Source organism: Paramisgurnus dabryanus, chromosome 8 (genome assembly GCF_030506205.2).
Source record: "Paramisgurnus dabryanus chromosome 8, PD_genome_1.1, whole genome shotgun sequence".
Classification (NCBI taxonomy): domain Eukaryota; kingdom Metazoa; phylum Chordata; class Actinopteri; order Cypriniformes; family Cobitidae; genus Paramisgurnus; species Paramisgurnus dabryanus.
In genome coordinates this window covers 6,517,837-7,045,065 of record NC_133344.1, presented here as the reverse complement: position 1 = coordinate 7,045,065, position 527,229 = coordinate 6,517,837, and the positions used below count along the sequence as shown (strand labels likewise).

General features: G+C 38.0%; 22 protein-coding genes, 6 long non-coding RNA genes, 4 other non-coding genes and 2 pseudogenes across 60 annotated transcripts in view; 17 read left to right on the top strand and 17 right to left on the bottom strand.

Annotated features, from left to right (window-relative positions):
• LOC135770677 (nucleotidyltransferase MB21D2) overlaps positions 1-1,149 on the bottom strand; it is a 6,415-nt gene extending 5,266 nt beyond the window's left edge. The window contains exon 1 of the mRNA XM_065280373.2: positions 567-1,149. Coding sequence (XP_065136445.1) covers positions 567-801 — 235 coding nt within the window. The 5' untranslated portion in view covers positions 802-1,149. The remainder of the gene's footprint in view (positions 1-566) is intronic.
• Positions 1,150-1,548: 399 nt separating this feature from the next.
• On the top strand, positions 1,549-7,789 carry parlb (presenilin associated, rhomboid-like b). The gene is made up of 10 exons (XM_065280375.2): positions 1,549-1,758; positions 2,304-2,505; positions 2,639-2,779; positions 4,264-4,312; positions 4,399-4,494; positions 6,558-6,707; positions 6,797-6,867; positions 6,950-7,051; positions 7,137-7,234; positions 7,329-7,789. Exons 1-10 carry the CDS (start codon positions 1,685-1,687, stop codon positions 7,441-7,443), a joined length of 1,098 nt encoding a protein of 365 aa, XP_065136447.1. The 5' UTR covers positions 1,549-1,684; the 3' UTR covers positions 7,444-7,789.
• Positions 7,790-8,489: 700 nt separating this feature from the next.
• On the top strand, positions 8,490-14,971 carry cldn15lb (claudin 15-like b). Its single transcript, XM_065280386.2, has 6 exons — positions 8,490-8,631; positions 11,406-11,643; positions 13,338-13,502; positions 13,693-13,774; positions 14,087-14,200; positions 14,301-14,971. Exons 2-6 carry the CDS (start codon positions 11,424-11,426, stop codon positions 14,389-14,391), a joined length of 672 nt encoding a protein of 223 aa, XP_065136458.1. The 5' UTR covers positions 8,490-8,631; positions 11,406-11,423; the 3' UTR covers positions 14,392-14,971.
• An 837-nt stretch (positions 14,972-15,808) lies between these two features.
• On the top strand, positions 15,809-33,736 carry atg16l1 (ATG16 autophagy related 16-like 1 (S. cerevisiae)). 8 transcript variants are annotated; one of them, XM_065280365.1, is made up of 21 exons: positions 15,809-15,979; positions 16,905-17,010; positions 17,107-17,200; positions 19,044-19,149; positions 19,274-19,347; positions 19,430-19,681; positions 21,839-21,904; positions 22,090-22,176; positions 22,314-22,373; positions 22,525-22,569; positions 24,377-24,479; positions 24,905-25,010; positions 25,482-25,552; positions 27,708-27,779; positions 28,217-28,337; positions 28,482-28,587; positions 28,664-28,813; positions 29,455-29,502; positions 31,495-31,596; positions 31,724-31,844; positions 31,887-33,736. In XM_065280365.1, exons 2-20 carry the CDS (start codon positions 16,905-16,907, stop codon positions 31,815-31,817), a joined length of 1,863 nt encoding a protein of 620 aa, XP_065136437.1. In that variant the 5' UTR covers positions 15,809-15,979; the 3' UTR covers positions 31,818-31,844; positions 31,887-33,736. The 8 variants fall into 8 exon arrangements, with proteins under 8 accessions (XP_065136437.1, XP_065136439.1, XP_065136435.1 ...); XM_065280367.1 differs by having other exon boundaries at positions 24,380-24,479; positions 31,724-33,736; XM_065280363.1 differs by having other exon boundaries at positions 31,724-33,736.
• On the top strand, positions 24,525-24,798 carry LOC135771983 (small Cajal body-specific RNA 6). Its single transcript, XR_010543184.1, has one exon.
• On the top strand, positions 25,053-25,326 carry LOC135771984 (small Cajal body-specific RNA 6). Its single transcript, XR_010543185.1, has one exon.
• Positions 27,861-28,125, top strand: LOC135771985 (small Cajal body-specific RNA 6). The gene has a single exon (XR_010543186.1).
• Positions 33,737-35,063: 1,327 nt separating the features above from the next.
• Positions 35,064-44,902, top strand: sagb (S-antigen; retina and pineal gland (arrestin) b). Its single transcript, XM_065280388.1, has 16 exons — positions 35,064-36,186; positions 36,588-36,643; positions 36,784-36,844; positions 38,005-38,049; positions 38,291-38,490; positions 38,599-38,658; positions 38,796-38,863; positions 39,020-39,155; positions 39,451-39,535; positions 39,632-39,704; positions 42,557-42,694; positions 42,778-42,855; positions 42,962-42,976; positions 43,313-43,365; positions 44,024-44,027; positions 44,564-44,902. The coding sequence occupies exons 2-16, from the start codon at positions 36,596-36,598 to the stop codon at positions 44,655-44,657; spliced, it is 1,158 nt and encodes a 385-aa protein (XP_065136460.1). The 5' UTR covers positions 35,064-36,186; positions 36,588-36,595; the 3' UTR covers positions 44,658-44,902.
• A 2,487-nt stretch (positions 44,903-47,389) lies between these two features.
• LOC135770678 (uncharacterized) lies at positions 47,390-50,145 on the bottom strand. Its single transcript, XM_065280374.1, has 5 exons — positions 50,106-50,145; positions 49,650-49,923; positions 49,484-49,564; positions 49,213-49,293; positions 47,390-49,133 (listed from the first exon to the last, which is right to left on the bottom strand). The coding sequence occupies exons 1-5, from the start codon at positions 50,133-50,135 to the stop codon at positions 48,226-48,228; spliced, it is 1,374 nt and encodes a 457-aa protein (XP_065136446.1). The 5' UTR covers positions 50,136-50,145; the 3' UTR covers positions 47,390-48,225.
• A 5,213-nt stretch (positions 50,146-55,358) lies between these two features.
• Positions 55,359-88,236, top strand: LOC135770668 (diacylglycerol kinase delta-like). 3 transcript variants are annotated; one of them, XM_065280350.2, is made up of 30 exons: positions 55,359-55,628; positions 66,136-66,243; positions 66,367-66,447; positions 75,609-75,713; positions 76,136-76,268; positions 76,650-76,756; positions 78,283-78,408; positions 78,485-78,587; positions 78,675-78,837; positions 78,918-79,026; positions 79,116-79,255; positions 79,336-79,420; positions 80,208-80,302; positions 80,391-80,490; positions 80,617-80,893; positions 80,976-81,110; positions 81,284-81,412; positions 81,488-81,581; positions 81,696-81,806; positions 85,137-85,233; positions 85,333-85,440; positions 85,516-85,629; positions 85,716-85,850; positions 85,930-86,084; positions 86,169-86,280; positions 86,368-86,460; positions 86,579-86,698; positions 86,789-86,900; positions 86,977-87,107; positions 87,228-88,236. In XM_065280350.2, the coding sequence occupies exons 1-30, from the start codon at positions 55,488-55,490 to the stop codon at positions 87,315-87,317; spliced, it is 3,609 nt and encodes a 1,202-aa protein (XP_065136422.1). In that variant the 5' UTR covers positions 55,359-55,487; the 3' UTR covers positions 87,318-88,236. The 3 variants fall into 3 exon arrangements, with proteins under 3 accessions (XP_065136422.1, XP_065136423.1, XP_065136424.1); XM_065280351.2 differs by lacking the exon at positions 55,359-55,628 and adding an exon at positions 63,998-64,130; XM_065280352.1 differs by lacking the exons at positions 55,359-55,628; positions 66,136-66,243; positions 66,367-66,447 and adding an exon at positions 69,160-69,313.
• A 7,740-nt stretch (positions 88,237-95,976) lies between these two features.
• On the bottom strand, positions 95,977-96,048 carry trnag-ucc (transfer RNA glycine (anticodon UCC)). The gene has a single exon. It is a non-coding gene; the product is annotated as a tRNA-Gly (tRNA).
• Positions 96,049-96,142: 94 nt separating this feature from the next.
• ilkap (integrin-linked kinase-associated serine/threonine phosphatase) lies at positions 96,143-100,745 on the top strand. Of its 5 annotated transcripts, none has more exons than XM_065280377.2 (10): positions 96,143-96,545; positions 96,934-97,071; positions 97,183-97,300; positions 99,033-99,139; positions 99,215-99,308; positions 99,389-99,476; positions 99,668-99,801; positions 99,878-99,997; positions 100,094-100,175; positions 100,340-100,745. In XM_065280377.2, the coding sequence occupies exons 1-10, from the start codon at positions 96,503-96,505 to the stop codon at positions 100,478-100,480; spliced, it is 1,065 nt and encodes a 354-aa protein (XP_065136449.1). In that variant the 5' UTR covers positions 96,143-96,502; the 3' UTR covers positions 100,481-100,745. The 5 variants fall into 5 exon arrangements, with proteins under 5 accessions (XP_065136449.1, XP_065136448.1, XP_065136450.1 ...); XM_065280376.2 differs by having other exon boundaries at positions 97,180-97,300; XM_065280378.2 differs by having other exon boundaries at positions 96,144-96,545; positions 96,934-97,057.
• A 1,036-nt stretch (positions 100,746-101,781) lies between these two features.
• Positions 101,782-117,014, top strand: LOC135770673 (arf-GAP with coiled-coil, ANK repeat and PH domain-containing protein 2). The gene is made up of 22 exons (XM_065280362.1): positions 101,782-102,198; positions 103,141-103,198; positions 105,897-106,016; positions 106,100-106,153; positions 106,425-106,483; positions 106,551-106,734; positions 107,337-107,381; positions 107,463-107,558; positions 108,161-108,235; positions 108,893-108,996; positions 110,228-110,279; positions 110,468-110,568; positions 110,956-111,067; positions 111,157-111,335; positions 111,600-111,669; positions 111,773-111,864; positions 114,670-114,749; positions 114,865-115,019; positions 115,099-115,208; positions 115,299-115,409; positions 115,490-115,551; positions 115,750-117,014. Exons 1-22 carry the CDS (start codon positions 102,140-102,142, stop codon positions 115,884-115,886), a joined length of 2,115 nt encoding a protein of 704 aa, XP_065136434.1. The 5' UTR covers positions 101,782-102,139; the 3' UTR covers positions 115,887-117,014.
• Positions 117,015-117,905: 891 nt separating this feature from the next.
• On the top strand, positions 117,906-128,129 carry iws1 (interacts with SUPT6H, CTD assembly factor 1). 4 transcript variants are annotated; one of them, XM_065280359.2, is made up of 17 exons: positions 117,906-118,214; positions 118,532-118,599; positions 118,715-119,432; positions 119,792-119,842; positions 120,049-120,253; positions 120,337-120,391; positions 120,509-120,618; positions 122,235-122,385; positions 122,498-122,580; positions 122,665-122,794; positions 122,879-122,996; positions 123,223-123,334; positions 123,443-123,499; positions 126,608-126,664; positions 126,935-127,046; positions 127,180-127,329; positions 127,754-128,129. In XM_065280359.2, exons 1-16 carry the CDS (start codon positions 118,187-118,189, stop codon positions 127,303-127,305), a joined length of 2,181 nt encoding a protein of 726 aa, XP_065136431.1. In that variant the 5' UTR covers positions 117,906-118,186; the 3' UTR covers positions 127,306-127,329; positions 127,754-128,129. The 4 variants fall into 4 exon arrangements, with proteins under 4 accessions (XP_065136431.1, XP_065136433.1, XP_065136430.1 ...); XM_065280361.2 differs by lacking the exon at positions 123,443-123,499; XM_065280358.2 differs by lacking the exon at positions 127,180-127,329.
• A 420-nt stretch (positions 128,130-128,549) lies between these two features.
• On the bottom strand, positions 128,550-132,273 carry LOC135770676 (coagulation factor IX). 2 transcript variants are annotated; one of them, XM_065280372.2, is made up of 9 exons: positions 132,114-132,273; positions 131,906-132,010; positions 131,658-131,815; positions 131,349-131,373; positions 131,100-131,213; positions 130,524-130,658; positions 129,827-130,206; positions 129,582-129,696; positions 128,550-129,399 (listed from the first exon to the last, which is right to left on the bottom strand). In XM_065280372.2, exons 2-9 carry the CDS (start codon positions 131,970-131,972, stop codon positions 128,834-128,836), a joined length of 1,560 nt encoding a protein of 519 aa, XP_065136444.1. In that variant the 5' UTR covers positions 131,973-132,010; positions 132,114-132,273; the 3' UTR covers positions 128,550-128,833. The 2 variants fall into 2 exon arrangements, with proteins under 2 accessions (XP_065136444.1, XP_073671618.1); XM_073815517.1 differs by lacking the exons at positions 131,658-131,815; positions 131,906-132,010; positions 132,114-132,273 and adding an exon at positions 131,490-131,603 and having other exon boundaries at positions 131,349-131,451.
• A 2,989-nt stretch (positions 132,274-135,262) lies between these two features.
• Positions 135,263-170,022, top strand: LOC135770670 (uncharacterized). The gene is made up of 14 exons (XM_073815491.1): positions 135,263-135,324; positions 136,201-136,316; positions 137,570-139,369; positions 142,213-142,386; positions 142,931-143,104; positions 144,825-144,998; positions 145,090-145,263; positions 148,703-148,876; positions 158,265-160,070; positions 160,952-161,125; positions 161,592-161,765; positions 165,703-165,876; positions 167,194-167,367; positions 169,379-170,022. Exons 1-14 carry the CDS (start codon positions 135,286-135,288, stop codon positions 169,389-169,391), a joined length of 5,340 nt encoding a protein of 1,779 aa, XP_073671592.1. The 5' UTR covers positions 135,263-135,285; the 3' UTR covers positions 169,392-170,022.
• Positions 170,023-172,357: 2,335 nt separating this feature from the next.
• On the bottom strand, positions 172,358-178,149 carry LOC135770667 (uncharacterized). The gene is made up of 4 exons (XR_010542746.2): positions 177,732-178,149; positions 176,573-176,711; positions 175,168-176,198; positions 172,358-173,424 (listed from the first exon to the last, which is right to left on the bottom strand). It is a non-coding gene; the product is annotated as an uncharacterized lncRNA (long non-coding RNA).
• LOC135770666 (uncharacterized) lies at positions 173,410-183,037 on the top strand. 7 transcript variants are annotated; one of them, XR_010542744.2, is made up of 10 exons: positions 173,410-173,454; positions 178,473-178,504; positions 179,122-179,160; positions 179,271-179,323; positions 179,419-179,507; positions 180,472-180,533; positions 180,723-180,756; positions 180,891-181,006; positions 181,088-181,209; positions 182,592-183,037. It is a non-coding gene; the product is annotated as an uncharacterized lncRNA (long non-coding RNA). The 7 variants fall into 7 exon arrangements; XR_012337181.1 differs by having other exon boundaries at positions 173,433-173,454; positions 179,240-179,323; XR_012337182.1 differs by lacking the exon at positions 173,410-173,454 and adding an exon at positions 176,721-177,262 and having other exon boundaries at positions 179,240-179,323; positions 180,020-180,533.
• Positions 183,038-183,979: 942 nt separating this feature from the next.
• Positions 183,980-216,524, top strand: LOC135771665 (protein NLRC3-like). Of its 5 annotated transcripts, none has more exons than XM_065281999.2 (9): positions 183,980-184,120; positions 184,512-184,568; positions 184,687-184,800; positions 185,186-185,299; positions 185,626-185,709; positions 185,891-187,654; positions 211,953-212,126; positions 212,565-212,738; positions 213,998-216,524. In XM_065281999.2, exons 2-9 carry the CDS (start codon positions 184,519-184,521, stop codon positions 214,014-214,016), a joined length of 2,493 nt encoding a protein of 830 aa, XP_065138071.1. In that variant the 5' UTR covers positions 183,980-184,120; positions 184,512-184,518; the 3' UTR covers positions 214,017-216,524. The 5 variants fall into 5 exon arrangements, with proteins under 5 accessions (XP_065138071.1, XP_065138070.1, XP_065138072.1 ...); XM_065281998.2 differs by having other exon boundaries at positions 183,999-184,120; positions 184,470-184,568; XM_065282000.2 differs by having other exon boundaries at positions 183,999-184,120; positions 184,470-184,568; positions 184,668-184,800.
• LOC141282471 (uncharacterized) lies at positions 188,959-195,921 on the bottom strand (annotated as a pseudogene).
• Positions 216,525-216,603: 79 nt separating the features above from the next.
• Positions 216,604-219,175, top strand: LOC141282454 (uncharacterized). Its single transcript, XR_012337141.1, has 2 exons — positions 216,604-217,372; positions 217,440-219,175. It is a non-coding gene; the product is annotated as an uncharacterized lncRNA (long non-coding RNA).
• A 1,510-nt stretch (positions 219,176-220,685) lies between these two features.
• On the bottom strand, positions 220,686-260,899 carry LOC135771699 (uncharacterized; annotated as a pseudogene).
• Positions 260,900-266,602: 5,703 nt separating this feature from the next.
• On the bottom strand, positions 266,603-275,873 carry LOC135771707 (uncharacterized). The gene is made up of 2 exons (XM_065282082.2): positions 275,443-275,873; positions 266,603-269,309 (listed from the first exon to the last, which is right to left on the bottom strand). The coding sequence occupies exons 1-2, from the start codon at positions 275,696-275,698 to the stop codon at positions 268,030-268,032; spliced, it is 1,536 nt and encodes a 511-aa protein (XP_065138154.1). The 5' UTR covers positions 275,699-275,873; the 3' UTR covers positions 266,603-268,029.
• Positions 275,874-283,887: 8,014 nt separating this feature from the next.
• On the bottom strand, positions 283,888-291,572 carry LOC135771776 (uncharacterized). Its single transcript, XR_010543042.1, has 5 exons — positions 289,511-291,572; positions 284,760-284,839; positions 284,583-284,637; positions 284,426-284,483; positions 283,888-284,300 (listed from the first exon to the last, which is right to left on the bottom strand). It is a non-coding gene; the product is annotated as an uncharacterized lncRNA (long non-coding RNA).
• Positions 291,573-291,583: 11 nt separating this feature from the next.
• Positions 291,584-300,891, bottom strand: LOC135771742 (uncharacterized). The gene is made up of 2 exons (XM_065282128.1): positions 300,549-300,891; positions 291,584-294,637 (listed from the first exon to the last, which is right to left on the bottom strand). Exons 1-2 carry the CDS (start codon positions 300,781-300,783, stop codon positions 293,718-293,720), a joined length of 1,155 nt encoding a protein of 384 aa, XP_065138200.1. The 5' UTR covers positions 300,784-300,891; the 3' UTR covers positions 291,584-293,717.
• Positions 300,892-306,920: 6,029 nt separating this feature from the next.
• On the bottom strand, positions 306,921-334,704 carry LOC135771733 (uncharacterized). The gene is made up of 3 exons (XM_073815490.1): positions 334,693-334,704; positions 334,054-334,606; positions 306,921-309,980 (listed from the first exon to the last, which is right to left on the bottom strand). The coding sequence occupies exons 1-3, from the start codon at positions 334,702-334,704 to the stop codon at positions 308,878-308,880; spliced, it is 1,668 nt and encodes a 555-aa protein (XP_073671591.1). The 3' UTR covers positions 306,921-308,877.
• Positions 318,010-323,387, top strand: LOC135771770 (uncharacterized). Of its 2 annotated transcripts, XR_010543032.2 has the most exons (5): positions 318,010-318,142; positions 318,568-318,610; positions 321,018-321,074; positions 321,142-321,240; positions 322,294-323,387. It is a non-coding gene; the product is annotated as an uncharacterized lncRNA (long non-coding RNA). The 2 variants fall into 2 exon arrangements; XR_010543031.2 differs by having other exon boundaries at positions 321,142-323,387.
• LOC141282470 (uncharacterized) lies at positions 328,881-332,749 on the bottom strand. Its single transcript, XM_073815459.1, has one exon. The coding sequence runs from the start codon at positions 332,747-332,749 to the stop codon at positions 331,520-331,522; it is 1,230 nt and encodes a 409-aa protein (XP_073671560.1). The 3' UTR covers positions 328,881-331,519.
• Positions 334,705-336,956: 2,252 nt separating the features above from the next.
• LOC135771656 (uncharacterized) lies at positions 336,957-342,261 on the bottom strand. Its single transcript, XM_065281974.2, has one exon. It carries the CDS (start codon positions 342,259-342,261, stop codon positions 340,645-340,647), a length of 1,617 nt encoding a protein of 538 aa, XP_065138046.2. The 3' UTR covers positions 336,957-340,644.
• A 14,015-nt stretch (positions 342,262-356,276) lies between these two features.
• LOC135771696 (uncharacterized) lies at positions 356,277-399,708 on the bottom strand. Its single transcript, XM_065282062.2, has 4 exons — positions 399,461-399,708; positions 398,924-399,374; positions 385,242-386,480; positions 356,277-362,133 (listed from the first exon to the last, which is right to left on the bottom strand). Exons 1-4 carry the CDS (start codon positions 399,470-399,472, stop codon positions 360,587-360,589), a joined length of 3,249 nt encoding a protein of 1,082 aa, XP_065138134.2. The 5' UTR covers positions 399,473-399,708; the 3' UTR covers positions 356,277-360,586.
• On the top strand, positions 376,073-381,042 carry LOC135771778 (uncharacterized). Its single transcript, XR_010543045.2, has 5 exons — positions 376,073-376,523; positions 379,842-379,922; positions 380,062-380,135; positions 380,754-380,846; positions 381,009-381,042. It is a non-coding gene; the product is annotated as an uncharacterized lncRNA (long non-coding RNA).
• Positions 399,709-428,648: 28,940 nt separating the features above from the next.
• Positions 428,649-433,289, bottom strand: LOC135771693 (uncharacterized). The gene has a single exon (XM_065282052.2). The coding sequence runs from the start codon at positions 432,985-432,987 to the stop codon at positions 432,019-432,021; it is 969 nt and encodes a 322-aa protein (XP_065138124.2). The 5' UTR covers positions 432,988-433,289; the 3' UTR covers positions 428,649-432,018.
• Positions 433,290-456,798: 23,509 nt separating this feature from the next.
• Positions 456,799-462,560, bottom strand: LOC135771679 (uncharacterized). Its single transcript, XM_065282025.2, has one exon. The coding sequence runs from the start codon at positions 462,253-462,255 to the stop codon at positions 461,119-461,121; it is 1,137 nt and encodes a 378-aa protein (XP_065138097.2). The 5' UTR covers positions 462,256-462,560; the 3' UTR covers positions 456,799-461,118.
• A 25,468-nt stretch (positions 462,561-488,028) lies between these two features.
• LOC141279819 (uncharacterized) lies at positions 488,029-493,725 on the bottom strand. Its single transcript, XM_065282030.2, has one exon. The coding sequence runs from the start codon at positions 493,332-493,334 to the stop codon at positions 492,198-492,200; it is 1,137 nt and encodes a 378-aa protein (XP_065138102.2). The 5' UTR covers positions 493,335-493,725; the 3' UTR covers positions 488,029-492,197.
• Positions 493,726-527,229: the final 33,504 nt, after the last annotated feature.

Here is a 527,229-nt window from a genome sequence, read left to right as displayed (position 1 = left end):
TTGTGAAACAACCAATCGGAGCAGAGCTCAACATTATTATTCAAGACCCTTTAAATAAGGTAATAATAGACCATTTCATTGTGAGGGCAAATCCTAGGGTTGTAAATGAATGCATAAAACCATATCTGGATAATTATTGCACTTAATAAAGCCACATACCTTCTATATCAGAGAACAATTTAACATTATTTCAATACATTCTTTGGCAACCTTAATACCTCACAAATGTATTTGTAAGTAAATCCTCTTCTTCAGCTTCAAAAGCATCTCCATTCGTGCTCAAATTATCATACATAACAAAGTTTTGGATATTAAATGATGTCAGGATTTATAACTTTGGATAATGAATTCATTTAACAGCACCCAGTTTATCTTATGTAATAAATCACATGCATGAGTTTAGGGCGTTGAAACTGCACAACAGACTGAAGCGCTTCACAAAGAGAAGCAACTAAACCTGCAAGACTTCAGATGTGATGCATCTCATGCACGGACTGTTACACTGTATCCGCTCATGCATGAGCATCTTACTCGTTACATTGTGTCATCTCGTGTTTGTTTCTCACCGAGCATTGAGAAGATGAAATCCTTGGCCGTATGGATCTCCAACGCGCGCTGGTCGTCATACTCCCGCTGCTCGTGTTTGGTGAATTCGGCGATTAGTCGGTTGAGATCCTCGATTCTGGTACCGGACCTGAAGTCCAGCTCGGGTTGGCGCGGGACAGGTTTGGTGCTGTTTGGTGTGGCGGTGGGACTGCTGCCAGCTGATCCGGCCCGGCTGGAGAGCCCAGGCGCCGCCATGTTCGCGAGGAGACGATGGAACCGGAGCGCACGCGCTGTACGGGACACTGGGCGGTGGGGCTCAGGGATTTACCTCAGACGAAACACTCCCTGAAAACATAAAAGCAAAGCATGCCGCAAACATGCCAATGAATTAAATTACATATATAAACAAACCTGACAAATACACACATATAAACAAATAAAAACAAACGTTACGTAACATAATATAAACCATAACGGTATCCAAAATGTGAATTATAAGTAGGCTTAAATATTAAAGTAAATAAAAATAAACTTAGAAATACGTATAATAAGTCAAGTAACACGTTTTAAATGTAAAATATTTTAATATATTTTTAAAATAATATTTCCCCTATACCTGAACATTACATTATTAATATAATTAACAGTTATATTATAAACTTATTTATTATAAATTCAATCTAAAGTATAACTAGTAATAGCCTATGCATAAAGTATAATAATAAATATTCATTATAAAAATTTTATTTATGTTTTAAAAAATATATATTTATTTAAAAGGATCATATATTGTTATATGTTGTATATAATATGGATAACTGTAATATGTTACTGTAAATTTAGTCATGCTAGCAGGGTTGCATGAGGTTTTGTGGTTATAAACACTGGTTATATATTATTATTACCATGTTATGGATACAATGGAAGTCTATGAGATGCTGTGTCAGTCCTCCTCCAGCAGGGGCCGCTGTGGGCGGAGTTTTTATTCAGCGGGTCGTTGTGGGCGGGGTTCTCTGTGAACGAGGACCGCTGAGGGCGGAGTTCTCTCTTGTTCTCTTCCAACAGGAGCCGCTGTGGGCGGGGTCTGTGTCGGAAGCGGAAGCAGCAGACGCATGTGATCGTCACCGGGGTCGCAGTGATGATGGCGGTGAGGGGCGCAGTGTTCAGATGGCTATCTGAAGAGGTTATTATAACACAAAATCTAAAGAACAGGTAATAAAACATTGTGCGTTTACCGAGCACCTCAGATCAGTTTGTCCGGTCCACTGACATGAGGATTAACGGCTTTAATAAGCTCATGAAGTCATGTTTTGACATACAGGCTTTAGTTCATTTGAAGTCATATAATAAACATGGAGTATCGGAAGCTCCCTATGTGACAGCATTTAATGATATAAAGCTTTTTTTGTTTGTGTATGTAAACAGTGTGTCCCGGTTAAAGATGTGATAATAAAAATTGACTAGTTTTAAATAGTACTTTTAAAATGAAAAAATAAAATTGATGACGTATCCACAATCATGTTGATTCAGTTTCATCTTAATGGTTAAAATTCCTGATGAATATGACATTTTACTGTGTTTTTTTTTACATTTTACTAACATTTTTGTCTTTATATTCTCTCAAAGTAATTGTTTATTTAAAGAGTTCATCATAAATGAAAGGAAAGTTGTTTAATGCTCTCCATATAATCCATTACAAATCACTATGAGTGCATTATTTTATACTGTACTTATGGTTGTTGTTGCTCTCCATGTAGATTAACCCTACAGACCCAGCAGAGGTGTGGCTTTCGAAAGGTTGCAAAGAAGGCGGAGCCAAATAAAGGTCTGGCAGAAGTAGGGGAGCAGCATGAAGTTGTGCTCAAGAAGGCCGTGGACCCACTGCCAGACCCGCCAGCTCCACAAAGATCCAGCAGATCGTTCGGCAGGCTGGTTAAACCGTTTGTCTTTACAGTAGGGGTAGGTATACTTTCTAACACACAGTATTATCTGTATTTGTATGTGTTGTGTAATAAAGAGGATGCTTAAAGCATGTTTTCTTATTCTGCGAGCACTTATGTAAGAATGTTGTGTGATAATAACACCAGCTCAGTTTACAGGTTGTTCATTCGGTGGTGCGGCGATATGGCAGTATGAAAGTTTAAAATCTCGGGTACAGAGTTATTTTGACGAGGTCAAAGCGGATTGGCTGGAAAAGATACGGCCACAGAAGCAAGGAGACTTACGCAAACAGGTGTGTGTGAATGTATAAATGTCTTGATTCAGAATGAGCTTCATAAACACTCTGGGCCCTATCTTGCACCCAGCGCAATTGACTTTGTCAGTGTCGCATGTATCATTCGTATTTTGCGCCGGCGCACAGCGGGGTTTTTCCCTCCACAGATGCACGTCAGCAAACTAGGGAATGAACTCGCGCTCCCTGGGCGGTTCAGCGCAAAAAGGAGGCGTGTTGCGGCGCAAACCATCTCTTATGCTATTTTGCAGTTTCAAAAAACAATTGCGCTACTAACCAAAAAAAACTAGTCTAAAGTCAGTGGCGCGTTGCGCGTGGTTCATTATGCTATTTTAAGGGCGCATGCTGGACCATAATGTATAGCGTGCACAACGCGCATACACTTTGCTTATCTAATCTACACAGATGCAACAGTTATTTTTGCAAATCATAAATTGTTACACTTAAAAATATTAATACACGAGATAAGGGGAATCATAGTGGTGAGCATTGTGGTGATAGTTTTTATTTATTCTCAAGCAAATAACGATTAAAATATTTTCATAACTTTGTTGTGTGGCTGTATTACGTTTATTTTATGTAAATAATAGTTAAAATGTTTTCATAAGAAACCTTAATGTATATGAACTTGATTTGTAAGAGTACTTTGGGGTTGGACCTTGCTTGCGTTTCTTGGGTCCGATTTCAAAGCCCCCAAACCCTTTCAGCGGTGAGGGTGGACGCAGCGATGTCCTCTGCTGGCGTCAAGTCCTGAGGCAGATCCACCTCCCGTTACACGGCGTGCCCGATTTATGCTGGCAAGCGTGGGATTCCCCCGTACAAGGACGTCGGTCTCCTCGGCTGTGAACCGCTCCTGGCGTGCGCCTGGTAAATCCGTCATAATAATAGCAACCCGCCATGGAACTTGCGCCCTTGTGTTTAAAGGGAATGTTGGATAGCGTTCTGATTGGTCTATTTGACGTTACGCCCAAACCACACCTATGAATAATGAACCTACTTCAGACCAACCCCTTATTGATTTGCGCCCGGCGCAAGAGTTATTTCTCACGCCGGGAAAATAGCAACAGCGCCCAAGATCCGCCCACAAACTCACTTGCGCGTTGCGCTTCGCACTTGCGTTTCAGATCGTTAAAATAGAGCCCTCTGTATTTATAGTGTTTCATCAATCAAGTATTGTTATACTAGTACAGATATACAGCAATGTACAATGTAAATATAAATGTGAGTCAGTTGTGTATTGCACATGTTTAAAGGGTTCATGATGTTGTGGGACATCACAGGCTTTTTATGTGCCTGTTGGATCAGTCCTCAGATAATGATGATTTCCTTTGGCCCTTTTTTTTCATTGTTATTTAAACATGAGAGCAATGATGTCCTGCCCACAGATAGTCATGCAGTTATATGTATTATAGCATAAATGCTGTTGAAACGTCTTAACTGTTTTGCTGTGCTGATCAGTGCTAATGCACATGTGGTGTCTGCAGGTTAACCAGTGGTGGAACAGTTTAAGTGAAGGACAAAAAACCGTCACAGGTCAGTGTGTAATACACAAACATCTTAATATTCAAACATCTAGCTGGTGTACTCGATTAATTATATTCTCTCTGTCTCTCTCTCAGGTATCATTGCAGCGAATGCGTTGGTGTTTTGTTGTTGGAGGATTCCATCTCTGCAGCGTTCAATGCTCAAGTACTTCACATCAAACCCCGCCTCCAGTGAGTATTTATCCTTCTGTGTACCTTTCATAACATGTGGATTTTGATTGGGAATCTTCTTCGGATGCACCTAATTTTATTAAAAGGCCGAAAACATTTTAGGAAATAATGAGGACTTTGATTATGCGATCAAATAGCAACCAGCGGAGAGTGAGAGATGCCTAAATGCAGCAAAAATGTTGGCGAAAGCATTTTAAAGCATCTGAGAAAAACGCACAAAAAACATACAGCACTACATGTTAAATTTTATCATCTAAAATGAAGACATCCTGAACTGCATGAAGCCTATGAGAAAGACACAACAGTGAACCCAGGTATTTAACTTATCTGCTGAATGCACAAGCATGGAGGACGAGAGACTTTAGCTCTTCATCTCATGTTATAGAGCAGTGCGAAATAAAAACTTCCTAAAATTAGTTAAGTCCTACAGTGACAAACACGCGTATATTAAACGAGAAATAAAACGTTTATTAACAATAATATTTTTGTTAGACCGCTTGTCAATCTTGCCACTCTCTCTCTTTTCTTGTACTTGATCGTGCACGCAGGCACGCGTCCGCTGCTCTACATACAGTGCTATAAGAGTTGTTGCAAGTTTTTTAAGGCAGAGTAATAAACAGGTGAATTGCATTTTGCGCGGGGATAAAGGATCGGATTAATATCCGTTTAGCCAAGATCATTTATGTGGTCGAATGTAGATGATACAGTTTTAACAAGTCTATCTATAGCTATCTGATCAGAGAAGTGACCAAGTGTAAGGCCATATAATGACTGCTGGAATGTTACAAAAATTTATTGATAAATAAATATAGTAAAAAGGACAGTCTGAATGTAACTTGTGCAATAATGAGTTTTTAATTTTATTCAGAAATTTCCCTTCGGTGCATCCCTAGAATATAGGATTACCATATTTTCCGGACTATAAGTTGTTTAGGAGTATAAGTCGCATCAATCAAAAATGCGTCATGAAGATGAAAAAACATATATAAGTCACAATGGAATACACATCGCATTTATTTAGAAAGTTATTTCACAAAATTTAAGCAGAAGAACATACATTTAATCTGGAAAGGCAAGTTATTCAACTTAACAATAGCATACAGAACAGCAGGCTGAATAGGTGTCCATACATTAACGTAACATTATCAGTTATTTACACTATACACAATAGCATACAGAACATACCTGGAAGGCTGAACAGGCATAATGAACAAAACAAGCCAACAAGCATCAAGTTCGCAGGCATATAGCAGACTCTCGCGGCTTTAGTCAAAACTAATTCATACTGACTTAGAAGTCGCGCCTGATCATAAGTCGCGAAACCAGTCAAAATATGAAAAAAAAGGGCGACTTATAGTCCGGAAAATATGGCAGTTATTTTATAATGCATGCAAAGTAGCCTTTATGTTTAATTTAAATGGGATACAATCTGTGTCAGATTAAACACCTTTATCACATGGATAAAGGTCATTTTTATCATATCATTTTATCATTACTCAAAAAAAAGCACAAACAGTAAATAATAAATAAAAATATAAAACACAATAGACATTGTACAGTTTGTCAATAAAAGGTATGAGTTAGAATTACAATGTAATTAAAACAATAGGGGTGTAACGATGCTTGCTGTGCTTCTCATTCTCAATGATTTATGTTGAAATGCTGCTAAATCCAAATGCCAGAGGGCGCTCTTGTGCAGAAACTCAGAAGTGCAGTGCAGAAGTATTTATATCACTGTTCTTAAAATCTTTTCAGGTATTTTCATGATAATAAAGAATATTAATGTTTGACGAGTGTTGCTTTTTCAAATGCATGTTATAAACGACTCAAACTAACAGTGATTTCAGATTGATAAGGATTTTATCCTGATCAAAGAGCCATAATACATGAAGGAGCTGTGTATAATATTGGCTTTGCGATTCATAGGCGATACCGTACAGGTTTATTAGTGTGTATCGCGAATTATCGTTACACCCCTATAAAACAATAAAGAATAAATGTGACAGTAGTGTGAAATATAATTTATGTTTTTTTGTTTAATCTGTATTGTGATCTGGTTTCAGAGACGCTATGTTGGCCCATGCTGCTGTCCACATTCAGTCATTACTCTCTGTTTCACATGGCTGCAAACATGTACGTGTTGTGGAGTTTCTCATCGAGCATCATCAACATGATGGGCAAAGAACAGTTCATGGCTCTTTACCTGTCTGCAGGTGTGTCTGTGTGTGTTTAGGAAGTTTTCTGCTTCCTCTTCTGCTTGTAAATATTTGAGATATTAATTTGTGTCAATGTTTGTCACCAGGTGTGATTTCCACATTTGTCAGTTATTTGAGTAAAACAGCGACGGGTCGGTTGGGTCCATCACTGGGGGCGGTAAGTGCATTTCTAAATGATTTTTAAGCATTGCATAGTATAAATGTGATAGATAAATAAATATGTGTGTGATGTGTGTCAGTCAGGGGCCATCATGGCCGTCCTAGCAGCGGTTTGCACCAAAATGCCGGAAGCCAAACTGGCCATCATCTTCCTCCCTATGTACACCTTCACTGCTGGAATCGTGAGTTTGTATGTTTATGCGTAATAGAAAGTGTGTATATGCCTACAATAATAATTTTACATCCTAATCTTTTTTTTGCCAACAGGCTCTTAAGGCCATTGTTGCTTTGGACACAACGGGATTGATTCTGGGATGGCGTTTCTTTGATCACGCAGCTCATTTAGGCGGGGCTTTATTTGGCATGTGAGTTACACACACACGTTTTAACACTAATACAGGAACTGTGATGTGATGTTTCGACATCTGATTATTATTATTTTTTTCTTTCTTTCTTCAGATGGTATATAAATTATGGCCATGAGCTTATTTGGAAGAACAGAGAGCCATTGGTGAAGAAATGGCATGACTTTAGAACGAGAGGTCCGGGCACAGGTGGCAGCGGCTCGATTTAAAGCAGTGCATTATGGGTAGACGCACAGAAGAGGAAAGACACACACACGCTCACATATTGTATTGTTTTGATACTCTGCTGAGTGTGTATGAGAGACGTTGTTTGTCAGATCAAGATCCGCTTTCGGTTGTCACACTGAGTAACAGCAGTGTTACTGTGATGTCACTATGCTCCGCCCCCTAAGTTTAGATTTGAATCCAAGTATAGACAAACGTAATGAGGGGCGGAGCTTCAGCATCGTTTTACTGTGACAACCGAAACGGGCATCAACACCATGTACAGAAATCTTAATGTTGAAAATAGTCTGTAACTTTGTCATTTTGAACAATAAATGCTTATTTAAAATCTCTCTCTCTCTTAAATTCAGTGTTTATAAGTTTGTGAGTGTGTTGTAAGAGTTTTGTTTATTTTCAGGAGTTTCATCGGTTCAGAGACTTTGACCTCCTGTCAGATGTGAATGATTCACCAGGTTTCTCCATAACACACACGCATTATACACCGCACACATAGGAGAAAGTGTTTCGGTGTCGTTTTGTGGGAAAGGTCAAAGTTCAATAGCAGTTGTGGTGTCATATCAGATCATTAAACATTGTGTTTTTACTTCCTCATGTTTATATGAAGTCATTGTGACTCATTTCTTGTTTACCAGCTTTCTTTGAATCACACAAAGAAATGTCAAGGACAAGTCTCATCCCAAAATTAAACTGTATTTTATTTTGTGTTTTAACATTAATATGACACAAGTTTGTCATTATTTAGTAACCCATCATTTCACCAAGATAAGTGATTTGGAGGTTTAATACTTAAAAGTAGTCTGCAGAATATTTACAGTGTATCAATAAATATATTATTAATGATTTCATCTTATAGTTATGTTCAAAATTGTCATGCTATGATGCTTATGTTTGTGTCGTGTGAAACAGACAAATGACCCTGAATCCACAGATGATCAAAAACCAATGGAGATTCACCTAAAAAGAGGATCAAGGAGACCAGCTCACTATCTCTCCCTCTTTTTTCTGATCCTTTTTTAGGGTTAATGACCTAAAGCTAATATTAACACAGTGAATCCTGTGCCCCATCATTGCGTCCTATATATGGACAGAAATCCACTTTCACAGGCAACAATTCACATTAGAAGAAGATTCACATTAATTATCAGCTCACACATCCATCAGGTGCCAAACAGGTATGGGATATCATTTCTGTATAATCTACTTAATGATTATATGATAATAACAACACTAAAATGTTGCATTTGTTAACATAAATGCATTGGCTAATATAGTTGGAAAATATAGTTTTTCAGCCTTTACCTTTTTTAGCCTGTAAATGGTTGTTACTGACAGTGTAGTATGTAGTTCATGTTAGTTCATGGTTTTATTTTTATAATATATTAGTAAACGCTAAAAATATGAACTAAGATTAATAAATGTTGTAGAAGGATGTTAGTTCATGTTAGCTAATGAATTTACTAATGTAACAAATACAACCTTCTTGTTACCAATTTCTTATAGATAGAAACATTAAATATTTATCAGATTCCTTTTTACAAACTAAAGCATTTGATGACATCGAAACGTTAGCAAGTTTGTTTTTATGTTAAAATTATTTCAACATGAAGTGTATCTGTTATCTTTATTCTCAGAGATGTTTTGTCCAATTTGATTATCATATAATTCTGATTTGAGATCTTTAAGGAGAGATACACTTTCATTATAGAAACGCCAACATGAATCCTTCAGGGGTTTCTAAACTTTTTATTTCGTGACCCACTTAAATAGGTATAATCTATCCCGGGACCAAACATATTTTAAATGGAAATATGAGGAAGAACAAATCTTTTATAATTGAGTTGTTTTTGTTTTCCTCCCTGTCATTTTATTAATACAGTGTAATACCAAAATAGCTTATCATATCAGAATTAATGTCATTAGTTGGACTAAACTGTTTATTGTGTCATTCACCTACAGATAATCGACTGAAAAAAATTTCAAGGTGACAAATGTACAAAAAACTCGATTAGAAAGGATGGGAATCCTGATCTTGCGTCACACATCGGAAATGTTGTCACCACTTTGGAATATTAAATAAATCGCTCTTTTTTTTAAAATCAGCTTTATCGGTTGTTGTAAATAATTTGAGTTTGACTAAACTTTTTCTATATCTACACCCATGAAGGGTTTTCAGCCTGATGTTATTGGAGAACTTTCCTATGATTGTTTAGAAAACCATTTGGGCAAAAACCTTAAATTTAATTTCTTTGAAAAAGCATTCATTACCAATATATTAAACCATCTGTTTATATCTTCCTAAACCCCTGATGATAGACTCCAGACATCAGAAAAATATCAGATTTATGAGTTTTTTTATTTAAGATAAGGTAAACCTTCACAAAGGGGCACTAAATCACGTTCCCGCTAATTTTCCTTCATTTCTCCATGCTGGTGGACTGATCTTTCTAGTGCAATCTGCTCAGCCACATATCTTGCAACATTCAAAAACAATTAAAAACCCAATTGTTTAGCTTTGGCAAACAAGCATATGTAATAGAGGTGACAAAAAAGGACACACGTTTTGGGAGACGACAAACTTTGTAGGATTTATGTGAATTAAAATGCACAAACCAGAAGCAATAATACCTAACAAATGGAGAAGGGACGGCTCTTCAAAGAACAGATTATACATATTTTAATATTTTTATGCATATTTATTTTAATATTTGTATGCGTTTTTATTTTAATTAAAACAAGGAAACATTATGGATGTGACATTTCTTAATTATGGATGTGACCATTTTGAAATTTACACTTACTTAACTCATTCCCCGCTAGCCATTATTTTAAAAGTTGTCCCTTTTCACAAAAGTTTCACAAAATGCCTCCCAGGAAAATTGTCTCCTAAAAATATATAAACATACAAATATATCAAATGAAACAACAGACCCTCTGCTTTCAAACAAACAAAACAGGAAAAAAGGTTTCATCTTATCTATATTTTTTCTTTGCTTATTAACTCTGAAATATGGGTATTTTTCTTTAAAAATATATTTTTTTAGCCAAAAGCTGAAATAATTGCATTTTTCTGAAGGAATTTTGTTAGAGATCAGATTTAGAATGATTATCAAAACATACATAGAGTTTAAAATTATTGATATCTAGTGAATATGTAAAAAATTCATCAGGAACACTTTTTTATGCAAATGTTTTCTCCTAATTGCACGAGATAACTTGTCAATGGCGGGAAAAGAGACATCTATCTGAAATAATGCAAAAATGCTTACACAAATTTAACAGAGACTTTGCAAGGGTATTTAAGCCATCAAATATTTAATATCTGAGATTTCAGTATGGTTAACCTTAGGTAAAAACTTTATATTATAACAAAGAACCTGAGAAACAGTTTAGTTTAGTTTATTGGTTTATAATAACGTGGACAGTCTCCTTTCATAAAAGGAGCAGCTTTAGCCTCTACGGCCAATTTCCAGCTGTAGTCCCCGGCCAGTTGTTAATAGGCCTTCCCTTAAATAAATACATTAAAATTATATTAGACAAGGAGTTAGCAACCTGTAATCTGGTCCATAGCTGTAGTTTGTCAGCAGCCAGATGTTTTGTCTTGGCATGCACATAGATTACAGTGTCATCCGCATACATTATTGTATTGATATCAGGGCAGACTGATGGCAAATCATTGATATATAGGCTAAACAAAAGCGGGCCAAGTATTGATCCTTGTGGCACCCCTGTGCATAAATTAAGAGCTAATGAGCGATAGGTGTTCATAGAGACATATTGAGTTCTACCAGTTAAGTATAACTCAAACCATTTGACAGCAGAAGAAAATAAATTAAAAGTAAAAAGTTTGGCAAACAGACAAACCTTTAGTGCATTGTATATAGTTTCTGACTGAAATATTTATCTGCTGTTTTTGTGAATGATTCAGTAAATATCATTTTCCTCACAGGTTGGATTTTGTGTCATAATGGCGTCTATGGTGGTTCAGGTGATGGGTTTGTTACTGGGTGTCGTCGGCTGGTGTTTGGAGTCCAGCAGCACAAACTCAGCTCTGTGGAAAACGAGCAGTAATGCAGATGCTGTGATTACCAGCAGTTCGAATTTTGAAGGACTTTGGCTCACGTGTGCATCAAACTCGATGGGAGCCATTCAGTGTCAGAGATTCAAAACTGTGCTGGGCCTTGCAGGTGAGACACACACCCAGTTCATCTTCCCATAATCTAATATTAACTTTCTTATTCATAAAGTTTTATAAATCTCCCACTGCTAAGGACTACATAAAACAACAGTCTGTCTGCATTTTATGACCCACGACAGGAGGAGAGCAGGTGTGACTTACACTCATAGAGCAAGCATGTGGGTGTTAGTCATACAGTATTACCTCAGAAACAATACAAAATGAAGCTATAGTGCCATAAAAACTCATAAAGCTCCACAGAGTTCAAACACACTGAATGAACAGTTTCGGTAGATCCATTTTAGATATACCCAGACTTATTCCAGTTTAATGGTAAAACTACCATACACCAGAACTCAAAGAAGACTTTGAGCATCTGTATATAGCAAATATCACATTGTGTTGTGATCTTCTGACATTTAAAGCATCATTATGGCAAGTTTTGCACCCAAAAAAAGTTAAAATCCAGTTTATTTGGATGTTCTCAGTTTAGCAGAGAGTCTGTTCAGTTTTTAGGGTCAAGGACAAACTTATCTTTTATAAATCGCACGATGCTTCCTTTGTCAAGACATTGTGTTTCAGTGCTGTATAGGAAGGACGAAGGTTTATGGTTTTATTACTCTGACTAAAGTTCTGAGCATAAAACAAACAGACTGACACAGATCTCACACACTGGTCTTTGTATTGTCTCTCGTCAACTTACAGACTTCGGTGGAAGTGTTTTTTTAAATTCGTTGGATTTGTAAATCATGTCTACTGCAACTGAGATAGTGGGGGTTTTTATGTGTATTGCGGGTTGGCTGCTCACGGGCATGTCATTGGCGAATGATTTTTGGCGCGTGTCGTCGTTCGCGGGCAGCGTGATCACATCTGTACGGCTATACCAGAATCTGTGGCAGTCGTGTGCTGAAGACAGCACCGGGATCTCCAATTGCAGGAGCTTTCAGTCTTTACTCGCACTGGATGGTAACACATACACCATACATAAACACATTGAAAAAAAATAGATATATATTAAGAAAAGTGTTGTAAAAATAATTTCAGAATGCAAAACAAACGAATGGTCTTTTATGATGTTTTTTTAGGAAATATGATGTCTTATTTTTATTTTATTTTGATACAGTCAAAATGGTTCCAAGCTGTTACTGGCGCAGTACCCTTTAAAAAGATCCTAATACTGTATGTATCATTTAGGTAGGCCTACAGACATGTATACATTTGGTACTAATATGTGTCTTTGCGGTACTAAAGTATACAGTTTTTGGTACAAATATGTACCTTCGACTTACTAATGTATACAGTTTTTGGTATTAATATGTATCTTTGTGGTACTATTATGAACTTTTTGAAAGGGTACCACCCCAGTGACAACTGTAGGGACCACTTTTTGACCATTTTCTGCGGTATATTTCGATATGAAATCTGAATTTACCCAGTAATAATATGACACCTTGATATACATCAGACTACTGTATCATTACCATTTTTATACCAAATGTCACATTTACATGTATACTATAACATATATCCAATAACAAACTGTTATTACACCAAACTAGCGCCTAAAAAGCTATGTTTATGTCCAAAACCCAAATGTAGCAAATAAAATACTGATGGTTATATTTTGTGTTACATTACATTATGTTTGTTTTATTGTATATTATATATATTATATGTTTATTTTCCGTTGTGTGTGTGTTTTAGGATATATTCAGGCGTGTCGTGCTCTGATGATAATTGCTTTAGTCCTGGGTTTGCTATCCATCATTCTTTCTTTATTGGGACTGAAGTGCACTAAACTGGGCAGTACGTCCGAGTACACTAAAGGCAAATTGGCTCTTTGTGCAGGAGTGATGTTCATCCTCTCCGGTCAGTGTGATGTCACAAACTTACATCCATTCATTTCCTCTGTATCACATGTTTCTCTATACATCACTTCATTTCAGTTTCAGTCGTTTACATTAATGCAAAGCGTTACATTCTTGTCTCAGTTAATGAGTTTGTGTGATGTTATGTGCGTTCAGCACAATGACATGTATGTGTTTGCTCTGTCTGTCAGGTGTGTGTGTTCTTGTGGCTGTATCGTGGTACGCTGCTCGAGTCGTTCAGGAATTTAATAATCCTTTTTATGGAGGAACAAGGTGACAATATAACAGATTTAACATTTACACAAGCAAATACTGTACACACACGTTTATATAATATAATATAATACACTTGTCAAAGTATCACCACTGTATCTCAGAATTTTTTTTTTACAAAAGCTGTCTCTGGGGTACCTAAGGGTTCCTAGATGGTACAGATTAGTTGTTAAAGGGTAGGCTACTGTCCTAATGACAGCTTTTGTACTTCTTATCTGACAGTGTTTTCACATTATAAAGATGTGAATGAAGACTGAATATTGATTACTATACTCATCTGGACACAATGTCTTTCTCTTTCTCTCTGTGTAGATTTGAATTGGGCAGTGGTTTATATATGGGCTGGGCTGCAGCAACACTGGTCATACTGGGTGGTGGATTACTCTGTACGTCCTGTAAGACAAATCCAGCACCAGCACAAACACAGTGAGTCTCACTTTAATAGAAACAGAGATATGGTACACATCTGTAAACATAATTCATGTTTTATTCACACATTTTAATCTCGTTCTCTCTGTTATCTCAGGGGTTACAGTTATAACTACACTTCACAGCCACAGAAGATCTACAGAACAGATGCTTCATCGGATAAAAGCAGTTCAAAAGCTTATGTCTAACTGTGTCCTTTATTGTTTTTCATACTTTTTTGTTATTAAGGGCCAAGCACTAAAGGCCTGTGTATGTTAGGTTTATTATTTTGTGTTATGAAAGGGGTTTTTATATAGGGACTCGATGTGTTTCACCATTTACAGGTGCTGAAGATTTGAGGGCAAAGACTGATTTCATGTATTAAAATTTACGTCATTTTGAATTGACTTCACAGAAATAACCATTTAGATACTGGGTAACCCCCGGATAAGCTTAAAGGATGTATATCAGCACTATATATCACTGACACAATGAACAAGAATACTAGTAATGTTGTTGACAGCATCACCTGCTGGTCAAAAGGGAATAAGTTAACAGTAAAGTTTTACTTCAATTTTATGTTTCTGTGAGTTTCTGTACTCAGCATTTGTGCCATTGGTGTGCTTGGTCTTGTAAACTGTATTTTTATTATTTGCATCTTAATGCTCCTCACACCAGAGCATGTAAAGTTTGTATGAATTGTCTTAATATGTTATATAAATGTTACATTGACACTCGTGGTTTTTGAAAAGCTCTTTTATTTGTGGAAATAAACTCAAGTCACTAACACATGCTGTCTAATAGTGCCATTTATATGAATCTTAAAGGAGGCAATTCACAAGACTTTTTAAAGATATCAAATAAATCTTTGGTGTCCCCAGAGTGCGTATGTGAAGTTCTAGCTCAAAATATCATATAGATAATTTATTATAACATGTTAAAATTGCCACTTTGTAGGTGTGAGCAAAAATGTGCATTTTTTTGTGTGTTCTTTTAAATGCAAATGAATTTCTATCTGCACTAAATGGCAATGCCGTGGTTGGATATAGTGTAGATTAAGGAACGGTATTATCCCCTTCTGACATCACAAGGGGGAAACAAATTCTAATGACCAATTTTCCGCATGTTTGCAGTTACTGGGTTGATCTTTTTCACATTTTCTAGGTTGATAGAAGCACCAGGGACCCAATTATAGCACTTAAACATGGAAAAAGACAGATTTTCATGATATGTTCCCTATAAATTATTATTTAACATCATGTTTGCTCTAAATGTACAGCGTTTAGTCAACTTATAAAAGCTTATGCAGACTTATAAAAGCTTATGCAGTTTAATGATGATTACCACACGCAAAAAGTAAATAAAATACTAAAACAATAAACCTAGTTTGAGAAATAATTGTTGAGAGTAAAACGTGTGACGTATTTTTAGCTGCTTGACCAAATATTTATAAAATGCAATAATAAATGGATATACACATACATACCTTTTAATAACTGAACATCTGAAATTATAAACTTATATCAGTACGAACTTTAAAGCCTCTCTATCTTCATTCAAAAATAAAAATAAAATTTGATTGTGATAGGAAGAAAAGCGGGTGACGTCATAGTCCCGCGACGGCGCAGCATGATAGACATCGGTTGAGCCAAAATGGCGCTCGTGATCCTTCAGTGTGAAGTGGGTTAGCATGAAACCGGGCCAATTAAACCTCTCATGACCCGGTTCGGTGTTCATCAGTAGGATTAATTACGTTGATCTGTAAGAAGAGACGCTGTGAAGACGCGTTTAAATGCGGTAAGGTAAAGTATTCGTGCTGATTTGAGAAAGTGAAAGTCAAGTGCAGCGATTAGCCGGTGTGTTTTTTTTTCACAACATCATAGCATCAAATCACATTAAAACATTAAATTTGTTTATTTTGGTGGTATGTTGCATCATGCTAAGCATTCCGTTGTTTATTTGGTGTATTTATATAAGATGCTGTTTTTATAAGATGCAAACATGGGACGTGATTGAGCGTCAGGTTTATTGAGTGACATGGCATGGAGTGACGTTTTTTCTGGTAACACTTCGCAGTACCATTCAGGTAATAATCAAACATTACATAATCATAAACATATTAGTAAGTTGTATATATTTTCAAGTCACATATATATGTTAATGAGAGTTATGGCATTTGTAAATATTTGAATAACAATTGACCCATTAATGACTATGTAATGTTTGTCAAAATGACTTTAGTACATCATTTCATGCTGGCTTAAATTAAGTTAACCATTATGATGATAAAATGCAATGATAATAATAGAATAGAATAATAATTATAAGATGTGAAGATGGAGAAGATAGAAGGTAAATTTGACCTTCAGCCGCTACGTTTTGGTTAAAAGCTCCTCCGAAGTGTAAGTTGGTATTTCAGGACGGATGTAAATCCTCCCCAGTTCACTGCATAACACATTCAGCTCTGACAGATGTTTTACTGCAAACATCTGTGATCATTGTGACTTCGAGAGGTTACTCAGTGTCAAACTATGTTGACACTTTTAACTTTTTCTTGAGACATTTCCTGTTGCATTAAAGCAAGATGATCCTCTTTCCACCCTTGTGCTTTGCCAATGTGCGTGTAGTTAATTTCTATTTCCTTTAAGAGACCGGCTCACTGGATTATTAACCGTGTTAATGAATTTTCAGTGTCTCTGATGCTGTGTTTCTATGTTTGTAGATGGCAGGACGCAGAGTCGAGTGCTTATGGAAACGTCATGTCGTAGAGCAGCTGAAGCAAAGAGACAGAGTTCAGCGGCAAGCCTTCGAAGAGATTATACATCAATGTAAGACGAACACATACACATTTACATAGAATTAAAAGTACTGAGTAAAATTGTGCATTTTTTGCTGAAATGTTGTTTTACTCCCTCTGTCTCTAGATAACCGTTTGTTGGAGAAGTCAGATTTTCAGGCTGTCCTCTCTGAACGTCTCCAGACAGACAAATATGAACAGCACAACAGACATGATCTCAGGTACACAGTCAATTTTAACTTAGTTACGTGGTGCAGCTGTAGTCTGCCATATAAGAACTTGCCCTTCTGGCGAAGCCTTGATTCTCACAAGTAGAGCTGGGCAAAAAAATCCTCTGCGATTCTCATGCATGTCTCATCAGTAAAGCCGATTCTGTGAATAGTAGTGAATCACCTGCTTAGATGGAGCGCCATTTACTACACAGAACCGTATTTCACTGAGAAGATATCAGTGACGATTTTCCATGATTATGAACACGGTTTTGCGGTCACCATTTCACAATTTTATTTATGCTTTTTATTTATCATAATAAAAATCGACTGCATGTTTGTAGGGGTGGGTGTTAAGAGCTAAAATTCATATCAAGGTATTTTCCACTTTCCTGACAGTATATCGATATTATATTGCTGTCTTGGAAAAATGTGGCAAAATATGTATTTTTAACCTTATATAACTAGAAAAAGTGAGGGATTGGACATAGACATGTATTCACTGTGTAAATGGGTGGACTCATCTTGTTATAAATATTATGCGTGTTGTCACTGTCAGATTGAAAACTTTTTGAAACAAATACTGTATTTTTTTAATAATTCAACACATATACAGAATGTAAGTAATGCCTTAACAAAGATGTCTTTTAATTAATTTTGACAACGTCTTCGAAGAAAAATGCGGCAAACAATGAGTCTCATTCACTAAGCATATGTACGCACACATTTGTTCGTAAAATGTGTGTATGGACGTTTTAACTTACAAATCATGATTCAACAAAAACCTTTGTAATAAATTTTATTTTAAATGTATGCAAAAACGTAAAAACAACTTAGACCACACGTACGCAATAATCATGAACAAGGAAAAAAATTTATAAAATATATAACGTAGATATATATTATAGGGTTCTTTTTCCTTGTTCATGATTATTGCGTATGTGTGGTCTAAGTTTTTGCATGCATTTAAAATTAATTTTAGCATAAAAGTTACATGATTTGTAAGTTAAAACGTCCGTACGCACATTTTACAAACAAATTTGTGCGTACGCATGCTTAGTGAATGAGACCCATTGTGCTTCTGGATTTAAATTTTAGTCCACTTTGAAATCCTATTCACATTCTGCAAAATTATAAATTATTTTCTAAATTTCTATGTGTAGCCGTGGCTTTTTGTGGGGGTCGCCAAGAGTACACAGGAGAACCAAATTTAACAAACAATGTAAATGCAAAAATTCATGAATACGTAATGGTGTGTACAAATAAATGCGAGTTAAACGATTTGCACAAGTAGATTACATACAAAGTCAATGCAAAGACACGATTTAACGGTTCCTTGCGCTGGGCGATGCGCATGTCTAAACGAAACCGCGCTATTCGCCACAAATGAAAATATTAAACTCAAGCGAAAAATTAGCATGACACAAAGTTAAATCCCGCGAGTAATCTAGAGCAAGTAACGTGATGCCCCACGTTTGGTGTGTACGTAGCATAACAGTATCAACGGTACTGCAAAATCCATATCATGGTGCAACTGCACAATACCGTTAATGTTTGATTGTCATTGAAAAGTATATAACATTTTTTTTTTAATTATAATTTATTCGATGATACCATGTTGTATCCTTTTTATATTATTATACATGTAATAATTCCCAAGTTTTTCTGTGTTGTTCTTCCTCTGTCTTGTAAAGCTGCCTTGAGGCAATACATTTTTTTTACGTAAAATGTTATATAAACCTTTTGATATCCACTGTAGGAATGCAAATTAAACAAGGGCTAAAAAGGTGACAAAAGGAAACGTAGATGTTGTTTTTTGGCCAACTATTAATGTCATTTGATTATATGTGTGTAGTCCGGGGGCTGATGGTGGTCGCAGTGATGCTCTGCAGCAGGAAATGGCTCAGATGAGAATCAGACATCAAGAGGAACTAACGGAGTTACACAAGAAACGTGGAGAGGTTAGCATTGATGTATTTTATCATAGTGTCACATGCTGCTGTTTTATAACAACAATTGCTTACCTCTTACCTAACAACAACCATTATAAAACTTTAAAATCATGTGTGTGTTTGTGTTTTACAGTTGGCCCAGAATGTCATTGAACTAAATAACCAGATTCAGCAGAAAGATAAGGAGATTCAGAGTAATGAAGCCAAGTAAGTTGTGTGTCAGTTGTGATCGGCTCTATATGAATGTTTGATGTGTGTGTTTAATGTCTGTGTGTTTGTGTGTGTTTAGGATGTTGGAGTACCAGCAGCAGATCGCTCATTTGGAAGGCGAGTGTTGTGAATTGCGTAATTCTCTCACTGATCTGGAACGAGCCAATCAGACGCTGCGAGACGAATATGACGCCCTGCAGATCACTTTCAGTGCTCTGGAGGAGAAACTACGGAAAACAACGGAGGACAATCAGGAGCTGGTGACGCGCTGGATGGCTGAGAAATCTCAGGAGGCAAACAGACTCAATGCAGAAAACGAGAAAGACACAAGGTGAGAAACTAACACACTTTGAGGCCCGGTTTCATGGGCAGTTTCGAAGACTAAATGCATGTTGAGGTGTCAAAACATCTAGCACATATCTTAAAATACATCAATGCCTTTGTTCTGTCTCGAGATGCACGATTGTAATGTCTTTGTAAAGCTACCTAAATGTCCTAATTTATTTTAAGTCTTGCTTGTGAAACCAGGCATATAGGATTTAAATATGTCAGTTAGTTGACGCTAGCTGCGTTTTCATTGCAGATTTGCGCATAGCGTTAGCGTTATTTTCTAAATGTCAACAAAATACTATTGTGAAATGACCGTTTAACCGATGATATGCGACTACAACGTAATTTTTCCCCTTGCGATAAAGCATTGGGTCTCATTCACTAAGCATGCCTAGGCACAAATTTGTTCGTAAAATATGCATTCGGACAGTTTAATTGGTCAACAAAAACTTTCATACTAAAATTTATTTTAAATGTATGCAATAACATAAGAACAACTTACATCACACATACACAATAATCACGAACAAGGAAAAAGAACCATATAATATATATCTGTGTTATATATTTTATATATTTTTTTCTTTGTTTCTGATTATTGTGTATGTGTGATGTAAGTTGTTCTTACGTTATTGCTTACCTTTAAAATAAATTTTAGTATGAAAGTTTTTGTTGAACCGTGGTTTGTTAGTTTAAACATCTGTATGCACATTTTACGAACAAATTTGTGCGTATGCATGCTTAGTGAATGAGACCCATTGTCTGATGTTGGTAGGTTTACTAATATCACATCCACCGCACTCGGCATTATTTTTAACCGAAGGAGACGTAAAAGTATTATCCAAACATCAATGCCAAGGACAGCCCCTTATACTTAGGAGCGGCAGCTTATAGGTGTTTCTTAAAGGTAATAGTAGATTATTTTAAATCAAAAGAGATGTAGGAGTGTTATCCAAAACATTATTGGCAAGAAAAGCTTCTTATACTTGGCAACATACACGTATTGAGGTGTTTCTGGAGGTTTTAGTTCATACCGCTTCATCTTCAAATAATGATTTTGTGACTGACTTGCATCAGGTGACCTGAAAATGCAAATTTATCGTGTCTATTGCAATTTTGTGAAATACACCTTTTCCGAATTGCCTAAAAAAAGCACCTCACGCAAGCGTAAAAACTTTTTGGTGATATATGGGAGTTTTTTGTGAAATTGACATGTTTCTATTACTGCTTTTTTTAATTCACAATGTCAATTTTCACAATTTAAAGGGTAATGGAAACGCAGCTATTGTTGTTTTACTTTTTCATCATTCAGCAATCACATTGTTTCAATTTAAAATGACTCTTTTAAATGTGACTGCGAATGTACAGAAGTTAGGGCTGGACGATGTTAAAGCAAAATATTATATGCCTTGACTTCTTATACAATACAATGCATTAAGTCTGTAAATCTATTTAAGAAATAACAATGATATAACCAACATACCAAACTTTTTGAAGTATTAAGAAGGTTATTCAGCTTTTGCAAGCCATTGCTATATGCACATTGCAATGTTTCGATCATTCAATATATGTCTTGTGACCCTAACAGATTTGTATAAAAAAAGAAGCGTGTACAGAAACACAAAATATGTTGTATTGTTTTAATCTCATCAATTGTAAAATTTTGTAAATAGTCTAAATAATATTACAGACAAATAATTAAAAAAGGTTAAAGCTTTACATGTTTGTGTATGCAAGTTTTTTTTTAATTTATTAATTATATAAATGCACAATTAGTTTGAGAGACTTTAAGCAGAACTTTAATTTTAAGATAAACATAAAAATTGAGTAGTCATGCCTCCTAAAACAATTCAAGGCTTTAACCTTAAATCTTGTTTTCAGTTGTCCAGATGATTTTGCGAATGGCCCATTTATAAACGACTGTTCTCAGACCTGTTGATTAACTGTTTGGCCATTAAGGGTCATTGGGAGACAATAGAAACCATATGATTGGGGCGACACCCGTGACTTAATATGCAAAAATAAGGGGCTCATTTCCTGACTCTTCATACAGAAATGAGCTCTTTCATCCGATTGGCTGTTTAAAGCAGGCGTGTGTTTCTATAGAGTTTAAATGTATGGTGATGTGTCGTGTGATTCACAACTGATGTTCATACAGGCGCAGACAGGCCAAACTTCAGAAGGACTTAGCAGACGCAGCAAAGGAGCCGCTTCCCATAGAGCAGTAAGTAAACATCCCTGAGATTATATAGATGTGTAAGATTATTATATTTTGTGTTTTATTCAGTGTCATTTTAATTACACTTTTTCAATGACTTTTGCGTGTTCAAAACTTTTGAGTTTGTGGGAATCTTAGCCCTGGTCCTCTTTTTGAGATTTCCTTAAATGCTGTAATCTGATTTGGTGTAGAGATGATGACATCGAAGTGCTCTCAGAGGAGGCTCCTAAGGAAACAGGTGATACGTCACCGAGCAGACAGATTAGTCGCACTCCCAGGTAGACGCACATCTGAATAGACTTCAGTTGTTTTATATGCAGATATTAAGGATTATTATACACATACACATCTTTGTGAGCATGCACACTTGTTTAGAGATGTGTAATGTCTGCTATTCTGTTTGTGTGTCGGTCAGTAAACGGACGTCTCAGCCTCTTCCTGCCGGACTGCTGGACTCAATCAGTAATATATTTGGGTGTGTTAAATTCTCTGTTTGTCTATACACACATATGTGTTTCTTTTTTCTTCCTAATTCTATTGTGTGTGGATGTGTCTTTGTCTAACTGTGTGTCTGTCTGTCTGTCTGTCTCTGTATGTCTCATTCCTCACTCTCTCTGTGTCTACAGCCTGTCTGATTCTGTTCACACTGGTTTCGTCCCGTCTGAGTCCAGGTGATGCCCACTATGATGTGTGTTGTGTGTGTGTGTGTTTGTGTTATGTTAATTTACACTGATCACACAAACACAAACATTTGAAGTTCACTGGTGGGATTAAATAGAAGTTTGCTGGCATTTGTCAGATACGAATTAGCATTTAGCTAACTAGCTAGTGTAGCCAAACAGCATTGTACTTTGTTTACATAAGTGGTCTCCTCCAACATGGTGCGCGCAGGTTGCCCGCCCAAACACATTCCATTAATAGCTTTAATTTGAATATTTATTTATTTATTTATTTATTACATATTTTATATTAGCTTGGCTTCTTTTATGTATGTTAACCCTTTAAACGTAAAAAGTAAAACCAAAACATTTTGAGTAGACTATTTAAAAATAGCCCCCCAGTTTGTTTTATCCATTGTGGTAGCCCAAACGGTTTGAGACCCCTGGTTTACAACATAAAAAGCAGTCCTTACCCCTTTTTGGCGCTTTTCCATTGCAGAGTACCCCATGGTTTGGTTTGGGGTCACCTCACCTCACTTTGGCTTGGTTAGCTTTTCCATCAAGTTTAGTAGCATTTCGGAGTGGGAGGGATTATAGGCGTGTCGTTATATTTGTGCTGCCTACTGCTGTGACTAGGGCTGAAACGATTAGTTTGTTGTTGAGTAGTCGTATGGTTTCACTTAACCTAATGTAAGGGCCTGCAATGTCTTGATTTGACCGTTTTAACTAATTGAAATGCTGAATAGTCGTTCAAAACGTACTGATTAGTCGTTGAAATAATCGACGATTAGTCGATTAATCAGTCTAATAATCGATAAATTTAGTCGATTATCAAAATAATCGTTTGTTGCAGCACTAGCTGTGACATCATACGAGTGAGAGCTTTGTTATACATTCCCAAACATTCATTTATTTCTCAGTCTGCCACAAAATTAAAATTGACCATCACAAATAGATGTTTGCACATCACGTTTATCACTACCTCTGTCTCACACTGTTTCTGTACAATCACCCGTGGCGGCAGTTGACGGCGCTTTGCTGAGCCCTTATTGAAGTTGCGTTTAAGCATATATGCGAATGTGTGCGCCGCGAATGGTGTTCCTGATTCTCAACATATGGATGTTTTTCATCGCTAAAAGGGAGTTTGGGAACTTACAGCAGAGCACAGATGACAACATGTTTGATCGAGACAGCGCAGGCTAGCATGAAGGTAAAGCTAATCTTTTACATCACGTTTTGGTATCAGCTCGGGTCGCTTGGAACCCCCGACCGAGGTGGTACAAAAAAAAGTATTGGGTACTACGTACTGCACCCAGTGGAAAAGCTCACAAAAGTAAGCTGACCCGACCCAAACTAAACCGTGGGGTACTATGCAATTAAAAGGCGCCATTAGTTGCATGTTTCAGGGAGCAGGGTATGCGAAATTTTGGGGTTTGTGATGTCGAAGCTCCCTTGTAGTCCATCCAACCGCTTGTTCGTAGTTTATGAGAATTCGTGTTTTTGTAATAAAAAAATTATTTGCAGATGTTGTTTAAAAATGCTGTCCTTTGTGTGGATGTATATGTGGAGTTTTCAGGCATGATATATCTCTCGTGTGTGTTGACAGTGTTGCTGTGATGGATTTTGACTGTGAATTTGGTTTGGTTTTGTGCACGTCAAAGAAAGTCACATTTTATTTAAAAATATCAGCATGTGACATTGATTTGTTCATTTTACGCCATAAATGTTTCACTTCATGAATGGCTGTCTTTATTTTACCACAAACATTTGTTTAAACCGTACAATGTTAGTAAACAACCCCCTGTTTTGTTTTCTTTAGAAGACGTCGTTCCGTGAATTCATTTGGGACGTCTCCCGAGGCAGCCGAAGCACCGTCGACGTGCCCCGAAGTCCGTGTGCCCTCCACCGCCCTGCACATCTTTGTGAGTGACGCTTTATCTATTCTCCTTTATTTTATTCAGATCAAAGGTCAATGATGTGATGTAAAAGGTCTGATGTCCGGGTCTCTCTTCAGTCTATCTGTCCCTCCCAGCAGCCCCTGAAATTTCCCAGCATGCTCTAGTTGTACATTACTGGTTTAAGGGGGCAGCTGATATTTTTGGATGTTTCTGCTGAATAAAGAGTTTTTTTAGAGAATAAAAATCTCAACAGCATCATCCGACATCATCACAACACACAGGAGGGCGAGACTGATGGAGAAACATAAACCGACACATGATCTCAAGTTTTCAAGCTGAGACCTTTTTAAATAAACTTTCTGCTGTACACAAACCCAAACAGCCCAATCTTCTGAATTAAAAGTATTTAAACATTTAAATTTGGGTTATTAAGTTATGTTTTTGTTTAGGATGCTCATGACGGCGAAGTAAACGCCGTGAGGTTCAGTCCTGGATCTCGACTGCTCGCCACAGGAGGAATGGACCGCAGAGTCAAACTTTGGGAGGTCATATCAGGTGTGTGCGTGTGTTATCATTCAGTTTTCATCAGGGGTCAAAGGTCAATGATGTAATGTAAAAGGTCTGATGTCCGGGTCTCCTTCTAGTCTATCTGTCCCTCCCAGCAGTCCCTAAAAAATTCCCAGGATGCTCTAGTTGTGCATTAATGGTTTATGGGGTCAGCTGATATTTTTGGATGTTTTTGCTGAATTAAGAGTCTTTTAGAGAATAAAGATCTCAACAGCAGCGTCCGACATCATCACAACACTCAGGAGTGCGAGACTGATGGAGAACAATAAACCGACACGTGATCTCAAGTTTTCAAGCTGAGACCTTTAGTCGTTTCAAAAAAAGGAAATTAGGCAAATTTTGTGCTGAAACTTGTGAAACTGAGCTGGCATAACAAAGCAACCGCAAGATTTCTGTTTTCTCGTGAAACAAAGAAGCTTGTGTGTGTGTTTGTGGTTTCAATCTTTTTTGTTTTTTCAGGACACTGTGAACCCAAAGGTGCTCTGACCGGCAGCAACGCAGGAATCACCAGTATAGAGTTTGACAGTGCGGTGAGTTTTCTGTCCTAAACACTTAAAAATTTTAAGCCACACTCGCAAAATCACAAATTTAAAACATGATCTATTTCTAAAATGTATTATTTAAGGGGGAGCATGATTTTTGAAAAAAACTTTAGAAAAGGGAGTCGGGCCAAGTACCAAAACACACCTGTAGCCAATCAGCAGTAAGGGGCGTGTCTACTAACCATCATCGTTGCCTGGGTTGCATATGTGTGGGGTGGGTCTATCAAAAGATGGTCTAGATTCTATTGGGCTAGGGGTGTGTTTGTTTAGGTGATTTCAAATGTCAACATTGGCTTTCAGAGATCATGCACCCCGCCTTTAAAGACTCACAAAATCAAATACAACCAGCTGAAGTCACAGAGCAAACCACAGATTCCCTACTTCATATTTTGTTTTTAGAATTTTCTGGACGGTTTGGAATTTTTATCAAATAAGTTCAATGAATCTTCTCATGTACTGGATGAATCCTCAATATTTTTGGCCTGTTTTTCAGGCAGATAAACACTTAATTTTAAATGTATCTCTGTTATAGTTAATTTTGTTTTAGGAGAAACCCAAGCATATAGTTGGCCTCAGTGCTAACAGTAACACAAAACATTGTCTTTGGTTAATAGGGTTTTTAAAGGGATAGTTCACCCAAAAATGAAAATTACCCCATGATTTCCTCACCCTCAAGACATCCTCAATGTTTTGATTATCTTTATTTTGACGAACACAATTAGAGTAATATAAGAAAATGTCCTGGCTCTTCCAAGCTTCATAGCAGTAGTAAATGGTGCTTCTGATTTGAACCCCAAAATATTTTAAACTTTAAAAACTAAAATAACTTGCTTCTGGTAACGACCAAAGCATGTTTTTTCAGCGTATGACATAGGACGTAGCATACATTACATTTACATGAAATTTAGTCATTTAGCAGACGCTTTTGTCCAAAGCGACTTACAAATGAGGTAATCAATAGAAGCAAGTATAGCAACACAAGAACAGCAATACATAAGTGCACTGGAAATAGTCTCATCAATCAACACAATATACATAGACAAGGGTTGGTTAGTAATTTTTTTTAAAGAATGTACAGATAAAGAAAAGCAGGACAGAACAAGAGCTTGGACTAGGACCTGCGTAGCTTGCTCATTTGGAAAAGGTCTAATTTTCCCAATACTGTAATGGATGAATCTACAAGAGCGAGCGGTGCTGGCAACATGCTCCGTGAGCCTAAGCTGATCATCAATGACCACTCCCAGGTTTTTGGCTGTCCTGGAAGGTGTGATGGTGGAGGAACCTATCTGAATAGAAAGGTTGTGCTGAATGTTTGGTTCAGATGATAAGACAAGCAGATCTGTCTTCGCAAGGTTAAGCTGGAAATGGTGATCTTTCGTCCAGAGTGAGATGTCCCTCAGGCATGCTGAGATATGGGCAGAAACCATGGGATCATCAGGGTGGAACGACAAGTGGAGTTAAGTGTCATCCGCATAGCAGTGGTTGGAAAAGCCATGTTTTCGAATGACAGAACCCAGGGATGTCATGTATATCGAAAAGAGCAGTGGGGCAAGCACAGAGCCTTGAGGCACCCCAGTATCAAGACGTTGGGGTTCGAAAACGTCACCTCTCCAGGATACCCAAAATTACCTACCTGAGAGGTACCACTTGAACCATAGAAGCGCTGTGTCAGAGACACCCATGACGTAGTGATGACGCGGAGTGCAGTCAGGAACCTGAAATACGCTGAAAACGTACTCTCTCATGAACGTACGACGGCAATTTATCTTAGTTTGTAAAGTTTTAAATGTTGAAATATTTTATTGCAAAATTGCACTCGGAAAGCCTTCATTACCCCACTAGATTACTTCAGCGAAGGATGAAGGTTTTTTTTTTTTTTGCTTTAAATCAGAAGCACCATTTACTGCCGTTATAAATCTTGGAATAGCCAAGACATTTTCTAATATAACTCTGATTGTGTTCGTCTGAAAAAGATAATCATGGACATCGAGGATGGTTTGAGGGTGGGGTAATTTTCATTTTTGAGTGAACTACCCTTTAAAATTTCAGATAGCATTGCATTAATGTACTTTTTAATGTGGGAACTTTATCTTTCAGTGAATGAGAAAATGTGAAGCAACAATAAAGTGTTTGTGCTCTCCAGGGTACGTATCTACTGGCAGCATCGAATGATTTTGCCAGCAGAATCTGGACTGTCGATGACTACAGACTGCGGGTGAGGACGCACATATTAAATAGTTTTTGTGACTCTTTACATGTATAACTAGCGAACAGCTGGTCAATTTATCAAATGAAAGGTCAATGATGTGATGTAAAAGGTCTGATGTCCGGTCCTCCCTTCAGTCCGTCTGTCCCTCCCAGCAGTTCCTTATAATTTCCCAGCATGCTTTAGTTGTGCATTATTGGTTTAAGGGGTCAGCTGATATTCTGGATGTGTTTTGCTGAATTAAGAGTCTTTTAGAGAATAAAGATCTCAACCGCAGCATCCGACATCATCACAACACACAGGAGGGCGAGACTGATGGAGGCGGCCAGCTGATATAAAAAATCAAACTGAGACTTGAATCTTTGGGTATATAACTTGATAAAGTGTTTAATGTAAAAGTGTAAAGTGCTTGATGTGTAAAACGTTGTGTTTGTCTCGTTTTAAAGCACACGCTCACAGGACACAGTGGAAAGGTTTTGTCTGCACGTTTTCTTCTCGACAACACCCGAATCGTCTCCGGCAGTTACGATCGGACACTGAAGCTCTGGGACTTGCGCAGTAAAGTCTGTAAGAAACGGTTAATTTCTCACGTGTGTCCAGTGTAAAATAGTAAAACAGTCTGATAACTATAAGTTGTTAGTTTATTTGTTGCACATTATCACATAACGATTTATAGTCTCTAGATCTAATCTCTCTGTCTGTCTGTGGCAGGTATGAAGACGGTGTTTGCCGGCTCCAGCTGTAATGATATCGCCTGCACAGATCAGTGCGTCATGAGTGGACACTTCGATAAGAAAATTCGTTTCTGGGACATCAGGTGCGTGATGATGTCATCAGAAGTGGACAGGCTGTACTGCAAAACATTCAGATATATAACGTTTATTCGTGTACAGGTCGGAGAGTATCGTGCGTGAGCTGGAGCTGCTGGGCCGCGTGACGTCTTTAGACCTGAATCACGACCGCACCGATCTTCTCACCTGTTCCCGCGATGACCTGGTGAAAATAATCGATCTGCGCGGTAATGCTGTACGACAGACGTTTAGGTGAGTTATTTATAAACATCTACGATTATCAGTGTTGGGGAAAGTTACTTTTAAAAGTAATGCATTACAATATTAATTTACTCCCCAAAAAGTAACTAATTGCGTATCTTAGTTACTTTTCATGGAAAGTAATGCTTGCGTTACTTTTAAGTTACTTTTGCATTACGTTTTCTTACTTGGCTGAGGCTTGATCTCTTTCAGGCCTTGCAGGTGTTTTTTATGATCTCAAAAATGTCAAACTTCGTTTCTGAACTCAAACCGCTCACAGAGTGCGTAATTTTAATATGTTCAATTTAATTCAGTACATTATTTTTTTTTTTTAATTGAATTAATTAAACTGAAAAGTAACTCACATTACTTTTTTTAAAAAGGTAAGTCAAATATTAATGTGTACATTTATAAAGTAATTCGTTACTTTACTTGTTACTTCAGAAAAGTAATATTATTACGTAATGCACGTTACTTGTAATGCGTTGCCCCCCCAACACTGACGATTATTTTTTTTGGTTGCTGTACAGGACAACTATTTTTATTTTGCATGCATCAGGATTTCTAGTCAAAATGTTATTAATTGTTATGGTAGTAGTCTATATTTATTCGACAGAATAACCAATTTAAATTTCTCTTTTGTCTTTCTGCAGTGCTCCAAGTTTTAAGTGTGGAACTGACTTTACCAGAGTAACTTTTAGGTAAGAGCAGTGATGTATCATGTCTCAGTCTTACTTTTATTGTCCCTATAAAGCCCAGGATACACTGCACGATTTTTGTTTGTCCCAGACAATAGTTTGCCTTTGTGAAACAATCGTCGTGTTTTCTGTGATTGTGGCTCTTAATCGATGGGCTCTTGTCAAACAGTAACCTCATTCACACAGACCTCTGGTCCCAGAAAATACCCGTAAAATTGCCAGACAAGCGTCTGTGTGAACAAAAACTCGTTCCGTTAATCTTCTGGGATCGTTGCCGGAAAGAGGACCTAGTAAGATACGCGGGTAACCCTCTGTGTGAACAAGAATGCCATAAAGGGCGTGTCGAAGTGAGGACGCGCGCGTCATCATCACAACACAAGTTATGGTTCAGCTCCTTACAACGAGAGATAACATGTATATAAACATTCACAACGAGAAATGTTGCAAACTAGATTGAAGCAGTTATCAGGAAATGATATATGAGACGCATAAACAATGACGCACGTGCCGTAGTGAGGACGCGCGTGTCATGGCAACATGAAGTTGATTCAACTCTTTAAAATCAGGGATTTACAACATTCACTACGAGAAATGTCAGCATACTAGACTGAAGCGGATATCAGGTAAGTTAGCTCGTTACTTACTGCGTTGAAACGGAGATCATTCAGCAGCATAAAAGAATATCGCGTCACGTGCTCATTTGAGCTATAATAAACGAAAATACCCGCATGTCATCCCAACGAGATATATTGTTCAGCTCCTCAAAATGCGGGTTTTAAATGCATATAAACAATCACGATGAGAAATGTCTGAAAACTGTATCAAAGCAGAAATCAGGGAGCTTGTCAAATATCCACTCTGAAGCTGAGATCATTCACCAGAATAGAACTGTGCATTCACGCGCTCCTTTGTAGTCTTATCATAAACAAAAATGCACGCGAGTTGTTTCTGGAGAGAGAAATAATAAATAATATGCAAACTTCAGACGCTGCGTAGAAGAGAGGGCGGGACTTTCAACATGTCACGTGTCTTTCCGGGACCATCAGATGCCGTGTAAACTTGGCAGTGTGAATGAATAAAATATCAAGCGGTCCCGTAAAATTCCAGGATGCCTGTCCCGTGTATCTTACGGAAAATCTGTGTGAAAAGGGCTAGTGAGAGAGGTTAAAAGGCGGACGTTTTCCCAGTATTGCGACCAAAGATAGCCTATGGTATTTTTCTGACAATATCAGGAATTTAGCATGATCAACACATTCACTAAGCATGCGTACGCACATATTTGTGTGTAAGATGTGCGTACGGATGTTTTCACGAACAACAAAAACTTTCGTATCAAAATTTATTTTAAATATACGCCAAAATTCAAGAAAACTTAAAACCACTTCCCAATACGCAATAATCAAATACTTGGCTATAATTATATTGTTTATAATAATGTTGATATATAAAATTAGCATGATTATATTTTATATTATAATATTTTCTGTATTATATATTATTAAACATTATCTACATTATTATTATATGCATTGTATTATACATTATTATAGCCTACTTATTGTAATGAAAAGTCCAAAGTCAATCACTTGATCTGTTTTATTTTAGATACAGATGTGCGTCTCTTTCATATTGATCAAATGGCATATTTGTTAACGGCATCCAATCGTTCTTTAATGTTACTCCGGTTAGTGGACAGCACGGCTTCCTCCAGCGACAGCAAAACCTTACAAATAAAAAATGAAAAGCAAAACCAAACTTTACCGATAATAAATATGATCATGGATTAAAGTGCCTCCTCATATTGATTTTATATATGTGGTATCGATGCATCATATCATTAGACATTTGATTGATGCATCAGTCCATATGACTGTATCGGTACACCCCTAAGAAGAAGTGATCTAAATTCCTTAAAATTGAATGCGCCTTATGTAAAACCTGTCTATGATGGCAAAATTTTTCGCTTCTGAACTTTTTGTGTGTTTATGTTTTCAGCCCTGATGGCAGTTATATAGCAGCGGGGTCGGTAGAAGGAGTTCTGCACATTTGGAACGTCCTAACAGGAAAACTTGAGAAAACTCTTGATAAAGGTCACAGGTGAGCAGAAGTGCACATACATCTGATATAGCAAAAAAATACATGATAGTTTTTTCAGTTTTTTATTCAATTTCTATTCTGACAAACCAAACAATAAATACTTCCTCTCCCTTTCTCCTGTCTGCAGTACTGCCATAAATTCGGTCTCCTGGTCTCCGTCGGGAGCGTACGTGGCCAGCGTTGAGAAAGGCAGCAAGGGTGTGCTTTGGTCTGATATGTGAACGGCTGATCTCTTCCCTGACTCTGCGGTGATTGGTTGAACACTTCCTTCTTGTGATTGGATGAAGCAGACTGCATAGAGAGTGCATGAGAGAAAGTGAGCGTCTTCACCTCCCACCGGCCTCTTGAACTACATTTCCCAGAATGCCATTTGTTCACAGACCCATTATTATGTGCTGCTCTTCTGTATTAATGGATAGCACTGCATACATTGTATAAAAATGCAGCGTTTCTGCACCGTTGGTTTTCACAGACGTACTCCACGTGAGGCATAGAAGGTTATTTTAACATTGATTTAAATGAGATGCGTTTGTATGCGTTAACTGTGGGCATGGATGCTTTGCCTTACAGATACAAGCCATTGAGCGTTTGTGTGCGTGCGTGTGTTTGACTCTGACTCCAGTGGATCTTCATTACTTCATTCTGCAGTTCTTGAGGTGTTTCATAGATGGTGCTGTTTCCTCATTGGCTGAAAATTAATGCCTGGAATTAAAACATCTGGCTCATATTTATTCAAAAGAAAAACATTATAGAAATCATATACTCCATAAAGAGTAAATTAAAAAAGATTATGTGTTATTAAAAAAATTAAATGTATTTATGCATCATGAATTTGACAAAAAATCTTTGTATACTGTGAAACAGTAAAACATTGTGTTGTACTAACGGGAATATTATAAAAACCATGAGAAAATAATAAAAATTACAAAAACTTAGAATATTAAATAATAATGTAGTGGAAAATATTTTTAATTTTTCTAAAATAAATAACTATGCATGAAATCATAACTCTCCTAAAACGAGTTTCATTTACATTCAATATATTTAAATGTTCAGGTAAAAATAACCTGATGTCTTAATATTCACCTTGATTGACTGCAGAATGATAATTTTCAAACTTTTTTTATTTTTTTCAATTCATCTTTCTTTTCCTCTGGGATCCTGGATGAGCGTGTGAGTGTGGTGAACGGGTGATGTGCGTGTTTTAAGAAAAACCTTTTTGTATTTTTTATCTCTTCTGCCTCATCTAACACACAAGCTTATATGCTAACAGAGTTTTCATTGAGTTTGATGTGAGCATTAAACTCTGCATCACAACTTAAAAATTCCGTCGAGCGGTTTCCACACTGCAAAAAAAATGATTTTCAAGAAAAAAAATTCTTAGTATTTTTGTCTGGTTTTCAGTAAAAATATCTAAAAATTCTTAAATTAAGATGCTTTTTCTTGATGAGCAAAACGACCCAAGAAAATAAGTCTAGTTTTTAGACCGAAAATATTAAATTTAAGTGATTTTGTGCATAAAACAAGCAAAAATATCTGCCAATGGGGTAAGCAAAAAATTCTTGAACATTTTTCTTAAACATTAAATTCAAGAAAAATTTGCTTACCCCATTGGAAGATTTTTTTAAAGTCCCTTAAATTTAATATTTTTGGTCTAAAATCTAGACTTATTTTCTTAGATATTTTTACTGAAAACAAGAAAAAAATACTACGAATTTTTTCCTTGAAAATAATTTTTTGCAGTGTTCATTAGTTATTTATCTTGACTTTTTTTTCAAACCGGCAAAATTTGCACTTAAAATGGCAAAAACTCTAATGCACCTTCATGCGGACATGGAGAGATCTCTATACCAGATATTCTTGTGTTCACGTTGGCTGCCTCGGCTGTCGTCTTCATTTTTGTCAAGGCACCAAACAAGATTTCAGATGGTGGGTGGAGGGGACGGCACACTTTTTGGATTACTGTAATGCTTCATGTAATTGTGGCTTGAGTTTAGCCCCGCCATCTAAATTATAATTTGGGCGGAGCCAAATACGAGTGGACACTGTATTCTATTCGCTGAACGGATTGTGGGAGTGTCGCTGATGTATATTAAAGTCTCTGTATATGTTTGCTTCCCCATAAACGTGTAAAACACAATACTTTGGTTTGTGTTTGTCTTTTTTGACTCTTATAGTGTGCCTTCAACTCAACAAGCAACGCAAATGCTGAAGGTTTGGTCCACATACTGACATAAAAAAGATGGTATGAATCAATTTGGATATAAGGCCCTGCTCTATGAAGAAATGTAAACGTAAATCAGAATAAATGGTCAAAAGATGTTAAGAAAGATGTCTGTTAATGTCTTGTTGAGTTAGGAGGGACAGATGCTGAAGGTGTGTTATGTGACAAGGTTAAATTGCGTTTCATTTGTAGTTGTTGTTTATTTAATAGATCATTGAGCAGGTTGCAGGTTCAATCCCAACCAGTAGAGTCTTAACCGTGTGTGTGTGTGTGTGTGTGTGTGTGTGTGTGTGTGTGTGTGTGTGTGTGTGTGTGTGTGTGTGTGTGTGTGTGTGTGTGTGTGTGTGTGTGTGTGTGTGTGTGTGTGTGTGTGTGTGTGTGTGTGATAATCTAAAGTGCTGACATCAGCGATGAGACTGCTGAGTTTGACAACAAGGGTTTAAGGGTTTAAGAAGCTCACATGATTACAAATGACTGATCTCCATGTCACCTGTTGAATACAGCCGTTTCTCTCTCTCTCTGACTGCACATATTATATCATTTATTTAGGACCACAGTGCTAAAATATACAATATAGTAGCATTTATATCACAGCTCCCATAGAAACCAACTCTATAACTGGGTTTATACCCATACGGCAAAAAAAAATATTTTTTAAATATACAAAAAAATATATGTGCTGAAATATGTCTACAAAAATTAATTGTTCACCAATATGTTTTTGGCCATTTATTGTTTATTTTGAAATATATGTAAAAAAATAAATATATTTTTAAGCATTTATATTGCATTGGAAGAAAAACTTTGTATGTTACAAACCTGTAAAAATAACTGTTTTGCACAATTTTAAAATAAAATAAATGTATATTTTATACATACTTATACATTTTATACTTTATAGATTTTATAAAAACTTTTATATTTGGCCAGAATTTTTATGACAAATGTATTGTTGCCCCTGAAATACATTTTGAAATATATTCTTGGTAACACTTTACAATAAGGTTCATAAGTTAACATTAGTAAACTTACATTAATTAACATGAAATAATAATGAACTGCACTTATACAGCATTTATTAATCTTTGTTAATGTTAATTTCAACAATTAGTAATTCTTTATTTAAATCTTGTTAACGTTAGTTAATGCACTGTGAACTAAACATGAACAAACAATTAAAAGCTTTATTTATATTAACTTACATTAACTAAGATTAATAAATACGGCAACAAATGTTTTGCTCATGGTTTCTTCATGTTAGTTTATACATTAACTAATTTTAACTTATGAACCTTATTGTAAAGTGTTACCAGTGAAACTAAATATATTTTCAAGTTCAAAAATATATTTAATTAAGCTTTATTTTCTAGAAAATGTATTTAGCATATATTTAGCAAGTATTTTTGTCCAGAGAAATATATTTTTGCTTTATGGGACATGTCAGGCACAAGCTCCTCAAGCGGAAGATAATCGCTTCATGAATTTGCTTAATAAGATTATGTTTACTTAATATTTTGTTGTGATGTAACTGTTTTATGAAAGCAATAAGGCACTGGGAGACCTGCGAGCTTGAAAGAGATTTAATGCTTGTGACATTTGTAGGGTCCGTTTTCCAGACAGGGTTTAGATTGATGAGGACTAGGCCTTAGTTTTTACAAACCTAACTTACAAAAATCAATACTGGTGTGCATCTTAAAGCAAAGCAATGGCCCTATATATGTTAAGATATGTCAGTGCAAGATGTTTTTAAATTAAGGCCACTCAAACATGCATTTTAGTCTAAGTGTTGTGTGTTTATTAGATTATAAAGAGCAAAAGTTAAACCTTTCACCAAAGCTCATGTAGCTCAACATGAAAGAATTTGACTGGTTCAAGAGTTCAAATCCCAGAGAAAACACATACTGATAAAATGCTGCTCAGTGGTTGCATTAGCAGCGCAAAATGGGTTCAAACCCAGGGAACACAAAAACTGATATAAATGTAATACCTCGTAATGCACTGGATAAAAGTGTCTGCCAAATGCATAAATGTAAATGCATATTTTGTAATGTACTACAAGTCAGAATGTAAATAAATAAAGTTTTCTTGTGTACATGAGTGTCATACAAGTTTGGAGGATGATGGGTTGAGTTTGATGGATGTGGTAAGGTGACATGAGTGAATGTGTCTTCATATATCCATGAGAGGATTAGATCATCTTCAGTAGATCCGGCCCGCAGCAGTAATCTCGCTGACGGAGAACAAACCATCCACTGACTACTGAGTGTTTCTGAGATGGGCGGTGTCACAGGTTACAAATACGGCCCTTGAAAACCATCATCCACTTTATCTGGACCCGCATCATATCTACATCTCAACACATACAGGTGAGTATTGCAGGTGAAGATCAAGTTCAACTCCAAACATTTGTATCAGATAAGATTGACAAAATTTAAGAAATGTGAAGCCATCTCAGAAATATAAATGTTTAGTAATAATTGCATTACTGACTGCTTATGATTCAGTATTTTCTAGTGTTGTGTGTTCCTTCCCAAATCTTAGCAGCTTGTTTATTATTAAGAAAGCAGATATTTCATGAGAGACAAACAGCGTTTGTAGTATGGTTAAATAAAATTGGAAAATGGCAACATTTACACAGCATATTTAAAGCCTTTATGTCAGTAAAATGTCTTAAAAATTATTTAGCTATCACTTTTTTTATGCAAAATACAGATTAGAGATTAGTGAATATTAAATTTGTCATGATCTGTTTATCTTTCTGTTGCAGGAGTCACAATGAGTCCAAAACAAATTATTTACAAGAAACTCTCAAGGGACAAATCTGTGAGTATCACACGTTCATCAGTAAATCATCTGACAATATACAGCATCTCCAAAACCTTTATTTTTGACAACACTCATTATATCACATTGTCAGTGTCCTTGTTTGCACTGTTAGTTATCTCGTGTGTGTGATGTCACAGGTTGGTGTGTACATGGGGAAACGGGATTTTGTGGACCACTGCGACTTTGTTGATCCTGTTGGTGAGTTCAGTAAAGTTTCATTTAAATGACTTCTTAACCAATCAATAACCAAGCTTTCCAACAGTCACAGTTCTCCACCGATCAGAGCTCTCTAATGGTCACATTTATCAATCAATGTTAAAAAAACTGTCCAACAGGTGTATTGTTTAAGTGTGCATATGTTTCTGAAGCCCAGCTGGTAGTAGATTATGGATTATGGTATCTCTCTTAACACCTTGTTTTTTGCTTCTGTAAAGCACTTCAAGAAATTACTTTTAAAGGCACTGTACAAAATAAAATAATAATAATTATAATTATCATTATTATTATTATTATTATTATTACTATTAATATTTGTATTTGTATAATAATTATAATACAAATTATTACTATTGTTATTAATATTAATATTATTATTATTAATAGTATTATTATTACTATTAATATTTGTATTTGTATAATAATTATAATACAACTTATTACTATTGTTATTAATATTATTATTATTAAAAGTATTATTATTACTATTAATATTTGTATTTGTATAATAATTATAATACAAATTATTACTATTGTTATTAATATTATTATTATTAATAGTATTATTATTACTATTAATATTTGTATTTGTATAATAATTATTATACAAATTATTACTATTGTTATTAATATTATTATTATTAATAGTATTATTATTACTATTAATATTTGTATTTGTATAATAATTATAATAAAACGTATTATTATTATTATTATTATTATTTTATTCTAAAACACCAATGTCATGTGTTTGATCCCCAGGGGATGTATATGGGTGATTATGTACACTGTAAAAAGTTAAAAGTTTAATCAATTAAAAAAATTACTTTGGTTGGTAACACCTAAAAAAGTTCACATTTTTCATTTAAAGTGTTTTTCACTTAAACGTGTAAGTTGAAACAACTTTTTTGAAAAATTACCAATTGTAAAGTAATTTTTTAAGTTGATCCAACTTTTACTTTTTAGTGTAATTACAGTTTGGACTTTGGTCCAAAGTCACAATTGGTTCTGCCTCTTTAAAAGGTTTTATATTTTCAATTATTTTAATATTTTGGTTCTCATTGTCATCGATCACAAGATTTTACAGGGCATAACAATATAATATCTCCTGTAAAAGTGACTCTCTCATTTTCTTGTATCAGATGGTGTGGTGTTGATCGACCCAGAGCAGGTGAAGGGGAAAAAAGGTATGACGGTTTGCAGACAGATGGCAGAACTGAGCTGCATTACACATCATTGCTTGTGTGTGTGTGTGTGTGTGTGTGTGTGTGTGTGTGTGTCTATTTACAATTAGTACACACATAATAGATAAAAGTTCATTCAAACGTTCATAATATGTGTAATATATCCACCTTTCCACAGGAAGATATGTGTGCAACCCTTAATATCTATTGATTTATGTGTAAACTGTGAGTTTGTGTTTTCTAGTGTACGTCATGCTGTCCTGTACGTTCAGATATGGGCGTAATGATATGGATGTGTTGGGATTGGCGTTCCGGAGGGACATCTTCCTGTGCACTCGCCAGGTTTATCCTCCTCTTCAGGATAAGGATCGCAACATCCACAGCAAACTACAGGAGAAGATCCTGCGCAAGCTCGGGAACAATGCGTACCCCTTCTTCTTTGAGGTTTGTGCAGATGTTCATCGCACCCTTAACACTTGGTTGGGTACTGGGTGTATATCTTTAAAACTGTGCGTTTTGAATATTAAATAATAATTTTGTGCTTCATTTCAGTTTCCTGATAATCTTCCGTGTTCTGTCGCTCTGCATCCGGCTCCAACAGACCCGGGAAAGGTAAACACAACATTAATATCATGAGGGTATAATCAAACATCATTAAATGGATTACAACCCACAGTCTCCTGTTTGTAAATTGATGTATTTGACATTTGGAAACTATGCATCTGTAATGTTTGTGTGTGTGTGTGCAGCATTGTGCCGTGGAGTTTGAGGTAAAAGCGTTCTGTGCAGAAAATCAAGAAGAAAAAGCTCAAAAGAGGTAAGAAGTTAAAAAATAAATGAGAGTATAATCTCTAAGACCTAAACTAATACCAGACCACTGGATCCAAACCCAGAGACATATCTGACCCACCCACGATGAAATGGAAAAAATTGGCATTTTTATAAAACGTGTCTCTGTCTTTTCTCCTCCTAGGAGTTCAGTACGTTTAGCCATCAGAAAGATTCAGTATGCTCCAGACAGAGGTGGTCCGAATCCATCGGGCGAGACCACCTGTGAATTTGTGATGTCTGATAAACCGCTCCACGTGCGTGTCAGTCTGGAGAAAGAGGTGAACATTCTGTGTATAAAAGTCATTTCTCAGATATAGTGACTCCTCTGTTCAGTTCTTAGTGGAGTTTGATGACACAAGCATTGCTGTTTTTTATTATTATTATATGAAATATTAAACTTCATAACCATCACACACCGCTTGTGCTGAAGACGTGAATAATTCTCAAATCTGTGATGTGATTCTTCTATGGTTTTAAAATATAAGGCATAGACATAGAGGAACTGAGCTGGACTGAATCTGTGTGACCTGAGATTAAACCTATAAACTTGTTGCTCACTTCTGCACACTACAGATTTATTACCATGGGGAACCAATCAACATCAGCGTGGATATTGACAACAGTTCTAACAGGAATGTGAAGGATGTCTCAGTCTCAGGTGCACAGACATACAATCATTGAAATGGAAAAAGAAGTCAAATCTTTTTATCCTTTGAGGTTTTTGAGTTACACAGTTTTTCTTTCTCTCACATAGTGGAGCAGATCACTAATGTGGTGCTTTACTCGAATGACAAATACATCAAAACTGTGGCCTATGACGAAACCTCGTAAGTATTATTCATTTAAAAAATAAAACCCACTTATTATGTCAATGAGAGAACATTTATGATGTCAAGATGTCACTGAGAGAATGTTTATGATGCCACTGTGAGAATGATTGTGATGTCACTGTGAGAATGTTTATGATGTCACTCTAAGAATGATTGTGATGTCACTGTGAGAGTATATATGATGTCACTGTAAGAATGATTGTGATGTCGCTGTGAGAATGTTTATGATGTCACTGTGAGAATGTTTATGATGTCACTGTAAGAATGATTGTGATGTCACTGTGCAAGTATATATGATGTCACTGTAAGAATTATTGTGATGTCACTGTGAGAGTATATATCATGTCACTGTGAGAATGATTGTGATGTCGCTGTGAGAATGTTTTGATGTCACTGTAAGAATGATTGTGATGTCACTGTGAGAGTATACATGATGTCACTGTAAGAATGACTGTGATGTCACTGTGAGAGTATATATGATGTCACTGTAAGAATGATTGTGATGCCACTGTGAGAATGATTGTGATGTCACTGCGAGAATGTTTATGATGTCACTGTAAGAATGATTGTGATGTCACTGCGAGAATGTTTATGATGTCACTGTAAGAATGATTGTGATGTCACTGCGAGAATGTTTATGATGTCACTGTAAGAATGATTGTGATGTCACTGTGAGAATGTTTATGATGTCACTGTAAGAATGATTGTGATGTCACTGTGAGAGTATATATGATGTCACTGTAAGAATGATTTTGATGTCGCTGTGAGAATGTTTATGATGTCACTGTAAGAATGATTGTGATGTCACTGTGAGAGTATATATGATGTCACTGAGAGAATGTTTATGATGCCACTGTGAGAATGATTGTGATGTCACTGTGAGAGTATATATCATGTCACTGTGAGAATGATTGTGATGTCGCTGTGAGAATGTTTATGATGTCACTGTAAGAATGACTGTGATGTCACTGTGAGAGTATATATGATGTCACTGTAAGAATGATTGTGATGTCACTGTGAGAATGTTTATGATGTCAATGTTATAATGTCTGTGATGTCACTAAGAGAAGGCTTTTGATGTCACTGTGAGAATTGTTATGATATCACTGTAATACGTTTTGTGATGTCATTAAGAGAAGGCTTTTAATGTCACAGAGAGGTTGTTATCTTTGTTAATGTAAGTATTCTATACCTCTACAGTCTTGTTCAAAATAATAGCAGTACAATATGACTAACCAGAATAATCAAGGTTTTTAGTATATTTTTTATTGCTACGTGGCAAACAAGTTACCAGTAGGTTCAGTAGATTCTCAGAAAACAAACAAGACCCAGCATTCATGATATGCACGCTCTTAAGGCTGTGCAATTGGGCAATTAGTTAAAAGGGGTGTGTTCAAAAAAATAGCAGTGTCTACCTTTGACTGTACAAACTCAAACTATTTTGTACAAACATTTTTTTTTCTGGGATTTTGCAATCCTGTGAATTACTAAACTAATATTTAGTTGTATGACCACAGTTTTTTAAAACTGCTTGACATCTGTGTGGCATGGAGTCAACCAACTTGTGGCACCTCTCAGCTGTTATTCCACTCCATGATTCTTTAACAATTCATTCACATTTCTTGGTTTTGCTTCAGAAACAGCATTTTTGAAATCACCCCACAAGTTCTCAATTGGATTAAGGTCTGGAGATTGGGCTGGCCACTCCATAACATTAATTTTGTTGGTTTGGAACCAAGACTTTGCCCGTTTACTAGTGTGTTTTGGGTCATTGACTTGTTGAAACAACCATTTCAAGGGCATGTCCTCTTCAGCATAGGGCAACATGACCTCTTCAAGTATTTTAACATATGCAAACTGATCCATGATCCCTGGTATGCGATAAATAGGCCCAACACCATAGTAGGAGAAACATGCCCATATCATGCTCCATGCTTCACTGTCTTCACTGTGTACTGTGGCTTGAATTCAGAGTTTGGGGGTCGTCTCACAAACTGCCTGTGGCCCTTGGACCCAAAAAGAACAATTTTACTCTCATCAGTCCACAAAATGTTCCTCCATTTCTCTTTAGGCCAGTTGATGTGTTCTTTGGCAAATTGTAACCTCTTCTGCACATGCCTTTTTTTTAACAGAGGGACTTTGCGGGGGATTCTTGAAAATACATTAGCTTTACACAGATGTCTTCTAACTGTCACAGTACTTACAGGTAACTCCAGACTGTCTTTGATCATCCTGGAGGTGATCATTGGCTGAGCCTTTGCCATTCTGGTTATTCTTCTATCCATTTTGATGGTTGTCTTCCGTTTTCTTCCACGTCTCTCTGGTTTTGCTCTCCATTTTAAGGCATTGGAGATCATTTTAGCTGAACAGCCTATCATTTTTTGCACCACTTTATAGGTTTTCCCCTCTCCAATCAACTTTTTAATCAAAGTACGCTGTTCTTCTGAACAATGTCTTGAACGACCCATTTTCTTCAGCTTTCAAATGCATGTTCAACAAGTGTTGGCTTCATCCTTAAATAGGGGCCACCTGATTCACACCTGTTTCTTCACAAAATTGATGACCTCAGTGATTGAATGTTACACTGCTATTTTTTTGAACACACCCCTTTCAACTAATTCAACTAATTGCCCAATTGCACAGCCTTAAGAGCGTGCATATCATGAATGCTGGGTCTCATTTGTTTTCTGAGAATCTACTGAACCCACTGGTAACTTGTTTGCCACGTAGCAATAAAAAATATACTAAAAACCTTGATTATTCTGGTTAGTCACATTGTACTGCTATTATTTTGAACAAGACTGTATGCCATCACCTTAAGGATGTATTTTTCTCTTATGTCAATGCAGAGACTCTGTGCCGTCTGGGACCAGTCTGAAGAAAGTTTACACTCTCTGTCCTCTATTGGAGATTAACCGTGATAAACATGGTCTGGCTGTTGATGGGAAACTGAAGCATGAGGACACTAATCTGGCTTCCTCCAGCATGTGAGATCTATTCATTCACCTGCCTCACTACAACACTGTAATGAATATCAAATATGAGTCCTTATTTTCTGTTTTCTCTGCAGTGTAAAGGATGAAGTTTTGAAAGAGATTTTGGGCATGCTGGTAGCTTACAGAGTGGTTGTAAAGTGTAACGCATCGGGGTGAGATGTCTCATATACTAGTAAACTGACATTGTTTTAAGTTTGGATTCTGTGTTTGCTTTACTTAATGTTCATCTGCTAATGATTGTCTTTCTCCTCTCCTCAGTATGGTTGGATCAAGGTAAGTTGTTCTGTAAAATTGTCTGAACATTGAATGTCTAAATCTGTAAAGTGTGAGACACATAAACAGAGTAGTAATATCTTGTCTCATACATTGTAAGTGTGCAATCCTTAATCCATAACGATTAAGGAGTTTCAAGTGTTAAAAATTTGTTGACATTATAACTAAGCAACATTCTTTTAACTGTTGATGATAGTTGACCTGAAAGAGTAACTAATAAAGTTTATGATAATGATCCACTATATCACCCCAACATAATATTATGAAGTGTTTATGTTAACATACTCGAGTAGAAGATGTTTTAAGTCTGATAATGTTTGTGTTTGTGCGTTTCAGTGAAGTTGCAGTTGAGGTTCCCTTTAAACTCATGCATCCCAAACCTGATCCAGGTAAGACCTTCAGTTTTACACCTCCCCAGCTAAAATCAGCTTAAGGTCATGGCTGGTTTGGTTTCTAGCTCATCCAACTCACTATTTACAGTCATAAGTTGGTTTAAATTTTTTGGTAGACCTGATCTTTCTTCAGATTATTGGTCTAAAAACCACCTTGTACCAGCAAACAACCAACTACAATGTTCCCAAAAACCAGCATGGCCAGCCTAAGCCAATCTTATAAACCAATATCATTTATTTTCATGATGAAAGATATTGTATGTAGTTGTATACCACTTGGCTGTTGAATGTTTTATTCAGATTTTTACCATGTTGTGTGTGCATTATTTTTGAATAATTCAATGACCTGTCATCAATTATTCCTTATATGTAAAATATGTAAATACAAATATTGGGAAGTATGAAAGTTTGAGTTTGAACTTTAAATTTTTGCATGTTTTGGTAATATACTGTAAGCATAATTTATAACCAACATTTCTCTCAACACATCTTTTCAATGGGCTTGTCGCAGTGCATTCTGGGATTGCTTTCTTAGTGTATATATTCAATTTTGCATTAAAATATTTCCAAAACCCATAATGTAGTACTGAATTTAATAATAATGAAATGTTTTTTCTACCTTCCTCTCTCATTCTTCTCCATCTTCCATCTAAAGAGAGGTAAGCCATGAAAATGTTTTATTGTTTGTTTTCCAGTATATCAGATCTTCATGATCAGGGTGTATAAATTCATACTGAAGGATTTATAATATCACAGATTTGATCTTTTGCTATATGTGGCGTTATGCAATACCCCATCTATAGATTTCATTCGTCTCCAGTTCCACGTTTATCTCACTTCAGTCTCTTTAAACTGTAAATGCAGACACACTCTTGAAATGACAAGCGATCCGTGTTTAGCTCTGGGAAGTAAGATTTGAGACATGAGGAACGGCTATATCTGTGTCCCATCTAAATACGATCCCGTCTCTTGTGTCAAGCCCCAGTTTATCATTGTTCTCTCAGTCAATCTGTTGTTGGTGTTCAATAGAAACACTATTCTGACACAAATATGTGAACAGGTGTGTGTGTGTTGCCGTCACACAACACCTTTGTTCGCGATCTTAAAATGACTCTTCCTGTGTAATGATATCTGCCTGCTACAATCACTTTATTGTGTCTTTGTTTGATACTAATTTGTGTGTTTGTGTGTTTAGTGAAGACACAACTGATCTTGTGTTTGAAGACTTTAAACGCTCCTTTCTGAAAGGGATTGTCGGCGATGATGACGAATCTCCAGCTGAGCCTTAAGAGATTATGGACGACTCATAGACAGACACTTGCTTATAAAAATGAAAAGCATTGATGGACGTACGTTGAGGATTTGTGATTTAATGCGAGAGCAGCCAGGCGGGAATATACACAGTAAATAGTTATGTGCATAAAGCTTAAAATATTAACATTACAAATGTAATGTTACTGATATAAACACTGACGTATACGGATATCTTTCATTTTCATAATGAAGTGTATAGCAAATAGCTTGCAGCGTCACTTTTAACAATGCTACTTCTGTTTATTCTGTAAATGTTTTGTTTGAAATAAAATAAAACAAATGTGATATTTGATTTTTTACAATATTTACAGTTTTAGAGTAGCTTTGTATGTTAGACTGCATATTTATAAAGTATGCAAATGTCCTCTTTAATATTTTAAAGATTAAATGACTATGGCAACTTTTTAGTAGAATTGGGTTTAGACTGAGGCTCATTTTAATTTTCATATGAACAGCAACTAGTTCAGTATTAATATTAACTATCATTTTACAAACATCAAAAATGTGTTTCAAACACAAAGTCTAGGAATAGACAGATTATTCTGTATTATAAGATATTATTTGCAACATCTAAGGCTGCGTCATATATGTATATTTAGGCTACTTAAAGGATTACTTCACTTTCATTAAAAAAATCCAGATAAATTACTCACCCCATGTCATCCAAGATGTTTATGTTTTTCTTTGTTCAGTTGAGAAAAAAATGAAGTTTATTGAGGAAAACATTCCAGGATTTTCTCCATATTGTGGACCTCAACAGTTTACAGTTTCAATAAAACTTCAAAGGGCTCTAAACGATCCCAACCGAGCCATAAGGGTCTTGTGTAGCCAAACTATCGTCATTTTCGCCCCCCCCAAAAAAAAGAAAATGGCACACAACTTCTCGTCTTGTACTAGCCGTGTGACACGCCAGCGCATATTACATAATCATTTCGAAAGGTCACTTGTTACATATGTGAAACGCACACTTGTGGACCATTTTTATCAATAAACTGACACAAAAACATTAATTAATATCATTCAACATACAACAACATCTGAACGCTCCTCTTACTACACACTTGTAAACACCGGAGCGGTAGTTTCGCTCAAGTCAAGTGTGACTTTTTGGTGTGATTACGTAATACGTAAGGTCGCGGTGGCGCATCACACGGCTAGTGCAAAATGAGATGTTGTGGTTTAAAAGTACTTATTTATTTATTAATTTTTTCGAAAACTGAAAAGGCCAATCTTTGTGATAAGTAGGGTTTTTTTGCAAAAATGACACATTTCTTCTTGGCTAAAAAAGGAAGACATAAACATCTTGGATTACATGGGAGTGAGTATACTGTATTATTACATTATTACTTTATAGGATTTTTTATAAAAACATTTATTGAAAACGTTTATTTCACTAATATAATGCTTAGTGTATATTAAACAACTAGTTTATATACATAATAAAATGAAAGTCCCAAGGAAACAATTGCATCTTGAATCTTGTATGCTTTACATCCCCAGTTGAAATAAAGTGCACTACAGTACACTTTATTTAAGTACGCTACTTTTGTGCTAAATATACAAAAAAAATATTTTTTTCTAAGATTAATTTTTTTAAGAACATCTACATACTCAGTTGTGCATGTTGTTTCGAGACACTATTTATTTCGATACACTAAAATATGATTAATTATTATTGCTGATGTACTACTGAAGCAAAACTATACTTTTAATAAGTATAGTGTATAACATTTACACTGTTATTTAGCACACAAAATGTTCTACAAATGTACTAACTGGAACTTAAAGGGACACTCCACTTTTTTTGAAAATATGCTCATTTTCCAGTTCCCCTAGAGTTAAACATTTGATACCATTTGTTACCGTTTTGGAATCCATGCAGCCGATCTCCGGGTCTGGCGATAGCACTTTTAGCATAGCTTAGCATAATCCATTGAATCTGATTAGACCATTAGCATCGTGCTAAAAAATAACCAAAGAGCTTCGATATTTTTCCTATTTAAAACTTGACTCTTCTGTAGTTACATCGTGTACTAAGACCGACAGAAAATGAAAAGTTGCGATTTTCTAGGCAGATATGGTTAGCAACTATACTTTCATTCTAGCGTAATAATCAAGGACTTTGCAGCTGTAACATGGCTGCAGCAGGCGTAGTGATATTACGCACTGCCAGAAAATAGTCCCCTGCTATTGAAAGATACTAAGGGGACTATTTTCGGCTGCTGCGTAATATCATTGCGCCTCCTGCAGCCATGTTACGGCAGCAAAGTCCTTGATTATTACGCCAAGTGACAGTATAGTTCATAGCCAAAAAGGCAACTTTAATTTTTCAGACGGTCTTATTACACGATGTAACTATAGAAGAGTCAAGTTTTAAATAGAAAAAATGTCAAAACTCTTTAGGTAATTTTTTAGCGTGATGCTAATGGTCTAATGAGATTCAATGGATTATGCTAAGCTATGCTAAAAGTAGTAGCGCCAGATCCGGAGATCGGCTAAATGGATTCCAAAAACGGTAAGAATCAAATGTTTAACTCTAAGTATATTTCTAGGAAACGTGCACAAGTAAATATAAACAAGTGTACATTCTAGTACATATTTTGCTTTTTACCTGGGATGAGGTCCGCCATTTATTTATTTATTTAGAGCTGGTCTAATTTGCAATTCTGATAAATTGGGCCGATAAGTCAAAACCAAGGAGTCAGTGTAACAGTTTACACATTTATTGGAATTATATTTGAAAGCATTAATTCACAGAACATCTTATGTGTCATGTGTTGTGTTATCATTTAGATATCTTGCTATTTTCTGCAGCATGCAAGACTTTCTCTCTTTCTCTCTATCCATTGTTTTTCACTATCTGTTTCATATCGGACAATTCCCCTCTCTCTTACGTTACTCCCTTACATACCCAGTTCTTTCTGAAACATTATGTGATGTGTCTGCAGAATAACTTCATGGTGATGGATCGTCTTCTTCGACTGAGGTTTCTTATGACCTCTATACAAGGGTGGGACTGTAATCTGGTCTTATCGACTGATCTGTATTTATACATGAACAAAAAAACGAATCAAGTTAGACAAGTTAGTGTAAATAGACGCCACATGTGTCCACCTGGACAACTATTCAAAACATATGAGACAGATCTTCTTTCAGCTGAGCTTTATACATCTACAATCTAAATACAGAAGTCTTTCAAAAGACTCTCTGTGTAATGTGCACTATTATAGCAACAGATATTGGGTATAGTATTGGGCAAGCAGATTTGTCGTAGAAAGCAGTTTAAAATCGAAAGCATTGTTTTTTTTATTCTGGAGCTGTGAACCCACACCATTGCAGATTTTATGTCTCTCTCATCTAACAGACCTGATTCAGTTTACAAATCTCTGCTAACAGCTTTTGATTCGCATCAGGAGTGTTAAATAAAAGATGCTTACAAAATGTGCAATGCTGTAGGTCCCCAAACCCGGATCCACGGATACAGAATGTAGATTTAGGGTGCAGTTGTAATAATGTAGGATGTAGGAAGAGGTTAAGAGATCTCTAAGGCTGTGTTCCATCTGTCTCGCCCCAGACGAAGTCTCCATTGAACTCTTGATCAATAAAGAAATCTCTCGGGGCCATGTCGTCACAGTTGTCTGGATACAGGAGGTACCCGCTGAACGTGCTGCTGGCCTCCGTCCCGGCGAACATGCCGTTAGTGCTGGTATCTCGCACCTGCACCCAAACCCAATCGCCCTGGGTCAGGCTCAACACCACCTGGTGGGACGCGGTGTTCATCTCAACCGGCGTAGTCGTCTTCACCACGGCCTCAAAGTTGCGGAAGAGTCCCACCTTCAGCGAGCGGGTGGACACCTGCAGGTGGTAGCTAAACACGTAGGTTCCGTTAACGGGGGCCGTGTAGATGCCGTAATCGGGGTTGTAGTTCTGGAGCACATTGGTGATGATGCGTTTGAACTGCACCGGACGGCTGGGTTGTGGAAAGGAGGTGGTCAGGGCGGCCGAGAAAGCCGACTGCACGGCGGGCGAGCACGGTCCTGGTGCACCCGGCATTCCAAAATCACCTTGATTACCTTTGGGTCCCGGTGCTCCACTCACACCCTGTGGCCCTGCTGTGCCCGTGTCACCCTTATCACCCTTTTCCCCCTGAGGACCCTGGGTCCCCGGAGCTCCATCCTTGCAGTTACACAGGCCCTGTAAACCTTGGGAACCTTTCTGACCTGGTATACCCGGAGTGCCCGGCACACCGGCCAAGCCCGGATCTCCCTTCTGCCCTTTTGCACCAGACTCTCCATTTAGCCCGGGTAACCCTCGTGCTCCCACAGGGCCGGGAAGACCATCTTCCCCAGGCGGTCCTGGAAGGGGCTCGCAGGTTTCTGGGCACTGACCCTCCTCTCCTTTTGGACCTGGTTCACCCGCAGGCCCGAAAAGACCGGGGTCACCCTTCTCACCTGGGAGACACGTATATAAACAGGGTCACTCATGAAAGACATTGTGATGTTACTAAATGTTACTTGAGCTTTCTCTGACCTTTGAACCCACGGTCTCCTTTTGTCCCTGTGCGTCCGATTGGACCGATTTCACCTTTGTCCCCCAATTCACCTTTCTCACCTGTGAGTATGTATGTAGTAGAGTGGAATATTATTAATATTACTGTAAATGTCCTAGTATATTACTGCAATGATATGAATGTATACTTCTTCAAGGATCCTTAATACCACATTAATTCAAATGTAATACAAATATTGAAATGAAAATTGTATTTAAAGCATTATGATCAGCAAAAATTAACAATTCTCACCCTTTAAACCAGGACGTCCTGTGAATCCCGGACGACCGGGAAACCCAGTAAGACCTCTCGGACCGGCACTACCAGGACTCCCTGTCATAAACATTCGATAAAAAAAATGAAACACTCAACTATCATTAGGAAAGACAGTGTATGTGTGAGGACTTCACATCTGTACCTGGTAGTCCACGGTCTCCTCTTTCTCCCTTCTGACCTCTGTTACCGGAGCAGGCGGAGCAGATGCAGTACCACGGTACCTGATCAGCCGTGGGGGGAACTGGAGCTTCTAAAATCATCTGACAGTAAGACAGATCCGGTTCTGCCACGGGCCCCACCGGCAGGGTCCCCGTCTCATTGGACATCAAACTCATCGGTAAATTACGAAGGTCGGGGACATTAGCACACTTGCCGAGGGACAAGCAAACAAACACAGCCACAATGCTCCTCAGATCCTGTGAAGAAAACATATCAATGAAGATCATTTGCTTAAAGATGCTTTGGTTTTGCTGTCCATGTGAGAACTCATGAGACTGAAGTAATAAATACGATTTTTAAGTTTTTCTTTAAATTAAAGGCTTTTGGTATTCTTAAGTACATGTTTACTCATAAAATGGCAATAATCAGACAGACAAACCATGTTCCAGTGATGAAGCATACTCCTCATCCTCAGGCTGATATGAATGGGTAAAAATCTCTGATGGTCGAATGATTAACTTATATATACCTGCGGCCACACCTGCTTGTGTGTGTTTATCTCTGTGTTTATCTCTGTGTTGTGTGTTTGCACCATTGGGATCTGGAGTTTTTCCTCCATTCTCTGCGACCTCATTAGGACCCAACTAAAAAGAGAAAAGATGAATGTGTTCCTCTTTGTGTATATTATAGAGCGGCAGGAGCCGATCCTATAACATTGTAACAGGAGAGAGATGATGCGTCTCTGGAGATGATTTATTATACAGAGGGGCCTGGGAACCTCAGCCGTCCACCGAGCACAGCCAGGTCACACGCAGAGTATTGGGTAATACCTCCAATATCTTATCACAGATCGTTTGAAAACAATAAATAGAGCACCACATGGATGGTTTATTAATCTTCAACTGTATGGTGGTGTTGTTACAGTGTAACGGTTACATATATTGAAATATCATCGGTGTGTGTAGGGATGTGCTAAAGTTTAACACTCATGAAAACAATAACCAAAAGTCAAATTATGTCTTGTGTAGATTATGGGTATCAGATTCATCCTAATTTCCAAACTGCAGTGAAAATGAGAAACTTTGAGAGGACTTTATATAAGAAATCTCATGCACATAATAAACATTATACTTGCTTGGTTTCCCATTGTGTATGCTGAATGTAGAGAGAATGCACTTGAGAGCACATTGTGTATCGAGTGAATGAGTTTTATTGATGGTTTGTGGTTTTATATGTCTAAAAATAACTCCTGGTGTCATCTTTAGTCAAAACAATGCATTACCTTAATGCATCTACATCTCAAACATTTAAGGTAAATTTAAGGTTTCAAGGGTCACGCAAGGGTCATTCTACAAAAAAGGTGGAAATGCTTGTCCCTTGCTTTTGCAGACCCCTTAATAATTTAATTTGACCCAATAATCCCATAATGATATATATTTAATAAATATAGACTTGTATATAGAATATAGAATTTGTCCCCCAAATTTATGTCACTGGTGTTTCCCTACCCAAAGCACTTTTATTTTGAAACAATGCATCAGCTCTTTGAAGTTTTTCATGGGTCAAGTGGACAGTGCAAGAAGTGCAGTGAAGGAAGGCAAAAGGTTTTTGAGATGTCTTACCTTATGTGTCTAAAATATCATGATATATCTAAGAATTTTGAGATAAGATTTTTTGGATGTCATTAGTGTTACTCTTTTTTTATAGGTGGGAGTGTTAAGATCTTTACATAAAAATACATTATACTGAATAAGTATGTGATTGTTACATCTCTGATGAGGTAGCACATGGCTAATGGCAGCCATTTTGTTAAAATATTAATTTTTTCTGTAAATTGTCATTGGTGTTACCATTATTGGTGTTAATTAGTGTTACTTCTCTAATGAGTACTTCCTAAGCACTATTCCTTTAACTGACCAACATAAAAGCATAAAAACAAAACAAGATGGAAAATTTTATGAAAGTTTATAAGTTTTATCATATTCATTATCTATTATTATATTCTCATTGTGTCATTGGTGTTAAATAAATAAAAATAGACTTAGCTCCCCGTTTTGCGGATTAATAGATTTGACAAGTTAATCAATGCTAGTAAAGAAGTTTTGGGTATGTTGAAAGAAGTTAATTTAAGCAAATTTCCATCACCCGAATTCCACCTTTTCTGTAGAATGACCCGCAAAGTCACTTGGCTGCAATGAGTTTAATATGAAAATTTATTTTGATACTGCAATTACACTTACATTTATTTTATAAAATGACAAGGAAAATAAAAACTAATCAATTGTAAGAGAAAATATTTTTTCCTCATATTTACATTTAAAAATGTGTTGGTCGGTATAGTTTACACTCATCTAAGTGGAAAGTTTGGGAACTACTGGGCTAGAGCGAGGGTTTATGTGGGAAAACATACTTAAACCATACATTAAACAATATTTTTGTATAATAAAGAGTTAAACAATTGGGAGTTCATTGTTTCCCATATGGCCAAAAATATATTTCAAGATATAATTTTAAATATATTTCAAAACACACAAAAATATATGTACTAAAATATATTTTGAAATATGTTCACAAAAAGTAATTTTTTATCAATATATTTTTTGGCTATTTATTGTAATATTTTTTAAAATATATTTTAAAGCATTTATATTCAGGTAAACATACAGGTTTGAAAAGATAAAAATTAATTATTTCAACTGCAAAAATTACGGAGCCTCTAAGGGGACATGGAGAAACAATTAAATAAAGTTTAGTTTCGTGTGCGCACGGGAAACTATCGTGTGCGCACATGAAAGCAAAAGTTTCATGTCCGCACGCAAAACTAAACTTAAAAAAAATTCTGCACATGAAGGTTTCTGCACATGTGAGCACGTGAAACTAAACTTAAAAAAAAATTCTGCACATGAAGGTTTCTGCACATGTGAGCACGTGAAACTAAACTTTAAAAAAGTTCTGCACATGAAGGTTTCGCGTGAACACATGAAAGTTTCACGTGAGCACGCGAAAGTTTCACGTAAGCACGCGAAAGTTTCACGAAAGTTTCACGTGAGCACGCGAAAGTTTCACGTGAGGACGCGAAAGTTTCACGTGAGCACGCGAAAGTTTCACGTTAGCACATGAAACTAACTTTAGATTTTTTTACTCGAATGTCACCTTAGGGGCTCAGTAAAAAATATACTTAGAATTTTATATTTTAAACATATATACATTTTATACAAACTTTTATATTTTGGCCAGGATTTTTTATTTTATTTTTTGCTGTATGGGTTGTTAAATTAGAAATGTATTTATTGCCCCTGAAATACATTTTGAAATATATTCTCATATATTAATGGTAAAACAAAAAATATATTTTAATGTTCAAAAATATATAATTAAGCATTACTTTCTATAAAATATATTTCGACGACATGATCTCACAGAAAGTCGTGTTATAGTCACGAAAATTTTATTCATTTATTTGTGTCCATGGCACAAAATTCAGCTTTTTTACGAATGGTAAGAATGTTAAGAAATAGGAAAAACAATGAGAAACAATATATAAAATAACTCAAAAAAGAAAGTCATTCCATGGCCACAAAAAACTATTAATAGAAATTTGTGCAAGTAACACGAAAAAGACATTCATGCTCAAGGCACGAATCAAAGCTGAATTTCGTGCCATAAATACGAATAAATTAATCAAATTTTTCGTGACACAACTTTCCGTGAGATCAGTCTGATTTAGAATATATTTTAAAACATTAAAACATTTTTGGCCAAATAAATGTATTGGGTTAAGTAGATGAAGGTGTTTCAAGCTTGTGATGGAGTCAGCTGTGGGAAAGATCATTTCAATATCGAGGTATATTGTTTGGAGATAAATGCTTTCTAATGGGGATATGGTGTGCGTTTCTAAGGAAGTGTGCATTGGCAAGATGTGAAACACAGATGTGAAATTGGACACACACTTCCACACAAAGCCATGGATGCTTCCAAACACCTCCACCCATCTTGTGACCCTGTTTCTACCTCACCTCTGTGTGTTTTTACTGTATGTATGTTTTCATAAGGGGTAACTGTATGTGTTGTGTACCAGTTTAAAAACTCAACATGAGAACCGATGAATCTATAGTTACACAGAAGTGATGTATTTATTACATTAGGATATATATTTACACCAAACACTCTCCTGTACTGTGATTTCATTGTGGTCGAACAATATTGAATATCAAGTTTGATTTACCTTCAGGCTGTTGTAGTAAAGTGCTTCTTTATGTCTAAAGCTCATTCATTTTAAAGGGGGAAAGTTCACCCAAAAATGAAACTGTGTCATCATTTTCTCATCCTCATATTGTTTTAGACCTGTATGAATTTATTTTTTCTGATGAACACAAAAGAAGATATTTTGATAAATGATGGTAAGCACACAGCTGATTGTAACCACTGCCTTCCATAGGAAAAACAAATATGATGGAATTCAATAGGTGCCAACTGTGTGCTTACCAACATTTGTCAAAATATCTTCATCATCATTTATCACAATACTGTAGATTTAAATTGATGTTATTTACTGGCAACAGTGAACATTAAATGAACATTGAACAAGTCTTTGTCTTTGCAGTATAAAACTAAAATAACAGCCTCGTGCCATGCATTCTAGGAAACAAAATCTGAAGAAAAAAACAGGAAATAGTTGATGAGGATTTCTGGTTCCCAGACTTTCATGCTTTGCGTGAGGATGCTATTTTGTAGTTTTATTCCATAAAGACAAAGACTTGTTAATGTTTAATGTTCATTTAACTTTGAGCAAACAACTGCATAACTACAGCAATTTTTTTACAGTGTAATATTTTTTCCTACTATGGAAGTCAATGGTTACAATCAGCTGTGTGGTAACCATCATTTATCAAAATTTCTTCTTTTGTGTTCATCAGAAAAAAAATAATTGGATGAACTATTCCTTTAAGATGCATAATTTACATTAACTGAGAAATACATTTGATTTAAATACCTCCACTTGTAAATCATGCGCCTCAATAATACATAAGGTTTAATGCTTCGACTGGTTAACTAACCTTTTTTACTGCCACTGTCAGATTTATCTCCTGCACAAGTGGATGGGAAGACAAAGTGAATTTGTGTTTGTTTACTATTTCATTATTTTGGCATCTTAACATCTTTTTACAAATGTGTCGTTGACTAACTAACAAACTTTAATCTATAATAATAAACTATATATTACTTTTTTATTACATTTGAGCAGCTCTTATAATTTTCGTTTATGTACTGTATGAAGTCTACGGCTGCATAACGATTAATTACAACTAATTGTTTGCAGAATAAAAGTTTTTGTTTACAATATATATGTGTGTGTGTAATACTTATTTGTAGGCCTATAAATACACTCATGCATCATTTTATGAAAAAAAAACAAGTATTTATATAAAATATAAATACATATAAAATGTATATACACATGTAAATATTTATTATATTTATATTATATTTATTAATAGTTTTCTTGTAAAACTTTTATTCTGTAAACGATTAGTTGCAATTAACCGTTATGCAGCCCATCTCTTTTTCACAAATGTCTTTATTCTTATTAGCGTATTGTTTTATTACTTACATTCTTAAAAATAAAGGGATTCTTTGCAAAAATGCCATAGAAGAACCATTTTGGTTCCCAGAACACATCTTGTCTCTCGATTAAATGTGACCGGTAGGCGGTGCTGTCAGCGGCTGCAGTGTTCAGTTCTTTCCGCTAGGCGGCAATGTAAGCGCCTCTGTTTCGGTGTAACACGTCTCTGTATGTGAAGCCCGGGGGCCGGAGCGCAGGATGGCGGCGGCGGTTGAGGTAGCGGTAGTCGGCACAACGGCAGCGGAGATCGAGTCCTCGGACAGCGAGCCGGAACAGGACCACGGATCCCCGCAGAAACTCATCCGCAAGGTCTCCACGTCCGGACAGATCCGGAGCAAGGTAACATAACGCATAGACGCGCGCGCTTTTGATGCACAGCGGGAACGCGCATCTGACCGAGCGGCCCGTCCGAGATCCGCGACATTTCCTACGTGCTGCTCCGGTACCGACCGATACCGACACCGTTCGCGGAGCCGCGTGCGTGCGTAAGATAACGGGACCGCGCGGTTTCGCGATGAACGGAGTGTGCTCGCGCGCGCGTGCGTTCGTCTGGAGCGCAACATTGTAAACTGTTGATTGGGATCCGTGAGCGTGTTAATGCAACAATGTAGCGGATTTATCTCGTGCTGCATGGACATATTACACTGTAATGAATCGATTATAGGCGAAAGAAAGAGAAATGCAACACTGTTTTGGTTTTCCGCTCAATGAAAATGCAACATTACAAACTAGTTATGAACAGTTATAACATTACTGTAGTGAAACAATGGTAACTTGGTTTTACATTTAGGCTACATGTTTCATTTGAAGACTCTTTTATCCAAAGCGACCCAATAGTGCATTCAAGCATTGACCAGCATGTGTAAATGAACCCATTGACTTTTGCGCTGCTAACGCAATACTCTACTAGTTGAGCTACAGTAACCCAGTCTCCACTGTTAAAATAAACAAGGATTTAAACGAATTGTAAAAGATAAGAAAAGTTTTTATACAGTTTGAAAGGAGTATTATTCCTCATGTCTCTTTATTCATTCAGTCATTTATCTAGAATACATGTATATTTATAATACATGCATGTATAATTATTACGTTTTTTTTATTAGATTTCCTTTGATTTATGATTTAACCAGAGAGTAATGAGATACCTCTAACTGGTACTGTAACTGTAATGAGTTTACTGTAACTACTACTGTAATTGTAATGAGTAGTAGTTTACCGCTATGGGGTTTTTGATGACCGATGCTGATATTGAGAAAGCTATGTGGCTTATTATGTGTATCTGATATAACACAAATGTAAATTGAGTGCATGAGAGACAAACAGAACATAAGAGTAACAAAATGAACATGTATTGTGCAGAATATTTTCAAAAATAACCTCTTAAAGGGATAGTTAACCCAAAAATTAAAATTCTGTCATCATTCACTCACACTCATGTTGTTTAAAACCTGTATGAATTTCTTTATTCTGATGATTACAAAAGAAGAAATTTTGATAAATAATATGTTTGTTGCTATCTTTAAAGGGACACTCCACTTTTTTTTAGAAAATATGCTCATTTTCCAGCACCTCTAGAGTTAAACATTTGATTTTTACAGTTTTGGAATACATTCAGCTGATCTCTGGGTCTGGCGCTAGCACTTTTAGCATAGCTTAGCATAATCCATTGAGTCTGATTAGACCATTAGCATCACACTAAAAAATAACCAAATATATTTTTCCTATTTAAAACTTGACTTTTCTGTAGTTACATTGTGTACAAAGACCGACGGAAAATTAAAAGTTGTGATTTTCTAGGCAGATATGGCTAGGAACTATACTCTCATTCTGGCGTAATAATCAAGGACTCTGCTGCTGTTACATGGCTGCAGCAGGCGTAATGATATTACGTAGCACCAGAAAATAGTCCCCTGCTTTTAAAAGTTACCAACTAAGGGACTATTTTCAGGCAGTGTGTAATATCACTATGAGCCGTGATCCTCCCTGTCCCTTCAAAGATCAGAACTCTTGATGTGTAAACTTTAGAGAGATTTACGCTACTGTGTCTCATAGTATAGTCGATTAAAATACATTTAGCGACTAAAGCAATGAAAACAACGTAAAATAATTGAGCATTTAAGTGCACTCAAAAATGCATACACTGAGAGACGCTTTTTAAAAAGCAAGCAAACACAAAATCTTTCTGTTCTTTACATACAAACAAAATGATCTTGAAATACCACAGCATTCTTTATCTAATAAAAACATTTGTTTTATGTCTTAAATGTGTATGTTTAGATGGTTTCATCGGACACACGTGCGGTGACGTGATACGCGTCTGGTCCGAACTTTACATCCGGTTTCAGTTTTTTTAAAGGTCTGACTAGTTGCTAAACTGCACTCTTGAACAAATACCTTGTCGAAAATAAGCAATGTTTTGGTTTCCTAGGTAATCTACGGGTTGTTTATTTTGCTTGCTATATAAATAAACTACGTTTAAAGTACTTTATTCTTAGCCGAGTTTATCGGAAGTTACGTGTTGACCACGAAAGCCGCTTGTTTATGTTGTTACTGCTGAAACCGTCTATAGATTAGAGGCAGAAACCACCAGTCTGTGCTTATCTTAAAGAGACAGTAACCTCAATTAACCTACTTATGTCTTAATGTTAATCAAACAACCCAAGAAAATCACTTCTATAGCTCTAAAAAATAATAATTATATTTCATTTATAAAATAAAGGCAGTGTTATGATTAATTTCATTCGATGTCTGTGCCTAATGCTAATTTTAGATCTTACTTACTGTGCAACTTTGTTTTTTTTATAAATGTTTGAAATTTCTTTATTTGTTCTTATTAGATTTTTCCGAAAAATGATCCGATCTGTGCCTCAAAACCATGCTGTGATCCAAACCATGAGTTTTGCGTTCCAGTACACCCCTACATGGGGGTATTATCTGGATTTTTTTATGAAAGTGGATATTCCTTTAAAGCAACACTAAAGACTTATTGCTCTTTGCTCCCCCTACAGGTTAGAAGCGTAATTGTTCATTAGCACTGTCATAAATACTGCAGCATAGCTGGCTCTGATTGGATTGTAGGTCTGCCGTAAAGCAAGTTTTTGTAGTTTTCACTTGAACTACAGGACCACTACCCGACGGTTGGAAACTTCTTTAGTGCGGTTTTGGCCGATAGAGGGCTGCAAAGCGAATGTGAAAGTGCCATTCACCCTGTTTTGAGTGGATGAACCACTGAAACTTTTTTGGAAACTTTATTTTAAGGTAAAAAAAACTCTTTGGTGTTGCTTTAACGTGTTTTTATATTGTTGAACACCATCTGTTACTGTGGCGAAATCTCTATGCCCCTTATAGTGATGCAGCATAAAGCGAAAGGTGATTGGTTTCTTTATGTATCAGTCATATGGCCTCTTGGTCAGTCCTTGGCCAGTCAAAGTTGTCATATTTCCCAGTTCATCAGTATGAAATGTATTTTCATGAGGAACAGCTAGAAAGATTTATCGACCAATCGAAAAATTATGATATACCATCTACTCCAACATATCGGTCTGTAACTTCTACTGTAACTGTGATACACCTTCATCTGTGCACAGCATGGCACATCATGTTTTGTTTATGTGATTGCAAATGAAGCACTATAGAGGAAATTTGTGTTTACAGTACAGCTGTGGATTTACGAGCCCAAGATGTTCACTGCACACTAAATTCATCATTTTTGAACACAGCAGCAGCACCTTCAGCTCTACATTAAGTCTGCAATATTCACTCATATTTGTGAGGACTATGATACTACAGTATGCTGTCTATTATATGCAGGCATCTGTCTCCAAATGTTTGTTCAATGTTCAAAACTAGCCTATATAGTTTAAAAGCAAGCAAGAGCAATTGTGGATTTTGAACAGGTGCTATATCCCGAGAAGAGTTTGGGCTTCCGTAAGACTGAAGTGTAGTTTATTATGAATATATATTATAAATCCACATCTCTGATTTACAGTATGTAATAAAAAGGAAATGTGTATTTTGCGCCTGGCCTGCGAGCAACACTGTGGCTCCGTGGAGAATTCTGAGAAGCGGAAGCTCTGATGGTGTGATGGTGGTGGAGGTATAAAGGTCACGGTTCAAAACAAAGCTCTTTGAGTTTGATCAGACAGAGGTGAGATGAAAGGGGTCGTCCTGACCACAGGTGTCTGACTGTCCGTTGAAAGGTCACGTTTGACCAGCAGGAGCTTCAGTCGTGGTGTGATGGAGTCTGAGTGAAGCTCACGTTTCACTGACAAGAGGCTTTGTGACGAGACACGTGAATATAACGTAAAATATTTCTGAGCGTGTGCAGAGATGTTAGCAGACAAATCTATGTCACTCTGCAGTGTATCGTGTATTTTGGTTTTATTGCACATTTTTTGCAGTATTACCGTATGTTTCTGTAGTGTGTCGTTGTGTTTTGGTAACTGTATATTGTACATATTTTTTGTAGTTTTACCATATAATCCTATAGCGTACTGGTGTGTTTTGGTTGTATTGCACATATTTCCGGGGTAAAAGTAATGCGGGACAAAAGTAACAAAGCCCTCCAAGCCCTGACTACATTTGCAGTCCAAACTATGACAGCATCTTTAGCACACAACCCTTGACAGAGCTTACAAATATCGCATTATTTCCTTACCGTTTTGCGCGTCTTGGTCCAGAAAGCTAATCTAAAAGATTTCTAATAGTGTTCATAATGTTTTATTCTCAACAATTCAAGATTGTACTGCCGGGTTGCTTTTGAAACATTTGATGAAACTGAAATTTAAAATAAAAATTTTGATAAATGACAAAATATGTTTGCAGTTAAATATTAACAAGGTCATAGTTATGTATATGTAATAAAAACAAGTGTAACACAATTTTTTTTACTTTTGAACCACCTTTGTGTTACTTTCGTCCCAGCAAACAGGGTCAAGAGTAACAGCGTGCTACTTGTGTTCAAAGTGAAATTATACTGAAGTCATTTTACATTTGATCAAAATTACACCTGATATTGATAGAGTACACTTGTGAGTTATTGACCACAACAAAAAAAATATATCTCTGTCTAAAACATTATCTTTTAAAATTATGTTTTTCTGAAAAATTTTACTTTCCCCCCTGTTCTCCCCTATTCTTCCTGTATGTTTGTACTGCCCACATTATTTATAGTATTGTTCAATACTGAAACCACATTTTTAAAAGTCTTCATTCGGTCTGCATCACAAACATGAATGTTGGCCAAACGGTTTATCTCATCTCCAAAACTCAGACCAACATAACACTGCAACAATTCTCATTCAGAAAACATACATTTTATTTATAACAGACTGATCTAAAACACACTAACAACAGGAAGCATTACATAAATTACAGACTTTTATTTAAAGTTTAAAGTTTTTTTTTATAAATCCGTATTTTAATTTTTTTTTACTTTTAGTCAGTGAATGAATCAGAAATTATGCATTTTGTATCAATGCATATAATACTTCATATTTGAGATGACAGTAAATAGGTGAAAAAAGAGGGGGAATCCTGAAATTCCAGTACTGCAATGATAATTACAGTAAAAAAACTTTACATCACGGTCTCTGCTGGGAGTAACGCATTACAAGTAATGTACATTACTTAATAATATTACTTTTATAAAGTAAAGAGTAAAGGAATGCAATACTTTATAATTGTACACATTAATATTTGAATTACTTTTTTAAAGAAATGCAAGTTACTTTTCATTTGAATTAATTTGATTACATTTTTTTTACTGAATTACATAGAATTACGTACTCGATGTGTGCGCCTCTGAGTGGGAACAGTTTGAGTCAGAAACGGATATGGCAGGCCAAAGCTTGATATTTTTGTGATGGAAATTTGCAATTTTTGAATGCAGAACTTCTATGTGGGTTCACACCAGCCACGATAGCGGCGGCAAAAATGCGCTATTCACGTGTAGTTGGACGCTTGAACATTTTGAGTTTACTCTCTAGTCGCTTCATTCGTGCGTGAAAGCCGCGTGTGAAATTCTAGCCATTCGAGACATTCATGCGGAAATTTGCGTTATGGGAGGGGCTTCTGCGACTCCGCTCACTCCCTGTAATCACGTGACTACTAGAGCAAGCTCCTGATTGGTTAACGAGGCTCGAGTATCTACCAAAGTTCCAATTTTTTAACTCCACGCCGTGCCTTCCACGCGCTTCGTACCGTGCACCATGCCATTTGCAGGTACGGTGCCACAGGATGCCTATTTGCATTGACTTAACATGTAAATCGCTCGCGCTTGCCGCCTCTTCCCCATCTAGTATGAATGCCACATAAGTCATAAAAACACCTGGAAGGTCTGAAAGAGATCAAGCCTCATCCAAGTAAGAAAACGTAACGCAAAGTAACTTAAAAGTAATGTTAGTATTTCTTTAAATGAAAAATAACTATGTAACACAATTAGTTACTTTTCTAGGGAGTAACTTAATATTCTTATGCATTACTTTAAAAGGTAACTTTCCCCACCACTGATTACGGTAAAGCTCGATTTATAGTCGTGCGTAGGTTCTATGCCATAGCTACGGCGTAGGCTATCCGTAGCCTGTGCGTAGCTCTGCGTAGCCTTACGCGCACCTCCCAAAAATTGTAACAGTGTGTCAGATCTATGCGGACCGCAAGCGCTGTGATTGGTCCACCAGAACCCCTCCCGTCAGATTAAAAAACTGCGTCATAGGTATTTCCGTTTGTGGTGAAAACAAAGATGAGCCAAGTTGAGAAGTGATTTAACTCAAACTGCAACAAAAGTCAATGTTTATTTACTTCCATCGTTGCTGTTCTTCTCAAAACATACACAACAAGTTGCTGTTTCTTCTTCGTTTGTGAGTTAACTCCCAAGCTTCTTCTTCTCTGACGGTAGCGCTGCTACTGTGGTTACATGCGTGGATACTGCCTACCAGTGGTTTCCGCGTGTGTTTGCACGTCGACGCGGAGGACGACGCAAAAGTATAAATGAAAACCGACGCGGAACCGACGCCGTAGGACCTACGCACGACTATAACGAGCCCTTAATAGTTGTTCATTCATTGTAAATGACTTTGAGGGTTCTAGTCCTCCCTCTCTCTTTTGCACTGGCTAAAAGTTCTTATCAACATCCCATTTGATGTCTCTCTGGCAATGCATTTTGGAAAGTACTGTCTGGAATGTCTAATCCAACCCGGACAGTCTACAGAAGAAATGTCCTTGCTTTCATTCCCTCCAGTAAAGTCATCTGGTCATGTGGATGCTGGTCATAAACCTTTGGAGGTGGAAGTGGCTCCATGCAGAGAAAACTCATGTATGGGGTTTACTGTAAGAAAGGGGGCGATGGGGGCATGAACCACAGTGAGTGCATTTCATGCATGAATAAGTGGATAACTATCAAAAATCTGCTTATTATGGAAACCTGTTTTCATGCGTTTACATGCAAATTAATAAACCCTCTGTGCAAAAAGCAGCGTTTACATGGGATTTGGAGATTTGTAGGTTTCTCATTCTCCACCTATAGTACATAATAATCGTTTAAAAAGCAGACAGGAAATCTGTCTTAAGCTATGCTGTTGTATCTCTTCTCATGTCTGCAGAACCTGTAGGCTAAATGTAACACAAGCTTTTATTTTCTCTTTCAACTACACGAGCGGTGTGCCTGCGTTACTTTGCGCTTACTTCAGTGTAAAAGTGGAGACAAGCTGGTTAATGAATTTACATGCAACACGAAATCGGGGTAATGAGCAAAAAATACGCCTTTATAAGTCTAATGCATTTACATGACCACACGTTATCAGTTTATTAAGCATAATCTGTGACATCCTGGGATGTGCAGCAAAGCAGTCTGTGACTGCTGCAAAAGGCTCGAATGCCACATTATCCAACATGCCCTCTCTCCTTTGCTGGCACAGGTACATTATGCAGGTTTTAGTGAAAATAAATGAGCCTTTTTTTGTATAATATGGGCCAATGAGTGGTTTGTCTAACAGCAAACCATCATTAGACAGTGCACACATCGTGATATTACGTTAGATTATATTTGGCCTGGGATATGCATGGTTGCTCTGTGTTCAATCACATTTCTTTTCCTGCATAAAATAATTATTAAAGAAATGCATGAAATTTGCCATCATTAATGTGTTTTAACCATTTTGAATACAGTCAGTGTGTTAGCATTTGAAAAAATGTGCTTTGCAGGTTGTGAAGTATGAATGAGAAAATTAATTTTGAAAAATGTGGTCTTTAAATGCATTTTGTCTCAAAATAGATTCACAGTTTGGCTGAATGTGTGAAAAGTTTTGAATATGCGGCTTCGGTGTTATACAATGCTTGTTAATGGCCGTAAATACTTATTGAAACACGAGTTACACAGCAGACGTCTGTGTCATTTATGACAAACCACAAGGTTTGTTAGATGTGAAGTTAGCGTGTGGTTAGGAAAAGCTTTGAGTTATTTTGGTAACATTTCTCAAAAGACTCGCTGCACAAACAGGTCAAGCTTCCTGTGTGTGTGTGTGTGTTTTACTTTAATTGCATGTGTACATGAGAGGGGTTTTGTATGGCTGTGTGTAAAACCACACACCAACGTTTTCTTAATGTCTGAGTATATTTGGTGCTGAGTATTAAATAATAGTGTTAGTGACATTTACAGATAGCGGAAACCAGTGTATGCGTGCGTGTGTGTGTGTGTGCGCGCATGTAAAAGGTGTAACGCACACATCAGTCAGACTCTGAAGATCAGATCAGGGAGGGGCAGGACAATTGCGCCTGGGCACGGTTCGGTTGGTTTGGGTAGTATGAGCGCGCCCTTAGTGTCTGATGGATTCCAGTATCAAGCAGGTGAGTCTTTAAATGTGTCGTGCTCTCTGTTCTGATAAAAAAATCATTTATTTTTTGTGTGTTTTTAGTTTGAAACCCGTCAACATTAACCCGTTTAGTGTGTTTGACGCTGTGCATGTTTATCCATCACACACTGAGTACTGTGTGTATGTGAAGAGTTTTCCTTGTGTAACTTGCCTTCACTTTTCGAACGTTATTTAGATAATATTAGTTATTATTGTACACTCCAGCCGTGATGTTCGGTAATTTCGACATATTTATATGTTTTTAAATCCTAAATTTTTGTGGTAATAACAGATTTCATGACTATTGATTGCTATCGTATTTAATATTGCAAATTACATTTATGCATTTAGCGGATGCTTTTATTCAAAGTGACTTACAGTGCAATACAAGTGATGCATTGGATCAATATGTGCTTTTACACCGCTCTACCAAAAATTCAAGTTGCTTGTTCACTTGTCAGGTGTTGCTATGTGGTTGCTAGGGTGTTTTAGGTGGTTTCTAGGCCTCATACACACTGCAAACTTTCGTGAGTGACAACCGGATTTAAATGCGGCAGTGAATCCGTTAAATGTTCGTTTCATGTCTGTACGGAACAAGACTCACTCCTGAAAATGTGATGATTGACACAGATAATAATTTTAAAGAGATAATGTTAAAATAATTTAACAGCGTTATGTTTTGCAATTAACCTCCGTCTTGGTGTTGTGCATTGTATGCATTTGTGAGGCTGCTCCACAGCGGGCTGTCTTGCAGTGTTGCCAGGTCCTGGTCTTTTTTTAACGTACATACCATTTTGGCGCATATCCGTTAAGGCTTTTGGCTCATGAAGCGATCAAGATTTTGGTGCCGGTCCCTATATTTTGATCTTTGAGGATGCACCGATACCGATACTGGTATCGGGTATCTGCCTCGATACCACATTTTCAAAAGTACTCGTTAAAAGTCCTCCGATACCTGGAATCGATACCACGGTCTGAGAAATGTCTATGTTTGAGCGGCGTGTAAGGGGTTAATGCCTTTTGTGTTGTCCAAAGAGGCAGAGTTTACAACAAACTGGAAAACTAGTCCTTTGTTTTTTTGTTTAATTATATGACTAAAGCTGTTACCTGTAAATTTAATTAATGTTTTTTTATTAAGTACTCCGTATCGTTTTCGGCAAGTTCTGAAATTCAAATACTCGTACTCGTATTCCAAAAAAGTGGTATCGGTGCATCCCTACTTTGAGGTAAAGCATTTGGATTTATTTCGGTTAATTATTGGATTTTTCTTGTTTTCTGTTTTTTCGTAGATCTGGCAACAGTCAGCAAACGCTCATGCCTCTTCATTTTCTGCACCGCCCATACAGAAGACTTTTTCCCTTCTAGGCATTTATTTTTTTACCTATATTGGCTCAAGTCAAGGAGCACGTCACCAGATCCCTTTAATGCTCCAGGGTCTCGCTTTTAATGTTACTGTGAAAATGAAACATCACACATCACCAATTGATATGCAAGTGTGTCCGTGGGTGTGAAACAAATACTGCATGACAACTTAGACACAGCTTTAGATAGAAGCGTCTGCCAAACCCATTTTATTTTTATATATATATATATATATATATATATATATATATATATATATATATATATATATATATATATATATATATATATATATATATATATATATATATATATATATATATATATATATAATTATGTTTGGCTTAGCAAATACTTGTATTAAAAATATGATCATCATCTTGAATCATTATGGCAAATGAAAAAAAAATGGTTTTGTTTTTAGTTAAGACTCTGCTGCCCCCTACATGCAGAACATGAGAACTATTACTGCATTTTTCAATCAGTTCTTTTAAAATCTGACCACACAGCACTTTGAGTTCAGTTTGTGAGGTTTCTTTGTGTTGTATAAGAATGATGACATTTATTATGCCTTGTATGAGGATGACTGTAGAGAAAATAATCGTTACTGATACTGATTTTTCTTCTTGTCCTTCTAGACAATTTTAAGAGAGGGAAAGTTAATGAAACAGACAAATTTTCAGCGCTGGAAGAGACGGTATTTTAAACTGCGGGGAAGAACGCTATACTACGCTCAGACATCCAAGGTCTGTCCTACAAATACACATGAATCAAAATTAACATATATTAAATTATTTCTAGTTATATATCTATACTTCTAGTGATATTATTTGGTTATTATTTACACATATTATATATTTGTTTTTCAGTCAATCATATTTGATGAAGTGGATTTGACAGACGCCAGTGTAGCTGAATCCAGTACCAAGAATGTTAACAACAGTTTTACTGTAAGTACGCACAATATTACACAAACAAACTCACACCATGGGGAAAATCCTGAATCGCTTGCTTATTATTCTTGATTTAGAGATTGATTGTCTACACAGCCTACATGATGTTAATGGATTTTTAATTGCATTGACAAAAAGTGGACTTTACTAAATTACATTTGATAGAAATTCAGTAATTACATGAATACTTGTGATAAAACAGAATTTGAAGTCCTTCATTTGGACTAAAAATGTAGCTGAGAATTAATGTAGAATAGATTGTTTCTCAATCGATTAGATATTTTTGTCAACTAAAATCGACAAAAAGAGTTCACACTTTTGAAAGCCATAACGTTAACTTGCTTGCGTCAGTATTCACTCGAAATCTTTTACCGTTAATGGCATTTTAATGGTAATTTCATTAATGAGCTTCTCAACATTGTCGTCTGTCATTTCAAATACGCAAGCACTTTAAATTTAAATAGATTTGATTGACTATCAATGGTTTATCGTTCATCAGTTGGGGAAAAACGTTTAGAAAGAGTACACAAAGGTATCATTCCTTGTGACTTTATTGTAATTTACAAGTTGTAATGTATTTTTTTTTTTTAACTGTCATCGTCCTTAGTGTAAACTTCCCTTAAAGGAAAACACCACCGTTTTTCAATATTTTATTTTGTTATTACCTAAACTTAGATGAATTAATACATACCAATCTTTTTTCAATGCATGCATTTAATCTTTTCACAGCGAGTGGTGAATGTGTTAGCATTTAGCCTAGCCCCATTCTTTCCTTAGGATCCAAACAGGGATGAATTTAGAAGCCACCAAACACTTCCATGTTTTCTCTTTTTAAAGAATGTTACAAGAGTAGTTACACGAGTAAGTATGGTGGCACAAAATAAAACGTGGCGATTTTTTAAGCAGATAAAAATGAGAACTATATTGTATGGTGGATGAGCACTTAGTTTGCAGCACTTCAGGCACCGTAACCTCATCACTCCTGACTCCTCCCCCTCTCGCTCAAACTTCCGTCAATATTACTGTGCCCGAGTAAATAGTCCTTAGTCAACGACTTTATAGAAAAAAAACACAATATAATTATCTGTTAATGTTTTATAATTGTTTAGAAACACCCTAGTATTATTTGTACGATAACATGTTTATGAATAAAGGGCTGTTCATATTTTAACTATAAAATATAGTTTTAAAAATCGTTTTATATTATAGCAGAGATCACACCACAACTATAACAATAAAGATATAATGAACGATATTGTTGGGATCAGTTTCTGAGTGAATTTTTTTTGTACTGATGAACGATAAATCAATGACAGCCAATCAAATCCATTTGAATCTATAGTGCACACGCATTTGAAATGATACTGTGGAGAAGCTGAAGTCCATTACATAAAATTACGTCAGGTATCCAGCGCTGATGCAGTTGCTGTGAAATTGACTTCATAAGGTTTTTATTCCTTCTACACTGACTATTATACCAAAGGTAAGATATTAGATTGCACAAACTAGATTCACTGTTTAGAGAAATGTGAAACACAGCATGTTGAGGACATCTGCTGGTTATACCCGCTGTTTAAATGCAATAGAACAGCATATTTATACATTTTATGACATGTGAACAATTACAAACGCTTATTATTAAAGGAAATATGCAATATTAGCTAATGCCATTAAACATAACTGATTTGCCTGAGTACTGCGCCTCCCAAGCGAATTAGCATAAAGTTATCGCTGTTGTCCGGTGATAAGGACGCTAATATAGTTATTGTTATAGTTCAAATGTGAACGCCGCTTTATTTATACTGAATATATATATATATATATATATATATATATATATATATATATATATATATATATATATATATATATATATATATATATATATATATATATTAGTACTGTCAAAAGATTAATCACGATTAATCGCATACAAAATTAGAGTTTATTTTTGCATAATATGTGTGTGTGCATTGTTTGTAATTATTTTGTATATATAAATACACACACATGCATGTATGTATTTAAAAAACATTTACATAAAATAAAAAATAAAATATATATAACCCTAATTTTAAAATACATACATAAATAACATGTTTCTTAAATTTCTTAAGTGTATGTGTGTTTTATATATACATAATAATTATACACAATACAAACTTTTATTTTGTATGCAATTAATCACGATTATTCTTTTGACAGCCCTAATATAATTTAATAATTTTAAATATAAGGATTATATCCTTTTACATGTTATTTCCTTACACTGATATTTGAAATACAATTCAGCATCCTGTTTGCTCTCTCAGTTCACTTTCAGGAATTGAATTTGGGTTTAAAAGGAATTCTCGCTTCACTTCTGAATGGCACACACACACACACACACACACACACACGCACACACGTGTGCTCCAGACTATTGCAGGATGTTCTGTTTACCAGGTCCAGAATAAACACACTCCACTTTTTCTCAGAACCTCAATTTTGTGTGTGTGTGGATGTACAGAAGTGTATTTATAGTTTGACATTTGGACTGATTTAGTTTTAATTGCAGGGAGGAGCTTGACTTTGTCGTTCTGTGCTGCGTGTGCCCTGCGTTTTTTCCTCTGTGCTGATGTGTTGGTTTGTGGGAGGGGTCTCTGACGGGATGCGGGTCTCTCTGACTCACTCGAATGGAAAGAGGGCGGAGACTGGGAGAGAGAGAGAGAGAGAGAGAGCGGGGGGAAGAGAATTAGGAATTAGCTGTGGCTGTGCCGGTCTGTAGACGCTCTGAGATCTACACAGACAGGAGGAAAAACACACAGAGAGAGAAAAAAGAACCTACAGGAGCGTCTGGGGTTTTTGCCGGCAATAAGTAGAGGTAACAGGAAAGAATGTGAAGAATGAGAGAGAGAGAGAGAGAGAGAGAGAGAGAGACTATGGCAAAACCATTGGGAATGTTCTACTTCCTAAGGAAAATGATTCATAAAGTAAATATAGAGTAGTTTAGTTTTTCTACATGCCATTTTAGGGTTTTGATCAGTGTATAGTTGGCTTTATAGATATAACAGTTGACAGTATGTTCTTATTTTGATAAGTGTGTGTGTGTGTGTGTGTGTTGTGAACAGTGTGTCCACTGTCTGTGTTTTGGCCTTGGGCTCAGTATGACTGTTTTTGATGTCGCTCGTAAAACCTACTTTTGTTAGGGTAACCTGATGTAGTTGGACTGATTCTGTTATTTAAAATCTTATATTATTAACATGTATAACTTAATAATACAATTTCATTACGATTCATTTATAGATTCATTCATTACGACATTTATAGATCATCTAACAAACATTTTAACAGTTTATACTGAAAATGTTTTATTACGTTGTGTCACTTCATAGTACATGTGTGTTCTGCTGGGTAGTTTAGGTCTTAAATGTACACAATAGGTACTTTGTATTTAGTAATGGTACCAAATTATTTAATAAACACAAACTATTTAACTATTAAAGTGTGTTTGATGATAAGTTTGAGCCTTGAAACTCACTTTATCTTGTTTTCTTGTTTTCTAAGATTATGTTTGTTCTGGTTTGTGCTCTGGTTTTGTTATGTGTGTGCTCTGTTTGTAAGATTTGTTAAATGTGTAATTTAGATTTTTATATTACATATCTTCTGTCTGAATGTGTCGTTTAAAGCATTTAAAAGTGTGATGAAATAGGATACAGGATACAGTTTGTCTTGTGTTAAGAGCTTTGTCACCTACTTGAGATCAATATTGTTTGGACAGTAAGGAAGACTTCACTGTTTGGCCTTTAAACTCTGAATGCTTTCAGTAATGACATCAGGCGGTGTTGTGTAATTATTATAAATGTTTGTGTTGTGTCTCACAACTTTTCTTTCTAAATCGGATTATCATACACTTCACCGGGCAGCCATTGGTCAGACAAACAGAACCCCCCCGCCCCAAACTCACATGCTTGAACACATTGATGTCAGATTGCTGAAACAAACAGATGATTGTTTTTAAAGGATCTCAGAGTCATAATGTTTGCACTCTTAAGAAAGTTAAACCGCACATGACTTATACTTGACACATAAATGGAAAGTATTTTAACAAGCCCAAACAGATGATGTTTTTCACTGCTAATCCTAAACACTTACTTATAAACAAATGTCTTTCAAATTTATTAGAGTGAATCATAATTATTTCATAGTTATAAATAACCCAAACTTAGGATAATCAAAAGTCATTAAATCATGGTTAAAACTAACCCTAACTCAGGGTTTTAAAGTTGTTAACTCGGGATTTTACAGTCATTAGACCATGGTTAAAGCTAACTTTAACTCAGGGTTTTACAGTCATTAATCCATGGTTAATGTTAACCCTAATTCAAGTTTTTAAAGTTGTTAACCCATGGTTAAAGCTTACTTTAATTTAGGGTTTTACAGTCATTAATCCATGGTTAAAGTTAACCCTAATTCAGGTTTTTAAAGTTGTTAACCCATGGTTAAAGCTAACTTTAACTCACGGTTTTACAGTCATTAATCCATGGTAAAACTACCCCTAGTTCAAGTTTTCTAAGTTGTTATCCCATGGTTAAAGCTAACTTTAATTTAGGATTTTATGGTCATTAGTCCATGGTTAAAGCTAACCCTAGTTCAAGTTTTTAAAGTTGTAAACGCAGGGTTAAAGCTAACTTTAATTTAGGATTTAACAATCATTAATCCATGGTTAAAACTAACTCTAATTCAAGTTTTTAAAGTCGTTAGCGCATGGTTAAAGCTAACTTTAATTTAGGATTTTACAGTCATTAGTCCATGGTTAAAACTAACCCTAATTCAAGTTTTTAAAGTTGTTATCCCATGGTTAAAGCTAACTTTAACTCATTGGTTTTTATAGTCATTAGTCCATGGTTAAAACTAACCCTAATTCCAGTTTTTGAAGTTGTTAACCCATGGTTAAAGCTAACTTATACTCATGGGTTTTTACAGTCATTAATCCATGGTAGTTCAAGTTTTCTAAGTTGTTATCCCATGGTTAAAGCTAACTTTAATTTAGGTTTTTACAGTCATTAGTCCATGGTTAAAACTAACTAGTTCAAGTTTTCTAAGTTGTTATCCCATGGTTAAAGCTAACTTTAATTTAAGTTTTTACAGTCATTAGTCCATGGTTAAAACTAACCCTAATTCAAGTTTTTAAAGTTGTTAATGCATGGTTAAAGCTAACTTTAACTCATTGGTTTTTACAGTCATTAGTCCATGGTTAAAACTAACCCTAATTCCAGTTTTTAAAGTTGTTAACCCATGGTTAAAGCTAACTTATACTCATGGGTTTTTACAGTCATTAATCCATGGTAAAACTAACCCTAGTTCAAGTTTTCTAAGTTGTTATCCCATGGTTAAAGCTAACTTTAATTTAGGTTTTTACAGTCATTAGTCCATGGTTAAAACTAACCCTAATTCAAGTTTTTAAAGTTGTTAATGCATGGTTAAAGCTAACTTTAATTTAAGATTTTACAGTCATTAGTCCATGGTTAAAACTAACCCTAATTCCAGTTTTTAAAGTTGTTAACCCATGGTTAAAGCTAACTTTAACTCTGGGTTTCACAGTCATTAAGCCATGGTTAAAGCTAACCCTAATTCAAGTTTTTAAAGTTGTTAACCCATGGTTTAAGCTAACATTACTCAAGGTTGTAAAGGCATTAACCCATGGTTAAAGCTAACTCTAACTCAGGGTTTTAAAGTCATTAACCCATGGTTAAAGCTAATTCTAGTTTTTAAAGCTGTTATCCCATGGTTAAAGCTTACTTTAACTCAAGGTTTTAAAGGCATTAACCCATGGTTAAAGCTAACTTTAACACAAGGTTTCAAAGGCATCAATCCATGGTTAAACCTAACCCTAATTCAAGTTTTTAAAGTTGTTAACCCTTGTTTAAAGCAAAACCTATCTCATGGTATTAAAGTCATTTACTCATGGTTTAAGCTAAAACTAACCCTGACTCAGAGTCATTAACCCATGGTTTCACTTTGAAAGGAAAGTTTCTGACGCATGTAAGTTGAACTAAAATCTTTGCATTTGGTGTATTATTAGATTGGTATACCAGTTTAAGTGTTAAAAAATCAAAAACAGAATGTGCGAAGCTTACGTAATCGAAAGACCACCAAACTCTAGCAGTCGCATGATGTTACGAAAGGACTGATAATGTGTGTATTTGTATAAGTGATAAAAGTATCGTCAAGATCTACATCAAACACATTACGCAGGCATACACGTCGCTCACATCCGCTCGGTTTCCGCTGAGATTGATGTGTCTGTATATCTATTAGTTGCGTTTATGAGGCAGTCTGTGTACTCTTCTGTGAAATGAATAATATGATGGGTTAGCGAGCGTGTGTGTGTTTTCATGAATGTGCTGGCGGTGAAAGACGCAAGTTATTTTTATCTGTGTGGGAACAGAGGATCTTTGTCAGCAGCTGTAGGAAACGGAATGGGAAGTTGATGTACACACACACACACACACACACACACACTCTCTCTCTCTCTCTCTCTCTCTCTCTCTCTCTCTCTCTCTCTCTCTCTCTCTCTCTCTCTCTCTCTCTCTATTTTAGGTCTTTAAATGCAGATGTGTTTATTTGGTTTAGCCAGTTCAGCAGAAAGCAAATCATTGCTTCTATGTTGCGATGCAAATGTAATGCATGAATCAAATTCTAGATAAATCTCTGAATGTTTTTATTTTAATACTTTATGACATCAGTGCTGCTCTCCATGTTCTCCTGCAGGATCTGAAACCTTTATCAGTTTTGTGTGCAAGAACATCTGATCATTTATACAGAGACGCTAACATAGCCACACATGCAAATGCTTTGAATAATGATGTAAAAACACTTTAGGTTCATAGAAACTTCTTTTTTTTAAGTTTTAAGTTTTATAAAAGGCTTTAATTAAAACCATTAAAAACTTTATTACAAGGTTTGCATTAGATTTTAAACACTTTATAGTCAGTAAGCTCTTGGACCTTTGGACTTCTGTGTTTACCTTGATAATATTTATCAGTCCACATTATTTCTGCTGGTTTGCAGCTGACGTTCAGTGATATTATAAAAACATTCATAACACTGTCATACTGACTTATGACACAGGACTGTTTGACAAGGTTATTATTAATAACTAAAACTATTCAATATCAAATAAAATATAGGCCTAAATATTAGCGGAAAACTTGAAGTGAACAATAATTATAAATAGGGCTGGCATGATGATGAACTGTGGCTGACGGTTCATTTTCTAATAAATTGCCTGTTATAGGGCTTTGATGTTTAATTCTCATAGATTTTTTGTTTGTTCATGAAATTATTTTCACACATTGTTGTGATTTAAATTAAATCTTTTGCAAGGTTTACCTGGCAGTAAATATTAATGCACATAACACATATTTAAAAGTAATTATTTAATGAACATAGCTTTCAAAAACTAAAAATTCTTAATAAACACAATAAAGTGTCTGAAAAATAACTAAAAATAAAAATGCATTCAAAATAAGCTGACTAAAGTATAGCAGAACCGGCCTTAAATATTAGCCAATCCTACTAAGGTCATATTAGTACTGGACCATAGTAGCTGCAATAAAATATTGTATTGGAAATGTATTTTTTTCTTGGCAAATCATACTGCTAATCAAAGTTTTGCAGCATTTATTTAAATGTCTGTTTTTCCACTGTATTAAATGGCTTTGCAATGTATCACATCAAACTGTCAGTCAATGAGCGCCATGTCTCGTGGCGCTGGAGCTCCCCCTTGTGTTATTTAGAGAGAAATGCAATCATTGCGGTGATCTGAAATCATCGCGATGAGGTCAAACAATTACGATGAGACGATTATTTAATCATTGTGACAGCCCTGATTATAAATATTGTATTTTTTATTTTATCATTTGTGGCGCAAAAATTATGAACTGAAATAAAATTAAAGCTAAAACTGAAAGTAAATGTAACTTAAATAGCAATATTAGTGTACAAAATGATTAAAAACGGCCTTACAAGACCTTACATAATGAACTGTAGTGTTTTATTTACAGTTTTATCTATATAGACCTTGTTTCTACAGCCATTTTTCTACAGTAGCCCTAAACGGACAAACTGGACACTCATTTTGTTGTGACTACCTTATGCGGCTTTCACGTAGGATGCGGTGTGCGCTGCGCTCGCCTCTGAGTTCAGCGCAGGCAAGCGATTTGTGCTCTGATGGCCAGACCAAAGTAGGCGGGGTTTTCAATAAATTACTACAATGTTTATATTTGCGTTAAATAGTCAATGAGGAATACAGAGACTGATGTTGCCCGTCTCCATTTCACGTAACGTTAAGCTGCCTACCTACAACAAGTAACTTGACTTAAAACACACCTGACATGCCAACTTGAATTGCTACGTGTTTCCATGACACGGCTTTCCTTCCGATGTCTCTGTAGGAGTTTTAAACTTGTATTATAAAGGTCGGGGATTTGCGAGCATAAGCTTTTTGTCCATTTTGCTTGTTTGGATGCCCCGTTTCTATTGGCCGCGCGGGCAAAAGTTAAACTATTTTGAACTTTGACCGCGGCGTGAGTGCAAGCGCTCTGCTTTGCTCGACGCAATAAAAAACAGCCCTCGCGCGGCGCAAGCCATTGAAATGAATGGGTTTCATAGCGCAGCGCACACCGCGTCCTATGTGAAAGCCGCATTAGCTTCTCTATGCATTTCCAAAGGGGGGTGAACTGTGGTTGGTTGCAATTTACAATCTCACCACTAGATGCCGCTTTTTACAATTCAACTAAAATTAACACATAAAAAATGTATTTGAAATATTAGTAAAACTTCAATAATACTGAAATAACTCTGGCTCTTGAATTGCACAAACTGTAACTTCATAGCCAAATGGAAAGTGCATTAAAATTATTGCAACACTTTCGTTGCATTAGTCGTGTCTAATTTTATTATTTTTATTTGATATATTGCACAAGATATATTGTGTTCTTCTGGCTAACCCTAACAAATCTGTTACGATTGTTCAATTTCACATGACCAACCCACAACTCAAAAATATCTCTCTCTCTCTCTCTCTCTCTTTCTCTCTCTCTCTCTCTCTCTCTCTCTCTCTCTCTCTCTCTCTCTCTCTCTCTCTCTCTCTCTCTCTCTCTCTCTCTTTGTAGGTAATCACTCCGTGTCGTCGTTTGATTCTCTGTGCTGAGAACAGAAAAGAAATGGAGGAATGGATCGCAGCATTAAAGAGTGTTCAGAACAGGGAACACTTTGAGGTGAGTGTGTCTTACAAAAGCTGTCATTTAATCAAGCCAATTTATTTTTAAGGGCTTAAAGGGATAGTTTATCCAAAAATGAAAATTCTGTCATAATTTACTCATTCTCGTTTTTTTACAAACCTGTATAAATTTCTTTGTTCTGATAACACAAAAGCAGATATTTTCAGGAATGTTTGTAACCAAACCGTTTGTGGACCCATTGACTTCCATCTTTTTCCCTACTTTAGAAGTCAATGTGGCCTCTGATTGCAAACATTTCTAAAAATATCTTTCTTTGTAAAGAAAAAAAATTTATACAAGTTTGTAACAACACAAAAGTGAGTTTTTTTGGGATGAACTATCCCTTGATTTTCCAAGTGGGTGGACGGACCCTGATGACCCTATGTAGTAGTTTCTGATTGGTTGTGTCTTTGCTTAAGTCCACACAGTTCAGTATGGATCATTTCTCTGGGATGCATAACTGGTACGCCTGTTCTCACGCTCGCCCCACATACTGTAACGTCTGTCGGGAGGCTTTGTCTGGTGTCACATCACACGGGCTGTCCTGTGAAGGTCTGACACTCTTCATCATATATATAATATTGTTACATGTGAAATTTCAACTGCTGTGTTGATTATTTTGGTTAATTTTTTTAATGAGGATGCACGATATTGAAGAAGGGTGCAATATGCAATGAGTTTTTAAAATCAATTTGTGATAGTAACCAAAACACATTGATATTTTTTCTGCATTACTCTCTCTGTCTCGCCCGTCTCTCTGCTATCTGCATTGATCTAAAACTTTAACGATTTATATATTTTTGCCTTTTAAAATTATTCATTGTGATATGCATATTTTGCTATATTTCACTGCCCTAGTTTTGAATTCATGAATTGCATCCATGTGTAAGTGTTGTGCATTGTTAACTGTATGTGTGTTTGTTTATTGTTTAGTTTGTAAGTTTAAAGCACACAAGCGTTGTGCAGTAAGAGCCACTAATAACTGTAAATGGACGACACTGGCATCTATCGGCAAAGATATACTTGAGGATGAGGACGGGGTGAGTGTGTGATACATACAGATATACTGAGCTTCTTTCTTTAACTTTCTGACAAGATTGTTATGCTTCAATTTTGTTAAAATGTTTTACATTGCATTTAAAAATAAAATCTATATTGATGCTTTAGCTTTGGTGGTGGTGCTCCAACAAATGGTGAAAAACCACCTTGGGTGATTTGAGTTTTGATCCTAGAGTAGAGGTCTTCACGGGTCCCAAGCAGGTTTGGGTCTAAAAGTTTCATGTGTGATATTAGTGGCATTGGATCTCGGGTAATTTAAAAAATAGGTGTTTATGCCGAACCAACCCCGCGAAGACCCAAACTATTTTGTGTGTGTGCATCTAGTCCTTTTGTGTGACTGGCGGTAGGTTAATTTTCGTTGAGACAGCCCTGTCAATCAATTTTAATGCACATTCTAGCCATCAATTACATTGGTGTGGTCGTCAATTAACAAATGAAAATAAATGGACAGCGAGCCAGATTGGTTGCGAGGTCATTCTGTCGAGAGGTCATCCTTTTTGACTGACAGGTGCGTGCAGGGCTCAGACTCGGGTCTAATTTTCTCGGTTTTGTCTCGGGTCAGGTATTTCTTTTTTTTTTAAATGATTCATGCTCGTCAGGTTTGGGTAAAAAGTGATTCGGGTCATTTCGGGTACATTTCTTTGGACCCGAGAAGACCTCTAGCCTAGAGTACCGATTTTACATTTACATTTATACATTTTTATACAAAGCAACTTACATTTGACTTATGTTACAAGGTATAGATGGTTTCATCAGTAACAACATAAACAAGCAGCTGTATTGGTCCGCATGTAACTTCCGGTAAACTCCGCTAAGAATAAATAACAACAAAGTTCTTTAAACGTAGTTTATTTATATAACAAACAAAAAACCAACACATAGATTACCTAGGAAATCAAAACATTTGTTATTTTCGACGAGGCATTTGTTCAAGAGATCAGTTTAGCAACTAGTCAAACCATTAAAAAAACGAAACTGGAAGTAAAGTTCGGATCCAGATGTGTATCGCACGTGTGTCTATACATTTTATCAGAATGTGTTTTCCTTGGGATTCAAACTCCCATGACGTTTGTACTACCAATTAAGCTACAAACGTCTTAATCCAGCATCCCTGATTTCAGGGCTGTGTCCGAAATAGCCACCAATATCCTCATTCACTATTCCATACAATAATTCACTAATAAAGTCCACTGAATTAGTGAATGAAAATAAGTTAATTCATTCATTTATTCTGCGGGCGCCATCTTGTGTTGAGATGCGGGAGTTCATCATGGGGTAGCAGCTAGCCGTTGAGCGTGCATTGGTTGTACATTCATTATGAGATTGAATAAGATAATGTCCAATATAATTTCGGACATCACTATAAAATGTTTGGCCTCTCAAATGTTGCACTATTTAAAAATATAGGAAGCTATTTCAGATGCAGTCCTGATGTCTCTTTACTCTTTTTGTGTGCTGTCAGTGCACATAACGTGTGTTATTAACCTGTTTTATTTAATCTCTGTAGATCTCAATGCCTCATCAGTGGTTGGAGGGGAATCTACCCGTCAGTGCTAAATGTACAGTGTGTGATAAAACCTGCGGTAGTGTCCTCAGACTTCAGGACTGGCGGTGTTTATGGTGTAAAGCCATGGTGAGTGTTAATATGTGCAATATTTTTCATAGTAAATGCATTCTACAGACAGCATTTAACTGTGATTGTTCATCAGGTGCATGCTGGGTGTAAAGAGCAGCTGTCCATCAAATGTCCACTGGGTCAGTGTAAAGTATCTGTGATACCACCCACAGCCCTCAACAGCATCGACTCAGACGGTGAGCGTCCAATGAGAGCGCTCGTACAGTGAAAATTCAGCGCAACATAGATCTGATGTTTTAATATGAATGTTACATCACATGCAGGATTCTGGAAGGCGTCGTGTCCTCCGACATGCACCAGCCCGTTGTTAGTTTTTGTCAACAGTAAAAGTGGAGATAATCAGGGTGTGAAGTTTCTACGACGATTCAAGCAGCTGTTAAACCCCGCTCAGGTCTTTGATCTGATGAATGGAGGACCGCACCTGGGGTAAGAAACACACAGATACACACACACATAAGGATGATAAAAAATGATTATAATATGACAATTGTGTGTGTGTGTTGTAGTTTGCGTTTGTTTCAGAAGTTCGATACGTTTCGTATTCTGGTGTGCGGTGGGGATGGCAGCGTGGGCTGGGTTTTATCAGAGATTGATTCTCTGACTCTACACAAACAGGTACACACACACTCACAGGTGAAGGACAAAAACAATTCATGCATCTACTGAAAATTGCATTTTCAGATTTTGTGTGTGTTTGTGTGTAGTGTCAGTTGGGCGTGCTTCCTCTAGGAACAGGAAATGACCTGGCAAGAGTTTTGGGGTGGGGCTCAGCGTGTGATGATGACACCCAGTTACCCCAGATACTGGAGAAACTGGAGCGAGCCAGCACCAAGATGCTGGACAGGTGCGTATCTATGCATGCATGCATATACACGATTTCATTGTGTTTTATCTTTTAACAAACATTTTGTGATTTTTATACAGATGGAGTATTATGGTGTATGAAACCAAGTTTCCACGGCAACACTCCAGCTCCACAGTGACAGAGGACTGTAGTGATGATTCTGAGGTACAATAAAGATTTACTGTGTTGTTTAGTCCTTTCATACTATTGTTATTATTGTAAACACGTGCCATTGACGGTTAAAGGTCCAGTGTGGGTTTTTTTGTGGCATCTAGTGACAGCTCAGTCCACAGCTCACCCCTCAATTTTGAAACGTATAGTAAAGCTACGGTAGCTGCCACAGGACAATAATGTCGTCATCTGAGACAACGTAGTGACTAAACACGTAGAAACATGACAGCGATTTCCATGTAAGGAGACCCGCGGTGTATGTAGATAAAAGTGTCTCAGTCTAAGATATTAAAAACAATACAGTTCATCATGTAAGGTCTTTATACACCACTTTATACATCACTTTACTTATTATGACTCAACTTGTATACATGAATGTTCTGATTTCTTTGTATGAATTCAATATTTGGCTTGATGGCTACATCTGGTGGAAATAGCACACTTAGAAATCCCCTTACTTATGTGTCAAATACTTATTTTCCCTGCTGTATATTACATTGCATTTCTGTCAAGAGGTCCTCCTTAAAGTCCCAGATTGCACTTTTAAAACTTAAATCTGATTTACATTTATGCATTTGGTGGATGCTTTTATCCAAAGTAACATATAGTGCATTCAAGCTATATATTTTATCAGTATGTGTGTTCCCTGGGATCGAACCCATGACTTTTGTGGTGTTGACTCATTGCTCTACCAATTGAGCTATAGAAACTATTCACAACTAAAAATTTTAGTTTTTTTGTTTTTTTACCCCCCTTTTCATTGCTCTGATTTTTGTTTCAGGTTCAACACATTCTGACCTACGAGGATTCGGTCGCCGCGCACCTCTCCAAAATACTGACGTCTGACCAACACTCAGTGGTCATCTCCTCTGCTAAGTGTGTACTGTTTTTTGTACCTGCACTATGTCTTGTGTGCGCTCTGTCAATTGTGTGTCTTATTGTGCATTGTGTGTGTTTTTCGCAGAGTCCTATGTGAGACCGTAAAGGATTTCGTTGCGAGAGTCGGCCGTGCATATGAGAAAAGCTCAGAAAGCACGGAGGAATCAGAGGTTATGGCTAAAAAGGTCAGTTTCTGTGTGTGTTCTGATTGGCTGCTGCTGCTCTCTGTGAGTGTTTTGATTGGATGCTTGATGAATTTGTGTTTGCGATTGCTTGGAAGATGACTCTTACATTTTTTTCGTTGGCTGCAGTGTGGCGTTTTGAAAGAGAAGTTGGACTCTTTACTGAAGACGCTCAATGACGAATCCCAGGCCACGACCGTGATGGCCACGCCTCCTCCCACCATCGCAGAGGAGCAGGATGATGGAGAGTGTGTGGTGCTGGTTCCACCCAAAGCCCCGCCCACAGTCACAGCTCCCTGCTCGCCCCGCCCAACCGCTCCCATTTTTAAGCCTCGAGAGCAGCTGATGTTACGCGCTAACAGTCTGAAGAAAGCCATCAGACAAATCATAGAGCACACAGAGAAAGGTACGCACACAAGCACATAGTTAATCTCACATGATTTAAAAGACAAGGCATTCTTAAAAAATCCTCTTCATCTTCGTCTTAGCTGTGGATGAGCAAAACGCTCAGACTGAGGAGGTGTTTGTCTCTCTACCTACTGAGGAGGAAGAGGAAGATGATGAAGCAGATAAATTATCTCTACAATCCTCATACAGTAACAGAGCTCGACCCAGTAGAAGAGGTAAGACCCGTTTGAAGTGATATACCTTGTTGGTTTTAAAATCTAGTCGTCCTGCATATTTATATGTAAATATCTATCATGTGACCACATTTATTTGCGTTTTAAGCTTTTTCTGGATAATCATTGTTTATGCATTTCTCTTTTTTTTTTCTTTATGTATATGTCTCTCTCAGCCTCCAAGACTCCGTGTGAGAAGCTCATCTGTAAAGGAAGTCTATCAATCGGTAGCTCCGCCTCACTTCCTGTTCAGACAGGAAGTAGGGACAGTATGCCCATGCTGAACACCAAGATCCTCTACCCAAGTAAGAAAAGTAGTTTTCATGGAAAAGAGAAAGTCTGTCTTGCCTTTCAGAAGCTCATTCAGTTTGTGTTTGTAGGTCTCAGGGCAGGTGTTTCAGGCTCTTTTAGTGGTTCGGTCATCAGCAGGCTATTGGTCAATGCTGACCCGTTCAGCTGTGATCCAGAGAACCTGTAAGTTTGTTTTTAATGTAAAATGTGCTACATATGTTTATCATTACAATTTATAGTATTGTTCTGTCTCTCTCTCTGCTGTAACGGCTGCATCTCTCTTTCTCTCTGTTCCAGGGATCTCTATACAGAGAAATGTGTGATGAATAATTATTTTGGAATCGGTCTGGATGCCAAAATATCTTTGGACTTTAACAACAAACGTGACGAGCATCCAGAAAAATGCAGGTGCATAAGCTTACCCGAACCGAATCCCATCTAAACAGAATCACACCTAAACAGAATTGCATCTGAACAGAATCGCATCCGAACAGAATCACACCCAAACAGAATCACACCCAAACAGAATTGCATCTGAACAGAATCACATGCGAACAGAATCACAACCGAACATGATAGCATCCGAACAAAAACACATGCAAACAGAATAGCATCCGAAAAGAATCACATACAAATAGAATCACAACCGAACATGATAGCATCTGAAAAGAATCACAACCAAACATGATAGCATCTGAATAGAATCACAACCGAACATGATAGCATTTGAAAAGAATCACAACTGAACATGATAGCATCTGAAAAGAATCACAACTGAACATGATAGCATCTGAAAAGAATCACAACCGAACATGATCGCATCTGTAAAGAATCACAACAGAACATGATCGCATCTGTAAAGAATCACAACTAAACATGATAGCATCTGAAAAGAATCACAACTGAACATGATAGCATCTGAAAAGAATCACAACCGAACATGATAGCATTTGAAAAGAATCACAACTGAACATGATAGCATCTGAAAAGAATCACAACTGAACATGATAGCATCTGAAAAGAATCACAACCGAACATGATAGCATCTGAAAAGAATCACAACCGAACATGATAGCATTTGAAAAGAATCACAACTGAACATGATAGCATCTGAAAAGAATCACAACTGAACATGATAGCATCTGAAAAGAATCACAACTGAACATGATAGCATCTGAAAAGAATCACAACCGAACATGATAGCATCTGAAAAGAATCACAACCGAACATGATAGCATCTGAAAAGAATCACAACCGAACATGATCGCATCTGTAAAGAATCACAACCGAACATGATCGCATCTGTAAAGAATCCCAACCGAACATGATAGCATCTGAACAGAATCGCACCCGAACAGAATTGCATACGAACAGAATCACATACAAATAGAATCACAACCGAACATGATAGCATCTGAACAGAATCGCACCCGAATAGAATTGCATACGAACAGAATCACATACGAATAGAATCACAACCGAACATGATAGCATCTGAACAGAATCGCACCCGAAAAGAATTGCATACGAACAGAATCACATACGAATAGAATCACAACCGAACATGATAGCATCTGAACAGAATCGCACCCGAACAGAATTGCATACGAACAGAATCACATACGAAAAGAATCACAATCGAACATGATAGCATCTAAACAGAATCGCACCCGAACAGAATTGCATACGAACAGAATCACATACGAATAGAATCACAACCGAACATGATAGCATCTGAACAGAATCGCCGAATAGAATTGCATACAAACAGAATCACATACGAATAGAATCACAACCGAACATGACAGCATCTGTAAAGATTCACAACCGAACATGATAGAATCTGAACAAAATCGCACCCAAACAGAATTGCATACGAACAGAATCACATACTAATAGAATCACAACCGAACATGATAGCATCTGAACAGAATCGCACCCGAACAGAATTGCATACGAACAGAATCACATACGAATAGAATCACAACCGAACATGATAGCATCTGTAAAGAATCACAACCGAACATGATAGCATCTGAACAGAATCGCACCCAAACAGAATTGCATACGAACAGAATCACATACGAAAAGAATCACAACCGAACATGATAGCATCTGTAAAGAATCACAACCGAACATGATAGCATCTGAACAGAATCGCACCCAAACAGAATTGCATACGAACAGAATCACATACGAATAGAATCACAATCGAACATGATAGCATCTAAACAGAATCGCACCCGAACAAAATTGCATACGAACAGAATCACATACGAATAGAATCACAACCGAACATGATAGCATCTGAACAGAATCGCCGAATAGAATTGCATACAAACAGAATCACATACGAATAGAATCACAACCGAACATGACAGCATCTGTAAAGATTCACAACCGAACATGATAGAATCTGAACAAAATCGCACCCAAACAGAATTGCATACGAACAGAATCACATACGAATAGAATCACAACCGAACATGATAGCATCTGAACAGAATCGCACCCGAACAGAATTGCATACGAACAGAATCACATATGAATAGAATCACAACCGAACATGATAGCATCTGTAAAGAATCACAACCGAACATGATAGCATCTGAACAGAATCGCACCCAAACAGAATTGCATACGAACAGAATCACATACGAATAGAATCACAACCGAACATGATAGCATCTGTAAAGAATCACAACCGAACATGATAGCATCTGAACAGAATCGCACCCAAACAGAATTGCATACGAACAGAATCACATACGAATAGAATCACAACCGAACATGATAGCCTCCGAACATAAAAGCATGCAAACAGAATCACACCCAAACAGAATCGCATTCGAACAGAATTGCATCCGAACAGAATAGCAACCGAACAGAATCACAACCAAACATAATAACATCAGAACAGAGACGCATACAAACAGAATCACACACAAACAGAATCGCATTCGAACAGAATTGCATGCGAACAGAATAGCAACCGGACAGAATCACAACCAAACATTATAACATCTGAACAGAAACGCATGCGAACAGAATCACAACCGAACAGAAACGCATGCAAACAGAATCACAAACTAACAGAATCGCATTCGAACAAAATTGGATGCGAACAGAATCACAAACTAACAGAATTGCTTTCGAACAGAATTGCATGCGAACAGAATAGCAACCGGACAGAATACTATCTGAACAGAAACGCATGCGAACATGATAGCATTCGAACAGAAACGCATTTGAACATAATCACACCCGAACATGATAACATCCACGCAGAAACGCATTCGAACAGAATTGCATGTGAACAGAATAGCAACCAAACATGATAGCATCTGAACAGAAACGCATGCGAGCAGAATTACAACCGAACATGATAACATCTGAACAGAAATGCATCCGAACAGAATCACACCTAAACTGAATCACATATGAACAGAATCGCATCCGAACAGAATTACAACCAAACATGATAGCATCTGAATAGAAACGCATGCGAGCAGAACAGAATCGCCTTCAAACTGAATTACATCCGAACAATACTCCATAACCTCATGTTGGTATATCCAATTTTTTAAACCTGAATAATTTTGCTTATTCATATGGTTACTAACTAACTGTACTAAGTGCAAGTAATAAACTACAGAGTGTAACTCCTTTCAAACCATTTTCATTTTGTTGGAGCATGTCTAAAACTGTATCAATGTCTGCATGTTTGTGTTTGTTCAGAAGTCGCACTAAGAACATGATGTGGTATGGAGTCCTGGGTACTAAAGAACTTCTTCATAGAACTTACAAGAACCTGGAGCAGAGGGTTCTGCTGGAGGTGAGAGAAAAAGAGAGAGCGTGTAAGGGTTTATAATATATATAAATATATAATATATATATGAATACAACTGGTGTGTTTGTGTGTCCATGTGTGTAGTGCGATGGCAGGCCCATTCCTCTCCCCAGTCTCCAGGGAATCGCTGTATTAAACATTCCCAGTTACGCTGGAGGAACAAACTTCTGGGGTGGAACCAAAGAAGACGACGTAAGTTCTCGCTAATCAGAATTTAATAAATCAAAATAAGATCAGCTTTAAACCGAACTTGTGTTTATTTGACAGACGTTTACTGCGCCGTCATTCGATGATAAGATCCTGGAGGTGGTTGCTGTATTCGGCAGTATGCAGATGGCTGTTTCTAGAGTCATTAACTTACAGCATCATCGTATCGCACAGGTACACAACACAACACACACACACGTTTACACAAACACACTCACAGATCTAAGACTGTTCAGCTGATGTGTGCTCGTCTCTTACAGTGTCGGACGGTTAAGATCACTATTCTGGGTGATGAAGGTGTACCTGTACAGGTGGATGGAGAGGCCTGGATTCAATCGCCCGGATACATCCGGATCCTTCACAAGAACCGAACGCAAACCCTCACCAGAGACCGAGTGAGTGCATGTATATAACACACATTTCTGGGTTTTGCAAATACTCATAGTAACTAATCTGTGTGTGTGTGTGTTGTAGGCGTTTGAGAATACTTTAAAGTCATGGGAGGACAAACAGAGAGTTGAGATACCGCGTCTGGTATCCCAGCATGCATCACAGCCCGAAATTGTTTCTGAAGACGAAACCGCTCAGATCAGTCTGTTTGGACAGGCAGCTGGAGCTCTGATACACAGGTATACAAACACACAACATCACGCGTGATAACTTCATCATCTTGAGTTGAGCTCACCTGTATGCTTGTGTGTGTCTGTGTGCAGTATTAGGGAAGTAGCGCAGTCTCATCCCACTATCGAACAGGAATTAGCTCATGCAGTCAACGCCAGCTCTAAAGCCATGGACCTAGTGTACGAAAACTCCAAGACAAGTGGGGTGAGTTGCGTGTCACCTGTCAATCATTGCATCATGAAATTCTCTTCCATGATTGGTGCAGATTTTGATTGCATGTGTGTGTTGTAGGGTTTGACCTGTAATGTGGTGATGCAGATGGTGAGTGATGTTAAAGCGCTACACAGTGAGACAGAATTGCTGCTCACAGGAAAGATGTGCCTGGTGAGTAAATCAAATAAATATAAAAAATTAGTTTGTCCTTGTGTGGCATCCTATCTAATAATAGTTAACTGTAACACAAGGGTAAAATCCATTAATCTGTCTCTATTGCTTTCTGTAGCAGTTGGATCCTCCTCAGAGAGAGCAGCTGATTGGTGCATTGGGTTCTGTCACTCAACAGTTACGCAGACTGACGGACATCAGCTGGCTCAGTCAACTCATTGATCCGGCTGACGATGAGGTCAGCAATTGTAAATATTAGGCACAAACATCAGTGAATACATGCTGTTCTGGTGATTTTGTATGAATTGAAAAGTGTTTGTGTGTACAGGTACAGCTCTCTGATTTCACCAAGAGGAGTCGCAGTGCTAAATTCCGACTCAAATTCAAGAAAGACAAAAACAACAAAAATAAAGAGACGTGTGCCGCCTTCAACGTACCTGGTATGACTTTTGACGACTTTTGTTGGGAAGGAATAGCGAAATTTGCATGTTATATTTGTATTTATTTTCTGTGCAGTGCATCAGTGGGGTGTAGATGAGGTGGGCATCTGGTTGGAGATGCTCTGTTTATCGGAGTATAAGGAGATCTTCAACAGACACGACATTAGAGGACCAGAATTACTTCAGCTGGAAAGGAGAGACCTTAAGGTAAATAAAACATATTCTTCCAATTGATACATAAAGATGCAAAACTATGGGATGTTAAATGTTTTGAAATAAATTAGGGAACAGCAGATTTTAACATTTGAAATCTTGTATTTGTGTCAGGACCTGGGAGTGACTAAAGTCGGCCATATGAAGCGGATCTTGCAGGGTATCAGAGATTTAAGTCCAAACTCCACCACCAGCGAAGCCTAAACGCTCAGCAGCCAATCAGATGCCTCATTTAGACGTGACGCAGCTTATCAAACGCTAAGTCACGACTAAAACCAGCCATACGCAGCCCTTCGCCTCAAAGGGACCAATGTTGATCTCGACCAATCATAGTGCCTTCTCTCCTCTACCTTTGTGACATCATCATTTTAAGTAAAACTGTTTTACTACCTAAGGGTGCGTGCACACCAAGGCGTTTACACTGGCAAATGTTTTCAATTGTTTCCAATGGAAGCACCATGCTTTTCAGAAATGCCAGCAGCTGGCGTTTTTTCCCCCGCTGAGTAGAGGTGGGGGAAAAAATTAATTCTTAGATGCATCGTGATGTGGGACGTGGAGGATTTTGAATCGATTCACAAATGTCAAAAATCGATTTTCTGGGAAAAAAGTTTTCTAATAAAGTAATATTTATGGAATGCAAAAGGCGGAACTCAACAGTTCACAAAACACACACACAAAAAAAGTTTCAGATAATCTATAATTGTTTTTAGCATCGCCGCCCTCTGAATCGTGATCGAATCGTGAGGTGGCAAGAGATTCCCACCCCTACCACTGAGCGCCCACGCTGGCTTTCTTTCTGCGCTCAGCTTTAAAAAAAGGTTAAACTTTGGGTGAAACGCTCATCAATGTCACTTCTCACTCAGCAGTCCAATCAGAGTGGATGAGGGGCGGGACAAATACCAACTGGCGCATCGTTCAACAACTGATAAACAAACCAGAAGTATCATTGCAACCAAAGGGCTTAGCTAAAAAAAAAAAACACTGGTAAGCGCCCACAGTCAACGGCCGCCTGGCCTTTGTAGTCATTTTCCTCACTCTTGATTACTTGCAGTATTTAACTTCCTGTCATGCAAATTTTTGAGTTGAATATTTTCAACATGCATGAATGCGCATTTGAGGCGAAAATCGCGTAATTCGCAATTCATGTTTTTGTATGTAATCTACTAGCACAAAACGTTGAATTCGCGTTTGGTGTGTACGTCCCATAATGCTGTGTACACACCAAATTCTAGATTATTGGTAGGATTTTGCTTCATGTCACACAAATTTGGCAGTGCGGTTGCCACGGAAACATTCATTATTCACCTCAAACGTGTCTTTGTGCAAGTTGAAATATTCAATTCAAGCAAAAATGTGTTTGAGGTGAATAGGACGTGGTTTAGCCTCAATCGTGCCATCCAATTTGCATAATTTCCATCTCCTCGCACATGTTCACGTTTATTTGCGCCTTTTCATTGACTTTGTATTAGTCTTCTTGCGCAAATCGTTGAATTCGCGTTTGGTGTGTACGCCCCATACGAGTATAGAGGGGGAGATTTATCAAGAGCCATCAATGAGAAAATGGGAAAACAAGTTGGGCTAATGTTGTAGTATGGAGAGTGATTTTTAAAAACAACATGAAATCCAGATTGGCCATATTTGTTTCCTGCTGTTTGTTTTCACAATCTTTCATCAAAATGTAAGAACGTTCTCCACCTCTGAAATATCATTACTAATGATGTAAACAAGACCAAGTGCCTGGGGATATCACAGATCAGTTGAATGATCCAAGCAATTCACCACTAATAGATTGAAACATTCCTGGATATTGTGACGTGATTAAAATGGCATTTTGTGTTGTTTTTAAAACGTTTATTACCCACACACAGAAGGGGGGCAGATATACGTGAACACGCACAGCACAAGTCTCTTGTGAACTCTCTGACTTCTTGACAATCAGTCTTATCGACCCGGATCAATCATCCTCGTTTCCACATCTTCTTCATCCACATGTGTGTAAACAGCAGGGCTTTTTCATGGAGGCCTTAAGCAACATTTCACCAGCATTCACGTATCAATCTGAGCATGTGACTCTTAAAGTATCCTACAAACACTTTCTCTCATCCTACAAATGGCTGTGATCCAGGAACAATGACATCTACAATCATTTTCAGCATTTGGTTAAGAAAGGTTGCTTTCTTTTTGTCCAAAGAGCAGAAACAGCAGGTGAATATTTTAAGATGCCACACTGATCCTGAATCATATACTGCCATACGGGAAGGGTTCTAATTGAAAATTTTTGGGCACCAAATACTGTACACTTATTAAGTGCAACAGGTTTAAGTTGGTTTGTTAGAAAGATAACAAGAGCCTCAATGTTATAAGCAAACCTACTAAAAAAGGTTTACCTGTTACGTAATGTCTTATTTTGGATAATATAGTAGCCTACTAAATACTGTTTCATGGCCAGTAAATATCACAACAGAAAAGTTCGTTTTGGACCCTGTGTACATGTAACACTTGCCTTAAGAACAGATGTGATATTGAGCTTTTAAATGCTTTATCTGGGCTAAAACAATGACTGGTGTTTATGACAAACACTATATTAACCCTTTAAACATATTATACACTCCACATGTATGTGAGAGAGACAACTGACAAAAGGATTTGTAGTAGGGTCAGATCAGACCCGAGGAGCATCCGATCTCTCTGACTGTTAAATATTTATTTTAATGATAAGTTATAACTGAATACATTCATGTGACTGCTTGTCCATCTCTTATTACTGTTTTTTATTTTTTATGTACATAGAGTATCTTAAAGAATGTAAATACCTTATTTGTGTACAGTGAAACAACCTGAATTAAAATCAGGTCTGTGTTTAAACCTCATCTGGTTTGTTTTATTAAAGTCACAATGAAATTAAAATGTAAGACTGTGTTTTATTTTGGAATATGTCATATTGATGGCAGGTGGGCGGGGTCTGGGAAAATATCGAAACAATTAGCAAATACGTTATAACGGGAAAATAAGAAAAGCGATATTGCTTTTCATGGCGACTTTTAAGTGTTTTTTATTGAACAAATGGGTCATTCTACAGATACGTCCACTTTTGCAATGGCAAGATGTCTTAAAATTTATTTATTTTTCTAACATTTAAACTTAGATCACATTATTAGATTACTCTTTGACTTTATGAGTACACATAAATGACAGCTTAATATTTTTTTATTTTTTGTGTGCATTTACTTAAAGACTGCACACACCATTTTTTTGTCACTGGTGTTACCTTACTTCTTTAGCAATATTAAAGGTGTTTTTTCAGCTTTAAAGCTTAATTCTTAAGTGTAGCAGAATTCAATTCATTTAAAATTATCATCATGTCACATGTAAAAGATTTTATTTAATGTGAAAGAAAAAAAACCACAGTAACACCAGTGACACAACAAATCACCAGTCACTGGTGTTACTGATCTTTACTGGTGTTACCCATAAGGAAGATGACACCAGTGGCAGTAACACCCGTGACAATTTTCATGAAAACTGCATTTTATAAAATTACTGCTGCAAAGTATCAAACCACATGTTGTCAATCACTGTATACTCACTAAATTAAGTAGTTTAATCCATTTGTATTCTAGTTTTTTGCAATTCCCAAACAATAAAGCAGGTCATACCAGTGACTTAAACTAAAAGCTTCATGTGAAATCATGAGATAAATAATGAAGATTTCTGATAACTGAAAAGAGACAGTGGACTTACCATGGACTTCGCTTCATAGATCTCCAGGAAATTGAATGAAGGAAGTCAAGTGATGTCGTCGTTGTTAATTTTATTTAAAAATAAGAGCTTTTTTGTTAAACGGTAACACCAGTGACACAACTCCAGGGGACCACTACTTTCATTATATATTATATTTATATAGCATTTTGTTTTTTAATGTAATTTAAATCATATATTTGATAGTTGTATTGTAAGTAGAAGAAAACACTGTTTTTGATCTCAAAATTAAGCATTTTCCCTCTGTACATGACTGTGGGGAGGAGCACTTCTGTTGTCCTTGGATTTCTAATTAATTAATAAAAATCAAATATTGCTACATTGATGGCTCAAGAAGGTGTAATTGTTCAAATATCATATTGTTTCATTTTAAAATATATAAAAAAAATGTAACCCTAAAGTGTGTTTCAAGTGGAATATTTCTGTAAAGGCTAGGGACAGAAAATTGACATTTCCGTAGAATGACCCAATTACAGAATAGTTACTCTTGATTTATTTTCATTAGGTATTTATAATATATCACAACACAAATACTGCATAAAAATACAAATGAAACCTGTGTTAAAATAGATGAAAATAATGTTAGCGTTATATAAATTTCAATCTGACTTACATTATAGGGAATGTGGAGTTGACGTCACGCCGTGTGGCATTATGAGTAATCCGCCATATTTGCAGGATCGCCTCCTATCCCGCTGTATTTGAGTTGAGTGTGTTGGAGGTTGTTTTTGTATTTTCTGTCGAGATTTTAATAAACTTGGATATGTTTGGTCAGTACTGCTCGATCAAGAACTGCCACAGCAGGTCACACGATCGTTCAGGGAGGAAACTGAACAACGGAATACGTTTTTTCAGCTTTTATTTGGGGGAAGCCGGTGGAGGAGCTGACGAAAAGACGCCGGATCGCGTGGTTTGCCTGCCGCAATCAGGAGAAAAAACTTTTACTTTTCAAAAAAATCCCTGTATCAGCTGTAGAGTGTGTTTGCTGCATTTTCAGTCATTCAGTAATTTGTGATTAATAAAAGCAGAACCACTTAAATTGTCTTGTTTTTATGCTAACACTGTCAAACTAACTTGTAAATGTAAATTATGTAACGTTATTCAGTCATTTCTGATCAACATAACCACAAGAGTTATAAAAATAAATCTTTAGACAATTTTGACGATTATAACAAATATTTTTTATTAAATGCAACTGCTCAAACCCACTGCTTGTGACTCTTTGAAATAACATAACGTTAGCTAAATATTTAGCATTTTGTTTGTTTTAATAACTTGGCCAAGAACAGAAGAGCCATCTTATATACGTGTGTTGATTCATTGCACAGAATAAAACGGATATTTTTTTATAGATTCATTAAGATACGTATACATTGTAAGTAAATGGCATATTTCTTTTAGCTGGTTTGCCAACCGTCATAAAACTCCGAAAGAAGAATGTCATCTTACTATGAGCTTGAAGGGATTTATAGCTCTTAAACTCCTGCAAAGTGTATGCACTCAATCCAAAAACAAGGTAATAATAACAGATATGTGAGCGGAGGTAGTGCGTCTGGATCCGTAATCCAGTCATGGGCTGCTAAATCACATGGATCTGTTGTTTATTTGTCCAAATAAAGTTTTTTGGCAGTAGCACTTAACGTTTCTCCCGATAGGGTCCCTTCTCTTTTTCTTTCAAACTCCTAAATTTCTTCGGTTCTTCTTCAAGTTTACCTAGTTTTAGCTTAACACACCCACAATTAAATGGCATAGCGGTCGGCGGTGCCTCTAAACATGGCGCCCACGTCCCATAATGCAACACTGCGGTGACGTACATTAACAATCCCTATAGAGTGCCGAAGTCATGACGTCACTTTGTAGGCCAACCCGGAAGTTAGCGGCGCATGGGTTCCCTCTATCGAAAAGCCATTCATTTTTCCCATAGACTTTTGGAAAATCGCAAAAAATAAGATCTGTGTTCAACAAAGAGTTATGAACCTTACACGTTTTGTCTATCAAGATAATCTTTATAAGTTAAACGAAAATGTATACATTTTGAAGCCTAAATAAAGCCGTCAGATATAAAATGCTAACGGTATGCTATAAACGGACTACAGCGCACCGGTCGCGGATCAACGTCATCATCAAGCTTCCTCAAACTTTATTTAAAAAACACGCTCGCTCATTATGATCTGCGCTGTTTATGGACACTTATCCACTTTTTCATGAGAAATATTGCCCATTCGTTATTTCCAAAAATGTAAGAAATATTGTTTACACGTGCCTCTTTGAGATTTTTTGTTAATGTTTTATTTATTTATTAGTTTATTATTTCGTTAGTTTATATAAACCTTAATATTATTTTCTTTGTGATTAAGGTTATGATGCATGATCATTGTGCCCCAAATATACTTTAAAAGATTATCTTTCACTGTATTATGTTTGATTGTATGTTTGCATACCATTTCTTCGCCAGAAAAAAAAACATCTCAGAAGCCCTAGCTATTGCCGTATCAATTTCCAATCTTATGTACTTTTTCTTACTTAGACGATAGAAAACCATAGATCGAGGAGAGAGAACCACTATAAATCTGGACATAACAGTGCAGCTTAGATGCTGGTTTACTTACCGGTATTGTAAGGGCCAGCATGAGGGACAAGGTTTATCAAGTCTCATTAAGTAAAACTATGGAGAGATAGAGGAGTTAAATAAAGTGTTCTATTTATAACACAGTTAAATTCCAAACATTTCATATAATAGTTATATATAATTATATATGTTGAATTTAAAGAGAATTGTCCAATAGCATCAATGCTTAAATACAATATATTATAATTAAACCATACATGTTCCCTAAATAAACCATATATACTAATTTTGTTCACATTTTCTATATATTTTTACCTGGTAATCCACAAGCCCCAATGTGAGAGCCTGTGTAGTAAATTTTATCTCACATTACTGTGAGCTGACTGGTGTATAGTTACAATAGTTTAACATTTAATTTTGGTATTTGTTAGACTTACAGTGCATTCAAGCTATAGATATCAGCTATAGCTATAGATATCAGCGTGTTCTCTGGGAATTAAACAAAAGTTAACAAAATGCTCCAATCACGGATCCACAGAAACATTGCAGCAAGTTTTGTAGTAAACATCTTTATTTTCATAAAATAAGTAAACTGAAAACAAACTATATACTATATAATTCACATGACAAGTCTCTACAGGGAAAGAAGGTATTTTTGCAACACAATGTGAATGCCTACATGGAAAATGCAAGTGCAAGTGTGTATAGTTGTGGCGAATTTTAATCAAGGTCCTCAAGGATGATTTCTTTGGGTCTCCTCCATCCAGCAAAGTACGTAATGGAATCCTCAAAATGAGCAACATATTCACACACAGCACTGAAAGTATCCCTATCTGGCAATTCTGTCTCCATTCGAATCACACTTTCACTCATCTGAAAGGCTGAATACCTGTCATGACAGTTACTCGTTTGCCTTTGGAGTTAGTCTTTGAGAAGCTGAATCTCTGTTATGGAATGCTCTAACTCAATCTCAAGCTGGATTCTTCTTCTTCATCCAGACTGCAGCTCTTCTTTAGTTGTGCTTTTATTTGGTTGTTCCTCAGAATTGATAGTGAGGGTTTGATCAGCCGGAGATGGTTCATCATCTTTGTCAGCCATAAATTGTAGCCATTTCCTCCTCTTTATAAATGGGTGGTGGAACATTTTTAGGCACATCAGCACTATCCTGTCTCAGGGAGTATGAATGATCTTCCAAAATTTGTCCAGTGGGAACATCATTTGTGGATATAAACAAAACGGGGACATTTTATCCCCTGCAGGAAAATGACAGCTGCAGATGCGAGAATGGACACTGGGCATCCGGTCAGCTCGTCTAAGGATAAATTCAAAATAAGCAGTGTTAGTTTTATGGAAGTAACACCTTTACAAATTAAAATTACAAAAATCACACTTTACTACTAAAATAACAAAGATTAATATCATTGTTATCTAATGCCTAACTAGTGCTGTTTACAAATAACTACAATCATTATTATTAGTGGGTAAAGCAAAGTTGAAAAAAAGTCAATAAACCAGGTATTATTTTGAATATTTTAATTAAACACATTTCTCGAAGTAACGTTAGCCTTTAATAATATTTTATTTTAAGAGAAAGACACACACAGGTAAGTTATTTTAGCTGTTGATTTTGTAATGAAAAACGTTTATTCTTGCTAACTTAGCCTTTTTAATTCCATCTGACCGTCAAAGTATCATATCATTCGCGTGTTGAGCAATATGCACCATTAAAGTTTGGTCGTGCATGGCCACATTAAGGCAGTAAATACGGTGTTCACATGGAAATCATCGTTGTGTTAGCTTACCTTACGGCACAAACAGTCTCCGCTGGGGAACATCGGACGGTAAACGAGCATCTTTCATCGACGACTTGTGGTTGCATCTCCGGACAAAACAAAACATGTCAAACTACAGTCTCTCCACAGTACAACAATATTTGGAAAAACTACAATTTGAAAAGACTAAATATATAACGTTATGTATATTAACTGAAAGGTAAACTTCTGAGAACGTGAGGCTGAAAGGCTAGTGACAGATTTCCTGTCATGATGACGTCTAAACTCCCCGCCAAGGATGTAGTCCCTATTAGCAACTTGTTAGCAACCACCGTTTTTAAGGCACAATAAAGTTTAAAAAAATCACAAGCAGATTATAACTGGTGTATTTTATGTCATAGAACAAAACGTGAAAATATTTAGAGGTTTTGTTAACCACAGACCTTATTTCAGGCGATTTAGCAAAAACCCATTCAAAAAACCCATAGACTTCAGGGCGAGGGAACCCGTAGTGCTAAAATGCTAACTCACTTCCGCGTTTTAGCCTACAAAGTGACGCCATTACTTCGGCACTCTATAGTAGGTTAGAATTTGAATACTGAATAGAAATTGATTACATATGTTATTATGATATGTAATTTGGACCTTTGAAGCACCTTTATAAGATTTATAAGGTGAAATTACGAACGTACACACATATGTGCTTTGTATGTAAAGAAATTTTTTATATTTTTATCATAAAAGTAATATTGTAAAACTTGTCTGCGTTGGCCGGGAATCGAACCCGGGTCAACTGCTTGGAAGGCAGCTATGCTCACCACTATACCACCAACGCCTGACGATATATCGCCGCACAAACTGTAAATTCATTAACCTAGAAGCTAGAAAAAAATAAAATAAATTATTATATTTTTTTCTAAGTATTTATTATAGTTCTTTTGAACACTAGAACGAAACAAACACATGAATAAACACATATTATGATCAAAACTGTCTGTTTGTATCAAATTATGTTAATTTTCTCCTCAGAACTCATACGCTTATCATTAGCCTGTTAGCAGCTAAACACAAAACAGCGCGTCGGTTCTGTCGTCTGATCAATTCATCAGATTTATTCTCAAAAATCTTCTGAAACATCTGATGTTGTCTGATTTTGTTACTGTATATATGTTAATATAGCGTGTATCTGCTGCGGTAGATCAGACATTAAGTGTGAATTCAATTCAATTGTGTGTTAGCTGAAGCTAAAGCTAAGCACGTCAGACATCAGTTCGGCAGCTTCTCAAAAAATGGATCTATTTGACGATCTACCAGAACCTACAAACGATCCAGGTGTGTTCATTTATTCATTCATTATAGAAGAAATATAATAATATAATATCCATCATGTTTGAGTTATTACTGTTAAATACGTTTTTAGATGATATAAAGTGCAAGCTAAACGGCTCACACAAACTAATATAAACAAATGTGAAATTGTATCTAATTAAACCACTTAAACATGAATTTAATGTGCACATATAAGTTTGTGTATATATGTTTTGGAATTGTATTATTGATAGGCCTACACACGTGTGTTTATATGTGTATTCTGTGATGTAATGTTGTCTGGTTATGTAGCACACTAGGTTATGAATTCGTGTAGCCTAGTTGGCATTACTGTCTTTTCTTTGGACTTTAAAATGATGTAGTTTAAAGGGGTGTGTGTTGTGGATTCCAGGTCCAGTTAAACCTAAAGCGTTAGAGGAGAGCCTGGAGCAGAATGGAGATCGAGGAGAGAAGAGGAAAAGAGATCAAGGGAGCTCAGAGGAGACGCAGGTGGAAGAACAAAATCAGGAGACAAAGAAAGTTTGTAAAGGTTTTCAGCTTTCCACACACATTGTGTTACTGATGTAGGGTGCATGTGTGCATGCATGTGTGCTGTGAAGGTGAGATGTTTGATGTTCATGGTGTCTTTGTGTCGCAGCAGATCTTGTAAAGCTGATGGGGTTTGTTGCAGCGAGACGTGGAGAGAGAGAGGAGATGCAGGACGCACACATGATCCTACCAGACATGACAACAAGTGTCACGAATCTCCCCTCACAAGTGTAAGTGTTTGATGGGATGAGTATCTTCTGTTTTCAGACATGTTTCCCAAACACTACCACCATCTGCCTTTAGTGTATACTTTAGTACACAGTACACTGACATTTCATTTTCAAGCGCAGTGTGTCTAAAACATGTATTTGTGAAACAAAAGGTGTCAGAAAAGCCTTATTGTCTACACAAATCCAAGGCTGTATAGATATATAGTAAATATGTTGCTGTGAAGGTCATCGCACCACTGATCTACTGGCTGTCCTTCAACGTGACGCCCAACCGATGCGCGACCAACGGCCACCGGCTGAACCAATTTAATCCGCTTACACGCTTCCTATCCCTACCGTGTCTATATATTATAAATATAAATATTAATTTCTCCCTAGGGTTTTTTGTCCTTCTAGGAGTTTTTCCCACCGGGTTTTCTCCTAGGGGGTTATTTAGTCCCAGGGAGAGTCAGCCAACTTTGGCTTAACTTAGCACTTTACTGTATACGTTACATTATTAATATGCTCCCTTACACGGTTTTTTATCCTTAGCCGCTATATTCTACTTCTTATACTATGTATTGATTTTCAATGTTCTCCTCTACATCTACTCATGTAAAGCTGCTTTGCAACAATTAACAATTGTGAAAAGCGCTATATAAATAAAATTGAATTGAATTGAATTGAATATATTCATCTGTTAATAGGCTTGATATACAGTATCTAATACATTTAGTGCAAATCTATTCTTATGCTGCATACACACCAAACACAAACTATTGCATTCCTGGCTCTAGATTACTCACAGGATTAAACTTTGTGTCATGCAATTTTTTTACTTGAGTTGAATATTTTCAACTTGCACAAAGACACGTGTTTTCGCGGCAATCGCACCGCACAATTTGCATCGGCCTTTTTGCATTATTGACGCATTCACGTGGAAATTCGCATCATGGGAGGGCCTTCCATAGGCTTCTTTGACTCTGCTTGCTTCCTGTAATCACGTCACTACTAGAACAAGCTCCTGATTGGTTAACGCGTCGCGTTTTTCCGCTAAAGTAAAATTTTTTAACTAACACATTTCTGGCGGCAACGCTCAATTCGCGCCATTTCCGCAAACTAGACGCGTGAAGGCGGAATCGCGTCTACGTGCCGCGTTAAACGCATTATTCGCGCCATGAGACCTCCAGATGCGCGTCAACACGTCTTTACGTTGACATTGAAATCACTCGCGCTTGACGCCTCTACCGCGACTGGTCTGAATGCAGCATTAAGGAATAGATTTTTTTTGCAGCCACTACAGACATGTGATCCAGTTCAAATATGACCTTATTAGGATTGTCTACTATTTAAGGCCTGTTCTGGTAAAGTTAGTTTTATGTGATTGCACTTTTATTTTCAGTTATTTTTAAGACACTTTATTGTGTTTATTTCTTATAAAGAATTTTCAGTTTTTGAAAGATATATTCATAAAATTATTACTTTTAATTGTGTGTTATGTGTGTATTAATATTTACTGCCAGGTAAACCTTGCAGAAGATTTAAATAATCACAACAATGTGTTAAATTTATTTCATGAACAAACAAAAAATGTATGAGAATTAAATGTTAAAGCAATAAAACAGACAATTAATCATTATAATTGCCACAATTTATTAGACAATAAACCAACAGCCAAATTTCATAATCGTGACAGCCCTACGCCCCATTACTCCACATTCCCCGATTCCAGTAATGTGTTTGTGTTTTGTAGCTCTCGGCTTGCGTACTTCGCTGTGTTTGATGGTCACGGTGGAGCTCGGGCATCTCAATTTGCTGCAGAAAATCTTCATCACACACTGGCCAGCAAATTTCCCAAAGGTAAAAGGTCTACAGCCTCGTCACATTTCAGCTCTGAAAATGAGTCGTTTACCCACAATGCATCTTGACTTTCAGGTGACGTTGAGAATTTGGAGAAGCTGGTGAAGAAGTGTTTGCTGGACTCCTTTCGTCAAACGGATGAAGATTTCCTGAAGAAAGCATCCAGCCAGTGAGTTATACTTTAATTCGTGCTGCTGTATGTGACATGAAGCGCCTCGGAGCAAAATCATATCACGTGTGTGTTTGCAGGAAACCTGCGTGGAAGGACGGCTCCACAGCTACATGTATGTTGGTGGTTGATGATGTTCTTTATGTAGCAAACCTGGGAGACAGTAGAGTATGTATGAGCACTAAAGCTAACATTTGATCATTTAATATTAGCATATAAGCTAAATCACTCCTGTTGATGTTATTGATGTACACAGTCCTGAATCTTTATAATAGTACTTTATATTCTGCATATACGCAAAATATAATTGCAATTTTATTGTAAGAATAAATACAACTAATGGTGTGTGTCTTTGTTAGGCTGTGATGTGTCGTGTGGAGCAGGCAGAGGATTCTGGGAAGAGGAAATGTGTGACTCTGGCTCTCAGTAAAGAGCACAACCCCACCATATATGAGGAGCGCATGAGGATTCAAAGAGCGGGTGGCACAGTCAGGTGTGTTTGTGTGTACGTGTAAACACATGAGGAGTGTTTGTGATCATGGGTCGTATAAGTGTATGTGTGTTCACAGGGACGGACGAGTGCTTGGTGTACTGGAGGTCTCTCGATCTATTGGTGATGGTCAGTATAAAAGGTGTGGGGTGATTTCCACTCCTGACTTACGACGCTGTCAACTTAGTCGAAATGACAAGTAAGTTTCTCACACACAAGTTCAGTCTCTTTCAAATTGTGTCTATGTGACCCCTGTGAGAGTGTTTATGAATTGTTTTTGTGTGTGTTTGTTCAGATTTGTTCTCTTGGCATGTGATGGGCTTTTTAAGGTCTTTTCTGCGGAGGAGGCCATTCAGTTTGTGCTTAACATTATAGAGGTACATACATTAACACACTTACTGCTTTTTTACTCAAATGGAGCTGGAGATGTTTTATTATTGACACTTGAACAGCAACTTAACTTATTACATGACTTCTAGGAGGTCTGGAGAGATCCAGGTTGTGTGTCGCCCCTTACAAACAAACTGTTTTTATCTTTTAGAACGAGACGGTGGAGATTAAAGAGGGTCAGACCGAACAAGCGGCGCGATTTGAGGGTGCATGCCAGCGATTGGCTAGTGAAGCAGTGAGGCGGGGCTCTGCAGACAACGTCACTGTTATTCTCGTTTCCTTTGAGTTCTGAAGTTGTGCACACACATTTACACAACATGCAAATACACAAACATACTTTATTTCAGCCCCTTTTCTGTATGCACACTGATTTACATGAATGCATGAATTCAGAGATTGAAATAATATTGATGATGAAGTGGTTTACTGTGGAGATGTTTGAATCTCAACTTGAATTTTTTTTCAAAGCAGGACTTTTGAAAAACACTGTGTCAGGTTTCAGTTTTTGTGCTTTTTGGCATCAAAACATCATAATAAACTTTTATACTGTCTCACAATTATTGTTGTCTCTGACTTTATGAATGTGCTGGTTTCGTAGAGAAAATATTACATAGGTAGCATCACAAAAAGGTATTGGCCTTGATACCACATTTTCTAAAGTACTCGTACTCGTTAAAAGTCCCCCGATACCAGGGTTCGATACCACGGTCTGAGAAATGTCTATGTTTGAGTGGCGTGTAAGGGGTTAATGCCTCTTGTGTTGTCCAAAGAGGCAGAGTTTACAACAAACTGGAAAACTAGTCCCTTGTTTTTTTGTTAAATTATATGACTAAAGCTGTTACCTGTAAATTTTAATCATGTTTTTTATTAAGTACTCAGTATCGGTATTGGCAAGTAATCGTACTCGTATTCCAAAAAAGTGGTATCGCTGCATCCCTAATATATACAAAATGGCCAAAAAAAAAAATTATATATATATATATATATATATATATATATATATATATATATATATATATATAGGCAAATTTTCCCCATCCCATATGGCACATATTTTTTTAAATATATTATATATATCTTTAAATTTTAAAAAATAAAGATATATATAATATATTTTAAAAAAATATGTGCCATATGGGATGGGGAAAATTTGACTAGGACAGTGGTTCCCAAACTGAGGGCCATGGCACGATGGGGGGTCCCTGAGATGGTGCCAGGGGGGCCACAGTTAATGACATTTTATAAAATAAATTAATTTATCATAAATTCGGTGTAATTAAACCTCAGAAAAATAAGGCTACCAACCAACAGCACTCACTACATTGTATACTTTAATATGTTTAATTAATTAAAATTTTAAGTTTTTAAATGTTTTATTTCATACATTTTCTTTGGGGGGCCATGAAGGAATGCACCATACACCAAAAAACACTGGACAAGGACTAATTCTCTTAACAACAGAAGGTAATGTTTTAAAAACTGTAGTTTGTTGTTTGTTTAGCAATATGCGTAGGATTTGTATTATATTTTATTTTCACGCTTTTACTTTATTTTCTGACTTTTATTTTGAAAGTTACTGACTGGATATCCGCTATCGCTTGACTGTGGCACCGGAAAAGCGGCTCGTAGCAATATGAAGAAACACCTACGCAGCTGTCAACACAATTTTTAGTTCAGACTGACGCAGCTTTAGTATTTTAATGCAATGACTGAATGACATGCATCTGTGTCACTGCATGCTGCACGAGTGATGCGTTTCGCCGCAGGTTTTGTGTTTATTTTAACGGAAATATGGGAATATGAGACGGGAATATGAGATAACGGTTCACACCGATGCATCTAGGTGTGTTTTTGCATCATCAGGCCACATTCATAATTTATTCATGTCAGCTCTGCAAGTCTTGTAGTTCATGACAACGAGTTTGTAAATAATACGTTTTAAGGATTAAGTATGAGCATGAACACTTTTCTGGACTTTGAGGACTGCATCAGAGACTCACCTGCATTCAGGTATTCACATCTCATCTTCACTCACTGTCTTATGTGCAGCAATACTGAAAACAAATAATTGTATATGTTTATGGAGGAGCTGTAGTTAGTTGACATGTCAAGCAGTGACAAAGTCATGCATGACAAAATGATTATATAGATAGACCATATGTTTTTTTTAATTTGCTTAATATTTTATATGTCTGTTATAATATTAGAATTTACACACGTGGACCTGCTGAGAAATTAATACTATTTCTTGATATCGATAATACTGATCATGTCAAAGATTGAGATCAGTTGTCAGATTTGTCACACCTCAGAACTACATAAGACCTGATTTTGAAATTGTCCAGTTTTATAAATCAGGATACACACTTTCAACAGTATCACTGTGCAGCACCCTTAGCAATGTAAACATATGTGAAACGTTCTTACTGTTCACAGTGTTGATGCATATTTTTTGCTTTAATATTTGTATTGTTCAACCATTTATATAGCAATAAGGTACTCGAGGCTGTGCTGCATAATGAATAAATCACAGCTGAAGGGGTTGCATTGACCCCACTTGCCATTTAATTGTGACTTATTCCACAGCACATCCTGTATCACAGTGGTTCTCAAGCTGGGGTCCGGGGCCCCCAGGGGGGCCGCGAGATGGTGCCAGGGGGGCCCCAGTTTTATGACATTTTATAAAATACATTTATTTATCATTAATTCTGTGTAATTAAACCTAAAAAGAAATAAGGCTACTAAGCAACAGCACTTTATTGTATAACTTAATATGTTTTGTTTAATTAGAATGTTAAATTTTAGAACAGTTTTTTGTCATAAATTTTCTTTGGGGGGGCCGCGAAGGAATGCACTGTACACAAGGGGGGCCGCACGCAGAAAAAGTTTGAGAACCACTGCTGTATCATTCTTTTTGTGTGTGTGTGTGTGTGTGTGTGTGTGTGTGTGCAGGCAGTCTCTGGATCGGTGTGAAAGTGATGTTGCAGAATTAGAGAGTCGTGTGGAGAAGGTAAGATGCTACACATTTTTGAAAGTGGAAATATTTTTTTTTTCGGAGCTTGGTTTTAAAGGCACAATATGTAAGATTTTTGCAATAAAATATCCAAAAACTACTAGCACAGTGTTAGATATTTTGTTTATAGACCTTTTGCGAGTCGACGTCACAGTTATGTCACGCGCGCATGTGGTGGCAGAAAAACAGTGGAAATGAATGAGACACGAGTGAAACGAACAATATAACTCACTAGAAAATGTTTTGTTGTGCTGTTGAGTGTCAGAATAGGAATGCCAAAATAGATGACCTTCATTTTTATAGTATATCGTCGTCGAAGACACCATTTGAAGATAAACGTAGGTGTTTATGGTTGCAATAAAAGCCCTCAACCGGTCAGACTGGAGTGATGAAATCATCTGAAAATCTTTTAATTATTTGAATAGAAAATAATTAGAGAAGATATCCGGTGTTCTGTCGAAGTCTGATCCCTCTATGTGTTTCTTATAGCGTTTTCATCACGTTACGTTTATAATTTATTTAGAAAGATTAAAGATTTTAATTAGTTCATAATATCAATAATATTACCATTTATTAAAGTTTTCTTATTTTTTTTCATTTTCTATTACTTCTTTTTACCATATATCTTGGCCTATGTCTTCTTCCTGTTTGTTCTAAATTATGATGTTTACTAATAAATATATAAACATAGCACACACACACACACACACACACACACGATGTAAAGTGTTAATAATATATAAACAGGCCTATACAAATTAATTTGTATGTAAACATAATAGTTTTAGATCAAACACGTAGGATAAAAATATAAGGAAGAAATTGAAAACAGGAAATGATTAAATGTTTAATAAATGATATTATACAGAATACATGATAGTATTGCTCTTATAAGTATTTCAGAGATTCATACTGTAAAAATAATTGATTTACCAATAAAGAACAATACATATACATTACATACATGCAAGCATATCAGTGGCCAAGCCATTAAAACTTTTAATTTATTAAAAAAATAAACGTAACTTGGTGAAAACGTTATAAGAAACATTACACTTTAGAGAAATATAGGGGAAACAGACTTCTACAGAACACCGGATCCTTAAAAATCACAGTTTAATGCTAAAACACTTCACACAGCTATTGAGAAGCATTCACGTTCTGCCACCAGTTGGGCTCCGCCCACAAAAAACGTCATCTCTGTTTGCAAACACGCAAAAGGTCTATAATTTTACATAACATTATCCCAAATGATTTTAACATTTTTTTAACAATATTTCAAACCAGAGAATTAACTTTTTAAAAAGCATTATATCCATGTTCATAGGGTCGCTTGTCAATGCGTCATGTCCGGGTAATCCACTGTTTCGATATGATCTTTAGCTTCAAACATTTGGTCTTTTAAGTACCGTATTTTTTGGCCTATAAGCCGCATTTTTTTCATAACTTGGCTGGTGCTACGTCTTATAGTCAGGTGCGCCTTGTAAGTCAGTATGAACAAATTTTGGCATTTATGAGGCAAGAGACAACATTACCGTCAACAGCCGCGAGAGTCCCCCATATGCTACTTCTGTATTTATGTAATTCAATGGATTCTGTTATGTGGAATGACGAGTCTGCAAACTTCACGCTAGTTGGCTTGTTCTTTTAATTTAGCCTATTTAACCTTTCAGGTAAGTTCTCTATGCTATGGTTTATCGTTTAAATAACTGATAATATTACTTTAACATACAGACATCTATTCAGCCTGCTGTTCTGTCTGCTATTGTTTAGTTGAATAACTTGCCTTTCCAGATTAAATGTCTGTTCTTCGCTTGGATTTTGTGAAATAATTTTCTAAATAAACGTGACGTATAGTCCACTGCGAGTCTGCGACTTATATATGTTATTTTGTCTTAATGACGCATATTTGGATGATGCAGCTTATACTCGGGTGTGGCTTATAGACCAAAAAAGTACACTAGAGAGAAAGGTCACGCAGTGAGATACTGGTTTTGTATTGGTCATAACGCTCCACGTGATACGAATTCAGAGGTCAGAGTTCACCAGACTTGAACTTTGCTACACAGCGACCTGCGAAATATCGTTGCATAAACCAGCATTTTCGGTCTGACACATTCTCATGCATATGAATGGAAGTCAAAGGAACGAAAGTCTAGTGTGACGAAATTATTAAAAAACTTTATTTTATTATGTCATCCATGATTTGTGAGTCCTGTTCGATCGATTCCTATCAACAGTGAAGGTGAATAATACAACTTTTATTGTTTCACTCTCTTTAAAAGCGTCAACAAGCTACGCTGTTGTTGTGTGGGGACCTCTAGTGGTGAAAGTTACATATTGTGCCTTTAATTAGTGATCTTTTTGCACTGGGGAGGACTGCTTTAAGTCATCATGACACGGAAGTAGCGTCTCCGTTTTATTGTATATCCAAGTGAAATGGCTTCTGAGAAATTAAGTAGGACGGACTTGATTTTGCTCATGGAGAACTGATTGGATTGAAGTTTGGTCATGTTGCTATTTGATAATTGCTACGATGTTTTTCGTGCCCCGCATGCAGTAAGCACATTCATTTTTTGTAAAAAAAAAAAAACACAATATTCCATGAAGTTTTTTTTAATTTATGCCGACTTTAAAGTTGAAAAGATCAACTAAATTCTGATTTCTTATGATAAGCCTTTTTCTCGGTCTTCAGGTGATGAAGTTGTGCAGTCAGATGGTGGAGGCAGGACAGAGCTACAACTCCTGTAATCAACATTTCCTCTCGGCATTGGCTGAATTCACAACGTATCATAAGAACGACAACGTTATTCTGGTAAACACATGTTTGGATCTAAGGATCAGACTTTTTGACCTGATTCGCATACTGACGCACATTTGTCATGTTTGTGTCTGTAGAACTGTCTGCGTCAGTTTAACCAAGGCCTACAGGAAATGATTCAGTTTCAGACGGTGAGATTGTGTCTTACTCGGTTTATTAAATTGATCGAAATCTTAACTCTTAGTGCATGAGACAAGTTTGCAGATATTGTAGCACAACAATATACACACAGTTGTGCACCAGTCGACTTTTTATACAACTGCATGTCAAATGAATAAGTAAATATTGATTTGAGTTGAAATTATTTAATTGTGCAAAAAGAAAGAACATGGAATTGAGTACAAAATAAATGTATAAATAAATGCTTTATTCATTTAAAATAATGTGTATATTTCCATGTAGATGCTGTTTGATCAAACCCAGAGAGCCATTACACAGCAGCTCACAAATCTGCTCTCACAGTACGTAACATAACACATTCTTGTACTCATGTCACAGTTATCAATGTTAACGCTTTGTCTCTGTCAGATTTCTACCGCAGATTCGCGACACACGCCGTGAGTTTGTCCGGATCGGAGACGATCTCGAGGCCGCGGTTGTGAAAAACGCTCAGGTTAGCAGACACAAACCTGCAGACGCTGAGAGAGCGACTCACCTGCTGCTCGCAACCAGAAAATGTTACCAACACTTTGCCCTGGACTACTGCCTACAGGTGACTGCACATCTGGATCTTAACATTTTCTTGTTTATATTTACTACAGACGTATAACAGCATGTATTCTCTCTTCTGTAGCATTCTGTTACAAAGTTAGTCAATTTTTTTTTGCATCAGCAACATTTGTTATTTAAAGTCATTGAGCATCTCATGACTGATTTGAATCTGCTGTCGGACCCCAGGCACTTTTACGTTCGAAAAATCAATAAATATCCAGTTTCCATCATATAAAACTTTATATAAACATTCAGCATTTGTGAAAGTGTGAGTTTTTTCTGTGTTACTTCTGTCATGATGACAGAAATGTCAGGACAGAATCTGATTGGCTGGTTTGTTTTGTTTGTTTTGACTCAAGAGGTGAAGGATCCGGTTTCTGCTGTGTTTTGTGTACTCTGGACTAACTTTATAAAACCCTGATTGTAAATACAGCATAAATACAACTGGAGATGTTGTTAAAACTGTATATTTTGGTTTTATTCTGATCATAATGTGATGCTAACAATAAACCTTATGAAACCTTTCAATAAATATTTTACATGTTGAATCCAAACATTCATTACTATCTTAATATTAATTACATTCTCAATCTTTCTCTACAGCTAAATAACTTTAAAGTCCAACAAAAGCTGGATGTTCTCAACTCGGTGAGATGCTTTTCTTGTCCTTTGACGTATCGGTCAGATAAATGTGTATTGCTAAAGAAATTGTGTTTTTTTTTCTCGTAGGTCTTCTCTTATTTTCACGCTCAGTACACGTTTTTCCACCAGGGATTTGACCTGCTGAAGGATCTCGAGCCGACCATGAAGACTATGGCCTCACAGGTTATACAAAAAAAAAACACATACGTCAGATATTTATATGTACACACGCTGTATTTACATTGTACATGCACAGTGAATTCCCTTAAATACAAACATATAACTCGACAAATTGTGTATTAGTTAGTGTAAGACACTTATATATAGTTAGGGTTGCAAAGCTTGGAAATTTTGGAAATATTCCAAATTGGACATTTAAGGATTTAAAGGCTGGGTGCATGATCTCTGAAAGCCAATGTTTACATTTGAAATCACCTAGACGAACACACCCCTACTCCATTAGTATCTGGAACTTCTTTTGATAGACCCACCCCACACATACGCAAACCAGGCAGTGATGTAGGTTAGTAGACACGCCCCTTACTGCTGCATGGCTACAAGTGTGTTTTGGTACTCGGCCCGAAGTGTTTTCCAAAAATCATGCACCCCGCCTGTAAAGACTGTATCACATACAAACATTAGCTTCCTCGACATCTGATTCATCTTCATATGTGTGCCACAATTCCTATTCATTCTTGTGAAATTTTCATGAAAAATTTTCAAAATTCCCAGAAAATTCCAGTTCATGAGTATTGAAGTTGTTTGTAAATATTATGTGTGAAAAGCTTTCTCAGCTGTCGACCGACTGCACTTCCAAGAGGAAAGATCTGGAAAACACACACCTGCTCGTTCAACAGAGGGTGAGATATTAACACTAGTTATGAATCTTTAAAGTTGGTTTGAAATCAAAATATTTATTTATCAGTTATACTACACATGTATGATGCTGTCCCTCATAAAGACCTCACTACTGAAATACATATACTGCCATAACTCCCTGTTTAAACTGGAAACGCATAAACAACAGAGTAAAAATGTCTTTATAAAAATGTTTCAAGAGACCCTTTACTCTTTTCCTGCTTTTGAGTAATTTCGTCAGTTATGAGAAAACCCATCCCTGCCAATGATTAGTTTTTACGGCAATCCATATTTCTGCTGTTATCCACTAGATGGCGCTCTTACCCAACTTATAAAACACTGAAGCATCCGCTGATCCAAAAACAGTAAAAACTCCATGTATGTCATTGTTCTAAATCTGATCTCTAACAAAAGTCATTTACAAAAATTCAATTATCTCAGCTTTTTGCTCAAAATTGGGTATTTTTGAAAAACCAACCAGCAAAAATGCTGGTGCTGGCTGGCAACTTTTTTTTAAGTGCTGGCAGAGAAAGATGTTTGTGTCTCAGTCTGTGTATTCATAGTCAGTTCTAATGGATAGTAAATAATTGTTTATCTATAATTCTGGAATTATCCGGAGATAACAGGCGCTCTGATGATGTATTGATTATCTTTCTCAGGATGCGTCTGGAGAGGCGGTTATTGTGTGTAATCCGTCCGATGGAGGAACAATTCAAGGTTACTTGTTCAAACGCTCACGCAAGAAAAACAAGACCTGGAAAAGGTAAGAGAGATGAGATGTTTACCTAGACAGCATTTAAATTTGTCATGAATAATTATTGCCTTATTTTCTCCGTCATGAAGTATATCCAAGTAAAATGGCTCCTACAATGTGTCCCTAATCCACAAAACCAGTATAAGTAACATTCAACTAAATTTGTATCAAATGCCAGAAATATGTTTTATGGGTCAAAGTTATAGATTTTTCTTTTATGCCAAAAATCAAAAATTATGTTCTATGTAGATATTTTCTTAATTTGTTACTGTATATTTAGCCAAACTTTATATTTGTGAGTGGATACAGTTGCTAATGACTTCATTTGGACAATTTTGAAGGTGATTTTCTCAATATTTAGATTTTTTGCACCACCAGATTCAGTGACATGTGTTGTCTTTTCTTCCGAGGAGGCAGGAATTCAAAATATTTGTGGCTCCCCGGAAGACAAGTCACTTCACGCCACTGCTCAGATTGCATATTTTCAAATAGTTGTATCCCGACCAAATATTGTCATATCCTAAAAAAAAAAACATACATCAATGACAAGCTTATTTATTCCGCTTTCAGATGATGTATAAATCTGTGGTTTTGTGGTCCAGGTCAAAAATGGGAAAAAAGTAGGGCCAGAGCTGATTTTATTCATCGAGAACTGATTGGATCGTTGGAAGTTGTGCCATGTTGCTACTTGCTAATCGAAACAAGTCTCCAATAGCCCCTGCCCTCACGCCATTATTCATGACAGGAAATAGTGCGGTTGTTTCGAGGAGTCAAGGAGATAAGCATTTTTGGTTAAAGATGAATAAATAAAACATAATGGGGCGTTCCTAGACTAAAATAAATGTAAGACCTGTCCAAACTAAAAACAACTTGCATTGACATATTTTAAAATATATCAGTGCCATTTGTTTTGCTTCAAAAAGCACACAAGTACTGTTTTTATCAAAGCATGTTTGTTATATTTTTTATTAAACTAAGACGTAGTCCTGGCTTAAGCTAATCCCTGTCCAGGAAATTATCCAAATGAAGCTCACAGATAAATTATTTATAAAAAATACCACAATATTCCATAAAACAATTTTAGTTTTTAATGTCAGTTTCATCATAAAAAAAAACTCGGAAGTCATGGTGCTGATGCAGGGCTTGTTCCTGATGAGATGTTTTGGTTTGGTCAGATGCTTTTGTGTATAAAGAGAGTCCTTCATTGTGATATTTCATTTATTTATTCTCTCTGTTTCAGATGTTGGTTTTCTACAGAAAATAATAAATTAATCTACACAAAATCACACAAGGTCAGTAGTATTGAATGACTGTATTCATGTTTATCAGCTGGTTCATATTGTGACTGTGTGTGTGCTTGCGTGTGCGCGTATGTGTGCGTTTGTGTGCGTGTTTGTGTGTGCATGTTTGTGTCTGCGTGTAACTGTGTGTGTATGTGTGACTCTGCATTCGACTGTGTGCGCGTGTGTGTGTGTTTTAGGAGCAGCCTGTGGTTCTGTTTGATGACCTTCGTCTGTGTGCGGTGAAATCTCAGGATGCCATTGATCGGCGTTTCTGCTTTGAGCTGCTGTCTGTGCAAAAGTAAGATAATTAAATAAAAAGTAAGAATTAAATAATAAGAATAAAAATGATGAAAAGTAAACACACGCACACAAATATGAACTAAATTCAGATTTATTTATATAGTGCTTTATTACAATGAATATAATACATTAATGCAAATTTTATTGCCCTCATAAAATGATTGTAATCTACTAAAATGGTAACTTAAGTGTAACATACATGCAGAATTTGCAGTAATACCATGAAATCTTTCTAAGCATTACATAATGAAAAAAGTGGATTAAAAAATGTGGGTAGGGTAGTTGAATCATAAATAGACACGCCTATTAAACACACATCTTATTTTTCTAGAAAAGATGGCCAATGTTGCACATTTTTATAATGCATCTGTGTGTTTGTGTGTAGGTGTTGTGCACTACAGGCAGATACTGAGGAGCTGAAGCTGGCGTGGATAAACGCTGTAAAGGGTTGTATAGGCATGGCGTACCGCCATCAAGTAACGAATCAAAACACTCAGGTACACACACACTTCAAGACAAGTGCTGCTCTGATCTGTTTTTACTTTGCTTGCTTTGAATGATATTTGCATGTTGTGTGTGTTTTAAGGTGAAGGAAAACTCCACCCCTGTCCTCATCCCAGATCCACCCTCTCACCCCCCTGCTCTGTGCATGGCACTCCAAGGAAAAGGTAACCAGCGCTGTTGTGACTGTGGGGAGGCGGAGCCTCGCTGGGCCAGCGTTAATCTGGGCATCACCATGTGTATCGAGTGCTCGGGCATCCACAGGTAATGTCCGATCGACATTAAACTAGACACTGCTTGGTTTAAATGTCACCTTAAAGTTTCTACTTATAAATTGTATTTGTGAGATTTAAATAATGTGGTGTAGTGATGTGCTTTAGTGTGTGATCGATGCTGCATTACAACATCATGTACTGCAACAGACTCGTACTGTTTCGTTAATAATAATACCCAAAGTCAGTTACTTTTGGTGGAAAATGTAAGCAGAGGAATTTTTCCTATATTTACCCTTGTTTGTTTGTTTGTCAGGAGTCTTGGGGTTCATCTGTCCAAAGTTCGATCTCTGACGCTTGATTCATGGGAGCCAGAACAGCTCAAGGTCAGACATTAATGGCTTGATTTCATGTTTATAACCGTACTTTTCCAAAATCACTGATATTAGTTTTTAGGGTTTATCTGCATCTTTACTTCTACCCCCACAGCTGCAATGCATTCTGGGTAATGATGTCATTAATAGCATTTATGAGTGTAATCCAGCGGATGGACTACAAAAGCCAAGGCCTGTCAGTTCACGGTACGAATGTTATCTCAAACAAATAAATACAGAATAATATGTTGCTTGTTCATTTCAGTAGCTATGTTTACATGCACAAAATTTTGTCAATCCGAATGAATTGAATCAGATTGCAGGTTACAACAGTATACTTTACATGCACCCTAATCATTGCAATCTGATTGAAATGTTCGTTTACATGTACATTCTATATAATCCGAACCAAATGTCTGCGTAAACAGGGTTGCCAAAACTACTTTTTCAAACCAGACCAATGGACTTTTAAAAATAGCCCAAAAGCATCCCAATGACTATTTACAACCCAAATACCAGGAACTAAAATGAACCTACAGGCAAAAATGTAATCGCTGTAACAGTTTAAAAATAGCCTAAATCTGAAGTATGAAAAAAGCATAGGACTTGGCAACGCAGCACACAGCCTCTCTCCTCGCTTTATTTCTAAATAAATGTACAAAGTTGAGTTGGAGAAAGTTGTTCTTATTTATTTTCCCACCAGCATTTTTTTTTTTAAGTTGCCAGCCAGCTCTGAGTAAATTTTGAGCAAAAAGCTGAGATAATTGCGTTTTTGTAAATAACTTTTGATAGAGATCAGATTCAGAGCGATGATCAAAACATACACAGCGTTTGAACTGTTTGAGTGCGGGGTTGCTTCAGGGTTGTATAAGATGGGTAAGAGCACCATCTGGTGAATAATAGCAGAAATACAGATTGCCAGAAAAACTCATCATTGGCACTGAAGCGTTTTTTCTTAATTGATGAGTTAAAGCAACACTATGTAGTTTCCATGTAAAAATGACTTACAGCTCCACCATGTGGTTGAAAAGCGCAACAGTGCCTGGTATCAGACACTCTTCTGCAGGCAGGGGGAGGGGCGGGGCTGTGTGCTGTACCCGCCACTTTCAGAGTGTGCTTGTAGCAGCTAGGAGGCTGCTCAGGTTGCAGCAACTGTACAATTTGTCCAGTTTAAAGTTGTTTTATCACTGAAATAATTTTAGAGACATTATTTAAAAGTAAAAAAAACTACATAGTGTTGTTTTAAATGGCGGGAATGGCGGGAAAAGAGTTAAGAAGTTTTTGCATATAGGCCAAGAAAACACTTTTTGAAAGGCATGACGCTATTTTATTGCTTTATGTAATGTTATGAAAGACATGAACGCTGCAGAATGTAAAGCACTTGACCCCATTTTTGTGATGAGAATCATATGATAAATAAATAAGAGATAAACATAATTCGTGAACTTTAAAGGTGCATTGTGTAATTTTTAGAAGGATCTCTAAACAGAAATGCAAAATAATGTACAAAACTATATTATCAGTGGTGTATAAAGACCTTTCATGATGAACCGTTATGTGTTTAATAGATGTTTTTATCTACATATACCGAGGGTCCCCTTACATGGAAGTCGCCATTTTGTGCCGCCATGTTTCTACAGAAGCCATTAATGGACAAACTTTTTTTACTAAGTTGTCTCTATTAGGGATGGGCATTCGATTAAATTTTTTTAGTCGATTGTCAGGAGAATTATCGATCGACTATCGATTAATCATTAATATTTTTATAATAAAAAATAATTATTTAACTTTTATAATTCAAAAATGTTGAATAAAAATAAAGCATGTTTTCCTCCATGAGACCTTTATTACAAGATCAACTTGTGGAAGACAGTTAAACTAAATTTAGTTAGACAAACGGAATATATATGATCTTGAATATTCGGTGCTCTAAAGCAGCGGAACCTGCAGCTGCGAGCCGCATTCTTAAACAGAGACCTCATTTGTTCCAAAAAATCATGACCTCTTCATAATTATTCTTTTGAAATCAAAACAGAAGGTCACAGATAACGGAGTACGGTGTCAAATATTGCACCCTGGTGGTAAAATGTTGAATTGCTGCCACACAGTAAAATTTATTTAATTGCTTCAAGACACATGCTACGCTAGGCAACGCAACCTGCATTAGATAAAAAAGTATTCGATTAATCAATAACAAATTAACTTCATCGACGAAATTCTTAACGATCAATTATCGATCGTCGATTAATCATGCCCATCCCTAGTCTCTATATGATTAAAAAACGAGGAATAAGCAGGAGACTGAGCTGTTGGTTACAATTCACCAGCACTTCACCACTAGATGCCGCTAAAATTTACACACTGCACCTTTAATCAATACGATCGATGTCGATTGTATGCAAATCTTAAGGAAAGGGGTGGTGTACTCCAATCTCTGATCCGATCATCAGGAGAAAAGTATGCATGTAAACACATGAATCATAGTATGCAAAAATACCTTGTGCACATGTGCAGAAAAATTATGCTTAAAGGTGCAGTGTAAATTTTAGCGCCATCTAGTGGTGAAGTGCTGGTGAATTGCAAACAACGGCTCAGTCCACTGCTTATCCCTCATTTTTTTTATCACATACAGAAGCTACAGTAGCCGCCACCGGACAAACATGTCATCGGAGACAACTTAGAAAAAAAAGTTTGTCCATTAATGACTTCTGTAGAAACATGGCGGTACAAAATGGTGACTTCCATGTAAGGGGACCCTCGGTATATGTAGATAAAAATCTCATTTTAAGGTATTAAACACATAACGGTTCATTATGAAAGGTCTTTATACACCACTGATAATATATTATTTTGCATTTCTGTCAAGAGATCCTTCTAAAAATTACACACTGCACCTTTAAGGTATTAACATGAAGGCTTTTCAATCCGTTTGAGCCATCAATACGATCACAAACAGATTATGTGGTTGCATGTAAATGTACCTAGCATATAAGTGGTTGTCTTGTCTCTCAGGCAGGATAAGGAGCAATGGATCAGATTAAAGTATGTGGAGAAGAGATTTGTGAAACGTCAGTTTGATCTTTCTGATGCTGGTAAAGTTTTTTTATGACATTGTTGTATCACTTTTGTATGTTTTATCTGTGACAGAGATCATATTCTGATTATATGTAATTATACGTGTACTGGCTCTGTGTGTTGTTTCCATAGAAACAGCAAAGCTACAGGCCGGAGAGAGGCTGTACCAGGCATCACTAAGCGGGGATCTTGTTGCTATGGCAACAGCACTAGCCGAGGGTGCGGAAGTGAACTGGAGCAACCCGGAGCAAGAGGGACGAACAGCTCTGATTGGTTCAGCCATCGGGGTGAGCGACAATGACTTATATTTGATATGTAAATGACCTTTGATATGATTGGTGTTTTACTGTTATGCATGTTTTGCAGGGATCTCTTTTGGCGTGTGAGTTTTTGTTGCAGAACGGCGCCAATGTGAACCTCAGAGATCAGCATGGACAGGGCGCTTTACATGCCGCTGCGACCAGCGGACACACAGGGTATAAAACATCTCTGACATTCATTGTAGTGAAACCACATTTAACCACGAATAGCAGGATTTGATATTGTTTTGTGATTGGTTGATTCAGACAGGTGTGTCTGCTGCTCAAGCGAGGAGCCAATCAGTATGCAGCTGACGAAAAGGGAAATGATCCGCTCAGTATCGCTATAGAAACGGCACACGCTGACATTGTCACATTGTAAGTAGCAGTCAGTGCATTTTGTGTATTTCTATGCATGTATGTGGGGTTAAGAGGATAATTCACAGTGTATGTTTCAGGTTAAGAATGGCTCGTATGAATGAGGAAATGAGAGATTCAGAGGGATTCTTCGGTTCTGTGGGTAAGATTTATTCATCTGAGAGGAGAAATTATCTGTGTATTCAGATAATTCACTGTTCTCTGTTATTATATTATTTTAATAATTTGAGAGAGAGAGAGATTTGCATCCACAAGATTTTTCCATCCCAAAACTTTTTGCACACCTGTGTTTTCAAATGGTTTGTTGGAATGTAAGATGTTTTCAATGGTGTTCCCTCAGGAGATGATGAAACATTCCAGGATATTTTCAGAGACTTCAGTAACATGGCGTCACATGACCCTGAGAAACTCTCTCGCCGTCAGTTCATGCGCGGCACTGAGGACGAAGAGTTAAATGAGCAAAAAGATGAAGGATAGGAGAACTAGTTAAAGAACATCACAGGTCATATGTCCTCTGAGGTCGCATGTCTGCTGAGGTCAGAGGTCACGCTGCTGCACTGTGTACCGTGGGAGTAATGCAGGGATAAAAAGGGAAACTTTAATGTTACAATTATTTATATCTTAAAGAGAAGCTGGATTTAACCACTGAGTGTGTTAACAGTACACGTAATGAACACTCAGTATTGACAGTTATTTGAATGAGTGTTATCTGGTCCAGATCATTACAAACATGTTTATTCTAAACTGTACTAAATGCTTTTTCACATTTTATGAATTGATTTTATATTGCATTGCAGTAAAATCTCAGTTCTTACTTCAGTAATACACTGAACCTTTGCTGTCACACTGTTAAACATTTATGAATATTGTATATATTACACTACGAGTCAGAGGTTTGGGCACCCTTAAATTTGTTTTTTTTATGGTCCTAAGTACTTATAAAATTTTATAAGTTATATAAGACATTTTGAATAATGTCTGTACAACGCTAAAGCTTAAATGTAAAATATATGTATTGATCAAGTGAAGGTGAAGCAGACAGCGCGTGTCCAGCATACATGGGAAAACATCCCAGGTTTCAGTTTATGAAGTGGGTCGAGTGAATACTTAGAAAAAGCAGAGCTGGCGTCTGTTAAGACACAGGTTGGCTAATCTAAACAAGCTTATTTATAACATGTTTGTTTATTTTATATGTATGACCCAGGTTAAAGTCTCATAATCTAATAATGAGATTAGGAGCATCAAATTCTAATGCATAATTCTGCATTTATTTTAATCTTTGACATGATCTAACTTGGTCAATAGTAAAAGATATCAAGGTTATATTTTCACATAATGTTTATTACATTACGTAGGGTGTTTTTATGTAGAAAACAGTAAATTATGAAACATTACTGAGTCACATATTAAATGCATTTTAAGTTTGATAACTTTATGATTGTTTTAATAGGTGAATAAAAGTGACTAGGAGTGCTCAAACTCTTGACTGGTGGTGTATATACATACTAAATTAAATATACATTCTACCCAACGTCTTAATATCAGTTATAATGTCTTAAATGGTTGTGTCTTAAGCTAATAAATAAAATACAAGCTATTGAACTATACTGTGTTCTGTCTGTTCATAAAACAAAGATTACAAATATCCCAAATCATGTGACCAACACAATCTTATTCAGATAGAAATCTGATAAATTGCCATATACTTTATAAACGTGTGAGGTTTAAATATATTTCAGTGTGGGAGAATATGCAAAAGATTTTATGACAATCATGACTTAACTGTACGATAAATTTGTTTTTCTATGACATAGTTATAGACATAGTTATCTATAGTTTATTTTTATAGGGCTGTCAAAGATAAATTGCTACAAAATAAAGGTTTGTTTTTGCATACTGTAGGTCTGTGCATTGTGTGTAATTTTGTATAGATAAATGCACACGCATGTACGTATTTAAGAAACATTTAGTGTGTGTGTGTGTGTGTATTATATTTAATATATTAAATTAAAATATACATAAATATTTTTAACTTAAAATTAATACATGTATGTGTGTATTTATATATACATAATAATTACACACACACAAATATTATGCAACCACAAACTTTTATTTTGACAGCCCTATCTTTTGAAAATTATATATTTATTATTATTTTTAGTTTATATTTTAATTGGCAATGAGTACACTGGACATACACAACATGTACAGACAATGTCCAGTAAAAAAGCACAGTAAAACAATGTTCTAACAACACAAAACATACAGCTGAAACTTTACACAAATTTGAACAATTATCGTAATTCTTCTGCTTATCAATCATTTAAATTGAAAAATAAATTATACATTTATTATAAAAGAAATCGTATTTTATAATACAATTTAATAATAATCTTATTTTAATTACTTTTTCTTCATGAGCGCGACTGTGATGCTCTATGGATGCTCCGCCCTCCTTCGTGCCGCTCTTTTGTCTTGCGTCATTTTAGCGCGCCGGTACGCCACACGCACGCGCGAATACAGCGACGCGGTGACACCATTTTAGAGGAAGAAAGAAAAACAGAAAACCTGGTCAACAAATCAATAATTCAATAATAATTCAATTCATAAGAGTCCATGTGTGTGTACACGTGATCTGACCTCAACAGAAAAAAGCTGGGGTCTCGTACTGCGCTTTCGTACCTGATCTGAGATCGGACTGTGTTCTGTGTTTATAGCTGTTATCATCTGTGTTCGGGTGGAGCTGAAGCAGTTCGGTTCCGTCCAGAGAGCAGATGGATGGAGATGAGGACATTCGCTCAGGTATCCCAACCTGTTTATAGTCAAGTACATGACGTACTGTCCTATTACCATGTATTGTTTACATACCACATCCGTTACATCGTGTGAGCATATATACCATGTTGTTTTATTAAAGTATACTACGATTCAACTCTGAGTCCGGTGGTGATCACATGGACACACGTGGTGGTTATTATGTAGTGGTTTAAGATCTGGGCTGGTCACTGAACAAATCGTGGGTTTAGTCTCTGACTTCATGAGCTATGACTGCTGTGTCCCTGGTTCTCAGTTTTGCTATAAAAATACATTTGTAATAAATGCTGTTTGTGTTTGTAAAGATGATGGTAGTGTCACCCCGGTTCAGGATGAGCAGGAGGATTTGAGACCTGGATCGAGACTGTCAGATGTGAGTAGAGACTTTCATGGTGCTTTCCAATGCAATGTGCTTGACCTTTCAGGTCTCCTTTTTGGCCTTTGTGCGTTTTTGTATCTAATTTAAGCTGCATGGTCTGCTTGTGCAGGACGATGTCACGGACAACGAAGACGACACTCAGGACAGGAAATCTGAGAACAGTGGGTCAGATCAGGAGGCCCACGAAGGAGGAGACGGAAGCGATTCAGAGCCCGAACCACCCCGACCCGCTGACAGTGATGATGATGATGATGGGGGCAGCTCTCCTGTGAAAGCACCCCGACCCGCCGACAGCGATGATGATGATGATGATGAGGGCAGCTTACCTGTAAAATCACCCCGACCCGCTGACAGTGATGATGATGATGGGGGCAGCTCCCCTGTAAAACCACCCCGTCCCGCCGACAGTGATGACGATGATGATGGGGGCAGCTCCCCTGTGAAACCACCCCGACCTGCCGATAGTGATGATGATGATGGGGGCAGCTCCCCTGCAAAACGAAGAGCCAGCATCTCTGACAATGAGGATGAGAAACCTCAACCCGCCAGCGACTCCGACAACGACGATCAGGAGAAAAGAGCCAGCCCGAAATCAGGCGCGGGCAGTGAATCAGACGATGATAAACCCAGACAGAAGACACAGAAATCCTCAGATGATGAGGATGAGGATGGAGGGAGGAAGGAGAAGGGAAAGTGGAAAGCAGTGATGAACTCAGACAGTGAGGATGAGGAGGAGAGACCGAAGAAGGACGCGGAAAGTGATAAGGAAGATGCGCCTAAACAACGGACGATGGACAGCGAAGATGATGACGACGATGACATGCCTGGTAAGTTTATTATTATTTGACTTCATTTTGTTTGAACTTAATTAACTGGCACTCGGAGCAAAACTCACCTGAAATTTATTTCTTATTTCACTTTTTAAAATTAAATTTCTGACACTATATAAAATTTAATATTAACCTCTAATATCATAGTCTAACAATCACTATCCAGTCAAATCCTTAAGTAGTTAAAGTGATGCTGCGAACAGGTGTGTGTTTTAAGTTTCTGTTATTCTCTGCAATATCAGTGTATCAATACATTTTTTTAAATTATTTTTATCCATAAATGTCCAGTTTATTCATGTATAACAAGTTTTTGAAACCTTTCTGAAGATTAAATTTAAGTTCTCTTGTGATTTCAGTGAAGAGGAAAAAGGCTGTGCTGTCGGACAGTGAGGAAGATGAAGGGAAAGGTAGAGATTTATGTCTACTTTTAGCACTTGCTGTAAACTTTTGACCAAGTAAATGTAGTTAAAGTTTTAGAAAGAACTAAATCTGAAATAATTTATTTAATTGTATTCTTTATAATTAAACCATGAGTGTCACCATAGAAGCTGGCATGGCATTAAAAGAGAAAAGAAAATACTTACATTTGAATGATGGTTTGTGTGTTGTGTAGCGGTAAAAAAGAGCAGGGTGGTGTCTGATGACGATGACTCTGGCAGTGATGAAAACTCCGGCGGTCCTGATAAAAGTTTAGCTGCTAAACTGAAGGAGCTGGGCTCAGACAGCGAGGATGAAGAGGACACGACGAAGGCAGAAGGAACTAAAGACGAGAAAGCTCTGTTCGGCTCTGACAGTGACTCCGGCGGCGATGAGGAAGAGTTAGTGATCGTAACACTCTTTTGTGAGTTTGTGTGTTAATAAGTGTGTGTGTTTATTGTTCCCCCCTCTTTTTATTCACCAGGAAAATGATCGCAGACATTTTCGGTGAGTCTGGTGATGAGGAAGAGGAGTTCACGGTGAGTGCTCATTATCACATAGTGTCACTGAGTCACATACATATGATTCTTTTGAATGATTCACTTGACAAATGGATTCAAATAAATGAATGCATGTTCGTCTGCGTGTGTGTGTAGGGCTTTAATCAAGAAGAGCTGGAGGGCGAGCAGAAGCAGTCTCAGGCAGCAGGACAGAAGAATGTGGACGACTCCGATTCAGATGATGATGTTGATAGAGGAGGAAAAGAGTGAGTGATTTTTTTTGTAACCATGACCAAATAGGATGTTTAATGGTGTGTTGAAGTCATGTTGGATATATTGTATTTAACTGATGAACGCGGATGAACGACACCATAATGTCGTAAATATGAGTGGAAAACTTACAATTTTCTTTAAACCCATAGTTTATGAGTTTGGGCAGGTGTTTAAATTATATCAATAAAATCACAAATATCCCCTAGCTAAACCTCCCCCCCAGACAAGCCCCCCATTATTATGCTGCGTTCACACCAGCCATCAAGCGCTAGTGATTTTCAGGTCAATGTAAAAACGCGTTGACGCGCATCTGGAGGTCTCACGGCGCGAATGAGCCATGTAGTGCGGCACGGTACACGCAATTACGCCTCATTCGCGCGTCCAGTTCGCGCGAATTGAGCATTGCTGCGGGAAATGCGCAAGTTGAACTTTGTAAAAAAAAATAACTTTGGCGGGAAAACGCGATGCGCTTAACAATCCAGAGCTTGCTCTAGTTGTGAAGTAATTACAGGAAGCGAGCGGAGTCCCAGTAGACCCTCCCATGACGCAAATTTTTGCGTGAATGTCTCGATGACTAGAATTTCACGCGTGAATGAAGCGAGTAAACTGAAAATGATCAAGCGTCCATCTGCGCGTGGTATATGTGAATTTGACGCCTCAACCACTTTTGGTGGTTATAGGGTCGCCGTTATTTCACACATTGAAATTCTTGTGTAATAATCAAGGACTTTGCTGCCGTAACATGGCTGCAGGAGGCGCAATGATGTTACGCAGTGCCCGAAAATAGTTCCCTTGCTATTGATAGTTACTAAGGGGACTGCTTTCGGCTGCTGCAAAATATCATTGCGCCTCCTGCAGCCATGTTACGGCAGCAAAGTTGGAAAATAAGAATATTTTTTAAAAAGTGAAGTGTCCCTTTAAATTATAAAATAGTAGGTTGAGTAGAATTTTTTAAAAGCCCCTAACCCAATCCTAAATCTAACAGTCTGTCAATTCCTCCACACTTGAGAGTTTACATTTATTTTAACAGAAATCTTTCGGATTAGTTTATTGCGAAATTGGGACAAATAATGGACAATATCGCTTTGTGGCAGCGCAGCACAAAAATAAAAAAATTCATGTAGTATTTTAATAAAAACCAAGAGACCCCCCAATTTATATTTTTGTGCTTCATCTGGGGTCTCATAATGCTTATAGGAGGTCCGGGACCACCCTAGCCCCCCCTCAATTCAAACACTGGTTGAGAAACATGGCAGAATCAATAGACGTGATGCCTGTATTTGATAGTCATCATGCACAAAATATGCTAGTGTTTTAATATAATGAATAATAATTTTGCATTTGCTTCATAAATTAATAAAAAAAGCAAAAAACACTTAATTCGCATTCTTGTTCATTATTTTCTGTAAGTAGAGTTAACAAACCTTACTGTGTTTTTGTGTAATTCATTAAAAGAAGATAGTCCGCTTGTGCCGACAAAAGTAACTTGAACTGACCAGCTCGGAAATACGAACACCGCAGGAGGGCTTGAACGCACCATAAAAATGAAATACTTTCTGCTGCTTAGATTCATCATCATGTGACCTAATCATGTGTGTGTGGTTTTCAGCATGTCTTACATGTCAGATTTTGACATGATGTTGGCCCGTAAGAAAGCTCAGGGCGGGAAACGCAGACGCAATCGAGACGGCGGCACCTTCATCAGTGATGCTGACGATGTTGTCAGTGCCATGATCACCAAAATGACAGAAGCTGCTGAGGTGTGTATTAACTGAATGTGTCGCTTGATCCGAATGGTTTAAAATCAAGCAACATCTTTTAAATGACACACAAATATGCATCTCGGATCCATCTTTTTGTGTTTAATTGCAGGAGGACAGAACTTTAAACAGTCAGAAGAAACCGGCGCTGAAGAAGCTCATGCTTCTGCCCACAGTCGTCATGCATTTAAAAAAGTGAGTATTTATTGTGCCGTGTTACCATCATCTCATGTATGAGAGCAGTAAACTGAGCATGTGTGTGTGTTTGGGTGAGCACAGACAGGATCTGAAAGACACGTTTATAGACAGCGGCGTCATGGCGGCCATTAAAGAATGGATCAGTCCACTGCCGGATAAAAGTCTCCCTGCACTCAAGATCAGAGAGGAACTCCTTAAAATCCTACAGGAAGTGAGTCACACACATGAAATAAAAGCTAACAATGATATACTGTACAAGAGATACGGATGACACACTGACTGTGTTTGTTTGCAGCTGCCCAGCGTAAGCCAGGAAACACTGAAGCTCAGTGGAATTGGCCGAGCCGTCATGTTCCTCTACAAACACCCTAAAGAGTCTCGACCAAACAAAGATCTCGCACTGAAACTCATCAGTATGTGCACAAACACGCTTCACGATATGGTTATTCTGTAAGGTATAATGTACAGTCAGCTGGTCAAAACTGAAAAATTTACTTTACAGGTGATGGTCGTAAAGCCGAATCTTTTTTAAATGATATTGACCAGCTTGACTGTAGATTAGCATGTATCTGACTGCTTAATACAATGATTTGGGGGCATTAAAGCTGATATATTGTTGATTTGTGTATGTGTCTGTAGATGAGTGGTCGCGGCCCATCTTCGGTTTAACGTCAAACTACAAGGGAATGACTCGAGAAGAGAGACAACAGAGAGATCTCGATCAACAGATCGCCCCACGCAGGCGCCTCAGGTATGTGAACGCTTGCACATTCAGACTTCCTGATGCCTTCTTACCTGTCAATCATCTGTCAATTTTCTGTCAATCATTTGTCATTCTGCTCCTCCTCTCATGTGTAAGTGAGCCTCAGACGTCTGATAGGGCAGAAGAACCAGACGTCTTTGCCCCTCCCCACAGGTCACTGTGTGTGTGTATGTGAATGAGAGCATGAGATCCAATGGATTGCCTGCACGAAAACATTTAAAGCCCCCAAGAAATAAAAATGAAATACGTTGGGTTAGGTTTAAGAATAAATAAAGAGTTAAACGCCATTTTTTACAAAAAAATTTGTTACCACCAAAATCAGTCCTGTATCAGGTTGGTATCAAAAAGTACATTTCTAATTTTACACTAAATCTGATATCCGCCGTGTTATTCTTTTATCTTTTTTCCCCAAAACGCGATACACGCCAGTCCTCCTTCTCTGCAGAATGCAATAAATCCGCTCAACAAATCACAGCGCACCATTCCACGCATTTTAAACAATAATGGCAGTGCGTTGAATACACACAGAATCCTAGTTTTCCTCATCTTGTACTTCGTGATCAACAAACAAACAAAAACAAAATAATACTTTTGATGGCTTTGATAAACCTTTGGTGGTTTTCTGTGGCGGGGAAGAAACATAAGCCACTATGCTACTCTGGCGATGGAACAATGCTCACAGCACTGCATCACGCTTCTGTCATGCTAACACATTGACCCCAGGGGATCTTATGAAAAACTTTCCATTATTTTACTCGAAGTCAACGAAAATCGAGCAGGACCAAAACATTTCACAGCTGATCGTTGTGGAAAAAGTTCAGCAACCACGTCCCAAGTATAACAGCAGTAATGACAGTGTTCTTAATATGACAAAGTAAGTGTTATGATTAATGCCATTAATGTTTATTTTATTTTAAATCAGTGTACCACTAGACAACGTAATGAATATAACATGGCAAAGGTGAATGCACATTTATATATTGATTCAATCGATTTATAGCATTTAAAAAAAAAACATTTTGCAGAAAAAATAATCCGTTTTTATAATAAATCTTTGAAAATCCTAAAGATGTTAATGTAACGCTATTAGTTATTTTAAAAAGTGGGAGGGTCTTATCAATAGTACGGTTGTTTCAGGTAAACTGATGTCACCACATCAAATAATGCTGCACATCCGAACAGTGGGCCTTAAAGGGCTCATATGAGCATTATTTGATGTAATGTGATGTGTTTTCACGGTTAACATCTAATTTACTTCAAAGTAGCTCAAAGAGCACAGAGATGATAGCAAAGAAGTAAAGCTAACGTCAGCAGACATGGCACTGGACAAGCAATCGTTATTATAATCCAAATTGGCAAAAAGGCTAAATTTTTATGCAAGCTGACTCGAGAAACTAAAAAATGCAAAACTGCATCATCCATCATTGCGACTGAAAGTGGACTTTTAAAGCTGGAAAAATTAGTGGATTTAAGCTTTTCAATCAGAAAGAGAGGAATAACATGGATGGACAAGGAGGATTGTGCATCAGAGTCAGGTGCACGGGAGAAGGTTATGGTTAAGACAAAATTTAATTTTGTTAATTGACTTATTAATAGCATTTAGCATTGTTGGACCCTTGTAAACCTCTACCTTAAACGCGATAAAAAAAAAGAAAACACTGTGCACTCGTCACTAGGGATGGGACTGTTCGAAAATCTTATATCATGATTATAGTGACCAAAGTTATCACAGTTAGCAATATTTCATGGTTTTCTTAAAGTGATATGTAAATGTTCAAAAAGAACTGATACACACACTGAAAACATTTTAACAAGTTTTATTTTTGAAAATCAGCAAACAAAAAATACAATTAGCAGCTATACGCACTTTTTTTAAGCATAAACATTAAATCAGGGGTGTCCAGCCTTTTTTGTGGCAATCTACTTTTAAAATGATAAAGCCGACAAGACCTACTCGCTAAAAAACATTTTTTTTTTACAAAACACTGTTACATTTTTTAATAACACTTTAAATGTGTGTTAGGAGGACTATCTCTACGTTGAATTTAGGGCTGTCACCATTACTCCATTCTTTTTGAGGAGTAAAAAAAACTAGAAAATGACAACATTATCAGAAGCATCTCTCTTTCGTTCGGTCGGTCGATCGATCGCGCGCACATACACCATGCGTGTGGATCAACTCCTGCATGAAGGCAAGAATGTGCATCCAAATTTCGGAAGTTAGACAACTCCGCTGCAGCGGGCAGGCATAAGATTTATAAAAACACACTTGAGAACAAATGCGCAGAAACGCAAAAAGACTTGTTTCTAAGACCATAATGCCAATTTGGCGCTTTGTTTTCCGAAGCTCGTGGAGGCATGGAGCAGCATACACAGTTATTAACTTATGTGCGATCTATCGGCATTGCATTTGCGATCAACTGGTCGTATTGGACACCCCTGCATTAAATGAACATTAACATGGAGCCCTGAGATGTATGAACCTGTTTTATTGAACAGTACCTTAAATAAGAACATCAAATGCACACATAAGCAACGCATTAAAACACAGTGCACCTGTTGCAAGTGCGCGCCTGCGACAAGCTGATTCTGGCTGGACAGGATTTACCACGGTATCACGGTAAATCAAACACGGTTGTTATGATAATTAAATTTTAAACAATAATACTAACCGTCAGGGCATTTTATCATGGTTAATCATGAAACCGGTAATCGTCCCATCCCTACACGTCACTATGGCAAGCAGCAGGTGTCCGACTTTACGTCTCTGTCTTCAACTCCTCCCTTGACGCAAGCGCAAACCTCACCAATTGGTCTGCGCAGTGCTGCATGAACTTGAACACACCTAATTTCTCTGAGTTTTAACACTTTTTAAGACCAATGAAAACATGAAATCGCATAATATGACCCCTTTAATACTGCAGAGTGTCTGTATGTGTGTCTCTCTCTGTGTCTGTCTGCCTGTAAGGTTATTTTCACCCTTCTATATGTACCTTACTTTCATTCACACGTGATGTGTATTTTTGATTAATTGTGTGTGTGAGTCTCTGCATTATTGTGTGTGTGTGTGTGTGTGTGTGTGTGTATTTTTGTTTTTCTGAACATGGCTGTATACATTCAGGCTTGTGTGATCAAACTCCATCTGTTGGACAGAGACTGCCCCTTAGCGCCCTAACATACGACTCAAACACTGACCGCATGTTTGTCTGATTACAGTAATCATGTGATGTGTTTACACAATCTGTGTGTTTGTGTTTATAGCTCAGGTGGACAAACACCCCGCAGAGACCTGGAGAAAGTTCTCACAGGAGAAGAAAAGTAAGATTTCTCGAATGCATGCACGCTAGAGTTATTATCTGTTTGCACTGTTTAGCTCATTAGGTTGTGCATTAGCAGCACAAAGCTCATGGGTTCAATTCTTAGAGAAGACACGTACTGATGAAACATGTATGAATACACTATAAGTCGCTTTGGATCAAAGCATATTTACCAGTATGCATATATAGTTTTATTATTTTAGCATCAATGGAAAATGTTTATTACTTTGTACATTTAGGAATTTGTATACTAATAAAAACTTTCTCTCAGGGCATTGCGGCCAGGTGACCCAGGCTTCTGTGCGAGGGCGCGTGTGCCCATGCCTTCTAATAAAGACTACGTTGTTCGACCCAAGTGGAACGTAGACGGGGACTCGAGCAGGGTGAGTAGGTGGGGTGTATGTGTGGGCGGGGCTTAGACGTGAAGGGATGAGTGACAGGCTGCAGGAGACGAGAAGTGGGAGGAGTCAGGATATCATTTGGAAAAGGATTTTTTACTGTTATGTGATTTACTAGAGGAGCTTTAGGAAAGGCATGAGCCTGCTGGAGAAGCACAAGCGACGTTTCGCTGAAGAGAGGAAACAGCGTCGCCCACAGGGAGCTGTGAAAATCAGCATTGAGGGAAACCGTATGCCCCTGTAGTTCACACTCCTGCCTGAGGGGGCAGTAAGTGGCTGCATGGTGCATGCTGCACTGAGTGCTGCTCGAGAGCCCTAACTAATAAAGTTAAAGGCTTAATAGCATAATCGCATAATAGAAAGCAACTTTTTATTTAGATTGTTTGTAAATGAAGTCAAGATTCCCTTTGGTATATTGTTCAAATAATTTATTTGCATTAACCAACATGTAAACCTGACCTCAGATTGCAGTATTTGACCACCAGGAGCAAGAGCAGATAAACTGTGTTACTGTAAAAATATGACCAACCCTCTAATGTAGCATTGCAAACCATGATGTGTCATGTGTTCTAACACAAGCTTTTTTTAATAATCAAAAGGTGCAGAATATTTGTGTTTTACTGAACTTGCTTTCTTTAGCATTTTTCACCTCCGTTTCTGCAAATATTCATTATTTTTATTCATTTTTTTAGGGTTCGATGAAGAAGGGAATGTCACGAGTAGATAAACAAATGCGACGCTTCGCGGATATCAAAAGATTAACAAAGCCGGGACACGCGGTAAAGATCAGCGTGGAGGGGAACCGCATGCCTCTCTGATGTCCCTCTCAGGCCACCCATCCACCCCAAAATCCCCCAATGCTTTATTTTTCTGTTTTGTTTTCCTGTACAATGTTGGCAGTCTTGGGTGTTCTTCAGTAGTTCTGCAAACTGATAAGATGTCAATAAAGCTGTGATATATCTGCGCAGCCGTGCGCATTTGAAATGTACTGACAGAACTGAACCGAAGCTCTGCGGCGTTTGCTTCTGATGTATCTTTCATAATAAAGTTTCCATGTTCTGACTTTTACTCAGGTGCTATTTGTCTGTGTTTATTTTTGTCTTTTTATTCCCATACAGTGCAATGTAGGTCTGCAAAACAGCTTTGCAGAACAAAAGTTTTTGTTTACATTTATATGTGTGCGTATTGTGAATAATACTTATGAATAAATAAATGCACACCCATGCATATTTTAAAGAAAAAATTTGTATATATTAAATATGAATTATAAAAAAAGTACATATACATGTAAATATTTCTTAAAAATATGTACATGTATGTTTGTGTATAAATACTTTATTATTATACACATAAAAAAAACAGCGGCGTTCCCGCTAGTGGCCATGGTTTTAGCGCAGGCAGTGGACACACGCCCACCGCTTAAGAGCAGAGAATCATGCCTGTTGTTTTAAGATTTTTATCAAACTGAGAACACATTTAATATAACACGACTTTACACACCATCTGCTATTTTATCTTTTTTTAAACAAAGTGACAATCAAATGTTCATAGTTAACATGTGCTGATCAACACCTATGTAAAGATAAGGAGAATAGACTAAATACATTAGCTTAAAGTTGCTTAGTCATTACAAAAATGAAAGTGAAGTAAGTTCATAATTTTTTTACAGATGCCACCTGCTTTTCTATTGTAAGGAAATTACATTTTTTTAGTGTGATGTCTCCAAATACACTCTAATAGACTCAAAGGTCACTTATTGTAACAGCATAGTTTTATTTTATGCTCTGATTTTGTATCACTTTCATCATTTCTTCATTTATCCAAGGCAGGTAGTTACTAAGTCTCGTATAAAACCCGTATTTACCCTCAGCAGCACATCTCTCGCCCCAGCTGACCACACCAGTCAGGAACCAGGTGCCTCTGTAGTTGACTATAAAGGGACCTCCACTGTCACCCGTACACGCGTCCATCTCTGCTGTCAGATATCCAGCACAAAACATGTTATCTGTCACCACCTGTTCTGTGGACTGGATGCAGCTCATCTGGTCCACCACCGGCAGCTGAACCTTCCTGAGGAACCGTGAGGAGCGAAGCATGTATTGTGTGGCACCCCAGCCCGACACCAAGCCCTGTTCTCCAGGTTTAAGCAGACGTGTTGCCAGGTTGACGTTGGGCAGGCATGCAGGTGTGGCGAACGGGCCTCGGGTCACGGGCTCAGACAGGTACAGCAGCGCGATGTCACTGTCAAAGGTGTATTCGTGGAAATGAGGGTGAACCACGATTTTCTCCACTTTGATCTTCTGCTCGTCTTTGTCTGGACGCATTTTGTCGTAGTCACCTGTACACAAACACACGCTGATGAATCTTAGGAAAATATTCCTATATTTAGGCCTACATTTTTACATGTGGCAAATGCTTTTATCCAAATTGACGTTGTATTAAAAATGCTGTGTGACAATATAATCAATGCTTCATATGAAAGGTTAAGGGTCACAATATGCAGACATGTTGGCGGCTCACCGATGGTCACATGGTCTGGTGTTTGCTGAAGACAGTGTGCTGCAGTTACAACCCAACGCTCATTGATCAAAGAACCACCACAGAAACCATTTTCATCTGCACGACGAAGCAGAACCTGCAGAGTATAAAACAATCTGTTAAATAAAGTAATAAATGTATTAGCAATGTGTTTACAATGCAAAATAAGACATTTGTAGATTGTTAAAACTAATAACAGTTGTGTAAAGGATAAAGATTTGGCGCACCTGCCAGGGACTTCCACCCTGACCCTGCAACTGACCACCAACAATACGCGTATCTTCATTTACATCTGAGATGTCATTTTCTGGAGAAGTCTGGTTAACCGATGAATGGTTAGATTTATGCAGTATTGGTTTGTCTGTATAGTTTGGTGGCAGGTGGGAGGAGTTTACCAGCAAACTTCTGTTTTGATGTAATAAGTAGGATGAGTTTCCCAGTGTGTGGGTGTGGTTTATGTGATCATTTCGGATCATGTGATCACTGTGGGTGTGGTTTGTATGATCTGTGTGGTTTTCGGGATCAGAATATAGGTAGGTGGTGCTTATATCATCCAAAGAGCGAGACATGATTCCACTACTCCACTGTTTTCCACAAGGATACTGCACTAACACACATAGAGTGAGAGAGAGAGAAACAGGTATTGTTTGGAGCAATACATTACTTTATATTTATATATTTATCTACAGTAGTGGCCAAAGGTTATTTGTACAATATTTGTTTTGTGTCCCTCAGGTTAAATTAAACCATTAAATATGAGGTGATAATACCAAATGGATAAAATACTAAACGTTTTAAGTATTTATTGGACAAAATAATTTGGTAAAAAAAGTACCCCATAGAATATTTGAATAAAATGTAAAAACATCAGTTTGACATCACCTTTGGCCAGGAGTGTATGTTTTGTGTTTAAGTAATTTTTACCTGATGGGTTACAGCTCCGCCCGTCTTCATCTAGCTGGTATCCGTCTGCGCAGCTGCATGTGACACCTGAAGTCTGATCAGTATTACTGCAGTAGTGTAGACAACCTCCATTCTTATATTTACAGTCAAACACCTCTGAAACACACACAGATTTATCTGTTAGAAGTATGCTGCAGGTTTTTCGAATTTCTAGGATGATATTTCACAAAAGATGCAGTTTGTGTTTGCTTCCACAATGCACTGCAGCTCATCAGAAATGTAAATGAAAAATATGAATATAAACAATGAACAATTAAATATAATAGTACAATAAAATATTATTATTAATATTATAATTTATGTATTTTAATATGTTATTAATATATTATTAATGCATTTTTAAATTACGATTAATAATTAACTTATAATTAATGACCCACGCCAACTTAAACATTATTACAAGTTACAATTATTTTACCAAAAATAAAGCATACTACAAATATGCTTATTTTACATACGGTTAGAGTTACAGTTATTAACTGTATTGCATTTAGACATGACATAATGTTTTTATTAAAGTGAATGTTTTCAGCAAACCTGTTTCACAGTTTTTGCCACTGTACTGCGGTGGACACAGACATTCGTAAATGCCACGGATCTCTCTGCAGATTCCTCCATTCAGACACGGATTAAACGCACAAACTTTCATATCTAAACATGACAAATAAACACTTTTAAAGATCTTTAGGAAATTATTTCTCAGTAGGCTAAGTTTTGCTGAAGCTTTGTGGAAGCTAAAATGTTTGTGTAATAAAATAACAGTAATACAGAGACAGAAACGCGTACTCTGATATCTGTACCAAAACTCCATCTGAAAAAGATTAAGAACATCAGTCAGAATGAAAAAAAGCTCCATTATAAAGTGATGTCACTTCGAAATGATCATAAACTTTCCACCAAATTTAGGTTTAATTAACATTTCTTAATATCTCTGGAGAATCTTAAGATCCATAAAGCATATTTTTATTCTCTAACATTAAACATAGCCCCTTACTGTTTGGCAAGACCCTCTTTCAGTCAAACCAAACTAATTATGAAACAATAAACAAAATCTTGAGATGACACGGATACACAAATACACATATGTGACTGTACCGTTTTCTCAGTGCTTTGAAAGATTTCAGACGCCTCCTCCTGAGAGCAGAGCTCCTCATAACATTCACGCTCCAGATTTCCTGGTTTCATTTCCTCCAGAAAAACATTTGCCCTTCGATTCCTGAGCAGATGTGCAGCATTACGCCTGTCCACAAACACTGAACACAACACACTGATCAATACACACAACACAGCAAAACATACACTTCAGAGACATGGATAGACAATCTGACACATAGATAGTTCACCTGTTGACTGCAGGCCTGAGGTCAGTTGTATTATGAGAAAAATTATCCAGATCATGGATTCAGACATCAATGAACCACAGCTCAGGTCAAACAATTTGTTTAATACTTGAATATATAAAAATATATGAAAAAACAAAATGAACTGTCTGTCAATTGTCAAAAATGTAGTCACAGAAGGTAAGTAATTTGTTCACAGATATTTACTCACCTTGTTTTATTATGTTTTTCTTGATGTGGTTTTGCTGAGGTCAGAAGAAACTTTTAGGTTGTTTTAATAGAGAGACTTAATATTACCACATATAAACCTGTGATGATCACAACAACAGTAGCAGCGTCTTCAGAATGATCAAAATCAGTATTTTTATATTGCGTTACAAAACCGACCTTTAGACAGACACACTGTTTACACACACACACACGTTTAGCAGTTAGGGTGTATTGCTCTAAATGGAACAGTTTTTGAATTTCAGACTACCCTTAAATGTCCTTCCTATTTGATGATTGCTTAGACTGGACATTTGAGAGGTCATTTGGTTTTTACATTTTGTGATTCCATAGTGTCACTGGCATTCATGTATTTTTGGGGGATCTACACTAGACCTTAGGAGTCCCACATTATAACCTGTGTCCCACTTTAGGGCAATTCACCCTATGTATGTGTATATGTGTACATATTGAGTACAGTAATCACTTTTGTAAATTACAGTACAGACAAAGATCACACAAAGTTTATTTTAGTGTTTAAAAACAGATCTGCTGGAATACCCTGCTGAAAAAAACAGTAAAACCATTACAGAAAAATTCTAATGGTTTCCATTAAAATACCAATAGGAACCATTAGCCTTTACCATTAAAACCACACTGTAGTGTGTTTTGGGCCATATTCCATTAGAACCAATAAAATTCCCAATGAAACCAATAGAATTTCTGTGATGGTGTCTATTGTTTTTTTTAGCATGGATGCTTGACTGTTATTGGTCAGTATGTCATGATAGGAGTGACTATATCTCTGACTGTATATATATTTATATAATTGAAAACTGCTCACATATTAAAATAATTTACAGTCAAATATTTTGTATTGATCTCATCTCAAACCTCAGTTTTAATACGATTAAAAGATTTGCTTTTGACATGTATTAAGCTCTGTAGCTAATGTAATGCTTTATTAATATTATTAGAATTAATACTACTTCTTTATTTCAATACAATTAATTCGTTTTTAATATATTACAGATTTGTAATGAGGATATCTGATTTCACATATCAGAAAAGAGAGTATAAATTCATTAATGTTGTCTGTTTTTATTATTTATTAATAAATCTATTACCAAATACAAATATGAACAAAGACTCTTAAAATATTTTCATCCAACAATACTGGATGACAGAATAAATAAAATGAAAGGAAGAAAATAAAATGTGAAATAGCCCTAAAAACTCTTACTTCTCTGTTGTTAATTATTTTTAGTGTCATAATTAATTAGTTATTTTTTTTTTTAATTAAAAGCTTGCAGTAGTTGTAGCGGCAGGTGACGCCCCGTGACGTTTAGACTTCACGTCTTCTGATTGGTTTAAACACTGAGGAGATTTAAGTACATACAGTACCTGCGACTGACTGTGTTTATCTTTTAACATTTTAAACGGGTGATGTCGAATACGTAATTTCGTGATATCGAAATGTTTAACAAAACTCAAAAGCATACAGAGGTATATGTATGTTAAAGCTGGAGGATTTTTAAAATTTGAATCTCATGACGACGGGGTGTTCAGGTGAGATGAGATGCTTTTCACTTCCTCGTTTGAAGTTTTATAAAATGACAGCCTGTAATATTCATTTAATACTTTTATTTGTTCTGTCTAAGACTCTTGAAAAGTCTAATGAGCATTTGTGATAACGTTAGTTGTGTTGACACAGCTGGTTCTTTATTATCGCGGACGTATCGCCGTTAATACGATAATGAATGCGATATTGCCCAGCTTGTTAGTGAACCTGCAGCTTGGTGTAGTAATCGGAGAAAAGCAGGTGATGGTGATTTACTTCTAATCAAGGAACCGGTGTTCTGTCAAAGTCTGTTCCTCTGTTTCCCTTTGTGTGTAGTATTTCTTTTATCATTACGTTTGTTATTTATTTAGAAAGATTAAAGATGTAAATGGGTTGTACAAAAAAGCAATAATATCAAGTGCTATTTATTGAATATATATTCATATTTTTTCCGATTACTATTCATTCTTTTTACCTTTATATAGCGTCTTATTCCTTTTTGTTCCTACTGTTTGTTCTTAAGTTATTATGTTTACATACTTAATAAATTTATAAAAATATAAAACACACACACACACACACACACACACACACACACACACACACACACACACACACACACACACACACACACGCATAATGTAATATATAAACAGGCCTATGCAATTAATTAGTATTTAGTATACATAGTTTTAGAACAATGATTTAGGCTCTAAATATAACAAAAAAAATATAAAACAGGAAAATAAGGAAATATTTAATGAATGGTATTATATAGAATAGATATACATTACATACATGCACATACATTATCTCAGTAGCCAAGCCATTTAAACTTGTAATTTATCTAAAAAATGAATACAATGAAAACGCTATATAAGAAACATAACACTAAAGGAAAACACAGGGAAACAGACGTTGACGTTTACTGACGAGATGGGCAATAATATGCATTGTGCAGCCCTAAATAGTTTTGAATGAAGATATTTTAATGTGCAAAAGATCTGAGGTTTTCTCCTAATGTGTGTGAGTATGTGTAAATTGTGTGTAGTGTTTTGACAAAATTAGCCCAAAATTGTGCTTAAGCAATCGTAAAAAATGTAAAAAGTAATTTTTGTCAAACATGGTCAAAAATACAATCTTACCTGAAGTATTAAATATGATCTATGTGTTATAGTTCAGTTCATCAGCAGAGATCAAATCCAGAGTTCAGCTGTGTGTCTATTAAAGGTGCTCTAAGCGAATTGAAGCGTTTTAGACCATAAAACATTTTTTTGTTACATACCGGAAACATCTCCTCACTATCTGCTTGCTGCCTGTCCGCTGATCAAACTGTAAAAAAACGCGATCTCTGTAGACAGCCCAGGCTTCACAAACGGCAATATCAACAAATGGCCAAACCTAGCAGCACAAAACAAAACAAAGTATTCCAGCCAATAAACGACAAGAAGGATTTGGGGGTGGGGGTTGGGCGCGTTCATGAAAGCACGGAAGGGAGGGGGAGGAGTTAGCTACGCTCTGTCTGTTTGAAAACAGTTCAAACATCAACAGGAAGTGACGTCGCACATTATTCACTTAGAGCGCCTTTAAGAGTGACTGGTCTACGGAGCCGCCAATGACATTTAAGAGTGATGATGCAATGCTTTACTCTCAGGTATATAAAATAATATTTAAAACAAATTATTATTATTTTAGATTTCTATATTATAGTGTATTTTGTTTAAGAGATGAAGATACCTCTTGTAAATTGTTCCATGTTGTTTTTCCCTCTTTCCCATCAGCGTTTTTTTTTAAGTTGCCAGCCAGCACCAGAGTTGTTCGTGATTTTCACAAAAGTTTAAAGCCTTCCAGAAAATGTTGTTCTTAAAATATATAAACATACAATATATCAAATGAAAGAACAGACACTCTGCTTTCAAACCAAATAAACCGTTTCATCCTACTACCTTTTTAAGTTATCTTCTAATCACCTTTCAAATATGGGTAGGTTTCTTTAAAAACCCCTAAATTTGAGCAAAAAGCTGAGATAATTCCATTTTTGGGAAGGGAAATTGGGGATTGCCAGAAATACTTGTCATTTGCAGGGAAGCGTTTTCTCTTAAAGGCAGAAGGCACGATTTCTGAAAAAAGGAAGTCGTGCCGACTACCAAAACACACTTGTAGCCAATCAGCCGTAAGGTGCGTGTCTACTAAACAACATTGTTGCCTGGGTTGCGTATGTGTAGGGTGGGTCTATCAAAAGAAGGTCCAGATTCTATTGGGGTAGGGGCGTGTTTGTTTAGGTAATTTCAAATGTCAACATTGGCTTTCAAAGATCACGGACCCTGCCTTTAATTGACGAGTCAACTCATCAATGGCGGGGAAAGAGTTAATAGTGTTTCGCATACAGACACACACGCCAAAAGCGTTTAACCTGTTTACATACAGACACATTTATTTAAGACATTATAAGCCTTCTGTAATGAAAAATACATTTGATCAATACAGTAATTCACTACAGGATTAACTGTTATCTGTTTTGTGTTTATAGTTCAGTTTATCAGAAGATAGATCAGATCCAGAGTTCAGCTGTGCGTCTATGAAGAGTGACCGGTCTAGGGAGCCGCCAATGACATTTAAGGGTGAAGATACATACCCTGCTCTCAGGTATAAACAGGGGCGGACTGGGACTAAAAAGTGGCCTAGGACTCTATCACCCAGAGCAGCCCACCACACCCTGCTCGCTACACACCATACCACACATTGGGTCCCTGATGTGTAGACCATTTTATAACACCACAATTCAGACATTCAAACATAATTGCTACTTAAAGGGGACAGACAATGAAAAAACATTTTTACCTTGTCTTTGTTGAATAATGTCTACCCACATTCAAGAACATACAAAAAGTGCTAGACATGCTAAACATCTCAGTCTCATAGAAATTCCTCTTTTAGAAATGTCAGACAGAAAACAGCCCAATCTGAAAAATTGATGCTTATGACATCACAGGCATCTCACTGCCCCTCCACTTTAAAATAATTGGATACATTTTTGAGTGGCAGCAAAGTCAGCCAATAAGTAATGAGATTGCAAGTTAAGCCAGTAGGGGGAGCCAAATAGGTGCAAAACCACTTGTTTAAAATCCCCCACCCTAATAGCGCTATCTGAGAGAGGTTTTTAGGAAGCTTCTAAGGCATTACCGACCCAAACAAAAAATGTTTTGTCTACATGTCACTTCACAGAACAAGGATAGATACCCCATTCAATCATTCTATGTCACCTTTAAACTTCCAAAGAATACAAATGTATTAGTAAAGTAATGCATTTAAACTATTTGTTGCTAGTGACATCTTACTAATGTGACATAAAACAAAATAACACCTGAGGCTTTTCCTCTTTATGAGTCAAGTCTGAGGGTGATGATGTCTCACTTGACAAACTTTTCACAAATTCACAGGAGATCTTCTGACAGTAAGAGAAAAAGACCAAAAGCACAGATTGCTCGGCCCTAAAGAAAGATTTAAAGTAGCTGTGTTACAATTAACCCTGCGTTAGGTTGTGCCCTGCTCACCCCTATGTTAAAAAGTGTAATAGAGTCTTGATTTTCTCTATGATGTTGATGGTCAGTCTTAAATCCCAGAGCAGTCATATCAGAAAGCGTTTGTAGAAAGTTTAAGCAGCCTGAGAATCAAACACAAAGCTTTAATTAAGACATAAATTTGGATTTCAGGTAAACTGTAGGATTTAATTTAGTTTCCTTCAGATTTTACAAAGGGCATCACATGGTACAAAAAACACATTATAAATAATTGACACATTTTATAAGCCTAATATGTTTTGTGTCTTATGATGCAACTAAATGATGTAACTAAGGATGTTATTATTTATGTATTTGTCTGGTATTTTTCTTCTATAGCAACAAGTCTAATCTTCCTGAAGTTCAAATCACATTCAGATCAAATCTGAGGAAGAAATTTGAGTATTTGTATGAGGTAACTTCAAATGAGATAAACCCAACACTACTGAATGAGATCTACACAGAGCTCTACATCACAGAGAGTGAAAGTGGAGAGATCAGTAATGAACATGAGGTGAGACAGATTGAGACACAATCCAGAAGAACAACAACAGAGGAGACACCAATCAAATGTAATGACATCTTTAAACCTTTACCTGAACAACACAAACACATCAGAAGTGTGCTGACAAAGGGAGTCGCTGGCATTGGAAAAACAGTCTCTGTACAGAAGTTCATTCTGGACTGGGCTGAAGAGAAAGAGAATCAGGACGTCCACCTCATATTTCCACTTCCTTTCAGAGAGATCAATTTGATGAAGGACAAAACACTCAGTCTTTTAGATCTTCTTCATCTTTTCTTCCCAGAAACAAAAGAAATGGAAATCTTCAGTGATAATTATAAAGTGTTGTTCATCTTTGATGGTTTGGATGAGTGTCGTCTGTCTCTGGATTTTCACAGCAGTGTGAGGTTGTGTGATGTAAATAAATCAACCTCAGTGGACGTGATGCTGACAAACCTCATCAAGGGGAATCTGTTTCCCTCTGCTCTCATCTGGATCACCTCCAGACCAGCAGCAGCTGATCTCATCCCCTCTGAGTGTGTTGATCGAGTCACAGAGGTACGAGGCTTCAGTGATCCACAGAAGGAGGAATACATCAGGAAGAGAATCAGTGATGAGAGTCGGTCTGATCAAATCATCTCACACCTGAAGTCATCCAGGAGTCTCTACATCATGTGTCACATCCCAGTGTTCTGCTGGATTTCAGTCACTGTTCTAGAAAAAATGTTGAGTGAATCAAAGAAAAGAGAGATCCCCAAGACTCTCACTCAAATGTACACGCACTTCCTGATCATTCAGACAAACATCAAACATCAGAAGGGCAATGAGAAGAAGGATGAAGACATGATCTTTAAACTGGGTAAACTGGCTTTTAAGCATCTTGTGAAAGGCAATCTGATCTTCTATGATGAAGACCTGAGAGAGTGTGGCATTGATGTAACAGAAGCATCAGTGTACTCAGGATTGTGTACTCAGATCTTCAGAGAGAAGTTTGGTTTGTATCAGGGGAAAGTTTACTGCTTTGTTCATCTCAGCATCCAGGAATATCTAGCAGCTCTTTATGCTCACATCTCCTTCACAAACAACAACATAAATGTGTTTAAACCAGATTGGTTTTTTAAAATTGTGAGCATTGTGAAATATAAATCATCAAAACAGATTTTACTATTTAAGTTACATCAGCGAGCTGTAGCTGAATCTTTACAGAGTAAGAATGGACATCTGGATCTTTTCCTGCGTTTTCTTCTGGGTTTTTCACTGGAGTCCAATCAGATTCTCTTACACGATCTACTGACACAGATGAGAAGATGCTCCTATAAGAAAGAGGAAACTGTGAAGTACATTAAAGAGAAGATGAATGAGAATCTGTCTACAGAGAAATCCATTAATCTGATTCACTGTCTGAATGAACTGGGTGATGATTCACTGCTGCAGAAGATTCAACGTTATGTTAAATCTGCATCAGCAAGAAAGACCAAACTCTCCTCTTCACAGTGGGCAGCTTTAGTTTTTGTGTTGTTGATGTCTGAGCAGCATGTGGATGAACTTGATCTACATAAATTTATTGGAGCTGAAAATACAGCAGATGAAGTTCTTGTGAAACTGCAGCCGGTGATTAAAGAAACCAAAAAACTAAAGTAAGTAAAGATAATCAGATGACTTAACTAGGGTTGTGTAAAGTTTCTGTTATAAATTTCCGGTACATTTCTGGAAGCTTTACATTGGAACTTAAACTGAGGAATTTTGGAAATATCCCAAATTGGAAACTTAACTTATGTTAGAGCAAGTTTGGTGGTACAAAATAAAACGTAGCGCTTTTCTAAGCAGATTTAAAAGAGGAACTATATTGTATGGCTGAATAGCACTTTTGGGAGTACTTCGACTCGGCGCAGTAACACCCTCCCTCTCCCATTATGAGAGGGAGAAGGGGAGCGGACTTTTCAGGCGAGTCGAAGTACTCCCAAAAGTGCTATTACGCCATAAAATATAGTTCCTCTTTTATATCCCCTTAGAAAAGCGCTACGTTTTATTTTGTACCACCAAACTTGCTCGTATAACTACTCGTCTTAAATAGGAAAAACGTTGCTTTGTTTGGTCACTTCTAACTTTATCTCTGATTGGTACCATTGAATGAATGGGGCTAAGCTAAATGCTATCGAAGTGTCGCAGCCATGGACGGACTTACCATTGGGCTTGATTGGGCTTGAGCCCAGGGGCCCTGACCAATAGGGGCCTCCGTGCTTGCTTGCGTTCGTTTGATTTGTTCAGTCGTTTTCATTTTTTATTTTACAGCCTTTTGGTTGGTGCGGAATTGTTTGGTACTGCATTTAATTCGTTAATATATATATGTCAGTCATCTTGGTGCTGAATATAACGCGTTTACTGCTTTTGAAACCCATAGATGCTAGTAGCACAACGCGAAATGGAAGTCATGAATGAGCTTTACATGTAACGAGAAAGAGCAACGCGAAAATGAAGCGCTCAGTATGAAAAATATTAATAGAGAAGGCTATGGTCTCGTAATACGGAAGAGGATTAGGGCCACTGGTGAAAAAAATATTTGAATTCTGACTTTAATCTCAGAATTCTGACTTTAATCTCAGAATTTGAATTCTGACTTTATTCTCAGAATTCTGACTTTATTCTCAGAATTCTGACTTTATTCTCAGAATTCTGACTTTATTCTCAGAATTCTGACTTTAATCTCAGAATTCTGACTTTAATCTCAGAATTCTGACTTTAATCACAGAATTCTGACTTTAAACTCAGAATTCTGACTTTAATCTTTAATCTGACTTTGACATCACCAAGCAGTCTGCGTAGCGCCAAATGAAATCCAATCTGCTCGCAGTTTGCAGCTCACACGACACTGTAACCATAGTTTTCGAAGCATAGCTACGAAACATAACAAAATCCGGAGAGTTAACAACGCACATATGATTATGTCAACATTTAAATCATCAGTCCAGTTTATTACTTCATCTGGAGGTGAGTATGCACTAAATTATGGCCATGTTGATGTCCTGATGGTTTTTGATATAATCCAGTAACTAGCCTACCTGCAGTTTCTCTTTCAGCAGTTTGCTTGTGCTTAACAGAATCACAGTTTAAACTTCTGAAAAGTGTTCATTTTTATATCTACGTTCAAGGTTTTAATGTATTACGTTCATATCAAACGCAAAAATTAATTAATGATCATCTTCTCCACTTTGGATTTTGGTTTCTAATATTACATGATGGTCTTGTTATAATTATTAAATAACATCCTAAAATCTTTTGTTTTTCATTGTTAAACACTGCACCACTTGTAGGCTATATGCAAAAAATACACTTGTTGATTATGTTTATAATATTATATGGTGTTTAATAAGGTGAATGTTTATCAAGACTTATTATTCTTTTCTTAAGCTAAGTCTAACAAAATGATTTTAAATGTTGTTATGGGGTATTTTTTAATGTGCAGGATTAATGTGGATTTGTAACATCCCTAAAAATACATGATTTAATTTTAGACTGGGCTTATGTTCTGCTTTAGAGATATAGTGCCAGTTTCCTAGTCAGGTCTTATCCTAGTCCAAACCTAAAATGCATGTTTGATCTGTCTTAATTTAAACACATCTTGCACTGATAAATCTTAACATATTTCATTGCCATTGTTTTGCCTCTCAAGACGCACACCAGGAATGTTTTTGTAAGGTTTGTTTGTAAAAACTACTTGAATGCCCTAATATAATCTTGCAATAGGCCTAGTGCTGGATTAATCTAAACCCTGTCGGGAAACTTCCCTAAAATGTAGATCTATGATATTTTTTATTTTACGTTGTTTACTGTATGTGTGCACTCTCAGAAGATAATTTACACAAGCTGTCACTGGGGTGGTACCCTTTCAAATAGTACACCTTTGTACCTAAATATAATGGGTACAAATGTACCTATATCTGTACCTAAATGGTAAACATTAGGACCCATTTAAAGGGTACCGTCCCAGTGACAGCTTTTGTACCTTTTGTTCTGAGAGTGTAGGGCCCAAAATTTATTCAAGCCCAGGGGCCTCAATTCTGGTAAGTCCTGCCCTGGTTGCAGCGCGCTCCAGCGCTTACGTGCACGCACACAGATGATAGAGGGATGTATAAACTCTTCTTAGTTAAAGTAGTAACATAGTTTAATATTGAAAATGAGTAGACTATTCCTTTAACAAAGATTATTACATGATGAAAAACTTTATTGTTCATTGTTTGTTCATGTTAGTTAATGCATTTACTAATGTTTACTAATACAACCTTACTGTAAAGTATTACCTTAATCAATATAACTTTTAATAATTTTTTGTCAGGAGTATTGGTAAATGCTACATATCTAATTCCATGCAAATCAAACAAACACTGTATGGAGTTTAAAATAGTAGTTTCTTTAAGGCTTGACCTCTAATTACAGTTAATTTCATATTCTGTGACCGTGTTTATCATTTACATTATTACAGGTTGAAGTGTTGTGATATCACAGATGAAGGTTGTGTTGCTCTGACTTCAGCTCTGAGATCAAACCCATCACACCTGACACAACTAGATCTGAGCTGGAATAATCTAAGAGATTCAGGAGTGAAGCTGATCTCTGACGTACTGAAGAATCCTCAATGTAAACTGGAGATACTAATGTAAGATTGTGATATGATGCTCAGACAGAAACCACATATAGATTATAGTGATACTACATAGAGTTCATAACATCTGTAATGGATTTTATATTTTAATCTCAGTATACAGTATTTGATAACTGATTTTTTACTATTCATCACAGAGACATTTTAACTGCACGTTACAAACATAAAAAATTGATATTGAATTATGATGAGAAAAAATAAGCAATAATCAAGACACAGAAATATTAAAGAAAATATTGTGATCTCTGATCAGGGGAATCTCATTTGAAAATTTTAAATAAAAGAAAAGCAGAGCACACTGTTGGTAGAACCAAAAACAGATGTAAATTTGTAAATATAAAATAATGTAGATATAGTCTCACTATAATCTATATGTGGTTTCTGTCTGAGCAATCTTGCGGAAGTGTTTCAATAACACAAACAACACAAAAATAAATGACAATGTACATAAACACTAAATGGAAGAGAATATAAACAAGTCAACTCACTGTAGATTTGATATGTGTGTGAACAAACTGTGTGTCTCTGTTCTTTACAGGTTGTGTGATTGTAAGATCACAGATGAAGGTTGTGTTTCACTGACTTCAGCTCTGAGATCAAACCCATCACACCTGAGAGAACTGGATCTGTCTGATAATAAACTAAGAGATTCAGGAGTGAAACTGATCTCTGATGTACTGAAGAATCCTGAGTGTAAACTGGAGACACTGGTGTAAGATTGTCCCTAATTATGATTTAAATATGGAATTTATCATGATTTTAACATCATTAAGACTGATGCCAAGTTCAGACTGCATGATTTTCAAAGTAGTTGGGTCACAGATCTTGACAGCAAATCAAAATCAGGGCTAAAATTGTGCAGTCTGAACTTGGCATAAGATCAATGCATTGCTTAGCAATATAATACAGCCCTTATCAACATAATGATCATATTTTGTACAACACTCATAAAGTTGAATATCATTATAGTTGTGTGAAAAACTGAAGAGTCAACAAAAATACATCGCTACAAAAACTGAGTCAATTAAAATGTAAATCCACTGAAGCAGCAGCAGATATCTAAGTTGATCTGAGTGATCTAACTATAGTTTATTTAGCAACTACTGTATATTTAACAGGTATGTAAATATCCTTTTCCACTGGTACATTCCCCACAGCTTTTAAAGAGGCAAGGATAACCCAGCTGCTGAAGAAACCCACACTTAATCCTGCAATGTTAAAAAACGACAGATAGGTATCTCTCCTACCCTTCATTGCTCTCCTAAGCATCTGGTTTTTGACCAGGTGTCCTCCTTTACACAAAATAAGCCCCTGGACAGCAATCAGTCTTGTTTCAAAAGCGGTCATTACACCGAGACTACACTGCTCTCAGTCACTGAAGCCCTAAGGCAGGCAAGGGGAGCCTCCAAATCATCTGTACTGATCCTACTGAATCTATCTGCCGCTTTTTACACTGTCAGTCCCCACATCCTTCTGTAGACACTGAAGGCTATGGGTGTCTCTGGAACAGCGCAACTATGGTTCAAGTTTTACCTCTCAGGTTGTTCAATTAGAATATCCTGGAAAGGCGACATTTCTGAAACCCAATGTCTCAATACCGGGGTACCTCAAGGCTTGGTGCTTGGACCACTGTTTTTTTTCAATAAACATGACATCCCTGGGTTCTGTTATTCGGAATCATGCCTTTTCCTACCACTGCTATGTGGATGACACCCAACTGCACTTGTCATTATAGCCTGCTGATTCCGCGGAGTGACATCTTACTCTGGGTGTAGGATCATCATCTCAAACTGAACCATGCAAAGACAGAACTCCTTGTCATATTGTCTGACCCTTCAGTGAGCCAAAGAAGGCGCACGTCACTCCTATCTTTGCCAGGTTACACTGGCTTCCGATAACAGATCGCATCAAATTCAAAGCTCTGCTCCTGGCCTTTAAAACAACCACTGGGTCAGCCCCTTTCCTTCACTTGCTTAGACAGACTTATGTACCCTCTAGATCCCTGCGCTCTGCCACCAAGCGACGGCTTGTAGTGCATTCCCAAAAATTTAGAAAATCACTATCACGTACCTTCTCTGGTTCTGTTCTGGTTTAATTCATTTGTAAGTTGCTTTGGACAAAAGTGTCTGCCTGAGACCAAATGTAATGTATGTAGAGTCTGAACCATGAAGACGTTTAAAACCAATACACGATTATCTTCAAATCAATAGTGAAGATCATAAACAGACAGTGAAGAGATCTGAGTGATGGAGTTTAGAATGTGATTTATTATTTCACTCAGAATCAGCTTTACTGCTGCTGTATTACTATTGATATCTTAGGATTTATAATAAACTGCAAAACAACAAATAATAAATAAACAAAAAAAATCAATGTTGATCTGATGTGTGTGTTGTAATCTGAGAGACTGCTTGTGTCTCTGTTCTCTACAGGTTGTGTGGTTGTAATATCAAATATGAAGGTTGTGTTGCTCTAACTTCAGCTCTGACATCAAACCCAACACATCTAAGAGATCTGGATCTGTCTGGGAATAAATTTGGAGATTCAGGAGTGAAGCTGATCTCTGATCTACTGAATAATCCTGACTGTAAACTGAATATACTGGAGTAAGATAAAAGATTTGTAATGATTTTTAATGATGACATCAAAGTGTGTTGTAAACTGTGAAAATAAAGTTTTTGCCATTGTTCTCAACAGGTTGTATGAATGTAATATCACAAATGAAGGTTGTGTTGCTCTGACTTCAGCTCTGAGATCAAACCCATCACACCTGACACATCTTAATCTGTCTGGGAATAATCTTGGGGATTCAGAAGTGAAGCTGATCTCTGATGTATTGAAGAATCCTTACTGTAAATTGGAGAAACTGGAGTAAGTTCATCTCTCTGATAGTCATACATGTACTGAGGTTTAGCTACACATAATGGTATGAAAAAGAAACATACATTAAAATGTAAAGGATATACCGTGGATATAACATGTCTACGCACCTCTGTGAAAAGTGCAGTTTTTTGTGATGTAAAAAAATTTAACCAAAATGAATCATGTCAGAACCTGTTCCACCTTTATTGTGAAATTGCTATTCATATATTAAAGTGATAAGAATCATTTTGAGTGTGAAATGCAAAGTAAATAATGTACAATAACCAGGTTGCATAAGTGTGCACACCCCAAAACTAAAACTTAGTTGAAGCACCTTTAGATTTTATCACAACATGCAATCTTAATGAGTAAAAGTCAGTCCGCTTCTCACATCTTGACTTTGCAATATTTTGCGATTCTTCCTTGCAAAAGCATTCTAACTTTGTCAAATTGGTTGGGCGTCTCGTGTGTACCTCCCTCTTCAGATCACCCCACAGATTCTCGATGGGATTTAGATCTGGACTCTGCCTGGGCCATTCCAAAACCTTGATCTTGTTTTGGTGAAGCCATTCCTTTGTTGATTTTGAGGTGTGCTTTGGGTTGTTGTCATGCTGAAAGGTGAAATTCCTCTTCATCTTAAGTGTTTTTGATGGGTATTTGGAGCTATTCATTATTCCAACCACCCTGAATAAGGCCCCAGTTCCAGCTGAGGAAAAGCAGCCACAAAACATGATGCTGTCACCTCCATGCTTTACTGTGGTCATGGTGTTCTTTTGGTGATGTGCTGTGTTTTTTTTTGCATTAAACATATCTTTTGGTATTATGTCTGTAGTAAACCTCACTACACTTTTTTTTACTATTGTAACTCGTTACTCGGGGGATGCCATGCAAATCAGGTAAACAAGCTACAGCTGGTTCAAAACGCCGCCGCAAGAGTGCTTACTCGATCTAAAAAGTATGACCACATTAGTCCAATTCTGGCATCTTTACACTGGCTACCAGTTAAATATCGCATACAATTTAAAATATTACTAATCACCTACAAAGCCTTAAATGGCCTAGCGCCCTCGTATATAAAAGAACTACTATCAGAATACAATCCACCACGTAAACTGCGATCACAAAATTCGGGTTACTTAATTATCCCTAGAATATCAAAAGTGTCTAAAGGTGGTAGATCCTTTTCCTACTTAGCCCCTAAGCTCTGGAATGATTTACCAAATAATGTTCGAGTATCAGACACAGTCGAACAATTTAAATCTAAACTTAAGACATTCTTCTTTAACAAAGCATTCACATAGAATGTCCAGTAAATGTACTTTTCCCGCAGTAGTTATTTTGTCTAGAACAAAGCACTCACATACCTCATACGGGTAATTTACTCTTGCCGCAATAGTTAGCCTGTCTGGAACCGAGCTGAATTAAACCACTATAATGTATGACACTTGCATTACATGCGAACGGCCCCTACGCTAATAGAATTCTGTTTTTGTCTCCCTGTCTCGTCCTCGACTCTGAGGACAATGAGACAAACAGACCCAGTTCCTGTTGCTGTGAAGGTCATCGCTCCACTAATCAACTGGCTGTCCTTCAACGTGACGCCCAACCGATGCGCGACCAACGGCCACCGGCTGAACCAGTTTAATCCGCTTACACGCTTCCTATCCCTACCGTGTCTATATATTATAAATATAAATATTAATTTCTCCCTAGGGTTTTTTGTCCTTCTAGGATTTTTTCCCATTGGGTTTTCTCCTAGGGGGTTTTTTAGTCCCAGGGAGAGTCAGCCAACTTTGGCTTAACTTAGCACTTTACTGTATACGTTACATTATTAATATGCTCGCTTACACGGTTTTTTATCCTTAGCCGCTATATTCTACTTCTTATACTATGTATTGATTTTCAATGTTCTCCTCTACATCTACTCATGTAAAGCTGCTTTGCAACAATTAACAATTGTGAAAAGCGCTATATAAATAAAATTGAATTGAATTGAATTGAACTTCAGTAACAGCTGATTGAGGCGGACAAATATGGACCAGATTCCGGTCAGAGAATTGAATTGAAAAGCCTTTAGGATGAGACGTCTATTGATTATTCAATATATGCATCTGCATATACTGCTGATATGATGTGAGTTATAATTTAATGTTTTGCATTATATGTACACATTACAGAACATTAACCTGGCGGGCAACACTGAAAATGGTCCCTCTAGGAAACATCTAATGAATTTTAGTTCCCAGTTTCTACATAGACTTTCTGACAATGGCCAAAGTTCAACTTTGGTCTCATCTGACTTTAATACATTATTCCACATCCGTTTTGAGAAATGGAAGGCCTCTTGGAAGCCTCCCTTATCATTTTTCTCTTCCCGTTTTTTGGTTGGATGTCCTGGTTTTAGTAATGTCACTGTTGTGTCATATTTTCTCCACTTGTTGATTATTGTCTTTACAGTGTTTTGTGGTATATTAAGTGGATGCGTCCGAAAGCTGTAAAGTGCTGCCATTCCACGGCATCAATAGCCTAGAAATCTAGACGCACCCTAGCGGCCGCAAAATATATTTGCTGCCAGGGTTTAGTCTAGGCACTCACAATACACTTAACAGCTCCAAAAACCAAAATTTGGTCAGGCCAATCACATCGTGTGTAGCGTCTGTGGGGCGGGCTTAACATGATGACGACAGAGCTGCGACGGTTCCTACTTGAAAACTTCGTTCTTCGTTGCTCTGATTGGTCATAGCGCTATCCTATTGCGTGCAGAGGCATTTTGAGGGACAACCTTATATCCCGCCCCTTGCATTGAGCCGTTTGTGTGAAGAGTTGCCAGACCTTACATCTTGATGTAGGTCTGGCTAACCAGGCTACGGCATCAAGGCATGTCCAATGTTGGGATTACTTCCTGTCTCCAAAGATACCTTCATTGTCCTGTCCCACAGTTCTGTGCGTGGGTGTGACCAAATAATGTGATTGGTTGAGCCTGGTTGAGTTCAAGTTATATTTTCACTAGACTTTTTATATACACTTTTGATGCTTTTCCGTTGCAAAGTACCCCACTGGTCAGGTCAGCTTACTTTTGGGGGCTTTTCCACTGGGTACAGTACATAGTACCTGATTCCTTTTTAGTACCACCCATGTTGGGGTTCCAAGCAAGCTGAGCTGATACTAAAACTATGTGCAAACTATCTATTTGTGGTGGTCAATTTTTATTTTGTGGTGGACTGACAAATGAATGTATGGTAAACACTGCATTACAACTATGCTTCCTTTGTATATGATGTCACAGCAGTAGGCAGCATAAATATAATGCTACGCCTATAATCCCTCCCACTCTGAAGTGGTATTAAACTCAATGGAAAAGCTAACCGTGACAATGTTTGTGTACAAACATTGTGTACAAACTTTTGATGTGTTTGCCTAATTTGCATAAAGTCTCTGTTCTCTACAGGTTTAGGAGGTGTGATATCACAGATGAAGGTTGTGTTGCTTTGATTTCAGCTCTAAGATCAAACCCATCACACCTGAGAAAACTGGATCTGTCTCTGAATAATCTCACTGATTCAGGATTGAAGCTGTTCTCTGAACTAAAAGCTGATGCACATTATAAACTAGAGACAGTATGGTGAGTATAGCATATTTAAATAAATGTTTAAAGTAAACTCATGCAGTGTAATTTAAATCCTAGAATATAAATATTACCAAAAAATGTAAATTGATCTGCTGTTTTAGGCTGCGTATCCTTTAAGCCCAACAAACAGAAAATATGAAGTGTACATGAACAACACTTGATGCTTTGTCAGATCAACACATTAAGGATGCAATCCAATGTCTGAGTTTGTTTACTAACTGTGATGTTGAGTTTGTTCACTCCAGGATCTTACTCCTCTTACACATTATATATGATGTTTGTTAATGGGGTTTGTTTGATAGGCCGACACCTCTATAGTTATGCACACTTGGCTAGACTGTTTTTATAACGTTGATAACTTGGTTTTGATTTTACGTTTTAATCATTATTTATTAAATCAGCAGCAGCACAGACTGTAGAAATAACAACACAAACACAATATATACACAACAGATAAACATAAAGTACAGATGATAAATGATACAGATTAGAAAAAAGAAGAGAAAGTCAACTCTTAAAATCTGATGGACACTTCACACAACTCTCTGTCTAGCTTTGACATTGATGCTGTTTCTCTTTATTTACACGACTGTCAACCTCCAGGACTTTTAAAATAAAGCATCACCTTCATTTTCTCACTGTTTGTGTGTGAACTCATAAAACTGTCAGTGTGTCATTACAGTATATTATACTACATACATATCAATACATTCATCTCTTACATTGACATCAAATATTCAGAGGAAATAAATGAAATGTGTTTTTGTATTGTTGTAGCTCATGTGTATGTGATAAACAGATTGTTGACATGTTTATTATGTTAAAGATTTCATTTCTATCACTGACTGACAGCACTAATAGTTTGTTTTTCTATCTCTTGATCTGACACTGATGATAATCTAACATCTAATTGTCTTTCTCTTTCAATTTTAGGCCTTGACAGTAAAGATGTCTGTCTGATCTTGAGTATCATTTGATGGTGAATAAGAAGACACAATAGTGACATCACAGACACAAAATCAACACAGACTGAAAACACAATAAAACCTCACACTGACTTTACTCCTTTAGTGGAACAAAAAGGAGACATTTAGATTTCAGTTTAAGCATTCTTAATGCTGACGTGCTTTGTTTTTATATAGTGAAGATGAACACACTGATGCTAAAGCGATACATTAAGGATTTTTAGGTAAATATTAACTTGTAATGTGAATTGATTACTATACTTAATATATTTATTGTAACTTTATTTTTACTGGGGGAGTGATGGAGATACAGTAAATCAGTTAAAGGTGCTCTAAGCGAATTGAAGCGTTTTAGACCATAAAACATTTTTTGTTACATACCGGAAACATCTCCTCACTATCTGCTTGCTGCCTGTCCGCTGATCAAACTGTAAAAAAACGCGATCTCTGTAGACAGCCCAGGCTTCACAAACGGCAATATCAACAAATGGCCAAACCTAGCAGCACAAAACAAAACAAAGTATTCCAGCCAATAAACGACAAGAAGGATTTGGGGGTGGGGGTTGGGCGCGTTCATGAAAGCACGGAAGGGAGGGGGAGGAGGAGGAGTTAGCTACGCTCTGTCTGTTTGAAAACAGTTCAAACATCAACAGGAAGTGACGTCGCACATTATTCGCTTAGAGCGCCTTTAATGCACATGTCTCAAAAGGGTTTATTATAAAAGCGACTTGTTCACAAAATACTCGCAAGACACTAACTTAACACTAAACTCTGATTACACATGAGATTAAGCAAGTATCTGGCAAATGCAAGCATCTCTTTTTATCATAAACCCCTTTGAAATGTCTGCAGCAGACATGTATTTTGACATGACACATGATGCACATAAGTTTACATGACGCGCCCAACACATGACATGTTGTGATGAGCTTTGCATCGTGCACCTTTAAAAAATAAGTCACCGGTCGCCACTGCTAATGCTATCCCAAGAAAAAATAAGGCAACCAATGGCATGTAACAAAACTTTTTCTATATAGGTATAAACGGAGAGGATATTCATCATCCAACAAAATGTTTTATAAAATGGTTCATCACATGAAAAACAACATAAATAATAATATTTGTCACAAACAGCAGAATTTTATGTAACCTCAAAGGGTTTTCTGTAAAATTACATAAAGATATTGCATTTATCACTGTATGTGGTTCTATTATCATCACATATCCAACAATCGTCAAATGAATAATAATGTTAAATAAATGGTCTTTTGTAAATTTATGTGAAACTTGAGCGTGAGCTGCCTCAGATAGCCACAAATGCTACACCTTTTATCTTAGGCCCTACTCTACAAAATGAGTACATTCATAGCATTTTCTTTGGTTGTGTGCTTTAATAATCCCTTGCTATTTATTGTATGTGCAAAACAAAGTACTTTTATAAAAAAAATATTTTTACTCCAAATAAACAGTAAGTGCTAATCACCATTATATATCTGACCTTATATCTGATCATGTGACAGTGTTTGTGTCTGTAATGTCACTCTTTACACATTTAGTGCTAAAACCTGCAGGTTGAGGACACAGGTGCTCTATCTTTCCTGTGATGTTTGACGCAGTGCTGATACAAGCCGGATGTGCTGGTGCTGATGTTTCTCAGTTTGACGCTTCCCTGCATCTGATCTGAGAACAGCAGCAACATTTATTTTATACATTTTATTCATCTGATTCTGCACATACAGCACATGGTTTAGAAGATTCAGTAAAAGATGAGAAAATGGAGAAACTGTGATGAATGTTTCAATTGTCTGTCACACTGCAGAATAACTGTAATAACACAAATGTCCTGTATGTGGCAGTGAAGGCGTAGTTTTCTGCCAACTCAAATTCTGTTGAAGATATTGAAATATTAGACATAAATATAGATGTCTCTCAAATACCTTGTTTGGTCTAGATATTTTTTTAACACAAAAATTAACTATTAAATATTTAAAATTAATTATATGTTCTCCCAAATTACACGTTTAAATTTGTTTATTTGTTCATGTATAAAAGCTTAATGTTAAACAGAGTCTGAAACGTGTTGGATGACTATAAATCAATCTGACTCATCAATGTGACAATGTATACTAATGACTGCAAATTGTACTGAGATCTGTATGAGGTATGGAGTTTTTCTGGCTGCACAACCTTCTGACGTCACTTACCACACTGTTACTCATTACTCATTATACAAAAAAAATCATTAAACCAGAACAAACAGTATGAATGTGTGTTTACTGTTTATATTAAAGAGTTGCCGCTTGAAAACAAATACTATCGCAAGAGCAAACTGTTAATTATGTGTTGGACTCATTCTCGCGCTATTTTGATGTAATTCTCTGATTAGTCTGCGGCTGCGCAGGGCCGCATGAATTTAAACACACCTATTCCTGTCAGTCTCAAGAATCTTTACCTGTCGCCATTTTACACCTGAACAAACACACTTTATCAAACGGATATATATTAAAGTGTAGGCTACTTGATGTAAAATTTGACTGAGTATTTCTTGATTGAGGTAAGCGTTTTCCTTCTCATAAACGCAACTGTTGTTATTTTACTGCACAATCACGTGTAACGTTATTTATATAAACATCAAATAAAATCATATTTCATATTATTTATAGGCTTTTAAACTATTATTGTTATTAGTTTAATATAATTGTTTTAATATATAAGAACTAAACTATGTGAGCTAAAAGTAACTGTGTACCTTTTCTCAAATTTTGACAATATTTCACACTTTTTCAACGCTAAAAAAAGTTAGGGGTAGTCAAGAGGACACAACCAAACCAAAAAATTGCAATTTTAAATTACAAGTTTGGAAAGCATCCTGAGTCAGTTTTATTTTATTAGACACATCTTATAAATCTTTTATCTTTCCTTACATCTTATACATATATTCCACAACATATTCTAGTTTGTTCATTAAAAAGCTGTTTACACAGATCTCAGTACAGTACTGAGATTTTTAAGAATGTAGAATAAAGTTTTTCTGGCTGCACAACCTTCCTGTCACTCACCTGTGCCAGCAGAAGAAGCAGAAGATATATGTTTAACATTGTTAATCATATACAATATAATTTTCAACCATAACAAACATGAAAGTGTGTTTACTGTATAGTCACCTAACGTTACCAATAATTGTTTTAATGAGTTTGCCAATTCTGTATTTAATAACATTTTATCAATGTGAATGTTTTAAACTTCCCTACAGAAAATGTAATATCACTCATCATCTGTGACCAAACTTTGAGTTGTTTAAAAAGTTTGTTGATGTATTAAAAAAGACTTTAACAATAATGAAAGTTATTATCTGTTGAAATGACAGGCTGCTAGATTGTTTGACATCAAGTATCGCGAGAACAAACTGCTACGTATCATTTCGAATTTTGCTCTCGCGGTATTTTAATGTCATTCGCTGATTGGTCTGACAGCGCCGCGTGAAGTTCACAACTTTCCTGTCAGTCACAATTCATCGGAAGCACGTACGTTGTCGCGGTTACGCGTCTGGGCGGAACTCAACCTCGGAATCTGTTTGTTTAATGGTAAGTTAGTGGCTAAATTAACCTCTGGAACAAATACATCGTCGATAATAACAAATGTTTTTGTTACCTAAAGACGAAGGGAGACGGAGATCATATATAACTGCGAAGGGAGTTATGAGAAGAAATGTGAAGGGAGGTTTGACAGCAGATCTAGTTAACATTCATTGTATACATTAAGTTATATAACGTTAGTTAGCTCAGTGTAGTTTTTGATAAGCTTTAGGTATGCTTTAGGTATCTGAACTGAGGTAATCTACGTGTTGTTTTTTCTCAAAAATGACTCTGTTGTTATTAATTTTTTGCGAGTTTATCGGAAGTTACGTTTGTTGTTTTTAGTAAATCTGAAAGTGAATATATAACATTTAAAACATATATAATTATATTTATAAGAAAAGAGTTGTTGTGGGAAATTGCTGCTTGAGTCAGTGTGTACTTTTAATTTTTATTACTGTTAAAATATTAGATGTAAATAAATTGAGAACTCTACTGAACCTTATATTTTTGTGCAGATGCAATCCCATGGACAAAAAGAACATAATAACAGTTAAATATGAAATTAGACTTTAAGCATTAATAATAGCATAGCCTATAATCATCATTTCAAATGATTAAACCGAATGTTTATCTTTTGACTTTGAACTTGTTTTTAGGAAACGTGTTCCCCTCGCAGAAGGTTTGCATTTCTTAAAAATTAGCTAAAAAGATATAAATTCAAAATGTTATGTCTATTATGTACTCGTATAGCAACTAGCCATGGAGTTAGCAGGATTGTACACCCAGTTGGGTTGTTATCACAAATAAATCACCACCTGCAATATAATCAAAAGACCTAAACAAACAATTTAAAACTAGCCAAACAACAAAACCAAAAACATCAAGTAGCAAATCTAAAACTTTGTCATCACTACAACAACAGTCAATTGTGACTCGAGTGTGACTCCTTATGACACGACATCCAAACGCCACAGAGAAATCACAGCAGCTATAACTGGTTATTTGGCAAAGGACTTTTTTACATTACAGCTTTGCAATTTGTATATCTTGACTTTCAGCTTAAGCTTTGCTTGTTCAGTGCAATGGGCTTGACATTAGGCTAATTATCATTATAGCACTGTTTTTTTGCTACCATCTCTGTGCAAACTTTTTAGAATTTAGAAAAGATATGGTTTAATAATAATAATAATAATAACAATAATAATAATAATATTATCATAAAAAAATGGGAGAAAGAAAATGCAGCGCATTGTCGTGACCCAAAGTAATTAAACTAGGACCGGCCCGAACCCGACTGACCATTTAAGATATAAACGCGGAACCGTACGGGTCCCGGGTCCTCCGCGAAGACATTTAATTGTAAAACTCTGTTAAGAAAACTCAAGTTCAGACACATGGAAGGATACAATGTGATAGAGCTTGCTTCGCGTCACACCCCATTCATTGAGAAACCGAGATCATGTGAATGCACACCAAACTCATCGGGAGAGACACGACATGCTCGCACGCAAAATGTCATGTTTGAGAAACACTGCTTTAACACTCTAGTCCCCCACAATCTGGTCTTCAAGCTCAGAAGCCTGGGTTCTTGATTTTTTTTATCATGCAGACCTCAGGTAGTAAGGGTAGGTCAGACCACCTCCAACAACTTCACTCTGAGCACAGGAGCTCCACAGGGATGTGTTTTAAGCCCGCTGCTCTACTCCCTCTAAACACATGACTGTGTGTTCTCTCACACCTCCACTTCTGTCATCAAGTTTGCAGATGACAGTGGTTATGGGCCTCATCTCCAAAAACGATGATGCTGCCTATCTTGATGAGATAAAAAGTCTGACATCATGGTGGCGCCAAACAAACTGTCTCTTTCTGAATGTCAGCCAACCCAAGGAGCTGGTTGTGGACTTTAGTATGAGGCAGCAGTGGATCTACACCCCACTCATCATTAATGGGACACCTGTGGAGAGAGTGAGTAGCTTGAAATACCTTGGGGTACACATTTCTGAGGACCTGACCTGGACTAATCATATTCAAGATCAAGTTAAAAAAGCCAGACAACGACTGTACCATCTGAGACTCCTTAGAAGATTTAAGGTTTTCCCTGGAGTCCTGAAAACTTTCTATACCAGGGGCCCGTTTCAATAAGGAGGTTCAACCAACTCTGAGTTTAAACTTGAACTCTGAGTTGACTTACTCTGAGATAGGAAACTCTGAGGGGTCTCAAATTCCTCTCGCGACTTAAATCTAACTTTCTACAAATAAATGCAACATCATCATCTACAGGATTCTCTATTAAAGTACACACTAAGACGATCTATGCACCTAAGTATATCATATTAGCTTTACAAGTCATTTCAATTTACTGTTTTAATTTTTTTGTTGAAAGTTTAGTGTAATATATAAAAATATAAAGTAGTATGTTAAAATGGTTTGCACTGGCAATTTAATTATAACTTAAAGACAGCTAAAAATATTTTACAGTGAACATAATAAAAATGTGCGCAATGAATGAATGTACTAAAGCAACTAACAAGATTAAACACCGCTACTCCTTTAAAAAAGGGGAGGAGACCACAAGAAACTCAGAGTTTACAGGATAAAACCTGCTCCCGACCAGGTTAGGTTCACAGAGTAAGTTACCCCGATAACAGAATATGAGTATAAGTTACCTCTCCTTCTGAAACAGGCTTCACTTACCCCGCTGTCTCAGGTTTAACCTACCTCCCTTTTTGAAACAGAAAACTCAGAGTTTCCCTCATTTCAGGGTTAACAAACTCAGAGTTTCACTTAACCACCTTTCTGAAACGGGCCCCTGGGCTATAGAAAGTATATTGACTCTGCATCTCATGGTGGTACGGAAACAGCTCAGACCAGGCTGAGCACATATCTCCCCTCTCTGCAAGACATTTACACCAAGAGATGTAAATCTAGAGCTTAAGATCCTCAAAGACTCCACCCATCCTGGAAACCCACTGTTTAATCTGCCACAATCAGGCAGACACTTCCGCAGTTTAATGGCAAAAACAGAGAGGCTCAGAAGGGGTTTCTTCCCTCATGCTATTAGACTGCTAAATATTAACATTAAACACACTGCACTTTAGAGACTCTGGTAGTGTAGGGTTACCCAAATAAGACCTACATTTCACTACTTGTTGTATGCCATATAACTTGTACATGAGAAATACAAATCTTGAATCATATACAAAACCCGTCCTTCATCTTTTAAAGTCATCGAAAAAGTGAGAAGACACGGATTTAACCAAGTCCATTAATGTGAAAATCCTGCATTACATTAATACAAAGTATGACAACCCAGAAACACAAGAACTTCTGGACATCATATCCTTTATGGACCCCAGGTTCAAGGTCTCTAGCAGTGAAAAAGTTGAGGACATCAAGAGCAGGATCATGTGAGAAATGAAAGACTCCGCACAGAAGGAGGGGACACCTTTTGAGAACACAGTGGCCTAGACCATGGAGAAACCCAGCAAAAAAAGACAAGGCGAACATTGGCCAGTTGACTCAAAACAAACCCAATTTTTTTGCTGGTTTTATGAGCCCTAAAGGATTGTAGTAGTGAGAGCCGTTACAGTTATTTTAAATGGCAATGTTTCTATTCATTTCCATTTATTTATTTCATTATAAAAGCTATTATCCCCACATGTGTTTTATTCAAAGATAGATGTTTTTGTTGAGTTTACAAGAACATTTTAAAAGGAGCAGGGGAAATTGAATGTTAATTTTCGTATAGTTCAAGTTCTTATAATTTCGTAGTTCAAATTTCTTATAATGTCTCATTTATGTGCAATGTGTTCAATAAAAACATGTCTATAAAAATTATCTATTTTTTTCTTTTTTCAGTGAAATAGGCTTTTCAATGTTTGTGTTCTATGTTCGCCAACAATCTATTAAAACATTAAAACATGGGAACAGTATAGCTAGCATTCACATTTGAACATTTATCGCAAGTCATATCATCGTCGCGTTGCTGATTTAGAGACAATGTCTTGATTAATTATTATTTGTATTATTATTGTGTTAATCAAATTATTATCATCATCCATTCAGAGTCTGTGGAGGGGATCAGATTCATCAGTGAAGATCTGACTGAATAATTCATGGATGATTCACAAACATTCAGAGATGGAGATGATTCTCCAGGAGTCAGGTAATTCTTATTAAAGTTTGTAAAAACAAATTCTTACTTTCACACTTATCACATGTTAAACATGATTGTTCTGCATATTTCCATGATTAATGAAAATTAAAGCAAATAGCTGTGCCTGATCAGAATGAACCTGCTTGCCCAAACATCTCTGGTTTATCAGTTATCAAACATCTACCAGGCCTGGATTGGCCATAGGTAGAACCAGGAGAATTCCCAGTTGACCGGTCTGTCTTCTTTTGGTGTCGATAAAGTTGATAAAGTCATGACTACTTTTTGGACGAATGCTTGCAACAAGTGCCCCTTCTAGATTTAGATAATTATTTTATTTTATTAAATAAAGGATTAGGTATACCACGCTAGTGAGCTGCGCAAAATCACAGCTGGGAAATTTCTTCACTGCAACAGCCCAAGCTCCGCCTTAACATAGAGCTCTTAAATCATGACAGTTCTGCATATATATTACTCATCAAACATGGACGAGGAGAGACTGATTAGACATTTAAATTTAAAATGTTTCTAATTTTTTTCCTTCTGATAATAATAATATTTTTACAAATAAGCAGATAATTAACACTTAATTAATATTAGTTAAGATATAGGTAAATTTGAATTTTACTTGTATTCTAATTATAACTGTATGAATGTTTTTTAATTTATGTAATAATCTGTTTCAGTTATCATTGTCAGTTTGCTGAAGTTCAAAACACATTCAGATCAAATCTAAGGAAGAAGTTGAAGAGTTTGTATGAGGTAACGTCATATGAGAGAAACCCAACACCACTAAATGAGATATACACAAAGCTCTACATCACAGAGAGTGAAAGTGGAGAGATCAGTAATGAACATGAGGTGAGACAGATTGAGACACAATCCAGAAGAACAACAACAGAGGAGACACCAATCAAATGTAATGACATCTTTAAACCTTTACCTGAACAACACAAACACATCAGAAGTGTGCTGACAAAGGGAGTCGCTGGCATTGGAAAAACAGTCTCTGTACAGAAGTTCATTCTGGACTGGGCTGAAGAGAAAGAGAATCAGGATGTCCACCTCATATTTCCACTTCCTTTCAGAGAGATCAATTTGATGAAGGACAAAACACTCAGTCTTTTAGATCTTCTTCATCTTTTCTTCCCAGAGACAAAAGAAATGGAAATCTTCAGTGATGAATATAAAGTGTTGTTCATCTTTGATGGTTTGGATGAGTGTCGTCTGTCTCTGGATTTTCACAGCAGTGTGAGGTTGTGTGATGTAAGTGAATCAACCTCAGTGGACGTGATGCTGACAAACCTCATCAAAGGGAATCTGTTTCCCTCTTCTCTCATCTGGATCACCTCCAGACCAGCAGCAGCTGATCTCATCCCCTCTGAGTGTGTTGATCGAGTCACAGAGGTACGAGGCTTCAGTGATCCACAGAAGGAGGAATACTTCAGGAAGAGAATCAGTGATGAGAGTCTGTCTGATCAAATCATCTCACACCTGAAGTCATCCAGGAGTCTCTACATCATGTGTCACATCCCAGTGTTCTGCTGGATTTCAGTCACTGTTCTAGAGAGAATGTTGAGTAAAGCAGAGAGTCAAGAGATCCCCAAGAATCTCACTCAAATGTACACACACTTCCTTATCATTCAGACAAACATCAAACATCAGAAGGACTATAAGAAGAAAGTGAAGGATGACATGATCTTTAAACTGGGGAAACTTGCTTTTGAGCAACTTGTGAAAGGCAACGTTATCTTCTATGATGAAGACCTGAGAGAGTGTGGCATTGATGTAGCAGAAGCATCAGTGTACTCAGGATTGTGTACTCAGATCTTCAGAGAGGAGTTTGGTTTGTGTCAAGGGAAAGTTTACTGCTTTGTTCATCTCAGCATTCAGGAACATCTAGCAGCTCTTTATGCTCACATCTCCTTCACAAACAACAACATAAATGTGTTTGATCAAATTCCTAAACCAGTTCGGCTTTTTAACATTTTGGACATGGTAAAACATAAATCATTGAAACAGGTTTCGTTATCTAATTTACATCAGCAAGCTGTAGATGAATCTTTACAGAGTAAGAATGGACATCTGGATCTTTTCCTGCGTTTTCTTCTGGGTCTTTCAATCCAATCAGACTTACAGGATCTACTGACACAGATGAGAAGATGCTCCTATAAGAAAGAGGAAACTGTTGAGTACATTAAACAGAAGATGAATGAGAATCTGTCTACAGAGAAATCCATCAATCTGATTCACTGTCTAAATGAACTGGGTGATGATTCACTGCTGCAGGAGATTCAACATTATGTGAATTCTGCATCAGTAGGAAAGACCAAACTCTTCTCTTCACAATGGGCAGCTTTAGTTTTTGTATTGTTGACATCTGGGCAGCGTTTGGATGAACTTAATCTAAATAGATTTATTGGTCCTGAAAATGCAGCAAATAAAGTTCTTGTGAAACTGCAGCCTGTGATTAAAGAATTAAAAAAACTACAGTAAGTAAAACTAAAAACAATCAGAAATGCAATTAATTTAATTATTTCATTATTTTATTTGGAATTATTACATAAGTAGAATTATTGCTAACAAAACATTGTCAAGAGTTAAGTTTTTCTTATGTTGCATATAAATCAGCATGCCCCCTTAAAAGCAGAACAAATTTTAATACACCTTTAAATAAATTTTGTTGGAACTATCAGTAAATGCTCCATATCTAATACCATGCAAATTGAACAAACACCATGGGGCGGTTTCCCGGACCAGGATTAGCTTAATCCAGGACTAGGCCTTAGTTTAATTAGGAAATATAACTAGTTTTAACAAACATGCCTTACTAAAAACATTACCTGTGTGCATTTTGAGGTAAAACAAAGGGCACTGGTGTATTTTAAGATATGTCAGTTTGGAGAGCTCTTAAAAGTGTTTAAGTCTAGGACTAGTCTAATCCCTTTCCGGGAAACCGCCCCTATGGAGTGGATTTCTGGACAGGGATTAGACTAGTCCTAGACTAAAATAAATGTAAGAGCTGTCCAAACTGAAAACAACTTGCACTGACATATCTTTAAATACATCAGTGCACTTTGCTTTGTCTTAAAATGCACACAAGTACATTTTTAGTAGGCATGTTTGTTAAAATGAGTTATATTTCATAATTTAACTAAGGTCTAGTCCTGGCTTAAGATAATCCCTGTCCGGAAAACCACCCCGAAATAAAGAGTTTAAAATGGTTGTTTCTTTGGGGCTTAACCTTTGATTACATTTCTAACACTGAGATGTTTATGTGAGTAAAGAGTCTATGAGAAATTCATTATTTGTTTCTTAATTACAGTTTTCATTTCATGTTCTGTAAACATGTTTATTATTTACATTATTGCAGTTTGAGGGGTTGTAATATCACAGACGAAGGTTGTGTTGCTCTGACTTCAGCCATGAGATCAAACCCATCACAACTAAGAGATCTGAATCTGTCCCGTAATAATCTTGGAGATTCAGGAGTGAAGCTGATCTCTGATGGACTGAAGAATCCTGGCTGTAAACTGGAGAAACTGTGGTAAGATTGTGATCTGATGCTCAGACAGACATCACATATAGATTATAGTCAGACTATAGAAATCATAAAACCTGTAATTGATTTATAGTATTTGAATCCAATATCGTTGTTTAAGAAATATTTAATTTTTTTAAATCCAGCATTAGGTCAAAAAGGATAAACTCAACTGGTTGGGATATAATTTTACCTATGCTGGGAGGTTTTAACCCATTGTTAGTTTAAATGTAAAGATTTTATGGCTTAAATTAACCTAATGGCTGGTTTTGTCCCTTTTTGAACTGAAACTGGTTTAAAAATAACCCACAATTTTTTAGAGTGCAGTAATATATTTGATAACTGAAGTTGATTTCATTCGTCATTGATCACAGCACTTTAAGTCTTACTGAAGGTCACACATTTTGATACATTAAACTTTATTACTGAATTATGACAAAATCATGACACTGTGTGTCTCTGTTCTCTACAGGTTGTGTTTGTGTAATATCACAGATAAGGGTTGTGTTGCTCTGACTTCAGCTCTGAGATCAAACCCATCACACCTGACACATCTGAATCTGTCAAATAATAGTTTAAGAGATTCAGGAGTGAAGCTGATCTCTGATGTACTGAAGAATCCTGACTGTAAACTGAAGATACTGGAGTAAGATCAGCTCTAATAATGACTTGAATAAGAATTTTTTTAATTATTTTATTTTGGATTTTGCATATTACAGTATACATACAAGAACATATAACGAAAAATAAATAAGTATCATAAGATAACATAAAGGAGGGGGGGTGTATGGACATAAATTAAATTTCAAAGAAAAATAGTACAATCAAAATGAATGATAATAGATCACTGTTCTGGTTTAAGGAGATCCACAAAGGGCATACTTTTTGGAATTGCCGTTGGGATTTAGGGTTCCAGGGAATGTATCCATGACTTGAATAAGAATTTAACATGATTATGATAGTATAATGTATTTTGACATAAACCCCACCGATGGTTCAGTAACACAATCTCTTAACTCAAACTATCAGTTTAAGGATATTTTTTCAGCAATCATAAGGTTGAATATCATTATAGTTGTGTGATAAACAACCTGAAGAGTCAACAAAAATACATGAATACAAAAACTAAGTCTATTAAAATGTAAATCCTCTGAAGGAGCAGCAGATATACAGTGGCAAGAAAAAGTATGTGAACCCCTAGAAATGAACTGGTTCTCTACAGTGATTTGCCATAAAATGTGATCTGATTCTCATCTAGGTCACCATTAATAGACACACACAATGTGCATAAGCTGACAACACACTAAAAATTCTAGTTTCTTGTGTATTTTTTGAAAACACCCATTAACTCTTTCCCCGCCATTGACGAGATATCTCGTCAATTAAGAGAAAACGCTTCCCCGCCAATGACGAGATTTTCCGTCTTTCCGCAATACCGCTATTATCCACCAGGTGGCGTCCTTCCGCAACTTTTTAAAACCGGAAGTATTGCCCTTTGGCAAGCTGCTGCATGTCCGTGTCTGTTTTAAAGATCGCTCTGAATGGATCTCTATGAAAAGTCCGTCATAAAAATTGAATTATCTCTGCTTTTTGCTCAAAATATGGTGTTTTTGCAAAAACCTACCCATATTCAAAAGCTGATTGCAAAAGAACCACTAAAGGTAGGATGAAACGTTTTTTTTGTTTGAAAGCAGAGGGTCTGTTCTTTCATTTGGTATATTGTATGTTTATATATTTAAAGAAGAACATTTTCTGGAAGGCATTAAACTTTTGTGAAAATCATGAAAAACGCTGGCGCTGGCTGGCAACTTTTTTTAAAAACGCTGGCGGTGAAAGAGTTAAACATTCAAAGTACTTGAGGAAAATATAAGTGAACCCTTGGATTTAACAGCTTGTTGAACTTTCTTTTGGCAGCAATTACTTCAAGCAAGTGCTTTCAGTAGTTCTGACCCTCCTGAAAAATCCAGCTAAGACCAGCATAAGCTGGTGAGCTGGTATTAGCTGGTCTCCCAGCTTGGTTTTAGCTGGTATTGCTGGTGTAGTAAGCTGGTCTAGCTGTGTTTTGGTCACTATTTAAGTTGGTCTAGCTGGACTTAGCTGGTCATGCTGGAAGACCAACTGACCTATCAGCTTTGCCAGGTTGGGAGGACCAGCTTAGACCAGCTACTGCCACCTTAAACCATCTAAAACCAGCTACCAGCTTATGCTGGTCTTTGCTGGATTTTTCAGTAGGGGAATCAGACCTACACATTGTTCAGAAGGAATCTTTGCCCATTCCCCTTTACAAACCCGGTTTAACTCAGACATCCTCATAGCATGTATGGTCACTCCAAATGGCACATTTTGTTTTTCTTAAGCTAGCCTGTGGTGGATTTACGTCATTGTTTAAGGTAATTGTCCTGCTGCATCAACCAACTTATACTGAGCTTCTTAGGTTGACATCCACCCTGACATTATCCTGTAGGATATTTTACTTGGGAATTAACTCCCCCTCTATGATGGCAAGTTGTCCATGCCCTGAGGCAGCAAACCAAGGCCAAATCATCATGTTCCCTTCACTATACTTCACTGTTTGGAATGGGATGATGTTTTGATGTTGGCAAGCTGTGCCCTTTTTGCACCATAGTGTTCTTCCCGAACAATTCAACTTTTGTTTCATCAGTTCAATAAATATTTTCCCAGTAGAACTGGAGTTTGCCAAGGTGCTCTTTTGCAAACTTCAGGCTCACAGCAATGTTTTTCAGGAGAGCAGCGGCTTCCTCCGTGGTGTTTTGCCATGGACACAGTGCCTGTTCATAGACTTTCGTACAATAGACTCATAAACAGAGATGTGTGGCAGTTCCAATGATGCCTTCAAGTCTCTAGCTGTTACTCTGGGTTCTTCTTTACTTCTTTGAGTATTCTGTGTCAGGTTTAAAATACTTATGAACCTTAACAAAAACAAGACGCACTCAGACCACGAATGAGGTTATAATATTCTGCAGGGAGAACCCAGATTGAGATGTCTCATCAGGAAACATTCAACTGTCTCTCGAATTGGTCCTCCTGCAGGAGAGTATTTATTTGAAATTTAATCACTTGTTCACTCGGTTCATTCTGAAGGTCGAACCTCACAGACTTTCATAATTGCAACAACATCACACATTTTGCTAAGTCTAGAGAAATAGTATTGACTACATTTTACCAAAAACAAGATAATAACATGATGATGCAGTTTGATGATGCATTTACCAAAGGTCATATGATAACTAAAGAACAGTCTACGTACTTTTCCACCTTGGCAGTTTTTCTAAGTAGCTAGTCAGACTTAATATGATTCTAAGCAAATGATTATATATTCATAAATCTAAACCAAGGATTATACATTCATAAATGATAACATAAAACGTTCAAATATGTAATAAGAAATACATTTTCTCCAACATTCTGCATTGTACCTTAGGAGTCATCTTAGCTGTGTGCCCACTTCTAGAAAGAGTAGCTACAGTATTAAACTCCATTTATATACAATTGGGCAGTTTCCCAGACAGGGATTAGACTAGTCCTAGACTAAAAAAAATTGAGCTGTCCAAACTGAAAAAAAAAAACTTGCAATGACATATCTTTAAATACACCAGTACCATTTGTTTTGCCTCAAAATGTATACAAGTAATGTTTTTAGTAAGGCATGTTTGTTAAAACTAGTTATATTTTCTAATTAAACTAAGGCATAGTCCTGGCTGAAGCTAATCCATGTCCGGGAAACCACCCCAATATGTTTAACTGTTGACTGATGGATGTCTAATTATTTTGAGATTGTTTTGTATCCCTATTCAGCCTTAAGGAGTGCAACAACTCTTGATTGGATATCTTTACAGAGCTCCTTCTTGCGAGATATGGTTCATAAGAGCTGATTCTTAAGGACAGCAATCTTTAAATGTTCAAGTGTTTTATATCAATCAAAGTAGCACTGAACCACGCCTTAAAACTCATTGTATTAATTGGCCTCCAGTTTGCCAGCTTCTGACACACATTAGCTTTCATTAAAGAAATTAGTCTATGGGTTCACTTACATTCACAACACTATGAATGTTTAATGGGTGTTTTCAAAAAAGACACAAGAAACTAAAATTATTTGTGTGTTATTAGCTTAGGCACATTGTGTTTGATTATTGTTATAACCTAGATAAGGATCAGGTCAAATTTGATGGGAAATTGCTGTAGAAAACCAGTTCATTCCAAATACTTTTTCTTGCCACTGTATCAGTTGATCTGAGTGATCTTACTAGAGTTTATTTAGTAACTACAGTATATTTCACAGCTATGTAGAGTCTGAACCATGAAGACATTTAAAACTAATACATGATTATCTTCAAATCAATAATGAAGATCACAGACAGACAGTGAAGATATCTGAGTGATGGAGTTTATAGTGTGATTTTATTATTTCACGCAGAATCAGACTTACTGCTCTTGTATTACTATATGTTAGGATTTATAATAAACTGCAAAACAATAAATAATGAATAAACTAGCAAAAGAAAAATCTATGTTGATGTTATATGTGTGTTGTGAGAGATTGTTTGTGTCTCTGTTCTCTACAGGTGGGAGTGTTGTGATATCACAGATGAAGGTTGTGTTGCTCTGACTTCAGCTCTTAGATCAAACCCATCACACCTGACACATCTGAATCTGTCTGATAATAAACTAAGAGATTCAGGTGTGAAGCTGATATCTGATGTACTGAAGAATCCTCACTGTAAACTGGAGATACTGCAGTAAGATAATATGATTGAAACATCCACATTACATGATACAAGAACCAACAAAGAACAAAAGACAGGCCAGGTTAGAGATTTCAGGATCGGCCATCTTGGGCAAAGCAGAGAGTTCAGGATCGCCATCTGGGCTAGGGCAAAAATTCCATGGAGCATGGGCATTTTGGGCATGGCAGAGAGTTCAGAGAGTTTGTGGTCAGCCATCTTGGGCATTGCAGATAGTTTGAAAGTGACCATACAGGCTAACTCACAGGAAACGCAAATCAGCATCGACCATCGTGGCTGAGACAGGAAACTTGGGAGACAATGATTCAGCCCAAATGGTCATGACAGGGAACACTGGTAATACTAGTTCAGCCGACTTGGTCATAACTAAACACTGGAACTCAGGTTCATCCTCTTACGCCATGATAGGAAGCTCAGGATGCTCAGGCTCATTGGTTCCTACCACCTCGGAGGAACAGAGTGTAGACCACACACACCACAGAGCCATAGGAAGTGATTACAGGAAGTAAAACAGAAAGGGAACATGCTTCAATCCCCACCAGACTTAAGACCTTCAAGATACCAGCTGTTCTTACAGACACCATTGGAGTATCTGCTAAACTAGACATCAAACTCCTGTGTCTACAAACCACCATCTTTTCTGTTGATACTGATGAAGCAGCCATCTTATCTATTGAGGCTGGAGAGGTGACCATCTTGGAAAATGGCTTGGGTGTGGCAGCCATCTTGGAAAATGGCTCGGGTGTGGCAGCCATCTCGGAAACTGGCACAGGCGTGGCGGCCATCCTGGGAACAGGTTCAATGAATCTGGGGCTAGCAACCATAACATGGTACACGCTGGCTCCTGCAGCCGGTTTGGCTTCACAGGCAGAGAAACAAAGATGTGACTACCAATAATATAGCAGAAACTATTTAACTATGTAAACTGATAGACAGTGTGTGAAGTATGATTGAATGTTTATGGCAACAAACAAGGGGGCCGAGCAACAGGAGGGAAAACAGGCACACTAGAAACAGGGGAAACACAGACAGGACTTGTGACAATCCCATGATCTGATCCTCAATAACATGATACTGCAGATCTGATAATGATGAAAAACAAGAGACTAACAGATCACTAATAAAATATACATCTGTTTACATTAAGCTAATTCGACACAGTCAGGACTTTTTTAATTTGATAAACTCTCATGTTTGTTACTATGAATGGACATCAGACAGATTTTGTTTAGACTTGCAATGATCTTTAATTATTATGTCATAGTGTGTTGTAAACTGAGAGACTGAAGTGTGTGTGTCTATTCTCTACAGGTTGTGTAGTTGTAATATCACAGATGAAGGTTGTGCTGCTCTGACTTCAGCTCTGAGATCAAACCCATCACACCTGAGAGATCTGAATCTGTCTAATAATAATCTCACAGATTCAGGAGTGAAGCTGATCTCTGATCTAAAAGATGATCCACATTATAAACTACATACCGTATGGTGAGTAGAGCTTATTTAAATAAATGTTTAAAGTAAACTCAAGCAGTTTAATTCAAATACTAAGATATAAATATTAAAAATAAATATAAATTGATCTGCTGCTGTTATAGGCTGTGTATTCCTTTACTAACTGTGCTGTTGAGTTTGTTCACTCCAGGATTTAATACTGTGATCATACTTTTCTTTATTTAACTCGAACGGGTTGGCAAAACTAAGAGGTGTAATAGCTAGGAGAGATATAGTTTTTTTTGCGAGAAACTTCTCTGACACTGTATCTGACGGTTCAAATGGTGCACCTGATGAGCCCTCCAGCACCATGAACAGATCCCATGCAGGGATCCTGGAATGACTTGCAGGCCTCAGTAGAGTGCTCTACCTGATAAGTGACAAACCACTAAGGTGTGGAAAGCAGATATAGCTGCCACATATACCTTAATGGTCGAACGAGACTGCTTCGACCTGCTGTGAACCATTCCTGTAAAATCTCCAGAACTGAACCTTCTGGGCAGTTAACTGGGTCATATATGTGACTTTGGCACTATTTAGCAAAAAGTTTTCATTTAAATGCATATAATTTTCTGGTGGAGGGAGCCCTGGAATGTAAAATAGTCTGCACAACCTAGGTTGAGAAACCTGCTTTTTGAGTTGGGGAAAAACACGTCAAAACATTGACGCACAGACAGCCGAGTTTACCTGCTTTAAAGCGAACCCAAAGTGCTCCCCCCTCTTTAACTGAGATAGATGTAGCTGAGAGTGAGGCGATGGGGTGGAGGAAAATACTGCAAAAACTGTCACAGGACAGAGGTGAGAGATGGCTGATTGTCTGGATTACATAACCATGCTCCTCCCGAACTTAGTTAAATGCTTCATTTAAAAGCGAGATGAAGTGCTTGTGTAAACATTGGCAGATAATAGTCTTTTTCACGACTTTGATACTAAGAATGGAGATCAGGAAATAAAGGAGGCCCCTGGTGTTGAGTTGGCACTCGCTTAGTAAGAAATCACTCATCTAATTTGCCAGGTGATATAGTTTCTTTCTTTTTTGCTGGTCAATAAATATTTAATCTAGCAGTGTCCTGAGTCACAACCTCTATCACCTCCTTATATCTGTGTAACATTTAATAGACAGGTTGGAGCAGGTGAGGCACGCAAACATTGTTTGACTTGTGGGGAAGAGAATGGCTTTGTTAACCACATCTGTCTTCTAAGAGGTAGAACATTGCATAAGTCTTCTGGTCAGGGTGGAAGTAACCGCAGTCCGGGCTTCCCAATCCCTTCCAGTGGCATAGCCCCCATGTTAAAAGACACCACACCCCCTCAGTGGATGCAGGTCTCGAACCACCAGACGCAATCTGACTCATCAAACAATGGAGCACAGCTTGTAAGAGTCTCTGCCCCAAGAGACGTGAGCTGCCCACCCTCCATGAAGAGTGAGCAGCGGGAGGTTTTACAGTAAACACTAAGGATGGCTGATGCTGTGTCAAGATTTTTAAGCATATAAACAGTGCTCCGAAGTATGATTTGAAACATCAATGTTACTTGACTACGCCTAAATAAATAGAGCGTCTTCAGGTTGCCTTTAATATTGCCTGGCTCCTGCGTCACCCTGCCAGTGACTTTATGCCTCACCATTGATTGGATTTAATATACACATTCAGACACACTTACACCTGGAAGTGTTCCCATAAAATCACAACAGCGACGCAATGCGAGTTTCCTCAAAAGAGTAATCATATTATAGTACATGCATATCAATACATTCATCTCTTACATTTACATAAAATATTAAATGGTAAATAATATTAAAATATTAAATCAGAGGAAATAGATGAAATGTGTTTTTGTATTGTTGTAGCTCATGTGTATGTGATAATCAGATTGTTAACATGTTTATTATGTTGAAGATTTAATTTCTTATCACTGATTGATAGCACTAATATTAGTTTTTTTATCTCTTGCTCTGACAGTGATGATGATCTGATATCTGATTGTCTTTCTCTTTCATTTTTAGGCCTTACAGATGACAGTAAAGATTTCTGTTTGATTTTCAGTATCATCTGTTGGTGATAAAGAATACACACTGTAAAAAATTCTTAATTGCTTTAAATTTGTTGTTTAATCAATTCAGATTTACAAGTCATTTCAACTTATTATTATTAATCTTGATTAAATAAGAGTTGTTATAACTTATATTATCTAGTTGAAATATATCAACTTCACTTTATTAGTTGTTTCCACTCATCTATTGTTTTGGGTTCTGTGCTTATTTTTTGCTGTTAAAACAAAATTGCTTTGAATAAAAGTGAAATAAATGTAATATAAATGATAATCTTACTGAAGTGACAGTAAAAGGTCTTTCCCAAAAGTCAATTATTTCTTTTACATTTCTTCATGTTTTTCTTAATATAGTCTAATTTTTAACACTTATTTCACAGTCATCACTTCTTTTTATCATTAATAAATGATAAACATATGTTAAAAATATGATTATTTTATTTTTTCAGTAAGGTAACTTGACAGACTAGTGATTTAATTAACTAATAATTTTCTAACTTTAATTGAAAACCCAACGGGATTTTGTAGTTTAGTCATTTGTAAACATCTGTGACCATTATAAACTGTGATCTTTATTGTGTTCAGTTAAATAAAAGTATGAGATCCAATTTCTGTTTCTCATTCCATCATTCCATAAACATGAACATTTACAGGTACCTTTTAGACACTGACACAGCATACATATAATCCATATTATTACTTACACTCTACTCTTACTGCACAGGCAAAAACTGTAAGCTTCCCCAGCACACACATATAAATGTCTTTACACACCGGACTCTTCATTGATTATGACAGGATGACACATCAATTACAAAACATTAATGTAAAGGATCCATTAGAATTTTAAATGCACAACAATTTAAGTCAATTCTGAAATTATTACAAACTATTTTTTGGTTCAACCGAAAATGCTGAATTATTTTAGCCCATTGTTGTGTCAAATATAATTTTTTGTGTTAACTGTAACCCAGCTGCTAGGCTTGTCCCTTTCTGACCCAATGCTGGGTTGCAAATAACTTAAATTGAAAATACAAATTCATATCTGCCAGACGCAGAGTCAAACTGCGCCATCTATGGACAAACACAAACTTTACAATAAATGGCTCTTACATACAGTGTATATAAGTTTAGGCAATAGTCACGCATTATTTTGCTCAGTTTTGCGTGACATTGTCAAGTATTTCCACCACATTACGTGCCCCTGACACGACTTTCTTTTCTGTGACAGTTTCACGTATTGGTTACTCAACTGTTTTTCCTATTTTCTTACAATTGTCGCTTCGGTTTGAGGTTAGAACAACTTTCTGTTACATAAAATGACATCGTTACCCAAACCCAACTCTAACCCCAACGTCAGGCGACGATGGTTTAAAAAGCATACGAACATTTTTTATAAACCAATACATTAAGTGACATCCTAACGCAAACAGCAAATCTAACCCCAAACCGAAGAGACAATTGTTTAAAAAGAGGGAAAACAGTTGAGTAACTGTAGTGGAGGACTTTTATTATGCTTTTATTTTCATATTATTATGTTTTATTTTTTATCCTATTTTTCATTTTTTAATAACAATCTGAAGCTCAAAAATTGTGATTCATATGGAGATCATGTTTTTCTGCTAACGTACAGAATTATGCTCTTTCTGTCTTTTGAGCAAAGTACAATGTCCAAGGACTTAAACATCATGTACTGAGAACAAGACATACGTTTTATGATTTCACTAGATTTGTGTTTAACTGTTCATGTTCTTAATCACTGACAAATTGAAGCTTATCTTCTAAATGACGTAGAAACTGATGACTACACATGTTTCAGCATCTTACTATAAATGTGTGTTCAACCTTGTAATCGGGGCTCTTAGGTTTTTAAACTTCTAGCACCATGGGGGTGAGAGCCTATTCTGCAGAATATATAAAATTCAGACAAAGAAAATTATGTCGACAGTGTGTCTGTGTGATCCTTGACTTTGACTTTTAGTGAGTATTATTTGATGCGGCTAAAATTCCACGACATAACCAATACGTGAAACTGTCACGGAAAAGAAAGTCGTGTCAGGGGCTCGTAATGTGGTGGAAATACGTGACAATGTCACGCAAAACTGAGCAAAATAATGCGTGACTATTTCACGGAAATTTGTGAGATCATGTTGGTTTAGTAGCTCAACTGAAAGTGTTTTGTGCTCTTTCGTGAATGAGAAAACCTTACACATTAACATAGAGGGGAAACGGTAAGTATGATTTAATATTTGAGTGATAAATAAATAAATCATGTCTGATCTGAATTAAACTCATGTTGAAATATCAGTTGATAGTCGTGCAGAATCATTCCTTAAACTGAAGGTAAAACTCTGGAGTAAGTATTAAAAACAGTCTGATCTTAAGTGTTTTGTATTGTTTTTAATCTCATTGTTATCTGTCAAGTGAACTGCAGTTACTCATCTGATCTTCACACATAACTCACAGCTAATATTTTTACATCTGTGTGTTTCTTTCATCTGTAAACTCACTGGTACACCGAACAGCAGTTCATTTAACTTAAAACATAAAATATCTCATTCAAACAATATGTTCTTGTTTTATTAGGTTTATTTAATATTCAGTGAACTCTTTGCCTCTGGCCACCTTGTAAAGCAAAGTTAACATGAAGTAAAATACACAAATTCACTTTTCACTCATAGACAGTTGTGTAGTGGTGTCTGGAGAAGTGGGTATACCCTTAATTTATGGGCCCCAAGTGGGTATATCCATGCCATCAAATAAGGAAGTGGGTATACTCCATATTCGCGTATGCACTACAGCACTGCTCATAGACCTCAACAGTTAACACACAAACCTCAATAACACTGACTGTAAAGAAATCTCATGAACTCAAAATGTGAATTATTAACTCTACCACAAAAATAATAACAACAATTGATAATATATCCCAGCAAACAGGGGACGTCCTCCGGACGTTGCGAACGTCCTCTTAGGTCCGCATAAGGTCCGCATTGTAACGTTCGCTGGCGGACCTTCCGGGGACGTCCGCATATGATCCGCTAAATAACGTTCGCTGGCGGACCTTCCGGGGACGTCCGCATATGGTCCGCTAAATAACGTTCGCTGGCGGACCTTCCGGGGACGTCCGCATATGGTCCGCTAAATAACGTTCGCTGGCGGACCTTCCGAGGACGTTAGCATATGGTCCGCTAGACAACGTTCACAGGCGGACCTTCCGGGGACGTGAAACCACTCAGTTTTAATATAAACCCATACTACACATTTAACCATAAGGCAGGGTTACCCTTTCATGCAGACATCAAAGTAAAAATGCTGTTTTTGCTATTACTTTACTAATGAAAATCGTAGTTTATAGTATCTAATATTATTTTATAATTATTATTATTTTTTTCTTAATTTTTAAACTAGTATGCTAAAACATGGCCTTTATATCAACCCTTTACTGATTTTATTACATAGATCCCATTAAAGCAACTTACAATTTTACAATAATTTTACATTTAACGTGAATAAAAAGATCTGGCACCATGTCTTTTTTAGTTAATGATTTTCCATACTATTCCTAAGACATAACTATTGTCAATAAATCGAAATCACAATGCACATATTCATGTAATAGTTAAAGAATCCACCATTGTGAAGTTACACATCACCCAATTAAATATAAATGAAGTGCAAGTACTTGTTTATTCTGATTAATATGATACGGTGTTGTGTGGTTCAAGCGTTGTCTTTCTCATATATGAAGCACTGCATGATATATAATTGTCACACAGCAAAAATCTATACAAATACATTATATCAAGGAAAAACAAACTTGAATCTACAACTACAGCTCAAATGTAAAACTTTTATTATTGCAAAGGATTCAAATGCAAGCAAAGCAATGCAAACAGAAATGCAGAATGACATTCACTCAATCTGTTGCAAGCAATGACTTTCAAACAGCAAGTGTTGAAGAGGCCAAACACGCGGAACACAAGTCCAACGCTGAAAATTCTGGAAAAGAACAATTGAAAAAAGATACAGGTAAGACATACATCCTCATATAAACTTGAACTATATCTCAAATTCTACACCCATCATTTAAACTGTCAGAAAGTGTTGATTAGACTGCAAAATAAGGTGTACTTTGTAATTTCATAATTTTCCTTTTTTTCTATTATTTTTCTTTTTTCTATACGGTTTCTTACTAAAATGTCTTTAGTGTTGCCAGCTCTCGTGAGACAAAAAAGCAACCGCAGCTTCAAAAACAAGCCCAATATTATTATATTGTTTACTGTCAACAAATGAGCTCAAAACATTTTAACCTTCAACCCCTCTGAAATTACACATTTTAAGTTTAGTATTAAATTGCAAAGATAACACTTTACAATAAGCTTGTATTTGTTAGCATTTGCCACCATGAACTAACAATAAACAATACTTCTACAATATTTATTAATCTTAGTTCATGTTAATTTCAGCATTTGGTAAACCATATTTCAAAGTTATATCTGTTACAGGTGTATTATATTTTGTTGTGGCATCTAGCAGTGAAATTGCGAATAGCAATCAACCTAAATTTCGAAGCGCAATGTGATTCTATGGTAGCTGCCACAGGACAAAAATGTCATTGTCACTCTGAAGCCCATGTTATAGTTGTGCGTAAGGTCTACACCGTAGGTTATCCATAGCCTGAGCGTAGCCTGATTTTTAACAGCGTGTCAGTTCTACGTGGACCACAAGCGCTGTTATTGGTTCACTAGAACCCCTCCCATCAGGTAAAAAACTGCGTCATAGCCATTTCCATTTGCGACGGTGAGAACAAAAATAGGCCAAGTTGAGGAATGACTTAACTCAAACTGCTGCAACGAGTCGCTGTTTATTTACTTCGATCACTGCTGGTCAGTGGCGCTCGTGACTCCTCATTCGAGGGGCGCTAATTCAAAATAAGTGTTCGGAGTATCATGTGTGTGGTCCCCTTTTCCAAAATATGTGTCCTGCGTGTCGAGAGATCCTATGTGCATCACATATTTTGTCAAAATAAGTGCCTGCTGCACATGCGTCAAAACCGTTTATGATAAAAGAGACGCTCACGTTCACAAAATACACACAAGACACTCCCTTAACACTAAACTCTGATTACACATGGGATTATGCGAGTATCTGGCAAAAGCGAGCGTCTCTTTTATCATAAACCTTTTAGACGCATCTGCAGCAGGCACTTACAGGATCTCTCATAGCGCAGAACACATATTTTGAAAAAAGGAACCACACACATGACAAGCTACATACATGTTGTGATGAACTTTGCATCGAGCGCCCTCAAAAAAAGAAGTCACCAGCCGCCACTGCTGCTGGTCTTCTCAAAACATACGCAACAATCTGCTGTTTCTTCATTTGTGAGTTAAACTGACCAAGCTGCTTCTGTGGTTACATGCGTGGATACTGCCTATCAGCGGTCTACATGTATGTTTGCTATATTGAGCCCTTGAGACAATGTATGGACGAAAAACGCTCTGTAGAACAGTTTGTCCATTTAGGGCTACTGTAGAAACATGATGGTGACTTTCATGTATGCTGGCCCGCAGTGTATGGACATAAAAACGGCTCACTTAAATGTATGTCTTCATCTGTAAAAGATAAAAATCTCCATATCTCATTAAATGTGAATAAATATCAAGATCAAAATGCCGTGTTAACACTGCAAGAAAGAATTAAAACGTTTTAGGTTTTGGTGTATCAGATAAATTTGCTTACCTAAATCATTCAAGCCAGGAAGTAGGACACTTTTGGCGCTTTTCCATTGCATAGTATGACCCAGTTCAGCACAGCTCACTTTTGGGGAAGGGGTAATGGGTTTCGGATGCGAAGCCATGTGCAAAGTTACAAAAATGCAGAGCACACCACCGCGCCCATGTCTGGATGGCAGTTTTGTAACTTTGCGCATGGCTCCGCATTCAAAACGCACCAAAAGTATAGGCGTAAATGTTCTGTCAGCGGAGTACAGGTACTGATGACACGGGTGTTTGTATAGAACCTGTCATGTGAGAGAGGTAGTGGAAAATCTACTTGTGGCTGTCAATTTTGATTTTGTGGCTGCATTCCATTAATATGCTCTGTTGCTCCATGTTGTGTGTGTGTGTGTGTTTGTATCACATTTACGATGATGTTACGGCAGTAGAGAGGACGCAACTTTAACAATAAGGCTATAATCAGGGGTGCACATAACTTTTTTTGTCCTGGTTCTCAAAGAAGTACCTGGAGATGTTACTTGGTACTCACACTATTCATAGCACAGACATCCTACATGCTGACATCATCACTTTTCTCCTGACTACTCTCTTCGCCATATCGCTTTTGTTTAAACATGGTAGACAATGATGTACATAAAATAACCCTGGTTATTGTTTTTTACTTATCTAATCTTTATAAATAACTACTAGCCTAACTCATATAAATGTATACTTGTACTAGCAAGCTGTCTGAAGCATTGAGATGCGGATCACTGCTAACAACACACATTAATTATCTTACCACTGATGCACGAAGAAATCTCTTATGTCAAAGTAAATTAGCTAACTATGTAACAAAATTCCAGCAACGTTGGTACACTAGAATTGTTTCTATTTGAGCATACGCACCAGTTATGTGCACCCCTGCCTATAATCTCACCCACTCTGAAGCGACACTAAACTGTACTGGAAAAGCAACGAAAGCGAGCTGAGCTGCATCGTGCCGAGCCAAGTTGTACCCTACATTGGAAAAGCGCCATATCATGACATCGGACCCTGGAACACAGAAAAGCATGAGACAGTAAAAAGCATCAGATGTTAGGTTGTGTTTGAATGCTTCCTATGAACAATTTCCCCCTGAACTATGCATGTAAATGAAATTAAACTACCTATTCTTTCTTTCCCCTTCTTAAACATCCTTTAAAACCATAGCCAAAAAACTCAAGATCTTAGCTTGTTATTAACAATATCCTTATTTGTTCCAACAAATATAACTATATAACTTGCTATACAAGTTAATTATACAAATATAACTCATTAATAATCTTATTAACAAATATTACCAAATTCAATTATTTTAGCCAGGAAAACTTAAATGTCACTACATTGAAATGTCATATATGGTTATAAAAGTATATATTTTGACTCACATCTCAATATGGTGGCCTCCAGGTCTTCATTCTTGATGGGATTCAGAAACTGTGAACTGTCTTCACAGACAAATAATACAAAGTCAGCCTAAGAGTGTGGAGTAAACAGCATCAAGCCTTTCTTTAATAAGGAACTCATCTACAAAAAACAAACAAATACTTGTTATACTTTTATGAATTGTCAAGTTGTACAACACACAGCAATTAAGATTAAGACAAACAAAAAATCACTGATTTTATTAATTCCATTGTTGTGTCTAATATATAGAAACAACTTGTGTTGTAAAAGGAAAGATGACAGCCAGATGACGTCAAAGTATCGCGAGAGCGAGACGAAATTTGATTTCTTGAATCCTTCTCGCGGTACTCTGACGTCATCCGGCTGTCAGTCTTGCGGCGCCGCATGAAGTCAAATAAGCCTCCTGACTGCGTGCGAGAACATTTTGAATTATCTGGCACGAGGCATCACACGTCAAACTTCAACTGACACAACGGTCTCGGTGAAGGGAATAAGCAAAAGCTCCTTTAAATTTCGTCATTTTTTATACACATCCCGTTTATTTTGTAGTTAATTGTTAGATAAGTAAGTAATTTCGTCAAGTTTTCGTTACAGAGTAAGATTTCGTTATCATCGTTACCATATACAGTATTTATATTGGTTCAAGAGCGCAGTTTGATAACTCATTCAAGGTTTGTAGCCATATTTAAGTTACTCGCTTACTTTGTTTAAGTGTTAGAGTAAATGTATATGGTTTTAAAGTAGTATTAATATAAGTAACTGCGCCTCAATCCGAAGGCTAACCACTGGAAGTAGCATTTGTAACTTAGGCTGTATACCTTTTACGTCATCAAGACTGTCATATTTAAGAATATTAACAATTATAAAGTTAACTATTATTCTCAGTTAATCGTAAATTGTTGTAATATGCTTATGACTTGCGAATGTAATGTTTATTTAACTGAAATAAACCAGGCTTGATGACGTATGCAGCCTGCATATTCGACCTCCGGAGGATGTAGCCTTCCGTTTGAGAAAGGGCCTACAAGTTGAGCGTGCGCGAGATTCTGCCGAATTGATTCTTCAATAATGGCAAAGCAAAAAGTAACTGTCGTGATGATAACCCACATTTTAAGGTTTAAATTAAAACTCCTACCTTACCTTTCCAGGGGGTTCTGTTCCTGCAGTCTTCCAGCAATACTGGCGCGTATGACGATGCGGACACGAACTGCACACTACAGTATACCGCCGCCTACTGTACTGTAGTAAAATAACGTGTAGGATTGAATACTGTGGCAAACGCAGTAAAAAAAGCCATTTAATTCATTGTAAAAACAATGGGCATGCCAGTTTAAGTAACTTGTGGGCTAAATCACCAAAATAAGTTTGTAGATGTGGTTCAATTATTTTTAAAATGTGTAGCATAATGGACCAGCCTGAATGTATGTAGCCTATAAATATATTGTTTAGACTTTATTTTTAAACCTTTATTTGGTGGTATATGGTTAAACCTTTTTAATGGTAGCAATAGGCTTTATACCCAGCTGCACTACTTCCTGAACTTCAGCCAGCTCCTTGTTTCCTGTCTGCCATTATTGGTCAAACTGATTAATCCAGGTGTGCCTGACCTCAGTAGTCACAACAACAATAATCAGACAGACCTGGATTTATCAGTTTGTCCAATAATGGCAGACAGGAAACAATGGGCTGGCTGAAGTTCAGGAAGTAGTGCAGCTGGGCATAAAGCCTATTAAATAAAAATCTTAAATTGAATCAAATCTCTTATAATAATACATAAAAGGTCTGGGAGGGTTGGGGGTACATCTGGGTAACATTTTAACATTTAATATATTTTGATGTGTGTGTATATATATATTAACTTTCTTTATTTTGTTTTCTCAGCCTTTAAACATCTAAACATGTCCTCCAAAAAGGTAAGTTCAGCAGATCAGCTTATCTTATTCTGTAATATTGATACCGGTTTGAGAAAAACTAAGATTAAACAATGTACATGTTTCCTAGCCTGGTTAGCCAGACCTACATCAAGATGTAAGGTCTGGCAACTCTTCACACAAACGGCTCAATGCAAGGGGCGGGATATAAGGTTGTCCCTCAAAATGCCTCTGCACGCAATAGGATAGCGCTATGACGGATCAGAGCAACGAAGAAGGTGACGTAGTTACCGTAACCAGTCGGCAAAACTCCAAACACATCTTTCTTCCTTAAAAAGGACTTCAGTAGGGTTTATTTGCTCTTCTCTCAAAGAAAAACATAAGTCTAAGTCCTCCAGAGTCGCGGCCAAAGCCGCTTCAAAAGAAAGCTGTTCGCCAGCAGCAGCAGCCATTCTCTGTTTTCAAGTAGGAACCGTTGCAGCTCTGTCGTCATCATGTTAAGCCCGCCCCACAGACGCTACACACGATGTGATTGGCCTGACCAAATTTTGGTTTTTGGACCGGTTAAGTGTATTGTGAGTGCCTAGACTAAACCCTGGCAGCAAATATATTTTGCGGCCGCTAGGGTGCGTCTAGATTTCTAGGCTACATGTTTCCAGGAAAAAGGGAAAAACACTGGAAAACAATTTCAGCCTAAGGTTTGAGATGGCTAACTGTGTACATTGCCTTTGTGTACTGCAAGCTGAACTTACAGATTTATATGGACTTTACTTACAGGTTTCCTGTGCTGTTTTGCTCCATTTTACAGAACAAAATAAGGCTGAGGTAGCACCATCCTTGTGGTTAGAGTGAAAGAATGTGGTAAGATTTGGTTAATGTTTTATAAAATACAAATGATAAACATGAAGGTCAGCTACATATAAAAAATAATCAAACATGCTTGTTTCCATCTGAAGGGTATTGAGACCAAAATAAATAATGTGCCATTCTGGACAAACAGCTGTGGACAATACAAGCAGTCAGAGTAGCCCATTTTCTCACACAGGTAAAGTATGCAAAGTAATACCAAACTTCTTTTTAACCTTAACAAATACTGGCAATCCAAATATACAATGTTTATGTGAGGTACTGTGCAAATGTCTTAGGCCACCATGCTACCATTAGATTTGTTATTTTTGCAATTGTATAGTGATCATATATAATTATTTCTCAGTCTCTTTATTAGAATACAACCAGAAAATACAGGAAATGTGTATGTAGTATTAAAAACAATATACCGGTAAACGTATAAGCTGAGGTGTCAAGTGTTTAGGGTAAACTCTCCTTCCACTTGAGCAATAGCAGGCAACTGCAGGATCTCTTAAACCTAAATGAAATTAAATCCTAATTTCTAATTCTAATCGAATGACTTCAGGACTTCAGTCTCCTCAAAAAAGCTCAAGATGTGTTTAGTGCCAAGAGAGGTCACACTAAATACTGACTGATGTCTGAAGAAGACATTTAGTTCTGAAAATGGATTTGTTTTTAATTTTGTGTACATTTTTCCTGTATTTACAGTTGGTATCTTAATAAAAAGAGTGAAAAATAAATATGGATGGACATTAAAACTTTGCTAAAACAACAAAGCTGGTGATAGTGTCCCAAGACTTTTGCACAGTAATGTATATTGACCAAGAGTTGTAATGATCAAAACAAATGCATGTCGTCTATTATTTTCTTTAAATGGGACAGTAAATTATCTGAAAGTGAAATCATTATTGAAGGTGATATCATTGTCACTGCATTCATTGTTACATGATTTTAAACAGTGGGAATCATTGTGTAAGTTTCTTAATAATATCAAATACTACTTTTTTGTCTTGTTGTTTCTAGACCTGAGGATAAGATTTCCAGTTTGAAAGTGAAGAAAATGAATCATTATTAACAGCAATTAGTAGTTTTTCAGCTGAGAAGCCAGGTGAAACTATAAGGACACTATGATTTACTTTCATATTATCATTCTTTTATAGATGAGGAGCAACCAGTAAGAAAAAGCAAAAAGATGTTTTGATGTTGCCTGAGGCACCTTATTGTGAGTACATTTTAATGCCATGTACAGTATTTGTAGTATAATGATGATTACTTGATTTATATTTATTAATTTAGCATATGCCTTGAGTGACTTACAAATGATAGAGCATTCAACATTTTACAACAGTTACTACAATACTTACATCATTAATTTTTAAATCTAATTAATTGTTTTTTATCACAAATGCAGCACATCAGTCAATTTCTTCCAATAATGAATCAAGGTACAGTATTTTGTTATTTTTTATCTTAAATTATTGATATTGATAGGCATTTTCTTCCACACAGACTTATTGTTCATTTAGTTTACTGGTGTAGTTAGTAATGTTATTAATGTTTCAAAACTCATTCTTGGAAGAAATCCTGGAGTGTGGAGAATCATTCTGAAAGTAGACCAAATACAGGACAACACCACAGCAGTGGTTGGAAAAATGCAGCAGACAATGAGCAAACCAAGCTGACTTTCAAAAGATGGTATGTGCCATAACACATGCAACATTACTAGTCACTGCTGACGTTTTACCCATGTTTATTACGGATTGTTTTTGTTTGTAGATTCGTTATCTGTTTCTTCAAAGGGGAGGCAGTTTGGGAGATGGGAAATAGGAGGATGCTTCAGCTACACAGGGCGAATTTCAGCAGCTCAGTTTCACACTTGCAACTAACAATGAATTATAGTGAGTCTGTGTGAATCCCAAACATTTCAAAATTATTTTTGTATATATATTGTATGTAAATTGTAATGTTGTAAATAAGAATGTACATTGTAAATGTTAATAGCACATAAACATTAATAGCAATTAATAGTCTATTTTTAAAACAAAAATAATGTTTGATGCTTTGGATACATATAGTATCATATACTCTACATAGTATACTTCTAGATGCCTTTAACACAAAAACCTACAATAATATCAAAGATCAATGTATAAGACAACTTACATTATTTTATGTCATAGTAAACTATTTTTATACTCTGTGTGACCTATGCTCTCTCTGAGATGTGTATGTTCATTTTGTAGCTGGTCAGGGTAGAAGCATGCTACCATTAGATTAGTTGTTTTTGCAATTGTGTAGTGATCATATATAATTATTTCTCAGTGTCTTTATTAGAATACAACCAGCAAATACAGGAAATGTGTATGTGGTATTAAAAACAGTATAAAGTATAAGCTGAGGTGTCAAGTATTTAGGGTAAACTCCCCTTAAACTTGAGCAATAGCAGGCAACTGCAGGATCTCTTAAACCTAAATAAAATGAAATTCTAATTCTAATCATCAAATGACTTAAGGCTTTTTTGAGGAGAATGAAGTCCTGAAGATGTGTTTCGTGCCAAGAGAGGTCACACTAAATACTGACTGATGCCTGAAAAAGACATTTACTTCTGAAAATTGTTTTGTTTTTAATTGTGTGTAAATTTTTCCTGTATTTTCTGTTTGTATCTTAAAAAAGAGTGAAAAATAAATATGGATGGACATTAAAACTTTGCTAAAACAACAAAGCTAATGATGGTGGCCTTAGACTTTTGCACAGTAATGTTTGTTACCCATTTTATGTGTAAATGCAAATCAATATGAATATGAATTCTCCCAGTATGGTTTCCGCTGGTCAGGCTGGTGTAGCAGGATTGTTTTAGAGGGACTTTTGCACAGTACTGTATGTCCACATTTACCCACCTTTACTTTGAGTGAACTGTAACAGCAACAATAATGCCATAAGCATGAAATACTAGGTAAAAGTGAGTTGTGCATGCTTTCTAGTTTTAGCACAGAATTCTGTCTCCCTTATCTTTTAAATGTTTGCTACAGATATTTTGCAAGACATTTTAAACATATCGGGGCGGTTTCCCAGACAGGGAAATCTTAAATACATCAGTGCCCTTTGTTTAACATCATAATGCACACAAGTAATGTTTTTAGTAAGGCATGTTTGTTAAAACTAGTTATATTTCATAATTAAACTGAGGCATAGTCCTGGTTTAAGCTAATCCTTGTCTGGGAAACCACCCCAATAAATAATAACTACTTATCTTTTAAATGTGTTCATTTCGTTGTTTTAGGTTAGAAGACAACGGAAATATTTGACATGGGAGTCCAGCAGACAGCCAGAGACACGCACACACACGGAGCTGAAGCGCGTTTGACTGACGCGTACGGGAGATCAGGCACGCGCACGGGAGCTCGCTCGCGCACGCACACACAAACACGGAGCACAGGAAAATTACACCTGTTCAATTAAAATAAAAGAACTTTGTGGTAAACAATGTTTAGCGTGTCTGATTTCATTGGTTGTAATGAAATAAAACGATGTGCTGAGGACTTTAGGCGAACGTCCCCTAAAAGTCCCGAAAGTCCGCTGACCGTCCTGCAAACGTCCTTGTGAAAGTCCGGAGGACGTCTTCGCGGACGTCCGCTCGACGTAACAGGGGACCCTACACGATAACGTCCAGGGGACGTTCGCAGAGGACATTTAGGGGACGTCCAGGGGACCTTTTTTTGTTAGCTGGGATACAACCGTTCTATAACACAGCTGGTAAATTATATACCTGTGATGCATGATGGGTAAAACATGTCAATCTACAGACTAAAGCTTAGATAAAATAGGTCAAACTTGTTCTTGGTAATATGTTGTGTTGCTTTCTCAAGTATGAACGACTCTGTTTTGTGATAGTTGTGAGTTTGTTATGTGATCTGAGCAGTGAAGCTGTACACAGTTATTTTATATTGTGAAACATTGTCTGTTCTGTCTGTAAACACATCTTAAAGAACTCTCTACTACAGTGGTTCTCAAACTGGGGGCCGCGAGATGGTGCCAGGGGGGCCCCAGTTTTATGACATTTCATAAAATACATTAATTTATCATGAATTCTGTGTAATTAAACCTAAAAAAAAAATAAGGCTACTAACCAACAGCACTACTTTGTATACTTTAATATGTTTTGTCTTATTAAAATGTTACGTTTTAAAACAAATTTGTTATAAAAAAATTGGGGGCCGCAAAGGAATGCACCATATACAAGGGGGGCCGCACGCTGAAAAAGTTTGAGAACCACTGCTCTAATAAATCACTAAATGTGTCTCAGTCAGCTCAACTGAATAAGTTTTTTGATGAATGAGAACTTCCTCACACTATGATAAATACATAAATGTAAATATAGTTCACAAAAATAATTGAAAATAACCACTTACATTATACCAAACCCATAATGACTTTACTCCTTTAGTGGATCAAAAGAGGAGACATTTAGATTTCAGTTTAATCATTGTTAATGCTGATTTGTTTTTGTTTCATGCAGTGAAAATCAACACTGATGCTGATTATTACTCCTCGTTTGTAAGTAAATCTATCAAATCATCAGATGTATGATGTAACGCTGTAATGCTTGTTTACTATCAGCAGAGGGAGAAACACCTCAAACGATTCGTCGTCTTGTCAGTGACGTCACAGATTTAAAGCGAAAGTAAAGTTCACTTCAATGTTTATATTTTCCAATCGCCATTTTGATTTATAGGGATATAATAAGCGCGTTTATCCTCACCACACCGATCATCAAACTGATTAATACAACGTCTATTAAAGGACATTCAGGTATTGTCGCGTGTGTAGTTGATGTTTAAGGTTGAGGATTTTGAGGATGTGAATCCAGTCAGATTGTAGGTTAAATTGTCGCGAGACGGCTTTCAGTTCATTCTATTCAGTTTCTCAAGGACCGATTTATTGTTTGTTTGATCGTTTCTTAAAATTTCTAAAACATTTGTTGATTGTTTTGCGCTGCTTGTGACTCTAGACATCATTTGGGTTAATATTGTGTTAATGTGAGGTAATGTGTAGTTGTGTTGACGCAGTTGACGCATTCATTGATCTGAATTATAATGTTTGTTCATTAACTTTGATTTTAAGTTTATTTTGTGTCTGAATGTTATTTATTTTCAATCAGTATCAGTTTTGGAGATAAGATTGATCAGATTCACCTCTGCAGCTCCATCATGGATCAAACACAAACATCAACAGATGAAGATTTTTCTCCAGGATGCAGGTACTTTACATAAACACTATATTAATCTTCATATTAAAGCAAAATATTCATTTGTTTATCATGGCCATCTTAAAAATATATTATTAATGTAATTTAAAGTATTAAACGTGTGTTATAGTTCAGATCATCAGAAGAGATCAGATTCAGAATTCAGCTGTGTCTCTATGAAGAGTGACGCGTCTATGGGTCATCCAATAAACTTTAAGAGAGAGGAGACAAGGCCTGATAGCAGGTATATAAAAACTCTGAAACATGTGATTATAGCTTTTAAATTGTGATTTGTTTTTGAAAAAAACATTATTTTTCTTTTCTATCATTCTTGTGTTTAAGGGTAGTAAATGTTATCTTCTTTAACAGTGTTCACACAAAGAGACACATCAGTGCAAGGCAAGCACTGAGTTTTTGTATTAACAGTAGCCTATTATTATCATATGTGCTTTTTAATAACAAATGAGTTTTATAAATATGTGTATCTATACTACAGATAAACTCATTTAAAGGCTGAGTGCAAAATGTTTGAAAAAAAAAACGCTTTGGAAAAGGTAGTTGGCCGATTACCACAACACACTTGTAACCAATCAGGAGTAGGGGTAACTGTAATCTGTTGTTTGTTATAGTTCAGATCATCAGAAGAGATCAGATCCAGAGTCCAGCTGTGTATCTATGAAGAGTGACGCGTCTATGGGTCATCCAATAAACTTAAAGAGAAAGGAGACAAGGCCTGATAGCATGTATGAAATTACTTTGACAACTATGATTGTAGTTTGATATTTTTTGAAATCGTGCATTTTGTAAAGAGATGAGACATTTTTCTTAATTATATCAGACATATTTATGAAGAGAGACACATCTGTGGAACCACTCAGTTAAATTTACAGTCTTTGTATTGAAATGGTGTAAATGAAAAGATCATATTAGATAAATAATGCTAAAATTATCTAGTTTTATTACATTCACAACAGTGTAAAAACTGTAGAGTTGATAAAAGCAATATGAATTAAAACTCCACTAATATTAAAGACTAAAGTAATTCTTGATTCTCATTCTTGCCATCCAGACGAATCAGAAGAAAACCTGACTGTAAGAGGAGGAAGATTGAGGAACAATCTGAGAGTCAACTACAAGAGAGTCCTCATTTCAGGTAAATCATTTTATTTTATTTTATTGTAGATGCCTTTGCTATTTTGCCTAAATAAAACATTTTATAAACCATTAGTATGTAATGTGTCTTCTGATGCAAAAACATAATTTTGCTCTACACATTTACTCATACTTGCGTGATAATCTCATATTGATAATCTCAATTCATTTTTAATTTAAAGCCTAAAAACATTCAGATCAAATCTAAGGAAGAAGTTTGAGTGTTTGTCTGAGGTAACATCAAATGAGAGAAACCCAACACCACTGAATGAGATCTACACAGAGCTCTACATCACAGAGAGTGAAAGTGGAGAGATCAGTAATGAACATGAGGTGAGACAGATTGAGACACAATCCAGAAGAACAACAACAGAGGAGACACCAATCAAATGTAATGACATCTTTAAACCTTTACCTGAACAACACAAACACATCAGAAGTGTGCTGACAAAGGGAGTTGCTGGCATTGGAAAAACAGTCTCTGTACAGAAGTTCATTCTGGACTGGGCTGAAGAGAAAGAAAATCAGGACGTCCACCTCATATTTCCACTTCCTTTCAGAGAGATCAATTTGATGAAGGACAAAACACTCAGTCTTTTAGATCTTCTTCATCTTTTCTTCCCAGAGACAAAAGAAATGGAAATCTTCAGTGATGAATATAAAGTGTTGTTCATCTTTGATGGTTTGGATGAGTGTCGTCTGTCTCTGGATTTTCACAGCAGTGTGAGGTTGTGTGATGTAAATGAATCAACCTCAGTGGACGTGATGCTGACAAACCTCATCAAGGGGAATCTGTGTCCCTCTGCTCTCATCTGGATCACCTCCAGACCAGCAGCAGCTGATCTCATCCCCTCTGAGTGTGTTGATCGAGTCACAGAGGTACGAGGCTTCAGTGATCCACAGAAGGAGGAATACTTCAGGAAGAGAATCAGTGATGAGTGTCTGTCTGATCAAATCATCTCACACCTGAAGTCATCCAGGAGTCTCTACATCATGTGTCACATCCCAGTGTTCTGCTGGATTTCAGTCACTGTTCTAGAAAAAATGTTGAGTGAATCAAAGAAAAGAGAGATCCCCAAGACTCTCACTCAAATGTACACACACTTCCTGATCATTCAGACAAACATCAAACATCAGAAGGACTATGAGAAGAAAGTAAAGGATGAAGAGATGATCTTTAAACTGGGTAAACTGGCTTTTGAGCATCTTGTGAAAGGCAATCTGATCTTCTATGATGAAGACCTGAGAGAGTGTGGCATTGATGTAGCAGAAGCATCAGTGTACTCAGGATTGTGTACTCAGATCTTCAGAGAGGAGATTGTCTTGTGTCAGGGGAAAGTTTACTGCTTTGTTCATCTCAGCATCCAGGAACATCTAGCAGCTCTTTATGCTCATATCTCCTTCACAAACAACAACACAAATGTGTTTGATAAAATGAAGAAACAAACTCAAAGAGAAAAGATTTCAGTGTCTGATCTGTATCAGAGAGCTGTGGATGAGGCTCTAAAGAGTAAAAATGGACATTTTGATATTTTTCTTCGTTTTTTTCTGGGTTTGTCATTGGAGTCAAATCAGAATCTCTTACGAGGTTTGATGACACAGACAGATCAAAGCTCTCACAGCAATGAGAAAACAGTTGAGTATATCAAGAAGAAGATCAGGAGCACTCAATCTCCAGAGAAATTTATCAATCTGTTTCATTGTCTGAATGAACTGGATGATCATTCACTAGTGGAGGAAATCCAACATCATCTGAAATCTGGAACATTAAGTGAAGCCAAACTCTCTTCATCTCAGTGGTCAGCTGTAGTTTTTGTGTTGTTGACATCAGAACAGAAGATGGATGAGTTTAATATGAATCATTTTGTTAGAGGAGAAAACAAAGCCGAAAGACTGAAAGTTTTTAAGAAGCTGCTGCCTGTGATTTGTGAATCCAGATCAGTTCAGTAAGTGTGAACAGTCACTTTACTCTTAAGTTTAGTTTTAGTTTATTTTTACCTTTATTGTCATTGCATTGTATACAACGAAATTTGACATCTCTCATAGAAAAAGACTTAGGGCCCTATTTTAACATTCTGAAACGCAAGTGTGAAGCGCAATGCGCAAGTGACTTTGTGGGCGGATCTTGGGCGCTGTTGCTATTTTCCCGGCGGGAGAAATAACTCTTCAATAAATCAATAAGGGGTTGGTCTGAAGTAGGTTCATTATTCATAGGTGGGGTTTGGGCGTAACGTCAAATAAACCAATCAGAACGCTATCCAACATTCCCTTTAAACGCAAGGGCGCAAGTTCCATGGCGGGTTGCTATTATTATGACGGATTTACCAGGCGCACGCCAGGAGCGGTTCATAGCCGAGGAGACCGACGTTCTTGTAAGAGCACTCAAAGACAGAGAAGTTGTTTTGTATGGGGATAGGAGAAACCCGCCCAAATCAGCGTAGGTTAAACAGGCGTGAGAGGAAATAGCCTCAATTGTCTCATCAGCTGGTATCCCCATCGTTGCGCCAAGCGCTACAATGATGTCAGGAGACGGGGGAATCCCAAGCTTGCCAGCATAAATCGGGCACGCCGTGTAACGGGAGGTGGATCTGCCTCTACACAGATCCGCGTCCACCCTCACCGCTGAAAGGGTTTGGGGGCTTTGAAATCAATAAACGTAATACAGCCACACAACAAACTTATGAAAATATTTTAATCGTTATTTGCCCACACAATAAATAAAACCTATCACCACAATGCTCACCACAATGATTTCCCTTATCTCATGTGTTAATATTTTTTATTTTAACAATTTATGATTTGCAAAAATAACTGTTGCATCTGTGTAGATTAGATAAGCAAATTGTGTGCGCAACGCGCCACTGACTTTAAACTAGTTTTTTTTGGTCAGTGGCGCAATTGTTTTTTGAAACTGCAAAATAGCATCAGGGATGGTTTGCGCCGCAACACGCCTCCTTTTTTGCGCTGAACTTGCCCCCAGGGAGCGCAAGTTCATTCCCTGGTTTGCCGACGTGCATCTGTGAAGGGAAAAACCTGCTGGGTGCAAGATAGGGCCCATAAACTTATACTTAAAACTTGATTATTGTATTTTCTGGACTATAAGTCGCTATATATATATATATATATACAGTGGGTATGGAAAGTATTCAGACCCCTTTTCACTTTTCTGTAGTATATTTTAATAGAACACACACACACACACACACACACACACACACACACACACACACACACACACACACACACACACATATACACACACAGTGGGTACGGAAAGTATTCTGACCTCTTTAACTTTTTCACTCTTTGTTTCATTGCAGCCATTTGCTAAAATCAAAAAAGTTAATTTTATTTTTCATTAATGTTAACTCAGCGCCCCATCTTGACAGAAAAAAACAGACATGTAGAAATTTTTGCAAATTTATAAAAAAAAATGAAATATCACATGGTCATAAATATTCAGACCCTTTGCTCAGTTTTGAGTGGAAGCACCCTTTTGAGATAGTACAGCCATACGGCTTCTTGAGAATAATGCAATTCGTTTTTCACACCTGGATATGGGGATCATCTGCCATTCTTCCTTGCAGATCCTTTCCAATTTTGTCAGGTTTTTTTCAGGTCTCTCCAGAGATGCTCAATTGGGTTTAGGTCAGGGCTCTGGCTGGGCCAGTCAAGAATGGTCACAGAGTTGTTCCGAAGCCACTCCTTTGTTATTTAAGCTGTGTGCTTAGGGTCATTGTCTTGTTGGAAGGTGAACCTTCAACCCAATCTGAGGTCCAGAGTACTCTGGAAGAGGTTTTCTTCCAGGATAACTCGTACTTGGCCCCATTCATCTTTCCTTCAATTGCATCCTGTCCCTGCAGCTGAAAAACACCCCCATAGCATGATGCTTCCACCACCATGTTTCACTGTTGAGATTGTATTGGGCAGGTGATGAGCAGTGCCTGGTTTTCTCCACACATACCAGTTAGAATTAATGTCAAAAAGTTCATAGTCTGGGAGTCCTTCATGTGTTTTTTTCATTTGTCTTGAACTGAGGAGAGGCTTCCGTTGTGCCACTCTGCCATAGAGCCCCGACTGGTGAAGTGCAGCAGTGATAGTTGACTTTCTGGAACTTTCTCCCATCTCCCTACTGCATCTCTGGAGCTCAGCATCAATGATCTTTGGGTTCTTCTTTACCTCTCTCACTAAGGCTCTTCTCCCACGATAACTCAGTTTGGATGGACAGCCAGGTCTAAGAAGAGTTCTGGTTGTCCCAAACTTCTTCCATTTAAGGATTATGGAGGCCACTGTGCTCTTAGGAACCTTGAGTGCTGCAGAAATTATTTTGTACCTTGGCCATATCCATGCCTTGCCACAATTGTGTCTCTGAGCTCCTTTTGCAGTTCCTTTGACTTCATGATTCTCATTTGCTGTGACATGCCCTGTGAGCTGTAAGGTCTTATATAGATAGGTGTGTGCCTTTCCTAATCAAGTCCAATCAGTTTGATTAAACACAGCTGGACTCCAGTGAAGGAGTAAAACCACCTCAAGGAGGATCAATAGACCCTTTTACTGTTTGTACACAATGATGACGTGGCAGCGTATGCATGCACATTTAGGCAATGGAAGTATGGCAAGAATCAGCAGTTAAGCAACACAGATAGAGAAAGTTATTTTAAAAAGTTGACTTTATCAACTTTTTCAACACAGCTTCCAGATCTGTGTACTATAGTGGAGTGGATAAAAGACGCTAGCAGATGGCCAAAAATAAAGTTGCCAGATACATATATAAGTATATTAGTAAATTATATTAGTGCAACCAAATGCAACAACCAGACATTTTGATGCTGGGAAACTGTTTTAATAAATTCAATTCAATTTTATTTATATAGCGCTTTTCACAATTGTTAATTGTTTCAAAGCAGCTTTACATTAATAGATGTAGGAAAAGCATAGAAAAGTGAGCGTAGTAATAATGTAACAAATGTGACCAGTCACGGAAAGTAGTGACACAAGTCGGATCTGGGCCATTTTGAGTTATTTACAGATTCTTAAAAGTGCAGTTTCTAAGCTTTCCAACGATGTGTAACACATGGAAATCTGATAAGATTTGGAGAAGTTGTGGCCATTTGAATATAGGAACTCAAAAAAACTCATACCGAGAAAATCGAGACGAAAGGGACTCTCCTTTACAGCTGGGGGAGACAATACGGCTCATTTACATCTCATTTAGATAAGCCATACTCCCTGTAAAGCCGTTTTGAGATACGGATGTTCTAGCTAGAGATGTGCATCGATGCATCGCATTCCCATTTAAAAGACCTGTCTAAAATCGATTCTGATTCGTAAGGCTCCGATTCAGTGTTTCATGCACAGCTTGTGCATGTACTACGGCTCCGTGATCAGTAGGAAGTCTGTATCAATCTAAAATCACTACAAGTTTGACTCGTTTATAATGTGCATTTAAAAAGCAACACTCGTCAAACACAATCATTTAAAATATTCTCTATTATCATAAAAATACCTGAAACAATCTGAAGAACAGCAATATAAATATGCCTCTAGATATTTCCTGGAATAGTGTTAGTAATGCTACTTCTTCTGTGGCACAAATGGTGTTTCTAAGCGAGAGCGCCCCCTGGCTTTTGGATGTGGCTGCATTTCACCGTAATTCATTCAAATTCATTCATTGAGAAAACGTGCATTTGCCTGATTAATTTTCACAACCCTAGTTCTAGCATCATATGTAGTATTTTATGACAGAAGTCCGAATGACAACATGCAAAAATAAACATGACTTTTTACCTTTGTGTTGATCACAAGTCGAATCCAGTCTGTTTTAGATGTGTGAATTATCCAATGACCATTTTTGTCCACAAATGCGTATAATCCGTGAAATATACATATATTGTCCATTGTTTACATCAGATTTCACATGCACGTCTTGTAATAGATTATAATATACAATCTGAGGACTATTTACATCGTAACACTTGTATATGAGATTACACTCGCGTTCAAAACCAGTGGTCAAACTTGTTTGTAAAAGTAGCGGGAGTATAATACATAATATCCAAACCGGGCTGTCAAATATCGTGAAGTCATCTGACTCGCTCATTCCTCCAATGACTTCATGGAAAATATTGATAGACAGAACGTGTAGCCAATTAGATAACGAATCCAACGATCTTTGTGTGATGCTTTATTTCCTGGTGTGGAACCGGCATTTTATATGCTTATATAAGGATAAACAATAATAAGAACGAACGTGTATGCATGTAAACAAAAGGGGCTGACTGGCACTTAGAAAAGGCACTAGTCTTACAAAAACTCTTGCAAGAACCTCATTTTTGGGCCTATTGACTTCAAACGTGAAATATAACTTCTTTAGACTTGTGGCTTTGGCATCATTGCATTTCTAGGTTTCACACATATATTTATCATTAAGATTTTTAGTGTTAAAAACGATGTTATGCAAATAAAATTTTATTACAATGTACTTCAGCCTCTCTGACTTTTTTTAATTTTTATCTTAAAATAATTTTGAAACCTGTAAAACGAAGCTCAAAGTGTCTTCTATCTAATGATACCACCGTTATGCTTATACTATAAATGGTTTAGTAAAAACAGACCTTTTAGTGAAAGTAGGTCTTTTCATGGTTTGGGCCTGAGTGGGGGTGCTTTTCAAGAGGTTAAGTAATTTTGTGGGAATGGGGTCTAATATACAGGACGATGATTTGGATGATGTTACTAATTTAGAGAGCTCTTCTATTCTAGTAGGTTTAAATGACTCAAGGGGCCCTATTTTAACGATCTGAAACGCAAGGGCGAAGCGCAAGTGACTTTGCGCGGATCTTGGGCGCTGTTGCTATTTTCCCGGCGGGAGAAATAACTCTTGCGACAGGCGCAAATCATTAAGGGGTTGTCTGAAGTAGGTTCATTATTCATAGGTGTGGTTTGGGCGTAACGTCAAATAAACCAATCAGAACGCTATCCAACCAGTGGTGGGCCGTCAGGACCAGCAGGGCCTTCTCTGCTGGCCCTATAAAAAATAAAAATAATTTTTTTTTAAAAGTGTTAAATGTTTTTCTTTAGTATGCTATTTATTTTTTTCATTGGTGTAATGTCCGCAAAATTTGTTAGTTTTGTTAAGGTTGAACCGGAGTATCCTCAAAAAATCACATAAAAATCAGCTTATTCAGCTGGGGCCAGCTCTACAGATACTGCTAGGCTTGTGTTGGAGGACAACACATCTGATTTGTTACAATCATTAGTGACAGAAACATCAACCAATCAAATTTTGACGTTTATTGACAGCACGTCCTCCGGGTCTAGCGACGTGCCCAGCACTACCCCTAACGTCTGTCGTCAATTTCCAACGGAAGCAGGAAATTCAGTTATTATTAAAGAAAATGACATCCGCTGTTGCAGATACACGCGATCTTGTTGCCCTCAGCACAAGAAGTTATTTTGTTTGCCGTGTTTACTTAATACGAGTAAAGGGACATGGAATGATTCTGGCTTTGACAGTCTGAACAGCTTCATGAAGGCAGCTCTTAAACACCAAGGCTCCGAGCGCCATAATAATGTCATGCATTTAAAAATTTTGGTGAAAGTCTTGTGGATTTGGAACTTAACGGGTAGAGAAAACGGGAGATCAGCGTCCACAATGAAAGAACGGAGACATTCTGAAGCGTCTTGAGTGACTGTGTTCTCTTTTTGGGACGGCGAGAATTATCAGGGGACACGATGAAGATTCGCTAAACAGGGGTAATTACTTGGAATTGTTAACGCTATTAGCGGAGCATGATGCGGACTTGCGACATCATCTTGCCATGGCCACAGTTTTTACAGGACCGTCAGGAAAAAATCAAAACGATATAATAAATGCAGTGTCAGAAGTGTTAAATGAAAACATCAAAGAAGAAATTAAACAAACAAATTTTGTGGCAGTTATGGTGGATGAGATCACTGACTTCAGTAACACAGCGCAGCTCTCATGTCCTCGGGTATGTGACTGAAAAGTGACGGGTGAGTGCTTTACTACTTTTTGAGTATTGTATCATGCAGATTGTGGTTTGTATCTGATAATAAGCATTATTAAGGGCTTATGCACATTGTTATTGAGTGGTTTGTGTTGCACTGATAGTAGCCTGTAGCATGTGGATGTGACACTATGCACACAGTGTGCATAGGGGGATTACATGATACATGCAGTGAAATTTAGTCTGAGTTCAACCCACCCTTACCTAGCATACTGTTTTAGGCTAATTGTTGATCAGCTGTCACGTTGCTGAGTGCCTGTATGTGCGGCTGAATATGCACATTATTTGCATATGGGTGTGTTAGCTGTAACAGATGAGTATATATGTGGTTTACATGCTTACTGAAGGCCTTGACTGAAACCCCACAGCACGCCACTGTATCCAACATTCCCTTTAAAGTGCCCGTATTATGAAAAACTCACTTTTTCTGGGTTTTGGGGTGTTCATTTGTGTCTCTGATGCTCCCACACACATACAAACTTGGAAAAAAATCCATCCATGCTGTTTTGAGTGTGATACAGGTTTCTGAATGTCCTCTGCCTTGAGTCTCAGATTGCGCTAGTTAAAACTCAGCTCCGTTGTGACGTAACAAACTGTTTCGTCACATTCAGTTTGAAACAGACTGGATTCGATTGATAATACCTGTTACGGTCCGGACCTCTCGCTAGCTTCTAGCAATTAGCATGCAGTCCACAAGCAGTATACATCCCCCGCCGGGTCTTAATTTCTGTAATTTGCGAAAATAATGCGTTTGAAAATGTTTTATAACTGGAATATGTTAGTATTGTCCAGGGAAAACGCGTTTATTGTTGAGACTGCTACATCACAGTTTACTCTGGAATCATTGTGTGTCATGAGTTTCTTCTCCTGTAGTGTAACGTTACTTATTAGTGATACTTTTCTGCTTGATTTGTCTGTTGGCAACATAAACCGTTAATAATAATAATATATAAAATAATAACACAATATGGTCTGTACTGCTCACGATATCACTATGCACGCGCACATGACGTTAGTAGTGGGGCGTGATCAAAGGAGCAGCAGCTCATAAATATGTAAGACTAGCTCAAAACGGCACAATCTGAACTGCCCTGAAACAGAGGCTACTAGAGATGGGTAACAATCTTTTCCTACAAGCTATTTCGAGCAAACAACTTTTGAAACATGCTTTATGGAACTCATACACCTATTTAACTTGTGGACAAGCTATCATAATATGGGCACTTTAAACGCAAGGGCGCAAGTTCCATGACGGGTTGCTATAATTATGACGGATTTACTAAGGCGCACGCCAGGAGCGGTTCACAGCCGAGGAGACCGACGTTCTTGTAGAGCAGTCAAAGACAGAGAAGTTGTTTTGTATAGGGATGGGAGAAACCCGCCCAAATCAGCGTAGGTTAAACAGGCGTGAGAGGAAATAGCCTCAATTGTCTCATCAGCTGGCATCCCCAGGACGTTGCGCCAAGCGCTACAATGATGTCAGGAGACGGGGAAATCCCAAGCTTGCCAGCATAAATCGGGCACGCCGTGTAACGGGAGGTGGATCTGCCTCCACACATGACCTGATGCCAGCAGAGGACATCGCTGAGTCCACCCTCACCGTTGAAAGGGTTGAATGCGGTTTGGGGGCTTTGAAATCGGACCCAAGAAACACAAGCAGTCCAACCCCAAAGTGCACTTACAAATCAAGTTCACATACATTAATGTCACGACTGGTTTTAACAAAAGAGAGAACCCAAACGCAGACACAACTGAAATACAACACTAGAGATTTATTAAGCACAAAAACCCACGTGGGGGTAAAACAGATAAATAAACACGGATAATAAACACAGAATCAGGAGTCAGAAACACGGACGACATGAAACTCTGACTGAAGACAATGAACGCGCACACGACAGAGAACGAGAGGGCAATATAAAGACACGACATCAATGGGGAACAGGTGAACATAATTAATTACGTAAGACACGAGTACATAAGGGAGTAGGGTGAAAGTGACAAGACACTGGGAACACGTGTCACATACATGATGTGAAAACACACGTGTTCCCACGTAAACACAATGCTGCCATAGCCTTGCCCTCTAACATCCAACCTGGATAATAACCAAGGTCAGGCAAGACCATGACAGCCACAAAACACTGGGAACACGTGGAAGCCACACATACTATATGACTCCACATGTTCCCACACAGAACATAGTACTGTCACGGTCTTGCCAGATGTACTCAGACATGGATCTAGCACAAAAGATCTGGCAAGCCCATGACACATTAAGGTTTCTTATGAAAACACTTTAATTATTATTTACATAAAATAAACATAATACAGCCACACAACAAACTTATGAAAATATTTTAATCGTTATTTGCATGAGAATTTTTTAAAGCAGCCACACAATAAATAAAAACCATCACCACAACGCTCACCACAATGATTTCCCTTATCTCATGTGTTAATATTTTTTATTGTAAAAATTTATGATTTGCAAAAATAACTGTTGCATCTGTGTAGATTAGAAAAGCAAAGTGTGTGCGCGTTGTGCACGCTATACATTATGGTCAAGCATGCGCCCTTAAAATGGCATAATGAACCACGCGCAACGCGCTACTGACTTTAGACTAGTTTTTTTGGGTCAGTGCCGCAATTGTTTTTTGAAACTGCAAAATAGCATCAGGAATGGTTTGCGCTGGAACACGCCTCCTTTTTTGCGCTGAACTGCCCAGGGAGCGCAAGTTCATTCCCAAGTTTGCCGACGTGCGTCTGTGGAGGGAAAAACCCGCTGTGCGCCGGTGCAAAATACGAATGATACATGCGTCACTGACAAAGTCAATTGCGCTGGGTGCAAGATAGGGCCCAAGATGTTCGTATGATAATCTAGTGCTAAATGTACTATTGGGTAGAGTGGTGGCTGCTTGCGTAGCTTCTATGTTTTCCCTAATAAACATAATTTTGTTAGTAAAGAAGTTCTTGAAGTCGTTACTATTGTGTTGGAGTTTACTATTGGTTTCTGTTTGTTCTTTGTTTCTAGTCAGTTTCGCAACTGTGCATTTTCTTTAATAAGCGTACTGAGATAGGTAGATCTGGTGGTTTTTATAGCCTGTCTGTAGTGTTGAACACTCTCTTTCCATGCTGCACGCCATACCTCTAACTTTGTGCTTCGGTAGTTTTGTTCCATTTTTCTAGCTACTTTTTTAAGGGCTGCAGTATGATGGTCATACCATGGAGCTGGCATTTTTCCTTTGATTCTCTTTTTTCGAATAGGAGCAATGGCATCCAACGTGCTAGAACAAACGTTGTTCAGGTTTTCTATTATAATATCCAGATCTTCACGGTTATCTGCTACATGTTTCATTTGGGCTAATCTGTAGCATGTTGCAGACTGAGTGATCCCTTCTAGAAGTAAAGTGTATGACACAAGGCAATGTTCTGAAACTGCATCGCTCTGGGGTAATATTTCGATGTCAGTAATATTGAGTCTGAGTGACAGAATTAAGTCTAATGTGTGCTTACGAGTGGGATGCGTGGGCCCTGACACGTTTTGTCTAATACCGAGAGAATTTAAAACATCCATAAATGCACGTCCTAATCTTTGCATCTTTTGGGTTATCCACATGGATATTAAAATCACCAACGATAAGAGCTTTATCTACAGTGACTGTAAGCTCAGACTATTTCTTTAAGAAAAAGACAGTATTATTTCAAACGAATTAAATTTTAGTTCGGATTTATGGTTTACTTTAAATATTTTGTTGTATATTGTAGCAACACCACCCCCTCTCCCTTTTAAACAAGGTACGTGTTTATAATAATAGTCTTGTGGGGTGGATTTGTTTAAACTGATGTAATTGTCTGCTTTAAGCCAGGTCTCTGTTAAACAGAGTGCCTCTAAGTTTTGGTCAGTAATTATTTCATTGATAATAGATTCTTTATTGGTAAGCGATCTAATGTTAAGAAGGCAGAATTTTAACATCTGTTAATGTATTGTGTTCTAATTTTATGTTATTAAGATTTGTACAAGACGACGTAAACTGTGCTCTGTTTTTGTTTGTTCGAGGAACAGACACAGTCGAAATGTGTTGGGGCTGGGCCGATCCACTTTTTCCATTACCGATACTGAAAAGGAGGTTTAAGAGGGATGGTAGGTGGCTGGCTTGAGACCAGTGGCGGTGTCGGTAAGAACAATCCAGTCCAGTCACTTTAATTACCGAGTGTTTTATTTATTAGGCAAGTATTTGTATGCGTGTGTGTGGTTTATAACTCAATAACGCACACAAGGCACACAATCTCTCAGCAGCACCACACAAAAATCCTCCATGTAGCATGAACGAAGGGCAGGGGCTGTGCACAGGTGCTGTCTGATAAAGCCTGTGGCTGATTGAGGCCAATTAATTACAGGTGTGGTGAGCTGCATGGGAAACTGAAAAGCAAAGTGGGCGTGGCAATTGGACAGAGGAGAAACTTCCAAACAGCCGCCCCCAAATTTGCCTTGCAAATTTGCTGGATTGGAGAGTCATGGGGGTTCAGGTAGGGCAGGGAGTGGGATGAGGCGGGCAACGGGTCTTGTGTACCGTTTGTCCCCCACCTGGACATCTGCAACTCTACAACGGCCATCTTTACCAAGATGAAGGGAAATCACTTTCCCTACTGGCCAGAGAGATCGGGAGAGCTGAGGGTCAAGGATGAGAACAACAGTATTTATTTGAATGTTAGGATTATCAGTGTACCACTTCTGTCTAGACTGGAGAGAAGGCAGATAATTTCTAATGAAGTGGAACCAAAAGTGATCAGAAAGAATCTGACTATGACGCCATTGACGGCGACTGCTTAGCTCAGAGTCAGGATACGTTACTAAGGGGAGGGAAGAGTCATGCCGCCCCATGAGCAACAGGTTAGGAGTCACCGGATCAGGATCTGCAATGTCAGAAGAGACATAACCAAGGGGCTTTGAATTGAGGATACCTTCAATTTCAATCATCACAGTGCGTAACACCACTTCAGTGACTGCTTGGGCACCTAGGGTGGTCTGTAGGGCAATCTTGATGGAACGAATTTCACGCTCCCACGTCCCACCGAAGTGGGGTGCGTGGGGGGGATTAAACTTGAAGGAGATTCTCTGTTTAGCCAGGACTGCCTGGAGGTCAGAGGTCAGGGATTGGTAGACTTCCTGTAGCTCTCTGTTGCCCCCGATAAAGTTGGTACCCCTGTCGGAGAGCAGCTCGAAAGGTTTGCCTCTGCGCGCTATAAAGCGCCTTAGTGCCATTAAAAAGGAATCTGCATTCATGTGACTAAGTAGATCTAGATGTACACATCTAGCTGTCAGGCATTTAAAGATAATTCCCCACCTTTTCTCACTCCGTCGTCCAACTTTCACAGTGTAGGGCCCAAAACAATCTATCCCGGTGGAATAAAAAGGAGGTTTACAGAGGCGTAGGCGAGCAGGAGGAAGATCGGCCATTTGGGGGATAAGGGGTTTGGCACGGGACTGCTGGCACTTAGCACACCTGTGCTGATGTTTCCTGACAGCCTCACGACCCCTCAGGATCCAGAATTTCCTTCTTAGCTCAGCGAATAGCCTCTCTGGCCCAGGATGATGTAGGTGGTCATCACAATCTTTAATTATAAGTTTTGTAATTGGATGGGCAGGGTCTAGGACAACTGGATGTATAACATCAGGGGCTAGGTCATTGCTTTGTTGTAACCTTCCGCCTACTCGAATGAGACCTGACATTGAATCCAGTTCTGGAGCAAGAGAGAGAAGACGACTGGAATGTGGAAGGGGTTTGTGAGACTGAAGACATGCTAGATCATTTCCAAAGGAATCCAGCTGGGCCTGTCTTAGGATGGCAATCTCTGCATCGAGGTAGGTTGCTGCTGATGGTGTTGCAGGAGGCTCTGTCAACCCATGATAGGAGGCAGCGGTAGAGTCAAGGAGATCCTGAAAGGTGGTGAATTGGGTAGGGTCAGAGATGGAGGGCTTTTGGTTAAGAAATACGGCACCACAGAAACTGGGCTTACGTAACTCTATGGGATCTTCAGCTTGATCTATTGTGGGGTTAGTTGGCCACAGGTCAGGGGGTTGCAGGAGGAAGGCAGGTCCTTGGTTCCACCTGCAAGGCTCACTTAGCTCAGATAGATGCTTTCCTCTAGTCAGATCATCAGCTGGGTTGTTCGGGGAATCCACATAGCGCCATTCCTGGCCTTTGGTGAGTTCCTGGATTTCAGCCACCCTGGTTCCAACAAAGACCTTATAGCGGTATGAGTCTGAGAGAAGCCAATAGAGGACTGTGGTAGAGTCACTCCATAAAGTAGCCCGTCTGATTTTGAGGGTGAGCTCGGTTTGGAGGAGGTTGAACAGTTGAGCTCCAATCAGGGCTGCGCATAGTTCAAGTCGAGGGATAGAGAGTTGTTTTTTGGGCGCAACACGGGACCTCGCCATTAGGAAGGATACATTCACCTGTTGATCATATTCAGTGCGCATATAGGCGACTGCGCCATAAGACTGCTCTGACGCATCGCAGAAGATGTGCAGGTCTAGGATGGCTGAGGGGTTGTCTGCTGTCCAATGTATAAAACAACGGGGGAGTACTATTGAGGAGAGATTAGGGAGTTCTCTTTCCCAGGAAAGCCAGGCTTCTAGGATGTTGTGGGGAAGGTTTGGGTCATCCCATTCTCTTGCCTTTGCCCACAGGTACTGGACAATTATCTTGGCTCTTGTTGTGTAGGGGAGGATGTAACCAAGAGGATCATACTGGCTTGCAAGTACTCTGTAGATGTGACGCATGGTTGGAGTAGTAGCTTCAATGGCTCTATGCCTGTATTTCAGGGTGTCTGTATGGCAATTCCAATGAAGGCCTAAAGTAGATTCCATGGGGTCAAGAGAAGGATGGTGTGACAGCCAGAGCTCTGCCTGGTCTGACCTAGCATCGGGAGGGAGATCGCAAATAACCTTGGGGTCATTACTGGCCCATTGTCTAATGTCAAAGCCACCAGAGGAGAGGGTTGCACGCAGGGAGTGAAGGAGGTCCTTAGCTTCATCTGATGTGGGGAGACTTTGAAGGCAATTATCCACATAGAAACAGTGTTGTATGGAATAGGTAACACGCTCATCGGCCTGTGCATCTTTGGCAATCCTCTGGAGGGCATAAATGGCACAGCATGGGCTGGCGGTGGTGCCAAATGGGATTACTTGCCATTCATATATAGTTGGAGGGGATTTAATTTCTAGGTCACGCCAAAGGAAGCGCAGGAGGGGTTTATCTTGGGGTAGCAGGCGCACCTGGTGGAACATGGACTTAATGTCACCGCTGATGGCAATCTTGTGCTGCCTGAAACGAAGGAGAACTCCAAGGAGGGAAGGCCCAAGGGTTGGACCAGGAACCAATTGTAAATTCAGACATTGATTCTGATAGGTGAAAGAACAATCAAATACAATGCGGTCTTTTCCATTATGACGCACAATGTGATGAGGTATATACCAAGACTCTGGGGCATCTGCTGCTTCAGAGAGAGTCAACTTCTTGACATACCCAGCATCAACTAGCTTTTGGATCTCTCTGGTATAGGTTTCCGCCTGTGAGGGATTTTGGAGCAGTCTCCTCTCACAGCTGCGAAGACGGGACATAACTGCTTCCTTAGGGGCCTTTAAGGGGGGCCAGGGATCTGCTCGGAGGAGAGGTGTGGCATACCTTAGGACATCATCAACAGGAATTCGAATGGTTTGAGTCTCCAGCTGGTGAAGTGCATCTCTGTCCTGTTTAGAACGGACAACCAATTTTGTGTTCCTCAGAGGTACTGTGTCCAGCTGCCACAGTTTTTGCACATTGTGGTGAATGTCATCAGGTGGACATTTAAAGGAGATATAGTAACACTTTATGGAGGGAGAGCTAACAATATCTCTAGCAGGGCCCTGTAACGTCCAGCCGAGACGGGTTTTGATAGCTGCTGGGGCTCCGGGGGGGCCTAACTTTACAGGCAGTGTTGGAGTGATCAGGTGGGTATGATCAGCTCCTATGAGTAGGAGGGGTCTTATATTATCATTCTGCTTCAAGGGAATCTGCCTGAGATGAGGGTAGCGCCGCTGGAGGGATTTCACAGAATGAGAATGTTCAGATAAGGAAAGCTGATCTGCAGTGAAAGCATGCCTGATGGCATAGGTTTTCTTTGGATGGGCCTTTGGAATGAGGGTGAAGGACACGGTGGCACCGTTTAGAGTCTGGACATCCTGTCTCACTGTCCTCAGCTTCAGGCTCTCAGACTCTCCTATCAACTGAAGTTTCTGGGCTGCAGGATGCAGAAGGATCGTACGTTCTGATCCATCATCTAATATGGCATACGTGTCTAAGGACTTGTTTCCATTACGTAGGGTCACTTCAACTACCTTTAGTAGCACCTTATTGCAATCACTAGGATGGTCTAGGTATAAATTCTGCACTTGCCTCTGATTGATGTTGCATAGGACCTGCAGATGTTTCCCATTACATTGGTTGCAACGTCCCTTCAGATCACACTGGTTTGCAAAGTGGTCTCGTGCACACCGCCAGCATCGTTTCTGTCCTGTGATCCAACTAGCTCTCTGATCTTCAGTGAGCGTGAGGAAGTCATCACATTTACTGACGTGATGTTCAGGTGAGTTACAGTAAGCACACAATGGACAACGCGTGGATGTGGGGTTGAGGGGAAGCTGACTGACCCTAGGAGGAGCTATCTGGACTTTAGGGAAGGTCACTTGGGAAGTCTTGCTACCATGGAGTATAGCTGTAGCTCTGAATGGGTGAGAGGGTGTTGGCTTTGGTCGGACAGGTTGAAGGGTTCTCTCCCTTCTGGGCTGGCAACGGGTTTCCTGTTGCAACCAGGAGGAAAAATCTAGGAGGTTATAGCATAGGGGACCTGATCTACTCAAACTGATGCTTCTCTTAAACTGACAAAAGTGCTCACTGGGTAGTTTCTCTAGTAGGCGTTCGACATGTGAGCCACAGGTAAGCTCAGAGTGACCTTCGGGACCCATGGACTGGAGGAGACCCACTAAGGCTTGTACTCTAAGGGAAAACTGATCTAGGCCTCTACCATCACCTATACGGATAGCAGGCATCTCCATTATAGCCCGGAGCTCTCTGAGAGCAAGCTGTCTAGGTTGGCCATAACGCTCATCTAGGGCCCGCATACCTTGAGTGTAAGGATCTGGAGCATAAACATAAGCTAAGGCAAGCCGCTTTGCCTGATCTACCTTTAAGTGATCCAGTAAGATGTGATATTTATACTGCTCTGACTCTCCTGGGTCTAACAGGTTGGATAGGGCCATCTTTAACATCATATATTGGCTTTCATCTTCTCTAGTAAGATCAGGGAATGAGGGACCTTCTATCTTACTATATGGGTGCAGTCGGCCTAAAGGGGGGGCTAAATGGCTTGGTGAGGCTGCAGAAGTATGGTGGTGAGGTTGCACATTTCGGGGCTGGTACGCTGGCTGGGCAGAGTGGGCCATAGCTCTAGGCTGAATTTGAGATGACATGTAGGCTGGGAGCAAAGGGTTACGCGAGACTGGGACTTGACCCGTGACAGGGAACTGACTATTGTCAGAAGGAATCGTGTGCTGCCAGTACTGAACTAAGGGCTGACTGGCAGGGGCATGGCTTATAGGAGGTGGATAAGGAAGCTGCTGCCGAGGTGGAGCAGGAAAGGGCTTAGTGTCACGAGTGGTAGCGTGGGGTGGCATTGCAGCATGCTGGGCTTGTGATGCTACTAACGGAGGGCCAAAGGTTTCAGGGAATGGTACTGAACGAGACAGCAAAGAGTGGCCTTGGTCTAGCATGCAGCGGTGGATTAGTCTACCTTGATTCTTTACTTCTTCTAGTAACTGCTGTAAGAGCTCAGTTTGACGGTCAGGAATTGGGGCTACATGAGGGACATGTGGGTACTCAGGGGCTAGGGCTCTTCCAGAAGGGACAGGTGAGCGAGGGTTCATTGCTGGCTCTGCCAGTGGTTCCGGCTCTTCCTCTTCATCCTCCTCACTGGATAGTTGAGGTGGCTCTTGGTCCTCCTCAGACTCGGACTGTGATTGGTACTGAGGTCCAACACCACAAATGTCTGCAGAGTGAAGCGGTGGGGGCTCTGGTAATTCAGTAGTATGTTGTGGCCGCTGATCATATTCCATGACGTAGTCATCATAACGTGCAGGACGCGAGGCTTGGCGGTGAGGACGCTGAAATAAGGAAGGCAGGGAGTGACTGGACATTTCCACTGATCGTCAATGATCCGGCTCGAAGGACCATGAAAAGGAGGTTTAAGAGGGATGGTAGGTGGCTGGCTTGAGACCAGTGGCGGTGTCGGTAAGAACAATCCAGTCCAGTCACTTTAATTACAGAGTGTTTTATTTATTAGGCAAGGATTTGTATGCGTGTGTGTGGTTTATAACTCAATAACGCACACAAGGCACACAATCTCTCAGCAGCACCACACAAAAATCCTCCATGTAGCATGAACGAAGGGCAGGGGCTGTGCACAGGTGCTGTCTGATAAAGCCTGTGGCTGATTGAGGCCAATTAATTACAGGTGTGGTGAGCTGCATGGGAAACTGAAAAGCAAAGTGGGCGTGGCAATTGGACAGAGGAGAAACTTCCAAACAGATACGATTTCGATACCTGTATTCTTAGTATCGACCGATCCCGATCCAATACTAGTATTTTTCGTGATCCATTTAGAATTGTGTAAGGAAATAAATAGTTCAAGTACATTTTTACTTTATTGCGCAAACTGTCACAACATGAAAGACTTTTTAATCAGATGTTTAAAATACGGCTTTTGTGTGTGTGTTTGTGTGTGTATGACATATTTAATTCACGCTACTCCAGTGTATTAACTCGGCGAGCACCAAACCATTCAGTTTTTGTGACTTTAAATATCTTCATATATGCATTTGTTTTTCGCATAAGGCTGTTGAATATATTAGGACGATTTTGAATAATAATAACATTTATGGTGCTTTTATAATAGTTTGACTTTTTTGTAGCATGACAGTAACAACCACAAGTAACGCACAGTATCGGATTTGGATCGTCCCCGTTTTTCCGATACCCGATCCAGCAAAAATGGTCCGCAACTTATAAAAACCGGAAGTATTGCCCTAGGGCAAACAGCTGTATGTCCGTGTATGTTTTAAAGATCGCTCTGCATCTGATCTCTATCAAAAGTCCTTCACAAAAATTGAATTATCTCAGCTTTTTGCTCAAAATTTGGTGTTTTTGATGAAACCTACACATATTTGAGAGGTGATAAAAACAGAACACATGAAGGTAGGATGAAACTGATTTTTTGTTTGAAAGCAGAGGGTCTTTTCTTTTATTTCATATATTTTATGTTTATATATCTAAAAAGGAGCATTTTCTGGAAGGCATTTAACTTATGTGAAAATCATGAAAAATGCTGGCGGTGAAAGAGTTAAGCAACTGAAAAAGCACAAATGTTAGTGCTGGTCAAAACTGCTCAAGGATGCAAAATCAGCCAAGACACCAGAGTGTTAAGAATCGTTTCCCATTTGTAATTTATAAACGGGGTTGTCCCTGAAATTAACCCAGGGTTATGAAACCCTGCTAGCCATGCTTTTGTGGGGTTAACCCCGCGTTGCGGTTTGCAAACGCATGCAGTGTAAAATGAAGCAGGGTTAGAATGTTATGACCCCAATTAAACACAGCTGAAGCAGATCATCAAGGTGTTCATGGTTGCTTGATAATTACAGGTTGTGTAGTAGCAGGGTTTCAGACACCTGACGTCAGATTATGAATACCCAGGGTTATCCTTAACCCCTGGTTAAGTACGAACAGTGTGAAATGTTGCAACAATGAAGTTATGGTTCAGCTCTTTAAAATGAGGGGTTTACATGCAGATGAACATTCATGACAAGAAATGTCAGCAAACTGGACTAAAGCAGATAGCTTGTCACTCTCCGTGCTAAAGCTGAGATCATTCAGCAGCACAAAAGAATAGCACGTCACACGCTCATATGAGCTTATAATATCCGTGCGTCACCGCAAAAAGATATATCGTCAGTGATGGGAGTAACGCATTACAACAGGGGTGTCAAACTCAAGGCCCGCGGGCCAAATCCGGCCCGCCCCCTCATTTCATCTGGCCCGCGAGAGCTTACAAAGTATGTTATTTATGTGGCCTGCGAGAGTTTACAGATTATTTTATTGTTATTATAAGTTTTATTTTTTGCAGGTGATTTCCTACATTGATTTTATAGCAGCCACCAGAACTAATTTTTGTCCCGCCAAAGTAGTTTTGTAATATAATTATATTGATAATGTTGATGAGTGCATGTGAGAGAACGAGCAGTGCCCCGCACGCGCACACTACTAGAGTGGCCGTGTCTTAATGCGAAGGCTGCAGCCTCCGCAGGTCGCTTTTCCAGGCTGTATACGTCATCAAGACTGTCTTGTTTCAGAATATTAACATTTATAAAGTTGAATATTATTCTTAGTTTATAGTAAATAGTTGTAATATGCGTATGACGTGCGAATGTAATGGTTAGTTTATTTAAATAAACCAGGCTTGATGACGCTACATATGCGTTTTCCGCAGGCTGCAGCCTTTGGATATAGAAACGCACAGTATCTGCTCGTTCTTTCGTTCCCTCTCTCGCGCACGCACACGCATATCCAGCGAGAAAATGTTTTCTGTCTCGTTTACAGAAATGTTTCGCAATGTCCAGCTGGGATTAGTTTACAACGCGTCTATTCCCTCTAAATACGCAAACTAATGACTCATCTGAATCGATTACTTTTAATAAACAATTGAAACTATTGATCTGTAGCCTACAACACTGAACTCATGAGACGTCAGTCAATCAGACACTCAAAGCCAGGTAAAAAAACACAGCTGTTTTGCAAATAGGGCAAGAAATGACAAGTGAGAGTAAATGTGTCTAATAAATGCCTATTGTGGTGGAGATTGTAAAACTGATTAGTATCTTAATATGCCTCTCATTTTATTACCTGCACAATGAAGGATAACAGAACATTTTGAGTGTACTCACATACAACATGTGTTTTTGTCACCACAAATATTTTTTAAATAATCTGTAGAATGGTTAATTGTATTCTATACACGTTGTCATTATTTGCCTGGGCTTCTACTTTCAAAGCTAGGTATTAATTGAGTTATTTAAAAAACCAATAGTAAGCAAATGCAGAGAAAATTATGCAATGTACAGTAATAAAAGAGTTGATACATTCATACAGTCGTTCAAATACAACCGGCCCTTTGAGATTAACCGTAATGCTGATGTGGCCCGGGATGAAATTGAGTTTGACATCCCTGCATTACAAAGTAACGCGTTACTGTTATTCCACTACTGTAAGCAGTAACGAGCATGTAACAAAGTATTATTTTAAATCAAGAAATGCAATTACAATTACTGAAATTTAAATGAGTTTGTTACTTGCGTTACTCTGTTTTGTAAAAAAATAACACTTTCAGACAAGACATTTCTGATCTAATGTCGCAGGACCGTGGTGTGCAGCGCAATGAATCATTAAACTTCATCATGGTGACAGTGCATATAGAATGAACATGAATCTAAACAGGACAACATACCTTTAAAAATTGTGCGCAAGTCATAATCCATCCGATCTCATGTTTGTAAATTATCTTTGCCAAGCAATCCCAGTATGACATCAACTTGCATTTGTAGTCCACAAAAGCAATAAATCTGAGAAATGTTTATATATTCTTAGATGTTTACATCGGCCTTCATGGAAGAGAACGATCCGTGATTGTTGTTTCCAGTTAAATATTCACACTGCGCTGTACAACTGTTAAAATGTGTTAAAACTACATAGTATGTGTGAGTGCGCATTTAGTTTCAGTTTTGGTTTTACTCGCTCCGTATCCAACAAAACTCGCTCTGTGTCCGTCCGACAAAACAATCCACGTACTCCGTTTTCTGATTAAATATCTTCTTTTAATCTTGTGTATCACTTAAATCAAACATAAAAAATATACAAACAATATATGACCAAAGAGCGCCCTACCCTTCGCAAGCTTCACAAGCTGTGTCCTAATACAAGGGCTGCGACCTGCTAAGCATGCGACCTTAAAAGGTGAGCACTTGATCTTTCAAGGTGGAAGCCTCAGAAGTCTGCGAAGAGAACTGAAATGAGACGGTCTAACCTTCAGAGTACCCATAATTTGCGTCAGCTGCTGCACGCGCACACTGTGCCTGTCAGCAGGACACAGCAGAGACGTTTCTGACTTATTAAAATAAATATGGAATCAGAAAAATTATAATTTATTTTAGAAAATATGACACGTTGACACAATTTTCTCCAAATTCTTAAAGAGACAGTACACAATTTTAACATTGTATATTTTCAATGTAAACATACAGAATATTTGTCTAAATGGTCTAAATGATTTACATTAATAAACTAAGCTTACATATTAAGATAATTTCTAACAAAAAATTCAAAGGCTGAGTCTAAAGCAAAATAGGCTCCAACAGTGATATATTAGAGTTTTACGTGTAAAATAGCCCATTCATATTATTTTATTGTTTGACTGTTCAGTACTGTTCTTATTTACATTTAAAAAGCAGACATAAAAGTAACTTAAAAGTTACTTTCCCTAGTAACTAATTACTTTTGATATACAGTAACTGGTAGAGTAATTCAATTACTTTTAAAAGAAGTAAATAGTAACTGTAACTAATTACAAATTTTCAGCCCAACACTGTATATATCATTCAGCTCTTTAAAACAGGGGTTTTAAATGCACATTAACAATCACAATGAGAAAGGTCAAAAACTGGACTGAAGGGAGCTTGTCAAATATCCAGAACAGCGCATCACACGCTCCTTTATAGTCATATCATAAACAAAAATGCACACAAGTGGTTTCTGGAGAGAAAAATAATGGATAATAAGCAAACTTAAGATTGTGCAGAGAAAAAAAACTACCAAGTGCAGGACTTAAAAGACGTCAAATGTCTCTCCGGGATATTTACGGTATGTGTGTGAATGCACACACTAGGGATGCCACAATTCTCGATATAATATTGAACTGTTCGGTTCGACCTCCACGGTCCAATACGCGCATGTGAATTGCAAGTTTTTTTTTTCGGCTTATCCATTAAAATCTGTCAGTTTTATATTCCCTGCACTTTTGTTAATGTGCGTGCCCGTGTAATCTGCACGGGCGAGTTGATCATATTGATAGTCACTGTGCGCTAGCTGCTTTAACTCTGCTTGAACTCTTCTTGCAATGCTGGTGTCAGATTTAATTTGCGCGCACACACACACAACAGAAGTACGACAACAAAAAGAAGCAGCACCACTGTCTTTTAAATCTAAGGTGTGGATTAATTATTTGCGTGTGTAGATTAAATACAACATCAATGTAAAGATGCAAATTCGCGTGGGGCAATGCGAATGACGCAAATTGGGCTTGTTATTGATGCAAACGTGCGTTATTTGCATCAAACCTGTCTTCAGCGCAAGTTGAAAAAGTTCAACTCAAGAAGAGAATGCGCATGATGCTAAAATAGATCGCACCACTAATCTTGATTAAGGAACGCACTTTTGGTATCTACAAAGACAGCATGATGTTGGACTTAACAGTAGTGCAATAAGGCATAGCCTTCATTTACAATGTAAAGTTTAATTTACTAAGTACAGGTATATAAAATTTATGTAATGTAATGAATTCACATGTTCCCCAGTTTGAATAGGATATCATTTTATATATCTTTATTTAATTATATCTTATATTATTGTATCAATACACTACAAATGTGTAAGATGATTTTTGCATTTACATAAAATAAAGAGATTTAAAAAGTGAGGAAGCAAAGCGAGAAAATTTGTCATTACGTGCACCTTCTTTAAATGTGTAAAGGTGTGCATGAAGGTATGATGTTTGAAAACCTGTGGGAAGGCTCTGTGGGAAGTCCACTGTAGTCTATAAAAGTTCTGATACCCAAGAAGAGTTTTTGTGGTGTAGAGATGTCTCTTTAGATGTCTATGTTTCCTTCGCACCCACTGGGCACTTATGATGAGATCTTTGGGGAGGGCTACTTTTGGTCAGGATTTGACACTGTTCTTACAACGCGCTCAAAAGGGTTTATGATAAAACAGTCGCTCGCGTTTACAAAATACTTGCAAGACACTCACTTAATAGTAAACTTTGATTACACATGAAATTAAGTGAGGATCTGGCAATCGCGAGCGTCACTTTTATCATAAACCCTTTAGACGCGTCTGCAGCAGCTGGGCTTATATTAGGAAATACATTATATTTACAGTGGTAACAGATAAGGTGATGATGATAATCATCTTCCTTTATTATTATTAGCACTACCTCAAACTTAAGCGGCGTCTCTTTGGAGCTGTCATTTTCTTAAATAAGCCGCGGCAATATTTCAAATGAGCTTTTAATAAGACAAACGCCTTTATTTTCCACGCGATCACCTTACCAAAACTATTTTGAAACTAAGGAGTCATTTGTCCTCTGATTACATACAAGCAGCATACAAGCTCCTCGGTGACGTGTTTACGGGAATCATGTTTCGCATGAGCCGGAGGCAGAGCAGCAGAGAGATGCGACAGAGTTGCGAAATTGCCAGAGCGGCTCGAAATGGCTGTTATTTCAAACAGCGTAACATATTTTAAACTAATGGTTAATGGCTCGGTGGTCGGTCAAGAACATTTTTAGTTTTCGCTATCCCTAATTTAATATGTAATCATTGTCTGCTATATAAGTGCATTGGGGTTTTTTATGACGGTATAGAAACTGATACCTTTGCTATTTTTAGAACCAGCGGTATACCATATTACCGTTATTACTGTTATTTGTGTGACCGGTGCTGTTAAAACAGTTTTCCTATTCTCAAGAGACCAGCCTCTATCACGGTAAATTCAGTAAAGTTGTCTCTGTATGAATATGATCATGAATCAATTCAATTCAATTTTATTTATATAGCGCACAATTGGTAATTGTTTCAAAGCAGCTTTACATTAATAGAAGCAGGGAAAAGCACAGAAAATCGACAGATTGCATAACATAATACAGATAGCATAAGCAGCAAAATTGGCTGTGGCTATGAATCAACATTATAAGCGAGCGTATTAATAAGATAACTTATAGAAGAGGGTGTAAAGTTAAGCCAATAACGGCTGACTCCCCGGGCTGAAAAACCCCCTAGGAGAAAAACCTCCTGACTATTAGCCAGGAGAAAATATATACATGTAAACGGATAAGGAGATTAAGTGGGTTCTGCCGGTGGTCGTTGGTCAGGCATCAGCTGGGTTTCACGTTGAAGGACGGCCAGTAGATCAGAAGTGTGCCAATCTTCACATTTACCGGAACTGGGTCTGTTTGTCTCATTGTCCTCGGGGTCGAGGACGAGACAGAGAGAGAAACAAAATCCTATTAGCGTAGGGGCCATTCACATGTAATGCAAGTGTCACACAGAGATATGGTTTAAACTATTGCGGCATAAGTATGTTACCCACAGTTGAGGATTTAGCAAATTGGGGTCCCCCATCCGATCTTTAAAAGAAAATGAAACATGCCGACCCGTGTGACTAAGGCCAGAAGCCCCACAGTCGTCGTTAATGCAGTTTCAGTGGCAAACGGTTCTGTATGGCATATAATTCAAAAGACCACAAGAAAATGCCAAAATCGCAACCCGACCATACGTGCCAACCCGTTTGACTAAGGCCAGAGGCCCCACTGTCGTCGTAAATACAGGCTCAGTGGCAAACTATTTACCGCAATTAATTTTCAGACTCACAGGCTGCTGTGCTCTCTCACGATCTGTGTAAACTTTGACTGCTGACATACTTTTAATATTTTAATCTCATTTTAATTTATAATAAATGCTGCCGCCAGTCCTGATGACACACTGACAACATCTGTCTCTGATCATTTAGACTTAAATGGTAGATGATTTGTCCATAATATTTAAACCTCATCTGATGCAAGTTTATAGTTAAGCCCTAACTGAGATTTAAATCTGATTTTATAATAATAAAGTAACATGATTAAAGTTAATTTAAGTCATTGTAAAATTTTTAACCTGGATCAAATTAAATGTAACATTTTGTGCAACAGAGGTATTAAATCTGAACCAATAATAAAATAGATTATATTTGTCATCATTTACTCAAATTTATGTTGTTCCCAAACTCACAAATTGCTTTTCTTCATTTCTCTACAGGTTGTGTGGTTGTAATATCACAGCTAAAGGTTGTGTTGCTCTGACTTCAGCTCTGAGATCAAACCCATCACACCTGACACATCTGAATCTGTCTGAGAATAACCTAGGAGATTCAGGAGTGAAGCTGATCTCTGAAGTACTGAAGAATCCTGACTGTAAACTGAAGATACTAGAGTAAGATTGTGATCTTATGTTCAGACAGAAATCACATATAGATTATAGTGAGACTATATAGAGATCATAACATCTCTAATGAATTTATAGGATTTTAATCTCAGTAATGTATTTGATAACTGAAGGTGATTTTATTCAACATTCATTTACAGCACTTTAACTCTTACTGTAAGTCACATCTTTTGATAAATAAAACTTTAAAATTGAATTATGTTTGGGGATAAAAGCAAAAACCATTCAAAAAGTAATATGTTGAAATGTCTGATTAGAAGAATCAACAGTTCATTTACTTTAAAAATCTCACTAATGTGTTTCAATTAAACACAAACCCAAAAGATGAAAATGTCCATACACACTAAATGACAGGAGGAGAAACAAATTCAACTCACTATGGTTTTATCTGTGTGCGTGAACAAACTGTGTCTCTGTTCTGTACAGGTTGTGTAAGTGTGATATCACAGATGAAGGTTGTGTTGCTCTGACTTCAGCTCTGAGATCAAACCCATCACACCTGACACATCTGAATCTGTCTGAGAATAACCTAGGAGATTCAGGAGTGAAGCTGATCTCTGAAGTACTGAAGAATCCTGACTGTAAACTGGAGATACTGAAGTAAGATCATCCCTCTGACTAAAATAGACTACGCCATAAACCAACTAAAACCTGGTCTAAATTCAATGGCGCTATATTGTTCTTGTTATTTATAGAGCCCATTAGTAATATGCGCCTATAATGGGGACAACAACAACCTCACGTTGTTTCCGCGTTACTTCTCGCGTGCGTTTGGCTGTGAGACGTAGTTTGCAGACCGGGACAAAGTTGTCTGCAATTCTTCATATGGTAAAGTCATGTCGTGTGAACCCCCCTGTCTCCAATCCATCATGCAGTCTGAAACAGTAGCGAGTGAACGCTACACCAGATAGTCATGCAGTGTGAAAACATTTGTGACCTGACTAGTTTGAAAATCATCAGTCTGAACTCGGCATAAGACCGAGTTATAATCCACACAATTGATTAAAAAAAAACATAAGAAAAAAGTGTATACAATTTTGAGTGGTTGTGTTTGCTTGATAACTGTGATGTAGTTGTGTTAAACTTTTGCCTGCCTGTGCTAAACACAATATGAATTCAATCCAATACTAACTGTGATGTTGAGTTTGTTCACTGCAGGATTTAATACTGTGATCTTACTCTTCTTACACATTATATATGTTGTTTGTTAATTGGGTTTGTTTGATAGGCCGACACCTCTATAGTTATGCACACTTGCCTATATGTTCAAAACTCTTTTTTTATAACAACTTGGTTTTTATTTCATGTTTTAAGCATTAAAACAAATCATCAGAATACAGACGGAAATTACAACGCAAACACAGTATATACACAACAGATAAACACAAAGTGCAGATGATAAATGATACAGAAGAAGATTAGAAAAAAGAAGAGAAAGCCAACTCTTAAAATCTGATGGACACTTCACACAACTCTCTGTCGAGCTTTGACATTGATGCTGTTTCTCTTTATTTACACGACTGTCAACCTCCAGGACTTTTAAAATAAAACATCACCTTTATTTTCTTACTGTTTGTGTGTGAACTCATAAAACTGTCAGTGTGTCATTATATTATACTACATACATATCAATACATTCATCTCTTACATTGACATCAAATATTCAGAGGAAATAGATGAAATGTGTTTTTGAATTGTTGTAGCTCATGTCTATGTGATAAACAGATTGATAACATGTTTATTATGTTAAAGATTTCATTTCTATCACTGACTGACAGCACTAATAGTTTGTTTTTCTATCTCTTCATCTGACACTGATGATGATTTCATATCTGATTGGCTTTCTCTTTCAATTTCAGGACTGACATGCAATGTTAAAGATGTAAAGATGTCTGTCTGATCTTCAGTATGATCTGATGGTGAATAAGAAGACACAATAGTGACATCACAGACACTTTCTCCTAACCGTATGAGTTGATTATTCAGTACCGGATCTGATCTGTGACTTTATCCAAATCTGACTTTGAGGTATTGGAGGTAAATCCTCATCTTAACTCAGCTTCTGTCTACACATTTCCTATAAGCGCGATTTCGTCAGTGTAAGAGGAGCAAGAAATCCCATAGGATCATAAACTGAAGTAAATACTGACAAGATTTCTCTTCTTCTACACTGTTGGGTTTTTTTGAATGTCTGTTTTTTTAGTTTAGCTAAAAAATCGATTATTTCATTGTTTTTCCACATTATCGGCCCAAATCTTAAAATGGAACGTTGCGACTTCCGACTCATTTCGCCAGAGCAGGTCACATATTTTAAATTTACGCTCCTCGGAAGAGAGGTTGCCGGCTGCTACTTCACACCACCTTTAATGCACTTTGCGCAACTTGCTAAACTAACGTTTTAGTATCAGTTTAGAATTGCATGATTAAAAAACAGACTAAATTAATTAATTCATTCATTTATTCATTTATAAATCCATTTTCCAAATCCCTAAATTCAGGTGTTTTAATCACTTCCAGTGAAAGGAACTCTTAATGCTTTACCATACCTATACATTTTGGTCAATTTCCTGCTCCCGACCTTGTGGGAACAATTTCGGGATGGCCCCTTCCTGTTCCAACATGACTGCGCAACAGTTCACAAAGCAAGGTCCATAAAGACATGGATGAGCGAGTTTGGTGTGGAGGAACTTGACTGGCCTGCAGTCCTGACCTCAACCCAATATGTTACTGTTATACCTGCAAAGGGTGGGCCAACTCTATATTAAACCATATGAATTAAGAATGGCATGTCATTCAGGTTCATGTATATAAAGTCCCAAAACATTTGGCAATATACTGTATTTGTCAATGAGACATTGCCTCTGCACTATACATCTTTTATAGTGTAGCAGGATGACGTCTAGTCATTGGTTAACGTGTGGTAAAACCAGACCAATTGGATGTTGATTCAGAGGGTATAAAAGCCCTGAGAGGTTGGGGAGCGAGATGCGTCATCCAGTGGTACCGCCCTCTTGGCGGACGCGGGTTTTATGAATGAATGAATGGTAAGTGTTGGCTGCACGCGTAAATTCGTGTTTGTGTAAAGTTTTAATTTTATTATATTTGTGCTAGGATAATGCTCGTTCCATCGGGTGTCTCATCACCGAGTATGTGATGTTCGTAACCTTTGGGAATGAATTGGTATGTAGCCTTACCATCGTTTATTCCGGGTATTTGAGTATGTTATGTAATTAAGTGTTCTGCCTGGCAGGTGACATGTAGCCTACGCCTTCACGGTGTCCGTAACCACCTTAAATGGGACGAGTGTTAATCTGAGATGACTGCACTGCTGCCTTGCCTGGGTCTCATTTGCTCAATTTCAATTCAATTCAATTCAATTCAATTTTCAATTCAATTCAATTCAATTTTATTTATATAGCGCTTTTCACAAAAGTCAATTGTTTCAAAGCAGCTTTACATAAATAGAAGCAGTGAAAAGCACAGAAAAACGACAGATAGCACAACAAAATACATGTTAGCATGAGCAGTTAAATTTGCTGCGGCTATGACTCAATATTATAAGTGCACGTATTACTAAAGCTACGTATAGAAGAGGAAGCTAGGTAAAGCCCAAAATTTGGTAGTTGGACGCTCACAAATCCGCGACAATGATATTGCCCTCCTTTAGGCTGCTATAGGACTGAGGTGGGGTGCTTACGGCATTGACCGGGTGCTGACGGCCTTGACCACGTCATTTGACTACGGGACTGTGATCATGAAGGTCTGAATTGACTGTTTTATCCACTGCTTTTAAAGTGCAGCCTTTCTCTCTGGTCGCTGGAAGTACACGTGACCCAACTACCTTCAGCTGCCGCTTATGGTTGTTTGTCGGTTTATTAAATTGCCTTGATTATGCTTTTTGTTTTGTTTTATGTTTTAGTTATTAATGTCTGTCTTTTTGTATAAGTTTAATTGTTTTGATTGTATTTTGTTTGAAGTGAGATGCGTTGGCTGGGGATTGAAATTCACAAATTGCGGTTTGCTGTTTTGCAGTGATTCACTAACTTTGCGGTATTGAGTGTGGGGTGTAAACTACACAATCCCTGCCAGCAACTCTCACTTTAATTTTATTGTCTTTTTTTGTATGTGTTGTGAAGCTTAATTTGTGACTCTTGAGGGACGATTATTTTTTTTACTCTATAAAATAAAGAATTTATATATTTTTCTATATTTGTGTTGTCCTTCTCGCCCCATCTTTGACAACGAACCTTCGTGCCTTATGGTTTAATTTCCCGGTGTATTCCGGGTGGCGTAGTCGGAAATTAGTTTCATTTGCAATTCCCTTTTTGTATATCACCACGCCACATTTGGCGTAGTCGGCAGGGCTGTCATAGTCTTGGGGTGAGTTGGAATTATTCTTTTATTTTTGTTTATTTTGGTTAAGTGTATCATATGTTTTGAATGCGTTAGTGTATGTGTATTTTTTTCTTAAGGCAAGGCAGCAGTGTGTGTCCAGTTGGAAAAGTTCCAGTGATTGGTGCTTACTACTTCAGGTGGCAAGTCGTTGCGGAAATGGGGAGGGAATTAACCTTAGTTTTTAATTATACAGTGGTCATGTTCTAAGCTGGGGTCCCTCAATATCTGGGGTGGAACCAGCGGAGAAATTTTAAAGTCCAGGAGAAGCTCCTGTGGCAGAGGTAATTATGACCGTTGTTAATGCGTTTTAGTGACGGAGTGGCAAGTTGAAGCTAAATAGGGTATTGCTGAAGCAGCGGTTGCCTTTGGCTTCAACTGAACGGTAAGGATGTAATAATCCCCCCCAGTGTTATTGTTTTGTCAGGTGGGGTCTCGCAGAGGGTGCGGTGGAACCACCGGGCGGATTTTAGAGCGCAGGACTAGTTCTTGCGTTTTGGGGTTGCTTGTCAGGAGTGGACCGTTAATGTCACTTGCGTTAGGGTAGAGGGAGGGTTTTAGCGTGTGTTTAGCTCTTTCCAGACGTCATGTGTAATTCGGGGTAGCTTGGTTTCCAGCCTGGCGATTGAGACCCGTAGTTAAGTAATCGTCGGGGCGACGATTCATATTGTGGGGGTGGAATGTAGCAGGATGACGTCTAGTCATTGGTTAACGTGTGGTAAAACCAGACCAATTGGATGTTGATTCAGAGGGTATAAAAGCCCTGAGAGGTTGGGGAGCGAGATGCGTCATCCAGTGGTACCGCCCTCTTGGCGGACGCGGGTTTTATGAATGAATGAATGGTAAGTGTTGGCTGCACGCGTAAATTCGTGTTTGTGTAAAGTTTTAATTTTAATATATTTGTGCTAGGATAATGCTCGTTCCATCGGGTGTCTCATCACCGAGTATGTGATGTTCGTAACCTTTGGGAATGAATTGGTATGTAGCCTTACCATCGTTTATTCCGGGTATTTGAGTATGTTATGTAATTAAGTGTTCTGCCTGGCAGGTGACATGTAGCCTACGCCTTCACGGTGTCCGTAACCACCTTAAATGGGACGAGTGTTAATCTGAGATGACTGCACTGCTGCCTTGCCTGGGTCTCATTTGCTCAATTTGGTAGTTGGACGCTCACGAATCCGCGACAATGATATTGCCCTCCTTTAGGCTGCTATAGGACTGAGGTGGGGTGCTTACGGCATTGACCGGGTGCTGGCGGCCTTGACCACGTCATTTGACTACGGGACTGTGATCATGAAGGTCTGAATTGACTGTTTTATCCACTGCTTTTAAAGTGCAGCCTTTCTCTCTGGTCGCTGGAAGTACACGTGACCCAACTACCTTCAGCTGCCGCTTATGGTTGTTTGTCGGTTTATTAAATTGCCTTGATTATGCTTTTTGTTTTGTTTTATGTTTTAGTTATTAATGTCTGTCTTTTTGTATAAGTTTAATTGTTTTGATTGTATTTTGTTTGAAGTGAGATGCGTTGGCTGGGGATTGAAATTCACAAATTGCGGTTTGCTGTTTTGCAGTGATTCACTAACTTTGCGGTATTGAGTGTGGGGTGTAAACTACACAATCCCTGCCAGCAACTCTCACTTTAATTTTATTGTCTTTTTTTGTATGTGTTGTGAAGCTTAATTTGTGACTCTTGAGGGACGATTATTTTTTTTACTCTATAAAATAAAGAATTTATATATTTTTCTATATTTGTGTTGTCCTTCTCGCCCCATCTTTGACAACGAACCTTCGTGCCTTATGGTTTAATTTCCCGGTGTATTCCGGGTGGCGTAGTCGGAAATTAGTTTCATTTGCAATTCCCTTTTTGTATATCACCTTGCCACAATAGCTTGTATAAATAATCATAGATTTTATGAAATATTTTAAATATGTACTCATTATGGATATGTTTTGTGTTACATAAAGTGTAAATTTGTCATAAAGTTCATTTACTGTTTGCAAGTGTGATTTGTATTGTGTAAGCATAATGTACATTATGATAATATTTGTTATATTGTACTAATTTTCTGTATGTTCCTAAAAATGTTAACACCCTTTGGATGATCCAGTTTAATTTGTTGACTTTGCATTGTACAACAGTGTATCACCTTTATGTTCAACATTTGCTGATAGAGTCATATTAATGCATCCTCTTTTAATTGTAAAGCCTCCTTACAGTTGTCATGATTTTCAATAATTTTGTGCAATGCTTTTCCGTATGCTACAATAAGAATGATTATTCGTTTGCATTACTCGATTAGGATCTGGGGACTCATGTATAAAATGTTTTGTAGAAACCATCCTACCTTTGATCTTACGATCATTTATCAAAAATGTGCACGCATGATTCATAAACCGCACTTAGGCACAGAAAATGCATGTACCTCTTTCTTTCAGATGTGAAATTTAAATTTATTCTCAAATGATCTTGAACTTGTGCGCAGCTGAGCAGTTTCAGACCTCCCCCTTTGTTATGTCACAGACATATAAAAGAGTGCTTGTCTATCTGTTATACCCATTGTCACATGTAACATATGTAAAGATTTGTTGCTCAATAATGACAATATATTTGCACACACATTTGTTATAAATTGAGATTCATCTCATATGTGAAAGAGAGTAATTTGTTTATTTATGAATTGACAGAATTGATATGGAAATGTACCTTATAGTTGACATTGGTTACAAAAGTACAAAAGTGAACCAGTGACGTCTATAGCAATAAAAGTTATATTAACAGAAATTACTAAACCCTAAATTAATCTGTATTTCTTCAATTGAGTTATTCACCGGAAGCGGCCGTATACAAAGATCGCTGAAAGCGAAAGTTCTACGTATCAGCGTGAAAATCCCTTATAGGCAAAGGGTACTTAATTTCCGTTTCATAAAAACACTGTACACTCAGCGGTAATCTGCGTAGTTTGTGCTGCATTGGTTTAACTGACTGATCAATCTGTACATTATACACAAAGCCTTTGTTTAAGGCTTTAAAATGTTTTTTAAGTTCATGCCAAAAGTGGTTTTAACCACATAGAAATTGGCATTGGTTGCAACATCATCATATGACACAGAAGCAGAAAAACAGCATACGGTTGGTAAGTGCTCACACGTGAGCAAGAGACTAATCTTACTTGAGGTTCCATCACAATTTGCAAAATGTTACATGAACAATGTCTCAAGCATGATGGACACACTTGATAATGTATCCACAATCAATTCAACTGGTATTTTGTTTCCTTGCGGTGCCTCCAATTCTACTTGAAAGCACCACAAGTAGAAAGAGCCGCCATGGCTTCATCATACGTTGTACCAACGTTTGGCAGTGTGTAAATAAAGTCTCTGGCCCTCCGTACCATGATGATAGCGGTTTCTCAATGTCAAGGATACTTCCTTGGCAGGATTGGTTCTTCCAAGTCACTTCCTTCAGAGATAAGGCGAGGCGAACACGCGTTACGTCAGTGAAAAGGTCTTTCGGCACAGCGCACATTGGATTATGGGTGATTTGAGAACGCGGAGGCTACACATATGCATCCTTTCCTGTATATGGTATATTTTTGGACTCAGTCCATGGTTGAATTTCCGAGAATCCTCGACATTGGAACATTCCTTTGACAGATGTCGACGACATAGCATCCTCGAAATTCTGGCTTCGGAGGATCCTTCCTTGACATTGAGAAACAACTAATGTAACAAAACTGCACAAACTCTGCCATCAGGCCAAGCATCACCCCGTGATCCGATAACAAGCAAGTAGTTTTGGAAGATTTACTTCCATGTAGAAAATGGAACAGTGGGATCTCTGACCTTTGGAAGAAAAAAATGCAGGCATGGGTACAGATACAGACATCGTTGCCGATTTTTGTAATGTTTGGACTAAGAAAGCATGACTCACTTCACAACATGGCTCTTACTTTACTATACTTCTTTTAGTCTCACCGCAGAACATAATAAATGTAACATAATATAATAATAATGTAATAATAAAATTTCTCTCAAATATGAACTCTCTGATGGACTTTTAAGATATCTGAATAATTAAATGTCTTGTCACATTGAGAGCATTTGAAAGGTTTTTCACCTGTATGAATTCTCTGGTGAATTAAAAACATTTGAAGCAGGACTACTTTGTCAAGCGTAATGTGTCGTAGCAGTGATCAGATCGTAATGAGGTCTCCTTATATGAAACACCTGACTCCACTAATCAGGCTCCTTCCAGAATGTTTGTAACATTTCTTTAATTAACACACTAACAAACTGATGAACTTTCTGACATTTTCTATTTTTACTCATGCTCAGCTGTGCAAATTAAAATTAATAATTGGCAGGTAAACATTACAAATATCACAATTAAATGTAAACAATAATGCATTTTTATTTAATGTTTTATACTGATCATATCCTATCTGTGATATTATTTGCTCTTTGTATAAAAGTGACTATCAACCAAAAGTTATTATTTTAAGATTGTAAATGTATAAAGATGTATTTCAAGCATAAAAATGTTTTGCCCACATAGGTGCCATGAGGGCCCCACATTATTATCCCACATGGGCAAACCTATATGGGGCCCACATAGGGAAACCCACATAGGGAAACCCACATATATTGCCCATGTTAAGCCCATGACCACATGAAACCCATGTTGCCCATATGGGACCCACGTGGGGCCCACATATCAATGTTAAGTAAATGTAAAAAATAATGCATTTTTATTTAAAATGTTTTATACTGATCAAATCATATCTGTTATATTATTTGCTCTTTGTATAAAAGTGACAATCAACCAAAAGTTATTATTTTAAGATTGTAAATGTATAAAGATGTATTTCAAGCATAAAAATGTTTTGCCCACATAGGTGCCATGAGGGCCCCACATTATAATGCCACATGGGCAAACCCATATGCAGCCCACATAGGGAAACCCACATGGGACCCACATATATTGCCCATGTGAAGCCCATGCCCACATGTAACCCATGCTGCCCAGATGGGACCCACGTGGGGCCCACATATCAATGTTGGCTGGGTCAGTATATGCACACAGATGTTAAACACATATTTTTTAATAAAGTGAAATACTGCATTAAGGTTAGTATAAAATTCAATCATATTATTTAAAAAAAAACCCCATTGAAATCAGCCCTTAAAAAAATTTATTATTAAAAACCTGGAATTGCACCTGCACAGCCAAGCCTGATGAGAGAGAGCATGGTCGAATTCAAAACTGTGTTTTTGCGCCCTTGAAGGGCACTTCGGGAAGGGAACGCCGCTTAAACTCACTCCAGATAAAGTGAAAATGACGTTGTTTTCATTGCTCTATTCTCCAAAGGCTATTTTAGCGGTCACAGTCACGCAATGAGAGACACAATTACGCAACTCTATGCAAAGCTCTGATCTTCGAAGGGAGTAGGGCATAGGGATGAGTACTTCCAATTGGTATTCTCTCCATTTGTGACGGTAAATTTGTCGGAATGAATGCGCACCGCACGGGCTAACTACGACAGGTAACACAATTAAGAAATGTCGGTTTTCACAAAAATAAGGCTATTAAGCTCTTGTCTAGTGATCCCGATGCTAAAGAATAATTAAACCTCTAGAATTATCCACATGTGCACGTTTCCTGAGAGTTTTTATGAAGCACTGTGATGCTGCTGTAAACGATTCTACATTGATTTATAAAAATGAAAACATTTACTTTTAAAAAACATAATTTAAATGATCTAACAAATATTAATGCAGTTCTACAGTTTTATTGTAGACTAAATAAAATACATTAATTTCATATTAATAATCCGATTTCTATCATAGGCTAAAGCGCGTATGAACGTCCGAGAGAGAGCAGAAATGAATTGATTTAAAATGAAAGATATGTGATTGCTTAACGTCCACTGGCACAAGAGGTGTAAAGTACTTAAGTAATTTTACTTGATTACTGTACTTAAGTATTATTTTTGGGGATTTTTACTTTACTTGAGTACAATTTAAAATCAGTACTTTTACTTAATTAAATTTTTTAAGAAAAAAAAAGTACTTTTTACTCCTTACAATTTTATTTACAGTCAAAAAGTACTTATTTTTTAGAGATCACTTTATTCTATTTTCCCTTACTCTTACCAAACCAATTGAATTGTGCTGACGGCCAGTTTAATTTAAATGTTATTTATTTTCCTTGGCCGAGATATAGCGTGCCACTCCCTGAAATTCATTCGGTTGTAGCTCAGGCACCTTAAGTCCGGGGTGTTCGCCCTTCGGGTCCCTTATCCTACCCGAGAGGGCCTTTTCAACGAGCCAACCCCGACTCTCTAACCCTTTCTGCGGCTGACGGTCTCCTGAATTTCAAACGTCCGTGGCTCGGTCGCCTTAAGTTCGAGGCATTCGCCCTTGGCATCCCTTCTCCTACCTGAGAGGGACTTTCCAACGAGCCAACCCTGACGCTCTAACCCTTTCCCCGGCTGAGATACAGCGGCCATTCCCCTGATTTTCCCACGATTATAGCTTGGATGCCTTTGTGTCTCTTATACCCGAGGGGACTTAAGATGCCCGAGCTACAGCCGTGGGAAATCGGGGAAAGGACCACCATATCTCGGCAGGGGAAAGGGAAAGAGACTCGTGGGTGGCTTATTCGAAAGGCCCTCTTGGGTAGGATAAGGGACCCGAAGGGCGAACGCCCTGGACTTAAGGTGCCTGAGCTAAGGCCAAGGAAATATCCAGGAAGGGTTGGCCATATCTCAGCCCAGGTAAGGGCTAGAGACTCGCGAGTGGGCTTGTCGGATGAAGATTTTTCGCTTCTTTGAAACCGACAACACATTAAGCCAGCAAAGAGTTGGATGGATATCTGGCCTGAGTTTCAGACACCAGGAAGTCTCTGCTCACGTTCCCTGCTATTTGCAGCCTCTCTATCAAGACTAAGACCTCGTTCACGCTATCAGTCCAAATCTGATTTTGTTGAATGTCTGACTGGACAGACTCACTGTTCACATTGTGTATCACAACTGTTTAGATCCGATCTGTGCGTCCTGTAGGGTTTTGCCATTTTCTGGATTATATGCACTGTTTCTATGGCAATGACGTCACACTGGCACAACAATCGTGTTTAAATTGTATGTGACGCAACAGCATGACGTAATCGAAAAGCTACAAAAATAGCAGTCAGACTTAAATGTATTTCTGGAAATGTGATTTGAAAAGTATTTCAAACCACTTCTGGATATAGCTTGAAACGGAAAAGAAAAAAAACAGATTTCACGTGGTTTTTAGCCGTTCACACATTCTAAATGTGATTGGATTCCAATCGAATATGCACCAAAATCAGATTTGGACTGACAGTGTGAACAAGAACTAATACAACTCTTTCTGCACTGGCTGTCTGCGAGATGCTTGATACTTAATTTTGAAAATTTTGTTAAATTCGAGGTTTCAAAACTTTGAGTAACATGTTGGATACTGAAATTAGGTTGTTTTATAGTTGAAATACAATTAAATACAAACAGTTGTAAATCAGGATAAAACCTTATATGTGGTGCATTCACTTCATGTTTTTAGAGATTAAAAGCTTAAACAAGAATCTCTAGTTTTAATTTTCCTGTTACTTTTACTTTTTTAATACTCAAGTACAATTTTAATGTGGTACTTTTTACTTTTACTCAAGTATGATTCTGGCCAGATGCTTTTACTTTTAATTGAGTAAAATTTACACTCAGTACTTGTACTTTCACTTGAGTAACATTTTTGAGTACTTTTTACACCTCTGACTGGCACTGACACTGTGAGCTCCCCCGTGCAGGAATCATAGCCCCCCCCCCCCCCTTCAAACGTTCTTGCGCCGGGCTGGGGCCCTCCTTGCACAAAAGGAGCAGAAAACACAATATGCTATCTATTTTATTTTAGTGATACCTCTAATTAATGCTGTTATTATGGCAAGGTGTTACAGTATATAATTGCTGTAAAAATATATAATTGCTGCGGTGACTCCCGCTTGTGTTTATTGGCTGGGCGCATTAAGCTTACGAACTAACAATTGGATGCCAGTCTCATTAATATCAGGATCAGCATTTAGGAGGTGATTTGCATTGACTATTTATGGTTAAAAATGGGCGTGTAGGGCGGGATGTGAGAGGCAGATTCACATAGATTTTCAGGTGATTTGTGATTTATAAAAGGAATATTGCTTGCTGGTGTGCGTACACTATTTTTGGCTTTTAAGTGTACGTAGACTTTTAGTAAGGATCCTACGCACAGTTTTATAAATGAGGCCCCAGACCAGAGTGTTAATGTGTGTAACACAACGTAACATCACGTTTAAAAGCAAGTCATGATTGGTGTCTGTCAGACACAGTTGGGGCTATTTTCTTTGTTTTACTAACGTGACATTTATATACACAATAGCATATCCGAGTGGTGTTCCGATTAATGGGAGTGGCTTGCAGAGCTGTGCACTCTGGTGCATTGTGGGAGTTGTAGTTTTCCATACAAATGTGCCCTAAAGTCACGTTCTGTCCTTTCTCGGTCAAATAGGCACAAAATTCTAAATTTATGTTACATATCGACTACAAATATGACCCACTTTCAATAAAGATGAATGTTTCTATGGATTAAATGACCATTTAAGCAAACGCCATCTCACACTGAGGGTTTATCATCTGTATGGAGTCTCTTGTGCTTAACTAAGTTTGACTGATGACTAAAACTCTTCCCACAGACACTACAGTGATGAGGTTTCTCTCCTGTATGAACTCTCAGATGAACTTTTAAATGAGATGAATAAGAGAAGCTCTTCCCACAATGAGTGCAGACGTAAGGTTTCTCTCCAGTATGAACTCTTTGATGAACTATTAAATGAGATGAAATACAGAAGCTCTTCCCACAATGAGCACAGACGTAAGGTTTCTCTCCAGTATGAACTCTTTGATGAACTATTAAATGAGATGAATTAGAGAAGCTCTTCCCACAGTGAGCGCAGACGTAAGGTTTCTCTCCAGTATGAACTCTTTGATGAACTATTAAATGAGATGAATTACAGAAGCTTTTCCCACAATGAGCACAGACGTAAGGTTTCTCTCCAGTATGAACTCTCTGATGGGCTGTGAAGTGATTTGACCGAGAAAAAGTCTTGTCACACTGAGAGCATTTGAAAGGTTTTTCACCTGTATGAATTGTCTGGTGTGTTACTAAATTGTCATGTCGATTAAAACTCCTCCCACAAACATTACAGTGATAAGGTCTCTCTCCAGTATGAACTCTCTGATGGACTTGTAAGTAACGTGACTGAGCAAACGTCTTGTCACACTGAGAGCATTTGAAAGGTTTTTCACCTGTATGAACTCTCTGGTGCTTTAGTAATGAAGCCCGTTCATTGAAACTCTTCCCACAGAAACTACAGTGATAAGGTTTCTCTCCCATATGAACTCTCTGATGGGATTTGAAGTGACTTGACTGAGAAAAAGTCTTGTCACACTGAGAGCATTTGTAAGGTTTTTCTCCTGTGTGAAGTCTCTGATGAACTTTAAGATTGTGTTTGGTTCTGAAGTATTTTCCACATTCAGTGCAGTAGAAAGGCTTTTCACCACTGTGTGTCATCATGTGAATATTTAGTTTAGAGGGAGAGATACAAATCTTCCCACACTGCTCACAGTGAAACTGCTTCTTCTTCTTCTCTCTGTGGTCTTCTGAATGAAGTTTCTTCTCTTGTAAGGTAGTAAAGCTGATCTCAGATCTGGTGAAGAGTTTCTCTTCTGTGTGTTTTCTCTCATGTCTCTCTAAATGTCTCTGTGAGCTGAATGTCTTTTCACAGGTGATGCAGGAAAGAGTTTGTGCTGTCAGTCGCTCTTTTGATGTTAAGGACGTTATATCTATATCTAAACATGAATCACTCTTCACATCTGAAAGAAACAAGAAACAATTAAATTGTCATTTTACTCTTATTTACACAATAATTACCCGCTCCCGCCCGCACCCGCTGAATTTATGACCAGTCCCGCCCGCTCCCGCAAACTGCGTGTTCCACTCCCGCCCGCTCCCGCGGATTTTCTCAGAACTTGTGAAAACTGTACACAAATGCATGCTCATACAAAACATTGGTTCAGATTAACATCCAGAATAACAGACTTTCAACATTATTGTGTTTAAAATTAGAGATGTGCACGAATGGTCGAATATTTGATCTGCAATAATAATTCTAATGGAAAAGATGCTATTGGAATATTAGTTTGTTTTATATGCGCCACCGCACTGACCGCATTTAATGTTTTCACTTCATGTATTGTCTTTTACAGTCTTTAATGGAAATATACATCAAATATAAATTGCATATACATGAAAATTTTTTTGTTTGTATGTCTGATTGTTTTGGCAATTCGGATCGCAGACTAATTTAAGTATTTAGAGTTTTAACACCGGGTTGTCTGTTTTTGTCCACCGGCTCAGGTTTAATTTAGACGTGCTTCTCCGCCGCATCAGCGCGCATCATCAGAGATTTGTTAGCTTCTTGTTATGGCTTACTTTATTTTGTTATTACAGCTTAATGAGACAGACATGGAAAACTAAACGGTGACCATTTATTATATGCGGTGCTCTATATGGAAAATGAAGCGGAACTGCAAATGCCTGTTTAAGCAGAGTTTTTCTCCGCTGGCATTAAGAACAGGCTTTCACCGGAGCAAGTAGGCTAAATATGGTTGTCTTTCTTCATAAAAACATGTCAAACCAAATAAAGAAGATATTCAAATGCCGACCGTGCAGTCTGTTATAGCCTATGTTTTTTCGTTCGCTCCGGGCTCTTGGTGTTTCGAGTCTGTTTGATAGCGTACTTTGTCATGTCCTCAAACTTTCAACTTTGCTTGCGTTTGGGGTTAGAGTAAAATATTTGCTATACTATAAGTTCTGTAAGATCAAACAGTACTGAATTCGTAGCCTGGTTAGCCAGACCTACATCAAGATGTAAGGTCTGGCAACTCTTCACACAAACGGCTCAATGCAAGGGGCGGGATATAAGGTTGTCCCTCAAAATGCCTCTGCACGCAATAGGATAGCGCTATGACGGATCAGAGCAACGAAGAAGGTGACGTAGTTACCGTAACCAGTCGGCAAAACTCCAAACACATCTTTCTTGCTTAAAAAGGACTTCAGTAGGGTTTATTTGCTCTTCTCTCAAAGAAAAACATAAGTCTAAGTCCTCCAGAGTCACGGCCAAAGCCGCTTCAAAAGAAAGCTGTTCGCCAGCAGCAGCAGCCATTCTCTGTTTTCAAGTAGGAACCGTTGCAGCTCTGTCGTCATCATGTTAAGCCCGCCCCACAGACGCTACACACGATGTGATTGGCCTGACCAAATTTTGGTTTTTGGAGCTGTTAAGTGTATTGTGAGTGCCTAGACTAAACCCTGGCAGCAAATATATTTTGCGGCCGCTAGGGTGCGTCTAGATTTCTAGGCTACTGAATTCGTACTAACGACCGCATTACCAAGGATTTGACTCAGCCTTCGCTCCGCGTGGGGTTTTACACTGTTAAAATGACATAATTTTTTAAGCAGTGTTTTGTAACATTACCTTTAAAACAAAACCTCAGTTTCAAATGTATACTGCATGATACACACGCACTAAATGATTAATTAAACAAACAAACAGTTTAACTGTTAACAACCTGATTTGTCACTAGTGCTCACCAGTTCTTCCAGACGCGAGGCACATAGTGTATAACAGCATTGGGCATGTGCTCCCCGAAGTTGCCACGGTATGTCCCACATAATGTTTAGCTTCATTTTCTTTTCAACTTCATGTGTTGACCCCATTTCTATTACATGCAAAATCCCACCGGGACCCACCGGTCCCCCGCAAAAACATTCTGACCGCCCACTCCCGCCCGCAGCAAAGGTGAACCCGCCCGCTCCCGCGAGATTTGAGTTGGGTCCCGCGGGAGTCCCGTCCCAATGCAGCCCTCTACAGCAGAGTACCTTTAACACTGGCGATAAAGCAAAACAACTTAAGCTAACAAAATGAATAAATGCTATAAGAAAATCAATTATTGGAACAGCATAGAAACTACAAGTTTGTTTTAACAGATTAGAATATATTTAAATATACAGTCATCAGGATAAACGCACAAAAAACAATTTTCCAATGGGGTTTAATGAACACATGCACTGAAAACTTCCACAGCTTTGTCAGACCACTGAGAAATATTGTGTAATCTGAGATAAAGCAGCAAGTAACATACTGTAATTACCAGCTAAAATGGTTCAAAAGAATGGACAAAAATTAACAGTTGATTTAGCACTTTAGGATTAACAGTTCCACTTATACTCACAAACATCTCCTCCTAATGATGACAATAATCTGCTTAGCCTAGTAGCCTACATGACAAAATAAGTTGTGCATTACCTACAGCAGTTAGAAAATAATACTGCAGTAAATTATCTGTTGCAAAACAATGTAACTGAAGTTGGAATAAAGAACATTTTAACATTTTCATCTCTCTAATGTATAACCTCACTCTTTTTTTAAAGATGTGTTTAGATGTGCTTAATTTTGCTTAGTAGACTGACTTGTTTATATCTTAAACAACTTACAGGGAACGTTCTGTGTTTGCTGGGCTCCAAGTTTTGATAAAAAAAATCTAAAAATGTCTTCTGAAGAGAATCAGAACACTTTGGGGCTTAGAACGACACAGGATTTATCATTTTGGGGTGAACTAACCCTTTAAAGCCTACGTCATGCCTGCTGCTCAATAAGTAATAAAGATATCCTAAACACCTTTAGTACTTACATTTTTTTGGTCTTTTGATTAGAGTTTGAGACTGAAAAAACACAACAATAATAAGGAGACATACCTGATGGAATAAAATCATCATCTTCCTCAGTGCGATCTTCCTCTTCTGTGGGTTCAGTTTTGATTTCTGTGGGTTCAGTTTTGATTTCTGTGGGTTCAGTTTTGATTTCTGTGGGTTCAGTTTTAATCTTCATCATGAGGTTCGTGCAGTTGATGAGTTTAACTGAACACATCTTCAGTTTGGTCTGCAGGATCTGCTGCTGTTCTCCAGCGTTACAGACAGAATCCAGAGACTCTGTGGAGGTTTGATCCTCCTGTAAGCTCTGTTTACTGTCACACACTGTAATGTCCTGAGTGTCTGTGGGCTTTGACTCAGTATAACAGAGTAAAGTCAGACTGAGATCGGAGTCCTGTGTGTGTCTGGATTTCTCTTCAGAGAGTTTAGAGTCCAGCAGTGGCTGTGGTGTGCGGCTCTGATCTCTGCTCATCCACACTGAATCCAGACTCCCATCATCAGTCACATACACTGAAGATTCACAACAATCCACATCCTGACCACACAACACACACAGACAATAAGATCAGTAATGATTTGATGTTGTATGATTCAGGTAAATGATGTTTAAGCTGTACAAACCTCTCGTAACCTCTTGTCTCCAGTAACGCCACCTCTATCTTCAGCTGAGAGATTTCTGTGACGATTTCAAAACATCAATATATCCAGCATGGACAGATCAGTTCCTACTCAACGTCTCAACACTTAAATACACAAAGACAAGACTCTGTTTAAACTCAATGAAACACGCAAGAGAGAAAAACACTGAGGATACACAAACACATCACACGCGCGCTCTTTCTTTCTTTCTTTAGTGAGTTTATCTGCGGACTAAAGAGCTGCAGCGCCTCCTGCTGTACTGGAGAGAGAAGACGCTCACTGCTTTACAATGGATTTAGCAAAACGAGTATGCGTCTCAATTATGGCCATAAATCATCACAAACTACTATTTTATAAAGTAATGACTAAATGAAAAGAAGGGGTGGGAAAATAATTGCTGAAGAATAAAGACAGAACATCAAGCTTTTAAAGTCAAAAAGATTACATCGTAGGACAAAGAGATTATGATCAGATTAAAAATACAAACACAAAAGTTTTTACAACATTGTATTTTAATTTTAATTAGGTTATGTTGCAGAACAACATTTTATAAAAGTTTTAAAAACCACCCAGCAAACACAGAACGTTCCCCTAACGTTAGTTTTTGGTTATATTTTGGTTATTTTTTTGGGAACCAAATAATAACGTTCTGGGAACGTTCTTTTAAGGTTTTATTTTTTGCAACCATAAAATAACGTTCCCATAACGTTGCAGGGTGGTTATTTTTAAATAACCTAAAAATAACTTATACAGAACGTTATTTTTTGGTTATTTTTTTGGAACCATAAAATAACGTTCCCATAACGTTGCAGGGTGGTTATTTTTTGGTTATTTTTTGGGAACCATAAAATAACGTTCCGATAACGTTGCAGGGTGATTATTTTTAAAATAACCTAAAAATAACTTATACAGAACGTTATTTTTTGGTTATTTTTTGGGAACCATAAAATAACGTTCCCATAACGTTGCAGGGTGGTTATTTTTAAAATAACCTAAAAATAACTTATACAGAACGTTATTTTTTGGTTATTTTTTGGGAACCATAAAATAACGTTCCCATAACGTTGCAGGGTGGTTATTTTTAAAATAACCTAAAAATAACTTATACATAACGTTCTCTAATGGTTATTTTTTGGTTATGTTTTTTTTTAGGAAATTAAGTAAAAGCATAATTAAACCCATTATTTCTGAAGTGAGCACGTCTGTTATGCGCGTGCTCCTCTGCACGCGCTTACCTCGCGCTCTTCACGAGCACCCGCTTTCTCTTGTACGCGAATTCGCATAATTTAAAAAATAACGGTCGTTAACGGTTTTCTTTCCTCAGAGACATACATTATATTAGCGTTTCTTTCTTCTCTTTTTTTCTTTCTTAAGTAACTTAAATATGTGAGAAAAAATTTATATGAGTGATTTCCGATCGATTTGAGGAGAATATGAGGAGAATATGATGTTAGAAACGTTTTATTGTCAAATAAACGAATAGCCTAAGATCTTTTTACTTAAAGTGAATGAAATGTTTATTTATTTGGCATTTGGTTTTTACTTCAGAGTCTAACATTATTTAAGCGATTTATTTTCTTTCTTCATTAGTAACTTTAATATGTGAAAACGAAAATATATTTTAATGATTTCCATGAAGGAGAATGTGATGTTAGAAGCTTTTGAATGTTGTTAAAACTGAGAGCTATTCGGCTAACGTTAAACTGTTCTGTTAACCTGAAGTGAATGAAATGCTTATGTATTTGTTGTCAATAGGTTTTACCTCAGTCTAACATTTATTCTAGCGGTTTATTTTCTTTCTTCGTTTAGTAACTTATATGTGAGAACATATATATATTTTAGTGATTCCCGTCTATATGAAGAGAGGATGTTTTTGATTATTGTAATAATGGAGAGGCGACTAACTGCTGTGGTAAGATTTTTTGATCCAAAGTAAATTAAATGTTTATTCATTTTCAATAAATATCTGTTATAAGTCTTCTTTATTGTGTTGAAGTCATTTATATATTTGATAAAATACAATGCTATCTAAATTCAATGTGTGGTGGGTTGACAGTTTTTTTATTTAAAATAACCTGTGTTATTCATCTAATGTTTCAATAGACATTTTTTCAGTAATAAAATAATTTAATTGTTATAAATGTTGTTATTAATATATTGGTTTATTCCTTTTTATATGGAAATGTGTTTAACTTATTTTGGATAGATATGATAGAAAAAAACACAACATGGAATGTACCAATAGACGTGCCATACTTCACTGCACTGAATCTTGAGCTCTGCGCGCTCTTTCAGTGCGTGCACGGAGCCGCGGCAACGCGCACTGTCCAGTAGATCATTAAACTGTTTTTGTTCCATGTCAACTGTGCATACTCCCAGCAAAAATGTTTGGTTCCCAAAACGTTCTCCTAACGTTAGAATAACGTTCTCATAACGTTAGATTTTGGTTCCCATTACGTTATTTTTTTAAGGTTTGTTTTTGGTTAGCCAGGAAAGTTTTCTTTACGAAAATAGAACGTTATTTTTAGGTTAGTTTAACGTTCCCCTAACGTTATTCTAACGTTATAATAACGTTAGGAGAACGTTAGTTTTAGGTTAGTTTAAAGTTTTTCTAACGTTCTCCTAACGTTATTCTAACCTAAAACTAACGTTCTCCTAACGTTATTTTAACGTTAAACTAACCTAAAAATAACGTTCTATTTCCGTAAAGAAAACTTTCCTGGCTAACCAAAAACAAACCTAAAAAATAACGTTATGGGAACCAAAAACTAACGTTAGGGGAACGTTTTTAGAACCAAAAACTAACGTTAGGAAAACGTTTTGGGAACCAAAAATTGTTAGCTGGGCACACCCTAAACAAAAACAAAATGCCCGCTATGCCCAATTACCAATCCTGCCTACCATTATAAAACAAAACACTATTAATGAAGCTGAGATACATTTAAACCAATGTATACACTGGTTGTATTTTGGTATGGTCATGACATTCCAACATTATGATTGTTATTTTATCACCTAAATAAAAGGTCTAACAAATGTTGCATTTTAGTCTGGTTTTGTTTTCGTAGTGAACACATCTGTAGTCTTTATTGCAAAAAGCGATCTTTAAATCAGAACATGGAGCCCAAGCCCAAGTCTGACTAACAGCCCTTCATTGGATTTATAGACATTTTAGCGGGCCGTCCCCTAAACTGAAAACAAACCACTCGACTTTAAAAGCACTGAACATCAAAACATTAAAATGAAGTAACCCTGCCACTCCCAAGCCTTCAGTGACACAAACCCTTAATCCCATCAACATTACCATCTCACCCACTGTCTCACTCGGACCATTTTATTATGATAGAAATGTGTTCACACCTTAGGCTTACCATTCACCTTTGACTCAGAACCTTGGCCCAAGCATAAACAAATAGCCATCAACTCAAACAAGGGTCACATTTACCTGGATCATTTTTCATATTAAGATGAGACAGGAACCACAGATGTACTGCATTATTGTTTTGTGTCTGTTTTATAGAAATAAGGCCAACATAAAGCTTTAAGTTTGTCATCCAGGAGTTTATATATTTGTATATGAGAGATGACACAGCAACAGATGGAAGAGTAGGAGATGAAGCAAAGATGATGAGGCGACAGGAGCTTTTTTGTTGTTTGCATCATAATATTTAATTCTGTGTAACTGGAACCTGTTGTACACCAGCGTGGACAATTACACTGCTTCATGTTCAAAAAAAAAATTTGGTTATATTTATTGGTTCTTCCTAACCCCAAAATAGCTGGAAGAAATCTAAAAAAATAGACAAACCAAAGGTCTCAGGAGGATAAAATAAGTAAATTTTCTAATGATTTCTACAATTTGATTTTTGAACTGCGAATAAAGTGATTTCCCGTCCTTTTTAGCAATTGGGCAGTTCTTCTTTATAGACAAATGTATTTAATTATTGACACATTATTGAAATAGCCATTGGACAGTTACCTTTTGTTTTATGTGATGCTCAACTATTTTCATTTTCATGAATAAAGATATCACACCTCATATAAATAATGCAAGTATGTTTACATCGCCATAGAACTATAACATTACCAGTGTTGGGAAAAGTTACTTTTAAAAGCAATGCATTACAATAATAAGTCCCTCTCTCCAACATCACCACTTCTGGGCTTTTCAGAGAAAATGGAGAAACTGGTATCTGCTGGAACAAAGCTCTCCCACTCTATTGCTGCGAGTCCCCAAATATCAACCAAGAAACGGCGGGCTCCTCAACCACAAAAGCCTTCGGGCCCAGCCCGCCCTCCCCCTCCATCTCAGAGAGCACTCCGACCTCTGCCTCAACGTCAGGGATCACACCAGCCCTCATCTGCAAACAGCACTGGTAACTGATGTGTGTTGGGTTCCCGCTACGTCAGCAGTAACAATCATAAATATTTTAAGAACAAGCGGGCGCCCGATGTCCCTTTAGCTTTCCCTATCTCTGTCCTGACATGTGATAGAAAGATGAAGGCCGTCTCCAGCCGCACAGCAATTCTATCTAATCTACTGCCTATTATACGTCATTCTGAGATTGATACAGTTCCAAAACCAGTTACTGTTAAGTTAGCACTTCTGAACATCCGTTCACTAAAGAACAAATCCTTTTTAGTTAATGATCTTATCACCACTAACAACCAGGGGCCTCATTTATCAAGCGTGCGTACGAACAGAAGTGTGCGTAAAGTGTGCGTAGGAACAGTTTTACGCAAAGTGTGGAATTTATCAAATTGCACTTATACGTAGAAATGTGTGTAAATATACGCACACCTCGGAGTATGCGTACGCAGAGCATCTAGTGGTAGAATAGCGATACTACTCAGGACCGTCCATCCCCAGCGTTAAAAGAACACTTTGCCTATTTATTATCCACCCCAAGGTGTTAAAAATGATTACTGTTAATAAAGTAACTGCAAATCAGTGTTGAAGTTAATTAATGAAATTAGTGTCTAACCCTATATTAGAAAGCTCCGTCAAATGCTTGACAGTGGCTTATCTTGCATTATTGGAAGACTTTGCAAATCATCCATTCCGCCTGGAGCGCGTTTTCAGAGATCGCGCCGATGATGCTGGTTATGCGGCTGTCCAAGGTAAGTTCTGTCATTGTCACGTCGGTGTGCTGTGACGCGTTTTTTTTTTTTTTTTGGCTGATAATTTAATGTCAAACCACTTTTTTATTTCTAGAAGTGTTCTCCCAACGGAATTAAACTCACTGGTAACATGTTCCCATGCAGATTTGTTTTCTTTTGTTAGTCATTCCCCCCGTATTAAGTGAACCAAACAAATGTGTTAATAACCTCATCCACCAGTAACTCAATTTCTGTGTCTGTAAAGCTCCTCTTTTTCGCTCTCTTTGCCATTATTGCGATGAGGGAAAAAGCACAACCACGTGACTTATAACGGGAGGTGTTGTCACCATATATGGTTCATCGGAGGCGTTTCGGAATGCAAATGACCATGAACGTGCACGAGCATGGTGCTTAAGAACAAGTGGGATTTATCATCAAGGATTACTTACTGATGTGCGTACGAACCCCGTGCGCACGTTTGATAAATCCCGATTTTTTTGTACTTAGGCACATTCTAAATTTCATTCGTAGGTACAAATATAGAACATTTTCTACGCACTGTTGATAAATGAGGCCCCTGGACTTTATGTTTCTAAATGAAACTTGGTTAGATGACAGCTGCAGTGCTACAGTCCTCAATGAATCAGCCCCACCCAACTTTACCTTTATAAGTGTATGTAGAGCTGTTAGAAGGGGTGGAGGAATAGCTGCTTTATTCAAAGATGCCCTTCAATGCAAGCAAGTGTTACTTGGTGATTACCAGTCTTTTGAATATTTGTGTATTGCTCTAAAAGGTACACCACGCATTCTGTTTACAATTATTTATAGACCTCCCAAATACACCTCAGCATTTGTTGATGAATTCACAGAACTTTTGTCAACAATTTCCTCTGAATTTGATTATTTTGTTATTGCTGGAGATTTCAATATTCATATAGACAATTCAGAAAACAATACTGCAATTGAACTGTTAAATGTTTTAAACACTTTTGATCTGACCCAGCACGTGCAAGGTCCTACACACAATCGGGGACACACTCTTGATCTGCTCATTAGCAAGGGTCTAAACATTTCATCCACTGTAATCAAGGATGAAGCGCTATCTGACCATTCCTGTGTTTACTTTGATTTATTGATCTGTCCTGCCACTGATGCTAGATCTGTCTATATCAAAAAAAGGTTCATAAATGAGAACACCAGTGAGGTATTTATGAATGCTATGTCAATGTTGCCAAACATATCCGCAGACTCTGTTGATGTTCTCCTTGAAAACTTTAACATAAAAGTTAAAGATGCTATTGATGATATAGCTCCAGTAAAGGTCAGGATGATCACTGGCAGACGTAAAGCACCCTGGAGAAACACAACAGCAGTACAGCACATGAAAAGAACATGCAGAAAAGCTGAACGTATGCGGCGGAAAACAAAACTTGAAGTACATTATAGCAGTCTTCGTGCTTTCAATGTAGAACTAGGCACAGCTAGACAGACCTTCTTCTCCAATATTATAAATAACAACATAAACCACACTCGCACTCTTTTTGCTACTGTAGAGAGACTAACAAACCCCCCAAATCAAGTTCCTAGTGAAATGCTCTCTGACAACAAATGCAATGAGTTTGCTAAGTTTTTCTCTGAGAAGATCAGTAATATCAGAATGGCAATCAATACGACCTCAAATTGTACTGTGGTCAGTCAGATATCATTGCAACAACCTCAGAAATTAGCCATTCACTCAGAATTTGACATAATTGATATAAAAACCTTGGAAGAAACAGTACAACATCTTAAAGCATCAACTTGCAGCCTTGACACTCTCCCCACATCTTTTCTCAAAAAGGTGCTTAACTGCTTAGAAACTGACCTCTTAAAAATAGTAAACACCTCTCTGATCACAGGCACTTTTCCAGAGTCATTAAAAACAGCAGTTGTTAAGCCTCTTCTAAAAAAGAGTAACCTAGACAAAACCATACTTAGCAACTACAGACCTATCTCAAATCTTCCGTTTATAAGCAAGATCATTGAAAAGGTTGTTTTCAATCAGCTGAACAAATTCTTAAACTCAAATGGCTATCTGGACAACTTTCAATCTGGTTTCCGTCAGCATCACAGCACAGAGACAGTGCTCATAAAGATAATAAATGATATTCGCTTAAACTCTAAATCAGGTAAAATATCAGTGCTGGTGCTACTAGATCTTAGTGCTGCCTTTGACACAGTAGATCACACCATACTCTTACATAGACTGGAAAACTGGGTAGGGCTCTCTGGGATGGTTCTCAAATGGTTTAAAACATACCTCGTAACATCGTAACGTAATCTAATTAATGCTATTATTTTGGCAAGGTGTTATAATTGCTGTAAAAATATATAAATGCTGCGGTGACTGCGTCCTTTCAATGCTGGAGGATTACGTCAATGGCTTGTGTTTATTGGCTGGGCGCATTTAGCTTACGAACTAACAATTGGATGCCAGTCTCATTAATATGAGGATCAGCATTCAGGAGGTGATTTGCATTGACTATTTATGGTTAAAAATGGGCGTGTATAGGGCAGGATGTGAGGCAGATTCACGTACGCACATTTTAGGTGATTTGTGATTTATAAAAGGAATATTGATTGCTGGTGTGCATACGCTATTTTTGGCTTTTAAGCGTACGTAAACTTTTAGTAAGGATCCTACGCACAGTTTTATAAATGAGGCCCCAGACCAGAGTGTTATTGTGTGTAACACAACGTAACATCACGTTTAAAAGTAAGTCATGATTGGTGTCTGTCAGACACAGTGGCGGCTATTTTCGTTGTTTTACTAACGTGACATTTATATACACAATAGCATATCCGAGTGGTGTTCCGATTAATGGGAGTGGCTTGCAGAGCTGTGCACTGTGGTGCATTGTGGGAGTTGTAGTTTTCCATACAAATGTGCCCTAAAGTCACGTTCTGTTAGCCTAGAAATCTAGACGCACCCTAGCGGCCGCAAAATATATTTGCTGCCAGGGTTTAGTCTAGGCACTCACAATACACTTAACCGGTCCAAAAACCAAAATTTGGTCAGGCCAATCACATCGTGTGTAGCGTCTGTGGGGCGGGCTTAACATGATGACGACAGAGCTGCAACGGTTCCTAGTACTTGAAAACAGAGAATGGCTGCTGCTGCTGGCGAACAGCTATCTTTTGAAGCGGCTTTGGCCGCGACTCTGGAGGACTTAGACTTATGTTTTTCTTTGAGAGAAGAGCAAATAAACCCTACTGAAGTCCTTTTTAAGCAAGAAAGATGTGTTTGGAGTTTTGCCGACTGGTTATGGTAACTACGTCACCTTCTTCGTTGCTCTGATCCGTCATAGCGCTATCCTATTGCGTGCAGAGGCATTTTGAGGGACAACCTTATATCCCGCCCCTTGCATTGAGCCGTTTGTGTGAAGAGTTGCCAGACCTTACATCTTGATGTAGGTCTGGCTAACCAGGCTAACGTTCTGTCCTTTCTCGGTCAAAAAGGCACAAAATTCTAAATTTATGTTACATATCGACTACAAATATGACCCACTTTCAATAAAGATGAATGTTTCTATGGATTAAATGACCATTTAAGCAAACGCCATCTCACACTGAGGGTTTATCATCTGTATGGAGTCTCTTGTGCTTAACTAAGTTTGACTGATGACTAAAACTCTTCCCACAGACACTACAGTGATGAGGTTTCTCTCCTGTATGAACTCTCAGATGAACTTTTAAATGAGATGAATAAGAGAAGCTCTTCCCACAATGAGTGCAGACGTAAGGTTTCTCTCCAGTATGAACTCTTTGATGAACTATTAAATGAGATGAAATACAGAAGCTCTTCCCACAATGAGCACAGACGTAAGGTTTCTCTCCAGTATGAACTCTTTGATGAACTATTAAATGAGATGAATTAGAGAAGCTCTTCCCACAGTGAGCGCAGACGTAAGGTTTCTCTCCAGTATGAACTCTTTGATGAACTATTAAATGAGATGAATTACAGAAGCTTTTCCCACAATGAGCACAGACGTAAGATTTCTCTCCAGTATGAACTCTCTGATGGACTTGTAAGTAACGTGACTGAGCAAACGTCTTGTCACACTGAGAGCATTTGAAAGGTTTTTCACCTGTATGAACTCTCTGGTGCTTTAGTAATGAAGCCCGTTCATTGAAACTCTTCCCACAGAAACTACAGTGATAAGGTTTCTCTCCCGTATGAACTCTCTGATGGGATTTGAAGTGACTTGACTGAGAAAAAGTCTTGTCACACTGAGAGCATTTGTAAGGTTTTTCTCCTGTGTGAAGTCTCTGATGAATTTTAAGAGTGTGTTTGGTTCTGAAGTATTTTCCACATTCAGTGCAGTTGAAAGGCTTTTCACCACTGTGTGTCATCATGTGAATATTTAGTTTAGAGGGAGAAATACAAATCTTCCCACACTGCTCACAGTGAAACTGCTTCTTCTTCTTCTCTCTGTGGTCTTCTGAAGGAAGTTTCTTCTCTTGTAAGGTAGTAAAGCTGATCTCAGATCTGGTGAAGAGTTTCTGTTCTGTGTGTTTTCTCTCATGTCTCTCTAAATGTCTCTGTGAGCTGAATGTCTTTCCACAGGTGATGCAGGAAAGAGTTTGTGCTGTCAGTCGCTCTTTTGATGTTAAGGACGTTATTTCTATATCCAAACATGAATCACTCTTCACATCTGAAAGAAACATGAAACAATTAAATTGTCTTTTTACTCTTATTTACATAAAGAAGGATGAAGAATTGAGATTCTGTATCTTTTTCTAGATTCACACATATAGACAGAAGACAGGTGTCAGTCCTGCTATTACAGCTGGGTCATTGCACATCAAATAAAGCAAAATTTGAGACGTTCACAATCCTTGTTGCATAATATTATGATGACACTTCTAAAATGAGATTAAGTCTTTTTAAGGGGATAATTCACCCCAAAATAAAGCAATAAGCCACAGTGTGTGGTATCACACATTTTAAAATTTTTAAGGTGCTTTATTAAAGGTGCAGTGTGTAAATTTTAGCGGCATCTAGTGGTGAGGTTGCAAATTGCAACCAACGGTTCAGTCCACTGCTCACCCCCCACTTTTAAAACGCATAGAGAAGCTACGGTAGCCGCCACCGGGAAAACATGTCATCATTGGAGACAACTCAGTAAAAAAGTTTGTCCGTTAAGGGCTTCTGTAGAAACTGGCGGCACAAAATGGCGACTTCCACGTAAGGGACCCTTGGTGTATGTAGATAAAAAAAGTCTCATTCTAAGGTAATAAAGACATAATGGTTCATTACAAAAAGGTCTTTATACACCTCTAATGATATAGTTTTGTATATTAATTAACATTTCTGTCAAGAGATCCTTCTAAAAATTACACACTGCACCTTTAAGAAATATTTCAAATTCACATATCACAGCAAAATCGTGGGTGGTACGCATATATCCACCAGCAGAGTAGAGCCCTGCGTGAGACTGTTTTTTTAAACCCGCTCCCGCCCGCACCCGCTGAATTTATGACCAGTCCCGCCCGCTCCCGCGGATTTTCTCAGAGCTTGTGAAAACTGTACACAAATGCATGCTCATACAAAACATTGGTTCAGATTAACATCCAGAATAACAGACTTTCAACACTATTGTGTTTAAAATTAGAGATGTGCACGAATGGTCGAATATTTGATCTGCAATAATAATTCTAATGGAAAAGATGCTATTGGAATATTAGTTTGTTTTTTATGCGCCACCGCACTGACCGCATTTAATGTTTTCACTTCATGTATTGTCTTTTACAGTCTTTAATGGAAATATACATCAAATATAAATTGCATATACATGAATTTTTTTTGTTTGTATGTCTGATTGTTTTGGCAATTCGGATCGCAGACTAATTTAAGTATTTAGAGTTTTAACACCGGGTTGTCTGTTTTTGTCCACCGGCTCAGGTTTAATTTAGACGTGCTTCTCCGCCGCATCAGCGCGCATCATCAGAGATTTGTTAGCTTCTTGTTATGGCTTATTTTATTTTGTTATTACAGCTTAATGAGACAGACATGGAAAACTAAACGGTGACCATTTATTATATGCGGTGCTCTATATGGAAAATGAAGCGGAACTGCAAATGCCTGTTTAAGCAGAGTTTTTCTCTGCTGGCATTAAGAACAGGCTTTCACCGGAGCAAGTAGGCTAAATATGGTTGTCTTTCTTCATAAAAACATGTCAAACCAAATAAAGAAGATATTCAAATGCCGACCGTGCAGTCTGTTATAGCCTATGTTTTTTCGTTCGCTCCGGGCTCTTACTTGGTGTTTCGAGTTTGATAGCGTACTTTGTCATGTCCTCAAACTTTCAACTTTGCTTGCGTTTGGGGTTAGAGTATAATATTTGCTATACTATAAGTTCTGTAAGATCAAACAGTACTGAATTCGTACTAACGACCGCATTACCAAGGATTTGACTCAGCCTTCGCTCCGCGTGGGGTTTTACACTGTTAAAATGACATAATTTTTTAAGCAGTGTTTTGTAACATTACCTTTAAAACAAAACCTCAGTTTCAAATGTATACTGCATGATACACAAGCACTAAATGATTAATTAAACAAACAAACAGTTTAACTGTTAACAACCTGATTTGTCACTAGTGCTCACCAGTTCTTCCAGACGCGAGGCACATAGTGTATAACAGCATTGGGCATGTGCTCCCCGAAGTTGCCACGGTATGTCCCACATAATGTTTAGCTTCATTTTCTTTTCAACTTCATGTGTTGACCCCATTTCTATTACATGCAAAATCCCACCGGGACCCACGGGTCCCCCGCAAAAACATTCTGACCGCCCACTCCCGCCCGCAGCAAAGGTGAACCCGCCCGCTCCCGCGAGATTTGCGTTGGGTCCCGCGGGAGTCCCGTCCCAATGCAGCCCTCTACAGCAGAGTACCTTTAACACTGGCGATAAAGCAAAACAACTTAAGCTAACAAAATGAATAAATGCTATTAAGAAAATAAATTATTGAAACAGCATAGAAACTACAAGTTTGTTTTAACAGATTAGAATATATTTAAATATACAGTCATCAGGATGAACTCACAAAAAAAAAATTCCAATGGCGTTTAATGAACATATGCACTGAAAACTTCCACAGCTTTGTCAGACCACTGAGAAATATTGTGTAATCTGAGCTAAAACAGCAAGTAACATACTGTAATTACCAGCTAAAATGGTTCAAAAGAATGGACAAAAATTAAAAGTTGATTTAGCACTTTAGGATTAACAGTGGCACTTATACCCACAAACATCTCCTCCTAATGATGACATTAATCTGCTTAGCCTAGTAGCCTACATGACAAAATAAGTTGTGCATTACCTACAGCAGTTAGACAATTATACTGCAGTAAATTATCTGTTGCAAAACAATGTAACTGGAATGTAAGTTGGAATAAAGCCATTTTAACATTTTCATCTCTCTAATGTATAACCTCACTCTTTTTTTTTAGATGTGTTTAGATGTGCTTAATTTTGCTTAGTAGACTGACTTGTTAACATCTTAAACAACCTACAGGGAACGTTCTGTGTTTACTGGGCTCCCAGCTTTTATCAAAAATATCTAAAAATGTCTTCTGAAGAGAATCAGAGCACTTTGGGGTTTAGAACGACACAGGATTTATCATTTTGGGGTGAACTAACCCTTTAAGCCTACGTCATGCCTGTTGCTCAATAAGTAATAAAGATATCCTAAACACCTTTAGTACTTAATTTTTTTGGTCTTTTGATTAGTGAGTTTGAGACTGAAAAAACACAACAATAATTAAGGAGACATACCTGATGGAATAAAATCATCCTCTTCCTCAGTGCGATCTTCCTCTTCTGTGGGTTCAGTTTTGATTTCTGTGGGTTCCGTTTTGATTTCTGTGGGTTCAGTTTTGATTTCTGTGGGTTCAGTTTTAATCTTCATCATGAGGTTCGTGCAGTCGATGAGTTTAACTGAACACATCTTCAGTTTGGTCTGCAGGATCTGCTGCTGTTCTCCAGCATTACAGACAGAATCCAGAGACTCTGTGGAGGTTTGATCCTCCTGTAAGCTCTGTTTACTGTCACACACTGTAGTGTCCTGAGTGTCTGTGGGCTTTGACTCAGTATAACAGAGTAAAGTCAGACTGAGATCGGAGTCCTGTGTGTGTCTGGATTTCTCTTCAGAGAGTTTAGAGTCCAGCAGTGGCTGTGGTGTGCGGCTCTGATCTCTGCTCATCCACACTGAATCCAGACTCCCATCATCAGTCACATACACTGAAGATTCACAACAATCCACATCCTGACAACACAACACACACAGACAGTAAGATTCGAAATGATTTGATGTTGTCTGATTCAGGTAAATGATGTTTAAGCTGTACAAACCTCTCGTAACCTCTTGTCTCCAGTAACGCCACCTCTATCTTCAGCTGAGAGATTTCTGTGATGATTTCAAATCATCAATATATCCAGCATGGACAGATCAGTTCCTACTCGACGTCTCAACACTTAAATACACAAAGACAAGACTCTGTTTACACTCAATGAAACACGCAAGAGAGAAAAACACTGAGGATACACAAACACGCGCGTTCTTTCTTTCTTTCTTTAGTGAGTTTATCTGTGGACTAAAGAGCTGCAGCGCCTCCTGCTGTACTGGAGAGAGAAGACGCTCACTGCTTTACAATGGATTTAGTAAAATAAGTATGCGTCTTAATTATGGCCAGAAATCATCACAAACTATTGTAAAAAGTAATGACTAAATGAAAAGAAGGGGTGGGAAAATAATTGCTGAAGAATAAAGACAGAACATCCAGCTTTTAAAGTAAAAAAGATGACATCGTAGGACAAAGAGATTATGATCAGATTAAAAATACGAACACAAAAGTTTTTACAACATTGTATTTTAATTGTAATTAGGAAATGTTGCAGCACAACATTTTATAAAAGTTTTAAAAACCACACCCTAAATTAAAAAAAAATGCCCGGTATGCCCAATTACCAATCCTGCCTACCATTATAAAACAAAACACTATTATTAAAGCTGAGATAAATTTAAACCACTGTATACACTGGTTGTATTTTGGTATGGTCATGACGTTCTTTAATCGTCTTTCCAACATTATGATTATGTTATTTTAACACCTAAATAAAAGGTCTAACAAATGTTGCATTTTAGTCTGGTTTTGTTTTCGTAGTGAACACATCAGTAGTCTTTATTGCAAAAAGCGATCTTTAAATCAGAACATAGTGCCCAAGTCTGACTAACAGCCCTTCATTGGATTTATAGACATTTTAGCAGGCCGTCCCCTAAACTGAAAACAAAGTACTCAACTTTAAAAGCACTGAACATCAAAACATTAAAAGGAAGTAACCCTGCCACTCCCAATCCTTCAGTTTCACCAACCCTTAATCCCATCAACATTACCATCTCACCCACTGTCTCACTCTGACCATTTTATTATGAAAGAAATGTGTTCACACCTTAGGCTTACCATTCACCATTGACTCAGACCCTTGGCCCAAGCATAAACAAATAGCCATCAACTCAAACAAGGGTCACATTTACCTGGATAATTTTTCATATTAAGATGAGACAGGAACCACAGATGTACTGCTTTATTGTTTTGTGTCTGTTTTATAGAAATAAGGCCAACATAAAGCTTTAAGTTTGTCATCCAGGAGTTTATACATTTGTATATGAGAGATGACACAGCAACAGATGGAAGAGTAGGAGATGAAGCAAAGATGATGATGATGAGACGACAGGAGCTTTTTTGTTGATTGCACCATAATATTTAATTCTGTGTAACTGGAACCTGTTGTACACAAACGTGGACAATTACACTGCTTCATGTTCAAAGAAAAATATTTGGTTATTATATTTATTGGTTCTTCCTAACCCCAAAATAGCTGGAAGAAATCTAAAAAAAAGACAAACCAAGGTCTCAGGAGGATAAAATAAGCCAATTTTCTAATGATTTCTAACACATTTTGATTTTTGAGATACAAGTAAAGTGATTTTCAGTCCTATTCAGCTATTGGGCAGTTCTTCTTTATAGACAAATGTATTTATTTATTGACACATTATTGAAATAGCCATTGGACAATTACCTTTTGTTTTATGTGATGCTCAACTATTTTCATTTTCATGGATAAAGATTTCACACCTCTTATAAATATGTTTACATCGCCATAGAACTATAACATAACCCGTGTTGGGAAAAGTTACTTTTAAAAGCAATGCATTACAATAATAAGTTGCTTTTAATGGAAAGTACGGTTTATGTTACTTTTAATTTACTTTTGCATTACTTTTTCTTACTTTGCAGGTGTTTTTATGACTGAGAAGTTCAGCATTCAATTGCATATTTCCATCGCAAAAATGTCAAGCTCTGTTCTGCCATCTCCATTTCTGACTGAAACTGTTCACGCATAAAGTGTGTAATACGTTCATTTTAATGCAGTAATTTTTTTTATTTATCTAATTAATTAAACTGAAAAGTACCTCGCATTACTTTTTTAAAAAAGTAACTCAAATATTAATGTGTGCATTTATAAAGTAATGGGTTACTTTAATCATTACTTCATAAAAGTAATATTATTACGTTATAACAGCGGTTATAACAATGCGTTACCCCCAACACTGAATATTAAAAACTTAACGTTATGTTTACAGACACGCTTTATTTATCATCACTCTGTAAGGTTTACTGTTGCTTTTTGATCTGATATTGTCTTGTCTCGTCATCACTCATGTGCATCACACATACATTTCAAGAGTAACACCACGGACAGAGCAAACATCTTTTTCTTTTCATCTTGTCTTCCATCACGCAAACCGCCGCCTTGATTCTTTTCATTATGTTTGTTGTATGATGATGCGACTCCTGTCTCCAGTCAGATTAAAGTGACTTCCTCTTTACGGTAAAGCAGTTGTAATTGTGTAACGTTAGATCCAGGCATTTTAAAGCAACACTATGTAGTTTCCATGTAAAAATGACTAACAGCTCCCCCATGTGGTTGAAAAGCGCAACAGTGCCTGGTATCAGACACTCTTCTGCAGGCAGGGGGAGGGGCGGGGCTGTGTTTCCTACCCTCCACCAACACTTTCAGAGTGTGCTTGTAGCAGCTAGGAGGCTGCTCAGGTTGCAGCAACAGTAAAATTTGTCCAGTTAAAAGTTGTTCTATCACTGAAATAATTTTAGAGGCATTATTTAAAGGTAAAAAACTACATAGTGTTGCTTTAAGGGCAGGGTTTACTGAAGCGCTGCCGCCCTATTGGCTTGACAGTGGCCTTTGTCAGATTTTCCTAATTTGGCTGCTCAGTGTTAGTGCGTAGGCACAAAACCGGGCTAAAAACGTGCGCACGCCACTTCCCACGCAAAGGTTGTGATCTATAAATTAAAAAATGACGGCATAATGTGCGCACCTGTAAGCAAACTCTGACCCATGCGTACGCACATTCTGGAGACAATTAATGGGAATTAATGGGAATGGCGACACAGATGACGAGAAAGTGAACTGAAATCAGATTAAAGTAAATATGACGGGATGTAACGATTCAATCACAATTCAATCGCGGTCCCCATTAAAAATACCTGTCTGAAATCGATTCTGAATCGCAAGGCTGCGATTCTTTGCTTTATGCACAGCTTGTGCATGTACTACGGCATTTGGTCAGTAGGAAGTCCTTATCAATCTAAAATCATTATGAGTCGGAGTCGTTTATAACGTGCATTTAAAAAAGCAACACTCGTTAAGCAAAATCATTCAAAATATTCTTTATTATCATGAAAATACCTGAAACAATTTGAAGAACAGCGTATAAATATTCCTGTGTAGACATTTCCTGGAATAGTGTTTGCAATGATACTTCTTGTGTGGCACAAAGGGAGTTTCTGCATGAGAGCGCCCCCTGGCGTTCGGATGTGCCGTGATTTCACCGTAATTCTTTCGAATTCATTCACTGAGAAAACGCGCATTTGCACGGTTAATCGTTACACCCCTAGTATTGATAACACACACACACATTTAATTTCACTATCATACGTTAGATCCACGTTATCATGAAGATTAAATCCAGCAGTGTTATTTGCAAGTGTACTGAGTGATAATTGTTTCATATAGCCCTACATCTTGTAAAATTCGATCTTAAATCAAAAATAATTTTAAATATTTAATCAGCGCTGTCTAAAGGTCACGGTGTCCACTACGGTAGCGCAATATGAACCGACAAATGGATGGCATCAAATATCCATTAAATAGCTGCAGAACACAGTGTAAATAAACAAAAATTATCCTTAATTAATATGCATTTTTATCATCAAATATCAAAGTGTGAAAATACAGCCATCACGCTCCTGGACAACCGTTTCTCTCTATTATCATTATAATAGTCCTAAATATGATGTGAAAACCTGCATGAAGAAACATGCGTTCGCCTATTATATTAAAATAAATATTTACTCTCACGTGTACAAGTTAATGCAAGTCTGATAGGTAAAAGGAAATTACTATTTATGTTTTATATTTAAATGATTCATTTTTTTATATGTCTGCTTTTTGTATAGCAGAGGAGAATGCTCATGCTGCTGGAGAACAGTCTGCATATATCAGACGCGTGCACAAAAGAAGCAGAAAACACACATCTATTTTATTTTAGTGATACCTCTAATTAATGCTGTTATTTTGGCAAGGTGTTACAGTATATAATTGCTGTAAAAATATATAAATGCTGCGGTGACTGCGTCCTTTCAATGCTGGAGGATTATGACAATGGCTTGTGTTTATTGGCTGGGCGCATTTAGCTTACGAACTAACAATTGGATGCCAGTCTCATTAATATGAGGATCAGCATTCAGGAGGTGATTTGCATTGACTATTTATGGTTAAAAATGGGCGTGTATAGGGCAGGATGTGAGGCAGATTCACGTACGCACATTTCAGGTGATTTGTGATTTATAAAAGGAATATTGATTGCTGGTGTGCGTACGCTATTTTTGGCTTTTAAGCGTACGTAAACTTTTAGTAAGGATCCTACGCACAGTTTTATAAATGAGGCCCCAGACCAGAGTGTTATTGTGTGTAACACAACGTAACATCACGTTTAAAAAGTCATGATTGGTGTCTGTCAGACACAGTGGCGGCTATTTTCGTCGTTTTACTTACGTGGCATTTATATACACAATAGCATATCTGAGAGGTGTTCCGATTAATGGGAGTGGCTTGCAGAGCTGTGCACTGTGGTGCATTGTGGGAGTTGTAGTTTTCCATACATGTGCCCTAAAGTAACATTCTGTCTTTTCTCGGTCAAATAGGCACAAAATTCTAAATATATGATACATATCGACTACAAATATGACCCACTTTCAATAAAGATGAATGTTTCTATCTGTTAGAAAGGCTGCGTTCTGTGCGCATGCGCACTTTTCCATTAGTGGTCGTCAGGGAGATTTATTCAGCAGCAGATGCGAGCGGGACTGTATGTGTGCAAAGTGTGCGTGAATACGCAAAAGTAAGTTATCTGTCTTTTCAGTAGATAATCAATGTTAGTTCAGGAGTTTGTAAAGTATTCATTCAATGTTATTCTGTATCTGAAATATAAGTATTAGGTGTTATTTAAGCTGTTTGTCGCGGGCTTTTGACAATATGTAAATGTGCCAATTATGTTCAGTATTACTTGCTATTATTGTATATATCTGGTAAGCATCGTTTGATTTGTATGTATATATGTGTGATTATCACATTAATAATGTAAATGCTTGCCATTTGATCTTTATCTAAGCAATATTTCTGGTTTATATTCAGTTCGTTTAATTTACCTCAGAAATAAGTTTCGGTTTCAGTGTTTTGCCGTTTCTGACCAACAGGTGGTAGTATTGAGTAATAATTATAATGCCTGTATGTTCATTTCTGTGAATTATTCTCATTTAGAGGTTTTATTGAGAGATTTACAACTGTTGTGAAGTAATGTCTGTGCTATAATATTTAAGAAACATTTGTTAATATATATCTTTATTTCTTTCCTTTGTAGACCACACATAAACACACATTAAACTCCTATACACGCTTGTGACCTGTAACTCTGTGCACTGCTGTGTTGTGAAATACTAAAGAATGACAAATTAAACCCTATTGCATGAAACTAATGGAATTCAGTGTGTTCTAACCGACACCCCATAAAGGAAAGCTAATTTAAAACTTCACCTTACATAGAGAAGAACCTTTTTCAGTCCTGCAATCGAATACTATCGATGAAATGACCATTTAAGCAAACGTCATCTCACACTGAGGGTTTATCATTTGTATGGAGTCTCTTGTGCTTAAGTAAGTTTGACTGATGACTAAAACTCTTCCCACAGACACTACAGTGATAAGGTTTCTCTCCTGTATGAACTCTTAGATGAACTCTTAAATGAGATGAATTAGAGAAGCTCTTCCCACAATGAGTGCAGACGTAAGGTTTCTCTCCAGTATGAACTCTCTGATGAACTATTAAATAAGATGAATTAGAGAAGCTCTTCCCACAGAGACTACAGTAATAAGCTTTCTCTCCAGTATGAAGTCTCTGATGGGCTTTTAAGTTAGTTGAAAAAGTAAACGTCATGTCACATTGAGAGCATTTGTAAGGTTTTTCACCTGTATGGAGTCTCTTGTGTTTAAGTAAGTTTGACTGGTTACTAAAACTCTTCTCACAGAAACTACAGTGATAAGGTTTTTCTCCTGTGTGAAGTCTTTGATGAACTTTAAGGTGGTCTTTGGTTTTGAAGTATTTTCCACATTCAGTGCAGTTGAAAGGTTTTTCACCGCTGTGTATCCTCATGTGAACATTAAGATTATAGGAAGAGACACAAATCCCCCACACTGCTCACAGTGAAACTGCTTCTTCTTCTTCTCTCTGTGGTCTTCTGAATGAAGTTTCTTCTCTTGTAAGGTAGTAAAGCTGATCTCAGATCTGGTGAAGAGTTTCTGTTCTGTGTGTTTTCTCTCATGTCTCTCTAAAAGTCTCTGTGAGCTGAATGTCTTTCCACAGGTGATGCAGGAAAGAGTTTGTGCTGTCAGTCGCTCTTTTGATGTTGAGGACGTTATTTCTATATCCAAACATGAATCACTCTTCACATCTGAAAGAAACATGAAACAATTAAATTGTCATTTTACTCTTATTTACACAAAGAAGGATGAAGAATTGAGATTCTGTATCTTTTTTCTAGATTCACACATATAGACAGAAGACGGGTGTCCGTCCTTTCTTTACAGCTGGGTCATTGCACATCAAATAAACTTTTGAGACGTTCACAATCCTTGTTGCATAATATTATGATGACACTTCTAAAATGAGATTAAGTCTTTTTAAGGGTATAATTCACCCCAAAATAAAGCAATAAGCCACAGTGTTTGGTATCACACATTTTAAAAGTTTTAAGGTGTTTTATTAAGAAATATTTCAAATTCACATATCACAGCAAAATCGTGGGTGGTACGCATATATATCCACCAGGAGTGTACATTTAACACTGGCGATAAAGCAAAACAACCTAAGCTAACAAAATGAATAAACGCTATAAGAAAATCAATTATTGGAACAGCATAGAAACTACAAGTTTGTTTTAACAGATTAGAATATATTTAAATATACAGTCATCAGGATAAACGCACAAAAAACAATTTTCCAATGGGGTTTAATGAACACATGCACTGAAAACTTCCACAGCTTTGTCAGACCACTGAGAAATATTGTGTAATCTGAGCTAAAACAGCAAGTAACATACTGTAATTACCAGCTAAAATGGTTCAAAAGAATGGACAAAAATTAAAAGTTGATTTAGCACTTTAGGATTAACAGTGGCACTTATACCCACAAACATCTCCTCCTAATGATGACATTAATCTGCTTAGCCTAGTAGCCTACATGACAAAATAAGTTGTGCATTACCTACAGCAGTTAGACAATTATACTGCAGTAAATTATCTGTTGCAAAACAATGTAACTGAAGTTGGAATAAAGAACATTTTAACATTTTCATCTCTCTAATGTATAACCTCACTCTTTTTTTTTAAGATGTGTTTAGATGTGCTTAATTTTGCTTAGTATACTGACTTGTTTATATCTTAAACAACTTACAGGGAACGTTCTGTGTTTGCTGGGCTCCAAGTTTTGATTAAAAAAAATCTAAAAATGTCTTCTGAAGAGAATCAGAGCACTTTGGGGCTTAGAACGACACAGGATTTATCATTTTGGGGTGAACTAACCCTTTAAGCCTACGTCATGCCTGTTGCTCAATAAGTAATAAAGATATCCTAAACACCTTTAGTACTTACATGTTTTTGGTCTTTTGATTAGAGTTTGAGACTGAAAAAACACAACAATAATAAGGAGACATACCTGATGGAATAAAATCATCATCTTCCTCAGTGCGATCTTCCTCTTCTGTGGGTTCAGTTTTGATTTCTGTGGGTTCAGTTTTAATCTTCATCATGAGCTTCGTGCAGTCGATGAGTTTAACTGAACACATCTTCAGTTTGGTCTGCAGGATCTGCTGCTGATTCATGATTCAGGTAAATGATGTTTAAGCTGTACAAACCTCTCGTTTCATTGCTAAATCTCCTCTTGACCTCAGCATTGTCTCCAGTAATGCCACCTCTTTCTTCAGCTGAGAGATTTCTGTGATGATTTCAAATCATCAATATATCCAGCATGGACAGATCAGTTCCTACTCAACGTCTCAACACTTAAATACACAAAGACAAGACTCTGTTTACACTCAATGAAACACGCAAGCGAAAACACTGAGGATCCTCAAACACATCTCACGCGCGCTCTTTCTTTCTTTCTTTCTTTATTTCTTTAGTGAGTTTATCTGCGGACTAAAGAGCTGCAGCGCCTCCTGCTGTACTGGAGACAGAAGACGCTCACTGCTTTACCATGGATTTAGTAAAATAAGTATGCGTCTTAATTATGGCCAGAAATCATCACAAACTATTGTATAAAGTAATGACTAAATGAAAAGAAGGTGTGGGAAAATAATTGCTGAAGAATAAAGACAGAACATCAAGCTTTTAAAGTCAAAAAGATGACATCGTAGGACAAAGAGATTATGATCAGATTAAAAATACAAACACAAAAGTTTTTACAATGTTGTATTTCAATTGTAATTAGGTAATGTTGCAGCACAACATTTTATAAAAGTTTTAGAAACCACACCCTAAATAAAAACAAAATGCCCGCTATGCCCAATTACCAATCCTGCCTACCATTAAACAAAACACTATTAATAAGCTGAGATACATTTAAACCAATGTAACCAAAAACCACTGGTTGTATTTTGGTATGGTCATGACGTTCTTTAATCGTCTTTCCAACATTATGATTATGTTATTTTAACACCTAAATAAAAGGTCTAACAAATGTTGCATTTTAGTCTGGTTTTGTTTTCGTAGTGAACACATCTGTAGTCTTTATTGGAAAAAGCGATCTTTAAATCAGAACATAGTGCCCAAGTCTGACTAACAGCCCTTCATTGGATTTATAGACATTTTAGCGGGCCGTCCCTTAAACTGAAAACAAAGTACTCAACTTTAAAAGCACTGAACATCAAAACATTAAAAGGAAGTAACCCTGCCACTCCCAATCCTTCAGTTTCACCAACCCTTAATCCCATCAACATTACCATCTAACCCACTGTCTCACTCGGACCATTTTATTATGATAGAAATGTGTTCACACCTTAGGCTTACCATTCACCATTGACTCAGACCCTTGGCCCAAGCATAAACAAAAAGCCATCAACTCAAACAAGGGTCACATTTACCTGGATAATATTAAGATGAGACAGGAACCACAGATGTACTGCTTTATTGTTTTGTGTCTGTTTTATAGAAATAAGGCCAACATAAAGCTTTTAGTTTGTCATCCAGGAGTTTATATATTTGTATATGAGAGATGACAAAGCAACAGATGGAAGAGTAGGAGATGAAGCAAAGATGATGATGATGAGACGACAGGAGCTTTTTTGTTGTTTGCATCATAATATTTAATTCTGTATAACTGGAACCTGTTGTACACAAACGTGGACGATTACACTGCTTCATGTTCAAAGAAAAATATTTGGCTATTATATTTATTGGTTCTTCCTAACCCCAAAATAGCTGGAAGGAAAAAAAAAAGACAAACCAAAGGTCTCAGGAGGATAAAATAAGTCAATTTTCTAATGATTTCTACAATTTGATTTTTGAACTGCAAATAAAGTGATTTTCAGTCCTATTTAGCTATTGGGCAGTTCTTAAATATAGACAAATGTATTTATTGACACATTATTGAAATAGCCATTGGACAGTTACCTTTTGTTTTATTTGATGCTCAACTATTTTCATTTTCATGAATAAAGATATCACACCTCATATAAATAATGCAAGTATGTTTACATCGCCATAGAACTATAACATTACCAGTGTTGGGGAAAGTTACTTTTAAAAGCAATGCATTACAATATTAAGTTACTCCCCAAAAAAGTAACTAATTGTGTTACTTAGTTACTTTTAATGTAATGTTTATGTTACTTTTAAGTTACTTTTGCATTACTTTTTCTTACTTTGCAGGTGTTTTTATGACTGAGAAGTTCTGCATTCAGAAATTGCATATTTCCCTAGCAAAAATGTCAAGCTCTGGTATGCCATCTCAATTTCTTACTGAAACTGTGCACGCATAAAGTGTGTAATACATTCAGTTTAATGCAGTACATTTATTTTAACATCTCATTAAACTGAAAAGTAACTCGCATTACTTTTTTTTAAAAAGTAACTCAAATATTAATGTGTGCATTTATAAAGTAATGGGTTACTTTACTCATTACTTCAGAAAAATAATATTAAGTTTTAACAGTGGTTATAACAATGTGTTACCCCCAACACTGAACATTAAAAACCTAACGTTATGTTTACAGACGTTATGTTTACGCTTGCATGCTTGCATTTTTAAAAAGATTATTCTCCATAAAACTAAAACTAGGACTTATGTTTTTTTAAATACTGTGTGTATAGTTTAATGGCACATTAGGTAGATAAAAATTGATTTATTATTTATCATGTTAGGTTTACTGTTGTCTTGTCTCGTCATCGCTCATGTGCAGCACACATACATTTCAAGAGTAATACCATGGACGGAGAAAACATCTTTATCTTTTCATCTTGTCTTCCACCACGCAAACCACCGCCTCGATTCTTTTCATTATGTTTGTTGTATGATGATGCGACCCAACTCCTGTCTCCAGACAGATTGAAGTGACATCCTCCTCACGGTAAAGCAGGTGGAATTGTGTAACGTTAGATCCAGGAAGGCGTATTAAGGGCACGGTTTACTGAAGCGCTGCCGCCCTATTGGCCTCACAGTGGCCTTTGTCAGATTTTCCTAATTTGACTGCTCAGCCTTTTGCGTCTCACCAATTTGAATGCATCTAATACATAAAGATAGCCTGGGTGCCAGCCGATCTTAGCCCCGCCCACAAGATTTTGAAAACGGGAAGATCGGTCTGGAGTTTCTGCGTTGAGGAGCTACTATGCTAGACCCAAAGCTGGTCGAACCAATCAAATTGTCAGGGCGGGCTTTATACGATGATGGACAGATAATCAACAGTAACGTAATGAACCACGTCACCAAAGAGCGCGTGTGTTGAATGGCTGCCGCTGTAGAGTTCAGATGTGTGGATTCTGACATTAAGTCTGTTCTAAAAGATATCGACAGAACATTGATTTTAAAAGAGGAACAGCGAAACGCGAGCAGGGCATTTGTTGATGTTTTTGCCGTCCTTCCTAACGAATTCGGCAAAAGTTGGTCGCAACTGAAATGGGGAACGTTATCACGGCGATGCAACTCTGCGTGCACGACGAGATGGATATAATTTGCGGCCGTTGCCAGCTTCTTTACGGAAGCCCGGAATCGTGGTTGCTGAATAAGTGGCGGGACATGCTAGGCTCCAATATTTTCAAGCCAACGTAATGGGTATCGTCGTGGATGAAGTTCACCTGACGTACAAATGGTAAGAGATAGTCTGACTGACTTAGTAAACACTTCATGTTGTGATATAAACGAAATGTTGTAAACATAGTAGATGTTGATGAACATTCGCTAACTCAGACTTCGTATAATCACAATGTTAGTGTCATTGTAGCGAAATAACTAGTAGTTCGGTCAGGCTGCAAAGACGTAATTTCAGCATACGTCACACACTCTGTTGCTCTGATTGGTCGTAGGTCTAGCCAATTGAGTGCAGAGGCATTTTTCGGTTGAGACACGCCTCATAATTATAGCTCAATGGAGCGGTATCAGACTCAAATTCTGACTAGAATTGATTATGACAACGTCAGGCTAACATAAAGAAGTAAGCAGGAACAAAGTTCAGGGGAAAATAGTTTATTGAAGAAAGCCGTGTAGCACAGCAGTCTTATAGATCTTAACCCAAGAACTGTCTGAGAGACAGAAATTTATACATGATAGACCAACAACAACCAATAGAAACCTGTTAGGATCTCCTACAGCCAACCGAATGGTGGTTCTTTGGTATTCACACTGATCAGTTTCTATAGGCCATACATCTGTATGTGGCATTTGGTTCACATCTTCACTGCAGACACATATGTTGATAACATCAGGGCACAGTTGTACTGTAAGCAGATATTGATTACGCATAAAAAAATATACACAAAATCCTTCACCTTCATTGGCCTTCAAAACTCTAGAAAACTTTGAAATATGGGACCTTTAAGGAATTTTTATCCTCCATAATACAGTACTGTTAGATCAATCTGAAAAACCTGAACAGCAGTTTTATTTCAACTGTATGTTTGTTCTGTTGTATTTATCTGCGTTATTGCTTAAAGTTTTTGGTGTCATAACCTTATTTAGGTCTCTGGTGCTTTTCTACTTTGTAAAGTAGACTGTTTTGATGAACTCTTCCCACAAACATTACAGTTAAGGTTTCTCTCCAGCGTGAACTCTCTGGTGGGATTTGAAGTGACCTGAATAAGAAAACGTCATGTCACACTGAGGGTTTTTCATCTGTATGAATTCTCTTGTGCGTAAGTAAGTTTGATTGTTGACTAAAACTCTTCCCACAGACACTACAGTAATAAGGTTTCTCTCCAGTGTGAACTCTCAGATGAACTCTTAAACAAGATGAATTAGAGAAGCTCTTCCCACATTGAGCACAGACGTAAGGTTTCTCTCCAGTGTGAATTCTCTGATGAACTATTAAGTTACTTGAACAAGTAAATGTCATGTCACACTGAGAGCATTTAAAAGGTTTTTCACCTGTATGAATTCTCTTGTGTTTTAGTAATGAAGCCCGTTGACTAAAACTCTTCTCACAGACACTACAGTGATAAGGTTTCTCTCCTGTATGAAGTCTCTGATGAATTCTTAAATAAGATGAATTAGAGAAGCTCTTCCCACATTGAGCGCAAACGTAAGATTTCTCTCCAGTGTGAACTCTCTGATGAACTATTAAGTAACTTGAACAAGTAAATGTCATGTCACACTGACAGCATTTAAAGGGTTTTTCACCTGTATGAACTCTCTTGTGATTTAGTAATGAAGCCCGTTGACTAAAACTCTTCCCACAGTGAGCGCAGACGTAAGGTTTCTCTCCAGTGTGAAGTCTCTGATGAACTCTTAAATAAGATGAATCAGAGAAACTCTTCCCACAGAGACTACAGTGATAAGGTTTCTCTCCAGTGTGAACTCTCTGATGAACTATTAAGTTACTTGAACAAGTAAATGTCATGTCACACTGACAGCATTTAAAAGGTTTTTCACCTGTATGAACTCTCTTGTGATTTAGTAATGAAGCCTGTTGACTAAAACTCTTCCCACAGACACTACAGTGATAAGGTTTTTCTCCAGTATGAATTCTCTGATGAATTTTAAGAGTGTCTTTGGTTTTGAAGTATTTTCCACATTCAGTGCAGTTGAAAGGCTTTTCATCACTGTGTGTCCTCATGTGAACATTTAGATTAGAGGAAGAGACACAAATCCTCCCACACTGTTCACAGTGAAACTGCTTCTTCTTCTTCTTCTTCTCCTCTTTGTGGTCTTCTGAATGAAGTTTCTCCTCTTGTAAGGTAGTAAAGCTGATCTCAGATCTGGTGAAGAGTTTCTGTTCTGTGTGTTTTCTCTCATGTCTCTCTAAATGTCTCTGTGAGCTGAATGTCTTTCCACAGGTGATGCAGGAAAGAGTTTGTGCTGTCAGTTGCTCTTTTGATGTTGAGGACGTTATTTCTATATCCAAACATAAATCACTCTTCACATCTGAAAGAAACACAAAACAATTAAATTGAGATCCTGTTTTTTTCTAGATTCACACATATAGACAGAAGACAGGTGTCAGTCCTGTTATTACAGCTGGGTCATTGCACATCAAATAAACCAAAATTTGAGACTTTCACAATCCTTGTTGCATTATATGATGCCACTTCTAAAATTAGATTTAGGGATGCTCATATCAGTTAATTTTCCCGACCGACAATCTGAACCGAACATTAACCGTTAACTTATAAGATTTTAATATGAAATTGTCATTGAGTAAAAATACACTTGACAGTTGTCTGTGAACTAGTAAAAACAAAACATTTAATTTAAAAATGCATACAGCAGTGACAGATCAACAACCGAACCAGGATTCATTTTATTATCAGATATTCACGCAACATTTCCTTATTAAAAAGCACGCGATCAGTCCAGTTGATTAATATCCAAAAAGGGCAGATTGTCTCAGTTTCATCTACCACAGTGGTCATTTCTAAAGCAGGACGCTTTTCAGAAAGTTTGCTTTTGCGTCGTCTTTCTCCGTTTGTGCAAAAAGAGAGATGTTTATGGTTAGGGTCAGAGGCCATTAGCGAACGTCTGTCCAGATGTGCACGAGACCGAGACAGATCGCGCCATGTTGCGCAGACACGCGCGTGTCTCCGTTCAGCTTCCAAACACGCATACAAATGATTTCTCATACAAATGATTACTTTATCAGACCGTCAGGGCAGCAATAATTTGTGTCATTTACAGGAAATTCACAAATTAAAGATAGAAAAGTGGCGAAATGTCTGTCGGCTCATGACAACACGCACCATGCATTAACAAATTTTTTTCTTTTAACTGATAACGTTAATCGGTCATAAATTCTTACCTTCGCTTAACATTTAAACGGTCAATGTGAACATCCCTAATTAGATTAAAGGGACACTTCACCGATTGGCGTTAACCTTTGTATCGTTAGAACCCCAGTCATGTTTTTGAATGGTCGTGCATTATTCCCTCAGTTTCCCCTGAGACGAGAGAAATACAGATTTCAGTGTTGCGTAGAGGAGCCCGGGGAAGACGCCGCAACCCTCGGCCTCTGCTGCGTAGAGAAGCCCGGACTGGCTGGAGCTTGGACAGACTAGTAGTGGCTGTACTCTCGCTGTGTGCTTTCTGTATAACATTTCCGCATCAGATCAGGATATGGACGTTTGTTTGGTGAATGGTCCCGGGCAAGAAGAGGTACTTTCGCGTGTTTATTTCACAGATGTGTTTCGGCTTAAGCGCACAAGCACTGAGCCAGTGCGTCTGTTGAGTATTATACATAGTGTGCAGTGGACGCATTTGTGTGCAGGATTGCACATTTTCTTCTTTGGGAATATATATGTTTGGTCAAGCACTCTCAATTATAAATCAGAAACTGAATGAAGCTTGCTCCTACCCAAGCTTCGTACCGTATATGGACAGCGGCGTAATTGATACATATTTTAGAATCCTGAACTGGAAGCGACAGCCAAAGCCTTCAGGGATAAACGGACATCTGACTATAAAGTGAGTGTTTCTATTTTCTTTGTTATACTTACTTGACATTTATATACACAATAGCATATCTGAGCGGTGTTCCGATTAATGGGAGTGGCTTGCAGAGCTGTGCACTGTGGTGCATTGTGGGAGTTGTAGTTTTCCATACATATGTGCCCTAAAGTCACGTTCTGTCTTTACTCGGTCAAATAGGCACAAACTTCTAAATTTATGTTACATTTCGACCACAAATTTGACCCACTTTCAATAAAGATTAATGTTTCTACTGATGAAATTTCTATTTAAGTCTTTTTTAAGGGGAAAGTTCACACCAAAATAAAGCAATAAGCCACAGTGTTTGGTATCACACATTTTAAAAGTTTTAAGGAGCTTTATAAGAAAAAAGAAATATTTAAAATTCACATATCACAGCAAAATCGTGGGTGGTACGCATATATATCCACCAGCAGGGTACATTTAACACTGGCGATAAAGCAAAACAACCTAAGCTATCAAAATTAATAAACCCCATAAGAAAATAAATTATTGAAACAGCATAGAAACTGCAAGTTTGTTTTAACAGATTGGATTATATTGAAATATACAGTCATCAAGATGAACTCGCAAAAACATCTTAAAATTTTCCAATGGGGTTTAATGAACATATGCTCTGAAGACTTCCACAGCTTTAGCACTATTCGGACGGGATTAGTTTTCCAAACAATGTTTGAGTTTCAACGTGTCCCCCAGGACGTCTGTGATTTTATGTACCGATTCGGACGGGATTAAAATGATGCAGGCTATTCCAGAGATGGGAGTGTCTGTTTCATGCATTTGGGCGTTGCAGAAGAGCACGTGCTCTGGATACGCGTGTTTGTAATGTTTAATATTTTGCTTTAAATGTAAAATTATGACAGAACATGTAATTTATTAATTTAACAAATTAAAATAAAATATACAAATCCTACTAAAGTAACGTTAGCCTATGTGTTTTATAAAACTGTCTGCTTTTAATAAACCCAAAGAAATGAAGAAATAATGATTAATAACAATTTATTGTCTTTATTAATTCACATTACCATTCAGGAGTTGAACAACTTTGAACGTAGTTTCTTATAACGTTAATGATATTACAGTGGCCAGTCTAAAACAGATATTCAGCTCGTCTTGATTTAATTATTTTATTTTGCCGAATGCGAAAAAACATCCATATCTGAATGAATGGGAAATACAATAATATGCGCATTATTAAGACCTTACAGCAGATCACGTTGGCCAAAACACGAAATGAACCACGTTTTCAAAATATATTGCGGGCAAACAGACATTTGCATCCGGACGGGATTACATTTCTATTTAAACAATGTAACTGAAGTTGGAATAAAAAATAAAGAAAAATAATTTTCATCTGTCTAATGTCTAACCTCGCTCTTTTTTTAGATGTGCTTAATTTTGCTTAGTAGACTGACTTTTAAAACATCTTAAACAACCTATAGGGAACGTTCTTGGTTTGCTGGGCTCCCAGTTTTTATCAAAAATATCTAAAAATGTATCATGAAGAGAATCGGAGCACTTTGGGGTTTAGAACGACACAGGGGTTTTATAAATTTATCATTTTGGGGTGAACTAACCCTTTAAGCCTACGTCATGCCTGTTGCTCAATAAGTAATAAAGATCATAAACTCCTTTAAAATTTGAGTACTTACATTTTTTGGTCTTTTGATTAGTGAGTTTGTGACTGAAAAACACACAACAATAATTAAAGACACATACCTGATGGAATAAAATCATCCTCTTCCTCAGTGCGATCTTCCTCTTGTGTGGGTTCAATTTTAAATTTTGTGGGTTCAATTTTGATTTCTATGGGTTCAGTTTTGATTTCTGTGGGTTCAGTTTTGATTTCTGTGGGTTCAGTTTTGATTTCTGTGGGTTCAGTTTTAATCTTCATCATGAGGTTCGTGCAGTCGATGAGTTTGACTGAACACATCTTCAGTGTGGTCTGCAGGATCTGCTGCTGTTGTATTTTGTCACAACACACACAAAGACAGTAAGATTAGAAATGATTTAATGTTGTATGATTCAGGTAAATGATGTTTAAGCTGTACAAACCTCTCGTTTCATTGCTAAATCTCCTCTTTCTTCAGCTGAGAGATTTCTGTGATGAAATCATCAATATATCCAGCATGGACAGATCAGTCCCTACTGATTTACAGCACATCTCATCATCAACGTCTCAACACTTAAATACACAGAGACAAGACTCCGTTTACACTCAATGAAACACACAAAAGAGAAAACCACTGAGGATCCTCAAACACATCACACGCGCGCTCTTTCTTTCTTTCTTTAGTGAGTTTATCTGCGAACTAAAGAGCTGCAGCGCCTCCTGCTGTACTGGAGAGAGGAGACGCTGACTGCTTTACCACGGATTTAGTAAAACAAGTATGCGTTTCAATTATGGCCATAAATCTTCACAAGCTATTGTATAAAGTAATGACTAAATGAAAAGAAGGGGTGGGAAAATAATTGCCGAAGAATAAAGACAGAACATCAAGCTTTTAAAGTTATAAAGATGGGACATCGTAGGACAAAGATATTATGATCAGATTAAAAATACAAACACAAAAGTTTTTACAATGTTGTATTTTAATTGTAATTAGGTAATGTTGCAGCACCACATTTTATAAAAGTTTTAAAAACCACACCCTAAATAAAAACAAAATGCCCGCTATGCCCAATTACCAATCCTGCCTAACATTATAAAACAAAACACTATTATTAAAGCTGAGATACATTTAAACCAATGTATACACTGGTTGTATGTTGGTATGTTCATGATGTTCTTTAACGGGACAGTTCACTTTAAAATGAAAACTCTGTTATCATTTACTCATCCTCATGTTGTTCTAAACCAGTACAAATTTTTTTCTGATGAACACAAAAAAAAAAAAAATTTTGAGAAATGATGGTAAACACACAGCAGTAAGTGACCATAGACTTCCATAAATACTTAACTTTGAAAGCATTGAACATCAAGAAAGGAAGTAACCCTGCCACTCCCAATCTTTCAGTTTTACCAATAATCCCATCTAGGGATGGGCATAATTAATCGACGATCGATAATTGATTGTTAAGAATTTCGTCGATCACGTTAATTTGTTATCAATTAATTGAATGCATTTTTTTTTATATAACTCCTTTTTCACAAATACTCCGTATGCAGTGCGTTTGCGTATGTGTGCGGCGAATCCGTCAAGCACCCGTTGCAGTGCGCTGCTAACCGCTTATTCTGCATATAAAATGTTCATGTGATTGACACTTTCTGTGAACACTTTTCCGCATAAACAATAGAACAAAGCATCATTTTTTTTCCACAAAACAATATATTTGAGATATTATTTGACAGACTAGTAAATGTGGATTAAGGATGTTTAAAATCTCTAGCCTGGTGGTCAAGATCTGAATGGATCAAATCAGCAGTTTTGCAATGCTTTATTTATCTCCACATATATCATAAATAAAAATAAGCAGAGTAACTTTGCAAGTCTAGCCTTCCACATTATATACTTTCTACTATGTATGTATATGATTTCCAAATAATAAACGAGAGTATTCAACGACAAAAAGCGTCTCATATGGAAATAAATCCTCACAATATTATTATTACTCAAAACTTTATGACAAAAATAAGCAACTGTATTCATACAGTTATTCAAAGACACACACATTATTCCGCATATATTTGAATATTATACAAACGTATTCATATAACGGCACGTTTCATATGGCAAATAAATATCCTCACATTAACATAACAGCCTAATGAAATGAATAAACAGACAATGAAACAGGATTGAAATATAAATTGTATTATTATTACCGGAAAAAAAGCAATATTGCTAAAATAATCTCTGAGGTAAATGCGTCAAAAACGCTGTTACCCGCACAATAAGTCTAAATGAGCAATAAAAGTGAAAAAAGCATTATTAGGCCATGTCTCAAAACTTTATATGACAAAATATATTTAAAAGAAATGTATACTTACAGTTATTCAAAGATGCACACATTATTCCATATTACTCCCGTTTATGAGCACGTTTGTCTCTGGCCTCGCTCTGTTATGTAATAGATTGACAGGTGCGCATCTCCGTCTTTCAAACATATATCATTTTGTAATTACTACCTTAGGAAAATTAGCCATGATTTTATCATTGTGAAAATGTTTTTTTTTTTCAGATTAAAACGATTTGTATTTCCGCAATTTTACTACAAATACCATGGTTATGGTATATTGTGGAGTTGGAGACCATAGTAAATTTGTGTCTACTGTTGTTTTACAACAAATAAAAACTAAAAGCCTATGTTAGTATAATTAAACAATGGTGAATGGGGCTCACAAAACGCACGCTGTTTCACACATACTCTGTATGCGGAATAAGCCAAGTTAGCGCTGAGGTACCTGTGCATCCCGGTCAATCTCTTTGGAGCGGCTGTTTTCGACGGCGGCTGGACTGACAGTCACCATGGGTTGCGGTCGCGTCTGACCCCAAAAAATGCTTTTATTTCTCAAAAAAAATCAGTAGACTGGTGCAGAAGTTTTATGCGAGTTACTTAAGTTAGTTATTTTTCACGAGGCTTTAAGTAGCCTAATTTGTTATAGCCTAATGTTAGGAAGGCTAATATCTTGCACTTTCTTCTGGCTTGAATAATTTTGAGTTACATTTTGACAAAACCTTTCAGATCTAAGTATTATGTTTTTTGTTTAATTTAATGTTAAACATGAATCTGTTTTTTTTATTTATTTTGGAACTAATGAGGTCTCTGTTTAATAATGCTGGCTCGCAGCTGCAGGTTCCGCTGCTTTAGAGCACCGCACATTCACGCACATATATGTTTGAAACATAGTTTAACTGTCTGCCACAAGTATATCTGTCTGCCGCTGTATATTTGTATTCATTGCATTTTTTAAGTATAAAAGTTAAATAACAAATTTTATTATAAAAATATTAATGATTAATCGATAGTCGATCGTTAATTCTCCTGACGATCGACAAAGAAAACTTAATCGAATGCCCATCCCTAATCCCATCAACATTATCATCTCACCCACTATCTCACTCAGACCATTTCATTATCATAGAAATGGGTTCACACCTTAGGCTTACTATTCACCTTTGACTCACACCCTTGGCCCAAACATAAACAAATGGCCATCAACTCAAACAAAAGTACCAGGGTCACAGTTACCTGAATAATTTCTTTCATATTAAGATGAGACAGAAACTAGCAGGAACCCACTTACATTATCATTTACAAACCCTTTATACAAAACGTCACAGATTTACTGTTTTACTGTTTTGTGTCTGTTTTATAGAAATAAGGCCAAACATAAAGCTTTTAGTTTGTCATCCAGGAGTTTATATATTTGTATATGAGAGATGACACAGCAACAGATGGAAGAGTAGGAGATGAAGCAAAGATGATGATGATGAGACGACAGGAGCCTTTTTGTTGTTTGCACCATAATATTTTATTCTGTATAACTGGAACCTGTTGTACACAAACGTGGACAATTACACTGCTTCATGTTCAAAGAAAAATATTTGGTTATTATATTTATTGGTTTTCCTAACCCCAAAATAGCTGGAAGAAATCTAAAAAAAAGACAAACCAAAGGTCTCAGGAGGATAAAATAAGCCAATTTTCTAATGATTTCTAACACAATTTGATTTATGAGCTGCAAGTAAAGTGATTTTCAGTCCTATTCAGCTATTGGGCAGTTCTTCTTTATAGACAAATCTATTTATTTATTGACACATTATTGAAATAGCCATTGGACAGTTACCTTTTGTTTTATGTGATGCTCAACTATTATCATTTTCATAGATAAAGACATCACACCTCATATAAATAATGCAAGTATGTTTACATCGCCATAGAACTATAACATTACCAGTGTTGGGGAAAGTTACTTTTAAAAGCAATGCATTACAATATTAAGTTTCTCCCCAAAAAAGTAACTAATTGTGTTACTTAGTTACTTTTAATGTAATGTTTATGTTACTTTTAAGTTACTTTTGCATTACTTTTTCTTACTCTGCAGGTGTTTTTATGACTGAGAAGTTCTGCATTCAGAAATTGCATATTTTCCTCGAAAAAATGTCAAGCTCTGGTCTGCCATCTCAATTTCTGACTGGCTTCCTATAGCAGCTCGCATCAAATTTAAGGCTCTGCTCCTGGCCTTTAAAACCACCACTGGGTCAGCAACCCCTTACCTTCGCTTGCTTATAGAGCCTTATGTACCCTCTCGATCACCGCGCTCTGCCACCGAGCGACGGCTTGTGGTACCATCTCAAAAAGGGAAGAAAACTCTAACGCCTACCTTCTCAGAAACTGTTCCACAACTGTGGAATTATCTGCCGGTCGTGACACAATCTGCTGACACTGTAGCTGTCTTTAAGACTCTGCTAAAAACCCATCTCTTCCGCCATTACCTCACTTTCTAATTACAGATTTACTATCTTTCTTTAGTTACCCTTCTCTTTATGTCTTTCTCTATTTACCTTCCTCTTTATCTATATATATAAAAAAAATACTAACATTCCCTTGGCCTTGGCTATGTATATTGTGTTGGACTTGATGAGACTATTTCCAGTGCACTTATGTATTGCTGTTCTTGTGTTGCCATAATTGCTTCTATTGTTTACCTCACTTGTAAGTCGCTTTGGACAAAACGACAAAGTCGCTAAATGACAAAATGTAAATGTGAAACTGTTCACGCATAAAGTGTGTAATACGTTCAGTTTAACGCTGTATATTGTTTTTTAACATCTAATTAATTAAATTGAAAAGTAATGCGCATTACTTTTGTAAAAAAGTAACTCAAATATTAATGTGTGCATTTATAAAGTAATGCGTTACTTTACTCGTTACTTCTGAAAAGTAATATTATTACGTTATGCACCTTACTTGTAATGTATAACTCCCAACACTGAACATTAAAAACCTAACGTTATGTATACAGACACGCTTGCATTTAAAAAAAAGATTATTCTCCATAAAACTAAACTAGGACTCGTTATGTTTTTTTAAATACTGTGTGTATAGTTTTATGGCACATTAGGTAGATTAATGCTTTATTTGTTATCACTCCATAAGTTTTGTTATTGCCAGGGGTGCAAACTCATCAGGGGTGAAAAAGGTGACAAAGACACAAGTGTTCATATGTATATATACACACACCCACACCCACACCCACACCCCCCCCACACACACACCCGCACACCCGCACACCCGCACACCCGCACGCGCACCCGCACACCCCCACACCCACACCCACACCCACACCCACACACACACCCACCCACCCACCCACCCACACACACACACACACACACACACACACACACACACCCACACACCCACACACCCACCCACACACACACCCACACACACACACACACCCACACCCACACACACACCCACACACACACCCACACCCACACCCACACCCACACCCACACACCCACCCACACCCACACACCCACACACCCACACCCACACACCCACACCCACACCCACACACCCACACCCACACCCACACCCACACCCACACACCCACACCCACACCCACACCCACACCCACACCCACACCCACACACACACACACACACACAGAATATAGTATATACAGTATATAATTTCTTGTATCCACAACAACCATGCAAGGATGCTTACTTCATTGCCACCCCTCGTAGTTCTCATGCCACCCCATTAATAATTTTATAGATCCGCCACTGCTCAGCGAACGTTTTTTCTTTATTGATTAGATGACTCAACAATATTTATTGACATGTATCTGGATATCGCCATAATTGTGCAATTGTTTACAAATTAAAAATATGATTAAAGACTGTGGTGTTTATTTTCATAAATCAGTACGCAACAACAGTGGCGCACTGATACTTATGTAATGCAGTCTGAACCGTGGGTTTAGCGGGGTATTTTATCATGGCTTAGAATGCGAACCAGAACTGCCCGTTTTATAATAAAAGTTTTTGTTTACATCATAAATGTGTGTGAACTGTGTATAACAACTTTGTATATAAATATGCACACATGCATGTATTTTTGATCAACTGTTTAATGAAGAACTTCCAAAGCATCCACAGCCAAACTTATTAATTGTCCTTGCACGTTTGCTTTGATTAATTATGAATGCAACCGTGAACTTGCCAATTAGTATTACATTTTCTTAAAACAAAACTGGGAATATATTAGTGTTTACAATGTTTTCAGGTTGTGACGGACTCCTAGTAGAAACTATATCCTTGTGCCTGGGCAAAAAACCTTGTAGATTAAATGTTCATAATTCGCACTTTCAGCAAATGTTATTTGTAATATGATATTATATTATGTGAAGAATATTTTAAAATTCATATGGTGAACATTATAATTATCATTATTAAAATTAAATTCATTTTTATTATTTATTTTATTTAAGCATTACACTGATCATCCTCAAACCGGCATCTCTCGGGTTACAAGCCCAACTCCACTAGGCTATGACTATATGTGAAACAACTGCAGCATTGAGTTCATGTTTGTTTTTAGATTAAAATAATTACAGAGAGATATTTGGGTTATTTATTGTTTGAACTCCTTAACATTCTTCTGTCTGCTGGATAAAATTGTTCCTTAGTCTTAACGTCCTTTATACACTTCTGTATGGCCAGAGGACATAGGTGGAAACAGTTTGGTTTGGGGATAAGTGGGCATTTTAACAATGAAACATTTAATGAAAAAAGTTCAATGGACAATTAATGGCATTATGGTCTCATGACATTAAGGCTTTAAAACCAACTTGTAAAATCACATAGCACACAATATAAAATAAACAAGTTTGATTCGTAGCAAAAGAGTTTAGAAAAGAGATAAATGTGATATAAGAATGATAAATGTGTACACAAAATATGAAAATCAACACAAATTAACACTTTTGTACATAGTTTGATCTGTGAAAATCTCACACACACACACACCTTGGCACCTCACCTGGTTAAAAAAAAATTGCATGAATGAACTGAACGCCCGCAACATATATCACTGATCACTACTGACTGGCTGAGGCGGTTTCTTAAGGTTTCTCTCCAGTGTGAACTCTCTGATGAACCATTAAATGAGATGAATTAGAGAAGCTCTTCCCACAGACACTACAGTGATAAGGTTTCTCTCCAGTGTGAACTCTCTGATGAACCATTAAATGAGATGAATTAGAGAAGCTCTTCCCACAGACACTACAGTGATAAGGTTTCTCTCCAGTATGAACTCTCTGATGAACCATTAAATGAGATGAATTAGAGAAGCTCTTCCCACAGACACTACAGTGATAAGGTTTCTCTCCAGTGTGAACTCTCTGATGGAGTTTTAAGTAAGACGAATAAGCAAACGTCTTGTCACACTGAGAGCATTTGAAAGGTTTTTCACCTGTATGAAGTCTCTGGTGCTTTAGTAAGGTAGCCTTTCGACTAAAACTCCTCCCACAGACACTACAGTGATGAGGTTTCTCACCAGTATGAATTCTCTGATGGACTTTTAAGTAAGATGAAGAAGTAAATGTCTTGTCACACTGAGAGCATTGGTAAGGTTTGTCACCTGTATGAATTGTCAGGTGTGTCACTAAACTTTCATGTCGATTAAAACTCTTCTCACAGACACTACAGTGATGAGTTTTTTCTCCAGTGTGAAATGTCTCATGGATTATCAGCTGATATTTATGACAGAAACGTTTATCACAGTGTGAACACTGATAGAGTTTCTCCTTAATGTGAGTATTCTGATGTTTTTTTAATGAACTTGAATCCCTAAAGGCTTTTTCACATTCACTGCACTGATACGGTCTCTCATTGGTGTGTAAAAACACATGTTTCTTCAGACTATGTTTACAGCTAAATCTCTTTTCACAGTGAGGACACTCGTACGGTTTTTCTCCTGTGTGAACTCTCTGATGAACTTTAAGGTGGTCTTTGGTTTTGAAGTATTTTCCACATTCAGTGCAAATGAAAGGCTTTTCACCACTGTGTGTCCTCATGTGAATATTTAGTTTATAGGAAGAGACACAAATCCTCCCACACTGCTCACAGTGAAACTGCTTTTTCTTCTTCATCTTCTTCCTCTTCCTCTTCTTCTTCTCTCTGTGGTCTTCTGAATGAAGTTTCTTCTCTTGGAAGGTAGTAAAGCTGATCTCAGATCTGGTGAAGAGTTTCTGTTCTGTGTGTTTTCTCTCATGTCTCTCTAAATGTCTCTGTGAGCTGACTGTCTTTCCACAGGTGATGCAGGAAAGAGTTTGTGCTGTCAGTCGCTCTTTTGATGTTGAGGACGTTATTTCTATATTCAAACATGAATCACTCTTCACATCTGAAAGAAACATGAAACAATTAAGTTGTCTTTTCACTCTTATTTACACAGAGAAGGATGAAGAATTGAGATTCTTTATCTTTTTTCTAGATTCACACATATAGACAGAAGAAAGGTGTCGGTCCTGTTATTACAGCTCGGTCATTGCTAGTGATGGGATATGTGAAGCGAGGGTTCGGAGCGCGTGTTCAAAATAATTCGGGATGCCAGATGAAGCCTTGATTCAGGGCTTGTGTTGTTATTGTAGAAATCATGTGACCAATGACAAACGAGGCCTCGCTTCAGTCTGAGTATCGCGTCCTGATAAAGGAGTAGGGATGTCAATTTATGCAATTTCCCATATTCGATGATCATTTAAATTAACGATCAATCAATCGAATAATCGTTAACAGTAATAGTGCAATAAGCCTTCACTGCAGAGGCATATCCAATGACATAAAAGTGTGCATAAAAACGACAAGTTCCTCACGCGAATTAAAAGATTTTATTTTGTCTGAATAACTAGTGGGATTGTAATGCTAGTGGGATTGTAAAATGAGTTAATGTAGTTGTTGTTTTGATAAAATCATCAATTTAAACTTATCTCGTAATGAAATATAATGACTAATAGACACAGTGTATAACTCCGCCTCACATGGGCACTCTGCAACAGACGCATGAAAGTCCATGTCAAAATAACAGTTTTATTATCATCAAGTGTTATTTATCAAGTTGTTTACCTCGCTTTCCGAGTCGTTGATACACTGTTTGTAATTATATCCACACGAAGGGCACTTTTCTCGTCGTCACCTCATCTTAGACGTACTTTCAGCAAAGATGCTTATATTACAGATATGGCAACCTTCCATTAGAAAACACGCAGTGCCTCAGCCAGTCAATAATGATGATCAGTGATATATGTTGCGGGCATTCAGGGTGTAACGACAGTCAGTAACAGTTTACATTTGACAGTTTCTTGCCATAATTTAAGATTACATTTTAATCTGTTCATTAAAAACGGCTTCTGGTCTCCTTCTCTGTATACAGCAGCGTTGCTATGCTAATTTTGCAGGCTTCCCTGAAGAGGGTCTTTGCTTTCAGTATCCTAAACGTATTTGCATCGGACCTTCTCAGATCCACTGCGGATGTAATTTCGTTGCGTTGGCAGCAGTGATGGGCAGTAACGCGTTAGAAGTAACGCGTTACTGTAATCCGATTACTTTTTTCAAGTAACGAGTAAAGTAAGGGATTACAATTGCAAAACGAGTAATTAGATTACTGTTACTTCCCCGTTAGCAGACTGCGTTACTGCGTTATTTTTTTAATCTTGATTTTGTTTCGTGAAACTCTCTCGTGTCGTGACGCGACTCGAGTGACAATGACGTATGAGCGCCGCGCCGTCAGTCAGTGTATTGTTGAACGTGAGAAGACAACATGGAGCTCGGAAGAGAACAAGACTATGCAGCGTTTAATGCTTGGAAGTACCGACATTACTTTGAGTATAACATAGTTAAAGGTGACAAAAACATCAGCGTCCGCTGTACACTCTGCGTGGGAATAAAACTTTTATCCACAGCGAAAAATTCCACCTCAAATCTAAGCAAACACCTAGCAAGCCGGCACAGCAATGTGAAACTTACTGAAAAAATCCCTGAATCCCCAGCTGACATGACCGCTGCGGCTCCATCTCATACACGTTCACGCGAAATCTGATGTAAAACAACAGACTACTATATTTCATAGATTGTACACATTTGTGGAAGCTGACATGACCGCTGCGGCTCCATCTCACGTTCACACGAATTCTGATGTAAACAACAGACTACTATATTTCATGGATTATACGCATTTGTGGACAAAAATTGTCATTTGATGAATTTTATTAGACTGATTTCATGGGTTATTCACACAAATGAAACAGACCGGATTCGACTCGCGATCGTTATAAGGTAAGAAGTCCCGTTTATATTTTGCATGTTGTCATCTGAAATTCTGTAACAAAATACTACATTTATGATGCTAAAGCATGTATCTCAAAACAGAGACCCTCACCATACACTGATGCTAAATCCGTAGACCGTTTAAACGATGTATTGTAATGTTGATATTAATGTTTGTAGACAGTATGCTATAGATATTGTTAGCAGGCTTAAAAAAACGACGCCATCACGCCCACGAATTAGTGCGCCTTAAGTTTTTCCCTTAAGTATGACACTTAAGGGGTAAATTCCCCTTACCTACAGTAAGAGAATAATTTAAGGGTGTTGCATACAATGTAATCCCTTAAATGGTTCTCTTAAGTAAGGGTAATGGTTAAATGTTTCATGACAGCGACCCAGGTTTATAAAATACTATTGTTGCCATGGAGATGCAACAGAAAAAGCTTAAGTTTTTTTTGCAACACCCTTAAGTTTAAATGAAACATAAGGATGATCTTAAGGGAAAATTACACTTAAGGTGCTTTATGCAACCGGGCCCTGTTGCATACTGTAGCATATTCATGTCGTGCATCATGTTTTTGAAAAGTAATTAGTAAAGTAACTAGTAAAGTAACTAATTACTTTTGAAAATAAGTAATCAGTAAAGTAACGGGATTACTTTCTTAGGGAAGTAATCAGTAATCAGTAACTTATTAATATTTCCAAGTAACTTGACCAACACTGGTTGGCAGCCAGCCAGCCTCGTCTCGCATGACGTTAAAAAGCACATGCGTGTGCTTGGCATCGAGCATCGTTGTGATCAGGCCCGGATTAAGAATTCGGAGGCCCCTAGTGATGTTACCAGTGACACCGAAGCTCCGAAGCGTGTGTCAAAAAAACGAACCGATTTTCATTGAAGCTTTGTATCGAAGCTTGATTCGTTCTGGCAAAATCACGTGACCAGTGACGTCCGAAGCTTCGTTTCACACACACCCACGTGACTGCTTCGTTATCTGATTCAAAGGTTTAGAATTGTGCAATGCGCGGCGCGCAATCATGGGTTGTATTGGAGTATTGCATTATCGATTACTAGTGAGTTTATGAGATATATATATATAGTAGTAAAAAGACTTTTCTGCACCACTTAAAACCATGATATAATTTTTAATTGGTTCACACTTTATACTTTTGAGACAAGTTCTATCCTTAATTTGTTATTTTTGTTTGGAGTACCATTCGCATGAAATTGAACATGCTTTGGTCATGTATTTAATATATTGTAACATTTATTTATGAATCTATCCTTAATGTGTCAATCCATTAAGTTTTCCTTTTATAATTAAATTAATACGTTGTTTGGATGTGGAACATGTTGTGAAACAGCACTTTCACCAGCAGAGGTCCTCATTGAGCTCTGATTTGAAAAGCTTTGAGTAATGAACCTTTTTCCGATACAATTGGGTTGAAAGCTTCACTGCTTCAAGAAAGCTTCACTTCGCCATCACTAGAGGCCCCTGGGCACAATTTCTTGTAGGCCCCCCCACGCACACAATCAAACTAATATATATATATATATATATATATATATATATATATATATATATATATATATATATATATATATATATATATATATATATGGTTCTTTTTGTTAGAAACACCTCTACTTTTTAGGATTTACACTGACACATTACAGCCGGTGATCACTACCTGTACGACAATATCAATACATGTAGATATTGTTGTTGCAAGCAGGGACCTGCACAGAGACCTGCACATGTGGCAGATGCTCAAGTGAAAAAAGGGCACTTCTCTTAGGCCTAATTCTTAAACAAAAGATTAAATATATTGACACAACTTCCTTATTTTCATTCCTTCATACACACCCAACTGTTTCATACTCTACAGATTTCTACAAAATAATCAGTTCACACAAAGTGTTTATCACAAGAACAGAAGACAGCAAATGATACTGCCAACAATGTGCATGTTTTCTGTTCTACTAGTTTCAAATATATTTAGAATAAATGACTGCACCAAGGAGAGGGTACAGTTTCACTAATAATGTGTTTATTTTGCACGTGGAAGTAAATCTTTTTAATTCTTTTGGTGTTAAAATAACACATCTTTACACTAAACTAAAAAAGGAGGGTTGCTGCTATATTGTTAATTTCACAGGAAAAATGCTGAAAAAAAGTGGGGGGGGGAAACTACAGATAGATTGACAAAATAAAAAATAAAGCAACTGAAACTGTTTCAAAAAGTATTGAACTTTAAACTAAAACCTGTTACTATTGGCTTATCTACACTTTAGAAAACCTATTATGAGTCATGTTAGCAAGACAACAATTGTCTTTTGGATAATGAGCTGTAAAACTGAGGTACTGGTAGTTATGTCATTTTGATCTCCACTGACTTCCCCACAAGTCAAGAAAAACACAGCTGGAATACGACCTGTGTGAAGAGCTCCTGCTACCTGTCTGTCTGTTGGCGACGTGTGTTTCACTGTTGCGCACTGATGCAGAGGAGGAAGGGCAATCTGGGCAAATACGACAAACTTTCCCCGTCTGTCTTTGTCGCGCGCGCGTTCCCGCGCAGCTTCCAAACCACGGACAAGCGCGGACGGCTCCGTTCGACACATACGCAGAACAAATTATTTCTTATTCAAATGATTACTTTACCAAGCTGTCAGAGCAGCACTGATTCGCGTCATTTACAGGACATTCACATATTCAGGATAAATGAAGAAAAGTAATGGACTTTCTGATAAATCAACTGATGTGCACTGCTGCTTTTCTCACTCATTCCGAACTTAAACTATGAAGACTACTGCCACCCACAGTCCGCTCGATTCAGCGCGGGATTATTTGCGCTTAAATAGTTAATCTAAATAATTAACAATTCGATTTTACATTTTATTTTCTCCCGTCGCTTGGGCCCTGACTGCGCGTGGGCCCCTGGGCACGTGCCCATAATGCCCATTGGTTAATCCGGCCCTGGTTGTGATCATAGCTAGTAGTTTAACTTTTGCGCGCTCGCTTAATTTTTTTTTCTCCGACTGTATGTGTTTTGCGCAGGCGCCACACACACGTGCATGATCTTGTTTTTCAACAATCGTTAAGTTTTATAGAGTAAATTCTTATCGACAATTAATCAAAGATCGATTAATTGTTAACATCCCTAGTGTCAGTCATAAACAGGGTTGTCTGGAATAGATTACTTTTTTACTTAATGTTTGAAACAGCAGGTTATCAACGTATGAATAAAAAACTTATATATATAAAAAAAGGATTCAGAACAGTTACAAACAATAACGTGACAACTTAAATAGCAGCATCCAAACGGAATTCGCGACCGCAGATTTCGGCAGAAAACTCCGCGGAATTCGACGGATTTAATGCCCGTCATTGACAAGCACACATATCCCGCGCTTGAGCGTGTTTGTGAGAAGTAATCTCATTGACAACAAGCACACATACAGCCTATAACCCGTGCATTTGTGAGCCGTCATTGACAAGTGCATTATCTCTGCGCGTGCTGTTTGCTTGACCGTTTTCAATGATAGAGAGCACAAACCCTTTGATACTTGAGATGAAATTAAACTTATAGATGAGTTAAGCAGATCTCACTTGACTCTGTTGTCTGTGACGTGCGACAGTCAACAATGATTGGGTGCCCAGTGCTTCTATAAACCTAGAAAATGTGAAAAAGATTAACCCAGTAACTTAGTTTTGGTAAACCATTCTCTACAAGCACGTAAAAAAATAAGTCGTTGAAATTTGGCTCTCCTTATGATGTCATAAGGAGCTCTTATTATAATAATACCACCCCTTAATCGGCACTATCCAATCACAGCACTGCCATTTAATGCAGAGAAAAAGAGAGAGAGAAAATAATTTACAGCACAATTGAGTTTCAATTGCAACAAACCGCTCATCTGCATTTAAAAGGACACACCCAAAACGGCAAATTTTTGCACACACCTACAAAGTGGCAATTTCAAAATACTATAATAAATATTTTGTATGGTATTTTGAGCTAAAACTTCACATATGTGCTCTGGGGACACCAAAGATTTATTTGACATCTTAAAAAAGTCTTGTGCCATCGCCCCTTTTAAATTTTAGTACTTATATTTTTTTGTCTTTTGATAAGTGAGTTTGTGACTGAAAACCTAAAACAGGTGCTCACACTAAAAATGTTACAAATACAACAATCATTATAAGGAGACATACCTGATGGAATAAAATCATCATCTTCATCAGTGAGATCTTCCTCTTCTGTGGGTTCAGTTTTGATTTCTGTGGGTTCAGTTTTGATTTCTGTGGGTTCCGTTTTGATTTCTGTGGGTTCCGTTTTGATTTCTGTGGGTTCCGTTTTGATTTCTGTGGGTTCCGTTTTGATTTCTGTGGGTTCAGTTTTGATTTCTGTGGGTTCAGTTTTGATCTTCATCATGAGGTTCGTGCAGTCGATGAGTTTAACTGAACACATCTTCAGTTTGGTCTGCAGGATCTGCTGCTGTTCTCCAGCGTTACAGACAGAATTACAGCCCCGCACGTCTCATCATCAACGTCTCAACACTTAAATACACAAAGACAAGACTCTGTTTACACCCATTGAAACACGCAAGAGAGAAAAACACTGAGGATACACAAACACATCACACGCGCGCTCTTTCTTTCTTTCTTTAGTGAGTTTATCTGCGGACTAAAGAGCTGCAGCGCCTCCTGCTGTACTGGAGACAGAAGACGCTCACTGCTTTACAATGGATTTAGCAAAACAAGAATGCGTCTTATGGCCAGAAATCATCACTAACTATTGTATAAAGTAATGACTAAATGAAAAGAAGGGGTGAGAAAATAATTGCTGAACAATAAAGACAGAACATCAAGCTTTTAAAGTCATAAAAAGACATCGTAGGACAAAGAGATTATGATCATATTAAAGTGAAAGTGAAGTGAAGTGAAAGTGAAGTGAGTATTTGCCAATGTAGTATATGTGAGTATATTCCAAGTAACCCATACTTGGAATGTGACCTCTGCATTTAACCCATCCAGTGAATAGTGAACACACGCACTGCAAGTCGTGAACACACAAACATCCGGAGCAGTGGGCAGCTATCCCTGCAGCGCCCGGGGAGCAATTAGGGTTAAGGTGCCTTGCTCAAGGGCACCACAGTCGCAACCCGCCGGTCGAGCCCGACACTCTAACCACTAGGCTACAACTGCCCCTACAACTGCTACAACTACAAATACATCACAAACTTTTCACAACGTTGTATTTTCATTGTAATTAGGTAATTTTGCAGTACAACATCTTAAAAACTTTTAAAAACACACCCTAAATAAAAACAAAAAGTAAGTTGTATAAACGTTGTAAAATACCTAATTGATACGGGTACGCGTTTTCGTTAGGTAGTAAAAAAAACGTAAATCACGTCTGTTCTTTGCAGGGTTGCCAACTGTCCTGTATTAAGCCGGGACGGGACGTCTCGCTTTCCATTTTTTGACTGCTACGCTGATCTACCAAGTGACTGGTACACAGGCTTGTTCGACTTCATGCGGCGTCACAAGAACCGAGCGGCAGAAAATATCAATATTTTTTTTTTTTAAATAAAAAAGTAGCTTGTATGTAGCAAGCTACTATTTTTTTTTTTATTCAAACAATTAGATGAGATTTACAATCACCTTCAGGAGAACATTGTCAAATAAAAGAAGATACAGAGAAATAAAAAAATAAAAATAAAAAACAGAAAAGGGGTATGTACAATCAAGGAAAAAATATAATTTACAATAAATATATAAAAGCAATGAAGGAAAGCTATCAAGTTTAGTTGGAGTCAATAGAAATATATTTTTTTTATATATCCAAAAACTTAACACATTTTTTATTTTTAGTCAGAATTGAGCAGTGAGTCAATTTCAATCAGGAAATGTGAAAAAGTAGGAATTGAGCCCATACATTTTTGCTTATGGATAAAAAATTTGCCAAACAAAATAAAAAAGTTAAATAAATACTCTTTAGATTTGTTGGCAGAGTCAGAGTAATAGCAGATAGTATCTTTCAAGCTAAAAGATTGTGCAAGGATAGGTGTTTTGTTTAGATGGGAGTACAAGTCTAGCCAAAATTTCTGAACAAACTATTACATTTATTCTATTCTTGTTAATGTTTCCTCTTCAGTGCCACAAAATGTGCAGGTACTAGGAATATCAACATATTTGGAAACAACTGAGTTAACAGGATATATTTTATGCAGTATTTAAAAGTGGACTTCTTTGGTTTTATTAGGAAGAAAATATTTATGAGGCAACAACCACACTCTTCTCCAATCAATATTATTAATTAAAGCAATCCAATGGGATTTACCCCGAGGAACAATACAGTCTCTTTTCTGAAATATCTGGCGAACAAGTTTATTGTTACATTTCTTGTCATAAATGCCAATGCCACCCAGCAACAAAGCCGACTCCTTTATATCTTTTTGGGTGTATAATAAGTGGCTCTTAACCAGATGCATTAGGCCTGAGGGAATGGCTTTAACAACAGTGTTATATTCTTTGAAAGGAATAGGGAAGTCATGGACAGTCATGAAGCGTTCATACGACAAGATATTCCCAAAATCGTCAAATAAAGAAAGAATATAAATTAAACCTCTATTAAACCAATTAGTGAAAAACAGAGATTTGTTCCTAACAGTTACAGTCTTGTTCAAAATAATAGCAGTACAATGTGACTAACCAGAATAATCAAGGTTTTTAGTATATTTTTTATTGCTACGTGGCAAACAAGTTACCAGTAGGTTCAGTAGATTCTCAGAAAACAAATGAGACCCAGCATTCATGATATGCACGCTCTTAATGCTGTGCAATTGGGCAATTAGTTGAAAGGGGTGTGTTCAAAAAAATAGCAGTGTGGCATTCAATAACTGAGGTCATCAATTTTGTGAAGAAACAGGTGTGAATCAGGTGGCCCCTATTTAAGGATGAAGCCAACACTTGTTGAACATGCATTTGAAAGCTGAGGAAAATGGGTCGTTCAAGACATTGTTCAGAAGAACAGCGTACTTTGATTAAAAAGTTGATTGGAAAGGGGAAAACCTATAAAGAGGTGCAAAAAATGATAGGCTGTTCAGCTAAAATGATCTCCAATGCCTTAAAATGGAGAGCAAAACCAGAGAGACGTGGAAGAAAACGGAAAACACCATCAAAATGGATAGAAGAATAACCAGGATTGGCAAAGGCTCAGCCAATGATCACCTCCAGGATGATCAAAGACAGTCTGGAGTTACCTGTAAGTACTGTGACAGTTAGAAGACGTCTGTGTGAAGCTAATCTATTTTCAAGAATCCCCCGCAAAGTCCCTCTGTTAAAAAAAAGGCATGTACAGAAGAGGTTACAATTTGCCAAAGAACACATCAACTGGCCTAAAGAGAAATGGAGGAACATTTTGTGGACTGATGAGAGTAAAATTGTTATTTTTGGGTCCATGGGCCACAGGCAGTTTGTGAGACGACCCCCAAACTCTGAATTCAAGCCACAGTACACAGTGAAGACAGTGAAGCATGGAGCATGATATGGGCATGTTTCTCCTACTATGGTGTTGGGCCTATTTATCGCATACCAGGGATCATGGGTCAGTTTGCATATGTTAAAATACTTGAAGAGGTCATGTTGCCCTATGTTGAAGAGGACATGCCCTTGAAATGGTTGTTTCAACAAGACAATGACCCAAAACACACTAGTAAACGGGCAAAGTCTTGGTTCCAAACCAACAAAATTAATGTTATGGAGTGGCCAGCCCAATCTCCAGACCTTAATCCAATTGAGAACTTGTGGGGTGATATCAAAAATGCTGTTTCTGAAGCAAAAACAAGAAATGTGAATGAATTGTTAAAGAATCATGGAGTGGAATAACAGCTGAGAGGTGCCACAAGTTGGTTGACTCCATGCCACACAGATGTCAAGCAGTTTTAAAAAACTGTGGTCATACAACTAAATATTAGTTTAGTGATTCACAGGATTGCTAAATCCCAGAAAAAAAAAATGTTTGTACAAAATAGTTTTGAGTTTGTACAGTCAAAGGTAGACACTGCTATTTTTTTGAACACACCCCTTTCAACTAATTGCCCAATTGCACAGCCTTAAGAGCGTGCATATCATGAATGCTGGGTCTTGTTTGTTTTTCTGAGAATCTACTGAACCTACTGGTAACTTGTTTGCCACGTAGCAATAATAAATATACTAAAAACCTTTATTATTCTGGTTAGTCACATTGTACTGCTATTATTTTGAACAAGACTGTATATCCATATTATTCCACAGGAGAGTTTTATGTGGAGAGAAGTTGTGAACATAACACAACTTCCAGGCAAGGAGAGCCTGTTGATGAAAATTAGCCAATTTAACCGGGAGTTTATTATGCATATAATTACATTTTAAGATAAAGGGGAGGCCTCCAATTTTATTGAATATATAATTAGGAATAAAGAACCATAAGGAATTTGGATTTATTAAACATCTTCTTAGCCAGTTAATTTTGAAGGTGTAAATAGTGTTATGAAAGTTTATAGCTTCCATACCCCCATCACTTCTACAACTAGCTATCACTGCTTTTTTAAGTTTATGACACCTATTTTTCCATAAAAAGTCAAAGAAAAGTTTATTAACATCTTTAATAGTACAATCCTTGACATATAAAGAAAGGGATGGATAGACGAAGCGAGAAAGACCTTCCGCTTTAGAGAGGAGAACCCTGCCATAAAGAGATAGGTCTCTTTGTAGCCAAAGATTAAAAATATTTTGAGTTTTCTTTAATCTATGAGAAAAATTAAGTTGTTGTCTGGCTATTAAATTTTTTGATACATAAATACCTTAATACTTTATTGTATTTTTAACTGGAATTCCATCAATGAATGCGTCATCACATTTATGTAGTGACATTATCTCACATTTGGACAAATTTAGTTTTAATCCAGAAGCACACGAGAATTGTTGAATAATCTGAATGGCTATAGAGAGCTGACTTTTATCTTTTAAAAAAAGAGTGGTGTCATCAGCTAGTTGAGACATTTTAATTTCCCTGTCAACGATCGAAATACCTTTTAAATTCTGATTGTGCATATTACTTAAAGATAATAATTCAGTCACCAAAATAAATAAAAAAGGGGAAATCGGGCAGCCCTGTCTGACACCACTTTTAATAAAAAATCTTTGTGAGGTGATATTGACAAACGAAGACCCAAAACCAAACAATTTAAGAGATTGCAGAAGAAATTCATGCTCAATGGTGTCAAAGGCCTTATAAAAGTCTAGGAAAAGTATAATAGCATCAGATTTCACAAAGTCAGCATAATCCAGTAAATCTAAAACAAGTCTTAAATTGTTACTAATGTGTCTGCCTTTTACAAAGCCCGATTGTGTTTCTGAAATAATATGATTAAGCTTAACTTTCAATCTATTTGCATATACCAAGGCCAATACCTTATAATCAACTGTAAGAAGTGTGATTGGTCTCCAATTATCAATTAAGAGCGAGTCTTTCTCAGGCTTTGGGATAAGAGAAATAATGCCCTGTTTCATGGATGAAGTCATTTCTCTCTGAACAATGCATTCACTATACATGAGAAGCAAAGGGGAGTGTATTAAATCCCAGAAATGAATGTAAAATTCAACTGAAAATCCATCAACCCCAGGGGATTTTTTCTTTTTCATAGATAACAGAGCCAATTTAATTTCCTCTGTTGTCAAGGTGGCCTCACAAGTATCTTTAAAATCATCATCAATGATAGGAATATGACTCTTAGTTGTTTCCAAAAAATTCTCACAATTATCCATATTAAATTCAGAAGTATAAAGGTCAGTATAAAAGGCAGTAACAAAATTAGAAATTAACTTTGGATCCGTGCACCTGACACCATTAATGTTAAGAACCGTCAATGAATTTTTCCTGCAATTCCTCTTTTCTAATGCAAAAAAATAACTGGAATTGGTCTTTCCTTCCTCAAGCCATTTTGCTCTAGATCTAATAAAAAACCTTTAGCCAAGTCTAAATAAGCTTGATTAATTTGAAGATTTAACTCTCTTAAAAGCAATTCTTCTTCCGGACTTAATTTTTTTTGCAATAAAAAAATTATTTTATTTAATAGTTCACATATATTTTTATTTTTAGAGGCTTTTAAATCTTTACTTCGTTTAATAGCAATCTGTCTAGCCTTATATTTAAAGAATTCCCATTTCACTTTATAACTATCCTCATTTTTTTTTGAGAAAATATACTTGAAAGTAAGTTTTTAATACTATCATTAAAGGAAGCATCTTTTAAAAGTGAATTATTAATTTTCCAATAACCACGTAACCTAGGAATTTTATCAGTATTGCTACATAATTTTAAACTTATTTGTTTATGATCTGACAGGGGCGCAAATGAGTGAGAAATATATTTTACAAATGGAAGAGCTGAGCAAGAGAGTAAAAAGAGATCAATTCTTGATTGGGAGGACCTATTTCTATTAGACCAAGTGAATTCGTGTAAATCGGGGTGAAAAAAACGCCTTGTATCAGTAAGAGAAAATTCTGTACAAAATGATAAAATGTTGCTGTTAACATGAAAACTGTCGTTACTTCTGGGAGGAAATCTGTCCAAAGTGCCGTCAACACATTCATTAAAGTCACCGCCAAGAATAAGAAAAGAGTCAGGGAATTTAACAAGAGTTTCTTTCAATTCAGAGGTTATCTGAGAGAATAGAGATCTATTATCTGATCGTGAATTACAACCGTAAATATTGCAAATAATGAAGTTTGAATTATCCTGTTTAAGTGATAAAATAATCCATCTTCCGTCGTCAGATGACTTTACCCCAAGTATTTGCCCTTTAAATTTGTGCAAAAGAATTAAAACTCCAGCAGAGTGATTAGACCCGTGGCTACAATATATAGTATTACCCCACTGATTTTTCCAAAATTTTACATCCATTTCACATGAGTGTGTTTCCTGAAGAAGGATTATATCAGACTTTTACAAAACAAAAAAACGGCTTTCCTTTTAACAGCATCACGTAAACCCCTTACATTTAAAGATATAACAGAAAGAGAGTTAAATTTAAATTCCATTTAACACGGAAAAAATCTTAAACTTCTTTAATCTGAATAAACGAAATTCTCAATTGAGATAGGAACAATTATATAACCGAACATAATACTCGAATAGGCTACAAATTTAGATAATATATATAAATATATATATTTCACATTGCGTGTTGCCCAGTGCAAGTATGCAAAAAGAACTGAATGTCAGTTTGAAGACAGAACATCATTAAGAATGATAAATAGGCTACATTCAAGTTTTTAACGTAAACTTTGTAAGTTCAACCGGAGTACCCAAAAGCGATCCATGATAATTGAGGGTATTAACAAAATTTTGTCAATTATTAGATCGCCCTCGAAGTAGGTTAAACACAAAGTCAGGTTTGAAACAGCCTACCAGATTAAGAGCCATTAACACGGACCACGAGACAAGACTCTTTCACATCAACGTAATTGAATCTCCTCCCGTCAATTAATGCAAAGGAGCCGCGAAAGGAGGCTTTTTTGCCCTCATCTCTGGATTTTTTAACAAGAGGCCAAAGTTTCTCTCTGGCGATCCTATCTTCTGGTGAAAGGGCTTCGGTGAGTCGCAATTTACAGCCTCTGGCAGCTTGCCAAACGGTGTCGCGAAAACGACGAAGTGCAAATAAAATGATGATGGATCTGCTGGAACGCGAGAGGGATTCGAGAAATCATAAAAGAGACTGCTTTCGCAATGCCCTCGCGGTACTTTGATGTCATCCACCTGTCAGTTCTTGCAGTGCCACAAACAGCAGCCGCACCAGTGCTGATCACGACAGTTGATAATGATCTCCGACACCTTTCATCCAATCACATTAAGTATACGTTTAAGAGAGTAAAATAATACGATATCAAGTTTTTTTTATATAATTGGTTATTTAGCTGTTTCTGCATGTATAAGATATGCTTACTTACAAAGTTCGTTCTCAGTTCTGAAGAGATCGCTGATCCAGAGAACTACCTGAAAAGGCTCAAGGCATTTACAACTTTGCTAGGAAATTCTCGCTCTTGTGATTTACAGACTGTAACATAAGTGTATTAACTATTACACTGCTGCGACAGGCCATCCATTGTCTTGTATTTCAGAGTGAGAACCCAGGTGAAAAAGAAATATATTTTAATAGTATTTTTTTGGGACATACTTAATATATTTAAATGATACTATACTAAATTCATATTAAATGTATTATTTTGAAACAACTTCAAATACATTAAACGCATTTCAAGATATATTTAAAGTCGATTTTAATTTATTTGCAATATATTTAATATATTGACATTGTGTTAAATTGGAACAACTTAAAATACATTTAGTGTAATTTAAGTGTACTTCTTTAAAATTCTTTTGAAATGCACTTCTCATACACTTAAAATACAATTAGAATACATTTAAAGCTTAATTTTACTGTGTTTCAAGTACACTTCAATAGTACTTCAGCATATTAGAAATATACTAGCATTATATTAATAGAAATGTATTAGCATTACACTACTATTTTAAAATGTTATATTAAAATATGCAAAATCATTGAATATTAAGACACATACACAGATTTTGAATCCAGAACAATTTAATATACTTCATATTGTGTTGTGTACATTACAAAAATATCTCAAGTAAATGAATTAAGCCCAGAGACATACATAATCTCTTGACCAGAGAGAAACAATTTAAAACAAATATCAGAGAAATGCAATTACAGAGCTACTTTTATCAAATTGTACAACATTAACATTAAATGTATTAATGAAAAGTACACTATGAATATGCAATCACTGAATATTCATAAGCAATGATTATATAATAATCTTAATGTAATTCTCTGCATAAAAAGTTACTGAAAAAATATGCAATTCAACCAACTTAAGATAAACCTGTAAATAGCTGAACCAGAACACAAAACAGTTTAGATGTCACATGTTGAAGTGGAGGGTCACTTCTTCTTGCAATTCAGACACTGTTGTAATTGAAGACTGCTTTATCACACGGTCTGTGAAAAGGAAACAGAATATATACAAAATTACCCAATAATGAATGAACATTTCTCTATCCATCTATCCAAATAAATTGGCATAGATATGCATGTATGAAAGTATTGTTAACTTCTCAATTTACCTTTTAAAGCTTTGACTGTGTCCTCATCAAGGGTGTCAGTTTAATCTGTCACAGCACTCTACAAGTGGCAATGAAAATAGGATTAGGCTCATGATATAAAGCAACCTGTGTGTACTACAGGATATGTTTTATATTGATAATTGTGTTTTATTTGAACCTAGAGCATTTTCCATTGTTTGTCTATTGTGGTCTTGCAAACTGAAGGTGCACCTCTTTTTAAGGAGATTTAAGGAAATCAGAAATTATGCCAAATGACTAGACCAAGTCCCTTATAGCTTTACAATAAAAAAACTGCTTTTTACAGGAATAACTCAAAAGGACAGAAATTAGCCACCTGGAATTGATGTGTTGCAAACATTTTTCTTCCAAATCACTCGTCATTTCGTCTCGATTCAAAAATGTCTAGCAGTTCATCTGAAAAACAACAGGCAAGTCAGTGATGATTAGGGCTGTCACTTTTGAGAAAAATCAAATTCGAACGGATTTCGAATATCATGCAATGTATCCGAATATATTCGAATATCTAGCACCCCCCCCCCCACGCGCATAAAAAACCCCCGGGAATGGAGATTTAATCGCAAAATGATTAACAGTGTCAGTCATAAACAGGGTTGTCTGGAATGGATTACTTTTTTACTTAATGTTTGAAACAGCAGGTTATCAACGTATGAATAACAAACTTGTAAATATATATATAAAAAAACGATTCAGAACAGTTACAAACAATAACGTGACAACTTAAATAGCAGCATCCGAACGGAATTCGCGACCGCAGATTTCGGCAGAAAACTCCGCGGAATTCGACGGATTTAATGCCCGTCATTGACAAGCACACATATCCCGCACTTGAGCGTGTTTGTGAGAAGTAATCTCATTGACAACAAGCACACATACAGCCTATAACCCGCGCGTTTGTGAGCCGTCATTGGCAAGTGCATTATCTCTGCGCGTGCTGTTTGCTTGACCGTTTTCAATGATAAAGAGCACAAACCCTTTGATACTTGAGATGAAATTAAACTTATAGATGAGTTAAGCAGATCTCACTTGACTCTGTCGTCTATGTGACGCCCGACAGTCATCATTTCAAATCCATTTACAAGACAAATGCTGTTGTTGTTTAATATAAAGTTTACATTGCGAAAATGATGAAATTATCTTCATACATGCTAATTTCATAATGCGAACGTATTAACACGTATTTTTATTCTGCGTTTAATAGAAATGATGTCTCGACGAAAAACAATGCCCCGAATACGGTACGGTTGACGTTTAGCCATCCTTGCTGTAACTTTAGAGGTGTCAACAATAATCGATTCGGCAATGCATCGCAATGCGGGCATGCACGATTCAGCATCGATGCAGCAAAGTGCCATAATCGATTATGTCACTGTTTATTTTCTGGCCTTGAGTGGACAATAAAGTTGTGAAGTTTCAATTACTTCCGGGGGCATACCAACAACAATCAAAACGGCTGAGGCAGAGAGAGATGACCGTGATAGACGGGTAAATAAAAACGCACCCTTTTCCATGGAAAGTGGACATATTGGCACATTTCGGATTCTATGAAGTTAATGGGAAACTAGACAAGACTTACGCTGTGTGTAAAATTCTCATCTCAGGTATATATTTGTCATTGTCTTAAAGCTGCTAAGCTTCCGTTTTTGTTGAGAATAGTTGCACTTGACTGATTAAAAATTTGCCTTGTTTTGTACAGTAGAATTCTGATGCATCGCAATGCATCGTAGAATCGAATTGAATCGTTACCTGGTGAATCGTAATTGAATTGAATTGTGAGGGCAGTGCCAATGCACACCCCTATGTAACTTGTTATGAAAACTAACTCAAATAAATAAACGTAATATGTGGGCGCGGTCTCAAGTTGAAAAGCTCATGAATAGTAATGACTAGGGGTGGGCAAAAAAATAGATTCTTAGATGAATCGCGATTCGGACGTGGGCCGATTCTGAATCGATTCACAAATGTCAAGAATCGATTCTTAAATGTTAGTTTACAAAATAACGTCACGTTATCAGAACCAAAAGGCGGAACTCAACTGGGGGAGCGGTGATGCACACGGACAACTTAAGAGAGCGCGCCCTGCAAGAGCGCATAGCCGAGCTTACAAGAGCAGAAGAGAAAGAACACTTTAAATGCTTGTAGGACTATACTGCATATATCTCTACATTGAATTTAGGGCTGTCACCATTACTCTATTCTTTTTGAGGAGTTTAAAAAAAAATCCTTGAGTACATGTCGAGTACTCCTTAAAATAGCGGAGATGCGGTTTAGTGAAACTAACAGTATTAGAAGCATACAAATCAGCGCTACGCTGCCTCTCTCTCCCTCTCGTTTGCTCGCTCACACACACCGTGCGTGTGAATCAGGAACTGCGTGAGGCAAGAATGCGCATCCATGTGAATTTTGGAAGTTAAAGACGACTGAGCTGCAGTGGCATGGCAAAACACATTTGACAAGAAAGGCGCAGCAACTCAAAAAGACCTGCATGTTTCACAATTACTCCAAAAGACCATAATGACAATTTTGCGCGTGGAGCAGCAGTAGTGCGATCTACCTGCATTGCCTTTGCGATCGACGTATTGTACACCCCTGCCCTAAACCATCCGCAGACTGTTTAGATATAACATGAATATACTTCTGTAAAAATATGCACATAGTTTGTTATTCAGTCGCTGGGTGCGCTGCATTATATAAATACAGTAATACTGCCAATCACTGTGTATAATGATGATGATTAGACGCTTAACGTTCGTGGAAGTTAATGCCGGTTAACATATAGAATTAATATGTCACGTTAAATTAATATTTTTACTGGTTTTAATGTCTTACAACAGAAACAACACATGTATGTATATAAGAATGACATTATTTATCCCTAGTTGCATTAAAGTACAGTATATGACAGTTCAGAGACTAGCAAAAGCGCAAACATTAACCTGGCTTTGAAAGCAAATGCGACGTAATGACGTCACAGATATGCAAATTAGTACGTCAAGAATCGATTCTGAATCGAATCGGGACCCTAAGAATCGATTCTGAATCGATTCATGATGGTCCAAGCGATTCCCACCCCTAGTAATGACCTCGATCAGTTCCACGTCACACTGATAAGCTTTTCTAACTGACCTGATTTCTCCGCTTATTTCTTTTCAGTGGCTAGAGCTGACAGATGTGGTGGAAGTTAATTTTCGCATTCACGACACAACACAAACACATATGGACCTAACACATATAAAAAAATACAAGTAAAAACGGTTTTATGTGGAAGGGCCTCTTTGACTAAGTTATTAACTAAGTTATGTAAAGAAAGTTTAACTCCCTTTGTGGATTTGCTATCATTTTAGCGATTAGCTGTGTCGTGTCGTCCTCTTACCTCAGTCAAGATGTAATGTTAATGCTCGTATGGCTCTCTGGTATCTCTTGACATTTGATGTTTAAATATGAGATGATAACCCATTGAACTTTTGACGGCGCTGTACATTTTGTACCTGACTGTATTTCCGAAAATCACGGCATCCTTTTAAACCATAGTGCTTCAGTGATGTGAGATGGCAGGCTTCACGGGATCGGCGGTCGCGCGGAATTATCTGTTTGTTTTTGAATCACGCATGGTAATGTTACTGATGTCATACGCCGGTCTGCGTGGCTCGACACAACGTCAAACACGCATCTCCAGACCCAGTCTTTACTACCACATGCGCTTGTAACGCTAACCAGACATCCAAATGCCGCCATATCCACAATAAATAAATAAAACCATATGATCATCGTTTTCGTGATCGATCATCGATGCCACCTTCGAGTACTCTAGCAATCGAGTACTCATGCCCATCCCGTGCTACTATAACAACAACCAATCAGGTTTTGTCACGTGTGTTGTTTGAAAATAAACACTAGCAAACGTACATAGATTTTTAAGCAAATCTTTGAAAAATTAGTTTATTATGCAGTCGGAATGATATAATGTTGAAATGCTTGAGGAAATTTCAATGTTAGCTTATTAAAAATTAATGAATCATGTTTTGAAAAAATGTATGTTTTCTCCAAATATACTAAAACTTCACTAGAAGTACATTTGTGTATAGCCTATTTCTTAAAAGTGTAATTACGCATATATTTATTTCCAGCATACTTCTAGTACACTTAATACAAATAAATAAAAATATTCTTAAGTTTGGCATATTTCTATAAAATGTAATAAAGCATATATTTATTACCAATGTACTTCTAGTACACTTAATATAAATACATTAAAATATTTTCAAGTTTAGCATATTTCTTTAAAATGAAATAAAGCATATATTTATTACCAATGTACTTCTAGTATACTTTTAAAAAATAAGTTTAAATGCAATTTAACATTTTTTATACACTTCAAATAAGTATGTTGGAGATACAAATGTATTATAAACATACTATTTGTATTTTAAGTATATTTTTAATACATTAAATACTACGTCTTTTTGACCTGGGAAAGTTGGCAACCCTAAAACAAAACCAGACCAAAATGCAACATTTGTGAGACATTCTAGCTGTTAAACCTTGGTTGGAATAAGACTTTTAAAGAACATCTTGACCATACAACAGGTGTTTATGTTACTTTGGTTTAAATGTATGTCAACCCACAATGCCCGGTATGCCCATTTACCAATCCAGCCCTGCCATTAATAAAGCTGAGATACATTTAAACCAATGTAAACACTGGTCGTATTTTGGTGTGGTCATGACGTCCTTTAAACGTCATGACCACACCAAAATTGCTCAACTGTTTAATGAAGAACTTCAAAGCATCCACAGCCAAACTAATTGTAGTAAAAAAATGTAAATCAAGTCTGTTCACTACAAAACAAAACCAGACCGTAATGCAACATTTGTGATATGTTTTCTTTAGCTGTTAAACCTTGAAATAAGACTTTTAAAGAACATCATGACCATACAACCAGGTGTCCATGACGTGTTACTTAAGCGGGGATACATTTAAACCAATGTATACACTGCTTGTATTTTGGGATGTTCATGATGTCCTTTAAACATCTTATTCCAACATTATGAAAATGTGTTGGAAACCTTTTTGGCGAAGACCATAAGACTTGGATTTTGAAATCTTCAAATCTTCAGTCCAGGCGCTGCCGTCACAAAGTCTGACTTACAGCCCTACATTGCATTTATACACATTTTAGTATGCAGTCCCCTAAATGGAAAACAAAGCAATCAACTTTGAATTCATTGAACATCAAAACATTTAAAGGAAGTAACCCTGCCACTCCCAATCATTCAGTTTTACCAACCCTTTATCCCATCAACATTACCATCTAACCCACTACTTCACTTGGACCATTTCATTATCATAGAAATGGGTTCACACCTTAGGCTTACCATTCACATTTGACTCAGACCCTTGGTCCAAACATAAACAAATGGCCATCAACAATGAAACAGAAGGTACCAGGGTTACAGTTACCTTGCTTATTTCTTTCATATTAAGATGAGACAGGAACTTGCAGGAACACACTTATATTATCATTTAGAGGACAGTATTACTTGGTTTTACTCTCAAACGATAGAACATTTACAGTATATGCAACAGATTGGAAAATAATTTAATCAAAATGTTGTTATTATTATTATTATTGTATTAGTTTTTGTATTAAATAACTGATGTTGATCTTTGGGTGAACTGTGTGCTCTCTGATGTAATGGCATAGCAGGCAGTTGCATGATTTTTTGTGTAAGAGTATTGATTTTGTTGTTAAAAAATGCAAAAATTTGTCACTGCCGAGTTGTTGACAGATATTTTCTGTAATATCAAGTTCTTCTTCATTCGTTGGTAAGCTGAGGAATTGACTCAGATCATTGAAATTAACAAGATGTCATTTGAGTTTATTTCAGAAACAAATCTGGCAAATGCAATCAAGTTGATTTTGATGATGAAGAGTCACCTGATCTCATTGGGATCTTCCTCATATTTGTTTTAATTTCTCCAGTAGAAGAGCGTGACCAGCACCAGCAGATGAACAGCCAGAACGCTTGTGGCGATGGTGCCGGCCGGTGATCAGACCCACACTCTGTGTCTAAGCTGTGATACGAGACAGAGCTGTGATCAGACTTCATATCTGATCATGTGATCAGTCTTTGTGTCTGTCTGTAATATCTCTCCTTACACACTTATGTGCTACAACCTGCAGGTTAGGGACACAGGTGCTCTTTCCTATGATGTTTGACGCAGTGCACTGATAAGGTTACATTTGTTCACATTGTTGTGGATTTTCTTCAGGAGAATCAGAGACAGTTGAGATGTAAAATTCTCTTCAAAGTATTTTATTAAAGAATTGTGTCTGACAGCTTGAAACACAATACTGGTCATAGGGTGTACATTGACAAAAGTGGTTCCCATTTTCAAAAAAGGGAACAGCCACGATCCGGTTTCCATTCTATGTACAGTCTCAAAATTTTTTGAAAAATTAGTGAATGATCAATTTAATGAATACATGAATAAAATAATTTCATGTATAAATTCCAATCTGGTTTTAGGAAGTCATATTCTACCGAAGCATGCTTACTTTATACCATACGCAGGGAAATAGATAGTGGAAATCTCTGCGGAATGGTGTTATTGGATTTCACAAGGCTTTCGACACGGTAAATCATGACAGATTGATAGCTAAACTTGAGGCCATGGGAGCAGACAACTCAACCTGTAGGTGGTTTAGGTCCTACCTATCAGGGAGGGAACAATTGGTGACCCTGGGGAGAACGCTTTCGGATCCTTGTGTAGTAGAATGCGGCGTACCACAAGGAAGTATTCTTGGACCATCCTTATTTTTAACCTATATTAATGATATGGTAGATTCCTATTCATGTGATCTATTTCTGTATGCCGATGACGCAGCACTTTTAATGTCTCATAAGTATCAATCTATCCTAGAGAGTACCCTGAGTTCAGAACTATCCTCTGTAAACAACTGGCTGATTGATAATATGCTGTCTTTACATGTTGGTAAGACAGAGGCCATCTTGTTCGGTTCAAAATACAGACTGAAAAGATGTTCGGAATTAAGGGTCATATTAAAAATGCTGTGGTCAGTACAAAAACGTCAGTGAAATACCTCGGGTCTATCCTAGAGAATAACTTGGATATGGCCAATAAGGTTTTGAATAAAGTAAGCAGGCTTACAAAGTTTTTAGCTATTTTTAGAACGGTCAACAATGATAATTTTAGCTAATGCCTTAATTTTTTCATGATTTATCATGCAGCCCTAATTATAAGTTCCATTATAGAGTAGGGATGTCAATTTATGCAATTTCCCATATTCGATGATCGTTTAAATCAGGGGTGTCAAACTCAATTTCATCCCGGGCCACATCAGCTTTACGGTTAATCTCAAAGGGCCGGTTGTATTTGAACGACTGTATGAATATATCAACTCTTTTATTACTGTACATTGCATAATTTTCCCTGCATTTGCTTACTATTGGTTTTGTTAATAACTCAATTGATACCCAGCTTTGAAAGTAGAAGCCCAGGCAAATAATGACAAAGTGTATAGAGTACAACTATTCTACAGATTATTTTAAAAATAATTGTGGTGACAAAAACACATGTTGTATGTGAGTACAGTACACTCAAAATGTTCTGTTATCCTTCATTGTGCAGGTCTGAAAATGAGAGGCATTTTAGATACTAATAAAGAGTTTTACAATCTCCACCACAAAATTATGCATTTATTCAACACATCTACCCTCGCCATTTCTTGCCCTCTTTACAAAAAAGCTGTGGTTTTTTTACGTGGCTTTGAGTGTCTGACTGATTGACTGATGTCTCATGAGTTCAGTGTTGTAGGCTACAGATCAATAGTTTCAATCGTTTATTAAAAGTAATCGGTTCAGATGAGTCATTAGTTCGCGTATTTAGCGGGAATAGACGCGTAATAAACTAATACCAGCTGGACATCTCCGTGAGCGGGCGCGAGAGAGGGAGAGAAAGAACGAGCAGATACTGTCCGTTTCCATATGCGGAGGTCGCATTAGCAGCGTCATCAAGCCTGGTTTATTTAAGTTAACTGACCATTACATTCGCAAGTCATACGCATATTAAAACTATTTACTATAAACAAAGAATAATATTTAACTTTATAATTGTTAATATTCTGAAACAAGGCAGTCTTGATGACGCATGCAGCCTGGAAATGCGACCTACGGAGGCTGCAGCGTTCGCATTCAGACACGCCCACTCTAGTAGTGCGCGCGTGCGGGGCACTGCTCGTTCTCTCTCATGCAATCATCAACATTATCACTATAATTACATTACAAAAAGACTTTGGCGGGACAAAAATTAGTTTTGGTGGCTGCTAAAAAAATCTATATAGGAAATAACCTGCAAAAATAAAACTTATAATAACAATAAAATTATCTGTAAACTCTCGCGGGCCACATAATTAACATAATTTGTAAACTCTCGCGGGCCAGATGAAATGAGGGGGCGGGCCGGATTTGGCCCGCGGGCCTTGAGTTTGACACCCCTGGTTTAAATTAACGATCAATCAATCAAATAATCGTTAAAGCTTGCAGTATGCTTGGAGTATTGGGATGATTAGGAATGTTTACAATTTCCACACTACCACCGAGCAACCTCCCTTCGAGCTTGTCCTTGTCAATGCATAAGCACCAGTATTTTTGTGAACGCATGTTTAGCAAGCATTACTTACATACTTAGATTAGACAAGATTACTTACATAACACTCAGAAATACAATCAATGGTTGATAAAGCACAATTACTGGTCAAGAAGAAATGTGGCAAGCTCTGCATCCAGCTTGAACCCTGAATCTTGTAGATTCCTCAACCTTTCAAATGCCGGTCCGATATTGATCCTAGTTTTATTACGGGCACGGTCGCTTTCTATCTTTGTTCCCTTTATTATTGGTTGTTTTTCTAGCTCTGGTTGTTAACCGAGGAATCGGAAGTTTGTTAGTGAATGTACGCTGCGTTCAATCCAACACACCTGTAAAAAAAAAAGGTGGATGCATGTTAAATTGCAACGCGCGCCGCGGGGGGGGGGGGGGGTTGTGGCGCGTTCAGGAACTGTGATTGACAGGCAGATTTTACACAGCCCTGCACTGATTGGACCAGATGAACTGGCCTGCGCTAATTGGACCAGATTGACCGGGAGGGGTGGATTTTTGCAAACCAAATAACAGGCTCTAGGTGGAGGTAGAAGTCTGATGGACTTTGAATTCAGATGAACTACAGAAACGTATTAAACAGTGAGAGCAGACTTAAGGTTTCTTTCCTGTATGTACTTTCTGATGGGATTTTAAGTAACTTGACTGAGCAAACGTCATGTCACACTGAGAGCATTTGAAAGGTTTTTCACGTGTATGAATTCTCTTGTGATTTTGTAAGTTATGCTTTAGACTAAAACTCTTCCCACAGAGACTACAGTGATGAGGTTTCTCTCCAGTATGAACACTCTGATGGCCTTCTAAGTAACGTAAATAAGCAAAAGTCTTGTCACACTGAGAGCATTTGTAAGGTTTTTCTCCAGTGTGAATTCTCTCATGGGCTATCAGCTGACATTTATGCCAGAAACGTTTATCACAGTGTGAACACTGATGGAGTTTCTCTTTAAAGTGAATATTTTGGTGTGATTTTAATGAACCTGAATCCCTAAAGGTTTTTCCACATTCACTGCACTGATACGGTCTCTCATTGGTGTGTGAAAGCATATGTTTCTTCAGACTATGTTTAGAGATAAATCTCTTCTCACAGTGAGGACACTCGTAAGGTTTTTCTCCTGTGTGAATTCTCTGATGAACTTTAAGATTGTCTTTGGTTCTGAAGTATTTTCCACATTCAGTGCAGTTGAAAGGCTTTTCACCACGGTGTGTCCCCATGTGAACCTTTAGATTAGAGGAAGAGACAAAAATCCTCCCACACTGCTCACAGTGAAACTGCTTCTTCTTCTTCTTCTCTCTGTGGTCTTCTGAATGAAGTTTCTTCTCTTGTAAGGTAGTAAAGCTGATCTCAGATCTGTTGAAGAGTTTCTGTTCTGTGTGTTTTCTCTCATGTGTCTCTAAATGTCTCTGTGAGCTGAATTTCTTTCCACAGGTGATGCAGGAAAGAGTTTGTGCTGTCAGTCGCTCTTTTGATGTTGAGGAAGTTATTTCTATATCCAAACATGAATCACTCTTCACATCTGAAAAAAACATGAAACAATTAAATTGTCTTTCACTGTTATTTACACAAAGAAGGATGAAGAATTGAGATTCTGTATCTTTTTCTAAATTCACTCATATAGACAGAAGACAGGTGTCAGTCCTGTTATTACACTGTGATAAACGTTTCTGGCATAAATGTCAGCTGATAGCCCATTAGAGAATTCACACTGGAGAAAAACCTTATAAATGCTCTAAGTGTGACAAGACTTTTGCTTATTTACGTTACTTAGAAGGCCATCAGAGATTTCATACTGGAGAGAAATACAGTTTGATTAAATAAAGTAAAGTATATTTAAATTTTGTTTATTGAGTCATGAGAATAACGTAAGCTTATTTGAAAAACATTCATCGAAAATTTCATCTAATTTAAAAATGATTATGGTACCAAGCAAAAAGCAGAAAAATTTTCCATGTCGAGTGGAAGGAAGATTTTTTCTTTACAATGTCTTTTTCTAAATGCATTTGTCTGATCTGCCAGACAAGTATTGGTATTCCAAAGAAACGAAATGTGGAGAGGCATTTTCGGACACTTCATAAAAACACTGACAATGATTTTCCTGCAAAAAGCGAGCTCAGAAGAGCAAAGGTGAAATAACTGAAATCTCAATTACTTGGTCAGCACTTTTTACACGTCCAGGCCAAAAAGCAAGAGCAGCCACGGAGGCATCATTCCGGGTGAGTCACACACCATCGTCAAACATAAAAAATCATTCCAAGATGTACAAATGATAAAAGACGCGTTTGTCGAGGCAGGGGACTCATTGTTTCAAGATTTTAAAAACAAATCTGAGATCGTGTCCGCTATCAAAGCTGTTCAGCTATCCGGAAATACAGTTGCACGTCGTCGTGAAATGATTGCTGATGACTTGACACAGCAAATGAGAAAGGACATAACTGACTGTGAATGTTTTTCACTGCAATTAGATGAGAGCACAGACATTAGTGATACAGCGCAGTTGTGTGTTTTTATAAGGATGGTGTTTAAAGATATGACAGCGAGAGAGGAGCTGCATACACTTCTGCCCTTGAAAGAGCACACTCGGGGTGAGGACGTTTTTCGCACATTTAAGGACTATGTCGACAAAACACAGCTTTCGATGTCTAAATTAGTATCAATCACCACTGAAGGCGCTCCTGTGATGGCCGTTCTAACGGATTCATTGCCAAATGCAAGGAGGAGGATGCTTTTCCCGACTTCCTTAATTATCATTGCATTATACACCAGCAAGCTCTATGTGCGAAAATGCTGAACATGAAAGAGACCATGGATGTATCCATGAAAATCGTTTGTTCAATTCGTGCACGCTCACTTCAGAGACGGCTCTTCCGCACTATTTTGAAGGAAGCTGACTGCAAACACACTGATCTCCTGCTGCATACAGATGGTCAGGTGGTTAAGCAGGGGGAAATTCTTGGAAAGATTTCGAGAGCTGCTGCCTGAGATAAATGAGTTTTTTCTGTCTACACATAATACAGAATACAAACAACTTGAGGATAAACAGTGGCTTTTAGATTTGGCCCTGTTGACTGACCTGACTAACATTCTGAATGAGCTAAATTTAGAGCTGCAGGGTAAAGAGAAGATGGTGGTCAACACGATCAGCTCAGTTAATGCTTATAAAAGAAACTGCACAAGTTTCATCTAAGCTGCAGCACCACGAATTAGGCAACTTCCAAAACATTGCATCTGAACTGCAAAAACGCTACATCGAGCAAATTGAAAAGGTCAATTCAGACTTTGACAAAGGTTTTCAAGACTTTGCTTTACTTGAGCCAGTTGCTACATTTATGTGCTTTCCATTTGGAGATGAACATGAGGTTGAGACCCTGGCCACAGACACAGGAGAGCTGTTTCAGATGAACCCATCAGCATTGGATGATGAGATTTTAGCACTGCAGTCTGACACTGAAGTGAAGGCAAGATCCACTGGACAGTTTTGGGACCTTCTTGCAGAATAGAAATATCCAAATATCAGAAAATGTGCCACGTCATTGTCTGCACTGTTTGGCTCAACTTATTTATGCCAGTCAGCCTTTTCTCACATGAAGATTATTAAATCAAAACACCGGTCAACCATGACTGATAACAAATTGGAAGCCTGCGAGACTAGCGATAAAACTGTCTAGTTCAATTCAGTGCAAGTCATCAGAATAAGATAAATGGCCTGGCTATTGTATTTTGCTGTATTTGTTTTGAGTTTAGTGTTAAAAATGAATAATATCAGCACTGTTATTGTTTTGAATCGTTAAATTACATATGCAATATATACAGTACAGTACTAACAAGCATTTGAAATGTAATAAAAAAAATAAAGCTGTGTTTTTGGCTGGTAGACCTTGTCGGATTTATCATTTTAAAAGTAGATCATCATGCAAAAAAGTCTGGACACCCCTGATGTAACCAATAACAAACAAGACTTTGCTTCAGTCTGAATATCGCGTCTGGAAAAAGGAGTTTCTAAACTCGTGACACTTTGTGGTTGTTGTGGTGTTTTAGTGTCAGATAGATGTCAAGAGTAGTAGAAGCAGAATGTTGGAGAGTATATTATTATAAGTAGTAGATTATTAGTTATAGTATATAATTTGAAATTAGTTATGGTATACATTGTAGTGCTGGACGATAATTCAATAATTGCAAAAAAAAGACCCCAATGGAGATAAAGGGGACGAACTGATCTCGTACCAAGGGTGTGGTAAGATTATAACGGTGTGGTGAGCTTGAACCCTGCTTACGCAGTGTCGTAATGCTTACATCAGTACCATAATAACCAGGACTGCATAACAATTGATCGTTTTCAGGATAAAAGTTTTGTTTACATCATATACGTTCGTGTACTGTGTATAAAAATTATGTATATATACACATTACACACGCAGGCACGTATATGGTCCCTGTTGGTCCCAAAATAGTGTCAATTTCATATTTTTTCACAAATCAATGCTATTGGTCAGTCCCCACGTGGGTCTGTTACTTCTACAATTTATTAACCAGTCTAAAGTCCTGAAAAAGCTTGAGCGCAAACCTCTAAACTCCATTGGACATTTCAACTGTCTGAGAAACCTCGTAACTGCATATTTCTCCTCAAGATTGAGAATTGCAACGAAATCCTCGTCAAGCAACACGTCCACTGAGGTAAATGTTCTCAAAACACTGGTTATTTATGATTCAGTTATATGAATTATATAATAAAAGTTTATATATTTTATATATATATAACAGTTTTATCTCGAAGTAATGGCAGTGTTAAAGTCTAACATATTGTTTCTTAGGCTAGATTTTTCATTACGCTATCTTGTTGATTTGAAGTCTTCCATTGTTTTGTTTCTGACGTGAATTTAAACCAAATTGCCTGCCGTTGATTTAGATAGCCACTATGCATTGGTTTTGTCATCATGTTTGGTGAGATATCTAACGTGATTTTCGTGGGGCTTAAAGAAAACAAATCTTGACCCACGCTAGTTCTGCCATTGCAGTCATGAATCATTATGCAAGCTAGCTGTTTTTTTGCCTCGTTATTATACGTAAACATGCCTTATAACGTAGGGAAACGATCATTTGACCTTTATTAATTTTATTTTTGGCAGCAACTATGTCTGTGTCCTTAAAGGAACTCTGTCAGGTACAACAAAAATGGAGCGACACATTTTGAGCAAAAAGCAGAGATAATTCCATTTTTGTGACGGACTTTTCATAGAGATCCCATTCAGAGCGATGTTTAAAACAGACACGGACATGCAGCCGCTTGCCAAAGGGCAATACTTCTGGGTTTAAAAAGTTGCGGAAAGACGGAAAATCTCGTAATTGGCGGGAAGCGTTTTCTCTTAATTGACGATATATCTCGTCAATGGCGGTGAAAGAGTAAAAGGGGACAGAGAATGAAAAACCATTTTTACCTTGTCTTTGTTGAATAATGGTAGTCTACCTGCATTCACAAACATACAAAAAGTGCTTGACATGCTAAACATCTCAGTCTCATAGAAATTCCTCTTTTAGAAATGTCAGCCAGAAAACGGCCCAATCTGAAAAATTGATGCTTATGACATCACAGGCATCTCACTACCCCTCCACTTTAAAATAATTGGCTACATTTTTTGAGTGGCAGCAAAGTCAGCCAATCAGTAATGAGATTGCAAGTTAAGCCAGTAGGGGGAGCCAAATAGGTGCAAAACCACTTGTTTAAAATCCCCCACCCTAATAGAGCTATCTAAGAGGTTTTTAGGAAGCTTCTAAGGCATTACAGACCCAAACAAAAATGTTTTTGTCTACATGTCACATCACAGAACAAGGATAAATATCCCGTTCAACCATTCTATGTCACCTTTAAAACTCGATAGCTGTAATGCTTCTGTGCAGAAGGAAGCCTGTGAGCCACGAAGGTAAGTTTGCGAGCAGATTAGATTAATTTCCATTTATTAGACAGCATAGTCAGCTCATCGTGTTTTCTATTGCATCTCTCATAGATCTTTAACCTTTAAAATAGAGTTTAGGAAGATGTGTGTAACTACAGTAAGCTTTGGTTAACTATTGAAGCCTCGTCTCTTGTCAATGTGACCACAGTATTTGTTGAACACTGCTGGCGCCTGGCAGCAGCGACGTCTGTGTCCGTACCATTCTTATGAATGACAGCATAATCAAAAATAATATAAGGCATAATAACAACTTTAACGATACAATGTTTAATAACTCTTAAGTATTTTAATTTCCTGAAAAATAATTGTTTTGGAGATAAGAGGATTCTGCCCGACAGCGACAATATATTTAAGACATTTTTACATGTGTATAAACATTTGTACATTTATATTATATATAAATACTTAATATAAATATATTTCTTTTTCTTAAAGTTATACATGCATGTGTGTGTATTTATATATACATAATTATTATACACAGTACACAAACATATATGATGTAAACAAAAACTTTTATTCTGCAATCAATTAATCGCGATTAATCCTTATGCATCCCTAACCGCAACATCCAAAAGGAAAATTCAACTGCAGTAGCCACCTCCGACGTTTTTACACCAAATATTGTAGCATTGAAACACTTTATACCCAAATGTCAAAAAAGTTACACAAATCAATGAACAGCACTAATAAAGCCCCATTCTTACAGATGATTAACTAAAAAGTTGGTTTAGGGTTTAGTTACTCTTTAAATAACCTACAGGGAACATTCTGTGTTGGCTGGGCTCCCAGTTTTAATCAAAAATATCGGAAAATGTCTTCTGAAGAGAATCGGAGCACTTTGGGTTTAGAACAACACAGGACCCGAGTAAGTGATTAATTATCATTTTGGGATGAACTAACCATTTAAGCATACATGCCTGTTACTCAATAAGTATTAAAGATATCCTAAACTCATTTAAAGGGGCCATGGCATAAAAATCTGACTTTTTCCATGTTTAAGTGCAATGATTGGGTCCCCAGTGCTTCTATCAACCTAGAAAATGTGAAAAAGATCAACCCAGTAATTTAGTTTTGGTAAACCATTCTCTACATGCACATGAAAAAATAAGTTGTTAAAATTTGGCTCTCCTTATGATGTCATAAGGAGCTCTTATTATACAACAAACCACTCATTTGCACTTAAAAGGACACACCCAAAACGGCACATTTTTGCACACATCTACAAAGTGGATCTACAATTTTAACATACTATAATAAATAATTTATATGGTATTTTGAGCTAAAACTTTACATATGTGCTCTGGGGACACCAAAGATTTATTTGACATCTTAAAAAAGTATTGTGCCATGGCCCCTTTCAAATTTTAGTACTTATATTTTTTGGTCTTTTGATAAGTGAGTTTGTGACTGAAAACCCAAAACAGGTGCTCACATTAACATTTTTACAAATACAACAATCATTATAAGGAGACATACCTGATGGAATAAAAATATCATCTTCATCAGTGAGATCTTCCTCTTCTGTGGGTTCAGTTTTGATTTCTGTGGGTTCAGTTTTGATTTCTGTGGGTTCAGTTTTGATTTCTGTGGGTTCAGTTTTGATTTCTGTGGGTTCAGTTTTGATTTCTGTGGGTTCAGTTTTCATTTCTGTGGGTTCAGTTTTAATCTTCATCATGAGGTTCGTGCAGTCGATGAGTTTAACTGAACACATCTTCAGTGTGGTCTGCAGGATCTGCTGCTGTTCTCCAGCGTTATAGACAGAATCCAGAGACTCTGTGGAGGTTTGATCCTCCTGTAAGCTCTGTTTACTGTTACACACTGTAGTAGTGATCGACCGATATATCGGCCGGCCGATACATCGGGCCGATTTTAGCAGGTTTTAGGTGTATCGGCATCGGCCGATTCGCGGCTTGCATTCGCCGATAGTTTTTCCCCGGCATTAATTACAGACAGGCGCCCACAGGCAGCTCTGTGTGGCTGGAGGCTGCCTGCAGCCCGTGCATTGCCCCTCCCCCCACTAGCAGAGCGAAGCGCTCAAAGACTGCTCTGGTAAGTTTTAAACTTCAAAGCATCTTTTAACTGTTTGACTGAAATATTGCCATATACTTTGAAAGTGTTAACACGTTGCTCTATATGTGCGTGCAACCATAGCTAAGAAAGTTTGGTTCCTAATGGAAAACGCGAATGCCTATAAAACTGCTTGCCATTGTATTTAGGGAGCTTCAAATAGCTTTTAGGCTAACCGTATGCATACGGCAGCTGTTACGAACACTGGTCATATGATTAAATAATGCTGACGTTGTTCCGTGATTTTGTGGTATTTATAGGAGTTTTATTCAGCGACCACCAGTCTGACGTTTAGACGCGACACGTGCTCATAATGCCGCAAGCGAACGCAGGTCATGTGATCAGCCGAACAGCTGATCATAGCTGGACAGGGTGGGTTTTTAATTCTCATCTCCATAAATATATGTAGTAGTAAAAGGCTAAAAATCAATATCCATTTCTGATAGTTTCTCGTCATTGTGGAGAGCGCAGTTCATGGTTGCATACGTTTATGGTTGTTAACGCGGAGTTTCGCGGAATTTTCGTCAGCGAAAAAAATTAAGACATTCGACCCAAAGCACTTAGTTCCAAACAGTTCACACATGACTTTTATGTGACCGGAGAAGTGTTTTTTTGTAAGTTTTGTCAACATTTCCGTTCACTGAGAGCGCAAAGATACATGCACTCTTTCATCCATGTCTCTCTCACTGCACCTCTCGTACGTGCACGCGCTCTACTATCTTACCGAAGTCCGTACACAAATCCTCATGTATGTGTTCAGTTTTATGCGTTTTAAGCGAGCTGAGGCAAACTAACTATCCCTTGCATTTATTATAGGGCACTAGGGTGTGTGAGGTACAGAAGTGGGGCAATTGGCATGTTATTCAGAATTCTTTTTAAGTTGTTTTTTGATCAGTTTTGCTGTTTACATTTTCCTTGTCTTCTTATTAAAGACATTTGCTATACAAGAGATTAAGTTAAGTGCACTAAAACTTAGACCTAAGCATTAAATAGGTTGTAAATAGTTGGTTACTTTCATGGATAAAGTAAAGTGTTCCCCTTGTTATGCTGCTTGGTTGCTGCTATTGTGTGCAATGGTGTAATTATTATTTTATTTATGTATTTTAAGCAGCACTGAATTTTCTTACTTGTTCTACCTCACCTTTTTTTACTATTTGTTAAATATAGTTCAATAAATGTTCCTTTATTAAATTAAGAGTTGTAACATTTGGTTTTATCATTGTGTTATTTTTATGATATAAACTGAATGAGAAAAGCAGTATCGGCTCCAAATATCGGCTAAAGAAAATCGGCAGCTTGTATCGGTCATCGGCTAAGGCTGATGGAAAAAAATCGCTATCGGCATCGGCACAAAAAACTCCATATCGGTCGATCCCTACACTGTAGTGTCCTGAGTGTCTGTGGGCTTTGACTCAGTATAACAGAGTAAAGTCAGACTGAGATCGGAGTCCTGTGTGTGTCTGGATTTCTCTTCAGAGAGTTTAGAGTCCAGCAGTGGCTGTGGTGTGCGGCTCTGATCTCTGCTCATCCACACTGAATCCAGACTCCCATCATCAGTCACATACACTGAAGATTCACAACAATCCACATCCTGTCAACACAACACACACAGACAGTAAGATTAGAAATGATTTGATGTTGTATGATTCAGGTAAATGATGTTTAAGCTGTACAAACCTCTCGATTCTTTGCTAAATCTCCTCTTGTCCTCAGCTTTGTCTCCAGTAACGCCACCTCTTTCTTCAGCTGAGAGATTTCTGTGATGAAATCATCAATATATCCAGCATGGACAGATCAGTTCCTACTCATTTACCGCACATCTCATCATCAACGTCTCAACACTTAAATACACAAAGACAAGACTCTGTTTACACTCATTGAAACACGCAAGAGAGAAAAACACTGAGGATACAGAAACACATCACATGCCCGCTCTTTCTTTCTTTCTTTAGTGAGTTTATCTGCGGACTAAAGAGCTGCAGCGCCTCCTGCTGTACGGGAGACAGAAGACGCTCACTGCTTTACAATGGATTTAGCAAAACGAGTATGCGTCTCGATTATGGCCAGAAATCATCACAAACTATTGTATAAAGTAATGACTAAATGAAAAGAAGGGGTGGGTAAATAATTGCTGAAGAATAAAGACAGAACATCAAGCTTTTAAAGTCATAAAGATAGGACATTGTAGGACAAAGAGATTATGATCAAATTAAAAATACAATCACAAACTTTTCACAACGTTGTATTTTCATTCTATTAAATTAGTCAGTTTTGCAGTACAACATTTCAAAAAACGTTTTTAAAGCCACACTCTAAATAATAACAAAAAGGACGTTGTAAAATACCTAATTGGCACATTTTCTTTAGGTAGTAAAAAACGTAAATCATGTCTGTTTACTCCGAAAACCAATCCAGACCAAAATACAACATTTGTGAGACAGTTAGCTGTTAAACCTTGGAATTAGACTTTTAAAGAACATCATGACCATACAACCAAGGTGTTTATGACGTGTTACTTTGAATTTATGTTGGCCCACCAAGAAAATGCCCTGTATGCCCGATTACCAATCCAGTCCTGCCTACCATTATAAAACAAAACACTAATAAAGCTGAGATACATTTAAACCAATGTATACACTGCTTGTATTTTGGTATGTTCATGACGTTCTTTAAACATCTTTTTACAACATTATGAAAACATGTCGGAAACCTTTTAGCGAAGACCAGAAGACTTGGATTTCCTCGAGCTGTAGTTTTATTGCAGAAAGCGATCAAATCAGAGCATAGAGCTTGGGGTGCTGCAGTCACCAAGTCTGACTTACAGCCCTACATTGCATTTATACACATTTTAGCAGGCAGTCCCCTAAATGGAAACAAAGCAATCAACTTTGAAAGCATTGAACATCAAGACATTTAAAGGAAGTAACCCTGCCACTCCCAATACTTCAATTTCACCAACCCTTAATCCCATCAACATTACCATCTCACCCACTGTCTCACTCAGACCATTTTATTATTATAGAAATGTGTTCACACCTTAGGCTTACCATTCACCTTTGATCCTTGGCCCAAACATAAACATTTGTGGGGCAAAGTGAACCAAATACTGTGGGGTGCCCTCAAGCTCGAACTGATTTTGCCAAGAGTTTGATGTCCTCAGGGCAACATATTGTGTTGACCCAAGGACAACATTTTACTTAATTAAACCTAAACCCACCCCAAACCCTAACCCTAACCAAACCCTAAAATCAGAGGGACATGGTCTAGAAACAGCTAATCCTGGTAAGCTTAAATTTAAAACAAACTGTAAACTTATTTTTGAAATCTGATTGGTTAATTGAAATGTTGTCCCAGAGTCAACATAATGTTGCCCTGAGGACATCAACCACTTGGCAAAATCAGGAGAGCCGTAACTCAACCAGTGGTTCAACTTACCCCACCATAAGGCACTGAAACCACTGAATTTGTTTAATTAAAAGAATGTATTTCTGTGTAGTTTCACACAACTGATTTTTTTTTTTACATTTTAGAAAACATATCATGCCAAGACTTTATAATTTTCATTAAGTTCCTTTTATGCATTTGGCATAAATAATTAGTTATGTTTAAAGGTGCCATAGAATAAAAAACTGATTGAACTAGGCATAGATAAATAATAAAAGCTCTGTACGTGGTAATGACATATCCAGAGACTCAAATGCATTTGTTTCCTCATTTTTAAGTAAACCTTCTGCATAGCAAAGACCGCTGGAAAACAGGCCAATCTCAACATAACACCAACTTTGATGTCACAGTCAAAATGTACGCATTAAATTAATAACGTAGTTGTTAAAATGCTAAAAACAAAGTTGTGACGGCTGAGTTAGTGCTATATGCTAATTAATGCTATCTGCTAGAGTTTAGGCTGAAGTTCTACTATTGACATTACGATTACGTTTTGTAGGTCCATACTGAAAAAAAACACCAACTTACCACTCAGAAACATCCATTAATAATCTCCAAACAATTAGTTGTTCCTCAAAATCTGTATTTTCGTCTGATACAGACTCAAATATAAGGTCTCTGTTGTGAGCATACTGTGCAACATTACTATTCATGACCCTTCCAAATAGGGCAAAAATATACAATTTCATTCAAAGAACAAATCGTAAATGGACATGTAAAAACATTTCTGGATAATTTTTGCACTTAATAAAGTCACAAACCTTCTATGTAAATATCAAAGAAAAATGTAACACATTATTTCAGTGCATTCTTTGGCAATTTTAAAATTACATTTAAGAAAGTGGATATTTTTAAACTATGTTCAGATTTAAACAAAAAAAGTCAGTGGGTCAGTTTACCCCTTCACATGGATCAACTTACCCCACAGCTGGGGCAAGTTGAGCCACAAGAGCACTTTTTTGAGAAGCCACCTTTATATATATACACTTATTTTGTGTTTCCAGCAATGGCAAATACTGCACACAACATTAAAACTACAATGAAAGATGGGAACAAAGCAATGTAATAAAATACAAGATAGAACAAACATAAAAGCAAATAGGCTACAAGGGAAAAAAGAATCACATAAAAATGATAAAAATACATGCTAATTTATATTCTGTACATTTAACAACCATGGGCGCTTGTAAAACTGTGGTGTTAAATGCAATGAAGTCAAAAATTTGGGTGCACCTAAGGGCGCACTCACACTATCTAAACCAAACCGCGCTCGGGCGCGTTTGACCCCCAAAGTCTGGTTTGTTTGACTAGTGTGATCGCTCTGTTCCGCGCCCGGGCAAACATCATCTTACTATCTGCTTGCTGCCTGTCCGCTGATCAAACTGTAAAAAACGCTATCTCTGTAGACAGCCTAGGCTCCACAAACTGCAATAAAAACAAATTGGCCAAACCTATCACCAGAAAGATAACAAACTGTTCCAGCCAAAAAACGCCAAGAAGGATTTGGAGGGTGGGGGTTGGGCGCGTTCATAAAAACACAGAAGGGGGAGTTAGCTCTGTTTGTTTGAAAACAGTTCAAACATTAGCAAAAAGTAACGTCACATTGCTTAGAGCGCCTTTACAATAAAATTCATATTTTGAAATTTATATGGGGAAAATTATTATTAACCTTATCATTATTTAAAAAAATTATTTATTTTTCAATTTTTTCATTTATTTTATTTAAACGTTACACTGATCATCCTATCTGATATTATTTGCTCTTTGTATAAAAGTGACATTCAACCAAAAGTAATTATTTCAATAAAGATGTATTTCAAGGATGAAATTATTTTGCCCACATAGGTATTAACTCAAAGGGAACATTCTGGGAAGGTTTCCGTTAGGTAATATAAAACCTACAGGGAACGTTTTGGGAAGGTTCCTTTTAGGTTATAAAATAAAACCTAAAAAAACCTGCAAGAAACGTTCTGTGAAGGTTTCCGTTAGATTACCCAAAAAATATCCTACAGGGAGCGTTCTGGGAAGGTTCTACATTAGGTTCCCTAAAAATAACCTGCAGGGAACGTTCCTAGAACGTTCTTATTTGGTTCCCAAAAAATGACCAAATGGGAACGTTATGTATTTACTGGGTATGCAGTCCTGTCTCCCTGTCCACGCATGCCTTTTGTTTTGTTTACTGTTGGTTACTAGGTTACCAATACCACCATCATTCCCTAAAACAACTTGATGGAAACGCAACTAAGGTTTGTAATGGTTGAAAATGGGCAGCTTCTCAAAGATCTTGCCTTTGAAGAAGACTGTTGTGCATAATAATAATGAAAAATGCTAATCAATATTCCATTTTATTACACCTCTTTAGAAAAATGAGTAAAACAAGCAAACTATAATTTAATGTAATGTCAGCTGACAGCAGTGCTTACACTGTAAAACATTTCTGTAGAAATTACAGTACTACTGGGTATTACTGGCAACTAAACATACTGTAGATTTTACATTTATGTTATTTACTGGCAACAGTTTGTTCAAATATAAATGATCATGAAACATTTTCAGTCTTTATCTTCAACAGTAAGTTACTGGCAACCAGCTGCATAATTACAGCAAATTTTTTACAATGTAAATATAAACCATGTGAATAAATACATTTTCAGTTAAGCAATGATTAATGTACGAGTTTAAACAATTTACTTTTATTGACTGAAAACAAACAGGAAACATGAATAAAGATGAATAAATGAATGAATAAAACCATCACAATAAAGTCCATACAATATGAAACTATAGGACAATATATTGCAGAGGCCGATATATCAGCCAATATTTGAAATTTTCTCTTGGATAAACCTTTTCAATTGGCAATACATTTCTCTATTACTTAAATTTGATGTTTGTAATAAAAAGACACTCATTGTCACTCAATGTTAAGCCAAAGTCTGACAGACAGTAAAATGACCAATCATTATTATTTACTTTTTAACATGATGTTACAAATCTGTATAAATTTCTTTGTTCTGATGAACACAAAGGAAGATATTTTGAGGAATGTTTGTAATCAAACTGTTCGAGTAGGAAAAAAGAATACTATGGAATTTAATGGGGCTCACAAATGGCTTGATTTCGAAACATTCCTCAAAATATCTTCCTTCGTGTTCATCAGAACAAAGAAATTAATACAGGTTTGTAACAACATGAGAGAGTAAATAATTATTGCGTAAACTATCCCTTTAAGGACATCATAACCTAAAATAAAACTCTAGAAAGCTTTGAAATATGGGAACTTTAATTTTTGTCCCGTTTAATACAGTACTGTTAGATGAATCTAAAAAAAACTGAACTGTTTTATTTCATTTGTATGTTTGTTCTAGGTAGGGTGGCCATACGTGCCATTTTCACTGGACCATCCTGAACAGGATTTTGGGTGCGTCGTCCGAAAGTCGATCGCATCATCGAGGTTATCAGATTTCAGTAAAATACATTATAAAATTAAAATGTATTTCTCTTAATACATACAATCATTGTAGTTTCATTCTTACCTTGAAATGTAAGAGTTGCTTTTTTGAAATAGAACCTGAAATATTAAACCTTGATGACGTATGCGGTTGACCAATGCGACTTCTGGAGTACGCACCAGAAATCCTGTCCAGGACGCGTCTGGCGAAAATGGCACGTATGGCCACCCAGTTCTAGGGATGTTAACAATCAATTGATATTCAATTAATTGACGATAAGAATTAAATCGATAAAGGCTAACAATTGTAGAATAAGCAGGATCATGCATGTGTGTGCTTCTTGGATATAATTACAACAAGAAGAGTATTACAACAGTGTATCAACGACTCTGAAAATGAGGTGAACAACTAGAAAAATAATAATAAAACCTGCATTCTCACATGTCATGGACTTTCATGTGACTGTTAAGTTACCAGAGTGCCCATGTGAGGCAGAGTTATACACATAAGTCATTTTATTTCATTACAAGATCAGTTTAAATTGATTAGAGCCGATCCTCCCTATACGCAGGCTACGCGAGCTGCGTGTGGCCCGCACCACTAGGGGGCCCCCATGTTCTTAACTTCATGCAGCGCTGCACAGACCAGCTGGCAGGTGACATCATTGTGCCGCGGGAGCCATTCGAAATTATAACAAGCAGTCTGATCTCACGATACTTAAATTCCAGTTGTCAGTCCATCTATGCAGCTCCGCTCTGCGTTTGACGTTCCTATCAACATGCATCTTCATTCGAATATTAAAGCTATCCACCCGGGGCAGGAAAGACAAGCACATTACAGTGTTACGGTCTCTCTCCAGTATGAACTCTTTGATGGGCTTTAAGTTGACCTGAATAAACAAACGTCTTGTCACACTGAGAGCATTTGTAAGGTTTTTCACCTGTATGAATTCTCAGGTGTGTCACTAAAATGTCATGTCGATTAAAACTCTTCTCACAGACACTACAGTGATGAGGTTTCTCTCCAGTATGAACTCTCTGATGGGCTTTTAAATTACCTGACTGTACAAACGTCTTGTCACACTGAGAGCATCTGTAAGGTCTTTCACCTGTATGAAGTCTCTGGTGTCTCACTAAATTGTCATGTCGATAAAAACTCTTTCCACAGACACTACAGTGATGATGTTTTTCTCCAGTATGAACTCTCTGATGGACTCTTAATCGAGATGAATCAGAGAAGCTCTTCCCACAGACACTACAGTGATAAGGTTTCTCTCCAGTATGAACTCTCTGATGGACTTTTAAGTAAGATGAAGAAGTAAACGTCTTGTCACACTGAGAGCATTGGTAAGGTTTGTCACCTGTATGATTTGTCAGGTGTATCACTAAACTTTCATGTCGATTAAAACTCTTCTCACAGACACTACAGTGATAAGTTTCTCCAGTGTGAAATGTCTCATGTTTTATTAGCTGATATTTATGACAGAAACATTTATCGCAGTGTGAACACTGATAGAGTTTCTCCTTAATGTGAATTTTCTGGTGTTTTTTTAATGAACTTGAATCCCTAAATGCTTTGTCACATTCACTGCACTGATACGGTCTCTCATTGGTGTGTGAAAGCACATGTCTCTTCAGACCACGTTTACAGCTAAATCTCTTCTCACAGTGAGGACACTCGTAAGGTTTTTCTCCTGTGTGAACTCTCTGATGAACTTTAATTTTGTGTTTGGTTCTGAAGTATTTTCCACATTCAGTGCAGTAGAAAGGCTTTTCACCACTGTGTGTCCTCATGTGAACATTTAGATCAGAGGAAGAGAGACAAATCTTCCCACACTGCTCACAGTGAAACTGCTTCTTCTTCTTCTCTCTGTGGTCTTCTGAATGAAGTTTCTTCTCTTGTAAGGTAGTAAAGCTGGTCTCAGATCTGGTGAAGAGTTTCTGTTCTGTGTGTTTTCTCTCATGTCTCTCTAAATGTCTCTGTGAGCTGAATGTCTTTCCACAGGTGATGCAGGAAAGAGTTTGTGCTGTCAGTCGCTCTTTTGATGTTGAGGACGTTATTTCTATATCCAAACATGAATCACTCTTCACATCTGAAAGAAACATGAAACAGTTCAATTGTCTTTTCAGCCTTATTTACACAAAAAACCAGCCAGTTTTTTTGCCCGAATAGTGAATTATAACACTGTCTTTATTGTATGAATTAAATATTTAAAAAAAATTCAGAGCTACAAAAGTGAATTTCTTTGTCTTAGGTTGTTTGATTAACATTAACGACACAGACTTAAGTAGGTTAATTGAGGTTACTGTCTTTTTAAGACCAGCACAGACTGGTTTTTAACTCTCTATACATACACTTAAGACATAAAGAAATGTTTTATTAGAAAATGAATACTGTTGAGATCATTTTGTTTATATGTGCCCTGTCAAGAGCAGAAAGATTTTATGTACGCATGCTTTTAGGAACGCGTCTCTCCGATGTGCCCTATTGAGTCCCCTTAAACCCGCGCACGCACACAGAGACAGAGGGGCACAAACTGCGCACATAAACGCCGCACATACGTTGTTTTTCATTACTAAATTTTCAAAATGTATGGTAATGTACTACAGTATAAGGCATAGTAGCGCAACTCTCTCTAAAGTTTACACATCAAGAGTTCTGATCCGTCACAGCAGCACTACACATCTGTGCTACTGTGATTATACTGTAGCCTATGTCAGCATTGCATTCTCATCCCATCTCACCAACAATTTAATACTTACTCGCACATCCAAACGTAGTCAGAGAAGTGCCTTATCTTCTTTCCAATCGCATGAACGTTGCAAAACAGCAGTCGCATCCTCTCAATGAATCACTCAATTTGCATCGGTGATATGCGCAGGTTGATAAGAAATGAGCGGGTGCCGGTTACGAGTCATCCAAACTATTTTAATGATATTCAGGCCGCGGTCAGTCGGTCGAGTTTAAAAACTATTTTGAACAATTGCGGGCGGGGCGGGTTAGTTGAAAATGTCGGTCGGGAGTGGGTTGTTTATACAATGACCCGCGCATCACTGATTCGCATTGGCTACCCGCCAATGTGGCTGGTAGATTGACAGTGTTACCCGCCAATTGCAAAATCCACCCGCATTTTGCGCGTGGTCGGGTGTTAATTTCATGCCCTGTATACACATAATTATTATATACACAGTACACAAACATATATGATGTGAACAAAAACTTTTATTCTGCAAGCGATTAATCATTATGCATCCCTAACCGTAACATCAAAAAAATTAAACTGCAGTAGCCACCCTTCAACCCAAGGAGGGCAGCACGCAGACGTTTTTACACCATATATTGTAGCATTGAAACACTTCATACCCAAATGTCAAAAAGTTACTCATTAAATCAATGAACAGCACTAATAAAGCCCCATTCTTACAGATCATTAACTAAAAAAGTTGGTTTAGGGTTTAGTTACTCTTTAAATAACCTACAGCAGTGTTCTTCACTCCCAATCCTGGAGAGCCGGTGTCCTACAGAGTTTAGCTCCAACCTTAATCAAACACACCTACAAGCTAATCAATGTCTTCATGATCTCTAGAAAATCACAGGTAGGTGTGTTTGATTAAGGTTGGAGCTAAACTTTGCAGGACACCGGCTCTCCAGGATTGGGAATGAAGAACAGTGACCTACAGGGAACATTCTTTGTTTGCTGGGCTACCAGTTTTCATCAAAAATATCTAAAATTGTGTTCGGAAGAGAATCAGAAAACTTTGAGGTTTAAAACGACACAGGAGTAAGTGATTTATGATCAAATTATAATTTTGGGGTGAACTTTCGCCTTAAGCCTACATGCCTGTTGCTAAATAAGTATTAAAGATATCCTAAACTCCTTTAAAATTTTAGTAGGGTTGTGCAGGGCAAAAACTAACGCAGGGTTAGTTGTAGGATACCTGTCTATTATAGACAGATATATAAACAATATCCACTTCAAGTATATAGATAAAATATAGTATTGTTACTATATCGCAGGGGTTCTCAAAGTTTACATTCAAAGGTCCAAATCTGAATTCTCATCATTTTCATAGGTCCAGAAAAACTTTATGTAAATCGTTTCTTTATATAATAAATCAAAACAAATAGTTTGGAAAAAAATAAGTGTATTTTGCATTTAAAGTAAAAAAATGTTATAAACACAAAAAATATGCCAAACGTAACCAGGTGCAATATACAGAGCAACCTAATTAGAGAAATGGCACAGTTTGTTCTCCATCAGATGCATAAACCATGGCAAAAAAAGTGTGGTTGGTATGCAGAGACACTGACCAAAATTAGTGGTGCACCTATAAATTGGCTGATGATGCTTCCTTTGCTTCTGAATGAAGTAGGGTTAGGACTCAAACCAACAGTGATTTCAGATTGATAAGGACTTACTGATCAAAAGCCGTAGTACATGAAGTAGTTGTGCTTAATATCTGGGTGTGATGGCTACAGCGTCACACAGGAAATTTTTTAATAATTCGTTTTATTTTCGGACCAGGAATACTCTGATAGGTAAAAAAAGAAAAAAAAACTAAACGAATGGTTTACAAGTTTAATATGCATTTGTAAAGTAGCAAATGCACACATTTAATCAATCACATAGAAATTAATGCACTTGTAATATGAAGTGGACACGGGTCCGGATCAAGTTCCCGTCGGGTCTGGACTTTGAGAACCCCTGCTATATCGTTTAAGTATATAGACAAAATAGTATTGTTACAACTTACCCCCTACCTGTTAAAATTAACCCCCTATGGGGTAAGTTGTAACGTTTTCACTTCTGTCACATTTGGTGTAATTGTTCAAGAATGGCAAGTACTAGAAACAAACTTCAAATGTTAATTTGTAGCAGAGATGTGTGTGTTGCTTGTGTAAAAATATAATTAATCAAACTTAAATATTTTTGAATGAGTCAAAACCAAAAAGGGTTAGGTTGTGCACCGCTCTCCCCTACTTACATTTTTTGGTCTTTTAGTGAGTTTGTGACAGAAAACCCAAAACAGGTGCTCACATTAAAAATGTTAAAAATACAACAATAATTAAGAAAACATACCTGATGGAATAAAATCATCTTCTTCCTCAGTGCCATCTTCCTCTTCTGTGGGTTCAGTTTTGATTTCTGTGGGTTCAGTTTTGATTTCTGTGGGTTCAGTTTTGATTTCTGTGGGTTCAGTTTTGATTTCTGTGAGTTCAGTTTTGATTTCTGTGGGTTCAGTTTTAATCTTCATCATGAGGTTCGTGCAGTCGATGAGTTTAACTGAACACATCTTCAGTTTGGTCTGCAGGATCTGCTGCTGTTCTCCAGCGTTACAGACAGAATCCAGAGACTCTGTGGAGGTTTGATCCTCCTGTAAGCTCTGTTTACTGTCACACACTGTAGTGTCCTGAGTGTCTGTGGGCTTTGACTCAGTATAACAGAGTAAAGTCAGACTGAGATCGGAGTCCAGTGTGTGTCTGGATTTCTCTTCAGAGAGTTTAGAGTCCAGCAGTGGCTGTGGTGTGCGGCTCTGATCTCTGCTCATCCACACTGAATCCAGACTCCCATCATCACTCACATACACTGAAGATTCACAACAATCCACATCCTGACAACACAACACACAGAGACAGTAAGATTACAAATGATTTGATGTTGTCCGATTCAGGTAAATGATGTTTAAGCTGCACAAACCTCTCGATCCATTGCTAAATCTCCTCTTTCTTCAGCTGAGAGATTTCTGTGATAAAATGATCAATATATCCAGCATGGACAAATCACACAGTCACATCAGCACAGCACATCACATCACATCATCATCATCGTCTCAACACTTAAATACACAGAGACAAGACTCTGTTTACACTCAATGAAACACGCAAAAGAGAAAAACACTGAGGATCCTCAAAAACATTACACGCGCGCTCTCTTTCTTTAGTGAGTTTATCTGCGAACTAAAGAGCTGCAGCGCCTCCTGCTGTACTGGAGAGAGAAGACGCTGACTGCTTTACAATGGATTTAAAGGAGACATATCATGCTAAATCCACTTTCTTGGCTCTTAAATGCATTTTGTTGTATATTTGTAGTGTTTATAAGTACATAAAAGTTGAAATTAGTCTCTTCAGGTGCTTTGTTGATATCTTTATATTCTGTTTTGGTCATATTTTCCAACCGGTTCTGATTTTTCTATTATCTATTACGTTTTTTGAACAATTACGTCACAGTATTTGCAGCGGAACTGCTAAATAAGGACATCGACTTCCAGCCCAACACTACGAGCAATCCGCCATTTTATATTTCTCGCTGCGATATTGTAGTCCAAGCTCAAGGATGCAGAAGTTACGAGAGCGTAAGAAATGTACTCACATCTGTGGGTAAAGTCATTTTTGTGTGCCCGAGGCACTTTAAGGATAACTACTTCACCAATCTCCGCCAGTATAAAGAAGGATTTGCCGATAGACTTCGTCTGATTGAGGGGTCAATTACTTCTTTCTTTGGAGACGACGAGCAGAGCACTTCGGTAAGCAGTTTATAACTTAAAGTAAAAAAGTAAAGTACACGGTGGTCATGGTTTAGCAGTGCTGTTTCTCACTCCGAAGGCTGTAGCCTGCGGAGATCGCTTTTGGGCATCAAGCCTGGTTTAAGTTAACTGAGCATCACATTTGCAAGTCATGAGCATATTACAACAACTTACGATTAACTAAGAATAATAGTAAACTTTATAATTGTTAATATTCTGAAATAAGACCGTCTTGATGACGTATGCAGCCTAGATATGCGACCTCCGGAGGCTGCAGCCTCACACCATTGCGATACCTCCATATGAAGACGTTGTTCTGCAGGTTCGTCGTCTTCATTTTCCTCTCAGTCCGTTTCCGACTCTGGCGCGAACATATAAGGCTGGATGGACAAGTCTTCCGTTGTTGACATTTTGTGAATAACGAGTAAATAAAAAGTTTCTGTGCAGCTAGATAATCGTATCTCTGCTATAAAACTACAAAAATGGCCGAACGGGGTGGAGTTTAACCGAGTGTCACCTCTGCAACCTGGAGAGGGGGCAGGGTATGACGTGCATTTAAAAAGACAGTACCAAAACGAGTTGCTCTCAGATGCACATCAGAAAAGGGGTAGAAAGGGGGCCTGTGGGGCTATAATAATGAGGAATTCAGACCCAAGCATTGCAGTTTCGCTTTACATAGACCACAAATAGAAGATTTATATGTAAAAAGGACAGATTTAAAAGCATGATATGTCTGCTTTAACAAAACGAGCATGCGTCTCAATTATGGCCAGAAATCATCACAAACTATTGTAAAAAGTAATGTCTAAATGAAAAGAAGGGGTGGGAAAATAATTGCTAAAGAATGAAGTCAAAACGTCAAGCAAAGTCATAGAGATAGGACATCGTGGGACAAAGAGACAGAGCCGGCCCTAGACCTTCGGGGGCCCTAAGCACAATTTGGTCGGGGGCCCATTTGACCGTTTTAAGTAGGGCCTAAAGAAAAGAAATGACTAGCTTATAACTATACTGTACTTATTATATCTACTATGTTAATTTTTTTTATTTTGTCTTTTAAATTATGTTTTTTTAATTATTCTATGTATACTGTATGTTAATGATCTTTTTTACGCTGCTGGTCCTGAGTACGTTCTTATGTGGCAACATGTAGCCTACAGAATGACAATAAAAAACCTTGGGGTGGTCCCGGACAGGGATTATCTTAAGCCAGGACTCTGCCTTAGTTTAATTAGAAAACATAACCAATTTTTACAAACATGCCTTACTAAAAACATTATTTGTGTGCATTTTGAGGCAAAACAAAGGGCACTGGTGTATTTTAAGATATGTCAGTGCAAGCTTTTTTCAATTTGGACAGCTCTTAGCCTACTTTTATTTTAGTCCGTGACTAGTTTAATTTCTGTCAGGGAAACTGCCCCCTTGAGTTCTTGATTTGAGTTCCATGTTTGATATCTAACAGGAAAAATATGATACCACTAAACTGAATGGCAGTGCAGTGCAATGAACACACCCTGATGAACTTGCTGAATAAAAAGACTGATAAAGTGATTTTCACTGACCATCAAAGAAACATCTTTAATTGACACCAGAGTTTAAGAGGCACAAACAACAGCCTATATATAATTTGAATGAAATAGAGTAAAATAATATATAGAGTATAAAATAATAAATAGAACACGTAAATGTTTAAATTTTTCAAATACCCTGCTGAAAAAACCAGCTTAAACCAGCCTAAGCTGGTTGGCTGGTTTTAGCTGGTTTAAGATGGAAATAGCTGGTTTTAGCTGGTCTCCCAGCCTGGTCAAGGTGGTCTCCCAGGCTGGCCAGGATGGTCAAGCTGGTCTCCCAGGCTGGTCAAGCAGGTCTCCCAGGCTGGCCAGGCTGGTCAAACTGGTCTCCCAGGCTGGTCAAACTGGTCTCCCAGGCTGGCCAGGCTGGTCAAACTGGTCTCCCAGCCTGGCCAGGCTGGTATTACGGCTGGTCAAGCTGGTCTCCCAGCCTGGTCAAGGTGGTCCCCCAGGCTGGTCAAGCTGGTCTCCCAGCCTGGCCAGGCTGGTATTATGGCTGTTCAAGCTGGTCTCCCAGCCTGGTCAAGCTGGTCTCCCAGCCTGGCCAGGCTGGTATTATGGCTGGTCAAGCTGGTCTCCCAGTCTGGCTGGTCAAGCTGGTCTCCTAGCCTGGCCAGCTTAAACCAGCTAAGACAAGCCAGCCTGACCACCAAGCAGGCATGACCAACCTTCAACATTGAAATTTGGTTGAAATAACCTCAGTTGTTTTTTCAACATTGATACAATGTTGAAACAACGGTGAATGGTAAACGATTGCAAAAGGTTAATACAATGCTTAAAAATCAACGTTGAAATTTGGTTGAAATAATGCCAGTACGGTGAATGGTAAACGGTTGTTTTATGACATTTTTATTTGTGAATCCTTTAGATAAAAATTTAAAAACTCATTTAATGAAAATACTTATATTTTTAAAATTTAACAAAAGTAATTGATCAAGTTAAAAATATATTAGACACATGCAAATAAATCATCTTTGTATCTTTATTTTTCCCTTTCAAAACAAGTGACTTTTTGGTAAATATTTTTCTAGGTTGCTCATATTATATAATGTTTAAGAAGCTAAAAATATTTTATTTATACTATTTGATTGATTTTAACACTGGTGGGGCATGTTATTTCCATATGAATTCAGGAGATGGATTAGGCTGGATAATTTTTTTCTAAGCATTATTATGGTTGTTTTATTTGTATTATATTTTCATCACAATGTCTAAAATACAACGTTTAAAATATACATTTTAAGAATACCAATAATAATATAATAACATCCAACCTTTTATCGGCTTTCTTTACGGTGCCACAGACTGGTCCCTCTGCCTTTTGTAAGCAAAACATGCCCATGCGGGCCCACTGTGGGGTATACTGTGGGACAGTGTGGGCAGGGCAAACTCACACCACATCCCAAATGGGCCCCCAAATTATCATTGGTTGTTATTATCTTAGCAGATAATTTTCTTTTGATGTTTGTTGTTAAATTTAAAAACCAGTTACTACACTTTTATTATAATAAAACCATATTTTTATTTTTTTTTAAGCTCTGTCCATTTAGAACAAAATGTGCATGCATGCTTATGAAATAATTGAACCCACCCCCGGGTGAAGATCTAAAAAGCTATGTTTTAAAAGCACAATATTTCTGTTTATTTTAATACAAGAAATATTTATTGTTCTAATTTTCAGTTCTGTCTGGACGTGGGACATCTTTTTACCATCTTTATTGTTTTTTTTTTTTTACATGTTGTCTTTTGTTATGTGTTAATAGCTATGGTTATTAGTCATGTTCGACTTCATGCAGAACTGCGAGAACCGACATCATACGTTGATGACGTCAATGTATCGCGAGAGCGAGTCAAGAAATTACACTCTCGCGGTACATTGACGTTATCAACCTGTCAGCGCAGCAAGAAGTCGAACACACGTATTTGCGGGCGCGCGCCTCCGTCCTCGTGAGTTCAAAGTGGATTTTAACCGTTTACCTCAGACGACAGTTTTCATTTCTATGGCATATTCTAAGGTAAGTTTTTATTAATTCCTGGTTAAGTTATTAAAATAAGTTCACAGTTATGTTTGTTTTGTTTTTAGTAACAGTTAATTCGATATGACTAAAATATTCTGAACTTTAATGTTGACTGTTGATGCAGTGGTTTGACTGAGCTCGTGACGCATCTGAGCTAACGTTAGTGTAGTGCAGATCTTTTATTTGCCTTTACCTTCTATAAAAATCTGTTATCCTCGTTCTTCAAATTTATTTGACATTGTTTAGTTAATTATAACGCAAGTTATTTCAATGTAGGGTTTGACGCGTAAATGTAAGGTTATTTAACTTACAGTACGGGCACACAGTTTACAGTAGCCTGTTAAAACGGTTAAGAATTTAAACAGAAGCCATCAATTCTGGATTAATAACTATTGTATATTTATGTTCACTTTTCTTTACAGGCCATTTTCTTGTTGTGTTTTGATGTTTTCCATTGGCTGAAGAGTAAGTATTACTTTGTGTTTATATTTGCATCCAAAACTGCAAAAAAAAGTGCTCAAAAAGTGCATATCTGGTTTATTATTGTCATTAGGAAAATATAAGAAAATCATTTAGGATACAATGGTTATTGTTCAGCACAGCAATTCATTTCTTTTGTATGTCACTATTCCTTCTACAGTATGTAGGCTTACATATTTCAAACCCTTTGTTTTCAATAGACAGAGACAAAAGTTAATTCATAGTTCAGAGTGGATGTTGACACAAGTTTAAGAGAGGCTTCAAATTGACATATAAAATTGGTCTTTGTGGTGGTGTACATAACAGCATTTTTAGTATCTTTATGTATTATGGTTTTAATCATAATTTTTTTAATGATGGCTATGTCCATGAGCTACCACCCACCATTGTAACGCACCACCAAGCTAGCATTTTGTAATAGAAATCAATAATTTACAATTTATTTTTAAAGCATCTCCCCTACAACATTACAATGCATTTAGTATTTGTTTTGTATTCAGATCAAATTCTACTAATCATAATAACTAAGATGCAGTGTTTTGTATTTCACAATTTATATTTTCTTTTGAAAAGGGGCCATGACTTGTTTTTTATTGTAGGCAGATTACCATTGTAAGATAATTTCCTAAATAAGATAGCACCTCCCCAAAGGACACTGTATGGGGGCAAAGTGAGTGCGCGAGAAAAGCCTCTCTCCACGATTCACAGTGGACTTCCCACTGAGACACATTTGGGTTTCAAAGACACACCTTTAGGGTGTCATACATTTGTATTATTTTCTCTAAAAGCAAACTGTATATGAAATGCTACATGCACAAAGAATCTAAAATCTGTATCTTATTTGTTTTCTATTGGAATGTCTCATTGCAAGTGGTTACAGGTCTCACTCATATAACAACAGAATTCAATGTTAAAGTATATGTGAAACTTCATTCAATGTTGATAGACACCTCCCTTTCTAAGCATAAACCAATCACCCACTGTATACAGATTAAGGACAGCCCTTAGTTTTACCAACAACCAATCAGTACCAAATTCCTATATGCTTTGTTCTCTGGTTATTTAAGGAGATGTGTAGAAGATTTAGGCGGGACTTTCAATATCGAGAAATGCACCCCCATGATGCTGTCCTGGCACAGCATCATGTATTTTTATTTTACTTTGAGGAATCTGTAACCAGATCTTCATCTCCTTACCAGGTATGCAATGGTTTTTCGTTTGTTTCGTATTTGAATTGGAATGTAAATTGGCTTCTGAATTATGTGCTACCTACCTGGTTAATAAATTGTGTTTGGATTATTCTGTGTTGCTACGAAAGTTATTGACATGATTAGTAAATTACGATGTATCCTTGTTACCGCAATGTCTGAAAATCAGGCTAGTATTACGGACCAAAATCCCAGACTAGATGGCATAGTAGTACATCAGCGGAGGATTTTGGAGATCCGACTAGCACTTGGCGTTAGTTTAAGTTAAATTAGATGCGTGGAGGCTAATTTCCTGTTTAGAGTAACAAGTAAATGTTGTCTGACCACTCTAAATCAGATGAGCCTCAGCCTCTGGTTATTTCAATATTAATCTATCTAAGTTGCATATTAAATTATGACACGATTATACAAAGCTATCATTGGAGAAGACGGTCAGTTTGTTTTATGATAGTGGTCGTGAGCCTCTGGTTAGAAATAAATATTGTAATAATTAAGTTGCACCTCTATGGGGACTAAATAAAGTATGTTCAGAGATGAGCACGCGTAAAAGGCGGCCTTCTGAACATATGGTCAAACCTCTAGCAGCGACCAAGCCTGATTCGGTTGTGATCGTGGGCCCGCATGATTATTAAATATTAATAAACGGCCGGTGCGTGAGTCCAAAGCGACATGAGTAGCCGAATGAACGGATGCAATAACAAGTAGGGCTAAACAAGAATAACCAAACATCCACCCAAATTCTGTAACTGTTAAAAGTAATTATCAATCCGATTTATATTAACATTATCTTGGAGTCAGATAATAATACAAAATTACATAAATGCCAAAACGTCAACTGCAAGCCCCGGAAAAGACAGAACGCGTTATAATCCTCGTTTGGATTCCGTCATTGGGCCAAACGGATGGATGGGGCCAGAGTTGGACCCTTACACCATGCAATTTGAAGAAGTGTGATAAAATACACAGAGGTGAAGTCATGTGTCTTTCCAGATGCCCAAATCTGTACCGCTCAAAAAGTAATGAAGTGACAGTGTACCATGAGAAAAAATTTAAACATTCTTTATTTCTTTCAAAGTTGTACTTGGGCCACAGTTTTTTGTATTTCTAACCAAAACATACATTTATGATTGTATACTAATGAAATATGTTTTTCTTTTTCTGAACTTTATCAAATGCAATGATAGCTAAGATGAGCCTGAAGAGGAGATTTGGGAAGTCTTTGCTTTGCCAGATCACCTGTGGTAAGTTTGTAAAACATATATTAAAAATAGGACCAGAACATCTCCTAATCAAATTTTTTTTGATCAGGTCGAGATGTTTTCTAACAAGATGCCTTGTTGGTCTGGGCGAGTTTGAAGTCTCTCATAGACAGTCCAGAAGGTCTGGAGTCCATCTTAGCTTTTATTGGTAAGTGACTGCACAAAAGGCTGTTTGACCCACACGTAAAGCAACCAGTCAATGTTTGCTCTCTTCAGCATCTCTTGGGGGGGGGGGGGTTAAATTATTTTACTTTACTCAGTACTTATGCTGCGTTCCAGGCAACCGGTAACCCGTAACTCACGACTTCAAAACCACGACTCACGACTCTGAACTGGGAGTACATCGATCTAGTACGAGTTCACGGGTGGGAAGTCACGGGTTTGACTGCCGTTCCAGTGCACTTTCACCGGTAGAAGGTTGTAAAAACACGAGTTACAGGCTGCCTGGAACGCATAGGGTCGTGAGTCGTGGTTTTGAAGTCGTAACTCACGGGTTTAAAAACCTGCCTGGAACGCACCATTAGTTGAAGCACCTTTTGAAGTAGCAGTTACAGCCTCAGGTCTTTTTGGGTATGACACAGCAATCTTTGCAACTCCTGGATTGATTTGTAACCAAAGCGATCAGAAGCACCATTCACTTCTATAGTATTCTTTTAGCCTACTATGGAAGTCAATGGTGCTTCCGGTCAGTTTGGTTACAAACATTCCTCAAAATATCTTCATATGTTTATGCGAACCCATCAGCAACCATCAAGAGAAATTGGAGGTAGCTGAGCTAAATTGCAGATATTGATGCAAATGATCTGAATATGTATAATGTAAATATAATATTGCAGTTTTCTTTTTTCATACATTTGCAGAAGTTTCTAAAATTCAGTTTTTACTTTGTCATGGGGTATGTATTGAAGATTTTTGAGGAAAATATCTAAACAATTACAGTATCATGCAACCACCTTAAAATTTAAATGTGAAAGGGGTCTACCCTGAATACTTTCTGAATGCACTGTAGGTGATCTTGATTGAAGCTTATTGTCACCTTTGTAAACACAACAGCTTTCTTCCTTCATCAGATGGCTATGCTATGTTTCTAGACAGACTATTAAAGAACACACACACATCCTGATGTGCAATAAGATTTTTTTATACATGGGCTAAAAATACATCATTTTTGGAAAATGAAATAACTTTGTTTTCTCTTTAGATGCTGTCATCAGGTTTTAAGTACAGTATGAGCCAGAATGGAAGGGTGTTGGTGGCCATAAGACAGTGAGCTAAACCTACAACAAAATTCATATTTGCAGTTTTCCTGGAATATTTGTTTCTATTCAGATGAATAAAATTACTTTTAAATATTATTTTGTTTTCATATTTTATGTTTTTATTCTGTATTTGGAATATTCCACTTCTGCACTACTAACTGGAAACCTAACTGTTGGAAAGAAAGATCAATTTTAACAGCTGCTTTTATGTTTATTTAGAAAGGGTAGGCACATGCCATCATTCAAATTCAAACTACTTAAGGTGTTTAGTTTTATGGATGGGGTTGTACTGTAGGTAATGAGCAGCAAATTTCATTCTTGTAATAATTACACTAAAAACATGATATGTACAGCAAATCATTTGGTGAGTACTGAAATGTTAAGTAAAAATCTATATTTAGTGTTAAAAAGTGTGTTAAAACTGCGTCGCGATATCAACCTTGATTCACCTTTATTGAAAGTGTGACGTTGAAACAACATTGAAATGTTGTGAAATCAACATTGAAACAACGTTGTGAAGTCAACTTTGATTCACTTTGCAAAACCAAAAGGTAATTCAACGTTGATTCAACGTTGGTACCTGACGTTGATTCAACGTTGAAATGCCGGCTGAGAAGCTAAGACCAGCCTAAACCAGCTAAAACCAGCCTGGCCAGCTAAGACCAGCTTAAACCAGCTAAAATCAACCTGGCCAACTAAGACCAGCTAAAACCAGCCTGGCCAGCTTTAACCAGCCTGGCCAGCTTAAACCAGCCTGACCAGCTAAAACCAGCCTGACCAGCTAAGACCAGCCACCCGACCAGCTAAAACCAGCTTAAACCAGCTAAGACCATCTTAAACCAGCCTGGCCAGCTTAAACCAGCTAAAACCAGCCTGACCAGCTAAAGCCAGCCTGACCAGCTAAGACCAGCCATCCTGACCAGCCAAGACCAGCCTGACCAGCTAAAACCAGCCTGACCAGCTAAAAAAAGTCGCCAAAACCCCTCTTAAACCAGCATGATACACCAGCTATGACCAGGCTGGGAGACCAGCTAAAACCAGCTTGACAAGCTTAAGCTGGTTTTAGCTGTTTTTTTCAGCAGGGTAAACAACATTAACCATAATATCTAAAACACCACAAACAAGATTAAAAGTAGCTAACATTCGCTATAACAACCGCCTCACTATATATTATCCCTTACGTAAATAGCATAACAACAGTTAATAGGCTTGTTTGATATGAGCTAAATCTGCGCATAACCGATCACCGGTGATCAGCGCGAAATGCGTTTTTCAACTTGTTCTTGACTTATGACATTCATATTTTTTATTAATTCCTTTAAACTTTTGTATTGGTGTTGGATTAGTTGTAATGTGAGCTGTTTATATTTTACACAAAAACGAATTTAGACTTAGATTACATCCCAACATTTACTAAGTAGCCTTCCAGTAATGAACAGTTCACCTTTGTTGATTCTTCTTATAAACATCTTAATGTAAATGCATTTGTTGGTATTTCAGTTGCATCTATTTAATCCGCGATAAAATACGCGAATGCGATCTCTTCCATTGCTGATGTTTGCAGTCCACAACAAAGCGAGATTCATGAAGCGTCCCGCTTGCCTGCAGTTTTTTCACTCCTCCACTTACTGCAGCCGTCTGTGCTCGTCTAAATTCCAGGCAAGGCAAGCTGCATCTCAAACAAGCCTAGTCTGACAATGATCAGGTGATGAGTGACATCATAGGGTCAGTCAGGGTCAAGATTAGCGGGGAACTCGCCATAATAAAGAACTAAATAAAAACAACTGTGCTTATTATGATGCCCGATAAAGAGCACTGTAGATCCATTTCTTTTTATTTATTTTATGTTACTTTTGATGTATAATTTTTTTTCAACCACTAGCTGGCAGTGACTCTATGGGGCCCTCTGCTGGCCATGGGGCCCTTTGCAATTGCAAGTGTCGTTTAGTGGCTGGGCCGGCTCTGCAAAGAGATTATGATCAGATTAAAAATACAAAATCACAAACTTTTCACAACGTTGTATTTTCATTCTATTAAATTAGTCAATGTTGCAGTACAACATTTTAAATGTTTTTTTAAAAATGTTTTTAGAACCACAACCTAAATAACAAAAATGACGTTTTATAAACGTTGTAAAATACCTAATTGGCACGTTTTCTTTAGTTATTTAAAAAAAATGTAAATCATGTCTGTTTACTACGAAAACAAAACCAGACCAAAATACAACATTTGTGAGATTTTTAGCTGTTAAACCTTGGAATAAGACTTTTAAAGAACATCATGACCATACAACCAGGGGCCTGATGTATAAACGTTGCGTACGCACATATGGTCATCGAAATATGCGTACGCAATTTTCCACGCACATATCGGGATTTATAAAAAATAAACTTGGCGTAAATAAGTGCGCACTGTACGGATGCTCTCCACTGTGCGTACGCACTCTTTTTGAGCGGAGTGAAAGAACACAAACTCTGTTCTTGTTTTTATACTCATTTAGTTTTAATATTCCTGTTTCATTCATGAAGATCAGCACTCAAATTGCATCTAGGAGTCGCACCTGCATATGAGTAGCAAATATTTAACAGATGAAAATTATTGAAAAGACGAAGCCTCTACAGTGAATGATGTGCCACACACATCTGTCATGAGCGCGTCTGCGTGTTTGAAATGCAAGGCTATAAAGAACTACATGAATAAGCTTTTCTTCACTCAACAAACCCTAAAGGCTAATGTTTCGTGTATTAGTCTTTATCATCTAATCATAGACAAAACTGTAAAAAAAAGTTTTAATTTAGTTACGCCAAATGACAGAAACAAACCGAACTACATTGCTACAATATACTTTATAACCTGTAAGATGATGAAAAAAAATGTGATGCACATGTCTCGGACATTTAATAATTAAAGTTTAGCCTAATATAAAGAGACGTTAATGCAGGTTTATATAAGAAAAACACTAACAAGTATTTAAACTCATTGGTTTTTATTTTCTGGTTTCATCTGCTTACGTGTAAATATGCTTTTTTAAGGTTTATACTGAACTTTTTTTATCTTAATGCCTTATGGCAGCGCCGCGTAATACATCATTGTCTTTATGTTTTATTATGGGAAACACTTAACGCGAAACTTTTATATGCTGGGCTCGTCTACTTGCCTATAGCAGCCTATTCTTTATAAGGTATGTAATATTGCAGTCTTAATCCATTACGTAGCCTTCAATGGTATAATTGATGCACTTGCCGCCGGAGATAAAGACGAACATGACCCGAAGCGATCTCCACCATCCGCTGGTCAAAAACATTTAATCTCCCTCTGAGTTTGTTTTATATCAAAAATGTTATGAATATAATGACACCTGTCTGGCCATATGTGAAACCAGTATCAACTTTGACAATGCCAGTGTTTAAACACTGTTTTTATAATTTCATAAAAACCCATAAGCCTAAAAAAATAATTTCTCTGGCCAAAAGTATATTTTAACTATATGCTAAATAAGTTAATTTTATAAAGTATAGTTTTTAAGTTGAAACTATTTCATTTTAATCTTTTTAAAACTGTTTTGTTTACATGTTCGTAGTTTTTCTTCCAATGCGACGTGAATATATTTCCTTGAATTAAAATATATGAAGGGCTAAATATATTATTAAATGCTTTAAAATGTATTTACTTGTGAAAAATATATTTTGTAAACATATTTCAAAATATATTTCAGCAAATATATATTTTGCCATTTTTTATTATTTTGAATTTAAAAATATATTTTTACGATATTTTCCTTGCGTTTTGTAACGTTAAAGGCGGAGTCCACGATGTTTGAAAAACGGTTTGGAAAAGGAGACGGGCCGACTACCAAAACACACTTATAGCCAATCAAATCAAATCAAATGCCGGGTTGCGTATGTGTGGGGCGGGTCTATCAACAGAAGGTCCAGATTCTATTGGGGTAGGGGCGTGTTTGTTTAGGCGATTTCAAATATCAACACTGGCTTTCAAACATCATGGACTCCGCCTTTAATCCATATTAAAATGATATGCAGACCACATTATGTCCATTAAAACTAAGGGTTGTACGCTCCATATATGGTTGTTTCGGGGAGGAGATGGGGGCGGGACGCACGTACGCACAATCTTCCGCTCACTGGGATTTATGAATGGAATTTTGCGCAGTTTCTGGAGTACGCATGGTTTTATAAATATGAAAACTTTTGTGCGTACGCAAATTCTGCCTTATGTGCGTACGCACACTTTAAGGATGAAATCTACGCAAAGTTTTATACATGAGGCCCCAGGTACATTATGTTACTTTGGTTTAAATGTATGTCGGTCCACCAAGAAAATGCCCGGTATGCCCGAGTACCAATCCAGCCCTGCCTACCATTATAAAACAAAACACTATTAATAAAGCTAAGATACATTTAAATGTATACACTAGTTGTAATTTGGTATGTTCATGGCGTTCTTTAAACACATTTCAACATTATGAGAACGTGTTGGAAACCTTTTTAGCGAAGACTTGGATTTTCTCGAGCTGTAGTCTTTATTGCAGAAAGCAATCTTCAAATCAGAGCATAGAGCTTGGGGCGCTGCAGTCACAAAGTCTGACTTACAGCCCTACATTGCATTCATACACATTTTAGGGGTGAGTTCCCTAAATGGAAAACAAATCAATCAACTTTGAATGCATTGAACATCAAGATATTGAAAGGAAATAACCCTGCCACTCCCTATCCTTCAGTTTCACCAACCCTTAATCCCATCAACATTACCATTTGTCACAGGTGAGAAGGAACAAGCAAGGCAAGGTGCGGATCCAAGTGCAGTTTAACCCAAAAACTGAGTTAAAACAGGCAGGGTTCACACATAAACAGAACCAGGCACAAGCTACAACATTAACCGACAAAATGGAATGAATTAACAGGGTATATATGTATACAGACAACCTATCACAAAGCAGGAACAATGAATCACTATGACAATACACAATGGGGTAAAGCAAGGGAACAATGAGTGTCCATGGATACAAACAAGGGGTGGAGACATTAAGTAACACAGGGAGCAGGGCATACATGAACACAGGTGACACAGGGACATTACAGGTTACACCATCTCACCCACTGTCTCACTCGGACCATTTTATTATCATAGAAATTTGTTTACACCTTAGGCTTACTATTCACATTTGACCCAAACATAAACCATTGGCCATCAACAATGATACAAAAGGTACCAGGGTCACAGTCACCTGGCTAATCTCTTTCATATTAAGATGAGACAGGAACTTGCAGGAACCCAATTAGGGGCTAGTCACATCAAAAGCTTTTATGGCAGTTGCAGGCGCATTTTTTGAATGATATTCTATGGGCAGGGAGCGTTTGCGCGCTGTTTATGCGCGCCGAGCGCCTTGCGGTTTTTGCCGCCGGCCACAGCACGCGCCTTGTAGGAAAGCTGATAGCGGAGAAGCGCCCGACGTCATTCGCGTCTTTCCATTGTCCAATCGGATGAGGGGAGAGGCGGGCCTTACGTTGTGGAGAGGTAAGTTTACAGTTGCTTTGACTCGCTCACTCTCTCCTGTGTGTTTGTGCACCTCTCATCCTCAAACAAGGTCAGAGCAAGCGCCCTCTTTTTAAAGTTTCTGCTAATATGACAGTAACAGCAAAAGAGCGCTCACACTTCAATATTTGATTGACAAGACAGCTGACTCGATGGTTGCTTAGCAATATAAAAAGCTGCATCGCACTGCTCTTTTTAAAAAAAGGCAGTGCGTCGCGCCTTGCGTTTCGAAGCGTTTAAAGCGCGGTTGGTGTGATTAGCCCCTTACACTAGCCATAGGCAGAGGGTAAATCAACTCCAGGGCAAAGGAGGATTCACATAGTTTTTTTTTAATTCCACTTTGCATTAATTTAATTGTTTTTCTTTATAAACACGAGCTAGATTGATGTTCATGGCCATCGTCTTTTGAAGCGAAGATTTAAACGCCGAATAGTTTACCAGTCTTAAAGGCTCGGAGGTGGGGCATGCATTGCAGGTTTTCTTTCAGGCATCCTAGCATTTTGCGCTGCGTTTTAAAAACAATTCACGAGTGCTCTCACGTTAAGGACGTAAACACGCAGTCTGTCCCTCGAATCAAACTTAAAATGCAAAACCAAATTACGCTCCATATATGGTTGTTTCGGGGAGGAGATGGGGCGGACCCACCCAGCACAAGACGTCGAGCACGTTCAAGTTCACACCGGTGAGCAACATTTTGCTACGGTTTCCAGGTTGAACGACATGTTTCCTGGAAACGGCGTTCAATGGTGTGCAACAGGTTTTAGATGCGTTTTCTCTTGTTTGGTGGGTGTGTCAGAAATGTCGGCCCAATCAGCGGCAAAATGTATATAAACCACGTGTTATTAAAGAGACAGCTCAAACAATGGCTACTAGTAAAGTTTACAAATGTGTTCGCTGCAGCTTGGTATATGCAACAATTGAAGACATTAGAAGACATGTTTGCCGTAAGAGTTTCATAGTAAAATATAGCATATCAACATGATGATGTAGTTGTTTATATTTTTAACCATTGCAAGGCAAGTTTATTTACCAAATTTCATACACAGAGGTAATTAAGTGCTTTACATAAAATGAAAATGTGTATACAAGGTATTAACAAATTAAGAACTAGATATAAAATAATTTAAAATAGAATTGATTACCTGGGCCCGGTTTTTCAAAAGGTTTAATCCAGATAAAATAGATCCGGATTTAGTAATCCTTTTTTTTGCGATCCGTGATCACGTAATCCATCTTACTTTTGAGCCAGTTTTTCAAAGCAACTTCGGATTGGATCAATCTGATCTGGATAGGAACTTTTCAGGCTCACCAAATCTGGATAACCAGTGCTCCAACAGGATAGGAAATCACAATGTAGAACTATAGATATGTAAAGAGCAACAAGTAGAATAGCCAGTGTGGGTCAATATAAGATTATTTTTATTTTAAATGAAAACACACATTTAAAAAAAAAAAAACAAGAAAACCCCCACCCCATCCTCTTCCAGCACACACCTAGATATTATATATATTTATATTTATTCTCAAATTAGTGACAGAGTAAAATTTATTGTTTTTGGTCAATTTTGACAGCTGTTTGGGGGATTATTTTATGAGGCCAAACTCTTTCTACTTTGCTGAAGGCCTATACTGAAAGGCTGAATACGTTAAATCCTATTTAGCACTATAGCCTGACAGATAAACAAATAAAATTACAACCTTATGAATAAATAGGATATCTTGTAAGATACTGCATGATCCAAATATAGTATTATTTGATACATTTTTAAAGTTTTCATTACATTTTGGGCATGAAATCCACGCTGAATCCACCCTTCTGATGGAATCAGTTTAATCCAGATTTTTTGGATCAAAGTGATCCAAATCCTACAAAAAAGTTCTAAAAACCCCAAACTAAAGGTTTGATCCGGATCAAAACCAAGATTGGATTACATGATCTAATCCGATTATGTAATCCGTTTTTTCTTTTGAAAAACCCATTTTCAAGATTTGATCCATTCCGTTATTCAAAATCCTAGTGGATTACTTTTGAAAAACTGGGCCCAGGAGAAAAAATAGATGTGTTTCTCATTCAGAATTCGGTAAGATGTGGGAGCATAACAGAAGGGCACACTTAACTCTTTCCCTGCCATTGACGAGATAACTCGGCAATTACGAGTTCGCAATGCATCTGATTTCTATCAAAAGTCCTTCACAAAAATTGAATTATCTCAGCCTTTTGCTCAAATTGGGTGTTTTTTTTTTAAGAAACCTACCCATATTTGACAGGTGATAAAAAGAGAACTAATGAAGGTAGGATGAAATGTTTTTTTGTTTGTTTGAAAGCAGATGATCTGTTATTTCGTTTGATATATATTGTTTATATATTTAAAGAAGAACATTTTCTGGAAGGCATTAAACTTTTGTGAAAATCATGAAAAATGCTAGCGCTGGCTGGCAACTTTAAAAAAAAAAAACGCTGGCAGGGAAAGAGTTAAGGGATAATGGGTTTAGTTATGCTTTCTCTTAATTTCGTCAAAAAAAAAAAAACACAACCAAAAAAATAACCATTAGAGAACATTCTGTATTAGTTATTTTTAGGTTATTTAAAAATAACCACCCTGCAACGTTATGGGAACGTTATTTTATGGTTGCAAAAATAAAACCTAAAAATAACGTTCCCAAAAATGATCACAACAATGCTCGATGCCAAACACACACCTGGGCCTTTTAACACCATGAGAGACGAGGCTGACTGCCAACGCAGGAAATGGCATCCGCAGTGGATAGGGTCCGATACAGAAAATGCAAATACAGTTAGGATACTGAAAGCAAAGACCCTCTTCAAGGAAGCCTACAAGATTAGCATAGCAACGCTGCTATACACAGGAAAGGAGACCAGAAGCCATTTTAAAAAGAACAGATTAAAATGTAATCTTATATTCTGGCAAGAAACTGTAAACGGTAACTGGCTGTCGTTACACTCTGAACACCCGCAACATATATCACTGATCATTGACTGGCTGGGGCGCTACACGCTAGCCAAGTTGACTGTTTCATGTTTTCTAATGAAAGGTTGCCATCTCATAAGCATCTTTGCTAAAGTATGCTGCAGGTCTTAGATGGGAACGGTGCTCTTTGTGTGCTTCTTGGATATAATTACAACAAACGGTGTATTAACGTCTCTGAAAGTGAGGTGAACAACTAAAAAGTAATAATAAAACCTGCATTCTCACATGTCATGGACTTTCATGCGACTGTTAAGTTACCAGAGTGCCCATGTGTGGCAGAGTTATACACATACATAATTTTATTTCATTACAAGATAAGTTTAAATTGATTAGAGCCGATCCTCCCTATACGCAGGCTACGCGAGCTGCGTGTGGCCCGCACCACTAGGGGGCCCCCATGTTCTTAACTTCATGCAGCGCTGCACAGACCAGCTGGCGAGTGACATCATTGTGCCGCGGGAGCCATTCCAAATTATAACAAGCAGTCTGATCTCACGATACTTTAAATCCAGTTGTCAGTCCATCTATGCAGCTCCGCATGCGTTTGACGTTCCTATCAACATGAATCTTCATTCGGATATTAAAGCTATCCACCCGGAGCAGGAGAGACAAGCACATTACAGTGTTAAGGTTTCTCTCCAGTATGAACTCTCTGATGGGCTTTGAAATTACCTGAATAAGTAAACGTCTTGTCACACTGAGAGCATTTGTAAGGTTTTTCACCTGTATGAATTCTCAGGTGTGTCACTAAAATGTCATGTCGATTAAAACTCTTCCCACAGACACTACAGTGATAAGGTTTCTCTCCAGTGTGAACTCTCTGATGGACTCTTAAATGACCTGACTGAGCAAACGTCTTGTCACACTGAGAGCATTTGTAAGGTTTTTCACCTGTATGAAGTCTCTGGTGTGTCACTAAACTGTCATGTCGATTAAAACTCTTCCCACAGACACTACAGTGATGCTGTTTTTCTCCAGTATGAACTCTCTGATGAACTATTAATCGAGATGAACTAGAGAAGCTTTTCCCACAGACACTACAGTGATAAGGTTTCTCTCCAGTATGAACTCTCTGATGGACTTTTAAGGAAGATGAAGTAGTAAACGTCTTGTCACACTGAGAGCATTTGTAAGGTTTTTCACCTGTATGAATTGTCAAGTGTATCACTAAACTTTCACGTCGATTAAAACTCTTCTCACAGATACTACAGTAATGAGTTTTTTCTCCAGTGTGAAATGTCTCATGTTTTAATAGCTGATATTTATGACAGAAACATTTATCGCAGTGTGAACACTGATAGAGTTTCTCCTTAATGTGAGTTTTCTGGTGTTTTTTTAATGAACTTGAATCCCTAAAGGCTTTGTCACATTCACTGCACTGATACGGTCTCTCATTGGTGTGTAAAAACACATGTTTCTTCAGACTATGTTTAAAGCTAAATCTCTTCTCACAGTGAGGACACTCGAAAGGTTTTTCTCCTGTGTGAACTCTCTGATGAACTTTAAGATTGTGTTTGGTTCTGAAGTATTTTCCACATTCAGTGCAGTTGAAAGGCTTTTCACCACTGTGTGTCCTCATGTGAACCTTTAGATTATAGGAAGAGACAAAAATCTTCCCACACTGCTCACAGTGAAACTGCCGCTTCTCTTGTAAGGTAGTAAAGCTGATCTCAGATCTGGTGAAGAGTTTCTGTTCTGTGTGTTTTCTCTCATGTCTCTCTAAAAGTCTCTGTGAGCTGAATGTCTTTCCACAGGTGATGCAGGAAAGAGTTTGTGCTGTCAGTCGCTCTTTTGATGTTGAGGACGTTATTTCTATATCCAAACATGAATCACTCTTCACATCTGAAAGAAACATGAAACAATTAAATTGTCTTTTTACTCTTATTTACACAAAGAAGGATGAAGAATTGAGATTCTGTATCTTTTTCTAGATTCACACATATAGACAGAAGACAGGTGTCAGTCCTGTTATTACAGCTGGGTCATTGTTAGTGATGGGATATTTGAAGCGAGGGTTCAGAGCGCATGTCGAGAATAAATGGGGTTCTAGATAAAGCCTTGATTCATGGCTTGTGTGGTTAATGTAGAAATCACGTAATCAATGGACGTCATGGAAGTCATAAAAATTGCGACACCTTGTGAGTGTTGTGGCGTTTTAGTGTCAGATAGATGTCAAGAGTAGTAGAAGCAGAGTGTTGGAGAGTTTACCCTGTTAATCAGTGTCTTGTTGACTAAAACATAGCATCATTTTGAAATATGTCTGCAGGTCTTAACAACGTTTTTTGGTGGGCTTGAAAATATTTTGACTTTGTTACAACAAACCCCTCAGCACTTACGATATGAAAACCACTAAAGTTAGCGTAATTCTTGCCGTTGTTTTAAATAGGCTACACATGAATGATTGCTGGCTGCCAACAAAATAAATGTGCCTGTCTTATTAAAAATCGTGTCAAATTTATTTTTGTTCATAATATCTTAAATATTGATTGAATAAAGTCACGTCAAATATTGAAATCATAATGAAATGAATTTCTTATCTCAGAATTCGATTTTAAAACTGTAGTATGATTATTACAGACTGGGTCACATATAAAAAATGTTTTGTCATAATTGTGCTGCTTTTTCTCACATATTTAGAAATTTATATCTATTTATAATTGAACGATTGTTAGAAAAGGGCTAGATGAATGAATACAGTGTGGATACCTGTCTATTATAGACAGATATATAAACAATATCCACTTCAAGTACCGTATATAGAAAAAATTGTATTGAAATATTTGCCTGCAAACTTAATTTTTAGCAAGTGTTACAACTTACCCCTACCTGTTACAATAAAATTAACCCCACCTATGGGGTAAGTTGTAATGTTTGCAATTCTGTCACGTTTGGGGTATTTGTCCAAGACTAGGAAGTAATAGAAACAAACTTTAAATGTTTATTTGTAGCAGAGATGTGTGTGTCGCTTGTGTAAAAATATAATTAATCAAACTTAAATATTTTTTGAATGATTGAGTCAAAACCAAAAAGCGTTAGGTTGTGCCCGGTCTCCCCTACTTATATTTTTTGGTCTTTTGATTAGAAAGTTTGTGACTGAAAACCCAATACAGGTGCTCACATTAAAATGTTTAAAATACAACAATAATTAAGGAGATATACCTGATGGAATAAAATCATCATCTTCCTCAGTGCGATCTTCCTCTTCTGTAGGTTCAGTTTTGATTTCTGTGGGTTCAGTTTTGATTTCTGTGGGTTCAGTTTTGATTTCTGTGGGTTCAGTTTTGATTTCTGTGGGTTCAGTTTTGATTTCTGTGGGTTCAGTTTTGATTTCTGTGGGTTCAGTTTTAATCTTCATTATGAGGTTTGTGCAGTCGATGAGTTTAACTGAACACATCTTCAGTGTGGTCTGTAGGATCTGCTGCTGTTCTCCAGCGTTACAGACAGAATCCAGAGACTCTGTGGAGGTTTGATCCTCCTGTAAGCTCTGTTTACTGTCACACACTGTAGTGTCCTGAGTGTCTGTGGGCTTTGACTCAGTATAACAGAGTAAAGTCAGCCTGAGATCGGAGTCCTGTGTGTGTCTGGATTTCTCTTCAGAGAGTTTAGAGTCCAGCAGTGGCTGTGGTGTGCGGCTCTGATCTCTGCTCATCCACACTGAATCCAGACTCCCATCATCAGTCACATACACTGAAGATTCACAACAATCCACATCCTGACAACACAACACACACAGAGAGTAAGATTAAAAATGATTTGATGTTGTCTGATTCAGGTAAATGATGTTTAAGCTGTACAAACCTCTCGATTCATTGCTAAATCTCCTCTTGACCTCAGCATTGTCTTCAGTAACGCCACCTCTTTCTTCAGCTGAGAGATTTCTGTGATGAAATCATCAATATATCCAGCATGGACAGATCAGTTCCTACTCATTTACAGCACAGCACAACATCAACGTCTCAACACTAAAATACACAGAGACAAGACTCTGTTTACACTCAATGAAACACGCAAGAGAGAAAAACACTGAGGATACACGAACACATCACACGCGCGCTCTTTCTTTCTTTCTTTAGTGAGTTTATCTGCGGACTAAAGAGCTGCAGCGCCTCCTGCTGTACTGGAGAGAGAAGACAAAATTTAGCTAAACAAGTACGTGTCTCAATTATGGCCAAAAATCATCACAAACTATTGTATAAAGTAATGACTAAAATAAAAGAATTGGTGGGAAAATAATTGCTAAAGAATAAAGACAGAACATCAAGCTTTTAAAGTCATAAAGATAGGACATCGTAGGACAAAGAGATTATGATAAGATTAAAAATACATCACAAACTTTTCACAACGTTGTATTTTCATTGTAATTAGGTAATGTTGCAGTACAACATTTTAAAAACCTAAAAAAACACTAAATACCTAAATAAAAAAGAACATTATGTAAAATACCTAATTGGCACGTTTTCTTTAGGTAGTAAAAAACATAAATCACTGTTCACTGCGAAAACAAAACCAGACCAAAATGCAACATTTGTAAGACATTTTGTTTAGCTGTTAAACCTTGGAATAAGACTTTTAAAGAAAATCTTGACCATCCAACAGGTGTTTATGTTACTTTGGTTTATGTCGACCCACCAGGAAAATGCCCGGTATGCCCATTTACCAATCCAGTCCTGCCTACCATTAATAATGGTCGTATTTTGGTGTGGTCATGATGTCCTTTAAACGTTTTATTTCAACATTATGATCACGTTATTTTAAGACCTTAACAAAAGGTCTCACAAATGTTGTTTTTTAGTCTGGTTTTGTAGTGAACAGATTAGGGCTCCATAACGATTAATCACGATTAATCTATTGCAGAATAAAAGTGTTTGTTTACATCATAAATGTGTGTGAAGTGTATAACAACTTTGTATATAAATATGCACACATGTGTATTTTTGCTCAACTGTTTAATGAAGAACTTCCAAAGCATCCACAGCCAAACTCATTAATTGTCCTTGCACGTTTGCTTTGATTAATCGCTGCTGCAAATTTGCCAATTAGGGTTACATTTTCTATAAACCAAACTGGGAATATGTTAGTGTTTACAAATGTTTGCAGGTTGTGACGGACTCCTGCTAAGTAGAAACTATATCCTTGTGTCTGGGCAGAAAAATCTTAGTAGTTTAAATGTTCATAATTGTTTTAGCAAATATTAGGCTATATGAAATATGATATTATGTGAAGAAAATTTTAAAATTCATATGGTGAACATTACAATTAACAATATCATTATTAAAATTAAATTAATTTTTCTTATTTTATTTAAGGGTTACACTGATCACCCTATCTGTGATATTATTTGTTGTATAAAAGTGACATTCAACCAAAAGTAATTATTTCAATAAAGATATATTTCAAGGATTAAATTATTTTGCCTACATAGGTCTTAACCCAAAGGGTTCACTTGTGCATTGTTAACTAGAACGCACCTCATCATAAATGAATAAACTCAGTGTAGGCCTATATGCCTCATATGGCATAGCATTAAATATCTTTGCTGCATTTTCTCTAGAACAGACAATGGCTTTCTCGCACACAGTGAGTTAGACCCGCCTTGGCCAGTGTGTCTTAGGCATTCTGAAGGTGCCGTTTTATCCATTGGTTTTATCATGTTGCAGTCTATTAGGCAACAATCTGCATAATATGGGCTTGTCATTACATCTACATTTCAGTGGTAACAGATAAGGTGATGATGATCATCCTCTTTCTTTATTATTGTTAGCAGTACCCGCGGTGTCTCTTTGAAGCTGTCATTTTCTTAAATGAGCCGCGGCAATTTTCAAATGAGCTTCTAACGCTAGACAAACGCCTTTATTTTCAACGCAATCATCTTGTACTTAAACCATTTTGAAACTAAGCAGCCATTTGTCCTTGGATTTGGCGCCGCGTTTGCAGGACTCATGTTCTGCGCTGTAGGTGATTTAAAAAAGTGATGAGTGGAAGGGCAGCGTGGGCTCTGTATGTGAGGCAGAGCGGCAATTGCGAAATTGCAGAGCGGCAATTGCGAAATTGCAGGCGCGGCTCGAAATGGCTGTTATTTCAAATAGCGTAGCATATTTTTAACTAATAGGTCTATCGGTTAACCGGTTTCAACCGGCTTATGAGGCTTGGTGGTCTGTCAAGAAATTTTTTAGTTTTTGTCATCCCTAATAAAAATAAAACCTACAGGGAACGTTTTGGGAAGGTTCCCATTAGCTTATAAAAATAAAACCTAAAAATAACCTGCAGGGAACGTTCTGGGAAGGTTCCCATTAGGTTACCCCAAAAAATATCCTATAGGGAACGTTCTGGGAAGGTATATAAAAAAATAACCTAGAGGTTCTTATTTGGTTCCCAAAAAATAACCAAAAGGGAACCATATGGGAAACTTTGGAGAAGACTGTTGTGCACAAAAATAAAGAAAAATGCTGACCAATACTCCATTTTAGTACACATCTTTAAAACAAGCAAACTATTTAATATATATTGTCAGCTAACAGCAGTGCTTAAAAGATATTGTATTTATTCCACTGTATGTGGTTATGGGGACACTTCAAATATTTTTAGGCAGAAATTGAATACAAAAAGAGTATTATTCCTCCCTTAATTTGGAATAGAATAACTTTTTCATAGATTATGATACAGAAAAAATTTCATTTATCCTCTGTAAGCTGACAATTGCTGGAATCAAACAAAACTGTCTGCAGGTTTTATTACCACTCAGGGCCAGAGTTATACACTTTTAAATAGAGACTTTAGAAAAAAAAATCAAAAAGCGCCTGTTTATTTTTGTGTTTATTAGAGGACTGACAACACATACAACCATGTTTAGCACTTTCAACAGTGTTTTATGTAATGTCAAAGGGTTTCCTGTAAAATTATACCAAACTTTTGTATGTACACCTCTCCATAGGTATGGGAACCAAACTTTATTCAAAATTTATTTTTCCTAACAAACTGTCACATATTTACTGCCATCTTAACACAGCTGTGGAAATTCTTAATATGATGATTGCTTTGCTTTCCCGTTGCATCCTGGGAAAGCAGGGATAGAAAGTATCTATTGATGCTTGTTTCAGAATCCGGGGCGGATGCAGTAGGGCATCTGGGGATTTCTCGTTTACTCATTTTATGAATACTGAGGATTCAAACATACTACTATGTTTACGCCTAATTCTTGCCTACCCTTTTACATATACTAAGGATTCGGACATGCTATACTATACTACTTTTTGCCTATTATAGATTCGGACGCAGCCAGTTACTACAACTTACAATGTTGATACGTCTTTTAGTTTCTGTTTAGAACTTCTCCTATCAGACAATGCTCGTAAGCAAAGTGCCTTCTGTGTGACAGTGTTTAAGACGACTGATAAGACGACTGTTGTAAGAATTGCGGAGGTGGAGTACAAGTTAACCCATGAGAAGATTGACATCAAATATCTTTGCCCTGACAAGCCAGATATAAAGATGTGCAACAATCAAACGACCAATAGGTTGTTTAATAGAGCATTTAAAGGGTTGTGGCAAAATAATCAGCATTAGGCCCCATCAGGCTGAATTAGAGAAGGGCACTAGACCTCTGCTCAGTGTTCTGCATGTCTTCAGTCATTTAAATGTAAAACTTACACCACTAGCAGTTAATCATAGGTGAGTCGTACAGCCTACGATATGACTCAAAATTTGCCCCACCTACATTTTATAGTCAGAAGCTTTATTTATAGGACCTAAATTCATAGTAAGGTTTACTTATTCTCCCTTATGAAAAATAAACATGCAGTTAAGCTGATTGATTGCCCATTTGTTTACTACAAATACATGGCTACATTTCATTTGTATGTTTGTTCTAGGTGGGGTGGCCATACGTGCCATTTTCGCCGGACGCGTCCTGGACAGGATTTCGGGGTGTCCTCCGAAAGTCGATCGCATACGTCAGGGGTGACCAACCCTGTTCCTGGAGATCTACCCTCCTGCATATTTTAGTTCCAACCCAGCTTCAACACACCAGACTCTAATTTTTAAATAGCCCTGAAATGCTTGATAGCCAGGTTCAGGTGTGTTTGACTGGGGCTGGAGCTGAACTCTGCAGGACAGTAGATCTCCAGGATCAGGGTTGGTCACCACTGGCATACGTCATCGAGGTTCTCACATTTCAGGTAAATACATTATAAAATTACAATTTATTTCTCTTTAGAGTCTTTAGACATACAATCACTGTAGTTTCATTCTTATCTTGAAATGTAAAGGTAGCTTTTTTGAAATAGAACCTGAAATAGTAAACCTTGATGACGTACATGGTCGGCCAATGCGACTTCCTTTCTGTCCAGGACACGTCCAGCGAAAATGGCATGTATGGCCACCCAAGTTCTAGGGATGTTAACAATTAATTGATATTCGATTAATTGTCAATAAGAATTAAATCGATGAAGTTTAACAATTGTAAAATAAGCAGGATCATGCACATGTGTGCGGCACCTGTGAAAAACAAATACAGCTGGAGAAAAAAAGTTAAACTAGCCATGATCACAACAATGCCAAACACACACCTGGGCTTTTTAACGCCATGCGAGACGAGGCTTACTGCCAATGCACGAAATGGCATCCGCAGTTGATCTAAGAGGGTCTGATACAGACAATGCAAATACAGTTAGGATACTGAAAGCAAAGACCCTCTTCAAGGAAGCCTACAAGATTAGCATAGCAATGCTAATCTGGCAAGAAACTGTAAACGGTAACTGGCTGTCGTTACACTCTGAACGCCCGCAACATATATCACTGATCATTGACAGGCTGGGGCGCTACATGCTAGCCAAGTTGACTGGTGCATGTTGTCTAATGAAAGGTTGCCATCTCTATAATACAGTGGTTCTTAACGTTGTTCCTGGAGGCCCACTGCCCTGCACATTTTGTATCTCTCCCTTATTAAACACACCTGATTCAAATCATCAGCTCATTAGCAGAGCTCTCCATGAATTTAACTGAGTCTGTCAGATAAAAGAGACATACAAAATTAGATTAGATTAGATCAGCCTTTATTTGTCTCACAAGTGAGAAATTTCAGCATTTACAGCAGAAAGCAAAAGAGAAAAAGTATACATATTATATAGTACAATATATTAAACAACAAAATGTGAAGAGCAGTGGGCCTCCAGGAATAACATTAACCACTGCTATAATATAAGCTTCTTTGCTGAAAGTTTGCTGCAGGTCTAAGCTGAGGTGATGACGGGAAAATTGTTCTTTGTGTGCTTCTTGGATATAATTACAACAAAAGGAGCATCAACGACACTGAAAGCGAGGTGAACAACTAGAAAAATAACACTTGACTTGATGATAATGAAACCTTCATTCTCACATTTCATGGACTTTAATGCAACTGTTAAGTTACCAGAGTGCCCATGTTAGGCAGAGTTATACTCATAAGTCAAATTGATGATCAGAGCCGATCCTCCCTATACGCAGGCTACGCGAGCTGCGTGTGGCCCGCACCACAAAGGGGCCCCCATGTTCTTAACTTCATGCAGCGCTGCACAGACCAGCTGGCGAGTGACATCATTGTGCCGCGGGAGCCATTCGAAATTATAACAAGGAGTCTGATTTTACGATAATCTAATTCCAGATGTCAGTCCATCTATGCAGCTTCGCATGCGGTTGACGTGCCTATCAACATGCATCTTCATTCGGATATTAAAGCTATCCACCCGGAGCAGGAAATACAAGCACATTACAGTGTTAAGGTTTCTCTCCAGTATGAACTCTCTGATGGACTTCTAAATTACTTGACCTAGAGAAGCTCTTTCCACAGTGAGCACAGACGTAAGGTTTTTCTCCAGTATGAACTCTCCGATGAGCTATTAATTGAGATGAACTAGAGAAGCTCTTCCCACAGACACTACAGTGATAAGGTTTCTCCCCAGTGTGAACTCTCTGGTGCCTTAGTAAGTTTGACTGATGACTAAAACTCTTCCCACAGAGACTACAGTGTTGAGGTTTCTCTCCAGTATGAACTCTCTGATGGACTTCTAAATTACTTGATCTAGAGAAGCTCTTTCCACAGTGAGCGCAGACGTAAGGTTTTTCTCCAGTATGAACTCTCCGATGAACTATTAATTGAGATGAACTAGAGAAGCTCTTCCCACAGACACTACAGTGATAAGGTTTCTCCCCAGTGTGAACTCTCTGATGGACTTTTAAGGTAGATGAAGAAGCAAACGTCTTGTCACAATGAGAGCATTTGTAAGGTTTTTCACCTGTATGACCTGTCAGGTGTATCACTAAACTTTCATGTCGATTAAAACTGTTCCCACAGACACTACAGTGATAAGGTTCCTCACCAGTGTGAACTCTCTGATGGACTTTTAAGTAAGATGAAGACGCAAACGTCTTGTCACAATGAGAGCATTTGTAAGGTTTTTCACCTGTATGAATTCTCAGGTGTGTCACTAACTTGTCATGTCGATGAAAACTCCTCCCACAGACACTACAGTGATGATGTTTTTCTCCAGTATGAACTCTCTGATGGACTTTTAAGTTACTTGAAGAGGTAAATTTCTTGTCACACTGAGAGCATTTGTAAGGTTTTTCACCTGTATGACCTGTCAGGTGTATCACTAAACTTTGATGTCGATTAAAACTCTTCTCACAGATACTACAGTAATTAGTTTTTTCTCCAGTGTGAAATGTCTCATGTATTATCAGCTGATATTTATGACAGAAACGTTTATCACAGTGTGAACACTGATGGAGTTTCTCTTTAATGTGAGTATTCTGATGTTTTTTTAATGAACTTGAATCCTTAAAGGTTTTGTCACATTCACTGCACTGATACGGTCTCTCATTGGTGAGTGAAAGCACATGTCTCTTCAGACTATGTTTACAGCTAAATCTCTTCTCACAGTGAGGACACTCGTAAGGTTTTTCTCCTGTGTGAACTCTCTGATGAATTTTAAGATTTTGTTTGGTTCTGAAGTATTTTCCACATTCAGTGCAGTTGAAAGGCTTTTCACCGCTGTGTGTCCTCATGTGGACATTTAGATCAGAGGAAGAGCCAAAAATCTTCCCACACTGCTCACAGTGAAACTGCTTCTTCTTCTTCTTCTTCTTCTTCTTCTCTCTGTGGTCTTCTGAATGAAGTTTCTTCTCTTGTGAGGTAGTAAAGCTGGTCTCAGATCTGTTGAAGAGTTTCTGTTCTGTGTGTTTTCTCTCATGTCTCTCTAAATGTCTCTGTGAGCTGAATGTCTTTCCACAGATGATGCAGGAAAGAGTTTGTGCTGTCAGTCGCTCTTTTGATGTTGAGGACGTTATTTCTATATCCAAACATGAATCACTCTTCACATCTGAAAGAAACATGAAACAATTGAATTGTCTTTTCACTCTTATTTACACAAAGAAGGATGAAGAATTGAGATTCTCTATCTTTTTCTAGATTCACACATATAGACAGAAGACAGGTGTCAGTCCTGTTATTACAGCTGGGTCATTGCTAGTGATGGGATATTTGAAGCGAGGGTTCGGAGCGCATGTCGAGAATAAATGGGGGTGCCAGATGAAGCCTTGATTCAGGGCTTGTGTTGTTAATGTAGAAATCATGTAATCAATGACAAAAACTTTTAATCGGAAAACGATTAATCGCGATTAATCCTTATGGATTCCTAACCGCAACATCCAACATGAAAATTCAACTGCAGTAGCCACCATTCAACCTGAAGAGAGCAGACTTTTTTACACCATATATTGTAGCATTGAAACACTTTATACCCCCCCCCCCAAAAAAGTTACTCAAATCAATGAACAGCAATAATAAACTTTATTAGTGTTTCAGCTATATGCATTATACTGTGGCAGCCGTCACGCCTAAAACGTTCCCGCCACGCCTGTGGTTGTGTATACAAGGAATACAGCAAACGAAATCTCACCGGATGAGCACTGTTTTATGCTAATTCTTCACCCAAACTTAACTCTAACATTTCACAGGATTTAGGATGTATTTGTATCTCATTTAGCTAGGTCCACTGTTTTCATCCTAATCCTACCTCCAAATCTATTCATAAACTTTTCGGCATTTGCTGTATCCCTTCTAGACAAAATCCACGGCGGCAGCTCGCAAAATCAAGCTACCAAAATGTCTTTCTTTGATGTCTTAAAGAAATAAATTCCTTTCTGGATTCTCGTTGTTCACTCATTTATAAATAAATCTCCTAAAATATCATAATTTCCCCATGGGCTTAGTTTCATGCACAAATAGATTTAAATCAACAAAACATGATGATTACATCTCTGTTTGGAGTAAAAATTATAAAATAAAAAAGCCTACACGAAATATGCTACACTTAAATAATTAGCAGATTGACAAAATAATAAAGAATAAAAAAGTATTTGAGTTTCTGTTCTTTTTTATGACGCGCTCTAAAACCAGCAGCAGAAAGCACGTCATGTTTTTAATGATTTTAAATAAGCACAATGTTTTCTCCTTATTGTGAATGTACACAAATAAAAGTACACGATTTACAGTTGCGAATGTTGTTTTACGTTTATCTGTATGACTATAAATTTAGGGTAATTTAAGGTGCAAGGTCATCACGCGTATGCTGTTCACGACGCATATACACGGACGCAGCGCAGGGCTGCAAGAAAAGACTTTAAACTTTGATTTACCATATTACGAGTTTTTTGGACATTCAATGGAATCACTGTACTCATATCATCAACTTATCAGGCCATTAGTTATTCAGAATATAGGCTATAAACGCAGCTCACTGCTGACTGCACAGCTGTCAATCTTCTATGCTTCAGATCGACACTCACAAAGTTTCACATTAAATAAGATATTTGTCCAAAATAAAACAAAAGGCTAAATACTGAATACTACTCATACGGGACTGCAAGGCATGAATAGTTGAATCTGTTTGGAAGGAAACTTACATTATTCCTAGGAAGAGAAGGACGTTGTATGGTAATAAAAACTAGAGGCAGAGGGTGAGACAGTTTCATCTGTTTTCAGACAGAACTGCAGGGTCGGGGTAACCGCGGGTGAACTGCATAATATTTGATGTAACGGGTGTAATAATATAAACGTGTCATTTGCCTTGTACATGCAGGTCAGGACTCATTAGGCAAGAGTGCACTGCTGGTCTAACATCCAGACCATTTTGACTCGGTACGATTCCGATAGGCAGCAGTTTTTAAATGGCCCTGTGCTTATTTGTGTTTAAAATCTGTCTGAAGACCGTAAAAGGTTTTTATTTACTGCGTGATTTGCGGTGTGACCGGGGGTAGCAACATCACAGTCTTTATGTCAAAGGGGCCGGGTGTGGAAAACAATTGCTACTGATGTCGGATAACTGGTCGGGTGTTCTGTCAATCACTGTGTATGCGGATTATCAAACAGGATTTGCAACAGGGATCTGAAACGCTAAACACGAGCACAACTTGCACACAATATTTAAACTACAATAGCACAAAGATGCTTACGAAGCTATGTAGTAAAACGTATTTTTAAGAAAATATATTTTTGAACAAACACAATAAAGCAATATGATATAAATATAATAGGGGTGGGAATCGCTTGGACCCTCATGAATCGATTCAGAATCGATTCTTAGAGTCCCGATTCGATTCAGAATCGATTCTTGACGTACTAATTTGCATATCTGTGACGTCATTACGTCGCATTTGCTTTCAAAGCCAGGTTAATGTTTGCGCTTTTGCTAGTCTCTGAACTGTCATATACTGTACTTTAATGCAACTAGGGATAAATAATGTCATTCTTATATACATACATGTCCTTTTTCTGTTGTAAGACATTAAAACCAGTAAAAATATTAATTTAACGTGACATATTAATTCTATATGTTAACCGGCATTAACTTCCACGAACGTTAAGCGTCTAATCATCATTATTATACACAGTGCTTGGCAGTATTACTGTATTTATATAATGCAGCGCACCCAGCGACTGAATAACAAACTATGTGCATATTTTTACAGAAGTATATTCATGTTATATCTAAACAGTCAGCGGATGGTTTAGGGCAGGGGTGTCCAATACGTCGATCGCAAAGGCAATGCCGGTAGATCGCACAACTGCTGCTCCACGCGCAAAATTGTCATTATGGTCTTTTGGAGTAATTGTGAATCATGCAGGTCTTTTGGAGTTGCTGCGCCTTTCTTCTCAAATGTGTTTTGCCAGGCCACTGCAGCTCAGTCGTCTTTAACTTCCAAAATTCACATGGATGCGCATTCTTGCCTCACGCAGTTGCTGATTCACACGCACAGAGTGTGTGAGCGAACAAACGAGAGGGAGAGAGAGGCAGCGTAGCGCTGATTTGTATGCTTTTGATACTGTTTGTTTCACTAAACCGCATCTCCGCTATTTTAAGGAGTACTCGACATGTACTCAAGGATTTTTTTTTAAACTCCTCAAAAAAGAATAGAGTAATGGTGACAGCCCTAAGTTCAATGTAGAGATATATGCAGTATAGTCCTACAAGCATTTAAAGTGTTCTTTCTCTTCTGCTCTTGTAAGCTCCGCTATGCGCTCTTGCAGGGCGCGCTCTCTTAAGTTGTCCGTGTGCATAACCGCCCCCCCATGTTGAGTTCCGCCTTTTGGTTCTGATTACGTGACGTTATTTTGTAAACTAACATTTAAGAATCGATTCTTGACATTTGTGAATCGATTCAGAATCGGCCCACGTCCGAATCGCGATTCATCTAACAGGGTTCTTGCAGGTTTCAGCAAGTTAAATTTAAGACCTTTTAAGACCATTATGAGTCAAATTTAAGACCAACACGACACATTACTAGAAGCATTCAAATGATCTCAGAAATTCTTAAAACGTTCTATTTTTATTGATTCAGTTATAGAAAAATATTAAATGAACGCAGTTTTAAAACAGATAATCAAAATACATGGAAATACATTATGCTAAACTCTATTAGACCGCGAGTGTTGGCGCCGACAAATTTTACCCATAGCCCTTTAGGAAGAGACTTCTGACAATGGAAGCCCAAAAATGGCTCATAGTGAGCCATTGAAATACATTGAGTTAGAGGCAAAGAAGCGAGCTGTGATTTTTCTTAATTAATAGTCAAGAAATGCATTGATTTACAATATTTATACATCACACTAATATGTGTAAGTAATATTTTTATAAAATTCTATTAACAATGTTTTTTGACAAATAAAATTCACTAATATTAGATCAGTTAGTATGGTCAGCTGCTGGTTTGTGCCTAGTTTTACACTGCCTCATACAACTTTAAAGCTTTAAAATGCATCACACTCTGTACGTAAGCTTATAGGGGAGGTTTCCCAGACAGGGATAAGAGCTTTCCAAACTTGAAAACAATTTGCACTGACATATCTTAAAATACATCAAAATGCACACAAGTAATGGTTTTAGTAAGGCATGTTTATTAAAACTAGTTATATGTCATAATTAAACTAAGGCCTAGTCCTGGTTTAAGCTAATCCCTGCCCAGGAAACCACCCCATAATGTTTAATGTACAACTGACTGTGTGCTGTGTCTTGTGCCTGTTTATAAATATACGAAGAACAAAAGATCACTTTCAATTATTATTAATCCCTAAAAGCATTAATATATGAATTTTATTAATACAAGTTATTAATAAATTAATGTATTGCATTTAATTGAATACAGAATCACAGAGCCAAAAAACACTCCACCCATACGTTTTATGCATAAATATGCACTATATACTGTCATCAGGTTTAATAGCCTCTCTAATTACACAATAAGGGATGAATCATTATCTGCATTAAGAAAATAAAATTTACCATTAAAAGGCTGTTTGATATGTGTTGCTAACGTTATCCACTAAGACCGTTTCTCAATCCGAAGGCTGTAGGCTCCGAAGGGTCGCATTTCTTATTTCAGAAATGGTCTTATTTCAGAATATTAACTTTGAAATTAACTTTAAAATATTGATTATTATTCTTAGTTAATCGTTAATTGTTGTAATATGCTTATGACTTGCGAATGTAATGCTCAGTTAACTTAAATAAACCAGGCTTGATGCCGTATGCAGCAGCCTGCCTATGCGAAAGGGCTCTGATTCTACCGCTGTTCATTTAACCGTAACTCCTGAAGCATTTGCGCAATCAAAAAGTTTGAATTGTTCCTAAAAGAAGAAAATTGCACTTTTTTGAAATATATGGTTTAATACGGTACTTTCTTGCTTTCCGTCTGCCAATCGCTGCTGTTTGTGGAGAGCTGAAGGTAATAGCGTTAGGTTCAAGTGCATCGCAGCAGAGAGCAATATTTAAGTCTAAAATATAAAACTGTGTAACACTAAAGTTGACACGCTGTTGGTGGCTCGTGACTCGACGGCCCGACTGTTTAAGTTGATTTTCAATAAAGCAGCATTGATTTTTGTTCGCTTCTGTGTCCTCTATGTTTCAGAACCTGGCAAATGCTTAGGTAAGCCACGGGCTTAAATTACCCCGAAAAAGATTTTTGCTTATAAGTTTAAGGATTGTTTCTAGCCAAATCCACAGTAAACAGTCAGATCACAACACCTGAAATATAGCTTATGGCACGATTTGCGTGGATTATGACAAAGTGCGGAACGTTTCTTTTTAGAGACCCACCATCATACACTTTCTGCCTCCGCCACTGATTAAGTTAGTTCTTCAGCGTTTTAAATTACTATTTTATTTTCTGCCGACAACGCTTTTTGGGAATGACAAGAGGTAAGAAATTTAAGACTTGGATAAATTAAATTTAAGACCTGGGATAAAAATCTGGGTGTTTTTAAGACTTTTTAAGGCCTTAAATTTAACATTCTGAATTTTAGACTTTTTAAGACTTTTTAAGACCCTGCGGGAACCCTGATCTAAGAATTGATTTTTTTGCCCACCCCTAAAATATAAGGAAAAGAAAATTATAAAAAAATACATGTTAGTTTCAGTAGCCTAGGCTATAGGCTTTTCTAAATTATTACACGGCTCTCTGGAATGTTTGATTCTGATTGGTCAGTTGAGACATTTGCAGGTTCGTTCTTTTCAAATAATAACCGCTCCAAAGTAATAACGCATAGCCAGTACTACTTGTATGTTTAAAATCCCTCCGCGCCAACAAAGATTACTGTTTGGCGCCATCTTGTGACAAACACTGGACTAACACAATTAACAATGGAAAATTTTGACATTAATTTTAACATGTACAGTAAAAACAAAAAGTTTGAACAGTGGATAGATTTGGACGAATCAAATGGCTCCCCAATTAAGACGAAAAAACGAAAATTGAACTACGAAGAACAAACAACGACAAGACACAGAGAGCTTACTAAGACTGAACTTGACAAAATAGAGCATGCCAGCTACGAAGCCAAAACACAAAAAAATACAGAATTGGCAATAAAACTTCTCAAAGACTAAAAGAGAAAAAAATGGAGACAGACAAGTATGAAGCAGAGGATCTTTTCTAAGGTATTACGAATACGATCATTTTATGCATCTGTGCAAAGTTTCGCGGAAGGATAAAAATGTTCATTTAAAACAAATATGCCAATAAAATGTTTCAAATTCATATTCATGTCCAGTATTTTTCCTTATGTGGCAAGTAGCAGTGTAAGCGCTTCGCGTCACGCCCTGATCACACTGTCGGGGCTTATTTCGCGATAACTACCGGCTGCCTGTACATTATCCCTTACTTAAAAAATATGTACATTTAATCAACACCTGCCGTCAACGCTGGAAAAAATCCTAGAGGAAACAACTAAAAAAAGTTGATTTAGTTACTCTTTAAATAACCTACAGGGAACATTCTGTGTTTGCTGGGCTGCCAGTTTTCATCAAAAATATCTAAAATTGTGTTCGGAAGAGAATCAGAAAACTTGGGGGTTTAGAACGACACAGGAGTAAGTGATTTATGATCAAATTATCGTCAAAAATTGAAATCATAATGAAATTAATGGCTAAAATCAGACTTTGATGCTCATTATCTTAGAATTTGATTTTGAAACTGTAGTATGATTATTACACAGACTGGGTCACATATAAAAAAAGTTTCGTCATAATTGTGCTGCTTTTTCTCACATATTTAAACATTTGTATCCATTTATAATTGAACTATTGTTAGAAAAGGGCTGGATGAATGAATACAGTGTGGATACCGGTCTATAATAGACAGATATATAAACAATATCCACTTCAAGTATATAGACAAAATAGTAATGAAATATTTACCTGCAAACTACATTTTTAGCAAGTGTTGCAACTTACCCCCTACCTGTTACAATTAATCCCACCTATGGGGTAAGTTGTAACATTTGCACTTCACATTTGGTGCAATTGTCCTAATACAAACAAACTTTAAATGTTTATTTGTAGCAGAGATGTGTGTGTCGCTTGTGTAAAAATATAATTAATCAATCTCAAATATTTTTTGAATGATTGAGCCAAAACCAAAAAGCGTTAGGTTGTGCCCCGCTCTCCCATATTGTATTTTTTTGTCTTTTGATTAGTGAGTTTGTGACTGAAAACCCAAAACATGTGCTCACATTAAAAAGTTAAAAAAATACAACAATAATTAAGGAGACATACCTGATGGAATAAAATCATCTTCTTCCTCAGTGCGATCTTCCTCTTCTGTGTGTTCAGTTTTGATTTCTGTGGGTTCGGTTTTGATTTCTGTGGGTTCGGCTTTGATTTCTGTGGGTTCGGCTTTGATTTCTGTGGGTTCGGCTTTGATTTCTGTGGGTTCGGCTTTGATTTCTGTGGGTTCGGCTTTGATTTCTGTGGGTTCGGCTTTGATTTCTGTGGGTTCGGCTTGGATTTCTGTGGGTTCGGCTTGGATTTCTGTGGGTTCGGCTTGGATTTCTGTGGATTCAGTTTTAATCTTCATCATGAGGTTTGTGCAGTCGATGAGTTTAACTGAACACATCTTCAGTTTGGTCTGCAGGATCTGCTGCTGTTCTCCAGCGTTACAGACAGAATCCAGAGACTCTGTGGAGGTTTGATCCTCCTGTAAGCTCTGTTTACTAGGGATGGGCATTCGATTAAGTTTTCTTTGTCGATCGTCAGGAGAATTAACGATCGACTATCGATTAATCATTAATATTTTTATAATAAAATTTGTTATTTAACTTTTATACTTAAAAAATGCAATGAATACAAATATACAGCGGCAGACAGATATACTTGTGGCAGACAGTTAAACTATGTTTCAAACATATATGTGCGTGAATGTGCGGTGCTCTAAAGCAGCGGAACCTGCAGCTGCGAGCCAGCATTATTAAACAGAGACCTCATTAGTTCCAAAATAAATAAAAAAAACAGATTCATGTTTAACATTAAATTAAACAAAAAACATAATACTTAGATCTGAAAGGTTTTGTCAAAATGTAACTCAAAATTATTCAAGCCAGAAGAAAGTGCAAGATATTAGCCTTCCTAACATTAGGCTATAACAAATTAGGCTACTTAAAGCCTCGTGAAAAATAACTAACTTAAGTAACTCGCATAAAACTTCTGCACCAGTCTACTGATTTTTTTTGAGAAATAAAAGCATTTTTTGGGGTCAGACGCGACCGCAACCCATGGTGACTGTCAGTCCAGCCGCCGTCGAAAACAGCCGCTCCAAAGAGATTGACCGGGATGCACAGGTACCTCAGCGCTAACTTGGCTTATTCCGCATACAGAGTATGTGTGAAACAGCGTGCGTTTTGTGAGCCCCATTCACCATTGTTTAATTATACTAACATAGGCTTTTAGTTTTTATTTGTTGTAAAACAACAGTAGACACAAATTTACTATGGTCTCCAACTCCACAATATACCATAACCATGGTATTTGTAGTAAAATTGCGGAAATACAAATCGTTTTAATCTGAAAAAAAAAAAACATTTTCACAATGATAAAATCATGGCTAATTTTCCTAAGGTAGTAATTACAAAATGATATATGTTTGAAAGACGGAGATGCGCACCTGTCAATCTATTACATAACAGAGCGAGGCCAGAGACAAACGTGCTCATAAACGGGAGTAATATGGAATAATGTGTGCATCTTTGAATAACTGTAAGTATACATTTCTTTTAAATATATTTTGTCATATAAAGTTTTGAGACATGGCCTAATAATGCTTTTTTCACTTTTATTGCTCATTTAGACTTATTGTGCGGGTAACAGCGTTTTTGACGCATTTACCTCAGAGATTATTTTAGCAATATTGCTTTTTTTCCGGTAATAATAATACAATTTATATTTCAATCCTGTTTCATTGTCTGTTTATTCATTTCATTAGGCTGTTATGTTAATGTGAGGATATTTATTTGCCATATGAAACGTGCCGTTATATGAATACGTTTGTATAATATTCAAATATATGCGGAATAATGTGTGTGTCTTTGAATAACTGTATGAATACAGTTGCTTATTTTTGTCATAAAGTTTTGAGTAATAATAATATTGTGAGGATTTATTTCCATATGAGACGCTTTTTGTCGTTGAATACTCTCGTTTATTATTTGGAAATCATATACATACATAGTAGAAAGTATATAATGTGGAAGGCTAGACTTGCAAAGTTACTCTGCTTATTTTTATTTATGATATATGTGGAGATAAATAAAGCATTGCAAAACTGCTGATTTGATCCATTCAGATCTTGACCACCAGGCTAGAGATTTTAAACATCCTTAATCCACATTTACTAGTCTGTCAAATAATATCTCAAATATATTGTTTTGTGGAAAAAAAATGATGCTTTGTTCTATTGTTTATGCGGAAAAGTGTTCACAGAAAGTGTCAATCACATGAACATTTTATATGCAGAATAAGCGGTTAGCAGCGCACTGCAACGGGTGCTTGACGGATTCGCCGCACACATACGCAAACGCACTGCATACGGAGTATTTGTGAAAAAGGAGTTATATAAAAAAAAAAATGCATTCAATTAATTGATAACAAATTAACGTGATCGACGAAATTCTTAACAATCAATTATCGATCGTCGATTAATTATGCCCATCCCTACTGTTTACTGTCACACACTGTAGTGTCCTGAGTGTCTGCGGGCTTTGACTCAGTATAACAGAGTAAAGTCAGACTGAGATCGGAGTCCTGTGTGTGTCTGGATTTCTCTTCAGAGAGTTTAGAGTCCAGCAGTGTCTGTGGTGTGCGGCTCTGATCTCTGCTCATCCACACTGAATCCAGACTCCCATCATCAGTCACATACACTGAAGATTCACAACAATCCACATCCTGACAACACAACACACACAGACAGTAAGATTAGAAATGATTTGATGTTGTCTAATTCAGGTAAATGATGTTTAAGCTGTACAAACCTCTCGATTCATTGCTAAATCTCCTCTTGACCTCAGCATTGTCTCCAGTAACGCCACCTCTTTCTTCAGCTGAGAGATTTCTGTGATGAAATCATCAATATATCCAGCATGGACAGATCAGTTCATACTGATTTACAGCACAGCACATCATCAACGTCTCAACACTTAAATACACAGAGACAAGACTCTGTTTACACTCAATGAAACACGCAAGAGAGAAAAACACTGAGGATACACGAACACATCACACGCGCGCTCTTTCTTTCTTTAGTGAGTTTATCTGCGGACTAAAGAGCTGCAGCGCCTCCTGCTGTACTGGAGAGAGAAGACAAAATTTAGCTAAACAAGTACGTGTCTCAATTATGGCCAAAAATCATCACAAACTATTGTATAAAGTAATGACTAAATTAAAAGAAGGGGTGGGAAAATAATTGCTGAAAGTTAAAGACACAACATCAAGCTTTTAAAGTTATAAAGATAGGACATTGTAGGACAAAAAAATTATGATCAGATTAAAAATACAAACACAAACTTTTTACTTACTTACTTATTCATTTAGCTGATGCTTTTATCTAAAGCGACTTACAATTGCTAAGTATGTCAGAGGTTGCACGCTTCTGGAGCAACTAGGGGTTAAGTGTCTTGCTCAGGGACACAATGGTGTGTCACAGTGCATTCGAACCCCGGGTCTCTCACACCGTGTGTCTTATCAACTGCGCCATCCCCACCAATTCACAACGTTGTATTTTCATTGTAATTAGGTAATGTTGCAGTACAATATTTTAAAAAACACTTCCTAAATAACAAAAAGGACGTTTTATAAACATTGTAAAAAACCTAATTGGCACGCTTTCTTTAGGTAGTAAAAACATAAATCACATCTGTTCACTACAAAAACAAAACCAGACCAAAATGCAACATTTTTGTGATATGTTTTGTTTAGCTGTTAAATCTTGAAATAAGACTTTTAAAGAACATCATGACCATACAACCAAGGTTTATGACGTGTTACTGGATGTATGTTGGCCCACCAAGAAAATGCCCTTTATGCCCGATTATCAATCCAGTCCTGCCTACCATTATAAAACAAAACACTAAGCTGAGATACATTTATACCAAAGTATAAACTGGTTGTATTTTGGTATATTCATGAGGTTCTTAAAACATCTTATTACAGCATTATGAAAATGTGTTGGAAACCTTTATAGCGAAGATTTTGATTTCCTCGAGCTGTAGTTTTTATTGCAGAAAGCAATCTTAAAATCAGAGCATAGAGCCCAGGCACTGCAGTCACCAAGTCTGACATTCAACCCTACATTACATTTATACACATTTTAGTGGGCAGTCCCCTAAATTGAAAACAAAGCAATCATCTTTGAAAGCATTGAACATCAAAAAATTGAAAGGAAGTAACCCTGCCACTCCCAACCCTTCAATTTTAACAACCCTTAATCCCATCAACATTACCATCTCACCCACTGTCTCACTCAGACCATTTCATTATTATAGAAATGGGTTTACACTTTAGGCTTACCATTCACCTTTGACTCACACCCTTGGCCCAAGCATTAACATGGCCATCATCTAATTGCATTATCATTTACAAACCCGTTATACAAAACGTCACAGATGTGCTGCTTTATTGTTTTGTGTCTGTTTTACAGAAAAAATACCAATGTGAACCTTTCAGTTTGTCCAGGGGTTTTTATATTGTATATGAAAGATGACACAGCAACAGATGGAAGATGAAACAAAATCAAAAGGAAGGAGATATCTTAAAATACAACTGCTTGTGCACTGATATAACCTTCATATGTAAATAAATTATTATCCCGCTATTATGACTAAGGCTACTTGTTAGTTTACTAAATTAAAAATAATTGCTTAAGGATCACATCCTAATGAAATGCTAAGTTCAGGCGACTCAGGTAAGCCAGGCGATTCAGGCGACTCAGGTAAGCCGGGCGATTCAGGCGACTCAGGTAAGCCAGGCGATTCAGGCGACTCAGGTAAGCCAGGCGATTCAGGTGGTTCAGGTAGGCCAGGCGATTCAGGTAAGCCGGGCGATTCAGGCGACTCAGGTAAGCCAGGCAGTTCAGGCGACTCAGGTAAGCCAGGCGATTCAGGTGACTCAGGTAAGCCAGGCGATTCAAGAAAGCCAGGCGATTCAGGCGACTCAGGTAAGCCAGGCGATTCAGGCGACTCGGGTAAGCCAGGCGGTTCAGGTAAGCCAGGCGATTCAGGTAAGCCGGGCGATTCAGGCGACTTAGGTAAGCCAGGCGATTCAGGCGACTCAGGTAAGCCAGGCAATATAGGAAAGCCAGGCGATTCAGGTAAGCCAGGCGATTCAGGCGACTCAGGTACGCCAGACACTCAGGTACGCCAGGCGACTCAGGTAAGCCAGGCGATTCAGGCGACTCGGGTAAGCCAGGCGGTTCAGGTAAGCCAGGCGGTTCAGGTAAGCCAGGCGATTCAGGTAAGCCGGGCGATTCAGGCGACTTAGGTAAGCCAGGCGATTCAGGCGACTCAGGTAAGCCAGGCAATATAGGAAAGCCAGGCGATTCAGGTAAGCCAGGCGATTCAGGTAAGCCAGGCGACTCAGGTAAGCCAGGCGATTCAGGCGGTTCAGGTAAGCCAGGCGATTCAAGCGGTTCAGGTAAGCCTGGCAATTCAGGTAAGCCAGGCGATTCTAAATAAAACCTACAGGCAACGTTCTGGGAAGGTTCCCGTTAGGTTATAAAATAAAACCTAAAAATAACCTGCAGGGAACATTCTGTGATGGGAACCTTTGGAGAAGACTGTTGTGCACAATAACAATGAAAAATACTCCATTATATTACACATCTTTACAAAAATGATTAAAACAAGCAAACTATAATTTAATATATATTGTCAGCTGACAGCAGTGCTTAAATACAAACTAGACATGTCAATACATAAATTTTCAGTTAAGCGATGATTTCCTTTTATTTACTGAAAACAACAGGAAACATGAATAAAGATGAATAAATTAATGAATAAAGCCATCACAATAAATATACCATATGAAATTGCAGAGGCCGATATATCGGCCAATATTTGTCCGGGTACCACCCCCCAAAAAATACTTGGGGGATCTTCTGCCGACCAGGGTATATGCGGCATAGGACACCAGGGTGGCGCTGGAGGCGTTCTAGACCTGCAGACAGAGAAAGCGCAAAGAGAGGCTGGCACAGAAAGGTTAGCAAAACACAGGTCCCTAACTCAGAGTTTTCAAAGAGTTCACTAATGTTAATATTGAGCTAGGCAGAGAGTTCATAATGTTCGTGATTGGCCATCTTAGGCAGGGCAAAGAGTTCAGAGTCATACACAGTCATTTTGGCAAGGGCAGAGAGTACATGGAGCTTAGGAGTGACATCTTAGCTGACCTACAGGACACAGGGAAATCAGGAGTAATCATCTCTGCCTCTCCATGACACACAGGTAACTTGAAAACAGGAAATTCATAAACAGGCCTTATGGTAGTGACAGAAAACCCAGGAAACTTAAGCTCAGCAGATGTGGTCGGGACAAGAAATGTATTTACGCTTAATTTACACAATCCCCTCCCCCCATATTTTTTATAGGCCTATCATTTAATATTCACATATTTCATATTTTTCAAGTATGACAAACATGGGAATGAATGAATAACTTTTGTAAACGTATGTGAAACTTGAATGTGAACTGCCTCAGATAGCACAGATAGCCACAAATGCTACACCATCTTTTATCTGAGGTCCTACTCTAAAAAATGAGTCCATTGACAGCATTTTCTTTGGTAGTGTTCATGAATAATCCCTTGCTATTTATTATATGTGCAAAACAAAACAAAGTACTTTTATATGAAAAATTTATTTTCACACCCTTCAGTAAAATGAGAATAACTTTTGAATGTGACATGCTAAAGAGATCATTCTTTTTTTGGGTGTTTACTGTCTGCTGCTGGTAACAACCAGAACTGTCTGCAGTCTGCTAGAGCACCCAGAACCAGAGTTATACACTATCAAAACAGTGTTTACAACATAAAAAAGAACATTTGGTGTTTTATCAAATGAAAAACAACATAAATAACAATATTTGTCACAAACAGCAGCTTTTTATGTACCCACAAAGGGTTTTCTGTAAAATTATATAAAGATATTGCATTTATTCCACTGTATGTGGTTATGGGGACACTTCAAATATTTTTATATTTTTAGAAATTGTATACAAAAAGGGTATTATTCCTCCCTTCAGTTGGAATTGAATAACTTTTGCATAGATTATGAAAGGAGTTTTTTCTCTTTTTCCTCTGTAAGCTGACAATTGCTGGATTCAAACAAAACTGTCTGCAGGTTTCGTTACCACTCAGGGCCAGAGTTATACACTTTTAAATACAGACTTTAGAAAAAAAACATTAAAAGCACCTATTTATTTGTGTGTTTATTAGAGGACTGACAACACATTCAACCATGTTTAGCACTTTCAACAGTGTTTTATGTAATTTCAAGGTTTCCTGTAAAATTATACCAAACTTTTGTATGTACACCTCTGCATGTGGGTATGGGCACTCCTCAGGGTGCGGTTTACCACTATAGTGTGTGTCACACAAAGAAAATCATCAACATGACATGCAAGTAATCCAGTAACATTAGACTGTTCATCCACCCTATAAAATACTGCTGGGTCTACTTGAGACATTCTACCACCTGTATTCAGCATGATTTCTTTCACTTTGTTGTACCAATGACATGTCTTTTGTTATGAGTTCATCAGCCTACCTATCAGTTGATTCAATGTGAAGATAATTAACAGACGACAAATCTATTGTCTTCTTTTGCCCATCACTACCATCATGTTCAATATGTTGCAGATTAAACTAGTTTTTGTATTTTCCAGAAACTTTGCCCGCTCTGCCTAGAACCTTGGCTTTCTGTAAACCACCACTATTTTGTTTCATAAATGTTACAGTCTGTCCTGGTTTTATCTTTACACAGGCATAAGAAACAGGCTTAACACAGACATTATGATCTGTCTCAGTTTGTGTCATACTAGGATAAACCACTTTATCTGTAGCAACCTCCCTGTCACTGTTGTTTTCGTGTTCTGTTTCAGTTTGTGTCATATTAGGATGAACCACTTCTTCAGTATTAACCTCCCTGTCATTTATTTCTTCATGTTCGCTATCTGTGCTTTCTGTTGCATTGTTTAAGCTGCCTTTTTCATCTGCAATCTGGCTGTCGTCTGGTGCAGTATTCTTATCCTGAGATCCCTGATCCTGTGTATGTGTCTTACAAAGCCTGGATTGATGTACTCTGACTAAAGTCCCCCCGTGTCTTACAAATACAACAGCTCCATCCTGACCAATAACTACTCCGGGTCCCTTCCACTCAGGAGAGTCTGCTCTTTTGTAATATACCTTGTCTCCTGTCAAATACATCTGAGTTGCTTATGCAACGCCCTTCTTATTCTCTCAGAACACTCTGATTCTGTGAATGTTTTCCTAGAAGCATGTAAAGCAGAAAATTTTTCTCCCACTCTAGCACTTACAGTAGTACCTTCTAGGGCAGGTAGTTTATCAGTTAATACAGAATGAAGATTAGGATTCTGTCCAAACACAAGTTGATACGGGCTGTAGCCATGAACATTCAACATACTGTTCTTAGCCACGAGGGCCCAATCAAGGGCAGTTTGCCAGTCGCATCCTTTCTCTCGTTTGACATTCTGGACGATCTCAGTAAGTGTTTGATTATGTCTCTCGAGCAGTCCGTTGCTCCAAGGACCGTAACCTGCTGTTGTTTTTGTCTCAATGTTAAAGTTTTCAGCCATGTCTCTGATCTCTTCACTGTTGAATTCTCCACCGTTGTCACTGTACAACCTTTGGGGGGCGCCATGGACACTAATCCAAGTGTGAATGAATGAGTTCACAATTTCAGATGACTTTTTTGTTTTCACAATACTTTGCTGTAAAATAGTAAAACATTCTTCATCCTTATTTCCTGAACTAAGTATTAGCCTCTGCAGCCTGTCTGCTGATGCACGACCAAACTGTTTATGGAGCTTTAAAAGGACTTTACGTTTCTCATCTGAAGACATTTTCTCTGTCACTGTTAGGATTTCCTCTTCAGTTTGATCTTTTGTATTTTCTTTGTCTCTGATATCAACACAGTAATGTCCAGAACTAGTAAATTCAAGAGGAATTAATTGTTTGAACATCACTGCACTGTCCTTTTCCATGTCCTAAATGGTCCCTGCTTTCTTCAAGGAAGTTTTACTTAGCAGTAATGGAATGTCAACTTTAACAACAACAGTATCAATTTGGCATTTTGTCAGTCCTATTTTAGCAGGTAGTTTCACATTTCTCGTTGAATACACCAAATTCCCATCTCCAAAATGAAATGGCCTGCAACTGGGGGTTTCTGTCTGCATCAGTTGGTTCACTTGATCTGCGGTGAGGTTATTAACATAGTTTTCCAACCACTTCTCCCCACAAACAGTACGAGTACAAGCAGTGTCAATAATCGCTGAACCCAACGATTCAGTCATGAACTTTAACTCGGTGCAAGCCGTGAATGCTAACTGTCTGCTTTGTTCGTCGAGGCAAGCCGTGTCCAATAGCTTAAAAGCCAGGACAGCATCAGGAAGTGTCATATTATACTTTTTCATCCGGTTATATCGCTGTTCAAAGTCAATTATGTAGTCCGACATGGAAACTGAACTATTCTTTGCTATGCTATCAAAATCAGAATAGGCTTCATATGCCCGATCCTTTTCCTCTTTCAGAAATATTCCGTCAAGCTTTGCCATTAACGTTTCCATACCGTTTTCACTGTCCAAGTCATCCACAGGTATTTTCATCGCTGTTTCCCGAGCTCTTCCCTCGAGCCCCAAAGCAACAGCAAGGGCTTGTTTTTTTCTTGTCGAGGTCAGTGACCCGCTGCCAGATATTGACTTCATTTTTCCAACACTCGTACGGCCTGGCCTCATCAAACTTTGGCGGAACTTTATAACTAGCAGCCATCCTCTGCTACCATGTTAGTTCTAATAAACACAACGTTTATTTCAAATGGTTCACTTTATTTAGCATACCACTCGGTACACACGAGAGCACAGTGCAAAACCAAAACACTGCGCGCACAATAGGGGTGGCACGGTTCACAAAACCCTCGGTTCGGTTCGTATCACGGTTCTATGGTCACGGTTCACGGTTCAGTACGGTTCTTGTTGTTATTTTTTCTTTAAATTTTTAACACTACAGAAATGTATTATCTTATTAATGTATTAATTATCCATAATGTAGGATACAGTATTAAAAAAAGTTCTATCATGTAATCATGCACAAACTGAATTTGACTTTAAGCACATTATTGGGACCATCTCTGAGGAAAGCCAGATGAGATTTTGATAGAGCAAGAGGGAAGACATTGATGATTTCAACATGCTTTTCATTTATTTGGCAAAAAAGAGAATGTGTATTGCCATCTACATAAACTTTATGTGCATTTTTAGCACACAAAGATAACTTGCATTTATTAAAATGCCAACTTTTACAGCTCTTAGATTTATCACTGAGAGGCTGCTTTAATACTGAGAGTTTATGTGGACGAGAGAGAAATATAACCTTTGCACCTGTAATATTTAAATCTCTTTAAGTCTCTTTTGTCCACTTTTGACCACTTCTGTCCTGATTACTTTGAGGGGCAATTTCTGAAATAAGATCGCGCAACTTTCACACGCTAGCAAAATGAAACTACGCGGAAATCAGCCGCTTTAATTTTATCAATGAAAGGCTAAAAATAGCGCTGAATACGAAAAGACGTAAAACATTGTTGTCAGTACCTCAGATTAGATAAATGGTCGGAGAGAAGGCGGTCTCCTGTGGCAGTTCGAGCACATTCAACCCATAGACTGCAGTTATATCTATTGTTTTATTTCCGCTGTCATCATAAGTAACATGAAATAAAAATATGTTTCCACACACCAAACTTATACGACGCTGGCGCATCCTCCAACTGCGGGCAGACTTCCTTTTCTCTCCCACTTGCCATTTCTACACGTAATATAACCTGCAGTACTTATACTCCAAACCAGTCACCTCTTCTTTCACGCGAAAGGGAAACACGCTATCTGAGGTCACATACAGGGCATGAGACTACATTGCGCATGCCATGAACCGTTGAACCGTGCAGTACACACGCGCTCCGAACCGAGACAAGCGAACCGAACGGTTCGGATTTTTTTCATGGACCGTGCCACCCCTAGCGCACAACTACACACTGCGCATGCGCCACCCTAGTACCCAAGTAACATGAAGAGGGGCACCTTTTACTGTAAAGAACAGTATACAGGGGAAATGACATGTTAACAACTAGAGTGATGATGTTTTTCTCCAGTATGAAGTCTCTGATGGACTTTTAAATGACATGAGTGAGCAAACATCTTGTCACATTGAGAGCATTTGTAAGGTTTTTCACCTGTATGAATTCTCTTGTGACTTAGTAAGGTAGACTTTAGACTAAAACTCTTCCCACAGAGACTACAGTGATGAGGTTTCTCTCCAGTATGAACTCTCTCATGGACTTTTAAGGAAGATGAAGTAGTAAACGTCTTGTCACACTGACAACATTTGTAAGGTTTTTCACCTGTATGAATTCTCAGGTGTGTCACTAAAATGTCATGTCGATGAAAACTCTTCCCACAGACACTACAGTGATAAGGTTTCTCTCCAGTATGACTTCTCTGATGGACTTTTAAATGACCTGACTGAGCAAACTTCTTGTCACACTGAGAGCATTTGTAAGGTTTTTCACCTGTATGAACTCTCTGATGGGATTTTAAGTTAGACGAAGAAGTAAACATCTTGTCACACTGAGAGCATTTGAAAGGTTTTTCACCTGTATGAACTCTCTGGTGCTTTAGTAAGGTATCCTTTACACTAAAACTCTTCCCACAGAGACTACAGTGATAAGGTTTCTCTCCAGTATGAACACTTTGATGAACTCTTAATTGAGATAATTTAAAGAAGCTCTTCCCACAGACACTACAGTGATGAGGTTTCTCTCCAGTATGAAGTCTCTGATGAGCTTTGAAATGACCCGAATAAGCAAACGTCTTGTCACACTGAGAGCATTTGAAAGGTTTTTCACCTGTATGAATTCTCATGTGACTTAGTAATGAAGACCCTTGACTAAAACTCTTCTCACAGACACTACAGTGATAAGGTTTCTCTCCAGTATGAACTCTCTGATGAACTCTGAATTGAGGTAAATTAAAGAAGCTCTTCCCACAGAGACTACAGTGATGAGGTTTCTTTCCAGTATGAACTCTTTGATGAACTCTGAATTGAGATGAATTAGAGAAGCGCTTTCCACATTGAGTGCAGACGTAAGGTTTCTCTCCAGTGTGAACCCTCTGATGGACTTTTAAGTTAGACGAATAAGTAAACATCTTGTCACACTGAGAGCATTTGTAAGGTTTTTCACCTGTATGAATTCTCTTGTGATTTAGTAAGGTAGCCTTTAGACTAAAACTCTTCCCACAGAGACTACAGTAATAAGGTTTCTCTCCAGTGTGAATTCTCTGATGGACTATCAGCTGATATTTATGACAGAAACGTTTATCACAGTGTGAACACTGATAGAGTTTCTCTTTAATGTGAGTATTCTGGTGTTTTTTTAATGAACTTGAATCCCTAAAGGTTTTGTCACATTCACTGCACTGATACGGTCTCTCATTGGTGTGTAAAAGCATATGAGTCTTCAGATTAGATTTACAGCTAAATCTCTTCTCACAGTGAGGACACACGTAAGGTTTTTCACCTGTATGAAGTCTTTGATGAACTTTAAGATTGAGTTTGGTTTTGAAGTATTTTCCACATTGACTGCAGTAGAAAGGCTTTTTACCACTGTGTGTCCTCATGTGAACATTTAGTTGAGAGGAAGAGACACAAATCCTCCCACACTGCTCACAGTGAAACTGCTTTCTCTTCTTCACCTTCTTCTTCTTCTTCTTCTTCTTCTTCTCTCTGTGGTCTTCTGAATGAAGTTTCTTCTCTTGTGAGGTAGTAAAGCTGATCTCAGATCTGGTGAAGAGTTTCTGTTCTGTGTGTTTTCTCTCATGTCTCTCTAAATGTCTCTGTGAGCTGAATGTCTTTCCACAGGTGATGCATGAAAGAGTTTGTGCTGTCAGTCGCTCTTTTGATGTTGAGGACGTTATTTCTATATCCAAACATGAATCACTCTTCACATCTGAAAGAAACATGAAACAATTAAATTGTGAATGAAGAAGTGAGATCCTGTTTTTTTTTAGATTCACACATATAGACAGAAGACAGGTGTCAGTCCTGTTATTACAGCTGGGTCATTGCACATCAAATAAACCAAAATTTGTAAACATATGCAGCAAAAAAAGTATAATTATTATTTTTTACACCGTAAACCCAAACAGTAAAACTAACTTGTAATGGAAAGTACCTGGTACTCAAAATGTGTGAATTTACTTCATTTTAAAGTTAAATTAACACGATTAGTTGTGGAGGTTCCAGTTCCCAGCATGAGCACGCAATACGACAGCATTTTTTTTATTAAGTAATATTTTATGTGGTTTTTAGTAAAGAAAAAGACTTAGTAGTGTGAAACATTTATTTATGTTGGAGATTTAGAAGAGTTTGCTATTTTTTTATTTTTGGGCTTACCATTGTTCAGAAGTGTGGTGCCTGTGCTTGGCTGTAAGTCAACAATGTGTTGCTTTATCATGTAAAGAATAACTATGTGAAAGTTAGCCCTGAGCTCAATCTCAACACACTTTCACTGGTATTACATTTACACGAGTCACATGATTTGTTTCTGTGATTTGCGAACAAAAATTAAATGGTAGTTGGTTTACTTTAATATTTGGAGTACTCTGAACTTGTCGGGTTTTACAGTGTACTGTTAAGTTGTAAAATGTAAGTATTTGAGTACAGGAAACTTATAAAAACAAGGCAATTAGTGGCCACAAAATATTTAAGTAACATTACTTCTACAATTTAAGTTACATAAAGTATATAATTTAATTTATATCAGACTTAAACTAAGTTTAGATAAATACATTTTTTTGATTTGAATTGAAATTGTCTGAACTCAAAACTTAAAGAAAATAGCGTCAATCAGTTGCCTAAATTTTTTTGAGTTAGTAGAACTTATCTAAGTTAACAGTGTATATTTTATTAAAATAATAACAATATAACTAGTGATTAATTGAAAAACATATAGGGCTGTTTTCCCAGACAGGGATTAGCTTAAATCAGGACTAGGCCTTAGTTTAATTAAGAAATAACTAGTTTTAACAAACATGCCTTACTAAAAACATTACTGGTGTGCATTTTAAGGCCAAACAAAGGTTGTTCAAACTGAAAACAACTTGCACTGACATATCTTAAAATACATCAGTGCAAGTTGTTTTCAGTTTGAACAGCTCTTACATTTATTTTAGTCTAGGACTAGTCTAATCCCTGTCTGGGAAACCGCCCATTAATGTTATGCATGATTATTTGTGAGTGAGTAATCCACATTTTTAGGCCTGTCACGATAACAAATTTTGCTAGGCGATAAATTGCCTCGGAATTTATCGCGATAGGCGATAACATTGATGCTCCGGGACCATTATAATAATGCAGATACACATTTTCAAAGATCTATAAACTTTTATTTCTAAACAATAAGTAATACTGGAACTGGAAGACATTTTAAATATCCACAAGAAATGAACAAAATAACAGGATGATTGCGTTTTAGGTGCATATGCATGTTTGTCGTGTTGCCACTTTTAAGTGCTACGTTATTACCACAAATGCGACATAACGGCTCGTTCAGGTTTAGTGGTTCGTTCAGGTTTAGTGGTTCACCTCGGTCATTAGGTTTAAATCCAAAGTACTCCCACACTGCAGCTGTAGCGTTTGGTTTTGAAACTTGGCTGTTTACACTTGGTATCAAGATGTGTTTTTGATCAGATCACAAGTGGACGAGAGAGACATATCACATTTACACCTGGTATTTAAATCCGTCTCTTTTGTCCACTTTCGACCGCTTCTGTGCTGAATACTGTGAGGGGACGGTCCGTGAGACGGTGGGCGAGTCTCTCCGCTGTCATTTGAACGCCAGCGGGAGTAATTATGAGTTTATATGGACGCAAACTAATATTATGTCGGAGTCCGCTGCTTGTTTAGCAAGTATACATGCTGCACAGTGTTTTGTACGTTTATATGTTAGAGCTTTCTCTGAATTTTCAGCGCAATTGATGAAATAAGATCGCGCAACTTTCACACTAGAGGTCTACACGGAAGACCCGAGACCCGAAGACCCGGGACCCGACCCGGGACCCGTACGGGTTCGGGTCTATATTTTAAATGATCAGCCGGGTCCGGGTCGGGTCTCAATCTATTACTTCGGGTCCCGGGTCTGTTTAACATTGTGGGTAATACCCGAGGTCAATCGGACTCGGAGAACAAACACTCACATTTAAATAAAATATTTCAAAATCAGCAACAAAAACTTAGATGAACTGTCGCATAAATTTTTTCTATGACGCTAAAATTGCGTTAAAAGGTTTATATTTGGTTGCTCCAACCAGGCAGCTAACGCGCATGCACTCTTGTAATGTTTCTCTGGCTACCAGTCAGGAGCTTCTGCAGTGAGACGCAACGACTTTACCTTTGACAATTGGCTCTTTTATTTAGAAGGCGGGACCTATTCCGCCGTACCGCGCATTTTGCACTGACTTCTCTTATTTTTATAATAATATTATAAATTGACCGTCTTGCTGCTCTTATATCTAAAGTTTTCGCGACTCAAAGAGCACATAGATGATAGCAAAGAAGCAAAGCTAACGAAAGCAGCCATGGCACTGAACGAGCAATCGTTATTATAATTCAAATGGGCAAACATTATTAAGCAAGTTGACCCGATGTAAAACTGCGTTATTAATCACCATGACTGTAAAGTGGACTTTAAAAGCTGGAATAAGCATTAAAAAATTCAATCGTCAAGAGAGGAATAACATGGATGGAACTTTCTTGGAAACAAGGATTGTGCATCACACAGACAGGTACAAGGAGGGAGAAGACTAACTTCTATGGGTAAGACACAAAGTTTAATTTTCGCTACTTGTTTATTGACTTATTAATAACATTTAGCTAAGAATATTTGCCGGTCGGGTCTGTGTCTTCCCGGACGGGTTCGGGTCCAGATTTTAAATAATAGACGGGTCTTCGTCGGATCCGGGTCCAGCTTTTAAATAATATACGGGTCCGGGTCGGGTCCGGGTCCAGCTTTCAAAACAACAGACGGGTCCGGGTCGGTTCAGTGTAGCACATTTGCGGGTCTGATCGGGTTCGGGTAGGAATTTTTGGACCCGTGTAGACCTCTATTTCACACGCTTGCAAAATGAAACTGCGGAGATCACCCGCTTTAGTTTATCAATGAAAGGCTAAAATAGCACTGTTCACCTTGTGTCAGAAAAGTCAGAAAAGACGTAAAACATTGTGATCCAATCGATAAAAACGCATGTTAATGACAAGTGTAAACAGCCTCTAGTAAATCCATCTTTTTCTCCAACTCTCGTCTTAACTAGTGTTTTCTCCTGCTACACTTCTCACGCGGCTCTCATCCTCCTCAGTACTCCTACTGTGATAGGCTACGCCAGGAGTCCCCCCTCCCCACACAGATCATGCGACTGACAAATGACTGACGAGGGTTCACTCCTTGTCACTCGTTGCACGGAGCGGTCATCCAGTCTCTTTGGTAGAGAGAGAGAGAGACAAGGAAAACAAACAAGCATGCAAATGTGAATTATCGCGGCCTAAAAAAAATGATCGAGCTCATTTTATTTACCGTGCGATTAATCGATTTATCGTTTATCGCGACAGGCCTACACATTTTTGTAGGAGTCGTCAAACGGAGCAATATTTTTTATTTGTACAGACAACGACTTTCACAATCCTTGTTGCATTATATGATGACACTTCTAAGAATAAGATGAAGTATTTTTTTAAAGGGATAGTTCACCCCAAAATTATCACTTTTCCCTGTGTTGTTCTAAACTCCCAAGTGCTCAGATTGTCTTCAGTAGAGATCGACCGTTAATGTTTTTTTTTACAGATACAGACTATTTGGATGCTTATGTGCCCAATAACCGATATGCTGAACCAATTTTTATTTACTGTTATACTACTGTTACAACAACACTAGTCAACTGAACAAACCCTTATAATAACATTATCGGTTTTCCGATTTTATCGCCAATATGAGAATGTCGCAGATATATCTGTATCGGCGTATACGACACAGATATGCAGCCGATATGAACGTTTTTCACAGAAAAAAAGAAATGTTTTTGAATGATGCAAGTACTTGTTTGTCAGAGCGCCCTCCACTGTTTTGGTACTTGTGACCCCCCTAACGAAAATTAACCATGGTTTTACTCCAGTTAAAACCAGGGTGCGATTTGCCAGGGGGATGCGTGGGATTTCCCCCTTTCTGGTCAATGTATCCCTGCCTCTGCTTAATTATTTTTTATCCCCAGTGGGCAGTGCTGGGCAGTAGCTTTACTACAAGTAGCGAAGCTAGTAGTTTTTCCGTAGCTTGGCGGTAGCTTAGCTGCTTTCTAAATCAAATAGCTTTTCAGTAGCTAAGCTCTTTTTTTGACCAAGTAGTGAGGTAGCTTCCACACAAGCTACAATTTTTCAAACATTTCTGAAGTCGTCCTGAATTTGAGAATAAGCGCGTCATTTGAATCGACACAGGACATCGTTTGTTCCGTATTTTCAAGTTGTGCAGCCTTCATTCATACAAAACATTACCACTCGCATTCTGTGAAGACTCGTGCTTTACCTCTGACTGGGTTATGTCATCAAGCCAATCTAATATAAAAACATGTAATAAATATTACAATTGAAACTATTAATAGAATGTGCTTTGGCGGGCACCTCACAGACTCTGTGCAGGCTACCTGCTGCCTGCGGGCCCATGTTGGAGACCCTTGTGTTAAGATATGTCAGGGCTAGGTGTTTTTGAATAAAGGCAGCTCAAACATGCATTTTATTCTGGGAGTAGGATAAGTCCAGCAAACAGCCCCAAAATGTGAAGTACCTAGGCCTACATTATGCTTGTATTGCCTATAATTACCAAAATGATAAATTGAAACTGAATAAATAATTACATAATAAAACTGGTTAAAAATAAAAAAGTAGCTTGGATGTAGCAAGCTATTATTGATGTAGCTTAGCTTGCTACATTTCCCAGGGGGGTAGCTTCAGTGTAGTGAAGCTTCATTTAATGTGAAGTAACTGGTAGCTTAGCTCACTACATTTTCCAAGTAGCTTGCCCAGCACTGCCAGTGGGAATACATTTATCCCCCCCTCAAAGTGATCAGTGCTATGACACTAGTGGCGAGATGGATCACAAAACTTATCACGTATCCGTGGTTTGATTGAAGTCAATTTACTTTTAAAATGCGCTACTTTGGCTTGCTCCGATATAGCCGCCGCGCAGCCTCTCTGTATTCACCACTCTGAAGACTTGCTCAATGTCCCGCCCACGGCGCTATCTGATTGGTTACACACCCGGTTACACCTCACGACTAAAGCACATCAACACTTGCGAGATGGTTGTGGAGCTGTGTGTTGAAACGAAGGAAAGCAGCATATTCAGCATATTAAAATTAGCTTCTGAGATTATCGCTGGCCCATTAGGCTATATTTTTTAATTTATCATTGGATCAGAATTTCATTCCTGATGTCCGGAAATCTGCCTTAGTTGTTCCCCTGTTGAAAGGTGGAGATCCAACCATCTTAAATAATTATAGACCGATTTCCAAGCTATTAGTGATAGTCAAAATTTTAGAATCTATTGTCAGTGAACAGCTGAAGGAATTTTTATCTAGAAATAGTATTTTTTTTAGGTATCAGTCCGGGTTCAGAAAGAATCATAGCACAGTAACTGCCACTATGAAATTTCTTAATGACATTACTTGTGCCCTAGATAGTGGAAAATCATGCACTGCGGTGTTTATTGATTTAGCTAAAGCTTTTGAAACTGTCAATCATGGTATTCTTTTATCACGTTTACATTGTATCAGCCTTTCTGAAACTGCATTAGGCTGGATTAGGAACTACTTAAAGAATAGGTGTCAAAGGGTGCAAATTAAGGAGTTTCTCTCTGACAAGCTTATTGTTGAATCTGGGGTTCCACAGGGGTCCATTTTGGGTCCCCTGCTATTTACATTATATATAAACGATCTTGGTGATAATCTATAAGATGCAAACATTCATTTGTATGCCGATGACACCATAATTTATTGCTCTGCACCCTCCATTAATAGTTGCATCTTAAAGTTGCAGGAAGCATTTGCAATAGTTCAGCATAACCTTGTCTCTTTAAAATTAGTCCTGAATGATAAGAAAACAAAATACATGGTCTTCAAGGAAAAATAAGTTTGTATCTTCTCTGCCATCTCTTTATACTCTACAAAGTAACTCTATAGAGCTAGTTTCCTCTTACAAATATCTAGGTTTTGTGTTGGAAGAGGATTTATCATTTAAGCTACATGTAAAACATTTGTTGTCTAGGTTAAGGTTACGAGATTTATAACTCGTACCAATCATTATACTCATCACTGTGTATTGTATGAAATGGTTAGTTTGCCTTCGCTTCACTTGAGAAGATACAAGCATTGGCTTATATTTGTGTATAAGGCCATAGTTGGCCAGCTTCCTATTTACATGAATAGTCTACTAACTGTCAGTAGTCAAGGGTATAATCTGCGTTCAAGTAAATGTTTTCTTTTAAATGTTCCTTTAATGAAGACGGAGTTTGGAAAAACTGCTTTTACTTATAGTGCATCAACTGCTTGGAATGAGATCCAAAGATCATTGAAATTGAGTGTATTTATCTCTATGAATGAGTTTAAGCTGTATCTTAACCGAACATTCCAAACTGTCTGCACTTGTTCTTAATCTTATTTATTGTTGGGAATATTGTTCTATGTACTAAATCTGTTTTTATGTTGTCTATTGTGTGCTGCTACCTTGGCCAGGGCTCACTTGTAAATTAGATATTTATCTCAATGTGATTTTATTCCCTGATTAAATAAAGGTATAATAAAATAAAAAAATAAAAAATTTTAAGAAAGCAGGAATAAACATCACAATCTGATTATGATGACAAGCAGAGTTAGTGTCCCAGTCACACCACTAAGAATGGCCGAAGTTACACATATATAAATGCCAATGAGGCGTTTAGTGAGGCGCTGGCGCGTCCAGTTAATGCATCTGTCATTTCTTTCATTTCACTGTAGCTCAGCATCGCGGTGTAAAGTAACATTATTACTTTAAAAGCAGCAGTAAAACTGTTTCTACTGTAATGGTTTAACTTTGCAATCAATCCATTGTTCATATTTATGTTTAAGTTGACACGTTTATGGCGCTTTTCCATTGCATAGTACCCCACGGTTTAGTTTAGTTTGGGTCGGGTCAGCTTACTTTTAGGAGCTTTTCCATTGGGTGCAGTACGTAGTACCCGATACTTTTTTTCGTACCACCTCGGTTGGGGTTCCAAGCGACCCGAGCTGATACCAAACGTGACGCGAAAACACTGTAGATCACTGATTGGTCTGAGAGAATCGTCACGTCATCGCTATAATGTAAATATTAGCTTTAGCTTACTGCTAGCTTGCGCTGTCTCAAGCAAACATGTTGTTATCTGTGTTCTGCTATAAGTTTCCAAACACCCTTTTAGCGATGAAAAACATCCGCAGGTTGAGAATCCGGGACACCATAACAGTTTTTTCCAGACTTACAGTTTGTGGCGGCACATTCGCGACGTGCACGCCCGCATTATTTATGCTTAAATGCAACTTGAATGAGGCTCAGCGGAGCGCCGTCGACTGACACCACGGGTCGGGTGTTTGAACAGAAACTGTCATGTGAGACAGAGGTAGTGATAAACACGATGTGCAAACATCTATGTGGTGGCCAATTTTAATTTTGTGGCAGACTGAGAAATAAATGAATGTATGGGAATGTACAACAACGCTCTCACGTGTATGATGTCACAGCAGTAGGCAGCGTAAATATAACGACACGCCTATAATCCCTCCCACTCCGAAGTGATACTAAACTCGATGGAAAAGCTAACCAAGCCAAAGTGAGGTGAGCTGACCCGACCCAAACTAAACTAAACCGTGGGGTACTATGCAATGGAAAAGCGCCATTAGATGCAGATTGACTTTCAAATGCAGACTGACCCACCCAAGTTAAGACTACATTAGCTGTTAATATCAGTATAGATCATATCATATATATTTAGATGTGTGAAAAACATGCTAGAAAGGCATAAATAGATTAACTTTAAATTTATTTATTAACAGTGCAGCGCGTCTCACCAAACGGACGAGGCGTTTATAGTTGATGCGCTCGCTGTTGCACTATTTTTTGAACCACCAGGGCACGACGCGAGCAATAAAGTCAAAAACAAACACAATGAAGAGTATAGAAGTCGTCGTCCGCTGGAACAACCCTGGTGCTTTTAACATTAGAGTTTGATATATATAAATATGAGAACTGAACAGAACGCTCGGACAGAATCGCCTCGAGTTCGGTCATTTTTTGATGCAGAGCCGCGCGGAAAGTAAAAAAAAAATGCCGTGCACAGCACCAAGCGAAATGGGGTCTCGCGCACCCAACGCGCACGACCGCCCACTCAGCGTTGACGTCATTTTTGCCGCGCGCACCAACGCGCTCGTGCGGACACGGCGAGCATAAACAAGGCTGTACATTGTGCTGGGCGCAGGGAGTGCTCATGGGAGTTGTAGTTTTCCAGTGTCCTTGCGCATTGTTTATAATTTCACATAACTTTTAAGAAAACTGAAATTTAGAAAATATATTCAACCAGCCAAAGTGGCTAGTGGGATTGGCTGTCTTACCCGCCACAGCCGAAATCTACCCGCATTTGGCGGGTGTTAATGTCAAGCCCTGGTAACGTAGCGTAGCCTAATAGCGCAGACAATTCGGTGCAAATTCAGAAATATGACAGCATACACTGTTACTGTTACACAGAGTTACTACAAAACACGTGCGTGGAGCGGGCATAAAGCTACTGTACAGCATGATAGAGAGGGAGAGAATGCAGGCGTGTGTGGGAAACATTAATGCTAACCTTTCGTCTTCTCTGTCAGTAACATCCATGACTGTTGATGTTTACGCAAAAAAGAAACTATACGGAGGAACGGACTTTGAAAACACTGTCACCTTTTCAGTTATGAGGCGTGGCTGCATGCAACATGACAGAGCGCACGTGCAGTGAATTTAGCCGAACAGTAAAATATAAATGTGCGCACTCAATTGGATAATTTTAAACGTGCAAACACAGACAAAAAAGACATGCCATGGTAGAAATAAAATAAATAACATTACTTGAGGGCTATTTGACGGTGCTATAATTACTGTTAAAGTTTTCTTGCATTTATCTGTTAATATATTAAGTTTTATTTTAGAAAGGATCCATTTATTAAATGTTTACAGAATGTTATTTGGTCAATAAAGCAAGCAATTTATGCAATCTTGTGTATGACTATTTTCTTATTCAACCCTCTCTGAATAAGTAATATGTAATGTTTCTTAATGGCTAATCATTATTAATAATTTAGTAGATCTATTGCTTAATACCAAAAGGGTTAATGTTATTCATTTTTATAAGTAATTAGTTATGAAAAAAATTAGCTAGTCCCTTACCTATTTTTTTAAGCTTATCATAGTAATTAAATTAAGGTACTCTTTACTCAAATATATAGGATATAATTTACTCAAACAAAGTGAGTGCAAATTGTTACAACAATTTTATTGAGTAAATTCTAATCTATAGGTTGTTTTTTACAGTGTAGGAGCCCTTATATAATGGTAGGGGAAACACTGCTATTACTCAAAGTCCTTTTAATGAAGTTGCGTCACTCCGCCGTCATATTTGCTGCGCATGCTTTTGTTGTTGTCTCCTCTCCTCAGTGGTGAAATGGCGTCCAGCGCACAAATCTCAAAACGGCCACAAGATGTCGGCATTTATCGGTCAAACCAATATTACAAAACCAATTTCCGATAATGGGAAAATGCTTAAAGCAGGGGTCACCAATCCTGCTCCTGGAGGGCCAGTGTCCCTGTAGAGTTTAGCTCCAACCCTAATCAAACACACATGAAGCAGCTAATTAAAGTGCTTCAGGTTTGTTTGACGATTAGGGTTGACAATATTTGCATAATGGCTTCAATAAAAAAAGTGGATAAAAAAAAAAAAGATTGCCAACTACGTCAGCAGGTGACGTGTAGTAGTCTGCTCATGAACAACCAGGGAGGAGAACAAATTATAAAAAAATAGTTTGTTTGGTTTCTCTAAAAAAGTAAATAATAATATTATTATTGAACGATTGATGGACCTTTTTGGCGATGTCCTTTATTATGAGGAAAGGATTGTGAAACAAACTTGTGGACAGACAGAAGCCTCCCGAATTTAATCAAAAATATCCAAAAATGTGTTCTGAAAACAATCGGAGCACTTGGGGGTTAAGGACGACACAGGAGTAAGTGATTTTGGGGTGAACTAACCCTTTAAGCCTACATGCCTATTCCTTAATAAGTTTTAAAGATATCCTAAACTCCTTTCACATTTTACTTACACTTTTTGGTGTTTTAATTAGTTAATTTGTGACTGAAAACCCAAAACAGGTGCTCACATGACCGTTAAAACACAACAATAATTAAGGAGACATACCTGATGGAATAAAATCATCATATTCCTCAGTATGATCTTCCTCTTCTGTGGGTTCAGTTTTGATTTCTGTGGGTTCAGTTTTGATTTCTGTGGGTTCAGTTTTAATCTTCATCATGAGGTTTGTGCAGTCGATGAGTTTAACTGAACACATCTTCAGTTTGGTCTGCAGGATCTGCTGCTGTTCTCCAGCATTACAGACAGAATCCAGAGACTCTGTGGAGGTTTGATGCTCCTGTAAGCTCTGTTTACTGTCACACACTGTAGTGTCCTGAGTGTCTGTGGGCTTTGACTCAGTATAACAGAGTAAAGTCAGACTGAGATCGGAGTCCTGTGTGTGTCTGGATTTCTCTTCAGAGAGTTTAGAGTCCAGCAGTGGTTGTGGTGTGCGGCTCTGATCTCTGCTCATCCACACTGAATCCAGACTCCCATCATCAGTCACATACACTGAAGATTCACAACAATCCACATCCTGACAACACAACACACACAGACAGTAAGATTAGAAATGATTTGATGTTGTCTGATTCAGGTAAATGATGTTTAAGCTGTACAAACCTTTCGATTCATTGCTAAATCTCCGCTTTGTCCCCAGTAACGCCACCTCAGCTGAGAGATTTCTGTGATGAAATCATCAATATATCCAGCATGGACCGATCAGTTCATACTGATTTACAGCGCAGCACATCTCATCATCAACGCCTCAACACTAAAAAAAAGGAGAGACAAGACTCTGTCTACATTCAATGAAACACGCAAGAGAGAAAAACACCGGATCCACAAACACATCACACACACGCGCGCGCTCTTTCTTTCTTTCTTTCTTTAATGAGTTTATCTGCGGACTAAAGAGCTGCATCGCCTCCTGCTGTACTGGAGAGAAAAGATTTGAGCAGCTATTTAACACCTATATATAACGTCTCAAAAATGGTTTATTTTGGTCTGGTTTTGTTTTCGTAGTAAACAGACGTGATATTTACGTTTTTTTACTACCTAAAAAAACGTACTATTTAGGTGCTTTTACAACATATTAAAAACGTCCTTTTTTGGTTACATTGTTTTTTTAATTTAGAGTGTCGTTTTTAAAACGTTTTTAAACGTTTAACGTTGTGCTGCAACATTACCTAATTACAACCAAAATACAACGTTGTGAAACGTTGTAAAAACGTTTTGTTTTTGCTGGGAGAGCAATGCATCATCCATAAGATTATAATGTTTGTAGCGGGATATAGGGGATTAATATGTACAAAATATATTTCATACCAAGTGGAGTTGGTAACTAATAAGAATAGTAAATGTGTAAAGTAGCATAAAACAGAATTACATAATAAAGCAAGAAAAAAATACCTCAAATGTGTATCTATTTATGATTGGATTCCACAACTGATAACAACAACAAATCAACCCATACATACAAGACAATACAGGGTTTCGTGTAGGTGTAGCAAGTGAACAAAATTTTAATTTAAGAAACTTACTATTGCGCTTCTGATTTGGCTGTGAGATTCGCTGAGAATGTATTGAGAATAAATTGGCTGAAAAAAACAATAAAACCATTACAGAAAATTCTAATGGTTTCCATTAAAATACCGATAGGAACCATTAGCTTTTACCATTAAAACCAAAACACTGTAGTGTTCCAAAAAAATAACCAAATGGGAACAATAAGGGAATGTTAGGGGAACGTTGTGTGTTTTCTGGGAATGTTAAAATGCAGATAATGGTATGTTTGTCACTTTATGAATGTTCCGATGTTGAATCTGAGGAGGTCAGGTGACTAACAGGAAGATCGCAAACATCTAAATTCTCACAAGTGCATTCTGTGTTCTCGCGACGTTCTAAGTTCGTTCTTCCAATGTCGCCTGGCAAGACCGATCTCCACGAGAACGCAAGTCTGTTTTTTGCGTTCTTGGAATTGAGAAACAGCCATAGATCCTCTACTTTTCCCTGTGGAAACTGGAAGTGTGACCTCTGATCTATTTCTGAATTATCTGACTTTCTGCGTGTTGCATTTTAGAATACTGAATTTTGTTGTATAATTTTTTTTATTTATCTTGAAAAACTGAATTTGTAAATATTACAAATACGGCAATATTCAGTTTTATTAAATTACACTTATCTATAATTTAATTCTAGCTCCATAGGTGGAAGTGTGACTTTGGATGGCGATTTAAATGGACAGTGGGATCATGATTTCAGTGCTAGTAGGCTAAAGTTTTTCAAAAGCAGATACCCTGCCTTTAAATGTAAAACTTGCGTTTTATAGTCAGGGGCTTTATTTATCGGACCTACATTTATTGAGAGTGAGGAGTCACGTGCCGATTTGGGCGGGGTCTGCGCCGGTCGGCCATGATGGTAAGTGACGCTATCAGTTGCCAGGGGCAACTTCACAGAGACGCGACTTCCAGACCTCTTTTAATTTATTATTTCGGAGACGATCTACAAATACGATAAAGAAAATGAATAAAGCAACGCAAAAAAATAAGGCGAAAGAAAAGAGACCTTACAGGAACAAGCTCACAAACAGCATTGTACTGGCAAAGGTAACTTACGTTTCTTCACTTGCGTTTAGTGTATTGTGAAAATGAATAAAGCAACGCAAAAAAATAAGGCGAAAGAAAAGAGACCTTACAGTAACAAGCTCACAAACAGCATTGTACTGGCAAAGGTAACTTACGTTTCTTCACTTGCGTTTAGTGTATTGTAATTAAGTTATGCATTTAGCAGACACTTTTTGACCAAAATGAAAAAGTAATTAACTGCGACGGTTTCTAAACACTAGGTTGTAACGAGACGTTCAAATTGAACGGTTCAATATACACAAACGTTTCCAACACTTTACTTGAAGGGATAAGACTGACATAAAACCTTCATAATTATTTATGACATGACACATGTCATGATGAATACAAAGAAGGTTTTATGCATGTTTATGACATATTCGTGTCATTCGTTCAATTATGACATTTTTAAAGCAAATATGCCATTGTTTGAGATGTCTTTGTTATGCATAATGGTGTCTCCATTTCGGTAACCTAAAAACTGTATTCCACTGTTCCAACCCAGCGGGCATATGACCGACCTTCAACGTTGAAATTTGGTTGAAATTAGGTCAGTTGTTTGTTCAACGTTGAAACAACGTTGAAACAACGGTGAATGGTAAACGGTTGAAAAAGGTTAATAAAATGCTTAAAAATCAACGTTGAAATTTGGTTGAAATAACGTCAGTTGTTTGTTCAACGTTGATTCAACGTTGAAACAACGTTGAAACAACAGTGAAGTAAATGGTTGCAGAGAGACAATAAAATAATGTTTTATAATATGTGAATCATTCAGAAAAAAAATTAAAAACTCATTTTATAAAATTGATGACATTATAAAAAAAATTTAACAAATAATTGAATATACAGGTAGCGACGTAATCTCGCGAGATTACACGAGACTGGACTGTTTTAACGGCTGTCTTCGAGATCTTGCGTATCACACGAGAAAATGCTTCAGAGAAAGAAGAGGTAAGGAAATATAAGTCAATGTAAACGCATAACGTTATTTTATTCACATATACAAAGTCGTATGACAAAAAAAGCACGATGCCAAATCGGGTTTTTTTCTGTTAGTTGCGAATGTATTCGTTATAGTAGTTAATTTGCTAGTCCACGGATGTTCCCGCCGAAATTGGACTTCGTTATTATGAATATTAATAAATTAATATGAGGTGTGTTTTATCAACTTAACCACTTGGTTGTTTTTGCTTCAGAAAAGCAACTAGTTATAAATGTAAGCGCTTTTTTGGACAACTTCGGTGAAAAGTGTTGATTTCGTAGTTCAGTCAGCGTAACTTGTATCCGAGAGGTCTTACAGGCGCCACAGACACCTATCAGCCTTTTGTAAGGAGGAGCAGCTCGAGTGCGGTGCGGTCAGTGTAAGCTGCTTATAGTCCATGGGCCAAGCCAGAATGTGGTACCACCTAAGGTGGCAAAATATATTTGGTACCAGTTTGTTTGTAGAGTCCATATAAGTACTTTGAAACATGATAACCATTTTAAATGAGTAGCTTTACTAATCTTTTGGGACAATCATTATTTTTGCCAGTATAGTCCTACAGTATCTGCACAGCAGGTCTAATGTAAGAGGTAGCCATACATGCTGTATGTTAATTTTTTCAGGACAGTCAGGGGTGTCCAGATCTGACATAATTTGACATGATATTGGTTGTATAAGTTTTATATTAAGCTTCATATTAATAAAGGAATCTTTTAAATTGTTATATTTGTAAATCTTATCTCAAAAGATATTGGTGTGGGGGGATATCATTTCAGATATGGATAGACAAGACTGTCTGTAAACTGGTGATATCAGAACCATGAGGGTGGGACAATCCATGACCTAGCAATTTGAAAAAATATGTATGTAGTATGTACTGTATATGAAAATTGTATATTATCCAATAACAACGACTGGTGCTAATTTCAAAAGTTTCAGATAACTCCACTATACTTCATTGTACATGTAACCCATGTAATCACGAAAAGGCGAGTCCTACTGTTTATTTTGATGTGTGTTACCCTTGTAGCCTACTAGCACTTTGCGACTTATTCAGTATGACTCAGCTGTGTTTAAATGAGTGAAGAAATTACCAATGATTGCAACTTTGTTTAATTTGATACATTTTCAAATCAAGATTACTCAGACCATCTTAGTTCTACAAGCAAGATACTTGTGTCACTGTGAAGTATCCACACTTTTTCATTTGATACCTGTTTTATACAAGAAAAGATTGATGAGTGTGTGGAGATGCAGAGATGGAGCGGGTGTAGGTCATTATCACAGATCCCGCTACAGGGTGTACACAAATGATCCAAATACAGACATAGACAAAGGTGAAATTAACTTGGACAAAGCAGAATGTCATTATGAAGCAGCAGAAAGAATGGCCGGCCCTTTATAAAGTTTTTGCATACATTATGGAAGGACTGGTTAAACATCCTACAGTGGTACCATTCACAGACCTGACCTCTAAACTGGTGACAGAAATGGCAGAATGTGGTGTAACACAAGCATATTCTCAGGTAGAAAAAAAATGACACAGCCCTTTGCCTTCAGAAGCAAGCAACAAGTGGAGATGCCATCCCACTACCACGAAACATCAAGCCTGGTCTGTTCACAACATTGGCATGGGATGGGACAATATAGAGAGACTTGAGGAGACAATCAGTGGTGAAGGGACATCACATAGAGTGAATGGAATTGCTGTGCAAACAAAGCCTACTGCTGATCATCCTCCTGAGACCAGAGCTTTGCCTTGCATCCCCAAAACCAAGAAGAGAAGCATTGAAGCAGTAGAGATGGTTCTTCCCATTTACAATGCAGGAGAATTATACAGATGATTGATACTGATCATGCCTCCTTTCTACAGGATACAATAATTACATTTTCCTATAACTAATAATAAAATAGAATAAATATGCATAGTTCATTTCTAGACATTTGGACACCTCACTGAGAAATATCTCCCACTTATTTGTACAGGTATGCTAATGTTAGACTGGATGCGGTGACCACCAGCACCAATGGCTGTTCTGGAGCCTATGGCCTGCAAGTGTTCACGGACCTGCAAGCTTCCTGACTGTTCCTGTCTTGTCAATAAATTTAAGTGCACAGAAATGTGCAAGCTACAACCCTGCAGCAATTAGAGGGAGGAGGATTCTGATGTCATGAAACTGGTTGAAAATGTAGAGTTTCGTTGCAAAACGAGATAACTCCGTTTTTTTATTTTTCAGAAATCTCGTTTTTTGGTTGTGCATTCCAATTAATATCACTTCAACTGCATTTGGTTTGTTTTGATTTAAACCTTCATGACTTAAAAAATACAGCTAAATAGCACCATAAAACAAAATAATAACATGATAACATAATAATAAACATGTTTTGACAAAAATGTTAAAAATGGAGTTATCTTGTTTTGCAACGAACCTCTTCATATGATGATGACGATGATGAATAAACAGAAACAGTTTGCAATGACCAAATAAGTTCATGAACAATGTAGAATTATTTTTTTTTCTTTGTATGACAGGTTCTGTTCAAATAAAGTAAAATGACTTAATTATTTGGCTCAATAGTTAGTGTCATTGAAGGCTGATTTCTGTGACAAAGCTACCACTTACAAAAGGTTATCATGTTGAAATATCATCTAGAGATATGGACTTAAAACAAAAATCAAACTAGAATTTGCCACCTTGGGTGGTACCGATTAGTGAAAATTTTGGCCTGGGCCCATGGACTATTAGTTTCTCAAATTCATATGACTGACAAAGTGTTAACACTTAGATGAGATGTTGGTGTTTTATGGCTCACGAATTCGCAATAACGGGTATAGCAGTTCGTGTTAATGACATTAATCCAAACTTATTGATGACGTGATAACATGGGCGTCGAATCCAATATTAATCATGCTGAGGTTTTCTCGACGGGGTATAAATGCAGTTATAAAATTAAAAGGGACAAGATAGTCGACGTGACCCTCATGTTTCCATGGCAATCAGTCAAAGTTACATGTTACGCTTATGATCGCACCTGCGGTCATTCGCGCAGTATCCATGATTTTAAGCGGCATGAAACACTTAAGTTAACTCCTTTGTACGAAAATATCATGTCGTGTAAGTTTGCATGTTCTATTCGAATTGAAATACATTGTAACGGTGTAATTTTGCTTACTTGTTGAATAGTTAGCAAGTTTTAATGGAAATAGAAAATATTGGTTATCTAGACAAATATGCTCTTGTTTTTAGTATATTTTTATAACTCTTTTTTAATGTCTTCGTTATCAGAGCCCTTCAAATTAGAAAAGTGAGGATGATCTTGTCAATGCTGAGATTTTCATGCATCAACAGCCACTACATCTGGATCAAGTAATGTTGTGTTAACCCTGCTATTCTACAATATTTACTTAAATGCAGTATGCAAGTGTATGTATTCATGTTCTGATAAAGTCATTATAGAATTCTCTTCCAATATTGCACTAATTTTACTTTTTTATATTTTGTCAAGATTGAACAAGAAACAGACAGCAAGGGTTGTCAGATCAGAAACAGAATGACACACAAACACAAGAAACTTCACAGGTGAGAATTGAGAGTGTTTTTTTAAAAACACCTGCTACTTGTTTCTCAAGACTGGTTTATCATTGTCATTAGGAAAATATAAGAAACTAATTTAGGATACAATGGTTACTTTTCAGCACAGCAATTAATTTCTTTTGTATGCCACTATTCCTTCTACAGTATGTAGGCCTACATATTTCAAACACTTTGTTTTCAGTATACAGAGACAAAAGTTAATCCAGTGTTCAGAGTGGATGGTGATTCAAGTTTTATAGAGGCTTCATATTGACAGAAAAAATGGGTCTTTGTGGTGGTGAATTTGACATCATTTATTTGTTCTTATCTTTATGTATTTTGGGGGTTTAATCATAATTTTTTTAATTGTCAATGAGCTGCCACCTACCCTGGTAATGCACCACCAAGATACCATGTTGTAATAGAAATCCGTAATTTACCATTTCTTTTTTGTGAAGCGTCTCCCCTAAAACCTTACAATGCATTTAATATTTGTTTTGTAACCAAATCAAATTCTACTAATCCTAATAATTAAGATGCAGTGTTTTGTATTTCACAATTTATGTTTTCTTTTTAAAAGGGGCTATGACTTGTTTTTATTTTATTATGTGTTTTAAATTGTAGGCAGATCAACATGCAATTTGAAGACGTGTGATAAAATACAGAGAGGTGAAGTAGTGTGTCTTTCCAGATCCCTAAATCATTCCCCCTTAAAAGGTAATGAATAGTGTTATGACAAAAAATTTAAACATTCTTCATTTCTTTAAAAGTTGTACTTGGGCCACAGTTTTCTGTATTTCTAACCAAAAGATTAGATTTATATTTCTATACAAATGAAATATGTTTTTCTTTTTCCAAACTTTATCAATGATCGCTAAGATGAGCCTGAAGAGGAGATTTGGGAAGATGTTGTATAAGTCGCTTTGCCAGATCACCTGTGGTAAGTTTGTAAAACATATATTAAAAATAGGATTAGAACATCTCCTAATCAAAAGTTTTTGATCAGGACGGGATGTCTGCTAGCAAGATGCCTTGCTGGTCTGAGCGAGTTTAAAGTCTTACACAGACAGTCCAGAAGTTCTGAAGTCCATCTTCGATTTCATTGGTAAGGGACTACACAAAAGGCTGTTTGACCCACACGTAAAGCAACCTGTCAGTGTTTGCTTTGTTAAGCATCTCATTTGGGCGTGTTGAAAATATAAAGTTAATATCACTTAAGCATTCAGTATTGGATTCATTTGTAACCAAATCGATCAGAAGCACCATTCACTACCATAGTATTCTTTTATCCTACTATGTAAGTCAATGGTGCTTCTGGTTAGTTTGGTTGCAGACATTCCTTAAAAAATCTTTGTGTTCATCAGGACGCTTTAAGGTGTAGAAACATCTCTGCAACCTCAAGAGAAATTGGAGGCAACTGAGCTAAATTGCAGATGTTGTTTCAAAGGGTCTGAATATGTATAATGTAAATATGATATGTTTTCTTTTTTCATAAATTTGCAAAAGTTTCTAAAATTCTGTTTTTACTTTGTAAAAATATCTAAACAATTACAGTATCATGCAACAACATAAAATTGAAAGTGAAAGGTGTATGATTTCTGAATGCACTGTAGATGATCTTAATTGAACCTCATTGTCATCTTCGTAAACACAACAGCTTTGTTCTTTCATCAGATGGCTATGCAATATTTCAAGTCAGACTATCAAAGAAAACGCATCTTGCCCTGATGTGCAATAACAAGATTTTTTTGTACATGGGCTAAAATGCAGCATTTTTTAAAAATTAAATATCTTGTTTTTTCCCCCTCTTTAGATGCTGTCATCGTATTAAGTACAGCATGAGCCAGAATAGATGGGTGGTGGTGGCCATAAGAAGACTGTCAACTAAACCAACAACAAAATTCATATTTGCAGTTTTTCTTGAATAAAGTTTTTCTATTCAGATTAATAAAATGCCTTTTAAACATGATTTTGTTTCATATTTTATTTTATTTTATTCTATATTTAGAAAATTCCACTTCTGCACTACTAACTGGAAACCTAACTGTTTGAAAGAATGTGTTTTTATCCATAAAAAAATATTTTTAACAGCCGCTTTCATGTTTATTTGGAAAGGGTAGGCACCTGCTATCTTATTTGTCCACATTTAAACTTTACCTTCCTTAAGTGTTTAGTTTTATGAATGGGGTTTTACTGTAAGTTATGCGTAGCAAGTTGCATTCATATGATAGTTGCATTAAAAATGACATGTTTACAGTAAATCATTTCGTGAGTATTGCAGTGTAAAGTAAAAATCTATATTTAGTGTTAAAAACAACAAGGAAATAGAAGGTTGAAATTGCGTCATGATATCAACCATAATTCACCTATGTTGAAAGTGTGACGTTGAAACAACGTCGTGATTTCAACGTTGAAATTTTTTGCAAAACCGAAAGGTAATCCAACGTTGATTCAACGTTGGTACCTGACGTTGATTCAACGTTGAATCAACGTTGAAATGCCGACTGGGAATGTTTTCCATATGTATCGTGTGATGTGCTGGAGTAGTTTTTAACGCAGCAGTTACTGCCAGGCATGGTAAAACAGTGTAGAATTGCGAAAAACCTTATCTACTACCGAGCTAAAAACACACGTAAACAATCATGTTCTGCAGCCGGAATCCTGCCAACATGGCGGAAAGGGGGAGGAGCTCTGTACCATGACGACAACTCTCCTCACTCTCAATAGGCTGCGTCCGAAAACTCTAAATTGCTGCCTTCTGAGGCAGCTTTCCAAGGCAGAAAAACACCAAGGCATGTCCGAATTCAATGTTAGGTTTACTTCCTGTCTCATACCTATGCGTGGGTTTACAATAAGAATGTGATTGGTCGAGCCTGGTCGAGTTCGAAAAAATAAAATGGCGGCCAAGGAAGCGACTGGAGCACAAATTTTGTGTAAATGAAGGTAGATTTTCACTTTTTACACCTTTTAATAGCATTTCTAGCAAGAAATTGATATTGTAGTTTTCAAATATGTGATTAGTTATCACAAAGGCGCTCTCTGTTTATATTTCAAATACGCTGCCTTTGAAGTGTGTCCAGAAGTCTTTCTCTGAGCTGCCTTCATGCCCCCAAAGTCATTTCCTCATGAGGCAGCGAGGCAACGAGTCACTGCCTTGAGTTTTCGGACGCAGCCATAGTCAGGATTACTTATTCTCCCTTATTAAAAATAAACATTCAGTAAAGCTGATTGATTGCCTACAAATACATGGCTATATACAAATAACATAGCAAAACAGTTTATTTTCTATTGTCCCGGTAGGTTGTTATTTTCTATTTTTTTTATCATATTACTTACGTTTTAAGATAATGAATTCTATTGTTTCCTTTTTCCCCTAAAATAAAAGAATATGAAGAAATTATTTTAAATTAGTCTTTCTTGAATGAGCAAATGAAAGTGGTTGAAGTTTAAAGCCTTTATTTTCATCTGTATACTGTAATGACTTTGTTATTTTTACAACATTACATTCAACTGTGATTGTCATTAAAATACTAATAAAGTAGAAAGAAACTTGTTGAATGAATGAATGAATGAAGCTTTATTTGTCATTGTACAAGTACAACGAAATTACAGCCATCAACATTACACGAACAAACGGTTTAGAAGTACTAAGGTAATGCAGGGTAAGTCGTGCATTTATTTCGAATGGACCATCATTTTTAACACGAGGTTGTACAAACGTATAGCGATGTCTTGGGCTACTAAAAAAATTTATGTTTATTATCTTTACCGTGCACTACTGTAACAGTAGCTTTAGACCATTGTAAATAATCACCACTTAATATAAAGCTCTAAAGCCCCGTTCAGACCTCAAGAGACTAGCGGTAGCAGAGCAACATGATCTTATTCATGTATAACAACACGTTATACAATATATGGTGTCTGTACAGTGAAAGTGTGACATGCTTGCATATAGGCCTATAGCAGAAGGCAGGAGACGCAATCATTGTAAAAATGAACAAAGCATTTACTGAATAATCTGAACACTTTCTTTCTCAGTGTGTTCCTATCCAAGGCAAGTTAATGGACAATAAATGACATTATGGTCCCATGACATTAAGACTTTGAAACCAATTCTTAAAATCACATAGCACACAACATAAAATAAATGAGTTTGACACATTACAAAAGAGTTTATAAAAGAGATTATATAAAAATTATAAACGTGTCAAAAAATGAAAAACAACACTACTGTATATATACATGTTACAGTATGTTTGCTGCAGATTGTCCTTCAAAAATTACGATCTAATAGTTTGTTTATGCATGCACCATAATACAGCAGACAGGGACGTAGTGCCCTTAGCGGCCAAAGCTTATATGACCTGTGGTTACGTTTTAAGGTTCTTAGCCTTATACGTCAGATTAGATGCATTTTATTTTCTACATTTGTAAATGTAGAAATGGTTTCATCAACATATGTTGGAGCATCTAAACCCACCCTTTCCCTAAACCCAACCAGTTTGTTTATCACATTTCCGCCTTCACCTGCATTCATACAAGTTTAGTTACAGCCTAAAAGTGGCCCTGGAAGCCCAAAAGCATCACACCACACACCCCTCTGTTAGCAATTTAGATGCTCTTCTCCTGAGTCTATTATTCACGTTCCGGTTTTCCACGGTCTGTTCACCATTGCTGTAGTGAAAAAACACTTCCCTGCCAATGACGAGTAATTCCGGCTTTCCGCAATACCGCTATTATCCAACAGGTGGTGATCTTCCACAACTTATACAACTCAGAAGTATTACCCTAGGACAAACAGCTGTATGTCCATGTATGTTTTATGGATCGCTCTGAATTGGATCTCTATCAAAAATACAAAAATGCAATTATCTCAGCTTTTTGGTGTTTTTCAATAAACCTACCCAAATTTGAGAGGTGATTACAAGATAACTAATGAAGGTAGGATGAAACGTCTTTTTTTGTTTGAAAGCAGAGGGTCTATTTTTTCATTTGATATATTGTACGTTTTCTGGAAGACATTCAAATTTTGTGAAAATCATGAAAAATGCTGGCGCTAGAAACTTTTTTTTAAACGCTGGCGGGGAAAGAGTTAAAGGTTCTGTCCAGTATGAACTCTCTGATGGGATTTTAAGGAAGCTGACTGAGCAAACATCTTGTCACACTGAGAGCATTTGTAAGGTTTAACACCTGTATGAATTCTCAGGTGTGTCACTAAAATGTCATGTCGATTAAAACTCTTCTCACAGACACTACAGTGATAAGGTTTCTCTCCAGTATGACTTCTCTGATGGACTTTTAAATGACATGAGTGAGCAAACGTCTTGTCACACTGAGAGCATTTGTAAGGTTTTTCACCTGTATGAACTCTTTGATGGGATTTTAAGTTAGACGAAGAAGTAAACATCTTGTCACACTGAGAGCATTTGAAAGGTTTTTCACCTGTATGAACTCTCTGGTGCTTTAGTAAGGTATCCTTTGCACTAAAACTCTTCCCACAGAGACTACAGTAATAAGGTTTCTCTCCAGTATGAACACTTTGATGAACTCTTAATTGAGATAATTTAAAGAAGCTCTTTCCACAGACACTACAGTAATAAGATTTCTCTCTAGTATGAACACTCTGATGGGCTTTTAAGTAACGTAAATAATCAAAAGTCTTGTCACACTGAGAGCATTTGAAAGGTTTTTCTCCAGTGTGAACTCTCTGATGGATTATCAGCTGATATTTATGACAGAACCGTTTATCACAGTGTGAACACTGATAGAGTTTCTCTTTAAAGTGAATATTCTGGTGTTTTTTTAATCCACTTGAATCCCTAAAGGTTTTGTCACATTCACTGCACTGATACGGTCTCTCATTGGTGTGTGAACACACATGTCTCTTCAGTTTATGTTTACAGCTAAATCTCTTCTCACAGTGAGGACACTCGTAAGGTTTTTCTCCTGTGTGAATTCTCTGATGAACTTTAAGATTTTGTTTGGTTCTGAAGTATTTTCCACATTCAGTGCAGTTGAAAGGCTTTTCCCCGCTGTGTGTCCTCATGTGAATATTTAGTTTATAGGAAGAGACACAAATCCTCCCACACTGCTCACAGTGAAACTGCTTCTTCTTCTTCTTCTTCTCTCTGTGGTCTTCTGAATGAAGTTTCTTCTCTTGTAAGGTAGTAAAGCTGATCTCAGATCTGGTGAAGAGTTTCTGTTCTGTGTGTTTTCTTTCATGTCTCTCTAAAAGTCTCTGTGAGCTGAATGTCTTTCCACAGGTGATGCAAGAAAGAGTTTGTGCTGTCAGTCGCTCTTTTGATGTTGAGGACGTTATTTCTATATCCAAACATGAATCACTCTTCACATCTGAAAGAAACATGAAACAATTTTTTTATTTGTACAGACGACTTTCACAATCTTTGTTGCATTATATGATGGCACTTCTAAGAATAAGATGAAGTATTTTTTAAAGGGATAGTTCACCCCAAAATTATCACTTTTTCCTGTGTCGTTCTAAACTCCCAAGTGCTCAGATTGTCTTCAGTTAGTTCAGTTGTCTAGCCAATTAGTATGAGGGATGATTAGAAGGCCAATGGGCAAGTTTGGCCAGGATGCCGGGGCACACCCCTACTCTTTTTCGAAGGACATCCTGGGATTTTTAATGACTACAGAGAGTCAGGACCTCGGTTTAACGTCTCATCCGAAGGACTGTGCTTTTTTTGACAGTATAGTGTCCCCATCACTATACTGGGGTGTTAGTAGGACCCACACAGACCACAGGGTGAGCACTAGTGGTGCACGATATATCGGCCGCCGATGTCAAAATAGGGCCAATGTGAACAGGCCGATAATCATTCCTGTTTATTTGACATGTGTGTAGGAGATGTGAGTGTGGGGGTGAGGAAGTTTGTTTTTGCACGAGCGCATACGTTACACGTGTGCTGAAGCAGGTTCTGTCGTTTGCCTGGTCGTTCTTCAAAGTGTCTGAAAAGGATCCTCGCTATGCTGTATGACAGGGGTGTCTAATACGTCGATCGCGATTGCAAAGGCAATGCCGGTAGATTGCACATAAGTTAACTGTGTAAGTTATCCTCATGCTGCTCCATGCCTCCAAGAGTAATTGTGAAACACGCAAGTCTTTTTGCGCGCGCGAGCGAGCGAGGGAGAGAGAGCGGCAGTGTTGTGCTGATTTATATGCTTCTAATACTTTTGTCATTTTACTTCTAGTTTGTTTCACTAAACCGTATCTCCGCTATTTTAAACAGTACTCGACATGTACTCCAGGATTTTTTTAAACTCCTCAAAAAAAATAAAGTCATGGTGACAGCCCTAAATCCAATGTGGAGATATATGCAGGATAGTCCATGCATTTAAAGTGTTTTTAGCATGTAGATCCTGTCGGCTTTATCATTTTAAAAGAAGATCACCATGCTTAGCTTCAGTGGGCAAGCTGTCTTGGGCTACAGGGTGATATGGCTGCTGGCCATATTTACTCTAATACTAGGGCTGTCACTTTTTATTCAATGTTCGAATATGCATTCGAACATGACGTGAAATATCCATATTCGAACAATAAATGAACCATCCGGTTTTTAAAATGCCATGGGTAGCGCATTTTTTACAGTAACACCTCGTAATAGGAAGGAGGCTGAGAGTGAGACTGACGACGGCAACTGTGCGCAAGAGAGGGAATCAAATTAGAGCAACATGAACCTCATGTGCATGTCAAGACAGAATTATAGTTTGTAAATAAAATGACATATAATTGTTTATAGTGTTAAATATTGTAGCAGAATAAAAAGCTTGTGTTAATACGTTCGCATTATAAAAATAGCATGTATGAAGATAATTTCATCATTTTTACAACGCAATGTAAACTTTATATTAAACAACAACAGCATTTGTCTTGTAAATGGATTTGAAATGATCATGTGCTGACTGTCGAGCGTCACATAGACGACAGTCAAGTGAGATCTGCTTAACTTAGCGGTAAATTTAATTTCATCTCAAATATCAAATGGTTTGTGCTCTCTATCATTAAAAACGGTCGAGCAAACAGCACGCGCAAAGATAATGTACTTGTCAATGACGACTCACAAACGCGCGGGATAGGCTATGCATGTGTGCTTGTTGTCAATGATTTCTTTCTCACAAACACGCTCAAGTGCGAGATATGTGTGCTTGTCAATGACGGGCATTTTCCGCCGAAATCAGCAGGCGCGTATTCCGTTTGGCATGGCTATATTTTTTTCATATAAGTTGTTATTCATAAGTTGATAACCTGATGTTTCAAACATTAAATAAAAAAGTAATCCAGACAGTCCTGTTTATGACTGTCACTGTTAATACATTTGTGATTGAATCTCCATTACGGTGTTTTTTTTTTTTATGCGTGCAGGGAGCACCTAGATATTCGAATATATTCGGATACATTGCATGATATTCGATATCCGTTCGAATTTGATTTTCCTCAAAAGTGACAGCCCTATCTTATACTACTGTTTTTGACACAATTACAACAACACTACTGAAAGGAACAAACCCTTATAATATCAACAACAATCACTCCCTCTTTTCATACAATGTAATAAACAGAGCCCGACCGATTTAGCGGTTTTCCGATTTTATCGCCGATATGAGCATGTCGCAGATATATCTGTATCGGCGTATACAACGCAGATATGCAGCCAATATTAAAGCAACACTATGTAGTTTTTTTACCTTTAAATAATGTCTCTAAAATTATTTCAGTGATAGAACAACTTTTAACTGGACAAATTGTACTGTTGCTGCAACTTGAGCAGCCTCCTAGCTGCTACAAGCACACTCTGAAAGTGGCGGTGGAGGGTAGGAAACACAGCCCCACCCCTCCCCCTGCCTGCAGAAGAGTGTCTGATACCAGGCACTGTTGCGCTTTTCAACCACATGGGGGAGCTGTAAGTCATTTTTACATGGAAACTACACAGTGTTGCTTTAACGTTTTTCACAGAAAAAAAGAAATGTTTTTGAATGATGCAAGTACTTGTTTGTCCATTAGAGCACCCTCCACTGTTTTGGTACTGGTGACCCCCCCTAACGAAAATTAACCATGGTTTTACTACAGTTAAAACCAAAAAACCATAGTTACTGCAGTAAAACCATGGTTACCACAAAATAATCATGGTTTTGACAACCATGGTTTTCAAAAACCCTAGTTACACCATGGTTACTGTAGTAAAACCATGGTGTTGCTGATAGTAATCAATACACCAAAAAAATACGGTTACTACACTTAAATTACCACAAAAAAAACATGGTTAATTTTCGTAAGGGCCAGGTCACCGTGTAGTGACACCAGCCAACCCCCCTTGCCATTTACTTCAGTCAGTGGTCTCTCAGTTAAGGCAGCGGCAGTCACGCGGTCTCTTCACAACATTTTTACACCTGGTTATTTAAGACACCTTTGGTCGATTGGATTAAAAGTGGACGAGAGAGAAAGACATTCCTGTCACTTGCGAGTTGTTGAAAAGAAAGCTGCTGGTGTTGTTACTGAACATGCTCATTTCAGAGCAATTGATTAAATAAGTCCATGCAACTTTACACCCTTGCTATATAAAAGCGGCGGAGAGCAGATGCTTAAGTTTTATATAAGTCTAAAGTCTGCGCTGAACACTGTGGGTTCGTTACATCAAGCATTGTCTTCTTAAAGGTAAATTGCTTATTAATTTTTGAAGTACATAACTTACTGTAAAGCTAATAAACTTCATAAGTTTCCCTTTTCAATACAAGTCCTATATATCGTTATTCTCGTCAAACCTGCCAATGATTGTATGTTGTTCTGTTTGTGTTTATAAGTTATTAATAATAAGTCAAGTTTACAGGTTTGTGCAACGATATCAGACTCATTTTGGATAATAAACACACCTGCCTGTATTACACGTCTTTGTCACGCCATTTTAAGTGTCACGACATTTTTAATGTGAGTGATCGTTGCAAAAAAAATATTTTATATAGTATATATAATGTATATAGTGTATTCTATCTACAGTACTGTAGTATAATATACTGTAGTATGTGTGTACTGTACTATAATACACATAATGAATACCGGCCGATATATTGTTATCTGTCTTTTTTACTCTCTTATATCTGTATCAGCATCGGCCCAAAAAATGCATATCGGTTGGGGTCTATTAATAAATAGAGGAGTGAAAAAGTGAAGAATATTATTAATTAAATTAATAATAATCACTGAAATAATACATTGTCAGGAAAGTAACAAACCAAACAGCGTATATCATTGCATTTCCAAACTGGTATTTCATGTCAATTCAAATAATTCACATTTTGTTGTTATAGTTTATGAAATGGCTGTTGACAAAAACGCTGTTTATCTATGCATTTACTCATACATCAACTTTATCAAACTTGTTATAGCTCACGGAGGTAATAAACAGATGCGGAAACTACTTACTAAAGTAAATTTTTAAGTATTCATATTTTATCAGTGTTTTTCTTTGGAAAACATACATTCCAAAGCATATTATCATAATTTGTACTCCACTACATTTCATAATTTCAAGTTTTTGGTTTATATTTAATATTTAAGTATATTAAATATCTAGGTTTTTTTTGTACTTATACGCAAGTAAAAAGTACTTTTACTCAAGAAAATTAAAAGTACACAATTTTTATGTAATAAGTTATTAAATCAATTTTAATATGCAATATAAAAAGGAATACACAGTAGTATGATTATATACTTTAGAATGTAGTGAAAATTTTTTAGTAAAGTACATTTTTTCCCAAGACAAACACTCTGATAAAGCACAGATGATTGGAAAATGTACTTAAAATTCTCAAGTAGTGTGCGCCTCTGGTAATAAATAATTAATGTCCACAGACATTTATTTAGATGTTTTTAGCAAAATAATGTTTATCTGGTTAATGTTAATATAACTTGGGGTACATCTTCTTAAAAGTTAGCTGAATGTGGTGGCTGTGCTTCTGCCTTCAACCCGGTAAGTGAACAGCAAGATGAACGAGAGTTTAAAAGGCTACTAATAAGCATACAAAAAATTAATTTAGCATTTTTATTTCCCACAAGCATTCATTCATGGCTGTTTAATTAATGAAAAGCTACGTTGTTACCGAGACAGGATTTGATGAATCAATTTACGTGACTCTGCGAGTTTGTCTCAATTTCTTAGTCAAGCTGCATAGATTGCTTTTCAGGCATTTATAACACATCTTATCTGTGCATTAATGTCTGTTATGTTACATAAATTGATTTATTAAAGCAAAGTAAGTATTCTCAAAGTTCTTTTAATGAAGTTGCGTCACTCCACCGTCATATTTGCTGCGCATGCTGTTGTTGTTGTCTCCTCTCATAGATATATACACTAGATGTCGCCTTGGGGTTCTGAGCATGCGTCAAAACCGCCGCCATCTTAGGACAGGGGTCTTGTCATAGGAAGTATCTGGGTAAAGCTGCTATCTCCGCCTGTACTTCGAATTCATGGACGATGCCGGACTTTTGTTCTGCGTATGGATGTTAGGGCTACTAGCACTATGCATTAAAGTTAGAAAAAGTCGATTTTCAAAATTTTAAAACTTTCCTTTTTTCTTGGCCCAATGCTAAATATATGTCTGACTGTTGAAACGAACCAAAAGAAAATCGCATTCATGACGATTTATGGTGATTTTATTTCCGTTACACCATTGCCTACAATGACGCTGATGCGGGATTCCCCTGTTTCAAGATGGCGGCTCTGTTTGACGCATTCAGTCCAATGAACTGCCGTAACCAAGGCGACATCTAGTGTACATATCTATGGTCTCCTCTCATCAGTGGTGAAATGGCGTTCAGTGCACAAATCTCAAAACGGCCACAAGATGGCGGCATTTATCGGTCAAGCCGATATTACAAAACTGATATCCGAAAATGGGAAAATGCTTAAAGCAGGGGTCACCAATCCTGCTCCTGGAGGGCCAGTGTCCCTGCAGAGTTCAGCTCCAACCCTAATCAAACACACATGAAGCAGCTAATTAAAGTGCCCATCTTATGACTGCTTTTCCACAAGTTATATAGGTGTATGAGTTCCATCAAGCATGTTTCAAAAGTTGTTTGCTCGAAAAAGCTTGTAGGAAAAGATTGTTACCCATCTCTAGTAGCCTCTTTTTCAGGGCAGTTTAGATTGTGCCGTTTTGAGCTAGTCTTACATATTTATGAGCTACTGCTCCTTTGATCACGCCCCACTACTAACGTCATGTGATCGTGCGCATGCTCAGTGGTATCGTGAGCAGTACAGACCATACTGTGTTATTATTTTATATATTATTATTATTAACGGTTTATGTTGCCAACAGACAAATCATGCAGAAAAGTATCACTAATAAGTACACTACAGGAGAAGAAACTCATGACACACAATGATTCCAGAGTAAATTGTGATGTTACGTTAGCAGTCACAACAATAAACTCGTTTTCCCTGGACAATGCTAACATATTCCCATTATAAAACATTTTCAAACGCATTATTTTCGCAAATTACAGAAATTAAGACCCGGCGGGGGATGTATACTGCTTGTGGACCGCGTGCTAATTGCTAGAAGCTAGCGGGAGGTCCGGACCGTGTAACTTATATATCTATGCGGACCGTAAAGTTATTAGAGGCTCACCTCGTCAGAAAAGCCGGGGCGTACGGTCTCGGTTAGTTTGGCAAAAAGCTTTTAGCTCTAGCATCATAAATGTAGTATTTTGTGACAGAAGATGACAACATGCAAAATACAACGTGACTTCTTACCTTATTTTGTTGATATACAAAGATCGCGAATCGAATCCAGTCTGTTTCAGATGTGTGAATGATCCATGAAAGTCCAATAAAATACATCCAATTACCATTTTTGTCCACAAATGCTTATAATCCGTGAAATATAGATACATAGTCTGTTGTTTACATCAGATTTCGCATGAAGGTCTCATCGCCTACAATCTGAGGACTGTTTGCGTCGTAACACACTGTATATAAGATATACTGTATAAACTCCGGGTTCCAATAATCACGCGTTAAAACTTTGTTTTTAAAAGTAGGTGGGAGTATAATCCATAATATCCAAATAGCGCTGTTATTTCCGTGAGAGATGATAACAGCACAGAGGGTCTCATTCAAGTGACTGCTCTATGCTCTCTAGCTACCTGGTGGGTGGAGACCTGCGAGTGGGGTGGTGGGCGGGAAAATTCATACTGAATGTGACGAAACTTTTTGTTACGTCACAACGGAGCTGAGTTTGAACTCCCGCAATCTGAGACTCAAGGCAGAGGACATTCAGAAACCTGTATCTCACTCAAAACAGCATGGATGGATTTTTTTCCAAGTTTGTATGCGTGTGGGAGCATCAGAGACACAAAATAACACCCCAAAACCCAGAAAAAGTGAGTTTTTCATAATACGGGCACTTTAAAGTGCTTCAGGATTGTTTGACGATTAGGGTTGACAATATTTGCATAATGGCTTCAATAAAAAAATAAACTAAAAAAAATAAAAACAAAAAAAGATTGCCAACTACGTCAGCAGGTGACGTGTAGTAGTCTGCTCATGAACAACCAGGGAAGAGAACAAATTATATAAAAAAAAATTTATTTTGATTTTGCGGGGCCAAGCACCTTCAGCGCAATGAGCACCCAAAGCACAGCAAACACCACACGACGCAGCAAATGCGCAAAGCGCAGAAAGCGCGCATTACAGAGCCCGAACCCGAAGCAAAGCAAATGCAGAGCAGAACCACTGCAGTGCGGAACGATTAAAACAGTAAAGATGGCAAAAATATAACACGTGTGGAAAACCAGACAGGTCGAGAAGAACGTGTTAAAGGGAACACAAGGGAACCCATGACCTCAGGTTCCCAAAGCATGGAGCTTACCGTATGCGCCACTGAGTAAATGTTTAAACCACTGAGTTGGTGTGTCCAAGCTATAGAAACAAGCTTTAGAGCTATAAACATTGATATCCAGCAATTACCAAAAGTGCAGAAATGACAAGAGAGAGCACAAATAACTGAAATACAATGTATAGTATGAAAATCACAAAACTTAAGTGAGAAAAAAAGTTAAGACAAAAAACCACTGCACATGGGATTCGAACCCAGGAACTCAGGTTCCCAAAGCACGGCACTAACCGCATGCACCACTGAGTAAATGATTAAACCACTGAGTTGGTGTGTCCAAGCTATAGAATTGAGATTTAGAGCTGTAAACATTGCTATCCAGCAATTACCAAAAGTGCAGAAAATGACAACAGAGAGCACAAATAACTGAAATACAATGTATAGTATGAAAATCACAAAACTTAAGTGAGAAAAAAAGTTAAGACAAAAAATCACTGCACATGGGATTCAAACCCATGAACTCAGATTCCCAGAGCACGGCACTAACCGCATGCACCACTGAGTAAATGATTAAACCACTGAGTTGGTGTGTTCAAGCTATAGAATAGAGATTTAGAGCTGTAAACATTGATATCCAGCAATTACCAAAAGTGCAGAAATGACAACAGAGAGCACAAATAACTGAAATACAAAGCGAGAAAAAAGTTTAGACAAAATATCACTGCACATGGGATTCGAACCCATGACCTCAGAACCTCATGGCGTGTGGTTAACTAGATGCACAACACAGTTAACACAGCTCAAGGGGCAGCAAAAAAACAGCTTAGGTGCTGCAAGGATTGACATATGCCAATCAACACAGATGCAGAACTGACAGTGCAGAACAGAACTAAAAGAAATACAATGTATATGAGAATCAAAAAGCTCAAGTGAGATTGAAGACAAGAAGATCATTCTGTATAGTAATGCTATACAATGTAATATACAGTCACATTAATTTACTATGACAAATAGACAACGTCACAGGCACGGTCAACTTTGGAGTGGTATTTTTAAGAAAGAGAACAGAATATCAAAAATCTGTTCGGTCATTTCTGTGCGGATTGCTCCAAACATTATACGAGCAGCACCTGGCATAAAATAAACAAAATTTGTAAAAGGAGTAGCGAAAAAATCATCTACCATATGCTTTACAATAACACATGAACAGAATGTTGGAAAATGACAAACAAGGTATCGTTGCAATCGGCATAAACCAGTGAATACAATTTCACAAAGAAATTAATATCAGACAAAGTATTCAGAAGTTATAAGCAGTTCCATAAGAACTGTTATAGTTTATAACCCCTAGGTGGCGCTGTACTCTGACTTCCCAGGTACCTTCAGAACATCATGTCGAAGCTCCTTACCAATTTTTGCGCGGATATGTCCAATAGTTAAAAAAAAAATATAACAAATTATGTGAAATTTCAAAATGGCGGACAGGCGGTTTGGTCAAACCCGGCATAATACACATCGACAGATGCGGCATGAGGTAAGCAATCCATAGACATCAATATCATAATTTTCTGACTAAAGGTTCAGAAGTTATGGGCAAAAATAGCCTATTTTATTATCTCATGACCCATAGGTGGCGCTGTCACCAAATTTGGCATGAACCCCAAGTTCATGGTCCACATGAATTGTACCAAATTTCATTTCAATTGATCAAAGAATGACCGAGCTACAGCTTCAGAACCATTTTTGCGTCAACCTCGTTAAGTTTGCGCATTTATTACTTTTGAACAAAGATAAAAATCAAAATTCTGTTCAGTCATTTCTGTGCGGCTCACTCCAAAGATCATCTGTGCCGAAATTCATAACAATTGAACCAAATTTGAAGGAGTAGCAGCGAATAAACGAAATACTGTACATTTCAAAATGGCCGCTACTGTAATGGGTGGAGTTTTACTGTAAGGTATTAAAAATAATAAGCATGAGGAGAGCAATCACGTGTACTAAGTAGAATTTTCATAGATCAAGCGGATCAGCAGTTATAACCATTTGAACATTGAATTTTTGCACTGCTGGTGGCGCTATAGAGTTAGTGCTAGTGACCCCATTTTTGGTCACTTGACTTTTCAGGACCACCCCTACAACTGTGCCAAATTTCATCATTTTCCTATGTACGGTTCATAGGGCTGCCATAGACTTCCATTGGGGAAATATAATAATAAATATAGCTGCAAGCAGCGATACGGGGTCAAGCACCTTCAGCGCAATGAGCACCCAAAGCACAGCAAAAACCGCACGACGCAGCAAATGCGCAAAGCGCAGAAAGCACGCAATACAGAGCCCGAACCCGAAGCAAAGCAAATGCAGAGCAGAACCACTGCAGTGCGGAGCAACAACAGTAAAGATGGCAAAATTATAATATCAGACAAAGTATTCAGAAGTTATAAGCAGTTCCATAAAAACTGTTATAGTTTATAACCCCTAGGTGGCGCTGTACTCTGACTTCCCAGGTACCTTCAGGACATCATGTCGAAGCTCCTTACCAATTTTTGCGCGGATATGTCCAATAGTTAAAAAAAAATATAACAAATTATGTGAAATTTCAAAATGACGGACAGGCGGTTCGGTCAAACCCGGCATAAAACACATCGACAGATGCGGCATGAGGTAAGCAATCCATAGACATCAATATCATAATTTTCTGACAAAAAGTTCAGAAGTTATGGGCAAAAATAGCCTATTTTCATATCTCATGACCCATAGGTGGCGCTGTCACCAAATTTGGCATGAACCCCAAGTTCATGGTCCACATGAAGTGTACCAAATTTCATTTCAATTGATCAAAGAATGACCGAGCTACAGCTTCAGAACCATTTTTGAGTCAACCTCGTTAAGTTTGCGCATTTATTACTTTTGAACAAAGATAAATATAAAATTCTGTTCAGTCATTTCTGTGCGGCTCACTCCAAAGATCACCTGTGCCAAATTTCATAACAATTGAACCAAATTTGAAGGAGAAGTAGCGAATAAACGGAATACAGTACATTTCAAAATGGCCACTACTGTAATGGGTGGAGTTTTACTGTAAGGTATTAAAAACAACAAGCATGAGGAGAGCAATCACGTGTACTAAGTAGAATTTTCATAGATCAAGCGGATCAGCAGTTATAACCATTTGAACATTGAATTTTTGCACTGCTGGTGGCGCTATAGTTAGTGCTAGAGACCCCATTTTTGGTCACTTGACTTTTCAGGACCACCTCTACAACTATGCCAAATTTCATCATTTTCCTATGTACGGTTCATAGGGCTGCCATAGACACCAATGGCTAAGAAGAAGAAGCAGAATAATAATAATACTAACAATTCCAATTAGGGTTGTAACGGTACGCAAAAATCACGGTTCGGTGCGAACCCCGGTTTTGAAGCCACGGTTCGGTTCATTTTCGGTACAGTAAGGGAAAAATGCAAACATTAAACTGCAGGTTGTTTATTACTATAAACTTTTTTTTACAATTTGATTACACTTTTTTTTAAACAGTTTTTATTAAAATATAACACATAAAATATATATAAAATGAAAAAATAATAAATAAAATATAACAGAAGGTAACTCTTTTCTTAACCTTCTCTTAAACTTTTTCTACTAAAACCTTGAACTAACAAATTCAATTCCTGAATACATTAATGAACTATTAGCCTACATTTTTGCCACCAAAAATTTTCTGTTTTGATTTATTTTGGATTGTTTAACTCACAGTATTGAATTGGCTATGTACCATCTCTGTATAAAAAATAATATTACTGCTCTATGTGTAACTGCATAGCAAGCAACATGATGATATACTTATTATACACTCATTTTGAGATTAGTGAGCTGCATACATAGCCATCTTTGATCTTTTGCATGTTTATCCTAATCTTTGCTTGTGTCGTCAATGTAAGCTGCCTGTGACTTTACTAATGAAGCCCTCCGTAGCTGAGTAAGCCCGGGTTACAGCTCTTCTCTGTCCCGACCAGCTGATCGCATTGTGACAATGATATGATTGACGTGATGTGCAGATGAAAAATCTGATCACGCATTCCTTATTCTCGCTGTCACAGAAAGCGCGTCTCATGAATGCGTAGCAACGAAAGACGTGCATCCTCTCACGCACTTTTGAAAGAACAAAGCAGCGCGTTGACACGCGTTTAACATGCGCTTTTAGATATGACACGTAAACGTTTACATCAATAATCAAACAGATATACAACTAAGTAAATAAAAATCTTTCTGTGGGCCGAATTATGTTATATGTTTGACAGAAGCCTGGCGCTGAACGCGGAGACTTCCGCCACTTAATATGTTCGTGCGGAAACGCACGTATTATGTTCCGCACAGGCGCACACAAAATGCATTCGGCCTTTCGGTGCACGTGTGCACCGTGCCGAAAGCCCTGAACCGAAACGGTCCGGTTCGAATACACGTACCGTTACACCCCTAATTCCAATAGGTGTCACAGCACCTTCGGTGCTTGACCCCTAATAATACTGACAATAACAATAGGTGTCTCAGCACCTTCGGTGCTTGACCCCTAAATATTATTATTGAACGACTGATGGACCTTTTTGGCGATGTCCTTCATTATGAGGAAAGGATTGTGAAACAAACAAATTCAATGGGACAGACAGAAGCCTCCCGAATTTAATCAAAAATATCTAAAAATGTGTTCTGAAAACAATCGGAGCACTTGGGGTTTAAGGACGACACAGGAGTAAGTGGTTTTGGGGTGAACTAACCCTTTAAGCCTACATGCCTATTCCTTAATAAGTTTTAAAGATATCCTAAACTCCTTTCACATTTTAGTACTTACACTTTTTGGTCTTTTAATTAGTTAATTTGTGACTGAAAACCCAAAACAGGTGCTCACATGACAGTTAAAAACACAACAATAATTAAGGAGACATACCTGATGGAATAAAATCATCATTTTCATCAGTACGATCTTCCTCTTCTGTGTGTTCAGTTTTTATTTCTGTGGGTTCAGTTTTTATTTCTGTGGGTTCAGTTTTGATTTCTGTGGGTTCAGTTTTAATCTTCATCATGAGGTTCGTGCAGTCGATGAGTTTAACTGAACACATCTTCAGTGTGGTCTGCAGGATCTGCTGCTGTTCTCCAGCGTTACAGACAGAATCCAGAGACTCTGTGGAGGTTTGATCCTCCTGTAAGCTCTGTTTACTGTCACACACTGTAGTGTCCTGAGTGTCTGTGGGCTTTGACTCAGTATAACAGAGTAAAGTCAGACTGAGCTCGGAGTCCAGCAGTGGCTGTGGTGTGCGGCTCTGATCTCTGCTCATCCACACTGAATCCAGACTCCCATCATCAGTCACATACACTGAAGATTCACAACAATCCACATCCTGACAACACAACACACACAGACAGTAAGATTAGAAATGATTTGATGTTGTCTGATTCAGGTAAATGATGTTTAAGCTGAACAAACCTCTCGTTTCATTGCTAAATCTCCTCTTAACCTCCACTTTGTCTCCAGTAACGCCACCTCTTTCTTCAGCTAAGAGATTTCTGTGATGAAATCATCAATATATCCAGCATGGACAGATCAGTTCCTACTCATTTACAGCACAGCACATCATCAACGTCTCAACACTAAAATACACAGAGACAAGACTCTGTTTACACTCAATGAAACACACAAAAGAGAAAAACACTGAGGATACACAAACACATCACACGCGCGCTCTTTCTTTCTTTCTTTCTTTAGTGAGTTTATCTGCGGACAAAAGAGCTGCAGCGCCTCCTGCTGTACTGGAGAGAGAAGACTCTCACTGCTTTACAATGGATTTAGTAAAACAAGTACGCGTCTCAATTATGGCCAGAAATCATCACAAACTATTGTATAAAGTAATGACTAAATGAAAAGAAGGGGTGGGAAAATAATTGCTAAAGAATAAAGACAGAACATCATGCGTTTAAACTTATAAAGGTAGGACATCATAGGACCCTGCTGAAAAAAAAACAATAAAACCATTACAGAAAATTCTAATGGTGTCCATTAAAATACCAATAGGAACCATTAGCTTTTACCATTAAAACCAGTACACTGTAGTGTGTTTTGGGCCATATTCCATAAGAGCCAATAAAAATCCCAATACATTTCCTGTAATGTTTTATTGTTTTTTTCAGCAGGGGACAAAGAGATATGGTCAGATTAAAAATAAAAATTTTTACAAACTTTTCACAACGTTGTATTTTCATTGTAATTAATGTTGCAGTACAACATTAAAAACCACACCCTACAACGAAAAAAAGGACGTTTTATAAATGTTGTAAAATACCTAATAATTAGTAAATTTTCTTTAGGTAGTAAAAAAACATAAATCATAAAAATCTGTTCACTGTGAAAACAAAACCAGACCAAAATGCAACATTTGTGATATGTTTTCTTTAGCTGTTAAACCTTGAAATAAGTGTTACGAACCCCTCAAAATTGCTCGTAAGGGTAGTGGGGTTCACGCAACATAAAAAAGGACACGCGAGTCAAAGCACCATTCAAATATTTATTAAATGCCGTTTCACTCACGTGCCACGGGCAACTACTTATAAGGGTTGCGGACGAAAAGACTTTCACAAACAGCTTAACAAAAAACCAAAAACATAGAACAGCCAAAAAATTAAATAAATACACAGTTTCTCAGCATCAGCGAAATCTCAGGACGCACACGGAGCTCTTTTCAAAGCAGCGGGACAAATAAAGCTTCCCCTCAAGTGTGCGCCACGCTCACGTAGAGCTAAAGACAGTGGCAGTGGCGACCGGGTGACTGGAGTTCAGATGGAAACAGCATAGGGAACTCAGCCTTCTCACGCATTCACCCTCTCCTTTTATCTCCACCCCAAACTTCATCATGAGCCGCAGGTGCACGAGGGCGGAGCTTCTCCTCGGTAAAAGGATAAACCAAATCAATACAACATACCACACAAATAATAATAATAAATACAAAACACGGCCGTAACACTTCCCCCCTAAAAAACAGAAACGGACCAAATTTTTCCTCCAACTCCTTTTAGAGTTAAGGAAAAATAAGGCGGTTTCTGACACACTCTGAATTAACCCCGGGACAAAGCATCGGCCACCACGTTTTCAGATCCCTTTTTATGGCGGATCTCTAAGTTATACGGCTGCACCATTAGTGCCCATCTCATCAAACGTTGATTGTGATTATACATTTTACTGAGAAAGACTAAAGGATTATGATCCGTATAAATCATAACTGGGTACCTACTGGCCCCCACATAAACATTGAAATGTTGTAATGCCAATAAGAGAGCTAAAGTCTCCTTCTCAATTGTGGAGTAATTAAGTTGATGACGATTAAACTTGGAAGAAAAGTAGGATACAGGATGAGCTATTCCGTCAGCACCCTCCTGTAAAAGGACAGCTCCCGCTCCGACAGCACTGGCATCCACCTCCAGCTGGAACGCCCGACACACATCCGGAGCCGAGAGGACAGGAGCACTACAAAGGAGAGATTTTGCAGACAGAAATGCCTGATGACAGTCATTAGTCCAAATGAAATCAACTTTAGGGCTACACAACTGAGTTAACGGAGCAACAACACTCGAGAAATTTTTGCAGAAGCACCGGTAATATCCAACCATTCCGAGGAATCTACGCAGTTCTCGCCTCGTAGTGGGTATCGGATACTCAAGAACAGCAGTCACTTTTACATCTAACGGCCGCACTTGCCCATTTCCTACCTGCTTTCCAAGGTACGTGACCGACGCTTTAGCGAATTCACACTTTTTAAGATTTAAAGTGAGAGACGCAACAGATAGACGATGAAAGACATCGCGCAGAAGTGACAAGTGGTCAGCCCAACTAGACGAATAAATGACTACGTCATCCAAATAGACGTTACAGTTAGGAACATCGCCCAACACGATAGACATCAAACGCTGGAACGTCGCCGGCGCGTTTCGAAGGCCGAAGGCCATCCGTGTATACTGTAAAAAAGAATCTGGGGTGACGAACGCGGAGATCTCAGAGGCGCGCTCAGTTAGAGGCACTTGCCAATAACCTTTTAATAGGTCTAATTTTGTAATATACGTCGCCACCCCAAGATTATCAATACAATCATCGATACGCGGAAGTGGGAAAGCATCAGGGACAGTAACAGAGTTAACTCTTCGAAAATCAGTGCAAAAACGAACAGATCCATCAGATTTTGGCACCAAAAGACACGGCGAGCTCCAAGGGCTTGTACTCGCAACAGCAAAGCCATTTTGCAAGAGATACATTACCTCGCGTTTCATTTCTTCCCGTTTACTGACAGGACAACGATATGCATGTTGTTTAATGGGTATGGCATTACCGACATTTATATCATGCGCAAGGACATTAGTACCTGGAGGAACATCACAGAATAAGTTCGGAAAACTATCCAACAACTTTTTAATGTCCTGCTGTTGTTCATCAGACAAATAGGACAACTGAGAGTGAATATTTGACAAAACTTCCGAGTTTTTCAAACTACCCCCCCTGACAACCTCCATGGATACCTCCAATCCATCATCTACCTCATCTGTAGGCAGAGTAAACGTCAGCAACGAAACGCTCTCCTTTGACTCAGTCACCGATTCAAATCCGGAAACATCAACACTCCCATTAAGAACAGCGGTCTCATCTTTAACATCAGGACGGCATAAATATGGTTTTAACATATTGATGTGACATAACCGAGTTTTCCTCCTCCGTTCAGGAGTATGGATAACATAATCCGTGTCGTTTACCTTGCTTTTAACGACGTAAGGGCCAGAGAACCGCGCTGCAAAAGCAGACCCAGGAGTAGGAATCAATACTAAAACTTTCTCTCCCGGTTGAAAATTACGCGCAACTGCCTTCCGATCGAAACAGCGCTTCATTTTCTTTTGCGACCGGGCAAGAGCTTCTTTAGCAGCATTACAAGCCGTATGTAGACGCTCACGGGTGCGGGACACAAGATCAAGTATATTCGTCTTCTCGGAAAGACCTGTACACAGAAACTCTTCCTTTACCATTTTCAAAGGCCCACGGACATTATGCCCAAAGACTAGTTCAGAAGGGCTAAAACCCAATGAGTCTTGTCGCGCCTCGCGCACCGCAAATAAAACAAAGGGAACCCCCTCTTCCCAATCATTTCCAGTCTCTAAGCAGTACTTACGCAGACTTGATTTTAATGTCTGATGCCAACGTTCTAATGCGCCCTGCGATTCAGGGTGATAGGCACTCGAAACCACGTGAGACACTCCTAGAGCTTTCAACACATTACGGAATACGCGAGATAAAAAATTCGACCCCCGATCTGTTTGAACAGTTTTTGGGAGACCAAAAGTCGTAAAAAACTTTGTAAGGGCTTTTGTCACAGACCTAGCATTTATGCTTCTTAAAGGAATCGCTTCTGGGAACCGAGTAGCCACGCACATGATTGTCAATAAATATTGACATCCAGACCTAGCGCGTGGAAGTGGTCCCACACAATCCACCAAAACGCGCTCAAATGGCTCTCCTACAGCAGGGATAGGACAAAGAGGAGCAGGCGGCACTACCTGATTAGGGTTTCCTCCTACCTGGCAGATATGGCATGTTTTGCAATACTTAATAACATCAGATTTTAAACCTGGCCAGAAAAAATGCTGGAGCACTCGGTTATAGGTTTTATTAATTCCGAGGTGGCCAGACCAAGGATGATCGTGAGCTAAGTTTAATACCTGTTGTCGGAATTGCGAAGGAAGCACAATTTGATGCACTACATTCCAATCATCTGCCTGCTCAGCATTCGGCGTACTGCTCCACTTGCGCATTAGGACTGCGTCGCGCCAATAAAAGTGTTGCTTACCCGGTGACAGTATCTCGTCAGCGCTCGCACGACATTTTTGTAAAGTCGGATCAATTTTCTGCGCATCCATCAGGGCTTTGTGTGAAACTGACGCATCCGTTACGAAATCAAGAGGAACAGGTGAACTTTGCGGCATTTTAGGTGCCGGTAAAACTTCTGGGAATGTTTCATTTCCGAGAATATCTGAAAAAACAGAGTCACAAAGGTTAGTGCTTTCCTGAACATCACGTTTTGCTTGTGCTCGGGTCGTAACAGCACTTATTGAAAATACATCAGGTAACATTTCAGTGAGCGCATCAGACTGCATATCTCCGCACGGAGCATCAGTTACCTTTACCATCGGCATAACCTTACCACCCGCAATATCATTACCCATTATAAAATCAATACCCTTCACAGGTAGCGATGGGCGGACCGCAACTTCAAAGCACCCAGACGCCAATTCAGAAGTCACCCATATACGATGGAGAGGAACAGTTACAAACCCCATCTCGATGCCCTGCACAATCGTGCTAGTTTCACACGCAGAACCTCCAGAAAAATCTAAAATGTTTGACAGTATAAAGGACTGGGATCCCCCAGTGTCACGCAGAATTCGCACTGGTTTACGGCTTTCGACACCATCCAAAGACACAAATCCGTCAAACACAAAAGGCTGAAAACAGGGATCAGGGGTAGAAGTAGCGCAGGACGAAGAGACAGTTTTCACCAGAACTGTACCACGGGGTTGAACAGGCATTGAATCCTGCCGCTCGTTTTTTCGTTTTAAACTGTGACAATCGGCCATCAAATGTCCCAGCTTGTGACAATAACTGCATTCTTTACGTGACTTTGTAGTCGGACTGCTAGGAACCCACTTGCTTTTAACATCAGATACGCTCTCATGTGGTGCTGAACCCCCAAAATCATTAGAACGCTTAACAAACACAGTTTTGTGCATCAGCGCATATTCGTCTGCTAATACAGCAGCTTGCTGCACCGTACTGACTTTTTGTTCATTTAAATACAAAGCAGTACGCTCTGGGACACAGTTCTTAAATTCCTCAATTAATATCAGCTCTCGCAGAGAGGTATAATCCGTAACCTTACACGCTTTTATCCAGCGATCAAACAACATTCCTTTCTCACGAGCAAACTCGACATACGTTTGAGACGCGGATTTTTTCGTAGTACGAAAGCGTTGTCGGTAATGCTCAGGAACCAATTCATAACCTCTCAAAATCGCATTTTTCACCGCATCGTACTGGACGCTCTCTTCCAAAGAAAGGGACGCACACACATCTTGCGCCTTACCTGTTAATTTACACTGTAACATCAAGGCCCAAACTTCAGTTGGCCACTTCAGAGCACTCGCAATACGTTCAAACGCTTGAAAGTAAGCTTCAACTTCCTTCTCACGAAAAGGCGGAACTATTGCAATATTTTTAGCTACGTCAAAATGTTGAGACGACTGAACAGACTCGGATACGTTACCTGAAGAAACAGAATTATTAGAAACACTATTCGAATTTGACGGACCAGCCACTGCGTCAGAGCCATCTTGCAAACTAATAGATGTTTTAGGAATCGATTGCTTAGGGAGACTTTGAGCAGCCTGCAACTCCACCTGCCGAAGTCGCACTTTTGTATCAGCATCAATTCGATACATTTCAATTTGACGTTTTAAATCATCTTGTCTTGCCTGAGCACGATCCTGAGTCTCTAATTGCAGACGAGCTAAACGAACTTTTAAACGTAAATCTGAAACAACTCCAGGCGAAGCCTCTGTAGAAAGAGAACTCGGTTCGAATTTAGGCATTGAAAACGGTGGAACTATCTCTATACCATCAGCAACTGGAGTAGATTGATCACCGATCAGTACTCGTGAAGGACTTTCTGTAGCAGATCTCGCAGGACCAGCTGCTTCCACAGGAACAGCCTCTTGAGGAAAAACCCCTTTATGAACCAACGCAGACATAATACTAGATTTTATCTTCGCTTTACGCTGTGTTTTAGTAACAGAAATCTCATAGTGTTGAGCTATCAGAAATAAATCGTTTTTCCGACATGCCCCTAACCCCTCAACACTAGGCTGATCTATGAATTGGTTCAAATCAAAAGTTGCCATATTTACTCGAACGGTGAGGAGACAAATAAGGAAAATCCACACACTCCGGACCTACCTACCTAACCAGAAGTCTAACTACATCCTACAGCTAGTCTTCAGAGGGTACCGATTAAGAGATTGCTCTCCCCCCCGGAGTACCTCCAAACACAACAAACTAAAATAATAAAAAAAATAACAAACAGTAAACCGTAGCCAGAGCTGGCGCTAAGCACAGTCCTGTTGGCTTACTCTGACTTACCGGAAAATGTGTAGGACAGACCAGATTTGCTCCACACCAAACAAATCACGTTAATTACCGGCAGCTGATTAAACTCTCGGGAAACAATGCTTACAACAAGGATCCCGGACGAGCCCCCAATTTATGTTACGAACCCCTCAAAATTGCTCGTAAGGGTAGTGGGGTTCACGCAACATAAAAAAGGACACGCGAGTCAAAGCACCATTCAAATATTTATTAAATGCCGTTTCACTCACGTGCCACGGGCAACTACTTATAAGGGTTGCGGACGAAAAGACTTTCACAAACAGCTTAACAAAAAACCAAAAACATAGAACAGCCAAAAAATTAAATAAATACACAGTTTCTCAGCATCAGCGAAATCTCAGGACGCACACGGAGCTCTTTTCAAAGCAGCGGGACAAATAAAGCTTCCCCTCAAGTGTGCGCCACGCTCACGTAGAGCTAAAGACAGTGGCAGTGGCGACCGGGTGACTGGAGTTCAGATGGAAACAGCATAGGGAACTCAGCCTTCTCACGCATTCACCCTCTCCTTTTATCTCCACCCCAAACTTCATCATGAGCCGCAGGTGCACGAGGGCGGAGCTTCTCCTCGGTAAAAGGATAAACCAAATCAATACAACATACCACACAAATAATAATAATAAATACAAAACACGGCCGTAACAATAAGACTTTTAAAAAACATCATGACCATACAACCAAGGTTTATGACGTGTTACTTTGTATGTCAGCCCACCAAGAAAATGCCCTGTATGCCTGATTACCAATCCAGCCCTGCCTACCATTATAGAACAAAACACTAATCAAGCTGAGATATATTTAAACAAATGTGTTGTATTTTGGTATGTTCATGACATTCTTTAAACTTCTTATTCCAACAATATGAAAACGTTTTGGAAACCTTTTTAGCGAAGACCAAAAGACTTGGATTTTTTCAAGCTGTGGCCTTATTGCAGAAAGCGATCTTCAAATCAGAGCATAGAGTCCAGGTGCTGCAGTCACCAAGTCTGACTTACAGCCCTACTGTGACACTCAGAGCCAGAAATTAGACTGAAGGTAAGTGATATAATACTTTATTGGAACACACACTAAAGTAGAGAAACAATAGGTGAGTAAATGGGATATGTAAAGTTTCCGGAATGCACATAGCTGTAAAATATCAATGTCTCTATTGCAGGAGGTGATCAGAGGATTCCCAGAAGGTTAAACAAGGAGGAGAAGGTAAGTCCAAGGTGAGTAGTATGGGTGAGTCTTGGTGTCCATAAGTGATGAGACCAGATAAGGAGTGAAGATATTTAAAGGGGTATGGTGATGGGAAACAGGTAAAAATTTAGGGGCGAGGGAATGAGTTGGAGGAGTGACTGATGATGTTGATGGGATCCTGACAGTACTCCCTCCTCCCGAGGCGGCTCTTGACGGCTGTTGAGAGCGGGGAATACGGCGGCAAGGTCTACCTCGGGGCCTGGGAGCCGGATGATCATGGTGATCGGAGTGGAACTGAATGAAGAGAGTGGGATCCAAGATGTGCTCAATGGGCACCCACGAGCATTCCTCTGGGCCGTAGTCCTCCCAGTCCACTAAGGATTCCACTCGAGGACCTCGCCGCCGGGAGTCCATGATGTTGCGGACTCGGTAGATGGGCTCCTCTTCCACAGGAACGGGAGGTGGAGGCACAGCTGTTGTGTCAGGATCTGTGGATGAAGGAGAAACAGGGTCAGTGAAGGAATTTAGTAGGGATACATGAAAGGAAGGTGAGTTCCTGTATTCGGGTGGTAAGTTGAGTCTGTAGGTGACTTTATTCAGCTGCCTCTGTACAGTGAAGGGGCCAATGAAGCGAGGACTTAACTTATGGCAAGGCTGGCGGAGGCAGATATCCTGGGTGGAAAGCCAAACCTTTGGGCCAGGTTGGTACTCACAGGGGTCGGAGCGATGTCGGTTGGCTTGATCTTGATGTCTCCGCACAGCCTGCTGGAGATGCACGTAAGCTGAGTCTCAAACCCCCTCGCTCTGATGGAACCAATAGTCCACAGCTGGAACCGCAAGGGCTCACCTGACCAGGGGAAAAGAGGATGTTGGTAATCGAGATAGCATTGGAAAGGTGTGAGCCCAGTGGTGGATTGTGGCAGGGAGTTTTGGGCATATTCTCCAGCTGTCTTGGTACTGGTGACAGCAAGTACGGAGGAAGCGACCGAGCTCAGTCTGACTGTTAGTCAGGGGATGATATCCAGAAGACAAACTGATAGTGACCCCCAGGAGTTTAAAGAAGAGTTGTCAGACTTTAGAGATAAATTGGGTTCCTCTATCTGAGACAATATTCTCTGGGATGCTGAAGTTGCGAAATACATGGTTGAAGAAGGCTTCTGCGGTTTCAAAGGTTGTAGGGAGTTTGGGCAAGATTATGAGTTTGCACCCCTTGGAAAATCTGTCAACCACTACTAAGACAGGTACAGTTTTGGGACTGATGATGTTGATGGGATCCTGACACCTACATTGCATTTATACGTATTTTCGGGGGCCTAAATGGAAAACAAAGCACTTAACTTTTAAAAAATTGAACATCAAAATATTGAAAGGAAGTAACCATGCCACTCCCAATCCTTCAGTTTCACCAACCCTTAATCCCATCAACATTACCATGTCACCCACTGTCTCACTCAGACCATTTAATTATCATAGAAATTAAGGGCTCGTTATAGTTGTGCGTAGGTCCAATGGCGTAGCCGCGACGGCGTAAGTTCTGTGTCGGTTTTCATTTATACTTTTGCGTTGTTGTCCGCGTCGACGTGCAAACAAACGCGCAAACCGCTGGTAGGCAGTATCCACGCGTTTAACCACAGTAGCAGCACGACCGACCGTCAATGAAGAAGAAGCTTGGCAAGTTAACCCACAAAGAAGAAACAGCAACTTCTTGTGTATGATTTGAGAAGGCCAGCAATGATGGAAGTAAATAAACAGCGACTTTTGTTGCAGTTTGAGTTAAATCACTCCTCAACTTTGCTTTCACCATCGCAAACGGAAATACCTATGACGCAGTTTTTTTACCTGCCGGGAGGGGTTCTGGTGGACCAATTACGGCGCTTGCAGTCCGTGTAGAACTGACGCACTGTTAACCACGATGTAGAGCTTACGCGTGACTATAAATTGGGCTTTAAGCTTACCATTCACCTTTGACTCAGACTCTTGGCCCAAGCATAAACAAATGGCCACCAACTTAAGAAGGACTTTATACAACAATATATCTGTATAATCAGTGGTGTAGTCTAGATTTTTGTAGTGAGTATACTGTGATTTTTCCCTCTCATCCTTATGCTCATTCGTCCCAGCGCGACACCTCATAACACAACACTCACAGATGCATACAGTATGGATCTTCATGTAACTAAGAGCATTCTGAAAGTGTACTCATGAACACATAAACTGAATGTGTCATCAACATGTCAGTTTATTATAAGAAAAAAAAGACTTTAACAGCCAATGGGTTTACAGCTGGGGAAACTGGACTGATTTTTAGACCGGTTTAGTGTTAATCAACATCTAACTCAGGGACAAAAGTTACTTAACTGTTAATTAAAATTAAATTAACTGTTTACAATCTTCAATCCGTGGCAAACACATGCATTGAAGGTGAAAAAAAATCCACTCCTTCAATAGCTATTATCTGACAACTATTGATAACATTACCATGAGTAATATAATGGTGTAAATGTTTTTAATTAATACACATTTAAGATGACCATGAATTAACTCTTATTTGCATAGTCATTGATATTAAAGCTTATTTTTGCATATAATATAAGCATTGTCTAAAACTGAAAATAGGCTTATACTTAATCATTATTACAAGACCATCTAGCCTAATATTTGCAAGTCTGAACTGAACATCAACGCAGACATGAATTTCCTCACAGAAGTTTAAGATCATATACATCTTGAACGTAGATATATAAATGAACACATAGAAGGGAAGTTTAACACTCTGAAGCACAAGCAAACATGCAGAGCAACTGAAGGCAGCTAAAAACCATCAGGATATAATCACGGACTTATTTTATTGCATTTGGAGCCTTACCTCCAGATAAAGTAATAAACTGGACTGATTATTTAAATGTTGTTTACTCACATGTGCGTTGTAAACTCTATGGATTTTATGTTGCAGCACTGCTTCACTTGTTCACTTCTTCACATGGACTGTTTGTTTACAGTGTCGCGTGAGCAGCTACACTCCAGGTTCGACTTCATTTGGCGTAAAGCAGACCTCTTGGTGATGTCAAAGTACCGCGAGAGCGATTCAAAGCAGATTTCTCCATGTGAAAACTGGAGTCTCTCTCGCGGTACTTTGCTATCACTCGATTGTGGCGCAACACCAGTCTGCTCCCCAGTCACTTTCGCGTCACTATAGTAATTTAATTTCATAGAAATTAATACGCCGATCGGATCGCGCAGTTCGACAGGAAGTATATAGCCTATTATGTATTTCAACCAACCCGCTATGGTCAGTGCTTCACATGTATATTATGACTAAAAGTTTAAACATGTAACAAAACCATGCTGTTACGCATCCTTGCGCTATTTTTAGTGGGTATATGGAAATCCTTGACAATTTCTAGTGGGTATACGGCGTAGTCCTGCGTATCACGTAGACTACACCACTGTGTATAATGCTGTTTACAATCATCATTTGTTTCATAGAGACAAGCTCTTAGTGCCCCTCTAGCGGAATGTATATGACACACGAGGAAGTGCTGGAAAGTGCTAATAAGTTCAGTTGGTGGCAGTAATCAGTAGGCAGTGATGCACAAGAAGTTTGCGTCAATCCTATGTTGCAGATAGTTATAGTTTAATTGTGTGCGTGCATCTAAATGTAAGTTTATATGTTACATGGTTAATTTTACTTATGTATTTTGATTATGTTTTGGCTTTCTTAAGAGCATATCATATGTACACCATTATTAGGCAACTATTAGTGTGCAGAATTATTATGCAACTAAATGAAAAACAAAGATTTTCCCATCTCACTTGTTTATTTTCACCTGTTAAAGTGAGAATAATAAACAACCTATACATTTAAAAATGAACATTTCTAAAAAAAAACTCAATGACCAATATAGCCACCATTCTTTTCGATAACAGTCACATGCCTTCCATTCACGGAGTCAGTCAGTTTCTTAATCTGGTCAGAATCAACATTTTGTGCAGCCACAACCACAGCTTCCCAGACACTGTTCAGAGAGGTATACTGTTTACCTTCACTGTAATGTCCTGCTTAAGAAGATCCCAGAAGTTCTCAATAGGTTTTAAGTCAGGTGCAGAAGGGGGCCAAGTTTTTCATCTTTAAGGCCTTTACTGGCCAGCGTGAAGTGAAGTCTTCTTGAAAGATGCAGACTTTATACCACTGCTTGAATAATTACACTACAGGCAGGCACTACAGATATTATTAAAGATGAGCTAGTTGGACCTTTTTGGGTTGAAAATGGAAATAAAAAACAACTCTCAGACCTACTGCCATTTTTTAGAAGATAGTTTCTTAAAGCAGGTGTAGTTACTGGGTCACGACTCTGTGGTTCGCGACCTCCTCTAGCTGCCATCAAACAGAGCTTTCGGTCCAAAACCACTAGCAATGATCTGACTAGCACACTCTTTTATCCTTTCTCACCACAATGATCATATTTAATGTTTACTTTTTTTAACATTCGTAAGCTTTTGGACAGAAACCACAAACTTACCCACAGTTGTCAAAATCTGTGAAATCCTGTGAACTCTTCCTCCCACGCAGAGCATGCGTGACCTAGACAATCTTATATGTGACTTGAGAACCGCTGAGACATTAGGAGATGGAAATTTAGCATCAGAATAAAATGTTCGAACGTTATGATTATTTGACAGAAACTCTCTGCCCCTGTTTTATCCCGATTTATTAACAATTTATCATTTAGCAACGCATATCTGAATTTAATCTACACAAGATGTTTTTATCGTTTTGCTACTGCAATCTCCGTTTTCTTTAGATTCATAGTTTAATGTTTGTAACTGTTGGGACAGAAGGAGTTACGAATGTTAGTGAATGTTTCCATTGCATTGTGGTGGATTATACTTTCAGTGTTAGTTGTAGTATTTTACCAAAATTCAGGATTTTAGGAAGTAAAATAAATGACTTAGGAAAAACCCCGATGCACGGAATGTCTCCCCCTGACATCCCCAATTTCTGGGGACGGAAATAAAATAGTCTCATTACACGATAATGCCAAGGCTTAGTGGGATAAAATTAACTTTATTATTTCTTACATCTATTCAGATTCAGATTGTTTATGATGAAATGGAACGGATTTGACTGAAATTAGGACATATAATGCTGGCCCGAGAATTTTCCGTTTCTGTTGCATCACCCCACCACCTCTACAATGGCTGCATAGGTGCACTGGAACAATCCTTCCTAAAATGCATTAAACTTTCCTTTACAAAGATGTGAAACTCACCGAGTGGTCAGGGGTGTTCACTGATATGCTCACAAAAAAGTCACTGCAAAAGATGCTTTCCAACAGGTGTTATACCATTCGTTGTAAACTTGTGGACCTATTTTTCCAAACACCTCACACCCGTATATTCTTCCGTTGAGAGCTTGAATAATAGATACTCCAGCCCAGTTGGTGGCGATAAACCACCTTTGCCAATTGCAAGAATACAAACAACGTTCCCGGCGCGGAGTAATACCGTACCTCACAGCACATCTAATACAATTTAATGGAGTTGGACAAAAACTACGATAAAACCTGTTGGAAAGCATCTTTTGCAGTGATTTTTGCGTGAGCATACCAGTGAACACCCCTGACCACAGGATTGGTCCAGTGCACCTATGCAGCCATTGTAGAAGTGGGATGGGGGGTGATACAACAAACATCCAAAAATTCTCGTTCCAGCATCATATGTCCAAATTTCAGTCAAAACCGTTCTATTTCATCATAAACAATCTGAAAACAGGGCTTTAAGTGTAAAATACCGAACTTGTCCTTTAACAGACTTTGTGGATTGTGTGTGCGTGCAACTGATTGTAAGTATTTTCTGGATATTAGTGAATAATATATTGTTAAGAGATATAGAAGTAGCCCAGCTTACAAAAACACGTAACTGTTATGTAACAACAAAATTACCTCCCTTGGACACAACAGTTACTTTGCCAGTAAGTTATGAAATTACCAAAATAGTACAAATTTATTACATAACTAAAACGTGCTTTGTTATCTCGCAACGTTAACTGCGGTCAAGCCAGCCGCCACTCCGAAAAAGACTGTCAAACTAGCCCCCCGTTTTTTTTCTGTGTGCACATAAATTAGACATTACGGTAAATGCACGAGAGGAATGATTTCAAAATAAAAGTTTCTCACTTAATCTGCTGATATTTCTGTTGCATTATATGTCTGTTATAAGTCATTGCTAGGGTATTATGGGTGGTTGCTAGGCTGTTTCTCTTGCATTCTGTGTGGTTGCTAGGGTTCTATAAGTGGTTGCTAGGCTGTTTCTTTTGCATTCTTTTTGGTTGCTAGGCAGTTTATGTTGCATTATGTGTCTGTTTTAAGTAATTGCTAGGGTATTATGGGTGGTTGCTAGGCTGTTTCTCTTGCATTCTGTGTGGTTGCTAGGGTTCTATAAATGGTTGCTAGGCTGTTTCTGTTGCATTATGGGTCTGTTTTAAGTAATTGCTAGGGTATTATGAGTGGTTGCTAGGCTGTTTGTCTTGCATTCTGTGTGGTTGCTAGGGTTCTGTAAGTGGTTGCTAGGCTGTTTCTGTTGCATTCTGTTTGGTTGTTAGGCTGTTTCTGTTGCATTCTGTGTCTGTTTTAAGTCATTGCTAGGGTATTATGAGTGGTTGCGAGGCGGTCTCTCTTGCATTCTGTGTGGTTGTTAGGCTGTTGCTAAGGTTCTTTAAGTTGTTGCTAGGGTATTATGAGTGGTTGCGAGGCGGTCTCTCTTGCATTCTGTGTGGTTGTTAGGCTGTTGCTAAGGTTCTTTAAGTTGTTGCTAGGGTATTATGGGTGGTTGCTAGGTTGCTTCTCTTGCATTCTGTGTGGTTACTAGGCTGTTACTAGGGTTTTATGCGTGGTTGCTAGGTTGTTTTTGTTGCATTCTGGTTGCTTGCTATGCTATTGCTAGGACTTTTTAAGTGGTTGCTAGGGTATAGCTTTGGTTTTCTATGCGATTGCTAGACTGTTGCTAGGGTATATGGGTGGTTGCTAGTCTGTTTCTGTTGGATTCTGTGTCTGTTTAAGTCTTTGCTAGGGTATTATGGGTGGTTGTTAGGCTGTTTCTATTGCATTCTGTGTGGTTGCTAGGGTTCTATAAGTGGTTGCTAGGCTGTTTCTGTTGCATTATGTGTCTGTTTTAAGTCATTGCTAGGGTATTATGGGTGGTTGCTAGGCGGTTTCTCTTGCATTCTGTGTGGTTGCTAGGGTTCTATAAGTGGTTGCTAGGCTGTTTCTGTTGCATTCTGTTTGGTTGTTAGGCTGTTTCTGTTGCATTCTGTGTCTGTTTTAAGTCATTGCTAGGGTATTATGGGTGGTTGCTAGGCGGTCTCTCTTGCATTCTGTGTGGTTGCTAGGCTGTTTCTAGGGTTCTTTAAATTGTTGCTAGGGTATTATGGATGGTTGCTAGGTTGCTTCTCTTGCATTCTGTGTGGTTGCTAGGCTGTTACTAGGGTCTTATGCATGGTTGCTAGGTTGTTTTTGTTGCATTCTGGTTGATGCTGTGCTATTGCTAGGGCTTTTTAAGTGGTTGCTAGGGTATAGCTTTGGTTTTCTATGTGATTGCTAGACTGTTGCTAGGGTATATGGGTGGTTGCTAGTCTGTTTCTGTTGCATTCTGTGTCTGTTTAAGTCATTGCTAGGGTATTATTGGTGGCTGCTAGGCTGTTTCTACTGCATTCTGTGTCTGTTAAAAGTCATTGCTAGGGTATTATGGGTGGCTGCAGGGCTTTATCTGTTGCATTTTGCGTGGTTGCTAGGCTGTTTCTATTGCATTCTGGGTCTGTTTTAATTCATTGCTAGGGTATTATGGGTGGTTGCTAGGCTATTTCTGTTGCATTATGTGTCTGTTTAAGCCGTTGCTAGGGTATTATGGGTGGTTGCTATGATGTTTCTGTTGCATTCTGTGTCTGTTTTAAATCATTGCTAGGCTATTTCTATTGCATTCTAAGTCATTGCTAGGGTATTATAGGTGGTTGCTAGGCTGTTTCTATTGCATTCTGTGTCTGTTTTAAATCGTAGCTAGGGATTTATGGGTGGTTGCTATGCTGTTTCTGTTGAATTCTGTGTCTGTTTTAAATCATTGCTAGGGTATTGTGGTTGTTTGCTAGGCTATTTCTATTGCATTATGTGTGGTTGCTAGGCTGTTACTAAGTTTTTTTTAAATGGTTTTCTCTGTGATTGCTAGACTGTTGTTAGGCTATATGGGTGGTTGTTAGGCTGTTGCTCTGACATTCTATGTGATTGCTGGGCTGTTGCTAGGCTACGGTATTTATATTGGTTGCTAGGATATATTTATATTTTCTTGGTGATTGCGACGTTGAGGCTGTGTCTTTCTAAATGATTGATAGGCCTTTGCTAGGGTATTTTAGGTGGTTTATAAAATTGCTAGGCTGTTCAGGGTAGTTAACACAGAACTGTTATGGATATAATAGAGAGTCAGTGAGTGAATGATAGGTAGTTGCTACAGCATTATGGGTGGCTGTTAGTGTAACTAGTTGCTGGGTTGTTCAGGGGATTGACAGAGCATTGCTATATAGTTGATAGGGTATTTAAATGAGAATGCTCTAAAATGTCCAACACATGCTGTATTTTTTATATATTTAGTTAGATGTTAAAGGAACCTGTTTCCAAAGAATCATTCCATCTCTGAATGATGGTACATCTCAGGTTGTCACTCATGCAGTATCATCACAGTCTGATATGCTGTTTTTAAAATAGAGACCTCTAAGATGTCCAATACACTCTGTATTTTCTATACATTTAGTTAGATATTAAAAGAAAACTACCTGTTTGCACAGAATGATTTTACCTCAGAGTGACAGTATACCATCCGAGGGTGTCACTTACACCGTATCAGGCCAATCTGATATGAAGTTTGTAAAATATAGCTCTCCAGAATAACCCAAATACACGTTTATTTTTATAAGATCAAATAGATGTTTAAAGACAACTACCTGTTTGCACATAATAATTTCACTTTAGAGTGACAGTATACCACCTCAAGGTGTCACTCACAACATATCAGGCCAATCTGATATGGAGTTTATAAATTACAGCTCTCCAAAATATCATAAATACTTGATTGTTTCTATAAGATAAAATAGTTGCTTAAAGGAAACTACCTGTTTGCACAGAATGATTTTACCTCAGAGTGACAGTATACCACCTTAATGTGTCACTCACACCGTATCAGGCCAATCTGATATGGAGTTTGTAAAATACAGCTCTCCAAAATAACCTAAAAATGTTTTTATTTCTATAAGATCAAATAGGTGCTTAAAGGAAACTACCTGTTTACCTGTTTGCACAGAATGATTTTACCTCAGAGTGACAGTATACTATCTGAGGGTGTCACTTACACCGTATCAGGCCAATCTGATATTGAGTTTGTAAAATACAGCTCTCCAAAATAACCTAAATACATGTTTATTTCTATAAGATCAAATAGGTGCTTAAAGGAAACTACCTGTTTGCACAGAATGATTTTACCTCAGAGTGACAGTATACTCTCTGAGGGTGTCACTTACACCGTATCAGGCCAATCTGATATGAAGTTAGTAAAATACAGCTCTTCAAAATAACCCAAATACACGTTTATTTTTATAAGATCAAATAACGGTTTAAAAGAAACTACCTGTTTGCACAAAATAATTTCACTTCAGAGTGACAGTATACCACCTCAATGTGTCACTAACACCGTATCAGGTCAATCTGATATGGAATTTGTAAAATACAGCTCTCCAAAATAACCTAAATACATGTTTATTTATATAAGAACAAATACCTGTTTAAATGAAACTACCTGTTTGCACAGAATAATTTCACGTCAGAGTGACAGTATACCACCTCAAGGTGTCACTCACAAAATATCAGGCCAATCTGATATGGAGTTTATAAATTACAGCTCTCCAAAATATCATAAATACTTGATTGTTTCTATAAGATAAAATAGGTGCTTAAAGGAAACTACCTGTTTGCACAGAATGATTTTACCTCAGAGTGACAGTATACCACCTTAATGTGTCACTCACACCGTATCAGGCCAATCTGATATGGAGTTTGTAAAATACAGCTCTCCAGAATAACCTAAATACATGTTTATTTCTATAAGATCAAATAGGTGCTTAAAGGAAACTACCTGTTTGCACAGAATGATTTTACCTCAGAGTGACAGTATACTATCTGAGGGTGTCACTTACACCGTATCAGGCCAATCTGATATGGAGTTTGTAAAATACAGCTCTCCAAAATATCATAAATACTTGATTGTTTCTATAAGATAAAATAGGTGCTTAAAGGAAACTACCTGTTTGCACAGAATGATTTTACCTCAGAGTGACAGTATACCACCTTAATGTGTCACTTACACTGTATCAGGCCAATCTGATATGGAGTTTGTAAAATATAGCTCTCCAAAAAACCCAAATACATGTTTATTTTTATAAGATCAAATAGATGTTTAAAGGAAACTACCTGTTTGCAGAGAATAATTTCACTTCAGAGTGACAGTATACCACCTCAATGTGTCACTCACACTGTATCAGGCCAATCTGATATAGAGTTTGTAAAACACAGCTCTCCAAAATAGCATAAATACATGTTTATTTCTATAAAATCAAATAGATGGTTAAAGGAAACTACCTGTTTGCACAGAATGATTTTACCTCAGAGTGACAGTATACCATCTGAGGGTGTCACTTACACCGTATCAGGCCAATCTGATATGGAGTTTGTAAAACAGTGGTCTCAAACTCCCGGACCGCGGGCCATTTGCGGCCCGCCCTCCCCCTCTGTGCGGCCCGCGTCACCTTTCAAAAATATAACATAATCTGGCCCGCAGAAAGATTTTTATTCCCTTTGTTTTATATTCATTTGATTTTTTATTTAAACGTTTAAGGGTTCGTTTACATTTCGCGTCTAACAACGCGTTAAAACGAGTCAAAGCATTTTCCACTTTCCAAAGTGCTCAGGAGCGGAAGTTGCGCTCCGTGGCGTGGGTCGCGTCACCCGTTGCTACGCAGCCATGAACCGCGCGCGCTCCGTGATGTCGAGGATACGGAATGCGTGATCGGATTTTAATTCCTCAACTGAACCTCCCGTCAATCATATCATTGTCAACATGCGATAAATTAATCTGATCGGGACTTTGTAGTGTTTGTCCAGAGAAGATTTGTTACTTCCGGGTGGATACTCAGCTGTTACTGAGAGAAGATCAAGCTGCTGTGGGGTTAGTTCACATCAAGTCACAGCTTCTAATGGAGACACCGCATATGGAGGCAGAGCCGTATGTGTACTGCAACACATTTTAAACTACAGAAAAGAAAAGAGCCATCAAAGTGCCCAGGTTAAGGAAAGAGAAAAGATAAGGAGAAATGTACAGAAGATAAAAGTATGTATACAGCTATATATAATGAAGTATAACATATTATTATGTAGCATACTATTCAATTACACATAGAGCAATATTATTATTTTTTTCTGTCCAACTAGCTTATGTAACATTGACTACACATTCAAAAGTTTTAGGATCACTTTCACTTATTCATATTTTTCCACATATGTTAGAAAATTCATTAAAACTGAAATAACAAAGAACACAATGAAGTCAATACTATGACTGAAAACAATCCAAATTAAATCAAAACAGAAACACTTACTGGTGGTAATTTTTTATAATAGTTTATAAATCTATACAGAAATTAAATTGGTTAGTTTAGTGCTTTTATAAAATAATGTGTATTAAAAAGATAAAACCACTGCTTATATATTTTCAAGCATTATTATACATTAAATAATAGAAAATAAACATGACATTTACAGAAATATAGTACTTTTTTAACGTTAAAATAGCTTTGCGGCCCCCCGATGAAAGGTCTGTCTTAGAAATGGCCCCAAGCCAGTTTGAGTTTGAGACCCCTGTTGTAAAATATAGCTCTCCAAAATAGCATAATATTCAATTATTTCTATAAGATCAAATAGATGCTTAAAGGAAACTACCTGTTTGCACAGAATAATTTCACTTCAGAATGACAGTATACCACCTCAAGGTGTCACTCACACAATATCTAGTCAATCTGATGCAGAGTTTTTAAAATACAATGTGTATTTAAATTCTTTTGAAGAGCTGTGTTTTACAAACTCCATATCAGATTGTCCTGATATGTTGTGAGTGATACCCTGAGATGGGATACTGTCCCTCTGAAGTGAAATTATTCTGTGCAAACAGGTAGTTTTCTTTAAGCACCTATTTGATCTTATAGAAACAATCAAGTATTTATGATATTTTGGAGAGCTATATTTTACAAACTTCATATCAGATTGGCCTGATACTGTGTGAGTGACACATTGAGGTGGTATACTGTCACTCTGAGGTAAAATTATTTTGTGCAAACAGGTAGTTTCCTTTAACCATCTATTTGATCTTATAGAAATAGACGTGTATTTAGGTTATTTTGGAGAGCTGTGTTTTACAAACTCCATATCAGATCGGCCTGATACGGTGTAAGTGACACCCTCAGATGGTATACTGTCACTCTGAAGAAAAATCATTCTGTGCAAACAGGTAGTTTCCTTTAAGCACCTTTTTTTTATCTTATAGAAACAATCAAGTTTTTATGATATTTTGGAGAGCTGTAATTTATAAACTCCATATCAGATTGACTTGATTTTGTGTGAGTGACACATTGAGGTGGTATACTGTCACTCTGAAGTGAAATTATTCTGTGCAAACAGGTAGTTTCTTTTAAACAGGTATTTGATCTTATAAAAATAAACGTGTATTTAGGTTAATTTGGAGAGCTTTATTTTACAAACTCCATATCAGATTGGCCTGATATGTTGTGAGTGACACCTTGAGGTGGTATACTGTCACTCTGAAGTGAAATTATTCTGTGCAAACAGGTAGTTTCTTTTAAACAGGTATTTGATCTTATAAAAATAAATGTGTATTTAGGTTAATTTGGAGAGCTATATTTTACAAACTTCATATCAGATTGGCCTGATACGGTGTGAGTGACACATTAAGGTGGTATACTGTCACTCTGAGGTAAAATAATTCTGTGCAAACAGGTAGTTTCCTTTAAGCACCTATTTGAACTTATAGAAATAAACATGTATTTAGGTTATTTTGGAGAGCTGTATTTTACAAACTCCATATCAGATTGGCCTGATACGGTGTGAGTGACACATTAAGGTGGTATACTGTCACTCTGAGGTAAAATCATTCTGTGCAAACAGGTAGTTTCCTTTAAGCACTTATTTTATCTTATAGAAACAATCAAGAATTTATGATATTTTGGAGAGCTGTAATTTATAAACTCCATATCAGATTGGCCCGATATGTTGTGAGTGACACCTTGAGGTGGTATACTGTCACTCTGAAGTGAAATTATTCTGTGCAAACAGGTAGTTTCTTTTAAACAGGTATTTGATCTTATAAAAATAAATGTGTATTTAGGTTCATTTGGAGAGCTTTATTTTACAAACTTCATATCAGATTGGCCTGATACGGTGTAAGTGACACCCTCAGATAGTATACTGTCACTCTGAGGTAAAATCATTCTGTGCAAACAGGTAGTTTCCTTTAAGCACCTATTTGATCTTATAGAAACAATCAAGTATTTATGATATTTTGGAGAGCTGTAATTTATAAACTCCATATCAGATTGGCCTGATATGTTGTGAGTGACACCTTGAGGTGGTATACTGTCACTCTGAAGTGAAATTATTCTGTGCAAACAGGTAGTTTCTTTTAACTCTTTCCCCGCCATTGACGAGAAATATCGTCAATTAAGAGAAAACCCTTCCCCGCCAATGACGAGATTTTCCGTATTTCCGCAATACCGCTATTATCCACCAGGTGGCGCCCTTCCGCAACTTTTTAAAACCGGAAGTATTGCCCTATGGCAAGCTGCTGCATGTCCGTGTCTGTTTTAAAGATCGCTCTGAATATGATCTCTATGAAAAGTCCGTCATAAAAATGGAATTATCTCTGCTTTTTGCTCAAAATATGGTGTTTTTGCAAAAACCTACCCATATTCAAAAGCTGATTGCAAAAGAACCACTAAAGGTAGGATGAAACGGTTTTTTTTGTTTGAAAGCAGAGGGTCTGTTCTTTCATTTGGTATATTGTATGTTTATATATTTAAAGAAGAACATTTTCTGGAAGCATTAAACTTTGGTGAAAATCATGAAAAACGCTGGCGCTGGCTGGCAACTTTTTTAAAAAATGCTGGCGGTGAAAGAGTTAAACAGGTATTTGATCTTATAGAAATAAACATGTATTTAGGTTATTTTGGAGAGCTGTATTTTACAAACTCCATATCAGATTGACTTGATATTGTGTGAGTGACACATTGAGGTGGTATACTGTCACTTTGAAGTGAAATTATTCTGTGCAAACAGGTAGTTTCCTTTAACTCTTTCCCCGCCATTGATGAGATATCTCGTCAATTAAGAGAAAACGCTTTCCCGCCAATGACGAGATTTTCCGTCTTTCCGCAATACCACTATTATCCACCAGGTGGCACCCTTCCGCAACTTTTTAAACCCGGAAGTATTGCCCTATGGCAAGCGGCTGCATGTCCGTGTCTGTTTTAAAGATCGTTCTGAATGGGATCTCTATGAAAAGTCCGTTACAAAAATGGAATTATCTCTGCTTTTTCCTCAAAATGTGGTGTTTTTGCAGAAACCTACCCATATTCAAAAGCTGAATGCAAAAGAACCACTAAAGGTAGGATGAAACTGTTTTTTTTTGTTTGAAAGCAGAGGGTCGGTTCTTTCATTTGGTATATTGTATGTTTATATATTTAAAGAAGAACATTTTCTGGAAGGCATTAAACTTTGGTGAAAATCATGAAAAACGCTGGCGCTGGCTGGCAACTTTTTTAAAACACGCTGGCGGTGAAAGAGTTAAACAGGTATTTGATCTTAAAAAAATAAACGTGTATTTAGGTTATTTTGCAGAACTGTATTTTACAAACTCCATATCAGATTGGCCTGATACGGTGTAAGTGACACTCTCAGATAGTATACTGTCACTCTGAGGTAAAATCATTCTGTGCAAACAGGTAGTTTCCTTTAAGCACCTATTTGATCTTATAGAAATAAACATGTATTTAGGTTATTTTGGAGAGCTGTGTTTTACAAACTCCATATCAGATTGGCCTGATACGGTGTGAGTGACACATTAAGGTGGTATACTGTCACTCTGAGGTAAAATCATTCTGTGCAAACAGGTAGTTTCCTTTAAGCACCTATTTTATCTTATAGAAACAATCAAGTATTTATGATATTTTGGAGAGCTGTAATTTATAAACTCCATATCAGATTGGCCTGATATGTTGTGAGTGACACCTTGAGGTGGTATACTGTCACTCTGAAGTGAAATGATTCTGTGCAAACAGGTAGTTTCCTTTAAACAGGTATTTGTTCTTATAGAAATAAACATGTATTTAGGTTATTTTGGAGAGCTGTATTTTACAAACTCCATATCAGATTGACCTGATACGGTGTGAGTGACACATTAATGTGGTATACTGTCACTCTGAAGTGAAATCATTCTGTGCAAACAGGTAGTTGTCTTTAAACATCTATTTGATCTTATAAAAATAAACGTGTATTTGGGTTATTCTGGAGAGCTATATTTTACAAACTTCATATCAGATTGGCCTGATACGGTGTAAGTGACACCCTCGGATGGTATACTGTCACTCTGAGGTAAAATCATTCTGTGCAAACAGGTAGTTTTCTTTTAATATCTAACTAAATGTATAGAAAATACAGAGTGTATAGGACATCTTAGAGGTCTCTATTTTAAAAACAGCATATCAGACTGTGATGATACTGCATGAGTGACAACCTGAGATGTACCATCATTCAGATATGGAATGATTCTTTGGAAATAGGTAGTTCCTTTAACATATAACTAAATATATAAAAAATACAGCATGTGTTGGACATTTTAGAGCATTCTCATTTAAATACCCTATCAACTATATAGCAATGCTCTGTCAATCCCCTGAACAACCCAGCAACTAGTTACACTAACAGTCACCCATAATGCTGTAGCAACTACCTATCATTCACTCACTGACTCTCTATTATACGCATAACAGTTCTGTGTTAACTACCCTGAACAGCCTAGCAATTTTATAAACCACCTAAAATACCTTAGCAAGGGCCTATCAATCATTTAGAAAGCCACAGCCTCAACGTCGCAATCACCAAGAAAATATAAATATATCCTAGCAACCAATTTAAATACCGTAGCCTAGCAACAGCCCAGCAATCACATAGAATGTCACAGCAACCGCCTAACAACCACCGTTAATATGCTAGCAACTTCATAGTAAACCACCATAATATCTCAAAAACAGCCTAGCAATAACCAATAAAACCCTATCAACAGTCTAGCAATCACCCAGAAAACAAGAGGAATAGTATAGCAACCAACCAGAATTCCACAACAACAACTTAGCAACCACACAGAACCCCAGAGCAACAGCCTAGCAACCGCCATAATTCCCTAGCAACCACAAAGAATGCCAGAACAACAACCTAGCAACCACCCATATAGCCTAGCAACAGTCTAGCAATCACAGAGAAAACCAAAGCTATACCCTAGCTACCATTTAAAAACCTTAGTAACAGCGTAGCAACCACACATAATGCAATAAAAAATAGCCTAGCAACCACCCATAATACCCTAGCAATGAATTAAAACAGACCCAGAATGCAACAAAAACAGCCTAGCAACCACCCACAATACCCTAGCAATGATTTAAAAAGACACATAATGCAACAGAAATAGCCTAGCAACCACCCATAATACCCTAGCAATGAATTAAAACAGACCCAGAATGCAACAGAAACATCATAGCAACCACCCATAATACCCTAGCAACGACTTAAAAAGACACATAATGCAACAGAAATAGCCTAGCAACCACCCATAATACCCTAGCAATGAATTAAAACAGACCCAGAATGCAATAGACACAGCCTAGCAACCACGCAAAATGCAACAAAAACAGCCTAGCAACCACCCATAATACCCTAGCAATGACTTTTAACAGACACAGAATGCAATAGAAACAGCTTAGCAGCCACCAATAATACCCTAGCAACGACTTAAACAGACACAGAATGCAAAAGAAACAGACTAGCAATCACCCATATACCCTAGCAACAGTCTAGCAATCACATAGAAAACCAGAACTATACCCTAGTAACCACTTAAAAAGCCCTAGCAATAGCATAGCAAGCAACCAGAATGCAACAAAAACAACCTAGCAACCACCAATAAAACCCTAGTAACAGCCTAGCAACCACACAGAATGCAAGAGAAACAACCTAAAAACCAACCATAATACCCTAGCAACAACTTAAAGAACCTTAGCAACAGCCTAGCAACCACACAGAATGCAAGAGAGACCGCCTAGCAACCACCCTAATACCCTAGCAATAACTTAAAACAGACACAGAATGCAACAGAAACAGCCTAGCAACCAAACAGAATGCAACAGAAACAGCCTAGCAACCACCCATATGCCCTAGCAACAGTCTAGCAATCACATAGAAAACCAAAGATATACCCTAGCAACCACTTTAAAATCCCTAGCAATAGCATAGCAAGCAACCAGAATGCAACAAAAACAACCTAGCAACCACGCATAAACTCCTAGTAACAGCCTAGCAACCACACAGAATGCAAGATAAACAGCCTAGCAGCCACCAAAAATACCCTAGCAACGACTTAAACAGACACAGAATGCAAGAGAAACAGACTAGCAACCACCCATATACCCTAGCAACAGTCTAGCAATCACATACAAAACCAAAGCTACACCCTAGCAACCACTTAAAAAGCCCTAGCAATACATTAGCAAGCAACCAGAATGCAACAAAAAAAACCTAGCAACAATGCATACAACCCTAGTAACAGCCTAGCAACCACACAGAATGCAAGAGAGACCGCCTCGCAACCACTCATAATACACTAGCAATGACTTTAAACAGACACAGAATGCAACAGAAACAGCCTAGCAACAAAACAGAATGCAACAGAAACAGCCTAGCATCCAAACAGAATGCAACAGAAACAGCCTAGCAACCAATTATAGAACCCTAGCAACCACAAACAATGCAAGAGAAACAGCCTAGCAACTACCCATAATACCCTAGCAATTACTTAAAACAGACACATAATGCAACAGAAACAGCCTAGCAACCATTTATAGAACCCTAGCAACCACACAGAATGCAACAGAAACAGCCTAGCAACCACTCATAATACCCTAGCAATTACTTAAAACAGACACATAATGCAACAGAAACAGCCTAGCAACCATTTATAGAACCCTAGCAACCACACAGAATGCAAAAGAAACAGCCTAGCAACCACCCATAATACCCTAGCAAAGACTTAAACAGACACAGAATCCAACAGAAACAGACTAGCAACCACCCATAATACCCTAGCAATTACTTAAAACAGACACATAATGCAACAGAAACAGCCTAGCAACCAAACAGAATGCAACAGAAACAGCCTAGCAACCACTTATAGAACCCTAGCAACAACACAGAATGCAAGAGAAACAGCAACCACCCATAATACAACAGAAACAGCCTAGCATCCAAACAGAATGCAACAGAAACAGCCTAGCAACCACTTATAGAACCCTAGCAACCACACAGAATGCAAGAAAAAACAGCCTAGCAACCATCCATAATACCCTAGCAATTACTTAAAACAGACACATAATGCAACAGAAACAGCCTAGCAACCATTTATAGAACCCTAGCAACCAAACAGAATGCAACAGAAACAGCCTAGCAACCACTTATAGAACCCTAGCAACCACACAGAATGCAACAGAAACAGCCTAGCAACCACTTATAGAACCCTAGCAACCACACAGAATGCAACAGAAACAGCCTAGCAACCACTTATAGAACCCTAGCAACCACACAGAATGCAAGAGAAACAGCCTAGCAACCACCCATAATACCCTAGCAATTACTTAAAACAGACACATAATGCAACAGAAATATCAGCAGATTAAGTGAGAAACTTTTATTTTGAAATCATTCCTAATGTCTAATTTATGTGCACACAGAAAAAAAACGGGGGGCTAGTTTGACCGTCTTTTTCGGAGTGGCGGCTGGCTTGACTGCAGTCAACGTTAGGAGACCGTACTGGCGACGTGGTAATTTGGTACTATAATGGTAATGACATTTCCTCCCTAGGATTTACCAGTTAACAATTGTTGGTTCCCAAAACGTTTTCCTAACATTAGTTTTTGTTCTAAAAATGTTCCCCTAACGTTAGTTTTTGGTTTCCATAATGTTATTTTTAAGGTTTGTTTTTGGTTAGCCAGGAGAGTTTTCTTTACAGAAATATAATGTTATTTTTAGGTTAGTTTACATTCCCCTAACGTTATGATAACATTAGAATAACAATAGGAGAACGTTATTTTCAGGTTAGTTTAATGATTTTCTGCTAAGAATAAATAACAACAAAGTACTTTAAACGTAGTTTATTTATGTATCAAGCAAAATAAACAACACATAGTTTATCTAGGAAACCAAGACATTTGTTATTTTCGACGAGGTATTTGTTCAAGAGTTCAGCTTAGTCAGACAATTTAAAAAACTAAAACCGGAAGTAAAGTTCGGACCAGTGGCATATCACGTCACCGCACGGTGTGTCCAATGAAATAGTCTATACAGAAAAGGATGCATATGTGTAGCCTTCGCACTCTCAAGAAGGTATCCATGAAATTGTAAAACACCTTGTTTCTCAATATACGCTCTTCAGCGATCTTGCATACTTGTGTTCTCGCTCCACGTCATTATTAACCATCAAAGTTCAATTCCAATTCTCAAGAACGCAAGTACAGAGGATGCATAAAATTACCTGGATGTGTCCTTTATATTGAGGATACATCGAGTGCAGACTTGCGCTATAAAAACGGTTTATGCCCCAGAAGTCATTGCGGCAAAACGAAGCGAAGGAAGGAAGTGCTAAGCACACCTGTTTTTAACGCCGTCGAGCGCACGAGAGTGAGAAGCTGGTTAAAGTAAACGTTTGTTTTTAAACATTTAAAGTATTAAATACATAAAAAAAATGCTAATTTGATATTGAAATGTATGTTTTATTGGCATAGAACAACTAATCTTAATTGAGTTTCTAATTTTAGATTATATTATTTTTTTACCTGGTACCTGAAATATTTACGTATTTTCCATTAAAAAAATAATAATGTATGTAAAATGCAGATAATGGTATGTTTGTCACTTTATGAATGTTGCGATTCTGAATCTGGGGAGGTCAGGTTACCAACAGGAAGATCGCAAAGATCTCAATTCTCACAAGTGCGTTCTGTGTTCTCGCGACCTTGTGAGTTTGTTCTTCCAAGGTCGCCTGGCAAGACCGATCTCCACGAGAACGCAAGTCTGTTCTTTGCGTTCTTGGAATTGAGAAACAGCCCTAGATCCTCTACTATTCCCTGTGGAAACCGGAAGTGTGACCTCTGACCTATTTCTGAATTATCTGACTTTCTGCGTGTTGCATTTTAGAATACTGAATTTGGTCGTCTACATTTTATTATTTATCTTGCAAAACTGAATTGTAAATATCTTTACAAATACGGCAATATTCAGTTTTATTAAATAACAGTTGTCTGTTATTCAAGTTTATGCATTTCAAATTCAAAACGTTTTGGCAGAATTCTAGCTCCATAGATGGAAGTGTGACTTTGGATGGTGATTTCAATGGAGAGTGAGATCATGATTTCGGTGCTAGTAGGCTAAAGTTTTTTAAAATCAGATACCCTGCCTTTAAGTGTAAAACTTGCATTTTATAGTCAGGAGCTTTATTTATGAACCTACACTTTTAGTCAGGTTTACTTATTCTCCCTTATGAAAAATAAACATCCAGTAAAGCTGATTGATTGCCTACAAATACATGGCTATATACAAATACTGTAGCAAAACGGTTTCTTTTCTATCATCCTGGTAGGTTGTTATTTTCTATTTTTTATAATATTACTTACGTTTTAAGATTATGAATTCTACTGTTTACTTTTTCCCCTAAAATAAAAGAATATGAAGAAATTATTTAAAATTATTCTTTCTTGAATGTGCAAATGAAAAGTGCAGTTGAAGTTTTAAGGCTTTATTTTCATCTGTATACTGTAGCTGTACAATGACTTTGTTTTTTTTACAACATTACATTCAACTGTGATTATCATTAAAATACTAATAATAAAGTAGAAAGAAACCTGTTATACAATATATGGTGTCTGTGCAGTGAAAGTGTGACATGCTTGCATATAGGCCTATAGCAGAAGTCAGAAGACGTAATTGTTAGAAAAATGAACAAAGCATTTACTGAATAATCTGAACACTTTCTTTCTCAGTGTGTTACTATCCAAGGCAAGTTAATGGACAATAAATGACATTATGGTTCCATGACATTAAGACTTTGAAACCAATTCTTAAAATCACATAGCACACAACATAAAATAAACGAGTTTGACACATAACAAAAGAGTTTATAAAAGAGATTATATAAAAATTATAAATGTGTCAATAAAAAATGAAAAACAACACTACTGTATATAGTTACTAGTGATGCAACAATACACTTAGTTCACAGTTCAATACAATTTTCGGTTCTTGTCCACGGTTTTCTGTTCTGTTTCGGTTCTGATGCCTTGGCCTATTAAAGTGTTTTTTAATTATTCTATGCTTAGGAAACAGGAACAGTGAGATGTTAAGAAGCAAAAATACTGGTTTTAATTGCAGTTCTCTTTATTTTATGTAAATGCAAAATCATCTTAAACATTTCTAGTGTATTGATACAATAATATAAGATATAATTAAATAAAGACATATAAAAATGATATCCTATTCAAACTGGGGAACATGTGAATTCATTACATTACATAAATTGGCCATTTTATATACCTGTACTTAGTAAATTAAACTTTACATTGTAAATGAAGGCTATACCTTACTGCACTACTGTTAAATCCAACATCATGCTGTCTGTGTAGAAACCAAAAATGCGTTGCACAATCAAGATTACTGGTGGGATTTATTTTATTTTATCAGGCGCATTCTCTTCTTGAGTTGAACTTTTTGAGGACGGAAGACGTGTTTGAGGCAAATAACGCGCGTTTGCCTCAATAACAAGCCCAATTTGCGTCATTCGCATTGCCCCACGCGAATTTGCATCTTTACATTGATGTTGTATGTAATCTACACGCGCAAGTAATTAATCCACACCTCAGATTTAAAAGACAGTCGTTCTGCTGCTTTTTGTTGACGTATTTCTGTTGGGTTTGTGCGCACGCGAATGAAATCTGACACCAGCATTGCAAGCAGAGTTCAAGCAGAGTTAACGCAGGTAGCACACAGTGACTGCATATCAACTCGCTGTGTCGTATAGACGGTTTCATCGCACGCACGTGATTCACGTCTGGATCCGAACTTTACTTCCGGTTTTGTTTTTTTAATGGTCTGACTAGTTGCTAAACTGATCTCTTGAACAGATGCCTCGTCTAAAATAACAAATGTTTTGGTTTCCTAGGTAATCAATGTGTTTTTTTTTGCTTGTTATATAAATAAACTACGTTTAAAGTACTTTGTTGTTATTTATTATTAGCGGAATTTACCGGAAGTTACGTGCGGACCGCGACAGCCGCTTGTTTATCTTGTTATTGCTGAAACCGTCTATATAACCGCACATTAACAAAAGTGCATGGAATATAGAACTGACAGATTTGGATGGACAAACATGCGCGTATTGCACCGTGGGGGTCGAACCGAATGATTCAATAATGTATTGAGAATTGTGGCATCCCTAATAGTTACAGTATGTTTGCTGTCCTCCAAAAATTACGACCTAATAGTTCGTTTATGCATGCACCATAATACAACAGATAGGGACGTAGTGCCCTCTAGCTGCCAAAGCTTATACGACCCGTGGTTACGTTTTAAGGTTCTTTGCCTTATACGTCAGATTAAATGCATTTTATTTTCTACATTTGTAAATATAGAAATGGTTTCATAAACAATTATGGTTTTAAAGATATGTTGGAGCATCTAAACCCACCCTTTCCCTAAACCCAACCAGTTTGTTTATCACATTGTCGCCTTCACCTGCATTCATATAAGTTTAGTTACAGCCTAAAAGTGGCCCTGGAAGCCCAAAAGCAGCACACCACACACCCCTCTGTTAGCGATTTAGATGCTCTTCTCCTCAGTCTATTATTCACGTTCCGATTTTCCACGGTCTGTTCACCATTTCTGTAGTGAAAAAAATGCTTCCCTGCCAATGACGAGTAATTCTGGCTTTCCGCAACACTGCTATTATCCACCAGGTGGTGCTCTTCTGCAACTTATACAACTCAGAAGTATTGCCCTAGGACAAACAGCTGTATGTCCATGTATGGTTTTATGGATCGCTCTAAATTGGATCTCTATCAAGTCCTTTACAAAAATGCAATTATCTCAGCTTTTTGCTCAAAATTTTGTGTTTTTCAAGAAACCTACCCCTATTTGAGAAGTGATTACAAGAAAAGTAATGAAGGTAGGATGAAACGTCTTTTTTGTTTTAAAGCAGAGGGTCTATTTTTTCATTTGATATATTGTACGTTTTCTGAAAGATATTAAACTTTTGTGAAAATCATGAAAATGCTGGCACTAGAAACTTTTTTCTGGCAGGGAAAGTTAAAGGTTCTGTCCAGTATGAACTCTCTGATGGGATTTTAAGTTAGACGAAGAAGCAAACATCTTGTCACACTGAGAGCATTTGTAAGGTTTATCACCTGTATGAATTCTCATGTGACTTAGTAATGAAGACCCTTGACTAAAACTCTTCTCAGAGACACTACAGTGATAAGGTTTCTCTCCAGTATGAACTCTTTGATGAACTCTGAATTGAGATGAAATAGAGATTCACATTGAGATACACATTGAGTATGTTTACATGCACAGAATAAGCGGATATCTATCAAAAATCTGCTTATTACAGAAAACTGTTTTCATGTGTTTACATGCAAATCAGTAAGCCAGCTATGCAGACAACTGCGTTTACATGGGACTTGAAGAATTATCAGTTTTCTCGCAGGCAGTGACGTCACCACCTATAGTACACAATAGTCGTTCAAAAAGTAAACGACATATCTGTATTAATTACTGTTGTATCTCTCCTTGTGTCTGCAGAACCTGTAAATGTAACATGAGCTTTTATTTTCACAGTTTCTCTGCCAACTGCTTTAGTCGAGCGGAGACTTTTATGCGTTACCTTGCGCTTACTTCCGCGTGGGACGTTTATCTTTCATACGCGGAGACATGCGCACATGGACAAAACCGTGAGAAAGCCGGTTAAGGTGTTTACATGCCACGCGAAATCGGCGTAATGAGCAAAAAACTACCTGTGCCGATCGGTTTTTGCTTACGCTGTTTATGGGCTTTCACCGATTAAAGAAAACCGCTTTACGCGTTAACATGACCCCACGTGTTATCAGTTTATTAAGCATAATCGGCGTAAGACTGTTCATGTAAACGCACTCATTGAGTGCAGACGTAAGGTTTCTCTCCAGTGTGAACCCTCTGATGGACTTTTACATGAGCTGACTGAGCAAACGTCTTGTCACACTGAGAGCATTTGTAAGGTTTTTCACCTGTATGAACTCTCATGTGCTTTAGTAAGGTATCCTTTACACTAAAACTCTTCCCACAGAGACGACAGTGATAAGGTTTCTCTCCAGTATGAACTCTCTGATGGACTTTGAAGTGACCTGAACAAGTAAACGTCTTGTCACACTGAGAGCATTTGAAAGGTTTTTCACCTGTATGAATTCTCATGTGACTTAGTAATGAAGCCAGTTGACCAAAACTCTTCTCACAGACACTACAGTGATAAGGTTTCTCTCCAGTATGAACTCTTTGATGAACTCTGATTTGAGATGAATTAGAGAAGCGCTTTCCACATTGAGTGCAGACGTAAGGTTTCTCTCCAGTGTGAACTCTTTGATGAACTCTGAATTGAGGTAAATTAAAGAAACTCTTCCCACAGACACTACAGTGATGAGGTTTCTTTCCAGTATGAACTCTTTGATGAACTCTGAATTGAGATGAATTAGAGAAGCGCTTTCCACATTGAGTGCAGACGTAAGGTTTCTCTCCAGTATGACTTCTCTGATGGGCTTTTAAATGACCTGACTGAGCAAACGTCTTGTCACACTGAGAGCATTTGTAAGGTTTTTCACCTGTATGAACTCTCTGGTGCTTTAGTAAGGTAGACTTTAGACTAAAACTCTTCCCACAGACACTACAGTGATAAGGTTTCTCTCCAGTGTGAACTCTCTTATGAACTTTTAAATTACTTGAACAAGCAAACGCCATGTCACACTGAGAGCATTTGAAAGGTTTTTCACCTGTATGAAGTCTTTGATGAACTTTAAGATTTGGTTTGGTTTTGAAGTATTTTCCACATTCAGTGCAGTTGAAAGGCTTTTCACCACTGTGTGTCCTCATGTGAACATTTAGATCAGAGGAAGAGACACAAATCTTTCCACACTGCTCACAGTGAAACTGCTTCTTCTTCTTCTCTCTGTGGTCTTCTGAATGAAGTTTCTTCTCTTGTAAGGTAGTAAAGCTGATCTCAGATCTGGTGAAGAGTTTCTGTTCTGTGTGTTTTCTCTCATGTCGCTCTAAAAGTCTCTGTGAGCTGAATGTCTTTCCACAGGTGATGCAGGAAAGAGTTTGTGCTGTCAGTCGCTCTTTTGATGTTGAGGACGTTATGTCTATATCCAAACATGAATCACTCTTCACATCTGAAAGAAACAAGAAACAGTCCTGTTGTGTCAGTCCTGTTATTACAGCTGGGTCATTGCAGATCAAAAAAAAGTGCAATTCCAAACAGTAAAACTAACTTGTAATGGAAAGTACCTGGTACTCAAAATGTGTGAATTTACTTCATTTTAAAGTTAAATTAACACAATTAGTTGTGGATGTTCCAGTTCCCAGCATGCTTTGCATGAGCACACAATACGACAGCATTTTTTTTTATTAAGTAATATTTTATGTGTTTTTTAGTAAAGAAAAAGACTCAGTAGTGTTAAACATTTATTTATGTTGGAGATTTAGAAGAGTTTGCTATTTTTATTTTATTTTTGGGCTTACCATTGTTCAGAAGTGTGGTGCCTGTGCTTGGCTCTAAGTCAACAATGTGTTGCTTTATCATGTAAAGAATAAGTATGAGCTCAGGGCTAACTTTCACAATCTCAACACACTTTCACTGGTATAACATTTACACGAGTCACATGATTTGTTTCTGTGATTTGCGAACAAAAATTAAATGGTAGTTGGTATTTTGAGTACTCTGAACTTGTCGGGTTTTACAGTGTACTGTTAAGTTGTAAAATTTAAGTATTTGAGTACAGGAAACTTATAAAAAACAAGGCAATTAGTTGCCACAAAATATTTAAGTAACATTACTTCTACAATTAAAGTTACATAAAGTATCTAATTTAATTTGTATCAGACTTAAACTAAGTTACGATAAATACATTTTTTGATTTGAATTGAAATTGTCTGAACTCAAAACTTTTAAGTTTTCTAACTTAAGAAAATAGCGGCAATCAGTTGCCTACAATTTTTTGAGTTAGAAGAACTTATCCGAGTTTACAGTGTATATTTTATTAAAATAATAACAATATAACTAGTGATCAATGAAAAAATATATAGGGCTGTTTTCCCAGACAGGGATTAGCTTAAATCAGGACTAGGCCTTAGTTTAATTAAGAAATATAACTATTTTTAACAAACATGCCTTACTAAAAACATTACTGGTGTGCATTTTAAGGCCAAACAAAGGTTGTTCAAACTGAAAACAACTTGCACTGACATATCTTAAAATACATAAGTGCAAGTTGTTTTCAGATGTACAGCTCTTACATTTATTTTAGTCTAGGACTAGTCTAATCCCTGTCTGGGAAACCGCCCATTTAATGTAATGCATGATTATTTGTGAGTAATCCACATTTTTGTAAGAGTCGTCAAACGGAGCAATAACGACAAAATGACTTTCATAATCCTTGTTGCATTATATGATGACACTTCTAAGAATAAGATGAAGTATTTTTTAAAGGGATAGTTCACCCCAAAATTATCACTTTTCCCTGTGTCGTTCTAAACTCCCAAGTGCTCAGATTGTCTTCAGTAGAGATCGACAGTTAATGATTTTTTTACTGATACAGACTATTTGGATGCTTATGTGCCCGATAACAGATATGCTGAACCAATTTGATTTACTCTTATACTACTGTTTTGACACAATTACAACAACACTAGTCAACTGTACAAACACGTATAATAACAACAATCACAATGTAATAAACCGAGACCGACCGATTTATCAGTTTTCCGATTTTATCGCTGATATGAGCATGTCGCAGATATATCTGTATCGGCGTATACGACACAGATATGCAGTCGATATGAACGTTTTTCACTTTAAGATTATCTGTTTATGATGACAAGCAGAGTTAGTGTCCCAGTCACACCACTGAGAATGACCGAAGTTACACATATATAAACGCCAATGAGGCGTTTAGCGAGGCGCGGGCGCGTCCAGTTAATGCATCTGTCTTTTCTATCATTTCACTGTAGCTCAGCATCGTGGTGTAAAGTTAACATTATTACTTTAAAAGCAGCAGTAAAACTGTTTCTACTGTAATGGTTTAACTTTGCAATCAATCCATTGTTCATATTAATGTTTAAGTTGACACATTGTGCCATATAGTTTTGCCATTCAAGATCTTATTTGTGCGTGTTTTTTCGTAGTGCATGATCACAGTTCATATGTGTGGGGAAAGACAAGCTATTAGAGTAAAATATTGTGTTAGGCTGCTTCATGAGTTAATAAGAAAACATTTTTTACAATTCCTGCAAATGCAGTGATGAAGTTCATGTTCTCATGATTTATTTTTATGAATTAAAATGTTTTGAAAATGTGCTTTGGACAGAGATGCATTCATTTTTTCTCTTTCGTGGAGGTTATGTTTTGAAAGACGATGTCCTGTAGCTCAGGCACGGCCCCACTTCTCAACAGGCCCACCTAAAACTTTTTTCCCAAAAAAACCCCCAAACTTTTACTATATTCTAATTTTGTCAAGAATTATTTTAAAAAAAAATCGTCAATAAGCTCATAATTTGTGCTAAAAAAGTCTAAATGTTAAGTTTTAAAACCATTTTAAAAAGCTGGTAATATTTTGATGTTTCTGCGCAATTTCAGCAGTCAGTGAGGTTCGGTTTGTTCCGATCAGAGCTGGTGAGCGGAGAGCGCATTTCTGAATATTAGAAATATTTTAATTAGAAATATAATCTAGATTAATATTATAAAAAAATTTGTTAGGTAATACAATGATTACCAAATTTCTCTCTCATATTGCTCCTCATATCCACTGAAAACAGTCCAAAAAATTGAACCAAAAGTCAAATTATTATGGACGGAAGTTAAAACTGGTGGGTACAAAATGACTCATGAATCATGACTCAGTTAAGGCAGCGGCAGTCACGCGGTCTCTTCACAACATTTTTACACCTGGTTATTAAGACACCTTTGGTCGATTGGATTAAAAGTGGACGAGAGAGAAAGAGAGAGACATTCCCGTTTACACTTTGTGTTTTTAATTCGCCTCTTTTGTCCACTTGCGAGTTTTTGAAAAGAAAGCTGCTTGTGTTGTTACTGAACATGCTCATTTCAGAGCAATTGATTAAATAAGTCCACGCAACTTTAAACCATCGCTATATAAAAGAGGCGGAGAGCAGATGCTTTAGTTTTGTAAAAATCTAAAGTCCTTTTTCTTAAAGGTAAGTTGCTTATTAATTTGTGAAGTACATAAGTTACTGTAAAGCTAATAAACTTCATAAGTTTCCCTTTTCATTACAAGTCCTATATAACGTTATTCTCTTCAAACCTGCCAATGATTCAAGTTGTATGTTGTTCTGTTTGTGTTTTAAAGTTATTCATGATAAGTCAAGTTTACGGTTTTGTGCACTGATAACATTTTGGATAATAAAGATTATTGTTAAACACACCTGCCTGTATTACACGTCTTTGTCACGGCATTTTAAGTGTTTGATAACCACATTTGTTAGTGATCGTTGCAAACATTTGTTATATATAATGTATAGTGTATTCTATGTACAGTACTGTAGTATAATAAAATATACTGTAGTATATGTGAACTGTACTATAATACACAATGAATACCGGCCGATATATTGTTATCTGTCTTTTTTACTCCCTAATATCTGTATCGGCCCAAAAAATGCATATCGGTTGAGTCTAGTAATAAATAGAGGAGTTAAAGAGTGACAAATAATATTAATTTAATGAATGATATCAAAGAAATGATACATTGTTAGGAAAGTAACCAACCAAACAGCGTATCATTGAATTTCCACTGGTATTTCATGTCAGAATAATTCACATTTTGTTGTTATAGTTTATGAAATGGCTGTTGACAAAATGCTGGTTATCTATGCATTTTATCATACATCAACTTTATCAAACTTGTTATAGCTCACGGAGGTAATAAACAGAGGCGGAAACTACTTAAGTATTTTTACTTTCTACATAAAAGTAAATTTTTAAGTATTCATATTTTATCAGTGTTTTTCTTTGGAAAACATACATTCCAAAGCATATTATCATAATTTGTACTCCACTACATTTCATAATTTCAAGTTTTTGGTTTATATTTAATATTTAAGTACATAAGAAAATTAAAAGTACACAATTTTTATGTAATTAGTTATTAAATCAATTTTAATCTGCAATATAAAAAGAATACACAGTAGTATGATTCTATGCTTTAGAATGTAGTGAACATTTTTTAGTAAAGTACATTTTTTCCCAAGACAAAAACTCTGATGAAGCACAGATGCTTGGAAATTTACTTAAAATACTCAAGTAATGTCCGCCTCTGGTAATAAATAATTAATTAATGTCCACAGACATTTATTTAGATGTTTTTAGCAAAATAATGTTTATCTGGTTAATGTTAATATAACTTGGGGTACATCTTCTTAAAAGTTAGCTGAATGTGGTGTCTGTGCTTCTGCCTTCAACCCAGTAAGTGAACAACAAGATGAACGGGAGTTTTAAAGGCTATTAATAAGCATACAAAAAAATTAATTTAGTATTATTAATTTTTATTTCCCACAAGCATTCATTCATGGCTGTTAAATTCAAGATACGTTGTTACTGAGACAGGATTTGATGAATCAATTTACGTGAGTCTGTGAGTTTGTCTCAATTTCTTAGTCAAACTGCTGCTTTTCAGGCATTTATAATAAGGTGACCAGATTTTTCAAATGAAAACCGGGGACATTTCCTAGTTAAATGGTTAAAATATCATTAATATCATTGTTATCTATGAATTATTAAATGGTGACAAAATGTTTTTTGAAAGTTTTCTTCTTTTTATTGTTGTGGGTTCACTGCAAAAAATGACTTCTTACTTAATTGTATTTTTGTCTTATTTTCAGTACAAATATCTAAAAAATCTTAAATCAAGATGCATTTTCTTGATGAGCAAAATCCCCTAAGAAAAATCTAGCTTTAAGACAAAAAACTAATTTAAGTGAATTTGTGCTTAAAACATGCAAAAAATATTTTTCTTGAATTAAGTAGTGGTAGATTTTTTTGCTTGTTTTAAGCACAAATTTGATATTTTGGTCTAAAAATTAGACTTATATTCTTAGGTCATTTTGCCCATCAAGAAAATGCATTTTGACTTAAGAATTTTTTTATATTTGTACTGAAAACAAGAGAAAAATACTAATAAGAAAGTCATTTTTTGCAGTGTTTCTAATTCAATTAATTGAACAATTTCTGTATCCTAAAAATAGAATAGAAATCATTTTTCATGTTTTTTACAAAAGAGACATACCCCATCAAAAATGTCTTGTAAGGTACTACTTCAGCTGATTTCATAACATTGTAAACGTGAAGAAAAGAAGGAATAGTGCAAAATGTAAACATATTTAGCCTACACAAAACAAATGCTCCGTAACATACTGTGATCAGTTTACTTCATTGGTTTATTATTTTAATTTAACATGAGTAATTAGTACCTTAAGCCCCCATAACTTTTTTCACATCTTATGATAACTTGATTGATGATAATGACGCTTTCTTGTGTGCCTTGTAGTAAATTCTTCATCGCTAAATCAGTGGCGTGCGCAAGTAATACGTAGCTCGCGGCCCCCTCTGCTGGTGAAAATAATCATTACATGATTGCTCCGGTCTGGTACTACAAACTAGGGATGCTCCGATCAGGATTTTTGCAGCCGATACCGATCACCGATTTGTAATCGCTGTGATCGGCCGATACCGATTCCGATACCGATTTTTTTTTAAAGCTGATATGCAAGCTCTTTGATGACTAACTGTTACAATCTTTTCTAAATAAAATAATACCACGGATGTTGCCTTTGTTATATTACTTGCAGTAAGTAGGTATATTATTGTTTTAATAGAGACTCAAATAAATAAGCACAACAAATATTTATTCTGCAAAGAGAAATTTAATATGGCTTTAAAAAGGCTTATGTCTCCTAAAAGTACTGAAAATAAAACACTTCACAGACTTTACTGTATTAATTAAATATACACGCACTCGTATGCAGTATAAAAATTCTTTAGTCAAGAGCAGAGAGTGATTTTATTGAGAGATGAATTAGGTTACTGCAGCTTTAAGACGTGAGAGAGAGATCGCTCTGTTCACGTGCACTGATGACAGGCTTCTGTGTGTGTGGGCGGTGGCTGAACGCAGACAAGCAGCTGTGAGGAAAATAAAAGTTTAAACGCTCAAAACTTTAAGACGCATGCAAATAAAAAACTTTTGGCATGAGGATGCAATTGTCCGTGATAGATATGTGTTGTATACGCTGTTTGATGGGGATGTGAAGACGCCTCGCGCTGTTGACCGGAGCGCGTCCTCATACGCATATCTAAAGGCAAAGAGAGACATACAAATCTGCACGCTGCACATGAGCAACAGGTTGTAAAGCATCATAAGCATTTTTACAACCTGTTGCTCATGTGCAGCGTGCAGATTTGTATGTCTCTCTTTGCCTTTACAGAGATATGCGTATGAGGACGCGCTTCGTTAAACAGCGCGAGGCGTCTTCACATCCCCATCAAACAGCGTATACAACACATATCTATCACGGACAATTGCATCCTCATGCCAAAAGTTTCTTATTTGCATGCGTCTTAACGTTTTGAGCGTTTAAACTTTTATTTTCCTCACAGCTGCTTGACTGCGTTCAGCCACCGCCTACGTAAAAAATGTCTTTAATTGCAACCGCATTCAGGATCCTTTTGATGACAAAAGTAAACAGAAAGATCGGTTTATGAGATCGGCAGATTTAGCGAGCACCGATCGAGTCATTTAATGCCATTATCGGCCGATACCGATCGGCGGCCGATCGATCGGAGCATCCCTACTACAAACGCTATGTTGATCGGGTTTTCAGTGTATTTGCTGGTTGTTTTGGACATGCTGTAAAACGGGGACGTCTGGTCACCTTAATTTATAACACATCTTATCTGTGCATTAATGTCTGTTATGTTACATAAATTGCTTTATTAAAGCAGGGCTATTCAATTTGTTTGTCGTGGGGGCCAGTTCATGAAAAGCATCTCAAATGAGGGGCCGGAGATATAACAGTGATGATGACTACATTTTCCAACATTTAAACATACTAATGTTATATTTTGAAACTTCATAAAAACAAAACCAGTGCATTGTACACTAGGCTTTTTCTACAAACATGTATTTTAAAACTGCATTCAACAACATTAGTGCATTGTTAGATGTCTAAGTATGCTTTTTCTACATCCAGACATGTTCATATGTTGTATTTTAAAATTGCATAACAACATAAGTGCATTGTAAGATGCCCAAGTAAGCTTTATTCTACATTTAAATAGGTAAATAAGAGCCATATCACACTCATTGAGAATTTAACTAATTTACTCACTTCAGTGCACATAACAAAAAAGTTTATAATATGGAACATAATTGTTTTATGCAGTTTTTTGCGAGCGGGGGAAGCGATCGCCTTGAACTTGTGGACCAAAGTGCGAACATAAACACGTGACACAGCTGCTCACACCAGTCACGTGACTCGCGCTCTGCAGCTCATGCTGTATGAAACAGACGCACGCGCAAACAACTCGTAACTCCATGGCCCATTGTCTAACTTACTAAATTTATTATAGAGATGTCTTTTTTACAGACTACATGAAGGGCCGGATCAAATTACCTTGGGGGCCGGGTTTGGCCCGCGGGCCGCCAATTGAATAGCCCTGTATTAAAGCAAAGTAAGTATACTCAAAGTCCTTTTAATGAAGTTGCGTCACTCCGCCTTCATATTTGCTGCGCACGCTGTTGTTGTCTCCTCTTTTTAGTGGTGAAATGGCGTCCATCGCATAAATCTCAAAACGGCCACAAGATGGCGGCATTTATTGGTCAAACCAATATTACAAAACCAATTTCCGATAATGGGAAAATGCTTAAAGGTTCTGTACGTAACGTTTCTACTTAAACGAATCCATTTTCAATTGCCTGTGTGCGAATGGGTTGTAATCTCACATTAAAATGATCCACTTTGCGGGTTTTGCTATTACCTCTGAAAAAAATATTATTCTTTTTATGTGAAAGTACCGGGCCGGATTTGGCGCGAAATCCAGTGACGTCACCTGCATGCGCGCTCCCGAGCCTCTCGTCTCGTTTTGCGCTCAACAGCAACGACAATGTCTGATAACAGACTGAAACGACCTGCTCCCAGCACAACACAGACTCCAACACAAACTCCACATATTGTGAAGAAAAGTTATCTACTGAAGCTCGTAAGGCCAAACGTGAATCGGATCAACTAAGGACAAAAACACGGATTAACATTGGCAGGGCATTTGAATTATGGAGAAACCTCCACTTTGTTTTGGGTATAAAAACGGATCCGGAGTTGGCTTTCATCCTTTTGGACAGGTAAGTTAACATTACTACAAAGCATGTCAAATATATTTCGATTATGTGCTTTAGTTTTTTAGACGTTGTTACGGTTTGCTAGCCTTCGCTTTAGCTTGTGTTCGCCCAGCCGTAGTAGATCGATGACGTAAAACTGCGGACACGTTTGTTTGCGTGCGTCCGTTTTTTAAAATTCTTTAAAATCGTACAGTCTGACATTGATGGAAACTGAGATTATACAGTGTGACATGGACTTAACTACGATATTGATCGCACAGTGTGGCAAGCAACAACCCTAAAGGACTAATTAAAATAGGACAGTATATACCGGCTTTACTGTTATACTGAAATTGTTCAGTGTAGTTCACTAATCATTTTCGTTATCTTACCGTAAATGTACCTACGTAACACCACATTACATAGGCTAAATGCAGTCGATTAAACGTTGCAGTGGGAGTTTACCTGAGTCTCCAGCATGTTGTGTGATGCTTTCTTCGGTCTGTTAAATCTCAGTCTGGCCGTCGCTCATGAGTTCGAGCACGCGCTTGTAAACTTATTGGTTGCAATCTGAAACATCACCGCTAGAGGCCGCTGTAAACTACATACAGCGCTTTTAAAGCAGGGGTCACCAATCCTGCTCCTGGAGGGCCAGTGTCCCTGCAGAGTTTAGCTCCAACCCTAATCAAACACACATGAAGCAGCTAATTAAAGTGCTTCAGGTTTGTTTGACGATTAGGGTTGACAATATTTGCATATTGGCTTCAATAAAAAAGTGGATAAAAACAAAAAAAGATGGCCAACTACGTCAGCAGGTGACGTGTAGTAGTCTGCTCATGAACAACCAGGGAGGAGAACAAATTATAAAAAAATCGTTTGTTTTGGTTTCTCTAAAAAAGTAAATAATAATATTATTATTATTGAACGACTGATGGACCTTTTTGGCGATGTCCTTTATTATGAGGAAAGGATTGTGAAACAAACAAATTCAATGGGACAGACAGAAGCCTCCCGAATTTAATCAAAAATATCTAAAAATGTGTTCTGAAAACAATCGGAGCACTTGGGGGTTAAGGACGACACAGGAGTAAGTGATTTTGGGGTGAACTAACCCTTTAAGCCTACATGCCTATTCCTTAATAAGTATTAAAGATATCCTAAACTCCTTTAACATTTTAGTACTTACACTTTTTGGTCTTTTAATTAGTGAATTTGTGACTGAAAACCCAAAACAGGTGCTCACATGACAGTTAAAAACAACAATTAAGGAGACATACCTGATGGAATAAAATCATCATCTTCCTCAGTACGATCTTCCTCTTCTGTGTGTTCAGTTTTGATTTCTGTGGGTTCAGTTTTGATTTCTGTGGGTTCAGATTTGATTTCTGTGGGTTCAGATTTGATTTCTGTGGGTTCAGATTTGATTTCTGTGGGTTCAGATTTAATCTTCATCATGAGGTTCGTGCAGTCGATGAGTTTAACTGAACACATCTTCAGTGTGGTCTGCAGAATCTGCTGCTGTTCTCCGGCGTTACAGACAGAATCCAGAGACTCTGTGGAGGTTTGATCCTCCTGTAAGCTCTGTTTACTGTCACACACTGTAGTGTCCTGAGTGTCTGTGGGCTTTGACTCAGTATAACAGAGTAAAGTCAGACTGAGATCGGAGTCCTGTAGTGGCTGTGGTGTGCGGCTCTGATCTCTGCTCATCCACACTGAATCCAGACTCCCATCATCAGTCACATACACTGAAGATTCACAACAATCCACATCCTGACAACACAAAACACACAGACAGTAAGATTAAAAATGATTTGATGTTGTATGATTGATGTTTAAGCTGTACAAACCTCTCGATTCATTGCTAAATCTCCTCTTGACCTCAGCTTTGTCTCCAGTAACGCCACCTCTTTCTTCAGCTGAGAGATTTCTGTGATGAAATCATCAATATATCCAGCATGGACAGATCAGTTCCTACTGATTTACAGCACAGCACAGCACATCATCAACGTCTCAACACTTAGATACACAGAGACAAGACTCTGTTAAAACTCAACGAAACACGCAAGAGAGAAAACACTGAGAATACACAAACCCATCAAACGCGCGCTCTTTCTTTCTTTCTTTAGTGAGTTTATCTGCGGACTAAAGAGCTGCAGCGCCTCCTGCTGTACTGGAGAGAGAAGACAAAATTTATCTAAACAAGTATTTAGTAAAACAAGTATATGCGTCTCAATTATGGCCAGAAATCATCACAAACTATTGTATAAAGTAATGACTAAATGAAAAGAAGGGGTGGGAAAATAATTGCTAAAGAATAAAGACAGAACATCATGCGTTTAAACTTATAAAGATAGGACATCATAGGACCCTGCTGAAAAAAAACACAATAAAACCATTACAGAAAATTCTAATGGTTTCCATTAAAATACCAATAGGAACCATTAGCTTTTACCATTAAAACCACTACACTGTAGTGTGTTTTGGGCCATATTCCATAAGAGCCAATAAAAATCCCAATACATTTCCTGTAATGTTTTATAGTTTTTTTTCAGCAGGGGATAAAGAGATATGGTCAGATTAAAAATAATTTTTTTTACAAACTTTTCACAACGTTGTATTTTCATTGTAATTAATGTTGCAGTACAACATTTTAAAAACCACACCCTACATAACGAAAAAAAGGACGTTTTATAAATGTTGTAAAATACCTAATTAGTAAATTTTCTTTAGGTAGTAAAAAAACATAAATCATAAAAATCTGTTCACTGTGAAAACAAAACCAGACCAAAATGCAACATTTGTGATATGTTTTCTTTAGCTGTTAAACCTTGAAATAAGACTTTTTTGACGTGTTACTTTGTATGTCAGCCCACCAAGAAAATGCCCTGTATGCCTGATTACCAATCCAGCCCTGCCTACCATTATAAAACAAAACACAAATAAAGCTGAGATATATTTAAACAAATGTGTTGTATTTTGGTATGTTCATGACATTCTTTAAACTTCTTATTCCAACATTATGAAAACGTTTTGGAAACCTTTTAAGCGAAGACCAAAAGACTTGGATTTTTTCAAGCTGTAGCCTTTATTGCAGAAAGCGATCTTCAAATCAGAGCATAGAGTCCAGGTGCTGCAGTCACCAAGTCTGACTTACAGCCCTACTGTCACACTCAGAGACAGAAAGTAGACTGAAGGTAAGTGATATAATACTTTATTGGAACACACACTAAAGTAGAGAAACAATAGGTGAGCAAATGGGATATGTAAAGTTTCCGGAATGCACATAGCTGTAAAATAACAATGTCTCTATTGCAGGAGGTGATCGGAGGATTCCCGGAGGGTAAACAAGGAGGAGAAGGTAAGTCCAAGGTGAGTAGTATGGGTGAGTCTTTGTGTGTATAAGTGATGAGACCAGATAAGGAGTGAAGATATTTAAAGAAGTATGGTGATGGGAAACAGGTAAAAATTTAGGGGAGAGGGAATGAGTTGGAGGAGTGACTGATGATGTTGATGGGATCCTGACAGAACTCCCTCCTCCCGAGGCGGCTTTCGACGGCTGTTGAGAGCGGGGAATACGGCGGCAAGGTCTACCTCGGGGCATGGGAGCCGGATGATCATGTTGATCGGAGTGGAACTGAATGAAGAGAGTGGGATCCAAGATGTGCTCAATGGGCACCCACGAGCATTCCCTTTGGGCCGTAGTCCTCCCAGTCCACTAAGGATTCCACTCGAGGACCTCGCCGCCGGGAGTCCATGATGTTGCGGACTCGGTAGATGGGCTCCTCTGCCGCAGGAACGGGAAGTGGAGGCACAGCTCTTGTGTCAGGATCTGTGGATGAAGGAGAAACAGGGTCAGTGAAGGATTTTAGTAGGGAGACATGAAAGGAAGGTGAGATCCTGTATTCGGGTGGTAAGTTGAGTCTGTAGGTGACTTTATTCAGCTGCCTCTGTACAGTGAAGGGGCCAATTAAGCGAGGACTCAACTTATGGCAAGGCTGGCCGAGGCAGATATCCTTGGTGGAGAGCCAAACCTTTGGGCCAGGTTGGTACTCATGGGGTCGGAGCGATGTCGGTTGGCTTGATCTTGATGTCTCCGCACAGCCTGCTGGAGATGCACGTAAGCTGAGTCTCAAACCCCCTCGCTCTGATGGAACCAATAGTCCACAGCTGGAACCGTGAGGGCTCACCTAACCAGGGGAAAAGAGGAGGTTGATAATCGAAATAGTATTGGAAAGGTGTGAGCCCAGTGGTGGATTGAGGTAGGAAGTTTTGGGCATATTCTCCAGCTGTCTTGGTACTGGTGACAGCAAGTACGGAGGAAGCGACCGAGCTCAGTCGGACTGTTAGTCTGGGGATGATATCCAGAAGACAAACTGATAGTGACCCCCAGGAGTTTGAAGAAGACTCGTCAGACTTTAGAGATAAATTGGGTTCCTCTATCTGAGACAATATTCTCTGGGATGCTGAAGTTGCGAAATACATGGTTGAAGAAGGCTTCGGCGGTTTCAAAGGTTGTAGGGAGTTTGGGCAAGATTATGAGTTTGCACCCCTTGGAAAATCTGTCAACCACTACTAAGACAGGTACAGTTTTGGGACTGATGATGTTGATGGGATCCTGACACCTACATTGCATTTATACGTATTTTCGGGGGCCTAAATGGAAAACAAAGCACTTAACTTTTAAAAAATTGAACATCAAAATATTGAAAGGAAGTAACCATGCCACTCCCAATCCTTCAGTTTCACCAACCCTTAATCCCATCAACATTACCATCTCACCCACTGTCTCACTCAGACCATTTAATTATCATAGAAATGGGTTCACACCTTAAGGGCTCGTTATAGTTGTGCGTAGGTCCAATGGCGTAGCCGCGACGGCGTAAGTTCTGTGTCGGTTTTCATTTATACTTTTGCGTTGTTGTCCGCGTCGACGTGCAAACAAACGCGCAAACCGCTGGTAGGCAGTATCCACGCGTGTAACCACAGTAGCAGCACGACCGTCAATGAAGAAGAAGCTTGGCAAGTTAACCCACAAAGAAGAAACAGCAACTTCTTGTGTAATGATTTGAGAAGGCCAGCAATGATGGAAGTAAATAAACAGCGACTTTTGATGCAGTTTGAGTTAAATCACTCCTCAACTTTGTTTTCACCATCGCAAACGGAAATACCTATGACGCAGTGTTTTTACCTGACGGGAGGGGTTCTGGTGGACCAATTACGGCGCTTGCGGTCCATGTAGAACTGACGCGCTGTTAACCACGATGTAGAGCTTACGCGCGACTATAAATTGGGCTTTAGGCTTACCATTCACCTTTGACTCAGACTCTTGGCCCAAGCATAAACAAATGGCCACCAACTTAAGAAGGACTTTATACAACAATATATCTGTATAATGCTGTTTACAATCATCATTTGTTTCATAGAGACAAGCTCTTAGTGCCCCTCTAGCAGAATGTATATGACACACGAGGAAGTGCTGGAAAGTGCTAATAAGTTCAGTTGGTGGCAGTAATCAGTAGGCAGTGATGCACAAGAAGTTTGCGTCAATCCTATGTTGCAGATAGTTATAGTTTAATTGTGTGCGTGCATCTTAATGTAAGTTTATATGTTACATGGTTAATTTTACTTATGTATTTTGATTATGTTTTGGCTTTCTTAAGAGCATATTATATGTACACCATTATTAGGCAACTATTAGTGTGCAGAATTATTATGCAACTAAATGAAAAACAAAGATTTTCCCATCTCACTTGTTTATTTTCACCTGTTAAAGTGAGAATAATAAACAACCTATACATTTAAAAATGAACATTTCTAAAAAAAAAACTCAATGACCAATATAGCCACCATTCTTTTCGATAACAGTCACATGCCTTCCATTCACGAAGTCAGTCAGTTTCTTAATCTGGTCAGAATCAACATTTTGTGCAGCCACAACCACAGCTTCCCAGACACTGTTCAGAGAGGTATACTGTTTACCTTCACTGTGTTGTCCTGCTTAAGAAGAGCGCAGAAGTTCTCAATAGGTTTTAAGTCAGGTGCAGAAGGGGGCCAAGTTTTTCATCTTTAAGGCCTTTACTGGCCAGCGTGAAGTGAAGTCTTCTTGAAAGATGCAGACTTTATACCACTGCTTAAAGAAAGTATCTTCTTACACTACAGGCAGGCACAGACAGGTATTATTAAAGATGAGCTAGTTGGACCTTTTTTGGTTGAAAATGGAAATAAAAAACAACTCTCAGACCTACTGCCAATTTTTAGAAGATAGTTTCTTAAAGCAGGTGTAGTTACTGGGTCACGACTCTGTGGTTCGCGACCTCCTCTAGCTGCCATCAAACAGAGCTTTCGGTCCAAAACCACTAGCAATGATCTGACTAGCACACTCTTTTATCCTTTCTCACCACAATGATCATATTTAATGTTTACTTTTTTTAACATTCGTAAGCTTTTGGACAGAAACCACAAACTTATCCACAGTTGTCAAAATCCGTGAAATCCTGTGAACTCTTCCTCCCACGCAGAGCATGCGTGACCTAGACAATCTTATATGTGACTTGAGAACCGCTGAGACATTAGGAGATGGAAATTTAGCATCAGAATAAAATGTTCAACGTTATGATTATTTGACAGAAACACTCTGCCCCTGTTTTATTAACAATTTATCATTTAGCAACGCATATATGAATTTAATCTACACATGATGTTTTTATCGTTTTGCTACTGAAATCTCTATTTTCTTTAGATTCATAGTTAAATGTTTGTAACTGTTAGGACAGAAGGAGTTACGAAAGTTAGTGATTGTTTACATTGCATTGTGGTGGATTATACGTTCAGTGTTAGTTGTAGTATTTTACCAAAATTCAGGATTTTAGGAAGTAAAACAAATGACCCTGACATCCCCAATTTCTGGGGACGGTAATAAAATAGTCTCATTACACGATAATGCCAAGGCTTAGTGGGATAAAATTAACTTTATTATTTCTTACATCTATTCAGAATCAGATTGTTTATGATGAAATGGAACGGATTTGACTGAAATTAGGACACATAATGCTGGCCCGAGAATTTTCGGTTTCTGTTGCATCACCCCACCACCTCTACAATGGCTGCATAGGTGCACTGGAACAATCCTTCCTAAAATGCATTAAACTTTCCTTTACAAAGATGTGAAACTCACCGAGTGGTCAGGGGTGTTCACTGATATTTATTTATTTATTTATTTTGTTTTGAACATGTAAATGCAATTACAAAATAGAAAATTGAAAGAAAAGAAAAAAAAGAGAAAACAAAACACATGGTAACAAAAAATAAAAAACTTATAGATATAAAACAACTCAATTCACATGTCCAAAAGGGAGTAGGAAGAAGTAAAACTTATGTACTCCTACCCCTTTAAATCCCTACTTTACTTTTTTTTTTTAAATATATATAATCTGTAAATCTTTATGTGCACATACAAATATTACACATACAAAATTTTATTTATACACATATAAGTTATTACAAATACACTCAAATTATTATTAACACCCTGTGTCTTTATACCTCTGAAATATAATTTCTTTACACATCTTTTTAAAATGTAATATGTTTGTACATTGTTTTAATTCATTATTTAATTTATTCCACAGTTTGACACCACTGACAGATAAACAAAAACTTTTCCTTGTAGTTCGAAAACTAGGAGTCTTAAAATGTGACAATCCCCTTAACCCATAACCCCCCTCTTTTTCAAAAAACCTTATCTGTATATTGCCCGGCAATAACTTTTTTCTAGCCTTGAACATAAATACAGCTGTTTGAAATTCAACCAGATCAATTAGTTTTAATGCTTTAGACTGTAAAAATAATGAGTTGGTATGCTCCAAATATCCTGTGTTATGAATTATTCTTATTGCTCTTTTTTGTAGTATAAATAATTTATGCAATGAATTTTGGTATGTGTTTCCTCAAACCTCTACACAATACATTAAATACGGTAACACCAGTGAACAATACAAAATGTAGCGTGATCTGTAATTTAGAATGTACTTAGCTTTAGCCAAGATTGAAATACTTCTAGACAGTTTAGTTTGGATATATTTTATGTGAGATTTCCAGCAAACCTTGTCATCAATAATCACTCCAAGAAATTTTGTTTCATGGACCCTTTCGATGTTCACATTATCGATCTTTAGCTGACATTGCTTGATTGAATTACTATTTCCAAATAACATAAATTTAGTTTTGCTCAAGTTTAGTGATAACTTATTTATATCAAACCACTGTTTTATTTTGTTTAATTCTAAAGTGATTGTGTCCAGGAGTTGTTCCAAATTATGACCAGAACCAAAGATATTTGTGTCATCTGCAAATAGTACAAATTTCAGTAGATCAGATACCTTACATATATCATTTATGTAGAGAATGAATAATTTTGGTCCTAGTACTGACCCCTGGGGGACACCACATTTAATGTCCAAACAATCAGATGCATACTCTCCCAACTTCACAAATTGTTTCCTATCTTTTAAATAACTGCTTAACCAGTTCAACACTATCCCCCTAATCCCTAGCCTTTCCAGTTTATTGATTAATATTACATGATTAATTGTATCAAATGCTTTTTTCAAATCAATGAATACCCCAACTCCATATTTCTTTTTGTCTGTAGAATTAGTAATAGACCCTTTTACTGTTTGTACACAATGATGACGTGGCAGCGTATGCGCGCGCATTTAGGCAACGGAAGTATCGTAAGAATCAACAGTGAAGCAACACAAACAGTAAGTTATTTTAAAAAAATTGACTTTATCAACATTTTCAACACAGCTACCAGATCCGTGTACTATAGTGGAGTGGATAAAAGACGTTAGCAGATGGCCAAAAATAAAGTTGCCAGATACATATATACGTATATTAGTATATTATATTAGTGCAACCAAACGCAACAACGGGACATTTTGATGTTGAGAAACCGTTTTAATACACTTTCTGAGTTGCTACCACGTTAGAACCAATGGGGAATAATACCACTTCCGTTGCCCAAATGCGCGCGCAGGCTATTTGATCACGTGAGCTGTAAAAGGGTCTATTTCTTCAATAAGTTCAGTTAATGCTAGTGATGTTGACCTACTTTTTCTGAAACCATATTGACTGTCCGAGAGTAATTGGTATTTATCAATGAAATTATCTAATCTGTTGTTGAATAGTTTTTCTAAAATTTTTGAGAATTGTGGTAATAAAGAAACTGGCCTATAATTTGTGAAGTGGTGTTTGTCTCCAGATTTGTATAGAGGTATTACTTTTGCTATTTTCATTTTTGTAGGAAATTGACCTGTTTGAAATGACAAATTAAAGATGTAAGTTGAAGGTTTTGAAATCCCCTCAATTACATTCTTTACTATCTTCATATCTATTTCATTACAATCAGTGGATGCTTTAGTTTTGTATTTTTTAACAATATCTATTAATTCTTTTTCTTCAACTTCTTTAACTCTTTCCCCGCCATTGACGAGATTTCTCGTCAATTAAGAGAAAACGCTTCCCCGCCAATGACGAGATATTCCGTCTTTCCGCAATACCGCTATTATCCACCAGGTGGCGCCCTTCCGCAACTTTTTAAAACCGGAAGTATTGCCCTATGGCAAGCTGCTGCATGTCTGTGTCTGTTTTAAAGATCGCTCTGAATCGGATCTCTATGAAAAGTCCGTCATAAAAATGGAATTATTTCTGCTTTTTGCTCAAAATATGGTGTTTTTGCAAAAACCTACCCATATTCAAAAGCTGATTGCAAAAGAACCACTAAAGGTAGGATGAAACGGTTTTTTTTGTTTGAAAGCAGAGGGTCTGTTCTTTCATTTGGTATATTGTATGTTTATATATTTAAAGAAGAACATTTTCTGGAAGGCATTAAACTTTGGTGAAAATCATGAAAAACGCTGGCGCTGGCTGGCAACTTTTTTTAAAAACGCTGGCGGTGAAAGAGTTAAGAAACATTGAACATTGATTTCTTTCAATAATTTCATTAAATTTATTATCATTTATCTGTGTAATAGGAATTTTTTCAGCTAAATCTGGTCCAACATTTACAAAAAATCTATTAAAATTATTGACAACATCCTCCCCGTTATTAATGTTCTTTTCATTATCAATAAAGTACTGGGGACAATTAGACTGTATTGAGCCTCTTCTCATAATACCATTTAGTATATTCCATATACCCTTCATATTATTTTTATTATTTTGTAATAATTTACTATAGTATTCTCTCTTACAAGTCCTCATAATCATAATTAACTTATTTTTATATTTCTTATATTTTTTTTCTGCTTCTGCAGTTCTGTGTTTAATAAATTCTCTATAAAGTGTATTTTTCTGTTTACAAGCATTTTGTAATCCTTTTGAAATCCACGGCCTATCACTATATTTATAATTACTGTAATATTTTTTTATCGGACAATTCTTATCTTATAAAAGTTCAAATATTCTTAAGAATTCACCATATGCCTTATCAATGTCATTTTCCTTATTAATTGTTTCCCAGTCTTGTGAAAGCAAATCCTCTTTAAATGCAACCATAGACTCATCAGTTCTAACCCGTCTGAATAGAGGTTTATTGTCTTTTTTAGATGTGTAATTGCTGCTGTAAACTGTAAAAACTGGTAGATGGTCACTGATATCATTTATTAATAGTCCACTCACTGTGCTGTTATCTATATCATTTGTAAAAATATTATCGATTAATGTTGCACAGTGGGAGGTAATTCTACTGGGTCTGGTAATTTTTGGGAAAAAGCCTAAACTATAAACTGTATTCAGAAAATCTTCTGTCATATTGTGCTTATTTGGATTTAACAAATCAATGTTAAAATCGCCACAGATAAACATGACTTTTTGATTAGTTTTTGTAAATTTTTCTTCCATCCAATCCTTAAACAAATTAATATTAGAACCTGGTGATCGATAGATGCAACTAACAATAACATTTTTCTCCCTTTCTCTACATATTTCTAATGTGACACATTCAAGTAAATCATCTACCACTGTAGACATATTTTCCAACAACTTGTAATTCAATTTCTTGTCCACATACAAAGCCACACCACCTCCCTTCTTATTTTCTCTGTTAATACAAAACATGTCATATCCTTCCATTTCAAAATTTTAGCCTTTTTCATTATTAATCCAAGTTTCAGATATAGCGATTATGTTGAAAGGCTGTTTAAACTGATTTAAATAGTGTTTAATGTTGTGAAAGTTGGCATACAGGCTCCTGCTATTAAAGTGGATTATAGATAATTGATTTTCAGTCTTAACAGCACTATTAAACTGATCATTAGTGTAATAAAAGCAATTTCTGTTGGTGTTGCGGAAGAAGTTGTTTACAGGATCTATTTCATTTTCCAAGTCCTGTACATGATAATCTGTGTATTGAAAGATGTTTAATTCTGATAAATCATGTTCGACAGTCTTCTGTAGTTGTTGATTAACTCCGGTATATGTGTTAGTTGTAAAGTATGCCATAGTGTAGACAGTGATTCAGCATACCTGGTTGGAGACTAAATAACTCTAGGTTATTTGGGTGTACTTGACCGTGGATGAATGATCAGTTTGTCCTGTCGTAAGTAAGCAATGTCTCCCCTTTCTCTCGCTGCTCTCATCTCCGGCATCAGTTCCTTCCTTTTTCTTCTGACGGCATCTGTAAAATCCTCGTTGATAAAGATTTTGGATCCCTTCAGTGACTTGGTACGTTGTAATATAGCAGATCTGTCCTTGTGCCTCAGAAATTTCACAACAATTTCACAATATGCTCACACAAAAGTCATTGCAAAAGATGCTTTCCAACAGGTGTTATACCATTCGTTGTAAACTTGTGGACCCATTTTTCCAAACACCTCACACCCGTATATTCTTCCGTTGAGAGCTTGAATAATAGATACTCCAGCCCAGTTGGTGGCGATAAACCACCTTTGCCAATTGCAAGAATACAAACAACGTTCCCGGCGCGGAGTAATACCGTACCTCACAGCACATCTAATACAATTTAATGGAGTTGGACAAAAACTATGATAAAACCTGTTGGAAAGCATCTTTTGCAGTGATTTTTGCGTGAGCATATCAGTGAACACCCCTGACCACTCAGTGAGTTTCACGTCTTTGTAAATGAAAGTTTAATGCATTTTAGGAAGGATTGGTCCAGTGCACCTATGCAGCCATTGTAGAGGTGGGATGGGGGTGATATAACAAACACCCAAAAATTCTCGTTCCAGCATCATATGTCCAAATTTCAGTCAAAACCGTTCTATTTCATCATAAACAATCTGAAAACAGCCCTTTAAGTGTAAAATACCGAACTTGTCCTTTAACAGACTTTGTGGATTGTGTGTGTCAAAGGTAGGGGTGGACCCAGATGTTAATAAGGTCACGCCCCTTTTTCCACCTCGAGGAGTGTCCCAAAGCCACCCCAATGACCAGACACACAAGGTAAGCATCATATTAAAATGCACTTTATTTAATTTACTTAAAATAATAAATAGGGAAGGGAGAAGGGGGGAACTTAAAATAACGGCCTCTTCAGGCTCTCGTTTTTCTTCACCGGCGGGGTTTTCACACAGTTCCTTTCCATGTCGTTCTCACTCTCTTTCTTCACACAGGCTGCTGGCTGAGACACACAGAATGGTTAGCACACAACTGGGGGTTTCTCTCACCTCTCCAGCGAACACAACATACAATAAGTATGGTGGGTATAATCTCCTCTTCTCTCTTTCTTCACACAGGCTGCTGGCTGAGACACACAGAATGGTTAGCACACAACTGGGGGTTTCTCTCACCTCTCCAGCGAACACAACATACAGTAAGTATGGTAGGTATAAGCTCCTCTTCTCTCTTCCTTCACACAGGCTGCTGGCTGAGACACACAGAATGGTTAGCACACAACTGGGGGTTTCTCTCACCTCTCCAGCGAACACAACATACAGTAAGTATGGTAGGTATAAGCTCCTCTTCTCTCTTTCTTTACACAGGCTGCTACAGCATAGATTGGGAGAATACAATGACTGACGCCGACAGCCTTTCCGTCTTTCCACAGTTCAGCGGATGGAGGCGGGGGTCTAGCAGACGATACACACACACAGCAAAAAGACAGGACCCTGCACCACTTCAAGTGAAAGGTTTCACAAAATATAGACTCACCACACCACACTATAAGTGAGCACTGGGAAACCCCGTCTTCTCCTCCTTCCCGGAATTCGGTATGGCGTTGTTTGTATGACGCAGTCTACGTTCTTGGGAGCTATAGTCAACCGAGTTGGATTCCTTCCGGCACTCCCACCACACTGCTCCATGGTAGAGCCGTCCTGCTTTCACTAAACGCCCTGTCACACAATGGGTTAACAACCAGTGTCCAAAGTATTTGTTTGTACTCACAATCACTGTACAGTATGCTCCATTGTCAGCCTCTTCTCCACACACGGGCTTGTATCCACAGCAGCAGACGAGTGGGCGTGTATACACACAACACAATGTTTACTCCGGTAATGTCAGTAGCTTTCGTTTCCTTCGGATCCTTTATTACTCACTCTGACGTTGATTTCTCTCTCTCAGTTTCGTTTCAGATTCCAGCAGTATGCTTCCTTCGTCCCACACAGCCACGCCAGCCCAGCCTAAAGAGTATGTAAACACAACAGCAACACCAACACACGCCAACAAAGACTCCAGCAAACGACCACACTGCTCTCTTCGGGGTGCTCCTTTACTCTCTCTTCACGTCCTGCCTTTCTTTCGCCTCTCGTGGCTCCTGTCCTCTTTCCGCGCGCTTCGTAGCGCAGCCCGGATCAACAGAGCCTGCAGGCTCTTCAAAAGGTGCGGACCATCTTTCTGCCTTTGGCAGAGGAGCTTTCCCCGTGTCGATCCCTCTCGTGTCTGACGTGTCCCCTTTGTGTTTCTGCAGAGCTATTTATTGGTCTCCCTCTCACGCAGCCTCCAATCACACTTCGCTTGCTTAATTCTTCTCACCTGTGGCTCGTAAAGCTGCGATTATGTTGTCCTGCAAACCAGGAAGTGAGAAGGTCCGTCCTCGAATACGGCCCGGTGGGAAACCTTCCGAGCGGAACCAAACTTCCCTAACTTTTGGTTCCGCCCTTAAAAAGATCGTGCGTGCAACTGATTGTAAGTATTTTCTGGATATTAGTGAATAATATATTGTTAAGAGATATAGAAGTAACCCAGCTAACAAAAACACGTAACTGTTATGTAACAACAAAATGTGCAGACTTGCGCTATGAAATCGGTTTATGCCCCAGAAGTCATTGCGGCAAAACGAAGCGAAGGAAGGAAGTGCTACGCACACCTGTTTTTAACGCCGTCGAGCGCACGAGAGTGAGAAGCTGGTTGAAGTAAACGTTTGTTTTTAAACATTTAAAGTATTAAATACATAAAAAAATGCTAATTTGATATTGAAATGTATGTTTTATTGGCATAGAACAACTAATCTTAATTGAGTTTCTAATTTTAGATTATATTATTTTTTTACAAGGTACCTGAAATATTTACGTATTTGCCATTACAAAATGACATAAAAAAAATTATGTATGTAATAATGCACATAATGGTATGTTTGTCACTTTATGAATGTTGCGATGTTGAATCTGGGGAGGTCAGGTTACCAACAGGAAGATCGCAAAGATCTCAATTCTCACAAGTGCGTTCTGTGTTCTCGCGACTTTGTGAGTTTGTTCTTCCAAGGTCGCCTGGCAAGACCGATCTCCACGAGAACGCAAGTCTGTTCTTTGCGTTCTTGGAATTGAGAAACAGCCCTAGATCCTCTGCTATTCCCTGTGGAAACCGGAAGTGTGACCTCTGACCTATTTCTGAATTATCTGACTTTCTGGGTTTTGCATTTTAGAATACTGAATTTGGTCGTCTACATTTTATTATTTATCTTGCAAAACTGAATTGTAAATATCTTACGGCAATATTCAGTTTTATTAAATAACAGTTGTCTGTTATTCAAGTTTATGCATTTCAAATTCAAAACATTTTGGCAGAATTCTAGCTCCATAGATGGAAGTGTGACTTTGGATGGTGATTTCAATGGAGAGTGAGATCATGATTTCGGTGCTAGTAGGCTAAAGTTTTTTAAAATCAGATACCCTGCCTTTAAGTGTAAAACTTGCATTTTATAGTCTGGAGCTTTATTTATAGAACCTACACTTTTAGTCAGGTTTACTTATTCTCCCTTATGAAAAATAAACATCCAGTAAAGCTTTTGTTTACTACAAATAAATGGTTATATACAAATACTGTAGCAAAACGGTTTCTTTTCTATCATCCTGGTAGGTTGTTATTTTCTATTTTTTAACATATTACTTACGTTTTAAGATTATGAATTCTACTGTTTACTTTTTCCCCTAAAATGAAATAATATGAAGAAATTATTTTAAATTATTCTTTCTTGAATGTGCAAATGAAAAGTGCAGTTGAAGTTTTAAGGCTTTATTTTCATCTGTATACTGCTGTACAATGACTTTGTTTTTTTTACAACATTACATTCAACTGTGATTATCATTAAAATACTAATAATAAAGTAGAAAGAAACCTGTTATACAATATATGGTGTCTGTGCAGTGAAAGTGTGACATGCTTGCATATAGGCCTATAGCAGAAGTCAGAAGACGTAATTGTTAGAAAAATGAACAAAGCATTTACTGAATAATCTGAACACTTTCTTTCTCAGTGTGTTACTATCCAAGGCAAGTTAATGGACAATAAATGACATTATGGTCCCACGACATTAAGACTTTGAAACCAATTCTTAAAATCACATAGCACACAACATAAAATAAACGAGTTTGACACATAACAAAAGAGTTTATAAAAGAGATTATATAAAAATTATAAATGTGTCAATAAAAAATGAAAAACAACACTACTGTATATAGTTACTAGTGGTGCAACAATACACTTAGTTCACAGTTCAATACAATTTTCGGTTCTTGTCCACGGTTTTCTGTTCGGTTTCGGTTCTGATGCCTTGTCCTATTAAAGTGTTTTTTAATTATTCTATGCTTAGGAAACAGGAACAGTGAGATGTTAAGAAGCAAAAATACTGTGTTTAATTGCAGTTCTCTTTAATTTATGTAAATACAAAATCATCTTAAACATTTCTAGTGTATTGATACAATTATATAAGATATAATTAAATAAAGACATATAAAAATTATATCCTATTCAAACTGGGGAACATGTGAATTCATTACATTAAATAAATTGGCCATTTTATATACCTGTACTTAGTAAATTAAACTTTACATTGTAAATGAAGGCTATACCTTACTGCACTACTGTTAAATCCAACATCATGCTGTCTGTGTAGAAACCAAAAATGCGTTCCTCAATCAACATTACTGGTGGGATTTATTTTATTTTATCAGGCGCATTCTCTTCTTGAGTTGAACTTTTTGAGGACGGAAGACGTGTTTGAGGCAAATAACGCGCGAATTTGCATCTTTACATTGATGTTGTATGTAATCTACACGCGCAAGTAATTAATCCACACCTCAGATTTAAAAGACAGTCGTTCTGCTGCTTTTTGTTGACGTATTTCTGTTGGGTTTGTGCGCACGCGAATGAAATCTGACACCAGCATTGCAAGCAGAGTTCAAGCAGAGTTAACGCAGGTAGCGCACAGTGACTGGATCTCACTGTGCCGTAGGCTATAGACGGTTTCATCGGACGCACGTGATTCACGTCTGGATCCGAACTTTACTTCCGGTTTTGTTTTTTTTAATGGTCTGACTAATTGCTAAACTGATCTCTTGAACAAATGTTTTGGTTTCCTAGGTAATCAATGTGTTGTTTTTTTGCTTGTTATATAAATAAACTACGTTTAAAGTACTTTGTTGTTATTTATTATCAGCGGAGTTTACCGGAAGTTACGTGCGGACCGCGACAGCCGCTTGTTTATGTTGTTATTGCTGAAACCGTCTATATAACCGCACAATAACAAAAGTGCATGGAATATAGAACTGACAGATTTGGATGGACAAAAAAAAAAAAAAAACGCAATTCACATGTGCGTATTGCACCGTGGGGGTGGAACCGAACGATTCAATAATGTATTGAGAATTGTGGCATCCCTAAGAGTTACAGTATGTTTGCTGTCCTCCAAAAATTACGACCTAATAGTTCGTTTATGCATGCACCATAATACAACAGATAGGGACGTAGTGCCCTCTAGCGGCCAAAGCTTATACGACCTGTGGTTACGTTTTAAGGTTCTTTGCCTTATACATCAGATTAAATGCATTTTATTTTCTACATTTGTAAATTTAGAAATGGTTTTATAAACAATTACGGTTTTAAAGATATGTTGGAGCATCTAAACCCACCCTTTCCCTAAACCCAACCAGTTTGTTTATCACATTGTCGCCTTTACCTGCATTTATATAAGTTTAGTTACAGCCTAAAAGTGGCCCTGGAAGCCCTAAAGCAGCACACCACACACCCCTCTGTTAGCGATTTAGATGCTCTTCTCCTCAGTGTAGTATTCACGTTCCGGTTTTCCATGGTCTGTTCACCATTGCTGTAGTGAAAAAAATGCTTCCCTGCCAATGACGAGTAATTCTGGCTTTCCGCAATACCGCTATTATCCACCAGGTGCTCTTCTGCAACTTATACAACTCAGAAGTATTGCCCTAGGACAAACAGCTGTATGTCCATGTATGTTTTTATGGATCGCTCTAAATTGGATCTCTATCAAAAGTCCTTTACAAAAATGCAATTATCTCAGCTTTTTGCTCACCATTTTGTGTTTTTCAAGAAACCTACCCCTATTTGAGAAGTGATTACAAGAAAAGTAATGAAGGTAGGATGAAACGTCTTTTTTGTTTTAAGGCAGAGGGTCTATTTTTTCATTTGATATATTGTACGTTTTCTGGAAGATATTAAACTTTTATGAAAATCATGAAAATGCTGGCACTAGAAACTTTTTTTTGGCAGGGAAAGTTAAAGGTTCTGTCCAGTATGAACTCTCTGATGGGATTTTAAGTTAGACGAAGAAGCAAACATCTTGTCACACTGAGAGCATTTGTAAGGTTTATCACCTGTATGAATTCTCATGTGACTTATGGCGCTTTTCCATTGCATAGTACCCCACGGTTTAGTTTAGTTTGGGTCGGGTCAGTTTACTTTTGGGAGCTTTTCCATTGGGTGCAGTACGTAGTACCCGATACTTTTTTTCGTACCACCTCGGTTGGGGTTCCAAGCGACCCGAGCTGATACCAAACGTGACGCGAAAACACTGTAGATCACTGATTGGTCTGAGAGAATCGTCACGTCATCGCTATAATGTAAATATTAGCTTTAGCTTACTGCTAGCTTGCGCTGTCTCAAGCAAACATGTTGTTATCTGTGTTCTGCTATAAGTTTCCAAACACCCTTTTAGCGATGAAAAACATCCGCAGGTTGAGAATCCGGGACACCATAACAGTTTTTTCCAGACTTACAGTTTGTGGCGGCACATTCGCGACGTGCACGTCCGCATTATATATGCTTATATGCAACTTGAATGAGGCTCAGCGGAGCGCCGTCGACTGACGCCACGGGTCCGGTGTTTGAACAGAAACTGTCATGTGAGACAGAGGTAGTTATAAACGCGATGTGCAAACATCTATTTGTGGTGGCCAATTTTAATTTTGTGGCAGACTGAGAAATAAATGAATGTATGGGAATGTACAACAACGCTCTCACGTGTATGATGTCACAGCAGTAGGCAGCGTAAATATAACGACACGCCTATAATCCCTCCCACTCCGAAGTGATACTAAACTCGATGGAAAAGCTAACCACGCCAAAGTGAGGTGAGCTGACCCGACCCAAACTAAACTAAACCGTGGGGTACTATGCAATGGAAAAGCGCCATTAGTAATGAAGACCCTTGACTAAAACTCTTCCCAGAAACACTACAGTGATAAGGTTTCTCTCCAGTATGAACTCTTTGATGAACTCTGAATTGAGATGAATTAGAGATTCACATTGAGATACACATTGAGTATGTTTACATGCACAGAATAAGCGGTTATCTATCAAAAATCTGCTTATTACAGAAAACTGTTTTCATGCGTTTACATGCAAATCAGTAAGCCAGCTATGCGGATAACTGCGTTTACATGGGACTTGAAGAATTATCAGTTTTCTCGCAGGCAGTGACGTCACCACCTATAGTACACAATAGTCGTTCAAAAAGTAAACGACATATCTGTATTAATTACTGTTGTATCTCTCCTCGTGTCTGCAGAACCTGTAAATGTAACATGAGCTTTTATTTTCACAGTTTCTCTGCCAACTGCTTTAGTCGAGCGGAGACTTTTATGCGTTACCTTGCGCTTACTTCCGCGTGGGACGTTTATCTTTCATACGCGGAGACATGCGCACATGGACAAAACCGTGAGAAAGCCGGTTAAGGTGTTTACATGCCACGCGAAATCGGCGTAATGAGCAAAAAACTACCTGTGCCGATCGGTTTTTGCTTACGCTGTTTATGGGCTTTCCCCGATTAAAGAAAACGGCTTTACGCGTTTACATGACCCCACGTGTTATCAGTTTATTAAGCATAATCGGCGTAAGACTGTTCATGTAAACGCACTCATTGAGTGCAGACGTAAGGTTTCTCTCCAGTGTGAACCCTCTGATGGACTTTTACATGAGCTGACTGAGCAAACGTCTTGTCACACTGAGAGCATTTGTAAGGTTTTTCACCTGTATGAACTCTCTGGTGCTTTAGTAAGGTATGCTTTACACTAAAACTCTTCCCACAGAGACTACAGTGATAAGGTTTCTCTCCAGTATGAACTCTCTGATGGACTTTGAAGTGACCTGAATAAGCAAACGTCTTGTCACACTGAGAGCATTTGTAAGGTTTTTCACCTGTATGAACTCTCTGGTGCTTTAGTAAGTTAGACTTTAGACTAAAACTCTTCCCACAGACACTACAGTGATGAGGTTTCTCTCCAGTATGAACTCTTTGATGAACTCTGAATTGAGATGAATTAGAGAAGCGCTTTCCACATTGAGTGCAGACGTAAGGTTTCTCTCCAGTGTGAACTCTTTGATGAACTCTGAATTGAGGTAAATTAAAGAAACTCTTCCCACAGACACTACAGTGATAAGGTTTCTCTCCAGTATGAACTCTTTGATGAACTCTGAATTGAGATGAATTAGAGAAGCGCTTTCCACATTGAGTGCAGACGTAAGGTTTCTCTCCAGTGTGAACTCTTTGATGAACTCTGAATTGAGGTAAATTAAAGAAACTCTTCCCACAGACACTACAGTGATGAGGTTTCTTTCCAGTATGAACTCTTTGATGAACTCTGAAATGAGATGAATTAGAGAAGCGCTTTCCACATTGAGTGCAGACGTAAGGTTTCTCTCCAGTGTGAACCCTCTGATGGACTTTTACATGAGCTGACTGAGCAAACGTCTTGTCACACTGAGAGCATTTGTAAGGTTTTTCACCTGTATGAACTCTCAGGTGCTTTAGTAAGTTAGACTTTAGACTAAAACTCTTCCCACAGACACTACAGTGATGAGGTTTCTCTCCAGTGTGAACTCTCTGATGAAATCTTAAATTACTTGGACAAGCAAACGCCATGTCACACTGAGAGCATTTGAAAGGTTTTTCTCCAGTATGAAGTCTCTGATGAACTTTAAGATTTGGTTTGGTTTTGAAGTATTTTCCACATTCAGTGCAGTTGAAAGGCTTTTCACCACTGTGTGTCCTCATGTGAACATTTAGATCAGAGGAAGAGACACAAATCTTCCCACACTGCTCACAGTGAAACTGCTTCTTCTTCTTCTTCTCTCTGTGGTCTTCTGAATGAAGTTTCTTCTCTTGTAAGGTAGTAAAGCTGATCTCAGATCCGGTGAAGAGTTTCTGTTCTGTGTGTTTTCTCTCATGTCGCTCTAAAAGTCTCGGTGAGCTGAATGTCTTTCCACAGGTGATGCAGGAAAGAGTTTGTGCTGTCAGTCGCTCTTTTGATGTTGAGGACGTTATTTCTATATCCAAACATGAATCACTCTTCACATCTGAAAGAAACAAGAAACAGTCCTGTTGTGTCAGTCCTGTTATTACAGCTGGGTCATTGCAGATCAAAAAAAAGTGCAATTCCAAACAGTAAAACTAACTTGTAATGGAAAGTACCTGGTACTCAAAATGTGTGAATTTACTTCATTTTAAAGTTAAATTAACACGATTAGTTGTGGATGTTCCAGTTCCCAGCATGCTTTGCATGAGCACACAATACGACAGCATTTTTTTATTAAGTAATATTTTATGTGTTTTTTAGTAAAGAAAAAGACTCAGTAGTGTTAAACATTTATTTATGTTGGAGATTTAGAAGAGTTTGCTATTTTTATTTTATTTTTGGGCTTACCATTGTTCAGAAGTGTGGTGCCTGTGCTTGGCTGTAAGTCAACAATTTGTTGCTTTATCATGTAAAGAATAACTATGTGAAAGTCAGCACTGAGCTCAATCTCAACACACTTTCACTGGTATTACATTTACACGAGTCACATGATTTGTTTCTGTGATTTGCGAACAAAAATTAAATGGTAGTTGGTTTACTTCAATATTTTGAGTACTCTGAACTTGTCGGGTTTTACAGTGTACTGTTAAGTTGTAAAATTTAAGTATTTGAGTACAGGAAACGTATAAAAAACAAGGCAATTAGTTGCCACAAAATATTTAAGTAACATTACTTCTACAATTAAAGTTACATAAAGTACCTAATTTAATTTGTATCAGACTTAAACTAAGTTTAGATAAATACATTTTTTGATTTGAATTGAAATTGTCTGAACTCAAAACTTTTAAGTTTGCTATCTTAAGAAAATAGCGGCAATCAGTTGCCTACAATTTTTTAAATTAGTAGAACTTATCCGAGTTTACGTGTATATTTTATTAAAATAATAACAATATAACTAGTGATCAATGAAAAAATATATAGTTTAATTAAGAAATATAACTAGTTTTAACAAACATGCCTTACTAAAAACATTACTGGTGTGCATTTTAAGGCCAAACAAAGGTTGTTCAAACTGAAAACAACTTGCACTGACATATCTTAAAATACATAAGTGCAAGTTGTTTTCAGATGTACAGCTCTTACATTTATTTTAGTCTAGGACTAGTCTAATCCCTGTCTGGGAAACCGCCCATTAATGTAATGCATGATTATTTGTGAGTAATCCACATTTTTGTAAGAGTAGTCAAACTGAGCAATAACGACAAAATGACTTTCATAATCCTTGTTGCATTATATGATGACACTTCTAAGAATAAGATGAAGTATTTTTTAAAGGGATAGTTCACCCGAAAATTATCACTTTTCCCTGTGTCGTTCTAAACTCCCAAGTGCTCAGATTGTCTTCAGTAGAGATCGACCGTTAATGATTTTTTTTTACTGATACCGACTATTTGGATGCTCATGTGCCCGATAACAGATATGCTGAACCAATTTGATTTACTCTTATACTACTGTTTTGACACAATTACAACAACACTTGTGCAAAAAAATATTTTTCTTGAATTAAGTAGTGGTAGATTTTTTTGCTTGTTTTAAGCACAAATTTGATATTTTGGTCTAAAAATTAGACTTATATTCTTAGGTCATTTTGCCCATCAAGAAAATGCATTTTGACTTAAGAATTGTTTTATATTTGTACTGAAAACAAGAGAAAAATACTAATAAGAAAGTCATTTTTTGCAGTGTTTCTAATTCAATTAATTGAACAATTTCTGTATCCTAAAAATAGAATAGAAAAATTTTTTCATGTTTTTTACAAAAGAGACATACCCCATCAAAAATGTCTTGTAAGGTACTACTTCAGCTGATTTCATATTGTAAACGTGAAGAACAGAAGGAATAGTGCAAAATGTAAACATATTTAGCCTACACAAAACAAATGCTCCGTAACATAGTGTGATCAGTTCACTTAATTGGTTTATTATTTTAATTTAACATGAGTATTTAGCCCCCATAACTTTAACTGTTTTCATATCTTATGATAACTTGATTGATGATAATGACGCTTTCTTGTGTGTCTCGTAGTAAATTCTTCATCGCTAAATCAGTGGCGTGCGCAAGTAATACGTAGCTTGCGGCCCCCTCTGCTGGTGAAAATAATCATTACATGATTGCTCCGGTCTGGTACTACAAACGCTATGTTGATCGGGTTTTCAGTGTATTTGCTGGTTGTTTTGGACATGCTGTAAAACGGGGACGTCTGGTCACCTTAATTTATAACACATCTTATCTGTGCATTAATGTCTGTTATGTTACATAAATTGCTTTATTAAAGCAGGGCTATTCAATTTGTTTGTCGTGGGGGCCAGTTCATGAAAAGCATCTCAAATGAGGGGCCGGAGATATAACAGTGATGATGACTACATTTTCCAACATTTAAACATACTAATGTTATATTTTGAAACTTCATAAAAACAAAACCAGTGCATTGTACACTAGGCTTTTTCTACAAACATGTATTTTACATCCAGACATGTTCATATGTTGTATTTTAAAATTGCATAACAACATAAGTGCATTGTAAGATGCCCAAGTAAGCTTTATTCTACATTTAAATAGGTAAATAAGAGCCATATCACACTCATTGAGAATTTAACTCATTTACTCACTTCAGTGCACATAACAAAAAAGTTTATAATATGGAACATAATTGTTTTATGCAGTTTTTTGCGAGCGGGGGAAGCGATCGCCTTGAACTTGTGGACCAAAGTGCGAACATAAACACGTGACACAGCTGCTCACACCAGTCACGTGACTCGCGCTCTGCAGCTCATGCTGTATGAAACAGACGCACGCGCAAACAACTCGTAACTCCATGGCCCATTATCTAACTTACTAAATTTATTATAGAGATGTCTTTTTTACAGACTACATGAAGGGCCGGATCAAATTACCTTGTGGGCCGGGTTTGGCCCACGGGCCGCCAATTGAATAGCCCTGTATTAAAGCAAAGTAAGTATACTCAAAGTCCTTTTAATGAAGTTGCGTCACTCTGCCTTCATATTTGCTGCGCAAGCTGTTGTTGTCTCCTCTTTTTAGTGGTGAAATGGCGTCCATCGCATAAATCTCAAAACGGCCACAAGATGGCGGTATTTATTGGTTAAACAGATATTACAAAACCAATTTCCGATAATGGGAAAATGCTTAAAGGTTCTGTACGTAACGTTTCTACTTAAAATAATCCATTTTCAATTGCCTGTGTGCGAATGGGTTGTAATCTCACATTAAAATGATCCACTTTGCGGGTTTTGCTATTACCTCTGAAAAAAATATTATTCTTTTTATGTGAAAGTACCGGGCCGGATTTGGAGCGAAATCCAGTGACGTCACGTGCATGCGCGCTCCCGAGCCTCTCGTCTCGTTTTGCGCTCAACAGCGACGACAATGTCAGATAACAGACTGAAACGACCTGCTCCCAGCACAACACAGACTCCAACACAAACTCCACATATTGTGAAGAAAAGTTATCTACTGAAGCTCGTAAGGCCAAACGTGAATCGGATCAACTAAGGACAAAAACACGGATTAACATTGGCAGGGCATTTGAATTATGGAGAAACCTCCACTTTGTTTTGGGTATAAAAACGGATCCGGAGTTGGCTTTCATCCTTTTGGACAGGTAAGTTAACATTACTACAAAGCATGTCAAATATATTTCGATTATGTGCTTTAGTTTTTAAGACGTTGTTCTGTTTTGCTAGCTTTCGCTTTAGCTTGTGTTCGCCCAGCCGTCGTAGATCGATGACGTAAAACTGCGGACACGTTTGTTTGAATGCGTCCGCTTTTTAAAAGTCTTTAAAATCGTACAGTCTGACATTGATGGAAACTGAGATTATACAATGTGACATGGGCTTAACTACAATATTGATCGCACAGTGTGGCAAGCAACAACCCTAAAGGACTAATTAAAATAGCACAGTATATACCGGGCTTTACTGTTATACTGAAATTGTTCAGTGTAGTTCACTAATTGTTTTCGTTATCTTACCGTAAATGTACCTACGTAACACCACATTACATAGGCTAAATGCAGTTGATTAAACGTTGCAGAGGGAGTTTACCTGAGTTTCCAGCCTGTTGTGTGATGCTTTCTCCGGTGTGTTAAATCTCAGTCTGGCCGTTGCTCATGAGTTCGAGCACGCACTTGTAAACTTATTGGTTGCAATCTGAAACATCACTGCTAGAGGCCGCTGTAAACTACATACAGCGCCTTTAAAGCAGGGGTCACCAATCCTGCTCCTGGAGGGCCAGTGTCCCTGCAGAGTTTAGCTCCAACCCTAATCAAACACACATGAAGCAGCTAATTAAAGTGCTTCAGGTTTGTTTGACGATTAGGGTTGACAATATTTGCATAATGGCTTCTATAAAAAAAAGTGGATAAAAACAAAAAAAGATGGCCAACTACGTCAGCAGGTGACGTGTAGTAGTCTGCTCATGAACAACCAGGGAGGAGAACAAATTATAAAAAAATCGTTTGTTTTGGTTTCTCTAAAAAAGTAAATAATATTATTATTATTGAACGACTGATGGACCTTTTTGGCGATGTCCTTTATTATGAGGAAAGGATTGTGAAACAAACAAATTCAATGGGACAGACAGAAGCCTCCCGAATTTAATCAAAAATATCTAAAAATGTGTTCTGAAAACAATCAGAGCACTTGGGGGTTAAGGACGACACAGGAGTAAGTGATTTTGGGGTGAACTAACCCCCTAAGCCTACATGCCTATTCCTTAATAAGTATTAAAGATATCCTAAACTCCTTTAACATTTTAGTACTTACACTTTTTGGTCTTTTAATTAGTGAATTTGTGACTGAAAACCCAAAACAGGTGCTCACATGACAGTTAAAAACAACAATAATTAAGGAGACATACCTGATGGAATAAAATCATCATCTTCCTCAGTACGATCTTCCTCTTCTGTGTGTTCAGTTTTGATTTCTGTGTGTTCAGTTTTGATTTCTGTGGGTTCAGATTTGATTTCTGTGGGTTCAGATTTGATTTCTGTGGGTTCAGATTTGATTTCTGTGGGTTCAGATTTGATTTCTGTGGGTTCAGTTTTAATTTCTGTGGGTTCAGTTTTAATCTTCATCATGAGGTTCGTGCAGTCGATGAGTTTGACTGAACACATCTTCAGTGTGGTCTGCAGGATCTGCTGCTGTTCTCCAGCGTTACAGACAGAATCCAGAGACTCTGTGGAGGTTTGATCCTCCTGTAAGCTCTGTTTACTGTCACACACTGTAGTGTCCTGAGTGTCTGTGGGCTTTGACTCAGTATAACAGAGTAAAGTCAGACTGAGATCGGAGTCCTGTGTGTGTCTGGATTTCTCTTCAGAGAGTTTAGAGTCCAGCAGTGGCTGTGGTGTGCGGCTCTGATCTCTGCTCATCCACACTGAATCCAGACTCCCATCATCAGTCACATACACTGAAGATTCACAACAATCCACATTCTGACAACACAACACACAGACAGTAAGATTAGAAATTATTTGATGTTGTCTGATTCAGGTAAATGGTGTTTAAGCTGTACAAACCTCTCGATTCATTGCTAAATCTCCTCTTGACCTCAGCATTGTCTCCAGTAACTCCACCTCTTTCTTCAGCTGAGAGATTTCTGTGATGAAATCATCAATATATCCAGCATGGACAGATCAGTTCATACTTATTTACAGCACATCTCATCATCAACGTCTCAACACTTAAATACACAGAGACAAGACTCCGTTTACACTCAATGAAACATGCAAGAGAGAAAAACACTGAGGATACACAAACACATCACACGCGCGTTCTTTCTTTCTTTCTTTAGTGAGTTTATCTGCGGACTAAAGAGCTGCAGCGCCTCCTGCTGTACTGGAGAGAGAAGACCTCACTGCTTTACAATGGATTTAGTAAAACAAGTATATGCGTCTCAATTATGGCCAGAAATCATCACAAACTATTGTATAAAGTAATGACTAAATGAAAGGAATGAAGATCAGAACATCATGCGTTTAAACTTATAAAGGTAGGACATCATAGGACCCTGCTGAAAAAAAACAATAAAACCATTACAGAAAATTCTAATGGTTTCCATTAAAATACCAATAGGAACCATTAGCTTTTACCATTAAAACCAGTACACTGTAGTGTGTTTTGAGCCATATTCCATAAGAGCCAATAAAAATCCCAATACATTTCCTGTAATGTTTTATTGTTTTTTTCAGCAGGGGACAAAGAGATATGGTCAGATTAAAAATAAAATTTTTTACAAACTTTTCACAACGTTGTATTTTCATTGTAATTAATGTTGCAGTACAACATTTTAAAAACCACACTCTACATAACGAAAAAATGACGTTTTATAAATGTTGTAAAATACCTAATTAGTACATTTTCTTTAGGTAGTAAAAAAACATAAATCACAAAATGCAAAATTTTCGATATGTTTTCTTTAGCTGTTAAACCTTGAAATAAGACTTTTAAAGAACATCATGACCATACAACCAAGGTTTATGACGTGTTACTTGTATGTCAGCCCACCAAGAAAATGCCCTGTATGCCTGATTACCAATCCAGCCCTGCCTACCATTATAGAACAAAACACTAATAAAGCTGAGATATATTTAAACAAATGTGTTGTATTTTGGTATGTTCATGACATTCTTTAAACTTCTTATTCCAACATTATGAAAACGTTTTGGAAACCTTTTTAGCAAAGACCAAAAGACTTGGATTTTTTCAAGCTGTAGCCTTTATTGCAGAAAGCGATCTTCAAATCAGAGCATAGAGTCCAGGTGCTGCAGTCACCAAGTCTGATTTACAGCCCTACTGTCACACTCAGAGCCAGAAAGTAGACTGAAAGTAAGTGATATAATACTTTATTGGAACACACACTAAAGTAGAGAAACAATAGGTGAGTAAATGGGATATGTAAAGTTTCCGGAATGCACATAGCTGTAAAATAACAATGTCTCTATTGCAGGAGGTGATCAGAGGATTCCCGGAGGGTAAACAAGGAGGAGAAGGTAAGTCCAAGGTGAGTAGTATGGGTGAGTCTTGGTGTCCATAAGTGATGAGACCAGATAAGGAGTGAAGATATTTAAAGGGGTATGGTGATGGGAAACAGGTAAAAATTTAGGGGCGAGGGAATGAGTTGGAGGAGTGACTGATGATGTTGATGGTGATGGGATCCTGACAGTACTTCCTCCTCCCGAGGCGGCTCTTGACGGCTGTTGAGAGCGGGGAATATGGCGGCAAGGTCTACCTCGGGGCCTGGGAGCCGGATGATCATGGTGATCAGAGTGGAACTGAAGGAAGAGAGTGGGATTCAAGATGTGCTCAATGGGCACCCACGAGCATTCCTCTGGGCCGTAGTCCTCCCAGTCCACTAAGGATTCCACTCGAGGACCTCGCCGCCGGGAGTCGATGATGTTGCGGACTCGGTAGATGGGCTCCTCTTCCACAGGAACGGGAGGTGGAGGCACAGCTGTTGTGTCAGGATCTGTGGATGAAGGAGAAACAGGGTCAGTGAAGGAATTTAGTAGGGATACATGAAAGGAAGGTGAGTTCCTGTATTCGGGTGGTAAGTTGAGTCTGTAGGTGACTTTATTCAGCTGCCTCTGTACAGTGAAGGGGCCAATGAAGCGAGGACTTAACTTATGGCAAGGCTGGCGGAGGCAGATATCCTGGGTGGAAAGCCAAACCTTTGGGCCAGGTTGGTACTCACAGGGGTCGGAGCGATGTCGGTTGGCTTGATCTTGATGTCTCCGCACAGCCTGCTGGAGATGCACGTAAGCTGAGTCTCAAACCCCCTCGCTCTGATGGAACCAATAGTCCACAGCTGGAACCGCAAGGGCTCACCTGACCAGGGGAAAAGAGGAGGTTGATAATCGAGATAGCATTGGAAAGGTGTGAGCCCAGTGGTGGATTGTGGCAGGGAGTTTTGGGCATATTCTCCAGCTGTCTTGGTACTGGTGACAGCAAGTACGGAGGGAGCGACCGAGCTCAGTCTGACTGTTAGTCAGGGGATGATATCCAGAAGACAAACTGATAGTGACCCCCAGGAGTTTAAAGAAGAGTTGTCAGACTTTAGAGATAAATTGGGTTCCTCTATCTGAGACAATATTCTCTGGGATGCTGAAGTTGCGAAATACATGGTTGAAGAAGGCTTCGGCGGTTTCAAAGGTTGTAGGGAGTTTGGGCAAGATTATGAGTTTGCACCCCTTGGAAAATCTGTCAACCACTACTAAGACAGGTACAGTTTTGGGACTGATGATGTTGATGGGATCCTGACACCTACATTGCATTTATACGTATTTTCGGGGGCCTAAATGGAAAACAAAGCACTTAACTTTTAAAAAATTGAATATCAAAATATTGAAAGGAAGTAACCATGCCACTCCCAATCCTTCAGTTTCACCAACCCTTAATCCCATCAACATTACCATGTCACCCACTGTCTCACTCAGACCATTTAATTATCATAGAAATGGGTTCACACCTTAAGGGCTCGTTATAGTTGTGCGTAGGTCCAATGGCGTAGCCGCGACGGCGTAAGTTCTGTGTCGGTTTTCATTTATACTTTTGCGTTGTTGTCCGCGTCGACGTGCAAACAAACGCGCAAACCGCTGGTAGGCAGTATCCACGCGTTTAACCACAGTAGCAGCACGACCAACCGTCAATGAAGAAGAAGCTTGGCAAGTTAACCCACAAAGAAGAAACAGCAACTTCTTGTGTATGATTTGAGAAGGCCAGCAATGATGGAAGTAAATAAACAGCGACTTTTGTTGCAGTTTGAGTTAAATCACTCCTCAACTTTGCTTTCACCATCGCAAACGGAAATACCTATGACGCAGTTTTTTTACCTGCCGGGAGGGGTTCTGGTGGACCAATTACGGCGCTTGCAGTCCGTGTAGAACTGACGCACTGTTAACCACGATGTAGAGCTTACGCGTGACTATAAATTGGGCTTTAAGCTTACCATTCACCTTTGACTCAGACTCTTGGCCCAAGCATAAACAAATGGCCACCAACTTAAGAAGGACTTTATACAACAATATATCTGTATAATCAGTGGTGTAGTCTAGATTTTTGTAGTGAGTATACTGTGATTTTTCCCTCTCATCCTTATGCTCATTCGTCCCAGCGCGACACCTCATAACACAACACTCACAGATGCATACAGTATGGATCTTCATGTAACTAAGAGCATTCTGAAAGTGTACTCATGAACACATAAACTGAATGTGTCATCAACATGTCAGTTTATTATAAGAAAAAAAAGACTTTAACAGCCAATGGGTTTACAGCTGGGGAAACTGGACTGATTTTTAGACTGGTTTAGTGTAATCAACATCTAACTCAGGGACAAAAGTTACTTAACTGTTAATTAAAATTAAATTAACTGTTTACAATCTTCAATCCGTGGCAAACACATGCATTGAAGGTGAAAAAAAATCCACTCCTTCAATAGCTATTATCTGACAACTATTGATAACATTACCATGAGTAATATAATGGTGTAAATGTTTTTAATTAATACACATTTAAGATGACCATGAATTAACTCTTATTTGCATAGTCATTGATATTAAAGCTTATTTTTGCATATAATATAAGCATTGTCTAAAACTGAAAATAGGCTTATACTTAATCATTATTACAAGACCATCTAGCCTAATATTTGCAAGTCTGAACTGAACATCAACGCAGACATGAATTTCCTCACAGAAGTTTAAGATCATATACATCTTGAACGTAGATATATAAATGAACACATAGAAGGGAAGTTTAACACTCTGAAGCACAAGCAAACATGCAGAGCAACTGAAGGCAGCTAAAAACCATCAGGATATAATCACTGACTTATTTTATTGCATTTGGAGCCTTACCTCCAGATAAAGTAATAAACTGGACTGATTATTTAAATGTTGTTTACTCACATGTGCGTTGTAAACTCTATGGATTTTATGTTGCAGCACTGCTTCACTTGTTCACTTCTTCACATGGACTGTTTGTTTACAGTGTCGCGTGAGCAGCTACACTCCAGGTTCGACTTCATTTGGCGTAAAGCAGACCTCTTGGTGATGTCAAAGTACCGCGAGAGCGATTCAAAGCAGATTTCTCCATGTGATAACTGGAGTCTCTCTCGCGGTACTTTGCTATCACTCGATTGTGGCGCAACACCAGTCTGCTCCCCAGTCACTTTCGCGTCACTATAGTAATTTAATTTCATAGAAATTAATACGCCGATCGGATCGCGCAGTTCGACAGGAAGTATATAGCCTATTATGTATTTCAACCAACCCGCTATGGTCAGTGCTTCACATGTATATTATGACTAAAAGTTTAAACATGTAACAAAACCATGCTGTTACGCATCCTTGCGCTATTTTTAGTGGGTATATGGAAATCCTTGACAATTTCTAGTGGGTATACGGCGTAGTCCTGCGTATCACGTAGACTACACCACTGTGTATAATGCTGTTTACAATCATCATTTGTTTCATAGAGACAAGCTCTTAGTGCCCCTCTAGCGGAATGTATATGACACACGAGGAAGTGCTGGAAAGTGCTAATAAGTTCAGTTGGTGGCAGTAATCAGTAGGCAGTGATGCACAAGAAGTTTGCGTCAATCCTATGTTGCAGATAGTTATAGTTTAATTGTGTGCGTGCATCTAAATGTAAGTTTATATGTTACATGGTTAATTTTACTTATGTATTTTGATTATGTTTTGGCTTTCTTAAGAGCATATCATATGTACACCATTATTAGGCAACTATTAGTGTGCAGAATTATTATGCAACTAAATGAAAAACAAAGATTTTCCAATCTCACTTGTTTATTTTCACCTGTTAAAGTGAGAATAATAAACAACCTATACATTTAAAAATGAACATTTCTAAAAAAAAACTCAATGACCAATATAGCCACCATTCTTTTCGATAACAGTCACATGCCTTCCATTCACGGAGTCAGTCAGTTTCTTAATCTGGTCAGAATCAACATTTTGTGCAGCCACAACCACAGCTTCCCAGACACTGTTCAGAGAGGTATACTGTTTACCTTCACTGTAATGTCCTGCTTAAGAAGATCCCAGAAGTTCTCAATAGGTTTTAAGTCAGGTGCAGAAGGGGGCCAAGTTTTTCATCTTTAAGGCCTTTACTGGCCAGCGTGAAGTGAAGTCTTCTTGAAAGATGCAGACTTTATACCACTGCTTGAATAATTACACTACAGGCAGGCACTACAGGTATTATTAAAGATGAGCTAGTTGGACCTTTTTGGGTTGAAAATGGAAATAAAAAACAACTCTCAGACCTACTGCCATTTTTTAGAAGATAGTTTCTTAAAGCAGGTGTAGTTACTGGGTCACGACTCTGTGGTTCGCGACCTCCTCTAGCTGCCATCAAACAGAGCTTTCGGTCCAAAACCACTAGCAATGATCTGACTAGCACACTCTTTTATCCTTTCTCACCACAATGATCATATTTAATGTTTACTTTTTTTAACATTCGTAAGCTTTTGGACAGAAACCACAAACTTACCCACAGTTGTCAAAATCTGTGAAATCCTGTGAACTCTTCCTCCCACCAGGGGCGGATCTAGAAAATTTTTTATGGGGTGGCAAGGGGGTGGCATGAGAACTACAAGGGGTGGCAATGAAGTAAGCGTCCTTGCATGGTTGTCGTGGATTCAAGAAATTATATACTGTTTATACTATATTCGGTGAACACTGGACCTCAAATTTTTATAACATTAATAAACGCAACAACAAATGTTCCTATAAGTAAGTACCCAAGCAGCTACCTTTAGCATCTCTGTAGCACCCTTTGTCTTAATTGGGGCTTTGTTAATGGGGCTTAATACTAAGTTAAGGGGCAGTTGTAGCCTAGTGGTTAGAGTGTCGGGCTTGTAACCCAAGCGTTGCCGGTTCGAGGCTCACGACCGGCGGGTTGCGACTGTGGTGCCCTTGAGCAAGGCACCTTAACCCTAATTGCTCCCCGGGCGCTGCAGGGATAGCTGCCCACTGCTCCGGGTGTTTGTGTGTTCACGACTTGCAGTCGTGTTCACTATTCACTGGATGGGTTAAATGCAGAGGTCACATTCCAAGTATGGGTTACCATACATTGGCAAATACTCACTTCACTTCACTTCACTAAAAATACATACAGCTTATCAATATCTAAAACACTGACTGGTTGAACATAATGGTATAACGACAGTTATATAAATAAAATAGGTTTGTCTAGTTTATATTAATGTAAAACGTATTTGAAAGGCAAACATCTCTTTCTCTCATAACCCTCTTCTCTAATCCTTTCACTCACTTCATGATGGATTTCTGTCTATTCACTTCTTTTTAGTTCTATTCTGTCTATTCACTCTTTGCCATCCATATTCTTTCCTTCATTACTTCATCTATTCCTTTCCCTTCCACAACATATTTTTCTGTTTTATTTGTACCTTCCACTCCCATAGTATTTGATTTTTCTATTATTTTTGGTAAAAAGAATGGATATCAGCCTTTCTTTTCATAATATCCTGGAAAATGCCGCATTAAGTTGTCTTTCAAGCTTTCTAAACATACACAACACTGAATAGTTTTGTCTCCTTAACGAAGACAAATAAAAACATCAGACTATATCATAACGAGCGATTTCATATGCACGTATGGAATATTTTGATGGCTGCAGTAGCTAATAAGACATGACGCGCTAACTCTAGAAAGAACTGCTTAAAATATATTTACTGCTTACACAAACCTGCAGTTCAGTTGTTTTAACTACCAAGCAACTACCTCGTGCAATATTTAACATCAGTTTAATTTTTGTATTTTTATCCTGATGCAACATTTATCTATAAATATGACCGTATTTAGTACTCTGATTTGCTGATGTGATGCTCAACTTAATCACTTTAAGACACTAAAGAGAAACCACTAATGTTTTGGCAGCATGTGATGATGTGAGGTGGTTTATTAGATCAGAATTCCTCGCTACAGACGTGAAGAGACTCTTTCTTCATGGGCATAAGTTGCACGTCCATAATCATTCTTGCCTTTCACCTCAACGATGGAAAAGTAACGTTTATGCTTTTTATACTTTGTGCTTGCGTCTGCTACCTTTGTTTTGAGATCGTTGTATTCGCCATCGCTCTGTTGTTGCGGGTTTGTGCGACTCGGATCACGGATGGACTGCAGCGCGAGAACCGGGCTGCATGTGAGTGCCTTGGATGGGGCGATGCATCCTTTCACGGCAGTTTCCAAAAGTCTCCAACCACGCCAGAAAAGATCGCTAGATTTGTCCTAGTCGCTTTTTTAATAAAGTCGCTAAAGGGGTCTAAAAGTTTCTTAATCTAGCGACCAAGTCACCAAGTTGGCAAATCTGCGCGGACTTTTTTACACTGTAAAAGACTTTCTGCTCGGACTGACTGCATGCTTGTGTATGAACTCTGCTGCCTCTGGTTGGCTAACGATGGAAATTAAGCCAATCACCATCAGCTATGTGGTTGTCCCACCCCGTCTAAGACACACACACCAATCATCGTCAGATATGTGTCTCCCACCCCAAACACACGCAGAGAAAAACTACATTGCCTTTCTGGTTAAAAGAGCCTTCTCGGGTATATATTATATATATTAGGATACCCGCGCTGGGGTGGCAATGCTTTTATTTAGGGTGGCAACTGCCACCCCGTGCCACCCCGGTAGATCCGCCCCTGCCTCCCACGCAGAGCATGCGTGACCTAGACAATCTTATATGTGACTTGAGAACCGCTGAGACATTAGGAGATGGAAATTTAGCATCAGAATAAAATGTTCGAACGTTATGATTATTTGACAGAAACTCTCTGCCCCTGTTTTATTAACAATTTATCATTTAGCAACGCATATCTGAATTTAATCTACACAAGATGTTTTTATCGTTTTGCTACTGAAATCTCCGTTTTCTTTAGATTCATAGTTTAATGTTTGTAACTGTTGGGACAGAAGGAGTTACGAATGTTAGTGAATGTTTCCATTGCATTGTGGTGGATTATACTTTCAGTGTTAGTTGTAGTATTTTACCAAAATTCAGGATTTTAGGAAGTAAAATAAATGACTTAGGAAAAACCCTGATGCACGGAATGTCTCCCCCTGACATCCCCAATTTCTGGGGACGGAAATAAAATAGTCTCATTACACGATAATGCCAAGGCTTAGTGGGATAAAATTAACTTTATTATTTCTTACATCTATTCAGATTCAGATTGTTTATGATGAAATGGAACGGATTTGACTGAAATTAGGACATATAATGCTGGCCCGAGAATTTTCAGTTTCTGTTGCATCACCCCACCACCTCTACAATGGCTGCATAGGTGCACTGGAACAATCCTTCCTAAAATGCATTAAACTTTCCTTTACAAAGATGTGAAACTCACAGAGTGGTCAGGGGTGTTCACTGATATGCTCACACAAAAGTCACTGCAAAAGATGCTTTCCAACAGGTGTTATACCATTCGTTGTAAACTTGTGGACCTATTTTTCCAAACACCTCACACCCGTATATTCTTCCGTTGAGAGCTTGAATAATAGATACTCCAGCCCAGTTGGTGGCGATAAACCACCTTTGCCAATTGCAAGAATACAAACAACGTTCCCGGCGCGGAGTAATACCGTACCTCACAGCACATCTAATACAATTTAATGGAGTTGGACAAAAACTACGATAAAACCTGTTGGAAAGCATCTTTTGCAGTGATTTTTGCGTGAGCATACCAGTGAACACCCCTGACCACTCAGTGAGTTTCACGTCTTTGTAAATGAAAGTTTAATGCATTTTAGGAAGGATTGGTCCAGTGCACCTATGCAGCCATTGTAGAAGTGGGATGGGGGGTGATACAACAAACACCCAAAAATTCTCGTTCCAGCATCATATGTCCAAATTTCAGTCAAAACCGTTCTATTTCATCATAAACAATCTGAAAACAGGGCTTTAAGTGTAAAATACCGAACTTGTCCTTTAACAGACTTTGTGGATTGTGTGTGCATGCAACTGATTGTAAGTATTTTTTGGATATTAGTGAATAATATATTGTTAAGAGATATAGAAGTAGCCCAGCTAACAAAAACACGTAACTGTTATGTAACAACAAAATTACCTCCCTTGGACACAACAGTTACTTTGCCAGTAAGTTATGAAATTACCAAAATAGTACAAATTTATTACATAACTGGAACGTGCTTTGTTATCTCGCAACGTTAGGAGACCGTACTGGCGACGTGGTAATTTGGTACTATAATGGTAATGACATTTCCTCCCTAGGATGTACCAGTTAACAATTTTTGGTTCCCAAAACGTTTTCCTAACATTAGTTTTTTGTTCTAAAAATGTTCCCCTAACGTTAGTTTTTGGTTTCCATAATGTTATTTTTAAGGTTTGTTTTTGGTTAGCCAGGAGAGTTTTCTTTACAGAAATATAATGTTATTTTTAGGTTAGTTTACATTCCCCTAACGGTATGATAACATTAGAATAACAATAGGAGAACGTTATTTTTAGGTTTTCTGCTAAGAATAAATAACAACAAAGTACTTTAAACGTAGTTCATTTATGTATCAAGCAAAATAAACAACACATAGTTTATCTAGGAAACCAAAACATTTGTTATTTTCGACGAGGTATTTGTTCAAGAGTTCAGCTTAGTCAGACAATTTAAAAAACTAAAACCGGAAGTAAAGTTCGGACCAGTGGCGTATCACGTCACCGCACGGTGTGTCCAATGAAATAGTCTATACAGAAAAGGATGCATATGTGTAGCCTTCGCACTCTCAAGAAGGTATCCATGAAATTGTTAAACACCTTGTTTCTCAATATACGCTCTTCAGCGATCTTGCATACTTGTGTTTTCGCTCCAGGTCATTATTAACCGTCAAAGTTGTCGTGGAATTTTAGCCGCATCAAATAATACTCACTAAGAGTGAAAGTCAAGGATCACACAGACACACTGTCGACATAATTTTCTTTGTCTGAATTTAATATATTCTGCAGAATAGGCTCTCACCCCCGTGGTGCTAGAAGTTTAAAAACCTAAGAGCCCCGTTTACAAGGTTGAGCACATATTTATAGTAAGATACTGAAAAACACAGTCATCCCATCTCCGCCCATGATCCAAAGATTTCATCATAGTTCCAGCGTCACTTAGAAAATAAACCTTCAATTTATCAATGACTAAGAAACATATCAGTTGAAGCACATCTGGTCAATTAGAAGAAATTATTTTGTTCTCAGTGAAACTCTACCATTTACTGAGTTTTTCCACTTGTTCATCATTTGTTACTTATGTCATTCACTAGCCCCCCTTTATCTTATCTGGTAGGACTTTGCATAATGTTCTAGTCTTTGGACATTTTACTACTGAACAGATGGAAAGAACAGAAATTTTTCACTAGAACAGAAGAACAGAATTTTGCATTTAACAATTATAAGTTCATAAACTATAATTAAAATGAAAATAAAAAATCTTCCACTACACTCCTCCCTTTTTATGATTTATTCATAACTTCATGATTCTCATCGTTGCATAGGGTCTTTTTAATTGTAGTGAAGATGTTGAGCACAGTTAGAGTTGGGGTCGTGCGCCCTTGATGATTCCTTTGGATTTGTGGTGAAGAGGTTGAGCACAGTTCTAGTTGGGGTTGTGTGCCCTTGATGATTTCTTTGGATTTGTGGTGAAGAGGTTGAGCACAGTTCTAGTTGCGGTCGTGTGCCCTTGATGATTAATTCCCTCTGTAGATTCGGGTATGGTAGCACCACACCACGCAGTCGGTTAGTCATCCTCCCTTTGGATCACCCCTTGGATTCCAGCACCAACCCTTCGGCAATGGGCAGCGTGCACCCATGTGGCACGCTCTGCGATCTTTACGGCGGTATGAGTTGTCAGCAGAACCTGATAGGGCCCATCCCACCATCAGGCTTTCCAGGATTTCCTCCTGAGGTTCTTTACCACCACGTAATCCCCTGGTTTGATGTTGTGTAATGCTTCTTCTACTGGATGGGGTAGGGCTGCTTTAACCTGCTTTGGAGATATTTTGGAATACAGAGGACATAGAAATACAATACTGCAACATGTCATTTTCATTTTGAAGAGTATCGCCTGTCACCGTGGTCCCCATGTGTCAACCTAGGAAAATGGGAATAAAAATGTTTAGGTAAGCAAGGTTTTTGATTTGGACCCATCCAAATCCCTTCAGAAGTTTTGGTTGCTCCACACGATTTCCATAGAGCTATTTCTGTTGGAAGAGAAAATGTTTGCATGCTTATTAATGACTCATGTGCTGTTTCAGCTTCATTTTCCTGGGAAATCTGTGTAAGAGAAAAGTTTTTGTTAGTAGTCATGAGATGCATTTCCTCTGGAGATCACGTCCTGTTCCTTGGTGTGTGCTTTGCATTTGCACACAGCTATTTGAGAAAGGAGTAAAATTTGTTATAGGAGAGAAACTGTCAGTAAAATCAGCAGTCAATGTAAATGGTTATAGATTGATTAGTAGCAAGTTGACAAGCTTGTGTTAGTGCATGCAATTCTGCCACCTCTGCAGATTTGTGAGGTGGTAAGCATCCGGATTTCACTACTTCAAAGTCAGACACAACTGCCCACCCCATCCTATTTATGCCTCTGTCATCTCTGGAAGAGGAACCATCCACATAATATGTGAGGGTGCATTTAGGTATGGGTGTGTCAGCAAGGTCAGGCCTTGGTGTACATACTTCCCGTAGGGCAGACAAACAACAATGTGGTGTACCTTCACCAGGTGAAGGTAACAATGTCGCCGGGTTTAGCACTGTACATCTTTCAACTGTGACATTAGACATCTGTAACAATGCACAGGAATAACGCAGCCATCTTGCTGCAGACAAGTGAGATGTGCGCTGTCCAAGCAGTATATGAGACACAGAGTGAGGAAACCAACAGACGCAGCTGTGCGTATCCCACAAACTCACTGCTGGCTTGTACAGCTTTTTCCGCAGCTGCCACTGCCCTGAGACATACTGGTAGGCCTCTGGCCACTGCATCAAGGCGTCCTGAAAAATATGCATCTGGTCTCAACTTGTCACCATGTTCCTGCAACAAAACAGAGGTCATACAGCCATTCCTTTCATCCACTGTTTGAATAAAAGGCTTTTTTGGGTCTGGCAACCCTAAAGTGGGTGCCTGCTGTAATGTCTGTTTTAGTTCCACAAATGCCCTTTCAGCCTTCTCTGTCCATTCTACCTTCTCTGATGGTGCAAAAGGTTTCTCATAAATCATGTCATGCAATGGTTGTTGCATTTCAGAATAGTTAGCAATAAAAGTCCTGCAATATGATGTCATACCTAAAAATGACTTGTTTCTTTGTAATTGGCCTTGGTATATTAGCTATTGCCTCTATTCTCTTTGGAGACAGAGGCTTACCCATTGGTGTAATTTCATATCCTAGAAAGGTTACTTTCTGGACTGAGCACTGGACTTTATTAGGGTTTACCTTATGACATTCCTTAGCTAGATGAGTAAGCAGCCGTATGGTGTTGTCTGTGCACGATTGCTGAGTCGGTGCTGGCACCATGAAGTCATCCACGTACTGCAATAAAGCAACATCATCATCCAACACAAGTTTCTGTAATGAACAATGCAATGCAGAGTTTGTAAATAGTGCGGCTCTCGCTGTACCCCTTAAATGTAAAATCAAACCAAAACTGGTTATCAGAATGGACAGGAACTCTGAAGAATGCACTTGAAATATCCACTACAGAAAACCACTGGCCGTCAGCTGGTATGTGTGAGAGAATTGTGTAAGGGTTTGGCACGTGAGGTGCCCTTGCTTGTACTGCAGCATTTCCAGCTTGGAGATCTTGAACAAACCTCCACTCTGTGGGCTGACCTGCATCTCTGACCTTTTGTACAGGAAAAATGGGTGTTCTCACAGGTGAGTGTGGGCAAGGAATAATTATCCCTTTTTCCAATAAGGCCTGAAATACTGGCCTTATTCCCTCAAGCGCCTCCCTTTTTAGAGGATATTGGGGTTTACATGGTCTATAATCACTCTTTGGGGTGATAGTTACTGGTTCACACCCTTTAATCAAACCCACATCATACTTGTCTTTAGCCCACAGGTAATCAGGTACATTGTCAAGAACTTTTTGCGGTAAATCAATACTAGCACACGTCATGTGTACTGACAAACTGTTTTGTGAGTTGAAATCTGCAGAAACAGCTTTCTGTATTACAACTCTCTCTCTCTCAGCCATGAAAAAGCAGCATAATCTCTTCTGTGTGCTGCTAACTGCTCTGAGAACTGTATGCTATCTGCCAATAGTTCCCAATCAACAGCCTCGCTGCAGGCCTTTGCAAATTCACCTGCTTTTTCTAACGGCTGACTAGTATTTTTTTGCAATGGAGATGTGGGGTACTGAATTGTCAAAATCAAAAATTTGTTCCTGCTTTCCTGTCAACTGAACGAGTGCCACACACCATGAGTCATTCCAGCATATATGGGTTAAAGTCAAAACCCTCTGTCTTTACAGAAAACCATCTCTCTTGCCACTCTCTCTCTGTTATTTCAACAGCATGAGCATGCAATCCATGTTTTCAGCTGGAATGACCTCGCTGGCTTGTGGCAATCTTATCTTCCCTTCAGCATGCAACTCTTCATTCAGAAAGGCCCATTCATACACATATAACAGAGACACACACATAGACAACATTCTGGGATCCCAACAAGAAATATTCAGGCCTTGGTTGTTACATAAGATGCTAGCATTCATTTTACACATCAAATCCCTCCCCATGAGGTTTACCGGACACGCGTCAGATACCAGGAACATATGCATAAACTCATTAACGTCATGCATACAACAGAGTGGAGCAGTAAATTCTTCCCTCACTATATGCCCCGAAGCACTCATAGATGAGTTAAACTGCCCACTCAAGGTGACAAATGGGATTTCATCTTTGCGTATGACAGAGTTGGTTGCACCAGAGTCTACCATAAACAACAATGCCTGTCCCTCAACCATTATTTCTTCGAGAGGCAGTTTAGAGTATGCCTCTCGTTCAACATCAAGCAAAGCAAGTTCTTCATTGCATAGAGCGTTTCTTTCCCTTTCACACACATCAGAAAAACAGAATTAGCAAGCAGATAATATGGCATTTGAACCGCAGAAAAAACAAGATTGGACTTACCCCCTTCCATCCGATTCTCTCTTTCCCCCTCCTGGCTTCAGTCCCCTTTTTCTTTACACCCCGCAAAGTTTCCCGCATCCGCCTGGGATTCTGGTTGCTCTTGAGAATTCAGGAAATGAAAACATTGGTTTTTCAAGTGTTCTTTCTGTCCGCAATACCAGCAAATCTTCTCTCGTTATTTTTGTTGCCAGTTCTCCTGGAAACGTTGTCCTTGTGAAGGGAAACTGTGCTGATTATGTCGTTGCTGGCCCCATTTGCCTATCTTGACAAAAGCTGAAGATAGTTGTTGATTTGCCTTTCTCTGCTTCTTTCGTTTTTCTTCGTCATGCAGGCATTCAGCATGTAGAGAATGTGTAATGACCTCACTCAGCTTTCCTGATTCCCATCCGATGCAGGTTTGCTTCACCTTTGTTGAAATTTCAGGTTGAAGTTCCCCGAGGAACATTTGCTTTAGGTAGGATTCCCAGAATGTTACCTCTCCTGTGTTGATGTTTTTATCTGGACTTCCTCCTCTTCCAAGATGCTGTCGAGGAGGATTGGTGGGTTTAGCCCAGGTGATAGTTCTTGTGCTGGCGGTGGCGGGGGTGCAGTTGGTATTCTTGGTAATGCTTCTTGTGCGGGTGGTTGTGGGAGTCTTCTTGGAGGGGGTTGGAGATCATCGTCTAGAAGAGGTACCTTTGTATAAGAGAAATGTACCCCAGGTGGGGTACGTGCAGGTGCATATGGAGGAGGAAAAAAACAGAAAGTTAGGTTCATCATGTAATGAATCTGATGTAGGAAAACATTATGCTTAATGTTTAGCTCTGACTTAGTCTGAGTCAGTTCGTCCTTGGTCTTTATCTTACTCTGTGCTCTCATTTCTCTGCCATCCGCAATGATTTTTTCCCTTAATAAAGTGAGTGCTTTTACACTGTGTTCCTTTAGGAGGAAAATCATACCTTTTCTCCCAGATTTTACGCTTTCCAATGCCCCCGTGCCCTTTGATTTGATCACTCGAGCATACACGCCATTTTCCAGATCCATTGACTTTGTACTCCCTTTCGAATTACCCTGACCCATGATCACGAACGAAATAAAGCTTACCGTATTATCTATTCAGATGCCACCACAACGGTTCTTTTCCAGATTCCGTCAGCTTTGACTTCAGAAATGGTTGAGACTCTCCCTTCCCTTAGGCCTGGGGTACGGAGCCCGAGACCTCTCGTCTCAGGGGTGATCAGTCAGTCTTTCCCAAACCTTCTGGAGTCTTCAGCTGTGGAATCCCATTCTCGTCGCCATTATTGTCGTGGAATTTTAGCCGCATCAAATAATACTCACTAAGAGTGAAAGTCAAGGATCACACAGACACACTGTCGACAGAATTTTCTTTGTCTGAATTTAATATATTCTGCAGAATAGGCTCTCACCCCCGTGGTGCTAGAAGTTTAAAAACCTAAGAGCCCCGTTTACAAGGTTGAGCACATATTTATAGTAAGATACTGAAAAACACAGTCATCCCATCTCCGCCCATGATCCAAAGATTTCATCATAGTTCCAGCGTCACTTAAAAAATAAACCTTCTATTTCAACCTTCATTCACTGGCCCCCCTTTATCTTATCTGGTAGGACTTTGCATAATGTTCTAGTCTTTGGACATTTTACTACTGAACAGATGGAAAGAACAGAAATCTTTCACTAGAACAGAAGAACAGAATTTTGCATTTAACAATTATAAGTTCATAATAGTGCTGCAACGACGCGTCGACGTCATCGATTACGTCGACTATGAAAATACGTCGACATGCGTAAAATGCGTCGACGCGTCGCTGTTTACATTCATTTCGCGTAATGGCGGCTTCTGCTCCTGGCAGTGTTATCCATACATTGATTTGTTTGTGTGCGCCACAAAATCAACAATGGCCGCAACATTTAACGTTACATTTTTATTTTCATTTAAAACGGCTTCATTTATTGTTGTGCGCGCTTGGTGGTGCCTCTCTTGTGCACGCGTGCTCTCTCTCTTTCTCTGCGTGAAGCCCCTAGACAGCTCCTCTCATACATGACACTGAATGAAAGAATTAAAAGTTGGCTGTGATTTGTACTTGCATTTTCACGTAAACGTCAGATGTTACGGGCAGAGAAGACGACTGATTCGAGTTTACCATGAAAGATTAGCAGTGTTTTCCCCCACACACAGGTTCTCTATGTGCTTGTGCGCGAGCTCTCTCTCTCCTATGCCCGCGCATGCCTTCTGTAGTAACTCTGTGTAATGGCAATTTTTTAATTTGCGCCGAATTGTGAGTTGTCATGCCACCGGGTTGAAGGTTGCTGCTGCCAGCACTTATTCAGGCCCACTCGCGTAATTTGCCGGCTTTAAAAATGTTAGCGCAGGACGCACGGGTTGCTTTTCAAAGCGCTCGCCTGTGAACACGAGTTTAGATTCAGATGCGTCTGTATTTGAGGGCGTTTGCCGCGCGTCTAGATGCGCGACCTGATACGAACCCACTTAAATGAAAATGAGACAAATCGTAATTTTTAAAAATCTAAGTCATAGATGCAATAATGAATGATCTATGAATAGTCATTATTATTCATCGTCTTTTGATAACAAAAACTTATTTGATGCAAAACTCATCAGTTTATTTAAAACGTTTCATATGAATATAATGTTTTCTTAAGTAAAACAAGTCCATTCAATATTTGTTCTTTTATGACACAAGATATTTGGCAATGTACATGATCCAAGTACTAAAAATTAAGATAAGGATTTTTTATTTTTCCTCCTGTTCCTCTGCATACTTGATAAATCTTGCTTGTGTATTGTATATCAGGAGTTTCTAAACTTTTTCAACCCAACAGGTAATCTCAAGACACACCATTTTTTTTTTAAATAGAAATATAGGGGAAAACACAAACACATTTTGTTCCCTTTTAGTAGCTTTTGAATATGTTTAATTGAATAATATAAAAATACCTTATCATAGGGCTGCAAGATTAGAGCAAAAATCATAATTGTTTACTGTATTTGCATTGATTTGGAAATTATCTATTTAAAAAAATACAATGAATTGCAAGGATGCAGAAAACAGTTCACTATTGCACACTTATGTATAGGCTACTGAGGATTTAACTGTATTATTTTAATATAGTCAGTCATGAACTAAAGTGGGCCCGTCTAAGTCATGAAACTCCAGGGCTGAAGATGATTCCCACTCTGGCCCTGGGTGGTTTCCTGGCCGGTTGCATAAACATAGCCGTGACATTAAGACTGCGTCTTAAGAACTAGCAATTAGTTAGGGCTAATCAGTCTTATTATTTGGATTTAAATTAGACCAATCTACCTTTCTATGTAACATACTTAAAACAGTTATGATCAGTCTTGAAGAAAAAAATTCATGACTAACTTTAAAGACTAGTCTTAAAGTTTTATGCAACCGGCCACAGGACAGAGATTAGCTTAAGCCAGGACTAGACCTTAGTTTAATTAGGAAATATAATTAGTTTAAACAAACATGCCTTACTAAAAACATTACTTGTGTGCATTTTGAGGCCAAACTAAGGGCACTGGTGTATTTTAAGATATGTCAGTGCAAGATGTTTTCCGTTTGGACAGCTCTTATATTTATTTTAGTCTAGGACTAGTCTAATCCCTGTCTGGGAAACTGCCCCTATATCTGACAACAGAACAGATAATATGTGAAAATAGCATTCAGTTGTGTTAAAATACAATAAAACAAACAATAACTGTCAGATCAGACAGAGAGTAGAAAACAGATTATCCAACAGATTAAATAGCTAATCAAAAAAAGAACACTGTATTAATAATAAAAAATAGTCGTTAGAGTAGTCGACTAATCGGAAAAATAATCGCTAGATTAGTCGACAGAAGAAATTGTCGTTAGTTGCAGCTCTAGTTCATAAACTATAATTAAAATGAAAATAAAAATAAAAAATCTTCCACTACAAAGTTCAATTCCAATTCTCAAGAACGCAAGTACAGAGGATGCATAAAATTACCTGGATGTGTCCTTTATATTGAGGATACATCGAGTGCAGACTTGCGCTATGAAATCGGTTTATGCCCCAGAAGTCATTGCGGCAAAACGAAGCGAAGGAAGGAAGTGCTACGCACACCTGTTTTTAACGCCGTCGAGCGCACGAGAGTGAGAAGCTGGTTAAAGTAAACGTTTGTTTTTAAACATTTAAAGTATTAAATACATAAAAAAAATGCTAATTTGATATTGAAATGTATGTTTTATTGGCATAGAACAACTAATCTTAATTGAGTTTCTAATTTTAGATTATATTATTTTTTTACAAGGTACCTGAAATATTTACGTATTTGCCATTAAAAAAATAAAATAATGTATGTAATAATGCAGATAATGGTATGTTTGTCACTTTATGAATGTTGCGATGTTGAATCTGGGGAGGTCAGGTTACCAACAGGAAGATCGCAAAGATCTCAATTCTCACAAGTGTGTTCTGTGTTCTCGCGACCTTGTGAGTTTGTTCTTCCAAGGTCGCCTGGCAAGACCGATCTCCACGAGAACGCAAGTCTGTTCTTTGCGTTCTTGGAATTGAGAAACAGCCCTAGATACTCTACTATTCCCTGTGGAAACCGGAAGTGTGACCTCTGACCTATTTCTGAATTATCTGACTTTCTGCGTTTTGCATTTTAGAATACTGAATTTGGTCGTCTACATTTTATTATTTATCTTGCAAAACTGAATTGTAAATATCTTTACAAATACGGCAATATTCAGTTTTATTAAATAACAGTTGTCTGTAATTCAAGTTTATGCATTTCAAATTCAAAACGTTTTGGCAGAATTCTAGCTCCATAGATGGAAGTGTGACTTTGGATGGTGATTTCAATGGAGAGTGAGATCATGATTTCGGTGCTAGTAGGCTAAAGTTTTTTAAAATCAGATACCCTGCCTTTAAGTGTAAAACTTGCATTTTATAGTCAGGAGCTTTATTTATAGAACCTACACTTTTAGTCAGGTTTACTTATTCTCCCTTATCATAAGGGAGAATACGTAAACCTGACTAAAAGTGTAGTTATGAAAGTTAAGTTATGAAAAATAAACATCCAGTAAAGCTGATTGATTGCCTACAAATACATGGCTATATACAAATACTGTAGCAAAACGGTTTCTTTTCTATCATCCTGGTAGGTTGTTATTTTCTATTTTTTAACATATTACTTACGTTTTAAGATTATGAATTCTACTGTTTACTTTTTCCCCTAAAATAAAAGTATATGAATAAATTATTTTAAATTATTCTTTCTTGAATGTGCAAATGAAAAGTGCAGTTGAAGTTTAAAGCCTTTATTTTCATCTGTATACTGTAGCTGTACAATGACTTTGTTTTTTTACAACATTACATTCAACTGTGATTATCATTAAAATACTAATAATAAAGTAGAAAGAAACCTGTTATACAATATATGGTGTCTGTGCAGTGAAAGTGTGACATGCTTGCATATAGGCCTATAGCAGAAGTCAGAAGACGTAATTGTTAGAAAAATGAACAAAGCATTTACTGAATAATCTGAACACTTTCTTTCTCAGTGTGTTACTATCCAAGCCAAGTTAATGGACAATAAATGACATTATGGTCCCATGACATTAAGACTTTGAAACCAATTCTTAAAATCACATAGCACACAACATAAAATAAACGAGTTTGACACATAACAAAAGAGTTTATAAAAGAGATTATATAAAAATTATAAATGTGTCAATAAAAAATGAAAAACAACACTACTGTATATAGTAACTAGTGATGCAACAATACACTTAGTTCACAGTTCAATACAATTTTCGGTTCTTGTCCACGGTTTTCTGTTCGGTTTCGGTTCTGATGCCTTGGCCTATTAAAGTGTTTTTTAATTATTCTATGCTTAGGAAACTGGAACAGTGAGATGTTAAGAAGCAAAAATACTGGTTTTAATTGCAGTTCTCTTTATTTTATGTAAATGCAAAATCATCTTAAACATTTCTAGTGTATTGATACAATTATATAAGATATAATTAAATAAAGACATATAAAAATGATATCCTATTCAAACTGGGGAACATGTGAATTCATTACATTACATAAATTGGCCATTTTATATACCTATACTTAGTAAATTAAACTTTACATTGTAAATTAAGGCTATACCTTACTGCACTACTGTTAAATCCAACAACATGCTGTCTGTGTAGAAACCAAAAATGCGTTCCTCAATCAAGATTACTGGTGGGATTTATTTTTAGCATCAGGCGCATTCTCTTCTTGAGTTGAGCTTTTTGAGGACGGAAGACGTGTTTGAGGCAAATAACGCGCGTTTGCATCAATAACAAGCCCAATTTGCGTCATTCACATTGCCCCACGCGAATTTGCATCTTTACATTGATGTTGTATGTAATCTACACGCGCAAGTAATTAATCCACACCTCAGATTTAAAAGACAGTCGTTCTGCTGCTTTTTGTTGACGTATTTCTGTTGGGTTTGTGCGCACGCGAATGAAATCTGACACCAGCATTGCAAGCAGAGTTCAAGCAGAGTTAACGCAGGTAGCACACAGTGACTGGATATCAACTCGCTAGGTGTGTTCGACATCGGCTGTGGCTGGATGTAACCGATCGGCGAGATTAGCCGCGTGCAGGCGGGGAGGAGCTAAAAACGGAGACGTGAAGTCGGACGCGCTGTGGTTCCCGTAGTTTGCTGCATTTACGTCAGGCATGGCTGATCACGTGCCGTTTGCTTGCTTAATCGCATTAAACATGATTTGTAAGATGTAAACTACATAAAAAGTGAATTATACTGTTTTGAATGTCCGTGTATGAGCATGAGTGGAACTGAAGAGGCTTACAGCATCTGTTTTTACAAGAATAAAGTTTAACAGAAGCATAAATTATTTAAATACCAATGTAGTTGGGTCTACATTTTTGTATCCATTTTATTTTGATGAAGATGACACAATATAACATCGCGACTACATGAAAAGAGCTTTAACTGTTATAAAAATACAGATTTGTGAGCATTTGTGGAACTGAGGGCGTGAAAATACACACGAAACACACGTGATTGTTGTCATGTGGTGAATCCGACCAATCTTGAAACAGCTGTGTCGTCATTACAGCCCGTGCAGCTCCTCTTCGGGAACTGCGCTGGCTAACTCAGGCGGCTGATCTCGAACCGCTCTCGCGGTACATAAAAACCATATGCAGCGCCAGCTTAAGTCGGACAGAAATACTAACCGGAAATGCACTGCTTCAAGTCAGCCGCCGATCGGTCTGCGCAGCGCCGCATGAAGTCGAACACACCTGCTGTGTCGTATAGACGGTTTCATCGCACGCACGCGATTCACGTCTGGATCCGAACTTTACTTCCGGTTTTGTTTTTTTTTAATGGTCTGACTAGTTGCTAAACTGATCTCTTGAACAAATGCCTCGTCTAAAATAACAAATGTTTTGGTTTCCTAGGTAATCAATGTGTTGTTGTTTTTTTGCTTGTTATATAAATAAACTACGTTTAAAGTACTTTGTTGTTATTTATTATTAGCGGAGTTTACCGGAAGTTACGTGCGTACCGCGACAGCCGCTTGTTTATGTTGTTATTGCTGAAACCGTCTATATAACCGCACATTAACAAAAGTGCATGGAATATAGAACTGACAGATTTGGATGGACAAACAAAAAAACCACAATTCACATGCGCGTACTGCACCGTGGGTGTCGAACCGAACGATTCAATAATGTATTGAGAATTGTGGCATCCCTAATTACAGTATGTTTGCTGTCCTCCAAAAATTACGACCTAATAGTTTGTTTATGCATGCACCATAATACAACAGATAGGGACCTAGTGCCCTCTAGCGGCCAAAGCTTTTATGACCTGTGGTTACGTTTTAAGGTTCTTTGCCTCATACATCAGATTAAATGCATTTTATTTTCTACATTTGTAAAAATAAAAATGGTTTCATAAACAATTATGGTTTTAAAGATATGTTGGAGCATCTAAACCCACCCTTTCCCTAAACCCAACCAGTTTGTTTATCACATTGTCGCCTTTACCTGCATTCATATAAGTTTAGTTGCAGCCTAAAAGTGGCCCTGGAAGCCCAAAAGCAGCACACCACACACCCCTCTGTTAGCGATTTAGATGCTCTTCTCCTCAGTCTATTATTCACGTTCCGGTTTTCCATGGTCTGTTCACCATTGCTGTAGTGAAAAAAATGCTTCCCTGCCAATGACGAGTAATTCTGGCTTTCCGCAATACCCCTATTATCCACCAGGTGGTGCTCTTTTGCAACTTATACAACTCAGAAGTATTACCCTAGGACAAACAGCTGTATGTCCATGTATGTTTTTATGGATCGCTCTAAATTGGATCTCTATCAAAAGTCCTTTACAAAAATGCAATTATCTCAGCTTTTTGCTCAACATTTTGTGTTTTTCAAGAAACCTACCCCTATTTGAGAAGTGATTACAAGAAAAGTAATGAAGGTAGGATGAAACGTCTTTTTTGTTTTAAGGCAGAGGGTCTGTTTTTTCATTTGATATATTGTACGTTTTCTGGAAGATATTAAACTTTTGTGAAAATCATGAAAATGCTGGCACTAGAAACTTTTTTCTGGCAGGGAAAGTTAAAGGTTCTGTCCAGTATGAACTCTCTGATGGGATTTTAAGTTAGACGAAGAAGCAAACATCTTGTCACACTGAGAGCATTTGTAAGGTTTATCACCTGTATGAATTCTCATGTGACTTAGTAATGAAGACCCTTGACTAAAACTCTTCTCAGAGACACTACAGTGATAAGGTTTCTCTCCAGTATGAACTCTTTGATGAACTCTGAATTGAGATGAATTAGAGATTCACATTGAGATACACATTGAGTATGTTTACATGCACAGAATAAGCGGATATCTATCAAAAATCTGCTTATTACAGAAAACTGTTTTCATGTGTTTACATGCAAGTCAGTAAGCCAGCTATGCGGACAACTGCGTTTACATGGGACTTGAAAAATTATCAGTTTTCTCGCAGGCAGTGATGTCACCACCTATAGTACACAATAGTCTTTCAAAAAGTCAACGACATATCTGTATTACTTATTGTTGTATATCTCCTCGTGTCTGCAAAACCTGTAAATGTAACATGAGCTTTTATTTTCACAGTTTCTCTGCCAACTGCTTTAGTCGAGCGGAGACTTTTATGCGTTACCTTGCGCTTCCGCGTGTGACGTTTATCTTTCATACACGGAGACATGCGCACATGGACAAAACCGTGAGAAAGCCGGTTAAGGTGTTTACATGCCACGCGAAATCGGCGTAATGAGCAAAAAACTACCTGTGCCGATCGGTTTTTGCTTACGCTGTTTATGTGCTTTCCCCGATTAAAGAAAACCGCTTTACGCGTTAACATGACCCCACGTGTTATCAGTTTATTAAGCATAATCGGCGTAAGACTGTTCATGTAAACGCACTCATTGAGTGCAGACGTAAGGTTTCTCTCCAGTGTGAACCCTCTGATGGACTTTTACATGAGCTGACTGAGCAAACGTCTTGTCACACTGAGAGCATTTGTAAGGTTTTTCACCTGTATGAACTCTCTGGTGCTTTAGTAAGGTATGCTTTACACTAAAACTCTTCCCACAGAGACTACAGTGATAAGGTTTCTCTCCAGTATGAACTCTCTGATGGACTTTGAAGTGACCTGAATAAGCAAACGTCTTGTCACACTGAGAGCATTTGAAAGGTCTTTCACCTGTATGAATTCTCATGTGACTTAGTAATGAAGCCAGTTGACTAAAACTCTTCTCACAGACACTACAGTGATAAGGTTTCTCTCCAGTATGAACTCTTTGATGAACTCTGAATTGAGATAAATCAGAGAAGCGCTTTCCACATTGAGTGCAGACGTAAGGTTTCTCTCCAGTGTGAACTCTTTGATGAACTCTGAATTGAGGTAAATTAAAGAAACTCTTCCCACAGACACTACAGTGATAAGGTTTCTCTCCAGTATGAACTCTTTGATGAACTCTGAATTGAGATGAATTAGAGAAGCGCTTTCCACATTGAGTGCAGACGTAAGGTTTCTCTCCAGTGTGAACTCTTTGATGAACTCTGAATTGAGGTAAATTAAAGAAACTCTTCCCACAGACACTACAGTGATAAGGTTTCTCTCCAGTATGAACTCTTTGATGAACTCTGAATTGAGATGAATTAGAGAAGCGCTTTCCACATTGAGTGCAGACGTAAGGTTTCTCTCCAGTATGACTTCTCTGATGGGCTTTTAAATGACCTGACTGAGCAAACGTCTTATCACACTGAGAGCATTTGTAAGGTTTTTCACCTGTATGAACTCTCTGGTGCTTTAGTAAGTTAGACTTTAGACTAAAACTCTTCCCACAGACACTACAGTGATAAGGTTTCTCTCCAGTGTGAACTCTCTGATGAACTCTTAAATTACTTGGACAAGCAAACGCCATGTCACACTGAGAGCATTTGAAAGGTTTTTCTCCAGTATGAAGTCTCTGATGAACTTTAAGATTTGGTTTGGTTTTGAAGTATTTTCCACATTCAGTGCAGTTGAAAGGCTTTTCACCACTGTGTGTCCTCATGTGAACATTTAGATCAGAGGAAGAGACACAAATCTTTCCACACTGCTCACAGTGAAACTGCTTCTTCTTCTTCTCTCTGTGGTCTTCTGAATGAAGTTTATTCTCTTGTAAGGTAGTAAAGCTGATCTCAGATCCGGTGAAGAGTTTCTGTTCTGTGTGTTTTCTCTCATGTCGCTCTAAAAGTCTCTGTGAGCTGAATGTCTTTCCACAGGTGATGCAGGAAAGAGTTTGTGCTGTCAGTCGCTCTTTTGATGTTGAGGACGTTATTTCTATATCCAAACATGAATCACTCTTCACATCTGAAAGAAACAAGAAACAGTCCTGTTGTGTCAGTCCTGTTATTACAGCTGGGTCATTGCAGATAAAAAAAAGTGCAATTCCAAACAGTAAAACTAACTTGTAATGGAAAGTACCTGGTACTCAAAATGTGTGAATTTACTTCATTTTAAAGTTAAATTAACACGATTAGTTGTGGATGTTCCAGTTCCCAGCATGCTTTGCATGAGCACACAATACGACAGCATTTTTTTTATTAAGTAATATTTTATGTGTTTTTTAGTAAAGAAAAATACTCAGTAGTGTTAAACATTTATTTATGTTGGAGATTTAGAAGAGTTTGCTATTTTTATTTTATTTTTGGGCTTACCATTGTTCAGAAGTGTGGTGCCTGTGCTTGGCTGTAAGTCAACAATTTGTTGCTTTATCATGTAAAGAATAACTATGTGAAAGTTAGCCCTGAGCTCAATCTCAACACACTTTCACTGGTATTACATTTACTAGGGCTGGGCAAAAAAAAAGATTTTTCGATTAATCGATTTTTAAAACGTGGTCGATTAAAAATCGATTATCAAAGAGCAGAATCGATTTTTTTCATATTTATTTCCGCAAACATTGAACGGAGGAATGGAAGCATTTTAGATTTTGCAAGCAAGACGTGTTGTGGCTTTTAATTTCTTTTTATTAATTACCCACTTGTAAACTGCTGTTCACTGTTCTTTTTTATTAATATAGTATGTGTATTAAATCTATATTCACTAAGTTGAATCGAGAATCGAGTATAAAAACCTACCTGAGAACCAGAATTGAAAATTTAATCAAGAATCGGAATCGATTTGATAGCTTGTGAATCGAAATCGAATCGATCTGGAACATCTGAATCGATACCCAGCCCTAACATTTACACGAGTCACATGATTTGTTTCTGTAATTTGCGAACAAAAATTAAATGGTAGTTGGTTTACTTTAATATTTTGAGTACTCTGAACTTGTCGGGTTTTACAGTGTACTGTTAAGTTGTAAAATTTAAGTATTTGAGTACAGGAAACGTATAAAAAACAAGGCAATTAGTGGCCACAAAATATTTAAGTAACATTACTTCTACAATTAAAGTTACATAAAGTATCTAATTTAATTTGTATCAGACTTAAACTAAGTTTAGATAAATACATTTTTTGATTTGAATTGAAATTGTCTGAACTCAAAACTTTTAAGTTTGCTAACTTAAGAAAATAGCGGCAATCAGTTGCCTACAATTTTTTGAGTTAGTAGAACTTATCCGAGTTTACAGTGTATATTTTATTAAAATAATAACAATATAACTAGTGATCAATGAAAAATATATATAGGGCTGTTTTCCCAGACAGGGATTAGCTTAAATCAGGACTAGGCCTTAGTTTAATTAAGAAATATAACTAGTTTTAACAAACCTTACTAAAAACATTACTGGTGTGCATTTTAAGGCCAAACAAAGGTTGTTCAAACTGAAAACAACTTGCACTGACATATCTTAAAATACATAAGTGCAAGTTGTTTTCAGATGTACAGCTCTTACATTTATTTTAGTCTAGGACTAGTCTAATCCCTGTCTGGGAAACTGCTCATTAATGTAAAGCATGATTATTTGTGAGTAATCCACATTTTTGTAAGAGTCGTCAAACGGAGCAATAACGACAAAATGACTTTCATAATCCTTGTTGCATTATATGATGACACTTCTAAGAATAAGATGAAGTATTTTTTTAAAGGGATAGTTCACCCCAAAATTATCACTTTTCCCTGTGTCGTTCTAAACTCCCAAGTGCTCAGATTGTCTTCAGTAGAGATCGACAGTTAATGATTTTTTTACTGATACAGACTATTTGGATGCTTATGTGCCCGATAACAGATATGCTGAACCAATTTTATTTACTCTTATACTACTGTTTTGACACCATTACAACAACACTAGTCAACTGTACAAACCCTTATAATAACAACAATCACAATGTAATAAACAGAGACCGACCGATTTATCAGTTTTCCGATTTTATCGCTGATATGAGCATGTCGCAGATATATCTGTATCGGCGTATACGACACAGATATGCAGTCGATATGAACGTTTTTCACTTTAAGATTATCTGTTTATGATGACAAGCAGAGTTAGTGTCCCAGTCACACCACTGAGAATGACCGAAGTTACACATATATAAACGCCAATGAGGCGTTTAGCGAGGCGCGGGCGCGTCCAGTTAATGCATCTGTCTTTTCTATCATTTCACTGTAGCTCAGCATCGTGGTGTAAAGTTAACGTTATTACTTTAAAAGCAGCAGTAAAACTGTTTCTACTGTAATGGTTTAACTTTGCAATCAATCCATTGTTCATATTAATGTTTAAGTTGACACGTTGTGCCATATAGTTTTGCCATTCAAGATCTTATTTGTGCGTGTTTTTTCGTAGTGCATGATCACAGTTCATATGTGTGGGGAAAGACAAGCTATTAGAGTAAAATATTGCGTTAGGCTGCTTCATGAGATAATAAGAAAACATTTTTTACAATTCCTGCAAATGCAGTGATGAAGTTCATGTTCTCATGATTTATTTTTATGAATTAAAATGTTTTGAAAATGTGCTGTGGACAGAGACGCATTCATTTTTTTCTCTTTCGCGGAGGTTATGTTTTGAAAGACGATGTCCTGTAGCTCAGGCACGGCCCCACTTCTCAACAGGCCCACCTAAAACTTTTTCCACAAAAAACCCAAACTTTTACTATATTCTAATTTTGTCAAGAATTATAAAAAAAAAAATCGTCAATAAGCTCATAATTTGTGCTAAAAAAGTCTAAATGTTTAGTTTTAAAACCATTTTAAAAAGCTGGTAATATTTTGATGTTTCTGCGCAATTACAGCAGTCAGTGAGGTTCGGTTTGTTCCGATCAGAGCTGGTGAGCGGAGACCGCATTTCTGAATATTAGAAATATTTTAAATTAGAAATATAATATAGATTAATATTATAATAAATTTTTGTTAGGTCGTACAATGATTACCAAATTTCTCTCTCATATTGCTCCTCATATCCACTGAAAACAGTCCAAAAAATTGAACCAAAAGTCAAATTATTATGGACGGAAGTTAAAACTGGTGGGTACAAAATGACTCATGACTCAGTTAAGGCAGCGGCAGTCACGCGGTCTCTTCACAACATTTTTACACCTGGTTATTAAGACACCTTTGGTCAATTGGATTAAAAGTGGACGAGAGAGAAAGAGAGAGACATTCCCGTTTACACTTTGTGTTTTTAATTCGCATCTTTTGTCCACTTGCGAGTTTTTGAAAAGAAAGCTGCTTGTGTTGTTACTGAACATGCTCATTTCAGAGCAATTGATTAAGTCCACGCAACTTTAAACCATCGCTATATAAAAGAGGCGGAGAGCAGATGCTTTAGTTTTGTAAAAGTCTAAAGTCCTTTTTCTTAAAGGTAAGTTGCTTATTAATTTGTGAAGTACATAACTTACTGTAAAGCTAATAAACTTCATAAGTTTCTTTTTTCATTACAAGTCCTATATAACGTTATTCTCTTCAAACCTGCGAATGATTCAAGTTGTATGTTGTTCTTTTTGTGTTTTAAAGTTATTCATGATAAGTCAAGTTTACGGTTTTGTGCACTGATAACATTTTGGATAATAAAGATTATTGTTAAACACACCTGCCTGTATTACACGTCTTTGTCACGGCATTTTAAGTGTTTGATCACCACATTTGTTAGTGATCGTTGCAAACATTTGTTATATATAATGTATAGTGTATTCTATGTACAGTACTGTAGTATAATATAATATACTGTAGTATGTGTGAACTGTACTATAATACACAATGAATACCGGCCGATATATTGTTATCGGTCTTTTTTACTCCCTTATATCTGCATTGGCCCAAAAAAAAAATGCATATCGGTCGGGGTCTAGTAATAAATAGAGGAGTTAAAGATTGAAGAATAATATTAATTTAATGAATGATATCACAGAAATGATACATTGTTAGGAAAGTAACCAACCAAACAGCGTATCATTGAATTTCCACTGGTATTTCATGTCAGAATAATTCACATTTTGTTGTTATAGTTTATGAAATGGCTGTTGACAAAATGCTGTTTATCTATGCCTTTAATCATACATCAACTTTATCAAACTTGTTATAGCTCACGGAGGTAATAAACAGAGGCGGAAACTACTTAAGTATTTTTACTTTCTACATAAAAGTAAATTTTTAAGTATTCATATTTTATCCGCGATTTTCTTTGGAAAACATACATTCCAAAGCATATTATCATAATTTGTACTCCACTACATTTCATAATTTCAAGTTTTTGGTTTATATTTAATATTTAAGTACATTAAATATCTAGTTTTTTTTTATTTTACGTAATTAAAAAGTACTTTTACTCAAGAAAATTAAAAGTACACAATTTTTATGTAATTAGTTATTAAACCAATTTTAATATGCAATATAAAAAGAATACACAGTAGTATGATTCTATGCTTTAGAATGTAGTGAACATTTTTAAGTAAAGTACATTTTTTCCCAAGTCAAACACTCTGATGAAGCACAGATGCTTGGAAATTTACTTAAAATACTCAAGTAATGTCCGCCTCTGGTAATAAATAATTAATTAATGTCCACAGACATTTATTTAGATGTTTTTAGCAAAATAATGTTTATCTGGTTAATGTTAATATAACTTGGGGTACATCTTCTTAGCTGAATGTGGTGGCTGTGCTTCTGCCTTTAACCCAGTAAGTGAACAACAAGATGATCGTGAGTTTAAAAAGGCTATTAATAAGCATACAAAAAAAATAATTTAGTATTATTAATTTTTATTTCCCACAAGCATTCATTCATGGCTGTTAAATTCAAGATACGTTGTTACTGAGACAGGATTTGATGAATCAATTTACGTGAGTCTGTGAGTTTCTCTCAATTTCTTAGTCAAACTGCATATATTGCTTTTCAGGCATTTATAATAAGGTGACCAGATTTTTAAAATGAAAACCGGGGACATTTCCTAGTTAAATGGTTAAAATATCATTAAAATCTCATTTGTTGTTATCTATGAATTATAAATGGTGACAAAATGTTTTTTGAAAGTTTTCTTCTTTTTATTGTTGTGGGTTCACTGCAAAAAATGACTTTGAGATTATAACTGAGATTATACAGTGTGACATGGACTTAACTACGATATTGATCGCACAGTGTGGCAAGCAACAACCCTAAAGGACTAATTAAAATAGCACAGAATATACCGGGCTTTACTGTTATACTGAAATTGTTCAGTGTAGTTCACTAATCATTTTCGTTATCTTACCGTAAATGTACCTACGTAACACCACATTACATAGGCTAAATGCAGTCGATTAAACGTTGCAGTGGGAGTTTACCTGAGTTTCCAGCATGTTGTGTGATGCTTTCTTCGGTCTGTTAAATCTCAGTCTGGCCGTCGCTCATGAGTTCGAGCACGCGCTTGTAAACTTATTGGTTGCAATCTGAAACATCACCGCTAGAGGCCGCTGTAAACTACATACAGCGCCTTTAAAGCAGGGGTCACCAATCCTTCTCCTGGAGGGCCAGTGTCCCTGCAGAGTTTAGCTCCAACCCTAATCAAACACACATGAAGCAGCTAATTAAAGTGCTTCAGGTTTGTTTGACGATTAGGGTTGACAATATTTGCATATTGGCTTCAATAAAAAAGTGGATAAAAACAAAAAAAGATGGCCAACTACGTCAGCAGGTGACGTGTAGTAGTCTGCTCATGAACAACCAGGGAGGAGAACAAATTATAAAAAAAATCGTTTGTTTTGGTTTCTCTAAAAAAGTAAATAATATTATTATTGAACGACTGATGGACCTTTTTGGCGATGTCCTTTATTATGAGGAAAGGATTGTGAAACAAACAAATTCAATGGGACAGACAGAAGCCTCCCGAATTTAATCAAAAATATCTAAAAATGTGTTCTGAAAACAATCGGAGCACTTGGGGGGGTTAAGGACGACACAGGAGTGAGTGATTTTGGGGTGAACTAACCCTTTAAGCCTACATGCCTATTCCTTAATAAGTATTAAAGATATCCTAAACTCCTTTAACATTTTAGTACTTAAACTTTTTGGTCTTTTAATTAGTGAATTTGTGACTGAAAACCAAAAACAGGTGCTCACATGACAGTTAAAAACAACAATTAAGGAGACATACCTGATGGAATAAAATCATCATCTTCCTCAGTGCGATCTTCCTCTTCTGTGTGTTCAGTTTTGATTTCTGTGGGTTCAGTTTTGATTTCTGTGTGTTCAGTTTTGATTTCTGTGTGTTCAGTTTTGATTTCTGTGTGTTCAGTTTTGATTTCTGTGGGTTCAGATTTGATTTCTGTGGGTTCAGATTTAATCTTCATCATGAGGTTTGTGCAGTCGATGAGTTTAACTGAACACATCTTCAGTTTGGTCTGGAGAATCTGCTGCTGTTCTCCAGCGTTACAGACAGAATCCAGAGACTCTGTGGAGGTTTGATCCTCCTGTAAGCTCTGTTTACTGTCACACACTGTAGTGTCCTGAGTGTCTGTGGGCTTTGACTCAGTATAACAGAGTAAAGTCAGACTGAGATCGGAGTCCTGTAGTGGCTGTGGTGTGCGGCTCTGATCTCTGCTCATCCACACTGAATCCAGACTCCCATCATCAGTCACATACACTGAAGATTCACAACAATCCATATCACAACACACACAGACAGTAAGATTAGAAATGATTTGATGTTGTCTGATTCAGGTAAATGGTGTTTAAGCTGTACAAACCTCTCGATTCATTGCTAAATCTCCTCTTGACCTCAGCATTGTCTCCAGTAACGCCACCTCTTTCTTCAGCTGAGAGATTTCTGTGATGAAATCATCAATATATCCAGCATGGACAGATCAGTTCATACTGATTTACAGCACAGCACAGCACATCATCAACGTCTCAACACTTAAATACACAGAGACAAGACTCCGTTTACACTCAATGAAACACGCAAGAGAAAAAAACACTGAGGATACACAAACACATCACACGCGCGCTCTTTCTTTCTTTCTTTAGTGAGTTTATCTGCGGACTAAAGAGCTGCAGCGCCTCCTGCTGTACTGGAGAGAGAAGACTCTCACTGCTTTACAATGGATTTAGTAAAACAAGTACGCGTCTCAATTATGGCCAGAAATCATCACAAACTATTGTATAAAGTAATGACTAAATGAAAAGAAGGAAGATCAGAACATCATGCGTTTAAACTTATAAAGGTAGGACATCATAGGACCCTGCTGAAAAAAAAAAACAATAAAACCATTACAGAAAATTCTAATGGTTTCCATTAAAATACCAATAGGAACCATTAGCTTTTACCATTAAAACCACTACACTGTAGTGTGTTTTGGGCCATATTCCATAAGAGCCAATAAAAATCCCAATACATTTCCTGTAATGTTTTATTGTTTTTTTCAGCAGGGGATAAAGAGATATGGTCAGATTAAATATAAAAAAATGTACAAACTTTTCACAACGTTGTATTTTCATTGTAATTAATGTTGCAGTACAACATTTTAAAAACCACACTCTACATAACGAAAAAAAGGACGTTTTATAAATGTTGTAAAATACCTAATTAGTAAATTTTCTTTAGGTAGTAAAAAAACATAAATCATAAAAATCTGTTCACTGTGAAAACAAAACCAGACCAAAATGCAACATTTGTGATATGTTTTCTTTAGCTGTTAAACCTTGAAATAAGACTTTTTTGACGTGTTACTTTGTATGTCAGCCCACCAAGAAAAGGCCCTGTATGCCTGATTACCAATCCAGCCCTGCCTACCATTATAGAACAAAACACAAATAAAGCTGAGATATATTTAAACAAATGTGTTGTATTTTGGTATGTTCATGACATTCTTTAAACTTCTTATTCCAACATTATGAAAACGTTTTGGAAACCTTTTTGGCGAAGACCAAAAGACTTGGATTTTTTCAAGCTGTAGCCTTTATTGCAGAAAGCGATCTTCAAATCAGAGCATAGAGTCCAGGTGCTGCAGTCACCAAGTCTGACTTACAGCCCACTGTCACACTCAGAGCCAGAAAGTAGACTGAAGGTAAGTGATATAATACTTTATTGGAACACACACTAAAGTAGAGAAACAATAGGTGAGTAAATGGGATATGTAAAGTTTCCGGAATGCACATAGCTGTAAAATAACAATGTCTCTATTGCAGGAGGTGATCAGAGGATTCCCGGAGGGTAAACAAGGAGGAGAAGGTAAGTCCAAGGTGAGTAGTATGGGTGAGTCTTGGTTTCCATAAGTGATGAGACCAGATAAGGAGTGAAGATATTTAAAGGGGTATGGTGATGGGAAACAGGTAAAAATTTAGGGGCGAGGGAATGAGTTGGAGGAGTGACTGATGATGTTGATGGGATCCTGACAGTACTCCCTCCTCCCGAGGCGGCTCTTGAGAGCGGGGAATACGCTGGCAAGGTCTATCTCGGGGCCTGGGAGCCGGATGATCATGGTGATCGGAGTGGAACTGAATGAAGAGAGTGGGATCCAAGATGTGCTCTATGGGCACCCACGAGCATTCCTCTGGGCCGTAGTCCTCCCAGTCCACTAAGGATTCCACTCGAGGACCTCACCGCCGGGAGTCCATGATGTTGCGGACTCGGTAGATGGGCTCCTCTGCCGCAGGAACGGGAGGTGGAGGCACAGCTGTTGTGTCAGGATCTGTGGATGAAGGAGAAACAGGGTCAGTGAAGAATTTAGTAGGGAGACATGAAAGGAAGGTGAGATCCTGTATTCGCAGTGGCGTGCTGTGGTGTTTCAGTCAGGGCCTTCAGTAAGCATGTAAATGTCACACCCAGGGGCTGGCTGTTACTTTGCTAAGCCACGCCCCTTCTCGACTTCCACCTCGAGGAGGTCCCCAAAGCCAACCCAATGACCAGACAACAACAAGGACAGGTAGGTATAAAACAATCTTTATTTAAATATTTAAAAGAATGGGGAAATGGGAAAAGGGCAATTAAAACTAAAGGATCTCTGGCTCCTCCCTCCAGGGAGACTGCAGCCACAGGCAGGCAGGGACAAAGGGGCAACGGGGGTCCAGACCACCGTAAGCCGGGGGAGGGAAACGTCAGGCTCCGGCCTAGTCCCTGCTATCCGTGGCGCCCTCCTTCTTCCTTCCTGGAGGCAGAGTAAATATCAGTGTGACTGGTGAGTGGACTTTTCGCTGTTTGCGTACCTTTCTCTGTTCGGCAGGGGGTCTTCGCCCCGCGTGCCCTCACGTTTCTCCGTCGTACGTCCAACTCTCTTTCTCCTTTTTCTCCACAGGTGGCAGCTGGGACACAAAAGCACGGTTAACTTGGACTTTGGATGCTTCTCACCTGCTCTGCTGTTTACAGCTCTTGGTAGGTATAGCCTTCCACAGTTTGTTCTCCTAATGTTCACTCTCGTTCTCCTTTTGCTCCACAGGTGGCAGCTAAGACACGAAAGCACTGTTAACTTGGACTTTGGATGCTTCTCACCGGCTCTGCTGTTTACAGCTCTTGGTAGGTATAGCTTTCCACAGTTTGTTCTCCTAATGTTCACTCTCGTTCTCCTTTTTCTCCACAGGTGGCAGCTGGGACACAAAAACACTGTTAACTAGGACTTTGGATGCTTCTCACCTGCTCTGCTGTTTACAGCTCTTGGTAGGTATAGCCTTCCACAGTTTGTTCTCCTAATGTTCACTCTCGTTCTCCTTTTGCTCCACAGGTGGCAGCTAAGACACGAAAGCACTGTTAACTTGGACTTTGGCTGCTTCTCACCGGCTCTGCTGTTTACAGCTCTTGGTAGGTATAGCTTTCCACAGTTTGTTCTCCTAATGTTCACTCTAGTTCTCCTTTTTCTCCACAGGTGGCAGCTGGGACACAAAAACACTGTTAACTTGGACTTTGGATGCTTCTCACCTGCTCTGCTGTTTACAGCTCTTGGTAGGTATAGCTTTCCACAATTTGTTCTCCTAATGTTCACTCTCGTTCTCCTTTTTCTCCACAGGCGACAGCTGGGACACAAAAGCACTGTTAGCTTGGACGTTGGATGCTTCTCACCTGCTCTGCTGTTTACAGCTCTTGGTAGGTATAGCTTTCAGGGGCGGAGTGGGACCCAAAAATCTACCGGGAAATTTCATAGACCACCAGCCCTCCATGGTCAAAAAAAAGAAAAAAGAAAATGGTTCCCTGTAAATAAGCAAATGCTGAAATCTAAAATTACAATAAAATGACTGCACAACAACATGAAATACCAAGTGTAATAATTATTATTTAAAAGATCTTAAAGTCAACAGTTCCCTAGTTTTATGTAAGATTAAGCTTACTATGGTTGCAAAGCAGTTGCTTATAAAATTATTAAGCCTGTTTGGAGAGAGATGTTTAATGTGACAAAATGTCAGTCATTGTGTGATAACGAAAATATTACATGTTCTGAGCAGGTGTTGTCAGTGAACAGGCTGTAAACTGTTGGCTAAGTTACAGACACTCGTGAAAAACTGATGCTGATTATCTGGGAAACATTCTCTAACAGCAGTCAATTTGTCATTGTGTCAAACAAGTTGTTCATTTGTTGTAACATTAAAACAGGAGATCAGACTTAGGCTACTCTGTGCTGCTCAAAGTGATGCTCGGAGCTCCATTCCTCTGTGGATGTGCGAGGCTATGCTTTTTTATTGGTTGTTGCGTTAAATCTTACCCAGATAAAACAGTGATATTTTCTGATTGGCTATTGTGTAGCCTCTCTCTTTTTTTTGATTGGCTGATAGAACTCCAGGGGAGACGGGCTTGATAGAGAGAGCGGTGCGGCCAGATACATTTTGAGCGCTGCAGCATATTAAATATATGATAAATAGTTTTTAGTGTGGCCGGAGTGCATGACTAAAAACTGAAAGCACGGCTATTATCAGACCGGCCCTCGCGGCCTTAAAACACCACCGGCCCACCGGGAAAAGTCCCGACTTTCCCGATTGCCACTCCGCCCCTGATAGCTTTCCACAGTTTGTTCTCCTAATGTTCACTCTCGTTCCCCTTTTTCTCCACAGGCGGCAGCTGGGACACAAAAGCACTGTTAGCTTGGACGTTGGATGCTTCTCACCTGCTCTGCTGTATACAGCTCTTGGTAGGTATAGCTTTCCACAGTTTGTTCTCCTAATGTTCACTCTCGTTCCCCTTTTTCTCCACAGGCGGCAGCTGGGACACAAAAGCACTGTTAGCTTGGACGTTGGATGCTTCTCACCTGCTCTGCTGTATACAGCTCTTGGTAGGTATAGCTTTCCACAATTTGTTCTCCTAATGTTCACTCTCGTTCTCCTTTTTCTCCACAGGTCAAACAGAGGGGCGAAGATGACACACCGTCTCACCGGGTCGAGCGCTGCCCTATCCTCACTACCCGTAGGGCGATCGAATACTGGACAGGGGCGCCCCTTTGTAGGGACCACGGGGCGGCGGAACTCTTTCGCCTCTGACTCTGCGACAAGGGCATACACAGGTAAGGTTTCAATGCAAATAACCCGTATTCGTACTCACACGTGCTGATAGCTTCTAATCTTCACCGCCGTTCCCCGAAATCTGCCAACATACAGATGGGGACGGCTTCCAGAGACCCACGTCGTCACTTCACACTCCAAGCAGCACACTGCGTATAATAGCTGGTTCTTCCTAGAATCGTTAGCCTCTCCGTCTCTTGCTCAGTGAAAATGGATGATGCGGGGTTTCGTCTGACAAGACACACAGCACTTGCACAGCAACCCACAGCAAATACACAACACCACTTCAACGTGAAAAGTTTGTAAATTACAGGGACTCACCCACCACACTATCGGTGTACACAACAAAAGACGCCCAGCATCTCCCACTTCACTTGGGCTGGATGAGGGCGATGGTAATACGACCTGGATGAATAATCCGTTGCTGTGGCTGCTCGGATGAACGTTTATGCAGCTCACCTACCACGCTGGTTCAGGGGTAGGGCCGCCCTCCTTCTCCTGGAGGTATTCAATGAATGCACAGGTTATTTTTATACTTTGTCCCAACACAGGAATAGATACTCACAGCGGTCCGCCTTTGTTTACGTTGCAAGCAAAATCCATTTCCTTCCTCCTTTACTCCTTTAAATGTGTCACTTAAACTGATGTTCCTTCTACCCGTAGGGTTTTCCTATGACTCCAGCGTTTCCACCACAGACTGCAAGCGAGAGAGAGAGAACATACAGACAGCCACCAATGCCTATCAGATGAGCACAGCTCCGCACCTCTACACACACTAACTCCTCTCAAACTGTGATTTAACTGCTCTTAACTCTTTCACCGCCAGCATTTTTAAAAAAAGTTGCCAGCCAGCACCAGCGTTTTTCATGATTTTCACCAAAGTTTAATGCCTTCCAGAAAATGTTCTTCTTTAAATAAATAAACATACAATATACCAAATGAAAGAACAGACCCTCTGCTTTCAAACAAAAAAAACCGTTTCATCCTACCTTCAGTGGTTCTTTTGCAATCAGCTTTTGAATATGGGTAGGTTTTTGCAAAAACACCATATTTTGAGCAAAAAGCAGAGATAATTCCATTTTTATGACGGACTTTTCATAGAGATCATATTCAGAGCGATCTTTAAAACAGACACGGACATGCAGCAGCTTGCCATAGGGCAATACTTCCGGTTTTAAAAAGTTGCGGAAGGGCGCCACCTGGTGGATAATAGCGGTATTGCGGAAAGACGGAAAATCTCGTCATTGGCGGGGAAGCGTTTTCTCTTAATTGACGAGATATCTCGTCAATGGCGGGGAAAGAGTTAAGTACTCCTCCGTGTACTCCCATCTTCCAATCACCCGGCGCTCTACTTAACAACACACAGCTGTGCTTAATTTGCTGATTACAGCCCTTCGCGATGCGGCCGGATGTCCGGTGTTTCCTCTCCCCGGTCTGGGCGGAAACATCCGGGCGGAACCAAACTTTCCTAACTTTTGGTTCCGCCCAGACAGATCGTCACCTTGTGACATCCTCCCCCGCCAATGCATTCTAGTCCCTGGAATGCCTCCGAGTCGTCCACTCACCGTAACGGGCAGGGGGGCGGCCTCGGTTCTCCCGTTGGGAGCGCCTCACGGGCGAATCAGGTTCAGCTGGCTCGGGTGCTACCTCTGGTTGCCTTTGGGCGCCCGGGGGTTCAGCTGGCTCGGGTGTTAACGCTCGCTCTCTCGGGGCAGCCGGGGGTGGTGCCACCACGGGTTGGCCTGGTACCACAGCCCATCCTCCCATCCAGGGGGCCGCCAGTACCGGCTCCATAACTATCTCCTTCGCGGCCTCGGGATAGTTTGGGCAGGGGCGAATCATGTTCCGGTGTACCACACGTTCGGGACCGGCCTTTCCTTCCGGCCGGATGGTGTACACCGGCTGTCCCGGTCTCTGTTGCCTGCAGACTACATACGGGATGGTCTCCCAGCGGTCACTTAACTTTCCCTTGCCTTGTCGCCGATTGTCTCGCACCAAGACTCTCTCTCCTGGCAACAAGGGGGCGTCCCGGGCAGTCCGGTCGTACAACCGCTTGTTCCTCTCCACTGTGGTCCGTATCTTCTGTGATACCTGCTCATAAGCAAAGTGTAGCCGTTGGTGATGGCGCCCCACCCACTCTGTCACACTTACTTCCTCCTGGCCAGCTGCCACTCCCAAGACCAGGTCCGTGGGCATCCGCACATGTCTGCCGAACATCAGATAAGTGGGGGCATAGCTCGTCGTACTGTGTACGCTGTTATTATATGCTTGTAAGAGGATCGGTAGAGCACTCACCCAATCGCTCTGCTTCTGTTGATCCAAGGTCCCTAAGAGCCCCAACAGGGTCTGATTAAACCTCTCACAGCTGCCGTTCCCCTGTGGGTGGTACGACGTCGTGTGGGTTTTGGTGCACCCATACAGCTGGCATAATTCTCGGATCACCTTCGACTCAAAATTGGCCCCTTGGTCTGAGTGCAGGAACTCCGGACATCCGAACGTTTGGAAGACGTTCCGCCATAGAACAGTTGCGGTGGTGTTTGCCGTCTGGTCAAGAGTGGGAACTGCCCATGCGTATTTAGTGAACAGGTCGGTGATCACTAAGATGTTTGGATAGCGGTCTTGCTGCCGGCCCAGTGTCAGGAAATCCATCGCCATAATGTGGAGGGGGGCTTTGGCATGGATGGGCACCATCGGCGCTCGAGCCTCTCGTCGGGACTTGAACAACATGCACCTGGGACAAGCTTGGACCAAGCTACGTACTGAGGCTTCCAGCCCTGGCCAGTAGAAAAATCTGCGCAGCAGAGATACAGTTCTTTCTTGTCCTTGGTGCCCCAGCTGATCATGGTAGGCTGACACTAAGGCTGTCGCTTGATCGGCAGGCACCACGATCTGGCGCACCTCCTCGCCCAGCTTCGGGTCACTAACCTTTCGGCAAAGCACCCCTTCCTGTAATTCCAGCTTGTCCTACTGCCCCAATAGTCTTCTCCCCGTCTCTGGCCCAGTCTCTCTGACGACGTTGGCCGTCGGCCCTGTTCCACCCACGTCTTCACCTGACACACATCCTGATCCTGGGCCTGCCTCGCTATCCACCGACAGGGGTCCCAGCCCCAGTTCCCCGGCACAGCCTCCTGCTGGCCTCCTGGTGCTTCCACGGCCCCTATCATATAGCCTTCCCTCTGGCTATCTTCTTCTTGGCCCCCCCGGCACCCGGGGTTGTCCACCTCTGGCAGTCGTGACAAGACATCAGCGTTCGTGTGCTCTCGCCCAGGCCGATACTGCAGTTGATAATCGAAGTTTGCGAGCTGGGCCACCCACCGCTGCTCCACGGCTCCCAACTTCGCTGTCTGTAAATGTACCAAAGGATTATTATCCGTAATCACCGTTACCTTAGCACCCCAAAGGTAGTCTTTAAACTTTTCACTCAGGGCCCATTTCAGGGCCAGCAGTTCCAGTTTGAATGAGCTGCATCGTTCCTCTCAGCTGGGTGGAGGCTTTGGCTTGCGTAGGCAATCACCCGCTCCGCTCCTTCCTGTCGTTGGGCCAATACCGCCCCCAACCCCAGGTTGCTTGCGTCTGTATACAAAACAAATGGTTGAGTAAAGTCTGCATAGGCCAAGATGGGGGCCTGTAACAGTTCCTGCTTTAACCTCTGAAATGCAGCCTCACAAGAATCACCCCAGTTAATGGGGGGTGACCCACGTCCCCGGTTTCGCCCTGTACCGACCAGCAGCTGGTTAAGCGGTTTAGCAATCTTTGAAAAATCTTTTATAAATCGTCTGTAGTATCCCACAAACCCCAGAAATGATCGCACTTGCCTCACGGTCTTGGGTGCATTCCAGTCTCTTACCGCAGAGACTTTCCCAGGATCTACGGCCACCCCGGCGGCGCTAACCACGTGGCCCAGGAAATGGACTTCTCGCCTCAACAGATGACATTTATCGGGTTGCAGCTTCAGCCCATATTTCTCCATAGCCTGGAAAACCTCTTCGAGGTGTCGAAGGTGGGAATCGAAATCTGGGGAGTACACAATTACGTCATCTAAGTATACCAAGACTGACTCCATTAACTGACCTCCAAGGCAGCGCTGCATCAGACGTTGGAACGTGGCTGGAGCGTTACAAAGCCCGAAGGGCATCCGTTCCCACTCGAATAATCCGAACGGGGTCGTAAAGGCGGTCTTCTCCCTATCGGCCTCGGCCACCTGCACCTGCCAATACCCGCTGGCCAGATCTAGAGTGGAGTACCACGCGGACCGCGTGAGACTGGCAAGGGAGTCTTCGATCCGTGGTAGGGGAAAAGCATCTTTCTTGGTCACCAGGTTGAGCTTACGATAGTCCACACAAAATCTCCAGGCCCCTGACTTCTTCTGTACGAGCACGATGGGGGCCGCCCACGGGCTACTGCTTTCCCGGACGATGCCCCGCCCCAGCATGCCCTGCAAAAGTGAGTGTACCTCTGTATACAAGGTGGGTGGGATCGGCCGGTAACTCTCCCTACTTGGTCCTGCGTCTCCAGTCGGGATATGGTGTTCCACCACCTTGGTACACCCGTAGTCCTCCTCGTGTCTCGCAAACACATGTTGCCACTTCCGAAGGAGTGCCTGAGGTTTTTGTGTCTGTGCCCATTCCAGACTTTTCCCTTGTAGTGACTCACCCGCCAGATGTCTCGGCACGTCCCTCTCCCCGCTGTTCGAAGGGGCCTCCATCTGCTTCAGGGCCACCTCAATAACAGTGGGGCACACCTGACGGAAACTGACGTCTCTTCCTTCTCTCACCTGGTGGGGTGCGACCGCCGTTAGTGGGGCCAGCCGCTGGTGTCGGTGTAAGTGCACTGGATATGGATGGTCATTACGTACTTTTACAGGGACCCTCCCCCGGCAGACCGCCGCTAGGCCCCGTGCTACTTCCACTTGGGGGCAGTCTGCATGAGGTTCAACCAATACCCACTCCTCGGGGTTAACTTCTCGAGGGGGCACTCTCGCCCACACAATGGCCTCACTCCTAGGAGGGATAGACAAAGCAAATCGACACATCACTCGTCCTACCTCCTCCCGGTCTCTACGGACCTGGGTCATCTGGACCCGACGACAGTCGGCGACTACGCGCTCCCATTTGGGCCTCTCGGCAGGTGAGATCCTAGGGCCAGGCCTAGCCTGGAATAACTCCTCCCAACATTCGGAGAGGACGTTCATGCCCAATAGGGCTCGATGGGCACCCAAACACCTGTCTTCTACGATGATCACACCTTTCTGGGGAACTAACACCCCGTGAACTTCTAAGTCTGTCAACCGGTAGCCAATGTAAGGGATCTCTAGGCCGTTTGCGCCCCGCAACGTCAGCCAGGGGGCCTCTGTTCCTTGTGCTCCCTGCTTACCAAATACTTCCTGTGAGAGGCTTTCTGCAAACAACGTCACCTGAGAGCCCGTATCTACCAGGCACTGAACTGTCTTGCCACACACCATCTGGTGTCTAAAATTATTACTTCTTCCCGGGTCTTCTCGAGGGGTCCCGGCCACACGATCCACTGTGGCCGGTCGACCTAAAAACCCCCTTCAGATGCCCTACGAGGCCCGCACTGACGACTATAATGCCCTGGTTCTCCGCAACGATTGCAGATCGGCTGCCCCTGGTTATCCCATTCGAAGCGGGGCCGGTTAAAACGGTTCGGGCATCCGGGTGGCTCTCGGCCCCTCTCCGAGTAGACTCGCTCTCGGGGTGCCGACCTCGGTTCCTCTTGCGCCCTCCCTTGGCGCAGTTCTCCCAGGAGGGTCTTGGACAGTTCAGACATCTGTTCTCGGACGTCCTTCAACAGCTCTGCTTTCAGGGCTTGCTTCCAATCCGCACGCTCGGGCTGTGCTGTTGCGGTTTCACTTACGGCTGCACATACTGGGGCTTCACTCACTTCGACCTCGTCACCCTCCAAGGCCAGCGCCTCCTTCTTTAGATCTTCGAAGGTGAGCCCGGGGTCCCTCCGAAACTGCACCCTCAGACTCTGTCTTACGGGGCCCTCTTTCATCCCCAGGAGGAACTGGTCACGTAATAAAGTCTCCCCGTCTCCTAGCCCATGATCACGTCGGGCCTGCAGCCGAGTTAACTGCTCTCGCAACCTGAGGGCAAAAGCTCTAATGGGTTGTCGGGGGCCTTGCTTACAATTAAAAAACTGTGAACGGAGGACAGCTACGGGGGTATGGTCACCATATTGCTCGGTGAGAAACTGGAACACGGTCTGGGCGGTGGCTCTAACTGCTTCGGGGGCAGCTTGTACCTCTCACCGTGCTTCCCCCTCTAGGGAGTTTAATACAAACTGGAGCCGCTGGGCGGCACTAAGGCCCTGTAGGTCGGCCAAGTACTCCAGTTGGGCCTTCCATTCTGCCAGTCGTACCTCCGACTCTGCTCCTCCATATTTCTGGATCCATGGGCTACCCATGATGATGGATGTGGCACGGGGTGGGGCTGCGGGCCCTGCGTTGTCGGTCATTGGGCGACCTTGGTTACTCAACTCGAGGTGGAGCCCTGCCGACTACGCCAAATCTGTCACACCCAGGGGCTGGCTGTTACTTTGCTAAGCCACGCCCCTTCTCGACTTCCACCTCGAGGAGGTCCCCAAAGCCAACCCAATGACCAGACAACAACGAGGACAGGTAAGTATAAAACAATCTTTATTTAAATATTTAAAAGAATGGGGAAATGGGAAAAGGGCAATTAAAACTAAAGGATCTCTGGCTCCTCCCTCCAGGGAGACTGCAGCCACAGGCAGGCAGGGACAAAGGGGCAACGGGGGTCCAGACCACCGTAAGCCGGGGGAGGGAAACGTCAGGCTCCGGCCTGGTCCCTGCTATCCGTGGCGCCCTCCTTCTTCCTTCCTGGAGGCAGAGTAAATATCAGTGTGACTGGTGAGTGGACTTTTCGCTGTTTGCGTACCTTTCTCTGTTCGGCAGGGGGTCTTCGCCCCGCGTGCCCTCACGTTTCTCCGTCGTACGTCCAACTCTCTTTCTCCTTTTTCTCCACAGGTGGCAGCTGGGACACAAAAGCACGGTTAACTTGGACTTTGGATGCTTCTCACCTGCTCTGCTGTTTACAGCTCTCGGTGGGGATAGCTTTCCACGGTTTGTTCTCCTAATGGTCACTCTCGTTCTCCTGTTTCTCCACAGGTGGCAGCTGGGACACAAAGCACGGTTAACTTGGACTTTGGATGCTTCTCACCTGCTCTGCTGTTTACAGCTCTTGGTAGGTATAGCCTTCCACAGTTTGTTCTCCTAATGTTCACTCTCGTTCTCCTTTTGCTCCACAGGTGGCAGCTAAGACACGAAAGCACTGTAAACTTGGACTTTGGATGCTTCTCACCGGCTCTGCTGTTTACAGCTCTTGGTAGGTATAGCTTTCCACAGTTTGTTCTCCTAATGTTCACTCTCGTTCTCCTTTTTCTCCACAGGTGGCAGCTGGGACACAAAAACACTGTTAACTAGGACTTTGGATGCTTCTCACCTGCTCTGCTGTTTACAGCGCTTGGTAGGTATAGCTTTCCACAGTTTGTTCTCCTAATGTTCACTCTCGTTCTCCTTTTTCTCCACAGGCGACAGCTGGGACACAAAAGCACTGTTAGCTTGGACGTTGGATGCTTCTCACCTGCTCTGCTGTTTACAGCTCTTGGTAGGTATAGCTTTCCACAGTTTGTTCTCCTAATGTTCACTCTCGTTCCCCTTTTTCTCCACAGGCGGCAGCTGGGACACAAAAGCACTGTTAGCTTGGACGTTGGATGCTTCTCACCTGCTCTGCTGTTTACAGCTCTTGGTAGGTATAGCTTTTCACAGTTTGTTCTCCTAATGTTCACTCTCGTTCCCCTTTTTCTCCACAGGCGGCAGCTGGGACACAAAAGCACTGTTAGCTTGGACGTTGGATGCTTCTCACCTGCTCTGCTGTATACAGCTCTTGGTAGGTATAGCTTTCCACAGTTTGTTCTCCTAATGTTCACTCTCGTTCCCCTTTTTCTCCACAGGCGGCAGCTGGGACACAAAAGCACTGTTAGCTTGGACGTTGGATGCTTCTCACCTGCTCTGCTGTATACAGCGCTTGGTAGGTATAGCTTTCCACAATTTGTTCTCCTAATGTTCACTCTCGTTCTCCTTTTTCTCCACAGGTCAAACAGAGGGGCGAAGATGACACACCGTCTCACCGGGTCGAGCGCTGCCCTATCCTCACTACCCGTAGGGCGATCGAATACTGGACAGGGGCGCCCCTTTGTAGGGACCACGGGGCGGCGGAACTCTTTCGCCTCTGACTCTGTGACAAGGGCATACACAGGTAAGGTTTCAATGCAAATAACCCGTATTCGTACTCACACGTGCTGATAGCTTCTAATCTTCACCGCCGTTCCCCGAAATCTGCCAACATACAGATGGGGACGGCTTCCAGAGACCCACGTCGTCACTTCACACTCCAAGCAGCACACTGCGTATAATAGCTGGTTCTTCCTAGGATCGTTAGCCTCTTCGTCTCTTGCTCAGTGAAAATGGATGATGCGGGGTTTCGTCTGACAAGACACACAGCACTTGCACAGCAACCCACAGCAAATACACAACACCACTTCAACGTGAAAAGTTTGTAAATTACAGGGACTCACCCACCACACTATCGGTGTACACAACAAAAAACGCCCAGCGTCTCCCACTTCACTTGGGCTGGATGAGGGCGATGGTAATACGACCTGGATGAATAATCCGTTGCTGTGGCTGCTGGGATGAACGTTTATGCAGCTCACCTACCACGCTGGTTCAGGGGTAGGGCCGCCCTCCTTCTCCTGGAGGTATTCAATGAATGCACAGGTTATTTTTATACTTTGTCCCGACACAGGAATAGATACTCACAGCGGTCCGCCTTTGTTTACGTTGCAAGCAAAATCCATTTCCTTCCTCCTTTACTCCTTTAAATGTGTCACTTAAACTGATGTTCCTTCTACCCGTAGGGTTTTCCTATGACTCCAGCGTTTCCACCACAGACTGCAAGCGAGAGAGAGAGAACATACAGACAGCCACCAATGCCTATCAGATGAGCACAGCTCCGCACCTCTACACACACTAACTCCTCTCAAACTGTGATTTAACTGCTCTTAAGTACTCCTCCGTAAATTTTTCATACATAAAAACAGATTTCAGAGAACAATTCCAAGGTTTCTAATATTTCATAAGGAATTGTGTAATTATTTCTCTTCATTAAAATTAATGAAGAAAAAATCTGCCATGAATCTATGTTATCTGGTAGAAACCCTTAATCTTACAGAAAACCCCTAGTGTCTTATTTTTATTTATTATTTATTTGTATTTATTATTTATTTTATTTTTTTGTCGTGTGTCCTTTTATTTAATGTTTACATTTTTGTACCATGCTTGATGCTTGTCTGCTGTGTAGAAAATTATTTGTTTTGTACCAAGCCTTTTTGGTTGTAATCTGACTTTGTTAAATAAAGTTTTGAAAAAAAAGTACTCCTCCGTGTACTCCCGTCTTCCAATCACCCGGCGCTCTACTTAACAACACACAGCTGTGCTTAATTTGCTGATTACAGCCCTTCGCGATGCGGCCGGATGTCCGGTGTTTCCTCTCCCCGGTCTGGGCGGAAACATCCGGGCGGAACCAAACTTTCCTAACTTTTGGTTCCGCCCAGACAGATCGTCACCTTGTGACATAAACCCCATATATACTCATCTGTTCAGCTAATCCACCCATATGCAAATAATGCGCATATTCGGCCGCACATAGACACTCAGCAACATGACAGCTGATCAACAATTAGCCTAAAACAGTATGCTAGGTAAGGGTGGGTTGAACTCAGACTAAATTTCACTGCATGCATCAATACATGTAATCCCCCTATGCACACTGTGTGCATAGTGTCACATCCATATACCACAGTAGGCTACAATTAGTGCAACACAAACCACTCAATAACAATGTGCATAAGCCCTTAATAATGCTTATTATCAGATACAAACCACAATCTTTATGATAGAATACTTGACAAGTAGTAAAGCACTCACCCGTCACTTTTCAGTCACATACCCGATGAAGCTGCGCTGTGTTACTGAAGTCAGTCGTCTCATCCACCATAACTGCCACAAAATTAGTTTGTTTAATTTCTTCTTTGATGTGATCATTTAACACTTCTGCCACTGCATTTATTATATCGTTTTGATTTTTCCTGACGGTCCTGTAAAAACTGTGGCCGTGGCAAGTTGATGTCGCAAGTCAACATCATGCTCCGCTAATAATTCCAAGTAATTACCCCTGTTCAGCGAATCGGATTCATCGTGTCCCCTAATAATTCTTGCCGTCCCAAATAGAGAACAGAGTCAATAAGACGCATCAGCATGTCCCGGTTCTTTCTGACCTTCTCATTGTGGACGCTGATCTCCCGTTTTCTCTCCTCGTTAAGTTGCAAGTCCACAAGACGTTCACCAAAAGTTTTTAAATGCACAACTGACATTATTAATGGCGCTCGGAGCCTTGGTGTTTAAGAGCTGCCTTCGTGAAGCTGTTCAGACTGTCAAAGCCAGAATCATTCCATGTCCCTTTACTCATATTTAAAAGTAAACACGGCTAACAAAATAACCTCTTGTGCTGGGGGCAACAAGATCGCGTGTATCTGCAACAGCGGATGTCATTTTCTTTAATAATAACTGAATTTCCCGCTCACGTTGGAAATTTATGACAGACTTAAGGGGTAGCGCTGGGCACGTCGCTAGACCCACAGGACGTGCTGTCAATAAACGTCAAAATTTGATTGGTTGATGTTTCTGTCACTAATGATTGTAACCAATCAGATGTGTTGTCCTTCAACACAAGCCTAGCAGTATCTGTAGAGCTGGTCCCAGCTGAATAAGCTGACTTTTATGTGAATTTTTGAGGGTAATCCGGTTCAACCTTAACAAAACTAACGAATTTTGTGGACATTACACCAATGGAAAAAATAAATAAATAGCATACTAAAGAAAAACATTTAACACTTTAAAAAATATATTTTTTTATTTTTTATAGGGCCAGCAGAGAAGGCCCTGCTGGTCCTGACGGCCCACCACTGTGTATTCGGGTGGTAAGTTGAGTCTGTAGGTGACTTTATTCAGCTGCCTCTGTACAGTGAAGGGGCCAATGAAGCGAGGACTTAACTTATGGCAAGGCTGGCGGAGGCAGATATCCTGGGTGGAAAGCCAAACCTTTGGGCCAGGTTGGTACTCACGGGGGTCGGAGCGATGTCGGTTGGCTTGATCTTGATGTCTCCGCACAGCCTGCTGGAAATGCACGTAAGCTGAGTCTCAAACCCCCTCGCTCTGATGGAACCAATAGTCCACAGCTGGAACCGCGAGGGCTCACCTGACCAGTGGAAAAGAGGAGGTTGGTAATCGAGATAGCATTGGAAAGGTGTGAGCCCAGTGGTGGATTGTGGCAGGGAGTTTTGGGCATATTCTCCAGCTGTCTTGGTACTGGTGACAGTAAGTACGGAGGAAGCGACCGAGCTCAGTCTGACTGTTAGTCTGGGGATGATATCCAGAAGACAAACTGATAGTGACCCCCAGGAGTTTAAAGAAGAGTTGTCAGACTTTAGAGATAAATTGGGTTCCTCTATCTGAGACAATGTTCTCTGGGATGCTGAAGTTGCGAAATACATGGTTGAAGAAGGCTTCGGCGGTTTCAAAGGTTGTAGGGAGTTTGGGCAAGATTATGAGTTTGCACCCCTTGGAAAATCTGTCAACCACTACTAAGACTGGTACAGTTTTGGGACTGATGATGTTGATGGGATCCTGACACCTACATTGCATTTATACGTATTTTCGGGGGCCTAAATGGAAAACAAAGCACTTAACTTTAAAAAAATTGAACATCAAAATATTGAAAGGAAGTAACCATGCCACTCCCAATCCTTCAGTTTCACCAACCCTTAATCCCATCAACATTACCATCTCACCCACTGTCTTACTCAGACCATTTAATTATCATAGAAATGGGTTCACACCTTAACGGCTCGTTATAGTTGTGCGTAGGTCCAATGGCGTAGCCGCGACGGCGTAAGTTCTGTGTCGGTTTTCATTTATACTTTTGCGTTGTTGTCCGCGTCGACGTGCAAACAAACGCGCAAACCGCTGGTAGGCAGTATCCACGCGTGTAACCACAGTAGCAGCACGACCGTCAATGAAGAAGAAGCTTGGCAAGTTAACCCACAAAGAAGAAACAGCAACTTCTTGTGTTATGATTTGAGAAGGCCAGCAATGATGGAAGTAAATAAACAGCGACTTTTGTTGCAGTTTGAGTTAAATCACTCCTCAACCTTGTTTTCACCATCGCAAACGGAAATACCTATGACGCAGTTTTTTTAGCTGACGGGAGGGGTTCTGGTGGACCAATTACGGCGCTTGCGGTCCATGTAGAACTGATGCGCTGTTAACCACAATGTAGAGCTTACGCGCGACTATAAATTGGGCTTTAGGCTTACCATTCACCTTTGACTCAGACTCTTGGCCCAAGCATAAACAAATGGCCACCAACTTAAGAAGGACTTTATACAACAATATATCTGTATAATGCTGTTTACAATCATCATTTGATTCATAGAGACAAGCTCTTAGTGCCCCTCTAGCGGAATGTATATGACACACGAGGAAGTGCTGGAAAGTGCTAATAAGTTCAGTTGGTGGCAGAAATCAGTAGGCAGTGATGCACAAGAAGTTTGCGTCAATCCTATGTTGCAGATAGTTATAGTTTAATTGTGTGCGTGCATCTAAATGTAAGTTTATATGTTACATGGTTAATTTTACTTATGTATTATTTTGATTATTATCATGGGATATATAGGTATACACTGTGTGCACAATTATTATGCAAGTGTCAGACAATGAAAACAGAAGATCCCAGTGCGGATAACAGAAAAGTTTATTTAAATAATAATGTGTGCAAAATGACAAGGCACGTCTGGGCTAAAAGCCACACCAAGGCAGACGGCTGGGAGTGGGGAGCACACACAGGCACTGGGGCGAGAAACCACACACGTTCGGGCTCCGGCCAGACAACGAACGGTGGGAGAGAGTATATATCTGGCCAGATCACCTCTCACAGGGAGAGTCGTAGACAACCCGGCTGCTGGCACACGAGACAGGTGGTGGGGTGAATTCCTGCGGCGGGCAGAGAGAGAGAGAGCGTTAGTGGTGCTGACGAGTGAAGCTGGGGCAGCTCCAGAGATGAAGAACCCTCACACTGGACAGCGGCTAAGCAGCGAGGAGCGCCCGCAGTAGCAAGAGATTGACCAGTCTGTAAATCCAACAGAAGGTGAAGGCAGTCCGCAATAGACAGCAGAGAAACAGTCCAGTGAGCCGTAGGTGATAACAAATTCCCAGTATATATTCCTGGACAGCAGAGAGCACAGATTAGGGGAAAAAATAAATCCAAACTGACAGAGACACCAGACAAGACTAGAAACTAGCGATGCTAGTGATGGCGAGAACATACACAGACGAACTTGCAAGGAACAAACAAACACACAGGGATTAAATACTAAACCATTGGGCATCAAATGAATATCAGGTGAGAGACGCAGGTGAAAGAAATTACACTAATGACACCCGTGACAGAGCCGCGCATGTGTGAAACAGTCAACACAGAAACATGAACAGAGAAACAAAAATACAGCAGTCACAAAAACCAAAGTCACGACAGCAAGTTGTATTTTTGAGGATTACTTTTGTTACTGTACAACTAGAGTGCTCTTGGTCAATTAAACAAGCCCTTAAACCTGAACATTTAAGTGGTAAAAGTGAAGTTTTGGCTTTCTTAAGAGCATGTCATATGTACACCATTATTAGGCAACTATTAGTGTGCAGAATTATTATGCAACTAAATGAAAAACAAAGATTTTCCTTTCTCACTTGTTTATTTTCACCTGTTAAAGTGAGAATAATAAACAACCTATACATTTAAAAATGAACATTTCTAAAAAAAAAAAAACTCAATGACCAATATAGCCACCATTCTTTTCGATAAACAGTCACATGCCTTCCATTCACGGAGTCAGTCAGTTTCTTAATCTGGTCAGAATCAACATTTTGTGCAGCCACAACCACAGCTTCCCAGACACTGTTCAGAGAGATATACTGTTTACCTTCACTGTAATGTCCTGCTTAAGAAGGGCCCAGAAGTTCTCAATAGGTTTTAAGTCAGGTGCAGAAGGGGGCCAAGTTTTTCATCTTTAAGGCCTTTACTGGCCAGCGTGAAGTGAAGTCTTCTTGAAAGATGCAGACTTTATACCACTGCTTGAAGAAAGTATCTTCTTACACTACAGGCAGGCACAGACAGGTATTATTAAAAATGAGCTAGTTGGACCTTTTTGGGTTGAAAATGGAAATAAAAAACAACTCTCAGACCTACTGCCAATTTTTAGAAGATAGTTTCTTAAAGCAGGTGTAGCTCCTGGGTCACGACTCTGTGGTTCGCGACCTCCTCTAGCTGCCATCAAACAGAGCTTCGGTCCAAAACCACTAGCAATGATCCGACTAGCACACTCTTTTATCCTTTCTCACAACAATGATCATATTTAATTTTTTTCTTTTTTTAACATTCGTAAGCTTTTGGACAGAAACCACAAACTTACCCACAGTTGTCAAAATCCGTGAAATCCTGTGAACTCTTCCTCCCACGCAGAGCATGCGTGACCTAGACAATCTTATATGTGACTTGAGAACCGCTGAGACATTAGGAGATGGAAATTTAGCATCAGAATAAAATGTTCAACGTTATCATTATTTGACAGAAACACTCTGCCCCTGTTTTATATCCCGATTTATTAACAATTTATCATTTAGCAACGCATATATGAATTTAATCTACACATGATGTTTTTATCGTTTTGCTACTGAAATCTCTGTTTTCTTTAGATTCATAGTTTAATGTTTGTAACTGTTGGGACAGAAGGAGTTACGAACGTTAGTGAATGTTTCCATTGCATTGTGGTGGATTATACGTTCAGTGTTAGTTGTAGTATTTTACCAAAATTCAGGAGTTTAGGAAGTAAAACAAATGACTTGGGAAAAACCCTGATGCACAGAATGTCTCCCCCTGACATCCCCAATTTCTGGGGACGGTAATAAAATAGTCTCATTACACGATAATGCCAAGGCTTAGTGGGATAAAATTAACTTTATTATTTCTTACATCTATTCAGATTGTTTATGATGAAATGGAACGGATTTGACTGAAATTAGGACATATAATGCTGGCCCGAGAATTTTCGGTTTCTGTTGCATCACCCCACCACCTCTACAATGGCTGCATAGGTGCACTGGAACAATCCTTCCTAAAATGCATTAAACTTTCCTTTACAAAGATGTGAAACTCACCGAGTGGTCAGGGGTGTTCACTGATATGCTCACACAAAAGTCACTGCAAAAGATGCTTTCCAACAGGTGTTATACCATTCGTTGTAAACTTGTGGACCTATTTTTCCAAACACCTCACACCCGTATATTCTTCCGTTGAGAGCTTGAATAATAGATACTCCAGCCCAGTTGGTGGCGATAAACCACCTTTGCCAATTGCAAGAATACAAACAACGTTCCCGGCGCGGAGTAATACCGTACCTCACAGCACATCTAATACAATTTAATGGAGTTGATAAAACCTGTTGGAAAGCATCTTTTGCAGTGATTTTTGCGTGAGCATATCATTGAACACCCCTGACCACTCAGTGAGTTTCACGTCTTTGTAAATGAAAGTTTAATGCATTTTAGGAAGGATTGGTCCAGTGCACCTATGCAGCCATTGTAGAGGTGGGATGGGGGTGATACAACAAACACCCAAAAATTCTCGTTCCAGCATCATATGTCCAAATTTCAGTCAAAACCGTTCTATTTCATCATAAACAATCTGAAAACAGCCCTTTAAGTGTAAAATACCGAACTTGTCCTTTAACAAACTGTGGATTGTGTGTGTGTCACAGGTATAGTGGACCCAGATGTTAATAAGGTCACGCCCCTTTTTCCACCTCGAGGAGTTTCCCAAAGCCACCCCAATGACCAGACACACAAGGTAAGCATCATATTAAAATGCACTTTATTTAATTTTCTTAAAATAATAAATAGGGAAGGGAGAAGGGGGGAACTTAAAATAACAGCCTCTTCAGGCTCTCGTTTTTCTTCACCGACGGGGTTTTCACACAGTTCCTTTCCATGTCGTTCTCACTCTCTTTCTACACACAGGCTGCTGGCTGAGACACACAGAATGGTTAAGCGCACAACTGGGGGTTTCTCTCACCTCTCCAGCGAACACAACATACAATAAGTATGGTAGGTATAAGCTCCTCTTCTCTCTTCCTTCACACAGGCTGCTGGCTGAGACACACAGAATGGTTAGCACACAACTGGGGGTTTCTCTCACCTCTCCAGCGAACACAACATACAATAAGTATGGTGGGTATAATCTCCTCTTCTCTCTTTCTTCACACAGGCTGCTGGCTGAGACACACAGAATGGTTAGCACACAACTGGGGGTTTCTCTCACCTCTCCAGCGAAAACAACATACAGTAAGTATGGTAGGTATAAGCTCCTCTTCTCTCTTCCTTCACACAGGCTGCTGGCTGAGACACACAGAATGGTTAGCACACAACTGGGGGTTTCTCTCACCTCTGCAGCGAACACAACATATACAGTAAGTATGGTAGGTATAAGCTCATCTTCTCTCTTTCTTTACACAGGCTGCTACAGCATAGATTGGGAGAATACAACGACTGACGCCGACAGCCTTTCCGTCTTTCCACAGTTCAGCGGATGGAGGCGGGGGTCTAGCAGACGATACACACACACAGCAAAAAGACAGGACACTGCACCACTTCAAGTGAAAGGTTTCACAAAATATAGACTCACCACACCACACTATAAGTGAGCACTGGGAAACCCCGTCTTCTCCTCCTTCCCGGAATTCGGTATGGCGTTGTTTGTATGACGCAGTCTACGTTCTTGGGAGCTATAGTCAACCGAGTTGGATTCCTTCCGGCACTCCCACCACACTGCTCCGTGGTAGGGCCGTCCTGCTTTCACTAAACGCCCTGTCACACAATGGGTTAACAACCAGTGTCCAAAGTATTTGTTTGTACTCACAATCACTGTACAGTATGCTCCGTTGTCAGCCTCTTCTCCACACATGGGCTTGTATCCACAGCAGCAGACGAGTGGGCGTGTATACACACAACACAATGTTTACTCCGGTAATGTCAGTAGCTTTCGTTTCCTTCGGATCCTTTATTACTCACTCTGACGTTGATTTCTCTCTCTTGGTTTCGTTTCAGATTCCAGCAGTATGCTTCCTTCGTCCCACACAGCCACGCCAGCCCAGCCTGAAGAGTATGTAAACACAACAGCAACACCAACACACGCCAACAAAGACTCCAGCAAACGACCACACTGCTCTCTTCGGGGTGCTCCTTTACTCTCTCTTCACGTCCTGCCTTTCTTTCGCCTCTCGTGGCTCCTGTCCTCTTTCTGCGCGCTTCGTAGCGCAGCCCGGATCAACAGAGCCTGCGGGCTCTTCAAAAGGTGCGGACCATCTTTCTGCCTTTGGCAGAGGAGCTTTCCCCGTGTCGATCCCTCTCGTGTCTGACGTGTCCCCTTTGTGTTTCTGCAGAGCTATTTATTGGTCTGTAAGAATTTTGATTGATCCTGACCAAAAGGTCAGCCCTTCCTGGGAACACAGCATGGATGCCCGAGAGTGCAGTGTGTGTGCCCTGTAGGTGCCTGAGGCAGCAAGGACATCAAAAGAGAACTTTTTTGCAACACAACAAGTTTTCCTCCAGGACTCACGGCAGGGGACCAAGACCCCCAAAACACCCCTCTCGGGAACCAGAACTTTATCTCGAATACAGGAGACTCCCTGGAGAGTTACACTTGATTTTCAAACACCACATCTCCATACAACAACAGGATTCAATGTTAATCTGTGACAATAAACAAGTAAACTTAACCTAATGTTGGGAGACAACTCCTACCTTAGAGATGTTGACCAATCACCCACTGTATGTATATTAGGCAACACCCCTGAATTTTACAACAACCAATCAGTAGCAAACTCCTATATGCTTTGTCTCTCTGGATATTTAAGGGAATGATGTAAAATGGTTCAGCGGGTCTTTCTGTTCATGGAAATTCACCCCCATGATGCTGTATCTTTGATACAGCATCATGTATTTTATTTTACTTTGAGAAATCTGTTACCAGATATTCATCACTTGCCAGGTATGCATTATTCTCATTTGATTATATTTGTTTTCTCGTATTTGAATTGGAATGTGAATTGGCTTCTGAATTATGTTTTACCTACCTGGTTAATAAATTGTTATATTTGATTTTATTCTGTGTTGCTCGGTAAATGTTGACACTACAAGTAATATCGTTGTATCCGTAGTTACCGTAAGGACTGAAATCAGGCTAGGATCGGCCCAAACCCAGTTAGATAGTGAATAATACATCAGCTGAGGATTTGTGAGATACGAATAGCAATTGGCGTTAGTTTAAGTGTACTTAGAAGCGTGGAGGCTGTGTTTCCGTTTAGAGTAACATTTCTGATTACTCTAAATAGGGTCAGCCTCAACCTCTGTTTATTTCAATGTTATTCTATTCATTAATCTTGATTAGAAATAATAATTGTAATAATTAAGTGTCACCTCTAAGGGGACTAAATAAAGTATGTTTAAAGTTGAGCACGCAGAAAGCGGCCGCTTAAGCGTATAGTCCAACCTCTGGCAGCGACCAACACTGATTCGCTTACGACCGTTGACCAGTATATTAATTATGAGGCCCGTACTAGGATCATGTGCGACTGTGAGAACCGAATGAACGAGTGTAATACCAGAGCTTTATCAGAATAAATAAACAAACATCCATCTAAATTCTGTAAGCTTTAAAAGTAATAATCAATCAAATTTGTAATATAATATAAACTAAATCTTTGTCTTTGGAGTCAGATTAGAGATAAATATACCTAAATTACGTAACGCCAAAACGTCATCTGCAAAGCTCCGGAAAAGACCGAACGCGCTATCAATCCTTCCCATGCGGTTTGGACTTCGCCATTGGGCCAAACGGATGGATGGGGGATATAAATTTTCACCCCCTTACAAAGTGGTGATTCCCGGGACGTGATATTCAACCAGTGAGAAAATCTTATCAAAATGTACAAAGTACGACTGATTCGATCCCTGGAGAATAAGAGTCTTTTCATGGAGCTAAAGGTTTGAACTTCTTCTATTTCTTCAGCTGATGTGGTAAGTCAATCTTTTCTTTGCCTTTTGAAAATGTTAAAGGGAATGTTTCAAACATCCCACATTTATGAAATAGGTTGTAAATATACCTAATGTTAGACTGGAAATCAAATCCGGTGGGGCCTTTAAGAATGAAATGGAACCACATTATCAAAAAATGCTGTGTAACGCTTTATGAAGAATGAATTGCTTTGCTCTGTTAAGATCTTTTGTTTACGTGCCTACGGAAAACAAAAGATCGGCTTACATTGGAGTTAAATCATCCAAAATTTGTTCTGATTCTCAAACAAGGAAAACATCTAGAATCTAAATTTAAATCACCAAATTCTACACAATTGTTTATGTTGTGACAGTAAATGCACAACCTGGAAAGAGTGCCAAAATAACTTTTAACAATTGGAAAATGATGTTGGATGATTTAAACTACAATGCAATGAATGTGTTTGCATGTGAAGGGAGGACTTGGACAATTGAGACGTGAAAAGCACACAGATAGTAAGATTTTTAAATGCTGCAAACATCAGTGTACAATCTATATTTGATGAATTAAGGTAATATTGTAATCAAGCTGGAGAATGAAGGAAATGTATGAATGATTGAAGGCAGCGTTGTTGGATTTAAAAATCCCCAATGCATAGAGAAATGTAACTGAATGCTGGACATTAAGCAAGTAGGGAGCAAGTAGGGAAATTATTTTAAATGAGTTGTTGTGAGTGAGCCTTCTAAAAGATCACTCTGGACTGAATGAGAATAGGATATACTCAGTAAGTCATATTATAATTAAAAACTTCTATTTAAATGTAGCATTCATCCATTGCTGAAATCAGTAACATTTTAAAAACTATAATTATTGCAGAGACATATAATGTTGAAAGCTGTTGTTCTAGGCCAATAAAACACAAATGATCTTATCTCTCACTGTGAGAAACCCAACTGAGATGAAAAGGGGCTTTCCCACACTCAGATAAAGGGCTATCCATTGTTCCCAAGAGAGAACATTGTTTTTAAGAGAGACACTTGTCTGTAACATAAATGTTATTTAAGAACTCATTAAGTGTAGCCAGCACTGTTAAAAGTGTTTGGCCTAGTCTTTCCCTATGAGTCTGAAAAAATTGTTTAAAGACTTTTGAAAGAGATTTGAAAGGCCACACAATTCTTACAAACTGTTGTGGGAATACATAAGCATGAACCAGTGAACAGTGAACATCTGTACTTTACAGTCTGTCCAGGCCTCCGAAACCTTTTCACATTCAAATACATTGATACAGTTACATCTTGCAAATTACAAACACCAGTCTGGTGTTCCTTAAAAGAGATCAGTAATGAAAGTATTTTTAATTTATACTATTTTTAATGTAATAAAATCTACATTGTGATCAAGTTGCAATATCCATTATATTGTAATGGCCAAACAGGCCTCAGATGGTAAAATGTGGTGTATTACATGTACTATATGGAGTAACTTGCACAGGCCAAACTCACAGAATTGGTCCACCACCCAGTTTGTCAAGGAGCGGAGTACGCTGTCACGTGTTGCCATGTTTTAACACTAAAAATTAATGTGACACTCATGATAGTGAACCAAATCTCCTTCACTTGAAATCTTTAACCCATTTTTTAATTCAATACAGAGGTCTATTTTAATCATTTGGTAACTAAACCTATGATAAATGCTGAACACATCAAGCAAAAGAGTCCTTTTAGGTCAGAGATCTGAAGCAGTCAAAGGTGTGATGAGCTGATGAATTGCCCACAGGTCTGACTGAACTGAGCAACTTAAAATGAAGCCATTTGAGTTTATGGAAAAGTTCTCCAGCAGAAATGGAGTTTGAATGCTCACAGCAGACAGCAAGGGTTTAAATGCTATCACAGCTTAAAGTAATATGCTGTCGGACTACACTGCAATAGCAGTAGTCAATAAAAAAAAAAAAAAAACTCTGACCAAAGGATTTAAAACTAATTTAATCTCTGAAAATAAATTTGCAAAGTAATATGACAATGGTACATCTATTCCCTAATGACTGATCACCAGGAGAAATTGTACCACATGTCTTAATGCAAATTGCATAAAGGGTTAAAAACTAAATTGCTTCTCTGTTTGTCCTTTGTCAGGTTGAAAGCTGTAAATCCTGGCCAGAGATGTCTGGCCACATCAAGGACAACAAACTTTGCAGAAACACAACCTAAAAGTCTGGGATCTGGGTGTGAAGAAAATTCAAAGGCCATTTTACACCTCACTACACTATACCATCATGAATAGCGATGGCCTCAAAATTTGCAACACTAATTGTTAGAAATAAAATCCACCCATCTCCCAGTCACACAGTCACACACATACATATATGCATACGTATATACACACACACACACATTTTCCAACGCAATCTTGCAACATATCTGGTATAGACGTAAAGACTATCCAGACCTAAACACCATGCAACACACCACACAACACATACTTACTATTAAAATCTCAAATACCTAAACAATAATCTTACTGTTGTTGGGATACTTGTAAATCAGGGCCCATGATTTTCAACCTATCACTAACAACAGCACAAACATTGTCAAAATGATTGAACTTGAAGTGCAGGCATTTCTACTGATCAATCAAACCATTTACTCCACTCCTAAATATTTAAATGTGACTTAGTCAACAGATCACATATACACCTATACACATATTTACATATCTCTACACCTGCCCATACACATAAACACATAGAAGTCCGAGATTCTGAATCTTTAAATTTATGGAATACACATACTCATACACATGCCTATACA

What these genes read in the sequence shown, in the direction of transcription:
- LOC135771733 (XM_073815490.1), bottom strand. An exon ending in TGATGATTTTATTCCATCAG is followed by an intron (nt 309,981 to 334,053) that starts GTATATCTCCTT and finishes GAAAACACACAG; the next exon opens with AACAGAAACTCTTCACCAGA.
- iws1 (XM_065280358.2), top strand. Translation starts at nt 118,187, where the DNA reads ATGGATGGAGATGAGGACATTCGCTCAG. An exon ending in ATGAGGAAGAGGAGTTCACG is followed by an intron (nt 120,392 to 120,508) that starts GTGAGTGCTCAT and finishes GTGTGTGTGTAG; the next exon opens with GGCTTTAATCAAGAAGAGCT. An exon ending in GCCCCACGCAGGCGCCTCAG is followed by an intron (nt 123,335 to 123,442) that starts GTATGTGAACGC and finishes CTCATGTGTAAG; the next exon opens with TGAGCCTCAGACGTCTGATA.
- LOC135770678 (XM_065280374.1), bottom strand. Translation starts at nt 50,135, where the DNA reads ATGAGGAGTATGCTTCATCACTGGAACATG. An exon ending in AGGACGTCCTGGTTTAAAGG is followed by an intron (nt 49,294 to 49,483) that starts GTGAGAATTGTT and finishes ACATACTCACAG; the next exon opens with GTGAGAAAGGTGAATTGGGG. An exon ending in AGGAGACCGTGGGTTCAAAG is followed by an intron (nt 49,134 to 49,212) that starts GTCAGAGAAAGC and finishes CGTGTCTCCCAG; the next exon opens with GTGAGAAGGGTGACCCCGGT.
- LOC135770670 (XM_073815491.1), top strand. Translation starts at nt 135,286, where the DNA reads ATGACATTTAAGAGTGATGATGCAATGCTTTACTCTCAG. An exon ending in GATACATACCCTGCTCTCAG is followed by an intron (nt 136,317 to 137,569) that starts GTATAAACAGGG and finishes TTTCTTCTATAG; the next exon opens with CAACAAGTCTAATCTTCCTG. An exon ending in TGTAAACTGAATATACTGGA is followed by an intron (nt 144,999 to 145,089) that starts GTAAGATAAAAG and finishes TGTTCTCAACAG; the next exon opens with GTTGTATGAATGTAATATCA.
- LOC135771665 (XM_065281996.2), top strand. Translation starts at nt 184,142, where the DNA reads ATGTTTAAGGTTGAGGATTTTGAGGATGTGAATCCAGTCAGATT. An exon ending in GAGACAAGGCCTGATAGCAT is followed by an intron (nt 185,300 to 185,625) that starts GTATGAAATTAC and finishes CTTGCCATCCAG; the next exon opens with ACGAATCAGAAGAAAACCTG. An exon ending in TGTGAATCCAGATCAGTTCA is followed by an intron (nt 187,655 to 211,952) that starts GTAAGTGTGAAC and finishes ATTTCTCTACAG; the next exon opens with GTTGTGTGGTTGTAATATCA.
- atg16l1 (XM_065280365.1), top strand. Translation starts at nt 16,905, where the DNA reads ATGGCAGGACGCAGAGTCGAGTGCTTATGGAAACGTCATGTCGTAGAG. An exon ending in GGACTTGCGCAGTAAAGTCT is followed by an intron (nt 28,338 to 28,481) that starts GTAAGAAACGGT and finishes TGTCTGTGGCAG; the next exon opens with GTATGAAGACGGTGTTTGCC. An exon ending in ACTCTTGATAAAGGTCACAG is followed by an intron (nt 31,597 to 31,723) that starts GTGAGCAGAAGT and finishes TCCTGTCTGCAG; the next exon opens with TACTGCCATAAATTCGGTCT.
- LOC135770676 (XM_065280372.2), bottom strand. Translation starts at nt 131,972, where the DNA reads ATGTCTGAATCCATGATCTGGATAATTTTTCTCATAATACAACTGACC. An exon ending in GTTTTGGTACAGATATCAGA is followed by an intron (nt 131,214 to 131,348) that starts GTACGCGTTTCT and finishes TGTCATGTTTAG; the next exon opens with ATATGAAAGTTTGTGCGTTT. An exon ending in AGGGTGGAAGTCCCTGGCAG is followed by an intron (nt 129,697 to 129,826) that starts GTGCGCCAAATC and finishes TATACTCTGCAG; the next exon opens with GTTCTGCTTCGTCGTGCAGA.
- LOC135771742 (XM_065282128.1), bottom strand. Translation starts at nt 300,783, where the DNA reads ATGTGTTCAGTTAAACTCATCGACTGCACGAACCTCATGATGAAGATT. An exon ending in TGATATTTTTATTCCATCAG is followed by an intron (nt 294,638 to 300,548) that starts GTATGTCTCCTT and finishes TGTTTTTTTCAG; the next exon opens with ATGTGAAGAGTGATTCATGT.
- LOC135770673 (XM_065280362.1), top strand. Translation starts at nt 102,140, where the DNA reads ATGAGCATGAACACTTTTCTGGACTTTGAGGACTGCATCAGAGACTCA. An exon ending in AAATGATTCAGTTTCAGACG is followed by an intron (nt 106,154 to 106,424) that starts GTGAGATTGTGT and finishes ATTTCCATGTAG; the next exon opens with ATGCTGTTTGATCAAACCCA. An exon ending in TGATTGGTTCAGCCATCGGG is followed by an intron (nt 115,020 to 115,098) that starts GTGAGCGACAAT and finishes CATGTTTTGCAG; the next exon opens with GGATCTCTTTTGGCGTGTGA.
- sagb (XM_065280388.1), top strand. Translation starts at nt 36,596, where the DNA reads ATGAGTCCAAAACAAATTATTTACAAGAAACTCTCAAGGGACAAATCT. An exon ending in CGACTTTGTTGATCCTGTTG is followed by an intron (nt 36,845 to 38,004) that starts GTGAGTTCAGTA and finishes TTCTTGTATCAG; the next exon opens with ATGGTGTGGTGTTGATCGAC. An exon ending in GAAGAAAAAGCTCAAAAGAG is followed by an intron (nt 38,864 to 39,019) that starts GTAAGAAGTTAA and finishes TTCTCCTCCTAG; the next exon opens with GAGTTCAGTACGTTTAGCCA.
- LOC135771693 (XM_065282052.2), bottom strand. Translation starts at nt 432,987, where the DNA reads ATGAGGACACACAGTGGTGAAAAGCCTTTCAACTGCACTGAATGTGGA.
- LOC135771696 (XM_065282062.2), bottom strand. An exon ending in TGATGATTTTATTCCATCAG is followed by an intron (nt 386,481 to 398,923) that starts GTATGTCTCCTT and finishes TGTTTCTTTCAG; the next exon opens with ATGTGAAGAGTGATTCATGT. An exon ending in AAAATCCCATCAGAGAGTTC is followed by an intron (nt 362,134 to 385,241) that starts ATACTGGACAGA and finishes ACATGAGGACAC; the next exon opens with ACAGTGGTAAAAAGCCTTTC.
- LOC135770668 (XM_065280350.2), top strand. Translation starts at nt 55,488, where the DNA reads ATGGCGGCGGCGGTTGAGGTAGCGGTAGTCGGCACAACGGCAGCGGAG. An exon ending in ATGTTAACAACAGTTTTACT is followed by an intron (nt 66,448 to 75,608) that starts GTAAGTACGCAC and finishes CTCTCTTTGTAG; the next exon opens with GTAATCACTCCGTGTCGTCG. An exon ending in GCTGGAGCTCTGATACACAG is followed by an intron (nt 86,085 to 86,168) that starts GTATACAAACAC and finishes GTCTGTGTGCAG; the next exon opens with TATTAGGGAAGTAGCGCAGT.
- LOC135771707 (XM_065282082.2), bottom strand. Translation starts at nt 275,698, where the DNA reads ATGTGTTCAGTTAAACTCATCGACTGCACGAACCTCATGATGAAGATC. An exon ending in TGATGATTTTATTCCATCAG is followed by an intron (nt 269,310 to 275,442) that starts GTATGTCTCCTT and finishes TGTTTCTTTCAG; the next exon opens with ATGTGAAGAGTGATTCATGT.
- LOC141279819 (XM_065282030.2), bottom strand. Translation starts at nt 493,334, where the DNA reads ATGAGGACACACAGTGGTGAAAAGCCTTTCAACTGCACTGAATGTGGA.
- parlb (XM_065280375.2), top strand. Translation starts at nt 1,685, where the DNA reads ATGATGGCGGTGAGGGGCGCAGTGTTCAGATGGCTATCTGAAGAGGTT. An exon ending in CGTTTGTCTTTACAGTAGGG is followed by an intron (nt 2,506 to 2,638) that starts GTAGGTATACTT and finishes ACACCAGCTCAG; the next exon opens with TTTACAGGTTGTTCATTCGG. An exon ending in GGCTCTTTACCTGTCTGCAG is followed by an intron (nt 6,708 to 6,796) that starts GTGTGTCTGTGT and finishes GTTTGTCACCAG; the next exon opens with GTGTGATTTCCACATTTGTC.
- LOC135771656 (XM_065281974.2), bottom strand. Translation starts at nt 342,261, where the DNA reads ATGTTTCTTTCAGATGTGAAGAGTGATTCATGTTTGGATATAGAAATA.
- cldn15lb (XM_065280386.2), top strand. Translation starts at nt 11,424, where the DNA reads ATGGCGTCTATGGTGGTTCAGGTGATGGGTTTGTTACTGGGTGTCGTC. An exon ending in AACTGTGCTGGGCCTTGCAG is followed by an intron (nt 11,644 to 13,337) that starts GTGAGACACACA and finishes TGTGTGTTTTAG; the next exon opens with GATATATTCAGGCGTGTCGT. An exon ending in CCTTTTTATGGAGGAACAAG is followed by an intron (nt 13,775 to 14,086) that starts GTGACAATATAA and finishes CTCTCTGTGTAG; the next exon opens with ATTTGAATTGGGCAGTGGTT.
- LOC141282470 (XM_073815459.1), bottom strand. Translation starts at nt 332,749, where the DNA reads ATGTTTCTTTCAGATGTGAAGAGTGATTCATGTTTGGATATAGAAATA.
- LOC135771679 (XM_065282025.2), bottom strand. Translation starts at nt 462,255, where the DNA reads ATGAGGACACACAGTGGTGAAAAGCCTTTCAACTGCACTGAATGTGGA.
- ilkap (XM_065280376.2), top strand. Translation starts at nt 96,503, where the DNA reads ATGGATCTATTTGACGATCTACCAGAACCTACAAACGATCCAG. An exon ending in AGAGCGGGTGGCACAGTCAG is followed by an intron (nt 99,802 to 99,877) that starts GTGTGTTTGTGT and finishes GTGTGTTCACAG; the next exon opens with GGACGGACGAGTGCTTGGTG. An exon ending in CAACTTAGTCGAAATGACAA is followed by an intron (nt 99,998 to 100,093) that starts GTAAGTTTCTCA and finishes GTGTTTGTTCAG; the next exon opens with ATTTGTTCTCTTGGCATGTG.